Source organism: Ranitomeya variabilis, chromosome 1 (assembly GCF_051348905.1).
Source record: "Ranitomeya variabilis isolate aRanVar5 chromosome 1, aRanVar5.hap1, whole genome shotgun sequence".
NCBI classification, from domain to species: Eukaryota; Metazoa; Chordata; class Amphibia; order Anura; family Dendrobatidae; genus Ranitomeya; species Ranitomeya variabilis.
The window spans coordinates 972,627,495-973,204,210 of NC_135232.1; the positions used below are offsets into that span (position 1 = coordinate 972,627,495).

At 42.8% G+C, this 576,716-nt stretch overlaps 1 protein-coding gene across 1 annotated transcript; it reads right to left on the reverse strand.

Annotated features, from left to right (window-relative positions):
* Window positions 1-9,754: 9,754 nt before the first annotated feature.
* DCHS2 (dachsous cadherin-related 2) lies at window positions 9,755-437,421 on the reverse strand. The gene is made up of 20 exons (XM_077279369.1): window positions 434,310-437,421; window positions 205,508-205,699; window positions 169,528-169,759; window positions 118,119-118,355; window positions 102,779-103,786; window positions 94,867-95,054; window positions 92,911-93,010; window positions 89,555-89,712; window positions 65,978-66,818; window positions 53,561-53,800; window positions 48,585-48,719; window positions 47,441-47,650; window positions 42,199-43,056; window positions 40,123-40,233; window positions 35,603-35,814; window positions 32,393-32,544; window positions 25,920-26,050; window positions 23,894-24,180; window positions 17,856-17,994; window positions 9,755-12,532 (listed from the first exon to the last, which is right to left on the reverse strand). The coding sequence occupies exons 1-20, from the start codon at window positions 436,737-436,739 to the stop codon at window positions 9,918-9,920; spliced, it is 10,476 nt and encodes a 3,491-aa protein (XP_077135484.1). The 5' UTR covers window positions 436,740-437,421; the 3' UTR covers window positions 9,755-9,917.
* Window positions 437,422-576,716: the final 139,295 nt, after the last annotated feature.

The window sequence follows — 576,716 nt, forward strand, 5'->3', positions numbered from 1 at the left end:
TATTCCACCCATCCAAATATGTAAGCTTTTTTTTTTGGAGAATGTCTTTTTCACCTTATGTCACTTCATGAATATTTTAAAATAATAATAAGGGGAAAAAAATAATAGGTAAAAGAATACACACTGTGTTAGGACTGGCAGAAAGCACCAAATAATAATTAGAGATGATATAAGGTGCGTTCGCAGTGAGGGGTCCACCGTGCAGCTAATACACCTGCTGCTTGGTAATGATGGACTATATGGCGATATAATGTGAGTACACACACGGGTTAGCTTCACCCGGCATGAAGGAAGTGAACCCTGTTGCATCACAGGGCCGTGATACCGCACAGAGAGCGCAAGCAAGGAATGACAGAACTCTGCCCCAAGACTCAGGGTAAGAGCCCCTCTAGATCTCTTGCACTCGACACCGACACCGCTACTGTGCCAGGGAATTAAACTAAACATTTACTGCACCAGAGTGCGTGCAGCGCAGCTCTGGAGGATGCCACTAACCACCTTAACTAGGGCCAGAAAAGCACACTATCTGCATATGGCGCGGCTCTGGTGGTCGCTGCTAACTAGATTAGTATCTTGTGCTAATGTGCAGGATAGCACTGTCAGGTGCTAGGTAGCTCTATCATTCGCGAGCAGGCAACAACACTAGGGATGGGAATGATTCGGAGCTTAAATCCATCGACAGGCATTCATCCACACACAAGTTAACAAGTTTTACACTAGCGCATGGCCGAGCGGCCATGCAAACCTTTTATAGTTGTAGCGCTCTGGGACCTTCCTGATGGTCCAATAGGAGCCGCAACAGGACCTGAGCATGTGACCCCAGACCTCCATTGGGAGGTCGTCCAGTGGGCATGCTCAGTGTGGGAAAAGCAGGACTTAGTCCCTGAAATGCCTGCTCGCTGCTGATCAGTGCTGGCTATAAAGGCAGAGCCTGGAAAGGCAGCAGTACCCAAGCGCACAGTATCAGCTTGAGCCAGACGCAGGGATCGATGTCTCTGCTGAACAGGTTCCACTGCGACTGGAGGAGAATGGGAGTCCGCAGTGGACATGGTTTGGGATTCCACCTGTGCAGCGGTGGGAACTCGACGCCTAACACACTACTCAAAAAAACAGACAACAGGTACAGTAGAAATGATAGGCAATTAGCAAGACAACCCCTAAAAAGGAGCAGTTCTGCAGGGGGTGACCACAGACCATTTCTCTGTTCTCATAATTTTTGACTGCTTTGGTCACTTTTGCTCTCACCCCGAGAGCTACTGTACAGTGGCATGAGGTGGTGTCTACAACCCACAGAAGTTGCTCAGGTAGTGCAGCTCATCTAGGATAGCACATCAATGCAAGCTGTGGCAAAAAGGGCACATCTGCTGCCTCATCAGGAGCATACCCAGGTGTTGTAGGGAGGTCATACAGGCACGTGGTGTCCACACACACTACTGAGCATCATTTCCTTGTCTTGAGGCATTTCCACTGAAGTTGGATCAGCCTGTAATTTAATTTTCCACTTTGATTTTGAGTATCATTCCATATCCAGACCTCCATGGGATATTAATTTTGATTTACATTGATCATTTTGTATGTTGCATTGTTCTCAACGCATTCCACAATGTAATGAATAAAGATTTGCAACTGGAATATTTAATTGAGTGATATCTAGGTTGTGGTATCTTAGTGTTCCTTTTATTTTTTTTTTGTGCAGTGTATTTTTATACTAGAGATGGATGAATCAATTTGATGCAAATTGAGTTTATGTCAAATTATTAGAACTTTGCTCAACCCAGCTAATTAAAAAAAAATTGCAATTCAATCTGCGTGTATCGTAAAAAATATCAGCTGACATTTTACAGAATGCAGAAGATAGTATTAGCCAGAAAAGGCTCACATGACCTCCTTCCTTGCAGATATCACATAACACCGTGAGACTACCATAGCCTACATACAAGTACAGACGGAATGCAGCAGCCATTTTGGGATGAATCTGGATAGTGAGAGGATAACATAGCTCACAGCTTAGCCATAGAAACGGGAAGAAAAAGCCATAAACACTGAATAGACATTACAGATAGTATGTGACAGCGCAGGAGTGAGGAACACTTACCATCCAAATTTGAATTAAAAAAATTCATTCCTTTATCATTGTACCTTACTCCACATCATGGATATTTTAAATTAACCAAACCAAATGCATAACTGGCAAAATAATCTATTTCCTCTAGGCAGTTTAGACAAACAATATTAAAAATATAAAATGTTTTATACAAAGTCTTTATTTTGGCATAAAATGAAAATTGCATTTAAAACACAGCTACTTTTAATACATTTGGTACAGTCTGAAAAATAATATCCCTTTTTCATTTATTCATAATAATATTTCCTGAATGCTGTGTACTTACAAAATAGAAAATAATTTGGTAAACATCATTAAAAGTTACTTTTACAGCTAGTAAGATTGCCCCACTCAACATCATAAAATAGATTCCATAGTGAGGTAAGATTATACAATAGATTTTCTGACAATAATTAAGCAATGAATCAGGAATAGGCAATTTACCACCATTGCACCACTGAGCATTCTAGAACTCAGTTTTTTAAAAGGTGATGATAACTGACCATTGGAAAATGTAGACTCTAACTGTTGAAAACTGCCATTCCTGATTTACATTGAGCACCAGTCAAACAAGACAAGATGAAGCCAACCACAATGGACATTTATCAAATATAATGCAAAAGTTGAAAAATTGCCAATAGCAACCAATAAGATCTCATTTTACAGATGACTTTTGGAAAACATAAGTACCAATTTCATTGGATGCTAAAGGCAAACGCATCAATTTTCCACTAAACACAATTTGATAAATTTCTCAATTGTGCGTACATTTCCACATGACATTTCCTGTGCCCATATAACCCACACTTTAATTTTCATCTCTTTTCTTAATTGAAGAAGAATTTCGATACAGCCATTAAAAGGGGTTACCCACTTTCAGGAAGGTGGACCTCAAATAGTGAGCTTAGTAGCTCAGCCAAGGTAGGTATCGCAAGCCACTGAGCTGAGTGATTGGCTACAGCAGTGATGAGCTTTGCCGACGTGACAACATTGCTACGTCCAAAACACTGAGACTCAAGCAACGGCGGGGAGCTGGCGCTGGATCGTGGGCAGATGAGTACCTGCTCTGTTTGTTATTTTTGGTATACTACAATATTTGGATTCCACTTTAATGTTAAGTTCATTTAATAAGCTTATTATGAATATCTCTACATTTGAATTTACTCCCCTTGTATTTTATGGTGTGTTTTCTTCTAAGTTTTAGCTATTTGAAATATTTGTAAAGTTAATAAATAAAGTAATGTTGTCTAAAATGTAAATGTGGTACAACTGTTAAGACCTTAAAAGGACATTAACATCAGAAAATGATCAAATGGTTAAATCAGGTTTATAGGTTACCTTTTTTTCACTTTTGGCAATGCGTTTTTTTTTGTCTCAATAGGCGATTTCACACCTGAACCTGTTCCCCTTCACTACACCATGACCGTTGCACATGCTGGTTTGTTGCTTAAAAACAAATGATAGGGTCAGTGCCTGTTCATTGTGGTTAATGTAAAGGTGGATTTCCTGAAACTACAGGAAGTTGTCTTGCAATTTCCACAGAGGCCATTGGGTATTTCTCTACTGTGTATTTTTAATATAGCTTTGATATAGGGAAAAAATTGCCAAAAACCTAAAAAGAATACATTTAACACAAAATCCTGATTAAAGCAATATTGTCTCATGTTCGCTTCCATTTAATGCAATCTCAGCTGGTTAGGTATCTACACCTTGTTGGATCCAGTGTATTCCACCAACATAGCACCAGTTCTTTAGTTTTCTATTAAATGAGTGAAAAATTGGCTGATGACACTCCTGCTGCCGCATTCCTGCATCAGCGACCCTGCCTTCTGTGACCCCGCTCACCCGCTACTGCTGCACCTCCCAATAAATTTAGACTGTAAGAAGGACCCTGGCTTGACACATTAAAAATAACTCCTATTTTCCACCTCAAAATTTGGGGTACATCTTATAATCCCAAAATATGGTATTAGTACTTGATTTCTCATCATAAATGGTACCTCCTCTAAATGTATCTGGCCAACTTTATTCATACTTATAATCTCATTTTTTTGTTATTATTTTGCCCTATATCTTCGGCTACGGTCCCACTATCAGTATTTGGTCAGTACTTCACATCAGTATTTGTTAGCCAAAACCAGGAGTGGGTCAAAAATATAGACTTGGTGATGTGTTTCTAGTATAGCTTTCCCTTCTGTTTGTTCCACTCCTGGTTTTGGCTTACACATACTGATGTAAAATACTGACCACATACTGATAGTGTGACCGTAGCCTTAAATTCTTGGTTATCTTAATTCCTTCCTGACAATGTCATTTTTTTTTTTCATTTTTGTGCTTCTGTATTTATTCCTCTCCTGGTACATGATTCTTCTAGTTATGTCAAACTTGTATAGGTTTGTCATTAATAAAATGGAAAAAAATGGATATTTATAAAAAATAAATAAATAAATTGTTTTTTGTCGTCATGAGACCTGAAGATTTTTTTTTTTACATTACTGGATTTTTTTAGGAAGATGCTGTGACCAAAAACCTTCAATTCTGGAGTTTAGATTTTTAAGGGTTAATTTGATATTTTTAAAATGTCAGTTTTTTGGGGACCAAATAAGCTTATTTTTTTACTTCTCAATTTTTACAGGTGGATTGGTTTGATTCACATTTTATTTTTTACCTTATTTTTTAGTCTTCTTAGGTGACTTTTCTAGTTGACAAATGTAATCACTTGTTATATATATATATATATATATACACACACACACTGCAAAGCTGATGCAGTATATAGTCTAAATTATATATCTTCTGAAGTCCGGCCATAGGTGGAATAAGATGGCAGCTATGAGGGTCTTCAGTAGGCACTTGGCCGCCACGACAACCCACTGGTACCACAAAAATGTGTCAAAGAGGACTATGGGAGCAGATGCATGTGCCCACCAGAAACTGAGTTATTTAAATGTCACTGTCAGTGATTGAACATGGCATTTACATAGTAAAGAAGCAATAAAGGAAAACTCTATTCACTGCTGTTACAGGCAGATGCCAGCTGTGTAAGACAGCTGACATCTGCTAAGCAATGGTGCAGGCTCAGCTCCTGGACATCACATGCCAGGAAGGGGATAGAGAAGCAATAGTGATGATTGCACACAATACATTAATAAAATCTTACAGCAGATTAACACAACGTGTGAGGCATTTGATTGGCCACTTTAAGAAAACTAAATTAATGATTTTTTTTGTTGCTCATAGGCATAAATAAAAAAAAGTTCTCATTAACAATTGTACTATAAGTTACATTATCATCACAATTTCTGTTAAATAAGTAATTGTCTTCATATGTGAAAATTATAATTCTATAAGAGTTTTAACCTCAGCATTAGACACATTTTGGCATTTTGACTATCTTGCCTGGTGGTAGCGTATAACAATCCATACTAAAAATTTCAGGCCTTTTAGGGCACTTTTTTTCCATTAATATACATGTATTTTGACCAAAAAAAATTAGCAATTTTACAAATTCCACTCTGTGTGGGTAATACAGGATCTGCATGTTGCTGGCTGCAGAATGAGTTCATTGAGAATGAGCTCCTTCGGATGGAGAGGGGGCAACTTTATGATGTGTCTTTTTCTGAGCTCAGCAGCCTTATGACCACACCAAAGTTAAAATCAACTTTGATTTCATCCGCGGACACAAATCAGCCCAGATGAGTTTAGAAAAAGATAGATGAAAGAGTTTCCAACTCTGTCAGAAGAGCTCATGTTAACTCATGCTGCAGCCAGAAAGGTGCAGATTGACAGAAAGCCTATAAGAAAAGTGTTAAATTTTTAAATAGAACCCAATTGCAAAAATGTTTTCTACCCAAAAGATGCACCCGCTAAAGTGTCTAAGAAATGTCCATCATGGTGTGCATATATAAGTATAATTCCAATTTCAACAATTCAGTCTACATCAAAAGTTTACTTGCTTTGGAATGACTGGTTTCATTGGTGTTTTTCTTTTCTTGTGCTGACTTTATAGTTAGTTCTTGTTGTGTTCTAATAACCTTTTTGGAATTTGACCAAACAGCTTAACTCTAAGGATCACTGCTTATGGCGCTGATGCAAGGATCCTTCATGGACAAGTTACCATATTCTCTTGAAGAACTCCATGGAGTTAAAAAAAATCTTAGTAATCTGACATGCAGCTAAATTATTTTTTTCTCATATATTTCACATATGTGAGAAAAAAAAAACCTCTGACAATGCCAAAAATCAGAAATGTACTACCGTATTTTTCAGACCATAAGACACACCAGACTATAAGACGCACCCAGGTTTTAGAGGTGGAAAGTAGGGAAAAATATATTTGAAGCAAAAAATGCGGTAAAATATTTAATAACATAAATAAAATACTATTATATGTAGTGTTATTATATCTAATAGCATGTTATTATGTTGGAAACTATGGGTAGAAGATGCTGCTGCGGGACCAGTGTGGTGTCTGTAAAGTACTATATGAACACGCTGGAGGGTGAGTATAAGAATGGGGGCACAGGGCTTATATTTAAAGCACCACTCCAGCACTGAAAAATAACACTGGAGTGCTGCTTTAAAATCCCATGGGAGAACTATAACTCCCAGCATGTCGTGCAGATCCTATGACATGCTGGGAGTTATAGTTCACCACAGGAGTGGCAGAGTGCATTTTTATGTGCTGTAATTTTAATTACTTCTTACTTGTTCAGGCCCCACAGCCAGCCACGCTGTGGTGAAGTAATGAAGAGCTGCAGCATCACGTGACCACACAGAGCCCTCCCTCTTATTGCCTCTTCACAGCTCATGTAATAAGAAGCTTGCAGATTCTAGTACATGACTTCAGGACCTGATGACATAATGAAGAGGGAGGGCTTTGTGCTGTCATGTGGTGCTCCAGCCCGTCCTCTTCATGACCTCACACAGGTCCTATACCGGAGCAGGGAGCACTCAGCATCCAGCACAACATGGCCAGGGCTGTGCTGTCAGGTATGCAGCGATCCCTCCTGTGGCACCCTGCTTCAGCACCCTCCTCCACCAGACACATGATCTCCCCAGCCGCTGCAGGAATCCGATGCTGGGGAAACCATATGGGTTTAAGTGACGGAATATTCATTTGCTACTTCGATCCCACTCCCCCCTCCCCACATGTTACATTGGGACAATAAGACGCACCCACACCTTCCTCCCAAATTTGGAGAAAAAAATGTGTTTTATGGTCCGAAAAATACGATATATATAACCCAAAACAATCTATAGGCAATGATTTTTTTGATCCATACAACAAAGATCCATAATATAGTTGCAAGCATGAACCCTAACTGTGATCTACTAGTCAGTGAACTGAACTTCTAACAACCAAAATTAAAAAAATATTTTTTAGTTTTGTTGGACATTTAGGTGTCTTTCACAAATCTGTGCTTGCAGTATGTGTGGTATCCATTTTTTCCACTGATACCGCACATACCCATTATAACCTATGGAGCTATTGACAAGTTCCTGTTTTTACATTGACCGTGTGTCCATGCAAAACATATGGAGACATGTCTGTTTTTATTCTGCATCAACAAAAAAAGCGTGTGCACAGCTCTACATGAAGGTGCCCAGGTAGGTTCCAAAACCTTAGTGATACGTATAATAAAACCTGGCACTCAACTTTTATAAAGGTGTTTTTTTATTCCAAGCGAAAGTGCAGTAACAGCAATGCAGTAACAGCAAAACGTTTTGGTCATAAACACATGACCTTCATCAGTTACGTCCACCAAGCGGTGGACACCGTGTCTGCAGCATTACAGCAGGGCAGCGCCCATAACTGAGCATTCTAATCAGTGCCTTCCTTTAAATGGCATTAAGCATTACAGTCTGTTAAAACCGAGCAAACACTTATCTCACCACCAATCACCATACGTAACTGATGAAGGTCATGTGTTTATGACCGGAAAGTTTTGCTGTTACTGCATTGCTGTTACTGCACTTCCGCTTGGAATAAAAAAACACCTTTATAAAAGTTGAGTGCCAGGTTTTATTATACGTGTTTTTATTCTGCAGCACGGATGAGGAGGGTGAATACAAGTCCAGGGGCAGACAGATCATTGGTGCAACCTGTTCAGCTGTACAGTGGCCCAATAGATAGGTGGGGCTCATTTTTATTTCCCAAACAGGTGGAATTGTGCATCTTGATGAGCTATTGGACTGCAAAGGGAGCATATATTGTTCTTGCCCTCTTCTGTCTGTGTCTGCCAGTGTACAACTCTATGGATCTGTAAAAACCACGCACAACACATGGATGGTATCTGTGTGTCATCAGTGTGCTGTTCGTGTTTAACATTGCAAAGGATAGGAGAAGCTTTGTAATTTAATTCTTTCTGTAACCATATCTGAAAAATACTGATGGCACACAAATGGTAAAAATGGACACACAAATGATACATGGATGACACACTGATGGCGCACTGATCAAAAACACTGATACGTAAAAAAATAATTGTGGCTGTTCTGTGCCGCTGGTAAGTGGAGAGACAAGTCCAGGATCACACACAATAGGTTTGCGATTTATATTGTTGACGTGTTTTGAAGTTTACATACTTCTTCAGGTTTTTGACCTGAAGAAGAAGTATATAAACTTCAAAACATGTAAATAATAAAAACCGCAATACCATTTTGTGTGCACCTGGACTTGCCTCTCCACCTACCAGCAACGCGGAACATCCACAATTCCTTTCTTTACGTATGCATCTGGTCTGATGACCCATGGACCTGAGGCAGCTGGGATTTCTATACTTTAGCTTTGTGAGCACAACCAAACCAAGTTAGCATAAACTTTTTAATTCTCTAAATTTATACCTGATAAAACCCTACTGTCTTTTTTCTCTGCTCCCAAGCCTTTTTCTGAAAACACTGATGGCACCATTACCGGTTATTCACATACATGTTTTATATGGAAGTGTGAGGGAGGCCTTAGACAAATTAGAGAAGACGAATGGCTCAGAAACAATTGGAGGTTTGTGTAACAAAATGAACACAAATTTGCTCAACTTTTTATGTAGACTGTAACTGTTCGATAAATACTGTTGAACAGTTTAGTTTCTCATTCCATTTATAGAAATAAAAGTATAAAACTAATTGTAAAATGTGTATTCTGTCAGATATACTTACTTATATTTATGCCATCTTCTTAAAAACAAAAAAATTACAAAATTAAAATCAGGGCAGCCTGCTACCCAAGCATTCTTGTGTCTAAAGCAGAAAAAAGCTTTTCAACCTTATCCCAAATTCATGAGTGATCTGACATTTCAAGGAACACTATACTATACATTTCCTCTTCTTTTTCTGGCTCACTAAGAGGGGTTTAAAAATAAAGGAGTTCATTTTAATGTCACTTTTATGGCTGATATTATATATCATCCATACTACACTCAAAAAAAACAAAGGGAGACTATAAATAAAATATTGTTAAACTCTAGTAGTAGTAATATATCATTAAATGCTTGTAAATACTGGCCTATGATAATGAGTTTACTGGTTGCACAATTGTTTTTCAGTTCAGCCATGTTCATGCATTGTGGACGGTGGAGAATCCGGAAACCGTTACAAAAATGTAAGCAGAACAAATTGTTTTCTTGCAGACAAATAAGACAAGCAGAACAGTCAAGTTTAGCCATTTTAATTGGCTATAATTTACTGTGTACCATTCCATATAGGTAGTTGAAATGCAGCTTTGGACACACAATGCAGAGTCGTAATGATTTCTTTAGACATGCCTTACTTGGTCCCCACAAGTTTATACAGTTGTAAATGCTGCATGTGGGTCTCATACCTGGAACTCCTTTATCAGCAGTTCCTCAGACAGTGCAGGCACTGATGTTCCATTAATTCTTGTGTCTGATCGCACCGGTGAGGCTGATGGAGTGTGAACCGTGAGCATGGACAGCGAAGGTGAAAAGGTTGGGGTCATTGTTGAAGGCTGACATGCCAAATTAGAGAAAAAAGGTGAACGGGGATATTTTACAAATGTCTGTCCTGACATTATAGTTGGCATTCGAGGTGGTACTGCCCTTATTCCAGGCTGTGCCACAGATGTGATTAATGGGGGTGGAAAAATAAAAGGTTTCTTTTGCTTAGGTACATGTCTATGCATCTTTTCATCTTTCAGTCTACCAATATCACAGAAAACAGATGAAAGTGTCTGAAACCTTGGTTCCCAACTAAGCAGGTAATCCCAATTATAACTTCCTCTCAAGTCCTCATCAGAGGCCACTAAAGATGCCAGAGAACCATATCTGGAGTCATATGACATAGGAACATAGATGTAGTCTTGACCAGTCTCAGGTAGACCGTTCTTGTCCTTTGGGTTGTTTTCACTATTGTGGTGTGTTGATGGTAAGTCCTTTTTGCTTTTATAGTATGCATGGCATTCGCCTTCTCCATCTTCCTCCTTAAGGATCACTACGTTTTCTGTGCTTTCTGACCCAATCACCACATCTGTTTCGTCTGACTCACATGACAGAAGGTCAGAGTCTCTTGGAATTCCTGAGTCTGGAACGCGAGAGGCTCTTTCACTAAGAACAGAGCCAGATTCTTTTCTAATGGGGTATTCATTGATCATCTTTATTTCCTCATCTTCAGCAGTTTCCCCTTCTGTTGAGCCATGACCACTCGAGTCTGAATTCCTGCATTTGTTCCCAGTGTCTTTCTTTTCTCTAATGCCAACTAAACCCAGCCATTCTGCTGTATCTGGAACTATGCTGCTCTTGATATTTTCATACTTTGGACACTCATCAGACATGCAATCTTTATCATTGGTATTTGGGAGAGCGGGAATACCGACTTCTTTTATCCCACAAGCATTGACAACATCTTTTTTCTTAAACCTCAGAATTATTCCAATAAGGCTTATAGCCAGTAGCAAGAATACCACAAAGGAAATACTGAAACTGATGGAAAGTATGTTTGCTGACATAACAGGGTAACCTTCTAGAGCTGTTGAAATGTTAACTCGAACATTGCAGGTTGATGACTTTGAGTTTAATTTAGGGCTTTGGGCTTTTACCACAAACTCAGCAATGTCATCATTTTTCCTTGTGTTACTTCGTATCTTATGAACACTTCTTGTCAAGAATATGACACCACTAGTTGCGTTGACAGAGAAAAACTGGGAAGGCTTTTCAAGATTATAGTAGATCACTCCATCAAGTCCTTCATCCTTGTCTGAAGCTCCCACTTTGCCTATAGCTTGTCCAGGTTTGTTTTCTTGTGGTAACTCAAAAAGGTATTCATCTTCATGGAAAATAGGTGGAAACTCATCCTGCCCCTCTATGTCGATGTAAACCAGTATACAAGATGTGGCTTCACTTCTATCTTTCACCTGAATAACAAGACAATATTTTTTTTGTGTCTCATAATCAATTTTGTGTTTGGTATAAATATCTCCAGTTAATGAGTCTATAAGAAACTTCTCTTGCTTGGGCTCATTTAGGCACATAGATTGAATAGAGTAACTCAAGGCACCAAACGGTCCAGAATCTAAGTCAATGGCATTCACCGTGCACACTGGTGAGAAGGGGGGCATATTTTCAGACAGGGCACAGCTTATACTGTTAAACAAGAATTGAGGTGGGAAGTCATTGTCATCAAGCACTGTAATGTAGAGTTTTGTCAATGCATCATCATGTTTAGTACTCCATACATTACTAGCCTTTAAAACCAAAGCAAAGTTCATAACACTTTCATAATCCAAAGGTTTTGCTAGCTTGATAGTCCCATTTTGTAAATCAACTGTAAAAATGGCTTCATCATTCCCAGACACAATACTGTATACAATGTCAGCATTATCTCCACTGTCGTAGTCAAAAGCTGGTATACTTATCACTTCTGTATTTAAAGGATGGTGTTCCTTGACACTAATATGGTACTCCAGATTGTGAAACATTGGTGGATTGTCATTGACATCAAGAACAGATATCAAAACAGTGGCAGTAGAGCTAAAAGGGTAGAATCCCCGGTCCGAAGCTTGTAAAACTAATGTGTGCGTTGTGTCTGTCTCATAGTCTAATTTCCCATTAAGAATAAGTCTCCCAATGACTACAAATGGAGGCTGGGAAAGAATTCCAATGCCTTGTACATTGAATAGGTTGTAAGAATTTCCACTGACAATGGAAAAGTCAATATAAGCATTCTCATGGGTCCAATCCAAATCTTCAGCTGTAAAGGTAAGAACAGCCTCTCCAACTACAGCGTCTTCACTTACATTAATTCTGTACACCTTCTCTAAAAATAAGGGCACGTGGTTGTTTACATCATAAATCTGTAGCTCCAGTATAGTAGTGGATGTTAAAGAAGGACTGCCATTATCTTTGGCTTCTATCAAAATAGGAATCGCAGTACTTTTATCCTTTATTCCCACTGGCATGTCTGTATGCACTGTACCTACAAAAATCAGATTATTGGAATATTATTCATTGGAATTAATCTTTTAATACACAAATCTAATAAAATACTTTTTTATTGCAATGCTTCAATTTTCTAAACAAAGGGCTTGATTCTATATTGCATTTGCTCCTGTTTTTGTCATTTTGCGCCTTTTTTTTGTTTGCAAAAAAATTCATCTTTTCATTTGCGCCTTTCTTAAGTCTATTATATAAATGTTCCACTGTTTGTTTTCAGTTGGTCACTGTGTGGGCATGGTTTATGGTTTCAAGATGTTTTCGCCTGATCCATCATTTGCAACTTTTTAAAAAGTCACAAGTAGTGTTGAGCGATACCGTCCGATACTTGAAAGTATCGGTATCGGAAAGTATCGGCCGATACCGGCAAAGTATCGGATCTAATCCGATACCGATACCCGATACCAATACAAGTCAATGGGACTCAAGTATCGGACGGTATCCCTGATGGTTCCCAGGGTCTGAAGGAGAGGAAACTCTCCTTCAGGCCCTGGGATCCATATTAATGTGTAAAAGAAAGAATTAAAATAAAAAATATTGCTATACTCACCTCTCCGACGCAGCCTGGACCTCACCGAGGGAACCGGCAGCGTTCTTTGCTTAAAATGCGCGCGTTTACTTCCTTCCGTGACGTCATGGCTTGTGATTGGTCGCGTGCCGCCCATGTGGCCACGACGCGACCAATCACAGCAAGCCGTGACGTAATTTTCAGGTCCTCAATGCCTAATTCTAGGCATTCAGGATTTTAAAATTACGATCCGGCTTGTGATTGGTCGCGTCGCGGTCACATGGGCCTGTATGCCTAATTCTGCATTCAGGACCTGAAATTACGTCACGGCTTGCTGTGATTGGTTGCGTCGCGGTCACATGGGCGGCACGCAACCAATCACAAGCCGTGACGTAATTTTAAAATGCGCGCGTTTCCTGCCTCCCGTGACGTCACGGCTTGTGATTGGTCGCGTCGCCCATGTGACCGCGACGCGACCAATCACAAGCCGGATCGTAATTTTAAAATCCTGAATGCCTAGAATTAGGCATTGAGGACCTGAAAATTACGTCACGGCTTGCTGTAATTGGTCGCGTCGCGGCCACATGGGCGGCACGCGACCAATCACAAGCCGTGACGTCACGGAAGGAAGTAAACGCGCGCATTTTAAGCAAAGAACGCTGCCGGTTCCCTCGGTGAGGTCCAGGCTGCGTCGGAGAGGTGAGTATAGCAATTTTTTTAAATTTTAATTCTTTATTTTACACATTAATGTTGTTTCGATACCGATTCCCAATACCACAAAAGTATCGGATCTCGGTATCGGAATTCCGATACCCGCAAGTATCGGCCGATACCCGATACTTGCGGTATCGGAATGCTCAACACTAGTCACAAGATTTATTGCAAATGTACTCCAGTCCTCACTAGGAGTGTCTATGTAAGCCAGAAATGTTTGCACAAATTTTGTGCCATTTTTTAAAACATGTGATTTCAAAAAAAGACAAAAAAACCCACATTTTTTACTTTGTGAAAAAATTAATGTGTCACATGTGCAATGTTGATAATTTTGTGCAAAAAAGTCAGCGAATTGCAAAAGGCAAAAAAAAGAAAAGTGAATTCCAAATAAAATGCAAATGATGAATCGGGCTCAAAATCTCATAATCCCTATTCACTTTTCGAAGGCAATCAAATTAGTAGAACTTGATATACGTGCTTTTTTTTCACACTATATTAACAATGTAGTTGGTAAAAATAGCTCTGGGGCTCTAAGGACATGGCATTCAAGTGATAACACCAGGAGTATTACAGTAGAGATTACATTCCCATACGCTATGCCAATCTTTGTACAGTACTAAGTAATATAAGCAGTAGTGATGAGCGAGTATACTCATTGCTCAGGTTTTCCTCGGGTTGAGGAATGCCTATTTGTTAGGGAATTCCCACATGTATTCAGGCTGTCCAGCAGCCGTAATCATGCAGCTAAAACTAAATTTCCGAGCACTAACAAATACTCAGAGATCACCTGAGCATGCTCGGGAAAACCCGAGCAACGAGTATACTCGCTCATCACTAATAAGCAGCAAGAAATACACGTAAAATTTAGTGTGAGAAACTGATACCAACTCATGTTTAAAATGCAACTAATAAAGGTATAATTTGAAGATCCTATTGTTTTTAATGTTTTCTTATGTGCCAGCATGGCCTTGGGGTCTTGGCTTGGTTTTGGCTGCTTTTTTATGCAATATATATATATATATATATATATATATATATATATATATATATATATACATATACACACACACACACACACACACAGTACAGACCAAAAGTTTGGACACACCTCATTTAAAGATTTTTCTGTATTTTAATGACTATAAAAAATTGTACATTCACACTGACGGCATCAAAACTATGAATTAACACATGTGGAATTATATACTTAACAAAAAAGTGTGAAACAACTGAAATTATGTCTTATATTCTAGGTTCTTCAAAGTAGTCACCTTTGATGACTGCTTTGCACACTCTTGGCATTCTTTTGATGAGCTTCAAGAGGTAGTCACCGGGAATGGTTTTTACTTCACAGGTGTGCCCTGTCAGGTTTAATAAATGGGATTTCTTGCCTTATAAATGTGGTTGGGACCATCAGTTGTGTTGTGCAGAAGTCTGGTGGATACACAGCTGACAATCCTACTGAATAAACTGTTAGAATTTGTATTATGGCAAGAAAAAAGCAGCTAAGTAAAGAAAAATGAGTGTCCGTCATTACTTTAAGAAATGAAGGTCAGTCAGTCCGAAAAATTGTGAAAACTTTGAAAGTGTCCCCAAGTGCAGTGGCAAAAACCATCAAGCGCTACAAAGAAACTGGCTCACATGAGGACCGCACAAGGAAAGGAAGACCAAGAGTCACCTCTGCTTCTGAGGATAAGTTTATCCGAGTCACCAGCCTCAGAAATCGCAGGTTAACAGCAACTCAGATTAGAGTCCAGGTCAATGCCACACAGAGTTCTAGAAGCAGACACATCTCTACAACTGTTAAGAGGAGACTTTGTGCAGCAGACCTTCATGGTAAAATAGCTGCTAGGAAACCACTGCTAAGGACAGGCAACAAGCAGAAGAGACTTGTTTGGGCTAAAGCACACAAGGAATGGACATTAGACCAGTGGAAATCTGTGCTTTGGTCTGATGAGTCCAAATTTGAGATCTTTGGTTTCAACCACAGTGTCTTTGTGCGACGCAGAATAGGTGAAGGAGGAGGTGCATAAATGAGGAGGTGTGATGGTGTGGGGGTGCTTTGCTGGTGACACTGTTGGGGATTTATTCAAAACTGAAGGCATACTGAATCAGCATGGCTACCACAGCATCTTGCAGCGGCATGCTATTCCATCCAGTTTGCATTTAGTTGGACCATCATTTATTTTTTTCAACAGGACAATGACCCCAAACACACCTCCAGGCTGTGTAAGGGCTATTTGACTAAGAAGGAGAGTGATGGGGTGCTACACCAGATGACCTGGCCTCCTCCACAGTCACCAGACCTAAACCCAATCGAGATGGTTTGGGGTGAGCTGGACCGCAGAGTGAAGGCAAAAGGGCCAACAAGTGCTAAACATCTCTGGGAACTCCTTCAAGATTGTTGGAAAACCATTCCCAGTGACTACCTCTTGAAGCTCATCAAGAGAATGCCAAGAGTGTGCAAAGCAGTCATCAAAGCAAAAGGTGGCTACTTTGAAGAACCTAGAATATAAGACATAATTTCAGTTGTTTCACACTTTTTTGTTAAGTATATAATTCCACATGTGTTAATTCATAGTTTTGATGCCTTCAGTGTGAAAATACAATTTTCATAGTTATGAAAATACAGAAAAATCTTTAAATGAGAAGGTGTGTCCAAACTTTTGGTCTGTACTGTATGTATATATACATACATACATATATACACACACACACACACCATCTCCTCTAACAGGTTTTTTTTTTTTATTATTATTTTGAAACCAAGACAAATTTCACCTTTTATACAAATTTGGCCCAATTACACATAAGAAAATACCATATTTTCCGGCATATAAGACGACTTTTTAACCCCTGAAAATCTTCTCAAAAGTCGGGGGTCGTCTTATACGCCGGGTGTCGGCTTGTATGCCGAGTGCAGACACCAATGTGTATATGGTGGGTGGGGGGGAGTGGTCCCGATGACGAAGAGGGGACGTCTCACAGGAAAGTGTGAGTGGAGTATCCCCCATTACCTCATTGTAGCTGCAGCGTGGGGTCTGTGCTGGGGAGCGGCAGCGGCGGCGAGATCTCGGGAGACGAGATCTGAATCTGAGCATGTGCCACCCCCAGTGGCCATTTTCCTGGAGGCCACCGCATCGCAGCAATGGAGCTGCCAGGGTCCCTGGGCTTTGAGAAAATGCCAGAGGAGCCCCGACTGACTCTGCACGAAGATACGCCGCCCCAGAGCACAGAGCCCCGATGCTGCACGAAGAGGAGCCGCCACCCCACAGCACAGCACCCACGCGGCACAAAGAGGAGCAGCCGCCACTGCTCCCCAGCACCCCATGCTGCAGCTACAATGAGGTAATGGGGATACTCCACTCACACTTTCCTGTGAGACGCCCCCTCTTCATCATCAGGACCACTCCCCCCCCAAAAGGCACATTAGTCACCGGCCCTATAAGACGACATACGGCGTATAAGAAGACCCCCGACTTTTAAGAAGATGTTATATTTTAACTGGAAAAGTTGGGGGGTCGTCTTATACGCCCAGTCATCTTATACACCGGAAAATACGGTACATTATCTAAAGTCAATTTATTGAATAAACTTGAAGTACTCCCATCAAAGTATTAATACTCTTTATATATTGAAATCATCGTATTATATTGGACTGTGTACTTACAATTGCTCATTTTGCCTTTATACCTAGCTAATACTTCTCTTTTCTCTCCTCTAGAAACAAGGAGCCTCTTTTCCCTGCAGAAATCATTCCTCTCTTTAGCTCCTAAAGCGAAAATTGACCTCCTGTTTCTACATAGAGCTTAGAAGGATTCAGCTAGTCAATTTTTAATCACGTGATGTCAAAGACCCTGAATAATATCTGGGTAGAAGGGCAAAATGAGCAATTGTAAGTGCATACTGCTATATGATATGATGATTGCAGTATGTTAAGAGGATAAAAACTTTGATTGGAGTACTTTTTTTTATTTATCAGCGTGCTTCTTTAATAATTTAATTTAGGCTTAAGCCATTTGCTAAAAATAAGCCAATCCTGAAAACGCTCAGTAAAAATGTGAGAGTAAATTAATTCACATACCTGTAGTTGGATTGATAGAAAATCCTTTTAATGGAGAAATGATTCTATAAGAAACAGGGCCATACATCTCAGAGTCTCTGTCCGTAGCGGATACTGTTAGAATATATGTATCAGGCGCAGTCAGCTCAGGTATTGATGCCTTTAGGACAAAAGTAAGAGAAAACAGTCAAACAGAGCTCTGGCACCATCAGATTTCACCACTCAGCTTGAGAACGTTCTTATATTTGATACTTAAAAGACTAGAGTACATACCATTCCTGCAGTGTTTTTGTTGCTGATCTATGCATGGGATTAAAAAATGTTATTAACTTTATGCTATTTCCAATGTACCTTGTGATTTATTAAAACTCCTCAGCTGTAGATTGGGATTTAGATGGCATCAGATTCAGAGTGATCTTGTGATGTTCAGTGCTCGAGTGTAATTTTATACTAATAGAAGCAAGGCTTCACACAGTATCTCTGTCTATATTGGCTTCTCATGAAGCTACGGCTGACATGCCATTGTAAATATACCCAATGTTCCAGTGTTCTGCATACCTTCATCACTTTGATTGACTCTATACTTATTTGAACAGTCTTTTTTTCCTCCTTTTTGCTTTATGAGTCCATCAATCTATCAATGCTGCATTGGTATAATGTATGGTTATTTTTATACACCAAATGGACTTAATCTACAGTATTAAACAGTAATTTTTATATTCTTTTTTGTTAATGGAAAACCTAAATAGACCATAAAGCACAGTAATGCCAACTGTGTGTCAAACCACTGTCCCCTAAATATAGGAATTATACAGAAAAGTAAAAGAAATACATTTGCCTTAGGTTTGAAGGAATAGCATACTGTTTTGTTGAAAAGGAAAGTGGTGAAGCTCACAGGAATGACAAAAAAATTCAACCTTTATTACAACCTTGTTAAATTTTGCATTGTAAAATTATGAAGTAGCCAAAAACCACCAATACGTTTTGGTGACCTTTGTCATGGTGAACCATGCTTTGTCACAACAGCACTATGCTTCTTAATATTTATCTTATGAGATGAAAAGAAAAACTAGGAAAAAAAAATAACAGTTTCAGTAAGAGATGAGTTCAACTTTAAAAATTGCCCTATACAGGCAATTCCCTGACAGGTGTGTATTTTCTCATATAACACAATAAAGTATGACATTTTTTTTAGATCTCTACTTCAACCTCAGTCATCTTCTGCAAAAAAAAGTACGATGCCCTAAATTGGTAATCAAGCAAAATTTTTACCATATGCAAATTAGCTATCCTTCAAGAAGAAGAACATTTTCACTCTAGTAACAATTCTTGGGGTATTTAATTTAATACTCCACAGTCACAGGCAGGAGAGTGAGATTTGCCCCACCTATAGAAAAGGTCTGCACTTGGGGTAGCTACCTTAAAACTAAAAGTTTAACTATTTAAAGAACGCCTATCATTTATGTTGTTTTTTTTAAATGGTCGGTACTACCTAACATGTGCAGCACATTGTGGAGATTCAGGACTTGAAATTCCTCACAAACAAGATCTGCAGTATACTGCTCAACAGTCAGAAGCATTGAACTTCAACTTGAGCACATGCACAGAGAACTGTATAGGCTCTATTGATAGTTGTACTGCACTTTGTGCAGGCTCATAGACTTTCTATCAGCCCATACTTCACTTTGTGCTTATGCTAGGGCAAGAGCTGAGTGCTTCTGCTTGAGAAGATGCATATCCCAACGTGTGTTTTTGAATGTATCATGTCTTGCAGATTGGGATGAGTCTGGGTCCCGAGACACCCACCGATTAGCAGAACATGTTAAATAGTATCTATCACTTAAAAAAAATGCAAATGAAAGTACACTTTAACAAGCCTTACAATATGACTTAAGTTATTGGCAAACCAAAGCCTTCTCCAAAAAGAGAAGATATCCAATTGCAGATGGATGTTTCTTGGTTTTTGCCAATCATCACTGCAGAGCAAAGACCTTTGACAGAGATCTAGCGAATAATGTCTCTTATTGTGGAGACTTCCAAGCTTATACACAAGTTCTGACTGGCCATCTAGCAATTCTGAAAAATGCTGGATGGGCCTGCAACCAAAGATGAGCGGATTGCTTTGCACAAGCCAGGTCCATGCTTTATGTCAATGCTCTCTGATGTGGACAGGAGATGTGTACATTTCCTGACTTTCTGGATTCCTCAGTGCGATGTTTGATTCACCAGCATGGCGTGACTTCATCTGTGTTGCACCCAGCTAACGGCGGACAGCACAGCAAATCATAAGGCGAGCCTGGTATTCCAGAAGCTCAGGACTTTTGTGCAGTTCCTGTCCTAGTCCGGAAAGCACTGAGCTGGGATGGGTTGTGCAAAGCAATGCGCTCATCTGTACCTTCAACAATTGTAACAGTATTGTCATTCTGTAGCAGAGAAGACAGCGCCCTGCTTCACATCTTACTCAGGTAGGCTGCAGGCAGCTTCCAGCTGGCAGACCGCAGAGCCTGCTGTGGAAGAATGCATTCCCACTCGGAGTGGGAGCGGGGTGAGGGGAGTTTCAGTTTATTTTCATTCCTTGACAGGCACAGGATAACTTTTTTTTATTATTATTATCATTACTATGAAGTGACAAAATTACGAGGTACAATGGGGGGGCATTATTAAGAGGAGACACAATGGGCAGTCATTACTAAAAGTAGGCAAACTGGGGTTCATTATTATAAGGAGGCACATTGAGGGTAATTATAAACCCTTTCCCACACCCATGCATAAAATTAAGCCATTGAGTGCATGGAGTTGGTTCAGGAAAGATATATATCTTTGTACCGTGTTAGCCAGTAGATAGAAAAATATTTAGAATTGAGAGTCCTCAGTGGTTGATACCTTTTAATGGCTAACTGAAAAGTTGGTAACACATTGCAAGCTTTCGAGACTACGCAGGTCCCTTCATCAGGCATAGACTAATACAACATCTGAAGAATCACATATTTATATACAACACAGCACAGAACTGTCATTATGGGAGAGTGATAAACAGCTGTGTCCATAAATATTGGAACAGTTCCTAGATAAGGAAATTTCAGGTCCATGGTGCTATGATCAGGTATACAAAAATGTTTGACCACAGGTAGATCCATTCTTTTTTTCTCTTATTGTGTGGCGGTAAGAATTTATCCTTGTTCTCAGTTTCTGCCCTGTCTCCCCTACATACAGACCCCCCAGTTGGACATTTAGTACAAATAATTAAGGAACGGCAGATGCCGTCTGTGTTACTGGCTTCAAAGGAGACCATCATTAGGATCAAATAATGCAATAGTGAAATAGTGAAAAGTAATTAAAAAAAGTTTTTTTAAAAATATTAAAATAGAAAAAAAGGAAATCATCGCTCTTTCCCCAAGTTAAAAATAATAAAAAATAAGCATATTTGGTAATGTCATGTCTATAAAAGTCCAATTTATCAAAATATAAAATTGTTTCTTCTGTAAGGGAAATGTTGCAAAAAAAAAAAATAGCTGAGTATCACTGCTACTCAAAAATGCAATAAAAAGCAGTATCTACCCTATAATGCTGCCTATTAAATCTACTACTCAGCTGCTTAAAAAACAAGCCCTAATAAAGCTCCTTCAGCAAAAAAATTAAAATGTTCTAAGTCTCGGAATATGTCAACACAAAACTAATTTTTTTACAAAGTTTGAAATTTTTTAAGCCACTGAAATTGCAAAAAAAAAAGGAAAAAGGACAATTAATATTGGCATGATTGTTCTGACCATCAGAATTATGTTGCCATGTAATTGTTAATGAACAATTAGTGCTTTAAAATGACAACAGGATTGCATCTTTTTTCACCATTTCAACTCGCTTTGAATATTTTTGCTGTTGCACAATACATTGTATGGTAAATGAATGGTGTTAATCAAAACTACAACTTGTCCCGCAACAAACTAGCCCTCATGTAGCTATGTCAACGGAAAAGTAAAAAAAGTTCTTCTTTCAAGAAGGGGAGGACAAAATGTAAGCAAAAAAAATGAAAATTTGCTGTGTCATTAAGGGGTTAAAAGGAGGCATAATAGGTGGTTACTACTAAACACAGACCCAATAGGAAGTAGGGTAAATGTCTGGACTAAGTTAAGCCACTAAAGTGGGGTAACTTTTTATGAATCTGATGGGTCCTTGCTGGTGTAGCTGACCAGGACTACTAGTGTGAAACACCAAAATTCACAATATTTTTGAGCAACTTCTGAGTAGTGCAGAAATATTGTGACTTAAGATGCTTTTTATTATGCCAGAATTCTAGTGTAAACACCCTAATCAATACACTATTAAGTTTACTACGTGTGTGACTGAAACATTTAAACTAAGTCAACTATGATTGTATAAAAAAGTACATGTATAGATGTATTTCTGTTTAAGTTTTTTGGGGGGTTGTGGAATGTTATATCTCGCTTTGGAAAAAGGAGAAGATATTCTGTTTAATTGTATGCACTTAGATATTTTGGAATCCCGGACCATCTTTTCACACCTCTGGTAATTAATATATGGGTAAGGTTTGCATTGAGGTGCTGTTCCGTTCACCACGATCAAGGTCTCATATGAAAACACATGCCAACTCACTGTTAGCATATTGTATAGCAGGTTTTTGGCTTCTACTATACCCGGGACAAAAGAAAAAGTACCGTAAGTAAAATTATATTGAGTTAACTTTATCATTACTATGTGATCTAAGGTATTGTCAGTAGAATGAATAAAACACTTTTTTAAAATGTAAACTCCATTCAATATTTTCATTGCACTGAAAGACTTTTATATTCAATCAAATCATCAGAAGGATACAAGTGTTCTTGTATGACCCACTGGCTAGTAAAGTCAGAATAAGGACCCAACTGTAGTAGACACCTGTCAAAACTTGACATGACATATCATTAAACATTGTGATATTAACAATGGTAAATTACACACAATAACTATAGCCAACGTGTCTAAAAGGTATTAGGGCTTGTGTATACTTCACATGCTAGATATAGAAAACTGTATTCTCTCTATCTTATTCCTGTCGCTGAGAAACAACATAGATTTGCATGACTACATTTTTCAAAACATAGTATCGTAAAATGATAGCATGCAATACAGGACTGTGCTGCTCTGAAAACATTTAGTTGGGACAGACTGTTCCTAATCATGTGTATGGGGATCTTCCTCCTCTTCTCAAACAGATAATGTCAGAGAAGAGAAGGATATTTTAAAATTAAAGGAGTTGTCTAGGACTATCATATTTTTTTTACTATGAGTCTAAAAACTAACAGCAAGTAACTGCTAACAGAGGCAACTACCTGCCTGTTCTACCCAGCGGTGGCTCAGAGAGGTCACCGACCGCTCCTGCCAGCGATTCAGCTGCTCCACATCCACAGAGTAGCTCATCTTCTTCCAGGTTACTCCATTGATGGGGCGTTACTGCTGACACCATGCTGATTGACAGCCGGTTCACTGCAGTTAGGCAGCGGCAAGCCGACTGTCAATTAGCATGACATTGACAATTATGCCCCATCAACTAAGCAGAGTGGTTGAGAAACTGCTGCTCTGACAACGTGACATTAGAAGAAGCCGCTGAATTGCCAACAGGAGCTGTCTGTGATCGATAAATGCAAGCAGAAATCGGCCCCTGGCACAACAGGCAATTAGTTAGCAACTACCTGACTGTTAGTTCTTAGGCCCATAGTAAAAAATGATATAGTCCTGGACAACTCCTCATTTCAGGAGAACTTGCTGCAGAATGTCTGTTTCTTCCTCTTACGCCTCCTCTCCTTCATTCTCCATAGAATGTCATGAGAACTAGCTGACATCTCCTATCTCAGTAATGGGAAAGTCTGTATTCATTAAAAACAGATTTTACCATGAATTGAAAATGTTGAGAATAAATGATCAGTCCAGGAGAACAACAAAGCAAATTTCGTTCACAAAATGTAGTTAAAAAAGTCTTATTTTCATTTGTACTATTGATTTATTGATTTTTTACTAACTCTGATTTTCTTTGGATTGGAAAAAGAGTTCCCCAGACTTCTTACCTTGTACGAATCTTTTGTAAATAATGGAGGATTATCATTAATATCTAGAATCACAATGAAGAGTTCAGCGTCAGCCAGATGCAGCGAATCAGACGCCTCGATCCTCAAATAATATTGGGATGTTTCCTCGTAGTCCAGCACACCGATGAGGGTTACAACTCCTGAGTATTTGTCAATGGCAAACTTCATTCCAGGATTTCCATCTTCAGTAAAGCTATACGTTACATTTGGCCGGAGGTCCACATCATTGGCTGATATGCAAACTACAGTGAAGCCAGGGGCAGTATCTAAAATATTGAATAAAACATATGCTTTCTTATGATAGCTGATGTAACAGTAAGGGTATAATGCAAGTTTATCTTCAGATACCAATGTCATGTCTTTTGCTCTATTTTTGGTGTATTCTTCTACATATTTTTATTTTCTTACTTTCAGGTATTTTATAATATTACTGCTTATATTATCCCCCAAACATGTTCTTGTACTGTTTAATTGTTCAATCTTTGTAATACGTCAAATTGCGTCCCATGGGGGTAAAGGCTGCTATAAAGCCAGCCTTTGCTACTATTATAGGGTCCATAGAGAGGGGACCCCTAGGTCATGTTTGTCTCATCCTAATTTAACTTTTCACAGGCAACATAAAAAAATAGAAACCCTTTGTAGAAAAATAAATAAGAGTATAAAAATAAAAGGCAAATAAGTACCAGGCCTTCATGCCATGGTTATACAATCCCTCTTTTTTCAGTTTTCATTTTTGAAAAATATTAAATACTATACAAATGTAAAGGTCTTATATTTGATATGTGTAAATAAATACATTATCACTACTTTTGTAGAAAAATGGTTTGCATTTCTTTGCAGAAAAGATTTTTATGGGACTTAAAGCCAGTTGCCAGGTTTTTGCCACCCCAACTGACGGCATCATGATTTCAGCAATTTGTTACTTACTGAGTTGCTTGATGCAGTTTTGGTAAAATCACAGTTTTTCTGCTGTTGATCTAGAAGATCTCTGAATGCTGAGCTCTGTCTAACCCCGACCACACCGCTGAATGGCAGATTTCTGCGTGCACTGTGCATAGGCAGAAAGCAGCCAATCAGGGGGGGGGGGGGGGGAGTTATTTAGAGCTTATAAACATGGGTGACTACGTGGAAGCAGGTTTAATAGTCCTCTAATGATAACCTCTTGCTAACAGAACAATGATTTTATCAAAACTACCCCATGCAGCATGTGGTGTCATATCATTGGAATCATCTTTTTCTACATTATGCTGATCTCAGATTAGGTGGCAAAAAGCTGGTGCCAGATTACCTTTAATAATGATAACTTATGCATAGTACCAAGTACAACTACACTACAAATGCATAGAAACACTACAACCCCTTTATTCAGGTTGTCAGTAAGAGTCAGAGTAAAACCAGATCAATCTGATGGTTTAGGATTAGTGATGAGCGAGTGTGCTCGTTACTTGAGATTTCTGAGCCTGCTCGGGTGTTCTCCAAGTATCTGATCTAATCCTATCTAATCTATAAGTAGATTATGTTTGTGTCGCTGCAGCTGCATCATTTGCAACCTGAACACATGCAGGGATTGCCTGTTTGTTAGGGATTCCCCACATGTATTCAGGCTGTCTAGCAGCCGCAAATCATGCAGCTGCGGCGACACAAACATAATCTACGAGCACACCCAAGATACTTGGAGAACACCTGAGTATGCTCAAAAATCTCGAGTAACGAGCACACTCGCTCATCACTAAAGGATTGATCTTTAACACCAAAGTCCCAGAAAACCCCTTTTCATACCAATATTGTGTTAGTATATTATAGGGAAAGGGGGAACTGCAAACCCATAAAAAGTGCAGTCCGGAAAGAAAGCTAAATGTAGTAGAAGAAGAACACCATGTAATCTTGGGTGAAAAACCTGAGCTAGCTGTGCCGAAATGTTCTTCTTTTACAATATAGTATTAGTGTTCCTTATACTATTACCATTACCACTATGAGCTTGCAGTTTGCAAAATTGTTGGCATACCTTCAGGAATAAATGCCGTTTCCAAAGGCGGTATTGTAGGCGCATTGTCATTAATATCAATAACCAATACTGTTACTGTGCTCGTTGAAGAAAGACTGGGGGATCCTCTATCAGCCGCTTGGAGGACTAGCCTAAAATAAGTGAAAATTACAACCAATGTCAAAATGTTCTAAAAAAATGCAGGTTACATTTTGTCACCGTTACTCGAGTCTCATGCTTTTCAGTGTCCAGCCTCCATGCACTGCTCTTTTGGATTGAGATTTACTTATGATTATGAGACAAGAGAAAAAGGAGTTTTGAACTGTACAGTCAGATAACTGATTTTCATGACAACTGAATGATATGCACTATCAGGATATCAATAAAAGTAATCCATCATGTTGATCATTGTGTCAAATCTTTAGGCCACTTGGTACAGACTAGGAGCACTGTAGGTAGGCAGATTAACATATAGTTTTGTTTGGAGTGATTTGGAAATTATTTTATTTTATTCATTTAACTCCCAGCTCCTACTAGAATTATGAGTACAGTAGCCTCTCAATGATTAGCAGCCTTTCCTCTATGGCAGGGCATTCAAACTTAGCTGTCAAGCACTATTAAAGACCTCCCAGAGGACTTCAAACAACAGAAAGAGAATGGGAATGCTTCTGGGGTCAGAGTCTGCAATACAGCTTGAGATTACTAATTTATCCTACTTTCAACAATGTGGGCTGTGGCTCACAGTTAGAGATACTGCCTGCCAATGTGAAGGTTGTGAGGTTGATTCTCAGCAAGAGCAGATTGATTATTTGATTTATGTATGTGATGGCAGAGATGCCAACACTGCCCCCCAATTAGGAGGAGCCATGAAGCCGACCCTGAAGTGTCAGGACAGTTCCCCTGAATCTGTGATTATTGGGAGCTATGTTACATGCATGAACCCTATCAAAGGGATAAGAAAAACAAAACAAAATGGTAAAGTGGTACTTTAAAAGGCATGCTACGGTTTGTATTTGTTTGGGTTTTTTTAGCACCGCGAGAGAACATGTCTGTGGACTATGTCTAGTACTGCACCAGTGCGAATTCAGCATTAACTAAGAGGCACACCATAATCAGTGAGGTTCCTGTAAGAGACAGGACTCATGGAATGCAGTGCCACATGCTGCAAATAGTCCATGTGTGTTAGATGATGACTAGTGTCCTCTGTCCAAGTTAAGATCAGCCATCTACACTGATGGGCCTTAGATTTAACTATGTCTGCTACTTTGGCTGTTACACCCTTGAGCAAAACTCTACAACTATGTTGTGTCATCATTGCTCACATAGCTTAAGCTCCATTAAATCATTTCATATAAAGGAAACATGTTGATATGAAGCACATGAAATAATTTATCTTCTATTAGTATATTTTATTGACTATTTTGGAAATTGATCTCAAAGATTGTAAGCTTTTGAGCAGGAGCCTCACTCCTACTGGTACCTGTTGATTTATGTGTTATTCTGCAATGTATTTATTGTCTGTACAAGCCCCCTCTTAGTGATGCGGAATATGTTGGCATATAGAAATAAAAAATATTATTATTAAAATATAATCTGAAATATTTTAACACAAAACAGTTAATTTTGTCATCACATTGTTTGGCTACATAATACAGTTTTCCAATACCAAACATCTACGGTATATGATTGCCAAGTGTCCTGAAGCAATATCAATATCTGACCGCTTCACACAGTTGGGGTAGAAGGTCAGTCTCCAGCTAGGGTTCAATTCATTCGTTACTGAGCACAATACTGTTATAGCTACTTCCAGCAATGATTAGCACTAGTTCTTGTTTCTCCCTATAGTCCATCCTGGAAATAAGTCTGTTTGACTCCCATGTCTTAGCAGAAATCCAATTGTGAGATACAAAGCATGTAGATAATTGCAACCAAGAAAAAGCGTTGCAATATGACAGTCGATCAAATGAACTGCTGCAAGATGCCATAAGTTCAAACTCTGAACATTCATCTGTAGTTAACCCCAATATCCCACTGTCCATGTCATGATTACAACTACCTAGGAAAGAGATACTGGGTGGTTGTTAGTGAATTTCTCACACTGTTAGTTACGGAGATCATTGATCATTCCATTCCCCCAGCTAATAAAACAGTGAAATAAGGGAGAATGGCAAAGGGAATAAAAATCCATTTTTATTCCTTTACCTTCAAAAGGCACCAATGATTTACATTTGCCTATTATTTGTTAATAATTAGTGGGATACAGATATCATTATATCATGACTGGCTGGTAGGGTTGAGCGAAACGGGTCGGCAATTTTCAGAAGTCGCCGACTTTTGGCAAAGTCGGGTTTCATGAAACCCGACCCGACCCCTGTGTGGGGTCGGCCATGAAGTCGGCGATCTTCTGAATCTGGAATCGGAATTCCGATACCGATTCCCGATATGTTTAAGATATCGGGAATTGGTATCGGAATCCATATTTAAGTGTAAAATAAAGAATTAAAATAAAAAATATCGCTATACTTACCCTCTGACGGGCCCTGGTACTAACCGGGAACCTTCCTTCCTTAGAATCAGCCTTCCAGGACCTTGTGGTGACGTCGCGGCTTGTGATTGGTCGCGCGGCCGCCCATGTGACCGCTCGCGCGACCAATCACAAGCCGCGACGTCACCGTGACGTCACCGAAGGTCCTGGAAGGGCTGATTCTTAGGAAGGAAGGCTGCCGGAACGAAGCCGAGGGTGAGTATATTCCTATTAGGTATATACTCACCCTCGGACACGCCCTGCTTCTTTCCGGCTGCCTTCCTTCCTAAGAATCAGCCCTTCTAGGACCTTCGGTGACGTCACGGTGACGTCGCGGCTTCTGATTGGTCGCGCGAGTGGTCACATGGGCGGCCGCGCGACCAATCACAAGCCGCGACGTCACCGCGACATCACCGCAAGGTCCTGGAAGGCTGATTCTAAGGAAGGAAGGTTCCCGGTTAGTACCAGGGCCCGTCAGAGGGTAAGTATAGCGATATTTTTTATTTTAATTCTTTATTTTACACTTAAATATGGATCCCAGGGCCTGAAGGAGAGTTTCCGCTTCTTCAGACCCTGGGAACCATTGGAAACCCAATGCACTGCATTGGGTTTCGAGTTTCGGCCGACCCCGACCCCGACTTTTTTATAGGATCGGCCGATTTCACTCGACCCGACTTTTGAAAAAGTCGGGTTTCGTGAAACCCGACCCGATCCTATAAAAGTAAAGGTCGCTCAACCCTACTGGCTGGCTTACTGGAGCAGCAGTTGCATGGAGAAAATCTATATATATAATTGTCTAAGGGTCACTTCCGTCTGTCTGTCCTTCTGTCTTTCTGTCTGTCTGTCTGTCTGTCACGGGTATTCATTGGTCGCGGCCTCTGTCTGTCATGGAATCGAAGTCGCTGATTGGTCGTGGCAAAACGCCCACGACCATTGCCACGACCAATCAGCGACGCGCACAGTCCGGAAGAAAATGACCACTCCTTACTCCCCTCACTCAGTGCCCGGCGCCCGCATACTCCCCTCCGGTCGCCGCTCACACAGGGTTAATGCCGGCGGTAACGGACCACGTTATGCCGCGGGTAACGCACTCCATAACCGCCACTATTAACCCTGTGTGTCCCCAATTTTTTACTATTGACGCTGCCTATGCAGCATCAATAGTAAAAAAATTAAATGTTAAAAAAAATAAAAAAACCAAAAAACCTGCTATACTCACACTCCGTAGTCCGCCGAGCCGCTCGCACCGGCCGCCATCTTCCGTTTCCGGCGCTGCATTGTGAAATTACCCAGAAGACTTAGCGGTCTAGCCATATTTATATTTTTATGGAGTAGATTGAAGGAGGAAATAAAGAGATGGAAATCTCTGGCATAAAAATAACTTCATCTTAACAGCAAGATTAGGAATAGTAAGTCATTCCCTCAGATTGTAACATACTTTTGTTGCTAGACTTTGGATATGATTTATTGTTCTATGGTGGTGTAAATGTGGAGAGCAGCCAGCGAGAAGAATCAAAACCACTCTAAAGTGTTTTCTCAGCATGGTAATTAATGACTTGTTATTTCTAAAATACCACCTCTGGATTTAAAACATTTTTCAAAGCATAACAAATGTTAGATAAATACGTAAAAGTGAGACTAATGGACTGTTCCACATCTTGTAAAGTGTTCATTTCCCAGTACGATGGCTGTCTGTGTTTTCCCATGCTGGAATACAGGTATTATTGTAGAATTTGCTAGCTGTCCTGGTTGTTTTTACACAATTTAATCTTAAACAGAACTCAAACTTAATTTTAAAACACTTTATCAAACTTTTGTTTCGACTTCCAACATGTTTAAAGAATGTAAGAAGTGGAGTTTTGGAAGTGAAGAGGTTTGGCTTCTTGTAACAGGGAGAAGGGGTAGCCACAATGATATGGCTATCCATGCAGTGGGTACAGGCAGAAAGCATAATACATATTCCTTTTATATTATTTAGAATGTTATGACTGTTTTAGATTTAAAGACTACGAGAGAAAATATTTCAATGTCATCAACAGGCTGTTGCATTGAAAAAATGGCATTTAAAGCAAAAAACCTAAAAAAACAAAAGCCACAGTTTGAAATAAAGGTGGGAAAAAATCTCACTATCTAGAAAATAAGCTTTATTGTAGCGTTTTATTGTATTGTATTGTTTCATTAAATACTTTTGTCATAAAAATTAGACTAATGAGAATCCAGCAGCTAAAAGCAACCTTAAAAGTTATATACAAACGTGGTCAAAATTGTTGCTACCCCTCATTTAATGACAGAAAAACCCACAATGGTCACAGAAATAACTTGAATCTGACAAAAGTAATAATAAATAAAAGATCTATGAACATGAACAAATGAAAGTCAGACATTGCTTTTTAACCATGCTTCCACAGAATTAAAAAAATAAAAATAAAACACATGAAATAGGCCTGGACAGAAATGATGGTACCCCTGAAAGTAATGTGACAAAAGGGACATGATAAATCAAGGTGTGTCCACGAACTAGCATTACAGGTGTCTACAATCTTGGAATCAGTGAGTGGGCCTGTATATAGGGCTACACTGTGCTGTTTGGTGACATGATGTGTATCACACTCAACATGGACCAGAGGAAGCGAAGGAAAGAGTCGTCTCAGGAGATTAGAAAGAAAATTATAGAAAAACATGTTAGAGGTAAAAGTTATAAGACCATCTCCAAGCAGCTTCATGTTTCTGTGACTACACCTGCACATATTATTCAGAAATTTAAGATCCATGGGACTGTAGCCAACCTCCTTGGACGTGGCCGCAGGAGGAAAATTGCTGACAAATCAAAGAGATGGATAACACAAATGGTAACAAAAGAGCCCAGAAAAACTTCTAAACAGATTAAAGGTGAATTTCAAGCTCAAGGAACATCAGTGTCAGATCGCACCATCCGTCGTTGTATGAACCAAAGTGGACTTCATGGGAGATGACCAAGGCGGACACCATTGTTGAAAAAAACATAAAAAAGCCAGGCTGGAATTTGCCAAACTTCATGTTGACAAGCCACAAAGCTTCTAGGAGAATGTCCTGTGGACAGGAAAGACTAAAATGGAACTTTTTGGCAAGGCACATCAGCTCTATGTTCACAGACAGAAAAATTAAGAATACCAAGAAAAGAATACTGTCCCTACTGTGAAACATGGAGGAGGCTCTGTTATGTTCTGGGGCTGCTTTGCTGCATCTGGCAGAGGGTTTCTAGAATCTGTGCAGGGTACAATGAAATCTCAAGACTATCAAGGGATTCTGGAGAGAAATGTGCTGCCCAGTGTTAGAAAGCTTGGTCTCAGTCGCAGGTCATGGGTCTTGCAACAGGATAATAACCTAAAATACACAGCTAAAAACACCCAAGAATGGCTAAGAGGAAAACATTGGACTATTCTGAAGTGGTCTTCTATAAGCCATGACCTAAATCCTATTAACCATCTTTGGAAAGAGCTGAAACATTCTGACTGGAAAAGGCAACCTTCAATCATTAGACAACTGGAGCAGTTTGCGCTTGAGGAGTGGGCCAAAATACCTTCCAGTTACAGGAATCGTTTGATTGCAGTGATTGCCTCAAAAGGTTGTGCAACAAAATATTAAGTTAAGGGTACCTTCATTTCTGTCCAGGTCTATTTCATGAGTTTTATTTTTTTTTTAATTCTGTGGAAGCATGGTTGAAAATCATTGTGTGACTTTCATTTGTTCATTTTCATAGATTTTTTATTTATTATTACTTTTCTCAGATTCAAGTTATTTCTGTGACCATTCTGGGTTTTTCTGTCATTAAACGAGGGGTACCAACAATTTTGACCACGTGTGTAAATGGGCTAAAGGTAGGTAAAATTCTATGCGCCTGCAACATATTTTACATGTCTGTTGTACAGGATAGGCCATTGGCCAATTGATTTTATATAATTTACATATAATAGATGTATAAGCAACGAACCTGTAAGAGGATTTGATCTCCTGATCTAGGATAGCATTTGTAGAGAGGACGCCTCGCTGTGAGTCAATCGTAAATTCTTTATTTTCATTGCCATCCACAATAGTGTAATCTATCTGACCATTTGGCCCACTGTCAGCATCACTAGCAAACACCTGTGAAAGAGAATGCTACATTGGGTTACAAACTATACAGCAACACTGTGTGCACAAGTATTAGGAAAGTAAGTATTTTGACCATATTATCATTTTTAAGTATATTTTCCAACTCCAAGCTGTATAAACTTCAATACTTGAATTGAATGAAGCAGATTACGTAATGATAATTACACGTTTTACTTACTGAACAGTAGATATTGAGGATTTTCTTCTATGAGCTGTCAGGCTCCCTATTAAATTCAGGGGAGTTCCCACATACATGCAGCTACTGATTGGCTGCAGTGGTTAAGCTCTGCCTTAGGTCTAGGGATGGGCAGACGGGTGGAAGGTCGTGTTCTGGCACCTGACCTGAACTTTTTAGAGAGTTCTGTCTGGGTGCCAGTAGAGTACCTGAACTTCCACCAGAGACCCAAAACCCAATGAAAATAATGTGTACCAGAACTGCTAAAAAAAAGAAAAAAAATCATAATTCTCTCTCTCTCACTCTCATGTGCAAAACAGCGGAGATGTGTACAATTTTTATCTGCATGTCAGATCAAAAGTGTCAATGCAAGTCTATGGATCCATGAAAAAAAATCAAACAGCACTCAGATGCCATCCACGTGCTGTCCGTTTTTCACTGACTGATAGAAGCTGGAGAAACTTTTTTTCTCATCAGTGAAAAAACCTGATGACAGTCTGACCAAACTTTGATGAAAATCACTGATGAAATTTGGATAGTTTTTATTGTACATCAAAAAAACTGACATGTTAATGAACCCTTAGCTTCTTAGGTCTTTCTTCCAGCTTGGATTCCCTGATTGACTTTAGCTTTCGCCTGACAACCCTAGCCAGAACAGGAGACAGATGGGGGACACCGGCAGATGTTTTGAAAAGTGCCGGGGTCCAGTAAATGAGTATGTGTTGTTTTTGCTACATTAGCACTACTGATGGGCGAGTGTGCTTGGCATTGCTTGAAAGGCGAGAAGTGCCGAGTATCGCACGGTGCTCGGATCCTCGGAAGGGAATTATCTGAGCCGGTCAGAGAGAGAGAGGGCAACCTCTTTAAAATGCTGTCTGTGAATTGGGCCTTGCAGTGCTACTTTTATGTAGAAGCCATGCATTTATACTGTATGTCCATTGTATAACCAGGACAGATTTTCAACCACTGGAAGTAAAAAATAAAGTTCCCTACTGAACAACTGCAGGCAGTGATCTTTTAATCCAGTTCACAGAAAGGCAATAATCCACGCACATACATTCACCGCTACGCTGGTAAGATAGCGCTGCTGTAGGAATGCACTAATACAAGTAACAAACAAGAACATTTCATGGAAGTTATATGAGATTAATTCATCAGGTATGCCATTTTAGTTTTTTTTTTTTCAAATAAACAGTGCCATTCCTTGCTCAAACAGCGTTATCAGATAATACTGTAGCAATGCCCAATTCAAGCAACTGAATCTGAGCTGCAATACTAGACTCGCATCGTGTGCATGGGTGGTGCTGCTTCTTGAGATAAAGCACACATAATTTTCAAATCTCATATAACCTCTTTTACATTCATGATACGCATAAATTTGTCCTCTTGGTCAGTTTTAGAATAGCATTCGCCTGGATGGCTGACAAACTATTTACCTTTTAATATTCACAGATTCCATAATAACATGGTATGTACAACAGGACTGACGCATAGCAAATATGGTGCCAATATTCAAAAAGGGGACAAAATCTGAGCCTGGAAATTATAATCTGGTAAATTTAATCTCTACTGTGGGTAAAATCCTTGAGGGTTTCCTAAGAGATGCTATCCTGGAGAATCTCAATAAAAATTAGCTCATGACCCAGTATCAACATGGGTATTTGACAAATTGGTCCTGTAACACTAATGTGATCAGCCTTTATGAGGACGTAAGCTCTAGACTGGACCAGGGAAATGCAGTGGATGTTGTCTATATGGACTTTGAAAAGGCATTTCATATGATGCAATGCAAAAGGTTGGTACATAAAATGAGAATAATGGGACTATCGAGCATATGTGTAACTGGGTTATCAACTGGCTCAGTGATAGGAAACAAAGGGTATTTACTAATGGAACACTCTTGGATTGGGTCACAGTTAACAGTGGGGAACCACGGGGGTCAGTATTGGGCCCTCTTCTTTTAATATATATATTTTTTTTAATAACCTTGTAGAGTAGAATTTCAATATTTGCAGATGATACTAAACTCTACAGGGTAGTCAACACAGAGGAAAATTTAATATTACAGAAGGATTTAAGTAAGCTGGAGTTTGGGAGAATATAGTTTTGCCTCTATACAAGTCACTAGTACGGCCACACTTACTGTGTAAAATTTTGCTTTTTGGGGTATAAGAAGCATACAACTGAACTAGAGCGGGCACTAGAGGCGACATCTGTGCTAGAGAATCCATCCAAAATGAGCCTCTATTGCAAATTTAATGGAAGAATAACACAGCATGCAGAGCTACACTTCCCAACAAATCCATGGATGTGGACTGCAAATCAGCAGTCTGGTAAGAGGCGTTTATATCAGAATCCATGAATTTGGTCATATGTGAACAGCATCTAAAATGTATATTCTGTATATGAACAGTCAGAAAAGCTGCAACAACTATCAGTCAAAATTCGAACCCCTGGAGTAAAAAACAGGATACACAGAGCTGCCATACCACATGTGGAAGAATAAAACAAGGTCATTTTTAGTATTTGGTAATAATTCACTTTCCGACAGGATAGGAAAATAGCTGAACGATAGACTATTCAGTAGTTTTGTCCAAAACACAATTTCAGAGAGAGAATATCAACTGGTGGTAAAATATGTATTAATCTCCTATGTGGTTTGAAGACCACAATATTGGTTTCTGTTCCATTTCCTATAATTTGAAATCTGTAAATAAGTAAATTGTGAAATTATTACTGAATTCGGAAAAAATGTGTATAAATACAAGGTCCTAAATCTATAAATAGTTATAGAAATATGGCAAACATCATTCACACAAATCCCCCATAACTCGGTCTATACCACAGATCTGTCATGTAGTACTGTTACTTTACCTGGACAACAACCATGTTGTAGGCCTGGCCCTCTAAGACCCATGTAATGTGATGATCCCGGTCAAACACTGGTGGGTTATCATTCTGATCTTGGATTTCCACAGACACTCTGCAGTAAGCCACAGACAGTCTGGATTCGGCAGAGATGATTACATTTATCCTATTTCTGGCTTCGAAGTCAATCAGTGATGGGTCCTGTACTGTCAATTCACCTGGAAGAAAACATTGGAGTAGTCATTCATTAACACATTATATTATGGCCTGATAAAATATAAAAAATTAGACATGTAAAAATTGAATTGCTCCAAGCCGAAATGCAGTGTCCTGCAAGTTGATTAAGTTTTACTGTACCTCTATATTCCTTTGATGCCATATAATTTTTCCATCTGATTCCAGAGGAATCAGACCTAATAATAGGGACAGTTGTATCTGTCACATTGCTTTTAGGGAAGTATATATCCATACATACAACACCCAATGATGTCTGTATGGAAATGTATGGAAGACAGATAGCTCCGGATTCATACACTGTCATAAAACTCCCCATACACTGCCATACAGTGTGCATGAGTCCTTAAAGTAATAAGTACTATGTACAGCATATATTTGAGACGTTGTGTGCCCCCCTTTGATGTGGGCTCCGGCGGTAAGCCTACATCTTTCTCGGCACATGTCAGCTGTTTTGAACAGCTGACATGTGCCAGAAACAGCTGTGGGTGTAATCGCGATCCACCCTCAGCTGTTAACTAGTTAAATGCCACTGTCAAACTCTCCAGAAATCCCGCCCATCGGTGACCCCATCATGTGACCGCAGGTCACTGATGGGTTGGCATGACAACCAGAGGTCTCCTGCAGAGCTCAATGGTTGTCAATGCCGGACTGCTATGAGCGACGCCCGGTGGTCGGTGCTCATAGCAAGTGAACAATTCTGCTACAAACAGGCGATCTGATCATTGCCTGTATGTAGCAGAGGCAATCTGGATATGGCATTTTCTAGTCTCCCATGGAGACTATTGAAGCATGCCAAAAGTAAAAAAAATGTTTTAAAAAATATTAATAAAATTAAAAAAAATAAAAGTTCAAATCACCCACCTTTTGCCCCATTCAAAATAAAACAATAAAATAATCAAACCTACACATATTTGGTATCGCCGCTTTCAGAATTGCCCAATCTATCAATATAAAGAAAGAATAAACCCAATTGCTAAACGGCGTAATGAGAAAAAAATTCAAACGCGAGAATTATGTTTTTTTGGTCGCCGCAACATTGCATTAAAATGCAATAACGGACGATCAAAAGAACGTATCTGCACCAAAATGGTATCATTAAAAATGTCAGCTCGGCGCGCAGAAAATAAGCAGTCACTCACCTGAGATTATGAAAAATGGAGAGACTACAGGTCTCAGAAAATGATGCAATTTTTTTAACAAACTTTGGATTTTTTTTTCACCACTTAAATAAAAAGGAACCTAGACACGTTTGGTGTCTATGAACTCGTAATGACCTGGAGAATCATAACGGCAGGTGAGTTTTAGCATTTGGTGAACATGGTAAAAAAAAAACCAAAAAACAGTTATGGAATTGCACTTTTTTTGCAATTTCACCGCACTTGGAATTTTTTTCCCGATTTTGAGTGCATGATATGGTAAAACCAATGGTACCATTCAAAAGTACAACTTGTACTGCAAAAAAAAAAGGCCCTCACATGGCCATATTTACGGAAAAATAAAAAAAAGTTATGGCTTTAGGAAGAAGGGGAGTGAAAAACAGAAACGCAAAATGAAAAAGGGCTCCGTCGTGAAGGGGTTAATGATCTTCTTCAGTATGTAGTTAGTTATTGAACATTTTTCCATTTTTATGCAGGATGCAATCAGGCCCTTTATTGTTGGCTGGGTCAATTGGGATGGCTGTCCTTGTGAGCTGCACTTATATAGAACTGGGCAGTCTGTCCGATCTAATAGTAGAGGTCTCATCGATAGGCTGTAAGCAAGACACCGTACCTGGGGCTAAAATTCAGCCCTGGCATTTGAAATCACACAGGCCCATGTTGTCCCCGTCCCCAAGCACTAGATGGGATATATTGCTAATATTACCCTGGATAGAGGAAAGCAAGATTTACTAAAAGACCAATATTTCTAATGATACCCATGGCCTGCTGGGGTAGGTGACTGAGTCAGCGACTTTGTGCTCCATCACAACTCTTAACAGTATGGGTGTCTTGAGAACATTGATTCTGTTGACAACGTTGCACACAAGGTGGCCCATGACCAGACAGGCCCTTTTGGCATTTGCCAGAATTGCCAGATGGCCAGTCTGACCCTGCCAGACGCTGTGCATCAAACCTATCTGTGTGACTGGTGCCCTATGCAAGCCTCATTTTTGTGCATTTTTAACACTAAGCAACCACTCCCTCCATGAATTGGTAGGTTTGTGAGTGGTTGTTAAATCAGTATTTTGCACCTGTGCTGCCCCCGTCTTTATCACAGGGGTCTACTGCATCCTGCTTGTGCATTGGTAATGTGACCTGGTGTTCGTAAGACAGTTTCTTTTTCTGTCATGTTTTTTGAATCCATGTCCTTTTGTGAGCCATTTTTGAATGTAGTGCATAGTTAGCGCATAATTGAGAAGAACAAAAAGACTCATATTACCCTGGTCTGGCCACCACTTTAGTACTCCGTGACAGCCACACAAGGCCAGTGTGAACTTACTTGTCAGACATTCTAATTAACTTTACTTAAGCAGATAATGAATTGCTGACCAACTTTTCTGGTTACATATTAATTTTAAGATGAATTTAAAGGGACCCTGACGGTCTACCTACCAAAACCCAGCAGGGTCTATTTACTGTTGCCAGCTTTGCCACTGGTCTCCTATTTTCTTCTTCCGGCATGTGTTTATGCTGTGTTTGAACTGGAATAAACATTCCCCTAGCTTTTTTATATAGTAAAGAGGAAAACATGACCACTACAGTCAGTCATTGCAGACAATTGTCATTTGACACCTCACACCGATCAGCGAGCTTGTGTTGTTTTTTTAATTTTCTTTATAACTTTTGGATCACCATTGGTCCATTTTAAAACTAATAAGGCCCCTTTCACACATTCGTTTTTTGCCATCAGTCGCAATCCGACTATTTACCATGGGGACACTTTTACCTGCCTATGACACTATCAGGGTTTCCTTGACTACACAGCAATACTCCCTGGCCATTGGAATGCATACTAACCGACATTTCCTGCTAGTGGAACGCAACACGTCACAACTGGTGATGTCACTTTCGGTGACATCACTTCCGGTACGCACGTACCTACCATTACCGCTATAGTACATAAAGAACAGCATGTATCTCCTAGCCCCTGGCCCACCTACAGATCTACCAGATCCCACTACCAGCACCGGTGAGTGAATACCACAGATATTCTTATACTCAATCCATGGAGATTCTTATATATTATCCATGGAGATACTAATATATCTTTACATATTTCAGCACATTACCGGTTGACTGGATGATAGAGCCCCAAGGTGGTTCCTTTTTTATATTTTACATTCAATATATCCATTACCCCACATTGCAAACACAGCTTTTTTCTATCCCTTTTCAGGTCATTGACATTTTTCTAGAGGGCATCACATTGGAAATTTTCCAATCAATCAGTACTATATCATTAACTATTAGGTAGGTTACACTAATATACATATATTTACTATTTTTATATAGTTTTATTTTGATATATTTTTCTTTTTTTTTTCTTTTTGGTACATACAACAGCCTGCAAATTCAATATTCCTTACATTAGCAGCCAGGTATGCATTCCCTTCTCTACAGCCTCTTTTTTCTTTTTACTTAAGGGTCCTTCGCTTTCCTTTCCCCCTTTTCTTCTCATCTTCACCAACTCAGTTGAGTTTTTTCTTGTTTGTTTTTCTCCATTATTTTATTTTTGACAGATTTAATTATCTTGATACATATATTACTTTTTTTGTTATCATTATTTTATTTATTTAGTACACTGAAGAAGGTCAGTGATTGACCGAAATGTTTGTTGTACTGCTTATGGATGTACATTAAAGTAATTTGCTTTTCTGCCTTTATCCAAACTTGAGTGCCAAGTTTATTTTTATTACTAAACATGTTACCATGGCCATCGGTGTCTGTGGAATTATTTCCTATCGAACAGATCTGGGATGTCATTGGTCGGAAAATGCAAAAAGGAAGCTGCCAGCAACATATCTTGATGATTTCAACATTTTTTAGACAAACGTTAACAACCTCATTGATAGCATGCCAAGGCTTGTAAGTGCAGGCACTTCTACGTGTGGACCGCATACTCAATACTGAATAAAGAGGTTTTGAAATGTTTGATTCCATTTTTTTTTATCATTTACATGACATTAACATGTTTATTGAGTGTTCATTTTCATGATTACATTCCAGTTGAAATTTCTATGTTGAAGACTATAGTTATCCTTATAATTAAGACATATTTAACACATTCTGTACTCCTTATCTATGAATTACCTGTTTTAGAATTGAGCATAAATGTGTCTTTCTCTCCGTTAATAATTTTATAGGATACAGATTGATCAGAGGGTTTGAAGTATTTGGCCTCCAACATCAACACAGCTGTTCCTGTAATTAGCAAGTAAGAAATAACAAAAATTGATAATACACAAAGTAGTATAAACTTCAATGAAATGTGCTAAACAAATACAGTACAGACCCTGTTGGGGATTTATTTAAAATTGAAGGCATACTGAACCAGCATGGCTACCACAGCATCTTGCAGCGGCATGCTATTCCATCCGGTTTGCGTTTAGTTGGACCATCATTTATTTTTCAACAGGACAATGACCCCAAACACACCTCCAGGCTGTGTAAGGGCTATTTGACCAAGAAGGAGAGTGATGGTGTGCTACGCCAGATGACCTGGCCTCTGCAGTCACCAGACCTGAACCCAATCGAGATGGTTTGGGGTGAGCTGGACCGCAGAGTGAAGGCAAAAGGGCCAACAAGTGCTAAGCATCTCTGGGAACTCCTTCAAGATTGTTGGAAGACCATTACTGGTGACTACCTCTTGAAGCTCATCAAGAGAATGCCAAGAGTGTGCAAAGCAGTCATCAAAGCAAAAGGTGGCTACTTTAAAGAACCTAGATTATAAGACATAATTTCAGTTGTTTCACACTTTTTTGTTAAGTCTATAATTCCATATGTGTTAATTCATAGTTTTGATGCCTTCAGTGTGAATGTACAATTTTCATAGTCATTAAAATACAGAAAAATCTTTAAATGAGAAGGTGTGTCCAAACTTTTGGTCTGTACTGTATAAAACTAAAGGCCTCCATACACATTAGACCAATGTTTGCCAAACCTGCCATATCAATGGGTTTGGACGACAATCAAATGTGTATGGTACATCGACCATCTGATAGATGGGGGACATGTGGATCAGCATGTCCAATTTTGGAATGCTGATCACATTGTTCTCCCAGAGATAAGCAACCAGCTAACGTGTCAGCAATAAGCTTTTACACAGAAAACATTTGGGAGCTCAGATGGCGTTCCTGTGTATGGTAGAGTTGGCTGAGATGGCTGTCAGCCGAATGTGTATGGGGGCTTTGAGGACTCATTCAGACATCAGTGATATTTTTTATATGCAAAAAAGGTCCATGTGTTTCTTATGAGTTTTATCAGAATTTGGTCAGAGTCAGTTTTTCCCATCATAGCTTGGTCAGCATTTCATAAGTTTATCTTGGTAGAAAAGAAAAAGAAAATGAAAGTTTCTGTTTTTCATAGCAAACAGTTGGTGAAAGACGGGAAACACAAAGATGGCATCCAAGAGCTGTTTGATTTATTTATGGACCAATAGACTTGCATTGACTTTTTGATCTGAGAATCAGATCAAGATCAAACATGTTTCCATGACTTTGTGTGGACCCTTTGATCTTTAAAAATACAAGGACATTTATACAGCTCCATAGACTATAATAGGTATAAGTTCTATCTATGAAACCACAGATAGAACCCATACAAAAAAAGAAGTCTGAATGAGCCCACACATACATTCACAAATACAGACATAATAAAAAATATAGCACATTGTCTTATAACACAAATTCATGAGTGCCCATAGGTAAAATGAAGTATGGCCCTAAGAGTACTGTCAGCAACACATCAGTATCAGTCCTGTGTATCTGTAGGTAGCCATGGATCACACCTTACTAGAAGAGAGAATATGCCTCACTAGAGCAGCTCAACTACATGTGGTTAGAGTGGGAGAGCAAAGCTTATTTTATTAGATCAAAGACCGAACTTGAGGTACCTAGACCCTGTGAACTTAGACTTTGCCCCCTCATATGGGTCAGTGTGATTATTTAGGCTCCCACAGGACATGGCTTCAATCTCTGCACTGCCTAAAGTTACATCCTTGAGTATATTATAATAGTATATATATATAAATGGTTATATACTGACATAAGAATTATAGTTGCCATACAAAAGCATGCAGTTAGTCAGAAGTATATAAGTAGTGCAACCAGCCTATGACACATAGAGATAGGCGCTCTGCTATAATAAAGTTATGGTGCTTGTACTGACCTGCTTTGCTATTTTCCATTACGCTGACTTCATATACATTCTTCACAAAATAAATATCCTTTTCCTGTCCTTGTAGATCAATGGTGACAAGACCTGTTGATGTCCTCACTGGAACACCAAGATCTGAGGCCTTCACTTTCAGAACTGTGTTCCTGAAGTTATGAGAGATCGGATACCGAAGTTTTATCTCCCCCGTATCTTGGGTGACAAAGAAAAGTGGATCGCTTTCTACTAGATTATACACTACTGATCCATTCAAGCCTTGATCTGGGTCATTGGCATGTACAGTAGCAATCGTTCTATTGACTAGGGTTTGATAGGACACAAGAACTTGAACGGGATCCTCCAAGAATAAAGGGGGATTATCATTGACGTCTTCAATGTGAATTAGAACTTTCACAGTAGAAGTCAGTGGACCATATTTGCTACTGTCACTAGCCACCACCCGGAAAACATATTGATGTCTGACTTCCCGGTCCAAAGCTTTTGCCGTTACAATGTTTCCAGTTGTACTGTTTATAATGAAAGCACCTTGGGTATCATCAATCACGGAGTATCTTATTTCACCATTTAAGCCTTCATCTACATCCATTGCATGAAGACTAAGAACCATTGATCCAGAAACAAGGTTCTCTCTAACAGATGAGCGGTACTGGCTCTTAGAAAATGTAGGTGGATTATCATTTACGTCCAAGACTTTAATATGCAGCTTGGCTGTGGTACTTTTCTTTGGGCTGCCCAGGTCATGGCATTCCACGATAATGGTAAAACTGCTGACATCCTCTCTATCTAGGCTACGGGTGGTCCAAAGCTCGCCTGATGTGTTATTGATGGCAAAATATCCGCCCGTGTTTCCACCTTCAAAAAGGAAAGAGATGTAAAACAAAAGCTGACACTTGGAGACAGTGGAAATATATATCATGGCAACACCATAAAAATATGTTAAGCCAAATAACGAAGTATTTCTGCTTGGACAGCGAGTGTTTAAGTGTCTCTGGCATGTGATTGCCTTCTGTTTGTATTAAAACCTGTATTTCATTTAAATCAGTGGGTGGCACTGACAGTAAATACAGAATGCCTTATCCATTACTGAGCGATGACTTTTCCAGATGTGAAGCCTTTTTTCAATTGGACACACCTTATAAAATATATATATATATATCTTAATGTGGCTATCCAACAAACAATTCGGAGAAGATTTTTGCTACAGACACCAAAAATGATTAAGGTTTGAAAGCAACAACTGGGGCATATCATCTTTTATCTTTAAAATCTTAAAAGGTCAAAGTTTTCGGAGGGTGACTATTCACATGTAGGGTTTCTGTGGTTTGAACAGCCAGGGATTATTTAGCTGAGCATTCAATGTTTGGTTTTTCCTAATATTCTCTTCCTTTGCTTAGATCTCAGGACTGTAGATGTAGGGGTGACTGTGTTTGCTATCCCATTTGCCTATATAGCAGTTTAGATTGACACATAGAGACTTAAAACGTAAAGAGAACCTGAGATCAGGATTTACTACTAGGTGGTATTAGGGCCACATTATCAGTCTCCTAATACTTCTTTAATGATGCCTGTATTAGCCCTAAACGCAAAATATAAGAAACTAAGCTTAATTGTTCCTGCTCTCCCTGCCTGCAGTCACCGGACTGGTCTGGAGTAGCTGTGAATCAGGGCCACTGCTTGGTAGAAGCATGCCCACAGTAGTGTGACTGACATACCGGCATGTGAGGGGAAAGCATGGAGGAGGAGAAGAGGGATGGCTTCTTCTCTTCTTCCCTGGTCATTCCGCACATGCCAGGATGTCATCCACATTGCTGTGTGAGTGTTCCCATCACCTTGTAGTACTGATGTATAATTGTGTCCTAAAGGGTAAAACACTGGATAAAACTGTCGCTGAAAAAGACTTGGGTGTATGGGTGAACCGCAAAGTAAACTTTAATGACCAGTGCCAGGCAGCTGTTGCCAAGACAAAGAAAATAATGGGATAGACACTCATGACAAGAACATAGTTTTGCCTCTATACAAGTCACTAGTGTGGCCACACTTAGAAAAATGTCTACAATTTTGGACTCCAGTGTATAAGAATGACACAGATGAACTAGAACGGGTGCAGAGAAGAGCGATCAACATTATTAAGGGAATGTGTGAAAACTGCAGTACTAAGACAGGTTATCAAACATGGGGTTATTCAGTTTGGAAAAACGAAGGCTCAGGGGCGATCTTATTACAATGTATAAATACATGAGGGGACAGTACAAAGATATTTCTAATGATCTTTCTACACCTTGTCCTGCCATGGTGACAAGGGGGCATCCCTTATGTCTAGTGGAAAGAAGGTTTAATCATAATCACAATAGTAGTACGAACGTCGTGTGCACAGCTAATGTAGTGGTGCCTGGGTAGGTTCCCAAACCATAATGACAATATAAACAAGACCCAGCACAAGATGCCGCGGCCATCAGGACTCAGGTTTAGTCCAGTCTTCATTCTATTCCTCCCCGAGGCATTTACTTTTGGCTAAACACAGCCATCTATCATCACGCTACTCCTCACATATGTCATTGATAAAGGTCCCGGTTAGGGACCGAAACGTTTGGCTTACACTGGGATGAATAAAATCCTTTATATTCCTTCACCGCTAAGTTGAGTGCTGGGTCTTGTTTATATAATCATAATCACAGGCAGGCCCTGGATGCCTTTCTTGAAAAATATAGTATTACAATTTATGGACACTGAATTCTGTGATGGGACATTGATTCAGGGAACCAGTATGATTGTCATAAGTGGAGACGGGAAGGTATTTTCCCCTTAATATGGGGCAATTAGCATCTGTCTCATGGGGTTTTTACCTTCCTCTGGATCATCATGTTAGGTTATAGGTAGAACTCGATGGACTCATGTCTGCCCTCAACCTTAAAACTTTGAAACTCGGATTAGTCTGGTGACTGCTGGCAGTGAGAGCAGTATCAATAAAATGTAATTTTTAAACACATACAGTATATTAAGTGTTTAGGGCTGATACAGGCATCAATAAGGGGTATTATGAGGCTGCTAAAGAACTCCTAATACCTCTTTTGGTATAAATCTTGATGATAGGTTCCCTTTAAGGGATTGTACCTAAATGTTATAACTTATTGATTGCTGGGGTCTGGACACTGAGACCCCTAGCAATCCCAAGAACAGGCCTTTGCGCCTCTGCACAATTAATTATCTGTGGGACTGCCGGAGGTAATCCTGGGGAAATAGACATAGAAAGGCTGGACTCTACATTGGTTTGGTCAAAGAGGCATATCCCAGATATGAAAAAATAATGTCAATATTTAGGAGTGCAATATCTTGAATTTTTTTTTATTCTGTTCTGAAAAATGCAGACTTGAGGCTTCCTACTTCTGATTTTCATGCTGGTCAGTTGTACTTCTGAGACTATCCTGAGAATTAGGAGTGTTGTGTAGGCCCAGGTGTCTGAAGTGTCACTGAACAAAAATAATTCCAGCTGCACGAGAGACTGAAATTACATGAAATACCTATATATTTTTACTAAATAAATCTAGATACTTTTTACTAATTAAAAACTGTTAAATATTCTTTTCTAATTTGTTTTATTTTGTGAAATCAGATCTTTTTATTATACTTTCTGGGGAAAACTGTAGGGGCGGTCATCTTTTTTGTGCTGCTCTTTTAGAGTATTTAGAGATAAATTTGAAGTGGCGATTTTAGCATTTATTTTAAAACAGGCAGTTTAAAGACCTGATCATTTTTTTCTCCCTCAAATATAAAAATAATTTCTAAATCCTTTTTTGGTGATACATGGAGTCTAATTTTTATGTTATCAGGAGATAATGGTGGGAAATAAAAAAAAATGTGTCTGTATTGAATATTTTTTTTTTTTTTATGGCAACAACGGACAACTAAAATTCTTTTTAAAATGTAACATTTTTTTCCCATATGGGAGGGACTAGTAACAGCAATTTGAGTTGGTAGAGGGTTTTATTGTTATGTTTTGCTTTTTTATTTATTTTTCATTTATTTCTCATATTGTGCCTCCCATAATGTCTTAGAGAACCTTTGGAGCATTGCAACTTTTAGGGTATGTGCACACGCTGCGGATTTTGCTGCGAATCTGCAGTGGATTTAACGCTGCGGATCCGCAGCAGTTTTCCATGCGGTGTACAGTACAATGTTAACCTATGGAAAACAAAATCCGCAGTGCACATGCTGCGGAAAAAAATAAGTAGCATGTCACTTCTTTGTGCGCATTCCGCAGCGGATTTCAACAAGCACCAATAAGAAAGTGCGGTTGAAAACCCGCAGAGGAATCCGCAGAAGAAACCGCGATGAAATCCGCAGTGAAAACCGCAGTGGTTTTGCACTGCGGATTTTCCAAATCCGCTGCGGAAAAATCTGCAGCAGATTCCGCAGCGTGTGCACATACCGTTAAAGAGTTTTTTATCTTATTTCATGTGTAACTAGGTTTGGTATAGTAGCCTCAGTTACAGTTGACATTCAGTCTTCTGGCTCTATAACAGAGATGACTGGGTCTACTAGGACCCAGCAGCTCCTGCTTCCGCCATACAGCCAGTGATCACTGGGCCCAGAGGAGGAAGCACTGTCAGTGCTTCCTATATTGTATACACAGTGATTGTACAGCATTGTGTATACAGTGATCAGGAAGGCAGAGATGGTATTAATGCCTCTGTGCCTTCGAAATGTCAAGTCTGGCTGTGTCTGACTGTCAGCTCCCTGCTCCAGCAGGAAGACAAGATGAGCAGCTTCTACTTTACGCAGAGATATCTTAGATTGTCACTGTATAATGCGGGCCGCCCAGATGCTTATAGTCTATGAGCAGTCCGTAAGTAGTTAATATTAGATATTTTTTGCTCAGTGAATAATTCATTTTGACTACATGAGCACAATATTGCTGAAGAGGATGAGGCATCTTCTATGTCTAAATAATTACCATCACATTAATAATAGACATCCATGATAAATAACAGGATGTACAGTTTGGATCTATTCATTGTCATTATCATCCAATATTTTGAGTTTCTATAGAAAAGGGCATACATACAAGTTCATACATATACATAAACTAGATCAAATTATGTGATATATAAAAGAAAAAAGAAAAAGAAGAACGTTCCTGAGATGTCTAACATAATAAACAGCTCCGTGCTAGTAAAATCCTGAAAGCAATGCTGATTTAAACATCTGCTCAGACAGTTAAGCAAGCGTCATTAATTACCAATTATTTGGAATAGTACTCTGCCATTGTTGCCAGCATCCTTGTCTACGGCCAACACTTTGTGAATTATTCCCAGATCTTGGTTTTCTGGGACCTGGATCTCAGTCTCAGGAAATAGAAGCTCAGGAGCGTTATCATTCTCGTCCAGCACTGTACACACAATTGTCGCTGAACTGGAGAAGGACGGTGATCCGCCATCTGTCACCATTACTAATCAGGAAGAAATGACAGTAATTACATAGTCAGCTAAGTAATGGGATAGAGTATAGTGACTTAAAGGTGTCAATGGAAAATAAAGAACAAATGTTCTTCATATTAATAAATAGCATAAGTCAAAACAAGAATGAGTTATACAGTTGTAAAATACAAATATGTTCTCATGTAATAGTCCAGACTTCAGACTGTACTTATACTGAGGTACTTCCAACTACAAGGGAGAGTTTTTTTCACACAGGTTAAGAGTGTTCTCATCCTGCCCAGTGCCGGCACTTAGAGATCCGCTAGTGGTAGGAAATGAACTTTATTCCTCCCAGGAGCGTTCGGCTTTCAGTCAGGGCGGTGGCACTGGTTTAGTCACCACTCTGGGGATAGAGAGCGGCGGCTGTATCTGAGCCCCCAGGGGAGCGATTACAACCACCACTCTCTATACACAGGGCGGAGACTGAAGCCGCACCGACACCGCCTCTGTGACTGAAACCCAAACACTGCTGGGAGGAATAACGTTCATTTCCTCTCGGCAGCAGGTTTCTAAGTGCAGGTTCAGAACGCAATTACCCTGAAGATTAACCCCATATCTGCAGGTTTTCACATGACAGACATATTGTTAAAAAGGGAGTGGCAGCATTGCCAGGAAAGCTCAGGCTCCAACCAACTCTTAGAGGCCTTTCTCGTGAGTGTATTTTTTGGTACTGTATGGAAAATGACATTTACAAACAGAATTAATTGTCTTGAGTAATGTCAGGATTATTCCATTAAAGTTGAAGCGATTTTTCAATGTGTTATTCACTTGTTGCGGTCCACAGTGTACAGTCGCTTGTGGGAGAGGACAGGATCACTCGCAATACTCCAATATCCTGCACATTGTTCTACAATGGCCTTGATGTGACCCCACGGACTAATACACATAATGATGTATAGGACTTACCCTTAATAATATACTGATCCTGCTTCTCTCTGTCTAATGTCGCAGCTGTGATTATCTCTCCAGTATCAGGATTTATTCTGAAATAGGCATGTGCTGGGCCTGGCAAGACGTGGTATGTGAGCGCAGCATTGACTCCTGACAAGGGAATCACAGGGAAAGGTCACTTCATAGAGCACCAACACTTATTTATACAAATAGAAATATAGTTGTAGAAATCTATAAGACAAAATCTATGTTTGAAATGGTTCTCAAGCTAAAGCTAGCTGGGGTCCGAGATCATGGGACGTGCTAATCCTCCAGAGCGGTAAAGCTGACCATTGGAAAGTCCAATTAAAGGTGTTTGCAACCTCATCTGACAGCATCGTGATGTAGGTGCAAAGACCAGTGCCTCAGCTATGTGTCACCTACTCAGCTGCATGCTACTGTTTTCATTATATACTGTTTTATCTGCTGCAGATTTAGCAGTGCTCTACATGCTGAGCTCTGTATAACCTCGCCCACATCATTGATTGGCAGCTTCTGTGTACCCTGTGGATAGGCAGAAAACTGCCAATCAGTGGTGGTGATGGGATTATAGAGAGCTGATGAATATGGAGGATCGGCAGGAGATTATCAGAAGAGGACTAATAAATCTACTAAAATAGTGATTTTCTCAAAATTACAGCAAGCAGCCCAGTGAGTGACACATCACTGGAATAAGGGTCTCTGTCTCTATATTATTCTTCTCTCAGATTAGGTGGCAAAAATCTGGTGACAGAGTTCCTTTAAATATGGTAAGATTTTCTGAGATTCTTGTGTTTGCTGTTGTCATACTCACAATATTTATGTTACTAATCTGTGTCTGCCAATTATCTGTAGATAAATATCTCATGTCTATGGCCATCATCTGAAATCTCCAAAGAGATTATTAGAATGTGAGTTTATAAGGGGGCATAAACATTGATGAGCGGTGAACTCTTAGGCCGGGGTCACAAGAAGTTTTTAGTCGCTTAAAAATCTCAAATCTTTCAAATGGAAAAATCTGCATTTTGAGGAGGTTTTTTTTTTTTCCCTGAGGTGGTTTTTAAGCTGTTCGGAAATTTTTTCGCTGAAGCGTTCATTGCAGCCTTTTCAGTTGACAATGCTTAGTTTGAAGAGGTTTCCTGTAGGGTCCACGGGAAAGAAGTGACATGCACCTTTCTTTTCCACCAGATATTTTTCAGAACCTCTTTTAGAAAAAAAAGCTCCAAAATACTTTATATTTATATCATTTGCATTTCCTATAAAAAGAGTTTTCCAATTGTTTTTGAGGAGAATTTTGAAGAGGATCTGCTACAAAAAAACTCCTTGAGAAACTCAGTCTGAACATAGCTACGGGCAATGTGCACACAGGCAGGTTATGTTTAGGAGGTTTTAGAGAAGAAACTGAGCAGAAACTCTCCCCTTTAAAACTGGACACTCCTTAAAACTTTGGAAGTCCTGCTCAGTTTCTGCTCTGAAATCTCTGCAAAAAACTCCATGTGAACAAGGCCTTAGTGGAAGGGCTCTTTTGTTACCTTTAATTCCTCACTTCTCTTGTTTGAATTCTTCTTTTGTTTATTACTTTGTAATTTTTTCTTGCATTTATAAAGTGTTTCACAATATGTTAAGCATTTAGCATACATTTAAAAAGCATAAATAAAATACATATCACATTGTTGACTAATATTTGTCCTGTGCCCAATAACACAAAAAGTGACCCAAAAATGCCTACACATAGTCCACTGATGATATACTGAAAGCATAACGAACCCCTAGGTGCTTTATTAAGAGCATGAAAAAGCAGAATTGTAGTGAGGTTAATATTTTAGAATTTGTGGTTACATAAAAAAAAAAATAATAACAGACGAAAAAGTAACAGAAGATTGGGCAACAGTGCCACACAGTGGACAGTCGTGATATAGTCACTGGATGTTGAACTACTGAATTGTTATTGGATACTGTAAAGTAGAAAGATGGAATATGAAGCTACACAAGCCATTTACTAGCTCTATTACTACTAGTATTTACACATATTATTTCCACTATTATTTATACATAATAATAGATGAAGAGAAAGGCATGGCGTAAATAAGCACCCTAAGTAAATTAGTGTTTTGTTTACCGTCAGATAAAACATGAGCAGGTCAAAATGGCAGACTCTTTGACTGAACAAACAGACCCTATAAGTCAATGGGTTTTATAGGGCACCATTTGTGTCTGTTTTGCAATGATCTAGCTGGGCATTGTGTTTTATTTTAAAAAAAGAGCCGACAAAGTAAATGTGCTACATTCCTACATATTGTAGGTGAAGTCGGGGTTTAAACATATTTTATTAATGAAAATAATAAATACAGCTATTATAATCCATAATTTGCCAATATTCGAAATCACTAGTTATATTCCAGCCATATACCGGCTTTATAAAATCATGGCTTGTTTCAAAAGAAACCAAGGCTAAGCCTGCAAACCTTCTCTCTAATTGAAGGAGTTGTCCAGGACTATTAAATGTTTTCACTATGGGCCTAGGAACTAACTGGCAGGTAACTAACAACCTGCCTATTGTGCCCGGTGCAGATCTCTGCCAGCCCAGAGCGGTCATGGACTGCTCCTGCTGGCGATTCAGCTGCTTCCGCTGACATCATGTCGACAGATAAGCGGCTTCTCTTCCGCTGTGCTCCATTAACGGGACGTGACTGCGACATCATGCTGATTAACAGTCGGCTCCCCTCTGTCTAACTGCAGGAAGAGAGCTGCCATTTAGGCTAGGTTCAGATTGCGTTAGTGCAATCCGTTTAGCGCGAGCGCTAGCGGATTGCGCTAACGCAATGTCTTTTTCGGGGCCGCGTTCAGGGGTCGCATTAACGTCCCCGCTCTCGCAGATCCCCGATCTGCGAGAGCGGGGAACGGACCTCTGGCGCGCCGCGGACGCTGCAAGCAGCGTCCGAGGCGCGCTACAAAAGACCGGCACATCGCTAGCGCGTGCCGAAAATGACACGCGCTAGCAATGCGCTCTAACATTGCCGGCAATGGGAGCGCTAACGGACGCGGTGCACGGCGTTAATTTCGCCGTGCAACGCTGTCCGTTAGCGCTATCCCATTAACGCAATGGGAACCTAGCCTTAGCATGAATTCAGCAGCCATACCCCATTGGCCAAGCAGTCCTGAAGAAGAAGAGCACTCTATTAATGTAGAGCAGCTGATTCGCCGGCAGGAGTGGTAGGTGAATGCTCAGAGCAGGGACTAGGTAGAACAGGCAGGTAGTTGCCAGTGTTAGCAACTACCTGTCTGGTAGTTTTTAGGCCCATGTTAAATTAATTTAGAGGTCTTGGAGAACCCCTTTAATATGTATTCACAGAAACTAGATGCCTCAAAGTGTCTACAAATATAATGATCCTCGAAAACTAATGATTGTTTAGATTTTACTTATGCGTTGTTTAATTTTCACTGATGAGCAGCAAACTGTGATGTGGACATGTGCAGAAACTCAATGGCTCCGGACAGAATTTTTAGATAAATACTGCACTTTTTTGCAGCAGGTCAGGTCTCCCTCTCATATTCATACAGGTGTCTTATCTTTATCTTTTTAATTGTAGCACTTATTCTAAAGAAACTTATTTTTTCTATTTAAATCACCTGTGAAGAGAAAATCTTTGCTAGTGCAGATTTCTATATCACTACTTTCCCTGTATGGCTGTGAATAGGAAACAAGGGATATAAAGCTATGTATCAGTATGGTGGTGGTCAGACTATAATAAAAATATTGCAGCTTTTCTGAAATTGACGTAAATATCACAATGCGGAAAAGTGTAACTTGACGCCTAATTATAAGAATTCAAAGGCTTATGTTAAAGAGGACTTGTCACCATTGTATACGTAATTTTATTCCCGCTGTTCCAGAGTATGACATTTTTGTCTCTTTAAATTTTTCCATGTAATTATGGTAAGACGGGGAATCGTATGGTGCATTGACAATAAATAAGATAAAATAAGAGCAAAAGCTTGCCACATTTCACACGGTGACAGATCCTCTTTAAGTGTTAACTTTCTGCATAATAACTACTTTCTTGTTTATGGAAAGCTATATCTGTATTAGAAAATAATTATTATATAATTCTGGTCTTAAAAAGGAGGTTTATAGCAGGTGTAGGGATTTATGCTCACATTGCTCAGCAGTAGGCACTCAGTACAGGCAAGGGTCTTGGTGCAAAACAAGGTGGTAAGGTTTATTGCATTTCTACACACTTCAAATTAAAATGCTCTTCCAGCCTAAGAAAATAAAGCATTACAGCTTTTCTTAAGCCCAGCTTGTATAATAAGCCACACAGTTCTCACACAACAACACGGGCATTAGTTTTCTCAGGCACAATCTGTAAATCAACACTGGCTTCTCTCCAGCTTCACTACCACAGAAAAGTGTTCACCTCCCGAACAGCTCACCTTTGCTGGTCACTCACCAGCTCCAACACACAGACTGCTCAGCTTCCCCCAACTGACTGAACACCAACTGGAATCAAAGCCTGGCTCTAATCATAGCTAGCCAGTTGCATGTAATCAGGACCTCTGGTGCTAGGTTTTAACCCTGTCCTACCTTTCTGTCATACACGAGACATGAAAATGCCCTTTAAATTATATCAGTCGTTAGACAGTGCCTAAGATTTGGCCTCTTTTCATGAGTTAGGGACATAGGTAAAGAGTACTGCATTTTGAATTACTGAGTCATCCAAGTTTTATGCAATACAAGCTTATTAATAGTCACAAACCGAGCTTCTTTTTCCAAAGAGACATTGATAACATAATAGCAAAACCCCCTATCGTGCTGTAACTGTAGGATTTTGTAATTGTGTTTTCTGTTTCACGTACAAGTTGTCCTGAATTTTGGGAAATAGGTCAAACCAGATCATATAAATTGCCGGAATACTGAAAGAGTTGCCAAAACATTAGTCCCATTTATTGGACACATAAGAGAAATCAGGCACCTGAATCTCTGTCCTCTGCTTCAACCTTCATCAGATGTTGTCCTGGCTCTAGGTTTTCAGGAATCGCAGTTTCATACAAGGCTTGTCTAAATGTCGGTAACACATCATTTACATCAGTAATCGTGACTGTAACAATCTGTGTTGCAGACAGGGCTGGATTTCCAGTATCTGTAGCCAAGATGGTTAAAGTATAGTGTTCCTGGATCTCACGGTCAACTGTAGCGGATAAACTGAGCCATCCTAAGGATGATTTAGAAATGTATGTTAATAGGGATTATCAGACAGATTATTCATAAAATGATATGGTGATTAATAGATATAAATACTGATCAACCATAATTTTCATTAACATTAATCCACAAACATTTGAACTACAGAAATTGCTTACCTAATTGGCACATGAAAAGTGATGATTTTTTAAGTTGATGTATTGGAAGCAAGAAAAATTGCCAATCATAAGGATTTTGAAAAGATCACGCCATCATGGCTAGATCACTGGATCATAGAGCCTCTAAAAAGGAAGGTCTGGAGTGGGGTTCCAGATATTTGGTTGTTAGCACTTAGCATAATTGGTCCAGGAAAGGACCACACATGAACCAGTGACAAGGTCAAGATCACCCAAGATTCATTGATTCATGTGGGGAACGAAGACTAGCTTGCGAATTGCAGCTTTCTGTGTATTGGGGTGTTATGGTCCTCCATTGGGAGTACCTACACTGGGCAAATGAGCACCAAACTGGACCAGGGAGCAATGGGTGTCATGCCCTGGTCTGATAAATCAGGTTTCTTTTATAACATGTGAACAAATGTGATGTTCTGAGCAATACTTGGCTGACATTCATGTCGCAATCATTTTAGCATGTACCATTTACCTAAACATTGCTGCTGACCAAGTATACCCCTTCATGAAAATTGTAAATTGTATTCCCTAATGACAGTGGCCTCCATACCAGAAAAAAGCACTCAGTATTCAATAGATGGGGTGCAAATAGACCATTTAGTCAAATTCACTGCACACTCCTGAAGTGAGGCAAACGTAAACTGAGCGATTCATCAAAGAAAACTGGTATAAAAAGGTGGTGTTTTAATGCCAGCTTGTTGTAGCTCTGCCAAAATGGGCAGATGTAGAGGGTGCTGAACAGGAGCTGAGATGAGAAATGGCATTTTTTTGTACCAAAAATTCTAGTCCACTCTTTGACTGAAGTTGCATTTTTTGCAAGACATACACCACTGAAAAGATGTGTCAAATTATTAAGAGGCATGTGCAACACCAGCCTTAATTAATTGCCTCCAAGGTAATTTTTCATACGGTAGTTACATCACAGGAATAAAATACATTTTGTTCAGTGCTTCTGCCAATAGTAATTTTGACTTTTAAACTTTCCCAAGATTATAGAAAGGTGTTGCAGTAACAGCAAAACGTGGGTGAGAGTGGTACTATACATCTCTACTTGGTGCTGTAGAAGTCATACCCATTTATTACTGTTGCTGAGACTCCTTGATAAAGACTCGAAGGAGTGGAAACATCAAAACTACTTTTGCCCAAAGAAATAAACTAAATTTATTTTATTCCTGTGATATAACTACTATATGAATAAAATTCTTTATGTTTGCATCACTTCAGAGGTATGTCATGAATATGAGTACACCGCAAAAAATGTTCAGGATTGACTAGAACAACATGACTAAGGTTCACATTGCGTTAGGGCAATCCGTTTAGCACTAGCGGATTGCGCTAACGCAATGTTTTTGTAGGGGCCGCGTTTAGGGATCGCGCTAACGTCCCCGCTCTCGCAGATCCCCGATCTGCAAGAGCGGGGAACGGATCTCGGGCGCGCCGCGGACGCTGCAAGCAGCGTCCGAGGCGCGCTACAAAAGAACGGCACATCGCTAGCGCGAGCCGAAAAACGCATGCGCTAGCGATGCGCTACAGGCGAAATTTACATTGCTGTCAATGGGTGCGCTAACGGACCCGTTGCACGGCGTTAATTGCGACATTTTCGCCATGCAACGCTGTCCGTTAGCGACCACCCACTAACCCAATGTGAACCTAAGAATTCAAGGTGATGACTTGTCTCCAAATTCCGTAGATACCAATTCTGTCTGTGGGACATGATGCAAAACTAGTCCGTTCTATGAAGCTTCAACTTTCAAAATGGTATCTGATCTGCAGGCAGGATGTTATAGAACAGGAACAGCTAGTCAGGTTGATCAACTTTTTTGTGAGCAGAGTTTCAGTATGACTTGCATTTTATTTTTATAAAACAAAATCTAAGTGATCCTGAATCTTTTCCAATAAACTTACGGTATATATCATTCTGCTCATTTTCTCCTCCACACCATGCTGTCCACAGATGACACTGCATGTATGTCATCACAGGTTCTTTTAAATGATCTGCTGCTAAAGTCTTCATACCAGTTAAAAGAAACATTCAGGGGTCTTGTGGAGTCTACACTTGAATTAGGTTAATTTCTGTGTATAATATATATATATACAGTTAGGTCCATATATATTTGGACAGAGACAACATTTTTCTAATTTTGGTTACAGACATTACCACAATGAATTTTAAACAAAACAATTCAGATGCAGTTGAAGTTCAGACTTTCAGCTTTCATGTGAGGGTATCCACATTAAAATCGGATGAAGGGTTTAGGAGTTTCAACTCCTTAACATGTGCCACCCTGTTTTTAAAGGGACCAAAAGTAATTGGACAATTGACTCCAAGGCTATTTCATGGGCAGGTGTGGGCAATCCCTTCGTTATGTCATTCTCAATTAAGCAGATAAAGGGCCTGGAGTTGATTTGAGGTGTGGTGTTTGCATTTGGAAGGTTTTGCTGTGAAGTAAACATGCGGTCAAAGGAGCTCTCCTTGCAGATGAATCAAGCCATCCTTAAGCTGCGAAAACAGAAAAAACCCATCCGAGAAATTGCTACAATATTAGGAGTGGCAAAATCTACAGTTTGGTACATCCTGAGAAAGAAATAAAGCACTGGTGAACTCATCAATGCAAAAAGACCTGGGCGCCCACGGAAGACAACAGTGGTGGATGATCGCAGAATAATCTCCATGGTGAAGAGAAACCCCTTCACAACAGCCAACCAAGTGAACAACACTCTCCAGGAGGTCGGCGTATCAATATCCAAATCTACCATAAAGAGAAGACTGCATGAAAGTAAATACAGAGGGTTCACTGCACAGTGCAAGCCACTCATAAGCATCAAGAATAAAAAGGCTAGACTGGACTTTGCTAAAAAACATCTAAAAAAGCCAGCACAGTTCTGGAAGAACATTCTTTGGACAGATGAAACCAAGATCAACCTCTACCAGAATGATGGAAAGAGAAAAGCATGGCAAAGGCGTGGTACAGCTCATGACCCAAAGCATACCACATCATCTGTAAAACACGGCGGAGGCAGTGTGATGGCTTGGGCATGCATGGCTGCCAGTGGCACTGGGTCACTAGTGTTTATTGATGATGTGGCACAGGATAGAAGCAGCCGAATGAATTCTGAGGTATTCAGAGCCATACTGTGTGCTCAGATCCAGCCAAATGCAGCCAAACTGATTGGTCGTCGTTTTATACTACAGATGGACAATGACCCAAAACATAAAGCCAAAGAAACCCAGGAGTTTATTAAAGCAAAGAAGTGGAATATTCTTGAATGGCCAAGTCAGTCACCTGATCTCAACCCAATTGAGCATGCATTTCACTTGTTATAGACTAAACTTCAGACAGAAAGGCCCACAAACAAACAGCAACTGAAAACCACCACAGTGAAGGCCTGGCAGAGCATCAAAAAGGAGGAAACACAGCGTCTGGTGATGTCCATGAGTTCAAGACTTCAGGCAGTCATTGCCAACAGAGGGTTTTCAACCAAGTACTAGAAATGAACATTTTATTTAAAATTATTGAATCTGTCCAATTACTTTTGGTCCCTTTAAAAACAGGGTGGCACATGTTAAGAAGCTGAAACTCCTAAACCCTTCATCCAATTTTAATGTGGATACCCTCAAATGAAAGTTGAAAGTCTGAACTTCAACTGCATCTGAATTGTTTTGTTTAAAATTAATTGTGGTAATGTTTATAACCAAAATTGGAAAAATGTTGTCTCTGTCCAAATATATATGGACCTAACTATAATATATATTATATATAAATATATATATATATATATATATATATATATATATATATATATATATATATATATATATCCTGGAGGAAGACACACGTGGTGTTGAAACATGTCACCCATAAAGGATTGAATGTATTCAATATTGTAACTGAAGAAATCTGGAACTTTTTAATGGAGAAATAAAAGGTATATTTTACTCTACCATTGGACTGATCGCTGGAGAAACAAAAAGTTTTTCATTACATGTGTGGATTTGTCCCAATCTGTTTTCCGTGCGAACTGTAACCACAGGTTGGATGTATTCCGGTTTCTTCAAAGCGGTAAGCTGGCTTTGCCAAAAACTTATATATATATATATATATATATATATATATATATATATATATATATATATATATATATATATATATATATATATACACACACACACTCACTGGCCACTTTATTAGGTACACCTGTCCAACTTCTTGTTAACACTTAATTTCTAATCAGCCAATCACATGGCGGCAACTCAGTGCATTTAGGCATGTAGACATGGTCAAGACAATCTCCTGCAGTTCAAACCGAGCATCAGTATGGGGAAGAAAGGTGATTTGAGTGCCTTTGAACGTGGCATGGTTGTTGGTGCCAGAAGGGCTGGTCTGAGTATTTCAGAAACTGCTGATCTACTGGGATTTTCACGCACAACCATCTCTAGGGTTTACAGAGAATGGTCCGAAAAAGAAAAAAAATCCAGTGAGCGGCAGTTCTGTGGGTGGAAATGCCTTGTTGATGCCAGAGGTCAGAGGAGAATGGGCAGACTGGTTCGAGCTGATAGAAAGGCAACAGTGACTCAAATTGCCACCCGTTACAACCAAGGTAGGCCTAAGAGCATCTCTGAACGCACAGTGCGTCGAACTTTGAGGCAGATGGGCTACAGCAGCAGAAGACCACACCGGGTACCACTCCTTTCAGCTAAGAACAGGAAACTGAGGCTACAATTTGCACAAGCTCATCGAAATTGGACAGTAGAAGATTGGAAAAATGTTGCTTGGTCTGATGAGTCTCGATTTCTGCTGCGACATTCGGATGGTAGGGTCAGAATTTGGCGTAAACAACATGAAATCTTTGGGATGTGGTGGAACGGGAGATTCGCATCAGGGATGTGCAGCCGACAAATCTGCGGCAACTGTGTGATGCCATCATGTCAATATGGACCAAAATCTCTGAGGAATGCTTCCAGCACCTTGTTGAATCTATGCCACGAAGAATTGAGGCAGTTCTGAAGGCAAAAGGGGTCCAACCCGTTACTAGCATGGTGTACCTAATAAAGTGGCCAGTGAGTGTATATATATATATAGTGGTGTGACTGGTGGTCGCGTGGTTAATCGGAGATATGTGTCACATGGACGGATGCTCCCTGCGATGCAACCTGGAGTATTTTGTCTTTAGTGCACGTGAGCACTAAATATGTCGTTTAGTGCACCTGGGTCCGGGTTGTGGGTAGCTATGAGAGATGGGAGGGTCTGGCAACCCATATACCTCACCTCAAAGTGGGGGCGCTAACTGTACCCTTCTCGCTTCAGGAGTTTGAGGACCTGCAGTGATGTCATGATCACGTGACAGTGCATGTGATGTTACCTCACCTGTGGGTGTGGTTACAGGCTACCTAAAGGAGGTGTGTTTAGCTGCACATGGTAGTAAGTGTTTGGGAGTCTGTCAGGGTGGACAGATTTCCACGTGTCCTGGCTGGACACTACAGAGTGGTCTGCGTATTGGGAGGAGAAGCCTTTCTGTGTCCGTGGCTTCAGATAGAGCCCGTGTGCTGGACATTGCACAGCCTGTGTGCCCACAGGCCTGAGAGAGCAGAGCTCTTCTATGGACATTAATGCTGTGTCGGCCTGATGTACGGACTGTTTACCTTTTTGTTGCTGCCTTGATGGTTTATGGAGCAAATAAACCCACATGGACATTGAAGAGAATGTGCCTCCTGTTTCCTCCTACGCATCTGAGTACAATCCTTTCAATTGGTGCTAGACTGCGGGCAACAATCCAAGGAGCACATGTGGCAGCGCTGGCTGATCTGAGCCAGAGGAGTAAACGGTCTGACAACCGTGAGTAATACTGACCGGGGTTAGTGAGAACTGTTGTTTGTGGGATACCTTCAAGGAGAAGAGGGTTCCAGGAACCTGTGTGGCTGACACCAACAGCTAACGGACAGAAGTCCGTGTGATATTGACCGGGGTCAGTGAGAAACTGTGTTTGGGCTATAAAGCCGGGTGTGTAACAGACAGGAGTCTGTGCTGTGCTTACCGGGGTCAGTGAGAGACTGTGTTTTTCTTATAAAGCACGTGTGCAGGTGTTTGCTGTGGACTGGCGGGTCCATGTATTTTTTCTTCTCTGATCAACTTGCTGTGGCTCAGTGGGGCCACGAAGACTGAAGGCATCTGGCGGTAACTCGGCGGGGTTATGAAGTTTGCTGTGGATCGGCGGGTCCACGAAGTCTGTGGTGGTTACATGCAGTGCAGTTGCAGCAAGAGGTTCTGCAGCAGCCGGAGTTGCGGTGGCAGCAGCAGCGGCTTGTGATCGGCAGCCAGAGGTGCCGGTGGTTTGTGTCTGCAGTGGGAGCTGTGGTAGCACCAGTAGGAACTGGTGAGGTGTCGAAAAAGACATTGCTGGACCAGGTTGTGCAGACTCTTAAAGGGCCAGTTCCGACCTAAAGAGACATATACCGTGGAACTGTTGGGGCCTGTGAGTGCCGTGGGGGAGTCCACGGGGTGTACCCCAGAGTGGGGTGGTGTCCCTAAAGGGGGTGGAGTCTCAAAACGGAGCGGTGAACCCAAATAATTATGGTTGGCCAAAAAGGGGCTGCATCCCAAAAGGGGGTAGTTGCCCAAAAGGGGGTGGGGTCCCTAAAAGGGGTGGTGGCCCTAAAGGAGAAAATGGTCCACAAGGGGGCGGTAACCCAAAAGGGGGTGGCGACCCAAATAGGGGTGGTGGCCCAAAAAGGGGCAGCAGTGAATTCGCTGATGAACTGTTGCCGGGTTCAGTGTTCGAACAGCGCATGTCCAGAATATTCTACTGACTTTCCATCTGACAAGATGTCACAGAGCTGTTCTGTAGAAGTCAATGGAGTGTGCGTGACTGGACTTCTGGACTCAGGGAGCCTGGTGACGCTGGTGAGCGCCACACTCCCTGTCTATCTGATTCCCGGAAGGAAGATGGAAGTCCACTGCGTTCATGGGGTCGCTAGGGATTATCCGGTGTCCAGAGTAATCATTGAGATGCCCACTATTTTTTCCAGCCATGATGTACCTGTAGTCCCAGACTTGCCATTTCCTGTAGTAATAGGCCAGGACTTTAAAAGGTTTTGGGACTTGTGGAAGGAAAGGGGAGTGTCTGATTGCTCAAAAAGGATCCAGAATGACCCTAAGGGAGCCCCACCACAACAGGCGGCTGTAGTGATTCCGGATCGTGTGATGTGTGAAAAGGAGATAGCGACACCTAAGGTCGATAGTCCAGAGTTCCGGATGACTGGAAGAAAGTGTGGGTCTGACACTTGTTTAAGTGGGGAATTACTGTTCCAGGATGACAGAGTGAGAGGGGGTGACTCCTATCCAGACTGTGACTCGAGTGCAAGGGAAAAAGAGTGCAGTAAGGAGGAGCCGAGTAAAAATCACAGATCTTCATCTCATCGCGGGGGCTGCAGAAAGGCGGGACACTTTACACCCTCTGAGAAGAGAGATGATGAGGAAGAGACAGGGTCAGGTGCAGATCACATTATTGTCCTTGATGAGGAGGTCACTTTATCTTTGACAAACCCTAGCACTGAGGTAGTTGGTGACGGGCTGGGGTTAGAACAGACCTGTAGTAGACCCACATCTGCAATGCCCGGAAAGGGTGAAGTGGCTCAGTATGATGAAGGCTCCAGAGTACCTGATGCTGAGGGGATGGAGAACTCTGAAATTACCAAGAGTCAAGAGGTACCTAAGAGTAAACAGACAGAGAGCCCTGCAGAGACCATAGATGTGGGTGCAGAAACAGGTGGAACCCTGAAGAGGCAAAGTGTGGGTGGGCAAGAGACCCCATCTGAAAGTTTAATTAAAGAACTGGTGGTGCGACATGTGCTAGCCAAAAGAGAGCAGGACAATAACATAGAGCTGCTTAAAGAAACAGTCGAACGAGAAAGGGTCCTGAGGCAAGCAATTGAGCACAGAGTGGGTGACCTAGAGAAGGAAGTCTCTGAGCTCAGAGGTCACCTATCAGCGTGTCAAAACATGAACAAGGCCATATTGAAAGATATGGAGGTGTTCAGAGAGGCCCAAAAGAAGAATCAGCAGGAGCTTCTCCACAGAGAGGATGAGCGTCGCTGCTTGGTAGAGGAGTAAGATAAAGTTCTCCAAGAGCTCAAGACAAAGGAGACTAATCAACAGCTCCAGAAATCCACGGATGACCGGGAAATCGAACTGTTGCGCTCTCCCGATCTGATCGCTATGAAGGAGAGGGAGCTGGAGAGGCTGACCAAAGAAGGGGCCTCCACGGAGGAAGATATCCAGCAAGGGAAGAGCCACGCAAATGGCCGAACAAAGGACGAGGAGGTTTAACGATATGACCAAGAAGGTGAGACTTCGATTTTCAAGTGTGTAATAGACATACCCAAAGACATGCAAGAAGCGTGTGCCAGTGAGGAGGTGCATGAAGCTTTTCAAAAGGCAGTCAAAGCGTGTAGGGTGCACTGGGCACCTTAGACTCATCAACTGGTCATACTGACGACTAGGGAAGTCACAGTGAAGCGGGTGGCTGTCCTGAGAGAGATGCATCTACAATGCCTCCGCACAAAACAAATGATCACGTTGAAGAATGATGAAGCCGCTTGACGTCTGGAGCTAGCGAGAGAAGCTCAAAATGGGCTCTGCTTGGTGGAAGACATCATTCTGGTACCCAGAAATTTAGTGGGAAAAGTCATCGGAAGGCTTGGGCGAGTGATGCAGGAGATTGCAAATAGATCCGGTGTGAAGAGACTGAGGGTTCTGGGTGATGACAAGGCCCAGGTCGTGGGTGAAGATGGGATGGTTCCATTTCTTGTTGTCGGATCCATGGAGAGTCTTGAGAATATCCGGATGCTCCTGGGGTATCGCGTGGGTTATCTAAAAGAAGTTGAGCAGCTAAGACGTGAGAGGGAGCAGATCAATATAGAACTGCAGGAATTGGTGAACAGATTGCCACCACCTTCAACTCGCGGTATAGAGAGGCAAAGAGGTTCGCATAAGACTGGAAGTCCTCAAGCTGAAGCTAACAGAGGACAGAGAAAAATGGATGGATTGCTCTCCAGGCAATAAAGACCATGGTGGAAGTGGCCAGCAGAGACATAACAGAAGGTGGCCTGGTGGAACAGGTAGAAGCAGTGATGCCTCAGTGATGTCATGATAACGTGACAGTGCATGTGATGTTACCTCACCTGTGGGTGTGGTTACAGGCTACCTAAAGGAGGTGTGTTTAGCTGCACATGGTAGTGTTTGGGAGTCTGTCAGGGTGGACAGATTTCCACGTGTCCTGGCTGGACACTACAGAGTGGTCTGTGTATTGGGAGGAGAAGCCTTTCTGTGTCCGTGGCTTCAGATAGAGCCCGTGTGCTGGACATTGCACAGCCTGTGTGCCACAGGCCTGAGAGAGCAGAGCTCTTCTATGGACATTAATGCTGTGTCGGCCTGATGTACGGACTGTTTACCTTTTTGTTGCTGCCTTGATGGTTTATGGAGCAAATAAACCCACATGGACATTGAAGAGAATGTGCCTCCTGTTTCCTCCTATGCATCTGAGTGAGTACAATCCTTACAATATATATATATATATATATATATATATATATATATATATATATATATATATATATATATACTGGCAAAGTACTGAAGGGGAGATATATGTCACTGAGGTTATCTTCAGTGATATGAACCTAGGAAAATGCTCCAGCACACTAAATGCTGTGAGGGATTAATCAGCCATGTTAAGGGCTAGGCGGTTCACCATATGTCCACTGCTGGGTACAGTCCAGAACATAAATGCAGAGTCTTCTGGCTCATTCAGTATTCAGTATCTCTGAAGATGAGAACTCCAGAGCTGTGCTCATGTTAAAGAGAGCTGAACATTGTATTTGTTTCTCGAGCAGGCGGATCCTCGCAGCAACACATACTGTGTGTGCCATTTGTTATGTTTCATTCTTCCATTAGGTAAGAAAGGTCGTGTTTATTTTGCTTACTCTCCACTTGTTTATGCAGTACACTTAAACCAGTAGAAAATTTAAAGATACAGTGTTACTGAGTCTATCTCTGTGTGCAGCCAAGTGAGCTGATCTACAACTACATACTATATATTGCACAACTATATGAAGAACTCTGTGTCTAATCGTGATTTGACAACCCGAATTTACATAGGAATGAGTGAAATGCACTTTGAAATCTGCAGTAAATCTTTTATGTTATGAAAACAATTAAGGTAAATTTTCCTGCTACCATATTTAAGTGCAAACATTACTAGTGATTCAAATGTAGAAATGATTTTTAATGGGATTGGCCACTAATTAATTGGCCACGTATTAATTTAAGAGATGTGTTGTGGACATGATTTTCTGACACATTCTAGTATATCAGTGCAGCGCCCCAGAGTCCTGGTCGTTGCAGTACTGACGCTCCGCCACTAAGGGGAGTGATGGTACGTCTGATGGCACTTAAGGAGTTCACCTGACCAGGTATCACAGTCACACATTACACTTCACACTCTGGCCACCAGGGGGAGCAAAGGGTTCTATGTACTAGGCCACTCCTCACAATCTGGTAAAACTGGGGGCTGGATAGGAAGTTAGAGAGAAAGCTGACTGGGTTTTGCCCAGGCAACACCTAGTGAGAGAAGAGGTTGCTTGGGAAGATTCATGGGGGTCCCTGTCAGGGGTGGGATCCTGACAGAGGCCTAGCGAAAAGGACAGATCGTTACGGAACCGCGCCTGCACTTCATTGCGGCGGTATCTTAAGAAAGGATAAGAAGCGAGGTTTATTGTGGAGAAGTGAGAAACGAGATCACAGCACAAAGGCAAAAGAACCAGTAGGAGTCGTGCCCCGAGATCGGCAACATCCTACTGAGGCGCGTAGCCGGTGGCCGAAACGCCGAGGAAGTATTGGGCTCCACGCATTACTTCAAACCAACGGCAGGGCAGTTAATTATAGGTTGGCTGCCTCACCTAAATCACCTAATGAAGACAACGGAGGCAATTGTGGGAGAGCGGCGTCCCTAGGGTCCCTATAAAATAACTCCAGGCCTACCCCGTCATACGGGTGCGTCCTATCCATATCATCTGGGGGACAGAGAGAAAGAACAGAAACATACACGACAGTTGTGAGGACTATCCCGTGGTGCTCAGCAGGGAAGTACTACAACACCCAGGCGCTAGTAGGTAGGCACTGATTTCCACCTGCAAAGGGAACTCTGGATGTGCCTTCAGACCGGCCGGTCTCAGCCAGCTCTGTTAGCAGTGCTCTGGATTGCGGATACCGAAGCCTTCAGTAAAGAGGTAAAGAGACTGCAACCCTGTGTCCTCGTTATTTACTGCGACCTACACCACCACCTACACCTTTTATTGGGCGCCCCTTAGCAGGACAACGGACAGGGTCAGGCCACCGTGACATCCTCAGAACCGATAGACCCGGTACCGAGTACCCCGCCGTCCTGCGTCTGGGGGCCGCTCCATAAGTATTACAGGTTCTTCTCTTGTAATGATCAGTATTTTGACACAGACTACTCTGCTCTTCTGTTCTCAAAATGACAGCTGATAGAGGAGCATGTGACTAGTCCTGTCCATCAGTCTCCTCCAACACAAAAAACGGCTTTCCAATGTTCAATATTTTCCATTTGCAGGAGGTCGATGGACAAGTCTGGTCACACTTCCCTCCAGATATGCTTTGTGAATATTAATTACATTTATTTATTTTAGCAACCAAAAAATACTACTATTGAAAGTCCAATAATGCTACAAATGTGATAATACCTTCCCAGGCACACACCATCTATTATCATTATTTGAAGACAGCATTCCCATAAACTACAAGCAGATGTGTTGAGTATCTCCATAGCCAAGTCTTGGTTTTGGCAGCTGTGCGATCAGTTAGAAGTGGGAACATGGATCATCTTAAAAACTGTCTTCAGAAACACATTTTCCTATTTCAACTACCAGGTTGTGAATATATATATACTGCCATATTTACTTCCAAAGAATATTGTTTCTCTTGAAAAATTAAGTATAATACCTGTTGTTTCATCCAACGAAAAAACTTGCTTTGAATTTCCATCCATGATGTGAAATGTTATTTTTCCATTCTTTCCTTCATCCAGATCCTCAGTCACTACTCTATGTATGAGCGAGCCAATTTCTGCGTCCTCCATTACAGAAGCAGCAGGCGATGATAGGAAACTTGGACGGTTGTCGTTGATGTCCTGAATGATAATCCGAGCTGTCAGTGAACAATGTCGGCGCTGTGTAATGTTAGTTGCCTGGTCTGTTGCAATCACTGTCAGAATAAATGACTCCTCTGTTTCTCGATCCAGAGCTCGGGATGTAGTCAAGATTCCATCCCATTCGTGAATAACAAAGGGATTGTCTTTTCCTCCTTCCACATTTAATGAATATTTAATTTTACTGTTTGCTATGTTGCCATCCCCATCTTTTGCTTTAAAAGTATACAATATGGTTCCAATAGGGACATTTTCTACAATCCCTATGACTACAATGAGGTCAGGAAATACAGGATAATGGTCATTTTGGTCTTCAACATCCATCTTTAGGATGATAGAGTGGTTCTGAGGAGGTATCTTGTTGGGATCCTGTATGCTAAGACGTAACATGTACTGAGTAACGGTTTCATAATCTACTGGTCTGGAAAGGTATAAAGCTCCACTAAAACTGTCAATGGCAACGTGACTGCTGCGGTCTTCATCAGATAGACGATATCTGAGCTTCGAATTGGTCGAAATCTTATCTTCATGTACCTTCACAGAGCCAATCATTTCAGCAGGTTTCACATTTTCTGGAACCTTTATTGACTTCACGTCAATGAGGTTTTTAGATTTTTCGGTGGATGTAGAAATAACCTGAAACATATGAAATACAGCTTAGTAGACAAGTTATTTGTAATACCCAATGCCAAACAAGTTCTCTTTACAAAAGAACCAGTGACAATCCTGTCACGTTACATAGCTTTCAAAGAATGACATGTCATCTCTCATTAAACGCTTTAAGAACCGGGCAATTTTTAAAATTTATACGCCTGTGTTTTTTCTTCCTCTTTTTACAAGAATCATAACTTGTTACTTTATAATAAGTAACTCAATAAATTATACCCTTTAAAATGGCATATATGGGGCATTGTTACTGTCTAGGAGGCATTATAATGACAACAATATTTCTGAAGAACAATATTGTACTCTACAACACAGCAGAGCCGAGGCTGCAACGGGCAAAGAATTGAGGGTAGCAGGAGGATGGGGAACTTGTGCAGGTTAGGAATAAAGGGGTTGGGGCCGGAAAAGTCAGAAGTGATATGTGTCTGCATCGCAAACTTTGCAGACAAGTTGTGAATGGATTACTGGGCCAGATGGAAAAGACGGGAACAATGAACAAATCCAACCAGAGAGAACTTCACCTATAAGTCACTATGTATAACTCTACTATAATCACTTATATGGTCTGAAAAACTGGTATGTAGTACTATGTGGTCACTGTGTGGTTGTAATAATGATATTGGTTTTTGTATAGTGATTTATTAAGTTAGGGTACTGTCACACTCTGCAACTTTCTATCGATCACGACCAGCGATACGACCTGGCCGTGATCGTTGGAAAGTCGTTGTGTGGTCGCTGGAGAGCTGTCACACAGACAGCTCTCCAGCGACCAACGATGCCGAAGGCCCCGGGTAACCAGGGTAAACATCGGGTTACTAAGCGCAGGGCCGCGCTTAGTAACCCGATGTTTACCCTGGTTACCATCGTAAAAGTAAAAAAAAACAAACCGTACATACTCACATTCCGGTGTCCGTCAGGTCCCTCGCAGTCTGCTTCCCGCTCTGACTGAGTGCCGCCGTAAAGTGAAAGCAGATCACAGCGGTGACGTCACCGCTGTGCTCTGCTCTTACATTCCGGCCGGCAGTCAGTCAGAGCGGGAAGCAGACGGCAAGGGACCTGACGGACACCGGAATGTGAGTATGTACTGTTTGTTTTTTTTTTACTTTTACGATGGTAACCAGGGTAAACATCGGGTTACTAAGCGCGGCCCTGCGCTTAGTAACCCGATGTTTACCCTGGTTACAAGCGAACGCATCGTTGGATCGGTGTCACACACACCGATCCAACGATGACAGCGGGAGATCCAGCGACGAAAGAAAGTTCCAAACGATCTGCTACGACGTACGATTCTCAGCAGGGTCCCTGATCGCTGCTGCGTGTCAGACACAGCGATATCGTATGGATATCGCTGGAACGTCACGGATCGTACCGTCGTAGCGACAAAAGTGCCACTGTGTGACAGTACCCTAACAGCATGAGGTGGGTGTGCCTCAGTCATTGCGATTATGAGCTACTTGGTTTGGGGCTACTCAGGTGTGTTTCTCCCCGCTCCCCACGTGTGCTCAACCGTAAGCTACGCCACTGCTTAAGGGATACCTATAATCAAACACAGTTGATTGTCCTTAAATCTGGTAATGATCCATTCAGATCCATATGATTACAATCAGAGGTCTTCCAGTAACAGTAGAAACTACGTATTTATTTTTTCACATTAACACAGAAAAAAATTTTAAACTGTGTGAAAATAGCAAAAATGAATGCTGCATACAGTTATGTTACAAAACTGGCATATAGAGAAAAAGGTGTTGTCACTGTATGTAGCCAGTTGAAAGAAGAGACATCAATGCAGTGAAATGACAGCAAGTAGAGTGGACAATGATCACTACGATGAAGCACACAGATCATTGCGTATTCACAGGGATGAAGCACGATGTGATGTCACACAACAGGCACAAACCACAGTGATCTGACAGTATGTATTATTGTACATAATGATGTCATATAATGTGAATACTGTACACAGTGATGTCATAGGACAGGGATAATGCTACAGAACATGACTGAAAATTGTAGCATCACAAGAAGAGGATCAATTCACAAAGTGATGTCACAGTACAGGAGTAGTAAAACACGTGATGTCACAGCATGGGGACAGTTGTAGGCTTGTATGGTTACATTAACCCCTTCATGACCAGAGGTATTTTTGTTTTGCGTTTTTGTTTTTTTGCTCCAATTCTTCCCAGAGCCATAACTTTTTTATTTGGCCATGTGAAGGCTATTTTTTTGCGGGACGAGTTGTACCTTTGAACAACACCATTGGTTATAACATATTGTGTACTGGAAAATGGGTAAAAATTTGAAGTGTGGTGAAATTGCAAAAAAAAAGTGCCATTCCACAATTGTTTGTTTGTGTTTTTTACTATGGTCACTAAATGCTACAAGTAACCTGCCATTATGATCCCCCAGGTCATTATGAGTTCATAGACACCAATTGGCAAAAGGGGGTGATTTGAACTTTTTAAAAAAAAAAAAAAAATTTTTTTAACTTTTGGCATGCTTCAATATTCTCCATGGGAGACTAGAAACTGCCATAACCCGATTGCCTCTGCTACATACAGGCGATGATCAGATCACCTGTATGTAGCAGAATTGCTGACTTGCTAAGAGCGCCGACCACTGAGCGGCACTCATAGCAATCTGGCAGTGACAACCATAGAGGTCTGCTGGAAAGCTCTGGTTGTTATGCCAACGCATCGTCGACCCGCGGTCATGTAACACGGGGGCCGATGAGAGGAATTTCCGGCGCGCTTGCCAGAAGCACGTGTTAAATACCGCTGTCAGAGTTTGATGGGGGCATTTAACGGGTTAACAGCTGACTGTGGATCGCGATTTCTCCAGCTGCTGTTAGCGGCACACATCAGCTGTTCAAAGCAGCTGACATGAGCCGGAAAAGATGTTGGCTCACACCGCCGGAGCCCACAACAAAGGGAAGGTGTCCGACATTGAAGTCCAAAGAAAAAGTGTCTGATGTCGGAAAGAGGTTAAATAGGCTATGTTCTCACAATGAGCATTTGGTGAGCTTTTTATGCTGTGGATTTTTGAAAAACGGTAAGTACCCTATTTTACTTAGTAGGCGCAGAAATGTTGCAGAAAATCTGCAACATCAAAAACTAAGTAAAAGCTCACCGTGGGAACAAAGCCTGACAGTCTGCTTTTTATTGCTTGTGTAAAGTTTTATACCGACACTTAACTCATCCACACGTGATGTAACTTTTTGTTCTTGAAATAAAATGCATGACTTTGTGATAATTTTCTCAGGAGTCGGTGTCCTGCCTGAGAAGCAGCAGGAAGAATCAATGCTGTCAGCTTGGAGATAATTGCAGTGGTGCACGAAGGTTAGGCATCTTATTGTAAAAATACAGGGGCTGCTGTCTGAAAGATCATAAGCCTCACCCTGCACACTATTACACCAGGACAATGTGGAAAATGTACAGAAATATAAATGGAAGTATATGTTGTATGTTTATTAAGGTTTATAAGGTTTCTAAAAAACAAATTACACTTAGTGTTATTCTTTAAAGCAGGAAATTATGTGAAACATATATATAAATAAATCTAGATAAATACTGTATATACATGCAGTACAGACCAAAAGTTTGGACACACCTTCTCATTTAAAGATTTTTCTGTATTTTCATGACTATGAAAATTGTAAATTCACACTGAAGGCATCAAAACTATGAATTAACACATTTGGAATTATATACTTAACAAAAAAGTGTGAAACAACTGAAATTATGTCTTATATTCTGGTTCTTCAAAGTAGCCACCTTTTGCTTTGATGACTGCTTTGCACACTCTTGGCATTCTCTTGATGAGCTTCAAGAGGTAGTCACCGGGAATGGTCTTCAATTCACAGGTGTGCCCTGTCAGGTTTATTAAGTGGGATTTCTTGCCTTATAAATAGGGTTGGGACCATCAGTTGTGTTGTGCAGAAGTCTAGTGGATACACAGCTGATAGTCCTACTGAATAAACTTAGAATTTGTATTATGGTAAGAAAAAAGCCGCTAAGTAAAGAAAAAGGAGTGGCCATCATTACTTTAAGAAATTAAGGTCAGTCAGCCGAAAAATTGGGAGTTCAGTGGCAAAAACCATCAAGCGCTACAAAGAAACTGGCTCACATGAGGACCGCCCCAGGAAAGGAAGATCAAGAGTCACCTCTGCTTCTGAGGATAAGCTTATCCGAGTCACCAGCCTCAGAAATCGCAGGTTAACAGCTGCTCAGATTAGAGACCAGGTCAATGCCACACAGAGTTCTAGCAGCAGACACATCTCTACAACAACTGTTAAGAGGAGACTTTGTGCAGCAGGCCTTCATGGTAAAATAGCTGCTAGGAAACCACTGCTAACGACAGGCAACAAGCAGAAGAGACTTGTTTGGGCTAAAGAACACAAGGAATGGACATTAGACCAGTAGAAATCTGTACCTTAGTCTGATTAGTCCAAATTTGAGATCTTTGGTTCCAACCACCATGTCTTTGTGCGACGCAAAAAAGGTGAACGAATGGACTCTACATGCCTGGTTCACACAGTGAAGCATGGAGGAGGAGGAATAATGGTGTGGGGGTGCTTTGCTAGTGACACTGTTGGGGATTTATTCAAAATTGAAGGCATACTGAACTAGCATGGCTACCACAGCTTCTTGCAGTGGCATACTATTCCATCCTGTTTGCGTTTAGTTGGACCATCATTTATTTTTCAACAGGACAATGACCCCAAACACACCTACAGGCTGTGTAAGGGCTTTTTGACCAAGATGGAGTGTGATGGGGTGCTACGCCAGATGACCTGGCCTCCACAATCACCAGACCTGAACCCAATCGAGATGGTTTGGGGTGAGCTGGACTGCAGAGTGAAGGTAAAAGGGCCAACAAGTGCTAAGCATCTCTGGGAACTCCTTCAAGATTGTTGGAAGACCATTCCCGGTGACTACCGCTTAAAGCTCATCAAGAGAATGCCAAGAGTGTGCAAAGCAGTCATCAAAGCAAAAGGTGGCTACTTTGAAGAACCTAGAATGTAAGACATAATTTCAGTTGTTTCACACTTTTTTGTTAAGTATATAATTCCACACGTGTTAATTCATAGGTTTGATGCCTTCAGTGTAAATGTACAATTTTCATAGTCATGAAAATACAGAAGAATCTTTAAATGAGAAGGTGTGTCCAAACTTTTGGTCTGTACTGTATATATATATATATATATATATATACACACACACATACAGATGCCTCTTACAAAATTAGAATATCATCAAGAAGTTAACTTATTTCAGTTCTGCAATACAAAAAGTGAAACTCATATTATATAGAGTCATTATAAACAGAGTGATCTATTTCAAGTGTTTATGTTAATGTTGATGATTATGGCTTACAGCCAATGAAAACTCAAAAGTCATTATCTCATTAAAATAGAACAATTATCAAAAAACACCTGCAAAAGTTTCCTAAGCATTTAAAAGGTCCCTTAGTCTGTTTCGGTAGGCTCCACAATCATGGGGAAGACTGCTGACTTGACAGATGTCCAGAAGGCAGTCGTTGACACACTCCACAAGGAGGGTAAGCCACAAAAGGTCCTTGCTAAAGAAGCTGGCTGTTCACAGAGTGCTCTATCTAAGCATATTGATGGAAAGTTAAGTTGAAGGAAAAAGTGTGGTAGAAAAAGGGGATTGTTAAGAAAAGGCCATTCAAAAATTGGGGGGAGATTCACAAGGAGTGGACTGCTGTTGGAGTCATTGTTTCAAGAGCCACCACACACAGACGTATCCAGGACATGGTCTACAAATGTCGCATTCCTTGTGTCAAGCCACTCATGACCAACAGACAACACCAGAAGCCTGGGACAAGGAGAAAAATAACTGGAATGTTGCTCAGTGGTCCAAGGTGCTGTTTTTAGATGAAAGTAAATTCTTCATTTTGTTTGGGAATCAAGGTCCCAGAGTCTGGAGGAAGAGTGGAGGGGCACACAATCCAGGCTGCTTGAGGTCTAGCGTGAAGTTTCCACAATCAGTGATTGTTTAGGGAGCCATGTCATCTGCTGGTGTAGGTCCACTGTGTTTTATCAAGACCAAAGTCAGCGCAGCCGTCTATCAGAGTTGATGAAAAAATGGATGGAGCTAAGTAAAGAGCAATCCTGGAGGAAAACCTGTTAAGACACTGGAAAAAGGCTTGAGACTGGGGCATAGTTTCAATGGCTTGTAGTACAATTACCCTGAACATACTACCAGAGCTACAATGGAATGGTTTGGATCAAAGCATTTTCTAGTGTTTAAATGGTCCAGTCACAGTCCAGACCTAAATTCTATTGAGAATCTAGCAAGACTTTAAAATTGTGTTCACAGATCTTTTCCAACCAATCTCACTTAGCCAAAGGACAATGGGCAAAAATTCAGCCTTTAGATGTGCAAAGTTGTTAAAGACATATCCCAAAAGACTTATAGCAGTAATTGCAGTGAAAGGTGATCCTAAAAAGTATTGACTCGGGGGGATGAATACATGTTACAATTTTCAGATTTATATTTTAAAAATACCGTATATACTCGTGTATAAGCCAAGATTTTCAGCATTTTTTAAATGAAAACGCCACCCTCGGCTTATACACGAGTCACGGTCCCAGAAAGCCAGCAAGGGAGGTGGCAGGTGAGGGGGCGCAGCGGCAGGATCCGGCGGCTGTGACATAATACTCACCTTCCTCGCGCGGTCCTGCTAGTCCCTGCATCTCCATTGTCTGGCGCCGGCATCTCTCCTTTCCTCTTCTCAGCAGTCATGTGGTTCCACTCATTAAGGTAATGAATATGTATGTGTGTCTCCACTCCCATGGGCATGGAGCGCATATTTATTACATTAATGAGCAGTACCATGTGACTGTTGAGCAGAGCAGAGGAGAGGAGAGCTGCCAGCTCCAGGACAAAGGACATGCAGGGACATGCAGGACCACGCGAGGAGGGTGAGTATGACGGGGGAGGACGCGGAGCCATGCATAGAAGGTGGAGGATGCTGAGCCTTGCATAGAAGGTGGATGACGGGAAGAACACTGAGCCATGCATTAAAGGAGGCGGATGGGGGAGGACGTCAAGCCACACATAGAAGGGTAGGACAGGGAGGACGCTGAGCCATGCATAGCAGGGGGAGGATGCCGAGCCATACATAGAAGGGGAGAGCGCCGAGCCATGCAAAGAAGGGGAGGATGGGGAGGATGCCGAGCCATAGATAAGAAGGGGGAGGATGGGGAGGACGCTGAGCCATGCATACAACTAGGAGACCAAGGGAGCCACACATAGCAGGACAGAGATGAGGGGACAATGCATACCCAGCTTATACTCGAGTCAATAAGCTTGCCCAGTTTTCTGTGGCAAAATTAGGTGCCTTGGCTTATACACGGGTCAGCTTATACTCAAGTATATACGGTAACTAGAAAACCATGTGTCATTTCCTTTATACTTCACAAATCATTGCTGGTAAAACATAAAATCCTAAGAAAATAAATTTAGTTTGTGGCTATGACGTGAAAAAAATGTGAAAAAGATCACTATGCATGAATACTTTTTCAGGTCACTGTACATATACATATATAAAATTATTGCAATTACACATGTTTTGCTATACACATGTTTATTTAATTTGTGTGTATTGGAACAATGCAAAAAAAAAGAAAAAAAAAAAAGGAAAACTGGACATAATTTCACACAAAACCCCCAAAATGGTCCGGACAAAATTGTTGGCACCTTTCCAAAAATGTGGTTAAACAATTTTGTTTCAAGCATGTGACACTTGTTAAAACTCACCTGTGGCAAGTAACAGGTGTGGGCAATATGAAAATCACACTTGAATCCAGATAAGAAGGGGAGAAGATGAAACAATCTTTGCATTTTGTGTCGGTCTGTTCCATACTAAGCATGGAGCACAGAAAGAGGAGAAGATGACTGCCTGACTTGAAACTTGAGAACTAAAATTATTGAAAAATATCAACAGTCTCAAAGTTACAAGTCCATCTTCAGAGTTCTTGATGTTCCTTTGTTTGCAGTGTGCAACATAATAAAGAAGTTTACAACCCATGGCACGGAAGCTAATTGCCCTTGACGTGGACGGCAGAGAAAAACTGATGAAAGATTGCAACTCCGGATAGTCCGGATGGTGGATAAGCAGCCCTAATCAAGTTCCAAAGAAATTAAAGTTGTCCTGAAGGCTCAGAGTGCATCAGTGTCAGTGCAAACTATCCGTCGACATTTGAATGAATTGAAACGCAGGATATCCAGGAGGACCCCACTACTGTCGCAAAGGCATAAAAAAGCTAGACTGCAGTTTGCCAAAATGTATGCAAGACAAAATTCTTCTAAAAAAGCATTTTGTAGACATATGAGACCAAGATAGAGCTTTTTGGTAAAGCACATCATTCTACTGTTTACACAGGCACAGAGCACTTTATATGTAAGCATTTGTCATTATTATTTGTAATGCTAGTCTCCTTATATCAGCCTCCATCTATTAACATGATTCTCTTGCACAATTACATAGTCGTGCCTTCTAGTGGTTATAGTACATCATTATCTTGATGTTTATAATTCTGATTATTTAGAATGTACATGTCGTGACTCAGCTGTCAGGTGACCTGGGACCAGGGGCTCCTTCCCTGTCCCTACTACTAGAGGGCGCCATAGCTCGCCCTATTCCATGAGATAATTCTGAAGATTAAGATGCCAGAGCCGCCACCCTTGCCTTATCTCCTTAATCATCCCTCCATCTGTTCTCTTCCACAACCAAAGTACACCAACCGAACGAAAAAGGCAACCCAAACAAGGGTAAACTAAAAACACAAAGCATACAAATATGCACTCACATATAACAGGAGGAAAGCACCGGGGAGTGGAGGATGGGACCACGCAATAGTCACAGATAACTCCTCATATAAACACCTCTCCTCCAAGCCATTCAGCAAAAGCTAGCTCTGACATGGGTTTGAATCAGGACTCAAATTATATAGGGGATAGGAGTGGCTAACTAAGTTCAGCTGAGACCTCATACTCCCAGTTTCCAACATGGCCCATTAACCCCTGTTCTGCCAATAGTAATAAACACAATTTAAAAAGAAGAAGTGCTTCTTTTCAGTGCAGGAGTAGGAGTAATCAGACGCTGCAGTCTTCTGGTTCCTCTCTGTTGCGGTAACCCCATGACAGTACATTTTATTGATGTGCAATTATCATGATTTTAGGGTGCCTGAAGTGATGTTGCATATTTTGTGTCTTCACTGCTTAACTTACTACTATTGTTCATATACTTTTTCCTATTGTCTTCTATTTTAACTCTTTTCAATAAAAATATATTTTTAAATAAATAGGTTTTCCTACAATTTCCTATCTACTTTGGGGTCTATTCACTCCATTTTTGTTTTGTTTGAATTGTATTGGGAGTTCCTCACAATATTTCTAGGGCTATTGTCTTTGGTTTTGCCCATTATTCTGGCAATTTTCTTAAGTTATTTGTCTATGGGTGTAAATGGTAAATCTGCCATTTTTGTGTCTGTACATTGTAGTGCCCATACATTGTAGTGTCCATACATTGTGCCCAGGTCATGCTTCTGGAGACATGCACCAGTAAATTAGGAAGGCTCTCATCAGAAATGCCAAACATGTGGACTCTAAATGTCATTTAGGCCCACTGAAGCTCAGTAGGGAGATTGGGATTTGGATTTGGGAGAACAGAATTCACTGGATTTCTTTTGGGGGGCAAGAAGCCATAACACTTTTCCAGAGCCTTTCTGCTACCAGTAATGTGGATGCCCTTTATATTTCCGTTAATAGATGACAGACCTGAGTGGGGACTTGCATTTTTTGTGGATTGAGTTGAAGCTTTTGTTGGGGACATTTTACATAACATTTTGGATCACATTTATCCTGTTCTTTATGCTAAGCACTAACATTGGGGTTTCCAGCTAAACCTCCAATTGATGTGACTCAGATTAAATTCCCGAGGGATCCATTTACTATAATGAGGCAGCAGAGTTACTCTGAACTCCATCTGGCTTCAGTTCAGCGGTATCCTTTATTTCAGAGGTGCATAAGACTGTGTCAGACCTCACTCCTAGATACTATATTTCTATCATTTTTTATGTTACCATTTTTACACAATAAAAACTATTCTATAAAAAATAATTATTTTTCGCATCTCTTTATTCTGAGAGCTATAGCTTTTAAAAATTATTAACAGAGCCATATGGCAGATACATATACATATATTGCAGGACAAATTGGCAGTTTGAGGAATACCATTTTTATTTAAATTTGTGTTTCTGATCCTGTTTTATTCCACTTTTTGTTGGACGGCATGATGAAAAAGCACAGTTTTTTGCCAGTTTTTTAGTTTTATTTTTTTACTGTGTTCACTGAATGGGTTAACTAGTGTGACAGTTTTATAGACCGTATTGCTTCTGCTTCGGCGATACCAAATATGTGGACTTTTTTTGTTTTTTTTCCCACATAAACATGGGTATTTGTTGGTGTATTTGTTGGGTTTTTTTTTTATTCACTTTATTTTGTGATTTTTTTAAAATAATTTTTACAATTTTTTTTTACTTTTTGTTTTGCTTTTTTTTTTAAACATACCTCTATAAGACTTTAACTTTGATTAGTCTCTTCTTTTGTATAATGCACTGCAATGCACTAGCACAGCATTGCATGATACTTTTCAGTGCTGCACTGACAGAAGCCTCTTAGACCATGCGCCTATGAGAGCCTCGTTCTGAGCTATATTGGGGACTTGTGACTTCTGACTCACCCAGCCATCATTGGAGTGATCCAGAATGTCATAACCTGCAGAAGTCCATCCGGAGCAGTTGAGAACAGATGATGATGGCATCTGTACAATACTAGGGGCAGGGAATGTAGACTAGTGACACCAATACAGCGGTAAAAAAACACTGGAGGGATGCTTTAAAACTGCACAGAATATATTGTGTTTTTGTAACATGATGACTTGGGGAGAAGTCAGATAAAACGGGTTCCCCTATGATCACTACTTTATGTAAAATGTCTCCAGTGTTATTCTTTAGGTTCAGTGCTCCTTCAGTGTGTAAGAGGGTGACCGGGACGGTCAGGTACTTCTCATTTGATCAGAAAATGGTTATATCCTGTACGAAAAAGTGTTTTACATTGCATAGAACCTTATAGGCACTAAGATGCATGGCTAATGTATTGCTATAATATGTGGATAACTCAATGTGTTCTGATAAATCTATTAGATATAGGGAAAGGATAAGATTAGTACATAGGACATAGGTTTAGATTTAGCTATAAGATAGGATTGGGTATAGTGCAGTGGTGGGCACAATAAGTTCAGGAAGTAGACAGGTTTAGGATAGAAACAGTTAATGTGTTCAGGAACAGCTCCCGTGTAGGGGGGACAGGTACAGTTAACAAGAGGAACACTTTCTGGTTATTGCAGTAAGAGTAAGAGGTTAGATGGAGAGAGAGAGCAGTATTTGGAGGTCTGAGGGCAAGAGGAGCAGGGGCTATTTAGCAGCAAGAGAACTTCAGCCATAAACTCGGAGTGGACATTTCTGGAGCGTCCAGGACCTATGGTCCAACTAAGGCATTGAGAAGCATGTCCCAATATCTTCTGAGGAGAGGAAGTTGGACGGGGAATCTCATGAAAAAGTTGTGACTAGACTCATGGAAGCTGCAAAGCCAGACAGAGTGTCCCAGGTGTCAGAAATGCCAGAGAGGAAAGTTGTAGCTCAGGATGAGTGAACAGCGGACATCAGAACATACTGTGACTTTCAAAATGCAAAAGTTTGTGCCCAATACCGCGGGTTTCAATAGGATGAAAATGGACAGTTAAGTGAAGTTCTTCATTATAAAACAAATTTGATGTCCTCCAATGTGCGTGCAGCAGTTTCGGAAGTTGAAGAACCAGAACCAGCAGAGGCCTGTGACCAAACTCTGAGTGGTACGCACCACACACATAGCACAGAATAATCAGGACACTATTTATTTGTGAGGTACCAGGGTGTGTCCCTCGCCCATGACTACCGTCCTGTGCACCTTACAAGTGCTAAAAAGTGACGCCATTTCTGATTCAGTGATTATGTCCTATGTATAGTATCTGAAGGTAAATTCAAAGGAGCTTTTTAACTTTCATTTTGGATTGGATTCAGCTCTAAAATCCATATGAAAAATTGCTATAAATATTCTTTCAATTAGCCTCTTACATACGGTATTTAAAAATCAAGCCTAAAATGCAGGTTTTTTCGCATGTTTTTTTTTTTTCAACTGGAAACAAAAGCAAAATATCAATACTTAGAATCATAGAATGTTAGAGTAGGATGGGAACTCCAGGGTCATTATGTCCAAAGCCCTGCCCAATGCAGGAGTCACTAAACCCTATCGGACAGATATCTGTCCAGCCTTTGCTTGAAGACTTACATTGAGGGAGAACTCACCATCTCTCATGGCAGCCTGTACCACTCATTGATCACCCTCACTGTCAAAAAGTTTTTTTTAATATCTAATCTGTATCTTCTCCCTTTCAGTTTCATTCCATTGCTTCTCGTGTTTCCATGTGCAAATGAGAATAATGATCCCTCTACACTGTGACAGCCCTTCAGATATTTGTAGACAGCTATTAAGCCTCCTCTTAGACTTCTTATTTGCAAGCTTGAGATATTTCTGCTTAAAACAGTCCAAGCTTGACCAATGAATCATTTGAAGCTGAAAAAAATGCCCCAAAGTACAAAAAGGTTCAACAACTCATCAAAACTGCTCCAAAAAACATGGAGCATAATTCATTATTGTTTTAGTGTCTGCTTTTTGTCTCATGTTTGGTGTTTTTGAAAGTTTTTCATTTGCATACTTTTTAAAGTCTATTTTAAATGTGTTGCCTTTTTTTTTAAGGTTGCCTTTTTTTTTTTTTTTTTTTTTAACCCCTTCATGACCCAGCCTATTTTGGCCTTAATGACCTTGCCATTTTTTGCAATTCTGACCAGTGTCCCTTTATGAGGTAATAACTCAGGAACACTTCAACGGATCCTTGCGGTTCTGAGATTGTTTTTTCGTGACATATTGGGCTTCATGTTAGTGGTAAATTTAGGTCGATAATTTCTGAGTTTATTTGTGAAAAAAACGGAAATTTGGCGAAAATTTTGAAAATTTAGCAATTTTCACATTTTGAATTTTTATTCTGTTAAACCAGAGAGTTATGTGACACAAAATAGTTAATAAATAACATTTCCCACATGTCTACTTTACATCAGCACAATTTTGGAAAGAAAATTTTTTTTTGCTAGGAAGTTATAAGGGTTAAAATTTGACCAGTGATTTCTCATTTTTACAACAAAATTTACAAAACCATTTTTTTTAGGGACCACCTCACATTTGAAGTCAGTTTGAGGGTTCAATATGGCTGAAAATACCCAAAAGTGACACCATTCTAAAAACTGCACCCCTCAAGGTGCTCAAAACCACATTCAAGAAGTTTATTAACCCTTCAGGTGTTTCACAGCAGCAGAAGCAACAAATAGGAGAAAAATTAACATTTAACTTTTTAGTCACAAAAATGATCTTTTCGCAACAATTTTTTTATTTTCCCAAGGGTAAAAGGAGAAACTGGACCACGGATGTTGTTGTCCAATTTGTCCTGAGTACGCTGATGCCTCATATGTGGGGGTAAACCACTGTTTGGGCGCACGGCAGGGCTCGGAAGGGAAGGAGCGCCATTTGACTTTTTGAATGAAAAATTGGCTCCAATCTTTAGCGGACACCATGTCGCGTTTGGAGAACCCCCGTGTGCCTAAACATTGGAGCTCCCCCACAAGTGACCCCATTTTGGAAACTAGACCCCCCAAGGAACGTATCTAGAAGCATAGTGAGCACTTTAAACCCCCAGGTGCTTCACAAATTAATCCGTAAAAATGAAAAAGTACTTTTTTTTTCACACAAATTTTCTTTTAGCCTCAATTTTTTCATTTTCACATGGGCAACAGAATAAAATGGATCCTAAAATTTGTTGGGCAATTTCTCCTGAGTACGCCAATACCTCATATGTGGGGGTAAACTACTGTTTGGGCACATGGTAAGGCTCGGAAGGGAAGGAGCGCCATTTGACTTTTTGAATGAAAAATTATCTCCATCGTTAGCGGACACCATGTCAGGTTTGGAGAGCCCCTGTGTGCCTAAACATTGGAGCTCCCCCACAAGTGACCCCATTTTGGAAACTAGACCCCCCAAGGAACTTATCTAGATGCATAGTGAGCACTTTAAACCCTCAGGTGCTTCACAAATTGATCCGTAAAAATGAAAAAGTACTTTTTTTTCACACAAAATTTTTTTTAGCCTCAATTTTTTCATTTTCACATGGGCAACAGGATAAAATGGATCCTAAAATTTGTTGGGCAATTTCTCCTGAGTACGCAGATACCTCATATGTGGGGGTAAACCACTGTTTGGGTGCACGGCAAGGCTTGGAAGGGAAGGCGCGCCATTTGACTTTTTCAATGGAAAATTAGCTCCAATCGTTAGTGGACACCATGTTGCGTTCGGAGAGCCCCTGTGTGCCTAAACATTGGAGCTCCCCTACAAGTGACCCCATTTTGGAAACTAGACCCCCCAAGGAACTAATCTAGATGTATAGTGAGCACTTAAAACCCCCAGGTGCTTCACAGAAGTTTATAACGCAGAGCCATGAAAATAAAAAAATATTTTTCTTTCCTCAAAAATGATTTTTAGCCCGGAGTTTTTTATTTTCCCAAGGATAATAGGAGAAATTGGACCCCAAATGTTGTTGTCCAGTTTGTCCTGAGTACGATGATACCCCATATGTGGGGGTAAACCACTGTTTGGGCGCACGGCAGGGCTCGGAAGGGAAGGCACGCCATTTGGCTTTTTGAATGGAAAATTAGCTTCAATCATTAGCGGACACCATGTCGCGTTTGGAGAGCTCCTGTGTGCCTAAACATTGGAGCTCCCGCACAAGTGACCCTATTTTGGAAACTAGACCTCCCAAGGAACTAATCTAGATGTGTGGTGAGCACTTTGAACCCTCAAGTGCTTCACAGAAGTTTATAACGCAGAGCCATGAAAATAAAAAATTATTTTTCTTTCCTCAAAAATGATTTTTTAACCCACAATGTTTTATTTTCCCAAGGGTAACAGGAGAAATTGGACCCCAAAAGTTGTTGTGCAGTTTCTCCTGAGTACGCTGATACCCCATATGTGGGGGTAAACCACTGTTTTGGCACACGTCGGGGAGCGGAAGGGAAGTAGTGACGTTTTGAAATGCAGACTTTAATGGAATGCTCTGCGGGCGTCACGTTGCATTTGCAGAGCCCCTGATGTGCCTAAACAGTAGGAACTCCCCACAATTGACCCCACTTTGGAAACTAGACCCACAAGGGAACTTATCTAGATGTGTGGTGAGCACTTTGAACCCCCAAGTGCTTCACAGAAGTTTATAACGCAGAGCCGTGAAAATAAAAAATGTGTTTTCTTTCCTCAAAAATATTTTTTTAGCCCAGAATTTTTTAATTTTCCCAAGGGTAACAGGAAAAATTTGACCCCAAAAGTTGTTGTCCAGTTTCTCCTGAGTACGCTGATACCCCATATGTGGGGGTAAACCACTGTTTGGGCACATGGCGGGGCTCGGAAGGGAAGTAGTGACGATTTGGAATGCAGACTTTGATGGAATGATCTGCGGGAATCATGTTACGTTTGCAGAGCCCCTGATGTGCCTAAACAGTAGAAACCCCCCACAAGTGACCCCATTTTGGAAACTAGACCCCCCACGGAACTTATCTAGATGTGTGGTGAGCACGTTCAACCCCCAAGTGCTTCACAGAAGTTTACAACGCAGAGCCGTGAAAATAAAAAATAATTTTTCTTTCCTCAAAAAAGATGTTTTAGCAAGCAATTGTTTATTTTCACAAGGGTAACAGGAGAAATTGGACCCCAATATTTGTTGCCCAGTTTGTTGTGAGTACGCTGATACCTCATATGTGGGGGTAAACCACTGTTTGGGCGCACGTCAGGGATCGGAAGGGAAGTAGTGACATTTGAAATGCAGACTCATTTTGGAAACAAGACCCCAAAAGGATCTTATCTAGATGTGTGGTGAGCACTTTCAACCCCCAAGTGTTTCACATAAGTTTATAACGTAGAGCCGTGAAAATAAAAAATAATTGTTCTTTCCTCAAAATTATGTTTTAGCAAGTAATTTTTTTTTTTTGCAAAGGTAACAGGAGAAATTGGACCCCAATAGTTGTTGCCCAGTTTGTCCTGAGTACGCTGGTATCCCATATGTGGGGGTAAACCACTGTTTGGGCGCACGTCGGGGCTTGGAAGGGAGGGCGCACCATTTGACTTTTTGAACGCAAGATTGGCTGGAATCAATGGTGGCGCCATGTTGCATTTGGAGACCCCTGATGTGCCTAAACAGTGGAAACCCCTCAATTCTAACTTCAACACTAACCCCAACACACCCCTAACCCTAATCCCAACTGTAGCCATAACCATAATCACAACCCTAACCCCAACACACCCCTAACCACAACCCTAACCCCAACACACCCGTAACCCTAAATCCAACCCTAATCCTAACCCTAATCCCAACCCTACCCACAACTGTAACCCCAACACAACCCTAACCCTATCCTTAACCCTAACCACAAGCCTAATCTTAACCCTATTTCCAACCCTAGCCCTAATTCCAACCCTAAGGGTACCGTCTCACATAACGATTTACCAACGATCACGACCAGCGATACGACCTGGCCGTGATCGTTGGAAAGTCATTGTGTGGTCGCTGGGGAGCTGTCACACAGACCGCTCTCCAGCGACCAACGATGCCAAGGTCCCAGGTAACCAGGGTAAACATCGGGTTACTAAGCGCAGGGCCGCGCTTAGTAACCCGATGTTTACCGTGGTTACCAGCGTAAAAGTAAAAAAAAAAAAACGTACATACTCACATTTCGGTGTCCTTCAGGTCCCTTGCCGTCTGCTTCCCGCTCTGACTGAGTGCCGCCATACAGTGAGAGCAGAGCGCAGCGGTGACGTCACTGCTGTGCTGTGCTCTCACTTTCCGGCCGGCAGACAGTCATAGCGGGAAGCAGACGGCAAGGGACCTGAAGGACACCGAAATGTGAGTATGTACGTTTTTTTTTTTTTTTACTTTTACGCTGGTAACCACGGTAAACATCGGGTTACTAAGCGCGGCCCTGCGCTTAGTAACCCGATGTTTACCCTGGTTTCAAGTGAATGCATCGCTGGATCGCTGTCACACACAACGATCCAGCGATGACAGCGGGAGATCCAGCGACGAAAGAAAGTTCCAAACGATCTGCTACGACGTACGATTCTCAGCAGGGTCCCTGATCGCTGCTGCGTGTCAGACACAGCGATATCGTATGGATATCGCTGGAACGTCACGGATCGTACCGTCGTAGCGACCAAAGTGCCACTGTGAGACGGTACCCTAACTCTAATTCCAACCCTAACCCTAAGGCTATGTGCCCACTTTGCGGATTCGTGTGAGATTTTTCCGCACCATTTTTGAAAAATCCGCAGGTAAAAGGCACTGCGTTTTACCTACGGATTTACAGCGGATTTCCAGTGTTTTTTTGTGCGGATTTCACCTGCGGATTCCTATTGAGGAACAGGTGTAAAACGCTGCGGAATCCGCACAAAGAATTGACATGCTGCGGAAAATACAACGCAGCGATTCTGCATGGAATTTTCCGCACCATGGGCACAGCAGATTTGGTTTTCCTTAGGTGTACATGGTACTGTAAACCTGATGGAAAACTGCTTCGAATTCGCAGCGGCCGATCCGCTGCCGATCCGCGGCCGATCCGCGGCCGATCCGCTGCGGATCCGCTGCCGATCCGCTGCGGATCCGCTGCGTATCCGCTGCGGATCCGCTGCGGATCCGCTGCCGATCCGCTGCGGATCCGCTGCCGATCCGCGGCCGATCCGCTCTGTGTGCACATGCCATAACCCTACCCCTAACCCTACCCGTACCCCTAACCCTACCCCTAACCCTACCCCTAGTTCTAACCCTAGTTCTAACCCTAACCCTAGTGGAAAAAGAAAAAAAAAAATTTCTTTATTTTATTATTGTCCCTATGGGGGTGATAAAGGGGGGGGGGGGGGGTATTTATTATTTTTTTTATTTTGATCGCTGTGATAGAACCTACCACAGCGATCAAAATGTACCTGTAAGGAATCTGCCGACTGGCAGATTCGGCGGGCGCACTGAGCATGCGCCGGCCATTTTCCAAGATGGCGGCGCCCAGCGAGGAGACGGCCGGACACCGGGAGGATCGGTAAGTATGAAGGGGTGGTGGGGGGGGTGATCGGAGCACAGGGGGGGTAATCGGAGCACAGGGGGGGTGAATACTAACAAGGAGGGAGCGGACAGGAGGACGGGGGAGCCGGCAGGCGGACGGAGGGGACCGGACCCCATAACAGAGGCCTGGGGGGGCGATCGGTGGGTGTGGGGGGGGTCACGTGAATATTTCCAGCCATGGCCGATGATATTGCAGCATCGGCCATGGCTGGATTGTAATATTTCACCAGTTTTTTAGGTGAAATATTACAAATCGCTCTGATTGGCAGTTTCACTTTCAACAGCCAATCAGAGCGATCGTAGCCACGGGGGGGTGAAGCCACCCCCCCTGGGCTGAAGCACCACTCCCCCTCTCCCTGCAGATCGGGTAAAATAGGAATTAACCCCTTCACCCGATCTGCAGGGACGCGATCATTCCATGACGCATACGCTGCGTCATAGGTCGGGAAGGCACAGACTTTCATGACGCAGCGTATGCGTCAAAGGTCGGGAAGGGGTTAAGGTCGCCATTGTCAGTGGAGTTTGGGACTTTCAGATGTTTTCAAATGATTCATCAATTGCCATCTGTTCAAAAGCTGCACATTTTTTAGCAAATGTACTCCAGCCCCCAGAGTCTTGTATGTACGCAAGTAATTTTTTTTGGGGGGGGAGTGGGTTGGGATTTTTTGCAACATTTTACTGAAACATGCAATTTTAGGGTGTGTGCAGATGATCAGTAAACAATGCGGGTTGGACATTGGGTACTTGTGCACCGTCCAACCTGCAGCGGCCAGATGTTACAGCATAGTGTATGGGAGTTCAAGAAATCTCATGCCAATATTTGTCCAGAGACGCCAGCGGATCACCCGCGGAGATGGACATGCGGCACGTCTTTCCAGACCGCAGCATGTGTATTTCTCTTACGGAGAATAAGAGAAATTTCACCAGTACAATGCATTTGACATGGTGAATCTGCACTGTTCAGTGATCACATGCGGATTCACCTGCGTTCAATAGATGGCACCGCTTTGGATATTATTATTATTATTATTATTATTATTATTGTTTATTTATATAGCACCATTAATTCCATGGTGCTGTACATGAGAAGGGGTTACATCAAAATACAAATATCACTTACAGTAAACAAAACTAACAATGACAGACAGACTGGTACAGCGGGAAGAGGACCCTGCCCTTGCGGGCTTACAATCTACAGGATTGTGGGGAAGGAGACAGTAGGTCAAGGGTTGCAGTAGCTCCAGTGGTGTTGAGGTGGCCGTGTGGTCTTTACAGGCTGTAAGCTTCTTTGAAGAGATGGGTTTTCAGGTTTCTTTTGAAGGATCCAAAAGTAGTGGATAACCGGATGTGTTGGGGCACTGAATTCCAGAGGATGGGTGATATTCGGGAGAAGTCTTGGATGCGATTGGGTGAGGAGCGAATAAGCGTGGAGGAAAGGAGGAGGTCTTGGGAGGACCAGAGATTACGTGAGGGAAGATATTGAGAGATTAGTGTGGAAATATAAGGAGGAGAAAGGTTATGGATGGCTTTGTAGGTCAGTGTTAGTAATTTAAACTGGATACGCTGAGAAATTGGGAGCCAGTGAAGGGATTTGCAAAGAGGGGAAGCAGGAGTGTAGCGAGGAGAGAGATTAATTAGACGGGCAGCAGAGTTAAGGATGGACTGGAGGGGTGCGAGAGTGTTAGAAGGTAGGCCACAGAGGAGTATGTTGCAGTAGTCGAGGCGGGAGATGATTAGGGCATGCACGAGCATTTTGGTAGAGTGTGGGTTGAGGAAAGGACGGATTCTGGAAATATTTTTGAGCTGGAGGCGACAGGAGGTGGCGAGAGCTTGGATGTGCGGTTTGAAGGACAGGGCAGAGTCGAGGGTTACTCCGAGGCAGCGGATTTTGGGGACAGGGGAAAGTGTGATTTCATTTATTTTGATAGATAGATCAGGTAGGCAAGATATGCGAGAGTGAGGAAAGATAATTAGTTCAGATTTGTCCACATTGAGCTTGAGGAAGCGAGAGGAGAAGAAGGAGGATATGGCTGATAGACACTTTGGGATTCTGGAGAGCAGGGAGGTGACATCTGGACCAGAGAGGTAGATCTGAGTGTCATCGGCATATAAATGGTACTGGAAGCCATAGGACTTTATGAGTTGTCCCAGGCCGAGTGTATAGATTGAGAAGAGTAAGGGTCCTAGGACAGAGCCTTGAGGGACACCAACAGAGAGGGGGCGAGATGAAGAGGTAGTATGGGAGTAGGAAACGCTAAATGTGCGGTTGGCAAGGTATGAGGAGATCCAAGATAGGGCGAGGTCTTTGACCCCAAAGGAAGAGAGGATCTGTAGTAGGAGGCAGTGGTCAACTGTGTCAAAGGCAGAGGACAGGTCTAGGAGGAGGAGAATAGAGAACTGTCTGTTAGCTTTGGCTGTAAGTAAGTCGTTAGTAATTTTGGTCAGGGCAGTCTCAGTGGAATGGTGGGGACGGAAGCCAGATTGTAGGTTGTCGAAGAGAGAGTTAGATGCAAAGTGAGAGGAAAGTTCAGCATGGACGTGCTGCTCAAGGAGTTTGGATGCAAATGGGAGCAAAGATATGGGGCGATAGCTGGACATGGCACTTGGGTCAAGGGATGGCTTTTTGAGGATAGGTGTGATTGTGGCATGTTTGAAGGCAGAGGGGAAGGTACCAGAAGTTAGTGAAAGGTTGAAGAGATGGGTTAGGGATGGGATTAGTGTGGTGGTGAGGTTGGGGAGGAGGTGGGATGGGATGGGGTCAAGTGCACAAGTGGTGAGGTGTGATTTGGAGAGAAGATGAGCAAGCTCCCCTTCAGAGATTTTGGAGAGTGAAGTTATGGGGTTTGGGCATTGATCTCTCATACAAAGGGGTAGTGGTGGTTGGACAACAAAGACTTGCCTTGTTTGGTCTATCTTATTTTTGAAGTGCGTGGCAAAGTCCTCGGCAACGATTAGGGAAGTTGGAGGGGGCAGTGGTGGGCGGAGGAGGGAGTTAAAAGTGTTGAACAACTGTTTGGGGTTGTGGGATAAGGAAGATACGAGGGTTGTGAAATAGGCCTGTTTAGCAGAGGTGAGAGCTGATTTGAATGCCAGTGTTGCTTGTTTGAGTGCAGTGAAATCATCTTGTGAATGCGTTTTCTTCCAACGCCGTTCTGCAATTCTGGACACTTGCCGAAGCTTTTTAGTGATGTTATTGTGCCAGGGTTGTCTATTGGTTCGTCGCGCTCTGCTATGCATGACAGGGGCAACCGTGTCAATAGCTGATGCAAGAGTGGCATTGTAGAAAGCAGTGGCAGTGTCTGTGTCTTGTAGTGAGGATATAGAGGACAGTGGTAGGATAGAGTCAGAGAGTGTGTGGGTGTCTAGGTGTGCGAGGTTCCTGCGTGGGTGCGCATGGTGCTGGACATGGGTGACAGGTGAGGAGGGCAGGGATGAGAAAGTGAGTAGATGGTGGTCGGATAGAGGAAGAGGGGAGGTTGTGACGTTAGATAGGGGGCATAAACGGGTGAAGACCAGGTCTAATGTGTGTCCATCTGTGTGGGTGGCTGAGGAGGACCACTGAGTAAGTCCAAAGGATGAAGTAAGGGACAGGAGTTTGGAGGCTGCTGACTGGTGGGTGTCAATGGGGATATTGAAGTCACCCATGATGATGGTGGGAATGTCAGCAGAGAGAAAGTGAAGGAGCCAGGTGGAGAATTGGTCAATAAAGGCAGTGGCCGGGCCCGGAGGTCGGTATATGATGGCCATTTGGAGGTTGTAGGGGGAGTAGATGCGGACAGAGTGGACTTCAAAAGAGGGGAGGATAAGGGAGGGTAGAGGTGGGATTGCGTTAAAGGTGCAAACATACACTGCGTCCAAAGCACAGCCAGGTCCAGATCATCTGTACACACCTTTATTGGTCTAAACAGTTGCAAAATATGTTAAAAACATAAACAAAGGACATTTTTTATTTTGCAGAAATTCCATTAACCATGTGCACCATTTTGAAGATATTAGCACAAAAAATGTTAACGAATACAACAGGATAAAAAAAAGGGATTTAAAAACACAGATCATGATTTAGACCCAGGTTTCTTTTTAAAGCTAAAAAACTCCACGTCAAAAACTCTATGCAAACATACTTTTAATATTTTATCCATTCAATGCTATATATATATATATATATATATATATATATATATATATATATATATATATATGCTACTGTACTGTACATGTGCATTACATCACAATCTTAATGCTTAGGAACCTGTCAAATGTATGCTTTACTTTTTTTTTACTTTTTTATCTTTACAAAGATATAAAAACAACACAAAAAAGAAGCAGAATTAGAGCACACACACGTATGGTTCCTAAAACTAAAATAAAATTAAACGACTTACCTGAATGTTAACTATGACGAATTCTTGCAGAGGGGGGAAACCTCGATCACTTGCAGTCACTGTTAACTGATAGTGGGACCTTAGCTTGGCTGAAAGTGTCTGGGTTGTCCATATTTCCCCACTACTTGTATTGATGAAGAAAAAATCCAGGCCAGTATCTGTTGGGAAAATTGAATGGAAACAATATAAATAACAATTTGCATGCAGCAAATATTCCTTATTAATACAATACAGGACCCCATTTAGAATACAAACAGTGTACACCCACCTCCTGTAGAGGTGCCATGCCAGGAACGTCTGCACCACTCTTCGCAGAGAGTGACGTGCAAACCAATGAGTGGCAATATTTACTATCTCTTCAAAGTGGACGTCCGTCCTGATGGAATACAGATGAGCTGCAGCCATTTATAGGCTCTACAGCCACGAGCCACACAAGTCACGTGACTCTCTGAGTAAAGTGGCGCCGCCATCGCTGTCACAGCACTGCTGCAGTACATTGATTAAGCTAGGATCATCAACTACTGGGTAGTATTAGTCCTGTCAACCATCAGCGAACTCCTCACCAAAACCTAAAGTTCACATTTATTGAACACAGGAACCTTTGCAGATGTATCCATATACTTAACCGACTGTGCTACAACGGATTAAATCTGCTGTCTAAGGCTATGTTCACACATGGGGTTTTTGCATTTTTTTAATGCAAATTTTCAGCTGCGTTTTACAGCACCAGTGAAGTCTATGAGATTTCAGAGATCTAACGCTCACAGCTTGTTTTTTTTTGTCCCAATTATTTTGTGCTTTGCTTGGTTTTCGCAGAATAAAGCATGTCACTTCTTTCAGTGTTTTTTCAGCTTTTTTCACCCATTGAAAGTAATTAGTGGTGAAAAAAACCACTGAAAAGTGCAGGTAATGAGGTATCAGATTTTGCTGCATTCTTCATGCCAAAAGCTTATGAAGTAGAATATGATTTTTTTTTTCAACCCTAAACTTTATCAGCATGTACAAGACACAAATGTAGCATGACAAAAACGCAGCAAAAAGCACACAAATCACGCAGCAAAAAAACATAAGGAAAACCAAGCAAAATCTGCTTTTCCTCTGCAGCTTATTTACTGCCAAGCGAGAAGGTTTTGCAAAAATGCCACATGTGAACATAGCCAAAATCCTCAAAATGTCACTAGTCCATAGTTAACTGCATTTCTTTGAAGCTACATGTGTATAAATTGGTTAAAACCCATTTTACTTTTATTGTATTACATTTTGCTGTGGAATTTTGGGGCAGATTTTACAACATAAATTCTGCAACAAATGCAGAAGGTGTGAACCCGGCCTTAGTGGTTACAGGCAGGGGCATAACAACTGCGGTCGCAGCTGCGACCGGGCCCGGAGTGCTTAGGGGCCTGCCCAGTCCAGCAAACAAGTAGCACTAGCCGGGAAACTCAGCAGAGAAGTCACGCACCTGCTGTCCACGCCCACAACAGCCAGCTTCTGCAGACTCCAGTGGTGTGAGGCAAGTGGGCGTGTCCGTGAAGGACATGTGACCTAGCAGAAGGGCTGGGCGTGTCACTGAACTGAAGCTTGACAGAAATGGAGGGGAAACAACAAACCCGAGGAGCTTGCAGCAGCTGTCACAGAGTCCGGGTGAGGCGGGAAGGCAGCAGCTGGTGAGTCAAGTACAGTCACGGCTGTAAAGTGCTGATGTGCGGCCAGTGTGCTGCTTACACCTGTCATTCACCTACACACACACACCTGTTCTGTGCGCACAGCACAGGACCTGTGATGAGGTCACAGGAGGGGAGGAGTCAGGGGGTCACATGATTAGTGGCCTCAGTGTATGCAGGACTGTGCTGTGCTGATTGTCATGGTGCTGAATGAGGGGAAGTTTATGTGTGGGGTCAGGAGGGGTTTACGGTGTGGATGTAGCAGAGCCGTGTGTGTACAAGATGTACAGAGCGGAGCCGTGTATATGTGCACTGGAGCAATGTGTACGAGGTGTACGGAATGGAGTCAGGTGTGTACGAGGTGTACAAAGCTGAGCCGAGTGTGAAAGAGGTGAGCGGAGTCGTGTATGTATGGGGTGTATGGAGTGGTGCTGCGTGTTTACGAGGTGTATGGAGCGGAGCCGCTTGTGGACGGAGCGGAGCTGCGTGTGTATGGAGTGTACGGAGCGGAGCCGCATGTGTATGGGGTATACGGAGCGGAGCTGTGTGTGTGAGGTGTACGGAGTGGATCCGCGTGTGTATGAGGTGTACGGAGCAGATCCGCAGGTGTAAGGAGCGGAGCCGCGTGTGTACAAAGTGTACGGAGCAGAGCCGTGTGTGTACGGGGTTCACGGAGCAAAGCCGCGTGTGTACGGGCTGTAAATTTCCGAGTCAGGAAGAATGGTACGTGGCTGTGGGCAGAACCCAGCATGTGCACTGTGGGGGAGTATTGGGTGTACTCGCCAGCGTCAGAATGTGCAGTGCGTATGCTCCGGAGCCAACCAGTACACCCAATACCCCCCCACACTGCACAGGTCCGGAAATGACGCACTGCAGCATCATACCAGGAATTAGATTGAGGGAGGACATGAACGCTCAGAGTCTGCACTTCCGAAGACATCGCCCTAATTAGTATAGGGACATGTTAGTAATAAAATCATTTTTCTCAGCGATTACAGGGCAGTAGTAGGTCAGACTATACAACAAAGCAACAAAACTATAGTGTGCGAAATGAATAAGGAAAATGTGAATTTCGGCGGGAAATATTTTGGCGCGGGGGGGCCCCATTTGAAAGTTCGCATCGGGGCCCCTCACTTTGTAGTTACGCCACTGGTTACAGGCCTGGATGCATGGTACCCCCTCATTATACCACCTGCTTTTCCCTTTAGCACAGATGTATTCCTCTCTGACGAAGAAACTAGTTTTTGTGGTATTAAAGGGAACCTGTCACCTGAATTTGGCAGGACCGGTTTTGGGTCATATGGGTGGGGTTTTTGGGTGTTTGATTCACCCTTTCCTTACCCGCTGGCTGCATGCTGGCCACAATATTGGATTGAAGTTCATTCTCTGTCCTTCGGAGTAAACGCCAGCGCAAGGCAATACTGCCTTGCGCTGGCGTGTACTCCGGAGGACAGAGAATGAACTTCAATCCAATATTGCAGCCAGCGGGTAAGGAAAGGGTGAATCAAACACCCGAAAACCCCGCCCATATGACCCAAAACCGGTCCCGCCAAATTCAGGTGACAGGTTCCCTTTAAGGACTATCACACACATATCTACCCTATAATATGCTATTTCATCCTTCGCTATTCAACAACACATTCTGCTGAATTTTCTCCATAAAACCACATACAAGGTATAACGTACGGCCATTACCTGAGGACATGGAGTACACAACTGTCCCATTATTAGCAGCATCAGGGTCCTTGGCATAAACTGCAGTCACGAACATGTGTCCCGGCTGGCCATCTGGAACCTTAGCATAAGGATAGTAATTAATAATGAAGACCAGAAATAGAGCGGTATATAGAGAGCGCTAAGCTCTGTACTGCGAGAACAATGGTGTATCTATCATGCCTAAATATGGTTTCTAGTAGGTTTGTATACTTCCATGGTTTTCATTCAACTTAGAGCCATGACATTATGACAATCAGTGTCCATATGACTTATTAGGGCAGAAGAACATTATTACAGGGGACCCTCCCGCTATAAGTCTGAACGAGAGCAGCAATGTGAGTGGGTCCCACTCCAGGAAATTCAACAATTTCATGTATTACATAATCCATATGAACTTACAATGGCTGCTGGACTATGGACAGACACCGACTCCCTGTAGAAGAGTCTGTCATAGGGTTCTGTGCACACAATGTTTTTAGACGCCGGCATACACATATCGTTTCGCTGTAGAAGATTCTTCAGGGATACACTAGCGGTGTTTTCCCTGAAGTGTCTTTTCTGACATAATCTTTTGTGGCAGTTTTACCTCTGCCATTTTTGCTTATTCCATGCATAAGATAGTGGCAGGGTCTAAGTGCAAGCCACCAGAAGAATGGAACAGTCACTTTTTTAGCCATCTCACGACTTTTGAAGCCTAAAGTGCTCATAGAAGTTACATATAGACAGTAAGTAGTTTTCATATTGCTATGCATAAGTTCACTCTTTTTTGTCATTTTTTAGAGTCTTTTCAGGAAAGTGTCAGGCGGAACCTGAAAAACACATCTTATGGAACTAGGAAAGTGTGGCTAATTTATGACATCTCATACCAAAATGATGAACACTAGTTATTTGTAGTCAAACCATAATTATTACTAGTAGTCAACAGATGGCTTTTTTATTCAAGGGATCTCTCAGAGAAACCCAGTTGCCCATCACTCTTTTGAGGCAAAGATTATACAAATATGATGTTACCTTTCACTGTGCTCCAGTAGGTGGCGCTATATCACCAATGATAATACAGCCAGCACAGTTTGGTGGCACATTCATTGTACCAGTTTATTTGCAGGTATTAGGCCCATTTCACATGTCCATGCTTCCAGTACGTGTGGCATCCATTCTTTTTCACAGATACCCCACATATCCATTAAAACTAGTGATGAGCAAGCATGCTCAGATAAGGTGATATCTGAGCACGCTCGTGTGGTAAGCGAGTGTCTTCGGCGTGCTCGAAAAATATGTTCTAGTCCCCGCGGCTGCATGCCTCATGGCTGTTCGACAGCCACAACACAAGCAGGGATGACCAGCCGCGAGACACACAGCATGTCGAAGACAAGTCTATGGGTCCGTGTAAAATACAGCACACGGATGGCATGTATGTGACATCCGTGTGCTGTAGATGTTTTTCACGGACCCACAGATTTGTTTTGGCCATTTTTTATCCATGCACACAGACATATGAATAGCCCCATAGATTTTAATGGGTGCGTGTGGTATCCGTGAAAAATATTGACAGAACATAGACGTCTGAATAAGGCCTTACATATAACACCGCTTTGGGTTTTTGAGTGGAGTAAAAACAAACACTTTATGAATTCTTTTATTCCTTTACAGGGTTCTTCCTGCACTGGGGGGCAATTGTTTTTAACTTAAATACAAGTATTGAGGGCTACAAATAATTTTTTCAAATGGGTTTCATTAAAAATTGTAGCATTGTTTGGCTTTTACAGGCCATTTGTTTTAAAATCATTGATTAGAATGGGACAAATGGAAAATCACATTTCTATATAACACAATTCCTACAGTTTTTTAGGATTTTAAGACCATTTGTTGTAAGCAGATGATATAACCACTAGATGGCAGATTTATGCACTAAATAAAAGTTCAGCACCGACAAACCTTTATATGCAGCTGCTTTCCTGATGACAACTGTGGAAAGAAAGGCTTGTTGTCATTAAGGTCAGTGACTGTGATGTAAACTGCAGCTGTGGCATTGCAGCGTGGCGTGCCATGGTCAGTCACCAACACACTGAGGTGATGATACGCTTTATGTTCACGATCTAAGGCTTCAGAATTTATCACTTCACCTGTGCAAAGTAAAAGTGACGACAATAAGGAATTTCAACGTATAAAATTGTCCGCAGTCTGTTATCATCTAGAAGACTAAAACCCCGATTCATCATTGCATTTACAGAATTTTTTTGTTTTGTTTTTTTCAGCTATTTTTTATTTGCACATTATTCTTCTTTCAAATTTTTTAATTTCTCTTTTATATTTTGTTTGCTTTTTATGTTTGCTACTATGGGTGCAGTTGGGGGTTTCCAGATGTTTTTGTCTGATCCATCAGTTGTGACTTTTTGGAGCAAACATATTCCAGTCCTACCTCCCACCAAAGTGATTTTTTTGTATGCTTCAGGAAAGATCTATATCTTAGTACCATGTTATCCAGTAGATAGAAAAATATTTAGAATTGAGAGTCCTCAGTGGTTGATACCTTTTAATGGCTAATTGAAAAGATGGTAACAAATTGCAAGCTTTCGAGACTACACAGGTCTCTTCATCAGGCAAAGACTAAAAGAAATTCTGAAGAATCACATATTTATACACAACATAGCACAGAAAAAAAAAGAAAAAACCATGGATAAGATAGGTGACATGAAGCAGAATTACCATGAGTGATAAACAGTTATGTCCATAAATATTGGGCCAGTTCTTAGATAAGGAATGTTTTATTGTCCTCGTTCCTTAGTTGATGTACGAAAGATATATATCTTGGTATCGTGTTAGCCAGTAGATAGAAAAATGTTTAGAACTGAGAGTCCTCAGTGGTTGATACCTTTTAATGGCTAACTGAAAAAAGATGGTAACAAATTGCAAGCTTTCGAGACTACACAGGTCTCTTCATCAGGCATAGACTAATACAAATTCTGAAGAATCACATATTTATGCACAACATAGCACAGGAAAACAAAAAAAACATGGATAAGGCTAGTTTCACATTTGCGTTTAAAAACGCAGCGTTTAAAACGCAAACGCAGGTGGTGAAAAAAACGCATGTAAACGCGTGCAAACGCTGCGTTTTTTAGACGCATGCGTTTTCTCATGCGGTAAAAAAGCGGCGTTTTGATGTGTTTACATGCGTTTTTTCCTGCGTTTGCGTTTTTGAAACGCATGCTGAGAAGTGTGTGACAGCTGCCAATCATCAAAATCATCTAGAAAACCCACTATAAATAGAAATAGCTAGGGTTGGGGTTAGGGGTAGGATTAGGGTTAGGATCCCTAGGGTTAGGGTTAGGGTTAGGATCCCTAGGGTTAGGGTTAGGGTTAGGATCCCTAGGGTTAGGTTTAGGGGTAGGGTTAGGGTTTGGATCCCTTTATCACCTTGATGGTGGGAGGTGGCTTATCAGTGTGTATTCTTGTTTTTTTCTATTGAAACGCATGCGTTTAAAACGCAACCAAACTCGTGCTTAAAAACGCATGCGTTTACATAGACAGCAATACGTTTTTTTGCCGCAAAAAAAGCCTCTAGAAATTACATGTTGCATTTCTGCAACCAAACGCAAGCATAGAAACAACGCATGCGTCGTCAAACGCGGCAAAATGCATACAAAAAAAACGCATGCGTTTTTAATGTTAAATATAGGGAAAAAAATGCATGCTTTTTTTGCACTAAAACGCAGCGGCAAAAAACGCAAATGTGAAACCAGCCTCTAAGACAGGTGGCATGAAGCAGAATTACCATGAGTGATAAACAGTTATGTCCATAAATGTTGGTCCAGTTAAAATAAAACATTCCTTATCTAAGAACTGGCCCAACATTTATGGACATAACTGTTTATCACTCATGGTAATTCTGCTTCATGCCACCTGTCTTAACCCCTTCACCACCAAGGGTGGTTTGCACGTTAATGACCGGGCCAATTTTTACAATTCTGACCACTGTCCCTTTATGAGGTTATAACTCTGGAACGCTTCAACGGATCTTGGCGATTCTGACATTGTTTTCTCGTGACATATTGTACTTCATGATAGTGGTAAAATTTCTTCGATATAACTTGCGTTTATTTTTGAAAAAATCGAATATTTGGCGAAAATTTTGAAAATTTCGCAATTTTCCAACTTTTAATTTTTATGCCCTTAAATCACAGACATATGTCACGCAAAATACTTAATAAGTAACATTTCCCACATGTCTACTTTACATCAGCACAATTTTGGAACCAAAATTTTTTTTTGTGACGGAGTTATAAGGGTTAAAAGTTGACCAGCAATTTCTCATTTTTACAACACCATTTTTTTTTAGGGACCACATCTCATTTGAAGTCATTTTGAGGGGTCTATATGATAGAAAATACCCAAGTGTGACACCATTCTAAAAACTGCACCCCTCAAGGTACTCAAAACCACTTTTAAGAAGTTTATTAACCCTTCAGCTGTTTCACAGGAATTTTTGGAATGTTTAAATAAAAATGAACATTTAACTTTTTTTCACACAAAATTTATTTCAGATCCAATTTGTTTTATTTTACCAAGGGTAACAGGAGAAAATAGACCCCAAAATTTGTTGTACAATTTGTCCTGAGTACGCTGATACCCCATATGTGGGGGTAATCCACTGTTTGGGCGCATGGCAGAGCTCGGAAGGAAAGGAGCGCCATTTGACTTTTTAATGCAAAATTGACTGGAATTGAGATGGGACGCCATGTTGCATTTGGAGAGCCCCTGATGTGCCTAAACATTGAAACCCCCCACAAGTGACACCATTTTGGAAAGTAGACCCCCTAAGGAACTTATCTAGATGTGTGGTGAGCACTTTGACCCAACAAGTGCTTCACAGAAGTTTATAATGCAGAGCCGTAAAAATAAAAAATCATATTTTTTCACAAAAATGATCTTTTCGCCCCGATTTTTTTATTTCCCCAAGGGTAAGAGAAGAAATTAGAGCACAAAAGTTGTTGTGCAATTTGTCCTGAGTACGACGATACCCCATATGTGGGGGTAAACCACTATTTGGGCGCATAGCAGAGCTCGGAAGGGAAGGAGCGCTATTTTACTTTTCAATGCAAAATTGACTGGAATTAAGATGGGATGCCATGTTGCATTTGGAGAGCCCCTGATGTGCCTAAACATTGAAACCCCCCACAAGTGACACCATTTTGGAAAGTAGACCCCCTAAGGAACTTATCTAGATGTGTTTTGAGAGCTTTGAACCCCCAAGTGTTTCACTACAGTTTATAACGCAGAGCCGTGAAAATAAAAATTCTTTTTTTTTTTCACAAAAATGATTTTTTAGCCCCCAGTTTTGTATTTTCACAAGGGTATCAGGATAAATTGGACCTCAAAAGTTGTTGTCCAATTTGTCCTGAGTATGCTGATACCCCATATGTGGGGGGGAACCACTGTTTGGGCGCATGACAGAGCTCGGAAGGGAAGGAGCGCCATTTGGAATGCAGACTTAAATGGATTGGTCTGCAGGCATCACGTTGCATTTGCAGAGCCCCTGATGTACCCAAACAGTACAAACCCCCCACAAGTGACCCCATATTGGAAACTAGACCCCCCAAGGAACTTATCTAGATGTGTTGTGAGAACTTTGAACCCCCAAGTGTTTCACTACAGTTTATAACGCAGAGCCGTGAAAATAAATTCTTTTTTTTTTTTCACAAAAATGATTTTTAGCCCCCAGTTTTGTATTTTCACAAGGGTATCAGGATAAATTGGACCCCAAAATTTGTTGTCCAATTTGTCCTGAGAATGCTGATACCTGACATGTGGGGGGGAACCACTGTTTGGGCGCATGACAGAGCTCGGAAGGGAAGGAGCGCCATTTGGAATGCAGACTTAAATGGATTGGTCTGCAGGCGTCACGTTGCATTTGCAGAGCCCCTGATGTACCCAAACAGTACAAACCCCCCACAAGTGACCCCATATCGGAAACTAGACCCCCCAAGGAACTTATCTAGATGTGTTGTGAGAACTTTGAACCCCCAAGTGTTTCACTACAGTTTACAACGCAGAGCCGTGAAAATAAAAAATCTTTTTTTTTCCCACAAAACTTATTTTTTGGCCCCCAGTTTTGTATTTTCCCAAGGGTAGCAGGAGAAATTGGACCCCAAAAGATGATGTCCAATTTGTCCTGAGTACGCTGATACCCCATATGTTGGGGTAAACACATGTTTGGGCACACGGGAGAGCTCGGAAGGGAAGTAGCACTGTTTTCCTTTTTCAACGCAGAATTGGCTGGAATTCAGATCGGATGCCATATCCCGTTTGGAAAGCCCCTGATGTGCCTAAACAGTGGAAACCCCCCAATTATAACTGAAACCCTAATCCAAACACACCCCTTACCCTAATCCCAACAGTAACCCTAACCACTCCTCTAACCCAGACACACCCAACCCTATTCCCAACCGTAAATGTAATCCAAACCCTAACCCTATCTTTAGCCCCAACCCTAACTGTAGCCCCAACCCTAGCCCCAACTCTAGCCCTAACCCTAGCAATAACCCTAGCCCTATCACTAGCCGTAACACTAGCCGTAACACTAGCCGTAACACTAGCCGTAACACTAGCCGTAACACTAGCCGTAACACTAGCCCTAACCCTTGCCCTAACCCTAACCCTAGCCCTAACTCTAGTCCTAACTCTAGCCCTAACCCTAACCGGAAAATGGAAATAAATACATTTTTTTATTTTTTTATTTTTCCCTAACTAAGGGGGTGATGAAGGGGGGTTTGATTTACTTTTATAGTGGGTTTTTTAGCGGATTTTTATGATTGGCAGCCGTCACACACTGAAAGACGCTTTTCATTGCAAAAAATATTTTTTGCGTTACCACATTTTGAGAGCTGTAATTTTTCCATATTTGAGTCCACAGAGTCATGTGAGATCTTGTTTTTTGCGGGACGCGTTGACGTTTTTATTGGTAACATTTTCGGACACGTGACATTTTTTGATCGCTTTTTATTCCGATTTTTGTGAGGCAGAGTGATCAAAAGCCAGCTATTCATGAATTTCTTTTGGGGGAGGCGTTTATACCGTTCCGCGTTTGGTAAAACTGATAAAGCAGTTTTATTCGTCGGGTCAGTACGATTACAGCGATATCTCATTTATATCATTTTTTTTATGTTTTGGTGCTTTTATACGATAAAAACTATTTTAAAGAAAAAATAATTATTTTGGTATCGCTTTATTCTCAGGACTATAACTTTTTTATTTTTTTGCTGATGATGCTGTATGGTGGCTCGATTTTTGCGGGACAAGATGATGTTTTCAGCGGTACTATGGTTATTTATAGCAGTCTTTTTGATCGCGTGTTATTCCACTTTTTGTTCGGCAGTATGATAATAAAGCGTTGTTTTTTGCCTCGTGTTTTTTTTTTTTTTCTTACGGTGTTTACTGAAGGGGTTAACTAGTGGGCCAGTTTTATAGGTCGGGTCGTTACGGACGCGGCGATACTAAATATGTGTACTTTTATTGTTTTTTTTATTATTATTTAGATAAAGAAATGTATTTATGGGAATAATATTTTTTTTTTTTTTCATTATTTTGGAATTTTTTTTTTTTTTTTTTTTTTTTTTACACATTTGGAAAATTTTTTTTTTACTTTTTTACTTTGCCCCAGGGGGGGGACAATACAGATCGGTGATCTGCCAGTTTGCATAGCACTCTGACAGATCACCGATCTGCGAGAAGTGCAGGCTGCTTCACAGTGCCTGCTCTGAGCAGGCTTCTGTGAAGCCACCTCCCTCCCTGCAGGACCCGGATCCGCGGCCATCTTGGATCCGGGTCTGGAGCAGGCAGGGAGGGAGGTAAGACCCTCGCAGCAACGCGATCACATCGCGTTGCTGCGGGGGGCTCAGGGAAGCCCGCAGGGAGCCCCCTCCCTGTGCGATGCTTCCCTGCACCGCCGGCACATCGCGATCATGTTTGATCGCGGTGTGCCGGGGGTTAATGTGCCGGGGGCGGTCCGTGACCGCTCCTGGCACATAGTGCCGGATGTCAGCTGCGATATGCAGCTGACACCCGGCCGCGATCGGCCGCGCTCCCCCCGTGAGCGCGGCCGATCGCGTATGACGTACTATCCCGTCGGCGGTCATACGGGCCCACCCCACCTCGACGGGATAGTACGTCAAATGTCGGGAAGGGGTTAAACATTTTTTTTCTGTGCTATGTTGTACATAAATATGTGATTCTTCAGAATTTGTATTAGTCTATGCCTGATGAAGAGACCTGTGTAGTCTCGAAAGCTTGCAATTTGTTACCATCTTTTCAGTTAGCCATTAAAAGGTATCAACCACTGAGGACTCTCAATTCTAAATATTTTTTTTATGTATGCCTGAAATTTTAACATAAATGTTGTGTCATTTTAGAAGTCAAAGTGATGCTTTGCACTAAAAAGTCACAAAAAGAGTAAAAGACAAAAATAAATAGAATTTGTGATTTTTTTTTTAATCAAATTCAGGAACCAGGAGCATCATTTGGAAGAATTTGGCTCAAAAAAGTTGACGAATATCGCAAGCTAAAAAAACTCTAAAAAAAAAGAGAAAAATGGCTTTAAAAAATGCAAGTGATGAATCAGGACTCAATTTAAATTCAGTTGAGTAAAAATGCAGAGCAGAAAAATTGTATATATTATAAAATAAATCCAGACTCAAAAATTAATATGTACACCTAAATAGAGAGCTCTAGTTAGAACCTAATATAAATAATGATGTCTATCCAGACCCCACAAGAAATAGAAAATAAATCTATGCCTCCATAAGAAAAACAGAGACTAACTAGACAGAAAACAGTCCACACTAAATACTGACCCCTGGAAAAATGCATACTTAGACCAGAGCCTTCTAAATAAATACAGACCTCAAAAAAATGTAGAGGCCATGCCCCTAAATAAATACAGGCTCAAAAATACATATCTAGACGATACCCTAGAAATATAAAACCTCCCTCCCCCCAAACTTTACCCTCCAATAACTATAGTTATAGTCAAATATTGACTCTTAGGATTCCTACTTTAAAATAGGTGGCACTAGAGTTCAAGTCCTATTACTCTTTGTATATATAATTTCCCAGAAAAACATTGAAAGACCTATACTTTTTCTACACTGCCATGTCAGTCATATCACTTTCCACAAGAAGAAACATTACCCCTATGACCCCATTCAGAGGCCTCTCATACAGCCAAATCAGATCTCATGCTTTGCACTGAGGAGTGGCAACACCCCGGAACACATGTTTGCAAATTGGGATTCTGATTTTGCTTTTATACTAAGTCATGTGTCAAAGATCAGTAAAGGGTCAATAATGATGTTTTGGATTCTTACTTCCAAAAGGTGGAACTAGAGTTCAAGTCCTTTTCTTCTCTCAAGATGCAATTTTCATCTGGAATAAAGATGTCACTTTCCAGAATGCAGATCATGCTATGCCACAGTGATTAGGGTATGATATCTACAACTCCTGGGACTGTATAACACATTAAGGATGACTGCTACCTAAGGACTCTGTATTTGGAGTATTTTCTTGAGTGGATATTAAGAGCATCACACAAGAAAAGAAAAGAGACCTGGATAAGGCCCTTATCCTTTCTATCCTTACAAGAACAACAACTAAAATTAGTATGAAAAACTTCCAAATGTTTCCCTAGTTCTCATTTTTTGTAAAGACACAAGGACAGATGTTTCCATAAAGTGAAACAATAACGTAGATAACACAAGTAATAGAACTTGCACAACCTGATCAAGAAATGGCTCATGTTCTTCTCCACATCATACAAAAATATATTAAGTACTATCTGTTTGTGTGGCATTACCTGTCTTTGAGTTAATATGGAAATAATTTTCCTCAGAAAGCAGAAAGTATGAGAGCTGTCCATTCCTCCCAGAGTCCATGTCCAGAGCCCTGATTGTCCCCACCACACCATGAGGAGTGGGACTTTCAGGAACAGTGAAGAAATAGATGTGCTGATTGAAAACTGGGAAGTTGTCATTTTCATCTAAAACCTTCACAATTACAGACGTGGTTGCAGTCTGATCCTCAACCGGGTCCACACTTCTCGCCATGACAATCAGATTGTATGTATTAGTCTTCTCATAATCCAGAGACAGACGTAGGAAAATCCATCCTGTGTTACGATCTATTCCAAATGTAACAAAATCTGCAGGGAGTAAGGAGTAAATGATTCTAGGCTGCTGACTTTGTGTCCCGCCATGATAGGCTTTCACCTGAATGATTCGAGAGTTTATAGTGAAATCTTCACTGATTTCAACTTGATGGACCAAATTTCCGAAAGTCAAAGCATGACCACGATTGTTCCTTATGACACTGATAGTTAATGTTAAAAGGGAACTTAAGGGAGGGTGTCCATTATCTTCTGCCATGATTAGGAGAATATGCTCACAGATCATTGATAAAGTTGTGTTGAGATATAACATTCCAAGGTTGGGCTCTATAGTAAACATGTCTTGCTTTTCATTAACAATGCTGTAGGTGATGAATCCATTATAGCCATCATCGATGTCTTCTGCTTGTGCAATGTACAGTGCACTGCCAGGAGGAGTTGTCTGGAGTAGGTCTATTCTTTCATTCACCCTTGAAAACATGGGTGGGTTGTCATTAACATCAGTGATGGTAATGTTGACGTGAGTGATGCTGAAGACAGGAGCGCTCCCTAGCTGTGACTGTATGGTAAGAACAACAAAGGGATGAGATTCATGATCCAATTGCTTGCATGTCGTAATGATACCAAATTGGGAATTTATGGAGAACATCTGATGTGGATCACCAGACAACATTCTGTATGATACAGGATCAATGGAATCTGAAGAAGACAATAAAAAAAAAACAGAATAGTGTTATTTAAATAGAGCAATACATTGTAATAGTTGCCCTCCCAACATGTGGGCAAACAGGTAAGGCAAAAAGTATTCACAGTAATGCATGTCAACCTACAGAGCTGTATACTGACATGATATTGTTTTATGTGCATCAATATATGTAGTTTATATCAATAATAAGGGATTTTTCTTTTAAATCAATTATTTATCTAATTATCTATTAATGTGAAGCTCCACCCCCAATTTCTAACTACCATTTAAAGGGAACTTGTTGGGAACGTTTTGGCTATTGAAGCTAGTGGCAAGGCTATTTAAGTTCTAGGGTAGTACAACAATACAAATAATACTTGTTTTGTAGTAATCTGGGGTGACTTGAGAAATCAAGCTTTGAAGCCATGTGTAAATTTCCATTAGGGTGGTATCGATGCGCTTCCCAGCTAATTTGCATGTGGCTTCAAAACTTGATGTCTCAGCTCCAACACATCAGAATACTGCAAGACAGGTATTGTTTTTATTTTATTTTTCTTCCATCATACCATTAGTTTCAACAGCAACATTATCCTGACACTTAGGGCTCATTCAGATGGCTGTATTTTCGGCCTAACATATTTGTGCTCAACAGACAGCACACTGATCTAATAGTGACCAACAGACCTGTGCACACCAATGAGTTTTCACATGGACCAATATTACAGCTTGCACTTGATTTATGGACCAGACTAGTCCAGGTCAATAACAGGCAGCTTGTGCACTCATCTGCTATGTGGAGGAGCACGTGATGTTGCACATGGAGCCAGCCAATTTATGGACATGACTTATCCATGTTCTAGTACGGACGTCTGAACCTGCCATTAGGTTGAAAAACATTTCCATGAAGATCAACCTTTCTCGAACCCGGATGCATACGGTTTTGCAAATATTTGGATGTATACCAACCATCCAAGTATTTGTGAAAAAGTACTTTACTTAACATAAAGTTCTGCCACACATTTGGCTAGCAGTAGTCTATAGGCACATTAGACATGCAGATTTGTTTGCAGATTTGACGGCAAAGAAAAATCCATTAGTTATTGTATGAATTACCAAAAAAAACAGCCTGGAGACCATAAGCTGGCAATGTTATACGAGAACAGCCTTTTCAGACTATAGTAAAAGTAATCCCGTGACAGATGGAGAATAATACATGCTGCAGAACTGTTTAGCTAACGCTGCAGTAAATGTACTATACAAGCAATTATAAGTTTACTTAGATGCACAATCTGCAAACGACAAATCAAAGTGAAATTATGCTGAGAAAAAACTGTTCCTAAATACTTCAGTGGGGAAGCAGCAAAAGGCTATTTGTAATAATAAAAATAATAATATTATTTATATAGTGCCAACAATTTCCGCAGCAAATTACATTTAAGTGAAGACATGTACAAACAAAAAAAACATTACAAAGTAACACATTGTTCAACAGTTACAATAGTAGTAATTGCCCTGCTTACAAGCTTGCAATCTATAAGGAAATATGGGGGGACACAATAGGTAAAAAGTGCTGGTCGTGTGTGTTCCAGCCATCATTATAATCAATAGGGCATTTCAAATACGCCGATCACTAGCCAGTATCTGTCTAAGTACTGTTACCAAGTGCGACTGCAAGCACGGAGGATGTGAAGATCGATGAATAGGAGGGATCAGATTCTGACAAAAATTTAGAGGGAACACGGAAGAATTAGATTGGTCAAGGGGTAGGCTTGTCTAAAGATATGTGTTTTTAAAGCACGCTTAAAAATGTGGGGTTAGGTACAAGTCGTACCGGCTGGGGTAGTGCATTCTAGAAAACTGGCGCAGCACGAGAAAAGTCTTGGAGAAGGAGGTGCGAAGTTCAAATTATGGAGGATGTTAGTCTTAGATCAATTGCAGAACAGAGTGTATGGGTAGGGCGATAGACAGAAATGAGGAAGGAGATATAGGGTGGTGCAGAACTGTGGTGCGCTTTGTGGGTAAGAGTGATAAGTTTAAAATGAATTCTCTTGCAAATAGGCTTACAGTGCAACGACTGGCACAAGGTGGAGACATCGACTGAACAGAAATACGACCCTGGCTCCTGCATTCAGGACGGATTGCACAGAAGAAAATTTGGTTAGTGGGAGACCGATAAGTAGAGAGTTGCATTAATCAAGACGGGAATGAATAAGAGTGACAGTAAGGCTGGGGTCACACATGGCGTAAGACAATACGCCACGTATTATACGTCCGTACTACGGCCGTAATACGGAGAAATGTTCCCAAAATAGTGATCCGTAGTCAGGGTGTGTCAGCGTATTTTGCGCATGGCATCCTCCGTATGTAATCCGTATGGCATCCGTACTGCGAGATTTTCGCGCAGGCTTGCAAAACCGACATCTAATGGATTTATGTGCTCAAATGTTCGGGAAAACATATATACAGTATATATATATATATATATGTCATTGTGACACATATATATATATTCTGTATTTAGATTTCAATCAGCGCGATATCTGTGAACAGCCGGTAATTCAATTGCCGGCTTTTCATTTCTCCTGCACAAACCCGACAGGATATGAGACATGGTTTACATACAGTAAACCATCTCATATCCCCCTTTTTTTTGCATATTCCACACTACTAATGTTATGACCTACATTTCATTCATTCGCCGGGGATTACAGGCACGGAGCACAGCTGCATTAGCAGGGCTCCTGCCTGTAATATTAGTTAACCCCTTCAGATGGATTACATCGTTGGACCTGACAGTACATCAGAAGGTATGTATCTTGTGCGTTTATTATGTTGCCAAGCGAGGGACTGCAAATGGATTTGAGAGAACAATAAATTATTACAACAACCGCTGTGTTTATTTCATTAAAATACTTTTCAATCATGTGTGTGTGTGTTTTTTAACCCTTTCCTACAATTGGATTAATAATGGATAGGTGTCATAATTGACGCCTCTCCATCATTAATCTGGCTTAATGTCACCTTCCAATAGCAAGGTGGCATTAACCCTTCATTACCCCATATCCCACCGCTACAGGGAGTGGGAAGAGAGTGGCCAAGTGCCAGAATAGGCGCATCTTCCAGATGTGCCTTTTCTGGGGTGGCTGGGGGCAGATGTTTGTAGCCACGGGGGGGCCAATAACCATGGACCCTCTCCTGGCTATTAATATCTGCCCTCAGTCACTGGCTTTACCGCTCTGGCGGAGAAAATTGCGCGGGAGCCCACGCCAATTTTTTCCGCCATTTAACCCTTTATTTCAGCAGCTACAGCGCTGAAATTTTGCACATACACACTACTAACATTAGTAGTGTGGAATATGCAAAAAAAAAAGGGGATATGAGATGGTTTACTGTATGTAAACCACGTCTCATATCCTGTCGGGTTTGTGCAGGAGAAATGAAAAGCCGGCAATTGAATTACCGACTTTTCACTAACAGCGCTGCGTATTTCTCGCAAGTCACACTGCTGGTCCGTGTGGAATCCGTATTTTTCTCGCCCCCATAGACTTTCATTGGCGTATTATTTGCGCAATACGCTGACAAACGCAGCATGCTGCGATTTTGTACGGCCGTAGAACGCCGTATAATACTGAACCGTAATATACGGCTAATAGGAGCAGCCCCATTGAGAAGCATTGTGCCGTATGTAATGCGAGTTTTACGTACGTAGTTTTTGCGCTCTTACGTACGTAAAACACGCATGTGTGACCCCAGCCTAAGAGTTTTTGCAGTTTCAAAGGTGTGAAAAGGTCAGATTCTGGATGTTTTTAAGATTCAGGTAACATGAGGGATCGGATATAGGGTATAAAGGATAGTCCTGCGACAAATATAACCCCAAAACAGAATGTGCTGCCAGGGAGTTATGGTTGAACCTGAGAAGGAAACATGAGAAGTTCAGTTTTGGAGAGATTCAGTTTCAGGTAGAAGGAGGACATGATGTTAGAGACAGCGGACAGACAATCCCTGGTATTTTGTATTAAGGTGGAGGTGATGTCAAAAGAAGAAGTGTATAATTGGGTGTCATAGAGCTATGATAGAGAGATGATACTGGAAACCAAATCTGCTGATGGCTTGTCCAATAGGGGTGATGCATAGAGAGAAGAGAGGAGGCCTAGGACCCGACAATAACCAGCTTCACTTTAGTACACAGATATAGGGTGTGTGGTTTGCACTGGCAGACAGATATGGAAACCAGCAAACTTTGTACATAGGCTGGTGGAGCATTTGTGTCAGGTTTGTTTTTTGAGTCCGCACCTAGACCTGACTCTTTTGTAGACTTATATTTTTTATATAGCTATAGAGAGGATTAAGAGCCCTAGACAGTTTAGAAGGTGTGCCCTTCCCCCCTCAGGTATCCGAAGTATCACGTGGCATGTTACATGATCCCCTTTGATAGATCATGTGAAAGGTCATGTAAGTAACAGGTGCTTTGGTGCACATCTGTAGATGGAAAACGACAGAGATAGAGGCGCACATAGCGCGCGCCACGCAAACTTTTTTTTCATATGTACAGCACTATACACAACATAGTGATATAAAAAATAGAGCAGGGGTGGGTGATTGTTTTCTAAAGTGGTCACATGAGAGACCGTGACTGTTGTGGAGGCCAAACCAATAGGCTGAAATTAATTCTGCCCAATATTAATATATTAATTAAAATTAATATAAAACATATTTATGTTAATTATTATTGAGTGGTATTAAGCAAACTGGCATCCACATATAAATAGTATGAGCCCCTACATAGCCCTCTACATACAATATGAGCCAGCCACATAGCAACCTACATATAATATGAGCCACCACACAGCCTCCTATATACAGAATGAGGCCTAACATAGTCCATTACATGCAGTATGAACCCACACACAACCCCTGTAGATTGTGAGCCTTCGCGGGCAGGGTCCTCACTCCTCCTGTACCAGTTATGACTTGTATTGTTTAAGATTATTGTACTTGTTTTTATTATGTATACCCCTCCTCACATGTAAAGTGCCATGGAATAAATGGCGCAATAACAATAAATAATAATAATAATATACAGTGAGTCCCCACCTATAGTATGAGCCCTCACATGGCTCCAAGATGCAGTATGAGCCCCTACATAACTCCCTATATACAGTAAAATCCCCACATAGCTCCCTATCTACAGTATGGGCCCTTTCATAGATTTCTATGTACAGTATAAACCCTTATATAGCCTCCTATATACAGTATGAGTGCCCACATAGCTCCAAAGATACAGTATGAACACTCACATAGCTCCATAGATACAGTATGAGCCCTCACATAGCTCCCTATATATAGTATGAGCCCTCTAAATATAGTTTGAGCCCCCACATAACTCCCTATATAACATATGGGTCCCCACATAGCTCTTCATATACAGTATGAGCGTGCACACAGTCCTCCTATATACAGTATGTGCCCCCACATAGCCCCATACATACAGTATGAGCACACACAACCCCTATATACAGTATGAGTCCACACACAGCCCCTATATACAGTATGTGATCCCACATAGCTACCTATATACATTATAAGCCCCACATAGCCATCTATATACAGAATGAGCCCTCATAGTTTCCAATATACAGTATGAGCCCCTACATAGCTCCTTATATACAGTATGAACCCTCATATAGACTCCTATACACAGTATGAGCAAGCATAGAGCTCCCTAGATAGATTATGAGTCAGAGCATATAGTTCCATAGATACAGTATGAGCCCCCACATAGCCTCCTATATACAGTATGACCCTCACATAGCTCTCTATATACAGTTATATGAAAAAGTTTGGGCACCCCTATTAATCTTAAGCTTAATGTTTTATAAAAATTGTTTTTTTTGCAACAACTATTTCAGTTTCATGTATCTAATAATTGTTGGACACAGTAATGTTTCTGCCTTGAAATGAGGTTTATTGTACTAACAGAAAATGTGCAATCTGCATTCAAACAAAATTTGACATGTGCATAAGTATGGGCACCCTTATCATTTTCTTGTTTTAAATACTCCTACCTACTTTTTACTGACTTACTAAAGCACTTTTTTTGGTTTTGTAACCTCATTGAGCTTTGAACTTCATAGCCAGGTGTATGCAATCATGAGAAAAGCTACTTAAAGTGGCCACTTGCAAGTTGTTCTCCTGTTTGAATCTCCTCTGAAGAGTGGCATTATGGGCGCCTCAAGACAACTGTCAAATGATCTGAAAACAAAGATTATTCAACATAGTTGTCCAGGGGAAGGATACAAAAAGCTGTCTAAGAGATTTAACCTGTCAATTTCCACTGTGAGGAAATGGAAGAACACAGGTACAGTTCTTGTTAAGGCCCGAAGTGGCAGGCCAAGAAAAACATCAGAAAGGCAGAGAAGACGAATGGTGAGATCAGTCAAGGACAATCCTCAGACCAACTCCAGAGAGCTGCAGCATCAACTTGTTGCAGATGGTGTCACTGTGCTTCGGTCAACTATACAACGCACTTTGCACAAGGAGAAACTGTATGGGAGAGTGATGCGAAAGAAGCCGTTTCTGCAAGCACGCCACAAACAGAGTCGGCTGAGGTATGCAAAAGCACATTTGGAGAAGCCAATTTCTTTTTGGAAGAAGGTCCTGTGGACTGATGAAACCAAGATTGATTTGTTTGGTCATACAAAAAGGCGTTATGCATGGCGGCAAAAAAACACAGCATTCCAAGAAAAACACTTGCTACCCACAGTAAAATTTGGTGGAGGTTCCATCATGCTTTGGGGCTGTGTGGCCAATGCCAGCACCGGGAATCTTGTTAAAGTTGAGGGACGCATGGATTCCTCTCAGTATCAGTAGATTCTTGACAATAATGTTCATCAGTGACAAAGTTGAAGTTACGCAGGGGATGGATCTTTCAGCAAGACAATTGTCATGATCTCTGCAGGCAGAGATCATAGCAAGCCTATAGAGGGACAAGCTCTCGGAAGATGGAACTATACTGACCATGAACTAAGCCTGCCGCGCAACTAGAAATAGCCAGGTAGCATTTCCTATTTATCGCTAGATGCCCAGCTCTGGCCTAAGACCTAAATAGCTAGCAGAGGGAAATATAAGACCTGGCTCACCTCTAGAGAAATATTCCAAAGAAGACAGTAGCCCCCCACATATAATGACGGTGAGTTCAGATGAAACTACAAACGCAGCAGGAAAATAGTCTTAGCAAATTTGAGGTCCGCTTACTAGATAGCAGAAGACAGATAGTATACTTTCATGGTCAGCAGAAAAACACTAACAAAACACCATCCAGAGATTACCTTAAACTCTGGCATTAACTCATAACGCCAGAGTAGCAATCCCTGATCAACGAGAGCTTTCCAGACACAGTAACAAAACTTCAGCTGTGAACTGGAACAAATAGGCAAAACAAAACATGGACAAAAGTCCAACTTAACTAGTAGTTGTCTAGAAGCAGGAACAAGCACTGAGAGGCATCAGATAACATTGTTGACCGGCAAGAAACCACCAGAGAAATGAGCTTAAATAGCGACACCCACTACTGATGGAACCAGGTGAAACAGGAAAGAGGATGACAAGTCCAATTCCACAAGCGGCCACCGGGGGAGCCCAGAATCCAAATTCACAACAGACAATGATCCAAAACACGGCTCCAAATCTACTCAGGCATTCATGCAGAGGAACAATTACACTGTTTTGGAATGGCCATCCCAGTCCCCAGACCTGAATATCATTGAACATCTGTGGGATCATTTGAAGAGGGCTGTCCAAGCTCGGCAACCATCAAACTTAACTAAACTGGAATTGTTTTGTAAAGAGGAATGGTCAAAAATACCTTCATCCAGGATCCAGGAACTCATTAAAAGCTACAGGAAGCGACTAGGGGCTGTTATTTTTGCAAAAGGAGGATCTACTAAATATTAATGTCACTTTTCTGGTGAGGTGCCCATACTTATGCACCTGTCAAATTTTGTTTGAATGCACATTGCACATTTTCTGTTAGTACAATAAACCTCATTTCAAGGCAGAAACATTACTGTGTCCAACAGTTATTAGATATATGAAACTGAAATAGCTGTTGCAAAAAAAACAATTTTTATAAAACATTAAGCTTAAGATTAATAGGGGTGCCCAAACTTTTTCATAACTGTACCATAAGAGCCCTCTATATACAGTATGAGCCTCACATATCCACCTATATACAGTATGAGCCCCCACATAGCTCCCTATATACAGTATGAGCCCACACATAGGCTCCTATATACAGTAAAAGCCCTCACATACTGTATATGGGGGTATGAGCTCACGCATAGCTCCCCAAATACAGTATGAGCCCCCACATAGCCTCCTATATGCAGTATAACCCCCACATAGCCTCTTATGCACAGTATGTATATACATACATATAGACTCCTATATACAGAATTAGCCTCCTATATACAATATTATCCCCATATACACAGTATGAGCCCCACATAACTCCCTATATGCAAGATGAGGCACAACATAGCAACGTATATACAGTACGAGCCCTCACAGTACACATATATAGGTTCACATCCCATACATAAATTTTGAAAAAACAATAACACGTATTCACCTGGCTCCCATACCCCCCCCCCCCCCACACTCTGATCCAGTCCCTGGGGCTCCACTTCAACTCCTGGCCAGAGTATACATGCTGGCACGCACCAGCGCCACTTGATGACGCCATTGCTGGCATGTCACAGCAGAGACTATGGAAGATCCCCTGGAGCTGCGCTGCCATTCTGTATAGTCGGCAGTAGAGCGCCAGGAAAGATATGTGCACCGTGGCGCAGAAAACATTATAATGTGGGCGATCTGGTAATGGGCCCCTGGCGGTAGCCCAGATTGCTCTCAGTATAATCCGCCTATAATTATACTACAAACAACTAAAACTAAATGTGTATTCTGGTTCTAATGCCATAAGTTATTTTACTCCACCTGCTAGCTAACCTATACGCAGAAGAAGGGGTCATCTGGATGGGAGCTATGTAGATCAGTGATTTTTGGACCACTGTAATAGCTTTGGTTTTTCAATGAAGATCAAAACTGGTGGTGGCTGGTGAGTGCATAGGTCATATATACTTGGGTTGTGATGATGAAAAAAAGCCTTAAAGTGAACCTGTCACCAGGTTTGGCCAATATGAGATACAGCCATCACCTTTCAGGGCTGATGTATAGCATTCCATAATGCTGTATATCGGCCCGCAGCCCGACCTGCAAGAGAAGAAAAATAACTTTTATTATACTCACCTGTGGGCCATCCGGTCCGAGGGTCCGAGGGGCGTCTCTGGTCTTGGTCTGGCGCCTCCCATCTTCTTACGATCCCCGTTCTCCTGCTTGGTTCATGTGGAAGACGCATCCCTTCGTCATCCACACAGTCTCCTCAGCACAGTGCTCCTGCACAGGCGTACTTCTCTGCCCTGTCGAGGGTAGAGCAAAGTACTGCAGTGCGCATGTGCCAGGGCTCTTTGACCTTTCCCGGCACTTGTGCTCTGCAGTACTTTGCTCTGCCTTCAACAAGGCATAGAAGTGTGCCTGCACAGGAGCGCGGTGCAAAGGAGACGCATCAGCCACATGAAGCAAGCAGGAGGGCAGCATCGCAAGAAGGGAGGCGCCAGACCAAGAAAAGCGATACCCATCGGACCAGACCGCACTGCAGGTGAGTATAATAAAAGCTATTTTTCTACTCTTACAGGTCAGGTTGGGGGCAGATATACAGCATTATAGAATGATGTATATAAGCCCTGAAAGGTGACGGCCGTATCTCTTATCGGCCAAACCTGGTGACAGGTTCCCTTTAAGTTATATAATAGAATAGTTTGCTTGGTTATGAATAAATATAACTAGGCTTCTCCCTTCTCAACTTAAGTGAACTTTATAGTTGATGCAGAAAAGCCACTTATATTTTATCCCTACATCTTTTTTATTTTTTGCTCTTAAGCTGAAGCTGCACATGTACATATTAAACAATCTGTCACCATGACATACTGTACGCTCAGATGTAATTATTTACATACTCTTTGTATATTTCTTCTATTTTATGGACACTGTGCTAGCTCCAGGTGCTTTACACATTATATAGTTATTTCTCATTTATTTCTTTGGAAAGTATATTATTTTGACAAAATGTGCACGATAAAAACAAACATTACCTGCAAATTTACTAGTTTATTATCTTGAGCTCAACGATGTTGAGAGTCATAAGAAAGTGCAGTTTACAATGTTGTAGTGTTTTATCTAGATCTAAGAAAAACATTGAACATTTATTTCGGCTGTATCTGTGCTATATCTTTGCCAGTTCCACTTAAAGCTCTGAATACTCCGGCAGTGGTACTATTTCTATTAGGTTAACATGCAGTTATTCAATGTTAAACTGCATAGAAATCATATGGTCAAAATGTGTTATGCCATGACGCCAACCTAAATCTTCTGATAACAAAGCTGTAGGTTCACCCAATCTGACCAAGGGTATTCATTTCTAAAAAGTCTCCTCATTAGAAAACACTGAGACTACACTAGGACTACTAAAGTGGGAATGTGGCCTCTCATTTATTTACTTGCACCTTCCATGTTGTGGCTATTGCTGCTCTTGCATCCCCAAGCAAGTTGAGAGACAGAATGACATTGATCTATTAAAGATTGAATTTGCTGAATTTGCCAAATTTTTCACAAAAAAATAGATTTCTGGTAATAAATTTGTATGAATCTCAATAGTGGAAAGCCTGTAATTATTCTGAAAATACATGTCAGGGGAGAGGTGAGAGCGAGAACCCTATTGACCAAAAGACTTTGTGCTTTACAGAAGAGAGAGTAACATGCTGTTCATAAGAGATTATACTCTACACTACAAGAGAAATGACGCTGCTAACTATAACAGCTGACTCACTGCAGAAGAGAAAGACATACCCAGAGATTCTGGAGATGGAAAACTACTCTGCCATACAAACTATGCTCCAATGGTAACCACAGGTACTGACCACCACTATACAAGGTATGACAGTCCGTAATAAGTCATACAGTGGCTTGTGAAAGTATCCACCCTCTTGGATTTTTACTTATTTTGCTACATTACAACCTTTGCTTAAATATTTTAGTCATCATATTTGTGTGTGATTCATCAGCACTAAATAGTATAAGTTGGTGAAGTGAAATGAGAAAAATACAGGCATACATTAAATATATGAGATCAAGGAACTAAAAATTGGCATGTGCATATGTATTCACCCCTTTTGCTGCAAAGCCTTAAAAATGTATTATGCAAGCAGTTACCTTCAGAAGTCACATGGTTAATGAAAGGAAGTCTGCCTGTGTACAATCTAAGTGTCACATGGTCGGTCAGTATATACACTCCTTTTCTAAAAGGTAACACTAATAAGCAAGAGGCACCACTAACCCAACAACACCATGAAGACCAATGAGATCTCCGAACAAGTCAGGGACAAAGTTGTTCAGAAGTACAAGTTTCGGATGGGCTATAAAAAAAAATCCCAATCTGTGATGATCCCCCAGAGCACCATAAAATCCATTATCATCAAAGGAAAAGAACATGGTACCACAACAAACCTGCCAAGAGAGGGCCGCCCACCAAAACTCTCAGCCCGGACAAGGAGGGCATTAATCAGAGAGGCAGCACAGAGAGCAAAAGATAACATTGAAGGAGCTGCAAAGTTCTCAAGCAGATACTGGAGTATCTGTCCAAACGAACACAATAAGCCATACACTCCATGGAGGTGGCCTTTATGGAAGAGTGGGCAGAAAAAATCTTTTAAATACACACAAGAATTGTAAGGTTTGTTTTGAGTTTCCCAAAATACATGTGGGAGACAAATCTAAATCTATGGGGGAAGGTGCTGTGGCCAAATGAAACCAAAATTGAACTTTTTGGTCAGCAAGGTAAACGCTATGTCTGGCACCAAACCAGCACAGCTCATGACCCTAAGAACACCAGCAGCAGGGACAGGAAAAATGGTCCAAATTGAGTGGAAAATGGATGGTACAAAATACAGGGATATTCTTGAGCAAAACCTGTTTGTCAGTGATTTGAGACTCAGGTGAAAGTTCACCTTCCAACATGACAATGACTGCTAAAGCAACACTCGAGTGGTGTAATGGGAAACGTGTAAATGAGTGGCCTAGTCAAAGCCCAGACCTTAATCCAATTCAGAATTTGTGGTCAGACTTGAAGATTCCTGTTCACCAGAGGAAACCATCTAGCTTGAAGGAGCTGGAGCAGTTTTGCCTTGTGGAATGGGCAAAAATCCCAGTGGCCAGATGCAAAAAGCTCAAAGAGACATATCCAAAGCAACTTGCAGCTTTAATTGACTCTACAAAGTACAGACTTTAAGGGGATGAATAGTTATGCACAATGAAGTTTTCAGTTATTTTGTCCTATTTGTTGTTCATTTCACAATAAAAATAAAACCAAATGTTCACAGCTTTTGTTTACATGAACTGATGCAAATCCTCAAAAAAAAAACAGTGAAATTCCCAGTTGTGAAGTAAAAAAACACAAAAAAATGCCAAGGGGGTGAATACTTTCACAAGCCACTTTAGCTGCAGGGCATTATGGTGAGGCCAGCGGCAATGCAAAGTGGCATTAGCCCACTCATTGATGTTTCAGCAGTGTGAGAAATGGGAACGGACATTTTTTTTTTTTTTGCAAATTGTGAATAAATTTCAAAATGTTCTAATTCGCGTGACATTTGACTCAAACTCGATCCTCTGTAGATCGATCATCTCATCTCTACTAACTATACAACACATTCTGAGTTATACATTCTCTTTTTTCTTTCAGTCAAATTGAACCCACTCAAATTTCTATGGAAAATTAGTACAATCAATTGGAGTGAAATGATAGAATACACTAGACTTAATCTAGAAGTTAGAGTCATCAATTTTCTATATATCTGTAAAAACACACCAATCAGGAGTAAGGGAAAGTCAGTAGTTCTAATTAAGTCTCCGTCAGTAGTGTTCGTCAGCTTCAGTAATTTTACTTCTAAGTTCCTTACATTGGTACATGAGGGACGGCACAAACTATGATAACAGGGGGTTTATCAGCTGAGTTAATATGGTCTCACTATTCACTTCTAAGATAAATAATATTTCTGCTGAGACTTCTCATGTTTCTGATTAAGAACCATGGAACTGTATACTGTACCAGACTTGTCAAATAAATTATCCATATTGTTACTGTAGAAAACAGCGGAAATTTGAAACATCTGCAGGAAACGTCACAACCTTGTTGTTAAAGTCTAAATACTATATTTCTTGTTATAAAGCATAAAATCAACAGTTACCCTGAAATATTATCAATGTTAGAAAATGATTTACTATCTATCTATCTATCTATCTATCTATCTATCTATCTATCTATCTATTATCTATCTATCGCTATTATCTATCTATCTAAAAAAAAAAAAAAAAAAGAATAAGAGCAGCACAAAAAATATCACAATTATGGTGCAAGGCCCCCCAGGCATGTACCAAACCTTATTGCGGAAGTCCAAAAAATGGATGCAGCACACCATTCATAGTTGAAGTTAGAAGTGCTTAATTTTAATAGCCCATCACAGCGACGTTTCGGCTCATTTTGAGCCTTTCTCAATCTATCTATCTATCTAATCTATCTATCTATCTATCTATCGCTATCTCTCTCCTATGCGTGAATCTCTATGTCTGTCTATATCGCTGTGTGCTATTGATCTGTCGATATATTCTTGCACACTATTTTCTATCTACATTTTTTTCGTGTAATTCTATAGATCAATCCGTTGCTGTATTTTTCTTTCCATGCACCTGAGTATGATTTGTGATATGCACCTGCAGTTAATACAATCCATAACTGGATTGCTTCTTTTGGTGACGGCTCACAATTTATGTAACAATCTGCGTATTTGGAAAGAAAAGCTGAATATTCATTCCAATTAAACTAAGCAGGGTCAGAGTCCTAATACTGATGTTTTTGCAAATCACGTCACAATAAGCGCACAGCTGCCTATTTACGGCTTTCCACCGTGAGAATGATTTTCGCGGTAAAGATCCGTGATTTATAGAAAGCACAGTTGTTGACAAGTAGCGTTTAACTAAATTGGAATTTGAGGTATGGATAATATCCATGGAAATCAAACATGTCTGCATTTGGCAAAACAGGTCAGAAATAGAACTTGTACACACAGGATTCCCACCATCATAAAATAAATGTAACTACATAACTACAAAAAAGAGAAAGCCCCAGATGACCCGCACTGGGTGTACCTTGTACGTTTCTTCTGAGTTATCAGTACTTACTTAGAGGTTCTCTCGCCTTCACTGTACCAACAGCACTGCCGTTTGAAACATCCTCTGATATTACAAATGTATAGCGGGATTTTTCAAAGATTGGAGGTGCGACTGTAGTTTTTTGTACATTTACAGTTATGGATGCGTTCACTGCAGAGGTAAGACCACCTTTATCCCGAGCACATACAGAAAAAGTCACTTGTAATTCTTCCAGATGATTGAGTGCAGCAATCAAATAGATAATACCTAAAATAATAAAAACAACAACATTCAGTTGCATTAAATATTACACAGAAATGTCCTTACGAATGATAATGTTTGTTGAAATCGTAATGTGTACTGTACAGATCTGCATTGCTAATAATCCAGAAAGGGGACAACCTCCACCCTCCTTCCTTAAGCACTTTATAGTGTTAATTTTCTCACAGGTGATTGGGTTTATTAACGTCATTTTGTAATAATTACATCTTTCCTGTACAGGACGCCATCTTGACATGAACTGACTTCCTGGTTATCTTATGTTGGGCACATTAACTAATCAGTATAAAGCGTGAGGGAGATCAGCAGCCTAACCACTAATGATACAATTCCAGACTTCTTTTTTTAACAAATTCTACTGTTTAGCTGTTAATGATTTGAGCCATCTTACTGTTTTTTCTGCTACTCATTTCTGTCACTTTTTAGTGATTTCACACAAATGAAAACTCCTGAAAACTGTGCAATGTTCCCGATACAGGTTCCTGCCACCAAACCTTCACTATAGTAGAGTTTGGCTTTTGTTTTTTCCCTATTGCCATTCATTTTAGGCAGATTCCCCCCTTTCTTCCTCTTTTGTTTGCTAATTATGTATAATCTCTGTACAACCCCAACTTGAAAAAAAAAAGTTGGGATGTTGTGTAAAATGTAAAGGAGACAAGAATGCAATGATTTACAAATCTTATAACCATGTTTCCTTCTCCATGGAGCATAACACACAAATTAGAAGGTAAAAGTCAGACATTTTTCCAAATTTGGGATAGGACCATGCCTACAATTGTGAATCATCCCCTCTTCTTTTTACAACTGTCTGCAAACATCTGCAAAGTGGGAAGGCCAGTTGCTTGAGTTTTTTGAGAGGATTGATGTACCATTCTTCTCTGATGTAGAATTTTAGCACCTCAACAGTTTTGGGTCTCTGCTGAATTATTCATTTTATGATACATCAAATGTTTTCTATTGGTGAAAGGTCGGGACTGAAGGTGGCCAGTCCATTTACCAAACTCTTCTTCTGTGAATCCAGAAACTGTTGTAGCTGTTGTGATGAATGCAGAATATGGTTTGGCATTGTCTTGATAAAAATACCCAAGGCCTTCCCTGAAATACATGTTGTCTAGATGGGTGCATGTTTTGTTCTAAAACCTCTATGACTTAGAGAAAAAATAAAATTCATAAAGACATCTCTGGAGAGGGGACATATCACTAAATCACATTGAACGTATGGGATTAATTATAACTTGGGAAGTGAGAGAGAGCTGACACATCAACCTCCATTGAAGTAGGACCTCACATTGAACATACAGTGGGTATGGAAAGTATTCAGACCCCTTTAAATTTTTCATTCTTTGTTCATTGCAGCCATTTGGCAAACTCATCATGTTCTTGGGGGGGGGGGAGGCCCTGTGTTCTCCTGTTCAACACTGTTTGCATCATGTGGAGAAATACATTCACACACCTTGGGATGTTGTCAATGAGGTCATTAATGGTTTAATGGTTGTCTGAAAAATGTTTATCAATAAAATAACTCCTGGCTGCATGTTACTCATTCTACTGGGAGTAGTATGTGTGGTCTAAATGTGCTACCACAGCCTGCAGAGTCTCCGGACTTGTCTCCAATTAAGCACATCTAAAACACCATTGGTGAGCAAGTGCAAAGAGAGCTGCCAGCAGCGAGTCTTGATGATTTGTTTGCCCAAGTGCATTGAGTCTGGCAAAACATTCCTCAGACAACCATTAATTACCTCATGATAATATGCCATAAGTGCATGTATTTTTATGTGTAACACTCATATTCAAGCAGAAAGAAGCAAAGAAAGGTGTATATAATACTTAACTTTTACTTTTTAATAGTTAAACTATTCACAAAAAAAACAGATCAACGGTATGAAATAGAAAAAACAAATGACAAAGTCTCTCCCTGTAAAGGCTGAGACCGACACAGATCAGTTCCAGCCAAATGGACTGTTCAAAGTCGAGACCTCCACTATCAAATAACACAATTCCAGTTTCAAATTGTACCTGTCTGATACAACAGACGTACATATAACACCAGTGAAAATAAAGGAACAATCTCACCCAGTGATGTAAAAGGAGTAGTTTCAAATGGTCCATATGTCTGCAATTTTCTGTTGCCAGTTTAGCAGTCCAGGTATAACTCTATGAGTCCCTATAGAAGTAGTGAGGTGAGTGTAAGGGACATTGAATTCACAGAGAATAACGTCTCTGTTTCCCACTAAAATCCTCATTAAACAGGTACATTTTAATTTTGACAGACTCACCCATCTCTATGGCAAAGTGTATATAGTCCACAGATTTCAAATGCCTCTTTTTCAAATGTTCTCCATTTTTCTGCCCCAGTAACACATAAGACTTCCTATGTGAATTCATGAGACTGTAGAAATGAATAAAAGATTGATCTACATCTATAATATAACGCTGGGAGCGTCACTCTGTCCGAAGCCTTTATAGACTGCGCAAGCGCCGGCGCAGTCTGGACCCCACAGAGTGACGCTCCCAGGAGATCGCGGTATGCGTAAGCATTGAACGCACACCGCGATCTCCAACGGAGAAGCAGGGACGAGCCAGGAGGGTGAGTATGCAATATTCACCTGTCCCCCCGTTCCACCGATGTGCGCTATTCTGTCCTCCACATCCTCTGCCTGTGACGTTCAGGTCAGAGGGTGCGATGACTCGCTTAATGCGCGCCGCCCTCTGACTGAACAGTCACAGCCAGAGGATGTGGAGGATGGAGCAGTGCGTATCGGTGGAACGGGGGCTCAGGTGAATATGGCAAGTGCCGGGGGCCTGAGCTAGCGGCGACTCCGGCACTTGACCCCCACAGCGCGCCGGTGTCCCCGCCTGCTCAGGCCCCCCAGCACTCGGCGCCCAGCACAGCCACGCACAGCCGCCCATACTCACCACAGCCACGCACAGCCGCCCACATTCACCACAGCCACGCACAGCCGCCCGCACTCACCACAGCCACACACAGCCGCCCGCACTCACCACAGCCACGCACAGCCGTCCACACTCACCACAGCCACACACAGCCACACGCACTCAGCACAGCCACGCAGAGCCGCCCGCACTCAGCACAGCCACGCACAGCCGCCCGCACTCACCACAGCCACGCACAGCCGCCCGCACTCAGCACAGCCACGCACAGCCGCCCGCACTCAGCACAGCCTACGCACAGCCGCCCGCACTCACCACAGCCACGCACAGCTGCCCGCACTCAGCAGCCACGCACAGCCGCCCGCACTCACCACAGCCACGCACAGCCGCCCGCACTCACCACAGCCACGCACAGCCGCCCGCACTCACCACAGCCACGCACAGCCGCCCGCACTCAGCACAGCCACGCACAGCCGCCCGCACTCAGCACAGCCGCCCGCACTCAGCACAGCCACGCACAGCCGCCCGCACTCAGCACAGCCACGTACAGCCGCCCGCACTCAGCACAGCCATGCACAGCCGCCCGCACTCACCACAGCCTACGCACAGCCGCCCGCACTCACCACAGCCACGCACAGCTGCCCGCACTCAGCAGCCACGCACAGCCCCCGCACTCACCACAGCCACGCACAGCCGCCCGTACTCACCACAGCCACGCACAGCCGCCCGCACTCAGCACAGCCACGCACAGCCGCCCGCACTCACCACAGCCACGCACAGCCGCCCGCACTCACCACAGCCACGCACAGCCGCCCGCACTCAGCACAGCTACGCACAGCCGCCGCACTCAGCACAGCCACGCACAGCCGCCCGCACTCAGCACAGCCACGCACAGCCGCCCGCACTCAGCACAGCCACGCACAGCCGCCCGCACTCAGCACAGCCACGCACAGCCGCCCTCACTCAGCACAGCCATGCACGGCCGCCCGCACTCAGCACAGCCACGCACAGCCGCCCGCACTCAGCACAGCCACGCACAGCAGCCCGCACTCAGCACAGCCACGCACAGCCGCCCGCACTCAGCACAGCCACGCACAGCCGCCCGCACTCAGCACAGCCACGCACAGCCGCCCGCACTCAGCACAGCCACGCACAGCCGCCCGCACTCAGCACAGCCGCCCGCACTCACCACAGCCACGCACAGCCGCCCGCACTCACCACAGCCACGCACAGCCGCCCGCACTCAGCACAGCTACGCACAGCCACCCGCACTCAGCACAGCCACGCACAGCCGCCTGCACTCAGCACAGCCGCCCGCACTCAGCACAGCTACGCACAGCCACCCGCACTCAGCACAGCCACGCACAGCCGCCTGCACTCAGCACAGCCGCCCGCACTCAGCACAGCCGCCCGCACTCAGCACAGCCGCCTGCATTCAGCACAGCCGCCCGCACTCAGCACAGCCACCCGCACTCAGCACCGCCACGCACAGCCGCCCGCACTCAGCACCGCCACGCACAGCCACCCGCACTCAGCACCGCCACGCACAGCCGCCCGCACTCAGCACCGCCACGCACAGCCGCCCGCACTCAGCACCGCCACGCACAGCCGCCCGCACTCAGCACCGCCATGCACAGCCGCCCGCACTCAGCACCGCCACGCACAGCCACACACAGCCGCCCGCACTCAGCACAGCCACGCACAGCCGCCTGCACTCAGCACAGCAGCCCGCACTCAGCACAGCCGCCCACACTCAGCACAGCCGCCTGCATTCAGCACAGCCGCCCGCACTCAGCACAGCCGCCCGCACTCAGCACCGCCACGCACAGCCGCCCGCACTCAGCACCACCACGCACAGCCGCCCGCACTCAGCACAGCCACGCACAGCTGCCCGCACTCACCTCAGCCGCCCGCACTCAGCACAGCCACGCACAGCTGCCCGCACTCAGCACAGCCACCCGCACTGAGCACAGCCACGCACAGCCGCCCGCACTGAGCACAGCCACGCACAGCCGCCCGCACTCAGCACAGCCACGCACAGCCGCCCGCACTCAGCACAGCCACGCACAGCCGCCCGCACTCAGCACAGCCATGCACAGCCGCCCGCACTCAGCACAGCCGCCCGCACTCAGCACAGCCGCCCGCACTCAGCACAGCCACGCACAGCCGCCTGCACTCATCACAGCCACCCGCACTCAGCACAGCCGCCTGCTCTCAGCACAGCCGCCCGCACTCAGCACAGCCACGCATAGCCGCCCGCACACAGCACAGCCACGCACAGCCGCCCGCACTCAGCACAGCCACGCACAGCCGCCCGCACTCAGCACAGCCGCCCGCACTCAGCACAGCCGCCCGCACTCAGCACAGCCATCCGCACTCAGCACAGCCGCCCGCACTCAGCACAGCCGCACTCGGGCAGTAGAGCCAGAGAGAGAAAGATGGGAGCAAGATATGGCAGAATGGAAACAGGAACAGGCAGAATGGGTGCAGCACATTACAACAGAATGGGGGCACAGGATGGGTGCAGCACATGACAGAATGGGGGTGCAGGATGGGAGCAGCACATGACAGAATGATTGCGCACGATGGGAGCAGCACATGACAGAATGGGGGCGCACACATGACAGGATGGGGGTGCAGGATGGGAGCACATGACAGGATGGGGCGTAGGATGGGAGCACATGACAGGATGGGAGCAGCACATGACAGAATGGGGGCACAGGATGGGAGCAGCACATGACAGGATGGGGGTGTAGGATGGAGCAGCATATGACAGGATGGGGGCGCAGGATGGAGCAGCACATGATAGGATGGGGGCGCAGAATGGAGCAGCACATGACAGGATGGGAGAGCAAGATGGGAGCAGCACATACCAGGATGGAGACCATATACCAATATAAATGCTCGCCACCCGGGCGTAGAACGGATTCAATAGCTAGTACTGTATATTGGTGTCTGTCCTCAAACATCCATTAATGAGAGTCAACGTATTTCTCTAAAATATAATTTTCGTAAAATTATTCCTCAACTTCCCAGAACAAATTTTAGGAAATATGTCTGCGGTCTAAAATATGTCTGAGGTCTAAAAATGGTGCAAAATGAATTTCAAGTATCAGGACAACCGGCAGATGACTTATTACAGTGGAGTAATTGTCCAATTAACCTTTTAGCCATCTCTCCTTTGGGCCTACTTCCAATACGTCAGGCTTTGCAAATGAAACTGTAAAATATCTTCCTAAAGCAAGTGTAAATTCACTTAACTGTGATTTATTAGTCGTCTTCTTCTGGGTCAACTGAAAAACAATTGCTACAAGATTCACTTATATCATTTTATTTGAGAAATATATTTAATGTTTTAATAATGTGGCATCTCCTGCTGAATATAGCAGGTCGCCTCAATGCTACAGCCACTAAGTAGCCAGAATTCAGTCAGACAGGAGGCAGATGGCCAAGAGGGGTGAGCAGTTTGTCACCCAAACTAACCTTAAAATCTAGCAGACAAATTATTGGAAAATCTTTAAGATGGAGATAAACAGAACAGGATTAGTCCTTTAAAGGGCCCAGTATGGCAGATTTTAAATATTATTTTCAGTAGAACATAAACTTTTTCAAGCACTCAATGTTCAGTAAAGAACATGCTGATACAAAATTAGGTCTGTTAGTAATGAATTTATCATTTTGTTTTATGTTTTCTATGTGTCATTATTTTGCCTTGCACATGTCCCAGCTATGCACTAAGCATGTCTTGCTATGCATGTGAAGTATTTTTCAGTTCACTGAAATGGACATCAAATCCAAATCCAAACATAAAAAAGAGGCCATAATTATCAATACTTGGCCATCTTGCAAATATGCTCCAGGAAGCAGGGGACCCCCATGATAAAAGGTGGAGGCAGCATAGGCGCAAAATACTGATAAATAAGCACTCACACACCTATCATCCATGTAGGGCATGGTTGCATAGTAATATAAATGCACATGAATAAGGCTTGTATAGGGCACCAGTCACAGATGCGGGTTGTACAGTAAGCTGGTGAAGAGCCTCTTGGTGATCCCATATTATTAGAACAGGTGGGCTACCCAGCAATATGTAAGTACAAGCCACAGGGTCAGACTGATCTTACCGATGATTAAAGCCCATGTTTGCTGTGCTAAAGCATGGCAAACAGCGGATGTTCAGGACCCTCATTCATCTGAATGGGTTTCAGGTTCAGGTACCATTCTGGTACTTGAACCAAACTTTTTTTTAGATGTTTAGCTGAACATGCCAGATCCGAACATCCACGGGTTCACCCATCACTAGTCCCTATACTAAAATTAGAAGTAATTCACTGAAAAGGACATCAAATCCAAAAACATATTACCTGTACAGGTCACAATAGTAATTCACTACAGAATGCAGTAGACCCCATGTTAAAGGCTGAGGCAACATTGATGCAACCAATTGATACAACCATTCTCAAACTACCAATTTATTGAGGGGTGACTGCCTCGGATTATAACTGCTCACTGATAAGGCTTGTATAATCTACTTGAAACAAGAAAAAATAGGTCAGTGCTTCCATCTGTGGTTATGTCTTAATATTACTTGGAACTAAAAAAAAGATATTTTATCCATACAGATTTCCTGACCTATTATTTTTATTTGATGAATTGTATCTGATGGTCACCAGACGATTAGTACCTGGAAAATGTGGATTAGAGAAAACCAAAAAGTAAAGAAGTGTGGTGAGGTGTAAGTGAATCCTGTGTTTCAGTTTGTAATGTGCCTCCTATAGTTTATTGAAGTTGTGGGGCTGTTTTTTCTGTGATTTTATTGGAGGATTTGATGTTGTTTTCAATGAAGTTCTTTTCATTTTACTGTAGAGACTAAAGGCAATGAAGACTCAACACGGTCTGTGAGCTTCCACATTTTGCCCAAATATCAACTAATACTTGACGTATATTTTCATCTTCCTAAGATGGGGCCAGGTCTTATAGGGTTGGCGGGGGGAATTGGAGTGTCTGCCCCTGTTGGGTGGCCACAGAGGCTTAATTTATTTCTAAATTTAAAGCAAATGGAATTATGCATTTTGGTGAGCTATTGGAGTGCAAAAGGCCTATATACTGTTCTTTCACAGGGGCCCTTTTCTGTCTGTGTCTGACACTGGGTGCCCATATAGTACAGGCAAGACCCGTAGGTCACAAACTGGCTTGGTGCACTACAAGGATCGATGTGACTGTCACCTTATACCAGCCTTATCTGTATGCATAATATTAGGCGACTCCCTTCTCCATGGATGACAGGAAATGAGTGGTTGTTGCCTCTGCCTTTATCATGGAGGCCTGTAGTATATTTCTATGTTGACCAGGTATTGACAAGTATGGCCTCTTCCTTTCTGAGATGTATTTGAAGTATTTACACATGACAACACATCCATCAGTTATTTGCTGTCTTTTCAGACACCTTTATGTAGTTAAAATGTTTTGCGCATATGTTATAAATTGTCTGATTTGTCTTTAAAGGATTTTATTGGGTCAGGTTAACACGTGTCGAACTGCTGCTTGTAAATGTGCCATTGTAAACACTGACTTATGACCATTTCCAACATGTGCATCTATGAAAGAAAGGACAGCTGCACTATACATGGGGTATATACATGATACTTGGGTAAAGTTAAGCATACAGGTGCTAAACACGCCTGCTGTAAAAAGCATCTGGACTGGAGTTTAGAGGGTATGTATAATGCTTGTGTCGTCCCGCGGCATTTTTATTCACTCCAATGAATTCTTTACTTTTTTGGGTGAGAAGTAGATTTTGCCACATTGTGGGAAAAAACTCATCCAAGCTACATATGTATATATACTTAGCACCAGCTATCATAAACTAAATATCTCACGTTCCAACAAGAGACTATCATGCTGTTCGGTAATTCTCCACTTCATTCTTTATAGAATAAGAAAATTAAAATAAAAAGTGGGGTGATCCTAATGGGGTTAAAGGTAAGAAGCACACCTGCTTTAAAACAATTTATAGAGTCATTATAAAGTTAATTTAATAGCTAGGATTGCCAACCATCTATAGAGACCAGAATTTTTTCCAATATTCCTAAAAATAATTTAAATTTTTTTACTTGTGATAGATTTTGTATTCCTGTTTTGGAATTAATACCATTTTACAGTTTATAGTAAATGCTACTGATTTGCTCATATCAGAAAATTGAGCTACAAAGTTTATATCAATTACGGTATGTTTCTGATTTGATTTATAGCTTTAGGGTTTGTTTATTAAAATATTATTTGTCTTTGATTTTTGCCGAAAATGTCCAGAAGAAAAATGTTGGCAACCATGCTAATGAGTGCTGCAGGGCCTACTATACAAGTAACAGAACCCGAATTCAGGGGAACATTACATGTACCTGAAAAGTACTTGTAGAAGGAGGAGCATTGCGAGAAGAGCTCCACCCACCAGCTGCTTCTTGTGCTGCTGATTGGCTGAGACAAGCTGATTGGTAAACACATTTCTCCTCACAATTTTTTTCATAGTTCTGACAAATGTCCATTTCAGCAAGATGCCAGGGAGAGCATAGAGCAATAATCTCTGAATCTCTAGTTCTAGGACCTGTATTAGTTTATTAACAATAGACTAATCCTTTATATGCATCTTATATATTCCCTCCAATTCTTACACCAGGTCATGTATTTCAATTCCATATTCCCTGTTACCTGTGCAAAAAGTTAGGACTGGCGGAATGCACCAAATAATATTTAGAGAGGATATGAGGTGCGTTCGCAGTCCGGGGTCCACCGTGCAGAAAGGACACCTGCTGCTCGGTAATCGCGGACTAGATGGCGGTATAATGTGAATACACACACGGGTTAGCTTCGCCCGGTATGAAGCAAGCGAACCCTGTTGCATCACAGGGCCGCGATACCGCACAGAGAGCACAAGTAAAGGGTCACAGAACTCTGTCCCAAGACACGGGGAAAGAGTTCCTCTAGACTTATGCTTGACACCGTTACTGTGGTGTCAGGGGTAGAACTGAACTAATAATAATTTATTGAACAAGAGTGCGTACAACGCCGCTCTGTCGGATGCCACTAACCACCCTAACCAGGGCCCGGAAAGCACATTAAGCGCATGATGCAGCACTGGCGGTCGCTGCTCAGAGATGCTGAATTGTGTGCTGGATGTGCAGAGTAGCACTGTCTGGCGCTAGGTAGCTTTCGCCATTCGCGAGCAGGCAACAACACTAGGGATGGGAATGATTCGGATCTTTCATCCATCAACAGGCATTTATCTACACACACAAGTAAATCAGTTTACACTAGCGCATGGCCGAGCGGCCATGCGAACCTTTTATAGCAGTAGCACTCCAGGACCTACCTGATGGTCCAATAGGAGCCACAACAGGACCTGAGCAAGTGACTCCCGACCTCCAATGGGAGGTCGTCCCGTGGGCATGTTCAGTATGGGAAAAGCAGGACTTAGTCCCAGAAAGGCCTGCTTGCTGCTGATCAGTGCTGGCTACAAAGGCAGAGCCTGGAAAGGCAGCAGTAACCATTCGCACAGTATAAGCTTGAGTCAGACGCTGGGACCGACGTCTCCGCTGAGCAGGCGCCACTGCAGCTGGAGGAAAATGGGAGACCACAGCGGACATGGTTCGAGATTCACCTTGTGCAGAGGTGGGAACTCGACACCTAACATGGGCCCCCTCCTCCTTGGGCCTCGCTACGTTCAAAGGCTGCAATGAGCAGCGGAGCCTGAATGTGCTCCCCAGGTTCCCAGGTTCTGTCCTCTGGGCCATAACCCTTCCAGTCCACCAGATAATATTTTTTGCCATGTACCACCTTGCACCCAAAGACAGAGTTCACCTCGTACACGTCCGTGGACAAACCCGATGTACCGGCAGATGACTCGGAAAACCGGGACATATAGACGGGCTTTAAGAGAAATACATGAAAAGTGACGGTGATACCTAGTTGTGGAGGAAGAGTCAAATGGTAGACCACAGGGTTAACCTGTTCCAGAACCTTGTAAGGGCCTATGTGGCGAGGCACAAACTTAGTGGACTCAACTCGCAGCCGGATGTTATGGGCGGAGAGCCACACTAAGTCGCCAAGGGCAAAGGTCGGAGCGGGGCGCCGCATCGGCAGAAACCCTCATTCTCTCCTTGGAGGCCCGGATGGCATCCTGTGTGTGGTCCCAAATGTCGCATGCCTCCACCGCCCAGTCTGCCACCCTAGAATCGGTGGATGATACAGGCATGGGCACAGGGACACACGGATGCTGGCCATAATTAAGGAGGAATGGGGTCTGCCCGATGGAGTTGGCTACGGCATTGTTCAAAGCAAATTCCGCCCATGATAGCAAATATGCCCAGTCATCTTGCCTGGCGGACACAAAATGTCGCAGATATGTGACCAGAGTCTGGTTGGCCCTCTCTACCAACCCATTCGACTCCAGATGGTACACAGAAGAGAGATTCAGCTCAATGCTGAGTAAACGAGAGCTCTCTCCAGAACCAAGATGCAAACTGGGGACCCCGGTCACTGACAATTTTGTCAGGCATGCCATGTAGACGGAAAACATGTTTAATGAACAATGCCGCCAAGGCCCGTGCAGAAGGTAACTGTGGAAGTGGAACGAAGTGCACCATTTTAGAAAAATGGTCGGTGACTACCCAGATAATGGTGCAGCTATGAGACTTGGGTAAGCCCACCACGAAGTCCATCCTGACCATCTCCCAGGGCATGTCTGCCACTGGCAGGAGGTAAAGTAGCCCAGCAGGCCATTGCCGAGGAGACCGATTCTTGGTGCAGGAGACACACGCCCGAATATAGTCCCCAACATCCCGGGCCATATGCGGCCACCAGTACGTGCTCGCCAGAAGCTCAGATGTCCTTTTGGTCCCAAAATGTCCACCCACCCTGGACGAGTGAGCCCAAGAGGGAATCTCTGGTCACAAATTAGATGGCATGAAAGTCTTGCCTGGGGGCACAGACTCTAGTGAAACTGAAGCCACAGTTCTCAGGATCTCTGAAGGGACAATAAGCTGAGGCTCCTCCTCCTCTGATGACACTAAGGAACGGGAGAGAGCATCGGCACGAGTGTTCTCCCCGGAGATAAAATGGAGGGTAAAGTGGAATCGGGAGAAAAACAGGGACCATCTGACCTGGCGAGAGTTTAGCCGCTGGGCAGTTTGCAAATACACCAAATTTTTGTGGTCAGTGAAAGCTTGGAAGGGAAAGCGAGCCCCCTCCAGGAGGTGTCTCCACTCTGAAACAACCAACTTCATGGCTAGCAACTCCCTATCCCCAATGGAATAATTCCTCTCTGCTGGTGTGAAGGTCTTGGAGAAGAAGAAGCAAGGATGCTTCCGACCTTGAGCATCCTTCTGGAAGAAAACTGCTCCAGCACCGACGGAAGAGGCATCCACCTCCATGATAAATGGTTTATCAACATCGGGGCAATGTAAAATGGGAGCACCAGCGAAGTGTGACTTGATAGAGAGGAAGGCCTTGGAGACCTCCTCTGACCACAATTTGGGATTAGCTCCCTTCCTGGTGAGGGCAACCAGGGGAGCTACCAAAGTTGAGAAGGGGGGAATGAACTGGCGATAATAGTTGATGAACCCCATACAGCGCAGCACCGTTTTGAGAGAATGAGGTTCCTGCTAGTCCATCACAGCCTGTAGCTTGGCGGGATCCATAGCCAATCCTTGGGCCGAGATGATATAGCCCAGGAAAGGCAAAGACTCCTGCTCAAACACACACTTCTCCAACTTAGCATAGAGGGAGTTTTCCCGTAGGAGGTCGAAGACTTTGCAAACATCTCTCCGGTGGGAATCTATATCTGGAGAATAGATGAGAATATCATCCAGATAGACTACAACCGAGGTGGAGAGCATATCCCGGAAGATATAGTTCACAAAGTCTTGGAAAATGGCTGGGGCATTACAGAGCCCGAAGGGCATCACCATGTATTCATAGTGCTCATCCCTGGTGTTAAAAGCCGTCTTGCATTCGTCCCCCTCACGGATGCAAATCAAGTTGTAAGCACCCCGCAGATCTAGTTTAGTAAATACCCTTGCTCCCCGGAGCCTATCAAACAGCTCAGATATCAGGGGCAGTGGGTACTTATTCTTAACGGTGATGGTGTTAAGACCCCTGTACTCTACGTATGGACGTAGTTCTCCATTCTTCTGCATGAAGAAGAACCCAGCCCCTGCGGGTGACACTGACTTCCTAATGAATCCTCTTGCCAGATTCTCCTGGATGTACTGAGATATTGTCTCCATCTCCGGGAGAGATAACGGATAGACTCGACCCCGGGGAGGCTCAGTACCAGGCAAGAGGTCAATAGGACAGTCATAGGGGCGGTGAGGCGGAAGCCCTCTTGGATAACATGCCCGCATAGGGCCAATAGTGCTTGGGGAGAGAAGAAAGATCTGTGGGTACCTCAGTAGTAGCAACCTGAACGCACTCCCTCTGACATCTACCCTTACAAGATTCACTCCATCCCAAAATTCTGCCTGTGGACCACTCTATATGAGGGGAGTGGTACTGTAGCCAAGGTATCCCTAACAGGACCTCATCAATTCCCTCAGGAATGACAAGTAAAGAGATAACCTCTTGATGGGATGGTGACATATAGAAAGAGTAAATAGGATGGTCTGGTGTGTTATCTGTGAGGGCAGTGTTGACCCATTCACCACTCGTACGGTCACTGGTTTGGCGAGCATCACCAGAGGTATTGCATGCCGTTGGGCGAAGGCAGAAGACATGAAGTTGCCCTCCGCCCCGGAATCCACGCAAAGCTATACCGTATGAGTGGATGGGCCTAAGGTACTTGTCCCCTTGAAGGACAATTTGGAGGAAAACATTGCCATGTCTAGTGTACCTCCTTCTACTACCACTAGACGCTGATGTTTTCCTGACCGCTTGGGACATTTCCTGGCATAATGTCCCGACTGCCGGCAAACATGACAGACCTTAAGTGCATGAGCGGTCCGGGACTTAGACCCCGCTCGTGACACCTCCATGGCCTGTGACTCGAACGCCTGGATCGGAGATTCCTGAGGTTTGGCGAAGGTGGGAGCCAGCCGAAACCTCTGCCTACACTGGGCTCGCTCCAACCTTTGCTCAGCAAAATGAAGGTCGATGCGAGTTGATACAGCTATGAGCTCCTCCAGTGTGGCGGGAATCTCCCCAGTGGCACAAGGCGTTCTTCACATGGTCAGCCAGCCCCCTCCAAAATACAGCAATGAGGGCTTTATCTGGCCATTCCAGCTCAGATGCCAAAGTCCAGAAGTGGACGGCAAAATGGCTGACCATGGCTGTACCCTGAGTCAATGCCAGCAGTCAGTTGGAGCGCCGTATCATGGGTGACTTGAGGTCCTAAAAAGACCTGTTTCAGAGTGCTCAGAAACCTTGGAGCACTCTGCACCACATGATCGTCGCGCTCCCACAGAGGCATAGCCCACTCCAATGCCCTGTCCGACAAGAGAGAAATAATGAATCCCACTTTAGCCCGCTCTGAGGGGAAACGTGCAGCCAGGAGCTCAAGGTGAATCGCACACTGGTTCACGAATCCCCTACAAGACTTGCTATCACCAGAGAATTTATCTGGCAGCGGGAGGCGGGATAAGGTCGAAACAGGGGTGGCAGTGGACAAACTTGCTGCAGCCATGCTAGCAGCCTGAACAGCTACTGCAGTAACATCCACAGCTGAGGTTGTGCACTCGAGAGGCGCCAACCTGCCCTCCAGCTGCTAGATGTACCACTGCAGTCGCTGTTCATCCACCATTACTAGCCAGATCCTGGTGCTAGTGTAATGTTAGCGTACGTGTAGATAACAGTAACCCGCACTGCTTGCTCGCTCGAGCCGAACTCTGAGATGTGAACTCCAAATTAACAACTTCTTACTAACTGCTGCCTTGTCAGCCTTAGATCTTGGGTGCCATGGCCAGAAAGATGCTTTCACAACGATAAAACAGTAGAAATAAAGGCCGCACTCACCGATCTCTTTGCAGGTGACTTTATTAAACATCCATCTTCACGGCACGGGGGTGTGTATTACAGGATGTGTGAGAGCCGAACGACGGCCGTTTCGCACCGACCAGGTGCTTCTACGGGTTCATTGAATGGACGGACGTGACGCCCTAAGTAAGGTGCATATGTCATGCACCTCCCTCTGCGCCGCGCTGTCCATTCACGGCACAGAACATAAAAACATATAAAATCATGTGTTATTAATTAAAAACAAGGTGAAAAAAATACCCTAGTACTTAAGCATGCATCAATATTTTATATATATATATATATATATATATATATATATATATATATGTGTGTGTACATTTTGTGCGTATATACCTAACTGCTCACCATATTTTGGCACTATACTATCCCGTTCTGGTTACTATTAACTCAAACTACCACTACCTAAGTTGACAACCTAATTTTCTATGCTTCTCTTAGCCCACTATTGTGAATATGCTCAAAGCTCCTACGGGAATGTAGAGAGACATGTCTTAGAAACAAAGCCAAGTGGGAGGAGCATAGACCGAATTCTCAGTCCTCGTTCGATGTAGCCGTCCAAAATATGTCCTTAATCTGATCTCTAAAGGGCCACTTGTCCTATCGCACTACATGTTCTCAGACCTTCGTGGCAGTTATCTACCATCTATAAAAAGACGGACATGTCAACTTTATCGTTGAGTCCAGCCGGACCCATAGCTCCTGTGCGTATGATCCAGGATGCTTCTCGCCTTAATAGCATATTGCCCCGATCCCCCCCTCCTTTGGGTAATCTGACCTGCTCAATACCAGCAAAGGTCAGAATCCCTGTATTACTTTCATGGGTATCACGGACATGATCAATTAACCTTGGCGATCCTTTTCCCGTAATTACCGACCTACAGTGCTCCCTGATGTGTACGTACAGGCATCTAATCGTTTTGCCGATATAATAACGTCCACACGGACACCAGAGGACATAAACTACGTACTTAGTCTGACAAGTGATCAAATCCTGAACTACATGCTCAACCGGTCCAATGTGTAACAATTTATCTATAGTATGTTGTTTACATAGGGTACAGTGCCCGCATCGATAATTACCTCGAGGTGTACTGTTTTCTAACCAGCTGTTAGGTTTGTCCTCTGTGACCCGATTCTGTACTAGTACATCCCTAATCCTTGTACTCCTTCTGTTGGAGATAAGGGGACCTCTAGCTACCACCTCTGTGAGTTCCCTATCTCTCTCCAATAGATGCCAATTATTTCTAATCGCGGTTCTAATCTGTCTGTCCATTGGACCGTACTGGAAGCAGAAGGTGAATCTTTTACCTTTTGTCTTTCCTTCACGATTCGTGTAACCGGATCGCGTTTCCATCTTTCTCTGTGCGTCTCGCCATACCTGATCCGGGTATCCCCTGCATTTTAATCTCTCCCCTAATTCTTTTGATTGCTGAACAAATCCTTCATTGGTATTATTAGTCCTTTTGGTTCTTACCAGTTGTCCATACGGAAGACTGCGTTTGGTGTGATATGGGTGATAGCTATCAAAGTGCAACAGTGCATTTGTGGCCACAGATTTTTGATACACTGACGTATTGATCACCCCATCTATTATGTCTATGCTGACATCGAGAAAATCCAGATGGAATCCCCCAAAAGTGGAGGTGAAAGCCATGCCCATGTCATTGTTATTCAATGATACGACAAACTGCCCAAAGCTTTCCTCTGACCCGTCCCATACTATGAACATGTCATCAATATAGCGTACATACATTTTTATATTTTTAAAAAACTCATTTCTAGTAGAATATATGTACCGCTCCTCAAACAAACCCAGATACAGATTTGCAAAGGTACATGCTGCCGGAGTCCCCATGGCAGTGCCAACCACCTGTAGGTACCAGAGGTCCAAAAATGTAAATGCATTATGAGTCAAAATGAATCTTAGACTGTTGCAAATAAAATCAACTACCCCCGTACTTTTATGCGTGGTATTCAAAATTTGGCGTACTGCATCTACCCCTTGCTCTTGCGGGATGCGCGTATACAAGCTTGTCACATCTATTGATGCCAAGCTGAAACTCGATTGCCATGTGAACTGTTTTATTTGTTCCAAAAACGCACCCGTATCCTTAATGTATGCAGGGATATGTATCAACAGTGGTCTGAGTAGCCAATCTATGTACTTTGAGAGTGGCTCTGTGAGGGACCCCACCCCCGACACTATGGGTCGTCCGGGCGGGTTCCTCACAGATTTGTGGATTTTTGGGACATGGTACCAATGTGGTTTCCTAGGGGACTCCGGCAGCAGTTTCTCCGCAACCTTAGATGAAAGGACTCCTGTCTCTACCGTCTGTCTTAACAGTGAGCGTAATTCATTCATGAATTTGTTAGTAGGGTCTTTGGACAATCTAACGTAAGTTGCGCTATCCCCCAACTGTCTTAGGGCTTCTTTAATATAAATCTCCTTGGGGATAAGTACCGTTTTCCCCCCCTTGTCTGCAGGACGGATTATGGTGTCCTTCCATTCTTTAATTTGTTTTAGCGCCTTGTGCTCTTCCGATGTGAGATTGGATGGGGCTTTGGGGTAAATGAGGGCCTCTACGTCTCTGAGTACCTGCGTTTCAAATAAATCGATGGCGTTCCCAGGTGATATTGGGGGCATGTATCTGGAAGCTATCCCCCCTCTAAATGGACCCTCGGACCTAGAGGAATCTGGTGGGATGTATGGTGTATCATCTGTGATGCTCAATAATAACTCCGCATCATTCTGGATATCTGCTAGTACTTCCAACCCTGCACCTGCCATAAATCCCAATGGTCCTATTGTGCATGGACGCTCACCTTCCAATTTAATTTGAGATTCTGGTGTTTTCAAAAAATGTTTAAACAAATGAATTTTGCGTATGGATTTAAACAAATCTATCCTAAATTCAGTGAAATCAAAATCATTAGGAATGCAATAGTTGAGACCCTTTGCCAGTAATGATAAATGCGCATTATTTAATGTATGGTCAGTCAAATTCAGCACGTGAGATTCATGAAGTTCTCTTAATGCTTCTGCCTCCACGAGACTTGTTTCCGTTTGCGGTCCTGGACGAATCCTCCTCTTCTTGCCTCCTCGGCGCGTCCGCTTCCGCCTAAAGGGAACCCCGCATCTTGTACTTCCAATATTCCTTGGCCTTCTAGTGAACTCACTGAGGCTGCTGCCCCCTCACTTTGACTCGAATCAGATTCAGTAGTAACATAGTCCCTCCTCTGATGTGTGATGCGTTTCCTGAATCTTCTTCTGTACCGACCAGATCTTTCCGTGCCAGTATTATATCTCCCTTCGGCTGCCTGTTGTTTCTGCCAGGAAAACACTAGTCCTTGATCAAAGTCTTTCTTATCCCTGATGAATTTATCTCTTTTTCTCTGTTTGATGTCGGCTTGGACAGGAATAAGTTTCATCTCCATCTTTTTATTTTGTTGTGCCCACTGATTGTCTGTAAGTCTTTTTTGTAGTTCCGTTTTGGTTCTCTCTATATCAGATTCTATAGTCTCATAATTTAAAATATTAGATGTTAGGACTAATTGCAGCAACTCCTGTGAGCACCTGAGCATAATCTGCTCCCATTTGGTGCGGAAGCTGGGGTCCTGTGAGAAATGCGATATCTCCTTCCACACCCTTAAGCCTCGTGGGACTCGCCCACTCTCAACATACGAGGTTAGTGAGTTATTTGTCCAGAACAATTTCACCTCACGTTCGGATAGATTAAGCAGTTTATATTCTAGAGCTTTAGTACTTAATGTCTGCACCTCATCGGCTTGCTCACAATCCTTGAAATATTTATTGACATCCACCCGGCCGGCTTGCAATCCTGTGCTAGCTGATGCAGCTTCTGACTCCATTTTACATGTAATCCTCCAGAGTCACGTATTCACACTCACTACGGTTCACCGCTCCTCATGCGGCGTGCTGGGTTAAATGACAGTCTAGAGTGATTAACGTACGTGTAGATAACAGTAACCCGCACTGCCTGCTCGCTCGAGCCGAACTCTGAGATGTGAACTCCAAATTAACAACTTCTTACTAACTGCTGCCTTGTCAGCCTTAGATCTTGGGTGCCATGGCCAGAAAGATGCTTTCACAACGATAAAACAGTAGAAATAAAGGCCGCACTCACCGATCTCTTTGCAGGTGACTTTATTAAACATCCATCTTCACGGCACGGGGGTGTGTATTACAGGATGTGTGAGAGCCGAACGACGGCCGTTTCGCACCGACCAGGTGCTTCTACGGGTTCATTGAATGGACGGACGTGACGCCCTAAGTAAGGTGCATATGTCATACATATACAGGGATTCTGACCTTTGCTGGTATTGAGCAGGTCAGATTACCCAAAGGAGGGGGGGATCGGGGCAATATGCTATTAAGGCGAGAAGCATCCTGGATCATACGCACAGGAGCTATGGGTCCGGCTGGACTCAACGATAAAGTTGACATGTCCGTCTTTTTATAGATGGTAGATAACTGCCACGAAGGTCTGAGAACATGTAGTGCGATAGGACAAGTGGCCCTTTAGAGATCAGATTAAGGACATATTTTGGACGGCTACATCGAACGAGGACTGAGAATTCTGTCTATGCTCCTCCCACTTGGCTTTGTTTCTAAGACATGTCTCTCTACATTCCCGTAGGAGCTTTGAGCATATTCACAATAGTGGGCTAAGAGAAGCATAGAAAATTAGGTTGTCAACTTAGGTAGTGGTAGTTTGAGTTAATAGTAACCAGAACGGGATAGTATAGTGCCAAAACATGGTGAGCAGTTAGGTATATACGCACAAAATGTACATATATATATATATATATATATATATATATATATATATATATATAAAATATTGATGCATGCTTAAGTACTAGGGTATTTTTTTCACCTTGTTTTTAATTAATAACACATGATTTTATATGTTATGTTCTGTGCCGTGAATGGACGGCGCGGCGCAGAGGGAGGTGCATGACATATGCACCTTACTTAGGGCGTCACGTCCGTCCATTCAATGAACCCGTAGAAGCACCTGGTCGGTGCGAAACGGCCGTCGTTCGGCTCTCACACATCCTGTAATACACACCCCCGTGCCGTGAAGATGGATGTTTAATAAAGTCACCTGCAAAGAGATCGGTGAGTGCGGCCTTTATTTCTACTGTTTTATCCTAGTGTAATGTTAGGACTAGCGGAACGCACCAAATAATATTTAGAGAGGATATGAGGTGCATTCACAGTCCGGGGTCCACCGTGCAGTAAGGACACCTGCTGCTCGGTAATCGCAGACTAGATGGTGGCATAATGTGAATACACACACTGGTTAGCTTCACCTGGTATGAAGGAAGCGAACCCTGTTGCATCATAGGGCCGCGATACCGCACAGAGAGTGCAAGTAAAGGGTCACAGAACTCTGTCCCAAGATACGGGGAAAGAGTTCCTCTAGACTTCTTACGCTTGACACCGTTACTGTCGTGTCAGGGGTAGAACTGAACTAATTATAATAATTTATCGCACAAGAGTGCGTACAACGCCGCTCTGTCGGACGGCACTAACCACCCTAACCAGGGCCCGGAAAGCACACTAAGTGCACGGCGCCGCACTGGTGGTTGCTGCTGAGAGACACTGAATTGTGTCCTGGATGTGCAGAGTAGCACTATCTGGCGCTAGGTAGCTTCCTCCATTCGCGAGCAGGCAACAACACTAGGGATGGGAATGATTCGGAGCTTTCATCCATCAACAGGCATTCATCTACACACACAAGTAAATCAGTTTACACTAGCGCATGGCCGAGTGGCCATGCGAACCTTTTATAGCAGTAGCGGTCCAGGACCTTCCTGATGGTCCAATAGGAGCCACAACAGGACCTGAGCATGTGACCCCCGACCTCCAATGGGAGGTCGTCCCGTGGGCATGCTCAGTTTGGGAAAAGCAGGACTTGGTCCCAGAAAGGCCTGCTTACTGCTGATCAGTGCTGGCTACAAAGGCAGATCCTGGAAAGGCAGCAGTAACCATTTGCTAGTATCAGCTTGAGCCAGACGCTGGGACCAACGTCTCCGCTGAGCAGGTTCCACTGAGGCTGGAAGAGAATGGGAGACCGCAGCGGACATGGTTCGAGATTCCTCCTGTGCAGCGGCGGGAACTTGACACCTAACACAATGTATTATATATTGTTTTACATTTTATCCTAGTGTGGTTTTGGACTAAATTTCTGTGCTCTTATCAAGCTGTTTCTTTTCTTTCTACTTATTGACAACTGTATATCTTTACTTATTTTACCCATGGACTACTTGACACTTTTTATGCCTATTGATTGACCTTCTGGATCCTGACCCAGCTCCCCCTATTTGGACCAAATTTTCTCCTTTTCCTGTTTTTTTCTGGTGACAATCCAGTTTATTTGCTTTAGGCTGTGGTTATACAGTGACTTTGGCCACAACACAAGTCATGTGGCAAAAGATTGGTAGCTGTCACTGGTACATGACAGCACAATACAAGTGAATGGGGTCGCATTGCAACCCTGAAGGTACAGCAACTTCAAAAAGCAAGTCAGAGAAAGGATTTTTTACAACTTGCTTGTATCACGGCCAAAGTCACCCTGTAGCCACAGCCTAGCACAACCCAGTTTTCCCTTCAGCAATGGACAAATATTTGCTTTGATGTTAAAGGGTGAAACTCAGAGAGCTCTTGGAGCCCGCTAAGCAAAATGCAAGTGCCAATTATGATTATGGTTGCCCACTCTGAGCTGACCTATTTTGATACAGCAGATCGGCAGAGCATAGAGAATACCACTAACTTTTCCTGTTATAAACCCCGTGGTCACTTTCCTTTAAAGAGTTTAATGTTTCTTAGACCCCTTTGTTACTGCCGCTGCCTCGATCAGTACAGTAGGATTCATACACTCTCAGGCTCTCGTGAGATTGTTTAGCTTATTTCTTCAAAGTACATAAACCAAATGTAACTTTGTGTCCTAAGATTGTTTTTTTAGATAAATTATCTATGTTTATTCCCTCCCAATGTACCAAATCTACATATTTATTTTCTATACTATGTTTAATTGTAAGTTATTTAAAGAAAGAATTAAATTATGGGCACATAAGGGAACATTCTTCTACCTCCAATTTTACAATTGAGGCATTTTTGCCTAGACATGAATTCAAAAGTCTCAAAATAGAAATGTCAAAGAATCTGTAATTTAACAAAGCAAACAAACATCTGTTTTGTGTTTTAAGTAAGAAGATGTATTGTATGTATACCTTTCTGTCACTGTAAAATATTAGATATAATATTCTGAACAAGGATTAAATGAACTGGAAAAAAATAAATCTTGATTTTCTAATTAACCTTTTTTTTTTATAAGCAGTCAGCAACCAGCTAGTTGATATTGCAGTGTTGCTGACTTTTTTTTTCTTACCTGTGTTAATTAAGCGGCATAATTGTCATGCTTTTTAATCAGACATACACATAGATGCTGAAACTTTTCACTAATTGACAATCAGCATTCCATAGATTATGTTAAGCAAGGATGCAGAAAGTAGTGTTTTGATGTTCCTAAGTGCTACGTCTTGTTTGTGTTTTATTCCATAATTCCCCTTCCCAATCACTCTGCAATAAAAACTTAATTTAGCCAGGTAAACAAGTAAGGATTTTTTTTCCCCTTCCAGACATGATGTGTAATATTTGTGACAATGAGAAAACAGTTGGGTGGTTTTCGAAGCAAATACATAAACATGCCCAAGGTCAGAAGCTTATTTGTACCTTTGATGAAATAATATAAAACAGCATGTTTTTCAGCATATTGAACTGCAACCAAAGTCATGGAGCTATCGTCTAACGTCTTCACATGGTTCTTATTAAATACATCATATTTTTTGCCTAATGGAAAAACAAGCAGGATCAAGCACTCAAGTTTTGAGTTAAGTTTAGCTACAAAACATATCCACCACAAAGGTTTATATATAACTCAAATATTTAAACGTGTCATGCCGTGCCAAGCAATCTTATTATAGCACGCCATTAACAAAAGTATCATAGAAAAAAGCCAATATGTTTGTTTCAAAGTTTTTTACGCATCCAACATAAAATAAGCAAGCCAGTTGTTATTGAATGATCTCAAGATGTCTGAGTGAATGCACACTGGAGACCGTTGACTTAAGAGAGTGGAAAGCTGCGTTAAGATTGATTCTTTGGGCTAATTTCTAAGGTGAGATATGAGAGTTTCTGGATCCGAAAACTTTATAAGTAAACAATAGTCTTGTTCCCAGCAAGACAGAGTATTTCTACAAGTTTTTTTCAATATGCCGTTGGAAAGGTTATTCTATTGTGGTCGATAATGGTGCTGGTTTATTTAGATTACTCATCGTTAGTTATCTTGTGTTTGGGAAATAGACAATATATCACATTTAAATTTTCTTTTTCCCCAGAAAATTTTCTAAAAAATAGGAAGATATTGGTCCCGATTGATCAAAGTTTTTAAGCCCAATGAGGTCATGGTCACACGTTCAGTATTTGGTCAGTATTTTACCATCTGTGGATGCACAGTGGACATGGGGTTTCTTGAAATCCCATCCACTATGCTGTAACATATGGCCGCTGCAGGTTTGATGCTATGTAAGTGCCCAGTGTCCAACCCGCTCAACTTCAGATCGTGTGCACATACCCTTAGGCCACGTTCACACATTAAGTATTTGGTGAGTATTTTACCTCACCAAAACCAGGGGTGGGTGATAAATACAGAAGTGGTAATGTGTTTCTGTTATACTTTTTCTCTTATTGTTCCACTCTTGGTTTTTCCTTACAAATGGTGAGGTAAAATATTGACCAAATACTGAACGTGTGAACGTGACTTAAGTTACATAAAAGCTTTGAAAGATCACAACATTTTTGCCTCTTGACATTTTTAGGGTACGTTCACACAGGACTTTTTTGCTGCTTTTTTTAATGCTAATTTTCAGCTGCTTTTTACAGTACCATTAAAGCCTATGAGATTTCAGAAATCTCATGCACACACGTTGGTTTTTTGTTTGATCAGTATTTTCTGCTTTGCTGCTTTTTTTGGACATAGGGCATGTCACTTCTTTCAGCGTTTTTGCTGCGTTTTTGCAGCGTTTTTTCACCCATTGACTTGAATGGGTGATGAGAAAAACGCTGCAAAAACGCTGCAAAAACGCATGTAGCATTATTTGCTGCGTTTTTTGTGCAGAAAATCATGGCCAGCAGGAAGGGATCTCACAGCCAAGAGCTTAGGGGTGTGGTTAGTGAGGTGTGAAGAGCCATTGTGAGCCATTGTGAGGTGTGAAGAGCCATTGTGAGGTGTCCTGATTGTGATCTATTGTGAGGGAGTAACACTAATCTCAGAACAGTCAGCATTTCTCTTATTCTTAATCCCCCTCCACAGTCATCATAGGGGTGCCAAATTTGGCTCAGAACACTCTCAAAATACTCATAAATACATAAGAACCACAGAAGAGAGACATAGTTCCAGATAAAAAACCAAATAATTTATTCAATAAATACAATTTTACTCATGACATATATAAATATACAGTTTTACATAAAGACAAAAGTGGATAGATATAACTTCACAGGTGTAACACCCAAGGCCAGCAACTGTATGTGGATGGGAGGGCCAGGCAAGATAGTCTCCCTTTAACCCCTGACTGTTATCCACACTGGTAATGGCATATACCGCTACATAGGATGATATAAAATATCAATCCTGTAAAGTGCTACGTACATAAGTAAAATCCATATAGTTAACGTGTATATTGTATCAAAAACCGCTGCTACGCCATACCATATACCCTATAACAGGTCATAAATCAAGGGGGAACAAGTAAACCACTAATGGGATAAATGCCAGGCAAACTCACCCATGAATCTCCACACTGGACCCTGAGTGATACAGCCCCATGGGGCTCTATCACTCAGGGTCCAGTGTGGAGATTCATGGGTGAGTTTGCCTGGCATTTATCCCATTAGTGGTTTACTTGTTCCCCCTTGATTTATGACCTGTTATAGGGTATATGGTATGGCGTAGCAGCGGTTTTTGATACAATATACACGTTAACTATATGGATTTTACTTATGTACGTAGCACTTTACAGGATTGATATTTTATATCATCCTATGTAGCGGTATATGCCATTACCAGTGTGGATAACAGTCAGGGGTTAAAGGGAGACTATCTTGCCTGGCCCTCCCATCCACATACAGTTGCTGGCCTTGGGTGTTACACCTGTGAAGTTATATCTATCCACTTTTGTCTTTATGTAAAACTGTATATTTATATATGTCATGAGTAAAATTGTATTTATTGAATAAATTATTTGGTTTTTTATCTGGAACTATGTCTCTCTTCTGTGGTTCTTATGTATCTATTGTGAGGGAGTTCCTGGTAGTAAGGTGTGAAGAGCCATTGTGAGGTGTCCTAGCAGCTGAAAATTGGCATAAAAAAAAAACTGCAGCAAAAAACTGCAGCAAAAATCTGCAGCAAAAAAGTCCTGTGTGAACGTACCCAAAAAACGCACCAAATACGCACAAAAAAACGCACCTAAATTAGCATTAAAAAAAAGCAGCAAAAAAGTCCTGTGTGAACGTACCCTTAGGCCGGCGTCACACTCGGCGTAAGACAATACGGTCCGTATTTTACGGCCGTAATACGGCCGAAATACGGTGAAATGTTCCCAAAATAGTGATCCGTAGGCAGGGTGTGTCAGCGTATTTTGCGCATGGCATCCTCCGTATGTAATCCGTATGGCATCCGTACTGCGATATTTTCTCGCAGGCTTGCAAAACCGACATCTAATGGATTTATGTGCTCAAATGTTCATTAAAACATATATACAGTATATATATATATATATATATATATATATATATATATATGTCATTGAGACACATATATATATATTCTGTATTTAGATTTCATTCAGCGCGATACCTGTGAACAGCCGCTAATTCAATTGCCGGCTTTTCATTTCTCCTGCACAAACCCGACAGGATATGAGACATGGTTTACATATAGTAAACCATCTCATATCCCCTTTTTTTTTGCATATTCCACACTACTAATGTTAGTAGTGTGTATGTGCAAAATTTCAGCGCTGTAGCTGCTAAAATAAAGGGTTAAATGGCGGAAAAAATTGGCGTGGGCTCCCGCGCAATTTTCTCCGCCAGAGCGGTAAAGCCAGTGACTGAGGGCAGATATTAATAGCCAGGAGAGGGTCCATGGTTATTGGCCCCCCCGTGGCTAAAAACATCTGCCCCCAGCCACCCCAGAAAAGGCACATCTGGAAGATGCGCCTATTCTGGCACTTGGCCACTCTCTTCCCACTCCCTGTAGCGGTGGGATATGGGGTAATGAAGGGTTAATGCTACCTTGCTATTGGAAGGTGACATTAAGCCAGATTAATGATGGAGAGGCGTCAATTATGACACCTATCCATTATTAATCCAATTGTAGGAAAGGGTTAAAAAACACACACACACATGATTGAAAAGTATTTTAATGAAATAAACACAGCGGTTGTTGTAATAATTTATTGTTCTCTCAAATCCATTTGCAGTCCCTCGCTTGGCAACATAATAAACGCACAAGATACATACCTTCTGATGTACTGTCAGGTCCAACGATGTAATCCATCTGAAGGGGTTAACTAATATTACAAGCAGGAGCCCTGCTATAATGCAGCTGTGCTCCGTGCTTGTAATTCCCCTGCGAATGAATGAAATGTAGGTCATTGACCTACATTTCCTTCAGTCGCGGTGATGCGCCCCCTGGTGGATGTCCTCATATGACCTGGAGCGTGGGAAAAAGTTCCCAGGCTGCAGTTCATGAGAACATCCACCAGAGGGCGCCTCACCGCGAATGAATGAAATGTAGGTCAATGACCTACATTTCATTCATTCGCAGGGGAATTACAAGCACGGAGCACAGCTGCATTATAGCAGGGCTCCTGCTTGTAATATTAGTTAACCCCTTCAGATGGATTACATCGTTGGACCTGACAGTACATCAGAAGGTATGTATCTTGTGCGTTTATTATGTTGCCAAGCGAGGGACTGCAAATGGATTTGAGAGAACAATAAATTATTACAACAACCGCTGTGTTTATTTCATTAAAATACTTTTCAATCATGTGTGTGTGTTTTTTTTAACCCTTTCCTACAATTGGATTAATAATGGATAGGTGTCATAATTGACGCCTCTCCATCATTAATCTGGCTTAATGTCACCTTCCAATAGCAAGGTGGCATTAACCCTTCATTACCCCATATCCCACCGCTACAGGGAGTGGGAAGAGAGTGGCCAAGTGCCAGAATAGGCGCATCTTCCAGATGTGCCTTTTCTGGGGTGGCTGGGGGCAGATGTTTTTAGCCACGGGGGGGCCAATAACCATGGACCCTCTCCTGGCTATTAATATCTACCCTCAGTCACTGGCTTTACCGCTCTAGCGGAGAAAATTGCGCGGGAGCCCACGCCAATTTTTTCCGCCATTTAACCCTTTATTTCAGCAGCTACAGCGCTGAAATTTTGCACATACACACTACTAACATTAGTAGTGTGGAATATGCAAAAAAAAAGGGGGATATGAGATGGTTTACTGTATGTAAACCATGTCTCATATCCTGTCGGGTTTGTGCAGGAGAAATGAAAAGCCGGCAATTGAATTACCGACTTTTCACTAACACCGCTGCGTATTTCTCGCAAGTCACACTGCTGGTCCGTGTGGAATCCGTATTTTTCTCGCCCCCATAGACTTTCATTGGCGATTTTTTTGCGCAGTACGCTGACAAACGCAGCATGCTGCGATTTTGTACGGCCGTAGAAAGCCGTATAATACTGAACCGTAATATACGGCTAATAGGAGCAGCCCCATTGAGAATAATTGTGCCGTATGTTATGCGAGTTTTACGGACGTAGTTTCTGCGCTCTTACGTCCGTAAAACTCGCCAGTGTGACGCCGGCCTTACACCAGTTTCTCCCAGGTCTGCTCAAGTGGGCAGAGCTAGGGTGGAATGAGCTGGGTGTTCCCTATGCCAGAAATCTTACTGCAGTTCCTGTCTGGAGTAAGATTTCTAGCCTGGCTCACAAAAGTACAAGATGCTCCTGACTCATGAAGAGGTGTGTGAATCAGTAGAGTTTGACTCCACAACACCGCTGGATTTGATGAATTGGCGCCATTGTATATTGTTCTCTATTATTTATGGGGTTGTTTAGAAAAAAAGGTCAGTATTTTAATCCAAAAATAGCACCACTTTTGTTCATTTGTCTGTCTGGAAATGCAGCTAAATTCCATTCACCTGAATTAATGAAATACTAGACACAATCTTTTAGGGCGTAGTAAGGTTAAGTTCCCACAATAAAGTTTTAGCAACTTTTTGATGCTGTGTACTTTCACTGCAGAAAAAATGCAGCATCTTAGGATTCATTCCCATGATGAGCTTTTGGTGCGTTTAAACTAATTCACCAAATAGGTGCCGAAATGATGCAGAAAAACTACAACATCAAGAACTCACCAAATACTCATGGTGGGAATGTAGCCATACAATTCCAGAAAAGTGGATAAGATTTATAGAAATCTCATGCCCACAGGGCTTTAATTTTACCCAGTGTAAACTGAGCTGAGGTGTCTCAAATCTGAAATATGTCAATGTCTCTTGCACAGGGGATATCTTCCCAATCGCTAAGGGACCAAACGCTGGGACCTCCACCAATACTGACAACTAGTTCTCTGAAAAGCTCTGTGTCAAAGGAATAGGGGTCGATTTGTGCACATCCGCTTCATTCATTCTTACTGGGACCACTGGAGATAGCCAAGCACTGAACTCAACTGGTCTTCTAAGAATGAATGTAGCGGCTGTGCACATGATTGACCACCATTCACACGGAGCTCTCTAGAGACACAGATTGTGGGATTTGTGAGTGTCACAGAGGTGGGCCCCCATCTATTGTGAATGTATCCCCTATCCCATGAATGGGGGATAATGTCCAAACTTGAGACAACCCCTTTAACTGTAAAAGTCCTATCAGCAGCTGGAGGTGAAAGTGAGAGTTGCTCTTACTTAGCAGCTAACAAGGAACGTGAGATTTCAACTGCTCCAGAGCTGAAAGGAGGTGAACAACAGCGTAGAAATGCTTCCAGGCTACTGGGCACCCACGGGGTGTTCTATACAACTGAATTGGGTTGATGAGAGGCAACTAGGATTAGGAGGTCCTGACCAGCCTCACTAAATGGGAACTGCAATTTAGCTTTTCGTCCTCACAATGTCTCCTTTTTTTAATTTACAGTTCATCGCCAGGGGACCGGCCACTGCTGCTGTCTTGTAGTGGAGGCCAGTCCTCTAGGCAACTAATTATAATCAATAAATTGGAAAAGAAGAGCTATTGGAGGGGAAAAAAATTTAATCAAAGAGTAAATTTCAAAAGTAATAATTATTTGAAATATCAATCCAGACATGGCCAAATATAACGCTTTAACCAATTTGGAAAAGCAACTCTCGTTATACAGAACGACTATGTCAACAAGCTGCTGTAGACGAGTAGATTTAGGGAGCATTGAAACTCCCCCCATTTGGGGGCTTAAGTAAATTCTTGTCCTACTGGGGCATCACAGTTTGGTTTTTCCTTCTTTTAGCTTAGCACATCAGTCTATGGATCCATGTAATTACTGTATATTGCGGGGAACCATCCAGTACTGAAAATAGCTGCAAGCAATGAATACTAGTTTATGCTACACACCTACACGAGTGCATAAGTTACACCCCCATAGACATAAGTTATGTCAAAGTCTTGCATTACATCTCAATATATAAATATCCGGGTGCTTAATATCAGAAGACTCTGATTAAGACACAATGATCTTGTATTTTATGTAAATTTCATTGAATCTTAATAGGTTTACCATAACCATCATATTTCCTTTTTTCGACATCCATCCTCTTGGTGTATCCTGTTTATTCTATCAATTGCACTATTTACCTTTCCCATGATGTCACGTTTCTGCACAAACCATCAGACCATCACATGAAATTATCATGCTCTTTCAGGCCATTCCCACGGATATACCTAATGCATTGCTTTCTCAATCACATTTTGGGGAGAAATACATTGAAATGCTTTGTCTCAAGTAAAACAAGGGCTTTTTATTATTTGTCTAAAGCAACCAGGGAATTAAGTTGTATCTTGTTTCAACAAGTCCATTTTTAACCTTTCCTTAATTCATACATTATGTATTACCTTGATGAATTACAGGGGTCTGTTAAAATAGAAATAACAGAAACAGTTATATAAATGTCACAGGTAGTAACATTGTATAAGCAAACACGGTGTCAGGAAGCAATGGCGGGGTCACTGCGTACACGGGATATTCTCACAGCTGTTTAACGCTTACCCAGAAGACCCTGTGTGTTGTATCAGATACAACTACTGCTTATACAGCCCGGTACAACTTGTTCTCTGCATACATACACTTCTGAAATAACCTCGCATTTAGAAACTGCTTGCAACAAAAGGACATAGGGGTCACTCAAGTAGAATGCAGACATAGCTGAATTATACCAACAGAATTGGGCTGGGAATGCTACTGGGTGCAACATCTACTCTGAACTATTAGGTCACCTTCACACTAGCAGTATTTTACCTCAGTATTTTACCTCAGTATTTGTAAGCCAAAACCAGGAGTGGGTGATAAATACAGAAGTGGTGACGTGTTGCTATTATACTGATTGTTCCACTCCTGATTTTGGCTTACAAATACTGAGGTAAAATGCTGACAAAATACTGAACCTCTGAACATGGCCTTAGAGGCCTAGTAGATCAGCTCATGGGAAAACGTATAGATTCAAATTTATTAAAGAAGCCGTCCCATGAAGTTTTGTTAATGTTGAACCTGTGTATATCATTATGAGTAGTGTATGTATGTATGTATACTCACATACAGCCATTTTTTCCAGTGACCAGCGCCATTCTGCTCCTTTTCTCAGTGACGTCACCACTCTTTAGACTGTACAGCTCACATTGCGCTCTGTGTGACCTGGAAGTGGCTTTTACAATTTAAGGCTCCGTAGGCTTACAAGGTAGAGGCGACTTCCGGGTCACATGTAGAGTATGGAGTGAGCCGGAAAGTCTGAAGTGCAGTGAGTCCAGTGACATCACTCAGAAGAGGAGCCGAACAGCATTGGATCCTGGAGAAAGCGGCGGTAGGTGAATATATTAACAATACACACGGCATTGCATACATACACGTGTTTAGAGAAAAAAAAGGCAATGGGAGGGCTTTTTAAGGGCTAGAGTAAAAAAAAATGTAAATATTGCCATCTTGTGCTTCCTCACTACTTTCCAAATCTGACAAAAGAAGTGGCCAGAATTTTTGAGCGTGGGAGGGACAGAAATTGCCAAAAATTATACTACAAATTTACACCTGGCCTAGTTATTTTTTTCTAGGGCATGGACAGCCATGTGCCTCATAAAAATGTTGGCACATTGTACTACATCACACTATAAAGAGAATCTGTTAGCAGATTTTGCTATGCTATCTGAGAGCATCATAACGTAGGAGCAGAGTCCCTGATTACAGGGATGTGTCTTTTACTAGCTGCATTTTGCTGCTTCAAAACAATCTGCACTTTATTTGACAGGACAACTGACCTTGTGCCTCCTAGTCCAGCCACACCCCCAGAACTGATTATCAGCTCTCTGTCTCTATACACTGTACATAGACAGCTGTGGTGTGGGCGGGTTATACAAAGCTCATCAACTGAGCTCTACTGAATCTGAAGCAGAGAAAACTGCGACTCTATCATAACTGTTGCACCCAGTATAATAAGTGATACATTGATGGAATAGGGGTCTTTGTCCCTACCTCATAGTGCTTTCAGGTTACATAGCAATAAACAGCTGACGGATTCCCTTTACGTTACGAGTGGCGTATGAAAATAGTTCATGTGCCAACCAATATATATTGATGATCTTCGGATAGGTCACTTCAGAATAAGTCAATATCAGATCAGCATTGGTACCAGGTGTTAGACACCCACCAATCTGATACTGATGACTAACCAGTAGCCAGATGTGAAAATTGCACAGTGTTGGCAAAGCTGCATAGCTCTGTACACTGTATAGTGACTGTTCTTAGGCACTGCAGCTCAGCTCCCGTTGAAGAAAATCATAGCTGAGCTGCATTACCCAAGAATGGCCACTACAAAGTGTACGGAGCTGTGCTGCTCTGCAGACTGTATCCTTCTAAAACCTACAAGAGAAAAAATGAGCAAAAACCCTGTTGTAACTAAGTAAAAAGCAAAAAGTGCATCTAAATAACACTGAGTTTTTAGTAATACTGTTATTGATCAAAAATAAAAGCCATCCCAACACGACAAGGTAACTGTAACTGGGACAGTCCTACACTGCCTAATATTAAAAACCTTACCATGTGTCAATGTTGAGCTCAGTGTGAATAAGGGCAGACAAAAAGGACTGGGCCCAACCAGTGAAACACCAGCCTGGGGAGCTTTATATACAACTAGCTGTACTACCCGGCTTCGCCCGGGTTAATGACTGCTGTTAGCAAAATAGAATGTGTTAACAAAAATTTATTCTGCACGCAAAAACCACAAAACAAATAGATAGAAATGTAATTATTAAAAGGCAAAAACTAAGCTAATAGAAGCATTTCACAACATATATTAGCTTTGTTATACTGAGAATGTCTTTGTTGCCTATATTAACCAATCAGAGCTCAGATTAATTAACTGTAGCAAAATAGAAGCTGAGCTGTGATTGGTTGCTATTGGCAGCCTGATAAATCCCCAGCCAACAGGAAGCCCACCCCCTGGCAGTATATATTAGCTCACACATACACATAATAGACAGGTCATGTGACTGACAGCTGCCGTATTTCCTATATGGTACATTTGTTGCTCTTGTAGTTTGTCAGCTTATTAAATCAGATTTTTATTTTTGAAGGACAATACCAGACTTGTGTGTGTTTTAGGGCGAGTTTCATGTGTCAAGTTGTGTGTGTTGAGTTGCGTGTGGCGACATGCATGTAGCGACTTTTGTGAGATGAGTTTTGTGTGGTGACATGCGTGTAGCAACATTTTGTGTGTCGAGTTGCATGTGACAGGTTAGTGTAGCAAGTTGTGTGCAGCAAGATTTGTGCATGGCGAGTTTTGCGCGTGGCAAGTTTTATGAGTGGTGCGTTTTGAGTATGTGCAAGTTTTGTGTGAGGCAACTTTTGCATGTGTTGCAACTTTTGTACATGTGGCAATTTTTCTGTGTGTGCAAGTTTTGCATGAGGTGAGTTTTCCATGAGGTGAGTTTTGCACGTGTGGCGAGTTTTGCGTGAGCCTAGTTTTGCATATGGCGAGTTTTGCATGTAGCGAGTTTTGCGCATGGCGAGTTTTGAGTGGGGACTTTTGTGTTTCGACTTTTATGTGGCGAGGTTGGTGTGTGTGTGGTGAAATGTGTGCTGAGGGTCGTATATGTGTTCAAGCACGTGGTAGTGTGTGGCGCATTTTGTGTTTGTGTTCATATCCCCGTGTGTGGTGAGTATCCCATGTCGGGGCCCCACCTTAGCAACTGTATGGTATATACTCTTTGGCGCCATCGCTCTCATTCTTGAAGTCCCCATTGTTCACATCTGGCAGCTGTCAATTTTCCTCCAACACTTTTCCCTTCACTTTTTCCCCATTATGTAGAGAGGGGCAAAATTGTTTGGTGAATTGGAACGCGCGGAGTTAAAATTTCACCTCACAACATAGCCTATGACGCTCTCGGGGTCCAGACGTGTGACTGTGCAAAATTTTGTGGCTGTAGCTGCGACGGTGCAGATGCCAATCCCGGACATACACACATACAGTACATACATACACACATTCAGCTTTATATATTAGATATACCTGTATGTAATCTCCTGTATATAGTATATACCTGTGTGTCATCTCACCTATATATAGTATATATCTGTGTGTCATCTCCTCCTGTATATAGTATATACCTGTATGTCATCTCCTCCTATACATAGCATATACCTGTATGTCATCTCCTCCTGTATATACTATATACCTGTAGGTAATCTGCTCCTGTATATAGTATATACCTGTGTCATCTCCTCCTGTATATAGTATATACCTGTATGTCATCTCCTCCTGTATGTAGTATGTACCTGTATGTCATCTCCTCCTCTATATAGTATATACCTGTGTGTCATCTCTCCTGTATATAGTATATATGTGTGTCATCTCCTCCTGTATATAGTATATACCTGTGTGTCATCTCCCCTGTAAATAGTATATACCTGTGTGTCATCTCCTCCTGTATATAGTATATATCTGTATGTCATCTCCTCCTGTATTAGCCCTCTTTCACACGTTATTTGGTCAGTATTTTTACCTCAGTATTTGTAAGCTAAAATGGCAGCCTGATAAATCCCCAGCCAACAGTAAGCCCACCCCCTGGCAGTATATATTAGCTCACACATACACATAATAGACTGGTCATGTGACTGACAGCTGCCGGATTCCTATATGGTACATTTGTTGCTCTTGTAGTTTGTCTGCTTATTAATCAGATTTTTATTTTTGAAGGATAATACCAGACTTGTGTGTGTTTTAGGGCGAGTTTCGTGTGTCAAGTTGTGTGTGTTGAGTTGCGTGTGGCGACACGCATGTAGCGACTTTTGTGAGATGAGTTTTGTGTGGTGACATGCATGTAGCAACTTTTTGTGTGTCGCGTTGCATGTGACAGGTTAGTGTAGCAAGTTGTGTGCAGCAAGTTTTGCGCATGGCGAGTTTTGCGCGTGGCGAGTTTTATGTGTGGTGCCTTTTGAGTATGTGCAAGTTTTGTGTGAGGCAACTTTTGCATGTGTTGCAACTTTTGTGCATGTGGCAATTTTTCTGCGTGTGCAAGTTTTGCGTGTGGCGAGTTTTCCATGAGGTGAGTTTTGCACGTGTGGAGAGTTTTGCGCGTGGCGAGTTTTGAGCGGCGACTTTTGTATTTCGACTTTTATGTGGCGAGGTTGGTGTATGTGTGGTGAAATGTGTGCTGAGGGTGATATATGTGTTCGAGCACGTGGTAGTGTGTGGCGCATTTTGTGTGTGTGTTCATATCCCCGTGGTGGTGTGGTGATTATCCCATGTCGGGGCCCCACCTTAGCAACTGTACAGTATATACTCTTTGGCGCCATCGCTCTCATTCTTTAAGTCCCCCTTGTTCACATCTGGCAGCTGTTAATTTGCCTCCAACACTTTTCCTTTCACTTTTTCCCCATTATGTAGATAGGGGCAAAATTGTTTGGTGAATTGGAACGCGCGGGGTTAAAATTTCGCCTCACAACATAGCCTATGACGCTCTCGGGGTCCAGGCGTGTGACTGTGCAAAATTTTGTGGCTGTAGCTGCGACGGTTCAGATGCCAATCCCGGACATACACACACACATACATATATACATACATACACACATACACACATTCAGCTTTATATATTAGATCTGCAGCTCAGAAAAGGGTGGCCACACCCCGTATATAGGGCTTCCCCAGACTGGTGTTCGATTGGTTGGGCCCAGTCCTTTTTGTCTGCCCATTGACACATGGTAAGGTTTTCACTGGATAGCCATGATGAAGATCTTAGATCGAAACGCGTAGCTATTAGCAGGTTTTTGTCGCTGTTCACATTCCCTTCTGTGCAGGGATGATTTTTTAAGGATATGGATCAATAAAGGACTTTTAATTGGAAAGGAGCTGGAACAATCTTCACATTTCCTATGTCTTCAGTTGTTGCTATATCTGGGTCAGGACGGGTTCACGTGCTCCTGTGGTCTGTTGGTGACCTGACTGGGCCCTTGGCCCCAGTATTTTTCTATTGATAATAAAATCTTCAGACTTTAATCCAATAGAATTAACATTTCCACATGTTGATGAGTATATTTTATTAATCAACTTGTGGAAATTTGAATCCTAATGGAATAAAGTCGGAAGATTTTATTATCCTTTGGATGTGCCGACACAGCTTTCTTGGCATAGAAGTGGCCTAGCCATAGATCCGGGTTTCTGCCCTTCTTTTATGCTGCTCTCAGATGAGGTAGCAAATACCTGGTGGCAAATTGTCTTTAATCCATTTCTCTCTAACACCAAAGCAAATTTACATCCCACGTAGTGTAGTTTAGCAGTTGTGTGGTGCACATGTTACAAACCTGATCTGAAGATGTGTCAAAGACGTGTCCAATTGATTCTGCATGCTATATAAAAGTAAAATTGGTGAGATGTAATTTAAGCTTTTTTAGTTCTTAAATAGTAAAACTGATATATTACGTTCTGCCTCATTCAGGCCCTGAGGGAGCGAAGCATGACACATGGATTTAAAGAACACCAAAGAGAACATTTCTGTGTCATGATGTTTCCCTCCGGCTCAGCACTAGGCAGAACACTATGTATCAGTGTCGTCTTTGATTCTCAAACTGATTGCGGTGTAAGGCTGGAGTCACACTAGTGTATGGCATCCGATGTGATATGCTAATGACCCTCCGCTCCTGCTCTGCTGAGGGTCAGTACTCTGTGCTCCGATCATCTTGCACAGAGAGGATTGTACAACAGCTGCGGAGGAGACGGAGAAAGTAATTTCTGCATCTCCTCTGTTGCCGGCATATATCTCACCGCACTCGGGTGATATCAGAGTGCTACTGGTTGTGTCACTCGCATCCATAGACTTATATGTGTGCGAGCGAGCCAAGACTCAACAGCGTATCGCTGCCAGTCGCAGCATGCTGAGATTGTTCCAACATGCCGATTCGACATGAGAAAATAATTGCAGATCTGAGCTGCCCCATAGAATAACACTGGGCCGAGTGCTATGTGATGTTTTATCACACAGCACTCAGCAGTATTGTACGGTAGTGTGACTCCGGCCTAATTGTGTCTCTGTCTTACTTCTGGTGAATCACTTGTTATAAGGCTAAAGTTAAATGCCAAAAAATCATGTCACTTTTGGTACAACAATCTGGAATACAAGTCCATGACAATGTCATCCTAAAAAAAGCAGTATTCTGCTTGTATGTTTCTTGGGAGTAAATATATTTCCCAGAAATTTCAGAATCAGTCTCTGCCAACCTCAGGAAACTGGAAATCAATGATGATGTGGTGTAGTTGGCTATGACTTATGAATATTGAGGACTACATAGTAGGAGCTCATCAGTGAGAGTAGTATTAGAACTGCTCATAACTGCAGTGCTTTACCAAAACTACAGCAAGAAGTGAAGGCTCAACGTACATTCCCATGTGAATCATATTCCTATTATATAACGAGTGACTTTCTAAAAACTGCCGACTGGCCTGTGCACGCGTTGCGTTTTTGTTGCATTTTTGTCATGTTTGTTCTCAGTAACTTTGTCACAAATCCTACTACCAGCAAAATGAATGAGATTCCTAAAGTGTCATGGCCACATTGCTTATTTTTTACTTGGAGATTTGAGAAGATTTCAATCTGCAGCCTATCAATTCTTTTAGCATTTAGTACTGCAGATTTCACCCATAATCCGGAGTGGGGAAAATCTGAAAAAAAAACACATGTAAAAATCGCTCCAAAAAGGCGCACAAAAAAAATGAAGCTGTGTTATTTCTGCCAAGAGATGCAGAAGTGATTCAGAAATTTCTGCAGCAAATACTTAAGGCAGTGTGCACACGGTGCGTTTGTGTTTTTGCTGCATTTTTCCACATGGAAATGGCCAAAAACGCTGTGGAAACCTTATGCAAGCTAATGCAATTACAATCCTGAAGTGTTGTCCACATGATCAGTAAATTTCCTTAGAATAATTGCAGTGCGTTTTTTTCTGCAGCATGTCAATTCTCTGTGCGGATTAGTAGCATTTTCCTCACATTGACTTCAATTGAGTCAGTCAAATCTGCAGCCAAAACGCAGGTATAAAAATGTTTGCAGATTTGCTGACTTTCTGTTTGTGGTTTTACGAGCTTCCCATGGTGTTCCCATGCTGTCATCTGTGTGACAGTGTAAGAAACACCAATGCAGTGGTTCGCCAGTAAGACAGTCGGTCAGAGCTCTGTGGGGTCACATTGTCAGATGTCAGCGTGACCCCGCAGCTGTGACTGTGACCCATGGTAGAACGCTTACCACAGGTCAGCAGGCGTGGGCTGATGAGACTACTCCTCCAATCAGCCTACGTCTGCTGTCACTGAGAACAGCGATGGCAGAAGCCACTGATGGGAGATGTAGCCTCTCGTCAGCCGGCGCCTGTGCTCTCACTTAAAAAAAAAAAAAAACATTTAAAATAATTACATACATATTCAAATAAAAATAAAAAACACATTATATTCACCTTAACGCCCAATCACCAATGCCCTCATCTCCTAGAAAAAATGTAAAATAAAAAAACAACATATACTTACCTTAATGCTCAATCCTGGATGCCCATGTCTCGTATAAAAAAAAAATTAAAATAATGAAGCACCGTATAATCACCTGTCTGCTGTAGTCAACGTTATCCTGAGTGTCCCACAGCGATCTCACGTGTAGAACTGTCACCGTAGTGGATCAAATGATCAGCTCTGGTCCTCTCACTTATGTCATTACCCCTGAGTGAGAGCTTTCTCACGCAGCAGTGGTGCCGTTGGGGAGATCACTGGAGCTGATCAGCTGATGAACTCCAGTGAACTCTCTCATGGCGTCTCAGTAAAACACTGCAGGAGCGATTACTTCCTGCCAGTGTATCATTGGCTGTCTTTAAGAGCAGTCACATCAGTGACTGCTCTCAAAGTCATCAGGATCATCGTGGAACATTATGGATTACCTTCTCTGCAGACAGGTGAGGAATATAATAATAATAATAATAATAATTTTTATTTATATAGCGCCAACATATTCCGCAGCGCTTTACAACTTATAGAGGGGACTTGTACAGACAATAGACATTACAGCATAACAGAAATCACAGTTCAAAACAGATACCAGGAGGAATGAGGGCCCTGCTCGCAAGCTTACAAACTATGAGGAAAAAGGGGAGACACGAGAGGTGGATGGTAACAATTGCTTTAGTTATTTGGACCAGCCATAGTGTAAGGCTCGGGTGTTCATGTAAAGCTGCATGAACCAGTTGCCAGCCTAAGTATGTAGCAGTACAGACACAGAGGGCCATTAACTGCATAAAGTGTATGAGAACATGATGCGAGGAACCTGATTATGTTTTTTTTTGTTTGTTTGTTTGTTTGTTATTATTAGGCCACACAGGGATAGTTAGGTTAATGCGTTGAGGCGGTAGGCCAGTCTGAACAAATGCGTTTTTAGGGCACGCTTAAAACTGTGGGGATTGGGGATTAATCGTATTAACCTGGGTAGTGCATTCCAAAGAATCGGCGCAGCACGTGTAAAGTCTTGGAGACGGGAGTGGGAGGTTCTGATTATTGAGGATGCTAACCTGAGGTCATTAGTGGAGCGGAGGGCACGGGTAGGGTGATAGACTGAGACCAGAGAGGAGATGTAGAGTGGTGCTGTGGTGGTGGTGCGGTTTATTATTTTATTTTTATTGCAGGAAACGGTGGCTTCAGTGGATTAGGTGTTTGGTAAGTACGGTTTAAATAAGATTCAATAAAGGAGTCTGTGTCATTAATTCAAATAAAGGAGTTTATTCTGGGTTTTATGTGTTTTTATAATATCACTATGGGGTTAGTAATGGGGGAGTCTTATAGACACCTCTCCATTACTAACCTGTGGGCTTGAGATCACCTGACAATACAAAGGTGACATCAACCCCCCCCAGCCATCACCCCACTTGCCACAGCTACAGGGCAAGTGGGAAAAGTGAGGCTAGGTGCCAGATTTGGCACATCTTATAGATGTGCCTTTTCTGGAGCAGCTGAGAGCTGAGTTTTTAGTCTGAGAGGGGGCCAATATCCATGGCCTCTTCCTACCCTATTAATATCAGCTCACAGCTGTCTGCCTAGCCTTTGTTGGTTAGACTTTATAGGGGACCCTATGTCAATTTTTTATGGGGTCCCCCAGCGAACTTGCCAGTAAAGGCTAAGCAAACAGCTGTGAGCTGATATTAATAGCCTGGGAAACTTTATAGCTATCGGCTCCTTCCCAGAATATTAACATCAACCCTCAGTTGTCGGCTTTCCCTCTGCTGGTTATGAAAATGACGATGGAACCCAAGCAATTTTTTTTCTTTAAATTAAGAGTTGCTGTTTGGTTATAGCATATATAGGTTCATTCTGTTAATGCTCCTACATAGGCTGATGACTCTGTGTGTGTGTTTTGTGTGTGTGTATGTGTTTACTTACCGCCTTAGTAATGAGGATGTGGAGTTGACACCTTTTCATTACTAAGCCTAGGGCATAATGTCAATGACAGTTGCTGACACCAATCCCTAATCCCATTACTCTGATGCTCCTACATAGGCTGATGACTCTGTGTGTGTTTGTGTGTGTGTGTGTTTACTTACCGCCTTAGTAATGAGGATGTGGAGTTGACACCTTTTAATTACTAAGCCTAGGGCATGATGTGAATGACAGCTGCTGACACCAAGCCCTAATCCCTTTACTCTGATGCTATTGCATCAGAATGAAAAAGGTGGTGTTGAACCAACAAATTACATCACAAAACTTTTTTTTTAATATCTTTATTTTGGCTAAAAAAAAGCGTTCATTGCTGTACAAAAATGCATTCAAAACCGCAGCAAAACCGCACGACAAATCACGGCAAAACGCGTGTTTTTGCCACAACGTTTTTACTGCCAAGAGATGCAGAAACCTTGTGGAAATTTCTGCAAGCAAATACTCAACGTGCGCACATAGTCACCAAGTGTTTGCAAACACATATGAGAGTAGCATAATGTAGAGACAGAGACCCTGATTTCAGCAATGTTTCACTAACTGGGCTGCTTGCTGTCATTTTGATAAAAATCACTGATTTATCAGCTGCAGATCTACCAGTTCTCTAAATGTTGAGCTCTATATAAACCCGTCCACACCACTGATTAGCAGCTTTTTGTCCTTGTCCAGTGTACGTAGAAAGCTGCCAATCGGTGGTGTGACAGGAGTTATACACAGCTCGACATTCAGAGAAAGCTCAGACAATGATGATGATACTTTTCCAAAATTGACAAAGTCAAGTAGCCGATGATAAGTCACATTTAACCACTGACTGTATTTAAAGAGGTATTCCTATAAGGGATAACTCGCTGATCGTTGGGGAGCTGAATACTGGGACCCTAGAGATCCTAAGAACAGGGTACTGAGTAGAGCCCCATTTTTGGAATCACTGGAGGTTCCAATGGTTGGACTCCCAGCAACCAATATCTTTCAGTTCTGGGAATACCCTTTTTGCCACATTTCTATATGGACATTCAATAGAGACAGTAGATTATTTTTTCAGTAATGAGAGATATATCTGGTCACGTGGTGGAGCAGGTACGCCAGACAGTCAATAGACAGTCTCCATCATTCCATAGACATGTATATAGTATGGAATGCAATGCACACTGCCATGCCGAAATTACATAGTCTTTGTATGTTTTTCTTTATTATCTATAATAAATTGTATTTTATGCTTGAGATCTGAGCCCTTGGTTTAAAAACATACTGCATGATATTTCATAAATTTTCCCAAACTTGTTTGTATGCTTATAAAACCAGATTACACGCTTCATTAGTTCAGGTAGTGATACGCGTGAATACTATCCAGTGCCCTGCATTAGCACACTGTGTATGAGGACGGCGCTGGCTTACAATGATACGGAGGAAAGCTGAGCTCATTCACAACTACACTATTCTATTTTTTGGTTGTATTTATAAAAAACCTCTCACATCTGGCCATCTCCCCAGTCCCCTCTCAGCTGCCTTTGTTGTGCTGCTTTTTTATATTCTGCACTTTGAGAACATCTTTATATGTTCAAACATGTAAGTCGGCACAATGGCGATGTGTCTTCTTTCCTAGTTGTGTATAGTAATAAAAATATGAACAAATGTACCGCAAGTCATGCAACAAAACAATTTATCACTTGTAATTAGCATTCTTTCTCTTTTGAAAGTCAATGTGCTAGTAATTAAATATGAAATAAACCGTGTGTTTTAAATCACAATAGTAATAAAAATCAACTTTAGTATTTTATTAAAAGGAACTAGTTAAAATTGGCACCACGTAAAGTCAAATAAAAAAAAACGGAGCCGCCAATGCAGATGTGAATGCAGTCTAAGTGATTTCCCCTACAAGCTGTTGAACTTTATAGAATAAGGGCTTGTTCACACTGGCAAGCAGCATCTGATGATCTCGCAGCATCTGATGATCTCACAGCAGCTGATGATCTCGCAGCATAGGATGCATTATGCAAATGACCCTCGGCTCCAACTCTGCTGCAAGTGCGAGCCGAGTATCACTTTACTGTGATCCATCTCTATTGCATGTGTGTGCGCCATCCAATATATGCTGCCAATCACAGCATGGATGCCAACTTGGCATAAGAAAATAAATACTAGTCGACACTGCTCCATAGTATAACATTGGAGCGAGTGCTGTGCGATGAAACATTGGATAGCACTCGTCCAAGTTATACGCTGGATAATCGCCAGTGTGAGAGAACACTAAGTGTATGCAAAATAAACCATCTAAGCTGTAAAGTTTCTCTTTGTGGAGAATGTCAATTTGGTGTGGGAGGTCCTATAGGCCATGCTATGCTCCCCTGGGAATTTAAATAGGCAAATAACCTCTTTAGAGAGGAAGAGAACAGGAACCCCATTGCCACCCATTGGAAGAGGCAATCCCACAAGGCAATACCAAGCATTTAAAGAGTCTTGTCACATGACAGGATCAGCAAAGAGACTATTTGCATATATACATTCCCACTTAAGCATTCACTGACATATAAAGCACCCTATGCTGACTTGGCAGCATCCAAAAGAAGAAACTTTACTCTTTAGACCCCCTGTTAGAGGCTTCTCACCTAGACTTAATCACTTAATTCTCCTGCTTTGCACTCATGAGTAGTGTTGAGCATTCCGATACCGCAAGTATCGGGTATCGGCCGATACTTGCGGGTATCGGAATTCCGATACCGAGATCCGATACTTTTGTGGTATCGGGTATCGGTATCGAAACAACATTAATGTAAAAATGTGTAAAAGAGAGAATTAAAATAAAAAATATTGCTATACTCACCTCTCCGACGCAGCCTGCACCTTACCGAGGGAAGCGGCAGCGTTCTTTGTTTAAAATTCGCGCTTTTCTTTCCTTTACGTGAAGTCCCGTCTTGTGATTGGTTGCGTCGCAGTCACATGGGCGACGCAACCAATCACAGCAAGCCGTGACATAATTTCAGGCCCTTAAGGATTTTAAAATTACGTCCCGGCTTTGTGATTGGTTGCGTCGCAGTCACATGGGCGACGCAACCAATCACAAGCCGTGACGTCACGGGAGGCTGGACACGCGCGCATTTTAAAATGCGCGCTTGTCCAGCCTCCCGTGACGTCCCGGCTTGTGATTGGTTGCGTCGCGGTCAACCAATCACAAGCCGGGAGGCTGGACAAGCGCGCATTTTAAAATGCGCGCTTGTCCAGCCTCCCGTGACGTCCCGGCTTGTGATTGGTTGCGTCGCCCATGTGACTGTGACGCAACCAATCACAAAGCCGGGACGTAATTTTAAAATCCTTAAGGGCCTGAAATTACGTCACGGCTTGCTGTGATTGGTTGCGTCGCCCATGTGACTGCGACGCAACCAATCACAAAGCCGGGACGTAATTTTAAAATCCTTAAGGACCTGAAATTACGTCACGGCTTGCTGTGATTGGTTGCGTCGCCCATGTGACTGCGACGCAACCAATCACAAAGCCGGGACTTCACGTAAGGAAAGAAAAGCGCGAATTTTAAGCAAACAACGCTGCCGGTTCCCTCGGAGAGGTGAGTATAGCAATATTTTTTATTTTAATTCTTTCTTTTACACATTAATATGGTTCCCAGGGCCTGAAGGAGAGTTTCCTCTCCTTCAGACCCTGGGAACCATCAGGAATACCGTCCGATACTTGAGTCCCATTGACTTGTATTGGTATCGGGTATCGGTATCAGATTGGATCCGATACTTTGCCGGTATCGGCCGATACTTTCCGATACCGATACTTTCAAGTATCGGACGGTATCGCTCAACACTACTCATGAGTAGGGTTGAGCGACTTTTGCCTTTTTAGGATCGAGTTGGGTTTTGTGAAACCCGACCTTCTCGAAAGTCGGATCGCGTGAAATCGGCCGATTCTACTGTAAAGTCGGGTTCCGGACCGGAACACGAAACCCAATGCAAGTCAATGTGGATTATTTTTTAATTCTCTCTCTCTCTCTCTCTCTCTCTCTCTCTCTCCCCTCCGTGCAAAGCATATGTTGTGTTTGACTGCGGAAATCACTGCAGCCCAAAAGGTAATATGGCTCTATGACGCCGCAGGAACCAGGCCGGAACCTATGTCATCACGCTGCCCACACTCCTTATTTGGCTGAAAAAATGGCAGAGAAGGCGTCATACAAAACGCGACTTTGGCGCCAAGATCGCCGACCATGTGGCCGATCCCACGCTGGAGTCGGGTTTCACGAAACCCGACTTTGCCAAAAGTCGGCGACTTTTGAAAATGAACGATCCGTTTCGCTCAACCCTACTCATGAGGGGAAAACAACTCAAAACATTTTACAGCAAATCGAGTTTCTGGTTTGGCTTCTTATCTTTACTTATGGGTGGAAGGCCTATTACAGGTTTAAACAAACCTGTTTCCAGTTTTCTCTTATATAAAGTAGGGCTAGCACCTGTAAGTCATCATATACAGCATACTATAATGCTGTATACAGTATATGTCCTTAATGCATTGTGCATAACACAAAAAAAGAGCTTTCATTATACTCACCTACAGGGCTGTCTGGTCCAATGGGCATCGTTGGTCTCGATCTGGAGCCTCAACTCTTCTTGCGCTTGCCATCATCCTTCTTGATTCATGTGGATGACACAGCCTACGTCATCCACACAGTGTCCTCCATGGCGCTCCTGCGCAGCCGTACTTCTCTTTGCCCTACTGAAGGTAGGGGAAAGTACTGTTGTGCGCATGCGCCGGCGCTCTTTGGCCTTTCCCTGCACATGCGAATTACAGTACTTGGCTCTGCCATCGGCCTCTCCTGCTAACCCCTAATTAAAGCTGGAGTCACACTAAACGACTTGCCAACGATCATGACCAGCGATACGACCTGGCCGTGATCGTTGGTAAGTCGTTGTGTGGTTGCTGGGGAGCTGTCACACAGACAGCTCTCTCCAGCGGCCAACGATCAGGGGAACGACTTCGGCATCGTTGAAACTGTCTTCAACGATGCCGAAGTCCCCCTGCAGCACCCGGGTAACCAGGGTAAACATCGGGTTACTAAGTGCAGGCCCGCGCTTAGTAACCCGATATTTACCCTGGTTACCATTGTAAAAGTAAAAAAAAAACCCACTACATACTCACATTCTGATGTCTGTCACGTCCCCCGCTGGCGTCCAAAGGGTTAAAACTGCTTTCGGCAAGAGCGCTGCTAATGCACGCGTTGCTGCCGAGAGCTTCCCTGCACTGAATGTGTCAGCGCCGGCAGTAACAGCGGTGACGTCACCGCTGTGCTCTGCTTTACGGCCGGCGCTGACACAGTCAGTGCAGGGAAGCTCTCGGCAGCAGCGCGTGCATTAGCAGCGCTCCTGCCGAAAGCAGTTTTAACCCTGTGGACGCCAGCGGGGGACGTGACAGACATCAGAATGTGAGTATGTACTGTTTTTTTTTTTAACTTTTACAATGGTAACCAGGGTAAATATCGGGTTACTAAGCACGGCCCTGCGCATAGTAACCCGATATTTACCCTGGTTACAAGTGAACACATCGCTGGATCGGCGTCACACACGCCGATCCAGCGATGACAGCGGGTGATCAGCGACCAAAAAATGGTCCTGATCATTCCCCAATAACCAATGATCTCCCAGCAGGGGCCTGATCGTTGGTCACTGTCACACATAACGAGATCGTTAGCGGGATCGTTGCTACGTCACCAAAAGCGTGACGTTGCAACGATATCATTAACGATATCGTTATGTGTGACTCAGCCTTAAAGGTACCATCACACTAAACGATATCGCTAGCGATCCGTGACGTTGCAGCGTCCTGGATAGTGATATCGTTGTGTTTGACACGCAGCAGTGATCAGGATCCTGCTGTGATATCGCTGGTCGTTGATTAAAGTTCAGAACTTTATTTGGTCGTCAGAGCGCCGTGTATCGTTGTGTTTGACAACAAAAGCAATGTTTTACAATGGTAACCAGGGTAAATATCGGGTTATTAAGCGCAGGGCCGCGCTTAGTAACCTGATGTTTACCCTGGTTACCAGTGTAAAATGTAAAAAAACAAACAGTACATACTCACCTTCGCGTCCCCCGCCGTCCGCTTCCTGCACTGACTGAGCGCTGGCCGTAAAGTGAAAGCACAGCACAGCGGTGACGTCACCGCTCTGCTGTTAGGGCCGGCACTCAGTCAGTGCAGGAAGCGGATGCCGGGGGCCGCGAAGGTGAGTATGTAGTTTGTTTTTTTAAATTTACACTGGTAACCAGGGTAAACATCGGGTTACTAAGCGCGGCCCTGCGCTTAGCAACCCGATGTTTACCCTGGTTACCCAGGGACCTCAGCATCATTGGTCGCTGGAGAGCGGTCTGTGTGACAGCTCTCCAGCGACCAAACAGCGACGCTGCAGCGATCGGCATCGTTGTCTGTATCGCTGCAGCGTCGCTTAGTGTGACGGTACCTTAAGACTAGCATACAAATCGGGACTTCTGTTTTCCAGCATGCTAAAGATGTCAGGTGTGAATCTAGTGTTGACATTCACGCTATGTATTTGTGTGTCTATGATATTTTGGCCTCTACACACATTTCGAAGAAGAGATAGTCACTGGAGACAAAGTAGGAAATAACTGTTTTGGGAAAAACAAACTAAGAATGAAAGAAAATGGGAAATCTCAAAAGTGAATGAGACAAAAGACATCTGGTTTGGAGCTCTTTAGATCATGAGTACTGAATCCTAGTTAATACTTTGCCAAAACTCAGAAACAATATTCACTTCTCTTACACATGCTAACAATGTCTTGTAACAATTGCATATTCCAAAAACAAAAGGCTGATATAATCAATTAGAAAGTCTACCAGACTATCCAGATTAAGGATATAATTTTAAATGACTTCCACTTTTACTTTCCTTGGCTACTTTTTCCCCTAATCCTAAATTATTATTTATTATCACCTTAGGACTTTTTTTTCACTGTTTTTAGTGTTGTGTCGAACACTTTACACTGAAAATTCCCAAAATGTATTTAGCATAAATCAATACTGTGCATATATTCACATTAATTATAGCCAATTATGTGCTTAAAGAGAAAATATATTTGCCCCTATTCATCATTTGTGGGGGGTTTAAGAGACTTTCCATTTCTGTCTTGTGATATTAATTGACGTTTTCGGAGCCAAATTTTTTAAAATGGTGTATGTGATTCATGAATTTGGCTCAAAGTAAAAGATCATTCTTTCTTCAGTCATGAACTCTTTTTTACAAGCTTTTTAAAAAAACACACCAAGGAGTACTGGAGTGGAATTGCTCCAAATTTAGCAACTTTTTAAAAAGTCTCAATTGATAAACCGGTGGAGAGGGCAATCATCCAAAATCACTAAACTCTGCCCACGAAGTGTAAAACTGTAAAACAAGAAAATTAATAAAACATATGACCACATATAAATAGACCTCAAATAAAATATTAATTTGGGTACAAACAAGAAGAACGCACAAAACACACAAAAGTAGACAAAAAAATGGGCAATGATGAAACAGGGCCAATGAATCCGATGTTCTGGACTCAAGTTAAGGAAAAGGAATGCTATATGGAAAGAGGAAAGTGAGGGAGATGGGGCAGGGATTATTGAAAATGGGGTTGGGCATAGTTAAGTTGTAGGCTTCTCCTCTGATAGTTTTCATTATGGACTTGATCTGCCAGTGTAGGGGGTCAAGTCTAGAAACCCCTTCCTTGGGCATGCAGAGAGTTTGTTCCATTCCTGGCTGAGGTCTAGTCAGCCTAAAGACATCTGCAATCCCGATGCAGTGGCCCATTTGTAGGCTTCAGACACTTCCGATTCCGTTATTGCACTTGCTTTGGTTGTTTTTCTTGTCTTAAACAATGTACATAATTTTTCTTTGTGAATATTTTATATTTATTTAATTCACTTTTGCATAATATCCACCATTCATTTTATTTAACTTTTAGGATAAAAAAATATATTCTCCTTTGAACAAGGAAAAAAAAAACCTAAATATTTATCCACCCAGAAAAAAGGTTCAGTTTTTCCAGAGACCTATTTTTATTTCTCGACATCTTCTCAGAAATCATGGGACAGGTGCATACATATAATATATGTCTGGTAGAACACAAGATAAAGTATACTTCACAGATATCACGTGTCTGCAATAATTCTTATCATGTTAAAAAATGACTGTCGCTCGCAATGTAGACTTTCTTATCCACATCTGTGAACAAAGCTGCTGATCTCATCTGCTAGTGTTTCCAAGTTTATGCACGTAGCTAAGAAATTATCATGGCGGACGATCGTAACTGTAGACAGTATATTCCGCTCACAAAACTGCAGCAATCTGGCCGTTAGCCGACCTTCCGACAGAGCAGAGAGGCACCACATAGTGTTCAGAGCTCTACAGCTATAGAAATGAGAACAGGCGCTTAACTCAAACATTAAAGCCACCAGCTTCATCAAAACAGCGGGGGATGTCATACAAGGGACTGATTTTAGGAGGGTCCAAACACATCTCTTCCATTTTTGCATCGGGAAAACTTTTAAAATGATTTATCACATCATACGACATGTTCTGCAGGATAAATACACCGTGGCGCATTACAGCGGTAATCTTTTCTTACCTGGGATTCAATGATACAGTTACATATTCTGTAAGTATCAGAGGCAGTGTTTTCATCTGCAGATAAAGGGGGCTAAGAAGCAAGACATGTCCCAGAAAAATTGTGTTTGGTGACAAATAGTACATTGTTATTCCCTTAAAGGGAATCTGTCACCAGGTTTTTGCTACCTCATCTGAGAGTGGCATGATATAGGGAAAAAGACCCTGATTCCAATGATGTATCACTTAGTTTACTGGGTGGAGCAGTTGTGATACAATCAGAGTTTTCACTACATAATATATAACAGTGCTCTGCAAGCTGAACCCACGCACACCACTGATTAGCAACTTCCTATGTAGGTTGTATATTCTAAGTAAACTGCTGCTGGGGGTGTGGTTTGACCAGGAGGCAGGTGGGCAGCTGATCCAGCACTTATAAAAACACTTGATCTGTTGCTGATAAAACACTGTATTGAAACAAAAGCACAAGGCCTAAAAAGTGACACCTCATTGAAATCAGGCTCTCAGCCCCTACCTCATGCTGCCCTCGGATTACATGACAGAAACCTGCTGACAGATTCCCTTTGAAGAGTTGTCACTAGGACATACCATCCTTTATGAACAATGGGGCTCCAACTTCTGGAGAATAAAGTGTCCACAGCATTTGGCCCTCTTCTAAGTTTTCCCTGCACTGCAGAGCTCCCAGACACCATTCACATGAAAGAAGCTGTGCTGCAGAACTCTGGGCAGAAAAATGTCAAAAGTGTTGATTTCATCCTCTGTTGAAAGCCCAAAGTCTGACTTTATATACTGGACTTTCCTTAGAAATCAATGCCATAGTCACATGTAGTGGTATATTTAGGTGTTTGTTAACCCCAGGCAAAGTTTCTGAGGACTCTAGGAGGATAGTTTGTATTAACCCCTCACTGGCACCCTTTATACCACCCAGCAAATGTCCTGTCGGCTGCACCCTGGATATGATCCATGATAACAGGGTGTTATGTGAACTAACATTCATATTCCCTAAACTAAGAACACTTAAAACAGTCTCTGCTTCCTCCACGAAATTTGCATGTGCGTGCGTGTGTGTCTGCCATATGGACTCGTTCTTCAGGATCATCACATATGAGTTATGACTCACATGTCGTGGCTAATTATTATTTTATCCGGCGGGATATCCACAAAGTGGGTGGGCATTGTCACTCCTCAGCTTCTTTACTTCATCATAGATTGCGTTTTATGTTACTTTTTCACAATGTTGCAGCCTATGTTAATGTGTAAGGATTAAAAATTAATTCCTTAAAAAAAAAATAATTCAATGTATCTCACTACAATTCATCTCCATACAGAAAAACTATATAAAGGAAATGAAGTGCATGTATCAAATGAATAGCTCTGTGCAAGTGCTTTATTGATTATCTAAAGCCACATAGAGAAATCACATCCCCTTTTTATGACAGAGGAAACTTATTTAAACACATTTAATTGATTTTTTTTTTTTTTTGGTGACCAAACATGTTTGTATAATTTTACCTTAAAGCCGATATGTCAATATATAGTTACATAGGTATAAAGGTTTTTCAACAAAACAAACAATATATATTAAAAAATATATGTGTAACACCTGATGAGGCGGAGGTACTCTGTACTCTGCTGCCAGCTCGTTACTGCAGATCTGAGCCAGCAACAGAGAGCGCACTGTCATTGTTCACATGACACAGAGCACATCAGGGCACAGGGAATAGTTTAGCTCCTGAAACAAGCATTACTTGGAAGGAGTGGTGACCCCAGACTTTGCACTTATTTATCGCAAAGTGCCAACAGGACAAGTTAACCTAAAAATTGAGGTTTTAGCTTACCAAAAAAAACTCATACAGAGAGCAGGCAGGGGCAGCAGGGAGCAGGCGGGGCAGCAGAGAACAGGCAGGGCAGCAGAGAGCAGACATGGGCGCAGGACAGGCAGCAGCAACAGAGAGCCGGCAGGGGCAACAAAGTGCAGCCACAGAAAGGAGCAGAGGTACCAGACTGCAGAGATAAAGGAATATGCTCCCCCATCCTGGTATAGGTCTCGCTATTCTCTCTCTCCTGTTTCTCTCTTTTTTTCCTGTCTCCTCCTCTCTCCTGACTCTCTTATGTCCTTTACATAATGGTGTGCAGCATGTGTGGACTCACACTGCGCAGGCGCTGGAGGTTTCGGACAAAAGGATACATCTCCGGTTATATTATAGATTGAAGGATTTGTGTAAAATGTGACAATAAGGTGATATAATAGCAAAAAGTCATTACTCAGTTAGTAAGAATCTGGCACTTACCTGAAGATGAATCGATAGTAAACATGGGTGTCTTATCTCCAGGTATTAGCTCATATAGCACCTCCCCAAACATTCCTCCATCTTTATCACTAGCCACAAGGTTAAGTATCTCTGTTCCTGGTTGAGTATGACTGCTGATGCTTGTCACATAACTTGTTTGATCAAACACTGGTGCATTGTCATTTATATCTTCTATATCGACTCGAACAAATGCTTGAGCACTCAGACCGCCCTGTTAAAAAAAAATATAGGATGATGATGGAAAAATAAAAATGCACATTTGAGCAGCATCTATAGACGCGCAGGCACATTGGACGTGAGTTTTTGTAAGATCATATTCACTTTGCTTGGACAGTTAAACAGACCAGACTCACTCACCGAAAAATCGATGAATCCAGCAGGAATGTAGTAAAATCAGTAAATTTATTCATTTTTGAAAAAAGGAAAGGGTTGTATCCTATGGTACACCACTTGTAAATAAGTTATAATTTCTTACAGCATTATGCACACATGGCAGCGTTCTTCCGACGCGTTTCGACTAACGTCTTAATCATGATTTTTCTGTGGACTGAGTGCTCAACTTTTCCATGCAGGAACAGGTGTGGAATAGCCGATATTCAGGTGAGCTGACTATCTTTTGTTTTTTTTGTAGACTCACTCACCCTCCCAAAAAAAGCCTCCCCAAAAACACTGAAAAAATGCAGTATTTATGCTACATGGGAACATAACTATATCAGGGATTCTATTCAGGGGGAATAATTAATTCTGAGAACTGTAGTAGTTAATAAAAGTGCCATTTTGTGTTGAATTTGGAGAAACCACTCTTGCGGACTTGACGTGCTGGGACTCAATCAATATAAATGACTTGAATGAGCCCGAGCAAGTCTAGTCAGAATGTGGCAAATCGAATACTTGAGGTCACATGACCACGCAGTCTCGGCAGGGAGAATCCTGACAGTGTGCGGTGTGTGCAGTGTAACAATTCATAGAGTGACTACAGACTTTCCCCATAAGACCGTACAACCCCTTTAATTATTGCTTATCATAAGTAGAGCTGTCGCTGTGAGTAGGGTTGAGCGAAACGGGTCGATCATTTTCAAAAGTCGCCGACTTTTGGCTAAGTCGGCGTCTCATGAAACCCGATCCGACCCCTGTGCTTGTCGGCCATGCGGTACGCGACTTTCGCGCCAAAGTCGCGTTTCAATGACGCGAAAAGCGCCATTTCTCAGCCAATGAAGGTGAACGCAGAGTGTGGGCAGCGTGATGACATAGATCCTGGTCCCCACCATCTTAGAGAAGGGCATTGCAGTGATTGGCTTGCTGTCTGCGGCGTCACAGGGGCTATAAAGGGGCGTTCCCGCCGACCGCCATCTTACTGCTGCTGATCTGAGCTTAGGGACAGGTTGCTGCCGCTTCGTCAGAAGCAGGGATAGCGTTAGGCAGGGTCCACTAACCACCAAACCGCTTGTGCTGTAGCGATTTCCACTGTCCAACACCACCTTCGGTGTGCAGGAACAGTGGAAGCTATTTTTTTTTTTTTTCCTCAGCGCTGTAGCTCATTGGGCTGCCCTAGAAGGCTCCGTGATAGCTGTATTGCTGTGTGTACGCCACTGTGGAAACCAACTGCTTTTTTCAAAGCACATATCCTCTTGTTCCTTTCTGCACAGCTATCTTTTTTGTTTGTCCACACTTTTTATTTAATTTGTGCATCAGTCCACTCCTATTGCTGCCTGCCATACCTGGCTTAGATTACTGCAGGGAGATAGTAATTGTAGGACAGTCCCTGTTTTTTTTTTTTTTTTTTTGTGGGAGATTAAGATTGGCATTTCTGCTACAGTGCCATCCCTGTGTGTGCCATCTCTCACTGAGTGGGCCATAGAAAGCCTATTTATTTTTTTCCGTGATTTGTGTTCTAAATTCTACCTCAACATAAAAACACTACATCAATCAGTGGTAGAAAAATATTGGCCTCAGTCAGGGCTTGTGTGCCACTGCTGTGTGTGCTATCTCTCATTCAGTGGGCTATAGAAAGCCTATTTATTTATTTATTTTTTTTCTTATTATTTGGTTTCTAAAGTCTCCCTGAAAAAAAAAAATAAAAAAACAGTGGGAGAGTAATATTGCCCTTTCAGCTTGTGTGCCAGTCTTGACTCCTGGGTGTGCCACCTCTCTCTCATTCAGTGGGCCAGCCATAGAAAGGCTATTTATTTTTTTGGTTTTTTTAATATTATTTGGTTTCTAAAGTCTCCCTGAAAAAAAAAAAAACATAAAAAAACAGTGGGAGAGTAATATTGCCCTTTCAGCTTGTGTGCCAGTCTTGACTCCTGGGTGTGCCACCTCTCTCATTCAGTGGGCCATAGAAAGCATTTTTTTTTTTTCCTTGATTTGTGTTCTAAAATCTACCTCAACACAAAAACACTACATCAATCAGTGGTAGAAAAATATTGGCCTCAGTCAGGGCTTGTGTGCCACTGCTGTGTGTGCTATCTCTCATTCAGTGGGCTATAGAAAGCCTATTTATTTATTTATTTTTTTTCTTATTATTTGGTTTCTAAAGTCTCCCTGAAAAAAAAAAAAAAAAAAAAAAACAGTGGGAGAGTAATATTGCCCTTTCAGCTTGTGTGCCAGTCTTGACTCCTGGGTGTGCCACCTCTCTCTCATTCAGTGGGCCATAGAAAGCCTATTTATTTTTTTGGTTTTTTTAATATTATTTGGTTTCTAAAGTCTCCCTGAAAAAAAAAAAACATAAAAAAACAGTGGGAGAGTAATATTGCCCTTTCAGCTTGTGTGCCAGTCTTGACTCCTGGGTGTGCCACCTCTCTCATTCAGTGGGCCATAGAAAGCCTATTTATTTATTTTTTTAAATATTATTGGGTTTCTAAAGTCTCCCTTAAAAAACAAAAAATACATAAAAAAACAGTGGGAGAGTAATATTGCCCTTTCAGCTTGTGTGCCAGTCTTGACTCCTGGGTGTGCCACCTCTCTCTCTCATTCAGTGGGCCATAGAAAGGCTATTTATTTTTTTGGTTTTTTTAATATTATTTGGTTTCTAAAGTCTCCCTGAAAATAAAAAAAAAAAAACTTAAAAAAACAGTGGGAGAGTAATATTGCCCTTTCAGCTTGTGTGCCAGTCTTGACTCCTGGGTGTGCCACCTCTCTCTCTCATTCAGTGGGCCATAGAAAGGCTATTTATTTTTTTGGTTTTTTTAATATTATTTGGTTTCTAAAGTCTCCCTGAAAAAAAAAAATAAATAAATTAGGTGGGAGATTAATATTGACATTAGTGCTTGAGTGACAGTCCTGCGTGTGTGTCATCTCTGTGATTTTGTGCCACAGAAAACAGAGTGTGTAACATTGTGCCTGATTTTCCTTGTGGTCTCACCAACCTGTTAAGGGATATTGAAATCATACTGAAGTTATAGCTCACCGTGTAAGTTGTTTGACAGCAACAAATAAAGTTACTTTGGTTAAGATTTTAAAACAATGAGGAAGTCTGGTGCAAGAGGTCGTCGTGGGCGTTCATTGTCAGCTGGTAATGATGGTAGTGGTAGTGGAGCATCAGGTGGTCGTGGGGATAAAAATATTCCACCTAAGTCTGGAGCTGTGGAGCCAGTTTCGTCGTCAGGCTACACAAGGCCTCGAACGCTCTCTTTTCTGGGAGTAGGAAAACCGCTTTTAAAGGCGGAGCAGCAACAGCAAGTTTTGGCTTACATTGCAGACTCAGCCTCTAGCTCTTTTGCCTCCTCTTCCGAAACTGGTAAATGTAAAAGCAGCGCGTCGCTTGTGGATGTTCACGGTCAGGGACAAGTCGCTTCCTTGTCCTCCTCAGCAAAAACTACAACAAGAGAGAAGGATGCAGCAGGCGACACAACGGGTCACTCCATGGAGCTCTTTACACATACCGTCCCTGGCTTAGAAAGTGAAACATTTAACAGGCCATGCCCATTACAAGTATATTCTGACATGGAGTGCACTGATGCACAGCCACAGCCAGAGTACTATGCTGCTCCTTTGACTCAGACCACCACATTGCCCTCTCAGGGTACAGATCCACAATCAGACCCTGATGAGACTATGTTGCCCCGCCACGAACGCTATACCACCGACCGACACAGTGACACAGACGAAGTTGCACACGAGCTCGAAGAGGAGGTAATAGATGACCCAGTTATTGACCCCGATTGGCAGCCATTGGGGGAACAGGGTGCAGGCGGCAGTAGTTCAGAAGCGGAGGTGGAGGAGGGGCCGCAGCAGGCATCAACATCGCAACAGGTTCCATCTGCCGGGCCCGTATCTGGCCCAAAACGCGTGTCAAAGCCAAAACCTGTTGGAGGACAGCGTGGCCATCCGGTTAAAGCTCAGTCTGCAATCCCTGAAAAGGGATCCGAGTCTAGGAAGAGTGCAGTCTGGCATTTTTTTAAACAACATCCAACTGATCAGCGCAAAGTCATCTGTCAAAAATGTTCAACTAGCTTAAGCAGAGGTCAGAATCTGAAAAGTCTAAATACTAGTTGCATGCATAGACACTTAACCACCATGCATTTTCAAGCCTGGACTAACTACCAAACGTCCCTTAAGGTTGTAGCACCCTCGGCCAATGAAGCTAGTCAGCAACGCAACATCCCTTCCGTCACTGTAAGGCCACCATTTTCCGCACCACCGGCAGTATCTGTGCAGGTTTCTTTGCCAGCCAAAAGCAGTCAGGGTCAGGGAACCACCAGTTTTGTAGGAGGAAATATTGCATCTAGGGCACCGGCGGAAACAATACCGTCTCCAACCGTCTCTCAGTCTGCCATGTACACCGGCACACCCGAAAGTTCCACGATCTCCAGCTCTCCAGTCCAGCTCACCCTACATGAGACTCTGGTTAGAAAAAGGAAGTACTTATCCTCGCATCCGCGTACACAGGGTTTTAACGCCCACATAGCTAGACTAATCTCGTTAGAGATGATGCCCTACCGGTTAGTTGAAAGCAAAGCTTTCAAAGCCCTGATGGAGTACGCTGAACCACGATACGAGCTACCCAGTCGACACTTTTTTTCCAGAAAAGCCATCCCAGCCCTGCACCAGCATGTTAAACAGCGCATCGTCCATGCACTCAGGCAATCTGTGAGTACAAAGGTGCACCTGACTACAGATGCATGGACCAGTAGGCATGGCCAGGGACGTTATGTGTCCATCACGGCACACTGGGTGAATGTGGTGGATGCAGGGTCCACAGGCGACATCAATTTAGGGACAGTTGTGCCTAGCCCACGGTCTAGGAAACAGTTGGCTGTAGGCGTTCGCACCCCCTCCTCCTCCTCCTCCTCGTCCTCCTGCAGAAGCTACAGCTCTTCCACAGAACGCAGTCTGCCAACCACTCCATCGGCAGATGACACTGTTGCACACCAGTTGTCCCATTATGGGCCAGCTACTGCCAAGCGTCAGCAGGCTGTATTGGCTAAGAAGTGTTTGGGCGACAACAGACACACCGCGGAAGTTCTATCCGAGTTCTTGCAACAAGAAACGCAGTCGTGGCTGGGCACAGTAGATCTTGAGGCAGGCAAGGTAGTGAGTGATAACGGAAGGAATTTCATGGCTGCCATCTCCCTTTCCCAACTGAAACACATTCCTTGCCTGGCTCACACCTTAAACCTGGTGGTGCAGTGCTTATTGAAAACTTATCCTGGGTTCTCCGACCTGCTCCTCAAAGTGCGTGCACTTTGCTCACATATCCGACGTTCGCCTGTACACGCCAGCCGTATGCAGACCTATCAGCGGTCTTTGAACCTTCCCCAGCATCGCCTAATCATAGACGTTGCAACAAGGTGGAACTCAACACTGCACATGCTTCAGAGACTGTGCGAACAGAGGCGTGCTGTTATTTATTTGTGGGAGGATACACGGGCAGGCAGTAGGATGGCAGACATGGAGTTGTCAGGTGTGCAGTGGTCTAAGATACAAGACATGTGTCAAGTCCTTCAGTGTTTTGAGGAATGCACACGGCTGGTTAGTGCAGACAACGCCGTAATAAGCATGAGCATCCCCCTAATGCGTCTGCTGATGCAAAGTTTGACGCACATAAAGGAGCAGGCGTCTGCACCAGAGGAAGAGGAAAGCCTTGATGACAGTCAGCCATTGTCTGGTCAGGGCAGTGTACAGGACGAGGTAGCGGGCGAAGAGGAGGTGGAGGACGAGGAGGATGATGGGGATGAGTATATTTTTAATGCCGAACCTTTCCCGGGGGCACAGGAAATTGGTTGCGTGTCACGGCCGGGTTCTGGTTTTTTGAGGGACACAAGTGACGTAGATTTGCCTGCAACTGCCCCTCAACCAATCACAACCGGAGATTTGACAACTGGAACTTTGGCCCACATGGCGGATTATGCCTTACGTATCCTAAAAAGGGACACACGCATTACGAAAATGATGAACGATGACGATTACTGGTTGGCCTGCCTCCTTGATCCACGCTATAAAGGCAAATTGCAAAATATTATGCCACATGAGAACTTGGAACTAATATTAGCAACCAAACAATCAACTCTTGTTGACCGTTTGCTTCAGGCATTCCCAGCACACAGCGCACGTGATCGTTCTCACACGAGCTCCAGGGGGCAGCAGACTAGGAGTGTTAGGGGTGCACACATCAGAAGTGGCGTTGGACAGAGGGGTTTTCTGACCAGGTTGTGGAGTGATTTTGCTATGACCGCAGACAGGACAGGTACTGCTGCATCAATTGAAAGTGACAGGAGACAACATTTGTCCAGTATGGTTACTAACTATTTTTCATCCCTTATCGATGTTCTCCCTCAACCGTCATTCCCATTTGATTACTGGGCCTCCAAATTAGACACCTGGCCAGAATTGGCAGAATATGCATTGCAGGAGCTTGCTTGCCCGGCAGCAAGTGTCCTATCAGAAAGAGTATTCAGTGCTGCAGGTTCAATATTAACCGAAAAAAGGACTCGTCTGGCTACCCAAAATGTTGACGATCTAACATTCATTAAAATGAACCACAACTGGATTTCGAAATCTTTTGCCCCACCTTGCCCGGCCGACACCTAGCTTTCCTATGAAAAGCTCTTGCCTGTGAATTACTTTTCTAATGTCTAATTTGCTGCAGCTGATTGTACAGCATACGACATGTTTACACCTCCCTAAATGGCAAAACTCCCCACACGGGGCCGTGGTATCGCGACTTGGCGCAAGCACCCGTGAGACTGCTGTTTGTCTGAAGAGGTGGGTGTGCTCGCTTTTGGTTGACGGCATTGCTACTGGGTCCCTCATAGTACAATGTAGTGTCTCTGGCGGTGGTGGTGCGCACCCAACGTCAGACACACCGTTGTAACATGAGGGGCCCTGGGGCGGTCCCGCCGGCCTCAAGAGAGTTCCCCCCTACCCCAGCTCAAAATGTGCTCTACCACGTGCAAAATTATGTCGCACAGCTCCACCAATCTTTAGTCTATTCGCTGACATCATTCAATGTCTGGCACTGACAATACAAATTTGTAGACATCTATGATGCAACTTAAAGTAGTCTGTGTCTGTGTCCTATATTGGCACCATTAAATAGTTACTGCCAAATTACTATGTCAGAAACTCAGTAGATGAGCCCACCCCTGTACCTAAGTATGCCACCTTTTTTTTTGTTTTGGTTGTTTTGCGAGACATTAACATCTATTTATATTTTGGGAGTACTGGGACAGACACTCCTTGCACTACTCCTCCACTCACCACCAAGCTGCCTGTGTATCCATGTAACCGCTGTAAAGCTGCCATGAGCCTATTGTTTGTTATTTTAGGCCTTTGATAGCCTGTCTGCGGTCCCTACTTTAAATACTCCTCCACTGACCACCAAGCTGCCTGCCCGTGTATCCATGTAACCGCTGTAAAACTGCCATGAGCCTATTGTTTGTTATTTTAGGCCTTTGATAGCCTGTCTGCGGTCCCTACTTTAAATACTCCTCCACTGACCACCAAGCTGCCTGCCCGTGTATCCATGTAACCGCTGTAAAACTGCCATGAGCCTATTGTTTGTTATTTTAGGCCTTTGATAGCCTGTCTGCGGTCCCTACTTTAAATACTCCTCCACTGACCACCAAGCTGCCTGCCCGTGTATCCATGTAACCGCTGTAAAACTGCCATAAGCCTATTGTTTGTTATTTTAGGCCTTTGATAGCCTGTCTGCGGTCCCTACTTTAAATACTCCTCCACTCACCACCAAGCTGCCTGTGTATCCATGTAACCGCTGTAAAGCTGCCATGAGCCTATTGTTTGTTATTTTAGGCCTTTGATAGCCTGTCTGCGGTCCCTACTTTAAATACTCCTCCACTCATCACCAGCTGCCTGCCCGTGTATCCATGTAACCGCTGTAAAGCTGCCATGAGCCTATTGTTTGTTATTTTAGGCCTTTGATAGCCTGTCTGCGGTCCCTACTTTAAATACTCCTCCACTGACCACCAAGCTGCCTGCCCGTGTATCCATGTAACCGCTGTAAAGCTGCCATGAGCCTATTGTTTGTTATTTTAGGCCTTTGATAGCCTGTCTGCGGTCCCTACTTTAAATACTCCTCCACTGACCACCAAGCTGCCTGCCCGTGTATCCATGTAACCGCTGTAAAACTGCCATGAGCCTATTGTTTGTTATTTTAGGCCTTTGATAGCCTGTCTGCGGTCCCTACTTTAAATACTCCTCCACTGACCACCAAGCTGCCTGCCCGTGTATCCATGTAACCGCTGTAAAACTGCCATAAGCCTATTGTTTGTTATTTTAGGCCTTTGATAGCCTGTCTGCGGTCCCTACTTTAAATACTCCTCCACTCACCACCAAGCTGCCTGTGTATCCATGTAACCGCTGTAAAGCTGCCATGAGCCTATTGTTTGTTATTTTAGGCCTTTGATAGCCTGTCTGCGGTCCCTACTTTAAATACTCCTCCACTCATCACCAGCTGCCTGCCCGTGTATCCATGTAACCGCTGTAAAGCTGCCATGAGCCTATTGTTTGTTATTTTAGGCCTTTGATAGCCTGTCTGCGGTCCCTACTTTAAATACTCCTCCACTGACCACCAAGCTGCCTGCCCGTGTATCCATGTAACCGCTGTAAAGCTGCCATGAGCCTATTGTTTGTTATTTTAGGCCTTTGATAGCCTGTCTGCGGTCCCTACTTTAAATACTCCTCCACTGACCACCAAGCTGCCTGCCCGTGTATCCATGTAACCGCTGTAAAACTGCCATAAGCCTATTGTTTGTTATTTTAGGCCTTTGATAGCCTGTCTGCGGTCCCTACTTTAAATACTCCTCCACTCACCACCAAGCTGCCTGTGTATCCATGTAACCGCTGTAAAGCTGCCATGAGCCTATTGTTTGTTATTTTAGGCCTTTGATAGCCTGTCTGCGGTCCCTACTTTAAATACTCCTCCACTCACCACCAAGCTGCCTGTGTATCCATGTAACCGATGTAAAACTGCAGTATTTTGCTTATAAAAAAGAAAATACTGGAGAGATATCAAATGCAGACATTTTAACATTAAAAACAAAAACACATACAACAAAAAACTGGTACAGTACAAAAATTGGCCACCAGCTACAAAAACTTTCTCCTGCAAGTAGTTAACTGAAAGGTTTTTTTCCATTGAAAACACAGATATGGCATCCACCGAGTGTTGTCCTGTCGCGTCTTCTTTATATTATTGCCAAGAAGCTGCAACTGAATAAAGCTGAGCTTCTACCTTCTGCCTCTTATTAACTGCTTTTTTTTTAAAAAATTGTCCACCAGCTACAAAAACTTGCTCCTGCAAGTAGTTAACTGAAAGGTTTTTTTCCATTGAAAACACAGATATGGCATCCACCGAGTGTTGTCCTGTCGCGTCTTCTTTATATTATTGCCAAGAAGCTGCAACTGAATAAAGCTGAGCTTCTACCTTCTGCCTCTTATTAACTGCTTTTTTTTTATAAAATTGGCTGTTCCGGCCTACTAAAGGTGTCTGTCTGCCCCTGCCTGGTGTTGTCCTCAACTGAATAAAGCTGAGCTTCTACCTTCTGCCTCTTACTAACTGCTGTTTTTTTAAAAAATTGGCTGTTCCGGCCTACTAAAGGTGTCTGACTGCCCCTGCCTGGTGTTGTCCTCAACTGAATAAAGCTGAGCTTCAACCTTCTGTTCCAAATTACCATTTTTAAAAATGCAATTGGCTGTTCCGGCCTACTAAAGGTGAATGTCTGCCCCTGCCTGGTGTTGTCCTCAACTGAATAAAGCTGAGCTTCTACCTTCTGTTCCAAATTACCATTTTTAAAAATGCAATTGGCTGTTCCGGCCTACTAAAGGTGAATGTCTGCCCCTGCCTGGTGTTGTCCTCAACTGAATAAAGCTGAGCTTCAACCTTCAGTTCCAAATTACCATTTTTAAAAATGCAATTGGCTGTTCCGGCCTACTAAAGGTGTCTGTCTGCCCCTGCCTGGTGTTGTCCTCAACTGAATAAAGCTGAGCTTCAACCTTCAGTTCCAAATTACCATTTTTAAAAATGCAATTGGCTGCTCCGGCCTACTAAAGGTGTCTGTCTGCCCCTGCCTGGTGTTGTCCTCAACTGAATAAAGCTGAGCTTCTACCTTCTGCCTCTTACTAACTGCTGTTTTTTTTAAAAATTGGCTGTTCCGGCCTACTAAAGGTGTCTGTCTGCCCCTGCCTGGTGTTGTCCTCAACTGAATAAAGCTGAGCTTCTACCTTCTGTTCCAAATTACCATTTTTAAAAATGCAATTGGCTGTTCCGGCCTACTAAAGGTGTCTGTCTGCCCCTGCCTGGTGTTGTCCTCAACTGAATAAAGCTGAGCTTCAACCTTCTGTTCCAAATTACCATTTTTAAAAATGCAATTGGCTGTTCCGGCCTACTAAAGGTGAATGTCTGCCCCTGCCTGGTGTTGTCCTCAACTGAATAAAGCTGAGCTTCTACCTTCTGTTCCAAATTACCATTTTTAAAAATGCAATTGGCTGTTCCGGCCTACTAAAGGTGAATGTCTGCCCCTGCCTGGTGTTGTCCTCAACTGAATAAAGCTGAGCTTCAACCTTCAGTTCCAAATTACCATTTTTAAAAATGCAATTGGCTGTTCCGGCCTACTAAAGGTGAATGTCTGCCCCTGCCTGGTGTTGTCCTCAACTGAATAAAGCTGAGCTTCTACCTTCTGTTCCAAATTACCATTTTTAAAAATGCAATTGGCTGTTCCGGCCTACTAAAGGTGAATGTCTGCCCCTGCCTGGTGTTGTCCTCAACTGAATAAAGCTGAGCTTCAACCTTCAGTTCCAAATTACCATTTTTAAAAATGCAATTGGCTGTTCCGGCCTACTAAAGGTGTCTGTCTGCCCCTGCCTGGTGTTGTCCTCAACTGAACAAAGCTGAGCTTCCACATTCTGGCTTTCGCCCTATACTATCAGATATTAAACTGCATTTGGCCTACTAGTGTGGTTATGCCCTTGAAACAGTGTCTGCTGCTCTTGGGTTTGCTACTCCACTGAACAAAGCAATGCCGCCTGTTTAGTCCTGTTACCAATTTTGAACTGCATTTAGCCTACTTTATTCTTTGGCCCTATATCTGTTTCCTCCTCATCCTGCCCATTGCCCAGCCACTGCTAGATGAGTCTGCTGGTACATTGACCTAGACCACTACATTCCCCTTATACTCTACACAGCCAGAATCTGACCCTGCTGAAAGTAAGGTTCCCCTTCCCGCATGTTATACCACCTTACACAGGGACAGAGAGGAAGGTGCAGATGAAAGTGCAGGTTCCTTCATCAGGTGGGGGGGCATACTCGTTGGCGACGTCACTGGCACAGGGCCCCTCAGAGTACGCAAAAGTGTCGCTGCTGGTGGGAGGCGCCCCCGCCATGCAAACACACATCGCTGTACTTTGAGGGGCCCTGTGCCAGTGCCAATGCGAACGAGTGGGCCCCCCCTGCTTGCTCAGGATCACAGCACTTGCAACGTTGAAATACTTACCTTTCCCTGCAACACCGCCGTGACGTAGTCCGCATTTCCTGGGCCCACGAAAAACTTGAGCCGGCCCTACTCCCCCCACAACTTTTGCCAAATGACCCCCAATTCCCTATGCCCAACTATTATTATAAAGTTAATTAAGATTGACAAGCTTCAGAAACAAGAATGGATGTTTTTGGCATTAAAATGGGCACTGTAGGTGTTTTCCTGGCCTCCACTCACTGCCGACTATGCTTCCCCATTGACTTGCATTGGGTTTCGTGTTTCGGTCGATCCCCGACTTTTAGCGATAATCGGCCGACTGCACTCGACTCGACTCTGGACAAAATCGGGTTTCACAAAACCCGACTCGATCTTAAAAAAATGAAAGTCGCTCAACTCTAGCTGTGAGGCCTTCAGGTTTCCCATTCAAGATGTTCATAAAATAGTGTAAATTAATTCTCCATATTTATAGCTAAATCAAAGGACATGAGTGTTATTCAATCATCCTGTTATATGAGCAGTGATAATAAGATCAGGCAATATATTTCAATTTGGCTTCCAGAATATTCCTTGCTACCTCTAAACAGGATCATTTCAATCTCTATTTTACGCTTCTTTCTCTATTACTCAGGACTTTCTGTGCCAATGTCTAATTAGGGCTTCTTTCCAAATTTTAAACAACCCATTGAAATTTTAATAGAAAACGTTGTCCTTTTCAGATGAATTGGCAGCAAAACGATCTTCATAGATGATGAAAATGATTCCACTGAAGAGGTGTATTATTTATACCAATTGTTATGTTGGCCTACGTATTCTGACTCCTTGAGCAGCAGATCACAAAAGACTCATTCAGATGACACCATATTTTAATTACATGATATTTTGAAGGTTTTAATAATGAATTATTGCTGACAACCTCTTAAGTTTGTTACCGTTACCATCATACTAAACCTTGCAGGGAACAGGACTAATACATGATGACTTCTCTGAAGGACAATTTTTGGTGTTTGTAAGCAATATTCTTAATGAAGCAATTCTATATACCGTATATACTCGAGTATAAGCCGACCCAAGTATTAGCTGACCTCCCTAATTTTGCCACAAAAAACTGTGAAAACTTAATGACTCGAGTATAAGCCTAGGGTGGGAAATGCAGCAGCTACCGGTAAATGTCAAAAGTAAAAATAGATAGCAATAAAAGTAAAATTAATTGAGACATCAGTAGGTTAAGTGTTTTTGAATATCCATATTGAATCAAGAGCCCCATATAATGCTCCATACAGTTTATGATGGCCCCATAAGATGCTCTATATTAAAATATGCCCCATATAATCCTGCATAAAGGTTAATAATGGCTCCATAAGATGCTCCATAGACACTTTTGCCCAATATAATGCTGCACAAATGTTGATTATGGCCCCATAAGATGCTCCATACAGACACTTGCCCCATATAATGCTCCACAAACATTAATTATGGCCCCATAAGATGCTCCATAAAGATATTTGCCCCATATAGTGCTGCACAAACGTTATGGCCCCATAAGATGCTCCATACAGACATTTGCCTCATATAATGCTGCACAAACGTTAATTATTGCCCCATAAGATGCTCCATACAGACATTTGCCCCATATAGTGCTGCACAAACGTTGATTATGGCCCCATATAGACACTTGCCCCATATAGTGCTGCACAAACGTTGATTATGACCCCATATAGACACTTGCCCCATATAGTGCTGCACAAACGTTGATTATGGCCCCATAAGATGCTCCATACAGACACTTGCCCCATATAGTGCTGCACAAACATTGATTATGGCCCCATAAGATGCTCCATACAGACACTTGCCCCATGTAGTGCTGCACAAATGTTGATTATGGCCCCATTAGATGCTCCATACAGACACTTGCCCCATATAGTGCTACACAAACGTTGATTATGGCCCCATACAGACACTTGCCCTATATAGTGCTGCACAAATGTTGATTATGACCCCATAAGATGCTCCATACAGACACTTGCCCCATTTGCTGTTGCTGCGATAAAAAAAAAATCACATACTCAACTCTCTAACCTGCCAGCATCAATGACTCTTCTTTTGACCTGGCGCAACATCACTTGCGCACCATGCCGCACAACCCTAACATTTTATCCAAAGAGGAAACATGGATGCTGGCATGTTGGATGCGGTTCTCAGGGCTACCACCTAGCAGCCTCAGATTACTCACTTGGCCGATGTTGGTCAATTTACTGACCTGGATGATAGATTAGGTCTTGCAAATCGATTCGCACAATGTTCTACCAGTAACCTCTCATTAAATGAAATTGTGTAAATTGAAATATAAAAAATCATTTGTTTTTTTCTATATTCTACATCTTTTATCCCCTTAAGATTCTTTTTTGAGTCTCAAGGAATATACAACCAGAAAAAAGAAGAAAGAAATCTTAACTCATTGTCACTGCAATGACAGCAACTGCCATTTTATGGCTACAGTGACAGCAAATGTTCTAGGCCATCGATAAGAATCCTTCTTCTTTGCATTCTGAGCAGGAGTGCGCACTGCCACAACCAGACATTTGTGCTAGAAATATTAGTTAATTTTCTCCGAAGGTAAGTTAATGCATATTGATTGCGGTGGATTGATCTACAGGAATAGACGACACATCAGTTATCTGAGACTGCTCACTGGCTGAATATAAGAATATCTCAGATGACTAAATAATGGCTACCCACGGACAAGGAGACAGGTATAATGTTGTTATTATGGGTAGAATATATTTGCATTATATTGGGTTTTACATTTTATCGAGTATACATTTGTGTCAGTTTCTGAGGCTATTCTTGTCAGTGTCAAGGACTAACGTGCTTCCATCAAAAGCCAATTATGTAGATTCTGGACACAGACAAGCAATTTAGATGAAAATTTGGAGACACCTTGAAAATGTAAAACTGTTCTAATGAAACAGATCATTTAAAACTCAGTGAAAAGGCATTTATAGACAAAATTGAAACTGCATTTTAGAATGTTTTATTCCTAGGACATGGGGAGGGCTTCAGCAGCCCCCTATTGATGCACACTATCGGAGCTGCCTTACAGCATCATGCGTGCCCTTGAAACTCTCAATCCAACAGTCTGAAAAATAATTGTATTGAAGGAGAGAAGAAAGTTTAGCAGATATCTAAGCATTCTGCTTCCTCCTTCAACCGTTTTCAGTGACTTTGTAAGGGATGCTGGAGACTGCATCTAGCTAGTTTATCTGATTTATATTAAAGTCCACATTAAAGACCCAGCCCACGTACAAAACCAATTTACAAAATGAAAATAGAGTAAATACCTTATACAACAGTGTACCAGATAAGGGTGGAAGAAGACCCCTGTATCGGACAAGTGATTGCTATACACACTAAAGACAAGACATGCACTATGTATGAACATATGTATAAATTAAATATAAGAAAACAAAAAAATTATATACACCCTCAAAAAAGCTAAAAGAGCACAATGGAAGACAGACAAATGCATCAAAAGACACTACTGCAATGGCGAACACTAAAATTCCATATGAGAAATTCAGCCAAATGTGACCACCTTATCCACCACTAGATATTAAATATGCAAAAAATAATAAATACTGAGCAAAGACCCAGTAACTGTTCATATTTAACACTTTTTGAAGGCCCTTCCTAACTTTGGAGAATGGCAGCTTAGATAGATAAACGATATAGCTATATATCGCCCAGCTCCAATGTCAGCTTCTCTGCTAGTGCCTCAATATGCACCAATAATAAAACTGCCAAAGCTAAGAGACCATGCAATATAACTAATCCATCACATACCATGACATACAGTATATCCAGCACTTCAGTACCACATGTCAACTCAAGCCAAGTAATGATTTGGTTGTAGAAGACAGACTTATCTCAGAAACCCAGATATCTTCATTCCACATTACTGTATCCTGACACATTTCCCTTCTGTCAGGAGGTCATAAAGGGATTAAAAAATGACCAGTGCCCAAAAGACAATAAGTGCTGTATTGCCTCACTAGCTACAAGGTGATTATTCACTTTACCTTGGAATTAGTAAGGCAGTAAAGGTTCATCTAATAAAAAGTGTGTGTTTTTAATGAGTTGAGATACTTTGTTGGTTATCTTTGTCAAGATTTGGCACAAGTTCTTGTCTGTTCATCAATTTTGGAGGGATGTCCAGGTATAGGTAATATCACTTTTGTACAACATTTAAGCCACTTATTAATGACTATCTTCACAATTTTCCATGGTATATCTAAAGCCTTGGAAATTTTTCTGCATCCTTCTAACTTTCAACAATGAGATCCCTTTGCTGTATTGTAAGCTGTTTCTGCTGTAAAATGCAACTAAGAAAATATCATGAAAATCCTACTAGAACAGATAAAGTTTATATGGGGTTAATTAGAATCAGTATAAATGATGGTAGATGCTTACTGACTTCATTTAACATGAGCATAAATGTAATTAGTTAACTCTGAATACAACCACATCCCCAATTATAAGTGGGTGTTCACACTTATGCAATCATGTTATTTTAGTTTCGTTATTTTTATTTTCCCTCTAAAAATGATTTTGGTTTGTTTCTCAATGGATTTGCACAGATGGGTGACATTAAAGGTGGAAAAAATACTGAAATTATTCTTTTTGGTATGTTTTTTTTACGTTATAAAAACCTAGCAGGGGCATGTAGACTTTTTATATCCACTGTGCAGTGTTAATTATTTTTGGAATCTGCTGCTCAGAGGTCGGTCATTCTTTTTGAGGTATATTCAATGCAAACTCACTTGTATATAGTGCCTGATTACACAATATAGTGGCCATTGATTAGCATTCACTGGGTATTTGCATGTTTCCTCTTTCCTTCACAAACAGAATTGTATCTTAAGGGGAACCTGTCATGTAAGATGACGCTATTAACCTGCAGATTTGGGGTTAATCTGCAGGATAATAGTGTTGTGACACACTGAGAGCCCCACTGCCAGGAGGAAAGAAATTGTATTCTCCTGGCAGCACTCGGCTTCCGGTCATAGGGGTGGTGCTGGCTTAGTTCAGTCATCACTCTTTCCGGGAAAATAAAATTTCTTCCAACAGCGGGGCTCTCATTAACCCTATATCTGCAGGTTAATAGTGTTATTTTACATGATAGATTGCATTTAACAGCTTTGACTACCACAAAGCGTTCTTTTACGGCTAGGAATCACTTGGTTTAAAAACTCAGAAATATGTTTTTGCTTTTTCTTATTTTTTTTTATAAAATGTATTTTAATAATATTTTACAAAGTAACCTTTAAGGGAATGAGTGACTAGTTTTACTTACTAATAAATGTTAGAATAATTCACTGTCTATGTACTTTTACAGTGCAATGTCTGTTGTTTTACAGTGCAATGTCTGGCAGTTTGATTGCAATTATAATTGACCTTGTCTTTGAATGTGTGAAAAAAAATTGGTACAGAAGTAATAAGAGTTGGGAGTGCTTGAAATATGGGTTTTCTATTGTAAAATCCTCATTTCATTATAAAGTTATAAAATTATGTAATTCAAGTGTGAGTTTCTCATGCTCAATTTTCAGATAGTGAAGCTTTACAAGTAAATTCATTTAATTTAATAATAACAAAAAAATAAAGTATTCAAAATGCATCATTTGTACTAGCCATGGAACCGCAAGACCTGCTATAATTTAATTCATTGATCATTCTAAAATATCTTCTACATAATCCAATATGTTCCAATGTTCCAACTTTTGATGACCAACCTGGTAAAAAATTGTACAAGGATTTCATGGCCATTTCCATCAGGACAATTCTCAAAGCTAAGCAAGAAGAATCATTGTTAGTGATGACTCTCTCCAGACAGATATTTCAATTGTGCAGATCAGGCAAAATATTAATTTGCCTGTTAATGCAGATTTTCTGGGGAAATTGGATTCGCATATAAGTTATTCTCCCCAAACTTAATGTCCCTTATTATCACCTGGGATCTCTCCAGACCCTAGAGGATAATATATGTAAGATGTACAAAGTAACAAAACTCTTTATACCTACCTTATCGCTCACCTCTCCGGTCCCTCTGCTCCTCACCATCACCTGTACAATCCTCGCCGCATCTTCTAATTGTAGCAGCTCGTGCTGAAATCCCCGTTTTCTCATGCTTGGCTGGAACTTCTGGCTTTAATGAGGTGCAGTCACAAGCACGCGAAAGATCACAACTTCCTGACATTCCGATTTGCGCCATAACCTTGGGCACATGCACACAACGGTTCAGGGCCTCTTTATGTTAGGCTGGGACTTCCAATTCTGATAAGGGGACTCAGGTCTCAGCAGTGGTGATAAGAAGATGCAATGAGGACTGGACAGGTGACAGTAACGAGCGGAGAGGCTAGAGGTGAGTATACTTTTAAAAAAAAAATTTAACCTTATGATGGCCCCTATAATTTCACAAAGAAAGCCAATATTCATTTTATAACAAAAGGCGTGAGTCCAACTATAATGACAATGGGAACCAGCAATTAGGACTAAAATGTAACTTTTAATTAATAAATTAAAAAGAGACAAAACGAGAAAAAACTTGACGTTTAAAAAAACAGATCAGTAATTCCACTCATCAATCAGTCAAAAAGGGGAGATATGCAGTAAATCCAGTTATCTCAATGCTACTTTCAGTACATCAATCAGTTGTCACACTAAAGGTACCTTCACACTGAGCGACTTTAGAACGATAACGATAGCGATCCGTGACGTTGCAGCGTCCTGGATAGCGATATCGTTGTGTTTGACACGCAGCAGCGATCAGGATCCTGCTGTGAGATCGCTGGTCGGAGCTAGAAGGCCAGCACCTTATTTCGTCGCTGGATCACCCGCTGACATCGCTGAGTCGGCGTGTGTGACACCGATCCAGCGATGTCTTCACTTGTAACCAGGGTAAACATCGGGTTACTAAGCGCAGGGCCGCGCTTAGTAACCCGATATTTACCCTGGTTACCATTGTAAATGTAAAAAAAAAAAACACTACATACTCACATTCTGATGTCTGTCACGTCCCCCACCGGCGTCCACAGGGTTAAAACTGCTTTCGGCAAGAGCGCTGCTAATGCACGCGCTGCTGCCGAGAGCTTCCCTGCACTGAATGTGTCAGCGCCGGCAGTAACAGCGGTGACCTCACCGCTGTGCTCTGCTTTACGGCCGGCGCTGACAGTCAGTGCAGGGAAGCTCTCCGCTTCCCTGCACTCCTCCTGCATCCTGTGTCAGCGCCTGTGATGTAGTGTAGTAATAGGGACACATATGGCAACAGCGGCTCAGTATTGGGGTATCAGGTGCAGTAATAGGGACACATACGGCAGCAGCGGCTCAGTATTGGGGTATCAGGTGCAGTAATAGGGACGCATGGCAGCAGCGGCTCAATATTGGGGTATCAGGTGCAGTAATAGGGACACATACGGCAGCAGCGGCTCAGTATTTGGGTATCAGGTGCAGTAATAGGGACACATATGGCAGCAGTGGCTCAGTATTGGGGTATCAGGTGCAGTAATTGGGACACAAACGGCAGCAGTGGCTCAATATTGGGTTATCAGGTGCAGTAATAGGGACACATACAGCAGCAGCGGCTCAGTATTGGAGTATCAGGGGCAGTAATAGGGACACATGGCAGCAGCGGCTCAGTATTGGGGTATCAGGGGCAGTAATAGGGACACATACAGCAGCAGCGGCTCAGTATTGGGGTATCAGAGGCAGTAATAGGGACACATACGGCAGCAGTGGCTCAGTATTGGGGTATCAGGTGCAGTAATAGGGACACGTACGGCAGCAGTGGCTCAGTATTGGGGTATCAGGTGCAGTAATAGGGACACATACGGCAGCAGCGGCTCAGTATTGCGGTATCAGGTGCAGTAATAGGGACATATACGGCAGCAGTGGCTCATTATTGGGGTATCAGGTGCAGTAATAGGGACACATACGACAGCAGCGGCTCAGTATTGGGGTATCAGGGGCAGTAATAGGGACACATACGGCAGCAGCGGCTCAATATTGGGGTATCAGGTGCAGTAATAGGGACACATACGGCAGCAGCGGCTCAGTATTGGGGTATCAGGTGCAGTAATAGGGACACATACGGCAGCAGCGGCTCAGTATTGGGGTATCAGGTGCAGTAATAGGGACACATACGGCAGCAGTGGCTCAGTATTGGGGTATCAGGTGCAGTAATAGGGACACATACGGCAGCAGTGGCTCAGTATTGGGGTATCAGGTGCAGTAATAGGGACACATACGGCAGCAGCGGCTCAGTATTGGGATATCAGGTGCAGTAATAGGGACATACGGCAGCAGCGGCTCAGTATTGGGGTATCAGGGGCAGTAATAGGGACACATACGGCAGCAGCGGCTCAGTATTGGGGTATCAGGTGCAGTAATAGGGACACATACGGCAGCAGTGGCTCAGTATTGGGGTATCAGGTGCAGTAATAGGGACACATACGGCAGCAGCGGCTCAGTATTGCGGTATCAGGTGCAGTAATAGGGACATATACGGCAGCAGTGGCTCATTATTGGGGTATCAGGTGCAGTAATAGGGACACATACGGCAGCAGCGGCTCAGTATTGGGGTATCAGGGGCAGTAATAGGGACACATATGGCAGCAGCGGCTCAGTATTGGGGTATAAGCAGGATGAGGAGTTGTGCAGGTTGTGAATAGATGGTGATGGGGCTGGAATATGAGAAGTTAAATGTTTCTTTGTTGTATTATCTGCAGACGAGTTGTACTGGAAGAAGTTGTCATGTCGTTCTGGGCCAGATGGAAAAGATGGGAAAAATGAACGATTCCATCAGAAAGAACATCAGAGGTAAGAGATTATCTGTAACTGTGCTGTGATCTCTTATATGTTCTGTAGGACTTATATTTACCACTGACCATATGGCGGTAATATCTATGTTGGTCTTGAAATAGAGATTATCTTCAGTAACAGCGCGGTCATCTGCTGAGGTTCTCCTCCACTATTAGGGCGCATCACCGAGTTGTAATCAAGGTTACCTGGTTAGGGGCCCACTCAGAAGCTTCGCCCCCCCTTGGACCAAAACCCTAGTTACGCCTCTGCTTTCAACTCATTACCTTGCAATTTCAATTATGGATTTCTCTAAAACAGCAAAATGGATTTCTACAATAAAGGTAAGGATTTAATAAGCATTGAAGCGTCTTTACTTATATGTCCTCCTTAGTTTGGAATATAAAATCCTGATAACAGGTTTTCTTTAATGAAACTTCATATCTAATACACATAGTCCCTGTAATGACTGCATACTAAACCAATGATTTATACTTTGGCAATCACTTGTTAAATAATTGCTGCTCCATGAGTTCTTCCCATGATATCATGGTGAGTCTCTCAATTCCCACTGTAGTGTTTCCGTTTAAACCTCAGTTGGTAATACCATTTTAGATATTGGGCTGGAAGTCACATAATCTGCCTTATGATACACATAATGCACTTTGTTAGCAATGTAAATGGGCTGGAGTCTCCTTTTCATTAGATAAGTGCCTATCTGACTATAGATAATTTGAATAATTGCTCCATCTATAGAAAAGTAGAGGTAACCTTTAAAAATGTATTCCTATTGTCCATCACAGGGAATGATAAATTCCAGTTAGCTAGAAATTCTTTATCAAGTAAAGGAAATTACAGGTAGCTACAAGAGGATGATATTTAGCCTGAAAATAAAATCAAATATTCTCAGTAGGCAAAGGAAATAAAAATATGCATGTCATGGATGAAGAATACACATCTGTCATTCCACTAATGATTTGATAAGGTCTACAGTGAGGTCAAATAAACTAAGTTGACTAAATAACTGAAATCATATGTTATGGGAAAAAGTAAATCGGCTTCGGTGCTTTGACAATGTTATCTCTGGTCATAGTTTAATTTTCAAACACAAGAGATACACGACTATGGAGGCCCCATGGGGAAGGACACCTGTTGATAAGCATCAGGACTGGAGACTACACATTCATTGCGAGTTGTTCCTGAAGTTTCTCAGAGTCTATATACACTATATGTAACTATTTGGAAATGATTACTAGATTGGTTGAGGTTCTAATATACACTGCTCCAAAAAATAAAGATAACACTAAAATCCCACATTCTAGATATCACTGAATGAAATATTCCAGTTGTAAATCTTTATTCATTACATAGTGGACTGTGTTGAGAACAATAAAACCTAAAAATGATCAACGTAAATCACAACTAATATCCCACGGAGGTCTGGAGTTGAAATGATGCTCAAAATCAAAGTGGAAAATGAAGTTACAGGCTGACCCAACTTCAGTTGAAATGCCTCAAGACAAGGAAATGATGTTCTGTAGTGTGTGTGGCCTGCACGTGTCTGTATGACCTCCCTACAAAGCCTGGGCATGCTCCTGATGAGGTGGTGGATGGTCTCCTGAGGGCTCTCCTCCCAGACCTGGACTAAAGCATCTGCAAACTCCTGGACAGTCTGTGGAGCAACATGACGTTGGTGGATGGTGCAAGTCATGGTGTCCCAGATGTGTTCAATCGGATTCAGGTCTGGGGAATGGGCGGGCCAGTCAATGGCTTCAATGCCTTCATCTTACAGGAACTGCTGACACACTCCAGCCACATGAGGTCTGGCATTGTCCTGCATTAGGAGGAACCCAGGGCCAACTGCACCAGCATATGGTCTCACAAGGGGTCTAAGGATCTCATCTTGGTACCTAATGGCGGACAGGCTAACTCTGGCGAGCACATGGGGGGCTATGCGGCCCTCTAAAGAAATGCCACCCCACACCATTACTGACCCACTGCCAAACCAGATATGCTGAAGGATATTGCAGGCAGCAGATCACTCTCCACGGTGTCTCCAGACTCTGTCATGTCTGTCACATTTGCTCAGTGTGAACCTGCTTTCATCTGTAAAGAGCACAGGGTGCCAGTGGCGAATTTGCCAATCCTGGTGTTCTGTGGAAAATGCCAAATGTCCTGCATGGTGTTGGGCTGCGAGCACAACCCAAATCTGTGGACGTCGGGCACTCAGACCATCCTCTTGGAGTCAGTTTCTAACAGTTTGTGCAGACACATGCACATTTTGGCCTGCTGGAGGTCACTTTGCAGGGCTCTGGTAGTGCTCCTCCTGTTCATCTTTCCACAAAGGCTGAGGTAGCAGTCCTGCTTCTGGGTTGTTGCCTTCCTACGGCCCCCTCCACGTCTCCTGGTGTACTGGCCTTTCTACTGGTAGCTCCTCCAGCTTATGGACACTGCGCTGACAGACACAGCAAACCTTCTTGCCACAGCTCGTATTGATGTGCCATCCTGGATGAGCTGCACTACCTGAGCCACTTGTGTGGGTTGTAGAGTCCGTCTCATGCTACCACTAGTGTGAAAGCACAACCAACATTCAAAAGTGACCAAAACATCAGCCAGAAAGCATTGGTACTGAGATGTGGTCTGTGGTCCCCACCTGCAGAACCACTCCTTTATTGAGTGTGTCTTGATAATTGCCAATAATTTCCATCTGTTGTCTATTCCATTTTCACAACAGCATGTGAAATTGATTGTCAAACAGTGTTGCTTCCTAATTGACAGTATGATTTCACAGAAGTTTGATTTACTTGGAGTTATATTCCGTTGTATAAGTGTTCCCTTTATTTTTTTGAGTAGTGTATTATACTTTACGGCAATGGGTTTATTGATAAAAGGGAACCTGTCACCATGTTTTCCCATATAAAGTAGGGCTAGTACATGAAAGCCCTCCTATACAGTATTCTAGATTTCTGTATAAATGTTCCCACTCTGCTATGCCAGACATAAAAAATAGCTTCTATAATACTTACAGAAGACATGGTCTGAATGGCAATCTCTAGTCTTGATCCAGTGCTTCCTCTCTTCTTAATGTCGCCGTCCTCCTTTTTGCTTTATGTGGATGACCTGTTTCACATCATCCTCAGTGTCTGCCATCATGCTCCTGTGCAGGCCTATTTCTCTCTGCCCCGCTGAGGGTAGAGCAAAGTACTGCATTGCGCATGCTTGGGGAAAGGACAAAGCGCACCGTTAACCTGTAGGTTAAAACCGGAGTCGGCACATGCGCATTACAGTACTGTGATCTGCCCTTAGCAGGGCAGAGAGAAGATTTCCTGCAGAGGAGCGCGATGGAGGACACTGTGTGTATGATGTTGGACACCTTATTCTCACAAAGCATTGAAGGAGGACAGCAATAATAAAAAGAAAGGAGGCACCGGGTTAAGGGCAGAGACGCAAATCGGACCAAACCACACTGTAAGTATAATAAAAGCTTTTTGGGGGGCCTTGAAGAGCAGATTGGGGAAATATATATAGCATTCTAGTATTCTGTAACAGAGGGCTTACAGGTTCTAAACCTACTGTATATGGGGAAAATCTGGTGACGGGTTCCCTTTAATAGTATCTAAGAGAGATGTTAGGGCTACTGACTCCAGGTACTTCACTAATAATTTATACATTATCTGGCTATTCCATATCTTATTTAATAAATTAATAGATTATTTTTGCTCCGGTAGATGACAAAAGGTTAAAGATTGGATAGTGTCTGAATAATAGAGGAAGTGCACTCAGTCATGTATAGTGGTGCCAAGTGTTTTGTGGCCTAAATTGATACTCCAGTGAACACAGGCTATTAAATCAGCAGCAACACAAATCTTTCTGATAGTTTACTACAAAGTGTCAGTGTAGGAAAAATGTATCAGTTTGGCTCCAAGACTGTTTCCTACAGGAGGATTATCTAGACTGGATACAACTGTATCCAGTTCTCAGCTGTTCAGGGTACAAATTTCATAGAGTTCTGGATCACTGACAGCAACAGAAAAGGTAAAGAAGAAGGGCTTTACCATGGCGAAGAAAGGAAGAATAAGGTATATTAAAAACTTGTATTCCTTTTAATATACATGAATTAAAATGTAAGTGAATGTAGGGTGCTTTATTGCCTGTTGTAGTAGGGTTACAAAAATGTAACAGCATCATGGCCATCTAAATGAGGATTAAATAGGAATAAAGTATGTTGAAAGCTTGAAACACCGAGAGAATCTAAAAAAACATATTCAGATTATGAATTATTCCTTCAAGGCAATCCATATTATCCTAACATGAAATCCTTATCAGCAATTGGAGAAAGGCAAAACATTATATTGTAGAAATAGAAAAAGCTTCAGAATGACGCAACTGAGGAAAATGGCTAACGTGTCGTATCGCTGTGTTCCAAATTTTCAGTACAATTAATTAAACCTGTCAAGTTCTGGAGTTTTGATGTAGTGAGATGAAATTTTAGGATGGAAATGATGAAATAAATACACAAATGTTTCTTTACTCCTCCATTCACTCCTCCATTTGCTTGGATATAATGTTTTATAGACGAGCTGAGCTGGGATAAAAAGTACCATATGGAAACTAATCTTCGGGTGTAATAAAGGGCATATAACAAAGTCTTTGAGATTTCAGCACAGCAAAAATTAAGTAACATAACGTATGCAGAATTTTTCATTTATTCAAAACTTTTCATGGAATAAATGACGCTATAAAAATGAATAATAATAATATTGTAACCACCTCTTTTTTGAGAGTATTGTGCTAAAAAGTATTCCAACAAGAAGCGTTTGTCACCTATACACAAGATGGATAACAAATATTAATGACTAGATGGTGGCCTGATTCTAACGGATCGGGTATTCTAGCGTATGTATGTATGTATATAGCAGCCACATAGTATATAGCACAGGCCACGTAGTATATAGGAGCCATGTAGTATATAACAGACACGCAGTCTATAACACAGCCACGTAGTATATAGCACAGCCACATAGTATATAACACAGCCCACGTAATGTATAACACAGCCCACGCAGTATATAACACAGCCCATGCAGTATATAACACAGCCCAAGCAGTATATAACACAGCTCACGTAGTATATAACACTGCCCACATAGTATACAGCAGCCACACAGTATATAACACAACCCACGTAATATATAACACAGCCCAAGTAATTTATAGCACAGCCCACGCAGTATATAACGCAGGCCACATAGTATATAACAGACACGCAGTATATAACACTGCCCACGTAGCATATAGTAGCCCACGTAGTATATAGCAGCCACACAGTATATAACACAGCCCACGTAATATATAGCACAGCCCACACAGTATATAACATTGGCCACATAGTATATAACACAGCCCACGTAGTATATAACACTGACCACGTAGTATATAGCAGCCATGCAGTATATAACACAGCCCACTGTTATGATCTGGTGGCCTAAGAGCAGCATGAGACGTACTCTGGAGAAGGTGGTACCTGTACTGACCGCAGACCCTGAACTGAAAATATCCACCACAGAAAATACAAAATCTCCACAGCTAACTAAAGATATGGAGGGTATACCTGCATCTCCAGAGATACCAGCCTGGCTAAACAAATCCTTATACAGACCAAGCTGGACAAGACAAAAACATGGAAAAGAACTGAACAATAAGGCCACAGCATGTGGACAGCAAAAATCAAGGCCAGAACTTATCTTTGTTGAAATGAACTGCAAAGCAGAAGAGACCATGCAGGGATGTGAATCCTCCAGGAACAATGGACAACTGGCACTGACTAAAGGGTGAAGCAAGACTAAATAGCCCAGTCAAAATTGCAAAAAGTGAACACACCTGATAAATGCTGCGATTCAGAGACAGCAGCGCTACCACTTACAACCACCGGAGGGAGCCCAAGAGCAGAATTCACAACAGCCCACATAGTTTATAACAGTGTGGGCACCTTATCCCTGTTAGAAAAAAATAATTAAAATAAAAAATAGTTATATACTCACCCGCCGTTGTCCAGGGAAGCAGTCCCTATGTGCGAGACCGCTAAGTCCTCTGGGTAATTTCACAATGCATCTCTAGGAACGGAAGCTGGCAGCAGCCGCGCGCACATCGGCGGACGACGGAAGGTGAGAATAGCAGGTTTTTTGTTTTTTTTATTATTTTTAACATTAGATCTTTCACGCTTCACTGATTGGTCGTGGCCAGCCAGCGTGAGCAATCAGCGACATTGGCGCGGGATTTAAATCACGCTTCACTGATTGCTCGCGCCCTGCCGGCACGATCAATCAGTGACATTGGCGCGGGATTTAAATCATGCTTCGCTGATTGGTTGCGGCCAACCGGCGCGATCAGTCAACGTCATTGGTGGAGGATTTAAATCACGCTTCGCTGATTGGTCGCGGCAAGCCGGCGCGACCAATCAGCGACATTGGGGTGGGATTTAACTAAATCCCACGGCATGACCAATCAGCGACGCGGGATTTCCGGTAAAGACAGACAGACAGAAAGACAGACAGACAGACGGAAGTACCCCTTAGACAATTATATAGTAGATTGTGAGGGACTTGCCAATCAGACCCCACTGATCACCAGAACATAAATTACTGGTACAAAGGCAGCTCATCAAGAGAATGCCAAGAGTGTGCAAAGCAGTTATCAAACCAAAAGGTGGCCACTTTGAAGAACCTAGAATATAAGACATAATTTCAGTTGTTTCACACTTTTTTGTTAAGTATATAATTCCACATGTGTTAATTCATAGTTTTGATGCCTTCAGTGTGAATGTACAATTTTCATAGTCATGAAAATACAGAAAAATATTTAAATGAGAAGGTGTGTCCAAACTTTTGGTCTGTACTGCACATTTTCAGATTCAGGATGAATCGAGGCAGAAGATACATATTTTCTCATAACTGTAACCCCAGCCTAGCCTATAAGCCACAAATCAATAGTGAACAGATCGCTGACAACAGCCATGTCATGTTTGGTCTCTGGGTAATGGTAAAATCCTGATTAAAAAATATGACGTGATCGTGATCTTCTGCAATCATCAAGAGTGAAGATATCTCATAAGCTGCGAATTTCATAAAAGTAGGAAGGAGTGTGAATATCCCACAACCAGTCCCACATGAAGCCATCAAAGGGGTGTAACTCAGGTGCTGTTAAAAGGTCCAGACAAGTTAGGTTCCTGTAGAGAGATACACATCGGTCTTTGTATGAATCCCGTTCATTGAACGTCTCCAATTGAAGTGCTCTCCTTCGCTAAACTGAATTATCTCTGTGATTGGTGTAGTAAGTTCTTTTGTTAATCCTATTTTATTTCATGTAATTGTATATTTTTTATTGCTTTATACGTTTTGTAAAATCTTTTGTGAGAGTTTTTCTCACGCTGCTAGCGGGGATCTCACCAAGGTCACGGCAGTTCAGCATGGCTGGGAACGGAGCCTCAGTGACCGTAGGTAACCTCAATAATGTCACCTCCAGTCACTGATGCTGCGCTTGCAGCAGTTCATTCCCCAGTGGTTCTCAGCCTGGACAATCGCATCTTAGCACCGTCCAGGTTGAAAACTATTTCTCCCCAGACATGGATTACGGGGTGGGACACAATGATGGACAGGTACATATGGTATATTGTTGCTTTTTATTTTTGGTTTATTACAGAAGATCGAGGGCTTTGGTGGAATTAGGCAAGGTCATAAGTATGGTTTAATTGAGATTATTAATGGAGTCTTTGTCATTTTTTCAATTAAATGAGTTTATTCTGGCTGTGTATTTATTTATAAAACAACTACAGGTTTAGTAATGGAGAGGTGTCTTATAGACACCTCTCTATTACTAAGCGTTGGGGTTGATGTCACCTGACAATACAAAGGTGACATCAACCCCCCCAACTATCACCCCACTTGCCACTACTACAGGGCAAGTGGGAAGAGCCATGCAAAGTGCCAGAATTGGTGCATCAAATAGATGTGCCTTTTCTGGGTGGCTGCGAGCTACTATTTTTAGGCTGGGGGGCCAATATCCATGGCCCCTTACCAGCCTGAGAATACCAGTCCCCAGCTGTCTGCTTTAACAAGGTTGGTTGTCAAAAATGGGGGGGACCCTACGCCGATTTTTTAAATGATTTATTTAAATAATGAAAAAATATGGCATGGGGACCCCTCTATTCTTCTTGCTGAAGCTGCCAGCTGAGGGTTTCAGCCCCCAGCTGTGAGTTTTGCCTGGCTGGTTAACAAAAATACAGGGGAACCAAAGCCGAGTTTTTTTAAATTATTTATTTACAGCGCAGGAGAGGCAGATGAATACTCCCATCTGCCGCTCCTACTCTCGCTGTTATTAGCGGCAGCAAGTGTCAAATGATGGGAGAAGCTGTCCCATCAGCTGACACCAGTGACTGGAGGTAAACTTTACACCTCTGATCACAGCTGAGCGCTCATGCTGTCTTTTGACAGCATGGGAACAGCAGCTCTCTGACCGGCGGGGATAGAACTTTTTAGTAAAGCACATCATTCTACTGTTTACCAAAAGCGGAATGAGGCCTACAAAGACAAGAACACAGTACCTACAGTCAAATATGTAGGAGGCTCAAAGATGTTTTGGGGTTGTTTGCTGCCTTTGGCACCGGGTGCCTTGATTGTGTGGAAGGCATCAGGAAGTCTGAAGATTACCAAAGGATTTTGGGCTGCAGTGCAGTGCCCAGTGTGAGAAAGCTGGATTTGTGACCTGACTCATATTTCTTCCAGCAGAACAATGACCCAAAACATACTTCAAGAAGCACCCAGAAGTGGATGGAAACAAAGTGCTGGAGAGTTCTAAAGTTCACCCGCCCCGGAAAGAAGCATTTGTGCGAAACGGCGCTCGTCGGGCGAGGGGGAAGCATCGCCAACACCTACTGCTCTCGTGCACAGCTCCACAGCACTTGCCTTTACCTCCATTACGGTGCAAAACAGGTATTTCATACACTTAACCCCTTGGATCCTTGCTATTTTTATCCTCCTTCATTAGCTATACCTTGGCAAGCATAGGATTTATTCCTTCTCATCTTTACAAGCTAAATTTAGCATCAGCAGTTTTGGCCTTGCATTTTGCCCTTAAAGGGCCACTGTCACCCCCTTCAGCCGTTATAAACTAAAAGAGCCACCTTGTGCAGCAGTAATGCTGCAGTCTAACAAGGTGGCTCTTTTAGTTTTTGATTCAGTTAATCCCTCAATAAAGCGTTTTAAAGTTTGCCACAAAAACCTGATAATGTACCTGGAGGCGGTCCGAAGCCTCCTCTATGAATCTCCCAACTGCCGTCACTCTTCTCTTCAGGGGCGATGGTCGCCGCCCCCTGAGCGCTGTTTCTTCTTAAATCCGGCGACTGCGCTGTGCGTGCCTGCCTGGGGCAGGCGCAGTCTTCATTGTCAAGTCACAGCTCAGATGCAGGGTGCCTGACTGTGCCTGTGCGGGCAGTGTGGCCACCCTGTTGCTGAATCCCCGCCCCGCACTGTGCATAATGAATAACACAGTGCGGGGCGGGGATTCAGCAACAGGGTGGCCGCACTGCCCGCACAGGTGCAGTCAGGCACCCTGCATCTGAGCTGTGACTTGACAATGAAGACTGCGCCTGCCCCAGGCAGGCACCCACAGCGCAGGCGCCGGATTTAAGAAGAAACAGCGCTCAGGGGGCGGCGACCATCGCCCCTGAAGAGAAGAGTGACGGCAGTTGGGAGATTCATAGAGGAGGCTTCGGACCGCCTCCAGGTACATTATCAGGTTTTTGTGGCAAACTTTAAAACGCTTTATTGAGGGATTAACTGAATCAAAAACTAAAAGAGCCACCTTGTTAGACTGCAGCATTACTGCTGCACAAGGTGGCTCTTTTAGTTTATAACGGCTGGAGGGGGTGACAGTGGCCCTTTAATAATTTCTTTCTCGAGGTCTGGAAATTTTAGGATACCAAGGTTCACCTCTTTGGATGGGAACTTATTGAGCACTCTTATTATTTCTAGAATAACCATCAATAGTATTAGACTGTTTCTTCTGTCATAAATTATTGTCACATAGGTTGCTGGCCATCTTTCCTTCCCCTACATATTTTGGAGGTCCCATTGTAATGTCTGTTTTATTATATAATTAATTTTTAAAAATTGTATTAATAAATATTAATTTTATTGAAATTGTTTACCTCACTTTTTGTCCTTTTTTGGTACATTCCATAAAGGACTATGGTTATTATTTAGAGTTCTAAAGTGGCCAGCAATGGTTCCTGACCTAAATCCCATTGAACACCTGGGAAGAGATCTCAAAATTGCTGTTTAGGAGAAAGCACCCTTCAAATATGAGACTTGGAGCAGTTTGCAAACGAAGAGTGGTCCAAAACTCCAGTTGAGAAATATAAGAAGTTTGTTGATGGTTATAGGATATAGGAAGCGATTGATTGCAGTTATTTATTCCAAAGGATGTGCGACCAAATATTAAGTTGAGTGTGCCAACATTTTTATCCGACCTATTTTGGGGGTTTTGTGTGAAATTATGTCCAATTTTCCATTTTTTCCTCTGTTTTTTGTATTGTTCCAATAAACACAAAGGAAATAAACATGCACAACAAAAAATGTGTATTTGCAATACTTTTCAGAGAGACATACTTTATTTTCTGGAATAATTTCAAGGGTGCTAACACTTTCGGCCATGACAAACTCTGCAATGACATTCCAAAATATCACTTAGTAAGCAACTGCACGAGGTCTGACAGTTACGTATAGAGAAGGAAATAATTATTTGATCCCTTGCTGATTTTGTAAGTTTGCCCACTGACAAAGACATAAACAGTCTATAATTTAAGGGTGGGTTAATTTTAATATTGAAAGATAGAATATCAAAAATAAAATCCAGAGAATCACATTGTATAAATTATATACATTTTTTGCATTTTGTAGTGAGAAATAAGTATTTCATCCCCTATTAACCATTAAGAGTTCCGGGTCCCACAGACCAGTTGGACGCTCCTAATCAACTTGTTACCTGCAATAAAGACAGCTGTCTTACATAGTCACCTTTATAAAAGACTCCTGTCCACAGACTCAATTAATCAGTCAGACTCTAACCTCTACAACATGGGCAAGACCAAAGAGTTTTATAAGGATGTCAGGAACATGATCATAGACCTACACAAAGCTGGAATGGGCTACAAAACCATAAGTAAGACGCTGGGTGAGAAGGAGACAACTGTTGGTGCAACTGTAAGAAAATAGAAGAAATACAAAATTACTGTCAATCGACATCGACCTGGGTCACCATTCAAAATCTCACCTCGTGGGGTATCTTTGATCAAGATGAAGGTGAGAGATCAGCCTAAAACTACACGGGGGGAACTTGTTAATGATCTCAAGGCAACTGGGACCACAGTCACCAAGAAAAACATTGCTAACACATTACACCGTAGAAGTTTAAAATCCTTCAGTGCTTACAAGGTCCCCCTGCTCAAGAAGGCACATGTGTAAGCCCACCTGAAGTTTGCCAATGAACACCTGGATGATTCTGTGAGTGATTAGGAGAAGGTGCTGTGGTCAGATGAGACAAAAATTGAGCTCTTTGGCATTAACTCATCTTGCCGTGTTTGGAGGGAGAGAAATGTTCTCTATGACCCAAAAACACCAACCCCTCTATCAAGCATGGAGGTGGAAACATTATGGTTTGTGGTGTTTCTCTGCTAAGGGTACAGAACTACTTCACCACATCAATAGGAGAATGAATGGAGCCATGTAATCCTGAGTGACAACCTTCTTCCATCAGCCAGAATATTAAAAATGGGTCGTGGTTGGGTCTTCCAGCAAGACACTGACCCAAAACATACAGCCAAGGCAACAAAGGAGTGACTCAAAAAGAAGCACATTAAGGTCATGAAATGGACCTTAATCCCATAGAAAACTTATGGAGGGAGTTGAAGCTCCGATTTGCCAAGCAACAGCCTCAAAATCTTAATGATTTAAAAATGACTTGCAAAGAGGAGTGGACCAAAATTCCTCCTGACATGTGCACAAACCTCATCATCAACTACGAAAAACGTCTGACTGCTGTGCTTGGCAACAAGGGATTTGCCACCACGTATTAAATCTTGTTTGCCAGAGGAATCAAATACTTATTTCTCATTGCAAAATGCAAATAAATTTATATAACTTATACAATGTGATTTTCTGGATTTTATTTTTGATATTCTATCTCGCAATGTTAAAATTAACCTACCCTTAAAATTATAGACTGTTCATGTCTTTGTCAATGGACAAGCTTACAAAATCAGCAAGGGATCAAATACTTATTTCCTTTACTGTAGATTACCCATATAGAAAGCAGAGATGGTATTTGGTCACAAATGCGAGAAAAGGGCCCTGTCATGAAATGGTAAGTAAATGCTTCATTATTGGGTCTGAAGAAGATTTTTTGGAGTCCTCTTTGAAGGTCTTTTCAACATTTATTAAACTTCCCAACATTTTTCTACTATTTGTACCTCCTGGCACCATTCACAGGCTAAATAAAGTGCTTCTTTGGAGATACCAGATTGTCTGGAGATACTAGCATAATGAAATTTGAAAAACACAGAAAACACAATGAAAAGGTTAAAGGGATACATTTTATTTTACTCCTAAATCTATATTTGATGTCATAATCTAATCCTTTTTCTAATAATTTTTTAATTAAAAATTCCATATCCTCTCATCTCTATTTAAGTGCTTTATTTTTTTCTACTACTTCCTCTTTGGTGACGCTTCCTTTGCAAATCCCAATGCATATTGGGATACTCAAACAAGTTATCATCAGGGGGCAGAGGCTGCAGTCACTGCTGCAGCCTCTGACATCTCCCCTTAATCAGTGATGCCCATTTCAGGGACTGGGATTGTCCTTGCTGTACTGAGCATGCATTGGATATAATTTCCATCAGATGCTTGATAAGATCTTTTTACTGTGCACTGTTCTTCTCGATGCACAGTGACAATGCGCTCTCTCACCGTCTGTGATCGGCAAGCAACAGAGCGCACTGTCATTGCACAATGTAAGTAAAGAACAAGCGACCAGAGTCCAGTGCCGCCCCCACAAGTGATGTTAGGGAATTTTTAATTAAAGTATATTAGGAAAAAAAATGATTTTGACATTAAACAGATAGAGATTTAGGTGTATCATACACTTTAATTGCAAACTACTCCTGTAATGTCTAAGCATGTATTTATAAAGAGCATTTCTATTAGGTAAAGGAACATGACATTACATCGAGCATCTGTTATTCTTCATGTATTACAATCTTTTTAGCATATACAAAGATCAAACTTGTTTACAGCCAGATTATTCTGTCATGGGGTAATTAATTCAGCAGAGTATTTGGAGATGTTCAGCAAACAAGTATAAATGAATTCATTTTCTCTCATTTCATTGCTAGCTAACAAGTAACAGTATTTATCAGTGTTTTGTGCATATGGACAATAAGATCAGTAAGCAACAAGAATTGTAAACTTCAAACCACGTTATATGCAGGGACAAAAAAGGTGCATCTAAGAAGCCATTTGGAACATCCCCTTGCCAAAATGGTAAACTGTGAGGCTACATGGGACTTTAGAATGACTTTATTGAAATGTCTACATTCTTGCCCTTTAGGTGCTATTTTTGTGTAGCATTTTTTCTCTGATCCTCTGCAGGACTGAAAAACACCATCAAAATACATGTTACTAATGGAAGATGCTATGGAAACACGAGGAAGTCATGTTTTTTTTTAAAGATTTAACAAAATGCTGTAAAATGTATGTACAGCCAAACAATGCATTCAAGAAACCTCATTCTAACTAAGCATGCAAAAATTCTAAAAACTGTCTACTTTTCCCAAAATATTCTTACCTTATAAAATTTTATAATCTTTTTTATTTTTTATTTTTTTATATAAATTCAAAGCAGAACATATTACATGGTACTTTGCAAACGTCTTCCAATATGTGCCATCTAATTGTAAAGGGGCGTTATGTCACATAAACACTGAACAATATAATAGTGACGGCATGCTTCTCCATGCTTCATATGCTAAGATTAAATCCAATCAATGACAATAAAGTCCTCAATGCCTATAAACATTGCTTTATGACATGAGATGCCTGTCTCTGACTTGTTCCATCGCAGCCAATGAAGCTCTACATTTTGCCTAGGGTTGCAGTTACATTGTGTTTAATCAGACGACTCCTAACAGCGTGCAAAAACTGGCACATACATTTACAATAAGATGTTTTTCCCATCATGAGAAGTCGATGGCAAGCATACGGTACGGATTCCGGAGTTTTTCATGAAAATGTAAATTCCACACGTGCAGATTTTTTTATGTTTACATTAGATAACTTCTGATTAATGTAAGAATAAAACTCTATGATTAACAATTAATAATAAAGTATATTCTAATTATTCCTGGAAGAGTGAAAATGATGAAAGTCCAGAGAGAGACTGCAGAATTGTAACCCAAGGCTGGACATCCCCTGTAAGACATTTCTCTGTGCCGTCATGTGCCAGGAAAGCTGCACTGTAGGCCCATTTTCGGGCTCTTTTTATTAACACCGTTACCCTCTTTAGAAAAATGCTGGTGCCAGTGGAAAAGAGTTAAAAGTATTTTTCGTGCCAAAATAAATGGAGAAGCTTGGATAAGTTTTTCTACATGGGTTGCCCTTTAAAAACACAACACATTGTGGTTGCAGACCAGTAATGTCCACCTGATTTCAGCCTAAGGGCAGGTGCAGGCGACTGTATTTTCGATCAGAGTACGATCCAACAAAATTTTGGATCGCACTCGGACCAACGTTATATTATGGACCCGTGCACATGTCAGAATTTTTCCACGGCAATAAGCCCAACTTTAATCTGACATGTGGATCGTACTCGGTCATGCAAGTCAGTGAGTCCGTGGAAACCACTGGACTGCATTTGGATGACATCTGAGTGCAGTCCAATTTCCACGAACTGAAAAAAAGCAGCAAATCCTGGGGTTATTCATGGAGAGTGAGTGCAGACTTATTAATTTAGACAGGCGAACCCCTTTAAGTATCATTGATTCATTAGTTAAGACTCTTAAATGAGGTTCTGACATCTTGTTTAGAAGATACTGTACATTCTAAAGAAAGACTGGAGGAATAGAAACTTACCCCATCTTCTGCTTTTACAATAAGATCATAACTTCCAGGTTCTCCTTCTCTATCAATATCTTGTGATACACAAATACGTCCAGAATCGTGATTAATCCAGAACTTCTGAGACTCTTTAGTGTTGTGGAACTGATCATACAGAGAATAGCGGACTATGCCAAAGGAACCTGAGTCAGCATCGCTGGCCTTCACCTGGAAAAAGAGGTGGCACTTCTTTAGGACATCGCAATTTAGTTATATTGTGTATGCTATATGTCTTCTGCATAAAACAATATTGATTACATAATTATGCCTAAAAACAGTTTTAACCTATAGTACAGATTTTGTGAGGCCAGTTTTAAACTAATGTATTTTGGTCAATTTTGCAAGTGTTTATGTATGTCAAAATCAAAAATGTAGCATAAATGAAAAAAAATGGAGAAAGAAGCATGGTAGCAGATATCAGTCCAACGGCTTTAGGACCAGAGAACACACTAGACTAAAAATAATCTGACCCAGAGTATTGCTTCATTGACGTGCTTGGAGTGGTAATACAGTCCTGGAAGGCAAACGCTAAACGGGGTATTAGAAGGTATGGGTATGGAATGCCCGCCAGGGCTGTGGGGTACAGTCAGGGGTGACCAACGCTGCTTAAAGGGGTCCACTGGGGTGATGTTATGGCAGCAGTGATGGTATGGTTTCCCACAGGTGAAGCTGGGTCCCCAGGGCTCCCGGTGTAGTAGTAACAGGTGGTAGGTTACATAGTTACATAGTTACATAGTTATTAAGGTTGAAGGAAGACTTTAAGTCCATCTAGTTCAACCCATAGCCTAACTTAGCATGCCCTAACATGTTGATCCAGAGGAAGGCAAAAAAAAAACCCATGTGACAAAGAGTAACTCCACCATGGGGAAAAAAATTCCTTCCCGACTCCACATACGGCAGTCAGACTAGTTCCCTGGATCAACACCCTATCAAGGAATCTAGTGTATATACCCTGTAACATTATACTTTTCCAGAAAGGTATCCAGTCCCCTCTTAAATTTAAGTAATGAATCACTCATTACAACATCATACGGCAGAGAGTTCCATAGTCTCACTGCTCTTACAGTAAAGAATCCGCGTCTGTTATTATGCTTAAACCTTCTTTCCTCCAGACGTAGAGGATGCCCCCTTGTCCCTGTCTCAGGTCTATGATTAAAAAGATCATCAGAAAGGTCTTTGTACTGTCCCCTCATATATTTATACATTAAAATAAGATCACCCCTTAGTCTTCGTTTTTCCAAACTAAATAGCCCCAAGTGTAATAACCTATCTTGGTATGGCAGACCCCCCAGTCCTCTAATAACCTTGGTCGCTCTTCTCTGCACCCACTCTAGTTCAGCTATGTCTTTCTTATACACCGGAGACCAGAACTGTGCACAGTATTCTAAGTGTGGTCGAACTAGTGACTTGTATAGAGGTAAAATTATGTTCTCCTCATGAGCATCTATGCCTCTTTTAATAACATCCCATTATTTTATTTGCCTTTGTAGCAGCTGCCTGACACTGGCCACTGAATATGAGTTTGTCATCCACCCATACACCCAGGTCTTTTTCATTGACGGTTTTGCCCAGAGTTTTAGAATTAAGCACAAAGTTATACATCTTATTACTTCTACCCAAGTGCATGACCTTACATTTATCCCCATTAAAGCTCATTTGCCATTTATCAGCCCAAGCTTCTAGTTTACATAAATAATCCTGTAATATAAAATTGTCCTCCTTTGTATTGATTACCCTGCAGAGTTTAGTGTCATCTGCAAATATTAAAATTCTACTCTGAACGCCCCCTACAAGGTCATTAATAAATATGTTAAAAAGAAGAGGGCCCAATACTGACCCCTGTGGTACCCCACTGCTAACCGCGACCCAGTCCGAGTGTGCTCCGAGTGGTGTAGAAAGAAACGGAGGACATAGGTTTGCAGTCTTTTTACCTCTTTACTGTATGATTCAGGCAGCCACAGTCCAGGGTGCTGGATCACAGGTGCTGGTGTGATCAATAAGGGGGACAGAGAGGAAACGTGAGGACCTTGTGTGAGGTCTAAGGCAGCAAGGGACTACAACAACACAGCGCTAGAAGGAAGGCTTCCAACCCCCCCTTCCAATACCGAAAACAATGGCAGCCTCTACGCACTGCTCCGATCTATTGCAGATCATTCAGTGTGCGTCTGAAACCCGTCTGCACATAAACAGGATATTAAACAACCACTGATCAGCAAAGTAGCTGATGATCAGTTGTTTAGTGCAGGTGTAAATGGACTATTACAAATACTGATGTAAAATAATGATTTACATACATATGACTAAAGCTCAGAAATGGAGCTAAACAAGAAAAAAGAAGTATAATAATGCAATTTATATATTTCCTAAAATTAAAACCAATGAACTCCTCATTTACAGCTTTCTCCCAGTTTGACATTTCTATCAGTTACCATAGCGCAGGGGTGTAACCTTATGGGATCGCACAGGAGCCTCTGCTCATATTTTTGGTAGTCAAGGACTGAAACATATTAGTAAATTTAAGACGTTTCAGATTACTACAATGCAAAAATAGATTCTATTTCAATAAAAAAGTAAAAACTTTAATATTATAATATTACTATTGCCTGTAATTCGACCTGTTGGATTAGCCACAAACAAATATTGTGTTTCCTTATTAATAGTTGCAATTAAGCATGAGATAAGTTTGCCGTGTCTATCATCTATACAAAACAGCTCAGACACGTATGAACAGGTTGGCTAAAAGGAGGGGAAATAAATACAGTTATAGTCTTTATTAAAGGTATAAATCCAGATGGATTTGAGAATTCAGATAAACCAAGCAAGCAACACACATTTATTATAAAACCGCAGGTGCGTGAATGTTCCTCCCATATGGCACTTATAAGCCTTTGTTATCCCTTTATCTTTGTTCCTCTGTATTTTAATCCTTATCCTTTAAACACATTAGCTCTAAGGTGATCTAAGGCATCTGTAGTGTTGAAACACATTTTACATGTAGCATAAAGCTGTCAAAAAAAGATTAAGTCACAACTTCTAAAATCTGTTCTTCCCACCCCAACTGTTAAAATGCCAAGAGGTTTCAAGGGGAGTGTGTGGTAATACAATAGGTGCACTCTTTTTACGATGTAAAGTATTATATTATTATTAAAGGGTTTGAGAGTTTTTAGCAGACGCAGTAGGAAGAAATGTGGTGATGTTAAGAAATGGTAATGTGAGAAATCTAGAAACTCATCAAGCATACCTCCCAACATTTGAAGATGGGAAAGAGGGACAAAGTTTGCGGCGCGCGAAGCGCACCGCGGCAAATTTTGGGCCACGCCTCTGACCACACCCATTCATAATTAGTCACACCCATATCCACGTCCCAACCACACCCATTTAGCACTGCTGATCACACTGTTTCATATACAATAGTTATAAACAAAAAAATATGGCCACACAGTGCTCCATACTGTATAATGACCACACATGATGCCCCATACTGTATAATGGCCACACATGACGCTCCATACTGTATAATGAACACACATGACGCTCCATACTGTATAATGACCGCATGCATACTGTATAATGGCCACACATGATGCTCCATACTGTATAATGACCGCACATGATGCTCCATACTGTATAATGACCGCACATGATGCTCCATACTGTACAATGGCCGCACATGATGCTCCATACTGTATAATGGCCGCACATGATGCTCCATACTGTATAATGACCGCATGCATACTGTATAATGGCCGCACATGATGCTCCATACTGTATAATGAACGCACATGATGCTCCATACTGTATAATGACCGCACATGATGCTCCATATTGTATAATGACCGCACATGATGCTCCATACTGTATACTGGCTGCACATGATGCTCCATATTGTATAATGACCGCACATGATGCTCCATACTGTATAATGACTGCACATGATGCTCCATACTGTATAATGACCCCACATGATGCTCCATATTGTATAATGACCGCACATGATGCTCCATACTGTATAATGACTGCACATGATGCTCCATACTGTATAATGACCCCACATGATGCTCCATATTGTATAATGACCGCACATGATGCTCCATACTGTATAATGACCACACATGATGCTCCATATTGTATAATGACCGCACATGATGCTCCATACTGTATAATGACTGCACATGATGCTCCATACTGTATAATGACCCCACATGATGCTCCATACTGTATTATGGCCACAGTTCTCCATACTGTATAATGACATACAGGCACGCAGCTCACACACATGCAGCATCACACACACAGTATCACACATACACACGCAGCATCACAAACGCAGCTCACAAACACATGCAGCTTTGACACAAATGCATCACACATGCAGCCATCACACACACACACAGCCATCACACACACACGCAGTCATCACACACACACACGCAGCCATCACACACACACACGCAGCCATCACACACACACGCAGTCATCACACACACGCAGTCATCACACACACACGCAGTCATCACACACACGCAGCCATCACACACACACGCAGCCATCACACACACACACGCAGCCATCACAAACACACACGCAGCCATCACACACACATGCAGCCATCACACACACACACGCAGCCATCACACACACACACACGCAGCCATCACACACATGCAGCCATCACACACACACGCAGCCATCACACACACACACACGCAGCCATCACACACACACGCAGCCATCACACACATGCAGCCATCACACACACACCCAGCCATCACACACACACACACAGCCATCACACACACACACGCAGCCATCACACACACACACGCAGCCATCACACACACACACACAGCCATCACACACACACGCAGCCATCACACACACACACGCAGCCATCACACACACGCAGCCATCACACACACATGCAGCCATCACACACACACACGCAGCCATCACACACACACACGCAGCCATCACACACACACGCAGCCATCACACACATGCAGCCATCACACACACACGCAGCCATCACACACACACACGCAGCCATCACACACACACACACACGCACGCAGCCATCACACACATGCAGCCATCACACACACACGCAGCCATCACACACACCCAGCCATCACACACACACACCCAGCCATCACACACACACACCCAGCCATCACACACACCCAGCCATCACACACACACCCAGCCATCACACACACCCAGCCATCACACACACACACCCAGCCATCACACACACACACACACACAGCCATCACACACACACCCAGCCATCACACACACACCCAGCCATCACACACACACCCAGCCATCACACACACCAGATACCTCATACACACATGACACACACACAAATGCAGCATCACACATCTCACACACACATCACACACACATCACACACACACAATCTCCTCTGTGGTGCAGGGGCGGCTGATCTGTCCATGTGCACTGCAGCTCTTCAGTTTCTCCGGCTGCGCACAGCTCTGCACTGTCCCGGCACCTCCCCCGTCTCTCCTTCTCTGCCGGGATAGCAGCTAAGAGCAGGAGACACCGGAGCTCCGTGCACACACAGGAGGAAGTGAGTCGCTGACCTCTCATCTTGATCGCTGCTGGCTCTCTGCCTCAGCGTGGCAGCGCCGCACACACAGGGGGCGGGGGCGAGGGCGGGGGTGGGGGTGGGGGCGGGATCGGTCGAGAGGAGACCCAGCATGTATAAGAAAAAAAAAACAGCCACAAACCTAAGCTACTCAGGTGCCGCCCCCTGCATTGTCCCTGCCCTAGGCACGGGACATTAGTGTCCCGCCCGGGATCCCGGGGCTGGCTGTCAAAATCAGGACAGTCCCGCGAGATCCGGGACGGTTGGGAGGTATGCATCAAGTCATATTAACCTACCAGACACATAAGCACAGAAACATACCCGTCCATAAACACACAGATACAGCAGTGGGGACCTTTTCCTAATCCAGAGCCTGTGTAGTAGCTCAGATCTTTTTTTGTATATTAACATAGCAGCATACAAACAATTTCAGCTGTAAGTTCCAAATTGTTCCATAACATCTTGAAATAATACTTTTTTGTTTTTCAGATTTATTGTTTCAATGTTGTAGGAATATTAAGCAACGAGCAGAAATTAATACAGTGCATATTAATTGGTTTTTAGCTGAAAATATCTCTTTGGGCATTTCACAACACACAAATGTACAAAACTAGGGTAGAGTTTTCCAACGATGGCTCTATGAGACCTTTGGGATTCCTGGAAGCTATCAGCGCTACCATTTTCCTAGTACATGTTGGGTAGCTGTTGGGGTCTTCCAGCAGAAGAAAATATTTTTAGGGGTAAAAAAAAATGGAAATTACTGTTAGCTCACTTTCCTTGTAAAAGGTTTTTTTCTTGCTATATGTATTAGTGTCTCCTGCACTCCCTGAAGGAGCAAAAAGATTATATAAAGTTCTGTTCTACCCTATTGTCATAATTACGGTATATAGCCTTAAGGGACTTTTTGGGTTTTGGAAAACCCCTGTCACCCAGCTCCGGATGGTTTTAAAAACAAACTGTTCTTTCCTCACCCTTCCCAGGTCCAGTGCTGAGTGTCCACTGCTGCTCATCATCTCTGTAATTGTGTACAGTGCTGATGTCACATCAACAATTCTGCAGTTATTAAGTGAGCTCAATGGCTCTGCCTGTGTACACTACGCACACCACTCAGAGCTGCTTTAGCGCCATGGAGCTTTAGGGCCATTGAGCTCACTGACTGGTTTTAGGGCTGTTGAGCTCACTGACAAGCTTTAGGGCCATTGAGCTCACTGACTGGCTTTAGGGCCATTGAGCTCACTGACAAGCTTTAGGGCCATTGAGCTCACTGACTGGCTTTAGGGCCATTGAGCTCACTAACTAGCTTTAGGGCCATTGAGCTCACTGACTGGCTTTAGGGCCATTGAGCTCACTGACTGGCTTTAGGGCCATTGAGCTCACTAACTAGCTTTAGGGCCATTGAGCTCACTGACTGGCTTTAGCGCCTTGAGCTCACTGACTGGCTTTAGGGCCGTTGAGGTCACTGACTGGCTTATTGGCCCTTGAGCTCAATGACTGGCTTTAGGGCCATTGAGCTCACTGACTGGCTTTAGGGCCATTGAGCTCACTGACTGGCTTTAGGGCCATTGAGGTCACTGACTGGCTTATTGGCCCTTGAGCTCAATGACTGGCTTTAGGGCCATTGAGCTCACTGACTGGCTTTAGGGCCATTGAGCTCACTGACTGGCTTTAGGGCTATTGAGCTCACTGACAAGCTTTAGGGCCATTGAGCTCACTGACTGGCTTTAGGGCCATTGAGCTCACTAACTAGCTTTAGGGCAATTGAGCTCACTGACTGGCTTTAGCGCCTTGAGCTCACTGACTGGCTTTAGGGCTGTTGAGGTCACTGACTGGCTTATTGGCCCTTGAGCTCAATGACTGGCTTTAGGGCCATTGAGCTCACTGACTGGCTTTAGGGCCATTGAGCTCACTGACTGGCTTTAGGGCTATTGAGCTCACTGACTGGCTTTAGGGCCATTGAGGTCACTGACTGGCTTTAGGGCCATTGAGCTCACTGACTGGCTTTAGGGCCATTGAGCTCACTGACTGGCTTTAGGGCCATTGAGCTCACTGACTGGCTTTAGGGCCATTGAGCTCACTGACAAGCTTTAGGGCCATTGAGCTCACTGACTGGCTTTAGGGCCATTGAGCTCACTAACTAGCTTTAGGGCAATTGAGCTCACTGACTGGCTTTAGCGCCTTGAGCTCACTGACTGGCTTTAGGGCCGTTGAGGTCACTGACTGGCTTTAGGGCCGTTGAGCTCACTAACTGGCTATAGTGCCATTGAGCTCACTGACTGGCTTTAGGGCCGTTGAGCTCACTAACTGGCTATAGTGCCATTGAGCTCACTGACTGGCTTTAGGGCCGTTGAGCTCACTAACTGGCTATAGTGCCATTGAGCTCACTGACTGGCTTTAGGGTCGTTGAGCTCACTGACTGGCTTTAGCGCTGTGGATGTGACGTCAGCACTGTAGACAAACTCAGCACTGCAGAAACTCAGCACTGGACCTGGAGAGGGTGAGTAAAGCACAGTAATTTTTTTAATCAACAAACTCAGCAGGGGACAAGGGATTTCAAAGACTTATAAGAGAAAACAGCAATCTGAAATAGTTTCACTGTAAGGAGTTAATTGCATATGTAGTTTAAGCACAATAAGAGCTTTATGGTACGTCCTCAGGAAAGTAACTTGAAGCCCAGTCTTACAAGCAGCCGAGCTCTCATTAATAGTGCCACCCACTCCTACATTAATACCATTGATCTGTTTTATTGCATTGGCTTTTCAATGGCAAATGAAGCATGATTTAAAGAACTGCAAACAATAAAATCACCGCAGATGCTTATTCTGGAAGACGGATGTAGCTGAACGGAGTTCTTCATATGAAAACAGCTCTGGCTTTACACTGTGCTATTAAATTCCTTCTTACATGTAGGATCGCCCAGCTGCGCAGCAATAGGGAAGGCCGGGAGGCTACATGTCATATCTGCATTGCTACCGGGATTTTACCCCATTTGTTGGGATACTCATCTTCTTTACTAGACTGCAATGTTAGTCTTTTGGCTGTGAATCGTTGTAGATGGCAGAATAATGAAATACTGAAAGACTATGGGAGTGAGGAATGCAGGCTCATTACATGCTTTGTTTATAAAACCAGTTACCGTATTAATCAAAGCACAGAATTTTCACATTTCAAATAAACTGATGAATATAAAAAAAATGCTAATGACATTGCACTATAATTGTACGCTTTTCCAAGACTAGATTGCAATGTATATAGTAAGGAAGATCTTAATATTCCCCCAAATTAGAAAAACAATTAAGACAATGCTCCCCATAACACCAATAATCCTCTAGTCAATAAGTTAAAGAGTACCCATCACTAGGGATTAGCAGACCCGTGGAAGTTCGGGTTCTGGTGTCCTACTGAACTGTAACTCAAAGTTCGGTTCAGGTACCAGAGCTGTAGACAAACTTGAACCTGAACACGAATCCCATTTAAATCAATAGGGACCCAAACTTTGGATCTCTCGCTCCCTTTCTCCCTCTCCCTCTCTGTCTCTCTGCTCAGACTCCCAAACTGTAAAATGGACTTCCAGGAGACATCCGGGTTCGCTCATCTCTACTCACCACCACTCCTGGCTTGTCTGTTTTATTAAATACCTGTATTTCCCGTAAAAAGACAGTGCTGCAGCATCTTGTGTTGTACCTTACTATGGCAACACTCGGAGAATATATAAACATTGACAACTGGGTGTTACCAGTTAGAGGTGTGTCCTTACACAGCCTAGCACTGTCCAAATATTGATGACAGTTTTAGACTGTGTAGAGACCCCGCCCCCTTTGATTAGAAGGAATGGTAACACCCCATTGTCAATTTATTTCTAACTTTCTAGGAATAGTAAAGGGGAACGGCACATTCGAGAGTTCTAAGAAAATGCTCCATGTGGAATACTAGTAGTTACTGAAGTAAATGAGAAAATGTCAGGAAAATGGACACATTCTCTTTAGCTGCAATAGTCTACACTAGAGGTTAATATCCAGAGCTGTTAGCTCTAGATGCAGGACCTGAGGAGCTTGCATATAGTATTTAGTAAAAAACAGAATATTTAATTAAAAAGTAGAATGAAGTAATAATCCAATGTGTGTATATATGAAGGGGTGCCCACAAAACCTTAGGAAAATGCTCCATAGAACAAGAACATAAGGACATACACAAACATTTAAATACACTTATCACAAAGACATACACAAACACTATAACACACTTTGCCAACAACTCTCATGCCGCGTAAGTGCCAACTGCAAAGTTCCAATAACAAATGCACTGCTGCCATTACAGTGCTAGTATAACAATGACAGAAAGTATCCCAAAAAAGATTTGAAATACGAATAGACACAAACACTTTAAAATATATATAGCAGAGGAGTAGGGACACACAACTATAAAGTACTAGATCAAATTAATATTAATATTGCTTGTAAAACAGCATCAATTCTTCTAGATACACTTGCACACAGTTTTTGAAGGAACTAGACAGGAAGGTTATTCCAAACATCTTGGAGAGCTAACCATAGATCTTCTGTAGATGTAGACTTGTGCAAATCCTTCTGTGTCTTCTTGTAATCCACACAGATTCAATGATGTTAATGGCTCTGTGTCGGCCATATCATCACATCCAGGACACTTTGTCTTCATTCATTCTGAAGATAGTTCTTTGTGACATTGGCTGTATGTTTGGGGTCGTTGTCCTTCTGCAGAATAAATTTGGAGCCAATCAGATGCTTCCCTGATGGCATTGCATGGATTGCTATCTGCCTGTATTTATCTGCATTGAGGACACCAATAATCCTTAACAAATCCCTGTCTCTATTTTCTGAAATGCAGCCGCAACTTGCAAAGACCAACCACCATGGTTCACTGTTTTCCGCAGTCACCCCTTATTGTACTATTATTGGCACACAAACTGCTTTCTGCTACGGCCAAATATTCAGTACATCAGTGCAAAACTCCTGTTGCCATTTTCTGCACCCTAATCCCTTTGTTTTCGTACATAGCTGAGTAACTTTTGCTTGCTTCCATTTTGAAGGTTTAGCTTTTTGACTGTAAGTCTTTACTGAAGACAATGTCTAGTCAGATGGGTGTAACTGGATCTCATTGATTGCTGCCAGTTCGGAGCTGGTGGTACTGCTGGACATCTTCTGATTTTGAAAAAAGTAAGCATGATATGTCTTTCATTTCCTGCATTTAGTTTCCTTGGCCGACCACTATGCCCATTTCTTGGTGCTTCCTTAAAAGTTCTTGAACATCACTACGTTAAACTGAAGTCTGCTTTGAAAAATTTTCTTGGAAGAGACCTTGTTGATGCAATAGAACTACCTTGTGTCTTATTGCTGAGCTCAGTCTTGCTATGGTGTACAACCTGTAACTTGAAACGGTCTTTGACATCCTCATCTTTGCAGCAGAGTTTGTCTGTTTCTCACCCAACTTCAGCCTCCTACACGGGTGGTTCTGTTTCATTTAATGACTATGTTTCAACCAACATAGAAAAAGTGCTGGTCATTGCCACCTGTCCGGTATAATTGGTTCCTCCAACACCAGACTATTTTTCTTAAAAATCCTTGACTTTGTTCAAGTGTACATAGAAGAATTGATCTTGTTTTAAAGGCAAATATTGTTTTCATTTCAATTTTTCATTTTTTTCACTTGTTAAAAATAAACTAATATCAGTTTTCTTTTTGAAAGCGAAAGCATTCTTATTTTGCAGTATTTTTTTCCACCCTTGCCTAAATCATTTGCACAATATTGTAAATAATAAATAACCAGAGAGAAACATTTGTAAGCAACAACACAAAGGAAGTTGAATAAAAAAAGAAACAATACAGTCAATAAATAAAGCATAATCAATAGATGTCACTTCCTATGAGAATAACACTGGCTCGGGTTTACCGTTACTGGTGTCCCGCTCCTATGCCTGACACTCAGATGTGTGTTTTGTATATGACTTCTTCAGAAATATTATTACTTTATGTTTATGTATTGGGCGCACTGTTTCTTTTGTTACAATTAACTTCATTGACTTTTTTATTGGCCCTTTATGTTCTTGATTTACAAAAGTCTTCCAGCTTACTTTTATTTCTTTTTATTTATTATATATATTTTTAGGTCACTGATCCTCTGTGATATGTATTTTTAAAGTGTTTTTGTACACTATTTTAAATTTTTTTTAGTGATTTTCATTGTTTTCTTTCTGCAATAAAATTTATTACTTGGCTTCATTAATTGACTTATTGGTTTCAGTGCTATCTACAAATTTTTTGTCTATTGTGGTAGAATTTCCTTCTATTGATAGTTTCCCTATCTCAGAAGCTCCCTGTGTTATGCTATTTCTCTAAGTCATACCCATTTCTATAGGAATTTTAAAGAAATAGGACATTTTAGCCGCTCTAGGCTGTTTCCATTGCACCATCTTCAGTGGTCTGAACAATGACAAATAAATCATGTCTCACCCATGTAAGGATAAAGTGACAATAACCCTTAAGTCCTTAAAGGGGTCATCCTGTGCTATCATACAGATGACCTATCCTTAGGATAGGAAATGAACATTATCTCCTATTCACATGGTGCAGCACCAAGGAGTGACCGCAAAACAATTTACAGAGCCGTGCTGTATCTAGTTTATATCCAACATGATCTCATATTGAAGACTTATTCCAATCTTATACCTTAGTCCAGCACAAACTCTTTAACATTGACCTCAGTGAGTAGATGTATATGGCAATTCAACCAGATAACTCTGCAGTCACTCTGTGTGACTGCAGACTTATGAATCACCGGCTTCAGACTGGGGAATGGAGGGTATGTATAAATTATACATACCCTCGGCCATTGGGCATGGCCTCACTCTCAATACACTTGTATGGAGCGAGGTGGGGCTCTCTAAACCGCCATGCCCACTAGCCGTCCGCATCACTAGTTGGGGCACGGCCCTAGCTCAATGCATGTGTAAGGGGAACAAGCTGTGCCCACTGGACAGGGGTATATATAATTCATAAACACCCTCTGTTCCCCGGTCTGAAATCAGTGAATCCCCGCAGCACACAGAGTTATCGTTTTTGACCGGACAACCCCTTTAAGGGAACCTTGTAAAATAACGCTATTAACATGCAGATATTGGTTTGATCTGCAGGATAATAGAGTTCTGACACTGTTTGGTGCTGGCACTGAATACCCCTATGCCGGAAGGAAGTTATAGTAGTGGCGCCGGTACAGGTTCAGTCACTGTTCTGTGTATAGAGAATGGTGGCTGTAACCGAGTCCCCAGCACTGACTGACAGTGAGCCCGCGGGGGATGTGGTTACAGCCATCGCTCTCTATGTGCAAAGGGTTGACTGAAACCATGCTGGCACCACCCCTATGAATGGAAGCCAAATACTGCTGTGGGGAATTGCTGCTGTGGGGAATAAAGTTCATTTCCTTCTGGCAGTGGGGTTTTCAGCGCCAGCGCCGAACGGTTTCAGAATGCTATTATCCTGCAGATTATCTCCATATATACAGGTTAATAGCATTATTTTACATGACAAATTCCCTTTACTAATATAGCCCATCGGACCAGGAATACCCTTTGTGAACACAGTCCTACTATAATCTATTGACATTTTGCATGAACTTGCATTATACCCAAACCATTCCCCTGTTATAAACTATACAAATCTACTAATACCACTTGTCGAAAAGATGCAGAAGTATGGAGGAAATAAAGATGTTATCTCAATTTAGACAATGACTTCACCCTGAAATACAGAACAAGTTTAGTGTGAGGTTTCGTATCTACTAAAGGTTGTTGTGGATGAGGTAATGGCTATTGTCCAGTTTTAACGAGTATAACCTTTAGTGCCCAGTAACTCACACAGGGGTATCCTCTAAGGTCACAGTCAGAAATGTCAGGTACGTAATGACCGGCAGGATATAAGTAATATGAGGATGCACTCGGTGTATAAAACTGCTATGCTATAAAGTAAACGATGTAACAGACTAAAGTGGCCAAAGTTCATTTTGATGCAGCTTTATACCTTAAAGTCTGAGTATCATTTGTAATTATCCAAAGTCCCCTTGGTCACAGGGACACAGACATGAGGCGCTCTACTTGGCCGCCTGCCTCTGCAACAAACTCGTAGCAAAAGGGATTCATTAAGATTGTAAAACAAACAAAAATCTTATTGGCTCCATTTAAACCTCACAGATGCGGATCAGGGCATCTGATATTTCACAAAAGACAGATTGTTTTCCCACGCTAAAATAGCAGAGTTTGTGGGCAGGTTCAATTTATTCAGTTTTTTTGCTTTATGATGACTTACATTTGCATTAATTACATACATTTTCAGTTCATATACTTTATTTGTATGCATAAAATATAGAGTTACACTAAATCTTTGGTATTTGGCAGTTCTACAAGTTTTGCAGTTCTAATGTAGAAAAGAGCCATTTGCTACAAGATGCCATCCATATTCTTCCAACAGAGGAAATCGGAAGAATATTGATGGGAGCAAAGGGGAAGATTTACTAATGAAAACGTGCCAAAATCATTAGGTCTCCCACAAAATGGCACCGGCAGCGGTGCATGGGCGTTCGCATCTAAAAGTCTATATTAATTCTCAATCTGCGCATGCGTCACCCATCATGCTCGAAAGTCAATAGACTAGGATCTGATGGCTGCAAATAGGTCTGGAAGAAACAAGGGACAAAGGGGCTAGTGGATCGAGAAACTGAAGGAACTGTCAAGTTGGGTGGAGGAAGCCTGATAATATGGGGTTATTTCATAACCAAAGGCATTGGATACTGGGTCCGGAACAATAGTGATCTCAATGCCAAGCTATATGTGAATATCCTACAAAATGAGTTACTTTATACACTAGAGTACTATAGGTATGAAAAGTACGACATAGTGTTCCAGCAGGACAATGACCCGAAAACAGATTTCTTCACTGGAACAGTCTGTAGTTTACAAAGCAAAATCTTAAGGTACCGGCACACTCAGCGACGCTGCGGCGATATAGACAACGAGCCGACCTAAACTAGATAACTGGAGCGTCGCTGTTTAGGTTGCTGTAGAGACGTCAAACACTCCAGCAACTCCAGAATGATGCAGGAGCGATCCAGTGACGTAACGGCGACTCACTTCTCGTTCTCGCTGGTTGTTAGCTCTATGTCAAACAGCCGGAGTGTACTGATTGCCTAGGAGACTCTGCGACGCCCCCTATGCACGTTGCTGGCGTCGTTGCTTTTGATGTCAAACATGACGATACACGCCGACCTGGCGACGAAATAAAGTTCTGGACTTCTAACTCCGACCAGCGATGGCACAGCGGGATCCAGATCGCTGCTGCGTGTCAAACACAATGAGATTGCTATCCAAGACGCTGCAACGTCACGGATTGTTGTCGTTCTCTTTGCAAAGTTGCTGAGTGTGAGGGTACCTTTACTGTCAGGTTCTCTTTAGCTACCAAGTACATAGTTCTTCATTTCTACATATGTACATACATGGGAGATACCAGTCAATTAACTGGAGGGGGGAGGCGGCAGGCCACGTCAGACTAGTCTCATCTCTCTTCACAGTCCTCATCCAGCTATTGCTCTTGAAACTTTGTTTTCATTCTTGGCTGCAATCATGTTGCTCCATAACTTGGGCAGCAGGAATCAAGTAACAAATTCCATTTTACAGCAAAGAATACCACTCCGCACAAACCTACTAACGCACACACATATTCCAAAAGGTTCAAATAGTTTTTGAATGGTTTTGGAATCTGGGAAACACAAACTAGATATCAACATTGCCCAACCATGGATTCAAACCAGGGATTTCCCTTTCAGAAAAGCAAAACTGCTAACACAACTGCCACCACACTGCAAATTCAAATCACTCTACAAAACAAGAAGTTTGGGGTCATTTAAGTACATAGGGAATTCATCAAGACTTATATTTTGTAAGCCAGTGTTAACCCATAGTCCATTGGAGTATTTGATGCACCAAATTACTAATGGGGCACATGCCTCTTAATAAATTCGATGAATTTTTCAGCTGCCCATGACCGAGAATCAGAAATGTGTTCCTGTCATGGACAGTAGTTCATGTCTGCGATAATTTAGTCCACATTTGTGGCAATAAATTACAGACAATCAGCCAGGCCGCAGTAGTCTCTACCCTCCACTAAGATCCTCAAACTTTTCAAAAAGTTGGCCGAGCTGGTGGCACCAACCATCAAAATTCACAACATTTTTACATAAGTCCACATAGCGCAAAAATGTTTACTTTTCTATGACCGTTTAATGGATTTTCCCAAATTTTTGCCACTCCATCTACTGCTAGAATATTAGTCAATAAAAGTATCATTTTAGCAATTTTCTAATTTACAAGAACCTGACTTAGCAATGACAACTGCTGCAGATACTCACATGACAATATAGGAAGATTTATGAGAGGTTGAAATGATGGATTTCAGATAGAAATTTCACTCTGTAAATTGTAACAATGAAAAAAAGCCCCAAAAATGTTCAGTCAAGAAAGTTCTCACCTACTTCAATTTCTTTGGCGTTACCATAACTTAGACAATACTTTCCTTTATGTGAACTTCTCTGCTTTGATCTATTCTGTGGCATAGGGTTGAGCGAAAAGGATCGGACATATTCAAAAATCGCCGACTTTCGGCAAAGTTGGGTTTCGTGAAACCCGACCCGATCCCAGCATGGGATCGGCCATGCGGTCGGCGATCTTCGCGCCAAAGTCGCGTTTTGTATGACGCTTTAAGCGCCATTTCTCAGCCAATGAAGGTGGGCGCAGAGTGTTGGCAGTGTGATGACATAGGTCTCGGTCCCCACCATCTTAGAGAAGGGCATGACAGTGATTGGCTTGCTTTCTGCGGCGTCACAGGGGCTATAAAGGGGCGTGCACGCCGACCGCCATCTTACTTCTGCCGATCATAGCATAGGGAGAGGTTGCTGCAGCTTCGTCAGAAGCAGGGATATTGTTATTGTTGTGCTGTAGCGATTTCCACTGTCCAACACCACCTTTTCTTTGCAGGGACAGTAAAGGCTAGATTTCTGTGCATCAGCTCTGTAGCTTATAAGGCTCCCTGATAGCTGCATTGCTGTTTGTACGCCGCTGTGCAAACGAACTGCTTTTTTCAAAGCAAAAATCCTGTTGCTTCTTTCTGCACAGTTCTCTTGTTTCTTTGTCCACACTCTTGTGTGCAGCAGTCCTTTTTATTGCTGGCTGCCATACTTGTCCTTTGATCATTGTAGGGAGATTGAAATTCTACTACAGCCTTTGTATTTTTTTATATATCTTGCAGCCACTTTCTGCCACTCAAACTGTGTAGTGTAATACAGTGGGCCTGATTTTTTTCTGCATTCTCCCACACATAAAAGGGGAGATTTATATTGCCACTGAGTGCATCTGCGTCAGTCCTGTTTGTGGCATATCTGCCAGCCACTTTCTGCCACTCAAACTGTGTAGTGTAATACAGTGGGCCTGATTTTTTTCTGCATTCTCCCACACATAAAAAGGGAGATTTATATTGCCACTGAGTGCGTCTGCGTCAGTCCTGTTTGGCGTATATCTGCCAGCCACTTTCTGCCACTCAAACTGTGCAGTGTAATACTGTGGGCCTGATTTTTCTGCTGTCTCCCACACATAAAAAGGGAGATTTATATTGCCACTGAGTGCATCTGCGTCAGTCCTGTTTGGCGTATATCTGCCAGCCACTTTCTGCCACTCAAACTGTGTAGTGTAATACTGTGGGCCTGATTTTTCTGCTGTCTCCCACACATAAAAAGGGAGATTTATATTGCCACTGAGTGCATCTGCATCAGTCTTGTTTGTGGCATATCTGGCAGCCACTTTCTGCCACTCAAACTGTGTAGTGTAATACTGTGGGCCTGATTTTTCTGCTGTCTCCCACACATAAAAAGGGAGATTTATATTGCCACTGAGTGCATCTGCGTCAGTCCTGTTTGTGGCATATCTGCCAGCCACTTTCTGCCACTCAAACTGTGTAGTGTAATACAGTGGGCCTGATTTTTTTCTGCATTCTCCCACACATAAAAAGGGAGATTTATATTGCCACTGAGTGCATCTGCGTCAGTCCTGTTTGTGGTATATCTGCCAGCCACTTTCGGCCACTCGAACTGTGTAGTGTAATACAGTGGGCCTGATTTTTTCCTGCATTCTCCCACACATAAAAAAGGGAGATTTATATTGCCACTGAGTGCATCTGCGTCAGTCCTGTTTGGCGTATATCTGCCAGCCACTTTCTGCCACTCAAACTGTGTAGTGTAATACTGTGGGCATGATTTTTCTGCTGTCTCCAACACATAAAAAGGGAGATTTATATTGCCACTGAGTGCATCTGCTTCAGTCCTGTTTGTGGCATATCTGCCAGCCACTTTCTGCCACTCAAACTGTGTAGTGTAATACAGTGGGCCTGATTTTTTTCCGCATTCTCCCACACATAAAAAGGGAGATTTATATTGCCACTGAGTGCATCTGCGTCAGTCCTGTTTGTGGTATATCTGCCAGCCACTTTCGGCCACTCGAACTGTGTAGTGTAATACAGTGGGCCTGATTTTTTCCTGCATTCTCCCACACATAAAAAAGGGAGATTTATATTGCCACTGAGTGCATCTGCGTCAGTCCTGTTTGTGGTATATTTGCCAGCCACTTTCGGCCACTCGAACTGTGTAGTGTAATACAGTGGGCCTGATTTTTTCCTGCATTCTCCCACACATAAAAAAGGGAGATTTATATTGCCACTGAGTGCATCTGCGTCAGTCCTGTTTGGCGTATATCTGCCAGCCACTTTCTGCCACTCAAACTGTGTAGTGTAATACTGTGGGCATGATTTTTCTGCTGTCTCCAACACATAAAAAGGGAGATTTATATTGCCACTGAGTGCATCTGCTTCAGTCCTGTTTGTGGCATATCTGCCAGCCACTTTCTGCCACTCAAACTGTGTAGTGTAATACAGTGGGCCTGATTTTTCTGCTGTCTCCCACACAAAAAAAGGGAGATTTATATTGCCACTAAGTGCATCTGCATCAGTCCTGTTTGGCGTATATCTGCCAGTCACTTTCTGCCACTTATACTGTGTAGTGTAATACAGTGGGCCTGAATTTTGCAGCAGTCCCCCACACATATAGAAAGGGAGATTTAAATTCACAACAAGTCTACATACACCTTCTACCTTGTTTTATAGTACCATATAACGGTTGTTAGTTTGGTTACATTTTCCTAAGAATGAGGAAGTCTGGTGGAAGAGGTTGTGGCCGTGGGCGGTCATTGCCAGCTGGTAATGATGGTGGTGGTGGTGGAGCATCTGGTGGTAGTGGGAAAAGCAAAATAGCACCCAAGGCTCGAGTTGTTGAGCCAGCATCATCGTCTGGCTACACAAGGCCTTGAAGGCTCCCTTTTCTGGGAGTAGGAAAACCGCTTTTAAAGCCGGAGCAGCAGGAAAAAGTTTTGGCTTTCCTTGCTGACTCAGCCTCTAGCTCTTTCGTCTCCTCTACTGAAAGTTCCAAATTTAAAAGCAGTGAGTCGTCAGTGGATGCTCACGGTCAGGAACAAGTCACTTCCTTGTGTCCTTCACCCAAAGCAAAAGTGAAGGATGCGGCAGGCGACACTACAGTTTACTCCATGGAGCTCTTTACACATACCGTGCCAGGGTTAGAAAGGGAAATAGTTCACAGCCCATTACAAGATGAATCGGACATGGAGTGCACAGATGCACAGCCACAGCTAGATTATTATGCTGTTCCATTGACTCAGATCACAACATTGCCCTCGCAGTGTACTCAGCCAGAATCTGACCCTGATGAGACTATGGTGCCCCGTACCGAACGCTATACCACCTTACACGGTGACACAGAGGAAGGTGCACTGGACATTGAAGAGGAGGTAATAGATGACAAAGTTGTTAAGCCCGATTGGCAGCCATTGGGGGAACAGGGTGCCACTGGCAGTAGCTCTGAAGCGGAGGAGGATGAGCCGCAGCAGGCATCAACATCGCAACAGCTTTCATCCGGCAGGCCCGCATCAGGCCCAAAACGTGTGTCAAAAACCACAACGGGTGTAGGACAGCGTTGCAATTCGGTGACAGTAGCACGGCGTGCAAAGCCTGAAAAGGTATTCCATAATAGGACGAGTGAAGTGTGGCAATTTTTTTACCAAGATCCGAATGATCAGTCCAAAGTTATATGTAAGAAATCCTCCAAGACCTTTAGCAGAGGGAAGAATCTACAAAGTTTAAATACAACGTGCATGCGTAGACATCTGTTGTGAATTTGCTTTTTGCTCCCTCTAGTGGTTACTAGTTTTTTGACTCTGGTTTTTCTGTCATTCCTTTTATCCGCACCTGGGTCGTTAGTTAGGGGTGTTGCTATATAAGCTCCCTGGACCTTCAGTTCAATGCCTGGCAACGTAGTTATCAGAGCTAGTCTGCTGTGCTCTTGTCTACTGATCCTGGTTCCAGTTATATCAGCTAAGTCTGCCTTTTGCTTTTTGCTATTTGTTTTGGTTTTGTATTTTTGTCCAGCTTGTTCCAAATCTATATCCTGACCTTTGCTGGAAGCTCTAGGGGGCTGGTGTTCTCCCCCCGGACCGTTAGACGGTTCGGGGGTTCTTGAATTTCCAGTGTGGATTTTGATAGGGTTTTTGTTGACCATATAAGTTACCTTTCTTTATTCTGCTATCAGTAAGCGGGCCTCTCTGTGCTTAACCTGGTTCATTTCTGTGTTTGTCATTTCCTCTTACCTCACCGTCATTATTTGTGGGGGGCTTCTATCCAGCTTTGGGGTCCCCTTCTCTGGAGGCAAGAAAGGTCTTTGTTTTCCTCTACTAGGGGTAGCTAGATTCTCCGGCTGGCGCGTGTCATCTAGAATCAACGTAGGAATGATCCCCGGCTACTTCTAGTGTTGGCGTTAGGAGTAGATATATGGTCAACCCAGTTACCACTGCCCTATGAGCTGGATTTTTGTATTCTGCAGACTTCCACGTTCCTCTGAGACCCTCGCCATTGGGGTCATAACAGTTTGCCAGGCCAGTATTAAATGTTTAATGCATTGCAGAAGAGGGATTATAAGAAAGAAGATTCTGAGTTGTTTTTTTTCCTCCTTCCCCTTTACCTCAGAGTGGCTATGCTTGCTGCAGACATGAATGTCCAGACCTTGATTACAAGTGTGGACCAGCTGGCTACTCGTGTGCAGGGCGTACAAGACTATGTTATCAGAAATCCTAGGTCAGAACCTAAAATACCGATTCCTGAACTGTTTTCCGGAGACAGGTTTAAGTTTAGGAATTTCGTGAATAATTGTAAATTGTTTTTGTCCCTGAGACCCTGTTCATCAGGAGATTCTGCTCAGCAAGTAAAAATTGTTATTTCGTTCTTACGGGGCGACCCTCAGGATTGGGCTTTTTCGCTGGCGCCAGGAGATCCGGCATTGGCTGATCTTGATGCGTTTTTTCTGGCGCTCGGTTTACTTTATGAGGAACCCAATCTTGAGATTCAGGCAGAAAAGGCCTTGCTGTCTATGTCTCAGGGGCAGGACGAGGCTGAAGTGTATTGCCAAAAATTTCGGAAATGGTCCGTGCTGACACATTGGAACGAGTGTGCACTGGCCGCTAATTTTAGAAATGGCCTTTCTGAAGCCATTAAGAATGTTATGGTGGGTTTTCCCATTCCCACAGGTCTGAATGATACTATGGCACTGGCTATTCAAATTGACCGGCGGTTGCGGGAGCGCAAAACCGCAAATTCCCTCATGGTGTTGTCTGAACAGACACCTAATTCGGTGCAATGTGATAGAAAAACCGCAAATTCCCTCATGGTGTTGTCTGAACAGACACCTGATTTAATGCAATGTGATAGAATCCTGACTAGAAATGAGCGGAAAATTCATAGACGCCGGAATGGCTTGTGCTACTACTGTGGTGATTCTACACATGTTATCTCAGCATGCTCTAAACGTATAGCTAAGGTTGTTAGTCCTGTCACCGTTGGTAATTTGCAACCTAAATTTATTCTGTCTGTAACTTTGATTTGCTCACTGTCATCTTATCCTGTCATGGCGTTTGTAGATTCAGGTGCTGCCCTGAGTCTCATGGATCTCTCATTTGCTAAGCGCTGTGGATTTACTCTTGAACCATTAGAAAATCCTATTCCTCTTAGGGGTATTGATGCTACACCATTGGCAGCAAATAAACCGCAGTATTGGACTCAGGTTACCATGTGCATGACTCCTGAACACCGCGAGGTGATACGTTTCCTGGTTTTACATAAAATGCATGATTTGGTCGTTTTAGGGCTGCCATGGTTACAGACCCATAATCCAGTCCTGGACTGGAAGGCTATGTCAGTCTCAAGTTGGGGCTGTCGTGGTATTCATGAGGATTCCCTGCCTGTGTCTATTGCTTCTTCTACGCCTTCGGAAGTTCCGGAGTATTTGTCTGATTATCAGGATGTCTTCAGTGAGTCTGAGTCCAGTGCACTGCCTCCTCATAGGGACTGTGACTGTGCTATAGATTTGATCCCAGGCAGTAAATTTCCTAAGGGAAGACTGTTTAATCTGTCGGTACCTGAACATACCGCTATGCGTTCATATATCAAGGAGTCTCTGGAAAAAGGACATATTCGTCCGTCTTCTTCCCCTCTTGGTGCGGGATTCTTTTTTGTGGCAAAAAAGGACGGATCTTTGAGACCTTGTATTGATTATCGGCTTTTAAATAAGATCACTGTCAAATTTCAGTATCCTTTACCGCTGTTGTCTGACTTGTTTGCCCGGATTAAGGGTGCCAAGTGGTTCACCAAGATAGACCTTCGTGGTGCGTACAACCTTGTGCGCATTAAGCAAGGTGATGAATGGAAAACCGCATTCAATACGCCCGAAGGTCATTTTGAGTACTTGGTGATGCCTTTTGGGCTCTCCAATGCGCCTTCAGTTTTTCAGTCCTTTATGCATGACATTTTCCGGAAGTATCTGGATAAATTTTTGATTGTTTATCTGGATGATATTTTGGTTTTTTCTGATAATTGGGATTCGCATGTGGAGCAGGTCAGGTTGGTCTTTAAAATTTTGCGTGAAAATTCTTTGTTTGTCAAGGGCTCAAAGTGTCTCTTTGGTGTACAGAAGGTTCCCTTTTTGGGGTTCATTTTTTCCCCTTCTGCTGTGGAGATGGACCCAGTCAAGGTCCGAGCTATTCTTGATTGGACTCAGCCCTCGTCAGTTAAGAGTCTTCAGAAGTTCTTGGGCTTCGCTAACTTCTACCGTCGTTTTATCGCTAATTTTTCTAGCATTGTGAAACCTTTGACGGATATGACCAAGAAGGGCTCCGATGTAGCTAACTGGGCTCCTGCTGCCATGGAGGCTTTCCAGGAGTTGAAACGCCGGTTTACTTCGGCGCCTGTTTTGTGCCAGCCTGACGTCTCACTTCCCTTTCAGGTTGAGGTGGATGCTTCGGAGATTGGGGCAGGGGCCGTTTTGTCGCAGAGAGGCCCTGGTTGCTCTGTTATGAAGCCTTGTGCCTTTTTCTCTAGGAAATTTTCGCCTGCCGAGCGAAATTATGATGTGGGCAATCGGGAGTTGTTGGCCATGAAATGGGCATTTGAGGAGTGGCGTCATTGGCTCGAGGGTGCTAAGCATCGTGTGGTGGTCTTGACTGATCACAAAAATCTGATGTATCTCGAGTCTGCTAAACGCCTTAATCCGAGACAGGCCCGCTGGTCATTGTTTTTCTCCCGCTTTGATTTTGTTGTCTCGTATTTACCAGGTTCAAAGAATGTGAAGGCCGATGCTCTTTCTAGGAGCTTTGTGCCTGATGCTCCTGGAGTCGCTGATCCTGTTGGTATTCTTAAAGATGGAGTTATCTTGTCAGCTATTTCTCCGGATCTGCGACGTGTGTTGCAGAGATTTCAGGCTGATAGGCCTGAGTCTTGTCCACCTGACAGACTGTTTGTCCCGGATAAGTGGACCAGCAGAGTCATTTCCGAGGTTCATTCCTCGGTGTTGGCAGGTCACCCGGGAATTTTTGGCACCAGAGATCTGGTGGCCAGGTCCTTTTGGTGGCCTTCCTTGTCAAGGGATGTGCGGTCATTTGTGCAGTCCTGTGGGACTTGTGCTCGAGCTAAGCCTTGCTGTTCTCGTGCCAGCGGTTTGCTCTTGCCCTTGCCTGTCCCGAAGAGACCTTGGACACATATCTCCATGGATTTCATTTCTGATCTTCCGCTATCTCAGGGCATGTCCGTTATCTGGGTGATATGTGATCGCTTCTCCAAGATGGTCCATTTGGTTCCTTTGCCTAAGCTGCCTTCCTCTTCCGATCTGGTTCCTGTGTTTTTCCAGAACGTGGTTCGTTTGCACGGCATCCCTGAGAATATTGTGTCAGACAGAGGATCCCAGTTCGTTTCCAGGTTCTGGCGATCCTTTTGTAGTAGGATGGGCATTGATTTGTCGTTTTCGTCTGCTTTCCATCCTCAGACTAATGGACAGACGGAGCGAACCAATCAGACTTTGGAGGCTTATTTGAGGTGTTTTGTCTCTGCTGATCAGGACGATTGGGTGACATTCTTGCCGTTGGCTGAGTTTGCCCTTAATAATCGGGCTAGTTCCGCCACCTTGGTTTCGCCTTTTTTCTGCAACTCTGGTTTCCATCCTCGCTTTTCTTCGGGTCATGTGGAGCCTTCTGACTGTCCTGGGGTGGATTCTGTGGTGGATAGGTTGCAGCAGATCTGGAATCATGTGGTGGACAACTTGAAGTTGTCACAGGAGAAGGCTCAGCGCTTTGCCAACCGCCGCCGCGGTGTGGGTCCCCGACTACGCGTTGGGGATTTGGTGTGGCTTTCTTCCCGCTTTGTTCCTATGAAGGTCTCCTCTCCCAAATTTAAACCTCGTTTTATTGGGCCTTACAAGATATTGGAAATCCTTAATCCTGTATCTTTTCGTCTGGATCTTCCTGTGTCGTTTGCTATTCACAATGTATTTCATAGGTCCTTGTTGCGGCGGTACATTGTGCCTGTAGTTCCTTCTGCTGAGCCTCCTGCTCCGGTGTTGGTTGAGGGCGAGTTGGAGTACGTGGTGGAGAAGATCTTGGATTCTCGCCTCTCCAGGCGGAGGCTTCAGTACCTGGTCAAGTGGAAGGGCTATGGTCAGGAGGATAATTCCTGGGTGGTCGCCTCTGATGTTCATGCGGCCGATTTAGTTCGTGCCTTTCATGCCGCTCATCCTGATCGCCCTGGTGGTCGTGGTGAGGGTTCGGTGACCCCTCACTAAGGGGGGGGTACTGTTGTGAATTTGCTTTTTGCTCCCTCTAGTGGTTACTAGTTTTTTGACTCTGGTTTTTCTGTCATTCCTTTTATCCGCACCTGGGTCGTTAGTTAGGGGTGTTGCTATATAAGCTCCCTGGACCTTCAGTTCAATGCCTGGCAACGTAGTTATCAGAGCTAGTCTGCTGTGCTCTTGTCTACTGATCCTGGTTCCAGTTATATCAGCTAAGTCTGCCTTTTGCTTTTTGCTATTTGTTTTGGTTTTGTATTTTTGTCCAGCTTGTTCCAAATCTATATCCTGACCTTTGCTGGAAGCTCTAGGGGGCTGGTGTTCTCCCCCCGGACCGTTAGACGGTTCGGGGGTTCTTGAATTTCCAGTGTGGATTTTGATAGGGTTTTTGTTGACCATATAAGTTACCTTTCTTTATTCTGCTATCAGTAAGCGGGCCTCTCTGTGCTTAACCTGGTTCATTTCTGTGTTTGTCATTTCCTCTTACCTCACCGTCATTATTTGTGGGGGGCTTCTATCCAGCTTTGGGGTCCCCTTCTCTGGAGGCAAGAAAGGTCTTTGTTTTCCTCTACTAGGGGTAGCTAGATTCTCCGGCTGGCGCGTGTCATCTAGAATCAACGTAGGAATGATCCCCGGCTACTTCTAGTGTTGGCGTTAGGAGTAGATATATGGTCAACCCAGTTACCACTGCCCTATGAGCTGGATTTTTGTATTCTGCAGACTTCCACGTTCCTCTGAGACCCTCGCCATTGGGGTCATAACAGACATCTAACCAGCAGACACTTGGAAGCATGGACTAACTACCAAACTTCCCGTACCATTGATGCACCTGCTCAAATTGAAGTTAGTCAGCAACGCAACATTGCTTCCCTCACTGGAAGCCCACCAGTTATGACACCACCAGTAACAAATGTGGAGGTATTGTCGCAAGGCCAAAGCAGTCAGGGAATCACAAGGTTCTTGGTTGGAAACACTGTAGGTAGGCCCACATCAAGAATACCATGACCAAGCCTTTCTCAATCTGCCATGTCCATCATCACCCCTGCTAGTTCCACCATATGCAGCTCTCCAGTCCAGCTCAGCCTACAAGAGACTCTTGATAGGAAAAGAAAGTACTCTTCCTCTCATCCGCGTACACAGGGTTTGAACGGCTATATTGCTCGACTAATCTCGTTAGAGATGATGCCCTACCGGTTGGTTGAAAGTGAAGCTTTCAAAGCCCTGATGGCCTACGCAGTACCACGCTATGACCTACCCAGTCAACACTTTTTTGCGAGAAAAGCCATCCCAGCACTCCACCAACATGTCAAAGAACGCATTGTCCATGCCCTGAGGCAATCAGTTAGTAGAAAGGCGCACCTCACAACTGATACATGGACCAGTAGGCATAACCAGGGACGTTACATGTCCATCACGGCACACTGGGTTAATGTGGTGGATGCAGGGTCCACAGGGGACAGCCATAGTGGCACAGTTCTGCCTAGCCCACGGTCTAGGAAACAGTTGGCTGTAGGCGTTTGCACCTCCTCCTCCTCCTCCAGAAGCGAAAGCTCATCCACAGATCTCAGTCACACGAACACTCCATCTGCAGCTGCCAGTGTTGCACCCGTGGTGTCCCATTATGGAACAGCTAGTGGTAAGCGTCAGCAGGCTGTGCTGCAAATGAAGTGTTTGGGCAACAACAGACACACCGCGGAAGTACTGGCCGAGTACTTGCAGCAAGAAACTCAGTCATGGCTGGACAGTGTACATCTTGAGGCAGGCAAGGTAGTCAGTGATAACGGGAGGAATTTTATGGCTGCCATAGCACTTTCCAAAATTAAACACATACCTTGCCTGGTTCACACCTTGAACCTTGTGGTGCAGTGCTTCTTCAAGAATTACCCTGATTTACCAGCCCTGCTCCTGACGGTGCGCAGACTTTGCTCACACATCCGCCGGTCGCCCGTCCACTCCAGCCGTATGCTTAACCACCAGTGAGCGCTGAATCTTCCCCAGCACCGCCTAATAATAGACGTTGCAACAAGGTGGAACTCTACACTGCACATGCTTCAGAGGCTGTGCGAGCAGAGGCGTGCTGTCATGTATTTGTGGGAGGATACACATACACGGGTAGGCAGTTGGATGGCAGACATGGAGTTGTCTGGTGTGCAGTGATCGAAGCTCCAAGACCTCTGTCAAGTCCTTCTGTGTTTTGAGAAATGCACACGGCTGGTCAGTGCGGACGACTCCATCATAAGCATGAGCATCCCACTAATGCGTCTGCTGATGCAAAGTTTGACGCACATCAAGGAGCAGGCATCTGCGGCCGAGGAGGAGGGAAGCCTTGATGACAGTCAGCCATTGTCTGGTCAGGGAAGTCTCCGGGACGAGGTGGCGGATGAAGAGGAGGAGGAGGAGGATGATGGGGCTAAATATTTATGGGAGGAGGATGCTTCTCAGGGGGCAATAGAAACTGGTGGCATTGCAAGGTCAGGTACAGGGTTTTTGGGGGCTACAAGTGAGGTAGATTTTCAAGAAAGTGCTCCTCAACCCAGCACAAGCAGTGAATTGACACCAGGAACTTTGGCCCACATGGCAGAGTATGCCTTGCGTATCCTAAAACGGGACCCCCGCATTATCAAAATGATGACCGATGACGATTACTGGTTGGCCTGCCTCCTGAATCCACGATACAAAGGCAAATTACAAAATGCCACATGAGAACCTTGAGCAAATATTCGCTACCAAACAAGCAACTCTTGCAGACCGTTTGGTTCAGGCATTCCCAGCACACAGCGGCGCTGATGATTCTCACACGAGCTGTAGGGGGCAACATGGCAGAGGTGCTAGAGGTGCACAAAGCCGAAGTGGCATTGGACAGAGGGGATTTCTCACCAGGTTGTGGAGTGATTTCGCAATGACCGCAGACACGGCAGGTACTGCTGCATCGATTCAAAGTGACAGGAGACAGCATTTGTCCAGTATGGTTACCAACTATTTTTCCGCCATTATCGATGTTCTCCCTCACAGGTCATTCCCCTTTGATTACTGGGCATCTAAACTAGACACCTGGCCCGAATTGGCAGAATATGCATTACAGGAGCTCGCTTGCCCAGCTGCTAGTGTGCTCTCAAAAAGAGTCTTCAGTGCTGCAGGTTCAATACTGACCGAAAAAAGGACACGTCTGGCTCCCCGAAATGTTGATGATCTAACCTTCATTAAAATGAACCAATCATGGATTTCAAATTATTTTGCCCCACCTTCCCCTGCCGACACGTAGTTTGCCAGAAAAATTTCTTGTTTTTGGCCTCCTCTTACTGACTGCCCTAATTCCGCCATTTGCAGGTGCCGAATGTCCACCATAGGCCATTTGTATACCTCCCTAAATGGGCTGACTCCCCCCACAGGGCCGTGGTCACAACGTGGTGCAAGCACCCGTGTGAGTGCCGTTTGCCTGGACAGGTGGGTGTGGCCACTCTTGGGCCATGGCACTGGCACAGGGTCCCTCATAGTACAATGAAGTGTCTCTGATGGTGGTGGTGCACAACCAACGTCAGACACACCGTAGTAATATTAGGGGCCCTGGGCCAGTACCGCCGCCCACGAGAGAGTGTTCCCCCCAGCTTGAACTGTGCTCTACCACTTGCAAAACTTACCTCTCCCTGCCCCACCACTGTGTAGTCTGTGCTGTTAAATCCTTAAATGGAACTGCAATAACAAATTTGTTGCAATGATCGATGATAGTAAAAATATACAGGGGCCCTGGCCTCCATTTAGACCCCTTAATACTTTGCGCCAAATACCCCTGTCTGCAACTCTGCAGAGGAGCCCACCCCTGTACTTCGCTATGCCACCAGTTTATTTATGACCAATTCCTTGGCTGACATTTAGCCCACTTTAGTATTTTGGCCTACTAACTGTGTCAGCCACTTCTAACAGTTGACCTCCGCTGAACAAAGCTATGCCACCTCTGTGCTCCTGTTACCAATTGTGAACTGCATGTAGCCTACTTACTTATTTGTGCCTAGTAACTGTGTCAGCCTCTCATAACAGTTGTCCTCCCACGCTGAAACAAGCTAGGCCGCCTGCTTAGTCCTGCTAGCAGTTTTGAACTGCATTTAGACACATTTTTTTAGGTTAGGCCTCTGTCTGTCTGTCTGTCTGTCGGTGCCACACATTACAACTGTCCCCCCCTGAAACAAGCTAGGCCGCCTGTGTACTCCTCTTAGCAATGTAGAACAGCATTTAGCCTACTTATTTATTTTGCCCTAGTAACTGTGTCAGACTCTCACAACAGTTGTCCTCCACCGCTGAACCCAGCAAGGCCGCCTGTGTACTCCTCTTACCAATTGTGAAATGCATATATCGTTCTTTTTTATTTTACGCCTACTCATTGTGTCAGAGCCACTAATTACACTTGTCCTCCTCCGCTGAACCACTCTATGCCGACTGTGTACTCCTATTACAAATTTTGGACTGCAATTAGCCCCCTTTTTTAATTGTAGGCCTACTCTGTCTGTCTGAGCCACTTATTACAGTTGTCCTCCGCTGAACAAAGCTATGCCGCCTGTATACTCCACTAACCAATTTTGAACTGCATTTTGCCTACTTTCTTATTTATGCCTACTAACTGTGTCTGCCTCCCATTACAGTTGTCCACCACTCAACAAAGCTGAGCCGCAGTTTTCATCCAATGTCAGATATTAAACTGCATTTGGCCTACTTGTTTGGTTGGGCCTACTAACGGTGTCTGCCGCTGCTTGGTGTTCTCCTCCACTGAACAAAGCTGAGCTTCAATCTTCAGGCTTTCGGGCCTATATCAGATATTAAATGGCATTTGGCCTACTAGTTTGGTTGGGCCCTACTAACGGTGTCTGCTGCTCCTTGCTTGTCTCCTCCACTGAACAAAAGCTGAGCTTCAGTCTTCAGGCTTTCGGCCTATAGGAAATTTTAAACTGTGTTTGGCCTACTAGTTTGGTTGGGCCCTACTAATGGTGTCTGCCGCTCCTTGCTTGTCTCCTCCACTGAACAAAGCTGAGCTTCAATCTTCAGGCTTTCGGCCTATAGAAAATTTTAAACAGCATTTGGCCTACTTATTTGGTTGGGCCCTAGTAACGGTGTCTGCCGCTCCTTGCTTGTCTCCTCCACTGAACAAAGCTGAGCTTCAATCTTCAGGCTTTCGGCCTATATCAGATATTAAACTGCATTTGGCCTACTAGTTTGGTTGGGCCCTAGTAACGGTGTCTGCCGCTCCTTGCTTGTCTCCTCCACTGAACAAAGCTGAGCTTCAGTCTTCAGGCTTTCGGCCTATAGGAAATTTTAAACTGCATTTGGCCTACTTGTTTGGTTGGGCCTACTAACAGTGTCTGCCGCTGCTTGGTGTTCTCCTCCAATGAACAAAGCAGTGCCGCCTGTTTACTCCTGTTACCAATTTTGAACTGCATTTAGCCTACTTTATTCTTTGGGACTATATCTCTGTTTCCTCCTCATCCTGCCCATTGCCCAGCCACTGCTAGATGAGTCTGCTGGTACATTGACCCAGACCACTACATTCCCCTTGCACTCTACACAGCCAGAATCTGACCCTGCTGAAAGTCAGGTTCCCCTTCCCGCATACTATACCACCTTATACTAGGACAAAGAGGAAGGTGCAGATGAAAGTGCAGGTTCCTTCATCAGGTGGGGGAGCATACTCGTTGGCGACGTCACTGGCACAGGGCCCCTCATAGTACGCAAAAGTGTCTCTGCCGGTGGGAGGCGCCCCCACCGTCAAACACACCGCCGTACTTTGAGGGGCCCTGTGCCAGTGCCAATGCGAACAAGTGGGCCCCCCCTGCTTGCTCGGGATCACAGCACTTGCAAAGTTTTAATACTTACCTATCCCGGCTCCACCGCCGTGAAGTAGTCCGTGTTTCCTGGGCCCACAAAAAACTTGAGCCAGCCCTACCCACCTCCCCACAACTTTAGCCAAATGACCCCCAATTTTCAATGCCTAACTATTATTATAAGGTAAATTAAGATTCACAAGCTTAAGTGACAAGAATTGATGTTTTTGACATTAAAATGGGCACTGTTGGTGTTTTCCTGTCCTCCACTCACTGCCGACTTTGATTCCCCATTGACTTACATTGGGTTTCGTGTTTCGGTCGATCCCCGACTTTTCGCGATAATCGGCCGATTTCACTCGACCCGACTTTTGACGCGAAACCCGACTCGATCTTAAAAAAGTAAAAGTCGCTCAACCCTACTGTGGCATATATATGGATTTGTAAAAAGCATAAAGCCTATACAGGTCCTTCTCAAAAAATTAGCATATAGTGTTAAATTTCATTATTTACCATAATGTAATGATTACAATTAAACTTTCATATATTATAGATTCATTATCCACCAACTGAAATTTGTCAGGTCTTTTATTGTTTTAATACTGATGATTTTGGCATACAACTCCTGATAACCCAAAAAACCTGTCTCAATAAATTAGCATATCAAGAAAAGGTCCTCTAAACGAACTATTACCCTAATCTTCTGAATCAACTAATTAACTCTAAACACATGCAAAAGATACCTGAGGCTTTTAAAAACTCCCTGCCTGGTTCATTACTCAAAACCCCCATCATGGATAAGACTAGCGACCTGAAAGATGTCAAGAAGGCCATCATTGACACCCTCAAGCAAGAGGGTAAGACCCAAAAATAAATTTCTCAACAAATAGGCTGTTCCCAGAGTGCTGTATCAAGGCACCTCAATGGTAAGTCTGTTGGAAGGAAACAATGTGGCAGAAAACGCTGTACAACGAGAAGAGGTGACTGGACCCTGAGGAAGATTGTGGAGAAGGACCGATTCCAGACCTTGGGGAACCTGAGGAAGCAGTGGACTGAGTCTGGTGTGGAAACATCCAGAGCCACCGTGCACAGGCGTGTGCAGGAAATGGGCTACAGGTGCCGCATTCCCCAGGTAAAGCCACTTTTGAACCATAAACAGCGGCAGAAGCGCCTGACCTGGGCTACAGAGAAGCAGCACTGGACTGTTGCTAAGTGGTCCCAAGTACTTTTTTCTGATGAAAGCAAATTTTGCATGTCATTCGGAAATCAAGGTGCCAGAGTCTGGAGGAAGACTGGGGAGAAGGAAATGCCAAAATGCCTGAAGTCCAGTGTCAAGTACCCACAGTCAGTGATGGTGTGGGGTGCCATGTCAGCTGCTGGTGTTGGTCCACTGTGTTTCATCAAGGGCAGGGTCAATGCAGCTAGCTATCAGGAGATTTTGGAGCACTTCATGCTTCCATCGGCTGAAATGCTTTATGGAGATGAAGATTTCTTTTTTCAGCACGACCTGGCACCTGCTCACAGTGCCAAAACCACTGGTAAATGGTTTACTGACCATGGTATTACTGTGCTCAATTGGCCTGCCAACTCTCCTGACCTGAACCCCATAGAGAATCTGTGGGATATTGTGAAGAGAAAGTTGAGAGACGCAAGACCCAACACTCTGGATGAGCTTAAGGCCGCTATTGAAGCATCCTGGGCCTCCATAACATCTCAGCAGTGTCACAGGCTGATTGCCTCCATGCCACGCCGCATTGAAGCAGTCATTTCTGCCAAAGGATTCCCGACCAAGTATTGAGTGCATAACTGAACATTATTATTTGATGGTTTTTTTGTTTGTTATTCAAAAACACTTTTATTTGATTGGACGGGTGAAATATGCTAATTTATTGAGACAGGTTTTTTGGGTTATCAGGAGTTGTATGCCAAAATCATCAGTATTAAAACAATAAAAGACCTGACAAATTTCAGTTGGTGGATAATGAATCTATAATATATGAAAGTTTAATTGTAATCATTACATTATGGTAAATAATGAAATTTAACACTATATGCTAATTTTTTGAGAAGGACCTGTAGATTGATTTAGCACTTTTAGCACTGGATATGAAGTTAGATACAGAATTACATCTTCTGAAGTGACAACATCTTCCCCATTAATTATTATTCTGTATTATGCAAAAACTCTGGCCTTAGAAAATATGTATATATTTTCATCAGATTTAAGTTTCTATTGAGGTATATAAAAAAATATTAAAAAATACACTATATAATGGGTACAGAAAGTATTCATACCCATTTAAATTTTTCACTCTTTATTTTAGTGCAGCCATTTGGTAAATTCAAAAAAGTTTATTTTTTTTCTCATTAATGTACACTCTGCACCCCATCTTGACTGAAAAAATGTATTAAAAAAGAAAAACTGAAATATTTAAACTGTGTTTAAACTGATAGGAATTGATTTGGAAAGACACACACCTGTCTTATAAAACCTGACAGCTCACAGTCTCATCTGCTCACCGGGCCCCCATACAGGCGCTGCGGCATGCTATTGACGTGCGGGCCCGCACGTCAATAGTTAACAGCCGCCAGCCATTCGGAGCCTGGCAGCTGACTTGAGCCGCAGTGTGCATGTCGCCGGCATGTGATGTCATTGTCAGCCGCCGGCGAGTGCATTCTTCACCTGCATGGAGGGAGTGAGCTTCGCCAGGAGCGCAGCCAGGTAAGAAATCATGTTTGTTTATTTTTGAGAGTGGCGATCCAGGGGGCCCTGGGGCAAAGATGCTGGACACAGGGGCAGAGATGCTGGACACAGGGGCAGAATGCTGAACACAGGGGCAGAATGCTGGACAGAGGAGCAGAATGCTGGACACAGGGGCAGAATGCTGGACACGGGCAGAAAGCTGGACACAGGGGCAGAATGCTGGACACAGGGGCAGAATGCTGGACACAAGGGGCAGACTGTGAGACACGGGGGCAGAATGCTGAACACGGGGGCAGAATGCAGGACATGGGCAAAATGCTGGACACAGGGGCAGAGATGCTGGACATGGGCAGAATGCTGGACACGGGCAGAATGCTGGACACAGGGGCAGAGATGCTGGACACAGGGGCAGAGATGCTGGACACAGGGGCAGAATGCTGGACACAGGGGCAGAATGCTGGACACGGGCAGAATGCTGGATATGGGCAGAATGCTGGACGCGGGGCAGAATGCTGGACACAAGGGGCAGTGTTATGATCCTTAGTGGTTGAGGATCACAAATTACTCCAGCTAAGTAACAAACATAGGACAAGCTCTAGGGAGGTGGCAAACTGGACTGACCGCAAATCTGAACCTATCCAAACACACTAGAAGTAGCCGGTGAACGTGCCTCAAAATCCTAGACGTCTCGAGCCAGCCTGAGGAACTAACTACCCCTAGAGAGAAAGAAAGACCTCTCTTGCCTCCAGAGAAATACCCCAAAGATATAGAAGCCCCCAACAAATAATAACGGTGAGGTAAGAGGAAGGCACATACACAGGGGTGAAAGCAGATTCAGCAAATGAGGCCCACTAATACTAGATAGCAGAAAATAGAAAAGGGAATCTATGCGGTCAGTAAAAAACCCTTACAAAATATCCACTCTGAGATTTCAAGAACCCCCACACCAACTAACGGTGTGGGGGGAGAAACTCAGTCTCCTGGAGCAACCAGCAAGCGAGGAAATCACATTTTAGCGAGCTGGACTAAAAACATAATGAACGCTGATAATCAAAAAATGATCAAACAAAAACTTAGCTTGTCTTGGAGAGACTGGGAGCAAGGTAGACACAAGGAATCTGAAGAGCACTGAATACATTGATAGCAGGCAAGGAACTGAGTATCCAGGTGGGCTAAATAGGAAACCAACCAAGGATAACGAACCAGCTGATGCTGCAACCTGCAGAAATACAACACTACACAGTACCGCTTGTGACCACTAGAGGGAGCCCAAAAATAGAGTTCACAACAGTACCCCCCCCCTTGAGGAGGGGTCACCGAACCCTCATCAAGACCCCCAGGGCGATCAGGATGAGCCGCGTGGAAGGCACGAACCAAATCGGCCGCATGAACATCAGAGCTGACAACCCAGGAATTATCCTCCTGACCATAGCCCTTCCACTTAACCAAATACTGAAGCCTCCGTCTAGAGATACGAGAATCCAAAATCTTCTCCACCACGTACTCCAATTCGCCCTCGACCAGCACCGGAGCAGGAGGCTCAACAGAAGGAACCACAGGTACCACATACCTCCGCAACAAAGACCTATGGAACACATTATGAATGGCAAACGATGCTGGGAGATCCAAACGAAAAGACACCGGGTTAAGGATTTCCAAGATCTTATAAGGACCGATGAAGCGAGGCTTGAATTTAGGAGAGGAGACCTTCATAGGAACATACCGAGAAGACAGCCACACCAAATCCCCAACACGAAGTCGGGGACCCACACCGCGGCGGCGGTTGGCAAAGCGCTGAGCCTTCTCCTGTGACAACCTCAAATTGTCCACCACATGGTTCCAAATCTGCTGCAACCTATCCACCACAGAATCCACCCCAGGACAGCCAGAAGGCTCAACCTGATCCGAGGAAAAACGAGGATTGAAACCAGAATTGCAGAAAAAAGGCGAAACCAAAGTAGCAGAACTAGCCCGATTATTAAGGGCAAACTCGGCCAAAGGCAAAAAAGTCACCCAATCATCCTGATCAGCAGAAACAAAACATCTCAAATAAGTTTCCAACGTCTGATTAGTTTGCTCGGTTTGGCCATTAGTCTGAGGATGGAAGGCCGACCAAAAAGACAAATCAATGCCCATCTTAGCACAAAAAGTCCGCCAAAACCTGGACACAAACTGGGATCCTCTATCAGACACAATATTTTCAGGAATGCCGTGCAAGCGAACCACATTCTGAAAAAATAGAGGAACCAAATCGGAGGAAGAAGGCAACTTAGGCAAGGGCACCAAATGGACCATCTTGGAAAAACAATCACACACCACCCAGATGACAGACATTTTCTGAGATACTGGAAGATCCGAAATAAAATCCATGGAAATGTGCGTCCAAGGCCTTTTCGGAACAGGCAAAGGCAAAAGCAAACCGCTGGCATGAGAACAGCAAAGCTTAGCCCGAGCACAAATCCCACAAGACTGCACAAAGGAACGCACATCCCGCGACAAGGAAGGCCACCAGAAGGACCTAGCCACCAAATCTCTGGTACCAAAAATCCCAGGATGACCCGCCAACACCGAAGAATGAACCTCGGAAATAACTCTGCTGGTCCATCTATCTGGGACAAACAGTCTCTCTGGTGGACAACGGTCAGGTCTATCCGCCTGAAATTTCTGCAGCACTCATCGCAAATCTGGGGAAATGGCAGACAAAATAACTCCCTCTCTGAGAATACCAGCCGGCTCAGAAACTCCCGGAGAGTCAGGCACAAAACTCCTAGAAAGTGCATCAGCTTTCACGTTCTTCGAACCAGGCAGGTATGAGACCACGAAGTTGAAACGGGAGAAAAACAATGACCAACGAGCCTGTCTAGGACTCAGGCGCTTGGCAGATTCAAGGTAAATCAGATTTTTGTGATCCGTCAAGACCACCACACGATGTTTAGCTCCTTCGAGCCAATGTCGCCACTCCTCAAATGCCCACTTCATAGCCAACAACTCCCGATTACCAACATCATAATTCCGCTCGGCAGGCGAAAACTTTCTTGAAAAGAAAGCACATGGCTTCATCACAGAGCCATCAGAGCTTCTCTGCGACAAAACAGCCCCTGCTCCAATCTCAGAAGCATCAACCTCGACCTGAAAGGGGAGAGAGACATCTGGCTGACATAAGACTGGAGCTGAAGAAAACCGGTGCTTCAGCTCCCGAAAGGCCTCCATGGCCGCAGGAGACCAATTAGTCACATCAAAACCCTTCTTGGTCAAATCCGTCAAAGGTTTAACCACGCTAGAAAAATTAGCGATGAAACGACGGTAAAAATTAGCAAAACCAAAGAACTTCTGAAGACTCTTAACAGATGTGGGCTGAGTCCAGTCATGAATAGCCTGGACCTTGACTGGGTCCATCTCCACAGTAGAAGGAGAAAAAATAAAACCCAAAAAGGAGACCTTCTGTACTCCGAAGAGGCATTTTGAGCCCTTCACAAATAAAGCATTAGCACGCAGGACCTGAAACACCATCCTGACCTGCTTCACATGGGACTCCCAATCATCAGAAAAGACCAAAATGTCATCCAGATAAACAATCATAAATTTATCCAGATATTTTCGGAAGATGTCATGCATGAAGGACTGAAACACAGAAGGAGCATTAGAGAGTCCAAAAGGCATCACTAAGTACTTAAAATGGCCTTCGGGCGTATTAAATGCTGTTTTCCATTCATCTCCCTGCTTAATGCGCACAAGGTTATACGCACCACGGAGATCTATCTTGGTGAACCAACTGGCACCCTTAATCCGAGCAAACAAATCAGACAATAGTGGCAAAGGATACTGAAATTTGACTGTAATTTTATTCAGAAGACGATAATCTATACAAGGTCTCAAAGAACCGTCCTTCTTGGCCACAAAAAAAAATCCTGCACCAAGAGGGGAAGAGGATGGGCGAATATGTCCCTTCTCCAAAGACTCCTTTATATAACTCCGCATCGCGGCATGCTCTGATATAGACAAATTAAAAAGTCGTCCCTTAGGGAATTTACTACCAGGAATTAAATTTATAGCACAGTCACAATCCCTATGAGGGGGCAGGGCACTGGACCTGGGCTCATCAAATACATCCTGGTAGTCAGACAAAAACTCAGGGACCTCAGAAGGAGTGGAAGAAGCAATAGACACCAACGGAGTATCGCCATGAATTCCCTGACAACCCCAACTTGACACAGACATAGCTTTCCAATCTAAAACTGGATTATGAGCTTGCAGCCATGGCAGACCCAAAACGACAACATCATGCAAATTATGCAGAACAAGAAAGCGAATCACCTCCTGATGTACGGGAGTCATGCACATGGTCATTTGCGTCCAATACTGAGGCTTATTCTCAGCCAATGGCGTAGCATCAATTCCCCTCAGAGGAATAGGAAATTCCAAAGGCTCCAGGACAAAACCACAGCGCCTGGCAAACGACAAATCCATCAGATTCAGGGCAGCACCCGAATCCACAAAAGCCATAACCGGGTAGGACGACAAAGACCAAATCAAAGTAACAGACAAAATAAATTTAGGCTGTATAGTACCAATGGTGACAGGTTTAGCGATTTTTTTAAGCGTTTAGAGCATGCTGAGATAACATCAGTAGAATCACCACAGTAAAAGCACAACCCATTTTGACGTCTATGACTTTGTCGCTCAATTCTGGTCAGAGTTCGGTCACATTGCATAGACTCAGGTCTCTGTCCAGAAAATACCACCAAAGGATGAGCAGATTTGCGCTCCCGCAAACGCCGATCAACCTGAATGGCTAAAGCCATAGAATCACTCAGACTTGTAGGGGTGGGAAACCCCACCATAACATTCTTAACGGCCTCAGAAAGACCTTCTCTGAAAATTGCAGCCAGGGCACACTCATTCCATTGAGTAAGCACCGACCATTTCCGAAATTTTTGACAATACACCTCTGCTTCATCCTGACCTTGAGAGATAGCCAGCAACGCTTTTTCTGCCTGATTCTCAAGATTAGGCTCCTCATAAAGCAGTCCAAGAGCCAGAAAAAATGCATCTACATTAAGCAATGCAGGATCTCCTGGCGCCAGAGAGAAAGCCCAATCTTGAGGGTCGCCACGCAACAAGGAGATAACAATTTTAACTTGCTGAGCGGAATCACCAGAGGAACGAGGTCTCAGAGATAGAAATAACTTACAATTATTCTTAAAATTTAGAAACCTAGATCTATCTCCAGAAAACAACTCAGGAATGGGTATCTTAGGTTCTGACATAGGGCTATGAATAACAAAATCCTGAATACTTTGCACCCGTGCAGTAAGATGATCCACACTAGAAGTCAGAGTCTGAACATTCATGTCTGCAGCTGAGCTCAAAACCACCCAGAGTTCAAGGGGATGAAAGAAGCTAAACAGACTGCAGCAAAGGAAAAGCGGGAGGAAAAAAAAAATGTACTCAGGTCTTCTTTTTATCCCACTTCTGCGATGCATTAAACACTTTTGGGCCTGCTATACTGTTATGATCCTTAGTGGTTGAGGATCACAAATTACTCCAGCTAAGTAACAAACATAGGACAAGCTCTAGGGAGGTGGCAAACTGGACTGACCGCAAATCTGAACCTATCCAAACACACTAGAAGTAGCCGGTGAACGTGCCTCAAAATCCTAGACGTCTCGAGCCAGCCTGAGGAACTAACTACCCCTAGAGAGAAAGAAAGACCTCTCTTGCCTCCAGAGAAATACCCCAAAGATATAGAAGCCCCCAACAAATAATAACGGTGAGGTAAGAGGAAGGCACATACACAGGGTGAAAGCAGATTCAGCAAATGAGGCCCACTAATACTAGATAGCAGAAAATAGAAAAGGGAATCTATGCGGTCAGTAAAAAACCCTTACAAAATATCCACTCTGAGATTTCAAGAACCCCCACACCAACTAACGGTGTGGGGGGAGAAACTCAGTCTCCTGGAGCAACCAGCAAGCGAGGAAATCACATTTTAGCGAGCTGGACTAAAAACATAATGAACGCTGATAATCAAAAAATTATCAAACAAAAACTTAGCTTGTCTTGGAGAGACTGGGAGCAAGGTAGACACAAGGAATCTGAAGAGCACTGAATACATTGATAGCAGGCAAGGAACTGAGTATCCAGGTGGGCTAAGTTGGAAACCAACCAAGGATAACGAACCAGCTGATGCTGCAACCTGCAGAAAGACAACACTACACAGTACCACTTGTGACCACTAGAGGGAGCCCAAAAATAGAGTTCACAACAGGGCAGACTGTGAGACACGGGGGCAGAATGCTGGACACGGGGGCAGAATGCTGGACACGGGCAGAATGCTGGACACAGGGGCAGAATGCTGGACACAAGGGGCAGACTGTGAGACACGGGGGCAGAATGCTGGACACGGGGGCAGAATGCTGGACACAGGGGCAGAATGCTGGACAGGCTGGGGCAGAGATGCTGGACACGGGGGCAGAATGCTGGACACAAGGGGCAGAATGCTGGACATGGGGAACAGACTGCTGGACATGGGGGGGCGGAATGCCGGCCACAGGGGACAAACTGCTGGACACGGGGGACAAACTGCTGGACACGGGGGGCAGAATGCTGGACATGGGGGACAGAATGCTGGACACGGGGGGCAGAATGCTGGACTCGGGCAGACTGTGAGACACGGGGGCAGACTGTGAGACACGGGGGCAGAATGCTGGACACAGGGGCAGAATGTTGGACACAAGGGGCAGACTATGAGACACGGGCAGAATGCTGGATACAGGGGCAGAATGCTGGATACAGGGGCAGAATGCTGGACACCAGGGCAGAATGGAGATACAGGGCATGACTGGAGACACTGGGTGCATGACTGGAGACAGATGGGGCAGAATGGAGACACAGGGGGCATGATTGGAGACATGGGGGCATTAAGGGAGCCATAGGGGGCAGAATGGAGATACGGGCATGATTGGAGACACGGGGCAGAATGGAGATACACGGTATGATTGGAGACACAGTGCAGGATAAAAGACATGGGGGCATGATTGGAGACAGATGGAGCAGGGTTGGAGACAGATTGTGCAGGATCATGGGGCAGGATGGATACGATGGAGACAGATGGGGCAGGATAGGGAGATCATATGGAGCAGGATGGATACTCATGAGGGCAGGATGGGAGAACATATGGCTGGAGCCAGGAATGAGATACACGGGGCCAGGGTGGGGAATATTATTACCATAGGGGCTAATTAAGGGATATTACTGCAGTCATGTATTCATTTTATTTTTGAGGATACTGTTTTAAATGGGGGGCGGTCCAGTTTCTGTGCAGAGTGACACTATGTCGCCTTTTTTTCTTTATGTGGTGTAATGTAGAAGTTGGAAAAAATTAAGTAATGTGTTCTGCAAGCGGAGCTCGAGATAACCTCCTGCAGAGACAAGTCCTGGCTGGATGAAGTGATGGCAGTCTGTGCTGGATGAAAGATGAAGGACTTCACATAGAGACATCACTGGTGAGTCAGTGTGTTACCTATACACTGACACTATACACTGTATACTATATACAGAGTTCCTGTGTATAATGTCACCGGTGATCACTGTATAACCTGTACACAGACACTGCATACTAAGTACACATCTCCCGTGTATAATGGCACTGATGGTGATATTAGTATTGTGGTTTTTTTTTTATTACTGATCAGTATTGTATTCAGTCACTATGTGGTGGTAATATGTGGTCTGGTCATGGTGCTGTGGTATTTGTTCCTTGTATGTGATATTATTCGGTCACTTTGTGGTGGTAATATGTGGTCTGGTCATGGTGCAGTGGTATTTGTTCCTTGTATGTGATATTATTTGGTCACTGTTGGTAATATGTGGTCTGTACATGGTGTGGTGGTATTTGTTCCTTGTATGTGATATTATTGGTCATTTTAAAAATTGAAAAATAATTAAAAATATACCTAAATTGTATTGCATATTTTAACAAATATTTAGTAGGTTACAGTAGAGTAGGGCCCGGCCAAAAGTGTCTACCGTGTTATGGTGATGGCTTAAAAAATCTTTTGGCCAAAACAAAAGCTGTCGGCTATATGTGTGATCTGGTGATGGGAACTGTTAATGTGTGATAGGTGAGAAGTGGTGTTTTTCCAAGAGAGAGCTGTGGGACTGTGGACAGTTCGAGGGGTGGAGGCGGGGCTGGGGTGGAGCCTGGGCGGAGTCTCAAGGGGGCCCAAAAAATTTTGCCAGTATGGGACCCTGAAATTTCTAGTGGCAGCCCTGATCATGAGGTCAAAGATTAGAGGAAGAAGAGCTAGCAAAAAATACTGTGAAGAAGCGATCTGAGAGATACGGTAGTATGAGAACTGGGAGAGAACGGTATCCTTGAGGCAGATGGAGCAGAGAATAGTGAGAAGGAGCTGATGATCCACAGTGTTAAATGTGGGAGAGATCCAGGGGAAATAGCAGGGAGTAGTGACAATTGGATTTTGCTGATAGTTTCTCATTAGAGACATTAGTGAGGGCAATTTCAGTAGAATGTGAAGAGCGGAAACCAGATTTTAAAGGGTCAAGAAGAAAGTGATCTGAGAGATAGCGGATGAGACGGGAGTGGAACAAGTGTTCCAGGAGTTTATAGATGAAATGAAGATTAGAAACTGAATTGTAGTTAGCAGCGCAGTTCTGGTCCAGAGATGACTTTTCTGGTCCAGGAATGGCTTTTTAAAAATGATCTTTTATTGTAGAGATCTGTTAGTCATGGGTAATTTAGCACATCCACTCATTTGTATATGACATCTTCTGCATTAGATTTCTCATGACCAATACATCAGATCTCTACAAAAGAGATATCATTTTTATTTTTGAGACAAGCTTCAATATAGACATACCATCGTATGTAAAAATGTGATGAAAGATCCCGTCGTTTTCTCAAAAACTAACTTTTAATGTGGTCGTACGACCTGTGTAACAGAAAACTATAAAACACTTCCCATTGTAGATATGTGGTGCAGTTTTTTAGACTTTCCCCAGCAACTCATAAACAAGTTACACAGTAGTATAGGATACTTTGACAGTAAAGGTAAAAATTAAAAATAAGTATAATTTTAGTTTTCAAATAACGTATTTTGAAAGAGGGCACATTGGGTGAGCACTGGAATTTTCCTTTAAATTGACTTCTGCAATAAGTAATCCTACAATAGCTATATGATTCTTTCTTGTTGAAAATTGTAAAAACATGCAAAAGCTTGAATAAATACCTTAATTAGAATGCTTCTGAAACATTCACAAGCTAAATTAGAAAAAAATACATTTGGGTAACATCTGTGCTAAACTTCCAGACTGATTGAGCAACTGTTATAAAAACTCCTCTTACAAATAAAAAAACATGAAAAAAGCAAGCAAACATTACAAAATTAACTCTCCAAATGGAAAAATCAGGACCACACCGATTTCCATCAATTCTAATGCAAGTTCGAAGAAAGCTTTTCTTAATTATAAATAACATGCCTTTAAGTCATTCATGTCAGAAACATTTAAAAAAACATATACAGTGGTTACGGAAAGCATTCATACCCCTTTACATTTTTTACTCTTTGTTTCATTGCAGCCATTTGAAAAATTCAGAAAAGTTCGTTTTTTTCTCATTAATGTACACTCTGCACAACATCTTGAATGAAAAAAAACAGAAATGTAGTAATTTTTGCTAATTTATTAAAAAAGAAAAAATGAACTATCACATGGTCATAATTATTCAGACCATTTGCTCAGTATTGAGTAGAAGAACCCTTTTGAGCTAATACAGCCATGAGTCTTCTTGGGAATGATTCAGCAAGTTTTTAACACCTGGATCTTCTGCCATTCTTCCTTCCAGATCCTTTCCAGTTCTGTCAGGTTGGATGGTGAACGTTGGTGGACAGCCATTTTCAGGTCTCTCCAGAGATGCTCAATTGGGTTTAGGTCAGGGCTCTGTTGGGATTGTATTGGGCAGGTGATGAGCAGTGCCTGGTTTTCTCCACACATACCGCTTACAATTGTCACCAAAAAGTCTATCTTCATCTTATCAGACCAGAGAATCTTATTTCTCATAGTCTGGGAGTTCTTCATGTCTTTTTTAGCAAACTCTATGCGGGCTTTCATATGTCTTGCACTGAGGAGAGGCTTCCGTCTGGCCACTCTGCCATAAAGGCCCAACTAGTGGAGGGCTGCAATGATAGTTGACTATGTGGAACTTTCTCCCATCTCCCTATTGCATCTCTGGAGCTCAGCCACAGTGATCTTGGGGTTCTTCTTTACCTCTCTCACCAAGGCTCTTCTCCCATGATTGCTCAGTTTGGCTGGACGGCCAGGTCTAGGATGACTTCTGGTGGTCCCAAACGTCTTCCAATTAAGGATTATGGAGGCCACCGTGCTCTTAGGAACCTTGAGTACTGCAGAAATTCTGTTTTAACCTTGGCTAGATCTGTGCCTTGCCACAATTCTGTCTCTGAGCACCCTGGCCAGTTCCTTTGACCTCATGATCCTCATTTGGTCTGACATGCACTGTGAGCTGTGAAGTCTTATATAGACAGGTGTGTGCCTTTCCAAATCAAGTCGTATCAGTTTAATTAAACACAGCTGGACTCCAATGAAGGAGTAGAACCATCTCAAGGAGGATCACAAGGAAATGGACAGCATGTGACTTAAATATGAGTGTCTGAGCAAAGGGTCTAAATACTTATGACTACGTGATATTTCAGTTTATCTTTTACATTAATGTGAAAAAATGAACTGTTTTGAATTTATCAAATGGCTGCAATGAAACATGTCTGGGGGAAAAACAGTTTTCAACCTGGATGGTGCCAAGATGCGACCGTCCAAGCTGAGAACCACTGGTGACTGAACTGCTGCGAGCACAGCCTCAGTGACTGGAGGTGACATCATCAAGGTTACCTCTGGTCACTGAGACTCTGGAGGTTCCAAGCGGGGCTGAACTGCCATGACCTCGGTGACATCCCTGCTAGCACTGTGAGAGTTTTTCAGACCGATTACGGCGTGGAACAGAACGACAGAGAGGTGAGGGATATTGTTTTTTATTTTAGTTTTATTAAAGGAGAACAAGGGCTTTGGTGGAATAGGCGTTTGGTGAGTATAACTGTGTTTGTTATATTTAAATAATCACATTTAATATTCATATACTGTATATAAAACCCAGACCCAGTATTCAAATTTGGTTAGATACCATATAGATAGAAAAATTATAATAACCAAAAGCAGTTGCCTAACAAGGCTCCAAATTAGGCCTACTACTCACACCTGCCTTGCTGTGGAGGTTGGCACCCTAAGAAGCAATTTTTTGGCACCCCCACTCAATGCAGACTCTCCCTCTCTTCCCTACAATCACCCTATCAATATAGGTGGGAAAACAATATAGCCAAGAGCAGTGATGAAACACAGATAATAATTATTAGTAAGCAAAACGATTTCCATTTAGGCCTTGTGAGGCACCTCTTAATAGCAAAAAACTATACCAACACAATACACATAGTTCAAACACGCTGACAGATAATGATTTGATTCACAATAAGCTGTCTATTCCTATCGCCACAGCATGTAATAATTTTCTAGATATATATCAAACCAGACTCTATTTCGGGTCATAGAACAGCCATAAAATGTTATAGAATAAAATAACTTAGCATGTGTTGGTATCACCCTCACCCTTTTCCCCGTTATCACGGTTCAGCAGGAGGAGATAATATAGATGATCATGACGCCGGATGCCATGATGATGAATAGCATGCTAAGTTATTTTATTCTATACCATTTTATGGCTGTTCTATGACCCGAAAAAGAGTCTGGTTTGATATATATCTAGAAAATGATTACCGTATATACTCGAGTATAAGCCGACCTGAGTATAAGCCGACCCGAGTATAAGCCGACCCCCCTAATTTTGTCACAAAAAAATGGGAAAACTTAATGACTCGAGTATAAGCCTAGGGTGGGAAATGCAGCAGCTACCGGTAAATGTCAAAAGTAAAAATAGATACCAATAAAAGTAAAATTAATTGAGACATCAGTAGGTTAAGTGTTTTTGAATATCCATATTGAATCAGGAGCCCCATATAATGCTCCATAAAGTTTATGATGGCCCCATAAGATGCTCCATATTAAAATATGCCCCATATAATCCTGCATAAAGGTTAATAATGGCCCCATAAGATGCTCCATAGACACATTTGCCCAATATAATGCTGCACAAATGCTGATTATGGCCCCATAAGATGCTCCATAAAGATATTTGCCCCATATAGTGCTGCTCAAACCTTGATTATGGCCCCATAAGATACTCCATACAGACACTTGCCCCATATACCGTAATGCTCCATATAGTGCTGCACAAACGTTATGGCCCCATACAGACACTTGCCCCATATAGTGCTGCACAAACGTTATGGCCCCATAGATGCTCCATACAAACACTTGCCCCATTTGCTGTTGCTGCGATAAAAAAAAAAATCACATACTCACCTCTCCATCGCTCAGGCCCCCGGCACTTTCAATATTCACCTGCTACTCATTCTGGCGCCGCTCCATCTTCAGCGTCCTCTGCACTGACATTCAGTGGCCCTTAATATGACCTATTGAGCACTTAATATGCTGAAACATTTTTCTAGGTTTATATCTCTGAGCCAACATCCTGAGCAACATATATCTCTCCTTCAATATTTTACCAGTACACTGATACCCCATATGTGGTGGAAAACTACCGTGTGGGTGCATGGCTTGGAAGAGAAGAGAGGCCACTTTGACTGGAATAGGTTGCGGATATCATATCAAATTTGAAAATCCCCTGACATGCCAAAATAGCAGAAATCCCCACAAGTAATGCCACTTTGGAAACTACACATCTCGATGTATTGCTCTAGGAGAGTAGAGAGCATTTTCAAATATCAAGCGATTCACAGAATTGTATAACATTGGGGCTAGTAAATGAAAAATTAAGATTTTTTTCCACTAAAATGTTGCTTTGGCCCCAAGTTTTACATTTTCAAAAGGGATAATAGGAGAAAACGTAACAGCAAAATTTGTTATGCAAAATCACATGAGTACACCAATACTTCGTATGTGGTCAAAAACTACTTTAAGGCACAGTACAAAGCTCAGAAAGGAAGGAGAGCCATTTTGACCCTCGCTCTCTCCTTGATCTCTTCATACCTCACTAATCGCACAATTGCATCTCCCATTCTGTTGGTGTTCCTCAAGACTCTATCCTAAGACCTCTACTCTTCTCCATCTAAATCCTAGGCCTGGGACAACTTATAAAGTCCCAAAGCATTGAGTAACACGTATATGACAGTGACACTTAATTTACCTCTCTGGTCGAGATGTCACCTCTCATAGAGAGCCTGTCAGCTATATCTTATTTCTTCTCATCACAATTTCTAAACTTCAATGTGGCCAAAACTGAACTCATAATTTTTCCTTCATCTCACTCAACCTTCCTACCTGATCTATCGATCACAATAAATTACATCACATTTTCCCTTGTATCGCAAGTTTTATGATTGGTTGTAAGCTTTTGACTATGTCCTGTCCTTCAAACCAAAAATCCAAGCCCTTACCACCTCTTGCTGCCTCCAATCCAAAATATTTCCAGAATTTTGGGGGGAGATTTTTCATCTACTAAAATGTTAGTTCATACCTTTATCATCTCCCACCTTGACTACTGCAATATCCTCCTGTGTGGCCTTCCAATGTACACTCTCTCACTTCTCCAGTCTGCGCTTAACTTCCTTGCCCAATTAATATATCACTACCCTAGCTATTGCGCCACCTTTCCCCTCTGCCAATCCATTCACTGGCTTCCCATTCCAGAGTGAATTCAATTTAAACTGCTGATAATGATTTTCAAAGCTATCTTTGTTATCTGTCTTCTCCACACATCTCCAAACTAATTTCCCAGTAGGTTCCAAAAAACATAATGTTTGAGACCAAGAACTGAATGTTTGCTTTTATATACACTGAGATGGAATTGCCATGATAGAGCAGATACTACAAATTAGTCAGGCAAATGGACAGGATAAAATTACTTTTCGTGTATTAGTAACAGAAGATATGTGCCTTGCAACAAATAAATCTTGTATATCACTGCAACCCTCAAACATGGAAAAGATTATTCCTGGTTACATGTTTTTCAGAATTGTAATAAGGTTAGATCTTAGAAGTCAAGTGGGTGCAATGAGAACATCTATATATATATAATCGTCTAAGGGGCACTTCCGTCTGTTTGTCTGTCTGTCTGTCTGTATGTCTGTCACGGAATTCCCGCGTCGCTGAAATCAGTGACGGGCACAGTCCGGCCATGAATTCGCCCCTTCCTGCTCTCTGTCAGTGCCCCCTCCAGTCAGCGCTCACACAGGGCTAATGGCTGCGTTACACCGCGTTATGCCACGGTGTAACGCAGTCCATTAACGCTGCTATTAACCCTGTGTGACCAACTTTTTACTATTGATGCTGCCTATGCAGCATCAATAGTAAAAAGATCTAATGTTAAAAATAATAATACAAAAAAAAAATCATTATATACTCACCTTCCAGCGCTCCGGGCCATGCATTGCGGTCTCGCGAGATGATGACATAGCGGTCTCGCGAGACACCTACATCATCATCTTGCGAGACCGCAATGCATTTTTTGGTCCGGAGCGATGCGAGGAGCATCGCTAAACGCCTCGCCTGGATCCGGGGGCCACTGGAAGGTGAGTATATAACTATTTTTTATTTTAATTCTTTTTTATAACAGGGATATGGTGCCCACATTGCTATATACTACGTGGGCTATGCTATATACTACGCAGCTGTGCTATATATTACGTGGCTGGGCAATATACTACATGGCTGTGTTATACACTGCGTGAGCTGTGCTAAATACTACATGGGCTGTGTTATATACTACGTGGCTGTGTTATATACTATGTGGCTGTATTATATACTACGTGGGCTGTGCTATATACTATGTGGGCTGTGTTATACACTGTGTGGGATGTGTTATATACTATGTGGGCTGTGCTATATACTACGTGGGCTGTGTTATACACTGCATGGGCTGTGCTATATACTGTGTGGGCTGTGTTATACACTGCGTGAGCTGTGTTATACACTGCGTAGGCTGTGTTATATACTATGTGGGCTCTGTTATACACTGCATGGGCTGTGCTATATACTACGTGGGCTGTGTTATACACTGTGTGGGCTGTGCTATACACTACATTGCTGTGTTATATACTACGTGGCTGTGTTATATACTGCGTGAGCTGTGCTATATACTATGTGGCTGTGTTATATACTACGTGGGCTGTGATATATACTATGTAGCTGTGCAATATACATGGCTGGGCAATATACTACGTGGCTGTGCTATATACTACGTGGCTGTCTTATATACTACCTGGGCTGTGTTATATACGTGGCCTGTGTTATATACTACGTGGGCTTGTGTTATATACTATGTGGGCTGTGCTATATACTGCATGGGCTGTTATACACTGCATGGGCTGAGCTATATACTACGTGGGCTGGTATACACTGCGTGGGCTGTGTTACATACTATGTGGGCTGTGCTATATACTACGTGGGATGTGTTATACACTGCGTGGGCTGTGCTATATACTACATGGCCTGTGTTATACATTGCGTGGGCTGTGCTATATACTGCGTGGGCTGTGCTATATACTATGTGGGCAGTGCTATATACTACGTGGCTGTGCTATATACTACGTGGCTGTGATTTATGCTACGTGGCTCTGCTATATACTACGTGGGCTGTGTTATATACTACGTGGCTGTGCTTTGATAAAGCCTATACGAAACGCGCGTTAGGGGGGTATACCGGCACCTCGGAACCTGATTCTTTTCCATCATGGGTAAGAAACTTTGCTGTTTACATCGTTACTATTTACTACTTTTCCTCATATGAGTTTTTTGTCATTGTGACATTCTCTGAGTGCGCACTGCCTTACAGGCACTTGATGTCCTGATTTATATTGTTAAACAGGTTAATTGTGCACTATACAATTAGGACTATTTATAGTGCGGTGTATCAGTAACATGATTTGGGCATACACTTTGAAATACACTTGTTGTGCCAGGGTCTTATTTGCTTCTAGACTAAGGTTGTTCTTTGTTCTTTTTGTATATTGTATTTGTTACTTTAATATATGTAATGGTATCTTTAATAAATTTATACGATTTTTATAACTATATGTATGGAACTCCATTCTTTCTCTGTTCAAAAGTGGCTGTGCTTCATGCTACGTGGGCTGTGTTATATACTACGTGGCTGTGCTATATGCTACGTGGGCTGTTCTATATGCTATGTGGGCTGTGTTATATACTACATGGCCTGTGCTATATACTACGTGGCCTGTGCTATATGCTACATGGCTGTGCTATATGCTATGTGGGCTGTGTTATATGCTACGTGGGCTGTGTTAAATGCTACTTGGCTGTGGTATATTTCTCTGCTGTATCTGTGCATCATGAATTGTGGTATGTGTTAAAGAGGGGGGCCCACTGAGACTATTTCGCCCGGGGCCCTCAAAAACCTGGAGCCGGCCCTGGCTTCACTGATTGGTCACGCCCGGCCAGCCGCGAGTAGTCAGCGACAGGCGCAGTCTGGCCTCAAATTGGCGCGGAATTTGAACCACGCTTCGCTAATTGGTCACGCCCAGCAGGCTGAATACTGTGTATAAATTGCATTATTCTGAAAACTTCACAAATAAACTACATACATATTCTAGAATACCCGATGCGGTAGAATCGGGCCACCATCTAGTATTTTATACTGGGCTTTACCTTTAGCATGTTCATCTATTTTCTGCATGCCCAACATGATTTAATTTGGTGCATTTAAAGGGACACTGTCACCTGAATTTGGAGGGAACAATTTTCAGCCATAGGGGCGGGGTTTTCGGGTGTTTGATTCACCCTTTCCTTACCCGCTGGCTGCATGCTGGCTGCAATATTGGATTGAAGTTCATTCTCTGTCCTCCATAGTACATGCCTGCGTAAGGCAAGATTGCCTTGTGCAGGCATGTACTACTTAGGAAAGAGAATGAACTTCAATCCAATATTGCAGCCAGCATGCAGCCAGCGGGTAAGGAAAGGGTGAATCAAACACCCGAAAACCCCGCCCCTATGGCTGAAAATTGTTCCCTCCACATTCAGGTGACAGTGTCCCTTTAATATTTTTTAATAAAACTCAGATACAAAAATTAAAAAAATGTTAAAAAAACATAAAATCTGAAGACATTTTATTTATTATTGTGACTACCAATAAAGACATTTAACCTAAGTTTAAAGTTCAAAAAGAAAATTACAGTATAAAAAAATAATAAATCAAGTATAATAAGTCAATGCTGAATCTAAAGTTTCCAAATGATCCAACTAGATAATAATAGAAAAACAAATGAGATACAGATTAGTACTCTACATTTGGTAACCTTGAAATAAAAATGATAAATGCTGAGATATCATATAAAAAATGTAGTTGCATAACAGAACTGTATGCTAAGATGAAGTTTAGAAGAACGCTGCAGAAACCTTCATCTTATTGTTTTTCTCCAGTGTTGGTACTAAAGCAATGGATAAAACTAACTTTAACTGGAGAGGGATTAATAATTAGTTTTATGCCATAATACTGGCAGACAAATTACAAATTTACATGCCACATATAGTTGTGCAAATATTATGTGATTTTTGGGAGGTTTCTACAGAATATTCTTAAAAAATGGGATGGACTTAGCGAGAGGGGGGTATCCAAATACACTCCCTTTTAGATCCAAAATAATTAAAGAAAGTGGGATAAAGTATAGCAGAAAAATGTATTGTGGCGCCCGGACAGTCTAATATGCACACCACATTGATTAAGAGGTATGTGCCTCTTATTGGATTTGACACATCATACTCCATATATCCCTTCATAGTTACTTTTAGACTTTGTACTTGCTGGATTTTTGCAGTTTTACCATAATCTGTAAACTATATAGACTATTGAGCATGAAAATCTTATATGATCAGCAGTTTGTTGAAAACCTAATGTAACTTGATGAATCGCGATTTCACCCGCCGCTATTGCGGGCACATGTCAGCTGTTCAAAACAGCTGACATGTCCCGGCTTTGATGCGGGCTCACCGCGGAGCCTTGCATCAAAGCAGGGGACCTGACGTCAGACGTACTATCCCGTCTGACGTCAGGAAGGGGTTAACATAGTCATAATCTCAGTAAATAAGGATATTAAGGGCAGGTGCTGATGAGCGTATTTTTAGTCTGAGTGTGTTCTGAAAAAAAACATTGGATCGCACTTGGACCAATGTTATATTATGGGGCAATACACATGTCCGATCTTGCTGCATGCTTGAGTTTCATTTGATATTGAGATGGCACTTGGCCGTGAAAGTCAATGAGTCCATTGAAACCATCAGACTGCACTCGGATGACATTTGAATGAACTGATACAATAAAGACGATGGAGAAGATTGAGTTTAATCAGATCGCACTATGCTCAAACTCTGATTAAACACTGATTGGCGTTCGATCAGTATCATTTGCATAATCAGCCCGATTCTCTCAGATTCTCACCTGCTCTAATTATCAAACTTTAATCAGGCATATACAACAAATTAAAAAGCATATTTGGTGGGAAACTAATTTAGTGATCATCTGCTTTACATCACCTAGTGGTGCTTGAGTTCCCCAATGACTTCAATGCTATCTCTTTTGTCAAGGGACAGAATGTGTCCGCTGTGACCAGTAACTGACGTTAGCAGTCACATGTATGCATGATTAGAAAAAGGATTATATGGATAAGTGACCTCTTTACATATACAGTTGAAACCAAAAGTTTACATACACTATACAAAAATACACATTTGCATGTTTTGCTCAATATCTGACATGAAATCAGAATAAACCTTTCCCGTTTTAGGTCAATTAGGATTACCATAATTATTAATATTTGCCGAATGCCAAAATAATGAGAGAAGGTTTTAAGGCATTTTTATTACTTACTACAAAGTCAAAAGTTTACATACATTTCATTTGTATTTGCTACCATTGCCCTTAAACTGAATGACTTGGGTCAAACATTTGGGATATCCTTCCACAAGCTTCTCACAATAGTTGGTTGCAATTTGGGCCTGTTCCTCCTGATAAAACTGGTGTAACTGATCTGGTTTGTAGGTCGCCTTGCTTGCACCTGCCTTTCAGCTTTGCCAAAAAAATTTCAGTAGGATTGAGATCAGGGCTTTGTGATGGCCACTCCAAAACATTGTCTATGTTATCCTTAAGCCACTTTATTACCATTTTGGTAGTATGCTTCGGCTCATTGTCCATTTGGAAGACCCAAGCTTTAACTTCCTGGCTGATGCCCTGAGATGTTGCTTCATTATTGCCACATAATCGTCTTTTCTCATGATTACATCTATTTTGTGAAGTGCACCAGTCCCTCCTGCAGCACAACAACCCCACAACATGATGCTGCCACCCCTGTGTTTCACATTTGGAATGTGTTCTTAGGCTTCCAAGTTTTTTTCTTTTTTCCTCCAAACGCAATGATAGTTATTATGCCCAAAAAAGTTCAATTTTAGTTTCATCAGACCACAGGACATGTCCCCAAAAATAAATTCTTTGTTCCTGTGTGCATTTGCAAACATTAATCTGGCTTTTTTGTTTATTTTGGATTAATGGCTTCCTAGCAGAGTGGCCTTTCAGCCCATGTTGATACAGTACTCGTTTCTTTGTGGATAATGACAAAATCTTACCAGCTTCCGCCATCGTCTTCACAAGGTCTTTTGCTTTTATCCTTGGGTTAATATGCACATGTCGAATGCATGTTCCTCTCTGCATGTTCCTCTCTGGGACACAAAACCCATCTCCTTGAGTGGTATGTTTGCTGGACATTCCCATGAGCGAGGCACCTTCAGGTATCTTGAAACTGTACAAAAGGATGAGCCAAACTTGTGCAAGTCCATAATTCTCTCCCTGATATCTTGGCTGATTTCTTGAGGCTTTCCCATGATGCTGCACAAAGAAGCAGTGTGTTTCAGGTGTGTTTTAAAATACATCCACAGGTGTGTCTCTTATTAACTCTGATGTTGCCAAAACACATGGCATCATCATATGGGCAGTCCAGAATTGTTTAAAGGTATAGTAATCTTAGTGTATGTAAACTTTTTACTTTGAAGTAAGCAATAAAAATGCCTTAAAACATCTCTTTCACTATTTTGGCATTTGGAAAATATTAATAATTCTGATAATCCCAAATGAACCAAAACGGGAAAGGTTTATTCTGATATGTCAGATATTGAGAAAAACATGCATATGCGTCTTGTATAGTGTATGTAAACTTCTGGTTTCAACTGCATACACATGAGTTCTGTACATGCTTTTTCCTGCTGGAAGAGTGGGCAAGGAGAATCTTTTTGGGATTCGACATCACAGCAAGAGGAACAGTGGAATATCAGTGGGCACTAATAAGCCTTTCTGTCTAGTTCAGGATGTTCAAAAACATGATTATGCATGTATATAAATTCATGGCAGTATTGGCACCCTTGAAATTGTTCCAGAAAATGAAGTATCTCTCCCAGGAAATTATTGCAATTATTATTATTATTATTATTATTATTATTATTTATATAGCACCGTTAATTCCATGGTACTGTACATGAGAAAGGGGTTACATACAGAGTTATAGATATCATTTACAGTAAACAGGTTTACAGTGACACACTGGTACAGAGGGGAGAGGACCCTGTCCTTGCGGACTTACATTCTATGGGATAGTGGGTAAGAGACAGAAGGTAGGGGTGAGGGGGCGGCGGCTCTGGCGGTGGTGAGGCGGCGTCTCGGTTATTGTAGGCTGTAGGCTTTCCTGAAGAGATGGGTTTTCAGGTTCCGTCTGAAGGATCCGAGGGTGGTGGATAATCGGACGTGTTGAGGCATGGAATTCCAGAGGATGGGGGATATTCGGGAGAAATCTTGGAGGCGATTGTGTGAGGAACGAATAAGTGTGGAGGAGAGTAGGAGGTCTTGGGATGAACGAAGATTACGTGAGGGAAGATAGTGGGAGATTAGTTCAGAGATATAGGGAGGGGACAGGTTGTGGATGGCTTTGTAGATCAGTGTTAGTAGTTTGAACTGGATTCGTTGGGGGACTGGGAGCCAGTGGAGGGATTTGCAGAGGGGAGAAGCAGGGGAGTAGCGAGGAGAGAGGTGGATTAGGCGGGCAGCAGAGTTGAGGACAGACTGGAGTGGTGCAAGAGAGTTAGCGGGGAGGCCACAGAGGAGGGTGTTGCAGTAATCGAGGCGGGAGATGATGAGAGCATGCACAAGAGTTTTGGTAGATTGTGGACTGAGGAAGGAACGGATTCTGGCAATATTTTTGAGTTGGAGGCGACAGGAGGTGGCAAGAGCTTGGACATGAGGTTTGAAGGACAGGGCAGAGTCAAGAGTTACCCCGAGGCAGCGGATTTCAGGAGCAGGAGAGAGCGTGATGCCGTTCACCATATTAGATAGATTGGGTAGGGAGGATACGTGAGGTGGGGGAAAGATGATGAATTCGGTTTTGTCTACATTGAGTTTTAGGAAGCGAGAGGTGAAGAAGGAGGATATGGCTGACAGACACTTCGGGATTCTGGACAGCAGGGAGGTGACATCTGGGCCAGAGAGGTAGATCTGAGTTTCGTCTGCATACAGGTGGTACTGGAAGCCATGGGACTTTATGAGTTGTCCTAGGCCAAGGGTATAGATGGAAAAAAGTAGGGGCCCTAGGACAGAGCCTTGAGGGACTCCGACACATATGTTTTGTTATACACGTTTATTTCCTTTGTGCGCATTGGAACGACACCAAAAGCACAGAGAAGAAAAGGCAAATTGGAGATAATTTCACACAAAACCCTGAAAATGGTCTGGACAAAATTGTTGGCACCCTCAACTTAATATTTGTTCAAACACCCTTTGGAATAAATAACTACAATTGATTGCTTTCTATAATCATCAACAACCTTCTTACTCCTCTCAACAGGAATTTTGGACCACTCTTCTTTTGCAAACTGCTCCAGGTCTCTCATATTTGAAGGGTGGCTTCTCCCAACAGCAATTTTAAGATCTCTCCACATGTGTTCAATAGGACTTAAATTCGGACTGATTGCTGGCCACTTCAGAACTCTCCAACACTTTGCTTCCATCCATTTCTAGGTGTTTTTTGAAGCATGTTTGGGGGTCACTGTCCTACTGAAAGACCCATGACCTAGAACGCAAGCCCAGCTTTCTGACATTAGGCACTATATTGGGGCCCAAAATCATTTCGTAATTTTCAGATTTAATGATGTCCTGCACACAGGCAAGGCACCCATTGCCAAAAGCAGTAAACCAACCACAAAATATCTTTGAGCCTCCACCATGTTTGACTGTAGGTACCATGTTCTTTTTTTGTAGGCCTCATTCCTTTTAGCTAAACAGTCCAATCATGTGCTTTACCAAAAAGCTCTGTCTTGGTCTCATTTGTCCACAAGATGCTTTACCAGAAGGATTTTTGCTTATTCACATAGATTTTGGCAAACTGCAGTCAACTTTTTTATGTCTCTGTGTCAGCAGCGGGGTCCTCCTGAGTCGCCTGCCATTGTGCTTAATTTCATTCAAATGTCAACAGGGAGTTCATGCTGACTCTGATGCACCCTAAGCCTGCAGGACAGCTTGAATTTCTTTGGAACTTGATTGGGGCTGCTTATCCACCATCCGGACTATCCTGCATTGCAACTTTGATCAATTTTTCTCTGCCATCCACATCCAGGGAGATAGATTTCTTGATTATGTTGTGGACATAAGATTGACTTGTAACCTTGGGATTGCTGATATTGTTCCATAATTTTGGTTCTCAGGTCTCCAGACAGTTCTCTTCTCTTCTTTCTGTTCTTTCTGTTCTCCATGCTTAGTCTGGCTCACAAAGACACACTATGTTTCATATTGATCACATGTTTTACTTACCACAAAAATGAGTTTGAATGACCATCCCATGCTTGAAACAATGTTGTTTACCCACAATTTTGAAAGGTGCCAACACTTTTTTCCTGAGCATTTTCATTTTTTTGTGAAATTATGTGCCTTTTTTCTCTGTTTTTTTTAGCTGTTCCAACACACACAAAGGAAATAAACATGTGCATATCAAAATGTGTAATTGCAATAATTTTCTGGGAGAAATACTTCATTTTCGGGAACAATTTCAAGGGTTCAAATACTTTCGTCCATGACTATATATACAGTGGTGGAAATAAGTACTTGATTCTTTGCTGATTTTGTAAGTTTGCCCACTGACAAAGACAGGAACAGTCTATAATTTTAAGGGTAGGTTAATTTTAACATTGAGGTATAGAATATCAAAAATAAAAAAACAGAAAATCACATTGTATAAATTATATAAATGTATTTGCATTTTGCTGTGAGAAATAAGTATTTGATCCCTCTGGCAAACAGGACTTAATACTTGGTGGCAAAACCCTTGTTGGCAAGCACAGCAGTCAGATGTTTTTTGTAGTTGATGATGCGGTTTGCGCACATGTCAGGAGAAATTTTGGCCCACTCCTCTTTGCAGATCATCTCTAAATCATTACGATTTTAAGGCTGTCGCTTGGCAACTCGGAGCTTCAACTCCCTCCATATGTTTTCTATGGAATTAAGGTCTGGAGTCTGGCTAGGCCACTCAATGACTTTAATGTGCTTCTTTATGAGCCACTGCTTGGTTGCCTTGCTGTATTGTTTTGGGTCATTGTCTTGCTGGAAAACCCAGCCACAACCCATTTTTAATGTTCTGGTGGAGGAAAGGAGGTTGTCATTCAGGATTTTACTGTACATGGCTTCATCCATTCTCCCATTGATGTAGTGAAGTAGTCCTGTACCCTTAGCAGAGGAACACCCCCCAAACATAATGTTTCCCCCTTCATGCTTGACAGTGGATATGGTGTTCTTTGGGTCACAGGCACCATTTCTCTTCCCCAAGCACGGCAAGTTGAGTTTATGCCAAAGAGCTCAATGTTTGTCTCCTCTGACAACAGCACCTTCTCTCAATCACTCACTGAATCATCCAGGTGTTTATTGGCAAACTTCAGATGGGCCTGCACATGTTCTTTTTTGAGCAGGGGGACCTTGCAGGCAATGGTTTTCTTGGTGACTGTGGTCCCAGCTGACTTGAGATCATTAACAAGTTCCCCATGTGTAGTTTCAGGCTCATCTCTCACTTTTTGCATGGTGCCCCAGATTGACAGTCATTTTGTATTTCTTCCTTTTTCTTACTATTGCACAAACAGTTGTCTCCTTCTCACCCAGCGTCTTACTTATGGTTTTGTAGCCCATTCCAGCTTTGTGGGGGTCTATGATCTTGTCCCTGACATCCTTAGAAAGCCCTTTGGTCTTGCCCATGTTGTAGAGGTTAGAGTCTGACTGATTAATTGAGTCTGTGGACAGGAGTCTTTTATAAAGGTGACTATGTAATACACCTGTCTTTAATGCAGGTAACAAGTTGATTAGGAGTGTCTAACTGGTCTGCATGAGCCAGAACTCTTAATGGTTGGTAAGGGATCAAATACTTATATCTCACTGCAAAATGCAAATAAATTTATATAATTTATACAATGTGATTTTCTATTTTATATTTTTGATATTCTATCTCTCAATGTTAAAATTAACCTATCCTTAAAATTATAGATAGTTCATGTCTTTGTCAGTGGGCAAACTTACATAATTAGCAAGGGATCAAGTACTTATTTCCCCCACTGCATATACTGTATATACTTATATATACAGTATGTGTTACTGATTGATATCATCTGGTCTCGTGACTTTTCATGACTTTTTGCATCTCTCTTTCTTCATGCGTTCAATACTTTTTCCTTGTGTAATTTCTTATTATTTCACATAGCTTAATTGATGGACATTTATGGTTTGATTTCTTTGCCTGTGTGGATTGGATGGGTTGCTGTTACTGACATCTGGGGAGAATTTCATGTCAATAACTCCTTTAGAAATATATTTACTTAGAAAATTGGTGGCGTGGTCAATATACATAGATAGATACATATACTGTTTGTACTACTATATATATACAGTATATATATACACAGTGGTACCATCTGCAAAATGTATGTATGCTTTGGACTGCGCATAAAAAAATCAGTTTACTGACACTTGCAGGAAATTTTCAATTTCAGCAGAAATTACCGAACAGTTATAATAACTTAGTGAAGAAGAATGGAATAAATGTGGAGCCTCTTTGACACACATGGGTGTTCTGTATCTGTATTAGTACCTGTATGGACTAGATAAAGAAATAATAATGTGCATGACTTTTCCAGATTTCATGTTATTTTTAAAGGTGATAGAGTTGGTAAAATATGAGGCACAAGTAAGATCTAATTGCTAAAATCTCCAGAAATCCTGTATTAAGCATGGCTAAGTAGACCTTTAAATCGGATTACATTTACAAAGACCTACTGCACAATGCCTACGTTATGTGAAACAGCAATCAAATGAAATTTGCAAGCAATTTCACAAAATATTCAATATTGTTTATGACTCTGTAATGAATTTGCAGATTTTTTGGCACAGCATACTATACAGTGGGTTGGATTGGCTATTTGTTCCCTTTACACAATTGAACCTGAATCTTTTCTTATTAATCATTATGTGATGGCTTACTACTCTGGCTAATATTTTTGCTCTACATGTAGTTGTTATCCAGTTTCTGCTACCTTTTATACTGGCGCTGTCTTTATTGTAACTTAATGTTTATCTATATGTGTTTTAATTATGCAGAACAAAACTAACGTTTTAAATTATCTTATTGACTATTGTTCTTTAGTGTCTTAGGGTATGTTTCCACGGGCTGGATTACATCCGGATTAGCTGCGGATTGAACGCTGCGTACAGCCGCAGAGTCCACCTCGCAGCGTCCAGATGTTACAGCATAGTGGAGGGGATTTTATGAAATCCCGGCTCCACTATGTGTACGAACACGCATCCAGCAGCTCTGCGTTTCCGGACATGCATTGAATCTTTTCAGACTGCAGCATGTCTGTTTACCTTGTGGTGATGCTAAGTCTCCGCAAGGTAAAGAACACAGTCCTATGTATAGGATGCAGCGATTCCAGATGTGTTCAATTAACACATCTGGAATCACCACGCGTACAGAAGGCGGCGGCACTTTGGGCAGTGCAGGGTTGCCGCTCCATCCAAAGCGCCGACAATACGGCCCGTGAAGACGTACCCTTACCATGAATGAATACAGGAGAAAACAACACACAGGAGGTAACACATTTAATTAAATTCAATTAACACAAAAAATGTTTGTTGCTGTGACCCTCTATATGAATAGTAATCATCTCATTATCCACATGTTAACTTTCTAAATAAAAAAGTAAAGCTAAAATCTAATGTCCAATAATATAAACACCAAACAAAAACCACACCTACATACACCACACACACTAATTCACATACACACCACCCATATACACACATGCACCACACAAATTGACTCACACACCATATTGTTATGGTCTGGTGATTAAGGAGCGACATGCGACTAGCTCTGAGCAGGGGGTAACTATACCGACCGCAGTTCCTGATCTTAACACAGACACTAGCAGTAGCCGTGGGATGTTCCTGTCACTCCCTGGACACCTTGTCACAGCCGGAGATCTAGCTACCCCTAAAGGTAGAAGCAGGAAAGCTATCTCGCCTCAGAGAAAATCCCCAAAGGATAGGACAGCCCCCCACAAATAATGACTGTGAGAGGAGAAGGAAATGACATACGTAGTATGAAACAAGATTTAGCAAAGGAGGCCACTACTAGCTAGAAAGAATTAGTACAGGACAGAACACTGTGCGGTCAGTAATAAAAACTAGAAAAAGTCCACCGCAGAGAAATGCAAAAATCTCCACACCTGACTAAAGGTGTGGAGGGCAAACTCTGCTGCCCAGAGCTTCCAGCTTAGCTGACTAGATACATACTGATAAGCTGGACAAATGAGCAAAACATAGAAAGTGCTAAACAACAAAGTCCACAACAAGTGAAGTGCAAAAAGACAAGCAAGGACTTAGCTTTGCTGAAATGGTCAGAGTGAAAGGGAAATCCTCAGAGAGCCATGACTCCAAGCTCAACAATTGACAACTGGCATTGATTCAGGGAAAAGGCCAGACTAATATAGCAGAGCCAGAAAGACGATCAGTGAAAACAGCTGCTGATGCTAAATCCAAGAAGCAGCCATACCACTCAAAACCACAGGAGAGAGCCCAAGAGCAGAACTCACAAAAATGCTACTTATAACCACCGGAGGGAGCCCAAGAGCGGAATTCACAACACCATATATACAGATATACACAAACACACCACCCCCAGACACACATCCCAGATACACACACTGACTCACACACCACACATAGACAGACAACACACATACATACATCACACACACTAACTCACATACACACATCACACCCACACTGACTCACACACACCACACAAATGTAAACCGACTTACACACAATACATACACACCTCACATACACTCACACCCCACATACACACACTGACTCACACAGAATACAAACTTCTCGACTCTGCAATACAAAAGAAACATTACAACCATATAGCTGAAAACCACAGCTGATACCATTGAATTCCTTATAACAATGACGGACGGATGTAAGAGCGAAATCTCCCTGATTCCCAGCGACCAATCCTTTGTACCATCTCATCCCCTAGACCCCTCCTGGCCGCCTCCGTTGCTGCTCCAATACAAAATTAATTTCCACTAAAATTCTTTGCAGCAATGCCTCCTTTCACCAGACACCATTTAAATACCGTCAGAAATTGAAAGCGAGATAAGAATGAACCATCCTCATGCAATAACAACGGACAATCCCCCGGACTCGAGCTCGTAGAAAACTCTTTCAAACATTGTACTGGACATAAAGGGGAACCGTCTACCCAGAAAAGAACCACCCTACAACCTTTTCCCTCCGTATCCGTTTTGGATGACCTCCTATTCGATACCTGGATGGGCTGACCAACTCCCCCAATCTAAAGGCCCCAAAAAATGCTAATGAAAATGCTAGCTTAAACAAGGTCACCTCTTTTTGACTGGAACAAACTACCTCTAACTGATGACCCAAAATTAACAGGACTTCATAAGAAACCGGGCACCTACCATCTAACACATTCCAGCATCTACGCCAACCTTTAACTACTTGGCGATCCAAAAATGATTTTGTCAAATCTTTCAACCCGAGAAACTTAAAACCAAATGCCAAACCTGAAAGGAAATTATTGATTTTTGCAATGGACCACCCGGATTCCCAGTTTTGGCCTATCAATAGGATCAACTTGCTTTCATCTTCTAAGCCCGACCCCAGTTTTGACTTCCATTCCTCCCAGGAATCCCACGACTTCCGGTTATGCGACCAAGTTCCCATTGCCAAAGATCTGGATAGCAAATCTCTCACTGCCCCAACAGAAAATTCCAAAACTCCTATGGACACGCCCAACCCGTGGGTTCCACTTGAAGTGCCAACTCCCGAACGCGATCCCACTGCGAAGAAGAAATAGCATCAAAAATAGGGTAATGTCTCACAAGCTTGTTTTCCGCCGTGATCCACAAATTGAAGGTCAAACCCGCCCATATCAAAAGTTGCAGGGCCTGGTCGGAAGATAACAGCGAGTTTATAGCCTTCACGGCCCCTACCGATGTGCAACTAAAACAAATTTTTCTGTTCCGAAAGCTCCCTCCCCACAATGACACAGCCACGACAATGGGGAACACCTCACATAGCACTGGATTGGCCGATAGACCCGACTCTTTCCAAACTTGTGGCCAATGAGCCACCAACCATTCGCCTTGAAAAAACAAAAAAAACCCAGTTCGTCCACCGCACCCACCAAAATTCCAAGATATTCAGCCGACACCGCCGGCGCAATCCACCATTATAGGACTCCAGAAAAAATGCCCAAACTCTCAAATCCTCTTTCAACTCTTGTCTGAGCCTAATGAAATGTGACGGAGCCTTAATCCCCACCGTAGCCAAAGAAAGCCTGCGACAAAATGCTCTGCCCATTGGCATAATTCGACATGCGAAATTCAATTTTCCAAGCAGTGACTGAACCTCTCGCAACGTGACTTTCTTCAAGCCACCAACTCGTTTAACCTCCGTCCTCATATCTACCAACTTTTCTTCTGGCAGCCTGCACTCCATTGCGACCGTATCTATCTCAATACCTAAAAAACTCAGGTATGTCACCGGACCCATCATCTTTTCTGCTGCCAATGGAACACCAAATTTCTTCGTCACCCCTTCCATTGAATGAAGTAATACAGAGCAATTCGGGGAAAACGCCGGACCAACAAATAAAAAATCGTCTAAGTAATGCACGCAGGAACTGAGACCAGATACGTCCTTAACTGTCCACTCCAGAAATGAACTAAACGTTTCGAAATATGCACAAGACAATGAACACTCCATTGGCAAACAACGATCCACGAAAAATCCACCATCCCAAAAACACCCTAACAAATGCATGCTGTCCGGATGAACCGGTAGCAAACGAAAAGCTGCTTCAATGTCGGTTTTTGCCAATAAGGCCCCTTTTCCACATTCTCTAACCAGGTCCATCGCCGTATCAAAAGACGTATATAAAACAGAACATAACTGAGGATCGATCCCGTCATTTACCGATATTCCCTTTGGGAAGGAAAGGTGGTGAATCAACCTGAATTTATTCATTTCTTTCTTTGGCACAACTCCCAAGGGCGACACCCTCAGGATAGCCATAGGAAGTGAGTCAAATGGTCCAGCCATTCTACCTAGGGTCACCTCCTTTTGCAATTTTTCAGTGATGGTAAATGAAAAGATGAATGTTATCTTTCACCTAGCTGCCTGGATGCTGTGTTCCCAGCAGCCGCCGGTCCGGAATCCAGTAGCCGTCTGTCTGAACGTGGATCTCCTCCATCCCCATGAAGGCTTGTCATTGTGGAAGCTCCGTACAGCCGGCCTGGATTTGCCGCTGCGTCCTCAGTATCCAGGGAATTTCTGCGACCCATAGTGATCCCGGCTTGAGACCCGGATCTCAAGGGAGACCGCCTGAGTCTGTAAGTTTCACCCCCCCAAGACGCAGCAGAACCCCTTGCATCCAGCGGTGATCGCCTGCCCTGAAGCCTGCACTCAGCGGCCTCACCTACACCCACCGCTAAATCAGGTGTGCTGGGCTGCCCGTCGTAATCTATGGGGGGAACTGCAGCCACTGAGTGGAAGCTGCTATTGTGTCGCCACTCATCAGCTGTGGTGATTGCCGTGACTCCTGCTGTCTGCCATCCAAACGCTGAGCAGAGGCCCTGGTGGACTCGGCCCCCGCCGCTCCATACTCCGGATCCCACACTGCTGCCACTGCCGGTGAGTGTCCGGGCTGCCTGCTGTCCCTGACAGGGGAAGAAGCCCACAGTACAGGCCTGTTGTGAATTCCGTTCTTGGGCTCCCTCCTGTGGTTGTGAATGATACTTTTGGGAGTTCTGCCCTTGGGCTCCCTCTGATTGGTTTGAGTGGAACTGCTGCTCCTGGAGTTTGGCCTGGCAGCTGACTTTACTAATCGGCTCCCTTGGCCTTGGTATTTAACAGGGCTCTGGCCTGTAATTCATGCCAGCTGTCAATGTTCTTCTAGGTTAGACTCAGTCTTCTCCTTGGATTTCTTTGATGGACTGTCCATGTCAGCATAAGATAAGTTCTTGCTAGTTCTTGTACTTACTGTTCAGTTTAAAGTTATGTCTCTTTTTGTCCAGCTTGTCATTATGAAACATTCAGGCTAGCTGGAAGCTCTGGGGAAGCAGAGTTGCCCCTCCACACCGTGAGTCGGTGTGGAGGTTATTTTTGTAATCTCTGCGTGGATTTTTAGGTTCTATATACTGACCGCACAGTTCCCTTTCCTATTTCTGTCTATCTAGTCAGAGTTGGCCTCCTTTGCTAAAATCTGTTTTCATCCCTGCGTTTGTCATTTCCCTCTCCACTCACAGTCAATATATGTGGGGGGCTATCTTTCCTTTGGGGAATTTCTCTGAGGCGAGATAGTTTTCTATTTCCATCTTTAGGGGTAGTTAGTTCCTAGGCTGTGAAGAGGCATCTAGGGAGTGACAGGAACGTCCCACGGCTATTTCTAGTGTTTGTGTTAGGATTAGGGATTGTGGTCAGTAAAGCTACTACCTCCTCAGAGCTTGTTCATGATCTATTTTACCCACCAGGTCATATCAGTGCTGCTCCGTACCCACCAGGTCATATCAGTGCTGCTCCGTACCCACCAGGTCATATCAGTGCTGCTCCGTACCCACCAGGTCATTTCAGTGCTGCTCCGTACCCACCAGGTCATAGCAGTGCTGCTCCGTTACCACCAGGTCATAACACAGGCCCTCCTGATCCCCTTAATACCTGCTGCCGCCGCTGAGCCATGCCCGTTCCTGGTTGGGCAGTTGTCACATCTGGTCCTGGTTCCCTGCTCCGCCTCACTGTGGACGCCGAAGAGGAGGCCGACACCTCCCCCCGCTGCAGGCCCGGCCGAGATGGCAGATTCCACCCAGCTCCTGGACCGCGTGCCCTGGGCCTGCGGCATGCGGCCTCAGCTGGAGGGTCCCTGGAGAGGCTCCTAACACAGCACCGGGCCCGTGGGGTGACTTCAGGGCTAAGGTGCTCCGGAGGCCTAGACCTCCGAGGCTGCCGCCCCTCACCTTGCGGTTGCGGTTGAGCTGGTCCACCGTCAGCCAGCAGGACCTGGATAGATGCCTGCAGTCATCCTGCACCTCTAGCCCCGGCAGCAGCCCTCAATTGCTGCAGAATTGCTTCCACCTCCATCACACAGGTACCCTGCAGCTCGTTTATCTTTGATGCTGGAGTACCTAAAATGGTTGCCCAGCCTCAATAACCAGTAACTCTTATAATGCCCCCCCTTTTGGCCCCACCTTCATCCCCCCTTCTATTCTTTACCCCAATCCTATCAATCTATTTAAAATTCCATACCCCTTCCTCCTCCAGCTATATTAAAATTACTCGTCCCCTATAGGCCCACTCAACCCTGTCATGACGTCCTCCCTTTAAAGGCTTGCAGCCCAGTACGGCCAGTACGGCCTCACTTACCACATAATGTCTCACCCATGCACTGCATACATATTACACATGCAATCATTGTAAATTAATTTATTTCTACTATGTTTCCTAAATAACCATCATAAAATAGGAGTCACTGAGAAAAATTGCACTAAATGATAGAAGACAATGACATTGCTATAGGAGATCCATATGAAGCAGTCGTACCCAGGCTCTGATAACAGTAGTAACTCAGAGACATCTCTGCCACATAAGAAGCCACGAGACTTATAAATGACAATTTGCCTGTAAAGCGCTGTGGAGTAAATGGAGCTATATGGCGGCCATACCATATTACAGATTTTGCTTTAGGGCCTGGGGACTTTAGGTTAAATCTCCATAGGGTTAAATATAGCATTCTTTTTATGCACTCATCATTTAAGACTAGTGTTGAGCATTCCGATACCGCAAGTATCGGGTATCGGCCGATATTTGCGGTATCGGAATTCCGATACCGAGTTCCGATATTTTTGCGATATCGGGAATCGGGATCGGGATGCATATTCATGTGTAAAATAAAGAATAAAAATAAAAAATAGGGATATACTCACCCTCGGACGCGCCCTGGTTGTAACCGCTGCAACCGGCAGCCTCCGTTCCTAAGAATGAGCGAGTGAAGGACCTGCGATGACGTCGCGGTCTTGTGATTGGTTGCGTAACCGCTCACGTGACCGCTCACGTGACCGCTCACCTGACCGCGACATCATCGAAGGTCCTTCACTCGCTCATTCTTAGGAACGGAGGCTGCCGGTTGCAGCGGTTACAGCCAGGGCGCGTCCGAGGGTGAGTAAATCCCTATTTTTTTTTTTTATTCTTTATTTTACACATGAATATGGATCCCAGGGCCTGAAGGAGAGTGTCCTCTCCTTCAGACCCTGGGAACCATCAAGGATCACTTCCGATATTTGTGTCCCATTGACTTGTATTAGTATCGGGTATCGGTATAGGCGATATCCGATATTTTTCGGATATCGGCCGATACAATCCGATACCGATACTTTCAAATATCGGAAGGTATCGCTCAACACTATTTAAGACCAAACGTCAGCAATATGGATGAATTGTCTTTCAAATTGAGAGCATAACAATACATTGCAGTTTTTTATTCGCATTTGACAGTGATGACATGGAATACTATATTATAGAGTTTATACAGTATTTTACCAAATACATTTCCCAATGAATACCTTGTTTACCAAACTCCTGAAATTGCAAAAAAATAGGACTTTTCATTTCTACACTATGATTGTATTGGTAACATTAGACATTTTCTATGTTTTCATTTTCTAACATTTTATATATTAAGCATATAGTGGTATTATCCAACTCTAATAATATAGACCCAATAGTAGTATTCTTGGAAAGTATTTGCTAGGGTTGGACACTATGCAGTATGGTTGTCCCTAGCTTATCGACTACTTGCTATAAGTTATTCTGATGAACATGGTTAATAATTTTCCTTTTTAGACATTATACCTTTTTTTATATAATATCTTAAAATAACCTATTAACTTATTCTGGAAAAGTAGCACCTGTGTATATATAATACATATACCAAAAGCACCAGTAGATTATCTGGGATGGAAAGTGTGACATGATTGTTAAAAAAAAAAAGTATAAGAAGCAAGAATAATGGCTACAGTAAAATACAGTAAATGTCTATTTTAGTAGATGCTAATGGGAAGTCAGTAAAATCAACTGTTAATGAAGGAGAAGTCAAAATATTGGCCATGTTTCTAGGTGCTGAGACCATATTGAAAACACATTGGATTTTGCTTATGGCATGTGCCTTACAGGCATCCTTTATTTTCCTGCTGCCAATTACCTCCCAAGTAGTTGGATTCTTACATACACAAGCAGATATAATTTCCTGCATAATTGTTGTATTAAGTTTTATTAAAGTTTTAGACAAAGTAAAATAAAAGCCTATTCCTGGAATTATGTTCTACAGGAACATTTGAATTTTTAAACTTCCCAATAAGTTCCATTTCTGGTCAGTCTATTCCTGTCTACCTATATCTATCTACTGTATATTCAGCAATATTATTTTCTGAGCACAGTATATAATTAAATGGGATGGCCCAGTGATTAGGAGCACCATTGACACAATACAATTTCAGTTTTTAATTTTCATTAGAATTTGTACAAAAAATAACAATATCATACTGTACTTGAGGGAATAGGGTCAATTCTAGAAGTTGAAGAGATCAGCCGTTAAGAGTTGGGGGAGCTACAATGTCACTGGTCATTTTAAATACAGCACTTCTAAAGGGAATGCACAGTATGGCAATGAAACCAGGTTCTCATCCTCCATTGCGGAAAGCCATACTGGGTGTAGCTCTTGACTTCAGATCATACTTGACAACTTTTAGCTAAGCCCTTCTGGAGGAACAGTGCATGGGGCAGTCATAAAAAATGTTTCCCCATTAGTCTACGTTACTCTCCCATGCCCTCTTAACTCTACTTCTCTTACCCATCCACGCCACTTTCATAGCCCCTTCACACAAGAACAGTTTCAAGAGGATTTAGTGGTGCCCAGTGAATTCGACAACTCCAACAGGAACCAAGCAGTTCTCCCTTTTTTTCCAAGGATCTACCGGAAACTCCAGATCATAATCTGTAAGTATTTTATACAACTGACAAGAGTGACAAAACTATTTTTTTTTCTGTAAATGTTGTAGAAATCGCCATTTAATTTCTATACTATTATCCAAAACCCGTGTCTTCTGTTTTCATATTAGCATGTGAAATAACAGATCTGCAGCAAAGTACTAGCCACTAGTATTTTGGCCAGTTCCCACATTCCTTCCTCAGTTTAATACTCACATCACATTGAGTGCTAATAAAAAACAGCCTCTTCTTAATGGCTTATATTAATTTACTGTACTTATTTCAGGATTTAATGTGTAGACACAAAAAGCTTCAAAACAAAAAGTATGTTCAATGAAGACACATGTCACGCTAACAGAAACACTTAGAAGTTCAAAAGATGTCTGCCTTGGATGCCTATTAAAGTTTCAATAATAATTATATTTGCTTTTCACATATAAATTGTACTGATTTTTTTTTCAACACATAATGTACAGCTGGAAAAAGAAAGTGACAAATGGTATTTCATCTTCTAATAATGTATGTCGATTATAAATGTATTATTATTTCTTTTTTGCGTATTAGGAGCATGAAATGTATCAAAGACAGAAAATGTTCAAACTTTCTATCCAGGGATGAAAGAATCATGAAATGTCAATGAAAGTCACAAATGATTGTCAAGACTGGACCATACCTTGGGAATAACTTGAACTATTGCTCATGTTCACCTCAACAGTGAAACAAAACAGACTGATGACTTTCAATAAGTGACATGCATGAACTATTGATCCTATAAGAGAGATATTGTATGAGTAGAAGAATAAAATATGCCAACCTGCTCACTTCATACTGTTGTAGGAGTGAGTACATAGTGTACAGCACACTTGTCAACTATCCATGAATGTCCAAGAGTCTCCCGGACGAAGGGGAAACTCCCAAACTTGTAGAACTTGTACAATTGGCAAATCTGGGCAATCAGATGCCTCCCAAAACACTGAGCCCCAACATATAGAAGTGGCGGGAACAGAGTGTGTATGGGACATTACAAATGGGGTTAGTTATGCAAATAGTAAAATTCGTACTCAATTTCATGCACCACAATTCTCCGTCTCTTGGTATCCAACTGTAAAAAGTTGGCAAGTATGGTGAATGGTTACTTCAGAACCAGGGTCCTAACTGGCCTACCAGAATACCAAAGGTTCACCTGCTGTGCCAAAATTCTTGCACTATAGTGGGCCTCTAATATAACCAAGCCCCAACGGTCAAGCAGAAGATAACCTATTTTAAGTTTGTCGATCACTTGCCATTAGGGTCTAATTCTTAAGAGTTTATTCACAAATAACCTAATAGGCCTTACTAATGATAAATGTTATAAAGACATTAGATTGATATGGTCTAAATATGCACAATAATATTCAACCTTTCTTTTTCATGCTTATTTGCCCCTTTCAAGGTTAAAAATACCAGCCCTCAGCTGCCCCAGAAATGGCACTTCATATTTGAAGCGCCAATTATTATTATTTTATTATTATTTATTTATATAGCACCATTAATTCCATGGCGCTGTACATGAGAAGGGGTTACATCAAAATACAAATATCACTTACAGTAAACAAAACTAACAATGACAGACTGGTACCAAGGGAAGAGGAGCCTGCCCTTGCGGGCGTACATTCTACAGGATTGTGGGCAATTCTGGCACTTAGCCCAGGCTCTTCCTGATGCCCTGGTGCAGTCACATCGGGTAATGGGATTAGGGATTGGTGCTGGTTCTATATTTTCAATAAGCAATATAGTCTGAGCTAATAGACATAGAGCAATAACGTGTGGTCTGCGGCCACATGGTGCAATAACTATAACAACCATCAACACTACAGAGAGATTTAAGGTGAATCTAGATATTGCAGAAAATTGTCATACCTATGCTAGCACAAGAGCACTTCAAAAACTAGGCAATAGAATTATAGGCCTAAGCTTGTCACTCAGTGATATGTTTTTTACGTTTCAAGTTATACTAATACTGAATACCAAAGCTTCTTATAGTGCTATATTTGGAAACACTATTATCATTCAAAAGATCTTATAAAAGCTTACCTTTATAAAACAGTGTAATCTGCTTTTTTCTTATCTTATAAAGTATAAAGTGGTCTAATAATCTCAAACTATATGTGGTTTTAATAGAGCACATACCTTACGTATTATAATTAAAACTAATAAAAGTTATTTTTTACTTAGGGATCTTTAGTTTGGAATCCTTTGCCTTAGGCAATTTGTAAATAACGTTATTGGTAACCTACGCTGATACTACAGTATGAGCAAAATCGTTGGTGTGTTGAGGGACAGCTGCTGACATCAACCCCTAATCCCATTGCCCTGCACCAGGGCATCGGGAAGAGCTTGGGCTAAGTGCCAGAATTGGCCCTTCATATATGAGGTGCCATTTCTGGGGCAGCTGAGGGCTGGTATTTTTAATCTGGGGCTGGTTAACACCAAGCCTTAGGTTTGGTTTAGTAATGAAGAGCTATCAGCCAGACACCCTCATTAGTAAACCTGTAAGTAAAGAGTTAAATAAACACACACACACACCAAGAATTTAGAATTGTAGCATGATGCAATTGTCCTCTATATCAGAAGAGACTGACTAATGCAAGTCAATGGACATGAGAAAAAAATTGCATGTCACTCGGACCATGAAAGTGCCGTCCAATTTTTACAAACTGATGTCTTTGAAAACCCGACAATTCAACTGCTGCATACAGTAAAATCATGGCATGATCTGACAAAATAAAATAGATACTGTATAAACACATACAATAGATAGATATAAAGATGTCAGTGACATATATAATTAGTACAGTGCGTGTGCAGCTTACTGTACATGTATTTAATTAATAAATTATTTTCTGAAAAAAATGGCATTGCCTCCAGTCGTAATTTTCATAACCAGCAGAGGGAAAGCGGACAGCTGGGGCAAATTTTTATAGCCTGAGAAGAGGGTAATACTCATGGAGCTTCAAAGGCTATTAATGTCAGCTCACAGCTGTATACTTAGCCTTTCCTGGTTATTAAAATGGGGGACCCAAAAAAATGAGGTAGGGTCCCCCTATATTTAATAACCAGCAAAGGCTAAGCAGACAGCTGCGGGCTGATATCAATAGCCTGGGAAGTGATCATAGATATTGGCCCCATTCCAGACTAAAAACATCAGCTCTCAGCTGCCGCAGAAAAATGCATACATAGTATGCACCAAATCTGGCATTTGGCCTGGCTTTTGTCACTTGCCCTGGTATCGTGGCAAATGGGGTGATAGTTGGGGGGATTGATGTCATCTTTGCATTGTCAGGTGACATCAAGCCCAGAGGTTAGTAATGGAGAGGCATCTATAAGATGTCCCCATTACTTACTCCAAATTGATATAAAAAACACACACACCCAGAATAAAGTCCTTTACTTGAAATAATGACACAGACTCCTTTATTGAATCTAAATTAAACCATACTTACATCATCGCTCATTCCACTGAATCCAATGTCGCCTGTAAATGAAATAAAATAATAAACAACAACATTCCTCAACTGTCCAGCGAGAAGATAACAATCCATAATGTTCCATTACAATCCTGATGATTTTGAGAGCAGTCACTGATGTGACTGTGACTGCTCTACAAGTGATCCGAATCGCTGTGAGACATTATGGATTATGGCGGATAGGTGAATGATAAGGTGGTTTATTATTTTTTCTCTTTTCCAGGTGACATGGGCATCGGGGATTAGGCGTTAAGATGAATATATGGTGTGTGTTTTTACAGGAGACAAAGGGCTTCAGCGATTAGGTGTAAGGTGAGTATATACTGTGGTTTTCTTAATTTTATGTCAATATTTATTTTTTAATTGTTTTTTTTTTTACTTTGAGCATAGGCGCTGGCTGATGACTACACCCATCAGCTGCAACCTGCTATCGCTGTAATCAGTGACAGCAGGTGACCTGTTGTAAGTTTTTTACCACGGATCACAGTCAATTCTGTGGGGTAACACTGTCATCTCACAGTATGACCCCGCAGCGCTATGACCAATGGTAACGATATAACAGCCATGCCGATGTTTCTCGCGCTGTCACACAGATGGAATAGGAATTCAGTAACAATGTAAGCAAAAATTCAGTAAATCCGCAAACATTTTTATACCTGTGTTTTTGCTGCAAATTTGACTGACTCAATTGAAGTCAATGGGTGAAAAACGCGGCAAAAATACAGAGAATTGACATGATGCGGATTTAGCACAAATCTGGAAAGAAAAATTACTGATTATGTGCACAGAACATCAGGATTCTCATTGACTTTTCTGGCATAAGGATTCCAAATTCCGTGCTGAAAAACCACCACAAAAATGCACCAAAAACGCATTGTGTGCACACAGCCTTAGGCTGATGTTGCCTGTAGTTTATTATTATTATTATTATTATTATTATTATTTCTTTTTTATAGTTTTCATCACATCAAAATCTGAATCCCTGTGTAAGTTCTTCTAAAATATTACTCACTTTAAAAAAAAAAATAATTAGAATAAATATTAAAAAACATTGTTTGTAATGTAACCCTTTAGATTGTAAGCCTGTGAGGGCAGAGTCTTGAAATGTAAACCTTTAAATTGTAAGCCCGTGATTGAAGTCTTTTCCCTCCCCTATAACATTCAGTCAGTTTACTTTATTTTATATATGTGATATGTATGTAACCCTTTACACATGTACAGCACCCTGGCTTTAAAAATAAATAATAATAATAATACTAAAACCTCATGTTATGTAAATTAACCCCTTTCTGACCTCAGACGGGATAGTACGTCCGAAGTCAGAAGCCCCGCTTTGATGCGGGCTCCGGCGGTGAGCCCGCATCAAAGCCGGGACATGTCAGCTGTTTTGAACAGCTGACATGTGCCCGTAATAGGCGCGGGCAGAATCGCGATCTGCCCATGCCTATTAACTAGTTAAATGCCGCTGTGAAACGCAGACAGCGTCATTTAACTACCGCTTCCGGCCAGGCGGCCGGAAATGATCGCATCGCCGACCCCCGTCACATGATCGGAGGTCGGCGATGCTTCAGCATTGTAACCATAGAGGTCCTTGACACCTCTATGGTTATTGATCCCCGGTAGCTGTCAGCGCCACCCTGTGGTCGGCGCTCACAGCACACCTGCATTTCTGCTACATAGCAGCGAACATCAGATCGCTGCTATGTAGCAGAGCCGATCGAGTGATGCCAGCTTCTAGCCTCCCATGGAGGCTATAGAAGCATGGCAAAAGTAAAAAAAAAAAGTTAAAAAAATGTGAAAAAAATAAAAAAAATAAAAGTTTAAATCACCCCCCTTTCGCCCCAATCAAAATAAATAAATAATAAAAAAAAAAACCTACACATATTTGGTATCGCCGCGTTAAGAATCGCCCGATCTATCAAAAAAAAAAGCATTAACCTGATCGCTAAACGGCGTAGCGAGAAAAATATTCGAAACGCCAGAATTATGTTTTTTTGGTCGCCGTGACATTGCATTAAAATGCAATAACGGGCGATCAAAAGGATGTATCTGCACCAAAATGGTATCATTAAAAATACCAGCTCAGCACGCAAAAAATAAGCCCTCAACTGACCCCAGACCACGAAAAATGGTTATCGGAAAATGGCGCAATTTTTTATTTTTATTTTTTTAGCAAAGTTTGGAATTTTTTTTCACCACTTAGATAAAAAATAACCTAGTCATGTTAGGTGTCTATGAACTCATACTGACCTGGAGAATTATAATGGCATGTCAGTTTTAGCATTTAGTGAGCCTAGCAAAAAAGCAAAAAAAAACCAAGTGTGGGACTGCACTTTTTTTGTAATTTCACCGCACTTGGAATTTTTTTCCCATTTTCTAGTACATGACATGGTAAAACCAATGATGTCATTTAAAAGTACAACTCGTCCCGCAAAAAATAAGCCCTTACATGGCCAAATTTATGGAAAAATAAAAAAGTTATGGCTCTGGGAAGAAGGGGAGTGAAAAACGAACACGGAAAAATGGAAAATCCCAAGGTTATGAAGGGGTTAACTAACTTGGATGATTATTGTAGATGATGCAGTAATATGGGTGTGAAATTTATTTCAATTAAACTAAAACTTTTTTAAAAATCTACAGACGAAAGGTGAAACTGTTTTGTTATAGACAAAGGAAACCAAACATTCTTTAATGTTTTTTTCATGACTTTATACAGTTGAATACCAGATAGATGGCACACACAATAAAACACAGTTAATGGTCCCTGCTGGGCGCAGACATGACTAGAGAACTAACAGTGTGCATCTCACATTTTATTTCTTCCATTTGTGATAGCAGAAAGGATTTGGGAACAAACGTCAAAATTTACATTCACAGGTTTGTATTAAACCAAACATACAAATGGACTTTATTGAAGAGATCAACAACTCACCATAGAACCAATGCAAAGTAAAGGTCATCTGATCTTTTTGCAGAGTGTATTCTTTGGTACAGAAAATAATTTATGGACAAATGGGCTTTGTTTAAATTGTTTAAAATGACCACAAACAGTGGCGTATCTAGGGGGGGGCAGCCGGGGCATGTGCCCCGGGCGCAGCTGGCAGGGAGGCGCAGTCGGGCCACCTAATGCAGCGGTCCGCAGTGTCTCCCCTGGCAGCTGCATTCTGCCACCCCCCGGACTGGGAGTCAGCTGTTCACTGTGCCGACTGTTAGGCTGACAGCCAGCTCAGAGAAGCTGCAGCGTGCCGGCTCCCAGTATTCAATTGTACTCGTATCTTAGACACGAGTACAATTGAAGATCTGACTGCAGGGCAGGGTCTAAACTGGAGTTGATTTCTTGAGGGGGAGGAGTCGATTGCAGGAAGCTGCTGGTGGAAAAGAGAAGCCGGAAATGAGGAGCTGCAGCATGGAGCCGTGCAAAGAGAGGACCAAGAGGCTGAAGCATGGAGCCATGTGAGGAGAGGAGCTGCACCATGGTGGACCCAGGGTACAAGGGAATGAGGATGCAGAACTCAGTGTGAGGCTCTCAGGATGTAATTTGGAAAGGGGCTGATGAGACGCTGTGTGTTATGATCCTAGTGGCAAGGATCGCAGGTCGGACTAGCTAAGTAACTGAACAGACTACTAGCTCTGGGGAAGTGGTAACTAGATTGACCGCAACCTGATCCTATCCGCAAACAACTATAGGCAGCCGTGGAACGTTACCTAAAAATCCTAGAAGTCTCGTCACGGCCTGAGAAACTGACTATTCCTGGAGGGAAAGTAAGTCCTCACTTGCCTCAGTGGAATGTCCCCAATGATATAGAATAGCCCCCCACAAATATTAACGGTGAGTTAAGGGGAAAGCATAAACGCAGAGATGAAATCAGATTTAGCAAATGAGGCCCGCTAATACTAGATAGCAGAAAATAGGAAGGGAACTGTGCGGTCAATAAAAAACCCTATTCAAAATATCCACGCAGAGATTGCTCGAGCCCCCGCACCAACTAACGGTGCGGGGGAAGCAACTCCGTACCCCAGAGCTTACCAGCAAAAAGAAATCACATATTAGCAAGCTGGACTAGACTCATCATACACAGAAATCATATTGCAGGCAGATGAGCAAAAAATATTCAAACAGAACTTAGCTTATCCTGAAGAGGCAGAAAACGAGATAATCAGGAGTAATCAGAATAGCACTGAATACATTGACAGCCGGCAACAAGTGGAAGTGAAGCAGAGCTAAATAGGAGCCTCCCTGGTGAATAACGAGGCAGCTGATCCAGCAGACCCGCAGGATAATAAACCAAACCACCAGGGGGAGCCAAAAAACCAAAGTCACACAATACCATCTGTGACCACAAGAGGGAGCCTGAAAACGGAGTTCACAACAGCTGTGTGGGGAATGGGGAGATGATGAGACACTGTGTGGGGAATGGGGGATGATGAGGAGCTGTGTGGGGATTAGGGGAATGATGAGGAGCTGTCTGGGGAATGGGGGCTGATGAGATGCTGTGTGAGGAATGGGGAGATGATGAGGAGCTGTGTGGGGAATGGGGGATGATGAGGAGCTGTGTGGGGAATGGGGGATGATGAGACGCTGTGTGGGGAATGGGGGATGATGAGGAGCTGTGTGGGGAATGGGGGATGATGAGGAGCTGTGTGGGGAATGGGGAGATGATGAGACCCTGTGTGGGGGGGGATGATGAGGAGCTGTGTGGGGAATAGGGGGATGATGAGGAGCTGTGTGGGGAATAGGGGGATGATGAGACGCTGTGTGGGGAATAGGGGGATGATGAGATGCTGTGCGGAGGAATAGGGGGCTGATGAGACGCTGTGTGGGGAATAGGTGGCTGATGAGACGCTGTGTGGGGAATGGGAGGATGATGAGATGCTCTGTGGGGAATGGGGGGAATGATGAGGAGCTGTGTGGGGAATGGGGGGATTTATTGTGTGGGGAGATTTAGAGAGGAGATGGGGGATTTAAGGACACAAAATGAAGAGCAAAGGGGGAGATGGGGGGCATATATGAGGAAACAGTACAGGGGAATGGGTTGGCATGTATGAGGAAACATGTATGCGGGTGACTGCAGACTTCTGAATTCTCACAGTGCGCACTGCACGCTGTCAGGATTCTCTCGTGCTGGCGATTTACATACATGCGGTCACATGCTGACTAGACATGTGTGGCCTCACTCAATGAAAATGAACTGAGCGAGGCAGGGCACGTCTAGTCGGAATGTGGTCAGAAGTATACAAATCACATGCTTGTGCTGACATGACTGTCCACAGGCAAGGGAGAATCCTAAAAATGTGCAGCGCATTAGTTGTGAGAATTCAGAAGCTGCGATGTCAGGATTCAGCTCTGCAGGTTCCAGTAGTCGTCACATGGACACTTCACTCATATGCGACTTTCATACTTATGGTCCTGTGACAAGGAGCTTCTTTTCTGCTTCTCTGTTTTTCACTGAACATTGAGAGCATTAGGGAGAGGAGCTCATGGGTACATGACTAAGTGTGAAAATCGCATGTGTCCTGGGGGGGCGCCAAAATGAATTTTTGCCCCGGGTGCCAGAAACCCTAGATACTCCTCTGACCACAAAGATCAAAGCTAGTTACTGATTAGCTTCTGAATAAGCAATGGCTCCCTACTCTGCCATTCAGCCTGTGCTTCTGAGACTGGATAAGGCAGACCTGATGACATCACTGGATCGCCCCTGCTGTCCCGAGCCTTGCCCACATTCTGCAGAGACTGGAGCAGTGCGCCGGGGGGGAACACGGCGAGGTGAGTAATTTAAAAAATATATATTTTATCAGTCATTACTTGAGGGGGCCCCATACTGTATAAAGGGAAATGTTGAGGCCATCATACTGTATATAGGTATATAGAAAACTATAAAGGTCATAAAATGTGTATAGATAGCTGCAAAATTTTCAGTTTCTCTTATTTTTCTCTTTATAGGTTATTTTTTTGAGTAAAATGTAAATTGTTCATTAATTCTATAAACTACTGACAACTAGGGTTGAGCGATACCGTCCGATACTTGAAAGTATCGGTATCGGAAAGTATCGGCCGATACCGGCAAAGTATCGGATCTAATCCGATACCGATACCCGATACCAATACAAGTGAATGGGACTCAAGTATCGGACGGTAAATCAGCCCTTTCTGTCCTTCTATATGGGGTTCTGGAGGGGGGGAGAGTGTGGGCGGTGCGTGGGCGGAGACTGCGTGTCTCTGTGCGGGCGGGGTCTGTGCGGGCCTGCCAGGGATCTCATTCTATGCGGCCGGCGCTGTATGCCCAGGCTTGATGCGGCGTGCCGGGGCTTGATGCGGCGTGGGAGGGCTCTGCGGCGTGCTGGGGGGTCTATGCGGCGTGAGGGGGTCTAAGCGGCGTGCTGGGGGGTCTATGCGGCGTGAGGGGCTCTCTGCGGCGTTCTGGGGCATCTATGCGGCGTGCTGGGGGATCTATGCGGCGTGAGGGGCTCTCTGCGGCGTTCTGGGGCGTCTATGCGGCGTGCTGGGGGGTCTATGCAGCGTGCTGGGGGGTCTATGCGGCGTGCTGGGGGGTCTATGCGGCGTGCGGGGGTCTCAGCGGCGTGCGGGGGTCTCTGCGGCGTGCTGGGGGGTCTCTGCGGCGTGGGGGGGGGCCTCTGCGGCGTGGGGGGGGTCTCTGCGGCGTGGGGGGGGTCTCTGCGGCGTGCGGGGGTCTCAGTGCGGGCATCGTCCGATGGGACTACAAGTCCCATCGGGCTATGCCTGCTACACTGACAGTGATTGACACATTAGCCAATGATGGGACAGTAGTAGTCCCATCATCCGGCTAATGTGTTGAATGAAAAAAAAAAAAAATACTCCATACATACATTCTACATACATACATACATATAGACATACAGTACATTCATACATTACATACATGACATACATTACATTAAACATAGATTACATACTCACCATTACTTGTCATTTTGATCCCCGAAGCAGTGTCATCTATAAAAAATGTGAAAAAAACAAACAACCAATATACTCCCTGTCCGCAGAAATCCACGAGTGTCCCACGACGATCTCCCGTGGAGAGCAGCAGCATCAAATAATGCGACCGCTCTCTAGGGGCTCAGAAACACAATGACGGGAGGAAGGTATCCTTCCGCCACTGTATTCCTCCGCCGCTGTAAAAAAAAAGTCCCTAGTCTCACTTTATGGCATTGCTGTATGAGACATTTTCCCATGCAGCAATTATATAAAGTGACACTTTGAACTCAGGTAACCTCAGTGATGCACTGCAGGAGCCATTGTCTCCTGTCAGTGTGTCACTGAGGGTCCTATAGAGCAGTGACGTCACCCGATGTCACTGTTCTATAGGGGAGATCGTCGTGGGACACTCGTTATTAATTGGACTACGGCGGACAGGTAGTATGCGGTTTATTATTTTACGTTTTTTGCAGGCGCTGAAGTATGGTAAGTATGGTGAAATGAAGAATATTAAAATACTTTTTCCTAATGTGTGCGTGTTTTATTAACCCTTTTCTTACTATTGGATTAATAACGGATAGGCGTCTTATTGACGCCTCTCCGTTATTAACCCGGCTTAATGTCACCTTACGATAGCAAGGTGACATTAACCCCTTATTACCCCATATCCCACCGCTACACGGGAGTGGGAAGAGAGGGGCTAAGTGCTGGAATTGGCGCATCTTACGGATGCGCCATTTTCGGGGCGGCTGCGGACTGGTATTTGTAGCCGGGGGGGGGCCAATATCCATGGCCCCTCTCTAGGCTATGAATATCAGCCCGCAGCTGTCTGCGTAGCCTTTCTGGCTATAAAATATAGGGGGACCCCACGTCATTTTTTTGGGGGGTCCCCCTATTTTAATAGCCAGTAAAGGCTACGCAGACAGCTGCGAGCTGATATTCATAGCAGGCTACAAATATTGGCCCCCGGCCGTCGGCTTTCCCCCTCTGGCGCAGAAAATTGCGCGGGAGCCCACGCCGTTTTTTTCCATTTTTTTTTTTTTTAAATTCAACGCTCATAAAGGCCTCTTTCACCCTTGCGTCAGTACGGGTCCGTCGCTATGCGTCGAGCCGACGTACCGACGCACGTTGTGAAATTTGTACACGACGTGGGCAGCGGATGCAGTTTTTCAACGCATCCACTGCCCATTCTGAAGTGCGGGGAGGAGGGGGCAGAGTTTCTGCTGCGCATGCGCAGTAGAAAATGGCAGACGCGACGGACAAAAAACGTTCACTTGAACGTTTTTTCGTGCCGACGGTCCGCCAAAACTCGACGGATCCGTTGCAGAACGGACGCGACGTGTGGCCATTCGTCGCGATCCGTCACTAATACAAGTCTATGGGGAAACAAAATGCATCCTGCGAGCACATTTGCAGGATCCGTTTTTTTCCGCCAGATCCGTTTTTTCAGTCGGATCCGTTGTTTTCCGCCAGATCGTTTTTTTTCCACCGGATCCGTTTTTTTTCCGCCAGTTCCGTTTTTTTTACATTGGATCCATTTTTTCTGCCAGATCTGTTTTTTTTTCCACCGGATCCGTTTTTTTCCACCAGATCCGTTTTTTTTCCGCCAGATCCGTTTTTTCCTGCCGGATCCATTTTTTTCCGCCAGATCCGTTTTTTCTCATAGAGTTGTAATAGCGCCGGATTGCGCCTGATGGCCACACATTTCATCCGTTTTTTGCAGGATTCGTTAAAAAAAACTGTTTCCGCTGGACGGAAAACTCATAGGAACGTTTTTTGTCCGTTATTTTTCATGCATGTTTCCATTCAAATCATGCACATTTTCCGTTTATTTATTTTCCAAAAACCTCATCAAAACCTGCATCAAAACTGCATGAAAAACCGCACCAAAAACCTGCATCAAAAAAGCATCAAAAACCGCACCAAAAACCTGCATCAAAAACCGCACCAAAAACTGCATCAAAAACCGCACCAAAAACTGCATCAAAAACCGCACCAAAAACCTGCAGCAAAAAAGCACCAAAAACTGCATCAAAAACCGCACCAAAAAACTGCAGCAAAAAACTGCAGCAAAAAAAGCACCAAAAACTGCATCGAAAACCGCATCAAAAAGCTACATCAAAAACAGCACCAAAAACTGCACCAAAAACTGCATCAAAAACAGCACCAAAAAACTGCAGCAAAAAAAGCACCAAAAACTGCATCAAAAACCGCATCAAAAAGCTACATCAAAAACAGCACCAAAAACTGCATCAAAAACCGCACCAAAAACCTGCAGCAAAAAAGCACCAAAAACTGCATCAAAAACCGCATCAAAAACTGCACCAAAAACTGCATCAAAAACTGCATCAAAAAGCTGGAGCAAAAAAAGCACCAAAAACTGCATCAAATACTGCACCAAAAACTGCATCAAAAACCGCACCAAAAACCTGCAGCAAAAACTGCATCAAAAACCGCATCAAAACTGCACCAGTTTTTTATGCAGGTTTTGATGCAGTTTTTGGTGCAGTTTTTGATGCGGTTTTTGATGCAGGTTTTGGTGCTGTTTTTGATGTAGCTTTTTGATGCGGTTTTTGATGCAGTTTTTGGTGCTTTTTTTGCTGCAGGTTTTTGGTGCTGTTTTTGATGCAGTTTTTGATGCAGTTTTTGGTGCTTTTTTGCTGCAGGTTTTTGGTGCGGTTTTTGATGCAGTTTTTGGTGCAATTTTTGATGCGGTTTTTGATGCAGTTTTTGGTGCTTTTTGCTGCAGGTTTTTGGTGCGGTTTTTGATGCAGTTTTTGGTGCAGTTTTTGATGCGTTTTTTGATGCAGTTTTTGGTGCTTTTTTGCTGCATGTTTTTGGTGCGGTTTTTGATGTAGTTTTTGGTTCAGTTTTTGATGCAGTTTTTGGTGCTTTTTTTGCTGCAGGTTTTTGGTGCGGTTTTTGATGCAGTTTTTGGTGCTGTTTTTTATGTAGCTTTTTGTTGAGGTTTTTGATGCAGTTTTTGGTGCTTTTTTTGCTGCAGGTTTTTGATGCCGTTTTTGATGCAGTTTTTGGTGCTTTTTTGCTGCAGGTTTTTGGTGCAGTTTTTGATGCGGTTTTTGATGCAGTTTTTGGTGCTGTTTTTGATGTAGCTTTTTGATGCGGTTTTTGATGCAGTTTTTGGTGCTTTTTTTGCTGCAGGTTTTTGGTGCTGTTTTTGGTGCTTTTTTTGCTGCAGGTTTTTGATGCCGTTTTTGATGCAGTTTTTGGTGCTTTTTTGCTGCAGGTTTTTGATGCAGTTTTTGGTGCAGTATTTGATGCAGTTTTTGGTGTTTTTTGCTGCAGGTTTTTGGTGCGGTTTTTGGTGCAGCAAAAAAGCACCAAAAACTGCATCAAAAACCGCATCAAAAACTGCACCAAAAACTGCATCAAAAACCGCACCAAAAACCTGCAGCAAAAAGCACCAAAAACTGCATCAAAAAACGCATCAAAAACTGCACCAAAAACTGCATCAAAAACCGCACCAAAAACCTGCAGCAAAAAAAGCACCAAAAACTGCATCAAAAACTGAACCAAAAACTACATCAAAAACCGCACCAAAAACATGCAGCAAAAAAGCACCAAAAACTGCATCAAAAACCGCATGTTTTTGGTGCGGTTTTTGATGTAGTTTTTGGTTCAGTTTTTGATGCAGTTTTTGGTGCTTTTTTTGATGCAGGTTTTTGTTGCGGTTTTTGATGCAGTTTTTGGTGCAGTTTTTGATGCGGTTTTTGATGCAGTTTTTGGTGCTTTTTGCTGCAGGTTTTTGGTGCGGTTTTTGGTGCAGTTTTTGATGCGGTTTTTGATGCAGTTTTTGATGCAGTTTTTGGTGCTTTTTTTGCTGCAGGTTTTTGGTGCGGTTTTTGATGCTGTTTTTGATGCAGGTTTTTGGTGCGGTTTTTCATGCAGTTTAGTTTTGATGCAGGTTTTGATGAGGTTTTTGGAAAATAAATAAACGGAAAATGTGCATGATTTGAATGGAAACATGCATGAAAAATAACGGACAAAAAACGTTCCTATGAGTTTTCCGTCCGGCGGAAAGTTTTTTTTTACGAATCCTGCAAAAAACGGATGAAATGTGTGGCCATCAGGCGCAATCCGGCGCTATTTCAACTCTATGAGAAAAAACGGATCTGGCGGAAAAAAATGGATCCGGCAGGAAAAAACGGATCCGGCGGAAAAAAAACGGATCTAGCGGAAAAAAACGGATCCGGTGGAAAAAAACCGATCTGGCGGAAAACAACGGATCCGACTGAAAAAACGGATCTGGCGGAAAAAAACGGATCCTGCAAATGTGCTCGCAGGATGCATTTTTTTCCCCCATAGACTTGTATTAGTGACGGATCGCGACGAATGGCCACACGTCGCGTCCGTTCTGCAACGGATCCGTCGAGTTTTGGCGGACCGTCGGCACGAAAAAACGTTCAAGTGAACGTTTTTTTGTCCGTCGCGTCTGCCATTTTCTACTGCGCATGCGCAGCAGAAACTCTGCCCCCTCCTCCCCGCACTTCAGAATGGGCAGTGGATGCGTTGAAAAACTGCATCCGCTGCCCACGTCGTGTACAAATTTCACAACGTGCGTCGGTACGTCGGCTCGACGCATAGCGACGGACCCGTACTGACGCAAGGGTGAAAGAGGCCTTTATGAGCGTTGAATTTAAAAAAAAAAAAATGGAAAAAAACGGCGTGGGCTCCCGCGCAATTTTCTGCGCCAGAGGGGGAAAGCCGACGGCCGGGGGCCAATATTTGTAGCCTGCTATGAATATCAGCTCGCAGCTGTCTGCGTAGCCTTTACTGGCTATTAAAATAGGGGGACCCCCCAAAAAAATGACGTGGGGTCCCCCTATATTTTATAGCCAGAAAGGCTACGCAGACAGCTGCGGGCTGATATTCATAGCCTAGAGAGGGGCCATGGATATTGGCCCCCCCCCCGGCTACAAATACCAGTCCGCAGCCGCCCCGAAAATGGCGCATCCGTAAGATGCGCCAATTCCGGCACTTAGCCCCTCTCTTCCCACTCCCGTGTAGCGGTGGGATATGGGGTAATAAGGGGTTAATGTCACCTTGCTATCGTAAGGTGACATTAAGCCGGGTTAATAACGGAGAGGCGTCAATAAGACGCCTATCCGTTATTAATCCAATAGTAAGAAAAGGGTTAATAAAACACGCACACATTAGGAAAAAGTATTTTAATATTCTTCATTTCACCATACTTACCATACTTCAGCGCCTGCAAAAAACGTAAAATAATAAACCGCATACTACCTGTCCGCCGTAGTCCAATTAATAACGAGTGTCCCACGACGATCTCCCCTATAGAACAGTGACATCGGGTGACGTCACTGCTCTATAGGACCCTCAGTGACACACTGACAGGAGACAATGGCTCCTGCAGTGCATCACTGAGGTTACCTGAGTTCAAAGTGTCACTTTATATAATTGCTGCATGGGAAAATGTCTCATACAGCAATGCCATAAAGTGAGACTAGGGACTTTTTTTTTTACAGCGGCGGAGGAATACAGTGGCGGAAGGATACCTTCCTCCCGTCATTGTGTTTCTGAGCCCCTAGAGAGCGGTCGCATTATTTGATGCTGCTGCTCTCCACGGGAGATCGTCGTGGGACACTCGTGGATTTCTGCGGACAGGGAGTATATTGGTTGTTTGTTTTTTTCACATTTTTTATAGATGACACTGGCTTCGGGGATCAAAATGACAAGTAATGGTGAGTATGTAATCTATGTTTAATGTAATGTATGTCATGTATGTAATGTATGAATGTACTGTATGTCTATATGTATGTATGTATGTAGAATGTATGTATGGAGTATTTTTTTTTTTTTTCATTCAACACATTAGCCGGATGATGGGACTACTACTGTCCCATCATTGGCTAATGTGTCAATCACTGTCAGTGTAGCAGGCATAGGCCGGCGTCACACTCGGCGTAAGACAATACGGTCCGTTTTTTACGGCCATAATACGGCCGTAATACGGAGAAATGTTCCCAAAATATTGATCCGTAGTCAGGGTGTGTCAGCGTATTTTGCGCATGGCATCCTCCGTATGTAATCCGTATGGCATCCGTACTGCGAGATTTTCGCGCAGGCTTGCAAAACCGACATCTAATGGATTTATGTGCTCAAATGTTCGGGAAAACATATATACAGTATATGTATATATATATATATGTCATTGAGACACATATATATATATATTCTGTATTTAGATTTCATTCAGCGCGATATCTGTGAAAAGCCGGTAATTCAATTGCCGGCTTTTCATTTCTCCTGCCTAAACCCGACATGATATGAGACATGATTACATACAGTAAACCATCTCATATCCCCATTTTTTTTGCATATTCCACACTACTAATGTTAGTAGTGTGTATGTGCAAAATTTCAGCGCTGTAGCTGCTGAAATAAAGGGTTAAATGGCGGAAAAAACTGGCGTGGGCTCCCGCGCAATTTTCTCCGCCAGAATGGTAAAGCCAGTGACTGAGGGCAGATATTAATAGCCTAGAGAGGGTCCATGGTTATTGGCCCCCCCGTGGCTAAAAACATCTGCCCCCAGCCACCCCAGAAAAGGCACATCTGGAAGATGCGCCTATTCTGGCACTTGGCCACTCTCTTCCCACTCCCTGTAGCGGTGGGATATGGGGTAATGAAGGGTTAATGCCACCTTGCTATTGTAAGGTGACATTAAGCCAGATTAATAATGGAGAGGCGTCAATTATGTCACCTATCCATTATTAATCCAATTGTTGGAAAGGGTTAAAAAACACACACACATGATTTAAAAGTAGTTTAATGAAATAAACACAGCGGTTGTTGTAATAATTTATTGTTCTCTCATTCCATCAGGAACACCCTCGCTTGGAAAAATAATAAACGCACAAGATACATACCTTCTGGTGAACCGTCTCGTCCCACGAAGTAATCCATCTGAAGGGGTTAACTAATATTACAGGCACGAGCTGCAATAAACCACTCGCTCGTACCTGTAATCCCCGGGTGCTGAAAGGAAAGCAGGATCTGTACTTACATTGAGTCGCGGTGAGGCACCCTCTGGTGGATGTTCTCATGAACTGCAGCCTGGGAACTTTTTCCCACGCTCCAGGTCATATGAGGACATCCACCAGGGGGCGCATCACCGCGACTGAAGGAAATGTAGGTCAATGACCTGCATTTCATTCATTCGCCGGGGATTACAGGCACGGAGCACAGCTGCATTTAGCAGGGCTCCTGCCTGTAATATTAGTTAACCCCTTCAGATGGATTACTTCTTGGGACGAGATGGTTCACCAGAAGGTATGTATCTTGTGCGTTTATTATTTTTCCAAGCGAGGGTGTTCCTGATGGATTGAGAGAACAATAAATTATTACAACAACCGCTGTGTTTATTTCATTAAACTACTTTTAAATCATGTGTGTGTGTGTTTTTTAACCCTTTCCAACAATTGGATTAATAATGGATAGGTGACATAATTGACGCCTCTCCATTATTAATCTGGCTTAATGTCACCTTCCAATAGCAAGGTGGCATTAACCCTTCATTACCCCATATCCCACCGCTACAGGGAGTGGGAAGAGAGTGGCCAAGTGCCAGAATAGGCGCATCTTCCAGATGTGCCTTTTCTGGGGTGGCTGGGGGCAGATGTTTTTAGCCACGGGGGGGCCAATAACCATGGCCCCTCTCCTGGCTATTAATATCTGCCGTCAGTCACTGGCTTTACCACTCTGGCGGAGAAAATTGCGCGGGAGCCCACGCCAATTTTTTCCGCCATTTAACCCTTTATTTCAGCAGCTACAGCGCTGAAATTTTGCACATACACACTACTAACATTAGTAGTGTGGAATATGCAAAAAAAAGGGGATATGAGATGGTTTACTGTATGTAAACCATGTCTCATATCCTGTCGGGTTTGTGCAGGAGAAATGAAAAGCCGGCAATTGAATTACCGACTTTTCACTAACACCGCTGCGTATTTCTCGCAAGTCACACTGCTGGTCCGTGTGGAATCCGTATTTTTCTCGCCCCCATAGACTTTCATTGGCGATTTTTTTGCGCAATACGCTGACAAACGCAGCATGCTGCGATTTTGTACGGCCGTAGAAAGCCGTATAATACTGAACCGTAATATACGGCTGATAGGAGCAGCCCCATTGAGAATAATTGTGCCGTTTATTTTGCGAGTTTTACGGACGTAATTTCTGCGCTCTTACGTCCGTAAAACTCGCCAGTGTGACGCCGGCCATAGCCCGATGGGACTTGTAGTCCCATCGGACGATGCCCGCACTGAGACCCCCGCACGCCGCAGAGACCCCCCCCACGCCGCAGAGACACACCCCCCCACGCCGCAGAGACCCCCCAGCACGCCGCAGAGACCCCCGCACGCCGCTGAGACCCCCGCACGCCGCATAGACCCCCCAGCACGCCGCATAGACCCCCCAGCACGCCGCATAGACCCCCCAGCACGCCGCATAGACCCCCCAGCACGCCGCATAGACGCCCCAGAATGCCGCAGAGAGCCCCTCACGCCGCATAGACCCCCCCTCACGCCGCATAGACCCCCCCAGCACGCCGCAGAGCCCTCCCACGCTGCATCAAGCCCCGGCACGCCGCATCAAGCCTGGGCATACAGCGCCGGCCGCATAGAATGAGATCCCTGGCAGGCCCGCACAGACCCCGCCCGCACAGAGACACGCAGTCTCCGCCCACGCACCGCCCACTTTACATTATAGTGATTTTAGCACTGTAGGGACTTCCGATTCCGATACCCGATACCACAAAAATATCGGATCTCGGTATCGGAATTCCGATACCGCAAGGATCGGCCGATACCCGATACTTGCGGTATCGGAATGCTCAACACTACTGACAACATGTCTTCCAAGTTCCAAGCAATAAATTTTGTATTTAGTTTCTGAAAATGAGAAATGGTCAAAATAAGAAAAAAATGCATTGCTTGCAGACCTCAAGTAATGCAAAAAAAAAAAAGAGTTCATAATTAGTGTTGAGCATTCCGATACCGCAAGTATCGGGTATCGGCCGATATTTGCTGTATCGGAATTCCGATACCGAGATCCGATACTTTTGTGGTATCGGGTATCGGTATTGAAACAACATTAATGTGTAAAAGAAATAAAATAAAAAATATTGCTATACTCACCTCTCCGACGCAGCCTGGACCTCACCGAGGGAACCGGCAGCGTTGTTTGCTTAAAATGCGCGCTTTTCCTTCCTTCCGTGACGTCACGGCTTCTGATTGGTCGCGTGCCGCCCGTGTGGCCGCGACGCGACCAATCACAGCAAGCCGTAACGTAATTTTCAGGTCCTTCTAGGCATTCAGTATTTTAAAATTACGTCCCGGCTTTGTGATTGGTCGCGTCGCGGTCACATGGGAGACGCAACCAATCACAAGCCGTGACGTCACGGGAGGTTGGACACACGCGCATTTTAAAATGCGCGCGTGTCCAACCTCCCGTGACGTCACGGCTTGTGATTGGTCGCGTCGCCCATGTGACCGCGACGCGACCAATCACAAGCCAGAACATAATTTTAAAATCCTGAAGGACCTGAAATTACGTCACGGCTTGCTGTGATTGGTTGCGTCGCGGCCACATGGGCGACGCGACCAATCACAAGCCGTGACGTCACGGGAGGCTGGACACGCGCGCATTTTAAAATGCGCGCGTCTCCTGCCTCCCGTGAGGTCACGGCTTGTGATTGGTCGCGTCGCCCATGTGACCGCGACGCGACCAATCACAAAGCCGGAACATAATTTTAAAATACTGAATGCCTAGAAGGACCTGAAAATTACGTCACGGCTTGCTGTGATTGGTCGCGTCGCGGCCACATGGGCGGCACGCGACCAATCAGAAGCCGTGACGTCACGGAAGGAAGGAAAAGCGCGCATTTTAAGCAAACAACGCTGCCGGTTCCCTCGGTGAGGTGAGTATAGCAATATTTTTTATTTTAATTCTTTATTTTACACATTAATATGGTTCCCAGGGCCTGAAGGAGAGTTTCCTCTCCTTCAGACCCTGGGAACCATCAGGGAATCAGGGATACCGTCCGATACTTGAGTCCCATTGACTTGTATTGGTATCGGGTATCGGTATCGGATTAGATCCGATACTTTGCCGGTATCGGCCGATACTTTCCGATACCGATACTTTCAAGTATCGGACGGTATCGCTCAACACTATTCATAATCATTTAGAAACAACAATACTACTGTTTTAACTCAGGAAGAGTTCAGAAATCAATATTTCGTGGAATAACCATGATTTTATATGCCTCTCCGTCTAACCATTAGATGACCAGGTGTTGGGCAAAGCGGAAAATTAGACTCATCAAAGAAGATTACCTAACTATGGTCCAATCCTTATGGTCTTTGGCAAACTTCAGCCTGGCTCTCCTTTGCTTCTCATTGATGAATGGCTTTTTTATAGCTTTACATGACTTGAGTCCTGCCTCTAGGAGCCTGTTACGAACTGTTCTTGCTGTGCACATCACCCCAGCTGCCATTTGCCATTCCTTGTAGGTCACTTGATGTCATCCTGCGGTTGTTGAGTGACATTCGAATAAGATGACGGTCATCTCGGTCAGTGGAGAGTCGTTTTCACCCTCTGCAGGTCTGTAGCTTTGTTGTCCCCAATGCCTGCTGCTTGACCTTGTTGTAATGGACTGCTGTCTTAGAAAATTAAGGATGGAGGCAACATGACGCTCACTGTGTCCCTCTGCTAGTAAAGCCAGAATTGAGCCCTTCTTTTCCTCACTCAAGACTTTTCTTTTCAACTGCTTTGGCATGGTTAAAAGTTATTTTTTCATTCCCATTACTTTTGGGATATTACTAGCACTTGTTTTGCCACCCAGCTTGTCCTATTGCAAGAGGATTGCGAACACCACAGCAGTGTTTTTTCTACTTTATTCGTTAAATAAGATTTGGTTCTGGTGATCACCTAATCAGAATCACACTAAGTAGAATGAGGTATACTCTGGTTGGAATTCAACTGACACTGGACTGTCAGACATGTAGAAAAGCTGAGTTTTATAAAACTGTGTAGTGGTCTCTTAATTTTTGCCAGAGCTCTATAATAGCTATAGTATGCGCTCAAGCCTTCTTCTGGGGGAATCAGAAGAAAGCTTTATTTCCTGGGGTCATGAGCTGTGCTGGTTTGGTGTCAGGCATAGTATTTACCTTGGGGGTCAAAAAGTTCAATTTTGATCTCATCTGTCCACAGCCCCTACCTCCATACATTTATGGAGTCTCTCACATATCTTTTGGCAAACTCACAATTAGCTTTACAACTTTTGTGTGGAATTGAAGACTTTTTTCTGCCCACTTTTCCATAAAAGCCACCTCTATGGCGTATAAGGCTTATTATGGTATGGACAAATACTCAAGTCTCTGCTTGGGAACTCTGCAGCTCCTTCAGGGTTATCTTGTCCGGGCTGAGAGTTTGTTGTGGCACAATGTTCTTTCCATTTGATGATAATAATGGATTTGATGGTGCTCCTGAGGATCATCACAGTTTGAGATATTTTTTTATAACCCAACTCTGACTTCTACTTCTTCAACTTTGTCCCTGACTTGTGTGGAGATCTCATTGGTCTTTATAGTGGTTTTTGGTTAGTGGAGCCTCTTGCTTAACGGTGTTGAAGCCCCTATAGTTGTATACTGACAGACATGCACACAGGTGGACTTCCTTTCACTAAACCCGTGACCTATGAATGTAATTGCTTGCACCAGAAATTTTAAGGGGTTTCATAGCAAAAGGTGTAAATACATATGTACATGCCAATTTTTAGTTATTTTGATCCCATAAATTTAATTTATTTCTATATTTTTCTTGCTTCACTTCACCAACTTAGACTATGTATTGCTGATGCATCACATACAAATCAGATTACAAAAATATTTAAACAGGTTGAAATGAAAGAAAATAGGCAAAAATCCTAGGGGGTGAATACTTTTGCAAGCCACTGTATATAGGGAGCTGTGGGGGCCATGATAATGTATAGATTAAGCTGTGGGGACATTATACTGTATATAGGGAATTGTGGGGACATTATACTATATATAGGTAGCTGTGGGGATATCATACTGTATAAAGAGAGCTGTGCGGTCCCCATACTGTATATACGAAGCTGTGGGTATTCATACTGTATATAGGGAGCTGTAGGGACAATCACACTGTATATAGGGAGCTGTAGGGACCATCACACTGTATATAGGAAGCTATGGAGGCCATCATACTGTAAATCGAGGGGCTCTGGATAAGTACTGGGTAAGTAGAAAGACAAAATGAGCAATTGTAAGCACACCATGCTATATATGATAATTGCAATATATTAAAGAATAAAAACTTTTAAAGGGAGTGTTTCTTTAAAATTCCCTAAATGAAATGATTTTATTATACTGGACATCTCCTTTACTGAATTGTGGATTTTTAAATAAGATATTGTTACTAAATGGTACTATATATATTCGCATTAAATTTATAGTGCAAATCTGGGATTCGTCTTGCACCAGATCTGCACAAAAGGAACTCTATTACCCGAGCAATGGTATAATATTTTTCCAGCTTTATGTAAAACCTATTAAAAATGTATTTAAACTAACCGTACTTCTATAAAACAATCTATATACTTATAAAAACAGCACAATATTAGTGACAACCCAGAGCTAAACGTCACTCAGATGTTTTTACTTTTTAGAATATTATCCTCGCAGTTTCCTCCATAAAATACAGGTAGGCGAAGTGTGTTCCTGACACATTTATTAAATATTGTGTTTCTCTGCACAAAATAGCTTGTCCGAATGAATTTCCTAGTGTTCATATGAGTTTCCTATTGTTAACGGCATTTTTATAAGCTACATAGACTTACCTACATTAAAACGTACATTTCTAGAATAAAACCCATAAATTCTTTTTATGCGACTGCAGCATGGAGAAATTATTTCCGGCAGTATAGATTACGTTTATTGCTACAAATTTGTAGACCGTTACTATAAACTAAAAAATTAGAAACATTTTTAGAGAAACTTAGGCTGTCAGGATAACAAAAAAGATAGATTGAACTTTTGTCGTTATTAAAGATGGACGGATATACACTCACTGGCCACTTTATTAGGTACACCTGTCCAACTTCTTGTTAACACTTAATTTCTAATCAGCCAATCACATGGCGGCAACTCAGTGCATTTAGGCATGTAGACATGGTCAAGACAATCTCCTGCAGTTCAAACCGAGCATCAGTATGGGGAAGAAAGGTGATTTGAGTGCCTTTGAACGTGGCATGGTTGTTGGTGCCAGAAGGGCTGGTCTGAGTATTTCAGAAACTGCTGATCTACTGGGATTTTCACGCACAACCATCTCTAGGGTTTACAGAGAATGGTCCGAAAAAGAAAAAAAATCCAGTGAGCGGCAGTTCTGTGGGCGGAAATGCCTTGTTGATGCCAGAGGTCAGAGGAGAATGGGCAGACTGGTTCGAGCTGATAGAAAGGCAACAGTGACTCAAATCGCCACCCGTTACAACCAAGGTAGGCCTAAGAGCATCTCTGAACGCACAGTGTGTCGAAGTTTGAGGCAGATGGGCTACAGCAGCAGAAGACCACACCGGGTACCACTCCTTTCAGCTAAGAACAGGAAACTGAGGCTACAATTTGCACAAGCTCATCGAAATTGGACAGTAGAAGATTGGAAAAACGTTGCTTGGTCTGATGAGTTTCGATTTCTGCTGCGACATTCGGATGGTAGGGTCAGAATTTGGCGTAAACAACATGAAAGCATGGATCCATCCTGCCTTGTATGGAGCATCTTTGGGATGTGCAGCCGACAAATCTGCGGCAACTGTGTGATGCCATCATGTCAATATGGACCAAAATCTCTGAGGAATGCTTCCAGCACCTTGTTGAATCTATGCCACGAAGAATTGAGGCAGTTCTGAAGGCAAAAGGGGGTCCAACCCGTTACTAGCATGGTGTACCTAATAAAGTGGCCGGTGAGTGTATATTCAAATGCAACTGAATTCTAGTTGAATTTTACAAAAATTGGTATTCTCCAGAATACGGATTCTCCAGAATACGGGTTTTAAAAAAAATTCACTTCACCATCTTACAGAATCCTACAGGGTCTGCAAAAGGTTACAAAACACCACTCTGGGCCACATCCGCTACTCACTGTCCCTCCTACGGTCCTTGGCGCTTCTTCTGACCATTGTTGCACAACACTGGGCCGCTTCACACTAGCTGGGACTTCCAGTGGCAACCAAGTGAATGTGCGTCGTAAGGTCATGATGTCATGAGATTACGGTCATGGCTGGAAGTCTCAGCCCAGCGTGAAGATGTCCTGGGTTTCAAGTGGTGGTAAGAAGATGCGCCGAGGATCATACGGGACAGAGCAGTGGGGTTGAGCAGTGAGGTATTAGTTATTTTTGTGTGGTTTTCTACATCTCATGTTTATTATACTCTCAGGTTAAGGGCTCATTTCCACATGCGAGGCACACATCCGTATCTCGCATGTGGAAACCAAGCTCTGGCGCAGGCACTTTGGAGTGGAGCGTGCAGCTCCATGTGTTCGTATGCGGCCGCACGCTCTGCTCCGGAGTGCAGACACCAGAGCTTGGTTTCTACATGCGAGACACGGACGTGTTTCTCGCATGTGGAAACAAGCCCTTAAAGAGACATTCAATTCACAGAGAATATGCTGTCCTGGTAAAATCCATTTGATTTGCAAATTCGAATTTCTTCAACCTGCTCATCTCTACTAATTATAAATGGTACTTTAGGATTTTTTTATGTAATTTTTTTTTTTCATTTTAGACGCACATTGTACCCAATAACATTATAAAAGACCTTTGTTAAGCATTTCAAAATTTAACTATATGTATTTCGTAGATCTGATTTCCTCACTAACTTGGGCTGGTATTATTAGCTTCACTTACAGGCCAAATTCAATCTCCTGGCTGCACTACAGAACTGATCAGGCTCTGCTAGGACCTATCTGCTCCTGCTCATTCCTGGCACTCAATGATCACATGATTGCTGGGACCGTAGGATGGAGCTCCGGCAGCGCTGTTTACAGTGATCAGGAGGGCAGAGGTGGTAATAAACCATCTCTGCCTTCCCTATGGGGAGTTTCATAGCCGGCTCCCCATTCTTGCAGCTGTATTAATTAATGTAATTAAAACATCATTGCATAGTAATATGTTTTAAAGTCGTTCGGTGGTCCTCAAGCAATTAATCGAAGAACATTAAAATTTAGTGCTGATTAATTTCCTAACAGCGATTTGTGTTGTCTTTCTGATACACATCTTCAAATGCATACACATCAATGAATGAAAATCTGACTGCTTTCAGCCCTACAAATGAGGAAAAGAGCTTACCATGTATTTTTACAATATTGAACGCACAAATCCGTTTGTATAAAGCTAACATGCTGCCCCTTGTGGTGGCTACAGACAGCTACAGTTTTAGCATTTAATTCTATGTTTTGGTGATGGATTTGACACCTGTGTATCAGAAACACAGATCTATGACATATTAGGAAATCAATCTGAACAGAATTCTAGAGCTGAAAATTACATAGTAATAAAAGGTGCCTTTTAAATTTTCCTTTAGCAAAAAATTGCTATGGTTACTCAAACCTAAATAAATTAGCCTTTCTTTTCACACAACAGAAGAGTGTAAAACCCTTGAAGCTCGTTACGGATAAACTGCTCTAAGGTGTCATTGTGCGATTATGATTGAATAACAAAATATAACACATGTATATATATAATAAACGAGTCAATCAAAAACTCCAAAATAATTGCATTTAATATTATTGGGTAACTAGAAAATGATACAGAAAATATTAGACTGGACCAATCAATGTCACTGTGTCTACATTGCAGCAATACACGCTGTAAGCGTCTTTGTGAGGCTTTGGTGGTACTGCCAGGAGAATAACACAATGGAATCAAACACAAAAATGTCCTCATGACTTTCTAGCTCTTTTTCTAATAAATGCTGGCTTTCTGTAGAAATTAGGCAGATCACTGCTATTCTTCTCATTCATATATTGTTACTGTCACTGACAAACATCTCCATGCTGGACTACACTACAGATGTGTGCGAATATCAGAAACAGCACAATAACACTGATATTTGTCTACTGCAATTTGTTATTTATTTTAATATGAAAATTTTACATATTCATCTTAGCCTTTGAGTAACACCTACATAGTGGTTATATGCACCAATTAGGCATAACATTAAAACCACCTCCCATATGTTGTATAGCGCTCCCTTGTGCTGCCAAAACACCTTGTGGCCTATTGAGGCTTGGACTCCACAAAGTATCTAAAGGTATCCACATGGTGAAAAAGAAAACAGAATGCATCTTTCTAAATCAGCCAGAATAAACTTTGAGTTTGTAAGTTTTTAAGTCAATGATTTTGGGCAGCGCGGTGGCTCAGTGGTTAGCACTGCAGCCTTGCAGCGCTGGGGTCCTGGGTTCTAGTCCCACCAAGGACAACATCTCGAATGAGTTTGTATGTTCTCTTCGTGTTTGGGTGGGTTTCTTCTGGGTAATCCAGTTTCCTCCCACTCTCCAAAGAAATACTGATAGGGAATTTAGATTGTGAGCCCCATCGGGGACAGAGAGAATATATGTGAAGAGATGCGGAGTATGATGGCGCTATCTAAGCAAAGCATAATAAATAAATAATAAAAGCAATGATTCTCCTGCCATTTCACCAGTTGTCCTTACTCCATGCACCAATTAAAAATACACATAACTAAATATTTGTTTTAATCAATATTTATGATTCAATATAGCTGGAATCAAGAGATGGATTTATTTGATTGGGATTGAAATCTTCTCAAATTTTACAAATATATGCATTATGGAGAATAGAGGTCTTTTTCGGTAATTCGCTCCCCGTGAATTCAGCAAAATGGCAGATAGCTGCAGCCACCATCCTGCTTAAGAGTGGCGGGCTAGCAAACGGTTAAAAATGAAAAAAATCATGCTCACCTCACCTTTAGCCATTGAGTGGCTGCTGATAATGTATAGCCTTTTCAAACCAGCTGTTCCCGGTGCTGATGGAATAATGGCTGTGGCCAGAAACTACCTATCCACCCCCTATTGATCTGCATAGGTAGCAGATGTGCAGTATCAGACCGCGGCCACTATTCCTTCAACAGAGCTGTGCAGCTTAGCAACTCAGCAGATCTGGCTGCCACAGACACCAGCTGATTGGTGGCAGTGCTGGGTTTCGCACACCCACCGATTTGACACAGATGACCTATCTTGCGAACAGGCCGTCAATGTTAACCCCTTCATGACCTTGGGATTTTCCGTTTTTCCGTGTTCGTTTTTCGCTCCCCTCCTTCCCAGAGCTGTAACTTTTATATTTTTCCGTCAATTTGGCCATGTGAGGGCTTATTTTTTGCAGGACGAGTTGTTTATTTGAACAACATCATTGGTTTTACCATGTCGTGTACTAGAAAACGGGAAAAAAATTCCAAGTGCGGTGAAATTGCAAAAAAAGTGCAGTCCCACACTTGTTTTTTGTTTGGCTGTTTTGCTAGGTTCACTAAATGCTAAAACTGACCTGCCATTATGATTCTCCAGGTCACTGCGAGTTCATAGACACCTAACATGACTAGGTTATTTTTTATCTAAGTGGTGAAAAAAAATTCCAAACTTTGCTAAAAAAAAAATAAAAATTGTGCCATTTTCCGATACTCGTAGCGTCTCCATTTTTCAAGATCTGGGGTAGGTTGAGGGCTTATTTTTTGCGTACCGAGCTGGCGTTTTTAATTATAGCATTTTGGTACAGATATGTTCTTTTGATCGCCCGTTATTGCATTATAATGCAATGTCGCGGCGACCAAAAAAACTTAATTCTGGCATTTCAAATTTTTTTCTCGCTACGCCGTTTAGCGATCAGGTTAATGCTTTTTTTTATTGATAGATCGGGCGATTCTGAACGCGGAGATACCAAATATGTGTAGGTTTGATTTTTTTTTATTGATTTATTTTGATTGGGGCGAAAGGGGGGTGATTTAAGCTTTTATATTTTTTTTATTTTTTTCACATTTTTTTTTACTTTTTTTTTTTGCTTTTGCCCTGCTTCAATAGCCTCCATAGGAGGCTAGAAGCAGGCACATCGCGATCGGCTCTGCTACATAGCAGCGATCTGATGTTCGATGCTATGTAGCAGAAATGCAGGTGTGCTGTGAGCGCCGTCCACAGGGTGGCGGTCACAGCTGCCGGAGATCAGTAACCATAGAGGTCTCAAGGACCTCTATTGTTACTATTCAGAAGCTTCGCTGACCTCCAATCATGTGACGGGGGTCGGCGATACGATCATTTCCAGCCGCCCGGCCGGAAGTGGTAGTTAAATGCCTCTGTCTGCGTTTGACAGCGGCATTTAACTAGTTAATAGGCATGGGCAGATCGCGATTCTGCCCGCGCCTATTACGGGCACATGTCAGCTGTTCAAAACAGCTGACATGTCCCGGCTTTGATGCGGGCTCACCACCGGAGCCCGCATCAAAGCGGGGCTTCTGACCTCGGACGTACTATCCCGTCTGAGGTCAGAAAGGGGTTAAAGTCCAGGACAACACCTTTAATTCCTGACTGCCAAATACTAAAGAAACAAACCAAGCTCTACTCACCTTCCCTGGGTCCACCGATAAGTCATGCCACTGCTCCCGATGTTCTACTTTGGCTGCGGCTCTGACGTCCCATCGATAGTGTGGCAGCCAATCAGTGAGCTCACCGGCTCTGAATGGGGTGTTTCAATGTACATAAGTGTCCCGCTCTGAGCAGAAAAGCTCACTAATTGGTTGCCGCGCTGTTGAAGTGATGTCAGAGATGCAGCCAAAGCTGGATACCCTTAGGGGCAGTGAGACTCGCCGGTGGACCAAGGGAAGGTGATTACCTGCAGCCGAGGACATTCATTTACTGAAAGAGAACAACCCCTTTAACATCCTATACACAGTTCCTGACCATCTCTAGTCTTATAAGATAGTGGATAATCATTAAACTTAGTAACGCAGACAATTTCAATTTCCTTACAACCAAAATTAAGCTATTAGTACAGCTGTAAACTCTGTTTTTCCTAGCACTTGCACCACCCACAAGGCACCGTCACCTCTCTCAAGATGTATTTGGATAAAATGGCAAATTTGGAGCCAATTTGAGATGCAAGCACATCTGGTCTGGGGTCTCTGGTCCTTTAATCATCAAGAGTTCCATTTGTGAGACTGTTCTGTAATTAATGAAGCTAATAAAGAACTGTCATATAGCTGAAAAGAATTTAATCAGTGGTTGCTAGGACTGAGCTGCGTTCAGTAAAATATTCACTTATAATCCAAAGCTTGTTTTTTCATTTAGGGGAAGAGGGATCAAGCTTTAAACACATATTTACCTCCATTCACTGTAGCCACATTATTCTCCAATAGTAAATGTGTCTAATGAAGGGGAAATGATACGATGATCTTTTTTTCACCTTTGGTAATCCTACCCCTATACACTAGGGAAATGAAATAACGAATTAATATTTTATATACACTATAGATAGAAAATTATCAATCCCACTAATGAAAGTATACTAAACACTTATTGTATATACGATTCACATATGGAGTTACTGGTTTATCCTGCAACTATTGTCTCTTTTCTGTTTTCATCTCCATCTTCCAAGAGCCGTACCTTCTTTATTATTATTTCTACCTTCTTTATTTCTCTGACAACCGACTTGTATGAAAGTTAGGGTTTTTTAGACTTGCATTTGTAGAATGTCTTCCTTTAATTTACCATCTAATGTAATGAAAAATGTCATAGTTTATATGTGTTACTGCTTTTAAAAAATAAAAATATTTCTAAAAAATAAAATTTGGGTTTGCTTTGCAACTTTCTCAGAGCCCCAAAAATGTAGTTTGTCAGTTGATGAAGCTGTGTGAGGGCTTGTATTTGGCAGGGTGAATGTCTTTTGATCGGGTAGTGTTTCGGGATTTAGAAAAATTTTGGGTAGCATTTTATTACATTTTAATTAATACCTACACATTTTATACAGTAGATGCAGCATTTATTTTAGATTTTGTATTTAAATTAAAAAAATGTTTAACTTATTTTAACTTTTTACATTTTTTATTCCTTTTTTGAACTTGTGATCGTTGCTGGCACACTGAAATAGCAGTGTTGTCTTCACAGTGCACTCCCCTAAGTACTACATTCAACTTCCATGATAACCCATAACTTCCTGCAATCATGCTGCACGGGGACCACAGAGTGATAGAGAGTCAGAGTCCCTATTGCACCCATCACGTATTAAGTGAACTCAGCTCCTTAAAGGGAACAAATCAGCGAGTTTTCACTATATAATCTAACAGCAACATGATGTAGGGACAGAAATCCTCGTTCCAGCAATGTATCACTTAGTTTACTAGGTGAACCAGTTATGATAAAATCACAGTTTTCTCTGCTTCACATCTAATAGAGCTCAGTTGTTAATCTTTGTATAACCTCACCCACATGGTGGCTCAGTGGGTAACACTGCTGCTTTGCAATGCTGGGGCCTAAGTTCAGACACCAAGGACAACATCTGAAAGCAGTTTGTATGTTCTCCCCATGTTTGTGTGGTTTCCTCTGGATTATCTGGTTTCTTCCCACAGTACAAAGACATAATGATAGGGAATTTAGATTGTGAGCCCCATTGGGGACCGAGATGATAATGTATATAAAGCGCTGTGGAATATGATGGTGCTTTATAAACAAATCAAAATAATATCAGCACAGCTTTCTATGTACATTGTATAATGACAGAGAGCTGCTAATCAGTGGTGGGGTATGGTTAGACTAATAAGCACAAGGTCAGTTGTTCTCTAGTGACAATCTCCTGCTGATAAAACAGTGATTGTAATGAAACAGCAAAACATAGTCTAATAAGAGACACATCCCTGTAATCAGGGACTCTGCTCCTACATGGTGCTCTCAGATTACACAGCAAAAACTTGGTGACAGATTCCATTTAACCTGCTCTATACCCTGCCACCCAAAACGTGACATGCACTGGGTAAGGAAAGTATTCAGACCCCTTTAAATTTTTCACTCTTTGTGTCATTGCAGCCATTTGGAAAATTCAGAAAAGTTCATTTTTTTCCTCATTAATGTACACTCTGCACCCCATCTTGACTAAAAAAAACCCAGAAATTTAGTAATTTTTGCAAATTTATTAAAAAATAAAAACTGAAATATCACATGTTCATAAGTATTCAGACCCTTTGCTCAGTATTGAGTAGAAGCACCCTTTTGAGCTAGCGCAGCCATGAGTCTTCTTGGAAATGATGCAACAAGTTTTTCACACCGGGATTTGTGGATCCTCTGCCATTCTTCCTTGCAGATCCTCTCCAGTTCTGTCAGGTAGGATGGTGAACGTTAGTGGACAGCCATTTTCAGGTCTCTCCAGAGATGCTCAATTGGGTTTAGGTCAGGGCTCTGGCTGGGTCAGTCAAGAATGGTCACAGAGTTGTTCTGTAGCCACTCCTTTGCTATTTTAGCTGTGTGCTTAGGGTCATTGTCTTGTTGGAAGGTGAACCTTTGGCCAAGTCTGAGATCCAGAGCACTCTGGAAGAGGTTTTCATCCAGGATATCTCTGTAATTGGCCGCATTCATGTTTCCTTCAACGACAACCAGTCGCCCTGTCCCTGCAGCTGAAAGACACCCCCATAGAATGATGCTGTCACCACCACATTTCACTGTTGGGATTGTATTGGGCAGGTGATGAGCAATGCCTGGTTTTCTGCACACATACCGCTTAGAATTATCACCAAAAGGGTCTATCTTCATCTCATCAGACCAGAGAATCTTATTTCTCATAGTCTGGGAGTCCTTCATGTGTTTTTAGCAAACTCTATGTGGGATTTTACGTCTTGCACTGAGGAGAGGCTTCTGTCAGGCTACTCTGCCATAAAGGCCTGACTGGTGGAGGGCTGCAGTGATAGTTGACTTTCTTCCATCTCCCTACTGCATCTCTGGAGCTCAGCCACAGTGATCTTGGGGTTCTTCTTTACCTCTCTCACCAAGGCTCTTCTCCCACGATTGCTCAGTTTGACTGGACGACCAGGTTTAGGAAGACTTCTGGTGGTCCCAAAACTTCTTTCACTTAAGGATTATGGAGGCCACTGTGCTCTTAGGAACTTTGATTATTGCTGAAATTCTGCTGTAACCTTGGCCAGATCTGTGCCTTGACAAGATTCTGTCTCTGAGCTCCATGGCCAGTTCCTTTGACCTCATAATTCTCATTTGGCCTAACATGCGCTGTGAGCAGTGAGCTCTTATAGAGACAGGTGTGTGCCTTTCCAAATCAAGTCCTATCAGTTTAATTAAACACAGCTGGACTCCAATGAAGGAGTAGAACCATCTCAAAGAGGATCACAAGGAAATGGGCAGCATGTGACTTACATATGAGTGTCTGACCAAAGGAACTGGATACTTATGACCATGTGATATTTCAGTTTTTCTTTTTGATTAAATTAGCAAAAATGTCTACATTTCTGTTTTTTATTCAGTCAAGATGGGGTGCAGAGTGTACATTAATGAGAAAAAATGAACTTTTTTGAATTTACCAAATGGCTGCAATGAAACGAAGAGTGAAAAATTTAAAGGGGTCTGAATACTTTCCGTACCCACTGTACATATATACGTTACATATGGGGAATTGGGAATATTTGCTATACCATCTCTAATACCTCATTAATGTATCATACAACAATTATATTTATAATAGTTTTGTTTTCACTATGGACAATCCCTACATATTAAAAAAGTTATTTTTTTAGTTACCTATACAATGTGCTGCACAGTAAAAAATACATACAGTTGCTGTCTTGTACCATTTCCAGAGCAGCTCCGATCCCTCTCCTGCATCATGTAACTGCATTTCTTTCTTTCTGGCTCACACCGCCCTCAATTATTTCCTTTCTTAACATAAGTACAGTATATGAGTCTTATAGACCTACATTGAGAAAGTGACTTCTGGTCCACATAAAAGATGCCGAAGTGATTCGGCTGGTCACAACTGCAGTCAACTGCAGAGCTGGAAACAGCAAAAGACCGCGACTGGTATTTTAATGCATAAACTGAACATACATTACTGATAGTTAATAGGTGGTATGTTGATGGTTCATACAAATATGAATGAGTGCCGGCTTTCTGCCTTTTACAGTCCTTCTAATTAATACCTGGGCTGCTCTGATTATACAAAGCTATAGTCCCATTTTCGGCTATAGGGACATTTTAATGGGGAAACAGTTAACCAACATATTTAAAAAAGCTGTAAAGTTATCTTTGGCACTGAATGGACTAGTCACAACATAAAAAGGTGCTGTAACCTTGAGCAAATGCAGCAATTTAGCAGTTATCCAAGAATACCACACTATGTCATAAACTCAGCTGTAGAATTTTCATCCCTGGTATATTAATTGATCTAACATAATCTAATTTTTATTGCATTTTAATAACCTTCTTCGCTTCCTCTTCCTTTTTTTTTCTATAAATAGCATTTTACTCCCACTAGTTGGCGCAGATAATAGAAAGACATTCCAAGCACGTTCATTTCAGAGGACAGGATACACACTTGGATTGTAGACCTGGACACTAAACCAGTTCTTACCCTAGCTGAAGTGGCTGATATCTGTTATTTCCATACTTCAAGAAATTACATTACCAAAATGGGAATTTGAGATTCTGTAAGCATTTAACCTCTCTAAGAAACACATTCCAAAGAAATTAGAAATGCTTCATGAAAAAACAAATAATTAATGTGTTACATTTTGTTACGTCAACATATGGCACCCACATTGTGTGGATGCTATTGCTTCCACTACATTAGTTTTATTAAAGGATATATTAAATATAAAAATGTAAAAACTGCTCACAAAAAAATGGAATTAAAAATATTAAAATTAAAATAATATACTAAATTATATAAGGCTAACCATAGCATACATAGTGTAATATATGCATAATACATTGCATCATTTGATATACAGTATAATCATCTCATGTCATATTTCTTCCCCAAGAAGCATTGCCAGGTGTACAAAAATTGTCTAAGAGAAAATAAATTGTCACCCATATGAAAAAATTACAACACAGCTTTAATTTTTACACATTTTTCCTAAATCTCACCAAATAATTCTATATTCAGTTCCCACAGGATTTTTGGCTCTATAATAGGAACTAGGGTACAGGATCCTAGATACAAGTCTGCCATTCGCATGAGGTCTAAGACTCATAATAAGGGCTCATACCAATATGCGAGGAAAAAAAGGTCCGATTTCTGGACAGAAAAAACGGATGAGTGCTATGTAGGGTTGAGCGACTTTTACTTTTTTAGGATCGGGTCGGGTTTCGCGAAACCCGAGTTTGTCAAAAGTCGAGTCGAGTGAAATCGGCCGATTATCGCGCAAAGTCGGGGATCGACCGAAACATGAAACCCAATGTAAGTCAATGGGGAAGCAAAGTCGGCAGTGAGTGGAGGACAGGAAAACACCTACAGTGCCCATTTTAATGTCAAAAGCATCAATTCGTGTAACTTACGCTTGTGAATCTTAATTTACCTTATAATAATAGTTAGGCATTGAAAATTGGGGGTCATTTGGCTAAAGTTGTGGGGGGGTAGGGCTGGCTCAAGTTTTTCGTGGGCCCAGGAAACGCGGACTACGTCACGGCGGTGGAGCAGGGAGGTCAGTATTTCAACTTTGCAAGTGCTGTGATCCTGAGCAAGCAGGGGGGGCCCACTTGTTCGCATTGGCACTGGCACAGGGCCCCTCAAAGTACGGCGTTGTGTTTGACGGCGGGGGCTCCTTCCACCAGCAGAGACACTTTTGCATACTATGAGGGGCCCTGTGACAGTGACGTCGCCAACGAGTATGCCCTCTCCACCTGATAAAGGAACCTGCACTTTCATCTGCGCCTTCCTCTTTGTCCCCGCTTAAGGTGGTATAGTATGCGGGAAGGGGAACCTGACTTTCAGCAGGGTCAGATTCTGGCTGTGTAGAGTGCAAGGGGAATGTAGTGGTCTGGGTCAATGTACCAGCAGACTCATGTAGCACTGGCTGGGCAATGGGCAGGATGAGGAGGAAACACAGATATAGGCCCAAATAATAATGTGGGCTAAATGCAGTTCAAAATTGGTAACAGGACTAACCAGGCGGCATTGCTTTGTTCAGTGGAGGAGAACTGTAATGAGAGGCAGACAGTTAGTAGGCCCAAATAATAAAGTGGGCCAAATAAAGTTAAAAATTGGTAACAGGAGTAAACAGGCGGCACTGCTTTGTTCAGTGGAGGAGAACACCAAAGAGCGGCAGACACCGTTAGTAGGGCCCAACCAAACTAGTCGGCCAAATGCAGTTTAATATCTGATATAGGCTGAAAGCCTTAAAATTGAAGCTCAGCTTTGTTCAGTGGAGGAGAAAAGCAAGCAGCGGCAGACACCATTAGTAGGGCCCAACCAAACTAGTAGGCCAAATGCAGTTTCATATAAAAATATAGGCCGAAAGCCTGAAGATTGAAGCTCAGTTTTTTTCCGTGGAGGAGAACACCAAGGAGTGGCAGACACCGTTAGTAGGGCCCAACCAAACTAATAGGCCAAATGCAGTTTAAAATTTGTAAATATAGGCCGAAAGCCTGAAGATTGAAGCTCAGCTTTGTTCAGTGGAGGAGAACACCAAGGAGTGGCAGACACCGTTAGTAGGGCCCAACCAAACTAGTAGGCCAAATGCAGTTTAATATCTGATATAGGCCGAAAGCCTGAAGATTGAAGCTCAGCTTTTTTCCTTGGAGGACAACACCAAAGAGCGGAAGACACCGTTAGTAGGGCCCAACCAAACTAGTAGGCCAAATGCAGTTTAAAATTTGTAAATATAGGCCGAAAGCCTGAAGATTGATGATCAGCTTTGTTCAGTGGAGAACACCAAGGAGCGGCAGACACCGTTAGTAGGGCCCAACCAAACTAGTAGGCCAAATGCAGTTTAATATCTGACATAGGCCGAAAGCCTGAAGATTGAAGCTCAGCTTTTTTCCTTGGAGGACAACACCAAGGAGCGGCAGACACCGTTAGTAGGGCCCAACCAAACTAGTAAGCCAAATGCAGTTTAATATCTGATATAGGCCGAAAGCCTGAAGATTGAAGCTCAGCTTTTTTCCTTGGAGGACAACACCAAGGAGCGGCAGACACCGTTAGTAGGCCCAACCAAACTAGTAGCTCCAATGCAGTTTTCAAATTCCTATAGGCTGAAAACCTGACAATTGAAGCTCAGCTTTTTTCAGAGGAGGACAGCTGTATTGAGTGGCGCAGACAGACACAGGTAGTAGGCCTTAACCAAAAAAGTTGGCTCAATGCAGTTTAAAAAAGGTTACAGGGGTACACAGGCAGCATTGGTGTGGTCAGCGGAGGACAATTGGAAGGAGTGGCGCAGACTTACTAGGCCTAAAATAACAAAGTAGGCTCTATGCAGTTTTAAATAGGTTACAGGGGTACACAGGCAGCATTGGTGTGTTCAGCGGAGGACGATTGCAACGAGGGGCAGACACAGTTAGTAGGGCCAAAAAAGTAATAGGCAAAATGCAGTTAAAAATAGGTTACAGGAGTAAGTTTGTTCTGTGGAGGACAACTGTAAGGAGTGTCTGACACAGTTAGTAGGCCCAAATAATAAAGTGAGGTTAATGTCTAGCAAAAAAAAAATTTCACAAATAAACAGGTGGCATACCTAGGTACAGGGGTGGGCTCCTCTGCTGACTTGCAGACAGTGGTAGTTGGCGCAAAGTATTAACTGGTGTAAATGTAGGACAGGGCCCCTGAATATTTTTACTAGCATCAATCATGTCAACAAATTGGTATTGGCAGTGCCATTGAAGGATTTAACAGCACAGACTAAACAGTGGTGGAGCAGTGAGAGGTAATTTTGCAAATGGTAGAGCACTGTTTGAGCTGCGAGGGAACACTCTCTCGTGGGAGGCGGTACTGGCCCAGGGCCCCTCATGTTACGATGGTGTGTCTGACGTTGGGTGTGCACCACCACCGCCAGAGACACTTCATTGTACTATGAGGGACCCTGTGCCAGTGCCGTCGCCCAAAAGTCGGCACACCCACCTGTTCAGCCAAACGGCACTCGCATGGGTGCTTGCGCCAAGTGGTGACCACGGCCCCGTGGGGGGAGTCAGCCCATTTAGGGAGGTGTAAAAATGGCCTATGGTGGACATACAGCAGCTGCAAATGGAGAAATTGGAGCAGTCAGTAAGACGAGTCCAAAAGCAAGACCTTTTTACAGGAAAGCTAGGTGTCAGCAGGGAAAGGTGGGGCAAAATAATTAGAAATCCATGATTGGTTCATTTTAATGAAGGTTAGATCATCAACATTTTGGGTAGCCAGATGAGTCCTTTTTTGGTCAGTATTGAACCAGCAGCACTGAATACTCTTTCTGATAGCACACTAGCAGCTGGGCAAGCAAGCTCCTGTAATGCATATTCTGCCAATTCAGGCCAGGTGTCTATTTTGGATTCCCAGTAATCAAATGGGAATGACGTGTGAGGGAGAACATCGATAAGGGAGGAAAAATAGTTAGTAACCATACTGGACAAATGTTGTCTCCTGTCACTTTGAATTGATGCTACAGTACCTGTCGTGTCTGCGGTCATTGCGAAATCACTCCACAACCTGGTCAAAAAACCCCTCTGTCCAACGTCACTTCTGATTTGTGCACCTCTAACACCTCTGCCATGTTGCCCCCTGCAGCTCGTGTGAGAACCATCACCGCCGCTGTGTGCTGGGAATGCCTGAACCAAACGGTCTACAAGAGTTGCTTGTTTGGTAGCCAATAGGGTTGAGCGACCTTTACTTTTATAGGATCAGGTCGGGTTTCACGAAACCCGACTTTTTCAAAAGTCGGGTCGAGTGAAATCGGCCGATCCTATAAAAAAGTCAGGGTCGGGGTCGGCCGAAACTCGAAACCCAATGCAGTGCATTGGGTTTCCAATGGTTCCCAGGGTCTGAAGGAGCGGAAACTCTCCTTCAGGCCCTGGGATCCATATTTAAGTGTAAAATAAAGAATTAAAATAAAAAATATCGCTATACTTACACTCTGACGGGCCCTGGTACTAACCGGGAACCTTCCTTCCTTAGAATCAGCCTTCCAAGACCTTGCCTTTACACTTAAATCTGAATTCCAATACCAATTCCCGATATCTTAAACATATCGGGAATCGGTATCGGAATTCCGATTCCAGATTCAGAAGATCGCTGACCTCATGGCCGACCCCACACAGGGGTCGGGTCGGGTTTCATGAAACCCGACTTTGCCAAAAGTCGGCGACTTCTGAAAATTGCCGACCCGTTTCGCTCAACCCTAGTAGCCAATATTTGCTCAAGGTTCTCATGTGGCATGATATTTTGCAATTTCCCTTTATAGCGTGGATCCAGGAGGCAGGCCAACCAGTAATCGTCATCGGTCATCATTTTGATAATGCGGGGGTCCCTTTTTAGGATACGCAAGGCATAATCCGCCCTGTGGGCCAGTGTTCCAGGTGTCAATTCACTGCTTGTGCTGGGTTGAAGAGCACTTTCTGGCAAATCAACATCACTTGTCTCCCTCAAAAACCCTGTACCTGACCTTGCAACACCACCAGTTTCTATTGCCCCCTGAGAAGCTTCCTCCTCCCATAAATATTCATCCCCATCATCCTCCTCGTCCTCCTTCTCTTCGTCCGCCACCTCGTCCAGGAGACTTCCCTGAGCAGACAATGGCTGACTGTCATCAAGGCTTCCCTCGTCCTCGGCTGCAGACGCCTGCTCCTTTATGTGCGTCAAACTTTGCATCAGCAAACGCATTAGGGGGATGCTCATGCTTATGATGGCGTCGTCGGCACTAACCAGGCGTGTGCATTCCTCAAAACACTGAAGGACTTGACACAGGTCTTGTAGCTTCGACCACTGCACACCTGACAACTCCATGTCTGCCATCCAACTGCATGCCCGTGTATGTGTATCCTCCCATAAATACATAACAGCACGCCTCTGTTCGTACAGCTTCTGAAGCATGTGCAGTGTGGAGTTCCACCTTGTTGCAACGTCGATTATTAGGCAGTGCTGGGGAAGCTGCAAAGATCGCTGATGGTTCTGCATACGGCTGGAGTGTACGGGCAAATGGCGGATGTGCGAGCAAAGTCTTCGCACCTTCGGGAGCAGGGCGGGTAACCCCGATAACTTTTCAGGAAGCACTGCACCACCAGGTTCAAGGTGTGAGCCAGGCAACGAATGTGTTTCAGTTGTGAAAGGGCTATGGCAGCCATAAAATTCCTTCCGTTATCACTGACTACCTTGCCTGCCTCAAGATGTACACTGCCCAGCCATGACTGAGTTTCTTGCTGCAAGAACTCGGACAGAACTTCCGCGGTGTGTCTGTTGTTGCCCAAACACTTAATTTCCAACACAGCCTGCTGACGCTTACCACTAGCTGTTCCATAATGGGACACCTCGTGTGCAACACTGGCAGCTGAGGATGGAGTGGTCGTGCGACTGCGGTCTGTGGATGAGCTCTTGCTTCTGCTGGAGGACGAGGCGGAGGAGGAGGGGTGGCGAACGCCTACAGCCAACTGTTTCCTAGACCGTGGGATAGGCAGAACTGTCCCAATATTGCTGTCCCCTGTGGGCCCTGCATCCACCACATTAACCCAGTGTGCCGTGATGGACACGTAATGTCCCTGGCCATGCCTACTGGTCCATGCATCTGTTGTGAGGTGCACCTTTCTACTGACATATTGCCTGAGTGCATGGACAATGCGGTCTTTGACATGCTGGTGGAGGGCTGGGATGGCTTTTCTCGCAAAGAAGTGCCGACTGGGTAGGTCATAGCATGGTACTGCGTAGTCCATCAGGGCTTTGAAAGCTTCGCTTTCAACCAACCGGTAGGGCATCATCTCTAACGAGATTAGTCTAGCAATGTGGGCGTTCAAACCCTGTGTACGCGGATGAGAGGACGAGAACTTCCTTTTCCTAACGAGAGTCTCTTGTAGGGTGAGCTGCACTGGAGAGCTGCATATGGTGGAACTAGCGGGAGTGGTGGTGGACATGGCAGACTGAGAGAGGGTTGGTGATGGTATTCTTGCTGTTGGCCTACATACAGTGTTTCCTACCAAGAACCTGGTGATTCCCTGACTGCTTTGGCCTTGCGACAATACCTCCACATTTGCTGCAGGTGGTGTCGTAAACGGTGGGCTTACAGTGAGGGAAGGAATGTAGCGTTGCTGACTAGCTTCATTGTGAGCGGGTGCAACAATGTTATGGGATGTTTGGTAGTTAGTCCAGGCTTCCAAGTGCATGGTGGTCAAATGTCTACGCATGCAAGTTGTATTTAAATTTTTGACATTCTGACCTCTGCTAAAGGTCCTTGAACATTTCTTACAGATCACTTTGCACTGATCATTCGGATCTTGGTTAAAAAATTGCCAGACTGCACTCTTCCTACTATCGAATACCTTTTCAGGCATTGCACACTGTGCTACTTTAACTGGATGGCCACGCTGTCCTACAACTGTCTTTGGTTTTGACACATGTTTTTGGCCAGATACGGGCCTGCCAGATGAAAGCTGTTGCGATGTTGATGCCTGCTGCGGCTCCTCCTCCGCTTCAGAGCTACTGCCAGCAGCACCCTGTTCCCCCAATGGCTGCCAATCGGGGTCAACAACTGAGTCATCTATCACCTCCTCTTCTATGTCCTGTGCACCTTCCTCTGTGTCACCGTGTAAGCCGCTGCTATAGCGTTCGGGACGGGGCACCATAGTCTCATCAGGGTCAGATTCTGGCTCATTACACTGCGAGGGCAATGTTGTGATCTGAGTCAATGGAACAGCATAATAATCTAACTGTGGCTGTGCATCTGTGCACTCCATGTCCGATTCATCTTGTAATGGGCATGGCCTGTTAACAATTTCCCTTTCTAACCCAGGCACGGTATGTGTAAAGAGCTCCATGGAGTAACCTGTTGTGTCGCCTGACGCATCCTTCACTGTTGTTTTGGGTGAAGGACACAAGGAAGTGACTTGTTCCTGACCGGGAGCATCCACTGACGACACGCTGCTTTTAAATTTTGCACTTTCCGAAGAGGAGGCGAAAGAGCTAGAAGCCAAAACTTTTTCCTGCTGCTCCGGCTTTAAAAGCGGTTTTCCTACTCCCAGAAAAGGGAGCGTTCGAGGCCTTGTGTAGCCAGACGATGATGCTGGCTCAACAACTCGAGACTTAGGTGCTATTTTGCTTTTCCCACAACCACCTGATGCTCCACCACCACTACCATCATTACCAGCTGGCAATGACCGCCCACGGCCACGACCTCTTCCACCAGACTTCCTCATTCTTGGAAAAATGTAACCAAACTAACAACCGTTATATGGTACTGTAAAACCAGGTAGGTGTACGTAAACTTGTTGTGAATTTAAATCTCCCTTTATAGGTGTGGGAGACTGCTGGGAAAATCAGGCCCACTGTATTACACTACACAGTTTCAGTGTCAGAAAGTGGCTGACAGATATGCCACAAACAGGACTGACGCAGATGCACTTAGTGGCAATAGAAATTTCCCTTTATAGGTGTGGGAGACTGCTGGGAAAATCAGGCCCACTGTATTACACTACACAGTTTCAGTGTCAGAAAGTGGCTGACAGATATGCCACAAACAGGACTGACGCAGATGCACTTGGTGGCAATAGAAATTTCCCTTTATAGGTGTGGGAGACTGCTGGGAAAATCAAGCCCACTGTATTACACTACACAGTTTCAGTGTCAGAAAGTGGCTGACAGATATGCCACAAACAGGACTGACGCAGATGCACTCAGTGGCAATAGAAATTTCCCTTTACAGGTGTGGGAGACTGCTGGGAAAATCAGGCCCACTGTATTACACTACACAACTTCAGTGGCAGACAGTGGCTAGCAGATATATATATATAAAAAAAAGGGACTGTGCTACAATAACAATCTCCCTACAATGATCTCAGGACAAGTATAACAGCCAGCAGTAAAAAGGACTGCTTCACACAAAAGTGTGGACAAACAAAGAAACAATAGAACTGTGCAGAAAGGAGCAACAGGATTTTTGCTTTAAAAAAAGCAGTTGGTTTGCACAGCGGCGTACAAACAGCAATGCAGCTATCACGGAGCCTTATAAGCTACAGAGCTGATGCACAGAAATCTAGCCTCCACTGTCCCTGCAAAGAAAAGGTGGTGTTGGACAGTGGAAATCGCTACAGCACAAGCGGTTTGGGGGTTTATATTTCCTCCCTAACAATATCCCTGCTTCTAACGAAGCTGCAGCAACCTCTTCCTATGCTACGATCGGCAGAAGTAAGATGGCGGTCGCCCCTTTATAGCCCCTGTGATGCCACTGAAAGCAAGCCAATCACTGTAATGCCCTTCTCTAAGATGGTGGGGACCAAGACCTATGTCATCACGCTGCCCACACTCTGCGTCCACCTTCATTGGCTGAGAAATGGCGCTGAATGCGTCATATGAAACGCGACTTTGGCGCGAAGATCGCCGACCACATGGCTGATCCCACACTGGGATCAGCTCAGGTTTCACGAAACCTGACTTTGCCGAAAGTCGGCGATTTATGAAATTGACCGATCCATTTCACTCAACCCTAGTGCTATGTAGTGATGAGCGAGTGTACTCGTTGCTCGGGTTTTCTCGGGCACGTTCGGGTGTCCTCCGAGTATTTGTTAGCGTTCGGAGATTTAGTTTTCATCACGGCAGCTGAATGATTTACAGCTATTAGCCAGGCTGAGTACATGTGGGGTTGCCTGGTTGCTAGGGAATCCCCACATGTAGTTAAGCTGGCTAATAGCTGTAAATCATGCTGCTGAGGCGATGAAAACTTAATCTCCGAGCAGTCATAAATGCTCGGAGACCACCCGAGCGTGCTCGGGAAAACCTGAGCAATGAGTAGACTCGCTCATCACTAGTGCTATGCGAGTGCCATGCTAGTATCAGGCAAGTACAATGCGAGTACAATGCGATTTTCACACCTAGCATCCGATTTGATTTACAAAGTCTTTTAATTAAATAAAACACAACACAGTTTGACCATTTTATTGTTACTCCTAATCCATGTGATGCCCTTGATCTCCTGTAATAAAAATAAAATAATAAACCAACAATATACCATAACTGTCCGTTATTTGGATTTGGGTTTGTGGAAAGGTTCCAAGTGCCTTGAATGATGAGGCCAATAATGAACTGTCGGTATAGTGGCTTCCCAGAGAGAGTCCGTACTGCATAGTGACGTCACATGCATGCAAGTCGGCAGTTTGTTTGGAAATGTGCTGGTAGAACAGTGACCAAACCGCACTATACCAGCACAGTTCATTATTGGCAACATCAATCAAGGCACTTGGACCCTTTCCACAAATACATGTTAGTGCTGGGTTATAAGGTTATTTATATTGTGAAATTCCATAATAGCATCTCTTAGAAAACCATCAAACATTCTGCCCACAATAGAGGTTAAACTTACTGGCCAATAGTTTCTAGGCTCAGTCTTTTACCCCTTTTTCAATATTGACACCACTTTTTGCTCTGGAACTGAGTGTTATTATGAAATAATTAAATATTAGAATTAATGATCTGTCTCTCACAATACTTAATTTCTGTAACACTCAGAGTGTACACGTCACTTAGAATAGGTTTCTGCAGGCAGTAGAGTCTCCTATATGGTCAGTACAAGTCTTTTATAAGTTAGTGTAATTGTTATTTGGGTGTCTAAGCAAAAAAGATTGGTATTATTGCTGAGCTTAGTAAAAACTATCTACACCCAGGCATCCTCAGTATGTCCACTTGGGTCTGAGACCACAAATGAGCTTACAATTTTATTTACATTATACTTTATACAAAGTTCCGATGTGTAAGTCTGGTCAAATGTAGCAGATTAATCTAAATATTGCAAATATTGCAACTTGCAGTACATAAAATCTATTTAGCTAGCGTCCATCAAGGGATGATCAGAGATCGATTGCTGGATAGATAGATAGATAGATGGATAGATAAATAGACACATATGTAGTAAATGTTATCATGACTCACAAGTCACCATCTTGATAACTTCTCACAGAAGGTTAATCGATTAGTCGATTTACACTGTTTTGCATGATATGTCAATGCTATGTAAACTTTACATTAGAGGTAGACTTTCCTGGATCTGTAGGTAAGATAAAGAGGGATAATAAATAGATAATTATAGCTCTGGCAAAAATTAAGAGACCACTGCAACATTTTCAGTTTGTCTGATTTTTCTCTTTATATACAGTATATATTTGTGAGTAAAATGTAATTTGTTCTTTTATTCTATAAACTACTGACGACATGTCTCCTGAAGTTCAAAGCAATAAATTTTGTATTTATTTTCTGAAAATGAGAAATGGTCAAAAGAACAAAAAAAATGCATTGCTTGCAGATCTCAAATAATGCAAAAAACAAGAGTTCATAATCATTTTGAAAAATATTTAGAATTGAGAGTCCTCAGTGGTTGATACCTTTTAATGGCTAACTGAAAATATGGTAACAAATTGCAAGCTTTCGAGACTACACAGGTCTCTTCATCAGGCATAGACTAATACAAATTCTGAAGAATCACATATTTATGCACAACATACCACAGAAAAAAAACAAAAAACCATGGATAAGACAGGTGACATGAAGCAGAATTACCATGAGTGATAAACAGTTATGTCCATAAATATTGGACCACTTCTTATATAAGGAATGTTTTATTGTCCTCTGATTGGGGTTGGTTCTATTGTGATGACCCCGCATGGTCTGAGGGGCAAGTTCCTTAGTTGATGTAAAAAGACATAAATCCGTGCGACACATTCATTCCTGCAGTGAGACTGTCAAAAGTCGTTATCAGTTTATATTCCCAGACTCTTCTGTCTCTCTGAGTTTTGAAGTTACCTTTTAACACAAGTAATTTCATATCCATAATATTATGATTGGGGAGACAAAAATGTATTGCCACAGGTAGATCCATTCTTTTTTCTCTTATTGTGTGGCGGTGAGAATTAATTCTTGTTCTCAGTTTCTGCCCTGTCTCCCCTACATATAGACCCCCAGTTGGACATTTAGTAGAAATAATTAAGTACACCACATTAGAAGTGATGCAGCTGAAAGTACCTGGTATCTTGTAGTCCTGATGTGAGTTGGGGATCTGTATCTTGTCTGTGGTCATTATAAATGGACAGGTTTTACGTTTATGCTGATTGCAAGGAAAGGTTCCTGCAGCTGTTGGAGAGGACAGGGAGCTCTTGACAATGATGCTTCTTAGATTTGGGGGCTGTCTAAAACACAGTAGTGGGGGGTCTGGAAAAATGGATTGTAATCGGGCATCTTTTTGTAGTAAAGGTTGTAATTTCCATGCAGCTCCCCTTAGCACCTCCAGATTTGGATTGTAGGTAACTACTAGAGGCACCCGGTTATTCTCTTCTTTAGCTTTGTAATGTAGTAGGGGATTCCTTGATATTCTGGTGGCTCTTGTAATCTGGTTTTCAATTGTTCTTGGATGGTAGCCCTGATTCAAAAAGGTCTTTCTGAGGCGACCAAGGTGTTCATCCCTATCCATTGGGTTGGAACATATACGATTGTATCTGATGGCTTGGCTGTAGACAATGGAGTTTTTTATGTGTTTTGGATGGAAACTGTCCCATTTAAGGTATGTTGGATGGTCGATTGGCTTCTGATACAGGGATGTCTCTATTTTATTGTTCTGCAGCTTAATGATGGTGTCCAAAAAGTTAATTTCAGTACAGGAGTAGTTGAGTGTCAAGTTGATGGTAGGATGAAATTGATTAAACTGTTCATGGAACATCTTTAGCTGTGGCTCAGACTCCGTCCAGATGATTAAAATATCATCAATGTAGCGGTAGTAGGCCAGAGGCCTGATGGGACATGAGGACAAAAAGTCACTTTCAAGCTTGGCCATGAAAAGATTTGCATACTGTGGGTCCATTTTACTTCCCATCGCTGTGCCAGTCTCCTGTAGATAGATCTTCTTGTCAAATTCAAAGTAATTGTGGATGAGGATGAATTTTATAAGTTTCACCACAGAATTTGCATCAGTCCCTGTGTTTTCCAGGAAGAATTTGCAGGCATTTAATCCATCCTGGTGTGGGATATTGGAGTACAAAGATTCCACATCCATGGTGGCCAGGATGGTTCCTTCTGGTAGAGGACCTATTGCTGATAGTTTATTCAATAGGTCAGTTGTGTCCTGAATGAAGCTGGGTGTATCCTTTACCAGGGGTTTAAGAATACCCTCTACCCATCCAGATACCTGCTCAGTAAGGGTGCCCACACATGAAATAATTGGTCTTCCTGGATTTCCAGATTTGTGGATTTTGGGAAGCATGTAGAATGTCCCTGTTCTTGGACTTTCTGGTATCAGGTCATTGGCTCTTATAGATTCGTCGGGCAGACAAGATACCAACTTGTTTAGTTCCTTGTAATAGTCCTGTGTAGGATCCGACTCCAATTTAGATGCCCAATTACATTCCATTTTTCCAGAACCCCCACTACTGTGTTTTAGACAGCCCCCAAATCTTAGAAGCATCATTGTCAAGAGCTCCTTGTCCTCTCCAACAGCTGCAGGAACCTTTCCTTGCAATCAGAAAAAATGTAAAACCTGTCCATTTATAATGACCACGGACAAGATAAAGATCCCCAATTCACATCAGGACTACAAGATACCAGGTACATTCAGCTGCATCACTTCTAATGTCGTGTGCTTAATTATTTGTACTAAATGTCCAACTGGGGGTCTATATGTAGGGGAGACAGGGCAGAAACTGAGAACAAGAATGAATTCTCACCGCCACACAATAAGAGAAAAAAGAATGGATCTACCTGTGGCAATACATTTTTGTTTCCCAAATCATAACATTATGGACATGAAATTACTTGTGTTAAAAGGTAACTTCAAAACTCAGACACAGAAGAGTCTGGGAATATAAACTGATGACGACCTTTGACTGCCTTAGTGGTGGAATGAATGTGTCACATGGATTTATGTCTTTTTACATCAACTAAGGAACTTGCCCCTCAGACTATGAGGGGGTCATTACAACAGACCCAGACCCCAATTAGAGGATAATAAAATATTCCTTATCTAAGAAGTGGTCCAATATTTATGGACATAACTGTTTATCACTCATGGTAATTCTGCTTCATGTCACCTGTCTTATCCATGGTTTTTTGTTTTTTTTTCTGTGCTATGTTGTGCATAAATATGTGATTCTTCAGAATTTGTATTAGTCTATGCCTGATGAAGAGACCTGTGTAGTCTCGAAAGCTTGCAATTTGTTACCATCTTTTCAGTTAGCCATTAAAAGGTATCAACCACTGAGGACTCTCAATTCTAAATATTTTTCTATCTACTGGCTAACACGGTACAAAGATATATATCTTTCCTAATCATTTTGAAACAGCATTACTAATGTTTTAACTCAGGAAAAGTTCAGAAATCAATATTTTCTGGAATAACCATGATTTTTTTAATCACAGCTTTCATGCGTCTTGGCGTGCTTTCCACCAGTCTTTCACACTGCTTTTGGGTGACCTTATGCCACTCATGATACAAAAATTTAAGCAGTTCTTCTTTGTTTGATGGCTCGTAACTATCCATCTTCCTCTTGATTACATTCCAGAGGTTTTCAATGTGGTTCAGGTCTGGAGATTGGGCTGGCCATGACAGGGATTTGATGTGGTGGTTCTTCATCTACGCCTTGATTGACCTAGCTGTGTGGCATGGCCAATTGTCCTGCTGGAAAAACCAGTCCTCAGAGTTGGGGAACATTGCGTGAACAGAAGGAATCAACTGTTTTTCCAGGATAACCTTGTATGCGGTTTGATTCATATGTCCTTGGCAAAGATTATCCTGCCCAATTCCAGCCTTGCTGAAGCATCCCCAGATCAACACCTGGTCATCTAATAGTTAGATGGAGACCAGGAGAGGTGTACAAGCCACAGTGTCTTGTACCCACTGTGAAATTTGGTGAAGGATCGGTGATGATCTGGGGATGCTTCAGCAAGGCTGGAATTGGGTAGGTTGTTCTTTGCGAAAAACGTATGAATCCAGCCTCATACAAGGTTATCCTGGAAAAACAGTTGATTCCTTCTGCTCAGGCCATGTTCCCCAACTCTGAGGACTGGTTTTTCCAGCAGGACAATGTGCCATGCCACACAGCTAGGTCAATCAAGGTGTGGATGAAGGACCAACACATCAAATCCCTGTCATGGCCAGTCCAATCTCCAGACCTGAACCCCATTGAAAACCTCTGGAATGTAATCAAGAGGAAGCTGGATAGTCACAAGCCATCAAACACAGAACTGCTTAAATTTTTGTACCAGGAGTGGCATAAGTTCACCCAAAAGAAGTGAAAGACTGGTGGAAAGCATGCCAAGACGCATGAAAACTGTGATTAAAAATCATGGTTATGCCACAAAATATTGATTTCTGAACTCTTCCCGAGTTAGAACATTAGTATTATTGTTTCTAAATGATTATGAACTTGTTTTTTTGCACTATTTGAGGTCTGCAAGCAATGCATTTTTTTGTTATTTTGACCATTTCTCATTTTCAGAAAATAAATACAAAATGTATTGCTTGGAAATTCGGAGACATGCTGTCAGAAGTTTATAGAATAAAAGAACAATTTACATTTTACTCAAAAATATACATATAAAGGGAAAAATCAGACAAACTGAAAATTTTGCAGTGGTCTCTTAAGTTTTTGCCAGAGCTGTATATTGTAGGTTTCTTCTAATCTGCATGTACTTAAACAACTGTATACATATGTGTGAGCATATTTTAATGCCTGACCCCGTTTAGCCTTTCTTTACATGCGTTTTTCATTTTCTGTAAAAAATTTTAGTGTTTCCAATTATTCAGCTTTTTGTTTGTTGTGATATTTTCTGGGAATCTCACACTTTGTCATTTTTGCATTCCTTCATCTTCAGCCACAAAATTTGCAAGATGTGATGTTCTGAGTCACAGTGTAAAAAACCTTTGTGCTATTCCTGAAGTTGGTGAGGTCACTCAGTACAGAAATGGGTTTATTTTGGATGGGTAACATATGCTGTTCCTTCTATTAGAACTCTCTCACGAAGAGTACTGCCATACATTGTGCGAATAACCATACCAAACAATGTCTGATTATGACGTACTTCTACAACATAGTATAGTGCCCAAATAGCAGAGCCAAACTGTGGGGAAAAAACCTTCCAACCAGCTGTTTGAATACTCATGAACTGATGAATATTATGTGTGGTCAGTGGTCACCACTATACACTACAAAAAATATACTGTACAGTTTCTTTGTATGAGCACAATGTGTATGTAAATTATACCATTCAGTGACCAAACAACAGTATTATATATCAATTATTCTAATGGACATATAGTGTCTGATTAATACTGCCATATAATTAATTAAAATTGGTCAACGTCACAAGTTTTTGGTACAAGTCATCTTAGATGTCACCTTCAGCCTGTCACATGGAAGATAATTTCTGAGGGAATCTAATAGAACCTCCAGCCCATATGTGAACATAGCCTTAATATTCAAGAGATGCTGCAAGTTTTCTCATTTAGACTTAGTGATTAAACTATAAAATCAAGATTTCCATGGATTTCCACTTAACTATCGAAAACGTAGAGATATTTTCAATCTATTCATTGCAAATAGACTTAAAGATATTTGTCATATGGAATTTTAAGGTGTTTTAAATAGTTGTAAGGTTACTGTAAGGTGAGTAGTGAGGCGACTATAAGAATTTTTCTTAATTTTTTAATATTACTTTTATTATGAGAGACCCCAAAGCATAATCAGGGACATTAAATTGACAGAAAATAACTTTTCCATTAATTGAAGTTTCCAGGAAAATCTGGGCGAACAGGCAAACTCAGATTTCGCCTGATCTGCACATATCTGATAGTAACATATGAGCACTTAAGAGTGAGGTAGGGTTGGGGGATGTCTGATTCTGATGTAGAGTTGGAGCTGAGACTCCTTAGCGTAAATACATAGCAAGCATTTATGTAATATCACTTTTCTATTTAATCTTATGGTATTTGTTGATATTTTTGTGCCACATTCTTCAAACTGATGAATGTGGTTCATGGATTTTATTTTTGTCTTTGACCTATCTTGCCACTTTTTAGAGCAAAATGTCACAGGTTATTAACCTAAAAGTCTCAATTTTGTTCACCTACATTGGTGAACTCAAATAAAAAAAAAACAGGTGATCAAAAATAATAAACTATGAGGAAGGCACAAATGGAAAAATTAAAAATGGAGAAAACCAAAAGAATATGCAACACACTAAAAACAATAGAGCAAAAAAATATGCAGATGGAATAATGAATCGGGTCCTATCCGTGTTCACACACTGGGATACCGTCTGACATTAACCTTCTGTCACAAGCGCGCGCTATCAACAGACAAGATGACACTTTCATTTTAGTAACGCGACTGGCAGACATAGTAGCGGTTTGCCGTCTGTTGCTAAGGAGCTTCTGACAGAATTTTCTCCGTAATTCAGCAAATGTCATGACAGGAAATTTTTCTCTTAACGTCTGCTACGGCCTTCACAGCTCATCTCCGACAGCCATCTAAGATTTTTAATTTGCACTGAATTTCTTAATCTGTTTTAGCTCATCGTGTTTCTGTGAAGCATAAATTCAGACAGTGTGAACTAAATTCCAGAAGGGGATAGATTTTTCTTTCAGAAGAACTTGGATGAACTTTAAAAATCCATCTGAATAACACAGATGTGTTGTGAGTTAGTTCACTCTTGTTTGGAACCCATTTGGCGTTTCGGAAACTGTTTGTGACATTTATTAAATCTAAATGTCATCCTTACAACTTCAGGGACCTGTCTCTGGGATTTCTGTTTGCCAAAAGAACCTATACCCAGCCCTCTACAGCCAAAACCATTTCTCCACCCTCTAACCACAGGAAGTAGCTCCAAAAAATCTTAACCCGTTGTTGATTTGTTATCCTATAATCTTTCAGCATCATACAGATATATGCCCCTTATATTTATACAGATATGTTGAATATATTTTTTGTATATACTAAGTCATTTTTGAAAGACGTGCTCCTTGTGACAAAAATGGTTGCTTACTTGTTTCAATGGTAACTCGTACTGCTGCCTCTAAACACCAGGAGATTTATTAATTAGAAAGAAAGGATTTTATGACATGGTGAAAAATCGCACAAGTTGCACCAATATCTTGGAGGAAAAATTGAAGCACATTGGCCCCGGTTCACCAAAGCAATTACACCAGAATTCTTGTGTAAATTGTTCTAAAAACTCGCTAAGTTTATCAGCAATGCAGACTTGCACAAAAATATTGTAACTTTTGAAGTTTTCACACCAGCTTTTGTCCAGCTTCTCAAACATAGGCAAAGCTGGGGCAGGACGGGGGTACAACAAGATGTAGTGATGCCAACTCATCAAATTCATGACGAGCTGTAGCAAGCTATAGGCTATAAATTTGACTCCAGTTCCAGTGATTGTTGCGTTTAACAAGTCCTTTAAGGCTGTGGTCACATATGACTGCTTCCTTTTAATTTCAGTTCAGCATTTAACTATAAATCCAGATGGAAACTGATGGAGGAATAAATCCCATTGCTTGCAAGGTGGACTGTTTGCACCAGTATGACATATCAGTTATTTACACTGGACAGGCGCAGTCAATAGTTCGGTGGCCTGTTCACAACATCCGATGAAATGTTAGAACTGGCTCTGGACCAGTGACAGCCTTATGGTAACTGATGCATTTTTTTCATCATTTCTGCTCCAAGAAGTTGTACTGGGTTCACCTGCAACAGAACTCAGCATAATTCATACCCCTTTTTATTTGGCAATTTTTAAAATGTCTGGAAAAATCTTATTTGGTGCAAAATGTAGATTGTTCTTGTAGTTCTTTGCCTCTTTCTCTTTTTTGATGTGTTCCATTATTGTTTTTGGCTTGACAGCAGCTATCACTGGTCACTAAAGGATTACTACATAGATGTGACCTAAAGTCTTTCTGCGCACTTTTACCCAGTGTTTTACAATTTACAGCTCTGGCAAAAATTAAGAGACCATTGCAAAATCTTCAGTTTGTCTGATTTTTCTATTTATAGGTATATTATTGAGTGAAATGTAAATTGTTCTTTTTAGTCTATAAACTTCTGACAACATGTCTCCAAATTTCCAAGCAATAAATTTTGTTTTGTTTTTTCTGAAATGGAGAAATGGTCCAAATAAAAAAAAAATACACTGCTTTCAGACCTCAAATAATGCAAAGAAAACAAGTTCATAATCATTTAGAAACAACAATACAAATGTTTTAACTCATGAACAGTTCAGAAATCAATATTTTGTGGAATAACCATGATTTTTAATCAAAGCTTTCATGCGTCTTGGCATGCTTTCCACTAATCTTTCACACTGCTTCTGGTGCACAAATGTAAGCAGTTCTTCTTTGTTTGATAGCTAGTGACTATCCATTATCCTCTTGATTACATTCCAGAGGTTTTCAATGGGGTTCAGGACTGGAGATTGGGCTGCCTATGACAGGGTTTTGATGTGGTGGTCTCTTTTTGCCAGAGCTGTAGCACATGAATGGGCTTTCTTATTCTAAGTGTGTAACTTTACCTTTATCCACATTAAACCTCATTTGTAACTTCTCTTCCCAATCATTCAGCTTTCCAATATCCATCCATAATGCCATACTGTCTCCTTCTATGATGATAACTTGAGAGCGCTAACATCTACAAATATTTCATCTTGACTCCTTAGACCGAAGATGAAGGACCATTAATGATCCTTATACACACTCCTATTAGATGTGATCCAATCAGAGTAAGATCCATTAATACCCATATTTTTAAATTATTTTATCTATAAATATTCATCCAAAATTACTATCCATTTTTGGAACTTGGTTTATGCTGGAAATGTACTCATTTCAGCCTCATGCTTAGAGCTTTGTTCGTTCTGCAGGTGGTGTAGCTAAATTATTGTTTCAGTTTTCTTGTTTTAGTTGGATAGATTATGTTTGGAATGATTTTTAGCTTTGTACACCTGAGAAGTTTCATTCTAAAGCTTTATCATTCTAATTTAGAATACAACATATTTACATCTGCTTTCACTTGTAATCAGTATGTTTACTACAACCCATAATTCAAAATGAAAAACTTCCACTAAAAAGGCAATATAGCATCTAACTTTTCTACTGTCAGTGAATGATGAGTTCCTTTACTTTGCCATGTGCATATGTAGCTATCTATTTGTATGTACTATGTTAATAGCACATGCAAATTAATGTATAGGCCCTTTCTCTTTTCTTTTGGGTTCCTGATTTTACTATAATATTTATAATATATAAATTTTATAATATTTTACTTTTATTTCAGTTATTATTTTAACAATTCAGACAACATTAAAGAACTTTTCCAGGGGACAATGTTTAAAGACATAATAAAAGTAAGTGTAAACTTTAATTAAAAACTGTATATTTTAGTAAAAGTACCACAACATTTATTTTAAAAATCTTCCAAAATAAAAAAAATACCTTATATTATATATTTATATACTGATTTACTGACATGTATTGATATATGCATCAAAGAAGTAAAAAAAAAACTTTTCCATTATAGTTATTATTGCATTATAGCTTATTAGCTGAGAACGAATCGATTAGGTGCAAATTGAATTGGTGTAGAAACTTTAGGAATTCACTAAACCAGGAAAAATCTATCTCTCTATAATTTCTTGCAACTATCACATCACATGGTATAGTTCCGCCAATTAGGAGGGGCTATCATATCCTGCATCAAAGTATAAGCACCGAATACAGCGGCCATTTTATGGTGAATACGGATAATGATAGAACGTCACAGCTCACAGCTTAGCCATAAAGATAGTGAGAGAAAGCCATAAAACACTGAAGAAACTGTACAGATAGTATATGACAGCATAACAGTGTAAAAAGATTTGTTTGTGGAAAAGAGAATTATACAGATTTAATAGATAGCAAGATAGACAGGTCACAGGACAGACATTGTGTTATCGGTTACCATCCATTCATCCATAGCCATTGAGTTCAGATTGACATTACTAATGCTGCATTACTAATGCTTTCAATAGATTTAGCAGTATGTACTGCCAACTGGAAGTGGAGGGGAATTGGGTGCAAATTCTCCAACATCGATATTGGAGGAGGAGCAGACTAATTTTAGAGTATCCGAAAATGATGTGAGGAGGCAGTTTAAGTCACTTAACATTGGTAAAGCTGCTGGACCTGATGGACTCAGCTCACGTGTCCTTAAAGTTTGTGCAGACCAGCTGTGTACTGTATTTACACTCCTATTTAATGGAAGTCTACAAACACAGAGGGTACCTGTGTTATGGAAAACTTCTTGTCTGGTGCCGGTACCTAAGACTTCTTCTCCTGCAACCCTAAATGACTATCCTCCTGTAGCCTTAACATCTCACGCTATGAAGGCCTTGGAAAGATTAGTGCTTGCTCACTTAAGACCAAGGGTCAATGCTTTTATCGATCCCCTTCAGTTTGCTTACCGACATAGATTGGGGGTGGGTGATGCTATTCTTTCCCTGTTACATAGTGTACATTCATTCCTGGAGACTGACGGAACCATGGTGCGAGCGATGTTCTTTGATTTCTCAAGTGCATTTAACTCCCTGCAGCCACTTTTACTACACAAAAAGATGACTGATATGAAGGTGGAGGTGGGGATGAGAAATTGGATAACTGACTACCTATCAGATCGGCCACAGTTTGTACAGATGGGAGCAGTTGTGTCAAGCAGATTATTGACCAGTGTAGGTGCCCCCCAGGGAACGGTGCTTGCACCCTTTCTATTCACACTGTATACATCGGACTTTCAGTATAAATCTGATCTTTGCCACCTTCAAAAATTTTCGGATGACTCCGTGGTTGTGGGATGTATTAGGGGAGATCGGGGGGATGAGGAATATAGAAGGGTGGTGTCGAATTTCGTGGATTGGTGCAATGGTAACTATCTACAACTAAATGTTAAGAAAACCAAGGAGTTGGTGGCCAACTATAGCAGGATAAAGATGGAATGCTTACCGATCACTATTGCTGGTCAGGAGGTAGAGCAGGTGGAGAGTTATAAATATTTGGGGGTCCATTTGGATAGCAAACTGGACTGGAGATGCCACTCAGAGACTGTCTACAAGAAGGGGATGAGCAGATTGTATTTCCTAAGGAAACTGAGGTCTTTTAATGTGTGCAGCAAAATGTTAGAAATGTTCTACCAGTCTGTGGTGGCAAGTGCCATCTTTTTTGCAATCATATGTTGGGGTAATAGTGTGCGGGCCTCTGATGCTAATAAGCTGAATAAGCTTATCAAAAAGGCAAGCTCTGCTGTCGGCTGCAATCTGGACTCTCTTAAGGAGGTAGTGGAGAGAAGAACTCTGAGAAAGTGTTGGGCAATTATGAACAATAATGCACATCCACTATATGAGCTATTCATGAGACAGAAGAGCACCTTCAGTAACCGGCTAATACTTCTGAGGTGTAAGAAGGAAAAATTTAGGAAATCGTTTGTGCCAACTGCTATGGGGATGTACAACAATAACATTAGGGTTAAATCATAAAGGGGATTGTCTACTTTATTTCTTCTACTTTTCAGTTCACCCGCTGTGTATGTCCTATTTTAATGTATAATGTCCTTCTGTCAACAAACTGTCATGTCAATTAAGTAATTCCTTTTATGATGTAAGTTGTGCTGCTGTGATACCATAATTTCCCACGGGATCAATAAAGTGTATCGTATCGTATCGTATTTGATTGAAATCGGTTGAATACAGTTCTAGGAAACCTCCGTGTGTTACACATCTTTTCATGACAACTGGACACTTTTGAGTACTTTCAATTTACCACAAATCGATTTCCTGGGAATTGAATTTGTAATAAATATTCAGTGACAATGGAGCATTTGAATGTTTAAAGATGAGCTCATCTCCACAGTTTATAAATCTAAACAAACTGTTTTTGTTCAAAAGTCAATCTTTGGAAATGTCCTAAGAGAAGCATTTGGATATAGGCAGTTGATCATTTTGAATTTGTATGATAGAATAAAATGATAACTGAAAGCAAATACAAGGAAAGCCTTCAAGTCAATATAAGTAAAATTCCCATATAGAATAATCCATATGGAACAACTTCTCTTGAAAGAAAAATTGACGTCTGACCATCAATTGTTCAAGCTAAGGAACCTGACCAACAGCTTCCCACATTCAAACTTTTTTGAGTATGCCTTGATGGGAATGGAATTCTAGGGTTAACTTCATCCTGCTCTAAATTTGTAGCTTATATTAAAGTTTATTGCAGTAAAATTAACTAAGGCAATTTATTTATTAGACTAAAAATATCCAAAGAAAAAAATAGTTGTTGAAAATATTCATCCTAAATATCACATCATACATAGTATTCAATTACATAAATAAGGAAACATGTAGTAAAGCAGTAGAGAGTCGGGAGACAGGACCTCCAACATCAGACAGATGGAAAAAAAAGGAAAAGCTAAGAATAGAAAGGGAAGGATTATTCACAATAAAGAAATTATTCTTGTGTCTCTCAAGCATTGTGCGACTAATGGAAATAATCTTTGGATGATTCATTTATATCAATAATACATAGCTAAAAAATCAGATCCCCAAGATTTAGTATGGAGTGGAAACTCAGTAGGTCATCCAGTAAGTCATTTAGGAGTAGAATTCAGAGTAGGGCAGAAAGGAGACAAGAGCATGTAGGGTAACACTGGTACATTAACGGTAGAGCTGAGATAATGCTCACTAGATCACCTTGTTGTGGTCAGGTGAGAACAGGAGAAGTCCCAGAAGATTGGAGAAGAGCAAATGTTTTTCCCTATCTTCATAAAAGGAAGGAAGACAGGAAATTGCAGGCCTGTGAGTCTGGCTTCTATACCAGAAAACATAGTTGAACAAATTATTAAACAGCATGTATGTAAGTACTTGGATAAGAGTACATTAATTAACCAGAGACAGCATGGGTTTGTAGCAAGCAAGTCATGCCAGACTACTCTAATTTCCTTCTATGATGGAATCACTGAATGGGTGGATCAGGGAACTGCGGTAGATATAGTATATCTTGATGTCAGCAAAGCATTTGATTAAGTATCTCATACTATACTTATTGAAAAAATTTCCATGTATGGGATTGCCAAGGCTACAGTTATGTGGATTCATAACTGGCTCAGTGATTGTACTTAAAGAGTGGTAATAAATGGTTGCATATCTAATTAGAACAGTGTTTCAAGTGGGGTAGCACAAGGCTCTGTCCTGGCCCCATTGTTGTTCAACATTTTTATTAATGATCTAGATAAGGAAATTGATGCAATGCAAAGTTAGGAGGGATAGCTAACACTAGAGAAGATAGAGAAAGGATTCAGAAAGATCTAGATAAGCTTGAGCAATGGGCAGCGACTAATAGAATGGTATTTAATAGGGAGAAATGCAAGCTTTTACATCTGGGCAAGAAAAACAAAAATTGCATCTATAGAAATGGAGGAATAGAACTAAGCAACAGCACATGTGAAAAAGACTTGGATATACTAATAGATCACAGACTGCACATGAGACAACAGTGTGATGCAGCAGCAAAAAAGGCAAACAGTTCTGGGATGTATTAAGAGAAGCATAGAGTCTAGATCACGTGAAGTAATTATCCCCTTCTACTCCTAGTTGGTCAGGCCTCATCTGGAATACTGTGTCTAGTTCTGGGCACCACATTATAAAAAGGACATTGAAAAAGTTGAGCAAGTTCACAGAAGAGCGACCAGGATGGTAAGTGGACTGCAAAATTTGTCCTACAAGGAATGGTTAAAGGATCTTGGAATGTTTAGCTTATAAAAACTTTGACAGTGAGGGTGATCAATGAGTGGAATAGACTGCCATGAGAAGTGGTGAGTTCTCCTTCAATGGAAGTCTTGAAACTGAGGCTGGACAGACATCTGTCTGAGATGGTTTAGTTAATCCTGCATTGAGCAGGGGTTGAACATGATGACCCTGGAGGTCCCTTCCAACTCTAGCATTCTATGATTCTATGGTCATCTTGTCACAACTCCAATTAAAGGCTGTGTTAAAATCCGCCGCTGCAGTCATGCCAGCAGGTAGAAGATACAATTCTGATTACAATGGGTATAGGGTGGAGGAACGAAATTTGAAGAAGACAGCGCTGTTGTAGATGATGGGAGTTCCACACTACACTCAAGTAAACCTGGTTCGAACTGAAACCTTTTACAAAATAACTATACTATAGATGAATGCAGAATAAGAAAGCTTTTGTGAAGTGACCACGTTTTGATGTGCACATTTTGCTCTGTACCTTGTTGGCCCAATGAACTCATGTAGAGAAGAAGCTGATTTCCAAAATTTTGCGAGAGGCCCAGGCAGGATAGATAGTAGAGCCATTTCAAGTGATAAGTTATTCATTGTGGTGTTCTGAGAATTCAAAACTGTTTTAACGTTGGACGACAATGCCAGTAAATATAACTCATGCCCCTCTAGCTCTCAAACATCACCAACAAAAATATAGGTTGAAAGCTTAAATGGCATAGAGCAAGAATGGGTTATTATATCAGCTATACAGGTGCTAACAACTATTATCCTGTACATTATAATCAATAAACAATCTCTGTATAAAAATTAATGCTTTGTTCAAGTTTCAAATGAGATAGCCCATCCTATTTCCCAATCCCAGATGGAAATAAAGGCCAAAGACGTCCTTCTCACCTCCAGTAGAAGTAACCCACAAAAGCAATGAAATAGCAGAAATGTCCTTATCAGCTTGTGTCTAAGGCTATGTGTTTTTGGACGCTACGGATCCGAAGCAGTTTTCCATGTGGTGTACAGTACAATGTTAACCTAGGGAAAACAAAAAACGCTGTGCACATGCTGCGGAAAAAACCACGCGGAAACGCAGCGGTTTACATTCCGCAGCATGTCAATTCTTTGTGCAGAATCCGTAGCGGTTTGGCACCTGCTCCATGTTAAAAAACCGCAGGTGTCTAAATCCGCAGTGGAAACCGCACAAAAAAACGCGATAAATCCGCAGTACCCAGTGGAAACCGCACAAAAAAAGCGATAAATCCGCAGTACTTTTTGCACTGCGGATTTCATCAAATCCGCTGCGGAAAAATCCGCAGCAGAATCCGCAAAGTGTGCACATAGCCTAAAGCTCTTCCATATACTCCTGTTTGGGGTTTCTGTAATATAATTTTACCCTTAATTTTTTAGTTTTGGTCTGGATGCAGTATTTATACCGTTAATACCACATTTTGAACTAAATGTGAACATTGTAAATCTCAAACTCACCTCTGAAGTGGGTATGGACACTTTACCTTTCCTTGACATTCTCATTTGTAAAAATGTAGGTGGTAGCCTGGACACTCAAATTTACAGGAAACCCACCAGTACCAACAGCTTACTTAGATGGGATAGTTATCATCCACTTCCCCTTAATTTATGAGGCTAAGAAGGAACTGTTCCGACGTGGATGTCTTTCATGCACAATCCTCTGACTTGGGTGCAAAGTTTCATGATAAGGGGTACCCGATGCATGTAATTGAATCTGCATACATACATGCCCTCTCATGTGATAGGAGTAAGTTACGTCAAAGTTGCATTAAATCTAATCAGTCTGATTATGGCTTTACCAGGGTCATCGGCACCTATAATTGTCAGAATGAACGTGTTATGGAAGTCCTGAAGAAACACTGGGACATTCTGACTGCAGATCCTGATTTAAAAGATGTGATTGGCTCTTCACCCCTGATCACATACAGAAAAGGGCGGTCCATTAGGGATAACTTGGTGCATAGTTTCTTCAGAAGACCAACCACAATGGTTACATGGTTAGATCGTAAACTCTGCAGGTTTTTTAAATGTGGTGACTGCATAAACTGCAAATGGATGAAGCCGTGCAAATCGAAAAAAATTCTATCAACAAGACTTTTCTATCTGCAAAAGCAAAGGTGTCATTTTTTTGGCCACATGTACATGTCCTAAGGATTATATAGGCAAGACTGGGAGAGATTTCAGGAGAAGGGTGGGCGAGCACATTGGGGACATCAGACATAAACATGATACCCCATTAACCAGGCACATGAACTGTAAACATCAGGGTGACCAGAGAGAGATTGCGTTCAGTGTTTTAGAGGTATTAAAGCCAAACCCGAGGGGTGGAGATTATGACAGATACCTACTCCAAAGGGAATGTGAATGGAGTTTTCGTATGGGTTCGGTGGCCCCCTCAGGGCTGAACGAACAGATATCATATGCTTGTTTCATTTAAACAACCTAATCGTCTTATGCCACGTTTCCCTAAGAAAATAGTGGCACAAGAATAACTTACCTCCTGAATTCTTGGTCAACGCTATGATTATACAAAAAATACACAGGATAGGATGACTGCCATTATGATAATATATGAGCAATTGCCTCATATCGGTTATGCCTTCCTCCATATCAATTCTGTAGGATTACAGGTTAGTCTTAATAGGCTTGTATCTTTTTTCAGCCTTGTTAGTTATGTAACTATGGACAGCAATGCTTGCAATGCCGTGCCTATTGTTTTCAGCATATTCTGATATTTATTTCATTTTTTTATTTTATTCTTTTAATTTTTACAAAAGTAGCAATAGACACAGACTTGTATGAATATATGCCTCTATTGTGTCTGCATCTCATGTAACACTATAATAGGTGGTCAAAGTGAGTAAAGCAGGTGAATGCTGCCGGCTACTCTGCTACATACCAGTATCCCAATGTCAGGCCTCTGGTCAATACTTTTATTCATGGTAAACCAGACCCTTTAGAGACTTGTTCCAAGCAATTATATCACGCCACATATAACGTAAGAACAGTCGGAGAAATAAACATGCAACTGCAATAAAATTGGCACTTAAAATTTGTGCGTTAGGACCCCTGTGCGTCCTTTTTGGGTTTGCCGGGCCTTTGAATGCAAGTCCTTGTTACGTGTCACAGCCAAGGGCTCTTTTGAAACGGGAGGGTTTTATGGTGCAAAGTGATATTGAGTTATCTTTGATGTGTGCCAGCAAATTGCCTCTCAGCAACCAGTCTAGGCTTGTTTAATGTGCTTATGCACATGTTTCTAAATACAAAGCGCTGCGCATAAAAAGAAACCTGGGAGCACTTAAATTGCAGGGAAACGTTTTCCTTTTCATGTACTGTATTCAACTGTGTACTTTAGCAATAGAGCTACCCCCCAAGTATTAAACGCAAGCCAACACACAAAAAAACAAGACCCTGGATATTCCAGGCTTCCATGAAACACATTTATAAGCTGTTTTGCTAATAAATCTGTACCTTTCACCCCACCTGATAAGAAAGGAACAATTACTACCATAACAGTCACTAATAAATATCTCTAGTGCCAGACTACAGCAGAACAGTCTTTTATTGGCTTCACCAGAGAGCAGGAAAAGCTGCAATAGACCATTTATCCATCACAATATTCATCATTGTTCAGGGGCTAAGACTAAGAAGCTCACATAAATATATATATAGATTTTTATCTAAGCTACGTCTCACACTTGTTTCAACTTGTAAAATTGGAGAGAGAGCGATGCCTAAAAGATTGGTGAATAAATTGATGTTATTTCAGAGGCTGACGTATTATATTAGCCTTACATGCTCCTTTGTTTCTTTAGAATCCAAGTTGAGCTCATTTCATCACTTACTAACGTTTAAAGGGTATAAACACATTCAAGGGGAGGTTGAAGGCAATTTTTTTTACATAAACCTTGGATTTTTGGCCAACAAAGAATTTTTGTAATAGGATTTTTATGTAAAATTTCTACTGTTTGGCTTTTACAGCCCTTATTTTTCACTATTCGTAGCAGACTACAGAGTGGATTAGCAGCAATATCTGTCAGTGAGCTCATCTGATAGCAGGATCTGTACCCCTATTCTCTCATCTGAACACTTTAAGGTACTATATGAGCAAATCAAGGTTCAAGATTTCATTAAGTCTTAAGGTAGGGTCACAGCAGCATATTTCCTCTCATCCAAGAAAATCGGATATGATTGTGCTAATCATACTCTGATCAGAGTTTGATCATAGTGTGATCTGATTTTCTTGGATGAGGAGAAGATGGAAAAAAAATGATCTGATCTCAGTCCAATTTATACAAACATCTAACTGGCTCCCAAAGGTTCAGAGGGCCACCATCAGCTACTACTTTTGGTTCACTTTTTAAATGAACATTCCCAATGTGAGAATGCGGACTTCACCATCTATCTGAAGTCTTTTCTTATCTATCTGTTAGGGCTAGCAGAACACACCAAATAATAAAGGAATTGATACGAGGTGCATTCGCAGCCCGGGGTTCACCGTGCAGAGATGGTACCTGCTGCTATGTAATGGCAGATGGACACTTAGCTCACACGTGGGTTAGACTTCACCCCGTGTGAAATGGTAGTGAGCTCTGTTGCTTCACAGAGTCGCACAATACGCTGCACCCTGTTAGCAGTCACAAGGTGCAGCTACAAGACACTAGTGGGATTCCTAAGAATCACCCCCACTAATCTGGTGATTGAACTGGCTCTGACCCTAGGTGGCTTTTGAGCCCACGACTGAGGATGCCCCAAGTCAGATGCTCAGTTCAAGTGGGAATTCCCACCCTATACTGATGGTTGTCAGGAAAGCACACAGATGGCGCATGGTGCCGTAGAGATGGGCACTGCAACGTGTGCATACTGAGCAGATAGCACTGTCGGGCGCTAGATAGCATGCATCCACCATTCGCGAGCAGTCAACAACACTAGGAAGGGGGATGATTAATGAGCGACAGTCACACATCTACACACACGTTTTCAAGTATACACTAGCGCATGGCCGAGCGGCCATGCAAACCTTTTAGAGCAGCAGCACTACGGGACCTTCCAGATGGTCCAATAGGAGCCGCAAGAGGACATGAGCATGTGACCCCGACCTCCAATGGGAGGTCGTCCCGTGGGCATGCTCAGTATGGAAAAAGCAGGACTTAGTCCCAGAAAGACCAGCTCGCTGCTGATCAGTGCTGGCTACAAAGGCAGAGCCTGGAAGGGCAGTAGTAACCAGCCGCACAGCATCAGCCTGAGCCAGACGCTGGGACCAACGTCTCTGCTGAGCAGGCTCCACTGTGGCTTGAGAAGAATGGGAGACCACAGCGGAGATGAGATTCCCCCTGTGCAGAGGCGGGAACTCGACACCTAACACCATCTCTATTGCTTTTCATTTTCTATAAATTACCTTCCATTATACCTTAACCCTAGTTTGCTTTTATCTACTGTGCTGTACCAAAATGTGTAGGTTTGACCAACAATGATCTAATGTATTTGGAGGCCTTTTTCCTGATTAAAGACTAGTTTGGGATACGGATTGCCTTGAGTATCTATGTTGTTGGATAATGTAGACCAAAGATGCGCATACGAAAAATTATCCAATTTTCATCCCGAAAACTCAGACGATTGTCTTCTATGTTTTCCTCTGTGTGCCATCCACGTATCTGTATTTTATGTTCGTGTGACATTCGTGTGATATCGATCCTTGTGAAATATTGTGTGCTGTCCAATTTTTACTTGGACAGCACACATCCGTATAGAAACTTGTCCGAACAAGCACATACTCTGAGTTGCATAGCTTTTGAGTTCCTTTTAGTACATTTAAACTATGTGTGCTGCTTAATTATGCACAATGACATTTTTATGATTTTTCTACTTTTCATACTCTCCAATGAAAAAAAATATATACATTTGAATTATTTGTTTTTCTCCCACCTTTAAAAGCATTTATTTTTAATTTTCTAGTACACTATACCTTTTAACTACTAATAAAATAAAAATTTATCTTTTTTCCAATAAGCACAGACTCACAGTGTAGAAAAATTAGGATTCATGCACACAGTAAGTTTTTTTTAATGCATTTTTGTTACAGTACAAACAAAATGAATGAAATCTCATCAACATGTTGAATTTTTTTATTGTACATTTTAGCCATAAATGCATTATTTTTACATCTGCAGCACGTCAATTATGTCAGTGATTTTGCAACATTTTTCACCTATACAAATGAATGCATAAAATACAAAAGTAAAAAAACTTAAAAATTCAAGTAATAAACACTAAAAAAGTGCATGTTGTAGCTGCATTTTTTTTTTGTTAAAAGATGCATATTTACTGTAGAAAAGGACTCAATGTGAGCACATACCATTATGTTAAAGGCACCAAAATTCTGGCAAAATTTGCTAAGAAAAAAAAAATAGATGTCTTTTATTACTTGCACCACATTTTTTTTATGTTTTAGGCTATGTGTTGCAGAGTTGCTTGTGTATAATTCTGTGTGGATTCTGTCTCTCTTGGCAGAAAACACAGTTGAAATTCCGCATGGATTTGATGCATTTTTTTATGTGGATTTGTAAGCTACATAAAGATATATTATTAAAAATATTTTAAAAAAAGTTATGTAATTTCCTTATTCAACCTCTTCAGCCAAATACCCTCATTAATATTAAATAAAGACACACACACAAATAAAGACACACACACACACGTATGCTGGTTTATCATTTTATTTTTGTTGCAGGAGACACGGGCGTCGGGAATTAGGTATTTAGTGAGTATGAATGTTTTTTTTTATTTTACAATAGAACACAGTTGCCGGATGATGGGACTACTGTCCCATCATCGGCTCTTGATGTCACCGCTATATGTGACAACAGGCATAGCCAGATGGGAGTAGTAGTCCCATCAGATGATGCCTAGCTACACACACACACACATAGACACCCGCACACAGACACCCGCACACACAGACACCTGCACACAGCCGCACAGTCACACACACACACAGACACCCAGACAGACCCGCACATATTCTCTGCTCACACATAGTCTCTGCCCACATTCATATTCTGTGCCCACACACTCTTCCTCCTTCCTTTTTGCGCCGTTTTTGGCACTCAAATCCGCAACTCTTTTTCCATCTGCGTTTTTGCTGCGGATTGCTGGACAATGAAAGTATACTAACAAGCATGTGGTGTGTCCTACTGTAAGTGCAATACTGTGCTGGAAATAATGTGCAAAAGTTTTGGTGGAAATTTCTGGCACAAAATAAATCACAAAATAGATGGTGTAAACTTATTCTAGGCAGACTAAAGAGGCACCAAAATTTATTCACAGAATTAACCACTGATAATTCGCTAAATCCACCCTAATGTTGGCAACATATATCAATACTACATGCCATGGAGCAGCAGGAATTCACTGTGAACTTCATTGAAGATGTACAGTTCTGAAAAAAATTCAAGTCGTCATTGCCTAGTAATTTTGGACAAAAGTAGAACATCATTTGCGTATACCGAGGAGTTGACTTCAAGAATGCAGTAAATAAAATAAACTCTATTTCAAGAAATTTAAGGTTCAGTAAGACATAAAAATCTTGCTGATGATACAAACTGGACAAAAAGAGGGAGACAGATAAAAGCAGGTTTTTTTACATTATACAGCTGAATGACTCTCTAAATGTGTTTCATATCAGAAGACTAAACTTTGAGCCAGTAATGGATTAAAGAGCATGTTACTGATAGGGAGAGCTTATGGTTCTTTCTAAACATATTCCAAATCTTTTTCTACTAAAACAAGATATTGAGTGCCATGGTTTCCATCTTCACTGATTTGGAACATTAGCAAACAAGTCTCATAGGAAATGTATAAGACTTTGCTTCTTTTTCTGAGTATGTATCTTAGTGCATTGGTGTACCACACGGCCAATCCCTGATTGAAGGCTGGCTGTTTCATTTGGTATTGCACCTGTGCATTTGCTATTTTATTTGGGTCCGCTGCACCCTGTCTGTGCAATTGTATTGAGGCCCATTTAGACAGGTAAGCATCTCTGCCTGTTTTTGGTGTGTTTTCTTAAATTTTTCCTTTTTTGGTGTTTTTCATGTTAGAGTAGGACCAGCAAACGTAGGGACCCTTTACGCGGGTTGCTGGCTTACATATTATGGCCAGAATATCAACCAATACCTTACATATATTTATATGTTTTGTTTTGCACGTATATTTTTTGCAGGGTACAGTTGGGCCCAAATGGTTCTGTACACTGTGGCCTCTGTTCACACAGGATGCATTGTAGCACTGGGCAGCCCGCCATAGGGCGTTATTAATAGGCTGGAGCCAGATGCTCTGCATTCCTTGTGTGAACACGCCACATACAGAGTATGTATCTTAGTGCATTGGTGTACCACACGGCCAATCCCTGATTGAAGGCTGGCTGTTTCATTAGGTATTACACCTGTGCATTTGCTATTTTATTTGGGTCCGCTGCACCCTGTCTGCGCAATTGTATTGAGGCCCGTTCAGACAGGTAAGCATCTCTGCCTGTTTTTGGTGTGTTTTCTTGAATTTTTCCTTTTTTTGGTGTTTTTCTGGGAGTTACCATCTGACATTTAAAATGCTTAAGAGCAAAAATAATTTCATAGCATTAGAGGGAATCTATCAGCAAGTTTTCACACCCCAAACTATTAATGAGTGCATGCACTCTTTGAAAGATAAGTCCAAAAATACCTTTACATGGCCAGACCATTCCTCCATTACTGATAAATCAGTGTTTCAATTGATATGCAAATGGACTGAATGTCACAGTCGGTACTGTTGCAGAATTTCTCAGGGCACGGAACTCCTTCCCTATCCTCACACTAGCATGCACCTAGTCTATCCCTGTACCCTGAATTACCCCGGGAGGTGGGGATGCCGAGGTCACGTGTCACGGCTGTATGACAGTCACAACACATGAATGGAGAGCCTGTTTGTTGGGCTCTCCATGTGTCACGACTGTCACACAGCCGAGAGACATGCAGCTGCAGAGCCGAACAGCTGATCAGCCGGAGCAATCCAGTAAGGCCAGGTTCCCTCTGCAGCTTATTCAGTATGCGCTATAGCTTGCCGAATAAGCAGGGACTTGAGCAAATTCACTAATCTCTATTGATAAACTATATACAAATTGAATGGTGTTCAGTCAATAGCCTATTAATACGAGCCAACAAAACTGAGTGTGGACATCATAAGAATGTTTTGTCCCTACACAGATTGCATGCTCAGTATAGCCACTATTGACACGAGGCAATATGCTGCTGACAATAATAATAATCTTTATTTTTATATAGCGCTAACATATTCCGCAGCGCTTTACAAGTTGCACACATTATCATTGCTGTCTCCAATGGGGATCACAATCTAAATTCCCTATCAGTATGTCTTTGAAATGTGGGAGGAAACCAGAGTGCCCATAGGAAACCCACACAAACACAGGGAGAACATACAGACTCATTGCAAATGTTGTCCTTGGTGGGATTAGAACCCAGGACTCCAGCACTGCAAGGCTGCAGTGGTAACCACTGAGCCACCGTGCTGCCCGTAATAATTTATAATAATAATTTATCATTTACTGGCCACAAGAATGATTCAATTAACCTTCCAAGCTTTTGACTGTTCTCCAAATTTTGACCGCTTTGACTGTTCTATCATGTTTTCACTGTTTAGCGGCTGATCAGAAGCATGTTTACATGGGCCGATGATCAGGAACAAGAACTTATTATAATAATAAAGCTTTTACTCACCTCCCATGCCGGGGCCGTTCCCGTGGTTTCGGGACTTGTGGTCCCAGGGCTCTCATGCGGTGTTGTGACACGTGACGCCGGCCCCTAACCAGCGCTGGCGTCACTATCCGTGCATTTGGATAAATCAAACATGAAGAGGAAGTCTGGGCTGCAGCTGTGCTCTCACCTCCTCTTCATGCTCAATTCAACAGGAGGCAGGGACAGTGACGTCAGTGCTGACTAGGCGCTTGAGAGCCCTGGGAAACCGAGTGCCAATGCCGTGGGAACGGCGCCAGCATGGGAGGTGAGTACAGGCTTTATTACTTTGTGGGGGCCAAGCGAGGGGTAAGAGAACAAGTTGCCCAAGTAGTGCACAACTTCTTTAAAAAAGTTTTTTTCTCCCACTGCCAAAGCCACTCCTAATAGGATGCCTATCAAACTGGCTCTAGTGTGTGTTTAAGTCCCACTGTGGACAGCGACTGAAGTGAATGATAACAATCTCTGTACATTGCTTCAAAATGTGTTGGCGCTATAAAAGCAATGGAAACAATAAATATACTGTACATTACCAGAGTTTAGTTATCCTTAGGAATGTCAAAGGGGTGTAAAGCTGACTTCAGAGTAAAAGGGGGGTACTCTGAGGAATCTAAGATTTAACACATATTCTGGGTTGTTTCACATGCGGTGAGGGGGAGTAGACCATACCATGCAGCTGGGTCAGTATAAATTGTACATCCTGGGTATCGCTGAATTTCATTTCCATTTCTGTGCTGCACTGGTCACTTTGTATTGCACTATAGTACATTGATCAAGCAGTTTATTATTATTTACAGTATGCATATTTTTAATATAATATTGTGGGGATAATTGATTATTGTTAAGTTGATTAATTATTACTATTTATCACACAGTTTAATATATATACTTGTGGTATATGCATTTTTGTACATATTCTTGTTGGTACAATCAATCATGCAAATGCTATTGAATTGATTACTAGAGATTATTAATTTGTGATCCCGTGCATTAGTTACATCTCCTCGGCCCGTTCACCCGCCACTTGTTCTGAATCTTGTCTTTTTGTGTAATTTTTGTGTAATTTTTAATGTGCAGCCACATTATGTTCAATAAAAGCATTTTTTTGCATTTTGAAATTATCTACTCTTCTTGGGCTTTTCTTAGCATTTTCTATGTATGTTTGTTCACACTTGTGTCTGTACTACTTGTTTCCATGTGGGTTATTTTAAGGATTTGCTGCCTTCAGTCTGAATCTACAATGTGGACATTCCAATAACAACAAGGTAATATATTGCATGAACAGGCGTGTCCAAACTTTCGACTGGAGCACTTTCTATGTAAATAACCTACATAATGAATAATATGTGACCTATATTTGTGTATCTTTTAAATTCCATAGCCATTACATGTATGGTGCCCAAAAGCAGACTTACATGTAAAATAGTTCACATGCATAACCATGAAACTAAACAAGTGGAAAGAACAAACACAAACACGAAAAATATATTTTTAGTTGTCATTGCATCCAAAAATAGATGTTATGGTTTTTTATCTGGACTTGGATTATGAATGAATGTGTGTAAAACCCAAAAAACGTTCCATTGCGTAAATGCTTGTTAGAGCTTCATTTTTTTTAAGGTGCTTTAAATTCAAGATGAAAAGCCGCATTGAATCATTTATCTACAAATTAGTGTCAGATTGTTTGCAATTCGTACTTTTAATTCAGGATTGTTGTTGGGTTGGTTCCCGGAGCTTGCTAAAACAAGAAGAGTACCATATGCGTTAACAAGCCAAGTCAAAACACAGACTTCATTTGATCAACCGCATGAATTACTTTTCCTAATCAGATCTGTACAATTTTCGATAAGGAAGTCACATGGACGCAAGATCTGAAAAAGCCATATCCTTAAGAATTTCCAAACAGATGCTTGAGATGATCCAGAAATGGCTGTCACTCTTGAACAAGCCTGCAAGCACTGTACTCAGTAGGGTTTTTTTTAGTTGCCTTTTTGCAATACTTGGACTTATGGAAAACTTTTAGATTTCCAGCTATCAAATTGTCACCTGTCTAAACATTCAATATAAAAAAATTAAAGAAAACAAATGTTTATATGTCTGCTTGTGTCATAGAGCTTTTTAGGAGAGTTTAAAAGTTTTTTTCTATTTTCAATACTTGGGAGTATGGCCTTTAGAAACGTTGCCAATCAGCAAAATAAAAGGGTTAATGTTGTTGTCAACAGAAGCAAAGCGACTTGTGTATCCGATGGCTGTGCCTGATACTGTAGGTATCACTTTAATGGGATTGAATAGAACTGAGCTGTGGAACAGGCACGACCATGTGCATGTATAAACCACTTTGTCTGTGTACGAAGTAGATGCTTGGGTGTAGCTAGGGATTCAGCTTACAGGGATCGAAACATCTGAGCTGGCCCCTAACCAGGTAACCCTGATTACAACTATGGTAGCACCCCCTAATAATTGGTATAGGGGAAACTCAGCCAATGATCAGGCTGCTACTGAAACTAAATAACTATACAAAGACCAACATTGATATTACCATATAGTGTTAGATACCAGTCCTCCAGAACATATAAGACATAACTGTACAGTTATAGATAGTGATTTACAGCTGATGCTTTTTCTGATGGAGTCATTCACTTTTCCCATCTGGCCCAGATCGACATGATGACTTCTCCAGCTACAACTCGTCAGTAGAGATTACAACAAAGACATGTTTGACTTCTCACAGTTCCTGCACTGTCCTCATCTATCCCCAATCTGAACAAACTGCTCATCCGGCTGATATCCCAATACTGAACCGCTGCTGATGTATGTGTCCCTATTACTGCACCAACTGTGTGGTAGAAAACAGTGCTCCTTTTGGTGCTTCACAGAGTAATGCCATAACTGTGCCACTTACAATGTAAAATGCCTTCTTTGTGCCCTCTAAATGGTAACAGAGACCTCTAGAAACTATTACTCACACTAGTGCTCTAGAAAACAATGCCCACATTTTGCCGCACCCCAGAAATAATACCCCCTGTGTGTCACTTTGACAGTCAAAATACCTTAAGTGTCCCTATAACAATAAGTGTTTACTTAACATTAATAATGTCCCCTGAGGCTTCCCATGTACAGCTCCCTTCTACACAATAGGTCACCAAAACTCCCTTATACACAGTATGATGTCCCTACAGCTCCACTATAAACAGTACAATGCCACGATAACTATATGATGCCTCTACAGTAGTCACCACACTGTATGACGGCCTCACAGTAGCCCCCACACGGTATAATAGTCCCTTAGTAGTCTCAACACTCTATAATGGTCCCTTAGTAGCCATCACACTGCTTGATGGCTTTAACACTGTATGATGTCCCCACTATAGCCCCCACACTGTATGATGGTGCAGCGCCCCAGAGTCCTGGTCGTTGCAGTACTGATGCTCCGCCGCTAAGGGGGGCTATGGTACGTCTGATGGCACTGAAGGAGTTCACCTGACCAGGTATCACAGACACCAATACACTTCACAGTCTGGCCTCCAGGGGGAGCTAAGGGCACTATGTATTAGGCCACTCCTCACAATCTGGTAAAACTGGGGGTTAGGTAGGAAGTCAGTGAGAAGCTGACTGGGTTGGAACCAGGCAACTGTTGTGAATTTGGATTCTGGGCTCCCCCGGTGGCTACTGGTGGAATTGAACTGGTGTCTTCATCTTCTCTGTTCACCTGTTCCCATCAAGATGTGGGAGTCGCTATATAACCTTGCTGCTCTGTTAGTTGCTTGCCGGTCAACAATGTTATCAGAAGCCTCTCTGTGCTTGTTCCTGCTCCTAGACAACTACTAGATAAGTTGGACTCTTGTCCATGTTTGTTTTTGCATTTTGTTCCAGTTCACAGCTGTAGTTTCGTTACTGTGTCTGGAAAGCTCTTGTGAACGGGAATTGCCACTCTGGTGTTATGAGTTAATGCCAGAGTTTTAAAGTAATTTCTGGATGGTGTTTTTGATAGGGTTTTCAGCTGACCATGAAAGTGTCCTTTCTGTCTTCTGCTATGTAGTAAGTGGACCTCAAATTTGCTAAACCTATTTTCATACTACGTTTGTTATTTCATCTCAACTCACCGCCAATACATGTGGGGGGCCTCTGTCTCCTTTCGGGGTATTTCTCTAGAGGTGAGCTAGGACTAATATTTTCCTCTGCTAGCTTTATTTAGTCCTCCGGCTGGGCTGGGCATCTAGAATCAACGTAGGCATGCTACCCGGCCACTGCTAGTTGTGCGTTAGGTTTAGTTCATGGTCAGCTTAGTTCCCATCTTCCAAGAGCTAGTTCCTATATATGCTTATGCTATGTTCTCTTGCCATTGAGATCATGACAGTTTGACCGGCCCGCAAAGTGTTAATTGTTTGGGCTGAAGCAGGAGAAAAAGAAGTGTTGAAGGGAAATTTTTTTTTTTTTTTTCTCCTCAGAGTTTTGCTGCCTAGCCCTTAATTGCTGTCTAGCTGCTTCTTACCTCCTCTTAACCCTTGAATGGCTCTGTGTCCACCTGTTTGTAATGGATCTTCAGAGTGTAACTGCAGGTTTGAATAATCTCGCCACGAAGGTACAAAATTTGCAAGATTTTGTTTGTCATGCACCTGTATCTGAGCCGAGAATTCCTTTGCCGGAATTTTTCTCGGGGAATAGATCCGGGTTTCAGAATTTTCGAAATAATTGCAAATTATTTTTGTCTCTGAAATCTCGCTCTGCCGGAGACCCTGCACAGCAGGTCAGGATTGTGATTTCCTTGCTCCGGGGGGGCCCTCAAGACTGGGCTTTTTCATTGACACCAGGGGATCCTGCGTTGCTCAATGTGGATGCGTTTTTTCTGGCCTTGGGGTTGCTTTATGACGAACCTCATTTGGAGCTTCAGGCAGAAAAAACTTTGATGTCCCTATCTCAGGGGCAAGATGAAGCGGAAATTTACTGCCAAAGATTCCGTAAATGGTCTGTGCTTACTCAGTGGAATGAGTGCGCCCTGGCGGCGACTTTCAGAGAGGGTCTCTCTGATGCCATTAAGGATGTTATGGTGGGGTTCCCTGTGCCTGCGGGTCTGAATGAGTCCATGACAATGGCTATTCAGATCGATAGGCGTTTGCGGGAGCGCAAACCAGTGCACCATCTGGCGGTGTCCACTGAGAAGTCGCCAGAGAGTATGCAGTGTGATAGAATTCTGTCCCGAAGCGAGCGGCAGAATTTTAGACGGAAAAATGGGTTGTGTTTCTATTGTGGTGATTCTACTCATGTTATATCAGCATGCTCTAAGCGCACTAAAAAGCTTGGTAAATCTGTTTCCATTTGCACCTTACCGTCTAAATTTATTCTATCTGTGACCCTGATTTGCTCTTTGTCATCTATTACCACGGACGCCTATGTCGACTCTGGCGCCGCTTTGAGTCTTATGGATTGGTCCTTTGCCAAACGCTGTGGGTATGATTTAGAGCCTTTGGAGACTCCTATTCCTCTGAAGGGGATTGACTCCACCCCATTGGCTAATAATAAACCACAATACTGGACACAAGTAACTATGCGTATTAATCCGGATCACCAGGAGATTATTCGCTTTCTGGTGCTGTATAATCTACATGATGATTTGGTGCTAGGATTGCCTTGGCTGCAATCTCACAACCCAGTCCTCGACTGGAGAGCTATGTCTGTGTTGAGCTGGGGATGTAAGGGGGCTCATGGGGATGTACCTGTGGTTTCCATTTCATCATCCATTCCCTCTGAAATTCCTGAGTTCCTGTCTGACTATCGTGACGTCTTTGAAGAATCCAAGCTTGGTTCGTTACCTCCGCACCGAGAGTGCGATTGTGCCATAGATTTAATCCCGGGTAGTAAATACCCAAAGGGTCGTTTATTTAATCTGTCTGTGCCTGAACATGCTGCTATGCGAGAATATATAAAGGAGTCCTTGGAAAAGGGACATATTCGTCCATCGTCATCTCCCTTAGGAGCCGGTTTTTTCTTTGTGTCAAAAAAAGACGGCTCTTTGAGACCATGTATTGATTATCGGCTTTTGAATAAAATCACTGTTAAATATCAATACCCATTGCCGTTGCTGACTGATTTGTTTGCTCGCATAAAGGGGGCCAAGTGGTTCTCTAAGATTGACCTTCGTGGGGCGTATAATTTGGTGCGAATCAGGCAGGGGGATGAGTGGAAAACCGCATTTAATACGCCCGAGGGCCACTTTGAGTATTTAGTGATGCCTTTTGGTCTTTCTAATGCTCCGTCAGTTTTCCAGTCCTTTATGCATGATATTTTTCGCGATTATTTGGATAAATTTATGATTGTGTATCTGGATGATATTCTGATTTTTTCGGATGACTGGGACTCTCATGTCCAGCAAGTCAGGAGGGTTTTTCAGGTTTTGCGGTCTAATTCTTTGTGTGTGAAGGGTTCTAAGTGTGTTTTTGGGGTACAGAGGATTTCCTTTTTGGGATATATTTTTTCCCCCTCTTCCATTGAAATGGATCCTGTCAAGGTTCAAGCTATTTGTGATTGGACGCAGCCCTCTTCTCTTAAGAGTCTTCAGAAATTTTTGGGCTTTGCTAACTTTTATCGTCGATTTATTGCTGGTTTTTCGGATATTGCTAAGCCATTGACCGATTTGACTAAGAAGGGTGCTGATGTTGCTGATTGGTCCCCTGATGCTGTGGAGGCCTTTCGGGAGCTTAAGCGCCGTTTTTCCTCTGCCCCTGTGTTGCGTCAGCCTGATGTTGCTCTACCTTTTCAGGTTGAGGTCGACGCTTCTGAGATCGGAGCTGGGGCAGTGTTGTCGCAGAAAAGTTCTGACTGCTCCGTGATGAGGCCTTGTGCCTTCTTTTCCCGTAAATTTTCGCCCGCTGAGCGGAATTATGATGTTGGGAATCGGGAGCTTTTGGCCATGAAGTGGGCTTTTGAGGAGTGGCGCCATTGGCTTGAGGGGGCCAGACATCAGGTGGTGGTATTGACTGACCACAAAAATTTGATTTATCTTGAGACCGCCAGGCGCCTGAATCCTAGACAGGCGCGCTGGTCATTATTTTTCTCTCGGTTTAATTTTGTGGTGTCATACCTACCGGGTTCTAAGAATGTTAAGGCGGATGCCCTTTCTAGGAGTTTTGAGCCTGACTCGCCTGGTAACTCTGAGCCCACAGGTATCCTTAAGGATGGAGTGGTATTGTCAGCCGTTTCTCCAGACCTGCGGCGGGCCTTGCAGGAGTTTCAGGCGGAGAGACCTGATCGTTGCCCACCTGATAAACTGTTTGTTCCTGATGATTGGACCAGTAGAGTCATCTCTGAGGTTCATTCTTCTGCGTTGGCAGGTCATCCTGGCATTTTTGGTACCAGGGATTTGGTGGCAAGGTCCTTCTGGTGGCCTTCCCTGTCACGAGATGTGCGAGGCTTTGTGCAGTCTTGTGACGTTTGTGCTCGGGCCAAGCCTTGTTGTTCTCGGGCTAGTGGATTATTGTTGCCCTTGCCTATTCCTAAGAGGCCTTGGACGCACATCTCGATGGATTTTATTTCAGATCTGCCTGTTTCTCAGAAGATGTCTGTCATCTGGGTGGTGTGTGACCGTTTTTCTAAGATGGTCCATTTGGTTCCTCTGCCCAAGTTACCTTCTTCTTCCGAGTTGGTTCCTCTGTTTTTTCAAAATGTTGTTCGTTTGCATGGTATTCCTGAGAATATCGTTTCTGACAGAGGGACCCAATTCGTGTCTAGATTTTGGCGGGCATTCTGTGCTAGGATGGGCATAGATTTATCTTTTTCGTCCGCTTTCCATCTTCAGACGAATGGCCAGACCGAGCGGATTAATCAGACCCTGGAGACATATCTGAGGTGTTTTGTGTCTGCTGACCAGGATGATTGGGTTGCTTTTTTGCCATTGGCGGAGTTCGCTCTCAATAATCGGGCCAGCTCTGCCACTTTGGTGTCCCCGTTTTTCTGTAATTCGGGGTTTCATCCTCGATTTTCCTCTGGTCAGGTGGAATCTTCGGATTGTCCTGGAGTGGATGCTGTGGTGGAGAGATTGCATCAGATCTGGGGGCAGGTGGTGGACAATTTGAGGTTGTCCCAGGAGAAGACTCAGCTTTTTGCCAACCGCCACCGTCGTGTTGGTCCTCAGCTTTCTGTTGGGGATTTGGTGTGGTTGTCTTCTCGTTTTGTCCCTATGAGGGTCTCTTCTCCTAAGTTTAAGCCTCGGTTTATCGGCCCGTATAAGATATTGGAGATTCTTAACCCTGTTTCCTTCCGTTTGGACCTCCCTGCATCCTTTTCTATTCATAACGTTTTTCATCGGTCATTATTGCGCAGGTATGAGGTACCGGTTGTGCCTTCCGTTGAGCCTCCTGCTCCGGTGTTGGTTGAGGGTGAGTTGGAGTACGTTGTGGAGAAAATCTTGGACTCTCGTGTTTCCAGACGGAGACTCCAGTATCTGGTCAAGTGGAAGGGATACGGCCAGGAGGATAATTCTTGGGTGAATGCATCTGATGTTCATGCCTCCGATCTGGTTCGTGCCTTTCATAGGGCCCATCCTGATCGCCCTGGTGGTTCTGGTGAGGGTTCGGTGCCCCCTCCTTGAGGGGGGGGTACTGTTGTGAATTTGGATTCTGGGCTCCCCCGGTGGCTACTGGTGGAATTGAACTGGTGTCTTCATCTTCTCTGTTCACCTGTTCCCATCAAGATGTGGGAGTCGCTATATAACCTTGCTGCTCTGTTAGTTGCTTGCCGGTCAACAATGTTATCAGAAGCCTCTCTGTGCTTGTTCCTGCTCCTAGACAACTACTAGATAAGTTGGACTCTTGTCCATGTTTGTTTTTGCATTTTGTTCCAGTTCACAGCTGTAGTTTCGTTACTGTGTCTGGAAAGCTCTTGTGAACGGGAATTGCCACTCTGGTGTTATGAGTTAATGCCAGAGTTTTAAAGTAATTTCTGGATGGTGTTTTTGATAGGGTTTTCAGCTGACCATGAAAGTGTCCTTTCTGTCTTCTGCTATGTAGTAAGTGGACCTCAAATTTGCTAAACCTATTTTCATACTACGTTTGTTATTTCATCTCAACTCACCGCCAATACATGTGGGGGGCCTCTGTCTCCTTTCGGGGTATTTCTCTAGAGGTGAGCTAGGACTAATATTTTCCTCTGCTAGCTTTATTTAGTCCTCCGGCTGGGCTGGGCATCTAGAATCAACGTAGGCATGCTACCCGGCCACTGCTAGTTGTGCGTTAGGTTTAGTTCATGGTCAGCTTAGTTCCCATCTTCCAAGAGCTAGTTCCTATATATGCTTATGCTATGTTCTCTTGCCATTGAGATCATGACAGGCAACATCCTGTGGCAGAGGGTGTTGCAGGGGAAGATTCAGGGGGGTCCCTGTCAGGGGTGGGATCCTGACAGAGGCCTAGCGAACAGAAAGAACGTTACGGGACCGCGCCTGCACTTCGTTGTGGCGGTACCCCAAGAAAGGACAAGAAGCGAGGTTTATTGTGCTGAGTGAGAAACGAGATCAACGCAACAAGGAGAAACACCAGTAGGAGTCGTGCTGTAAGTCGAACAGGATCTACTTAAGCCTGAAGAATCAGGTCATGTGTGCCTTGGAACTGTGATTTATTGTGCTTGGACTGTGACTTATTGCAAAGACTGTGCATTGCCACTTGCCGCCAAAAACCGCCGCCATTACAGCGCTGAGGAGAGCGCAGGAGGAGAAGGGCGTGGAAGTGGGCGTAGACAAGCTGAAGAGCGCGAAAGACAATGGCCGCCCAATCTAAATATTTCTGTACCTTGAGGACGTGTCCGTCACCAGCCGAGATCCGCCTCCTGATTCTTAATGGTGGGCGGAGACAGAGAAAATGCAACCGCCCACGAAGGAGAGAGCGAGAAAAAGACCAGGAAGTGACCCACGTGGAGGACATCATGACCAGTCACTCAGACCATGAATGCGGGGTCGGAGCCGAGGACTCCCCCAGCCACCCGGACGAGCACAGTGGTCAGCTCTCTGCGATTGGGACCGGCCTCCTGCAGATTGAAATGGAAGGCCTGATCGAACAACTCCTCCAGCTGCGGATGGAGGCGCCGGTGGAGGACCTTCCAACGCCTGACCCTGCATTGCTGCCGGAACTCCAGCCGACGTTCCCATCTACCATACCGCCAGCGGAGCTGACCAAGGAGGAGGGGCCTGTACAGACTGGGGAGTCCGCCGACCCTGTCCCGCTGGCTGAGGGTCTGTTGATAGGCCCTGTCGCGGCACCCCCTCTCCCTGGGACCCATAGACTCCAGCGCCTGTTACCATGGGAGGAGACAACGGGTATGGAACACTTCCTGAAAGCCCCGATTCCACCAATGACCCTGCTGTGTGAGGTCCATGCGAAGCGCACAGTGTGCCGCTGGGTGAACCCTGGATCCAACCTCATGGGGTTCCCCGGGGTGGAGACACAGGAAGGGGAGATGGTGCAGGCCCTGAGCTGGGAGGAATACCAGGCCCAGCTGGAACAGCAGTGGGAGGAGAAGGAAAAGGCGTACCAGGCCGGGCTGGCGGCCCACCACCAAAAAGACTTGGTGGTCAATGTTGTGAATTCTGCTTTTGGGCTCCCTCCGGTGGTTGTAGGTGGTAATGCAGTTGCCCCTGAGTTGCAGTCCTGGTTAGGTGTATCTGCTGATTGCAGTTCTGACTGGGGTATTTAGATGTGCAGGATTCATTAGTTCTTGCCAGTTGTCAATTGTTGTTGGGAGGTGTTGGACCTCTGCTTGGCTCCTCCTGCCTTTCTGCCAAATCAGCAAAGATAAGTGCCTGGTTTTTTTTTCCTGTGGCACACATGCTATGTGCTTCACAATTCAGTGCTATTCTTTGTGTTTTCTTGTCCAGCTTAGATTGTGTCAGTATTTTCTCAGTCTTGTTGGATTCTCTGGAGTGGCAGATATACATTCCATGTCTTTAGTTAGATTGTGGAACTTTTTGTATTATCTGCTGTGGATATTTTTGGAAGGGTTTTAATACTGACCGCCTAGTAATCTGTCCTATCCTTTCCTATTTAGCTAGAGTGGCCTCTTTTGCTAAATCCTGTTTTCTACCTGCGTGTGTCTATTCTTCTCCTACTCACAGTCATTATTCATGGGGGGCTGCCTATCCTTTGGGGGTCTGCTCTGAGGCAAGGTAGCATTCCTATTTCCATCTATAGGGGTATTTAGTCCTCCGGCTGTGTCGAGGTGTCTAGGGTATGTTAGGCACACCCCATGGCTACTTCTAGTTGCGGTGTTAGTTCAGGATTTGCGGTCAGTACAGGTTCCACCGACTCCAGAGAAAGTTTCAGAACTTCAGAAACAGACCCAACAGTTGTGGGGACTATCCCGTAAGCACAGAAGGGGAGGACCACAACACACAAGCGCTAGAAGGTAGGCACAGATTTCCACCTGCAAAGGGAACCCTGGAGGTGCCATCGGACCGGCCGGACTTGCGCAGCCCGGTTAACCGTATTCCGGACTGAGGATCCTGAAGCCTTCAGTAAAGAGGTAAAGAGACTGCAACCTGGTGTCCTCGTTGTTTACTGCGACCTGCACCGCACCACCACAACATCACCACCATCCACACCTTTCATTGGACGCCCCTCAGCAGGGTCACGGACCGGGTCTAGCCACCGTGACAACCCCAGAACAGAGACTCAGAGGCCCGGTACCGGGTACCCCTCGGCCCTGCGGCAGTGGGGGCGCTCCAATGGCCCCCTCACTTGTATTACAGTACCCACAGTAGTCCCTTAACTGTATGATGGCCTCCACAGTATATTGGTCCCTTTAATACCACCACTCTGTAAGATGGCCCACTTAATCGCCCTCACTCTGATGGCCCCACTAGAGGCCCCAACTCTGTAGCAGGGCCCACTTAATAGCCCCCACTCTGGCGAAGGGTCCCCTTAGTAGATCCAACACTTTAACAAGAGCCTCCAAGTAGTTTCCAAGCTGTATGATGGCCCCCTTAGTTGCCCACACATTGTATCATGGCCCCCTTACAAACCCACACATTTGGGCCCGTTCAGTAGCTCCCACTATGTGTGAGGGCTTAGTAACCCAATGTTGAACAATGGCTGCTTAGTAGCCCCTACACTGTATGATGGCCCTCTTAGTAGCTCCCACACTATTATGATGGCCCCCTTAGTAATAACCCCCACATTATTATGATGGCCCCTTTAGTAATAGCCCCCACACTTCTATGTTGGCCCCCTTAGTAGTAGCCCCTACACTATTATAATGACCCCCTTAGTAGTAGCTCCCACAATATTATGATGGCCCCTTTAGCAGTAGCCCCCACACTATTATGTTGGTCCCTTAGTAGTAGCCACCTCATTATTATGATGGCTCCTTAAGTAGTAGCCCCCATGCTATGAACGCCGATACAGTTAAGGATAGCGGTAGTAAAGGGTGGGCCCCTCAAGGTCAGGGACATGGGCAACCACCCCCTCTTCCCACCCGTTAGCTCTGCTACTGAGGCGATGCAATGGGGTAAAACATAGTAAGCCTTTCCAAAGAATAGAACCCTTTTCACAGTGACACTGCTATTTTGTACTTTTTTTTCTGCCTTCTATAAGATATTTTTTCAATACTACATTTTTCATTCCACTATATAAATACTGTATGTAAGTCAACATTTATAGGGTTTTGCTACCACTGTAGGTGGGAGTATAAAGCCAACATCAAATTTTAGGGACCATTTATTGCTGGAAATCTCTTCTGAGCCACACTGAGTCAAGAGCGGCAGGGAATATTTTGTAAGGTTGGATGTCAGTTACTCCTGTATCCTCTTTGTTTTGAGGACTGTGAGGGTCCTAGCAGTGAACTTGCTAATGAGTAAGTAATGGCATATGTTAGTATGCAGGCCGAAAGACAAAAAACACCCAGAGTTGGTAAAACTTTTGCCTATTCTCAGACTCCCATATGTGCAATGTAGCATGCAGGACCTAATTATTCCATTGTCTACGGGGAAAGGGAAGGACTGTGTAATACAGAAGATATTTTCCAATATATTGTAAAATATCCATTTATGATATCAAATGATTTCAATTACTGTCGATTGGCATCATGGAAACTAATTATATCCATTATGAGTCACAGTCGTTAAACAATAAAACATGTCCATAAGATGGAGGGTGAATCATTTTTATAGACACTTTGTGACATGTGGAAAATACACAAGTATTACAATTTGTGTTTCAAAGCATTGTGTAGATATTTATTTAGTCATTCTGTAGAACATATTTCTTGTAACTTTGTAATACCACTGTGCCTAGAACTCTGGAAAAGCCCCTGATTCATTAAGACTGGTGTTTTGCACGCCAGATTCAAAGAGTAACCGTCATTTTTTTATTTCATAAATCAAGAGTTCACTTGAATATAAGCAACTTTGTATTATATGTTATCAAAGAAATCTGTTTCTTTCTCTGCCAAAAGTGATCAGTCATTATCAAAATTCTCAGTTCTGAGGTAAAATCTGTAGTCAGTGAGGACAGACATTCCCATTACCGAGAGGAGATGGCAGGCGCTACTGATAAGATTATATGTAGATGGGAGGAGGGAGGAGCCACAAACAGAGCTCCTCCTCCCTCTTATCTACATAGAATCTTTTCAGTAGCGCCTGCCATCTCCTATCTCAGTAATGGGAATGTCTGTCCTCACTGACTACAGATTTTACCTCAGAATTGAGAACTTTGATAATGACTGATCAATTTTGACAGAGCAAGAAGCAGATTTCTCTGATAATATATATGACAAGTTGATTATCTTCAGGTGAACTACTGATTTATGAAATAAAAATTATAATGACGGTTACTCTTTAAGTCTGGCGTATGAAGCACCAGTTTTAATGAATCGGGGTCTATGTGTATTTGCTTTGCTTCCCCATAGACATTTCCATTATAGCACATAAACGGTAAAGCTACATATTTTAGAGATCTAAAATTACAGACCTGCAAAAAACAAAGCTGCTACATAATAATACAGTATGTCATTTCGGCTGGAGGCCCGCAAGTGGATTATGGTTAATGGACAATCTCAGCCTTCAATCTTCTGCTGTTTTATTCTTCTCTCTTCGACATTGCTTTTAACTAGATCCAGATCATTAGGTGGAATAAAAGTATGGAGCGGAGAAACCAAATATGAAATGTTTGTCTGGCAATCATAGTGAATCCAGTGAGGTTTTATAAATAAATCATTAGGAAAGAGAAGGATAAGGATTTGTCCCATTTACGAAAGTATAAACTGCCAGTGATTAAAGAGCAATTAGTGGAATTAAGCTAGAAAGTCTATTAAAAACCTGAAGACGCCTCAGGGGAAACAGGTTTAGTTATTATTATTATTTTGTTTAGAACTTGGACATAGCGAGCAATTAGTACAAATTCTTATTGTAGCCCAGTAATCTGTGTAAATAATCGGTAAAGCGGTAGGATATATTGGGACAATCGCCGGGTTTATGTCTCAGGAGGGGGAACCACTTCTGAGCTCTACCTCAGGCGATATCAGAGTTGCTATCTTATTCACCCATAAATAACAGCTGGCTTTAGGGTAAATTTACAAGTGATGGCTGTCTTTTTATTGCTCAATTTTGAGTAAAGCACAAAAAATGGTGTATCTATAGGCAAATACAAGTAAAAAGTGTTTGCAGGTTTGGAAGCAGAACTTCTTGTTAACATGACGTGCAACTTGGGAGATTCAGAACAGTCAGAAGAGTCAGTATCCTCTGCCGACGCCATCAGCTCTTGAGCTTCCATGACTGCGCCTTCGGCATTTCCAGCTCCTGAATCTGAACATCTCTGGCTCTTTACTTCCTTAGGCCATGTTCACATTATGTTTGGGCAACATTTTTATGAAATTTCCATGTGTACCAATCCACACATGATCTACTTTATTCCTGAAATACTGTATGCCATCCGCCACAAACTGATAAATGACCTGCCATAGACTGCCAATACATATCTACTGTACGTGTCTTTCAGAAAATACTGTCCCTGATTAGTGATTTGTATGCTTTTAAGGGACTTTTCTTTTTTGTCTTGTGGTATTAGTTCCAATTTTTTGCACTAAATTCTTCATAATGGTACACGTGGGTCTATGAACTGTGTGCAAAGATGCAATTTTTTCTTGTCTTTTACACCTTTTTAGAGAAAAACATAGCATGGTCTTTCAAAGTATCTCAAATTAGTCTGCAAAAATAAAAAGACACAGATTTGGCAGTCCAGTGCTGGAGTACAAGCGTGCCAACATTGTGTGACATTTTGACAAGTCAGAAGAAAAACCAAACCTACATTGTGCAAACAAAAAAAGGTAGAAGCCACATAAAATTCACATAAAAAGGCGCTAATTAAATAGTTAATAAGACGTATTAGAACCTGTATTTTTACTTCAGAAAAAATGGTGCAAAGTGATTAATTCAGTGAGGAATCAGAGGCCTTTATATCTAACCTGTAGCATGTTTCACTCTCTTCCCTCTGATCATTGCTTTCGGAGCGGGTGTAAGGGAGTACACAGTACATGCAGGATCAAACAATAAGGTATGTTTGATGTTTGTAAGGCCTCATTCACACATCAGTATTTGGTTAATATTTTACATCAGTGTTTATAAGCCAAAATCAGGAGTGGAACTTACAGATAAAAACTATAATGGAAAGACTGACACCTGTTCTGTGTTTTGGAAACACTCCTGGTTTTAGCAAATACTGATGAAATAATGATCAAAAATACTGATGGGTTTTTGCTCATTTTGTTTCTTGTAGGTTTTGTATGCTTTGTGGCCAATGTGAACATGAGTTTATGTGCTGCATGTATACCAACTTAAACCAAGCTCAATTTTTGTGTTTTTTTCTCTCTGCAGTTTTGCATTATGTGCAAGACAGGGTGTGGCCTCCCTCTCCTGAGCTTGAAATTACATTTAAAGACTTCCCCAGACTGGTATCCATAGGTCAGGACCTGATCCTTTTGTCTGCCCTTATTCACACACTGACGTCAATTCTGACACATGGTAAGGTTTTTAATATTAAACAGCATAGGGCCGTCCCAATCAGGGTCACCTTGTCGTGGTGGGATGGCTTTTATGCTAATTTTGATCAAAAACAGTATTAGTAAGAACTCTGTGTTGTTTAAATGCACTTTTGCTTTTAGCTTATTTAGTTACAGCAGGTTTTTGCTCATTTTGTTTCTTGTAGGTGTTGATGTGTGAATATAGCCTAAAAGTGAGGACACATTTTTTGCGTAGGAGTTAAATACACAAAATATGTGAAGTTTTAAAACTTCATCGGGGTTTTTCCAAAGATAACACTAGTACCTATGACAGACTATGAGGCTGTTCACATGTCCAATTTTTTTCTTCAGATTGAGTGGTCCGTGCAAAATCCCAGTGACATGGCCAATATTGATCCGATTGTGGAATCAAAATCAGCAATGCAAGTCTATGATTCAGAGAAAAAAATCTGACAGCATTCAGATGCCATCCATGTGCTGTCCGTTTTTCACTGATTGATAGAAGGCTGAGAAATGTTTTTTTTTCTCATCAGTGATAAAAAGCTGATGGAGCGTTGACCAAACTTTGATGACATTCTGATGAAACGCTGATGAAAATCACAGAAACTAATGTGTGAATGAGCCCTTACGTCCTGAAAAATTGGTTCCATACAAATGTCGCAAGCAGATGTCCATATCCTTATATGCAAGCAGTCAAAAAGACAATTTCAGTACTAGAGAGGGAAGCAGAATGCTATGACTTTGCATCACTGGGGTGTAAATATCTAGGCAAGCCTTTATTTTTGTGTTAAACCCCCATGTAAGCATTTGCTTTGGAGATTCAGCTGGGGTCTTCATGACTCCATGTCAGAACATTCTTCTTCAATGACAAATGTTGCTATTGATGGTATATTAGAAATTGACCAAAGCTATAAAATTATATCTATGTACATAAAAGGCAAATTCTACCTTTAATTAAGACACTAGACACAATGGGATTGTGACACATAATCACATTGTTGCTGCTTGCCAATATGGGCAGCTAGGAGCTCAAATATAAATAACTGTGAATTAAGAACTTGTAGAAGTAATCCTGCGGATTACAGGTGAGAAACTGCAAGACGTATCTCTAATCATCTCAGTTAATATCTCTTAATCAAGTACTGACATGTTAGCCTGAAGGCTGGAGGCTGAAACACTTCTCACTTGAAAAATACAAGCTGGGGCATGCAGCATCCACACGGCACAAAGGGATCAAATCTGAAGAAACAGTTAGCTCTATAAAAAAGTAACAAGTTACTTATGATCACTAAAACAATGCGTGGCCTCAATAGAGGACATTTGAGAATCCAGATTTCACATATGCAAAGAACGCTTCAAATCTTTAGACAATTGTTCCCAAATTTTCCAACGTTAAGTGAATTCATTCAATCCAGGCATATTTCTGATAATCGGTAAATTGCAAATTAAGGGTAAAAAATGACTATCACTACATTAGAAAGAGGAGGAAAGAGCGGAGGTAGTGACATGAGACTGTACGATGAATTTATCACCCACTCCTGGTTTTGGCTTAAAAATACTGAGGAAACATACTGACCAAATACTGAACGTGTGAACGTGGAATAAGACACAAAACGGTAAAGGTAAAGTGCAAATACACAACAGATATAAGTGGTCAAAACCTAGTCAGGACCAGTCAACTATTAAAAGGGTTATTCCAATTGTTCAAACTAAAGTTAGGTAATAACTTGGATATTGGGGTGGCAATCATAGTGACAGGGCTATGCATAGCTGGCCACCATTTCTTTCAGATGGGGCATTTCAAAGCTCCCATTAGGATTCATGTGTATTAGGTTTTCCCAGGATATTGTGTGAAAAGGAGGATCAGGTTGTGGATTTTATTATGCCCCATCCTTTATTCCAAAAGGAGGAAAGCTACTGGTGGAACACCTCCTATTTCAATAATCTTAAAGGGAACCTGTAACCAGGAAAATTTAGTCCGATCTGCAGGCATCATGTTATATAGCAGGGGGTGGATTGGATTGATAAATATATTTGTGAGAAAAGATTCAGTATAACCTGTGTTTTATTCATATCTAATCCTCAGCTCTTTCTGGGATTTTTGGTCCAGTGGGAGGTCCTATCAGTAACTGACAGCTTTGTATGAGTGTGCATATATAGCTGTCAATCACTTATGAGACCGCCCACTGGACCCAAAATCCAAGAAAAAGCTGAGGATTGAATAAATAAAACACAAGTTATACTGAATCTTTTACCACAAAACTATGTGTTGTGAATTTGGTTTCTGGGCTCCCCCGGTGGTTTCTGGTGGTACTGCACTTATGTGCTTCATCTCCTCTGTTCACCTGTTTCCATCAGGATGTGGGAGTTGTCTATTTAGCCTTGCTCCTCAGTCATTTCTATGCCAGCCAACAATGTTACCAGAAGCCTTTCTGTTGCATGTTCCTGCTCCTAGACTACTATCAGCTAAGTTGGACTTGTAGTCCTAAGTTTGTTTTGCATTTTTGTTCCAGTTCTCTGTGTTTGAATATTTCTGAGGCTGGAAGCTCTTGTGAGCTGAAATTGCCACTCTGGTGTCATGAGTTGATATTAGAGTCTTAAAGTAATTTCAGGATGGTGTTTTGAGAGGGTTTTCAGCTGACTGTGTAGTTCCCTTTTCTGTCTTCCTACTATCTAGTAAGCGGACCTCAATTTGCTAAACCTATCTTCATACTTCGTATGTCAATTTCCTCTAAAATCACCGACATTAAATGTGGGGGCTACAGTCTGCCTTTTGGGGAAAATTTCTCTAGAGGTAAGCCAGGTCTGTATTTTCCTCTGCTAGGGTCAGTCAGTTCTCCGGCTGGCGCTGGGCGTCTAGGGATAAAACGTAGGCACGCTACCCGGCCACTGTTAGTTGTGCGGTAGGTTTAGCTCACAGTCAGCTCGAGTTCCCATCTTCCAAGAGCTAGTCCTTTTGTATGCTTTACTACGGTCTCTTGCCATTGAGAACCATGACAGTTTGGCCGGCCAAGGGTTAAAATAATTGGCAGAAGAAAGGAGAGAAAAGAAGTCTGCAGAGAATTTTTTTTTTTTTTTTTTTCCTGAGTTTGCTCATTAGTTGATTCACTAGCATCTCTGCTTACTGCAGCCTTCGTCTCTCTCTCCTTCTAATCCTTGAATGGTTCTGATTTCACCTGATTAATATGGATCCTCAGAGTTTAGCTACAGGTTTGGATAATCTCGCTGGGAAGGTTCAAAGTTTACAGGATTTTGTTATTCATGCTCCTATATCTGAATTTTTCTCCGGGGATAGATCTCGCTTCCAGAATTTCAAACATAATTGTAAATTATTTTTGTCTCTGAGATCTCGCGCCGCTGGAGATCCTGCACAGCAGGTCAGGATTGTAATTTCCTTGCTCCGGGGCGACCCTCAGGACTGGGCATTTGCTTTGACACCAGGGGATCCTGCGTTGCTCAATGTGGATGCGTTTTTCCTGGCTTTGGGGTTGCTTTATGAGGAACCTCATTTAGAGATTCAGGCTGAAAAAGCCTTAATGGCCCTGTCTCAAGGGCAAGATGAGGCTGAAATATACTGCCAAAAATTTCGTAAGTGGTCTGTGCTTACTCAGTGGAATGAGTGCGCCCTGGCGGCGAATTTCAGAGAGGGTCTCTCTGATGCCATTAAGGATGTTATGGTGGGGTTCCCTGTGCCTACAGGTCTGAATGAGTCCATGACAATGGCTATTCAGATTGATCGGCGTTTGCGGGAGCGCAAACCTGTGCACCATTTGGCGGTGTCTACTGAGAAGGCGCCAGAGATTATGCAATGTGATAGAATTCTGTCCAGAAGCGAACGACAGAATTTTAGGCGAAAAAATGGGTTATGCTTCTATTGTGGTGATTCTACTCATGTTATATCAGCATGCTCTAAACGTACTAAGAAGGTTGATAAGTCTGTTTCAATTGGCACTTTACAGTCTAAGTTTATTCTATCTGTGACCCTGATTTGCTCTTTATCGTCTATTACCGCGGACGCCTATGTCGACTCTGGCGCCGCTTTGAGTCTTATGGATTGGTCCTTTGCCAAACGCTGTGGGTTTGATTTAGAGCCTCTGGAAGTTTCTATACCTCTGAAGGGTATTGACTCCACGCCATTGGCTAGTAATAAACCACAATACTGGACACAAGTAACTATGCGTATTAATCCGGATCACCAGGAGATTATTCGCTTCCTTGTGTTGTATAATCTACATGATGTGTTGGTGCTTGGATTGCCATGGCTGCAATCTCATAACCCAGTCCTCGACTGGAAAGCAATGTCTGTGTTAAGCTGGGGATGTCAGGGGACTCATGGGGACGTACCTTTGGTTTCCATTTCGTCATCTATTCCCTCTGAGATTCCGGAATTTTTATCTGATTATCGTGACGTTTTTGAGGAGCCTAAAATTGGTTCACTACCTCCGCACAGAGAGTGCGATTGTACTATAGATCTGATTCCGGGCAGTAAGTTTCCAAAGGGTCGTTTATTTAATCTATCTGTGCCTGAACATGCTGCCATGCGGGAATATATTAAGGAGTCCTTGGAAAAGGGACATATTCGTCCTTCGTCATCTCCCTTAGGAGCCGGTTTTTTCTTTGTATCTAAAAAAGATGGCTCTTTGAGGCCGTGTATTGATTATCGGCTTTTGAATAAAATCACGGTTAAATATCAGTATCCTTTGCCACTGCTTACTGATTTGTTTGCTCGAATAAAGGGGGCCAAGTGGTTCTCTAAGATTGATCTTCGTGGGGCGTATAATTTAGTGCGAATTAAGCAGGGGGATGAGTGGAAAACCGCATTTAATACGCCTGAGGGCCATTTTGAGTATTTAGTAATGCCTTTTGGTCTTTCAAATGCCCCTTCAGTCTTTCAGTCCTTTATGCATGACATTTTCCGTGAATATTTGGATAAATTTTTGATTGTGTATCTGGATGATATTTTGATTTTTTCGGATGACTGGGACTCTCATGTCCAACAGGTCAGGAGGGTTTTTCAGGTTTTGCGCTCTAATTCCTTGTGTGTAAAGGGTTCTAAGTGCGTTTTTGGGGTTCAAAAGATTTCGTTTTTGGGGTACATTTTTTCCCCCTCTTCCATTGAGATGGACCCTGTCAAGGTTCAGGCTATTTGTGATTGGACGCAACCCTCTTCTCTTAAGAGCCTTCAGAAGTTTTTGGGCTTTGCTAATTTTTATCGTCGATTTATAACTGGTTTTTCTGATGTCGCTAAACCGTTGACTGATTTGACTAAGAAGGGTGCTGATGTTGCTGAATGGTCCCCTGCGGCTGTGGAGGCCTTTCGGGAGCTTAAGCGCCGCTTTTCTTCTGCCCCTGTATTGCGTCAGCCTGATGTTACTCTTCCTTTTCAGGTTGAGGTCGACGCTTCAGAAATCGGAGCTGGGGCGGTTTTGTCGCAGAAAAGTTCCGACTGCTCCGTGATGAGGCCTTGTGCGTTCTTTTCTCGTAAGTTTTCGCCCGCTGAGCGAAATTATGATATTGGTAATCGAGAGCTCTTGGCTATGAAGTGGGCTTTTGAGGAGTGGCGTCATTGGCTTGAGGGGGCTAGACATCAGGTGGTGGTATTGACCGACCACAAGAATTTGATTTATCTTGAGTCCGCCAGGCGCCTGAATCCTAGACAGGCGCGCTGGTCGTTATTTTTCTCTCGGTTTAATTTTGTGGTTTCTTACCTACCGGGTTCTAAAAATGTGAAGGCGGATGCCCTTTCTAGGAGTTTTGAGCCTGATTCCCCTGGTAATTCTGAACCTACAGGTATCCTTAAGGATGGAGTGATATTATCTGCTGTTTCCCCAGATTTGCGACGGGTCTTGCAGGAGTTTCAGGCGGATAGACCTGATCGTTGCCCGCCTGGTAGATTGTTTGTTCCTGATGATTGGACCAGTAGAGTCATCTCGGAGGTCCATTCTTCTGCGTTAGCAGGTCATCCTGGAATCTTTGGTACCAGGGATTTGGTGGCTAGGTCCTTCTGGTGGCCTTCCCTGTCGCGAGATGTGCGAGTTTTGTGCAGTCTTGTGATGTTTGTGCTCGGGCCAAGCCTTGTTGTTCTCGGGCTAGTGGATTGTTGTTATCCTTGCCTATTCCGAAGAGGCCTTGGACTCACATCTCCATGGATTTTATTTCTGATCTCCCTGTTTCTCAGAAGATGTCTGTCATCTGGGTGGTGTGTGACCGTTTTTCTAAGATGGTCCATTTGGTTCCCTTGCCTAAATTGCCTTCCTCATCCGATCTGGTTCCTCTGTTTTTTCAAAATGTGGTGCGCTTGCATGGTATTCCGGAGAATATCGTTTCTGACAGGGGAACCCAATTCGTGTCTAGATTTTGGCGAGCGTTCTGTGCTAGGATGGGCATTGATTTGTCTTTTTCGTCTGCTTTCCACCCTCAGACTAATGGCCAGACCGAGCAAACTAATCAGACCTTGGAGACTTATTTGAGGTGTTTTGTGTCTGCGGATCAGGATGATTGGGTTGCCTTTTTGCCCTTGGCGGAGTTTGCCCTCAATAATCGGGCTAGTTCTGCCACCTTGGTTTCTCCTTTCTTCTGTAATTCGGGGTTTCATCCTCGTTTCTCTTCCGGTCAGGTGGAGTCTTCGGATTGTCCTGGAGTGGATGCTGTGGTGGAGAGGTTGCATCAGATTTGGGGGCATGTGGTGGACAATTTGAAGTTGTCCCAGGAGAAGACTCAGCATTTTGCCAACCGCCGTCGTCGTGTTGGTCCTCGTCTTTGTGTTGGGGACTTGGTGTGGTTATCTTCTCGTTTTGTCCCTATGAGGGTTTCTTCTCCTAAGTTTAAGCCTCGGTTCATCGGCCTGTACAAGATATTGGAGATTCTTAACCCTGTGTCCTTTCGTTTGGACCTCCCTGCATCTTTTTCTATTCATAATGTCTTCCATCGGTCATTGTTGCGCAGGTATGAGGTACCGGTTGTGCCTTCCGTTGAGCCTCCTGCTCCGGTGTTGGTTGAGGGTGAGTTGGAGTACGTTGTCGAGAAGATCTTGGACTCCCGTGTTTCCAGATGGAGACTTCAGTATCTGGTCAAGTGGAAGGGCTACGGTCAGGAGGATAACTCTTGGGTGACAGCCTCTGATGTTCATGCCTCCGATTTGGTCCGTGCCTTTCATAGGGCTCATCCTGATCGCCCTGGTGGTTCTGGTGAGGGTTCGGTGCCCCCTCCTTGAGGGGGGGGTACTGTTGTGAATTTGGTTTCTGGGCTCCCCCAGTGGTTTCTGGTGGTACTGCACTTATGTGCTTCATCTCCTCTGTTCACCTGTTTCCATCAGGATGTGGGAGTTGTCTATTTAGCCTTGCTCCTCAGTCATTTCTATGCCGGCCAACAATGTTACCAGAAGCCTTTCTGTTGCATGTTCCTGCTCCTAGACTACTATCAGCTAAGTTGGACTTGTAGTCCTAAGTTTGTTTTGCATTTTTGTTCCAGTTCTCTGTGTTTGAATATTTCTGAGGCTGGAAGCTCTTGTGAGCTGAAATTGCCACTCTGGTGTCATGAGTTGATATTAGAGTCTTAAAGTAATTTCAGGATGGTGTTTTGAGAGGGTTTTCAGCTGACTGTGTAGTTCCCTTTTCTGTCTTCCTACTATCTAGTAAGCGGACCTCAATTTGCTAAACCTATCTTCATACTTCGTATGTCAATTTCCTCTAAAATCACCGACATTAAATGTGGGGGCTACTGTCTGCCTTTTGGGGAAAATTTCTCTAGAGGTAAGCCAGGTCTGTATTTTCCTCTGCTAGGGTCAGTCAGTTCTCCGGCTGGCGCTGGGCGTCTAGGGATAAAACGTAGGCACGCTACCCGGCCACTGTTAGTTGTGCGGTAGGTTTAGCTCACAGTCAGCTCGAGTTCCCATCTTCCAAGAGCTAGTCCTTTTGTATGCTTTACTACGGTCTCTTGCCATTGAGAACCATGACAACTATGTGTCGATCTACTCCACTCCCCCTGCTCTATAACATGATACCTGCAGATTGGACTGTATTTTCATGATGACAGGTTTCCTTTGAAGTAGGCCTCTATCAAAAGCACAGTTGTCTATCATTGCATCCAATAATTAGTTGTTCATTATACTCTTCATCTTCTATCTATACACTGTATATTGTACTCACCCTTGTAAAAAAGAACAAGCAATAGACTGATACATTCATTTATTGATGGAGCAAGTAGGGAAAAGTAATTCAAAATAGATTTAAAGAGGCTGTCTTGGATTTTAACACTTCATCTGTTCTAGTCCTGCAGCAAAATGCATTATTCGCATTAGCACTACACTCAATCATTTGCCTCATCAGTGACGTTTGTGTGTAGCCCTTGTGACAGCGGAGGCCACTGATTGGCTGAAGTGGTCATGTGAATGATTTAAAGCATATGATCACTGCGGGTCCAATAGCTCAAAGATCATAGATCAAAGTGTTGGCACTAGAGCTGTATGGAATATGTGAGTAATGATGATTTTATTATTTTTACACATTTTATTATTTTTAACTGTTTTTTTTTTTTTTAAATCCTAGATGGCCCCTTATAAATATGCTTCCCTTTTCACAAATAGGAGATTTACCACTCCCTCCTTACTTCACAAACGGCCAATTGTCTTGCTGGCTGTCAGTGTTAGGGGTTGAGTTCCCACCTCTGCACAGGGGGAATCTCGGGCCATCTCCGCTGCGGTCTCCCATTTGTCTCCTGCTGCTGTGGAGTCTGCTCAGCGGAGACGTCGGTCCCAGCGTCTCACTCAGTCTGACTCTGTGCAAAGGGTTACTGCTGCCTTTCCAGCTTCTGCCATTGTAGCCAGTACTGGGCAGCGGCGAGCAGACGTTTTTGGGACTAAGTCCTGCTTTTCCCCTTCTGAGCATGCCCAGTGTAAGATCTCTCGTTGGAGATCAAGGGTCACATGCTTAGATACTGCAGCTTATCCCATTGGTCCTCTAGGAAGGTCCTGAAGGTGCTCAACTTCTGTGGCAGCCTCCCATTGGTCCTTCTGGGAAGGTCCTGTACTTGCTGCAGGTATAAAAGGTTCGCATGACCACACAGCCATGCGCTAGTATCAATCCAAGTTATGTGCTTTGCGCCAGTGTGGTTATGTGTGATTGTATTCAGGGACCCGGCTGAAATAAGCCCCTAGAATACCGGCACCTCCGGTGAGGATATTGTGTGATTGTGTTCAGGGACCTGGCTAAAATAAGCCCCTAGAATACCGGCACCTCCGGTGAGGAGATTGTGTGATTGTATTCAGGGACCCGGTTGAAATAAGCCCCTAGAATATCGGCACCTCCGGTAAGGAGATTGTGTGCTTGCATGACCACTGACTGCTATCAGTTCGGCAGTTAGCTTGTGCTCCTGTAAGTCTAACAGGGCGCAGTGCTTTCCTTTCATGGCTAATCTGTGAAGTAACAGAGCTAGCCTATACCGCCATATAGTGCCACCATTCACTAGCAGCAGGTTCCTCCTGCATGGTGGACCCCGGGCTGTGAACGCACCAATAATAATAAACATCTATATTTACTCGGTGTGTTCCGCTAGCCCTAACAGTCAGTGTGAACTCAGCATCCATCTGTCTATGCCAAGGTTACATTATACTTTTAGTAAAAATGATTGATCCTTCTCAGTAAATGTGTTCTTCACATTACTGGGCCTGAATGCACTCAAAAGTCCTCCAGTACATCTGATTACTCATCCAATATGGATCATTGGTAAAACATTGTTAAAACCATTATTTCTTCTTTTAGGCCAAGAGAAATGTGAAAATCCAGCAATTATAGCAAGGCGATGATGGTGTTGTTTGACTACTCCTAATGTCTTGAATTAATCTCTTTCTTTCTCAAAGACTTCTCTCTGGCTTCTGATGCTACATTCCAACAAAAGATGAATATGTCGTCCAAGTTTATATACAGTATTGTAAATAGTTATTTTACTGCTGATTCTAGAAAATGTGAGAACATATCCTTTCAAGGTAACACCAGATGTAAAAGTGATAAATATATAGGACATTTTTAGTAAATTGTCTGTAAACTGTTTAAAACTGTAAACAAACTATGGCCTATACTTGAGACATCTCCTTGTTTTATCACATAGTACATGTTCACTGAACTTATCATTCTGGAAAGGGCTATCGGACCATGAGGCATAACCCCTGCTCAAAAATGTCTTTATGATGTCCACCAAGTTATCGTTGGCTATAAACATTAGATACTTACTGCCGAATAACTGGTTGGCCTTCTGGCAACTCTCCCGATCCTCCATACATAAGGCCAAAATTAAAGGCAGAAAATAAAGTTATATTCTTCTAGAAGCAAGCGGCTCATTCCCTGCCATCTGGGTAGTCAACTTGATCTCTACAAAGTGAGCGCACTTAATCAACACCCCTGTTCTTTAACCTCTTTCTATTTATCTATGTCCTTTAAAAAATCTTTAAATCCCAATGAATTAAAGTTTTTTCCAAGAGTGGTGTGAAAAAACAATCAAAACATTTATGTTCTTAGTGCAATAAATGTTTAGTTACAGTTATTGCTAATTGAAACTAGTAAAAAGGGAACAGTTACATGGATGATATTAGGTGCTGGATATATTTTATCTTTTAGATTTAGTCAAGTTCTACTTGTCCAATATTACATTTATGTTTAAAATCAGAAACCACGCATAGACATCTAGAAAAGAGAGGAAAAGTGAAGTATTTGACCAAGGCAACAAATTAGGACAATTCTCAATGTGTCTTAAAATATGGTCATACTAAGCTGCAACCTCTCCCGATATCTATAGACTATGACGAGCCTGACAAACGCTAGAGTGGTTTCTTTTGCATTACATTCGGGAAGTTGAAAATCTATTTTCCTTATATTCAGAAGTACATATTTCAAAGCGGTAGATTCTAGAAAAAAACAAACAAAAAACAATACTACAGTGTATATGATCATTTACCAAGGATGTCAGCTGTCTGGCATGAAGTTATAGTGATTGGGCTACAAGTTTGGTGTATACATTGGGAAAGTCTATTGCATATATCATGTATTTTGAGCATAGTGGAAATTTTGGTGGCACTTTTTTTTTTCCTTTTACATTTTAATAGGTACTTTAAAAGTTATATTTTAATTCTCATTTTTGCTGTATATTATAATCTTTCTCTGGTGAAATCCTTATGTAACTGATTTGGTGGCTTTGTTCCATCATAGCTTTTTTGATACCTTATTGCCTACCATTGCCATGATCTTTCTGTAACTGAGTCAATAGCATACTAAATTGCGCAAACATGTTATCTTTTCCAACACTTCATTAACAAACAATGAAAAATCACTTCGAAAAATATACCGTACTTTACAAATAGTAATGCTCTAAAAGTTTAATTGTAGCAATTTACAATAATAAAAAAGGCACAAAAAAAATCTAAAATAATACGTCTATGACTTTTGGTTTTATAACGCAGTCCTTCATCCGATTCTTTATTTTTGGTAAGTCTGATTAATGTTTACATTATAAGAACAAAATGTCATCTATGTATATTTTTGGGTTGCTACAATTAAAACTTTTTCAGCATTATTAATTGAAATATAAAGTTGTTTTTTTACATCGAATTAAGGGTTTATACCCTATTAGAGCTCCCTGATATATTAAGTGTTGTGTATCTACATTATCAAAATAAATCTTTGTAATTAAGAGAAATATTAGATAATACATGATTAACCCCTCTGTGACCTTTGACGTACTATCCCGTCGAGGTGACCTGGGCCTATCTGACCCTCGACGGGATAGTACGTCATAGCAGATCGGCCGCGATCACGGGGGGAGCGCGGCCGATCGCGGCCGGGTGTCAGCTGCATATCGCAGCTGACATCCGGCACTATGTGCCAGGAGCGGTCACGGACCGCCCCCGGCACATTAACCCCCGGCACACCGCGATCAAACATGATCGCGGTGTACCGGCGGTATAGGGAAGCATCGCGCAGGGAGGGGGCTCCCTGCGGGCTTCCCTGAGAACCCCGGAGCAACGCGATGTGATCGCGTTGCTCTGAGGGTCTCCTACCTCCCTCCTCACCGCAGGTCCCGGATCCAAGATGGCCGCGGCATCCGGGTCCTGCAGGGAGGGAGGTGGCTTACCGAGTGTCTGCTCAGAGCAGACGCTTGGTAAGCCTGCAGCCCTGCACAGCAGATCACAGATCTGGCAGAGTGCTGTGCACACTGCCAGATCAATGATCTGTGATGTCCCCCCCTGGGACAAAGTAAAAAAGTTTAAAAAAAATTCCCCACATGTGTGTAAAAAAAAAATAAAAAAAATATCCTAAATAAAGAAAAAAAAAAAAAAATTATTCCCATAAATACATTTCTTTAGCTAAATAAAATAAAAAAAACAATAAAAGTACACATATTTAGTATCGCCGCGTCCGTAACGACCCAACCTATAAAACTGCCCCACTAGTTAACCCCTTCAGTAAACACCGTAAGAAAAAAAAAAAAAAAACGAGGCAAAAAACAACGCTTTATTACCATACTGCCGAACAAAAAGTGGAATAACACGCGATCAAAAAGACTGATATAAATAACCATGGTACCGCTGAAAACGTCATCTTGTCCCGCAAAAAAAGAGCTGCCATACAGCATCATCAGCAAAAAAATAAAAAAGTTATAGTCCTGAGAATAAAGCGATACCAAAATAATTATTTTTTTCTATAAAATAGTTTTTATCGTATAAAAGCGCCAAAACATAAAAAAATGATATAAATGAGATATCGCTGTAATCGTACTGACCCGACGAATAAAACTGCTTTATCAATTTTACCAAACGCGGAACGGTATAAACGCCTCCCCCAAAATAAATTCATGAATAGCTGGTTTTTGATCACTCTGCCTCACAAAAATCGGAATAAAAAGCGATCAAAAAATGTCACGTGTCCGAAAATGTTACCAATAAAAACGTCAACGCGTCCCGCAAAAAAACAAGATCTCACATAACTCTGTGGACTCAAATATGGAAAAATTACAGCTCTCAAAATGTGGTAACGCAAAAAATATTTTTTGCAATGAAAAGCGTCTTTCAGTGTGTGACAGCCGCCAATCATAAAAATCTGCTAAATAACCCACTATAAAAGTAAATCAAACCCCCCTTCATCACCCCCTTAGTTAGGGAAAAATAAAAAAATTAAAAAATGTATTTATTTCCATTTTCCCATTAGGGTTAGGGTTAGGGCTAGAGTTAGGACTAGAGTTAGGGCTAGGGTTAGGGTTAGGGCAAGGGTTAGGGCTAGGGTTAGGGTTAGGGCTAGGGTTGGGGCTAGGGTTAGGGCTAGAGTTAGGACTAGAGTTAGGGCTAGGGTTAGGGTTAGGGCAAGGGTTAGGACTAGGGTTAGGGCTAGGGTTGGGGCTAGGGTTAGGGCTAGGGTTAGGGCTAGGGTTGGGGATAGGGTTAGGGCTAGGGTTAGGGCTAGGGTTAGGGCTAGTGTTACGGCTAGTGTTAGGGCTAGTGATAGGGCTAGGGTTATTGCTAGGGTTAGGGCTAGGGTTAGGGTTAGGGTTGGGGCTAGGGTTGGAGCTACAGTTAGGGTTGGGGCTAAAGATAGGGTTAGGGTTTGGATTACATTTACGGTTGGGAATAGGGTTGGGTGTGTCTGGGTTAGAGGAGTGGTTAGGGTTACCGTTGGGATTAGGGTTAGGGATGTGTTTGGATTAGGGTTTCAGTTATAATTGGGGGGTTTCCACTGTTTAGGCACATCAGGGGCTCTCCAAACGGGACATGGCATCCGATCTGAATTCCAGCCAATTCTGCGTTGAAAAAGGAAAACAGTGCTCCTTCCCTTCAGAGCTCTCCCGTGTGCCCAAACAGGGGTTTACCTCAACATATGGGGTATCAGCGTACTCAGGACAAATTGGACATCATCTTTTGGGGTCCAATTTCTCCTGCTACCCTTGGGAAAATACAAAACTGGGGGCCAAAAAATAAGTTTTGTGGGAAAAAAAAGATTTTCTATTTTCACGGCTCTGCGTTGTAAACTGTAGTGAAACACTTGGGGGTTCAAAGTTCTCACAACACATCTAGATAAGTTCCTTGGGGGGTCTAGTTTCCGATATGGGGTCACTTGTGGGGGGTTTGTACTGTTTGGGTACATCAGGGGCTCTGCAAATGCAACATGACGCCTGCAGACCAATCCATTTAAGTCTGCATTCCAAATGACGCTCCTTCCCTTCCGAGCTCTGTCATGCACCCAAACAGTGGTTCCCCCCCACATATGGGGTATCAACGTACTCAGGACAAATTGGACAACAACTTTTGGAGCCCAATTTATCCTGGTACCCTTGTGAAAATACAAAACTGGGGGCTAAAAAATCATTTTTGTGAAAAAAAAAGGAATTTTTATTTTCACGGCTCTGCGTTATAAACTGTAGTGAAACACTTGGGGGTTCAAAGTTCTCACAACACATCTAGATAAGTTCCTTGGGGGGTCTAGTTTCCAATATGGGGTCAATTGTGGGGGGTTTGTACTGTTTGGGTACATCAGGGGCTCTGCAAATGCAACGTGACGCCTGCAGACCAATCCATTTAAGTCTGCATTCCAAATGGCGCTCCTTCCCTTCCGAGCTCTGTCATGCGCCCAAACAGTGGTTCCCCCCACATATGGGGTATCAGCGTACTCAGGACAAATTGAACAACAAAGTTTGGGGTCCAATTTATCCTGATACCCTTGTGAAAATACAAAACTGGGGGCTAAAAATCATTTTTGTGAAAAAAAAAAGGAATTTTTATTTTCACGGCTCTGCGTTATAAACTGTAGTGAAACACTTGGGGGTTCAAAGCTATCAAAACACATCTAGATAAGTTCCTTAGGGGGTCTACTTTCCAAAATGGTGTCACTTGTGGGGGTTTTTAATGTTTAGGCACATCAGGGGCTCTCCAAACGCAACATGGCATCCCATCTTAATTCCAGTCAATTTTGCATTGAAAAGTAAAATAGCGCTCCTTCCCTTCCGAGCTCTGCTATGCGCCCAAACAGTGGTTTACCCCCACATATGGGGTATCGTCGTACTCAGGACCAATTGCTCAACAACTTTTGTGGTCTAATTTCTTCTCTTACCCTTGGGGAAATAAAAAAATGGGGGCGAAAAATCATTTTTGTGAAAAAATATGATTTTTATTTTTACGGCTCTGCATTATAAACTTCTGTGAAGCACTTGTTGGGTCAAAGTGCTCAACACACATCTAGATAAGTTCCTTAAGGGGTCTACTTTCCAAAATGGTGTCACTTGTGGGGGTTTTTAATGTTTAGGCACATCAGGGGCTCTCCAAACGCAACATGGCATCCCATCTTAATTCCAGTCAATTTTGCATTGAAAAGTAAAATAGCGCTCCTTCCCTTCCGAGCTCTGCTATGTGCCCAAACAGTGGTTTATCCCCACATATGGGGTATCGTCGTACTCAGGACAAATTGCACAACAACTTTTGTGGTCTAATTTCTTCTCTTACCCTTGGGGAAATAAAAAAATGGGGGCGAAAAGATCATTTTTGTGAAAAAATATGATTTTTATTTTTACGGCTCTGCATTATAAACTTCTGTGAAGCACTTGTTGGGTCAAAGTGCTCAACACACATCTAGATAAGATCCTTAGGGGGTCTACTTTCCAAAATGGTGTCACTTGTGGGGGGTTTCAATGTTTACGCACATCAGGGGCTCTCCAAATGCAACATGGCGTCCCATCTCAATTCCAGTCAATTTTGCATTGAAAAGTCAAATGGCGCTCCTTTCCTTCCGAGCTCTGCCCTGCGCCCAAACAATGGTTTACACCCACATATGGGGTATCAGCGTACTCAGGACGAATTGTACAACAAATTTTGGGGTCTATTTTCTCCTGTTACCCTTGGTAAAATAAAACAAATTGGAGCTGAAACAAATTTTGAGTGAAAAAAAGTTAAATGTTTAATTTTATTTAAACATTCCAAAAATTCCTGTGAAACACCTGAAGGGTTAATAAACTTCTTGAAAGTGGTTTTGAGTACCTTGAGGGGTGCAGTTTTTAGAATGGTGTCACACTTGGGTATTTTCTATCATATAGACCCCTCAAAATGACTTCAAATGAGATGTGGTCCCTAAAAAAAAATGGTGTTGTAAAAATGAGAAATTGCTGGTCAACTTTTAACCCTTCTAACTCCGTCACCCAAAAAAATTTTGGTTCCAAAATTGTGCTGATGTAAAGTAGACATGTGGGAAATGTTACTTATTAAGTATTTTGCATGACATATGTCTGTGATTTAAGGGCATAAAAATTCAAAGTTGGAAAATTGCGAAATTTTCAAAATTTTCGCCAAATATTCGTTTTTTTCACAAATAAACGCAAGTTATATCGAAGAAATTTTACCACTATCATGAAGTACAATATGTCACGAGAAAACAGTGTCAGAATCGCCAAGATCCGTTGAAGCGTTCCAGAGTTATAACCTCATAAAGGGACAGTGGTCAGAATTGTAAAAATTGGCCCGGTCATTAACGTGCAAACCACCCTTGGGGGTGAAGGGGTTAATATCAGCAGTTAAATGCATCATAATTTACATAGTGGATAATGTCAATTTAATCATGGAGAAATTATAATACGGTTTGAGAGAAGATGGACAAACAGATAAATCCAGAACAAATTTTACTTTCTGGCATTTGTAGATGACAGAATATTAATCCAGCAATGAGTAGAAATCTAGTTGAATAAATAGACCTTGAGTTCAGAAAGGAGTTATAAATCCATCTGGTTGTGAAGATCAGAAATGTATGAAACATGTCTATTTAAGAAAACAATTTTACACAATATTTCAAAAATTGTTAATGTGCACAACGGTCAAAGGTCAATGAAGCCAACTTCTCAAAGCCCTACATTATAAAGCCAGGGTGCACATCAGGTCAGACAAACTTTTTAAACAGAAAAAAAATGTACTGTAAAAAAAAGGGATGCATCGATATACAAATGAGTACAGATGTACAGATGACATTGCATGTCTAACAATATAGCAAAAATATATATTTTTCCTTAGATCTTACTCTGATATCCACTGATTAAGATGTATGTGACACGAAAATATTAACTATAAAATTGTAAACAAAAAATGACTGGATCTGTGACGCTTGAAAACGTCACTAGTCACAGACAAGATGGGAGGCAGGGGAGTCAAGAGGTCCAGGATCAAATACCAAGTTCGTCATAAACAGAAGAGCAAGACAAAGAAGTACACAGATCACAGTTCCATGTCAGAATTCCAGTGAGGTAGTGAATTCAGACACAGGGGCTAGGAAAATGGATGGTCAAAGGCAAGGTCCAAGGTCGGACAGCAAAAGATCAGAATAACAGAGCACTAGAGAACAAAGCACACACACCACTGAGATGAAACTACGATTGGCCATGATCTAACCATTGTCAGCTAACTAAATAGCCAGGCAATCATTCAGAATTGGAGACACTTGGATGAAACCCAGCATGCCTGACCTAAATGGACAGCTGGGCAGTCACACACAATACTGACAAGCCAGCACGCCTCTGCCATTGACTGGGCAACTGGGCTGTCACTCACAATACCAACAGCCCAGCACGCCCCTGCCACTGATTGTGCGGCTGGCCTGTCATTCACAAAACTAACAGCCCTGCATGCCCCTGCATTCTATAGAGTGACTGACCAATCATTCACTGAGGCGACCTCCACTCCAGGGCAACCAGAACTCATCCTAGAGAATTCCCCAAAATAGGGGTGAAAACCATAATTACAAAAAAAAAGGTGAGAATCCAGTAGAATCCACTGATTGACCCGACTGTTAAAGGCAAGCTCAGCCAGATGTAAAATGCATACCAGTTTTTCTGCTGGGCTTCAACAAAACACCTTAAAATTCGTTCCAACAATTGATTTGTCATTTCTGTCTGATTTTTGGTTTCAGGATGGTAAGCAGAGGAAAAAGACAAGTTAATCCTCAATTTACTCCAAAAGCTCTTCAGAATTTTGAGACAAATTGCACTCTCCTATCAGACACAATGTTAATAGGAATTCTATGCAATCTCTCAACATGACTAATAAATAACCTGGATAGTGTTCCAGTATTAGGTAATCTCGATGAAGGAACAAATATGCCTGTTTACTGAAACGGTCAACCACCAGCTAAATAATAGTTTTCCCACCAGAGAAAGGCAAATCAATGATGAAATCCATGGACAAATGAGTCCACTGTCATTATCAAATCGGCAGTGGAGCCAATTTCCCGGCCAGCCGGTTATGACAGTCTTCTTCACAAGTGGAACAAAATTTGTAACATCATTATATATAGATGGCCACAAAAAAAGCCTAGCAATGGCTTTTCGAGTATCTGTGATCCAAAGGTTAACACTCAATATGGAATCATGACATTCTTATAACAGATGCAATCTTAGGTACACAGCTGCAAATCATTTGGACCCTGGAGTAGCAGAAGGGGCAAAAGACTGGATTCTACGTAACTCTGTTTCCATCTAAAATGATACAATGGAAACCACTGTGCCCTGAGAATGGAGGATGGAGGTTTTATAGGAGAAACTGAATCAAGACTGTATGATGGACCCCAGCCTGAATGTGATAGAGAAATTGAACCTAGAACAAAATAAGCACATATGGCCTGTCTTGGGGTTAACTTTTTAGATGATTCAATATAAGCTAAATTTTTATGATCAGTAACCACATGACTTGATGAACTGTCCCCTCCAAAAAATGGCTCCAATCTTCAAAAGCTAATTTAACAGCTAGTAGCTTGCGGTTCCCAACATAATTGCTTTTGGCAGATGAAAATTTCCTCAAAAAATGCACATGGCTGCAAGATGGTCAGAGTGGACCCTGAGATAATGCGGCCCCTACCCAGACTTCCGAATCATCAACCTCAAGAATGAATGGCAATTGGAGATAGGATTGAATTAGCACATGAGCGGACATGAAACACTCTTTAAAGTGAACCAGTCAGCAGAATTGTGCTTAGTAGCCGACAGACACTGTCAGGTTGGTGCCTTTATAATGATTAAAATGATACCTTGGTTGGTGAAACTCGTCTTGTGGTTTGTGAGGCAGTGACCCCTGTTACAGCTAGGGGGCGCTGTTTGTTCTCCTCAGAATACGCACGGAGGCGTATTGAGGCCATGGGAGTGCATGGCAGTCACAGGCATAACTGTGATAATGAGATGGTGACTGGCATCATTGTGAATGGCCTGTATGTGTCGCAGAGATTCTCTGCACTGTAAGCCAGTAATGTTGTTCTGGGACCTGTAGTCCAATAAGTGTTTTTGTAGTTTATAATAACTGAGGCTGACAGTGCTAGTCGGAGAGCTGTGTGGGTCTGACTAACCACACACACCTCCCAACTATGGGGGTGGTTACAGGTATATAATGTGACTGAGGTCTGGTCACATGATGGTCAGTGTGTAAGGGCTTGGATGGCCTGTGTGTTGGAATGTCCTGGGAGTAGGATTGGACTCCTGAAGAGCACATGGAGAGGCCATGGACATGAAGGCCTGTGTGTTGGGAGGTCCTGTGTGTGGACAGGATCCCTGAATAGTACACGGAGAGGCCGCGTACCTGAGTGGCCTGTGTTGGAAGATCCTGTGAGTAGGATCGGATTCCTGAAAAGCACATGTGAGGCCATGGTCCTGCAGAGCCTGTGCCGGCTACTGTGTTGGGAAAGCTACCATCCTTCTGTGGGTCTGGAACTGTCAGATGGCCTGGTGAGCAAGGCATGGTCCGGGACGGTGATCCCAGTAAGGCAGTTTCCCTGTGAGTGAGGACTGATGAGGAGTCAGCGTGTGGAGCAGGAGCTTCCTGGAAGGTAACCCAGAGTATTGGGGACTGTGTGCACTGACGAGAGTCAGTTACCATGAACTGTGTGGTCTCCCACGGTAACTGGACGAAGTGAGGTCCGGCTTGTTTAAAGACTGCAACTTAATGTCGTGCTGTGTTAATAGAGACATTGATATGGCGTACGGGCAGCCCTGGGAACTAGTCAGAGAAGGACTGGCGAGTGTAGTGTCTGAAAACTGATTAAAGCCATGTGCTATGAATAGTGTTGAGCGATACCGTCCGATACTTGAAAGTATCGGTATCGGAAAGTATCGGCCGATACCGGCAAAGTATTGGATCCAATCCGATACCGATACCCGATACCAATACAAGTCAATGGGACTCAAGTATCGGACGGTATTCCTGATGGTTCCCAGGGTCTGAAGGAGAGGAAACTCTCCTTCAGGCCCTGGGATCCATATAAATGTGTAAAAGAAAGAATTAAAATAAAAAATATCGCTATACTCACCTGTCCGACGCAGCCTGGACCTCAGCGAGGGAACCGGCAGCGTTGTTTGTTTAAAATTCGCACTTTTACTTGGTTACGTGAAGTCCCGGCTTGTGATTGGTCAGGGCGGCCATGTTGCCGGGACGCGGACCAATCACAGCAAGCCGTGATGAAATTACGTCACGGCTTGCTGTGATTGGTCCGCGTCCCGGCAACATGGCCGCCATTAACCAATCACAAGCCGTGACGTCACGGGAGGCTGGACACGCGCGCTTTTTAAAAAGCGCGCGTGTCCAGCCTCCAGTGACGTCCCGGCTTATGATTGGTCACGGCGCCATGTTGCCGGGACGCGGACCAATCACAGCAAGCCGTGACGAAATTACGTCACGGCTTGCTGTGATTGGTCCGCGTCCCGGCAACATGGCCGCCATTAACCAATCACAAGCCGTGATGTCACGGGAGGCTGGACACGCGCGCTTTTTAAAATGGGCGCTTGTCCAGCCTCCCGTGACGTCCCGGCTTGTGATTGGTTGCGCCGCGGTCAACCAATCACAAGCCGGGAGGCTGGACACGCGCGCATTTTAACATTTTAAAATGCGCGTGTCCAGCCTCCCGGCTTGTGATTGGTTGATCGCGGCGCAACCAATCACAAGCCGGGACGTCACGGGAGGCTGGACACGCGCCCATTTTAAAATGCGCGCGTGTCCAGCCTCCCGTGACGTCACGGCTTGTGATTGGTTGCGTCTCCCATGTGACTGCGACGCAACCAATCACAAAGCCGGGACGTAATTTTAAAATCCTTAAGGACCTGAAATTACGTCACGGCTTGCTGTGATTGGTTGCGTCGCCCATGTGACTGCGACGCAACCAATCACAACGCCGGAACGTAATTTTAAAATCCTGAAGGACCTGAAATTACATCACGGCTTGCTGTGATTGGTTGCGTCCCGGTCACATGGGCGGCACGCAACCAATCACAAGCCGGGACTCACGTAAAGGAAAGAAAAGCGCGAATTTTAAACAAAGAACGCTGCCGCTTCCCTCGGTAAGGTGCAGGCTGCGTCGGAGAGGTGAGTATAGCAATATTTTTTATTCTAATTCTCTCTTTTACACATTTTTACATTAATGTTGTTTCGATACCGATACCCGATATCACAAAAATATCGGATCTCGGTATCGGAATTCCGATACAGCAAGTATCGGCCGATACCCGATACTTGCAGTATCGGAATGCTCAACACTAGCTATGAAGTATCTGCTATTGGAACAGACTGTTGGTGTTTATGAAGTTCCGTGGATGTAATGTACTGGACTTTACGTTATGCAGTTTATGATGTGTAAATAAACCAAATAGATTGTTTTGTGAGAAAAACGTGCCCATGTGGCTTAATCCCATTGCTAAGTGAGTGTCCCCCAACACATGCAGTAAGCACTATCTTACAGGTTGCTTAATCTTTATTTTCAGTTTTCAGTTAATGAGATTCTCATGCTTCGGGGCGACCTGTGGGGGGTCCTCATGTGGTGCTCTGCTTACATATTCATCTGTATGGCTTATGACAGGTCACTGATCCTTAATTGACCTGCCCCCTATTTTACATTCTGAACTTCACCTTGAACAGCTTGACAAGATTCTGAAGTAAAGGTATCAAAGGCAAAAATGTTTGTCTATTCAATCTAGTTTTCCCTAATCCTAATTTCATAACGAGCCCAAATCAATAAGTTTGCTGCAGACCTGCAGTCAATGAAAGCTAATGCTGAAAAAGACTGGTTGTCGAAAAGTAGCTTAACATTACACATTAAAGGGCCACTGTCACCCCCCCCCCAGCCGTTATAAACTAAAAGAGCCACCTTGTGCAGCAGTAATGCTGCAGTCTAACAAGGTGGCTCTTTTAGTTTTTGATTCATTTATTACCTCAATAAAGCGTTTTAAAAATTGGCCACAAATACCAGATATTGTACCTGGAGGCGGTCCGAATCGTCCTCTATGAATCTCCCAACTGCCGTCACTCTTCTCTTCAGGGGCGATGGTCGCCGCCCCCTGAGCGCTGTTGCTTCTTAAATCCGGCGCCTGCGCTGTGCGTGCCTGCCTGGGGCAGGCGCAGTCTTCATTGTCAGTCACAGCTCAGACGCAGGGTGCCTGACTGCGCCTGTGCGGGCAGAGTGGCCACCCTGTTCCTGAATCACCGCGCCGCACTGTGTTATTCATTATGCACAGTGCGGGGCTGGGGTTCCTGGGCATGCGCACTGCGCTTGTCAGACGCTCCCCCGGTCCCCCGCCTTCCAGCGTTGTTCTTTGTGGCTGTTCAAAACGTCGGCAATGAAACCTGTATATTCCGGCAATGCTGGAAGGCGGGGGACCGGGGGAGCGTCTGACAAGCGCAGTGCGCATGCCCAGGAACCCCAGCCCCGCACTGTGCATAATGAATAACACAGTGCGGGCCCCAGGCAGGCACCCACAGCGCAGGCGCCGGATTTAAGAAGCAACAGCGCGAAGGGGGCGGCGACCATCGCCCCTGAAGAGAAGAGTGACGGCAGTTGGGAGATTGATAGAGGACGATTCGGACCGCCTCCAGATACAATATCTGGTATTTGTGGCCAATTTTTAAAACGCTTTATTGAGGTAATAAATGAATCAAAAACTAAAAGAGCCACCTTGTTAGACTGCAGCATTACTGCTGCACAAGGTGGCTCTTTTAGTTTATAACGGCTGGGGGGGTGACAGTGGCCCTTTAAGCAGTCCTTTGTCGGAGTAAAAATCTGGGGGACCCCCTAAGAAAATGACTCAGACTTAGGCATTTCCCAAATACTTGCTTGCTTCAGAGTAGATTGAACAATACTTAAGAAAGTACCCAGCTAGTCCACAGGAGAAGCAGAGTCTGATATTGTGCTGACCTTTCCTCTCAACAACATGAGAGCTGAAAACTCCAACTTCCATCACTTCCACCTCAGCTAAATAGACAGTTTCAGAGGGAATGACCAAAGCACCTTGTATTCACCTTGCCTCTCCCAAATCCCGAATTCTGAGATCTATTCATATGGCCTGGGTCATGGTCTTCCCAAGAGAACAAGGTCGAGTATGAAGAATCAGATTGTCCTTAAAGAGAATCTGTCAGCAGGTCTTTGCTACTTCATCTGAGAGCAGCATGAAGTAGGCAAAGAGACCCTGAATCCAACGATGTATCACTTAGTTTATTGGGTGCAGCCATTCTGACATCAGAGCTTTTAGGTTTAGCAATGTAGCAGAATAAGAAAGCTAACCCACCCACACCAGGCTCTCAATGTATAAAGCTATAGACCCTGAGCTGCTTATCAAAGGAGGGGGTATGTCGGAAACTCAGGCACACTGTGTCCCAGAAATGATAAACTCCTGGTGCTAAAAGAATGTTTACTAGTAAACCAACATTTTGAGCTTGAGAACAGAGGCATCACTGAAATCTGTGTTTTAACTCCTACTGCATGCTGTCTTCAGATTACAAAGCAAAAACCTGCTGACAGATTTCCTTTAAGAGATTCGGAAAGACCTTTGCAGAACTGCTGCATCATTCCACAGAAGATCAGTGGACCATTGCCGGAACTCTGTACAATATTCTTCAGCGGTGTGGCCCCCTTGTGTCATTTTCATGGTCTTTGCCTCAGCGACCTAGATCCTGTCTGGTTTATCAGAGATCAGACCTAGAGAGTCAACAGAATACCGCTCTGGGGCTTGTGGGTACAAAGAAAATGCCCAGGTTTTAGGGGCCCCTTGCAGTAGGGGCATGATTATCCCCACCCGATGGAACTTCTCTCTATTTCACAGTGGATTATCTACCAGGAAATCAATGGATAATACATGTTATAAATCAAATAATCAAAACTGACAGCGATTAACTAAGCAGATTCACTTTTCTGCTGCCTAGAAAAGCTATGTTGTAGGTGATATGGCAACTAATCAAGCTACCGAACAGATGAATATACTTTTTAACAACTTGACAGAAGAGCACCACTCAATGACAGATATTGGTAAGTGGTTTTGTAATTTTATGTCTCTTCTATCCATGGTAAGCTATCATTTTTTGAGCTAACATAAAACTCTTGCCCAGCCATTTCTCGAGATTATCCACCGTCACTGTTGAAAATTAAATTCAATTATCTCTCTTGTACTGAACAGCAGAAAGATAAAATACAGAGAGGGGTTAATATAATCCCTTCACAGTATCCTCTTTAAGCTTGGCGTGATTAATTTTATTAAAGATGTATTTTATTTATAAGCAGCACGTCTCCTCTACTGATTGCACATCGTCTCGGAGCTGAGCTCCACATTGCTGCTTCGCCACTGGAAACCTGGAGACTGAGAAGCAGATGTGAGCTACACTTAATCAGCTGGGACTGATGAATCAGGAAGAAAAACTGCCATCAAACTGAAATGTTGTGACTAAATGAAGTAGTAAAATGTAGGGTGCAGAATTGCTACACATACACATTGAATTAATAAGGCTCTTGTTTACAGATGGTCCCGGAGTCACACAATACATCTGCAGTGCCATTCTCACAATACTGAATTTCCATTACTATTTGTTTCCATGTAAACACACTCAATAAAAAGAAGACTGTCTTTGTAAAGTTGAAGAGACTAATTGAGTGGTATAGTGGATATATTAACCACAACTACACCAGTGAAGACAACAGGTGGATATTTTACTATCCTGTATCACATATTTAGTGTTTTAAAGGCAATCTGTCACCAGGTTTTTGCTAACTTATCTGAGAGCAGCATAATGTACGAAAAGAGACCCTGAATCCAATGATGTATCACTTAGTTTACTGGGTGCAGCAGTTGTGACACAGAGTTCTAAGATGTAGAATGCAGCAGAGCTCAGAAAGCTTCCCCCACCCACACCACTAAGTCACAGCTTTCTGTGTACATTGTCTATTGATTTTGAACTGCTTAACACAGGAGGGGGCATGGCTGGCAGTGATAAAAACTTAATTGTAAGTAAGCAACAGCATACAGCCTGATAAGTGACACATCCTTGAATTCAGCGCCCCCTACCTCATACTGTCCTCAGATTAAATAGCAAAATCTTGCTGACAGATTCTCTTTAACCCCTTTACAACATGCACCGTACATGTACAGCGCACGTTGTGTCCCTCCCTTTGATGTGGGATCCGGCGATGAGCCCACATCTTTCCAGGCACATGTCAGCTGTTTTGAACAGCTGACATGTGCCCTTAACAGTGGCGGGTGGAATTGTGATCTGTCATGATTCTCAATGGCGAGAGAACATAGCCCAGCATATATGAGAACTAGCTCTTGGAAGATGGAAACTATACTGACCATGAACTAAACCTGCCGCACAACTAGAAGTGGCCGGGTAGCATGCCTACGCTTTTTAACCCTAGATGCCCAGCGCCAGCCGGAGAACTACCTAATCCTAGCAGAGGAAAAGACAGTCCTGGCTCACCTCTAGAGAAATTTTCCCAAAAGGCAGACAGAGGCCCCCACATATATTGGCGGTGATTTTAGATGAAAAGACAAACGTAGTATGAAAATAGGTTTAGCAAAATCGAGGTCCGCTTTCTAGATAGCAGGAAGACAGAAAGGACACTTTCATGGTCAGCAGAAAACCCCATCAAAACACCATCCAGAAATTCCTTTAAGACTCTAGCATTAACTCATAACACCAGAGTGGCAATTTCCGATCACAAGAGCTTTCCAGACACAGTAACGAAACAGCAGCTGTGAACAGGAACAAAATGCAAAAACACACAAGGACAAAAGTCCAACTTAGCTGGGAGTTGTCTAGCAGCAGGAACAAGCACAGAAGGCTTCTGATTACATTGTTGACCGGCAAGAAACTGACAGAGGAGCAAGGTTATATAGCGACTCCCACATCCTGATAGGAGCAGGTGAACAGAGGGGATGATGCACACAAGTTCAATTCCACAAGTGGCCACCGGGGGAGCCCAGAATCCAATTTTACAACAGTACCCCCCCCTCAAGGAGGGGGCACCGAACCCTCACCAGAACCACCAGGGCGATCAGGATGAGCCCTATGAAAGGCACGGACAAGATCGGAGGCATGAACATCAGAGGCAGTGACCCAAGAATTATCCTCCTGACCGTATCCCTTCCATTTGACCAGATACTGGAGTCTCCGTCTGGAAACACGAGAGTCTAAGATCTTTTCCACAACGTACTCCAACTCACCCTCAACCAACACCGGAGCAGGAGGCTCAACGGAAGGCACAACCGGTACCTCATACCTGCGCAACAATGACCGATGAAAAACATTATGAATCGAAAAGGATGCAGGGAGGTCCAAACGGAAGGACACAGGGTTAAGAATCTCCAATATCTTGTACGGGCCGATGAACCGAGGCTTAAACTTAGGAGAAGAAACCCTCATAGGGACAAAACGAGAAGACAACCACACCAAGTCCCCAACACAAAGCCGAGGACCAACACGACGACGGCGGTTGGCAAAAAGCTGAGTCTTCTCCTGGGACAACTTCAAATTGTCCACCACCTGCCCCCAAATCTGATGCAACCTCTCCACCACAGCATCCACTCCAGGACAATCCGAAGATTCCACTTGACCGGAGGAAAATCGAGGATGAAACCCCAAATTACAGAAAAACGGGGACACCAAGGTGGCAGAGCTGGCCCGATTATTGAGGGCGAACTCCGCCAAAGGCAAAAAAGCAACCCAATCATCCTGATCCGCAGACACAAAACACCTCAAATATGTCTCCAAGGTCTGATTAGTCCGCTCGGTCTGGCCATTAGTCTGAGGATGGAAAGCAGACGAAAAAGACAAATCTATGCCCATCCTAGCACAGAATGCCCGCCAAAATCTAGACACGAATTGGGTCCCTCTGTCAGAAACGATATTCTCAGGAATACCATGCAAACGAACAACATTTTGAAAAAACAGAGGAACCAACTCGGAAGAAGAAGGCAACTTAGGCAAGGGAACCAGATGGACCATCTTAGAGAAACGGTCACACACCACCCAGATGACAGACATCTTCTGAGAAACAGGCAGATCCGAAATAAAATCCATCGAGATGTGCGTCCAAGGCCTCTTCGGGATAGGCAAGGGCAACAACAATCCACTAGCCCGAGAACAACAAGGCTTGGCCCGAGCACAAACGTCACAAGACTGCACAAAGCCTCGCACATCTCGTGACAGGGAAGGCCACCAGAAGGACCTTGCCACCAAATCCCTGGTACCAAAGATTCCAGGATGACCTGCCAACGCAGAAGAATGAACCTCAGAGATGACTCTACTGGTCCAATCATCAGGAACAAACAGTCTACCAGGTGGGCAACGATCAGGTCTATCCGCCTGAAACTCCTGCAAGGCCCGCCGCAGGTCTGGAGAAACGGCAGACAATATCACTCCATCTTTAAGGATACCTGTGGGCTCAGAATTACCAGGGGAGTCAGGCTCAAAACTCCTAGAAAGGGCATCCGCCTTAACATTCTTAGAACCCGGTAGGTACGACACCACAAAATTAAACCGAGAGAAAAACAACGACCAGCGCGCCTGTCTAGGATTCAGGCGCCTGGCAGACTCAAGGTAAATTAAATTTTTGTGGTCAGTCAATACCACCACCTGATGTCTGGCCCCCTCAAGCCAGTGACGCCACTCCTCAAAAGCCCACTTCATGGCCAAAAGCTCCCGATTCCCAATATCATAATTCCGCTCGGCGGGCGAAAATTTACGGGAAAAAAAAGCACAAGGTCTCATCACGGAGCAGTCGGAACTTCTCTGCGACAACACCGCCCCAGCTCCGATTTCAGAAGCGTCGACCTCAACCTGAAAAGGAAGAGCAACATCAGGCTGACGCAACACTGGGGCGGAAGAAAAGCGGCGCTTGAGCTCCTGAAAGGCCTCCACAGCATCAGGGGACCAATCAGCAACATCAGCACCCTTCTTAGTCAAATCAGTCAATGGTTTTACAACATCAGAAAAACCAGCAATAAATCGACGATAAAAGTTAGCAAAGCCCAAAAATTTCTGAAGACTCTTAAGAGAAGAGGGTTGCGTTTAATCACCAATAGCCTGAACCTTGACAGGATCCATCTCGATGGAAGAGGGGGAAAAAATGTATCCCAAGAAAGAAATCTTTTGAACCCCAAAAACACACTTAGAACCCTTCACACACAAGGAATTAGACCGCAAAACCTGAAAAACCCTCCTGACCTGCTGGACATGAGAGTCCCAGTCATCCGAAAAAAATCAGAATATCATCCAGATACACAATCATAAATTTATCCAAATAATCGCGGAAAATGTCATGCATAAAGGACTGGAAGACTGAAGGGGCATTTGAAAGACCAAAAGGCATCACCAAATACTCAAAATGGCCCTCGGGCGTATTAAATGCGGTTTTCCACTCATCCCCCTGCTTGATTCGCACCAAATTATACGCCCCACGGAGATCAATCTTAGAGAACCACTTGGCCCCCTTTATACGAGCAAACAAATCAGTAAGCAGTGGTAACGGATATTGATATTTAACCGTGATTTTATTCAAAAGTCGATAATCAATACACGGCCTCAAGGAGCCGTCTTTCTTAGACACAAAGAAAAAACCGGCTCCTAAGGGAGATGACGAAGGACGAATATGTCCCTTTTCCAAGGACTCCTTTATATATTCTCGCATAGCAGCGTGTTCAGGCACAGACAGATTAAATAAACGACCCTTAGGGTATTTACTACCCGGAATCAAGTCTATGGCACAATCGCACTCCCGGTGCGGAGGTAGTGAACCAACCTTGGGTTCTTCAAAAACATCACAAAAGTCAGACAAGAATTCAGGAATCTCAGAGGGAATAGATGATGAAATGGAAACCAAAGGTACGTCCCCATGAGTTCCTTTACATCCCCAGCTTAACACAGACATAGCTCTCCAGTCGAGGACTGGGTTATGAGATTGCAGCCATGGCAATCCCAGCACCAAAACATCATGTAGATTATACAGCACCAGAAAGCGAATAACCTCCTGGTGATCCGGATTAACACGCATAGTCACTTGCGTCCAGTATTGTGGTCTATTACTAGCCAATGGGGTGGAGTCAATCCCTTTCAGAGGTATCGGAGCCTCCAGTGGCTCCAAATCATACCCACAGCGTTTGGCAAAGGACCAATCCATAAGACTCAAAGCAGCGCCAGAGTCGACATAGGCGTCCGCGGTAATAGATGACAAAGAACAAATCAGGGTCACAGATAGAATAAACTTAGACTGTAAAGTGCTAATTGAAACAGACTTGTCAGGCTTCTTAGTACGCTTAAAGCATGCTGATATAACATGAGTTGAATCACCACAATAGAAGCACAACCCATTTTTTCGTCTAAAATTCTGCCGCTCGCTTCTGGACAGAATTCTATCACATTGCATATTTTCTGGCGTTTTCTCAGTAGACACCGCCAAATGGTGCACAGGTTTGCGCTCCCGCAGACGCCTATCGATCTGAATAGCCATCGTCATGGACTCATTCAGACTCGCAGGCACAGGGAACCCCACCATAACATCCTTAATGGCATCAGAGAGACCTTCTCTGAAAATCGCCGCCAGGGCGCACTCATTCCACTGAGTAAGCACAGACCATTTGCGGAATTTTTGGCAGTATATTTCAGCTTCATCTTGCCCCTGAGACAAGGACATCAAGGCCTTTTCCGCCTGAAGCTCTAAATGAGGTTCCTCATAAAGCAACCCCAAGGCCAGAAAAAACGCATCCACATTGAGCAACGCAGGATCCCCTGGTGCCAATGCAAAAGCCCAGTCTTGAGGGTCGCCCCGGAGCAAGGAAATTACAATCCTGACCTGCTGTGCAGGGTCTCCGGCAGAGCGAGACTTCAGGGACAAAAACAATTTGCAATTATTTTTAAAATTTTGAAAGTGAGATCTATTCCCCGAGAAGAATTCAGGCAAAGGAATTCTAGGCTCAGACATAGGTGCATGAACAACAAAATCTTGCAAATTTTGTACCTTTGTGGCGAGATTATTCAAACCTGTAGCTACACTCTGAAGATCCATTTGAAACAGGTGAACACAGAGCCATTCAAGGATTAGAAGGAGAGAAAGAGAGGAAGGCTGCAGTATAGGCAGACTAGCAAGAGATTCAATTAAGAGCACACTCAGAACTAGAGGAAAAAAAAAAAAAAAAAAAAAAAATTGTAGCAGACTTCTTTTTTCTCTCCTTTCTCAGCCAGTAATTTAACCCTTTTTTGGGCCGGTCAAACTGTCATGATTCTCAATGGCGAGAGAACATAGCCCAGCATATATGAGAACTAGCTCTTGGAAGATGGAAACTATACTGACCATGAACTAAACCTGCCGCACAACTAGAAGTGGCCGGGTAGCATGCCTACGTTTTTTAACCCTAGATGCCCAGTGCCAGCCGGAGAACTACCTAATCCTAGCAGAGGAAAAGACAGTCCTGGCTCACCTCTAGAGAAATTTTCCCAAAAGGCAGACAGAGGCCCCCACATATATTGGCGGTGATTTTAGATGAAAAGACAAACGTAGTATGAAAATAGGTTTAGCAAAATCGAGGTCCGCTTTCTAGATAGCAGGAAGACAGAAAGGACACTTTCATGGTCAGCAGAAAACCCCATCAAAACACCATCCAGAAATTCCTTTAAGACTCTAGCATTAACTCATAACACCAGAGTGGCAATTTCCGATCACAAGAGCTTTCCAGACACAGTAACGAAACAGCAGCTGTGAACAGGAACAAAATGCAAAAACACACAAGGACAAAAGTCCAACTTAGCTGGGAGTTGTCTAGCAGCAGGAACAAGCACAGAAGGCTTCTGATTACATTGTTGACCGGCAAGAAACTGACAGAGGAGCAAGGTTATATAGCGACTCCCACATCCTGATAGGAGCAGGTGAACAGAGGGGATGATGCACACAAGTTCAATTCCACAAGTGGCCACCGGGGGAGCCCAGAATCCAATTTCACAACAGTGATCCACCTGCGGCTGTTAACCAGTTAAATGCCACTGTCAATCTCTAACAGCAGCATATAATGTCGCCGATGGGTTGGCATGACAACCCTGGGTCTGCAGGAGACCCCTGTGGTTGTCATTGACGGATCGCTATGAGCAACGCCCAGCGGTCAGCACTCATAGCAAAAGAGCATTTCTGCTACACACAGGTGATCTGATCATTGCCTGTGTGTAGCAGAGGCGAACAGACAACTGCAGCTTCTAGTCTCCCATGGAGACTATTGAAGCAAGTGAAAGGTAAAAAAAAAAAAGTTTTTAAAAATATTAAATTTTTTTTTAAAAAGATAAGAGTTCAAATCACCCCCCCCCCCCATTCGCTCCATTCAAAACAAAACAATAAAAAAATAATTAATTCAATCGGTAAACCGCGTAGCAAAAAAAAAGTCAAAACACAAGAATTACGTTTTTGGGTTGCGCAACATTGCATTAAAATGCAATAATGGGCGATCAAAAGAATGTATCTGCACCAAAATGGTATCATTACAAACGTCAGCTTGGCTCACAGAAAATAAGCCTTCATTCAACCTGAGATCACGGAAAATGGAGACGCTACAGGGATCGAAAAATGACGCAATTTTTTTTAAACAAAATTTAGATTTCTTTTTCACCATATAAGTAAAAAAGAACCCAGACATATTTGGGATCTACAAACTTGTAATGTCCTGGAGAATCATAATGGCAGGTCAGTTTTAGCATTTGGTGAACATGGTAAAAAAAATTCCAAAAAACAGTTGTGGAATTGCACTTATTTTTTTTTTCAATTTCCCAGCACTTGGAATTTTTTTCCCGTTTTCGAGTACATAATATGGTAAAACCAATGGTGTAATTCAAAAGTACAACGCGTCCCACAAAAAACAAACCCTCGTATGGCCATATTGACGAAAAAATAAAAAAAGTTATGGCTCTGGGAAGAAGTGGAGCAAAAATCACAAAAACAAAAAGGGCTGCGAGATGAAAGGGTTAATGTAGTGCACTAAATATGACAGAAAAATATTCACTAACGTATTACTCATATTTTCAGACATATTTATCAAATTTCAAACAGGCACTAGATTGTAATTTTTTGTGTCGTCTCGTTGTAGATGGTATCAAAGCTCCCTTACTAATGCCAACTACAGTGTGTAAAGTACATTACAGAGTTCATGGATTCAGCAAATAGCCTCTTCAGAGAGAAAGAGAAGTGGCTGGGTGACAGGGGGTCTAAGTATAAATATTTGTCCTCGTGAAGAGCAGGAGTTGGCATAAGGAAACCTATAGGCCATACAATGCTCATCTGGCAATATAAAAATGCAAATAGCCTCTTCATGGAGGAAGTGGACCAGAAATTTTGAGCCTCTTATTGAAGGTACCAATCCCTAGGCCGGGGTCACACGTGCGAGAAGCTCACTCGAGTCTCGCACCCCAATCCATGGCACTGCCGCTTGCACCGGAGCATTCAGCTGCATAAAAATACATGCAGCCGCACATTCTTGTCCCAAGTGCCAGCAGCAGTGCCGGGTATTGAGGTGCGAGACTCATGCGAGTTTCTCGCAAATGTGACCCCGGCCTTAAAGTCAATATTGACCATATAAGGAGTCTTGCCACATGAGTAAGTATAAGGATTGCTAAATCCAATAAGTCGTACTAAAGTTACTGTCCTCTTTCACTCTGAAGAGGTTATTTGTATATGTCTATATTTCCAGCAGTGCATTACATGGCCTATAAGCCTCCTTACAGCCAATTGGCACTCTCCATGAAGGAAAATGTTTCGCTTTGAATAGGGCTGTTTTGAGACAAAGAGAGGCCCTGGGCAAAAGTTTAAAGTGGGGCCCCAAATGCTAACATATTGCACCATCACACAGAAACATTTCAGTTGTATTTACATGCACTGAAGAAACCTATACAAAAAGTAAGTCTTCCAACAAATTTACACATAAAATATAAATTTTATTGAGACATATATTTAAAAAAACTTTTTCTTAAAAAAGGAGATAACAATACACAGGATTTAAACAAGCCAACACTGAGCAGAGAGATGAAGTCCAAAATTATACATAATAAATACATAGACTTGCAGTGATAATCCCTATGTATGTAAAGGAAGAGATTCTCGAAACACGCTGGGACTCTGGGTAACTATGTGCACCTTCTAATTTGTATATATGTTATACTTGGCATTTGCTAGCATTCTCCACCTTTGCCTGTTATGGTGTGCAAATAAAAAAAATGTTTCTGTTTTTTGGACTCCTATATGATTTTGATGTCTAATATGTAGTTTCCTATAATTCTTTAGACAACTTCCTGGAGTCTCTCTAAACAAAACTCGGTCAAGTCCTCTTTATTTACCTATGTCCTAATTTACTTGCATTTAGTATTCCATCCTACATTATTTGAGCAATTTTGTCTTTACATACTAACGTAGGGATTATCACTGCAAGTCTATGTATTTATTATGTATAACTTTGGACTTCATCTCTCTGCTCAGTGTTGGCTTGTTTTTGTCCTGTGTATTGTTATCTCCCTTTTTTAACCCCTTTCTACCATTGGACATACTATTCCGTCCATGTGGGGTGGGCCCTACTTCCTATGGACGGAAAATTACATCCAGCGCAATCAGCCACGCTCAAAGGGGGAGCGCGGCCGATCGCGGCCAGGTGTCAGCTGACTATCGCAGCTGACATCCGGCACTATATGCCAGGAGCGGTCACGGACCACTCCTGGCACATTAACCCCCGGAACGCTGCGACCAAAGATGATCGCAGCGTTCCGGCGGCATAGGGAAGCATCGCACAGGGAAGGGGCTTCCTGCGTGCCTCCCTGAGACCCTCGGAGCAACGAGTTGTGATCACGTTGCTCCGAGGGTCTCCTACCTCCTCCTCCCTGCAGGCCCAGATCCAAAATGGCTGCGGGGGGCCTTCCAGGTCCTGCAGGGAGGTGGCTTTCAAGCGCCTGCTCAGAGCAGGCACTGGGAAGCCTCCCTGCAGTGCCTGTCAGATCGCTGATCTGACACAGTGCACTGCAAAGTGTCAGATCAGCGATCTGATTATATATAGTGATGTCACCCCTGTGGCAATGTAAAGAAGTAAAAAAAAAAACATTTACATGTGTAAAAAAAAAAAAAAAAGCCTAAATAAAGAAAATAATATATATATATATATATATATATTGTTCCAATAAATACATTTCTTTATCTAAATTAAAAAAACAATAAAAGTACACATATTTAGTATCGCCGTGTTCATAACGACTGGACCTATAAAACTGTGCCACTAGTTAACCCCTTCAGTGAACACTGTAAAGAAAAAAACGAGGCAAAAAACGACGCTTTATCATCATACCGCCAAACAAAAAGTGGAATAATACGCGATCAAAAAGACGGAAATGAATAACGATGGTACCGCTGAAAACATCACCTTGTCCCGCAAAAAATGAGCCACCAAACAGCATCATCAATGAAAAAGTAAAAAAGTTATAGTCCTCAGAATAAAGCGATGCAAAAATAATAATTTTTTATATAAAATAGTTTTTATCGTATAAAAGAGCCAAAACATTAAAAATTATATGAGTGAGGTATCGCTGTAATCATTCTGACCTGAAGAATAAAACTGCTTTATCAATTTTACCAAACGGGGGACGGTATAAGCACCCCCCAAAAGAAATTCATGAATAGCTGGTTTTTGTTCATTCTACCTCACAAAAATCAGAATAAAAAGCGATCAAAAAATGTCACATGCCTGAAAATGGTACAAAAAAACGACAACTCGTCCCGCAAAAAACAAGACCTCACATGACTCTGTAGACCAAAATATGGAAAAATTATAGCTCTCAAAATGTGGAGACGCAAAAACTATCTTTTGCAATAAAAAGCGTCTTTTAGTGTGTGCCGGCTGCCAATCATAAAAATCCGCTAAAAAACTCGCTATAAAAGTAAATCAAACCCCCCATCATCAACCCCTTAGTTAGGGAAAAATAATAACATTTAAAAAAATGTATTTATTTCCATTTTTCCTTTAGGGTTAGGGTTAGGGTTGGGGCTAAAGTTAGGGTTAGGGTTGGGGCTAAAGTTAGGGTTAGGGCTACAGTTAGGGTTGGGGTTAGGGTTGGGGCTAAAGTTAGGGTTAGGGATGGGGCTAAAGTTAGGGTTGGGGCTAAAGTTAGGGTTAGGGTTGGGGCTAAAGTTAGCGTTAGGATTGGGGCTAAAGTTAGGGTTTGGATTACATTTACGGTTGGGATTGAGGTTGGGATTAGGGTTAGGGGTGTGGTTAGGGTTAGGATTGGGATTAGGGTTAGGGGTGTGTTTGGGTTAGGGTTTCAGTTAGAATTGGGGGGTTTCCACTGTTTAGGCACATCAGGGGCTCTCCAAACGCAACATGGCATCCGATCTCAATTCCAGCCAATTCTGCGTTGAAAAAGTAAAACAGTGCTCCTTCCCTTCTGAGCTCTCCCGTGTGCCCAAACAGGGGTTTACCCCAACATATGGGGTATCAACGTACTCAGGACAAATTGGACAACAATTTTTGGGGTCCAATTTCTCCTGTTAAACTTGGGAAAATACAAAATAGGGGGCTAAAAAAAAATTTGTGTGGAAAAAAAAAAGATTTTATATTTTCACAGCTCTTTGTTATAAACAACCAAAATCACATGTACATACTTAGAGACCAGGGTGGCAGAGAATATCTGTCTGCAAACCCAAATAAAAAATCAGCTCCAAACAGTATCAGATAACAGCAGGAGGACAAAGAGAGCAAACTGATTATATCTAAAAGATATCATATCATTTTATTATATCATAGAAAAGGTAAAATGTCACAACAATATATAGAACACCAAAAAACAATGCAGACTGTTATGAACCTCACCCACACCTATCTCCACCCCACATATATACTTCAGTCCCTGAATAAATAAATAAAGGTCCAAAGACCTTAACTCAGGGAAAAGATAGTGCGTCCAAACATGGACGTCAGGGAAGCAGCATGCATGAACCAGATGATCGGGAATAAAGTTACACCCGTCTATCTAACATCTAAGGTGCAATAATGCATGGCAAGAAATGCAGCGCTTACCAACAGATGAGTGGAAACAAGGAGGGGGGTGGATGGTGGTTTTTTTATGTGTTCTATATATTGTTGTGACATTTTACCTTTTCTATGATATAATAAAATGATATATCTTTTAGATATAATCAGTTTGCTCTTTTTGTCCTCCTGCTGTTATCTCTTTGTTATAAACTGTAGTGAAACACTTGGGGGTTCAAAGTTCTCACAACACATCTAGATAAGTTCCTTTGGGGGTCTAGTTTCCAATATGGGGTCACTTATGGGGGGTTTCTACTGTTTAGGTACATCAGGGGCTCTGCAAATGCAACGTGACGCCTGCAGACCAATCCATCTAAATCTGCATTCCAAATGGCGCTTCTTCCCTTCCGAGCTCTGCCATGCGCCCAAACGGTGGTTCCCCCCACATATGGGGTATCAGCATACTTGGGACAAATTGTACAACAACTTTTGGGGTCCAATTTCTCCTGTTACCCTTGGGAAAATACAAAACTGGGGGCTAAAAAATAATGTGTGGAAAAAAAAGAATTTTTATTTTCATGGCTCTGCATTATAAACTGTAGTGAAGCACTTGGTGGGTCAAAGTGCTCACCACACATCTAGATAAGTTCCTTAGGGGGTCTACTTTCCAAAATGGTGTCACCTGTGTGGGTTTCAATGTTTAGGCACATCAGGTGCTCTCCAAAGGCGACAAGGTGTCCCATCTCAATTCCAGTCAATTTTGCACTGGAAAGTCAAATGGCGCTCCTTCCCTTCCGAGCTGTGCCATGCCCCCAAACAGTAGTTTACCCCCACATGTGGGGAATCAGCATACTCAGGACAAATTTCACAACAAATTTTGTCATCCAATTTCTTCTGTTATCCTTGGGAAAATAAAAATTGGGGGCGAAAAGATCATTTTTGTGAAAAAATATGATTTTTTATTATTACAGCTCTACATTATCAACTTCTGTGAAGCACTTGGTGGGTCAAAGTGCTCACCACACATCTAGATAAGTTCCTTACGGGGTCTGCTTTCCAAAATGGTGTCACTTGTGGGGGGTTTCAATGTTTAGGCACATCAGGGGCTCTCCAAATGTGACATGGCGTCCTATCTCAATTCCAGTCAATTTTGCATTGAAAAGTCAAATCGCGCTCCTTCCCTTCTGAGCTCTGCCATGCGCCCAAACAGTGGTTTACCCCCACATATGGGGTATCAGCATACTCAGAACAAATTGTACAACAAACTTTGGGGTCAAGTTTCTCCTGTTACTCTTGGTAAAATAAAACAAATTGGAGCTAAAGTATATTTTTTGTGAAAAAAAGTTAAATGTTCATTTTTTAAAAAAACATTCCAAAAATTCCTGTTAAACACCTGAAGGGTTAATAAACTTCTTGAATGTGGTTTTGAGCACCTTGGGGGGTGCACTTTTTAGAATGGTGTCACACTTGGGTATTTTCTATCACATAAACCACTCAAAGTGACTTCAAATGTGATGTGGTCCCTAAAAAAAATGGTGTTGTAAAAATGAGAAATTGCTGGTCAACTTTTAACCCTTAGAACTCCCTAACAAAAAATGTTGGTTCCAAAATAGTGCTGATGTAAAGTAGACATGTAGGAAATGTTAATTATTAAGTATTTTGTGTGACATAACTCTGTGATTTAAGGGCATAAAAATTCAAATTTGGAAAATTGCAAAATTTTTGAAATGTTCGCCAAATTTCCATTTTTTTCACAAATAAATGCAGGTAATATCAAAGAAATTTTACCACTAACATGAAGTACAATATGTCACGAGAAAACTTTGTCAAAATCACTGGGATCCGTTGAAGTGTTCCAGAGTTATAACCTCATAAAGGGACAGTGGTCAAACCCGGTCATTAACGTGCAAACCACCCTTGGGGGTAAAGGGATTTAAGAAAAAGTTTTTTAAATATATGTCTCAATAAAATTTATATTTTATGTGGAAATTTGTTGGAGGACTTACTCTTTGTATAGGTTTATTTTGTTCTCACGGTCCTCCGTGTTTATATTTAGGGTACTTTTTGTGTTCTTTACATGCACTGATTTAAGGCTGTTAAACGAGCATGATTGACAATATTTAAGTCCTTCAGTACTTGTTTCCTGGCCTCTTTACATCGACTGAGGAAGAATGAAGGTAACAGAAAGATCACTAGTAGATCGATCTGTCCCCATACAGTATCATGTTATCAGCAGCATATCTGCAGTTTTCACTCTGGCTATGTGCTTCTGAGAAGATTGATTTTCATTCCGGCATAAGCAATCCAATCACTCGATGAATGCACATAGTATAATGCACCCCATAGTCCTACTTTTATTATAACATACCCCATAGTCCTCCATATAGTATAATACACCACATAGTCCTCCATTTTGTACAATACACTCCCCATAGTCCTCTATATAGTATCATACACTGCCCATAGTCCTTAATTATTATTATTATTAGTAGTAGTAGTAGTAGTAGTATTGTTATTTATATAGCACCATTGATTCCATGGTGCTGTACATGAGAAGGGGCTATATACAAATTCCAGATATCAGTTACAGTAAGCAAACTAACAATTACAGACTGATACAGAGGGACTGATACAGGATGATGGGGAAGGAGACAGTAGGTCAATGTAGTATAATGCATCCCCATAGTCCTTCACATAGTATAATGTGCCCTAAAGTCCTCTATATAGTATAATATATCCCCATAATCCTCCATATAGTTTAATACACTCTCAGTAGTCCTCCATATTGCATAATATACTCCCCATAGTCCTCTATATAGTACAATGCACTGCCCATAGTATAATGCACACCATAGTCCTTCATATAGTATAATGCATTCTCCATAGTCCTTCATACAGTATAATGCACTCTCCATGGTCCTCCATATTGTATAATGCACACCATAGTCCTCCATATAGAATGCAGCCACCATATGTATACAAATACATAGTATAATGCACTCCCCATAGTCCTCGATAGAGTATAATGCAACTCCAAAGAGGTACAATGCAGCCCCAACAAAGGAACAATGCATCCCCATAAGGTATAATACAGCCTTCCCAGAGGTATAATGCAGCCCCCCATACAGTAAATGCAGACCCCATAGAGGTATAATGCAGCCCCCTCATAGTATAATGCAGCCCAATATAGTATAGTTCAGCCCCCTTTTAGTATAATGCAGCCCCCATAGAGTATAATACAGTGTATAATACAGCCCCATATAATTCACTGCAGCCTCTTAGAGTATAATGCAGTCACACAAAGAGTATAATGCAGCCCTCTATAGAGTATAATGCAGCCTTAATATGGGGCTGCATTATACTCTATGGGGGGCTGCATTATACTCTATTAAGGCTGCATTATACTCTATGGAGAGCTGCATTATATGATATGGGGCTGCATTATACTCTATCATATAATGCAGCTCTCCATAGAGTATAATGCAGCCCACCATAGAGTATAATGCAGCCTCATAAAGCCTCTGGCTTCAGTTCCCAGTGTTTAGGCATTCAGACCTGCAGTTGGTGCAGCAGACTCTGGTACATCTAATACAGCCTTTGTCAGTGTTGTGCCTGCTCAGCAGAACCACTGCAGGTGAGCAACATTGTACTTATCAAAGTCTCCTCACCAGTCAGGGTTCACAAATGGAGCATTTTTCTTGTCCTTCTCTTTTACTATGTGTATAAGACCTCACTTATCAGAATTATCTAGGCAGCAGGCTAATTCAGCCCAGGATCAGTACGTAGATAGGACACTCCAGCATTGTTTATACAACATATAAAGTCCTAACTGACCCATAGCCAAAAATTTTATTGTTTGAAAGTGAAATGTAACCCCGTCGCCTAAAGTTTATTCCTCTAAGAACATAAGAGGGAGCTGTGACAAAAATGTTATTTAAACACGCATTTCATTTAGACAGTTATGGTGTAAAATTAAACAGTCTTAAAAGCAAAATCTCTCCTCAGTCCAAATCAACCAGATTGTTGGCATGCTCAGAAGGGTGAATCAGGGCACGCAAAACATACATTGTCACTTAAAAAAACATGGGAAGACTTTGTACTATTCCTCTACTAAATAAATCATTGCCACGTTTTCATCAGATGGCTTTCATCTTAGCACGTTCTACCCCCAAATATACAATTATTATGACAGGAGCAAACCATATGAAAAATATATAAAAATACTCACATCTTAACGAAAGTTTGATCTAATATTAATATATTATATGTTCAATATAAAGTTATGAAGTGGCACCATCAAAAATATGTAATACTTCTGAATTTATGCCTACCTATATCCTAACGGACCAAAGACCAGCAAAAGAACATTTTGCCATTACTGAATTGATTAAAAGAGTTGTGCACCTTTGGGTTTTTATATACTTAAAGGGGTTCTCCGAGAAAGAGATAAAATGGCGTCCCCTACGTAATTCAAACTGCAGCCCGTTCTACTTACAGCACGTGTCAGTCAGGCTGCAGACTGAAGACATACAGCTCATGAGACTTGTGTAACTGACGAGAGCTGTATTACACATACCTCCGTTGGCAGCTGGGAGCAGTCATGTGAAGAAATATATCTGTTCCTCACTGAGCCCAAGAGGTGGGGGAGGAAGAGTTATCTCCAGCTTCATCCACCTCCGACCTTTATCTGTTTTAGGCTGGAGTCACATCAGCATATGGCATTAGTTGTGATATAATTATGACCCTCGAATCCAGCTCTGCTGCAATCGGGGGCCGTGTCATCCTACTGTGCTCCGATCCTCTCTCACAGAGGTGGAGAAAGTAATGTCTCCATTTCCTCCGCTGCCGACGTCGTCGTATATTGGACTGCATTCGGATGATATCTGAATGTAGTGCAATGTTTCATACAGGTCTATGGGTGCGAGTGAGCCAAATCTTGCTGCCAATCGCAGCATGCTGTGAATGTTCTGTCATGCCGAATCAGCAAGAGAAAATAATCGCAGATCTGATCTGCCTCATAGTATAATACAGGGCCGAGTGCGATGAGATGTATTATTGCATAGCACTCAGCCATGTTATACGGTAGTGTGACTCTGGCCTACTTGGGTGCAATCAGCCACCATATAGTGCTTTAAAACTGTCAGGCTGACGAAGGAGGATGATGGAGCTAGAGATCTCCTTGCTGAGCTCAACGTGGGTCAAGACATACAGGTGCTTCTCATAAAATTGGAATATCATCAAAAAGTTAATTTATTTCAGTTCTTCAATACAGAAAGTGAAACACATATATTATATAGAGTTAATACAAACAGAATGATCTAGTTGGAGTGTTTATTTCTGTTAATGTTAATGATTATGGCTTACAGCCAATGAAAACCCAAAAGTCATTATCTCAGTAAATTAGAATACTTGATAACCCCAGCTTGAAAAATGATTCTAAAATCTGAAATGTTGGCCTACTGAAATGTATGTTTAGTAAATGCACTCAATACTTGGTCGGGGCTCCTTCTGCATCAATTACTGCATCAAAGCAGTGTTGTATGGAGGGGATAAGTCTGTGACACTGCTGAGGTGTTATGGAAGCCCAGGTTGCTTTGATAGCAGCCTTCAGCTCTTCTGCATTGTTAGGTCTGATGTCTCTCACCTTCCTTTTGACAATACCCCATAGATTTTCTATGGGGTTAAGATCAGGCGAGTTTAATGGCCAATCAAGCACAGTGATACTGTTGTTTTTAAACCAGGTATTGGTACTTTTGGCAGTGTGGACAGGTGCCAAGTCCTGCTGGAGAATGAAATTTCCATCTCCAAAAAGGTTGTCGGCAGAGGGAAACATGAAGTGCTCTACGCTGCACTGACTTTGGTCTTAATAAAACACAGTGGACCTACACCAGCAGATGACATGGCTCCCCAAACCATCACTGATTGTGGAAACTTCACACTAGACCTCAAGTAGCTTGGATTGTGTACCTCTCCATTCTTTCTCTAGACTCTGGGACCTTGATTTCCAAATGAAACGCAAAATTTACTTTCATCTGAAAACAGCACCTTATACCACTGAGCAACAGTCCAGTTCTTTTTCTCCTTGGCCCAGGTAAGACGCTTCTTCCGTTGTCTATTGGTCATAAATGGCTTGACACAAGGATTGCGACACTTGTAGCCCATGTCCTGGATACGTCTGTGTGTGGTGGCTCTTGAAGCAATGACTGCAGCAGCAGTCCACTCCTTGTGAATCTCCCCCAAATTTTTGAATGGCCTTTTCTTAACAATCCTTTCAAGGCTGTGGTTATCCCGGTTGCTTGTGCACCTTTTTCTACCACACTTTTTCCTTCCACTCAACTTTCCAATGATATCCTTGGATACAGCAGACTGTGAACAACCAGCTTCTTTCGCAAGGACCTTTTGTGGCTTACCCTCCTTGCAGAGTGTGTCAGTGACTGCTTGTACATCTGTTAAGTCAGCAGTCTTCCCCGTGATTGTGGAGCCTACTGAAACAGACTAAGGGACCTTTTTAAATGCTTAGGAAGCCTTTGCAGGTGTTTTTTGTCAATTATTCTAATTTACTGAGATAATGGCTTTTGGGTTTTCATTTGCTGTAAGCCATAATCATCAACATTAACAGAAATAAACACTTCAAATAGATCACTCTGTTTGTAATGACTCTATGTAATATAGGAGTATCACTTTTTGTATTGAAGAATTTAAATAAATTACTGTAACATTTTGATGATATTATAATTTTGTGAGTAGCACCTGTATTTCTTCACATATAGCATCCATGCTCCCAGCAACAGAAAAGGTATGTGTAATGCAGCACTTGTCAGTTGAGACACAGGTCTCAAGAGCTGTATATCTTCAGTCTGCATCTTGTCCTGACACATGACTAGGACAGACTGCAGTTTGAATTATATCAGGCACTCTACTGTATCTCATTCTTGAAAAATTCCTTTAAATTAATATATTTGATGCTAAAAGTCACACTAGCAAATGGGTTTTGTTAAAGTTTTACACCCATTGCTTTCTAAAGGCTCTGTGTTGCACTATCCTATTGCTGCCTACAGAATGAGTCAACTGAGAATTCATTAGTGAACTGGTGGAAGTGTGTGTTACTGAAGCAAAACTGAAAAAAAAACTATTTTTAACCCAATACACTTACATTTAAGTAAATAAAATAAAAATAAATGTCTCCAAAGGTGTGGGAGACCTCTATAAACTGGATGGTCGGTACCTAATTAAAATTAGATTAGTGAGAAGCCTCTCTGCCACATATGGGGGTATCAGTATTATATGTTCCAAATGTGGCATTGGAACCCAGGAGCTTTAAATATCACCTCTATATATGTGTAACACTACACAAGTACATGCAACCCTTGCCTGGAATGCAATAATGAATGACCTCTATAGCAGGTAACAGACTTTATTAAATTCTTTATATTCAACTAAGGCTTAAAAATAAGTTGAAACCATTTACTGGATTTACTGGCATGGTGAATGCATTACATTAAGAGTGAAACAGCAGGAAGAAGAGATGAATATCCATCAAACCAAAGTTCTGACAATCCAGAGATCAACACAGCCGAAAGCACTGATGTCCCTTAGCTCACTACTCCTAACAAATTTTATGGCTAATTGCTACTCAGAGGAAATAACCACGGGCTATTAGCCAGAAACACGTCCGGGGCAGCTAGCTTCGGGATGTTGTTGCCTTCAGCTGTTATGCTTGAACTGATCTTCTGATTTATTAGTTAGTAACTAATGTTTTTTAGAATTGAAAAGTAAAGAACTGGAGGATTTGCAAGTGAAAGACAAATGGGATTCAATTATGACATCTGCACAGTCTCAGGAGACTAGACGTGATACTAACGTGCCAGGTATGTCCAGCTTACACATAACAAGTAGATTTATTACTACTAAAAGTTTTTGTCTATTAGATGGTTACAGGAAAATGCAACAAATTTGAGCAAACTCGACTAACTCTTGCTGATTTAATGCCACCTTGGTGAATTTTAGGGGTCCTTAGGCCACCACTTACTTTTATGCATACTCCACTCATCCATTTGACAGTAATATTTAAATTAGACAGAATTTAAGTGAGGGGGTAGTTGAATCAGAACCCCTATTAAAGTGAATCTGTCACCAGATTTTTGTTACCCCATCTTAGAGCAGATATTTCCACACACAAAAAAGTTACTGATCTGTATGAGAACTAAAAACCTATTAGGGTATTTGTCCACGGGGCATAATGGCGGCGCTTTGGACGCAGCGGATACCCCGCTCCGCCCAAAGCGCCGCCCCCTGTTATATGCGTGATGATTGCAGATGTGTTAATTGAATATATGCGTAATCACCGCATCGTATTCATTGACTGTGGTATTTATCTTGCGGAGACGGAGCGTCTCTGCAAGATAAATAGACATGCTGCAGTCTATAAAGACGCGCCGCATGTCCGGATACGCAGGGCCACCGGATACGGCCGAGCGCACATAGTGGAGATGGGATTTCATAAAATCCCCTCCACTATGCTGTAACATCTGGATGCTGCGGATTGGACACTGTAGCTGTACGCAGCGTCCATTCCGCAGCAAATCCTGATGTAATCCGGCACATGGAAACATACCCTTAATGTAAAAAAAACTTAAATTGTAGGCCTCATTCAGAAGTCCATTCTTTTTCTCACATTTGAAAAATGTACCTTTTATGTCAGTGTGCGATATATGTTTTTGATTCGTGTGATAGTTTTTATACCCTATATATCATTTGTTCTTCTTCCATGAAAAAAATTATAAAGGTTCAGTAAAAACAAAAAGGAAAGTGCTCAAATTAAAGACAGATCATGTTGGGTTGCTTTTGTCACAGATCCATTCACTTGAATGCGAGAATTTTATTTGCAAATCAGATGAAAAATGGTATGACTTTTTTTGACAATCAGTGTGCAAAAAAACCCACATGTGAACAGGCCCCTATACTATAATCTGTACATGTTCTGCCAATGAAAAACACAAGAATGGGAATAGCAGTTGTCTCACAGAGCCCTTATAACAGGAAGCTCCAGTTAGGAAGATTTTCAGAGTCTAGTACAAACATCAAAGAGCGAAATGAATTGATAGGATATAAAACCTAACTTTTAAGGAAAGAATGTAATAAAGGAACTACACCTTAATGAACTGGTACAAAAACATAAATCACATGGTAGTGATCACTCATAATGACAACACTTAAAATCAAGTAGTAGTACCTACATAAATACCTATGCAGTATAATAAATGGTTCAAGTAAGTAGATATCACCCACCTATATTGGCTATGTAGCACTCTGTATGACTACATCAGGGTACCCTACCACGAAAGGACCCTGTTTTTCTCTCCTTCCCCCCAAAAACACATTCCCCTGAAGAGTCTTCGATACCGGGGATGAAACACATTGGGAGGGACAATTGAGGCCAATTTTTTACAAGTAACAGGTCCACACTTGGGTACTGCCTGATACGGTTCCACCCTTCAGTGTGTCTGGGATGCAGTTATTAACAGCTTGGCCATCCAATCTCGTACAGGGGCGTGCTGAAGAAGTCAGTACTTTAATTGTCAGCTCAATTGTCCAGTCTGGTGCAAGGGTGTGCTGAGCTGTCCGCGTGTTGATTAATCCCTGGGCTGTCCAACCTGAGACTGAGAGGTGCTGGCTGTCTCCAGGGGTTCATTGTCTCAGGTGACTGCCAAGCTACTTAACTGGGTTATTTCTTCCAGGCCTCTGCCAGACGTACATTCAGCTACCGTGTGGTTATTTCTCTCTGTGCCTTGCATTATGTTTGTTGATCTTTTGTTGCCTGACCTTGGACCTCGTTTTGATCGTCCATCTGTTTAACCCTTTTTGCTCTGATCTGCTATTCCCTGGTATTCTGACCTCGAAACGTTATCTGACTACGCCTTTCTCTCTTCCTTCTGTTTATGATGTACCCTCCTGGCTTCTGACTTCGGACTCCTTGACTATCCCACCTCATGGCTTATCGGTGAGAGGTGACTCAGCATCACATTGAGCCAGACATAATGTGATGCTGAGTCACCTCTCATGGACAAGCAAATGGAGCACAACAGAGGATCATAGCTCCTACTCTCATGCTCTATCTGGACGGTTTATTCTCATCCACTTTATTGGAGTGAGATTGAACCATATATTATACTGCAGATGTTTTTATTTTTTTAGGCACTTTTACTTGATTTTAAGTGTTGTCATTACCTGGTTGCTCACTACAGTGTGATTTATGTTTTTGTACTTGTTTACTTGTTCATTAAGGCGTAGTTTCTTTTTTACATTTTTTTTTACATGGTTTATGCTATGTGTATGTCATGTGCCACTACTTTCACTCCTAGTGGAAGAGAATATGTTGCTGCTGATTCATGTTTTTTTAATTTATTATTCATTTATTATTTTTTTATGAGCCGGTTTTGAAGGAGACTGGAGAAGACTGACAGCAGAGTTTATGTCTCTCTCTGCTGGAGTTCTTCTCTACATCAAAGAGTTGCACTGCTCTGTATTCATTGCTACTTACAAGAACATTTGGAAGCAGAAATATCTTTATCAAACTAAACCATAACAAATTCCACCGCAGTAACCAGGGGTAAACCTTGAATAAGACCCTCAGAGCCACCGTGTTTACATTTACTATGAATACATGATCCACTTGATAAAGAACATTAAATGTCGCGCAGTGAGCAGGACGACGTCTACAAAGAGAGAAGGCTGCTGTTTGTATATGACATCCGGTAAATACAGATCATCAGCCATGCTTCAGAAGCTGCTCATGCAGTGCAGTAATGTGATACTAGCAGAAAACATATACAGCCTTGTCTGGAATCCCTTTTGTCGGCTTGTGCTGTATATTCGTTTCCATCACTTTTATCAAGGACTTGTTTGTGATTTTGCTTCATAGCGTTATTTTTGTTAAGGTTTTTGCTATGTAGAACTCAAGTATGTTCTGTATAAACAGCATTTTGGTGCAGGGTATATACAATAGAAGTTCTTCCTCTCTCAGGGGGTATACACTGTTTATTTTTGCTTTATACTTTAGTTTTACTTTGTGGCATGTATATGATAATACAAAGATGATTAATATTAATGTACAAAACAATATTTAATATTGTACAACAAATGGGTCCAGCTTTCCAACCTAAAGGTATAGACTTTGTCATTACCACAATAACGAAAAGTGTTTTAAGTGGACACTAGGCCTTTTAAACTTCTTATAATATCCAAATAAACTTTTACACTTTGTCTTCATCACTACAGATAGGTCCTGATTCATCAAGACCAGCAATTTTCTCACCGGACTTGATGAGATGGCATGGTGGCGTCACACACTCCAGAATCATTATTATTATTATTATTATTATTATTATTATTATTATTTATTGTTATAACGCCATTTATTCCATGGCGCTTTACATGTAAGGAGGGGTATACATAATAAAAACAAGTACAATATCATGAATCATGAACTTCTTCATGAATCGAGAGCGTCAGACGAGCGGCATGCACCTCTGTGCACTGCGCTGGATATCATACACCAGTCCCACGCCACCGCCACGCCCCATCACACCCCAGTGCCAATCATTTTTGCGTCACTTAGAGAAACTGGTATGAAGATGCCAAAAGCAACATTTTTGTGCAACTTCCAGTTGCGACAAATTTCCTACTTTTCAAATCAATTTACACGCAAATTCTGTCAACATTGCTTTGATGATTCGCGGCTAAAAGGCATAAATCTATGGGTGCAAAGGTAGTAATTGCACCCCCATGACTTTGGTTGTAATGCTTTTATGCAGGTATAAAATTAATTTTTTTTCAATTTTTGTCTGGTATTTTCACCCATTAAAAGGCATTGGGTAGAATACACTGCTAATATTCGGTTTATGATTAGGCATTTCTTCAGCTTCCAACACATCAACTTTAAGAACTGTCCATACATTTTCTACCTAACACATCCCATCTCTTTATTTTTGTCATTAACATGAGAATTTAATTAAAGGGATTTTCCAAGTTGAAACTAAATTTCTACAGTCACTGTCAGGATTCCCCTCGATTGGTACATCAAGTGGACGGAGGGTCACATGCCCACTAGATTTTTATCCACTTTTCTCAATAGAAAATCTTTCCACTGAGCATCATTGAAGCATTCTCAATGGCAATAATTTGGTCAGCATATGACCGCCATTATAAGATTGCTTTCTGATGTTCACAAGACCAGTCCCTCAATCTGGCAATTGAGGGGAATCCTGACAGTGTGCACATTGCATGCAATCGCCAATCTGCAGTCACATGAAGCGATTTGAGTAAACAAATCTCATGCATCATTACTAGATTCTGTGCTAATTTGGTATAACCTCTCACCAGGTCCAGGAAACAGCAAAAGTTCCAAGCTGTATTGTAACTGTATTGTTACTTTCTCTGGCTTGAAAAAGGCCAAACATGGCCAAAACATTGCCTAACTTGTCTTTTTATTGTGGCTATACTATTTTAGAGATGGAATAAAAGTTACGTTTTTTCACATAACTTATTTTTGGAGCTGCGGAATCATTGGATCTTTTTTCACATGAAATGATTGTAGAAATTTAGGTGAAGTTCCAAAAAATACTTTAACATTATCTCTGATCAGTGTAAGAGTTATATATTTTTGCATGAATATCTGAGAGGGACTTGATGGTATTATCATCCACAGCCTACTAGTGACTTCTCTTTACTTGCATAGTCTTCAGTGATCTCAGGGGGAGGCATGGACCTTTTCTAGTTATCATCCTCTTACAAATTATCGAACACATGAGTGAGAAGATGAGAAAATGCAGCTGTAAGGGTACCGTCACACAATACCATTTTAATCGCTACGACGGCACGATCCGTGACGTCGCAGCGATCGTATGAATATCGCTCCAGCGTCGTAGACTGCGGTCACACGTTGCAATCACGGCGCTGGAGCGATGCCGAAGTCCCCGGTAACCAGGGTAAACATCGGGTAACTAAGCGCAGGGCCGCGCTTAGTAACCCGATGTTTACCCTGGTTACCAGCGTAAACGTAAAAAAAACAAACAGTACATACTTACATTCCGGTGTCTGTCCCCGGCGTTCTGCTTCTCTCCACTGTGTAAGCGCCATAGCCGGAAAGCACAGCGGTGACGTCAGACGTGCTCGCTTTCCGGCCGGCGCTCACACTGCAGAGAAGCTGAGACGCCGGAGGACAGACACCGGAATGTGAGTATGTACTGTTTGGTTTTTTTACGTTTACGCTGGTAACCACGGTAAACATCGGGTTACTAAGCGCGGCCCTGTGCTTAGTTACCCGATGTTTACCCTGGTTACAAGCGAACACATCGCTGGATCGCTGTCACACACAACGATCCAGCGATGTCAGCGGGTGATCAAGCGACGAAAGAAAGTTCCATACGATCTGCTACGACGTACGATTCTCAGCAGGATCCCTGATCGCTGCTGCGTGTCAGACACTGCGATATCGTAACGATATCGCTAGAACGTCACGAATCGTACCGTCGTAGCGATCAAAATGGTACTGTGTGACGGTACCCTAATCGTCCCTTATCCGAATTGCGACATATGTCATCTGAAAAGTGAACCAGAATTTGGACAAAACATAATCACCCAGTTTTTGGCCTAGCTAGTCTGAGTAACTATATTGTAAGGTGAGAACGTGGACATGACATAAAAAGGAATGAATGAACTCTACGCATCTTGAATTTTTATTTTTAGTATGCCTTGGGCTTCTATCGCTTTGCTTGGGTCAAATGTTTGGCCTCAAAATACATGAGTGTCCATAAATATAAAGTATTGGGTGGCATTTTCACAATTTGTAATTTTCTAAAAAATAATAAGCAAAAGTATATATGATGTACTGATGAGGTGCTTGATGTTCCCTTTCACTTAAATACCTCTTTTGTAGTCTGCAGTAAAAAAAAATAAATCATGCTGTACTCATCATCCTCTAGTCCACCAGGTCCGGGTCTTTGCTACTGGTGTCTGGCATTGACATCACTTTGACAGCACTGCAGCCAATCAGTGAGCTCAACACCTCTGAACGGAGTGTCCCATTAACACAGGCATGCCTCAATAAAGCTGCTAAGCTCACAGATTTGCTTCAGCCTCCTTTACGAGTATAATGATAACCAAAGCTTTTCCACAGAAATTACCTCAAAGCAGAATACCAAGATCTAAGGGTTCCCATAATACCCCCATTCAGTATTCTCCCATCACACTGTCGTTTCTCATTTCAAGCATCTCCTCTAACAGGTAGCATCATCATATCTCCAGCTTAACATACTTAAATTATCTCTAAAACCCTAAGACCAGTATATGTGCATCCAAATCTGCTCTTTTGTGCAGGGTTACTCACAAAATTCACCATTTTGATATGTGCTCTTCATACCTGTTTGCTAGACTTGGAGCTAATGCCCCAAGCTGGTAGACTGCCGCGAGCCACAATTCATGGGACAGCGCACCACATGTGGCTCCAGAGCTACAGGTTGGGGACCGCTGCTCTAGAGCTTGATTATGGTGATGACAGGTAAAATGGACATGCTAATACTATTGTATTTATACTGTACACTATGTTCCAATCACTGTTTTTTCTCCCCACGTAAATAAGTCACTATTATGATTTGTGGACTTGAGTGTTTTAAGCTTTTACCAGTAAAATTATAGTTCTTAAACTTGTTCTTTCCTTGCTCTGAGTTTTCTCGGCTTGTTATTTAGCATCATGGTCTCTCCATTCTCTGTCGTTCCATCTACCGCACTCCTTTCTCATTTGAACTCTCATTGTCTGCACAAATTGCTTTCACCATACATTCAAAGTGCGCTTCATGTATAACCATTACTCTTAAAGTTTCTGAATGCCTCCGAATGTCGTGCATTTTTAGGATTACAGAGAAAGTAAAAAGAAAGGGGAGCAGCAAGAATAATTACTCTTTTTTTTTCTTTAGCTCGCCACAAAAAAGGACACAATACAGGTATCTGTGCCACAATTAACGGAGGAAACACATGCAACGAGCCTATATTAATGGCACAAAACAAAAACAATCAAAGATCAGCCCTTTAAAATGATTAATTGGTAACAAAACTCGAGTCACATCTGCAGTCCTGTTAATTAAATGGCAGGGAGATGTAGACTAATACATGGGGCTGGAGAGCGGAAGACAAGTTTGATAGCCACATTTTTCCATCCCTATGAAAATAAACCTTTCTCTGCTGTGTTTTACATAACTTATCACACTGCAATAAAATGACTTGTTGGTTCCCTGTAATTAAAGTTAATTTCAACAATTTAAACCTTTTAAATGTGATTTCATTACATTAGTCAGCTACCCGTAATTAAGAGCCATGTCTTAAGAGCCTCGCTTAGTAATTATGAATGCTTGGAAGCGGTTCAGTGTGGTTTCATCAAGACCAAAGTCACTGTTATACAAATTGTAACATCTAATCATCATATGAATTTATGATTCATAAACTATATTTCTAACTCTCTTGGTACTCTTACTAAAAGAAAAAATAATTTGGAACTTCAAATCAGACGCATTTCTGAAGCCAGACCTTCGATGATTAGCTAATTGCCAGCTTCAATATAAAAAGGTATTGCCTCAATAAGACAACCTCTTTAAAAACTTCACAACCTTGGGATTTTTCATTTTTGCATTTTCGTTCTTTGTTCCCCTTCTTCCCAGAGCCATAACTGTTTTATTTTTCAGTCAATATGGCTGTGTAAGGGCTTGTTTTTGCGGGTCGAGTTGTACTTTTGAACAACACCATTGATTTTACTATACAATGTACCGAAAATGGGAAAAAAATTCCAAGCCCGGTGAAATTGCAAATAAAGTGCAATCCCACAATTGTTTTGTTTTTTTTAGCAAGTTCACTAAATGCTAAAACTGACTTTGTATTATAATTCTCCAGGTCATTACGAGATCGCAGATACCAAATATGTTTAAGTTATTTTTTATTTACGTGGTGAAAATTAATTCCAAAGTTTGTAAAAAAGAAAAAAGGTGACATTTTCCGAGACCCGTAGCGTCTCCATTTTTGGGGATCTGGGTCTGTGTGATGGCTTACTTTTTATGCACTGAGATGACGTTTTTATTGATACATTTTGGGGTAGATACGATGTTTCAATATCCTCTTATTGCATTTTATTGCAATGTTGCAATGACCAAAAAAAGTAATTCAGCAGTTTTTATTTTTTTATAGTTTATTATGGATTAATTTAATTTATATTTTGAAAGTTTGGCATTTCTGAATGAAGCGATACCAAAAATGTGTGGGTTTTTTATTGTTTTATTTTGAATGGGGCAAATGGGTGGGTGGTTTGAACTTTTATATTTTTAAAAAATTTTAAAAAAAATTTAAAACTTTTTTTATATTTTTAAAGCAGGACTTCAGCCCTGCTATGTATAGCAAAAATAGCCATCTTCTATGAATGCCGGTCACAGGCCAGCGCCCATGGGAGATCTACACTGACAGGCATGGGGGTCTTCTGCAGAACCCCGACTGTCATACCAAGCAATCAGAGCACTGCAATCATGTTACAGCGGCGCCAATGGGCGGGTCTATGATGTTTCCGGTAAGCGCAAGTTAAATGCGGCTATCAGAGATTGACAGTGGCATTTAACATGTTGACAGCAGTGGGTGGGTTGCAATTCCACATGTGGCTGTTGGGGACACATGGCAGCTGATCAAATCAGCTGTCATGTGCCTGAAAAGATGTGGGCTCAGCGCCGGAACCAGCATCAAAGGGAGGCAGGTGACTTATGATGTACCTATACATCATAGGTTATAAAGTGGATAAGATTACTCGTTATCCCAAGGTGTCATGTAAAAAAATGTATTCCAATAGTTTAGATTACTAAGAATTTGGCATTGGACCAAACAACTTTCTTTCCTAGATTATCACAAAATTAAATTGTAGTAGAGATGATCGAATTGATTTGATGTTAATTTAATTGAAGCCAAGTTTCCTGAAATTTGCAGGTCCCAGCAAATTTAAACTTTTTGTGACATAATTCAACGCAAATTGCACCCACAATATGCTAACTGCCTTTTTACACATTGCAGAAGATTGCATCAGCCACAGAACATTGGCACGACCATGTGAGTTTCCCCGTAATGCCTTGAAGCTCTCACGTCACATGGCAAATTACAGTCAACCAGGAGAGAATATTATAGCCTATATAAAAGCCTAAGCAGGGAATGTAGCAGCTATTTTAGGGTGATTTCAGGATAGTCAGAAGACATCAGAGCTCAGCAATAGTCATAGGAAGAAGTCCTAAAGCCTTGAACAAATATTGCAGAAAACAATGTATTGTATAACTGCCGCAGTGAAGAAGATGAGTAGTATTCTGCGAATAATTCAGAGATTTAATTAATAGGGAGGGAGAGGGAGAGAGACAGGAGAGAGATAGGAGAAGTGCCAGCAGTGCTAACCTCAATGTGTTTGATCTATGATGTGTCCTGCTGTATTTGAATTACAATTACACCTTATTAATTAATTGATAAAATGGTAGAAAACAGCACAGGCAAAGTAGTACAATATTTTAACAGAAGAAAAATATTAAATCAGTGTCAGATGGAGCGGTTGCTTGTCACAAGTGACTCTAACGAGTTTTTGAATTTTTTTGTGCTAATCTTTTTGTGAAGGGTAGAATACTTGTTTTGTTGTTTGTTAAAATACAAAAGAAAATTCCCCAAAATTCAGACATTTTAACTGATATTAACTAACTCACAAAAAGTGTGTGTTGCATGCAAGCAATTTTATTTTTTCACATCTGGCATTTCTTATCACGATTCTTGGGGAAGAAATTGAATTTGGAGAAAAATAAATATTTTTAATAATGTAGAAGTTTAACTGTGCATGTCCGTTTTTTGCACACCTGTTTAACTAGCCCAATTTGACACCTGTACACATGCCACAATGGCTTGCTGACACATTTTACTTTCTTTACATATCTACCTAGCATTCCTTGTTATATATGGCAAAAGTTGAATAAATGGGATTGTCAAAATTTACAGTGGTATGTAATGTATGGTAAAATAAAAAAAGTGAAAATGGCAATGGACGGGGTAGCGCAAAAGGAAAAAAAACATACTGTCACTAGGAATGTGGAAACTACTAACAGCAGCAGCAGAAGCATCACTGGAACCAGCCATCTGGGCAGTTTTACTACCAAACACAGTTATGATTGCAGGATGATGTTATGTCTGACAGCAACACCATCAGTTTGAGTAAATAATCTGCAAAAAATGATGTACCTCTTCACAAATGACTATGAGTGATAATTTTTGGATTGTCGATTTGTCGGTTAATGTTAAAAAAACATGAAGTCAGTAAGTTATTAAAAGAGCTGTTGTTGCATTATTAACTTTGAACTCACTTGTCCTTGGAGACACCTTTGTCTTACACACATCTTTCAGGGATTGGAGGCTTTGCAGTATTGCAGTTTGCGGCAAATACGCTGTAAATGTAATATTTAAGGGAAGAATTTGATGAACCTTGGCGAATTTGAACTTAAAAAGATTTGATCATCTTTACTTTGCAGTCAAGCACTGCTTGCCACCCACAGGGTTTGGTCTTGAAGGGTAAAATGAATGGCATTGGCATATACCCACTTTGCAGTCTATTTCTACCCTAGTATTCTCCCATGTCTGTACGCTACAAAGGACAGAATTCCACCTGTCTTAGAGGTGAAAATGAGCCCTCTTACCTCTTGGGCCCCTGTCTGACCGCACCAATCGTATTATTAATCTACCAGACATATATTATTAAAAAGTTGTATGCAGACAGGTCCAACATGACTATACACAATTGATGCCTGTTACCATGGAAACACAAAGGTCTGTCTGTCTCTGTATAGAATAGACAAAACACTTTAGGAGTTGTTTAACAACTTATTTGCAAATTTTCTTTGCTCTTTTATTTCCAGTAAATGAGAAGGGATTTAAAAAATGATTATGTAAGTACAGTAGATATCTAGGCTCACAGTTGTGCAAAAAGTTAGTGACTTATTAGCATTTTTACATCAGTACTGTCCAGCTCCAACAACTTTTTGACAAGTGGGCAGAGCTTAGCATGTAATGGTGTGGGTAAGCACAGCCAAATTCATCATCACAATTTATACAAAAAAGGTGTAAATTACAACAAAAATGCACTCTGGTCATTGACGGGAGAAGATTTCTTACACTTGAATCCAGCAGTTGGAGAATGAACCGAATTCATTAGGAGTCAGATGCCTTTTGGTAAATTTGGCATATTTTACTCCAGCTCACCCAATCCATGACAGGTCCTGGGTGGCTTTCCCTGCCCTTTTCCTCTGTACTGACAGGTCTTTCCATATGCAAACACACATATAGAAAGACCTGCTAGTTTAAGGGGAATGCTGCCAGGGGTCCCCCTTGGCATAGTCAACCAAAACACATAGTCCCCAGCTGGATTTTCTAAATATATTTTTTCTATAAGACTGCCGTGTTTCAGACTAAAGTGTATCTGGCTGCAATAACGCAGCCAACGTCTGATGTATGCTGCCCAGTTCAGGCAATATGAATCCACAAACAGGTTCCCCTTAAAGAGGCGCTCCCAGTAAGCTTTTTATTCATTAAATGTGTGTATGAGTGTATTAATATACTTACCTACGGATGCTATTCCCGGGATCCAGCATCGTTCTTCTCCTCTTCTGAGTGGTATCACCGCTCTGCAGACTCTCGGGGTGACGCTACGCTCTGGGTGACCAAGAAGTGACTTTTACAATGTAAGCTCATGGAGTGTCGGAATGAGTCTCAATAGGCTTAGATTGTAAAATGGAGTTCCAGAAGAGGAACAGAATGGCACTGGACACTGCAGAGAGCAGAGGTAGGTGACTAGATCAATTCACACAATACACTACATGCACATAAACACAGAAATGTAATCAATGAAAAACTTAATGGGACAGCTTCTTTATGTTCTGTACTCTTCCGGTGTGTCTCTTACTGGACCTTTCCTAGCATAGTACAGCACAGGTCCCAGGTTCAATGTCCTGCTATCCCCGTCTCCGCCATCTTACATACCATTACACACATTTCTGGTTAGAACAGCAATGCAGTTTGCAAACAATTATCTTCTTGTAACAATAAGTCCATAGAGGAGAATTTTTAACACAAAACACAATTTAACAATTTAGACAGTTGTGAGAAGATAGTCATTCGGCCAACTAAAAGCCTACTGAAAGAGTTACATAGAAGACAAAAAAATAGTTTTATACCAGGGATTAATTTTAGACGCTACATTGGACAGGTCTCTGTGAGTTACTTTGTTTTAACCCACAAAAGATGCCAGTTATTATACAAAAAGATCAAATGCTGCCCCCCGCGGAATAAATCTTTATATTTAATCCTATTTATGTCCAGAGTCCTTTTCTGTAGTGTATCCCAAAGGAAAAGAGGTCTCAGCTGAAGTGTCTTTCATCTTATGACTCTCTTTGCATATAGAAGAAAAATGAAAAAGTCTATTCCAAACACTGACATCAAAGTAATGTGGGACATCATGGAATGAACATTTCTGAACAACCCAGAAATTATTAGCTGGCTCGCGGTCCACATTGTCTGTTCTGCTCCCCAGATTCTTTAGTAATTATTAAATACAGTCCCATTTAAGTATTATTTTCTTTCAGAAATACAGAAAATGAGAAAACTATATTGTAATACATTGTTAAATAGATTGTGTTATTAAATATTCATGGCATAAAACTAGAATATGCTATTAATGTGGGAATGCAGCAAATCCATCTACTGGGACTCTTACTGGTTCGAAGAAAAATACTCTGCAGAATTTTCTGGATACAGTACTGCTCTTGTCCATTCACGTGTCTGGTATTGCTGCATAGTAGATGGAACTGAGCAACGATACCAGATATATTTTACAGAGGATTAAATCTGCCCACTGTAAGGATTCTCCAGTGCTGGCGCCAGGAACAGTAGACGCAAAACCGCAGGTTGCGATTTGCATACATACAGCCACAAGACTAGACAGGCATGGCCTCGCCCAATGCAAGTGTATTGTTCAAAGCTGGACACATCTAGTCAGATTGTGGCCAGGAGTATGCAAACAGCATACTTGCAGTCACATGAGCATCGGCTCCCGATGCCGGAGAATCCTCACAGCACGCAGTGAGCGCACTGTGAGTCACATGTCTGCAGTCACATACAGTAACTGTAGACTTGAAGCCTAAGGCCGGAAAACCCCTTAAACTAACGGTACAATTATGGCATATTTACAACACATAAATAAGCCAATATTTAACAAACAAATGCAAGGTCACATTTTATCCAATTTTTGATAAAGAATTTTCACAAAGAATTTCCATTTTTATCCTAAGTCATGTGGCAAGGTTCGCTAAAGGATGGATATGACTTTTAAAATTGCTATTTCCAATAGGTAGTACTAGAGCTCAAGTCCTCGTCCTCTCTGAAGAGACAATTTGCATATTTGATTTCACAAAGAGCTTTACATGGCTTATAAGTCTTGTCACATCAGCATGGCACTTTCCACAAGGATACCACATATACCCCCATTAGAGGCCTCTCAACCAGCAATATCACATCTCTTAATCTGCACTGATGAGAGGCAAACACCTCCTAATGTGTCTGGTTTAGCTTTTATCTGAGGTCACTAGGCAAAACTCATTGAATGGTTGATATTGACTTTTAGGATAGCTATTTCCATTAGGTGGCACTCTTTGAAGAGGCAATTTGCACAGTCCTAACATTAAAAAAGTCAAGCTGCAAAAAATAAAAGACAGTTATAAGCCTCATGCATAGTCACATGATGAATTATTCATAGAGTATTAATGTCGTCATTAAAATATTCCATCCTTCCCATGCAAGAGCAATTCGAGCTGGGCTCACTGACCTAACTCATCAAAAAGTGACCGACACTGCAGTAAAGTGGATTGTCATCTGCTGTATGTCATATGCCCAGATGTGGCAAAACTTGTCATGTGACAACGAGAGCTGAGCGAATTTATTCAGTTCCCTCTTATTCTGCAATCTATAGCGCTTACCGAATAAGCTGCAGAGGGAACCCGGCTTTCTGGATCACTCCCGATAATCAGGTGTCCTGCACCATAGCTGCATGTGTCACGGCTGTGTGATAGTCACAATAAATGCATGGAAAGCCCAACAAACAGGCTCTCCATGCATGTATTGTGACAGTCTCACAGCCGCGACACATGCAGCTGCGGCACCGGACAGCTGATCAGCCGGCGCACTCCATGTATCCGGGTTCCCTCTGCAGCTTATTCTGTAAGTGCTATAGCTTGCTGAATAAGAGGGAACTGAACAAATTCGCTCATCTCTAGTGACAACCTGCAATCATTGGAAAATACTGCAGTATTGTCCCCATTCATTTCCATTCAACATTAGTGCTTTAGAATTACCCAATAAGACTGAATAAAACTTTCAGAGGTATTTTATCTACAACTCTAGTTGAGACATAAAGTACACGTTTCAAGGTAGCCATATCTCTGCAAATTATATGTAGCATAATTAATTATAACTTTGATAAATGATAAACATTTAAATTGTCTAACTCAATACAATTATTTGATAATTGAAGATTAGATGCACAAACATAAACATCCAAGGAGATTTACCTCAAGGTCTATACAACATTATTAAAATATAGAAATGTAAAGTCCAGATAGAAGTAACTTGTGTGTATGATGACTTCCACTGGGCTTTTGATACCTCTTCTGATAGCAGCATGATGTAGGGGCAAAGATCCTGATTCCATTGATGTGTCACTTACTGCTCTGCTTGGTGCAATTTTAATAAAATCAGTGTTTTACCAGGATAAGATTATCACTAGAGGACTAGGTGTCTCGTGCCATGTAGTCCTTCTGCGCATTGATTGGCAGCTGCACATCCGGAGGAAGTAAGAGCTGCATCTGCTCTCTGACTTCCTTCGAATGTCTTGATTTCTCCAAAGGTGGGGAGAGTGAAGCCAGTACTGATTGACCATAGGATCACATGACATAATGTTATGTGAGCCCCAGGAGAGCTGGTGCCACGAACGCTGGAACGGCGCTGGCATCAGAGGTGAGTATACTGTACTGTAGGTGTAATTATTTTTCGGAGGGGGGAAACATGGGAATTCGGAAGGGGTTGTCCGAGTAGTGGACAACCCTTTTAATTCTTCAGCCCACACTTCCGTATCCCTATGATACATCTGGTGTTACTTCTCCTATGAAAATATTTGCTTCAAGAATTATACCAGGTAGATTATTTAGGTTATCTTCAAAAATCTTTACAACTGTATTTCTTAATATTCAAGTGAAGTAAAAGTAGAACAAAAGAAGATACAAAATAGAGTCACATTTTGTGTAAATTCTAAACTCTGAAACGAAACATAAATAATGTCATACCTTAAATTAATGAGAGACTGGGCAAAGAATATAAGTAAAATAAGAGGAGGAGGATGAAGTTTGAAAAACTCTTTGAAAATTGAGAGGCTAAGGGAAAGTGTAATGGAGCGTCGGAGTCATGGATCAGATGCAAAGATCTGCATGGGAGAAGATGATCAGAAGAAAATCATTAGTCATTAAAAGCATGAAAGTGGAGACAAGTACAAGTCCTGCAACTTAGAATCTAACTATTCAAGAAAAAAGTAGTTTTTACATATGGAATTTCATCAATTTAGTTTCAGGAGCCATATAATGACATCTCACAATTCCAAGGCTCAATATATCCTATTTCAATCCAAGTTTTAATGCCTCAAATTAAAGTCTCTTTAGTCTTTAGTTTATTCTAGACCTTTTCACGTATTAAACTATCAAAATACAATAGATCATTCAGCATTACGGTAGTTCTTAGCTATCATCAATTTCATTCTCTTAGCCTAGGCTACAAGTGCTGGTGGTCCTTCTAAGTGTGAGAGACAATGTCAAATTTCCTTGAAGAGTGTGGAGGTCTGGAATTATCTCCTGCCATTCCATCTTAGCTTTTCTTCAAAATCAAAGTTTAAAATACCATTCATGATGAAGATTTGGTTCTTCTCCAAAACCGATCATACTTTTCTTCCTTGAAGCATCAACTAAAAGATTCTACTACTCAGACACAGACTAAAGGTACCTTCACACTAAACGATTTACCAACGATCACGACCAGCAGTACGACCTGGCCGTGATCGTTGGTAAGTCGTTGTGTGGTCGCTGGGGAGCTGTCATACAGACAGCTCTCCAGCGACCAACGATGCCGAGGTCCCCGGGTAACCAGGGTAAACATCGGGTTACTAAGCGCAGGGCCGCGCTTAGTAACCCGATGTTTACCCTGGTTACCATTGTAAAAGTAAAAAAATCAAACACTACATACTCACCTTCTGCTGTCTGTCACACGTCCCTTGCCGTCTGCTTCCTGCACTAACTGTGATTGCCGGCCGTAAGGCACAGCACAGCGGTGGCGTCACTGCTGTGCTCTGCTTTCACTTTACGGCCGGCGCTCACATTCAGTGCGGGAAGCGGACGCCGGGGGACGTGACAGACATCAGAGGGTGAGTATGTACTGTTTGTTTTTTTTACTTTTACAATGGTAACCAGGGTAAACATCGGGTTACTAAGCGCGGCCCTGCACTTAGTAACCCGATATTTACCCTGGTTACCACTGTAAAACATCGCTGGCATCGTTGCTTTGGCTGTCAAACACGACGATACACACCGATCTGACGACCAAATAAAGTTCTGAACTTTCAGCAACGACCAGCGATATCACAGCAGGATCCAGATCGCTGCTGCGTGTCAAACACAACGATATCGCTATCCAGGATGCTGCAACGTCACGGATCGCTAGCGATATCGTTTAGTGTGAAGGTACCTTAAGTGATTGTGAAAAGTTTGTTTGTCCGTTCAACACATACATAGCTAAATAAATAATGAGTTTGAAGAACACCCTAAAATAATGAGATCAATTATGAATTCAGCAGTAACTAGTGATTGATTCTGGAGAACTTTGTGAATTTCTCTGAGATTTCACATTGGTCTTCAAGACCAACCTCATTACTAACTAGTATACCATACTTAGGAGTTTCATGTTTTTCTAGTCCAAAAGCAAATTGACTGCCAATAAAATAACCTTACATTTGTGATTGCTTTGTAGGCCTATGAAGTAAAAATCTTTATGACTGTTTAAAGGGTCATACATGGCTACTGAGTAAAGGCTTATGTATGTCTACAGCCTTGTCCAGCTAAGACTCAAAATCGATAACAAAGGGGGACACGTGATCAGATAGTCTTGTACTGATTACACAATTTATTTATAAAAAGGAATGTTTCACATTACATGGGTTTCAAAAAAGAATGCCAAAATTGCTTGATCAAAGGAGATGCACCTTGAGAACAGTTGTTCTGCTGAGGGACATTCCCTCTGGTTAAGAGTTATCACAGGACATCAGAATTTAATACTGACAACATCTAAGTGGAAAAGGATTTACAATTGTTCACGCTCCTTGCTTTCTGACATTACTCGTAATATAAACACAGTATCAGGTTAAGAATAAGGCACTAGACGATGACCGCTTGTTTCAAGAGTTAACCAGACTGCAAAATGTCCTTGTCAGGTAGCAACTAGAATTGATATATCACTGCGCAATGGATCACAAACTCATCTTTTTAAGGCAAAACCTTATGTCCTTAATTCTCAATGTCTCTTCAAAACTCTGACGCATTATAGTACTTAATCACACACAGCATTTGTTGGATGGCATAAAATGTAGTTTCTTCTCACTGCGATCAATATTATATTCCCCAAATCCACACAAGGATATGGTTCTGTGTCTGTATCTGTCTGTACAGTGGCATGCAAAAGCGTATCTCATGCGGAAACAAAGGATAAAGCATGTTGAAATCCAACATGCCTGATCCATTTTTTCCTGAAAATTTGATGTTGGTGGGTTAAGCCGTCATTTCCCTAATGTATATGAGCACCTTTAAAGCCAGTGTAGTTTTAAAAGAAATGACCAGTATGAATAACGTAATGATTAAATATATCCATGCAGCATGATATTACAAAACAGACATAATGGCCCTGTATTGCCGTATGATAAAATACTGAAATGAAATGGCTCAGGCAAAGGGAACATATCATAAGCATGATTCACACGTAACAAACGTACCTACTGGATAAAGGGGATCTGTCAGAAGGCTTTTCTTGCTGAAAGCACCATCACTATTTAATAGTTCCTGAAGTCTCAAAAGGTGTTCTTGTAATCACAGTCAATGTATCATTTTGGTAAAAGCAATATTTAATTTCAATTTTCCTACATATGCTAATTAAACCTATTCTACCAAGGAGGTGGAGACTATGCAGTCATGTGAAAGTATCAACACTTTATTCCCACTGTATATGGCATGCTTGATGTCTCTGAGGACAGGGATTGTCATTTTAAGCCTTGTCCTCTGGGACTTCCATGGAAGTTTTCAAACAGAGGCTGGACAGACATCTGTCTGGGATGATTTATTGAATCCTGCTTTGAGCAGGGGGTTGGACCAGAAAACCCAGGAAGTCCCTTCTAACTCTACCATTCTATGATTCAATGATTCTAAGCCATATAGGGTGGAAGAAAGGCTTGCATTGTCTTCACCTCTTTCATTGGACAGACCAAATTAGCTTAAGTTGTAAGCAGGCATTAAACTTCAATTGTGTAAAATAACATAATTTGGAGGATACCTTTGGAGACTGTGCGTATAATAGATCAGAATTATAATTCTGCATACTTCAGAGCTCAAATCTCTCTTGTAGCCCAACGTCCTCAACTAGATATTGCAATTATACTGTTCTGTAGCTCAATCCAGGGAACATCCATACCAACATTTATTACAGGCAGGGCCGGCGTTAGGGGCAGGCAGACCAGGCAGTTGCCTAGGGCCTCCGCTCTCCCAGAGGCCCCCAGATAGCGGCATATCACGCAGCCACTATGGGGCCCCTGTGAGGCAGGGGCGCCCGCCTGCCACCAGCGCCGACTCCCCTGCTGCTGCCACATTGAACTATACCGGTGTCTGCCGCTACAGTTAAAAGCAATGATGGGGATCGGGTCCGCTCTGCTGGATGACAGGCTGTATGGACGCACCATGCAGCCTGCCATCTAGATGTAGTGTCATGTCACATCCGGCTCTCCTTGACTTTTCTGCAGCAAATACTCTTCAAGAAAAGTCAATCTGCGTATTTGCAGCATTTTTTCACCATCCATTCAAGTCAATGGGTGGAAAACGCTGAAAAAACACTGGAAAAATGCTGAAAGAAGTGACATGCCCTATGTCAAAAAAACACTGCAAAGCACAAAATACTGATCACATAAAAACCCAATGTGTGTGCATGAGATTTCTGAAATCTCAAGCTTTGCTGGTATTGTAAAAAGCAGCTGAAAATTAGCATAAAAAAGCAGCAAAAACGCCATGTGTGAGCTTACCCTAAAAACGTAATTTACTTAGCGTTTTTTGATCAAAGAGAGCAAAAGCCATCCAATCCTGTTTTAATATGGAAGGTTTCTAACCACTAAATGTCCTACCTTTCCAAATCAGCCCCATGGTAGGACATTCCATATTAAAAGGTCAGCTTGACGTGGTTGCACTCTTCGATCAACAAACGATAACTAAGCATCTTATGTTTTTAACATTTGCAGCAATATTGAAGTATATGTATTCATTAATTCATTAATCACAATGTTCTGATGCATTGAGAATGTACAGTTTTGTATATTTTTGCATTTTGGCCACATAGTACATTTGTGCACCTGTACATTCATTTAACCCCTTTCCCACCCATCTATACATCCCTGTGTGACATGGCACTCATTGACCTGGGTCGTACAGCACTTTAACCCCCTAAATGCTGTGATTGAAATATATCCATATATATATCCATATACTCACCTCTCCGGCGGCCCCTGGACCTTACCGCCGTAACCGGGAGCCTCCGTTCCTAAGAATGAGCGCGTGAAGGACCAGCGATGACGTCGCGGCTTGTGATTGGTCGCGTGAGCGGTCACATGAGCGCTCACGCGACCAATCAGAAGCCGCGACGTCATCGAAGGCCCTTCACGCGCTCATTCTTAGGAACGGAGGCTGCCGGTTACAGCGGTAAGATCCAGGGGCCGCCGGAGAGGTGAGTATATCCATATTTTTTATTTTAATTCTTTATTTTACACATGAATATGGTTCCGATACCGATTCCCGATATCACAAAAGTATTGGAACTCGGTATCGGAATTCCGATACCGCAAGTATCGGCCGATACCCGATACTTGCGGTATCGGAATGCTCAACACTACTCATAACCCTTCCTTAGAAAAATTAAAAACTTGGGGCTAATACAACATTTTAATGGTAAAAATGTAATTTATTCTTTTTTTCACCACTCAATGGTATAAAATTCTCTGAGGTACATGTGGTGTCAATATGATCACTGCACCCCTAGGTGAATTCACGGGGGGAGTGTAGATTGGAAAATAGGTTCACATAAGGGCAGTTTCTGTTTTTCTGGCACCTTAGGAGCTCAGCCAATGGGACATTCCACCCTTATACCATTCCAGCAAAATCTGAACTCCAAAATGGTGCTTCTTCCCTTCTGAGCTTTGCACTGTGCCTCAAAAGTAGTATTCCCCCACATATGGGGTATTGGCATACTCAGGAGACATTGCACAACATATTGTATTGATCAATTTCTCTTGTTACTCTTGATAAAGCAAAAAAAACGGGGCTAAAATAACATTTTTGTGGGGAATTTTTATTTTTTTATTTTCACGTCTCAACATTTTAAATTTCTGTGAAGTACCTGGGGGTTCAAGGTGCTCACCAGACATCTAAATACATTGCTTGATAGATCTAGTTTCCATTGGGGGGTGACTTGTGGGGGTTTCCATTGTTTAAGCACATCAGGAACTCTCCAAACGCGACATGGCATCCACTAATGATTCCAGCTAATTTTGCATTCAAAAATTCAATTGATGCTCCTTCCCTTCGAGCCCTGCCATGCGCACAAACAGTAGGTTTCTTCCACATATGAGATAGAGGCATACTCAGTAGAAATTGTACAACAAATTTTATTGTGCAATTTGTCCTGTAATCCTTATAAAAATACAAAATTTAGGGATAAAAATTATTTTTGCAGGGAATATGTGATTATATTTTCATGGCTCAACTTTATAAACTTCTGTGAAGCACCTGGGGGTTCAATGTGCTCATCATACATATATATAAGTTCCCTGAGGGGTCTAATATCCAAAATGGTGTCTCTTGTGGTGGATTTTTACGGTTTATTCACATCAGGGGCTCTCCAAACATGACAAGGTGTCTGCAAATTTTTCCAGCAAATTTTGCATTCAAGAAGTCAAATGGCGTTCCTTCCCTTCCGTGCTCTTTCGTGTGCCCAAATCTTAGTCTTCCCCCACATTTGGGGTATTGACATGCTCAGAAGATCTCGCACAACAAATTTTGGGGTCAATTTTTCCTGGGACCCTTGTAAAAATAAAAAAAGGCGCTATAAAATAATTTTTTTGTGAAAAAAAGTTAAATGCTCATTCCAAAAATGAAGCACCTGAAGGGTTAATAAACTTATTGAATGTGGCTTTGAGTACTTTGAGGGGTGCAGTTTTTAGAATAGTGTCACTTTTGGGCATTTTCTATCATACAGATCCCTCAAAGTCAGTTAAAATGTGTGGTGTCTAGTGTTGAGCATTCCGATACTGCAAATATCAGGTATCAGCCGATATTCGCTGTATTGGAATTCCGATACTGAGTTCCGATATTTTTGCGATATTGGATACCGGAATCAGAAGTTCCCATAGTGCAATTATGCACTATCATGGAGTGTGGGCGGTGCGTGGGCGGAGACTGCATGTGTGTGCGGGTGGGGTCTGTGCATGCCTGCCGGGGCTCTTTGCGGCGTGCCGGGGCTCTGTGCAGCCTGCCAGGGCTCTGTGCGGCGTGCTGGGGCTCTGTGCGGGGCTCTGTGCGGGGCTCTGTGTGGCGTGCCGGGGCTCTGTGCGACATGCCAGGGCTCTGTACGGGCTGCCGGGGGTCTGTGCGTGTGTGCAGGCATCGTCTGATGGGACTACAAGTCCCATCGGACGATGCCTGCAACAGTGACAGTAATTGACACATTAGCCAATGATGGGACAGTAGTAGTCCCATCATCCGGCTAATGTGTTGAGTGTAAAAAAAAAAATACTACATACATACTACATACATGCTACATACTACATACATACATACTACATACATACTACATACTATATACATACATGCATACTACATACATACTACATACTATATACATACATACATACTACATACATACTACATACTATAAACATACATACATACATACATACTACATACAAACTACATACATACTACATGCATATATACTACATCCATACTACATACATACATACTACATACATACTACATACATACATACTACATACATACATACTACATACATACTACCTACATACATACTAGATACATACTATATACATACATACATACTACATACATACAACATACATACATACTACATACATACTACATACATACATACTACATATGTACTACATACATACTACATACGTACTACATACATACTACATACAGACTACATACTACATACATACTACATACATACTACATACATACATGCATACTACATACATACTACATACATATTACATACATACTACATACAATATATTCATACATTACATACAATACATACATATAGACATACAGTACATTAAACATAGATTTCATACTCATCATCACTTGTCACTTTGTTCCCCGAAGCCAGTGTCATCTGTAAAAAAAGATTAAAATAGCAAACAACCAATATACTCCCTGTAAGCAGAGATCCACGAGTGTCCCACGACGATCTCCTTTGGAGAACGGCAGCATCAGCTGATGCGACCGCTCTCTAGGGGCTCCAGGAATACAATGACCGGAGGAAGGTATCCTTCCACACTGTATTCCTCCGCCGCTGTAAAACAAATAGTCCCTAGTCTCACTTTTGGCATTGCTGTGTGAGAAATTTTCCCAGGCAGCAATTGCCATAAAGTGAGACTTTGTCCTAAGGTAACCTCTCAGTGATGCACTGCAGGAGCCATTGTCTCCTGTCAGTGTGTCACTGAGGGTTCTATAGAGCAGTGACATCACCCGATGTCACTGTTCTATAGGGGAGATCGTCGTGGGACACTCGTTATTAATTGGACTACGGCGGACAGGTAGTATACGGTTTATTATTTTACAGATGAGGAATACAGTGCGGAACGATACCTTCCTCCTGTAATTGTATTCCTGAAGCCCCTAGAGAGAGGTCACATCAGCTGATGCTGCCGTTCTCCACAGATCATCGTGGGACACTCGTGGATTTCTGCGGACAGGGAGTATATTAGTTGTTTGCTATTTTAATCTTTTTTACAGATGACACTGGCTTCGGGGAACAAAGTGACAAGTAATGGTGAGTATGAAATCTATGTTTAATGTACTGTATGTCTGTATGTATGTATTGTATGAATGTATTGTATGTAGTATGTATGTAGTATGTATGTTTGTTTGTTTTTTGTTTTTTTTACATTCAACTGTCCCATCATTGGCTAATATGTCAATCACTGTTACTGTTGCAGGCATCATCCGATGGGACTACAAGTACCATCGGACGATGCATACACACACGCACAGAGCCCCTGCAGCCCCACAGAGCCCCGGCATGCCACACAGAGCCCCGCACAGAGCCCCGGCACGCTGCACAGAGCTCCACACAGAGCCCCGCCACGCCGCACAGAACCCCGCACAGAGCCCCGACACGCTGCACAGAGCCCCGGCATGCCGCACAGATCCCCGGCAGTCCACACAGAGCCCCGGCAGGCACGCACAGATTCCCGGCAGGCACGCACAGTGTCCACCCACGCACCGCCCACACTCTTCCCCCCTCCGGAACAGGATGTAGAAGGACAGAAAGGGCTTATTTAAATTCCGATATTTGTGTCCCATTGACTTGCATTGGTATCGGGTATCGGTATCGGCGATATCCGATATTTTTGGGATATCGGCCGATCCAATCCGATACCGATACTTCTTGATATCGGAAGGTATCGCTCAACACTAGTGGTGTCCCTAAAAATAATGGTTTTGTAAATTTTTATGGAAAAATGAGAAATCGCTGGTCATATTTTAACCCTTATAACTTCCTAACAAAAATGTTGTTTCAAAAATTGTGCTGATGTAAAGTAGACATGTGGAAAATGCTATTTATTAACTATTTTGTGTGACATAATTCTCTGATTAAAAGGCATAAGAATTCAAAGTTTTAAAATTGCAAAATCTTCCAAATATTTGTCAAATTTCTGTTTTTTTTCACAAATAAACTCAAGTCATAGCAAAGAAATTTGACCACCGTCATTAACTATAATATGTCACGAAAAAACATTCTCAGAATCAGTGGGAAGCATTCCAGAGTTATTACCTCATAAATTGATAATGTTTAGAATTGTAAAAATTGGCCTGGTCATTAATGTACAAACCACCTTGGGGAGTAAAGGGGTTAATACTAAAGGTGTGTTTCCCTATTTTTCTTTTTTTTTGTGTGTGTCACTCTGAATTCTGTAAGATGCATTTTACTTAATTTACTGCATAGTATTACATGATAAATGATTGGGAAAGTAATTTAATTGTAAAAATATATTCAAAAATTTAATTGTTTGACATGTATGAGGGAAAAACCATAAACATTAAAAACCCCAGTAAAACATTCTTTATAATTGTAAAAAAAAATACAGTAAAAATAAAAAGCTTTCGGCAATTAAGAGTCAGAAGACATCCAGATGCTCTGTCTCTAACACTTTGCCATATGCCACAGAACTGAACAGAAGGTCAAAACTACAGAGCACATGGAAGGAAGAATCTGCTATTCCCTTTAGACTCTGACATTTGATATCTTTTATAGTTTTAACATATTGATTGAGAGGTCAGGATAAATAACCGTTCGAAAACTTTTAATAAATAGAAATGCATGTGGTTTTAACCACTGTGTTGATATCTAATGACCTCTTAAGTGAGGTGTATAAAATGCGATGTTTGAATTGTAAATTGAGCCATGCATAGCCTCCAGATATGACAATTAAGTTTTTCTGAGTACCTGGCTACTGAAAGATACGGGACTGTCATAAAAAAAATACCAACAGATGTCGTAAAAAGAAGCAATCCATAGTTATAGGCAGTGCATGTCATTTGTCTATCTCTATATAACAAAAAATGTGGTAGTCAGTAATGGTTAATTTTTTTTAACCAAGCATAAAATTATGGAATCACCCTGTAAATTTTCATACCCAAAAATAACACATGCATCAAATTAGATCTGATCGTTAGTCTGCATCTAAAAAGGAGTGATCACACCTTGAAGAGCTGTTGCACCAAGTGGACTGACATGAATCATGGCTCCAACAAGAGATGTCAATTGAAACAAAGGAGAGGAAGGAGAGGATTATCAAACTCTTAAAAGAGGGTAAATCATCACGCAATGTTGCAAAAGATGTTGGTTGTTCACAGTCAGCTGTGTCTAAAATCTGGACCAAATACAAACAACATGAGAGGGTTGTTAAAGGCAAACATACTGGTAGACCAAGGAAGACATCAAAGCATTAAGACCGGAAACTTAAAGCAATATGTCTCCAAAACAGGAAATGCACAACAAAACAAATGAGGAACGAATGGGTAGAAACTGGAGTCAACATCTGTGACTGAACTGTAAGAAAAAGCCTAAAGGAAATGGGATTTACATATAGAAAAGCTAAACAAAAGCCATCATTAACACCTAAACAGAAAAAAACAAGGTTACACTGAGTTACGGAAAGGCAATCATGGACTGTAGATGACTGGATGAAAGTCATATTCAGTGATGAATCTGGAATCTGCATTGGGCAAGGTGATGATGCTGGAACTTTTGTTTGGTGCTGTTCCAATCAGATTTATAAAGATGACTGCCTGAAGAGAACATGCAAATTTCCACAGACTGATTATATGGGGCTTCATGTCAGGTAAAGGCACTGGGGAGATGGCTGTCATTACATCTTCAATAAATGCACAAATTTTGGACACTTTTCTTATCCCATCAATTGAAAGGTTGTTTGGGGATGATTAAACCCTTTTTCAAGATGATAATGCATCCGGCCATAGAGCAAAAACTGTGAAAACATTCCTTGAAAAAAGACACATAAGGTCAATGTCATGGCCTGCAAATAGTCTGGATCTCAATCCAATTGAAAATCTTTGGTGGAAGTTGAAGAAAATGGTCCATGACAAGGCTCCAACCTGCAAAGCTGATCTGGCAACAGCAATCAGAGAAAGTTGGAGCCAGATTGATGAGGAGTACTGTTTGACACTCATTAAGTCCATGCCTCAGAGACTGCAAGCTGTTATAAAAGCCAGAGGTGGTGCAACAAAATACTAGTGATGTGTTGGAGTGTTTTTTTGTTTGTTTGTTTTTCATGATTCCATAATTTTTTCCCTCAGAATTGAGTGACTCCATAATTTTTCCCCTATGCTTGGTTAAAAAAGTGACCATTACTGACTACCACATGTTTTTGTTCTTGATTTCTTTTAGTGTTTCTTAAAGCCAGAAAGTTGCCATTTGACATGACTTTAGTTTTGTGCCATGTCTGTGATCCGCTTTTTTTTAATACAAAATTAAACAACTGAATGAACATCCTCCAAGGCCCGTGATTCCATAATTTTTGCCAGGGCTTGTATACACATATATTGCAAATGATTACACTGCAAATACTTTGAAAACACATAAATACTTTGCTAATAACACAAGTAATATTAAGGCACAATCATCTGATATCAATCCATGCCTAGGAAAAGGGTAAAGGGATGTGCTCATGTTAAAGGGACTCTGTTTCAACCAAGTACAGGTGCTCGGTGCACCCTTGGCGGGGTCAATCATGCAAATGTACCTTCCCACCTACTTGTTTTCCCTCTATCTGCCCCTTCCATTCCTCTCTTCCTTGATTCACAGCTCTGGTTTGATATAGCCAGATAAGGGCGGAGATAGAGGAAAACTAAGCAAGCGGGAAGATGCACTTAAATGTTTGACCCCACCATGATGCATTGAACAGGCGTACGTGCGTTGAACAGACTCCCTTTAAGTATTTTCTGCAGACATTTCTGCCACAAATACAAACATGTTAGCAGGAAAAGTACAGCATAAATCAGGCTAATAAAGGTGTGAAAACTTGGTCAAAGTAATCTGAGCACACAAATTTCCAAGAGTGCCCAAACTTTTGCATTGGGCCATTTTCCTTCTTGTAATTTTTAAAATGAAAACAAAAAATGACAATCTATATGTATAAAGCTGAGTGTATGTATGTGTGTGTATGTATCAAGCCATGCCCACTCCAGGTTGCAGAAATGCAGGATGCGGGTGGAGAGCGGAGTTGCGAGGGAGAGAGCGGGACATGAATGGAGAGCGGGGCTGTGGAGTGATAGAGCGGGAAGGCACATGTAGAGCGGGGCTGTGGAGGGAGAGAGTGGGCCTGTGAAGGGAGAGCGGGACACGGATGGAGAGCAGGGCTGTGGAGGGATAGAACGGGACGGCGCATGGAGAGTGGGGCTGCAGAGGGACAGAGTAGGACGGCGAGTGAAAAGCGGGGCTCTTAAGGGAGAGAGCAGGATGAGGGTGGAGAGCTGGGCTGCTGAGGGAGAGAGCGGGACGGCCAGTGGAGACAGTGGCTGAGAAGGGAGAGAGCAGGACAGTGAGTGGAGAGTGGGATGGCGATTGGACAGCGGGGCTGCGGAGGGAGAGAGCGAGATGGCCAGTAGAGAGCAGGGCTGTGGAGGGAGTGAGCAGAATGGCTAAAGGAGACAGGGGCTGCTGAGGGAAAAAGCGGTGCTGTGGAGGGAGAATGCAGGACGGCGATTGGAGAGTAGGGCTGCAGAAGGAGAAAGAGTGACAGTGGAAGGAGAGCTGGGCTGCGGAGGTTAGACAGCGGGGCTGTGGAGCGAAAGCAGGGATGAGGGGGAGCGTGGGACGGCCAGTGGAGACAGGGGCTGCAGAGGGAGAGAGCAAGATGGTGGATGGAGAGCGGGGCTGCTGAGGGAGAATGCAGGATGGCGGGGGTAGAGCTGGGCTTCAGAGGGAGAGAGCGAGACAGCGAGTGGAGAGCGGGGCTGCGGACGGAGAGAGCGGGACGGTAGTCAGTTACTATGCCCGAGCAACGCTGGGATCGTTAACTAGTATATGTATATTTTTGCCTAAAGTATGTACAAGGGAAATGTGTCATGTTTAACTTTAGGCCTTTTAGAGGTCATTTCATCATCAACTTGCTCAACTGTTTACAATAACAGTAACTTTGACCAGGGCTGCCCAAACTTTTACATGCCTATGTATGTATGCAAGTCTTTATGATTGTGGTGTGGTGAGTGTGCTCCATATTTAGAAAACTGATCCTAGCTGAATAATGACCAAGCTTTCAGAGGCTTAATATAGTAATCCTAGTAATCCCAGCAGCATTGGGCTCTGCATACAATATTGTAGGACATTGAAGCAGGCATTATTACATTGCAATCAAACTCGGGGTCCCCCTTAGGCCAATCTACAGGCTGTGCAGAAAAGCTAAGCCTCTATATAAGAGCACATATAGCAGTATACAAGCTCAATAGAAAGTCTATGAGCACACGCTCATGCTCATGCAGGAGTTGGAGGTTTTGTCTTTTGAGTTATTGGTGGTGGTCTCAGTACCCAATACTTACCAATCTACAGGGTATTTTAGGTGCTATGGCATATAAAAACTTTTAAAAGTGTAATACTGTTTGAATAGGTCTGACCAGGATTAGAAGGGACAGCTTTTTTAAAAAAAACAGCACCTCTCATGTCTATGGGTTATGTGTGGTACTGCATCTCAGAATGGAACTAAAGAAACAGCTTATAGGAGGATGTGGCACTGTTTTCCTGGAAGAAGAGTCTTTTTTGGTCCTTAAAATTTTACAGTCAGTTATTATGGTTAACAATCCAAAAATGGTGATGAATTCCACTTTTACAATAGCAAGTGCTAGTTAAATTGTTTTCCTTAAGATCATTATTGAGGATTGGACAGCTTCTTTGCTTTCCAGTTCCTAGGGGGCGGGATCTCCTGACTGATTGAAAATTTAGACGAGCAGTATGGTTACACTACTGACCCAAAGTTGGCGCTTGCTGCTGTTGAATGCAGAGGCCTTGCTGTTTCTGCAGCATCAGTGGCGCGCAGGGAGAGTGGAACTGTCCAAATTCAGTGATACGACCAGCCATTGTAGATAGACTGCAGAAACTAGCAAATGAGTAGTAAACTATAGAATTAATAATCCTTCCATTTCTAATGAACAGAAAGGATTTTTAACAAGCAAATTCCTAAGTTGTTTGTTTTTAGAAGCACTTTGCAATGTCACTCATTTATGATGTTGAGACAACTCCTTTTAGATATAGTATTAGATAAAATGTTATTGGTAAAAATATAGACAAATTAGAGTTTTCCTGTTGTGAGTAAATATGGCAAAGTAATCACATCGCAAATAAGACATTTTAATGCAATAGCCCCCAAAAATGTGGATTCAAAAGTAGAGATCAGTGAATATGTTCGGAAAACGATTGGCTAATTTGCCATATTCGTGCCAAATTTATGTTTGATGTTTCCGAACTTATTCGCTCATCAGTACTCCCACTGACGTCAATGGGTTCGGTTATGTTCAGCAAATATTGCAAATACGTCGATCGCAAACCGAACCGAATATTGAAATATTTGCTCATCTCTATTCAAAAGCCAAAAACCTGAGTCAAAAAGAAAAACAAAGAGTAATAAAGAAAAAAAATTATCCGACATCTAGCAACATAATTGATAGCTTCCAACAAGAACAACCACAGGATATATGTTTTTCTGAGAATTAATTTTGCAGGCTGTCATAGAAGTGAAATATTAATCTGTAAATGAGATTTGTCAGACATTTTAGCTCCAAAGTTGTCACAGCAGCTTTTCAAAGCAACAGTCTGAAATATAAGCATAGCCATTGTGCTAATGCAGATTTACCTGTGATTAGAACAGGAGAATCAGCAGGGATTGTCTCTCTACTCGTGCTAAGAGATGCTGAGTCTCTCATATTTACTCATGCCATAATCGGACACCTTATCAATGCATAATACAGGAATAGTATTCTATACTTAACATAGAAATAGTCTAACAGTGGGCTTACACTAGCTGATGGTGGCTATTAAATGACTTGATTACCAAATGTCTAATAGCGACTGTGCACTGAACAATTAGTAATAGATCATTTTTTATGTATAGATTGTCATTCTTTTCAGCAGCATGTTATGTTCACACAATGATGTGCTTCCGAGAATGATGATTTTTAAACAAGCTTGAAAGTCTTTTCACCTTACTACCGAGCATTTTCCATTTTTGTCGGCTGATTGGCAGTCTGTTTACGCTGCCCGATTATTGGGAAACAAGTTCCCCATGAGAGAGCAGGTATTTAAGTGAATACTGTTCAAATTCTACTGATTATATAAAGGGAACCTGTCATGTGAAAAAACGCTGTTAACCTGCAGATAACTTCAAGACAATCTACAAGGCTAATAACAGTCATAAACCATGGTGCAGCTGCAGTGAAAGCCCAGCTACTGGGAAGAAATTAACTTTTTTCTTCCCGGCAGCCTCCTGCTTTCAGTCATAGAGGTGTGGCCGACGTAGCTTCAGTCACCACTCAGTACAGAGTGAGCGGCGGCCATAACCACACCCCGGCACTGACTGACAGCTGGCTCTGTACTGATAAACTGCTGAGCAGGCTGTCAGTCAGTGTCGGGTTTGATTTCAGCCACCACTATGTACTGGGTGGTGATGGAAGCTGTGCTGGCTGCATCGCTATGACTGAACGCTGGAGGCTGCTGGGGGTGAATAAAGTTAATTTTCTCCAGACAGCCGGGCTTTCAGTGCGGCAGCCACACAGCTTCTGAACGCTATTAACCTGCGGATTAACCCTATACCTGCAGGTTAATAGAGTTTAACATGACAGGTTCCTTTAATCAAGTTTTAATACAAGTTATATATAAAGGCAGAATGATAAAAAGCTGGAGCAGAGCGATATATATAGTTCTGTGGGAAATTACTCATTGCAACTCGCATAAGTTATTCATGTGCACTATGAGTCAAGTGGGTGGAGCTATTTAAAGGGTTGTTCCCACAAATATTAATTTATTCTCTTTACTATTACAAACATTTTTCAATCAGAATTGCATTTTAATAATTCTACAGTGTCTAAATATTGCGGTAACATGTTTTTTCTTGCTAGTGTTTTTTTTTTTAAAACCAGAACGTTCACCTGTGTTCTATGTTTGTGCTCACACACAGTCAGTACTGTGACTCCATGCCACTATCCAAATCCTCCCAGGCCATGGAGTTATTCCTTCTATTGTATGGGTGCATCAATAGGAATCGGCTTCATCTCAGCACCACAATGACCAACAGTAGGAGGTGATCTAATAAGTATGGATTGCAATAATTTAATAATTCTCTTTGAAAAATTGTTTTGCCTAACCTAACAGAGTAAATTAACATTTAATCATGGGAAACACCTGTAATAGTTGTCAGCCTCTCCTGTGTGAATGTCATTTGATAACTCTCAATCACAAATAAGATGTCACATTTTGAGCAGGAATGAATTACAAGTTACAGTAAATCTTTTCCTTCCAAATTATACATCAAGCTTTTCAACTTCTTCTGCTCTACACATCCTGACAGATACATTTTTATCTAACTTGTATGCGCTGAAATGCCGTTTCTCTCTGGGCTTATGGGACCAAGGGACAGCTAGAGAAAGAAGTTGGCATGATAAAGTGCAAAAGTGTATGAAGATCAACCTGGAAACACAATGAACTCAGCAGGGAGAAGTTAAACAGGGATGGCTCATGATACTTTATTTATATTTTATTCTTACCTGAAGGAAGCAGTGTCCTATGGCGGAGTGTTCTTGCAGGGTTACATTATAGAATTGTTGCAAGAACACAGGTTCATTGTCATTGACGTCCTCAATTAGTATAGTCACCGGACAAGTGGCAGACAGTGGAGGAATACCATGGTCAGTAGCTACAACAACTAAGTTCAATGCAGCTTCTGTCTCAAAGTCAAGTGTTTTATTAATGCTGAGAACCCCTGTAAGTGGGTCTAACATAAAGCCTGAAGATGTTGCACTGTCTTGGAGGCTATAAGTGATCCTAGAATTTGGGCCATTATCGTCCAAGTCCTGGGCATTAAGGGTCAGGACAGCAGTCCCAGCAGATGCAGCTTCAGAAACTGTGACATGGTATCCTTCAGGATGAGTAAAAACAGGGGTCTCATCATTCAGATCAGTGACAGCAACAAGTAGAGTTTTAAGTGTGTGTAGAGGAGGAGAGCCAGAATCTTTAGCAAGCAATTTCAGTTCATAAAAATCCTTCTGCTCACGATCCAGGGGTGCTTCAACACACAAAAAATATATCTGAGGTGCAACGGAACGCAGAGAAAAAGAGCCATCAGAACCTTCTAAACTCAGAGACACCTGCTGCGGTGCACTATATTCAACATTTTGCGGTTCCCTCATTATGTGCCTATATTGTTTTCTTTGCTCCTTATTACTGTTAGGTGTTGTATCAAATAATGACTGTCTTATTATGCCATAATTTTCCTCCAGTGCATCACTGTATAGAGTAGTATCTTCTTGTTCCCTTCTTTCCTGACTTTTAGTAGTCTCCAAAGGAACATCCTGTTGCTCTAAATCAGGGTCAGATACAGAAATTCTTGCAAGATAATCGCCAAACCTTGCTCCCTCAGATATTTCTGGGCGCCCACTGTCCGTAAGAAGTGTAATTTGTATTTGGGGTTTGTTATCATTAACATCAAGAACTTTTATTAATACAAGGACGCTTGACACTTCAGGTTGTGATCCTCCATCTTTGGCTTGTACCACAAGTTGATGAAGAGCCTTTTGTTCTCTGTCCAAGGGTCGATTAACCCTTAAAATTCCACTGCTTTCTTCAACTAAAAAGTAGCCCTCATCAGATCGTAGTGTGTACCTAACCTCCCCATTGCTACCTAAATCTGGGTCAGTTGCATGAACTGTGCAAATTGGTGTGCCTACTGGAGCATTTTCCCAAGCCCATCCTTTATATTCTGGCTGGTCAAAGGTTGGAGGGTTGTCATTTGCATCCAACACTGTGATATCTACTAAAAGTCTTCCAGTCCTTCGTGGATAGCCACCATCAAAAGCCTCAACTTCCAGCTGATACCTGTCAAGCTCTTCCCTATCTAACCAGCGCACTAGTACAAGATCCAAGGGATGAAAATTAGAATATGATTGTAGCTTTCCATATGAGTTTGATCGGTCACTATTCTCCCCTGCATACCAATCATATAGATAGCCTTCTCGGTCACTAGGGCCATGGCCCTCTGATGTATATTCATGCTGATTTTGGTTTGTATCTGTAATCAAGGACATGCCTTCTGCATACTCAAGCTCAGCGTCTGTATGTTCTGGTCCTTCTGCACTTGATTTCCCACTTTGTCCCATTATACCCAATTCACTATAAGACTTCTCTGCTACCAATCTCCCTCTATGTTCTGCTTGTAACCCTTCACTAGTCTCATTTCTAAAGTCTGCAACATCTACATGAATATATACATTGTCCTGCTTAAACTTATCTTGTTCTTGCCATTCCTGGACAGCTGATATTTCTCTATCAGTCTTTTCACTCTGCACCCCTGCATTCTTTTCTGCCTTCTCCAAAACTTCAAAATCCTTCCCAGCACCCACACCAGATCTACTCTCCCCATACCTGAGGGTGAAGGCACTTCTTTGGCTACCCCTAATCAAAGTGTAACCCCTGAGTCCATACTCCCCAGTGTCTAGGTCTCTGGCTGCAGGTAACCTGAAGGTGGTTCCAGGTGGTGTCAGCTCAGATACTTGCAGTCTCAGCGATTCCACAGGAAAGGTGGGTGAGTGGTCATTAACATCTTGCACCTTAATCTCCACTTGGACAACATCCCCTAGTAAAGTGGCAGCCACAAAGCTGTAGCGTTGTCTTCTCTCTCTGTCCAGAATTCTTAGTGTCCTGACAATGCCAGTCTCAGTGTCAATGTGAAAGTCCCTGAGTACTGGAGACTCTCCATCCTCCTCAGATAGGAAAAAGCCTTCACCAGGGCTCCCTTCTGGCAGTCCAGCCCTGATATCCCCTACCAAGGTTCCTGGTGGTAGTCCTTCATCCACTGCCAGGCTGAGATTGTGCACCTGAGCTCTGCAGCAAGTGCCCATGCAGAGCAGCATCAGCAGTAGGGGCAATGACTGTCTGCAGCATCCCATGCCTTTATCACCTCTGCACCTTCTGCGTGGCATCCTATCAATCCAAAAGACTCAGTCTCCAAAAGGCTTTGTCAGTGCCATGCATGTATCTCCTGTGCCAGTCAGTGGGAGACAACACTTGTCCTCAGAGTGAAGGGCATAAAACATCCAGACTATCCCCTCTTGTGTCTGCAGCTCATATTTAAAATCAAGGACTGTTCTTCAGGTCCAGATGACCTGGCAGACTGTGTTAGAATAATGCTGAGATCCAGAAAAATAACTCCCTCCTTCCTGGAAGAAATGCAGTATCCTGTCTCCTGTATTTGTCCTATGTGCAATGAGGAAAAGAAAAAAAACCTTCACTATTTCCACTCACATCTGGTTTTCTTCTGCTGGATTTTTGTCCTTTCCCATAGAATCAGGTGCATGCTCTGTATTATCGCATGCTGATATTGTTAATAGGAAAATCATATAATCCTCTGGAGCAAAGATAAGAGAGGAAAAAGAAGCAGGAAAAGTTGATGGGAATAACAAGTGTGTGAGTGTGTGGTGGCAGCAGCAGCAGCAGCAGCAGCCTGGTCCCTGCAGTGCTACCTCCTCCCAGCACAGACAGTGTAGTGTGCCTCTCTGCTCTGCTGCCTGGCTGCTGTGCCTGCTCCTGGTCATGTGATCCCAGCAAGGGCAAAGCCTTCTCCTAGCATTACACTGCAGTAAGCATCTATCACTCACTGCTACTAGCACCACAGCCTGCACACAGCTATAGGACAGGGGGAAAGTGTGTCCTATGACGAACACCTCCTCACATCACATCCTGTCCTCTACATGCTATAGAGGCAGTGTTTTCTGCTTTTGTTTAATGAAATGCATGAAAATGCCAAATACAATCCAAATATATAATAATAGGATCCCCATTCCCCAAAGGAGAAAATATGATCACAAGTTCCAGAACTTTCTTCTGCTAGAAAGTTGTTAAAAACTATTTTCAGAAGTTTTTCACTTACATCTTTCCAGGAGCAACTGGTTAACAACCAATATTATTATTATTGTTTATTTTTAGAACACCATTGATTACATGGTGCTGTACATGTGCAGGCGTAAGATACAAAACATAAATAAAAATTATACTGAACATGGTTACAATGCCATCTTACAGTCTACAGGCTTAGATTCTACACCAATATGGCTGGAACTGCGAGGCACATAGGTTCTGTTCACATGACAGTTTGGGATTCCCTTAACACATGCAGGTTTGTTATGATTTAAATTTCTTGTCTAAATAAAACTTGTTACTTTTTATCTGGGACTTTTGTTGCTCTATTTTTCTTTGGCGTTTAGGAAAAAAACAGACCTGTAAAAAAGCGGATGTAAACGGATACCAAAGTTTCTATTTTTAACATGGATCCAACAACATGTAAAAATGGATACTTTGTTTTTTTTACCGGTTTGCCTCCTCTTTTGTTTCATTATGAACAGATGTGGTTTTACTACAGATGTCTCTGGACATCTCTATTGTTCTGGGCCAGCGCACTGAGTACAAAACGTATCGATGACATAGCTGATGACCATCCATTCTAACTTGTTTCCCGTAGAATTCAATGTTCAGAAAAACTCATCAATCTACTACCTTTTTTTGGAACGATAAAAAAGTTGTGCAGACTACAGTGTCTGCAAAGAAAAACTTTACATGTAGAATCTGGGTCATGATTTCACTTCTTAAAAGTACACAGAATGGGGGAGATAATCAAAAACTGTCTAATAGCAAAACTGGCTTATGACTGCAGATGGTGGTAAAATGTGAGGGTGACATGACGAAATACTAATTGTAACAAAATATCCACAATAAAACACTTGAATCTTAAGATTTTGTGGTTTTGTTGACCTTGTAAAGATTTTTTTTTGCCTGCACTGTACATTTTTGGTCCATCCAAAAAGTGGATGGAACAGTTGTAAAGGTCGGCCAGGGCCGTAGTCGTGGCCGAGCTTATTGGGCTTTGCGTGCCCTGGCCTCCCTTTACATAAAAATCATGTTTCACTGACAGCTTACTTGCCTCTCCATTCTCTGCGCCGACAGGCCCTCTCCTCTGTTCCTGAAGGTCTCCCCCGGTCGCTTGTGAATAAACAGAGACACAGTCCAGGTACAACTCAAAACGCAAAACTTTACTCTCATTTCTTCACAGCGCATCCAGATCTGCCATCAGGTTTCACGTTACACGTCGCTTCAGCTGTCCCTTCCCTCCTCTCCTTGTCACACGGATCGAGACCGGGTCCTACCGTATCACATGGTTTCTCAGCGTCCTCGCTGTCCAGACTCTCTGCATTTGGGAGCTCCCACAACCGCCTCGCACTGGATCCAAGGGCATCAGCAAACACGATCACCCACCACATGGCGAGCGACCTGCCCTTCTTTCCTACCGTGTCCTCTCACTATGGCTCTAGCTCCTGAAGCTGCTGATGCTACTGTTGCTGAGGCTATGCTAATCCCCTAGTTCCAGATGGCTGGGCTCCTCTCTTAAATGGAACGTTGTGGGGTATCTAAGCTGCTCGGGCTAATAGCCCACCCGAGCTCTATGGGCACCCAGGCCCTTCTGCCTCTAACCAGGAAGCTCGCTTCCCCTTACTACAGTGACCAATCCTACATTTAACTATTCACACTGATGCAGTACTGTGCTAAACTAAATACACCAAAATGCCTCAATCTAGTGGTCTATTACCAAAACGATGCTTTCCCTACATAACACACAGTGATGGCATTACGTAAATATATGTATATATATATACATATATATACTGTATTTATATATATATATATATATATATATATATATATATATATATATATATTTTGTACACTGTACACCGGGAAATGCCTAGGGGTTCAGGACAGCCACCGTGACCCCCTTACGCAGATGCAAGCAGATGACTTTTTAGAAAAGAGAAAAACCCATTTGAAACCCATTTTATTTCTGTTTATCTGCTCCCTAATAAGATAAAAATATGGAGATAAAAACGAACATGTGAACACGGCCTGACATAATTTTTCCTGAATGACACATTTGCTTGTTAAGCAATATGTGTGTATTGCTATATATTATCTAGCACAATTACTATTGAAGTTTCTGACAAGCTGGAAGGCAAAGTGACACAGCTACAGGAGCTTTAGGATCGGTAATAGGGCTCCTTTAGAGTAACGTATATGACTGATGTGTGCTGGTAAAAATCAGCACCAATGTTATCCAATAGGACTGTTTGGATGTCTGAGTGCCGTATGAAAAAAAAAACAGCATGCACTATTCTTTTCTGAGTCTCGGATGAAAGTTGCCCATTTAATTCTACAGCTCAGAATATTTGTATTGCAACTGGTGTTTAAGGATACATTGCCATTATTACTCTCAAGCACACAATCGATTTTCTCAGACGAGTGCTAGCTGTGGTTTTCACTGATAGCATTTGTACCTATGATATTCTATGGGACAGTGCACATGTCCGAATTTTCCTCTGACTGAGTTGTCAGTGGAACAAAAATTGGCAGAAAAAAGATTGGAGACATGTACGATTTTAATCTCAGTGTCGAATCAAATTGGCAATACAAGTCTATGTGTCAATGGAAAAAAATCAGACCACACTTGGATAACATCCAAGTTCAGTCCGATTTTAACAGAATGACAGAATGGAAAAGGTGGACAAACTTTTTTTTTTCCTCCATGTCCGAGAAAAGCTGGTGCCACTTTGATCAAACTCTGGTAAGTCTGATCAGAATAATCAGACTGTTTTTCTCAGATGTGGAAAAAACAGTCATGAGACTTTACCAATTTAGGGTAGGGTCACACGACCTTAGAAAAAATCGTTCTGTGTTTCATCTAGAAAAGTGGGACAATTTTTCTCTCACTTGTCGGTGTACAGTCTGTATACAATCTGTTTGTATCTGTTAGGGCATTCTTCAGTGCATTATTGAAGTGTGACAATGCTAAGTCTGGACAGGAGAGGGAGGAGATGGGGGCTAAAGATGTGTGGAGATTGTCCATAAGCTGCTGGGTATTAATGGTACGTGTATTCCGATAAGTGTGGTAAGTGGGGGTGTCCCGGGTTAGGAGACAATTCTTGACAGAGAAGGAAAGAAGGTTGTGGTTCGAGAGCGGGAGAGGGGAATTAGTAAAGGCATGCAGAGAGCTGGGACGGGAGAAAACCAGGTCCAGAGTATTGCCGTCCTCATACGTAGGAGAATTAGTAAACTGTGAGAGACCGAATGAAGAAGTTAGAGAAAGAAGATGAGAGGCAGATTGGGAGAGGGGATCATTGATGGGGATATTAATGTCTCCCATGATGAGGGCAGGGATGTCACAGGATATAAAGTGAGTAAGCCAGGTGGCAAAGTGGTCTAGAAACTGGTAGGAGGAGCCTGGAGGGCAATAAACAACCGCCACTCGCATGGAGAAGGGCTTAAAGAGTCTGACGGCGTGGACTTTAAAGGAAGGAAATGTAAGTGAGGGAACCGGGGGGATGACCTGGAAAGCACACTGTGTTGAAAGGAGCAAACCAACACCCCCATCCTGTCTGTTCTCAGGTCTGGCGGTATGTGAAAATTTCAGCCCACCAAATGAGAGAATGGCAGCGGCGGTGGCGTCTGAATGCTGGATCCAGGTTTCTGTAATAGCCAGAAGGTTAAGGGAATTAGAGAGGAAGAAATCGTGACTGTAAGTTAGTTTGTTACATACAGACTGTGCATTCCAGAGAGCACAGTGAAAAGCGATAGGAGAAGGCATGCACTGAATGTTAATAAGATTAGCAGGGTTTCTATATGTAGATGGAGGAGAGTAATGTATGCTGGTGGAGGGAGGCCCAGGGTTGGGGGATATGTCGCCTGCAACTAGTAAAAGGAGAAAAAGCAGAAAGAGCAGGTGGTGGGATGATTTGTATGAATGTTTTGAGTGCTGCATGGAGGTATTGGATGGTTTGGAGTGGGTAAGAAATGTCAGTAGAGCCTCAGAGTTATACATGGGAGAGTGGAGAAGTGTTGTGGATTCTGTTTGTGGGCTCCCTCTGGTGGTTACTGCTGGTACTGGGTGACTTTGGTGGGTTGCGGCCTTTGGTTTCCACCTGTCCATCAGAGGCTGGGTGTTTCCTATTTTACCTGGCCTTTCTGTCATTCCCTTGCCGGCTATCAATGTATTCAGATGTGCTCTGTTTGGTTCCTGCCTACCTGCTCCCAGATCTTTCAGGATAAGCTAAGTGCTGATTTTCAGTTGTTTGGTTTTTTGTCCAGCTTGCTTATTATGTCTCTATGCTAGCTGGTAGCTCTAGTGGACTGAGGTTCTCCCCATGTGCCATGAGTTGGCACATGGGTTCTTGTAATCTCAGGATGGTTTTTTGATTAGGGTTTTTTGCTGACCGCTCAGTCCCCTTTTGTATCGTTCTGCTTTCTAGTTTACAGCGGGCCTCAATTTGCTAAAGCTATATATATCATCTCTATGTATGTGCCTTCCTCTCATTTCACCGTCAATACATGTGGGGGGCAACTATATCTTTTGGGGTTCGTTCCTCTGGAGGCAAGTGAGGTCTTATTTTCTCTGCAGTACTAGTTAGCTCTTAGGCTGGTGCGTGGCGTCTAGAACCAACGTAGGCACGCTCCCTGGCTATCTCTAGTTGCGTTTGTCAGGCGTAGGGCAGCGGTCAGCCCAGGTTCCATCACCCTAGAGCTCGTCCGTTATTTATTTGTACTTTGCTTGTCCTGTGCTATCCCTAGCCATTGGGGATTCATGACAGTATAGCCGGCCCACAAAGTGTTAATTGTTTGGGCTGAAGCAGGAGGAAAAGAAGTGTTTAGGGAAATTTTTTTTTTTTTTTCCCTTCAGAGTTTTGCTGCTTAGCCCTTAATTGCTGTCTAGCTGCTTCTTACCTCCTCTTAACCCTTGAATGGCTCTGATCTTAGCTGTTTAACATTGATGTCCAGAGTTTGGCTTCCAGCCTGAGTAATCTCGCGGCAAAAGTTCAAAACATACAGGATTTTGTTGTTCACACTCCCATGTCTGAACCTAGAATTCCTATTCCAGAGTTTTTTTCTGGAGATAGATCTACCTTCCTGAATTTCAGGAACAATTGTAAATTGTTTCTTTCTTTAAAATCTCGCTCCTCTGGAGACCCTGCTCAACAGGTCAAGATTGTCATATCTTTCCTACGGGGCGACCCTCAGAATTGGGCATTTGCATTGGCACCAGGGGATCCTGCATTGCTCAGTGTGGATGCGTTTTTTCTGGCATTGGGATTGCTCTATGAGGAACCTAACATAGAGATTCAGGCTGAAAAGGCTTTATTAGCCCTCTCTCAGGGGCATGATGAAGCGGAAATATATTGTCAGAAACTTCGGAAATGGTCGGTGCTTACTCAGTGGAATGAGTGCGCCCTGGCTGCAAACTTCAGAAATGGTCTTTCTGAGGCCATTAAGGATATTATGGTGGGGTTCCCTACACCTACTGGTCTGAATGAGTCTATGGCTATGGCCATTCAGATTGATCGGCGTTTACGGGAGCGCAAACCCGTGCACCAGTTGGCGGTGTCTTCTGAACAGGCACCTGAGACTATGCAATGTGATAGAATTCAGTCCAGAAGTGAACGGCAAAATTATAGGCGGAAAAATGGATTGTGTTTTTATTGTGGTGATTCAGCTCATGTTATATCAGCATGCTCTAAACGCACAAAAAGGGTTGATACATCTTTTGCCATTGATACTCTGCAGTCTAAGTTCATTTTGTCTGTGACTCTGATTTTTTCACTGTCTTCCATTTCCGTCGATGCCTATGTGGATTTGGGCGCTGCCCTGAGTCTTATGGATTGGTCATTTGCTAAACGCTGCGGTTTTAGTCTGGAGCCTCTGGAAGTTCCTATTCCTCTGAAGGGAATTGACTCTACACCATTGGCTATGAATAAACCGCAGTATTGGACACAAGTGACCATGCGCATGACTCCCGTTCATCAGGAGGTGATTCGCTTCCTTGTACTGTATAATTTACATGATGTACTAGTGCTTGGTCTGCCATGGTTACAAACTCATAATCCTGTCCTGGACTGGAAAACAATGTCTGTGCTAAGCTGGGGATGTCAGGGGGTACATGATGATGCACCTCCGATTTCAATCTCTTCATCTACTCCTTCTGAGATCCCTGCGTTTTTGTCTGACTATAGGGATGTTTTTGAGGAGCCTAAGCTCAATTCGCTCCCTCCTCATAGAGAGTGTGACTGTGCTATAGAATTGATTCCTGGCAGTAAGTTCCCTAAGGGTCGTTTATTTAATCTGTCACTGCCAGAGCATACTGCTATGCGGAATTATATTAAGGAGTCCTTGGAAAAGGGACATATTCGTCCATCTTCGTCCCCTCTGGGAGCAGGTTTTTTTTTCGTGGCAAAAAAAGATGGTTCCCTGAGGCCTTGTATAGATTATCGCCTTCTGAATAAGATTACAGTCAAATATCAGTATCCATTGCCATTATTTACTGATTTGTTTGCTCGCATTAAGGGGGCTAGGTGGTTCACTAAGATAGATCTTCGCGGTGCGTATAATCTGGTGCGGATAAAACAGGGTGATGAGTGGAAAACCGCATTTAATACGCCTGAGGGCCATTTTGAGTATTTGGTAATGCCGTTTGGACTCTCCAATGCTCCGTCAGTCTTTCAGTCCTTTATGCACAATATTTTCCGTGAATATCTGGATAAGTTTATGATTGTGTATTTGGATGATATTTTGGTGTTTTCTGATGACTGGGAGTCTCATGTTCTACAGGTCAGGAAGGTGTTTCAGGTTCTGCGGGCCAATTCTCTGTTTGTGAAGGGCTCAAAGTGTCTCTTCGGAGTCCAGAAGATTTCTTTTTTGGGGTACATTTTTTCTCCTTCTACTATTCAGATGGATCCCATTAAGGTTCAGGCTATTTGTGACTGGACACAACCTACATCTGTTAAGAGCCTTCAGAAGTTCTTGGGGTTTGCTAATTTTTATCGTCGGTTCATTGCTAATTTTTCCAGTATTGTTAGACCTTTGACTGATTTGACTAAGAAGGGTGCTGATGTTGCTGATTGGTCTACTGCGGCCGTGGAGGCCTTTCGGGAACTTAAGCGCCGGTTTTCTTCTGCTCCTGTGTTGTGTCAACCAGATGTTTCACTTCCTTTTCAGGTTGAGGTTGATGCTTCCGAGATTGGAGCGGGGGCGGTTTTGTCACAGAGAAGTTCTAATGGCTCGGTGATGAAGCCATGTACTTTCTTCTCTAGAAAATTCTCGCCCGCCGAGCGCAATTATGATGTGGGTAATCGGGAGCTTTTGGCCATGAAGTGGGCATTTGAGGAGTGGCGTCATTGGCTTGAGGGTGCTAAACATCGTGTGGTGGTCTTGACTGATCACAAGAATCTCATTTACCTTGAGTCTGCCAGGCGTTTGAATCCTAGACAGGCTCGTTGGTCGTTATTTTTTTCTCGTTTCAATTTCGTGGTTTCATACCTGCCAGGTTCAAAGAATGTGAAGGCAGATGCTCTTTCCAGGAGTTTTGTGCCTGACTCTCCTGGAGACACTGGGCCTACTGGTATCCTTAGGGATGGGGTAATATTGTCCGCCGTATCCCCAGACTTGCGACGCGCATTGCAGGAGTTTCAGGTGGATAAACCGGATCGATGTCCACCAGAGAGACTGTTTGTTCCGGATGATTGGACCAGTAGAGTCATCTCCGAGGTCCATTCTTCTGTGTTGGCTGGTCATCCTGGAATATTTGGTACAAGAGACTTGGTGGCCAGGTCTTTTTGGTGGCCTTCCTTGTCTAGGGATGTGCGTACCTTTGTGCAGTCTTGTGAAGTGTGTGCTCGAGCTAAGCCTTGCTGTTCACGGGCCAGTGGGTTGTTGTTATCCTTGCCCATCCCGAAGAGGCCTTGGATGCACATTTCCATGGATTTTATTTCTGATCTCCCGGTTTCACAGAAAATGTCCGTTATCTGGGTTGTGTGTGACCGCTTTTCTAAGATGGTTCATTTGGTGCCCTTGCCTAAGTTGCCCTCCTCTGAGTTGGTTCCTTTATTTTTTCAGAACGTGGTTCGTTTGCATGGGATTCCGGAGAATATCGTTTCTGACAGGGGATCCCAGTTTGTGTCTAGATTTTGGCGGACGTTTTGTGCCAAGATGGGCATTGATTTGTCTTTCTCGTCTGCATTCCATCCTCAAACGAATGGCCAGACGGAGCGCACTAATCAGACCTTGGAAACTTATTTGAGGTGTTTTGTTTCTGCTGATCAAGATGACTGGGTTGCTTTTTTGCCACTGGCCGAATTTGCTCTTAATAATCGGGCTAGTTCTGCCACGTTGGTCTCTCCTTTTTTTTGTAATTCGGGGTTTCATCCTCGTTTTTCCTCTGGTCAGGTGGAGTCTTCGGATTGTCCTGGAGTGGACGTGGTGGTGGACAGGCTACATCAGATTTGGAATCAGGTGGTGGACAATTTGAAGTTGTCTCAGGAGAAGACTCAGCAGTTTGCTAATCTCCGTCGCCGCGTGGGTCCCCGACTTCTTGTTGGGGATTTGGTGTGGTTGTCTTCTCGTTTTGTCCCTATGAAGGTCTCTTCTCCTAAGTTCAAGCCTCGGTTCATCGGTCCTTATAGGATCTCGGAGATTCTTAACCCTTTATCTTTTCGTTTGGATCTCCCAGCATCGTTTGCTATTCATAATGTGTTCCATCGGTCGTTGTTGCGGAGGTATGAGGTGCCCGTTGTTCCTTCGGTTGAGCCTCCTGCTCCGGTGCTGGTGGAGGGAGAATTGGAGTATGTTGTTGAAAAGATCTTGGATTCTCGTGTTTCCAGACGCAAACTCCAGTATTTGGTTAAGTGGAAGGGTTATGGTCAGGAGGATAATTCCTGGGTGGTCGCCTCCGATGTTCATGCGACTGATTTGGTCCGCGCCTTCCATAGAGCTCACCCTGATCGCCCTGGGGGTTCTCGTGAGGGTTCGGTGACCCCTCCTCAAGGGGGGGGTACTGTTGTGGATTCTGTTTGTGGGCTCCCTCTGGTGGTTACTGCTGGTACTGGGTGACTTTGGTGGGTTGCGGCCTTTGGTTTCCACCTGTCCATCAGAGGCTGGGTGTTTCCTATTTTACCTGGCCTTTCTGTCATTCCCTTGCCGGCTATCAATGTATTCAGATGTGCTCTGTTTGGTTCCTGCCTACCTGCTCCCAGATCTTTCAGGATAAGCTAAGTGCTGATTTTCAGTTGTTTGGTTTTTTGTCCAGCTTGCTTATTATGTCTCTATGCTAGCTGGTAGCTCTAGTGGACTGAGGTTCTCCCCATGTGCCATGAGTTGGCACATGGGTTCTTGTAATCTCAGGATGGTTTTTTGATTAGGGTTTTTTGCTGACCGCTCAGTCCCCTTTTGTATCGTTCTGCTTTCTAGTTTACAGCGGGCCTCAATTTGCTAAAGCTATATATATCATCTCTATGTATGTGCCTTCCTCTCATTTCACCATCAATACATGTGGGGGGCAACTATATCTTTTGGGGTTCGTTCCTCTGGAGGCAAGTGAGGTCTTATTTTCTCTGCAGTACTAGTTAGCTCTTAGGCTGGTGCGTGGCGTCTAGAACCAACGTAGGCACGCTCCCTGGCTATCTCTAGTTGCGTTTGTCAGGCGTAGGGCAGCGGTCAGCCCAGGTTCCATCACCCTAGAGCTCGTCCGTTATTTATTTGTACTTTGCTTGTCCTGTGCTATCCCTAGCCATTGGGGATTCATGACAGAGAAGGGAGGGGTGGATATAGAGAGAGTGCACAGAATGTGTTAAAGGGCGGGCGAGTTGTGAGAAAGCAGAAATAAAAACAAATAAGAAGCAGATTGATATGATAAATGCATAATCTGGTATGACTGACCAAAAAGCATGATTGTTTGAAAAACTTATGCACCTTACCTGTCTCCTGCCCTGTCCAACTGCCATTGTCTAACTGCCAAGTACTTTATACTCTTGCACTTACGTGCGTGACCCTGCGCACGTGCTATCCCAGCCAGAGCTAAATATATATGAAATGAAATGTCTGCTAGCATCAGGCACCAAATGGCCACAATCAGCAATTAACCAATTAGCACAAAGTTAGAGCAGGCATTACCATGCAGGGTAAACAACCATTAATCATTTACAAGACAATTTACAGTTTCCTATTGTGAGGGTTAATCATAGTTTACTGTATTGTTGGAGATTTAGGCTGTAATATATGATTTGGCTAATAGAGGGCAGAGGCAAGAGGCTGGAGTTTGATCTTAGAGATTCTTGACGGTTGGTGGGCGGTTGCGAGGAGTTGAAGGAGGGTCCGGGTGCTGCAACTCTGGATCTGTTGTTGTTGGTTTTGGGATGCATTGTTTGGCTTGACATGAGCCGGCTCAGTGAGGAATACCTAGTTCACAGCAAGCATCTTGGGCTAGGCCATGTGAGGCCTTATCTCTAAGGACTTAGGGAAGTCCTGCGTTGGAGAGATCGGCATTCCCTTCATCAGGTCTACATTGCCTAAGAGCTTCAAGACGGCATTTCTATCTCTAAGGACTTGGGAAAACCCTGCATTGGAGAGATTGGCATTCCCTTCATCAGCTTCAACATGTCGTTTCTGCTTAATTGGGACTCAGCCCAGCAAGGACCCTTTTAATTCCGTTTCTGAACATACCGGTACCATCTTACATCTGAATATATATGCACATATATAGCCTTATAGGGAACCAGTTAGATAGGGTAAAAGGCCTCTTCTCTAAGAGACACTTCGAAGAATGCTGCTATTAAACGATTACTAAAGTACTGGCACAATACTGTCAATGTATTGGTAAGGGTTAATCGCGTTGCATTTTGCTCACATATAACTGTTAATTCTGTTTTAGTGTACCTGTGTATACTCTTAGTCAGTGTTATTGAGAGTAAGGCCAGAGTCACACTACCGTAGAGTACGACCGAGTGCTATGCGAGGAAACATAGCATAGCACTCGGCCTAGTGTTAATCTATGGGGCAGCTCACATCAGCGTTTATTCTCAGGTGTATTTGATGTGCGTGTATCGCCCGAGACTAGCCAATGCAAGCCTATGGGTGCTATAAACTCGGAAGCCACACAGACCTTGCAAGTGCTGTCCGATTTTTATGGCCCGTTGTCCTTTGAAAAGCCGTCAATTCATCTGCCGAGTACAGTAAAACCACGTGTGTCAGGTTAGAATAGAATAGATAGAATAGATATATTGTATACATATAGAATACATAGATATATAGATGTCAGTGACACACATACAGTACAGACCAAAAGTTTGGACACAACTTCTCATTTAAGGATTTTTCTGTATTTTCATGACTATGAAAATTGTACATTCACACTGAAGGCATCAAAACTATGAATTAACACATGGAATTATATACTTAACAAAAAAGTGTGAAACAACTGAAATTATGTCTTATATTCTAGGTTCTTCAAAGTAGCCACCTTTTGCTTTGATGACTGCTTTGCACACTCTTGGCATTCTCTTGATGAGCTTCAAGAGGTAGTCACCGGGAATGGTCTTCCAACAATCTTGAAGGAGTTCCCAGAGATGCTTAGGACTTGTTGGCACTTTTGCCTTCACTCTGCGGTCCAGCTCACCCCAAACCATCTTGATTGGGTTCAGGTGTGGTGACTGTGGAGGCCCAGGTCATCTGGGGTAGCACCCCATCACTCTCTGTTACGGCTGGCGGAACGCACCGAATAGAGATGTTTTTATTGATACAAATTAGTAAAAGAAACCAGTAGCGCCAGTCCAAGGAGCTGCAGGTAAAAACACAAGCCCACCCTGCTTGTATAGTAATAACAAATAAATAATCAAAAATGAAAAATACCCACGCTAAGAGAATACCTAAAGATGAAATTCTGTCCCAGAGCACAGTCTTTCAAACGAGGCTCCGGTGCATTGGTCCGGTATCGGCAGTATATAGATGAAGCACAATTACCTTGGGAGTCTGCGGTGATGATAAACAATCTTCCGTGCAGCTCTATAGAGGGTGCAGCTTTCTTTGCGAGGTCTTCAGGTAGGCAGGCTGTGTGCGCCGCCCCGGCCGGTGGCAGAACGCCACAAGCACGCCTACCACAAGTAAAGGTGAGCGCTGGTATAGCCGTTAGGTGCTCCGCCGCAGCAGGACCTATCGTGACGTCACGAACACGTGGGTGAGCACGTGATTCGGCTAAGGAGAGCAAGAAGGACCAAAATCCAACGCGTTTCGGAACTGCCGCGTTCCTTCCTCAGGGATGGTCCGTGGTAGCATTCCCCTCCTTAAAATAGGCTATAGCACTCACCATTAATTAATGATAATTGAAAGCAAAAAGCTCTATCTCACTATTGAGACCCCTCGGAGCTAGAGAGTCCAGTTCAAAAATCATTTTGGTCTCTTCTCTGGACATCTGCTTAATAAAATCACCTTTTCTCCAGCTTCTATGCACAACTTTCAGGCCAGTAACAGAAATATCCCTAAGTGAACCCCCATGATGAGTTGAAAAATGTTTGGATAACGGATGGCCTTGAAATTTATTCTTAATGTTCCGCAGATGTTCATTTATCCTCACATGCAAAGAACGTTTGGTCCTACCGATGTAAATCTTGTCGCACGGACACCTTATGGCATAAATAACCCCTGTTGTGTTACAGGATATATAATCCTTAATTTGCCAGTCCCTCTTGGAACTGGAAAATAGAAATAATTTTTTCATATTTAGTAATCTACAGGGTTTGCATCTTCTACAAGGATAGAAACCTGGCTGTTTGCAAAAAAAGGGGTACTGTTTTTCCCGATGGAGGTGTGGTACTGTGGGGGCTATTTTATTGCCTAAATTGTTGGCTCTTCTGTAAACAAATACTGGGCGATCTGGGATTGTCTCTCCTATAATCTTGTCCTCTTTTAGAATGTCCCAATGCTTACTTACTATCCTCCTAAGAAGATAAGTATTTGCATTGAACTGTGTGGTAATGGGGACTATTTCAAATGGGGATTGCTTATCTGTTTTAATTTTATCTTTAATCAAATGGGATCTCGGTATTTTACTAATTGTCTCCTTTGTGTTAAATAGGGAACTATTGTCGTAGCCCTTATATGTGAATTTCTCAGTGAGAATATCCACCTCTCGATTAAAATCTTGTGCCTTCGAGCAATTCCTGTGAGCACGTATAAATTGGCTCTTGGGCACATTTAAGAGCCAACTAGGAAGGTGACAACTCCCCAAAGAAATGTAATTGTTCACGTCAGTAGATTTATGAAAGGTTTTTGTGCAAATTTCGCCATTGTCAATAAATATAGTGAGATCCAAAAAATCAATGGAAGTGGTACTGGTGGTAACAGTAAAATTTAAAAAATACAAGTTTTTATTTAAATTAGTGATAAAATCCAATAATGATTGAGGACCACCAGACCATATGAAAACAATATCGTCGTTAAAACGTTGCCAGAGTACCAGGTTCGCACAACCGCCTACCTGAAGACCTCGCAAAGAAAGCTGCACCCTCTATAGAGCTGCACGGAAGATTGTTTATCATCACCGCAGACTCCCAAGGTAATTGTGCTTCATCTATATACTGCCGATACCGGACCAATGCACCGGAGCCTCGTTTGAAAGACTGTGCTCTGGGACAGAATTTCATCTTTAGGTATTCTCTTAGCGCGGGTATTTTTCATGTTTTTATTGATATTGGTGCGTTCGCAGACCGGGGTCCACCGTGCAGGAGTACCTGCTGCTAGCAACGGCGGCACGATATGGCGGTATGGACTAACTCAGTTACTTCACCGAGTAGTCGTGAAAGAAAAGCACTGTGCTCTGTTAGGCTTCACAGAGGCACAGGCTAACTGCCCACACAGAGAGCAGTCAGTGGTCACGCATGCACACAAAACTCCTCGGCGGAGGTGCCAGCATTCTAGGGGCTTATTTCAGCCGGGTCCCTGAACACATTCAAACACAAACTCCTCGCCGGAGGTGCCAGCATTCTAGGGGCTTATTTCAGCCGAGTCCCTCAACACATACTCTCGTGACCACACTGGCGCAAAGCACTTAACAAAGAACAATACTAGCGCATGGCCGTGCGGTCATGCGAACCTTAAATAGCTGCAGCACGTACAGGACCTTCCTAGAAGGACCAATGAGAAGCTACACCAGAGCGTGAGCACCTACAGGACCTTCCTGAAGGAGCCAATGACCTTAGCTGCAGTATCAGATCATGTGACCCTCGATCTCCACTGAGAGATCTTACTCTGGGAATGCTCAGAACGAGCAAAGCAGGACTGAGACCCAAAAGCGTCTGCTCGCCGCTGCCCAGCACCGACTTCAATGGCAGAAGCAGGAAAGGCAGCAGTAACTCTTAGCACAGAGTCAGACTGAGCGAGACGCTGGGACCGACGTCTCCGCTGAGCAAGCTCCACTGCGGCAGGAGAAGAATGGGAGACTGCAGCGGAGATGGACTGAGATTCCCCCTGTGCCGAGGAGGGAACTCGACCCCTAACATTACCCCCCTCCTTGGGCCTCGCTACGTTCGAAGGCAGCAATGAGCTGCGGAGCCCAACTGCGCTCAGCAGGCTCCCAGAACCTATCCTCCGGACCGTGACCCTTCCAGTCCACCAAATAAATTTTTTTGCCACGAACCAACTTGTACCCCAAAATAGCGTTCACCTCGTAATCGTCCGTAGACGAACCCGATGTCCCGGCAGATGACTCAGAAAACCGGGACATGTATACGGGCTTAAGGAGGGACACATAAAAGGTGTCGGTGATACCTAGGCGTGGAGGAAGAGCTAGACGGTAGACCACAGGATTAACCAGTTCGAGGACCTTGAAGGGACCCAAGTAGCGAGGAGCAAACTTAGTGGACTCAACACGCAGCCTGATGTTACGGGTGGAGAGCCACACTAAATCGCCGGGAGCAAAGGTCGGAGCAGGGTGCCGATGTGCATCGGCGGAAGACCTCATTCTCTCCTTGGAGGCCCGAATGGCATCCTGAGTGCGGTCCCAAATGTCCCGTGCCTCCACAGCCCAGTCTGCCACCCTGGAGTCAGCGGAAGACACGGGCATGGGCACATGTACCCGCGGATGCTGACCATAATTAAGGAGGAATGGCGTCTGTCCAGTGGAGTCGGCTACAGCGTTGTTCAGTGCAATCTCTGCCCACGATAGCAAGGATGCCCAGTCATCCTGCCTGGCTGAGACAAAATGTTGCAGATATGTGACCAAGGTCTGGTTGGCCCTCTCTACCAACCCATTCGGATGATAAGCAGAAGAGAGATTTAACTCAATACTGAGAAGATGACAAAGCTCTCTCCAGAACCGAGACGCAAACTGGGGACCCCGATCACTGACAATTTTGTCTGGCATACCATGTAGGCGGAAGATGTGTTTAATAAACAACGCTGCCAAGGCCCGTGCAGAAGGTAGCTGTGGAAGCGGCACCAAGTGCACCATTTTAGAAAAATGATCGGTGATAACCCAAATGATGGTACAGCCACGAGACTTAGGTAAACCCACCACAAAGTCCATCCCGACCATCTCCCAGGGCCTATCTGCCACCGGCAGAGGATATAATAACCCAGCTAGCCGTTGTCGAGGAGACTTATTTTTGGCGCAGGAGACACATGCCCGAACATAGTCTGCGACATCACGAGCCATATGCGGCCACCAGTATGTCCTCGCCAGTAACTCAGATGTCCTTTTGGAACCAAAATGTCCACCCACACTGGACGAGTGTGCCCAAGAGAGAACCTCCGGTCGCAAACCGGATGGTACAAAAGTCTTGCCCGGAGGCACAGACTCTAGCGAAACTGGGGCCACAGTTCTCAGGCTCTCGGTGGGGACAATAAGCCAAGGCTCCTCTTCCTCCTCCACAGATGACACAACGGAGCAAGAGAGAGCATCGGCATGAATGTTCTTCTCCCCAGAAAGGAAATGGAGGGTGAAATGAAACCGGGAGAAGAACAAGGACCATCTGGCCTGGCAAGAATTTAACCGCTGGGCTGTCTGCAGGTACACCAAATTTTTGTGATCTGTGTAGACTTGGAAGGGAAAACGAGCTCCCTCCAAGAGATGTCTCCACTCAGAGAACGCCAACTTCATGGCTAGCAACTCCCTGTCCCCGATGTAATAATTCCTCTCTGCTGGTGAGAAGGTCTTAGCAAAGAAGAAGCAAGGATGCTTCCGACCTTGAGCATCCTTTTGGAAGAGGACTGCTCCAGCACCAACAGATGAAGCATCCACCTCCATGATAAATGGCCTATCTACATCGGGGCGATGTAGGATGGGAGCGCTAGCGAAGTGAGACTTTATGGAGTTAAAGGCCTTGGAGACCTCCACAGACCACAATTTGGGATTTGCTCCCTTCTTGGTGAGGGCAACCAAGGGAGCTACCAAAGTCGAGAAGTGTGGAATAAACTGACGATAATAATTTATGAACCCCATAAAGCGCTGCACCGCTTTAAGAGAATGGGGTTCCTGCCAGTCCATCACAGCCTGTAGTTTGGCAGGATCCATGGCCAATCCCTGGGTGGAGATGATATAGCCCAGGAAAGGTAAGGACTCCTGCTCAAACACACACTTCTCCAACTTGGCATAGAGGAAGTTTGCCCGTAGGAGGTCGAAGACTTTGCAAACATCTCTCCGGTGGGAGTCAATATCTGGAGAGTAGATGAGAATATCATCCAGATAGACTACGACCGAGGTGGTGAGCATATCCCGGAAGATGTCGTTCACAAAGTCTTGGAAAATGGCTGGGGCATTACAGAGCCCGAAGGGCATCACCAGATAATCATAGTGCCCATCCCTGGTGTTAAAAGCCGTCTTCCATTCATCCCCCTCACAGATGCGAATCAGGTTGTAAGCACCTCGCAGATCTAGTTTAGTAAACACCCTTACTCCCCGAAGCCTATCGAAGAGCTCAGATATCAAGGGCAAAGGATACTTATTCTTAACAGTGATGGCGTTAAGACCCCTGTAGTCTATACATGGACGCAGTTCCCCATTATTCTTCTGCACGAAGAAGAACCCAGCCCCAGCAGGTGACACTGACTTCCTGATGAACCCTCTTGCCAGATTCTCTTGAATGTACTGAGACATTGCCTCCGTCTCCGGGAGAGATAATGGATAAACTCGACCCCGAGGAGGCTCAGCACCAGGCAAGAGATCAATAGGACAGTCATAGGGGCGATGGGGCGGAAGGGTCTCCACCGCCTTTTTGGAGAACACGTCCGCATAAGACCAATACTGCTTGGGGAGAGAGGATAGATCTGCAGGTACCTCTGTAGTAGCAACCTGAACGCACTACCTCTGACACCTACCCCCACAAGATTCACCCCATCCCAAAATTCTGCCTGAGGACCACTCGATATGAGGAGAGTGGTACTGTAACCAAGGTATCCCCAACAGGACCTCTTCAATTCCCTCAGGAATGACGAGCAGAGATATAATCTCCTGATGGGATGGCGACATGGACAGAGTAAAAGGGATGGTCTGGTGTGTTATCTGTGAGGGCAGTGTCGACCCATTCACCACTCGTACCGTCACTGGTTGAGCAAGCATAACCAGGGGTATTGCGTGACATTGGGCGAAGGCAGAAGACATAAAATTGCCCTCCGCCCCAGAATCCACGCAGAGCTCTACCGAGTGGGAGGATGAGCCAATAATAATTGTCCCCTTAAAGGACAATTTGGAGGCAAACGTCGCCGTGTCTAGTGTACCTCCACCTACTACCACTAGACGCTGACGTTTCCTCGACCGCTGAGAACATCTGGTGGCAAGATGTCCTGACTGCTGGCAAACATGACAAACCTGGAGGGCACGAGCAGTCCGGGACTTAGAACCCGCTCGTGACACTTCCATGGCCTCATGTGACTCAGTTACCATGACCGGAGATTCGAGAGGTTTGGCGAAGGTGGGAGCCAGCCGAAACCTCTGCCTACACTGGGCTCGCTCTAACCTCCGCTCGTTAAAACGGAGGTCAATTCGAGTAGAGACTGATATTAACTCCTCCAGTGTGGCAGGAATCTCCCTAGTGGCCAGAGCGTCCTTAACATGATCAGCCAGGCCCCTCCAAAATATGGGGATAGGGGCTTTATCCGACCACTCCAGCTCAGAAGCAAGAGTCCAAAATCGGATGGCAAAATGGCTGACCATGGACTCATCCTGAGTTAATGCCAGCAGTTGGAGCGCCATGTCATGGGTGACTTGAGGTCCTAAAAAGACCTGTTTCAGAGTGCTCAGGAACCGCGGAGCACTCTGCACCACATGATCGCCACGCTCCCACAGTGGCATAGCACACTCCAACTCCCTGTCCGACAAGAGAGACAGAATAAATCCCACCTTAGCCCGCTCAGTAGGGAAACGTGCAGCCAGGAGCTCGAGATGAATAGAGCACTGACTCACGAAACCCCTACAAGATTTGCTGTCTACAGAAAATTTTTCTGGCAGTGGGAGGCGAGATAATGTCGGAACAGGGGTGGCAGTGGACAAGGTAGCTGCAGCCATGCTAGCAGCCTGTACAGCAACTGCGGTAACATCCACAGCTGGGGTTGAGCTCTCGAGAGCTGCCAACCTACCCTCCAGCTGCTGGATATACCGCAAAGTTTGCTGAATGTCCGCCATTTGCTAGCCAGACCCTGGCGCTAGTATTATGTTACGGCTAGCGCAAAGCACTGAATAAATAGAGATGTTTTTATTGATATTAGTGCATTCACAGCCCGGGGTCCACTGTGCAGGATTACCTGCTGCTAGCAACGGCGGCACGATATGGTGGTATGGACTAACTCAGTTACTTCACTGAGTAGTCGTGAAAGAAAATCACTGTGCCCTGTTAGGCTTCACAGAGGCACAGGCTAACTGCCCACACAGAGAGCAGTCAGTGGTCATGCATGCACACAAAACTCCTCGCCGGAGGTGCCAGCATTCTAGGGGCTTATTTCAGCCGGGTCCCTGAACACATTCAAACACAAACTCCTCGCCGGAGGTGCCAGCATTCTAGGGGCTTATTTCAGCCGAGTCCCTCAACACATACTCTCGTGACCACACTGGCGCAAAGCACTTAACAAAGAACAATACTAGCGCATGGCCGTGCGGTCATGCGAACCTTAAATAGCTGCAGCACGTACAGGACCTTCCTAGAAGGACCAATGAGAAGCTACACCAGAGCGTGAGCACCTACAGGACCTTCCTGAAGGAGCCAATGACCTTAGCTGCAGTATCAGATCATGTGACCCTCGATCTCCACTGAGAGATCTTACTCTGGGCATGCTCAGAACGAGCAAAGCAGGACTTAGACCCAGAAGCCTGTAAAACAAAGAAGAAAATCACCTCCGCACTCCTGCTGCGCGCTGACCCCAATGTGTACAACACCCTGAACACACCGTCAGGTGCCGTAGCTGAAAATATCCTTTATTATACCAAAGGGGTGCTGCATCCAAAAAGTGCATACATAGTCCATAGAAAAAGATAAAAGAAGATTGGAGCGCACTTACCCTGGTCAAATAGTCACCTTTTTATTAGGACTTGATACAAAAAAAAAAAAACAAGTTTTTTTTTGTATCAAGTCCTAATAAAAAGGTGACTATTTGACCAGGGTAAGTGCGCTCCAATCTTCTTTTATCTTTTTCTTAGACCCAGAAGCGTCTGCTCGCCGCTGCCCAGCACCGACTTCAATGGCAGAAGCAGGAAAGGCAGCAGTAACTCTTAGCACAGAGTCAGACTGAGTGAAACGCTGGGACCGACGTCTCTGCTGAGCAGGCTCCACTGCGGCAGGAGAAGAATGGGAGACCGGAGCGGAGATGGACTGAGATTTCCCCTGTGCAGAGGAGGGAACTCGACCCCTAACACTCTCCTTCTTGGTCAAATAGCTCTTACACAGCCTGGAGGTTTGTTTGGGGTCATTGTTCTGTTGAAAAATAAATGATGGTCCAACTAAACGCAAACTGGATGGAATAGCATGCCGCTGCAAGATGCTGTGGTAGCCATGCTGGTTCAGTATGACTTCAATTTTGAATAAATCCCCAACAGTGTCACCAGCAAAGCACCCCCACAACATCACCCCTCCTCCTCCATGCTTCACGGTGGGAACCAGGCATGTAGAGTTCATCCATTCACGTTTTCTACGTCGCACAAAGACACGGTGGTTGGAACCAAAGATCTCAAATTTGGACTTATCAGACCAAAGCACAGATTTCCACTGGTCTAATGTCCATTCCTTGTGTTCTTTAACCCAAACAAGTCTCTTCTGCTTGTTGCCTGTCCTTAGCAGTGGTTTCCTAGCAGCTATTTTACCATAAAGGCTGGCTGCACAAAGTCTCCTCTTAACAGTTGTTGTAGAGATGTGTCTGCTGCTCTGCTAGAACTCTGTGTGGCATTGACCTGGTCTCTAATCTGAGCTGCTGTTAACCTGCGATTTCTGAGGCTGGTGACTCGGATAAACTTATCCTCAGAAGCAGAGGTGACTCTTGGTCTTCCTTTCCTGGGGCGGTCCTCATGAGAGCCTGTTTCTTTGTAACGCTTGATGGTTTTTGCCACTGCACTTGGGGACACTTTCAAAGTTTTCCCAATTTTTCGGACTGACTGACCTTAATTTCTTAAAGTAATGATGGCCACTCGTTTTTCTTTACTTAGCTGCTTTTTTCTTGCCATAATACAAATTCTAACAGTCTATTCAGTAGGACTATCAGCTGTGTATCCACCAGACTTCTGCACAACACAACTGATGGGCCCAACCCCATTTATAAGGCAAGAAATCTCACTTCTTAAACCTGACAGGGCACACCTGTGAAGTGAAAACCATTCCCGGTGACTACCTCTTGAAGCTCATCAAGAGAATGCCAAAAGTGTGCAAAGCAGTCATCAAAGCAAAAGGTGGGTACTTTGAAAAACCTAGAATATAGGACATAATTTCAGATGTTTCACACTTTTTTGTTAAGTATATAATTCCACATGTGTTAATTCATAGTTTTGATGCCTTCAGTGTAAATGTACAATTTTCCTAGTCATGAAAATACAGAAAAATCTTTAAATGAGAAGGTGTGTCCAAACTTTTGGTCTGTACTGTATATATGTATATACATTACATACAGTTGTGCTCAAAAGTTTACATACCCCAGCAGAATTTTTGCTTTCTTGGCCTTTTTTCAGAGAATATGAATGGTAACAACAAAACTTTTTCTCCACTCATGGTGGTAGGGTGAAGCCATTTATTGTCAAACTACTGTGTTTTCTCTTTTTAAATCATAATGACAACCCAAAACATCCAAATGTCCCTGATCAAAAGTTCACATACCCTGGTGATTTTGGCGTGATAACATGCACAGAAGTTGACACAAATGGGTTTGAATGGCTACTAAAGGTAACATCCTCATCTGTGACCTGTTTGCATGTAATCTGTGTGTGTGCATAAAATCTGAGTGAGTTTCTGGGATCCAGACAGACTCTTGCATCTTCCATGTAGCCACTGACATTTCTGGATTGCGAGTCATGGGGAAGGCAAAAGAATTGTCAACGGATCTATGGGAAAAGGTAGTTGAACTGTATAAAACAGGAAAGGGATACAAAGAGATATCCAAGGAATTGTCCGCCAACGTCATTGTCTTCTGCAAGAAAGTTAAATAAAACAAACAACAATATTCCTCACTTTTCCACAGAGATGATAATCCATTTGTCCCATGACGGGTCTAGCTCAGCTACATCTAGATGGCAGGCTGCATGGTTGCATGATCCGTGTGCTCAGTGTCTGCCTGTGAACTCCTATTACCTATCTGATGGCAACGCGACCATGAGAAAGGCCATGTCAAATACAAATACCTATATACTTTTGTTATGACAGAGTTAGATGTTTTAGATGCTAAAGGGTGAATCTTCACCTATGTATTCATTTTCTTTTGTATATTGACTTAAAAATATATTTTACAGTCTATGCATAGGCTGATGTTTTATCAGTGGTAAAGAGGGCCTGTCACTGGCTCAAAAAATTGAGGTAAAGAGGTTGTCCACTACAAGGACAGCCCCTTTGCATTCCTCATGTGTGTCCCCATTAAAATAAAGACACCTATACTCACCTCCCGTGCCGGCACTGTTCCAGCGGTGTGGGCACTCGTGTTCCCAGGGCTCACGTGAGGTTGTTGCATTACACGAGCCCTGTGCGCAATCAAATTTTAATGGAGCCAAACATGAGGAATTAGAAGGGGTTATCCTAGTAGTGGACAAACCCATTAAATGCCTTGGTGAAATCCCTGAACTCCCCTGATTCTGCCATTCCTTTTTATTTGCGTTTTGTGACTTCACTGCAAAGGTATTCACATTAGTTGCTTTTGGAGCACGATATCTAAAATCAATATATGCATTAATTAAGTGAGTCTCCCAGCTTAATTATTCACCATAAGTATTATCATTAACAATTTATGCACTACATATATCTTGAGTTATTCGATAATGGATTGCGAAATCACCTATTTGATATACTATGCTCTATTTTATTATATATTTATTCACTTATATATTTATGTAATACTACTTTTACATTATAATGTTTTCATATTAATTTATTGGTGTACAATTAAGGGGGTTTTTCCACAAACAAAAGTTAATTTTAATCAATAGATCTTGGAATAATAATAAGTTCCACAATTGAATGCATTTAAATAAAATGTTCCTGTGCTAAGATAATCTTATAAATGTGCCCCTGCTGTGTACTGTGTAATGGCTGATCATACCATGTCTCCTGGGCAAGGGGGGAGAGAGAATATACTGTACAGACAGGATAGCACGGGATCACAGCCGATTTTTTCTTTGAGGTAAAATATTGTTTAACCCCTTTCTGTCATTGGACGTACTATTCCGTCCATGTGGGGTGGGCCCTAATTCCCAAGGATGGAATAGTACGTCCAGCGCGATCAGCCATGCTCACGGGGGGAGCGCGGCCGATCGCGGCCGGGTGTCAGCTGACTATCGCAGCTGACATCCGGCACTATGTGCCAGGAGCGGTCACGGACCGCCCCCGGCACATTAACACCCGGCACACTGCGATCAAACATGATCGCAGTGTACCGGCGGTACAGGGAAGCATCGCACAGGGAGGGGGATCCCTGCGGGCTTCCCTGAGACAATCGGTACAAGGCGATGTGCTCACCTTGTACCGAGCGTCTCCTCCCTGCAGTCCCCGGATCCAAAATGGGCGCGGGGCTGCATCCGGGTCCTGCAGGGAGGTGACGTCACAGCGCCTGCTCAGAGCAGGCGCCGGGAAGCCTCCCTGCTGTGCACGTCAGATTGCCGATCTGACACAGTGCATAGCAAGGTGTCAGATCGGCTATCTGTCACTTTACTGTGATGCCCCACCAACCCCCCCCCGGGCAAAGTAAAAATGTAAAAAGTCACATGTGTAAAAAAAAAAAAAAATCCTAAATAAATAATAATAAAAAATTTTTTTATTGTTCCAATAAATACATTCCTTTAGCTAAGTAATTAAAAAAAAACAATAAAAGTACACATATTTAGTATCGCCGCGTCCATAACTACCCGACCTATAAAACTGTCCCGCTAGTTAACCCCTTCAGTGAACACCGGAAAAAAAAAAAGAGGCAAAAAACAGCGCTTTATTATCATACCGCCGAACAAAAAGTGGAATAACATGTAATCAAAAAGACGGAAATAAATAACCATGGTACCGCTGAAAACATCATCTTGTCCCACAAAAAATTAGCCGCCATACAGCATCATCAGCGAAAAAATAAAAAAGTTACAGTCCTCAGAATAAAGCGATGCAAAAATAATTATTTTTTCTATAAAATAGTTTTTATCGTATAAAAGCGCCAAAACATAAAAAAATGATATAAATGAGGTATCGCTGTAATTGTACTGACCCGAAGAATAAAACTGCTTTATCCATTTTACCAAACGCGGAATGGTATAAACGCCCCCCAAAAAAGAAATTCATGAATAGCTGTTTTTTGGTCATTCTGCCTCACAAAAATCGGAATAAAAAGCGATCAAAAAATCTCACATGCCCGAAAATGTTACCAATAAAAATGTCAACTCGTCCTGCAAAAAACAAGACCTCACATGACTCTGTGGACCAAAATATGGAAAAATTATAGCTCTCAAAATGTGGTAATGCAAAAAACATTTTTTGCAATAAAAAGCGTCTTTTAGTGTGTGATGGCTGCCAATCAAAAATCCGCTAGAAAACGTGCTATAAATAGTAAATCAAACCCCCCTTCATCACCCCCTTAGTTACAAAAAATTAAAAAAATTAAAAAAATGTATTTATTTCTATTTTCCCATTAGGGTTAGGGCTAGGGTTAGGGCTAGGGTTAGGGCTAGGGCTAGGGTTACAGTTAGGGCTAGGGTTAGGGCTAGGGTTAGGGTTAGGGCTAGGGTTAGGGCTAGGGTTAGGGTTAGGGCTAGGGTTAGGGCTAGGGTTAGGGTTAGGGCTAGGGTTAGGGCTAGGGTTAGGGTTAGGGCTAGGGTTAGAGCTAGGGTTAGGGCTAGGGTTAGGGTTTGGGCTAGGGTTAGGGCTACAGTTAGGGTTAGGGTTGGGGCTAAAATTAGGGTTGGGGCTAAAGTTAGGGTTGGGGCTAAAGTTAGGGTTAGGATTACTGTTATGGTTCTCAATGGCAAGAGAACATAGCCCAGCAAACATGAGTACTAGCTCTTGGAAGGATGGAAACTAAACTGACCATGAACTAAACCTGCCGCACAACTAACAGTAGCCGGGTAGCGTTGCCTACGTTTTTATCCCTAGACGCCCAGCGCCGGCCGGAGGACTAACTAATCCTGGCAGAGGAAAATATAGTCCTGGCTCACCTCTAGAGAAATTTCCCCGATAGGCAGACAGAGGCCCCCACATATATTGGCGGTGATTTTAGATGAAATGACAAACGTAGTATGAAAATAGGTTTAGCAAAATTGAGGTCCGCTTACTAGATAGCAGGAAGACAGAAAGGGCACTTTCATGGTCAGCTGAAAACCCTATCAAAATACCATCCTGAAATTACTTTAAGACTCTAGTATTAACTCATAACATCAGAGTTGCAATTTCAGATCACAAGAGCTTTCCAGACACAGAAACGAAACTACAGCTGTGAACTGGAACAAAATGCAAAAACAAACGAGGACTAAAGTCCAACTTAGCTGGGAGTTGTCTAGCAGCAGGAACATGCACAGAAAGGCTTCTGATTACAATGTTGACCGGCATGGAAGTGACAGAGGAGCAAGGTTAAATAGCGACTCCCACATCCTGATGGAAACAGGTGAACAGAGGGGATGATGCACACCAGTTCAATTCCACCAGTGGCCACCGGGGGAGCCCAAAATCCAATTTCACAACAGATTACATTTACGGTTGGGAATAGGGTTGGGATTAGGGTTAGGGGTGTGTCAGGGTTAGGGGTGTGGTTAGGGTTACAGTTGAGATTAGGGTTAGGGGTGTGTTTGGATTAGGGTTTCAGTTAGAATTGGGGGTTTCCACTGTTTAGGCACATCAGGAGCTCTCCAAATGCGACATTGCGTCCGATCTCAATTCCAGCCAATTCTGCGTTGAAAAAGTAAAACAGTGTTCCTTCCCTTTTGAGCTCTCCCATGCGGGTTTACCCCAATATATGGGGTATCAGCGTACTCAGGACACATTGGAAAACAACTTTTGGGGTCCAATTTCTCCTGTTACCCTTGGGAAAATACAAAACTGGGGGCTAAAAAATAATTTTTGTGCAAAAAAAAAAAAATTTTTTATTTTCACGGCTCTGCATTATAAACTGTAGTGAAACAGTTGGGGGTTCAAAGATCTCACAACACATCTAGATAAGTTCCTTGGGGGGTCTAGTTTCCAATATGGGGTCACTTGTGGAACGTTTCTACTGTTTAGTTACATCAGGGGCTCTGCAAATGCAACGTGATGCCTGCAGACCAATCCATCTAAGTCTGCATTCCAAATGGCGCTCCTTCTCTTCCGAGCTCTGCCATACGCCCAAACGGTGGTTCCCCCCACATATTGTGTATCATCGTACTCAGGACAAATTGACAACAACTTTTGGGGTTCAATTTACACTGTTTCCCTTGGAAAAATACAAAACTGGGGGCTAAAAAATAGTTTTTGTGGAAAAAAAGGATTTTTTATTTTCACGGCTCTGCGTTATAAACTGTAGTGAAACACTTGGGGGTTCAAAGTTCTGACAACACATCTAGATAAGTTCCGTGGGGGGTCTAGTTTCCAATATGGGGTCACTTGTGGGGTGTTTCTATGATTTAGGTACATTAGGGGCTCTGCAAATGCAAAAATGCAACGTGAGCCTGCAGACCATTCCATCTAAGTCTGCATTCCAAATGGCGCTCCTTCCCTTCCGAGCTCTCCCATGTGCCCAAACGGTGGTTCCCCCCACATATGTGGTATCAGCGTACTCAGGACAACTTGGACAACAACTTATGGGGTCCAATTTCTCCTGTTACCCTTGGGAAAATACAAAACTGGGGGCTAAAAAATAATTTTTGTAGGGAAATTTTTTTTTATTTTCACGGCTCTGCGTTATAAACTGTAGTGAAACACTTGGGGGTTCAAAGCTCTCACAACACATCTAGATGAGTTCCTTAGGGGGTCTACTTTCCAAAATGGTGTCACTTGTGGGGGGTTTCAATGTTTAGGCACATCAGTGGCTCTCCAAACGCAAAATGGCGTCCCATCTCAATTCCAGTCAATTTTGCATTGAAAAGTCAAATGGCGCTCCTTCCCTTCCGAGCTCTGCCATGCGCCCAAACAGTGGTTTACCCACACATATTGGGTATCAGCGTACTCAGGACAAATTGTACAACAATGTTTGGAGTCCAATTTCTTCTCTTACCCTTGGGAAAATAAAAAATTGGGGGCGAAAAGATCATTTTTGTGAAAAAATATTTTTTATTTTTACGGCTCTGCATTGTAAACTTCTGTGAATCACTTAATGGGTCAAAGTGCTCACCACACATCTAGATAAGTTCCATAGGGGGTCCACTTTCCAAAATGGTGTCAATTGTAGGGGGTTTCAATGTTTAGGCACATCAGGGGCTCCCCAAACGCAACATGGCGTCCCATCTCAATTCCAGTCATTTTTGCATTGAAAAGTCAAATGGCGCTCCTTCCCTTCCGAGCTCTGCCATGCGCCCAAACAGTGGTTTACCCCCACATATGAGGTATCAGCGTACTCAGGACAAATTGTACAACACCTTTTGGGTCCAATTTCTTTTCTTACCCTTGGGAAAATTAAAAATTGGGGGCTAAAATATCAGTTTTGTGAAAAAATATGATTTTTTATTTTTACGGCTCTGCATTATAAACTTCTGTGAAGCACTTGGTGGGTCAAAGTGCTCCCCACACATCTAGATAAATTCCTTAGGGGGTCTAGTTTCCAAAATGGTGTCACTTGTGGGGTGTTTCAATGTTTAGGCACATCAGGGGCTCTCCAAACACAACATAGCGTCCCATCTCAATTCCAGTCAATTTTGCATTGAAAAGTCAAACGGCGCTCCTTCCCTTCCAAGCTCTCCCTTGCACCCAAACAGTGGTTTACCCCACATATTGGGTATCAGCGTACTCAGGACAAATTGTACAACAACGTTTGGAGTCCAATTTCTTCTCTTACCCTTGGGAAAATAAAAAATTGGGGGCGAAAAGATCATTTTTGTGAAAAAATATTTTTTATTTTTACGGCTCTGCATTGTAAACTTCTGTGAATCACTTAATGGGTCAAAGTGCTCACCACACATCTAGATAAGTTCCTTAGGGGGTCCAGTTTCCAAAATGGTGTCAATTGTAGGGGGTTTCAATGTTTAGGCACATCAGGGGCTCCCCAAACGCAACATGGCGTCATATCTCAATTCCAGTCATTTTTGCATTGAAAAGTCAAATGGCGCTCCTTCCTTTCCAAGCTCTGCCATGCGCCCAAACAGGGGTTTACCCCACATATGGGGTATCGGCGTACTCAGTACAAATTGTACAACAACTTCTGTGGTCCATTTTCTCCTGTTACCCTTGGTAAAATAAAACAAATTGGAGCTGAAATAAATTTTTTGCGTAAAAAAGTTAAATGTTCATTTTTATTTAAACATTCCAAAAATTCCTGTGAAACACCTGAAGGGTTAATAAACTTCTTGAATGTGGTTTTGAGCACCTTGAGGGGTTCAGTTTTTAGAATGGTGTCACACTTGGGTATTTTCCATCATATAGACCCTTCAAAATGACTTCAAATGAGATGTGGTCCCTAAAAAAAATGGTGTTGTAAAAATGAGAAATTGCTGATCAACTTTTAACCCTTATAACTCCCTAACGAAAAAAAATTTTGGTTCCAAGATTGTGCTGATGAAAAGTAGACATGTGGGAAATGTTACTTATTAAGTATTTTGAGTGATATATCTCTGTGATTTAATTGTATAAAAATTCAAAGTTGGAAAATTGCGAAATTTTCAAAATTTTCGCCAAATTTCCATTTTTTTCACAAATAAACGCAGGTAATATCAAAGAAATTTTACCAATATCATGAAGTACAATATGTCACGAGAAAACAGTGTCAGAATCATCAGGATCCGTTGAAGCGTTCCAGAGTTATAACCTCATAAAGGGACAGTGGTCAGAATTGTAAAAATTGGCCCCGTCATTAACGTGCAAACCACCCTTGGGGGTAAAGGGGTTAAAAACAGGCAGGGAAATGTTGTGCCCCACAAAAAAAAATTAACTTTAATGTCTGTATACTCTCTTTTTCTCCCCCGTCCTGCCCAGGAGCTGTGGCATGATCAGACCATGTTCCAGTACGGTCAGACACGGCCATTACGGTACACAGTACACAGCAGGGGCACATTTAGGCTATGTGCACACGTCAGGATTTCTTGCAGAAATTTCCTGAACAAAACCGGACATTTTCTGCAAGAAATCCGCATGTGTTTCTTTCGCATTTTTTGCTCGCATTTTTTGCACCTTTTTTTTGCTGATTTTTTGTTTTTTTTCCGGAGGTTCCCAATGCAATAATATAGTGGGAAATCGACAAAAAATCCGCAAAATTAATGAACATGCTGCGTTTTTTACCGCGATGCACATATGCACAAAAATTGCGGAATGCATTATAAATAATGGGATGCATATGTATGCATTTTTAAAGCGTTTTTATCGCGTTTTTATAGCAAAAAAAAATGCGAAAAAAACTCGAAAAATCCTGAACATGTGCACACAGCATTATGAGATTATCTCAGCACAGGAATGTTTTATTTAACCCCTTTCTGACCTCGGACGGGATAGTACGTCCGAGTTCAGAACCCCTGCTTTGATGCGGGCTCCGGCGGTGAACTCGCATCAAAGCCGGGACATGTCAGCTGTTTTGTACAGCTGACATGTGCCCGCAATAGTGGGGGGCGGAATTGCGATTCACCCGCCGCTATTAACTAGCTAAATGCCGCTGTCAAACACTGACAGCGGCATTTAACTAGCGCTTCTGGCCATCCGGCAGGAAGTGAGCGCATCGCTGACCCCGTCACGTGATCGGGGGTCAGCGATGTGTCGGCATGACAACCAGAGGTCTATTAAAGACCTCTATGGTTGTCGATCCTGTATTGCTGTGAGCGCCACCCTGTGGTCGGCGCTCATAGCAATGCAGTAATTCTGCAACATAGGGGCGATCTGAGCATCGCTACTATGTAGCAGAGCCGATCTAGTTGTGCCAGCTTCTAGCCTGCCATGGAGGCTATTGAAGCATGGCAAAAGTAAAAAATAAATGTTTTGAAAAATGTGACAAAAAAAAAATAAATAAAAGTTTAAATCACCCCCCTTTCGCCCCATTCAAAGTAAAACAATAAATTAAAAAAATCAAACTTACACATGTTTGGTATCGCCGCTTTCAGAATCACCCGATCTATCAATTAAAAAAAAAGGATTAACCTGATTGCTAAATGGGGTAGAGAGAAAAAAATTCAAAACGCTAGAATTACATTTTTCTGGTTGCCGCGACATTGCATTAAAATGCAATAACGGTCGATCAAAAGAAAAGTATCTGCACCAAAATGGTATCATTAAAAATGTCAGCTCAGCGAGTAAAAAATAAGCCCTCACCCAACCCCAGATCATAAAAAAAGGAGACACTACAGGTAACGGAAAATTGTGCATTTTTTTTTTAGCACAGTTTGGAATTTTTTTTGCCACTTAGGTAAAAAATAACCTAGACATGTTTGGTGTCTATGAACTCAAAATGGCCTGGAGAATCATAATGGCAGGTCAGTTTTAGCATTTAAAGAACCTAGCAAAAAAGCCAAACAAAAAACAAGTGTGGAATTGCACTTTTTTTAAAACTTCACCGCACTTGGAATTTTATTCCCGTTTTCTAGTACATGACATGCTAAAACCAATGATGTTGTTCAATAGTACAACTTGTTCCGCAAAAAATTAGCCCTCACATGGCCATATTGACGGAAAATTATAAAAGTTATGGCTCTGGGAAGGAGGGAAACTCCTTCAAGATTGTTGGAAGACCATTCCCGGTGACTACCTCTTGAAGCTCATCAAGAGAATGCCAAGAGTGTGCAAAGCAGTCATCAAAGGAAAAGGTGGCTACTTTGAAGAACCTAGAATATGACATAATTTCAGTTGTTTCACACTTTTTTGGTAAGTATATAATTCCACATGTGTTAATTCATAGTTTTGATGCCTTCAGTGTGAATGTACAGTTTTCATATCATGAAAATACATAAAAATCTTTAAATGAGAAGGTGCGTCCAAACGTTTGGTCTGTACTGTATTTTTTGTCATTTGTTGGTGCTGCCTCATTTCATTTTTGTGTGTTTACATATAATAGCTCTTTTAAAGGCATGAATATATGTAAACAAGTAGCCATGACGTGAATTAAATCAATCAGAAGAGATAATTATATACGTTAATTTACCCACGTTAGCTCTCCAATCTTCTAGCATGGTTCTTCCATTTCGAGTCCTGTTGAGGCAATGGGGCAATCCTAAAGGAATAAAGAATAATTACTAACGGAAAAGGCTTTCCATATCATAGAAATACCATCTGTAAGAAATACTGTTCTATAATCATAATACATACATATACCTTACATATGTTTCTCTAATTTACTGATCTCTCAGTAGACTACTCTCATGTCTGTACCTGTCAGGTCCATACAACCACATGACAAATTATAGATGCCATTAGTCATACAGTCAGCTAAATACTGACTATTTGTGAGCACTTATTCAACACAAATTTAGTGTGCATGTGGAAAATGTAGGTCAAAATGAAAAAATAATTGGTTATTAACGAGTATTAGTGTACTGCAGTCTGAGCTCATGAGTTGGGGAACCTGGTGCTGAAAGAATCCTTCCCCTCCACAGCGTCCACCCACTTGTTCCAACATCCTATATATCTACAGCAAGAATCAAGAGAGGTGGCGTACTGCCAATAGCGGCAGACCACATGCTCCACCACAACCCCTTCACAGTCACACAACAGTGTCTGCATCTTGGATACAAATATAGTAGAAAACAATGGTAAAACAAGAAGCCATCATCTGCCTGTTCCATCAATTTCCCAATATGTCTGACCTCATCATAGTGTGGTGTGGGACTGTGGAGGCTGTCATACTGTGTTTTGGGACTGTGGGGACCATTATTCTTTTGTTGGGGTCACTGCATCATACTTTGAAGAGAGGATACTATGGGGTCATCATTCTGCGCATATGGGGGTACTGTGAAAAAGTTCACTAAGGGGCTATAATACTGTGTTTGCGGAGCATTTTTGTTGGTATCATCATTCACGGGGTCTATGAAAGGTTATCGTAGTGGGTGAGAACACTAAGGGGAAAATTACTTCGTAAGTGCCAAAATATATGTTCTTAGTTCTGCCTTTTTAAAGGTATGCAATTCTGTCACTATTGTCACAAGTCTTTCCTCCTCCCAGATGCTTGCCTTGGAAAATTGGCAAGCTTGCTAGATATTTTTGAAACAATTGTCAATGTCTGCAATAACTAAGATTAAAGCTAAATTGCTTTGCCACCTCTTGATTTTTCTCTGAAAATATCTAATGTGGTTGTTATCCACCGTCTATTGAGCTTGCAAATAGTTCATGACCTAGGAAAGCTTAAGCACCTCCAATTATACATTTACAGTCTGCAATTTTTTAGCACAATCGTCATTGCTATCCTACATGGGTGTCTTCAATGAAAACTTATGGCAGGAGATTTTCAATCATCGTACGAATTTGATGAAATGATTGGGCATCTCACAAGGAGGAAACTTACAACAGATTGCTTACAATCACAGTTCATAGAGGGAAAACTATATAATTGCAGAGAAAGCAAATTCTGGCTACATTATGTTTTCCATGCCATCAAATAAAAAATAAGAAAATTGCCAGCTTAATAGTTGTGTGTTATTATTTTTTATTTTAGATACAGTAAATTGTATCGCCCCACGTATTGTAAACTCATCTAGTACCGCTGGGACTGCTGGGCCGTTACCATGTTAGAAATGTGAGAATGAGATTTGTCAAATGGAAAACTGAGCTGAAGAGTGTGAGAAAAACAGGATTTTGGATATTAAAATCATAGTTTTACATAAATCACAGCTGCAGTTTTAAAATAAGATATGATTATGTGTAGGTAGCTGTACATTTCGTGACTTGCATGTTTTCAAGGTTAAAGCAGGCAAGTCCGAGAATATTAAAGATACAGCAAAGCCAAATGTATCCAGGCAATATAACTGTGTATACATGTATAGAAAACTTAAGTAAATATTTTTTAAATTCCACAATGGTATCACTACAGTTATTGGCACATGTGAAACCATTTACCGTAGCTTTTATTAACTGGCCTTATAGAAATGCCAGTTTAAAAAAATAAATATAAAAAAATATATATATATATACTGTATATGTACCCATATTCTACTTAATACTGTTCTGTACAATTTCAAATTTAAAAAGAGAAAGAAAGAAAGAGTGAGAGAGAGAGACAGAAAGAGAAAGACAGAAAGAGAAAGCAAGAAAAAAAGTAAGGAATGAAGGAAGGAAGGCACGAACCATGGTGCATATTTCCTTAAGTGGGAGGCTCATATCCCGTCCATCCCTCCCCTCCCAGGGGGGTCCAAAAAAGGGGATGCCGCAGGTGAAGTACCACTACTTTTATCGTTTTTTCACTTACCCGGTGAGGCGGGGAGGCGAGTCCTTGAGGGGCTCTCGCTTCTTGCTCCAAGTTCACTTTCCCCCCTTCCCTGGCTACTCACGCCTCAGGCTGGGCGGGGGGCATGACCCGCTCTGGGGACAGTGGCATGTGGGGAGTTTGACTTGGGCGGTACACCTGTCAAACCGTAACGCAGGTGACCTAAGGCGAGCTCAGGGAGGCCAGAAACCTCCCATGGAGCAGAAGGGCAAAAGCTCGCTTGATCTTGATTTTCAATATTTTCTTAAGACCAGCATTTCTACTCTACTACTCTACTAGGGTGAAATACAAAAAATGTAATGAGCCACAGGTCTTTTAATAAATTTGTCCCATCTTTGCTTGTCCATATGCAGCAGAACTAAGGACTGGTATAGCCATAGTTTTCAAACGTTTCTGGTCTAAGTTAAAGTAAATCTGTCCGTCCATTGGATGCCAATGTCACTATACTAAGTCAAATCAATTTAAAAAATAAAATGTCTAGAGCAATGTAAAAAATCTCATGTGAACCACATTAGCACCAAAATTTGCAACTTTAGTATGCCAGAATTCTGGCATAATAAATGTTCAACACGTTTCTGAGACATTTAATATACTTTGACAAATTTACAACACTCTCCAAGGTTGAGTCAATTGCTTCTTTATTTTATGATAGCGTGCAAGACATGTATTTGTCAGGATGCAGTATGTGACCAATGGCCATGTCACATCCTCAGATGCCTCCTTTTGGCTGCATACTGTAGTGGATCCTTCCTTGCAATTACCTATCCTGCCCAAGGAGATTAAATATAGATGTGATTAATTACTCCTGCCCGAGTCCCGTGGATTTGTTTCTGGAGTATACGAGTCTTGTTGAAGCTTTCTACATTAGGCACCATTATATAGGATTACAGAAACAACAGTAACCCCTGACATTATTACCATGAATGATGATTAACTATACCTTGTGGTGATGACCATGAAACCTATATCTGGATTGAGGAGGCATCTAACCAACTTTCTCCTAGTTTTAAACATGGGGATATGGGCAGGAGATTTCTAATATCTCTCTGTCTGGGTGGTGACATAAATTTGGTGCAATACAGGCAATTTAGCAAAGCTGTATTTTTTTTTCTGCCTTATGACAATGGACTAATTAAGTGGTTGTAAAAGTACTGAGTTCATTAAAGCAATACGCTCATCAGACTATGCTTATACACCGGAGACCAGAACTGTGCACAGTATTCTAAGTGTGGTCGAACTAGTGACTTGTATAGAGGTAAAATTATGTTCTCCTCATGAGCATCTATGCCTCTTTTAATACATTCCATTATAGTAACATAGTTATTAAGGTTAAAGGAAGACTTTAAGTCCATCTAGTTCAACCCATAGCCTAACCTAACATGCCCTAACATGTTGATCCAGGGGAAGGCAAAAAAACCCCATGTGGCAAATAGTAAGCTCCACTTTGGGGAAAAAAATTCCTTCCCGACTCCACATACGGCAATCAGACTAGTTCCCTGGATCAACACCCTATCAAGGAATCTAGTATATATACCCTGTAACATTATACTTTTCCAGAAAGGCATCCAGTCCCCTCTTAAATGTCAGTAATGAATCACTCATTACAACATCATACGGCAGAGAGTTCCATAGTCTCACTGCTCTTACTGTAAAGAATGCTGCCCTATGTAAAGCTATATTGTATAGCATAGAGACAGATCCACTTGTATATTAGCCAAAACAGCACAAAAAAATTATACTATTTGGCTAATGGAAGCAATTAGCAAATACACAAATCTGTGTTCACGAGGAACCAGTCGCAGCAACCGCTCAGAATTACTGTAAGGTCAATGCATCCATGCAAAACAATCCATAGCAAATAGAGAAAATGCTGAGCCTCAGGTGCTGCTGGTTGAAAACATCACTGCAGAAATACAAGGAGGATTCAGTAGATCCACTCTGTTGGATGCTCCTTGCATTCTTGCAATGATGTCTTCAACTAGTTGTCCTCAAGGCTCAGCGTTTTCTTTGATATTTCTTATCAGATGTTGACATCTGACGCACATATTCCCAGCAGCTCTTTTCTATGGTTATAGAGAGGGGCTATGAGCAACAACAGTTAAACTAGAGGGGGTACAGCCCGACATGTCATTTAGATGTCGGGAACCAGTAGGAGTTCCAGTAAGCCACATTGCCTGTCCAAGTGCATTTAGATATAGGACTAGGGAACCGAATCTCTACCTGAGGTGAGTGACAACTCTGGAAAGTAGTGTGCATATGCAAGTGCTTTCCATTTGGCGTGAGACCGTTAACTTCTCTGATGGAAGCACCGGTAACGATGACAATTTAAACTTACACTGAATTTTATTTCACATTCATTCCCATTGTGGATTTTCAACTTCTCAACTGTTTCTGCTCTGCTATTACAGGTCAGCCATCATATGGTCTACTTGCCAACCCTCATGAAATATCTACAGTCTGCATCCTTCAATGGGAACCAGGTCAGAAGAGCCAAGTTATCAGCTGGAAGATGATGCAGGAAGTTCGAACAGGAGGTCAGTGATGTCTTATTTATAGCTGCGTCACATCATCGCCAATTAGATATTTGAGGGGGAGCGGTGTGCACCATGGCCAATTATTAATGCTTGTGACTGCCAGTCCAGCGTGCACTGACTATAATGGTGCCTTCATCCAATACACATATGCCACCATGGGTACTGGAAAAAGAATGATGGACAACATTCAATTTAATTCATTGCTTTCTAGTGTTTAACTTCTGTTCATAAACTAAGAAGCTGATTCATAAAAGTGTTTACGACAAGTTTCTTGTGTTAAACACTTTGAAAAGTCACATTATTTTTGCACAACGCCACAACAATGACGCAGAACTGGGGTGAGATTGGACATCGTGACGACCACTTGTCTAATTCATAATTGGTTGTAGCCTAAGCCGTGTGGGTTGCAGCTTAACTTATGCCACAAATATTACTCCAGTCACTGACTGCAGTAAGGTTTATGGCAAGGTGCATGGAAGCACATGCCACTTTTAAGATGTTCCTGATTCATTAGGAGGTATGACTTCAACTTGCCCCTTCATCATGTTCCAACATGCCCCTTCATGAAGGCTTGGTTGAACAACGCCATTCTTGATGAATGGAGTCTCAGTTTCTAATGCTCCAAGAAATCACACTTCTATTTTCCTATCTAAGTTTATAACAGGTAGATAGCCAGAAACATTTTTTTGAAGTACCACATGTTTTGGGGTCCCCAATACTGTCCCCCATACTGTACGCAGCTATAATATTTGTCTGCTCCCCCTCCTAAGGTTGCAGTCTGCTTACACACACAAACACACTATTTGGCTAAATTGTAGTAATTTGCTTTCTTCCTTGAAAAAACCTCCTGAAGTTTGAGGATAATACAGAAAGTTACAAGAACTCATTGAATTCATTTCCTGAAGGACCGATATATACAATATTCTTTGGCACAGCAACGCTGTAAATGGTTTTGTGCAAATTAAATAGCTTTACAATGCATGGAGTATTTGACTTAACTGACAAAAGCGCTTCACTGCAAATCTAGATGGTCTCATAAAATGAATCTGTTATGAAGTGTTTGGGGTTGTTAGGTATCACGCATTGCAAAAAAAAAGAAGCATGAAGTGAGTCTGAAATAGGAATTAAGAAAAATATTGCCCCAATGTACACAACACGGATTTCTGCCTTGTTTTTAGATTTCTTCATAACTAAGAAAATTCCCTGCAGAGCTCTAGATGCCCTTCAGATGAATGTATGATTAGTGAGCCTAAGTGTGGCCATGGGTGTGGATGGGTAGATGGTTGCCATATTAATCTCTGCACTACAAAGACATTAAATTGATGAGTTCATGAAGGAACACATGTTCAATGGCTCTGCACATTGTCTACTACAGGTTACCCTGATTAACCAAATAATCTGGACAGTGGATAATGGATAAGTAGATAATGAGGTGACTCCATTTACAGGACAATGGCCAATCTGGCCTTATTAAACCAAAATCAATGAAGCTTTAGTAAAAAATTATATTCACACATACATACATATACTGTATATTATATCCTGACTTAATCAGAGCTGCGACTGAACGTCAGAGGAATAGAATAGAAAATCATTTTGGAGGGAGCATAAATGAATGGGGGATCATCACTCTATAGCAGAGGTGGGAACCCTTGGGCCCCCGGCCATTTACGGCCCTCGATGACCTTTTATCAGGCCCCCGAGCAGATTCTCAGGGACCGCATTCTTGGGCAGGGAGGTGTATTTTGATTACAACCAGCTCATTAATTTCTTCTTGCTCTGTGAGCACACATGCAGTGTTCACTACTGAACACTGAAGGGCATGCAATGAAAGATTACGTCCTGAAATCAGGAGTCATGATGCACTTCATGGGCGGAGTTTGTACGGCCCCCGAAGGATGGTATAAATATCCAAATGGCACTTGGCAGAAAAAAGATTCCCCACCCCTGCTCTATAGGGAGATTTCCAGCCAATGCTATCATCTCACCTAGAAGACATAAAAAATGCATTGCGTATAAAGAATTGAAGGGAATCTGTCACCAGATTTTTGCTATGTAACCTGAGAGCACCATAATATAGTGGAAGTGAGCCTGATTCCAGTGATGTGTCTCTTACAGGGCTGTGTATTGCTGTTTCAATACAACCAGTGTTTTACCGGTAACAGATCACTACCCCAGGACAACTGGCCTTGTGCCTCCTAGTCTAACCACACCCCAACTACTGATTAGCTGCTTTCTGTAACTATACAACAAACACAGAAATCAGCCAATCAGTGGTGTGGCGGGTTATACACAGCTCAACATTTCAGCTCTGCAAAATCGGTAATAGAAAAAAATGTTATTCTATCACAACTGCTGCACCCATTAAACTAAGTGATATATCGCTGGAATCAGGATCCCTGTCCCTACCTGATGCTATGTAAGATTACAGAGCAAACGCCTGGTGACAGATTAACTTTAATTAAAAGGACAATTTTTTTAAATATAACAGGTACTTCCCTTCCAGTTTGAGCAAATAAAAATAATTTCTGGGCCATTTATTAGGCACCCATCATACAATTGTATAAAAAGAGCCGCCCATATATAATTATTCTATAAGTGTTTTATTTTTATTTTGCTTTTATAATTTATCATTATTCAGAAAATAATTACACTTCTCATTATTACTGTTCACCTCTTTCTCTATTTTAGGGAAAAATAACATAAACTGAGAAAATTTCAGAGAAGAAAACCAAAAGCCATTCAGTCATTAATTTTCTAATTAGGAAGTTAAATTTAAAGATGCTCTACCACAATACAACCAATTTGACCACACAAGCACTCCTCGCTGTCCAACAAGAAATATGATGCTGATTCAGGAGCTCTAACCTTTATTAGGAGATGTTTCATAAGTGTTTCTTATGGGAAAGCCTTTATAAAGTTGTCTCAGTGCAAATATTTTCAACTAAGAGCAGGCTATGCCAATCTGTTCCACCGCAGGGAAAATGGAGGGCTAATGGCAGGCGTTCAAGTGACTTTGCTTCTATATAATTCATAGATCACTTGTCAGCAGTTTTCTGCTCTGGCAAGGGACCCTCTCTATGAGGTCCATATGCAATTCCGATATAGGTGGATAATAATATTTATTAACTTTCCATCCAAAAGATTGATTTTAGATCAGTGTTGGTCCCATTGCTGAAGCCTCTTTAGAACCCTAAGATAGTGAATCCTTCCATAAAGACAAGCTAACTTCCTGGGAGTTTCTTCAGACATCTTTCTTGTAGGTTTTTCGATAGTAGAGCGATTTGAGTTACCAGAGACATCACATAGTAAGAAGAGTAAAAGGAGAAGCTTCAGACTAATCTTTATATGTGTCTGCTGTTATGATCTCCTCTTGGCTTCTTCCTCAAAAACCTAATTGGAAATCCTGAACATGGAAACGTTCCCTAACAGAACCAAGGACTTCTACAACAAGGACATTGGGGCATTGAGAGGCTGGGGTTAGGCGGACTGAAACCTGGATAGTCACATTTTGAGTGGATTTAGGTTTTAAAGGGAACCTATCACTCGATTTATACTGCCCAGACTGCAGGCAGCACAAATCAGAGCCTGGCTGCACAATGGTAGTCAGGTATACAGTTGTGCTCAAAATAGGTGAAGCCAATTATTGTCAAACTACTGTGTTTTCTCTTTTTAAATCATAATGATGCAGCGCCCCAGAGTCCTGGTCGTTGCAGTACTGTGGCTCCGCCGCTAAGGGGAGCTATGGTACGTCTGATGGCACTGAAGGAGTTCATCTGACCAGGTATCACAGACACCAATACATTTCACAGCCGGGCCTCCAGGGGGAGCTAAGGGTTCTATTCATTAGGCCACTCCTCACATACTGGTAAAACTGGGGGTCAGGCAGGAAGTTAGAGAGAAAGCTGACTGGGTTGGAACCAGGCAACACCTTGTGGCAGAGGGTGTTGTGGGGGAAGATTCGGTAGGGCCCCTGTCGGGGGTGGGATCCTGACAGAGGCTTGGCAATTGAAGAGGACGTAACGGGACCGTGCCTGCTCAGTATAGCGGCGGTGCCCAAGGAAGGATTAGAAGCGAGATAGATTGTGCTGAGTGAGAAACGAGATCAAAGCAAGAGGAGAAATACCAGTAGGAGTCGTGCTGTAAGACCGAGGCAACATTCTACTGAGGCGCACAACCGGCGGCCGGAACGCCGAGGAAGTATTTATTAATCTAGCTTCAAGCAATACTTCAAACCAACGGCAGGACAGTCAGTCATAGGCGGGCTGTCTCACCTAAATCACCTACGAAGACATAGGGGGCAACTTGTGGAGAGGGGCGACTCTAGGGTCCCGGAAGAGCTCCGAGCCTACCCGTCATATGGGTGCCGTCCTAACCGTAACATCAGGGAGGAACGGAAGATTAGCAGAACATCATCTAATCGAGTTGTGAGGGAACTTAAGAAACAGACACAACAGTTGTGGGGACTTTCCGTAAGCACAGCAGGGAAGGACCGCAACACGTAGCGCTAGCAGGAAGGCACAGATTTCCACCTGCAAGGAGAACTCTGGAGGTGCCATCGGACCGGCCGGACTTGCGCAGCCTGGTTAACCGTATTCCGGATTGAGGACCCAGAGATCTTCAGTAAAGAGACTGCAACCTGGTGTCCTCGTTATTTACTGCACCGCATCACCACCACCATCCTCACCTATCATTCACTGTACGTCGCCTCCCCACCAGCAGGGTCACGGACCGGGCCTAGCCACCGTGACAACCCCAGAGCAGAGACTCAGAGACCCGGTACCGGGTACCCCTCGGCCCTGCGGCGGTGGGGGCGCTACAACTTGGCGTCACGAACAGGATCTACTTAAGCCTGAAGAATCAGGTCATGTGTGCCTTGGAACTGTGATTTACTGTGCTTGGACTGTACTTTATTGCGAAAACTGTGTGTTGTCACTTGCCGCCAAAAGTTCCCGCCAAAAGTCGCCGCCATTGCAGCGCCACAGGGAGCGCAGAGGAAGAAGAGGGGCGTGCCATGGGAGGAGACTACCAAAGCGGTGCCAGAAGTAGCGACCGCCCCCTCCGACTCCTGCTGCGAGAGGACGACCTACCTAGCAGCAGAGGAGAACCGCCCCCTGATTTGCAACGGCGGGACGGAGAAGCTCGGCTCCGGAGAAATGGCGGAGTCAGATGCATGCACTGCCACCGACCATCAGACAGCGATGGTGAACAGCAAGTGCCTGAACGAGGAAGGAGCAATCCCGGCTTGCCCGCATCCACCAGAGGCGGACCCACGTCCGCTGCAGCGGAAAGACCTGAATTCCTTAGAACCGGCAACGGAGCTGAGCCTACCCATCCCGACCTTGGAGCCAGCAGAGGAGGAGCCATGGAGGGCGGAGCCGCATCCGGAGACCGCAATGGAGGAGCCACGGTCCGGGCTGCAGCCGACTCCAGTGTCCTCGTTGGTGGACCAGATCGACATCGGTGGAATCACATCAGGCGCAGGTATGGAAGACGCCCCTGCTCCCCCGCTCGATCCCGCTCTCGTGACCGACCCTCTCCCCAGTAAAAGCCGCCTCCTCTCGGCAGAGCTAGTGGTGATACCCCCCGACGTAATGGGGAAGCTGGTACCACCGCTGCCGACCAGGATGGGAGAACCCATAGACGTGGGCCCAGACGGGGTGATTCTCCAGTGGGACACCCCCCGGATTGGGCCAGATGGGGCTCGGGAGGAAGGTTTCACCCTTGCTGTGCTTACCTGGGAACAATACAAACAATGTTTGATCCTACATTGGAAAAGACAAAAACAGGCAGAATTAACTGACCCACTGAGAGTACAACAACCACCTCTTGCACGTGGTAGGAAAGACGTGGTAAAGCGGGGAACTGTGTTGGCCTTCCACCCGAAGAGGGGATGGGGCTCCATACAGGATCCTGGGCTACCAACTGATGTCTTCGTTACTAGTCACAACGTGAAAACTCCCTGCTGCAGTCGAGATGGTGACCCGTTGCAGAGGGGGGATCAGGTGACCTACACCCGTCATCAGAATGCGCAAGGATGGTACGCCCGGAACGTTCACCGATGTGAACCTGAGGGGGCGTCATCTGATACTTCAACTGGGATTGAACCAGACGTGGCGGACCTTACTACTATTGCCGCCGTACGTCTTATTGCGGCAACTGAGTTGGCGGCTAGAGTCCGCCTTCAAATCCAGGCCTCAGGTGGTCTGACTGCGTCCGAGGGACCAGCTACTGACAATGGCACCGCATCAGTCGTGGACCAGGGGCCGGGGCCTGCGCAGTCAGGAGGTGTCCACTTTCGGCTGATGTCGTGCACCCTACTATGAGGATAAACCTCGATACCATGAGAATGTAAATAGTTCTTCAAACTGTTTGTTTTTGCTTTGATATTGCTAAAACCCGTTTAGGGTTAACTCTTAAAGGGATCCCTTTGTTGACCCGGGATCCCTACTGCTTTTTGGTTATTTTCTATTTTCTCCTTTGTTGTCAAGAACTGCCGCCATCATGAACAGTGCATGATACAAACTGCTTGTAAATAGTTTGCACCTTCTTAAAGAAGGACTCTTTGCGAAGATACCGCACCGGAGCCTTTGCTGAGTATGGACTGGTAGCTTGAGAAGATGTGCTACCTCATAAAGACTTGGTCCCCTCTTAAAGGGGATGTTCACTTGTGTACTTAAAGAATGGTATTGCTTTAAGACAGATAGATAGCAATAATGTCTTGACCAAAAGGAAAATGATGATGATGCTTACATGTAAAAGTTATATGTATCCAGCTAGTTGATTGTAAGAAATGTTTGATAATGTTGATAGAAAAATGAGGACAGAAAGTGAACCCGTACGGGTTGGTCAGAGAGTTCTCTTAGGAGCCATGTAGGGATGGCTCAGTGATTTCAAACTGAAAGTAAATGTTATGTTCTATACTGTGTATAGTAGTTGAAAAGGCAGTAGGCCCGGGCTGAAAGGGGCGGTCCTGTACAGAAAGGAGAGGCAGTAGGTCTGGAGCCGTTAGGACAGGCGGTCCTGCAGATTTAAAGAAGGAGAATGCAAAAAGTTAATTAACCTTATACTGTGTTATAAGAAGGTCTTTTGTGGAGGCAGAGTGTACGTCCTTAAAGACAATGTTAAATTATTGTTCAAAGAATTTGCACTAAGTAGAATACCCGGTTGGGTAACAGGAGTTGTTTATAGCCTGTAATTTATAATGGTTAACCAAGTTTGTAACGTTCAAGTGTCCTCACCTCCCATAAAGGGAAGCTCTGTTCAAGTATACTTATTGTTATTGCACTCAACAAAATTGTATGTCTTTTTGCTAACCTATATTGTTGTTTTCTTCCCAGTCCAGGAGTACTGGATTTAACCGGGGGGAGTGCAGCGCCCCAGAGTCCTGGTCGTTGCAGTACTGTGGCTCCGCCGCTAAGGGGAGCTATGGTACGTCTGATGGCACTGAAGGAGTTCATCTGACCAGGTATCACAGACACCAATACATTTCACAGCCGGGCCTCCAGGGGGAGCTAAGGGTTCTATTCATTAGGCCACTCCTCACATACTGGTAAAACTGGGGGTCAGGCAGGAAGTTAGAGAGAAAGCTGACTGGGTTGGAACCCAAAACAACCAAATGACCCTGATCAAAAGTTCACACCCTGGTGATTTTGGCCTGATAACATGCACAGAAGTTGACACAAATGGGTATGAATGGCTACTAAAGGTAACATCCTCACCTGTGACCTGTTTGCTCGTAATCCGTGTGTGTGCATAAAAGCTGAGTAGTTGAATTGTATAAAACAGGAAAGGAATACAAAAATATATCCAAGGAATTGATAATGCCAGTCAGCTGATACACCTCACTGAAAACACCGTGTGACGACTTTTCCATGCACTGCTGCAGTTGATTGACAGGTCTCCTGCGAAGTACACACATGGAAGAGAGCTGTCAATCACCTGGAGCATGGTGGGGAAAAGCCAACCATGGCTGACACCGGATTAGTCTCTTCTTTGCCTAAGGTCCCAGACTGATCTTTAAAGGGAAGCTGTCACCATGAAAATGCTGTCAATTCTGCAAGCACCATGTTATAGAGCAGGGGGAGCTGAGTAGATTAATATATATTTTTGTGAGAAAAAAGTCCATATAACCTGTGTTTTCATCATTTAAACCTTGTGGCTTTCATTTGCATCTCGCTAGGCTCGACTAACAGCCTGTTCTTCAGCATATGTGTGCAGCATGTGTGTAGGCTGTAAATCAGTGTGTTGTGAACGGTAACTATAACAGCTCCCTGCACTTCCTAATGATTGTAAGCAAGCGGTGCAGGGAGAATATAACTTCATTTCTACCTGTAGCCGCTGCTCCAGTAATGCAGCCAAACATAATTGAAATGCTATTTACCTTCAGATTAGCAATATACTTGCAGGGAAAAAGTGTCTTTGCAGGTGACAGGTTCCCTTCTGAAGGACTGAAGTATAGGGTAATCTCACTTCCAGTACAATTACCCCAGTAATATAGTATTTATCACCCATTATTAAGAGTACAGGGATTACAAACAATAATTATTGGCATACCTGGTGTGAATACAAAGGGTTCCTATTTATGAATTTATCAGGTACATTGGCTTCTTGTCTATTTCCATCATTAAAAATACTTTACTGCCATTCCATTCAATTGGGCACGAGACCTCAATTTTGAGATTGTAGAGGAACCAGCAACAAGACACTAAGTGTTCAGATACTTTTCATCTGTAATACAATTCAATTCTGAGAATAACGTCCTTAACAATTTTTTTATGGAAGCAGTGGCGGACACAGACAGAAGCGGGCACCTGTGCAAGAACAGTATTTGGTCGCTTTTCAGTCCAATATCTCATTATGATGTATTATTCCACCTGCTTTATCAGTAGAAGTGGGCCCCCTTACCTCTTGGGCCCCTGCGAGGCTGCACAGGTTGCACCAATGGTGTAGCCGCCCCTAGGAGGATGCTTCCTGCATGCCATCAGTGACTGTGCTGCATGGGAGACTAGCTGGACAGGCAGGTCTACAGCGGCTTCTCCCTGCCCACTCCCCTAGATATCTCCCTATAAATGCACGATGTTTTGCCCCAGGATCAGGTAGCATGTATCAGCTGTCAGGTTCGCTTTAAACTTATGTCTTTGTGTTGAGATTAGGAGCGCTGTATCAAAACAATCACATTCAAAGCTGCCCTATGTGGACCTGACCTAAGCCACTTTCTTAAGTGTGGCAATAGCAAGCACAAGGCTGGCATGCAAACTCCATCCAGATAGTGCATTGTTTCGCACGGTTTCACCCAGTGCCACCAGATAAAAAGGTCTTAGCAAACAGATGATGGGGAAACTCTACCAGCAATTGCAAAAGCGCAAATTCTACTAAACTAAACATTTAATTGTTTAAGACAAACAAACACATTTCGATAAACTGCTTTGAGTCAATGTTTTGCGAATGCAAACTTGGCGTGCAATATTGTTCATGTTTAGTGATGATTTTTACAGTGATCTGAAAATCCAAAGAATTACATTTCCAGACTTAAAACTGCAAAATAAATTAGTCGTGCGCTTTGTTACAATCCATGTCCTGCTGCTGGGGGAGACATTGTTTCCTCATGTCTCTTAACTAACCTGAAATGTACCATGCGCTGTCTGAAAACAGCTTCCTCCCCAGATCCTTACTGTTTCGCTACCTTCCCTTTTTCATTTCTTGATGGAATTGAAGTTTATGGGAAAATTAGAGGATCAAACAATTTGTGTCCGGCTGTTAAAGTAACTATAGAGCTTATTAATTGCACAACTAATGCTCAGGTTTGTTGTCGTTGGAAGGAAATCCCGTAATATACCGAGTAAATATACCCAGCAGAAGTGAGTTTTCATCTTTCATCTTTCAGACACTTTGAACATAACAGTTACTCAATCAAGTTCATTCAGGGGAAATCCTACAGTGCCTATAGAGCAATTATCTCCATATTAAATGACTTTCCTGTCTGATATGTTCCAGACCCCCAGAGTAATACAAACAGGGTTAAAAGGAAGTTTCAAGACAGTTTTACTAAAGCATAAAAATATACAAAACCTCAAAAAGTCTCACACAGCTGAAAACTGATGCTGCCCAAGAATTCGTAAGAGCTCAGTTAAGCAAGTTATCTGAATTGCCGAATCTGAGAATTTCAATTTTGCTGAAATTTTGAAGTCATGGACGAGGACAGCAAATTAGTTCCCAGAAGATTTAAACAAGGGACGTTAATAAAATCCTTCACCAAAAAAGATCGTAATCGTACTTTGAGAAGGTGTAGGATACACACAAAGCAACTGTTGCTTGGGAGGAGGATGTCTTTGTTATCCCAGAGGATACATTTCAATATTCTGGATTTATATGAAAGCAAATCAAGCATGGCAATTCCACATAGTGATTAGTTAGTTCTTCTGCTGTTCATTCACCCTTTTTTATAGTTGATTGTAATTGTTCTGTCTCCGCCATCTAAATTGTTACCTCCATTATCTGTTTGTATAATTTGCAGTTTCTCAGCCAGTATACAGGACTTGATATATTCATACCTTTATCTGTAGTGCTTTGGCTCCCTCTAGCGGTCAGAGATATGTTGACTGTTCTATTTTTCTGCTATGTATTTTTTATGTCTGATCCTCCTTTGCAATGCATTATGGTAGCTCAGCCCACATTTCCCTCCAGTTTTCATTCACTTCCTCTAGTTTGCCTTCCAGGGAAGACGCTTACACTTCATTCCCCTTGCGATTGCATTGCCGGTATGTCTTTATGTTTTTCTCTAGATATTTCTGCTCTATATTAGCCTAGCTTAACCAGTTGCACTCCTAGTTCAGTTACTAGCCTTCTAAATGTAATGCATAACGTTTCTCATGTGTAGTATGTATTTGTTCCCTACCATGCACTGATTCTATGTATATCATTGTTCACAGTTTCACCGCATCAATATACCAATACGTTTAATAAAGCACAGACTCAACCACAGTCTCCTTATTGGACCCGGTATAGCGGTTTAGCTGACTGGATAGCTACATGAGCCTGCCTCATTTAGTGAGGACAGAACAGTGAAACGGCAGCCATCCAACTAGTGGGATTCAAGTCACCGGCTACTCAGAGACTAAATACAGCTACAGCAATCTCTGCACAGCCAAGCACTTTCCCAAGACACCATGTCTCACAAATCGCATAGAACAAGATCTGTTACTTCCGTTTCCTCAAGGACAACATCCATCACCAGCGCGGTTGCCATTGCCCGCGCAAATGCTGAAGCCGCCAAAATACGAGCGAGCTTTGCTGACCAAGAGATGCAACTTAAATTAGAAAAAGCACGCCTAGATGATGAAGAGAGAAGGTCACGCTTAGAGAGAGCACGCATAGATCATGAGAGAGCCGATCAAGAGAGAAGGATGCAGTTAGAAAAGGCACGTGTGGATGCCGCCTTAGAAAGCCTAGCAGCAAAAAGGGAAGCTGCCGCAGCCCTCGCTGAAGCGGAATCGCTAGAAGCCGCGCAAAGCCCCAAGCTGCATAGCCAAAGCTGTACGTCAAGTCTGGAGTTTCCACTACAAGACACACCACAACGCACATCTCAGTATGTTAATGAACTTCCTGATCCAAACTATAACCCTGAACCAGCACCAGAACGAGAATACGACGTCTCCAGCGAAGTGAGCGAGAGTCACCACGAGGCTCAGCTCCAGGACAGAAACAAACTCGAAAACGTGAGACAAAACGACTCTGCTAATGACTACCTTGCCCCTCACCAAGTAACCAATGTGGATCACCCTGCTGACACACCGTACGTCAGACCGAAGCAATACGACACCGGCTGGCGCCACCCTGAGGACACTAACAGGTATGAACGCACCTCACATCACTATCAGGGCGATCCATCACCAGTGTACTCCACCGACAACCGGTTCACAACAGAATTTGCCAAGTTCTTCACACGACGTGAACTGGTTGCCAAGGGACTCATGAAATTCACTGACCAAGCTGAAGGTTACAGAGCTTGGAAAGCTTCCTTCCAAAATGTCATTAGAGACTTGGGGCTACAACACAGGGAAGAGATAGACCTGTTAGTCAAATACCTGGGAGGAGAGTCAGTCAAACACGCAGTAAGGATCAGAGACATTAATATAAACCGCCCTGAGACCGGCCTCAAAGAGATCTGGAAGAGGCTGGATGAGTGTTACGGCTCAGCAGAAGTAATAGAAAGAGCCTTGTTCAAAAGAATCGATGACTTTCCTAAAATTTCTAACAAAGGTCTCCAGAAACTTAGAGAGCTAAGCGACCTACTAAAGGAAGTCCAAGTTGCCAAATACGAGGACGACCTACAGGGACTTGCATTTCTCGACACAGCCAGAGGTGTTAACCCTATAGTCCAGAAGTTGCCCTACAATCTACAGGAGAGGTGGCTCACACATGGTTCCACATACAAATACAAACACAGTGTTCCATTTCCCCCCTTCTCCGTTTTTGTAGACTTTATACACCAACAAGCGAGAATTAGAAACGATCCCAGCTTTGACTTTGCAATGCCATATGCCACACCGTCACCACCTGCAAATCCACGCAGAACATCTGTGGCAGTACACAAGACTTATGTTTCTTCTCCAGGTTCTAATTACAGGTCTGCTGGCTGCTCCCAATCAGAGACAAAGGTGCAGGACCCTGACAAGCAGTGCCCACTTCATCAGAAGCCTCATCCTCTCCTGAAATGCAGAGCCTTCAGAGGAAAATCTATGCCAGACCGCAGAAGCTTCCTGAAAGAGAACGGTATCTGCTACAAGTGCTGCTCGTCCACAACTCATCTCGCCAAGGACTGCAAGGTCAGTGTAAAATGCACAGAATGTGGCACCACAGACCATAACACTGCTCTACACCCACGCCCAGCTCCATGGAGTGCACAAAACACGCCAGCTGACAGTGAGCATGGCGGGGAGGAAAGGAACACTGATACAGCTACGCCAGAGATCACTTCACAATGTACCGAGGTCTGCAAAGGGACAATAGACAGTAGGTCCTGTTCAAAAATATGCCTTGTCAGAGTATACCCAAAAGGCCATAGAGACCAGGCTGTAAGACTGTATGCTATCTTGGATGATCAAAGTAATCGATCCTTGGCTAGATCAACTTTCTTTGACCTATTCAACATCAAAGGGCCAAGCACTCCCTACTCATTAAAGACATGTGCAGGTACTGTGACAACAGCGGGCAGGAAAGCTACAGACTACCAAATCGAGTCATTAGACGGACAATTCTGCCTACCACTACCTACGATCATCGAATGTAACCAGATCCCAGACAACAGATCTGAAATCCCTACGCCAGATGTAGCAATCCATCACGCTCACTTAAAGCAAATAGCACACCTTATACCAGAACTCGACCATCAGGCCCAGATAATTCTGCTGTTGGGGAGAGATATCCTGCAGGTTCATAAAGTGAGACGTCATATCAATGGACTCCACAATGCTCCCTATGCCCAAAAGCTAGACCTAGGATGGGTCATAATTGGCAACGTATGCTTGGGACACATGCACGCCCCATCTTCTGTGACAAGCATGCTGACAAATACATTGGAGAAAGGACGACCATCTCTGTTTCAACCTTGTAACAATGAGTTCCATGTCAGGGAACTGCCACACAGCATCCAACTGCCCAATCATTTAATAGACTTTACTCACGACAGCAGTATAGTGTCGGGAAGCTATGAGGATCAGTTAGGGTGCACAGTCTTCCAGAGAACTAAACAGGACAACCAAGTGGCAATGTCGGTAGAGGACAAGTTGTTCTTAGAGGTAATGGACAAGGGACTCGTTAAAGATGAGACCAACAGCTGGGTCGCACCTCTTCCCTTCAAAACCCACAGACCACGTCTACCGAACAACAAAAATCAGGCATTACAACGTTTCTCCTCTCTCAAACGTAATCTGCAAAAGAAACCAGAGATGAAAGATCACTTTTTCTCCTTCATGTCAAAGATTTTTGAAAACTGTCACGCAGAACTAGCTCCCACTCTCAAAGACTCTGAAGAATGCTGGTTCCTACCCATGTTCGGAGTATACCACCCTAAGAAACCAGGCCAGATTAGAGTCGTGTTCGATTCCAGTGCCAAATTTAATGATGTCTCCCTAAATGACGTTCTACTAACAGGACCAGACCTCAATAACAAACTGCTGGGAGTACTTATGCGCTTCCGTAAGGATTCCATTGCCTTCATCGCTGACATCCAGCAAATGTTCCATTGTTTCCTTGTGAGAGAGAGAGACAGGAACTTCCTAAGATTCTTCTGGTACAGAGACAATGATCCTACTAAAGAAGTCACAGAGTACCGCATGAGAGTGCACATCTTCGGCAACAGTCCTTCCCCTGCCGTCGCCATTTACGGACTCAAAAGGTCAGCTCAGGAAGGAGAAGCAGAATACGGAGAAGATGTCAGAAGATTCATAGAAAAGGACTTTTATGTCGACGACTGTCTCAAAGCAATGCCTTCAATTGAGACTGCCATCAGTCTTCTCAGGAGAGCCCAGGACATGCTTGCCTGCTCGAACCTTAGGCTTCATAAAATAGCCTCAAACAGCCAAGAACTCATGGAAGCGTTCCCTTCTCAGGACCTATGTAATGGTCTCAGAGACCTGGACCTGGGGTCAGACTCCGCACCAATGCAACGCAGCCTTGGGCTTCTCTGGAATCTACAGTCAGACACTTTCACCTTTCAGGTCAACCAGGAAGAAAGGCCTTTCACATGTAGAGGCGTCCTGTCTACCATCAACAGTCTGTACGATCCCTTGGGTTTCGCAGCTCCTGTTACTATACAAGGCAAGGCCCTACTAAGAGACTTAACTAGGGAAACATCTGACTGGGATGCACCTCTGCCACCTGATAAGAGGATCCAGTGGGAAGAGTGGAAGAACTCGTTAGCGGCACTTTCCAACCTGAATGTGCCAAGACCATACGCCCCTGTGCCATCTACTGAAATACAAAGTCAAAGACTGTACGTATTTGCAGATGCTTCTGTCAAAGCGATTGCCGCTGTTGCCTACCTGAGAACTGTAGATTCCAAATGTCAGTGCCACATTGGTTTCATTATGGGAAAGGCCAAACTCGCACCACAACCAGAGCACACTATACCCAGGTTAGAGCTTTGTGCCGCAGTCCTAGCCATTGAGTTAGCAGAGTTCATCACATCCGAAATGGATATCGACCTGACACAGGCCAAGTTCTACTCGGACAGCAAAGTAGTCCTGGGATATATCCACAACGAAACCAGGCGATTCTACGTTTATGTCAATAACAGAGTGCTACGAATCAGGAGATCAGTTCATCCAAAGCAGTGGCATTACATACCCACAGACCAGAATCCTGCAGATCATGCAACTAGAGCAGTTGACGCAAGTCGACTAGGAAGCACAACGTGGCTGTCAGGACCAAAATTATTGCACATTGAGGAATGTTTTCCAGACACCTTTGAACTAGTAGGAGAGGACTCAGATGTTGAAATCCGCCCTCAGGTGTCTACACTTCATACAATGACCTCTGTCATCCAGCTTGGATCTTGCAGGTTCGACAGATTCTCAAGTTGGAAGTCACTTACTCGAGCTATTACCTGCCTGACTCATATAGCTCGCTCATTCAAGACCACCAGAACTTGTGGCACAGAAAAATGTAAAGGTTGGCATCTTTGTAAAAATACCTATGTTACCTCCGACTTAGAGTTCTCTAGAAATCACATCATCCTCACTGTTCAAAGAGAATCCTACTTTGCAGAAATCCAATGTCTTATCAACAAAGCTCCAATACCAGTGAGCAGCGTATTGAGAAAACTCGACCCATTCATCGACAACAGTGGCCTACTGAGAGTAGGAGGCCGACTCAAAGAAGCTGAGATGGAGTTTGTGGAGAAATTCCCTCTTATACTTCCCGGAAAATGTCATGTTGCCTACCTAATCGTACAACATTACCACAATCTGGTCAAGCACCAAGGAAGACTATTTACGGAAGGAGCCATCAGGTCTGCCGGTGTGTGGATCGTCGGTGCAAAGAGACTCATCAGTAGTGTCATCTACAAATGTATTACCTGCCGTAAGCTTCGTGGTTCGACTCAAACTCAAAAGATGGCTGACCTACCAGCAGATAGACTCAGCCCAGACCCTCCCTTTACCAGCGTTGGTCTCGATGTGTTTGGGCCTTGGTCAGTTGTTACACGTCGTACTAGAGGCGGCCAAGCCAATAGTAAACGTTGGGCAGTCATGTTCACTTGCATGTCAATCAGAGCCGTCCACATAGAGGTCATTGAGTCCCTCGACACGTCAAGCTTCATCAATGCCTTAAGACGCTTTATTGCCATCCGTGGTCCTATCAAGCACATACGCTCAGACAGAGGTACCAACTTCGTCGGTGCAGCAAAGGAATTGGGAATACCTTCAAATCTAGACTATAAGACTCTTGAGAGGTTCCTCAGTGACCAAAGTTGCACATGGTCATTCAACCCACCTCATTCTTCACATATGGGCGGATCTTGGGAGCGAATGATTGGTCTAGTACGGAGAATTCTTGACTCCACTCTTCTTCAAGGAGCAGCGAGGCTCACCCATGAAAGCCTCATCACCTTCATGGCAGAAGCTGCAGCTATAATTAACGCAAGACCCCTGGTTCCAGTTCCTAACGACCCTGAGGAGCCCTTGCTATTGACTCCAGCTACTCTACTTACCCAGAAAACGGGACTGTCCAGTGCCCCTCCAGGAGGATTCGACGCTAAGGACCTCTACAAGCGCCAATGGAGACAGGTACAAAGTCTTGCAAATACTTTCTGGGACAGGTGGCGCAAACAATATTTGTCTACTCTGCAGCCACGTATGAAGTGGCAATCTACTAAACCTAATCTGAACGTAGGTGACCTTGTTCTTGTGAAGGACTGTCAAATTCACCGGAACCAGTGGCCACTTGGTCTAGTTACCGCAACGTTCCCCAGCAAGGATGGCAATGTCCGCAAAGTTGAACTAAGGATGACCAAAGGGAATGAACCTAAGACATTTTCCAGACCGGTATCTGAACTGGTCCTATTGTTGCCTTCGGAAGAAAAGAGTAGTGACATCCGTTGATGTCAGACGGGGAGTGTTCTGTCTCCGCCATCTAAATTGTTACCTCCATTATCTGTTTGTATAATTTGCAGTTTCTCAGCCAGTATACAGGACTTGATATATTCATACCTTTATCTGTAGTGCTTTGGCTCCCTCTAGCGGTCAGAGATATGTTGACTGTTCTATTTTTCTGCTATGTATTTTTTATGTCTGATCCTCCTTTGCAATGCATTATGGTAGCTCAGCCCACATTTCCCTCCAGTTTTCATTCACTTCCTCTAGTTTGCCTTCCAGGGAAGACGCTTACACTTCATTCCCCTTGCGATTGCATTGCCGGTATGTCTTTATGTTTTTCTCTAGATATTTCTGCTCTATATTAGCCTAGCTTAACCAGTTGCACTCCTAGTTCAGTTACTAGCCTTCTAAATGTAATGCATAACGTTTCTCATGTGTAGTATGTATTTGTTCCCTACCATGCACTGATTCTATGTATATCATTGTTCACAGTTTCACCGCATCAATATACCAATACGTTTAATAAAGCACAGACTCAACCACAGTCTCCTTATTGGACCCGGTATAGCGGTTTAGCTGACTGGATAGCTACATGAGCCTGCCTCATTTAGTGAGGACAGAACAGTAATGTAGTGTGTAAGTGCATAGGGAAGGTTTATATTTCTTACCTACATTTAAAGCAAATTTTCACACAAAACATGAAAAATCATTTACAATCCAAAATAAAAACATACAACCTGGATGTTCTCAGACTGTAAAGGGAGTTAGTGGACAAATTCCACGCTGACAACGGAATTGAGACATATATACCAGTATGGTACAGTAAGGTGGTGGTTTATTTCAACACGTTTCAGAGTATATAGTTACTACTTCTTCAGGAAAAACCACATGTATCTATACTTTCCACTTTGGTCAAGAGATGAAGATCCTGTACAAAGGATTCTCCAGATTAATTCATAATCAGGGTCAGTTTTAACTGGGGTATAAAGTGAGCAATTACCCAAAAACCCCTTCCCACAGCATTTCAAGCAGAAACTGCAATGATAACATAAGTTGTGTATTATAAATATTGTTTCAAAGGTTAACACTGCAGCTGGACCTTTGGTGACAGCATGGTTATGTGGCTATGATGTCACCAAAGGTCCTTTACCCTGCAGAAGACTAGACGATAAGAGGAGACAAGCTGGTAAGTCCTCTGTATAGTTTGTGTGTGTATACATGTGCATGTATGTGCTGTATATATACATGTGTATGTATATGTGTACCTACTGTGCATATACATATGTCTATGTGCTGTGTGTATATACATGTGTGTATGTGCTATGTGTATATAATACTAATCTTTATTTTTATATAGCACTAACATATTCCACAGCACTTTACAGTTTTGCACACATTATCATCGCTGTCCCCGATGGGGCTCACAATCTACAGTCCCTATCAATGTGTCTTTGGTATGTGGGAGGAAACCGGAGAACCCGGAGGAAACCCATGCAAACATGGGGAGAACATACAAACTCCTTGCAGATGTTGTCCAAAGTGGGATTAGAACCCAGGACTCCAGCGCAGCAATGCTAACCACTGAGCCACCGTGCTGCCCTAGTATATACATGTGTACGTAAATGTTGTGTGTGTAAGAGGGTGTGCAGGCGGCTAGTTTGGACCCTGCATTCCTGTGCATACCTGTCAAATAAAACCGGGTACGATTTATATGTTTTAATATGTGTACCGTGTAATATGGTAGCATTTGATTCTATTTTAGTATGCTGACCAATGTAGTTGTGTTTATACATTGTGCAAGTAATGTTTATATGTCTCTAGGTGTAAGGGATAGAGGTGGGGATATGTAGTGATACAGTTAGGTTTAGTGTTCAGTCAGGGTTATGTAGGATTTAGCACAGTGGAGGGCACTATAGAGTTAGATATTAGATTGAGATAAGAACTGGTTTCAGCTGGAGTAGTGACAGTTAAGAAAGGGGTTGGGGCCATTGTAGTGGCAGGAAGAGTGCTTCCTGAGGTGATTTTCAGTTAGTGGGAGGAGCTAGAGCAGTGTGAGGAGAATTGTTCTAGAAGGAGCGGTAGTACGGTAGTTGTGTGGTGAGTTATAGTGGAAGGAGACAGAAGAAGCACTGAGGGAAGCAGGTCTGGAGATGTTAGGTCTTGAAGCACGTGGGAAGCGAGGCAATCTGGAAGGGTCGGTGGCTTGTCTGTGGGTTACCTCCCGTGACGTCCGGGACTTACGGTCCAAACAGGAATTGCAGAGGCAACCTGATTTTTCGCCCATGATGTGGACGGGGGAGCACTCAGTATCAGCTAGATGTATGGTTCAGGCAGCTGCGGGCCTGGAAACCATGGTGCAGGAAGATATGCTAAAGGAGCAGACCAGGCAAAGCACAGGAGATGGAGTTCTCATGTATTGTGAAAATGGATGGACTGTAACTGTTATGAAGAAGCCTGAGTTCTGTAAAGTTTCATTGGAAAAGAACAAGGACTCTGATTATATTTGTGTGTATCTGAAAAGGACTGGAGCTCTGCATGCTGAAGAGATCCCTGACCCCCAGGTGGGTGAAATACGTGACACACACAGCACACCACAAAATGAACATGATATTTCTGTAGCGGAGCGTCGGGGTGTGATGAGGAAGCAGCAGCAACCCCTCGGTACGGCTACCACCCTGGCCCCCTTTATAACTGTATACACATGTGTACATATGTGCTGTGTATATACATACAGTATGTGTATGTGCTGTGTATATACATGTGAATGTGCTGTGTGTATGTATAAATGTATGTACATTCATGGCCGAAACTGTTGAAATGATTGAAAATGAAATGTTGAATTTATTCCAGAAAATGAAGTATTTCTCCCAGAAAATTATTGCAATTTCACATTTTGTTATACACATATTTATTCCCTTTGTGTACATGGGAACAACACAGAAAAAAAAATGGAAAAAAAGGCAAATTGAACAGAATTTCACACGAAACCCCAATAATGGGTCAGGCAAAATTGTTGACATCTTTTTAAAAAATGTGAGTAAACAACTTTGTTTCAAGCATGTGATGCTTGTTCAAACTCATCCATGGCAAGTAACAAGTGTGGGCAATATAAAAAATCACACCTGAAACAAAAAAAGGGAGAAGTTGACTCAATCTTTGCATTGTGTCTGTGTGTGCCATACCAAGCATGGAGAGCAGAAAGTGAATAGAACTATATGAAGACTTTGGAACCAACATTGTTGAAAAATATCAGCAATCTCAAGATTACAAGTCCATCTCCAGAGATCTTGATGCGCAACCTAATCAAGAAGTTTACAACCCATGGCACTGTGGCTAATTTCCCTGGATGTGGATGGCACAGAAAAATTGATGAAAGGTAGCAACACAGATTGGTCCAGATGGAAGATAACCAGCCCCAATCAAGTTTCAAAGAAATTCAAGCTGTCCTGCAGGCTCAAGGTGCATCACTGTCAGCGAGAACTATCCGTCGACATTTGAATAAAGTGAAACGCTATGGCAGGAGACCCAGCAGACACTTGCCCAGAAGCATTTTGGCTTACTCATGTACATTTTGGAAAATTGCAGTCAAGCTTTTTTATGTCTCTGTGACATCAGTGGGGTCATCCTGGATCTCCTGCCATAGCGTTTCATTTCATTCAAATGTTGACAGATAGTTCACGCTGACACTCATGCCTGCAGGACAGCTTGAATTTCTTTGGAACTTTATCAGGGCTGCTTATTCACCATCCTTACTAATCTGCATTGCAACCTTTCGTCAATTTTTCTCTACTGTCGACATCCGTGGAGATTAGCTACAGTGCCATGGGTTGTAAACTTCTTGATTATGTTACCCACCGTGGACAAAGGAACATCAAGATCTCTGGAGGTGGACTTGTAACCTTGAGATTGTGGATATTGTTCAACAATATTGTCCTCAAGTCCTCAGACAGTTCTCTTCCCTTCTTTCTGTTCTCCATGCTTAGTGTGGCACACACAATGCAAAGATTGAGTCAACTTCTCTCCTTTTTATCTGGTTTCATGTGGGATTTACATAATGCCCACACCTGTGTCTTGCCACAGGTGAGATTGAATGAGCATCACATGCTGTTAGGGCTGGCGGAACGCACCGAGTAAATATGGAGATAGTATAGGTGCGTTCGCAGCCCGGGGTCCACCGTGCAGGAGTGGAACCTGCTGCTAGTAAATGGCGGCACTATATGGCGGTACTACACCTGAATAGACATGGGTTCCATCACCCGGTCTGTATAGGAGCGAATTCTGTTGCTTCACAGAGTCGCCGGGATTAAAGGTAACACTGTGCTCTGTTAACCTCACAGAGGATCACAGCTCACTAACAGAGCAGGTAGCATACAGTGGTCATACAGTTAGCAACAGCACACAAACAACTCCTCTCCAGAGGTGCCGGAATTCTAGTGGCTATACAGCCGACCCTAAGCACATGCTGACACAGACCACAATGTAGCTAAGCTCATGCACACAAGAACATAAGTTGATACTAGCGCATGGCCGTGCGGCCATGCGAACCTTTTATAGAGAAAGCTCTCCAGGACCTTCCTAGTGGTCCAATAGGAACTGCTTCAGCACCTGAGCATGTGACCCCCGACCTCCAATGAGAGGTCATCCCTTGAGCATGCTCAGTAGAGGAAAAGCAGGACTTAGTCCCAGGAGCGTCTGCTCGCCGCTGAACAGTTCTGGTTACAATGGCTGAGCCTGGAAGATCAGCAGTAACCAAGCGCACAGTATCTGCCTGAGCCAGACGCTGGGACCTACATCTCTGTTGAGCAGGCTCCACTGTGGCTGAAGAAAAATGGGAGACTGCAGCGGAGGTGGCTCAAGATTCCCCAAGATTCCCCCTGTTCAGCAGCGGCAACTTGACACCTAACACATGCTTGAAACAAAGTTGTTTCCTACTATTTTAGTAAAGCGCCAACAATTTTGTCTGGCCTATTTTTGGGATTTTGTGTGAAATTATGTCAAATTTGCCTTTTTTTCTGTTTTTGTGCGTTGTTCCTATATACACAAAGGAAATAAACATGTTTATAACAAAACATATGTAATTGCAATAATTTTCTATAACAATTTCAAGGTGCCAACACTTTAGGCCATAACTGTATATATACATGTGTGTGCAACATACAGGGTGTGTGTGCGTGTGTGTACATTTGTGTGTCAGATTCAGTGAGTGTGCATGGGTGTGTACAGTATCAACAATGATAAATACGAGAGCTGGTAGTGTAAACATAAGACCAGTCACCAAACGAAAGCGCAGAATCAGGCGCTTTCATCGTTGATTGGTTTGTTTGTACTTGAACAAAAATCATTGGGTCCTATTCATTAACCCCATAGTGACAGATCCAATTTTGTACTTAATGACCAAGCCAATTTTTACAATTGTGACCAGTGTTACTTTATGAGGTTATAGCTGTAGAACACTTCAACGAATCCCACTGATTCTGAGATAGTTTTCTCGAGACATATTGTACTTCATGTTAGTGGTAACATTTATTCGACATGACTTGCGTTTATTTATGAAAAAAATGGAAATTTGGCAAAAATTTGGAAAATTTTTCAATTTTCAAACTTGTAATTTTTGTACCCTTAAATCCGAGAGTCATATTGCACAAAATAGTTAAAAAATAAAATTTCCCACATGTCTACTTTACATCAGCCCAATTTTGGAAAAATTATTTATTTTGTTAGGACATTATAAGAGTATGTTCACACATTGCAGATTTGCCTGTGGAATTTTCTGCGTGGATGCTTCCTCTCTTGGCAGAAAACGCCGTTGAAAATCTCGCTGATTTGATGCAGATTTTCATGTGTTTTTGTAAGCTAAATAAAGATATATTATTTATAAAATAAAAAAAAAAATTGTGATGTAATTTCCTTGTCCAACCTCTTCTTTTACATACTCCATTGACGAATAATGTTTACACAGATAGATAATAATAATAATAATTTTTATTTATATAGCGCCAACATATTCCACAGCGCTTTACAACTTATAGAGGGGACTTGTACAGACAATAGACATTACAGCATAACAGAAATCACAGTTTAAAACAGATACCAGTAGGAATGAGGGCCCTGCTTGCAAGCTTACAAACTATGAGGAAAAGGGGGGACACGAGAGGTGGATGGTAACAATTGCTTTAGTTATTTGGACCAGCCATAGTGTAAGGCTCGGGTGTTCATGTAAAGCTGCATGAACCAGTTAACTGCCTAAGTATGTAGCAGTACAGACACAGAGTGCTATTAACTGCATAAAGTGTATGAGAACATGATGCGAGGAACCTGATTTTTTTTTTTTTTGAATGGGCCACACAGGGATGGTTAGGTTAATGCATTGAGGTGGTAGGCCAGTCTGAACAAATGAGTTTTTAGGGCACGCTTGAAACTGTGGGGATTGGGGATTAATCGTATTAACCTAGGTAATGCATTCCAAAGAATTGGCGCAGCACGTGTAAAGTCTTGGAGACGGGAGTGGGAGTGGGAGGTTCTGATTATTGAGGATGCTAACCTGAGGTCATTAGCAGAGCGGAGGGCACGGGTAGGGTGGTAGACTGAGACCAGAGAGGAGATGTAGGGTGGTGCTGAGCCATGGAGTGCTTTGTGGATGAGGGTAGTAGTTTTGTACTGGATTCTGGAGTGGATGGGTAGCCAATGTAATGACTGGCACAAGGTAGAGGCATCGGCGTAACGGTTGGTGAGGAATATGATTTTGGCAGCAGCATTCAGGACAGATTGGAGTGGGGAGAGTTTGGAAAGAGGGAGGCCGATTAGTAGAGAGTTACAATAGTCCACACGAGAATGAATAAGTGAGACAGTAAGAGTTTTTGCAGAGTCGAAAGTAAGAAAAGTGCGAATTCTAGAAATGTTTTTGAGATGCAGATAAGAAGACCGAGCCAGTGATCGGATGTGGGGGTGAATGAAAGCTCGGAATCAAGGATGACCCCAAGGCAGCGGGCATGTTGCTTTGGAGTAATGGTGGAACCACACACGGAGATGGCAATGTCAGGCAAAGGTAGGTTAGTAGAGGGAGAGAACACGAGGAGTTCAGTTTTTGACAGGTTCAGTTTCAGATAGAGGGAGGACATGATGTTAGAGACAGCGGTAAGACAATCACTGGTGTTTTCTAGGGTTGAGCGACTTTCATTTTTTTAAGATCGAGTCTGGTTTTGTGAAACCCGATTTAGTCCAGAGTCTAGTCGAGTGAAGTCGGCCGATTATCGCTAAAAGTCGGGGATCGACCGAAACACGAAACCCAATGCAAGTCAATGGGGAAGCATAGCCGGCAGTGAGTGGAGGCCAGGAAAACACCTACAGTGCACATTTTACTGCCAAAAACATCCATTCTTGTTTTCTGAAGCTTGTCAATCTTAATTTACTTTATAATAATAGTTGGGCACTGGAAATTGGGGGTCATTTGGCAAAAGTTGTGGGGGTAGGGCTGGTTCAAGGTTTTAGTGGGCCCAGGAAACATGGACTACGTCATGGCGGTGGAGCAGGGAGAGGTAAGTATTTCAACGTTGCAAGTGCTGTGATCCTGAGCAAGCAGGGGGGGCCCACTCGTTCGCATTGGCACTGGCACAGGGCCCCTCAAAGTACGGGGCGCCTCCCACCAGCAGCGACACTTTTGCGTACTCTGAGTGGCCCTGTGCCAGTGACGTCGCCAACGAGTATGCCCCCCCACCTGATGAAGGAACCTGCACTTTCATCTGCACCTTCCTCTTTGTCCCTGTGTAAGGTGGTATAATATGCGGGAAGGGGAACCTTACTTTCAGCAGGGTCAGATTCTGGCTGTGTAGAGTACAAGGGGAATGTAGTGGTCTAGGTCAATGTACCAGCAGACTCATCTAGCAGTGGCTGGGCAATGGGCAGGATGATGAGGAAACAGATATAGGGCCAAAGAATAAAGTAGGCTAAATGCAGATCAAAATTGGTAACAGGACTAAACAGGCGGCATTGCTTTGTTCAGTGGAGTAGCAAACCCAAGAGCAGCAGACACTGTTTCAAGGGCCTAACCACACTAGTAGGCCAAATGCAGTTTAATATCTGATAGTATAGGCCGAAAGCCAGAATGTGGAAGCTCAGCTTTGTTCAGTTGAGGACAACACCAGGGAGGGGCAGACACCGTTAGTAGGCCCTAACCACCATTTTGTTTTTTAAAAAACACTTAATGAGAGCCAGAAGGTTGAAGCTCAGCTTTATTCAGTTGAGGGCAACACCAGGGAGGGGCAGACACCGTTAGTAGGCCCTAAACACCATTTTGTTTTTTAAAAAACACTTAATGAGAGCCAGAAGGTTGAAGCTCAGCTTTATTCAGTTGAGGGCAACACCAGGCAGGGGCAGACACCGTTAGTAGGCCGGAACCAGCAATGTGTTTAAAAACAGCAGTTAATCAGAGCCGGAAGGTAGAAGCTCAGCTTTATTCAGTTGAGGGCAACACCAGGGAGGGGCAGAAGCCGTTAGTAGGCCCTAACCACCATTTTGTTTTTTAAAAAACACTTAATGAGAGCCAGAAGGTTGAAGCTCAGCTTTATTCAGTTGAGGGCAACACCAGGCAGGGGCAGACACCGTTAGTAGGCCGGAACCAGCAATGTGTTTAAAAAGAGCAGTTAATCAGAGCCGGAAGGTAGAAGCTCAGCTTTATTCAGTTGAGGGCAACACCAGGGAGGGGCAGAAGCCGTTAGTAGGCCCTAACCACCATTTTGTTTTTTAAAAAACACTTAATGAGAGCCAGAAGGTTGAAGCTCAGCTTTATTCAGTTGAGGGCAACACCAGGCAGGGGCAGACACCGTTAGTAGGCCGGAACCAGCAATGTGTTTAAAAACAGCAGTTAATCAGAGCTGGAAGGTAGAAGCTCAGCTTTATTCAGTTGAGGGCAACACCAGGGAGGGGCAGAAGCCGTTAGTAGGCCCTAACCACCATTTTGTTTTTTAAAAAACACTTAATGAGAGCCAGAAGGTTGAAGCTCAGCTTTATTCAGTTGAGGGCAACACCAGGCAGGGGCAGACACCGTTAGTAGGCCGGAACCAGCAATGTGTTTAAAAACAGCAGTTAATCAGAGCCGGAAGGTAGAAGCTCAGCTTTATTCAGTTGAGGGCAACACCAGGGAGGGGCAGAAGCCGTTAGTAGGCCGGAACCAGCAATGTGTTTAAAAACAGCAGTTAATCAGAGCCGGAAGGTAGAAGCTCAGCTTTATTCAGTTGAGGGCAACACCAGGGAGGGGCAGAAGCCGTTAGTAGGCCGGAACCAGCAATGTGTTTAAAAACAGCAGTTAATCAGAGCCGGAAGGTAGAAGCTCAGCTTTATTCAGTTGAGGGCAACACCAGGGAGGGGCAGAAGCCGTTAGTAGGCCCTAACCACCATTTTGTTTTTTAAAAAACACTTAATGAGAGCCAGAAGGTTGAAGCTCAGCTTTATTCAGTTGAGGGCAACACCAGGCAGGGGCAGACACCGTTAGTAGGCCGGAACCAGCAATGTGTTTAAAAACAGCAGTTAATCAGAGCCGGAAGGTAGAAGCTCAGCTTTATTCAGTTGAGGGCAACACCAGGGAGGGGCAGAAGCCGTTAGTAGGCCCTAACCACCATTTTGTTTTTTAAAAAACACTTAATGAGAGCCAGAAGGTTGAAGCTCAGCTTTATTCAGTTGAGGGCAACACCAGGCAGGGGCAGACACCGTTAGTAGGCCGGAACCAGCAATGTGTTTAAAAACAGCAGTTAATCAGAGCCGGAAGGTAGAAGCTCAGCTTTATTCAGTTGAGGGCAACACCAGGGAGGGGCAGAAGCCGTTAGTAGGCCCTAACCACCATTTTGTTTTTTAAAAAACACTTAATGAGAGCCAGAAGGTAGAAGCTCAGCTTTATTCAGTTGAGGACAACTTGAATTAGGGACTGCATACAGACTTAGCAGGCTGTCCCCTGTGTGGACCATGCATCCAATACATTAACCCATTGAGCCACAAAGGACACGTAACCTTCCGTGGCCATGCCTACAGGTCCATGTGTCTGTTGTCAGGTGTACCTTTGTCAGTGTAGGCCTATTGGAAGGAGGGACCGCAGACAGGCTTCGAAGGCCTAACACAATAAAATGGGCTGGCTGTAGGCACTTTAAAATTGGTTCCAGGGGTACACGGGCAGCAGTGGTCTGGTCAGTGGAGGCCTAGTGGAAGGAGGGACCGCAGACAGGCTTCGAAGGCCTAAAATAACAAACAATAGGCTCATGGCAGTTTTACAGCGGTTACATGGATACACGGGCAGGCAGCTTGGTGGTGAGTGGAGGAGTATTTAAAGTAGGGACCGCAGACAGGCTATCAAAGGCCTAAAATAACAAACAATAGGCTCATGGCAGTTTTACAGCGGTTACATGGATACAAGGGCAGGCAGCTTGGTGGTGAGTGGAGGAGTATTTAAAGTAGGGACCGCAGACAGGCTATCAAAGGCCTAAAATAACAAACAATAGGCTCATGGCAGTTTTACAGCGGTTACATGGATACACGGGCAGGCAGCTGGTGATGAGTGGAGGAGTATTTAAAGTAGGGACCGCAGACAGGCTATCAAAGGCCTAAAATAACAAACAATAGGCTCATGGCAGTTTTACAGCGGTTACATGGATACACGGGCAGGCAGCTGGTGATGAGTGGAGGAGTATTTAAAGTAGGGACCGCAGACAGGCTATCAAAGGCCTAAAATAACAAACAATAGGCTCATGGCAGTTTTACAGCGGTTACATGGATACACAGGCAGCTTGGTGGTGAGTGGAGGAGTATTTAAAGTAGGGACCGCAGACAGGCTATCAAAGGCCTAAAATAACAAACAATAGGCTCATGGCAGTTTTACAGCGGTTACATGGATACACAGGCAGGCAGCTTGGTGGTGAGTGGAGGAGTATTTAAAGTAGGGACCGCAGACACGCTATCAAAGGCCTAAAATAACAAACAATAGGCTCATGGCAGTTTTACAGCGGTTACATGGATACACGGGCAGGCAGCTGGTGATGAGTGGAGGAGTATTTAAAGTAGGGACCGCAGACAGGCTATCAAAGGCCTAAAATAACAAACAATAGGCTCATGGCAGTTTTACAGCGGTTACATGGATACACGGGCAGGCAGCTGGTGATGAGTGGAGGAGTATTTAAAGTAGGGACCGCAGACAGGCTATCAAAGGCCTAAAATAACAAACAATAGGCTCATGGCAGTTTTACAGCGGTTACATGGATACACAGGCAGCTTGGTGGTGAGTGGAGGAGTATTTAAAGTAGGGACCGCAGACAGGCTATCAAAGGCCTAAAATAACAAACAATAGGCTCATGGCAGTTTTACAGCGGTTACATGGATACACGGGCAGGCAGCTGGTGATGAGTGGAGGAGTATTTAAAGTAGGGACCGCAGACAGGCTATCAAAGGCCTAAAATAACAAACAATAGGCTCATGGCAGTTTTACAGCGGTTACATGGATACACGGGCAGGCAGCTGGTGATGAGTGGAGGAGTATTTAAAGTAGGGACCGCAGACAGGCTATCAAAGGCCTAAAATAACAAACAATAGGCTCATGGCAGTTTTACAGCGGTTACATGGATACACAGGCAGCTTGGTGGTGAGTGGAGGAGTATTTAAAGTAGGGACCGCAGACAGGCTATCAAAGGCCTAAAATAACAAACAATAGGCTCATGGCAGTTTTACAGCGGTTACATGGATACACGGGCAGGCAGCTTGGTGGTGAGTGGAGGAGTATTTAAAGTAGGGACCGCAGACAGGCTATCAAAGGCCTAAAATAACAAACAATAGGCTCATGGCAGTTTTACAGCGGTTACATGGATACACGGGCAGGCAGCTTGGTGGTGAGTGGAGGAGTATTTAAAGTAGGGACCGCAGACAGGCTATCAAAGGCCTAAAATAACAAACAATAGGCTCATGGCAGTTTTACAGCGGTTACATGGATACACGGGCAGGCAGCTGGTAATGAGTGGAGGAGTATTTAAAGTAGGGACCGCAGACAGGCTATCAAAGGCCTAAAATAACAAACAATAGGCTCATGGCAGTTTTACAGCGGTTACATGGATACACGGGCAGGCAGCTGGTGATGAGTGGAGGAGTATTTAAAGTAGGGACCGCAGACAGGCTATCAAAGGCCTAAAATAACAAACAATAGGCTCATGGCAGTTTTACAGCGGTTACATGGATACACGGGCAGGCAGCTGGTGATGAGTGGAGGAGTATTTAAAGTAGGGACCGCAGACAGGCTATCAAAGGCCTAAAATAACAAACAATAGGCTCATGGCAGTTTTACAGCGGTTACATGGATACACAGGCAGCTTGGTGGTGAGTGGAGGAGTATTTAAAGTAGGGACCGCAGACAGGCTATCAAAGGCCTAAAATAACAAACAATAGGCTCATGGCAGTTTTACAGCGGTTACATGGATACACGGGCAGGCAGCTTGGTGGTGAGTGGAGGAGTATTTAAAGTAGGGACCGCAGACAGGCTATCAAAGGCCTAAAATAACAAACAATAGGCTCATGGCAGTTTTACAGCGGTTACATGGATACACGGGCAGGCAGCTTGGTGGTGAGTGGAGGAGTATTTAAAGTAGGGACCGCAGACAGGCTATCAAAGGCCTAAAATAATAAACAATAGGCTCATGGCAGTTTTACAGCGGTTACATGGATACACGGGCAGGCAGCTGGTGATGAGTGGAGGAGTATTTAAAGTAGGGACCGCAGACAGGCTATCAAAGGCCTAAAATAACAAACAATAGGCTCATGGCAGTTTTACAGCGGTTACATGGATACACGGGCAGGCAGCTGGTGATGAGTGGAGGAGTATTTAAAGTAGGGACCGCAGACAGGCTATCAAAGGCCTAAAATAACAAACAATAGGCTCATGGCAGTTTTACAGCGGTTACATGGATACACCGGCAGGCAGCTGGTGATGAGTGGAGGAGTATTTAAACTAGGGACCGCAGACAGGCTATCAAAGGCCTAAAATAACAAACAATAGGCTCATGGCAGTTTTACAGCGGTTACATGGATACACAGGCAGCTTGGTGGTGAGTGGAGGAGTATTTAAAGTAGGGACCGCAGACAGGCTATCAAAGGCCTAAAATAACAAACAATAGGCTCATGGCAGTTTTACAGCGGTTACATGGATACACGGGCAGGCAGCTTGGTGGTGAGTGGAGGAGTATTTAAAGTAGGGACCGCAGACAGGCTATCAAAGGCCTAAAATAACAAACAATAGGCTCATGGCAGTTTTACAGCGGTTACATGGATACACGGGCAGGCAGCTGGTGATGAGTGGAGGAGTATTTAAAGTAGGGACCGCAGACAGGCTATCAAAGGCCTAAAATAACAAACAATAGGCTCATGGCAGTTTTACAGCGGTTACATGGATACACGGGCAGGCAGCTGGTGATGAGTGGAGGAGTGTTTAAAGTAGGGACCGCAGACAGGCTATCAAAGGCCTAAAATAACAAACAATAGGCTCATGGCAGTTTTACAGCGGTTACATGGATACACAGGCAGCTTGGTGGTGAGTGGAGGAGTATTTAAAGTAGGGACCGCAGACAGGCTATCAAAGGCCTAAAATAACAAACAATAGGCTCATGGCAGTTTTACAGCGGTTACATGGATACACGGGCAGGCAGCTTGGTGGTGAGTGGAGGAGTATTTAAAGTAGGGACCGCAGACAGGCTATCAAAGGCCTAAAATAACAAACAATAGGCTCATGGCAGTTTTACAGCGGTTACATGGATACACAGGCAGCTTGGTGGTGAGTGGAGGAGTATTTAAAGTAGGGACCGCAGACAGGCTATCAAATGCCTAAAATAACAAACAATAGGCTCATGGCAGTTTTACAGCGGTTACATGGATACACGGGCAGGCAGCTGGTGATGAGTGGAGGAGTATTTAAAGTAGGGACCGCAGACAGGCTATCAAAGGCCTAAAATAACAAACAATAGGCTCATGGCAGTTTTACAGCGGTTACATGGATACACGGGCAGGCAGCTGGTGATGAGTGGAGGAGTATTTAAAGTAGGGACCGCAGACAGGCTATCAAAGGCCTAAAATAACAAACAATAGGCTCATGGCAGTTTTACAGCGGTTACATGGATACACAGGCAGCTTGGTGGTGAGTGGAGGAGTATTTAAAGTAGGGACCGCAGACAGGCTATCAAAGGCCTAAAATAACAAACAATAGGCTCATGGCAGTTTTACAGCGGTTACATGGATACACGGGCAGGCAGCTTGGTGGTGAGTGGAGGAGTATTTAAAGTAGGGACCGCAGACAGGCTATCAAAGGCCTAAAATAACAAACAATAGGCTCATGGCAGTTTTACAGCGGTTACATGGATACACGGGCAGGCAGCTGGTGATGAGTGGAGGAGTATTTAAAGTAGGGACCGCAGACAGGCTATCAAAGGCCTAAAATAACAAACAATAGGCTCATGGCAGTTTTACAGCGGTTACATGGATACACAGGCAGGCAGCTGGTGATGAGTGGAGGAGTATTTAAAGTAGGGACCGCAGACAGGCTATCAAAGGCCTAAAATAACAAACAATAGGCTCATGGCAGTTTTACAGCGGTTACATGGATACACAGGCAGCTTGGTGGTGAGTGGAGGAGTATTTAAAGTAGGGACCGCAGACAGGCTATCAAAGGCCTAAAATAACAAACAATAGGCTCATGGCAGTTTTACAGCGGTTACATGGATACACGGGCAGGCAGCTTGGTGGTGAGTGGAGGAGTATTTAAAGTAGGGACCGCAGACAGGCTATCAAAGGCCTAAAATAACAAACAATAGGCTCATGGCAGTTTTACAGCGGTTACATGGATACACAGGCAGCTTGGTGGTGAGTGGAGGAGTATTTAAAGTAGGGACCGCAGACAGGCTATCAAAGGCCTAAAATAACAAACAATAGGCTCATGGCAGTTTTACAGCGGTTACATGGATACACGGGCAGGCAGCTGGTGATGAGTGGAGGAGTATTTAAAGTAGGGACCGCAGACAGGCTATCAAAGGCCTAAAATAACAAACAATAGGCTCATGGCAGTTTTACAGCGGTTACATGGATACACGGGCAGGCAGCTGGTGATGAGTGGAGGAGTATTTAAAGTAGGGACCGCAGACAGGCTATCAAAGGCCTAAAATAACAAACAATAGGCTCATGGCAGCTTTACAGCGGTTACATGGATACACAGGCAGCTTGGTGGTGAGTGGAGGAGTAGTGCAAGGAGTGTCTGTCCCAGTACTCCCAAAATATAAATAGATGTTAATGTCTCGCAAAACAACCAAAACAAAAAAAAAGGTGGCATACTTAGGTACAGGGGTGGGCTCATCTACTGAGTTTCTGACATAGTAATTTGGCAGTAACTATTTAATGGTGCCAATATAGGACACAGACACAGACTACTTTAAGTTGCATCATAGATGTCTACAAATTTGTATTGTCAGTGCCAGACATTGAATGATGTCAGCCAATAGACTAAAGATTGGTGGAGCTGTGCGACATAATTTTGCACGTGGTAGAGCACATTTTGAGCTGGGGTAGGGGGGAACTCTCTTGAGGCCGGCGGGACCGCCCCAGGGCCCCTCATGTTACAACGGTGTGTCTGACGTTGGGTGCGCACCACCACCGCCAGAGACACTACATTGTACTATGAGGGACCCAGTAGCAATGCCGTCAACCAAAAGCGAGCACACCCACCTCTTCAGACAAACAGCAGTCTCACGGGTGCTTGCGCCAAGTCGCGATACCACGGCCCCGTGTGGGGAGTTTTGCCATTTAGGGAGGTGTAAACATGTCGTATGCTGTACAATCAGCTGCAGCAAATTAGACATTAGAAAAGTAATTCACAGGCAAGAGCTTTTCATAGGAAAGCTAGGTGTCGGCCGGGCAAGGTGGGGCAAAAGATTTCGAAATCCAGTTGTGGTTCATTTTAATGAATGTTAGATCATCAACATTTTGGGTAGCCAGACGAGTCCTTTTTTCGGTTAATATTGAACCTGCAGCACTGAATACTCTTTCTGATAGGACACTTGCTGCCGGGCAAGCAAGCTCCTGCAATGCATATTCTGCCAATTCTGGCCAGGTGTCTAATTTGGAGGCCCAGTAATCAAATGGGAATGACAGTTGAGGGAGAACATCGATAAGGGATGAAAAATAGTTAGTAACCATACTGGACAAATGTTGTCTCCTGTCACATTCAATTGATGCAGCAGTACCTGTCCTGTCTGCGGTCATAGCAAAATCACTCCACAACCTGGTCAGAAAACCCCTCTGTCCAACGCCACTTCTGATGTGTGCAGACCTAACACTCCTAGTCTGCTGCCCCCTGGAGCTCGTGTGAGAACGATCACGTGCGCTGTGTGCTGGGAATGCCTGAAGCAAACGGTCAACAAGAGTTGATTGTTTGGTTGCTAATATTAGTTCCAAGTTCTCATGTGGCATAATATTTTGCAATTTGCCTTTATAGCGTGGATCAAGGAGGCAGGCCAACCAGTAATCGTCATCGTTCATCATTTTCGTAATGCGTGTGTCCCTTTTTAGGATACGTAAGGCATAATCCGCCATGTGGGCCAAAGTTCCAGTTGTCAAATCTCCGGTTGTGATTGGTTGAGGGGCAGTTGCAGGCAAATCTACGTCACTTGTGTCCCTCAAAAAACCAGAACCCGGCCGTGACACGCAACCAATTTCCTGTGCCCCCGGGAAAGGTTCGGCATTAAAAATATACTCATCCCCATCATCCTCCTCGTCCTCCACCTCCTCTTCGCCCGCTACCTCGTCCTGTACACTGCCCTGACCAGACAATGGCTGACTGTCATCAAGGCTTTCCTCTTCCTCTGGTGCAGACGCCTGCTCCTTTATGTGCGTCAAACTTTGCATCAGCAGACGCATTAGGGGGATGCTCATGCTTATTACGGCGTTGTCTGCACTAACCAGCCGTGTGCATTCCTCAAAACACTGAAGGACTTGACACATGTCTTGTATCTTAGACCACTGCACACCTGACAACTCCATGTCTGCCATCCTACTGCCTGCCCGTGTATCCTCCCACAAATAAATAACAGCACGCCTCTGTTCGCACAGTCTCTGAAGCATGTGCAGTGTTGAGTTCCACCTTGTTGCAACGTCTATGATTAGGCGATGCTGGGGAAGGTTCAAAGACCGCTGATAGGTCTGCATACGGCTGGCGTGTACAGGCGAACGTCGGATATGTGAGCAAAGTGCACGCACTTTGAGGAGCAGGTCGGAGAACCCAGGATAAGTTTTCAATAAGCACTGCACCACCAGGTTTAAGGTGTGAGCCAGGCAAGTAATGTGTTTCAGTTGGGAAAGGGAGATGGCAGCCATGAAATTCCTTCCGTTATCACTCACTACCTTGCCTGCCTCAAGATCTACTGTGCCCAGCCACGACTGCGTTTCTTGTTGCAAGAACTCGGACAGAACTTCCGCGGTGTGTCTGTTGTCGCCCAAACACTTCATAGCCAATACAGCCTGCTGACGCTTGGCAGTAGCTGGCCCATAATGGGACAACTGGTGTGCAACAGTGTCATCTGCCGATGGAGTGGTTGGCAGACTGCGTTCTGTGGAAGAGCTGTAGCTTCTGCAGGAGGACGAGGAGGAGGAGGAGGAGGGGGTGCGAACGCCTACAGCCAACTGTTTCCTAGACCGTGGGCTAGGCACAACTATCCCTAAATTGATGTCGCCTGTGGACCCTGCATCCACCACATTCACCCAGTGTGCCGTGATGGACACATAACGTCCCTGGCCATGCCTACTGGTCCATGCATCTGTAGTCAGGTGCACCTTTGTACTCACAGATTGCCTGAGTGCATGGACGATGCGCTGTTTAACATGCTGGTGCAGGGCTGGGATGGCTTTTCTGGAAAAAAAGTGTCGACTGGGTAGCTCGTATCGTGGTTCAGCGTACTCCATCAGGGCTTTGAAAGCTTCGCTTTCAACTAACCGGTAGGGCATCATCTCTAACGAGATTAGTCTAGCTATGTGGGCGTTAAAACCCTGTGTACGCGGATGCGAGGATAAGTACTTCCTTTTTCTAACCAGAGTCTCATGTAGGGTGAGCTGGACTGGAGAGCTGGAGATCGTGGAACTTTCGGGTGTGCCGGTGTACATGGCAGACTGAGAGACGGTTGGAGACGGTATTGTTTCCGCCGGTGCCCTAGATGCAATATTTCCTCCTACAAAACTGGTGGTTCCCTGACCCTGACTGCTTTTGGCTGGCAAAGAAACCTGCACAGATACTGCCGGTGGTGCGGAAAATGGTGGCCTTACAGTGACGGAAGGGATGTTGCGTTGCTGACTAGCTTCATTGGCCGAGGGTGCTACAACCTTAAGGGACGTTTGGTAGTTAGTCCAGGCTTGAAAATGCATGGTGGTTAAGTGTCTATGCATGCAACTAGTATTTAGACTTTTCAGATTCTGACCTCTGCTTAAGCTAGTTGAACATTTTTGACAGATGACTTTGCGCTGATCAGTTGGATGTTGTTTAAAAAAATGCCAGACTGCACTCTTCCTAGACTCGGATCCCTTTTCAGGGATTGCAGACTGAGCTATAACCGGATGGCCACGCTGTCCTCCAACAGGTTTTGGCTTTGACACGCGTTTTGGGCCAGATACGGGCCCGGCAGATGGAACCTGTTGCGATGTTGATGCCTGCTGCGGCCCCTCCTCCACCTCCGCTTCTGAACTACTGCCGCCTGCACCCTGTTCCCCCAATGGCTGCCAATCGGGGTCAATAACTGGGTCATCTATTACCTCCTCTTCGAGCTCGTGTGCAACTTCGTCTGTGTCACTGTGTCGGTCGGTGGTATAGCGTTCGTGGCGGGGCAACATAGTCTCATCAGGGTCTGATTGTGGATCTGTACCCTGAGAGGGCAATGTGGTGGTCTGAGTCAAAGGAGCAGCATAGTACTCTGGCTGTGGCTGTGCATCAGTGCACTCCATGTCAGAATCTACTTGTAATGGGCATGGCCTGTTAAATGTTTCACTTTCTAAGCCAGGGACGGTATGTGTAAAGAGCTCCATGGAGTGACCCGTTGTGTCGCCTGCTGCATCCTTCTCTCTTGTTGTAGTTTTTGCTGAGGAGGACAAGGAAGCGACTTGTCCCTGACCGTGAACATCCACAAGCGACGCGCTGCTTTTACATTTACCAGTTTCAGAAGAGGAGGCAAAAGAGCTAGAGGCTGAGTCTGCAATGTAAGCCAAAACTTGCTGTTGCTGCTCCGCCTTTAAAAGCGGTTTTCCTACTCCCAGAAAAGAGAGCGTTCGAGGCCTTGTGTAGCCTGACGACGAAACTGGCTCCACAGCTCCAGACTTAGGTGGAATATTTTTATCCCCACGACCACCTGATGCTCCACTACCACTACCATCATTACCAGCTGACAATGAACGCCCACGACGACCTCTTGCACCAGACTTCCTCATTGTTTTAAAATCTTAACCAAAGTAACTTTATTTGTTGCTGTCAAACAACTTACACGGTGAGCTATAACTTCAGTATGATTTCAATATCCCTTAACAGGTTGGTGAGACCACAAGGAAAATCAGGCACAATGTTACACACTCTGTTTTCTGTGGCACAAAATCACAGAGATGACACACACGCAGGACTGTCACTCAAGCACTAATGTCAATATTAATCTCCCACCTAATTTATTTTTTATTTTTTCTCAGGGAGACTTTAGAAACCAAATAATATTAAAAAAAAAACAAACAAAAAAAGGCTTTCTATGGCCCACAATTAGAGAGAGAGAGGTGGCACACCCAGGAGTCAAGACTGGCGCACAAGCTGAAAGGGCAATATTACTCTCCCACTGTTTTTTTAAGTTTTTTTTTTTGTTATTTTCAGGGAGACTTTAGAAACCAAATAATATTAAAAAAACCAAAAAAATAAATAGCCTTTCTATGGCCCACTGAATGAGAGAGAGAGGTGGCACACCCAGGAGTCAAGACTGGCACACAAGCTGAAAGGGCAATATTACTCTCCCACTGTTTTTTTAAGTTTTTTTTTTTGTTATTTTCAGGGAGACTTTAGAAACCAAATAATATTAAAAAAACCAAAAAAATAAATAGCCTTTCTATGGCCCACTGAATGAGAGAGAGAGGTGGCACACCCAGGAGTCAAGACTGGCACACAAGCTGAAAGGGCAATATTACTCTCCCACTGTTTTTTTATGTATTTTTTGTTTTTTAAGGGAGACTTTAGAAACCAAATAATATTAAAAAAAAAAAAAAAAGGCTTTCTATGGCCCACAATTAGAGAGAGAGAGGTGGCACACCCAGGAGTCAAGACTGGCGCACAAGCTGAAAGGGCAATATTACTCTCCCACTGTTTTTTTAAGTTTTTTTTTTTTATTTTCAGGGAGACTTTAGAAACCAAATAATATTAAAAAAAACAAAAAAATAAATAGCCTTTCTATGGCCCACTGAATGAGAGAGAGAGGTGGCACACCCAGGAGTCAAGACTGGCACACAAGCTGAAAGGGCAATATTACTCTCCCACTGTTTTTTTATGTTTTTTTTTTTTTCAGGGAGACTTTAGAAACCAAATAATATTAAAAAAACCAAAAAAATAAATAGCCTTTCTATGGCCCACTGAATGAGAGAGAGAGGTGGCACACCCAGGAGTCAAGACTGGCGCACAAGCTGAAAGGGCAATATTACTCTCCCACTGTTTTTTTATGTTTTTTTTTTTTTTCAGGGAGACTTTAGAAACCAAATAATATTAAAAAAACCAAAAAAATAAATAGCCTTTCTATGGCCCACTGAATGAGAGAGAGAGGTGGCACACCCAGGAGTCAAGACTGGCACACAAGCTGAAAGGGCAATATTACTCTCCCACTGTTTTTTTATGTATTTTTTGTTTTTTAAGGGAGACTTTAGAAACCAAATAATATTAAAAAAAAAACAAAAAAAAAAAGGCTTTCTATGGCCCACAATTAGAGAGAGAGAGGTGGCACACCCAGGAGTCAAGACTGGCGCACAAGCTGAAAGGGCAATATTACTCTCCCACTGTTTTTTTAAGTTTTTTTTTTTTTATTTTCAGGGAGACTTTAGAAACCAAATAATATTAAAAAAACCAAAAAAATAAATAGCCTTTCTATGGCCCACTGAATGAGAGAGAGAGGTGGCACACCCAGGAGTCAAGACTGGCACACAAGCTGAAAGGGCAATATTACTCTCCCACTGTTTTTTTATGTATTTTTTGTTTTTTAAGGGAGACTTTAGAAACCAAATAATATTAAAAAACCCAAAAAAATAAATAGCCTTTCTATGGCCCACTGAATGAGAGAGAGAGGTGGCACACCCAGGAGTCAAGACTGGCACACAAGCTGAAAGGGCAATATTACTCTCCCACTGTTTTTTTATGTATTTTTTGTTTTTTAAGGGAGACTTTAGAAACCAAATAATATTTAAAAAAAAACAAAAAAAAAAGGCTTTCTATGGCCCACAATTAGAGAGAGAGAGGTGGCACACCCAGGAGTCAAGACTGGCGCACAAGCTGAAAGGGCAATATTACTCTCCCACTGTTTTTTTAAGTTTTTTTTTTTTTATTTTCAGGGAGACTTTAGAAACCAAATAATATTAAAAAAACCAAAAAAATAAATAGCCTTTCTATGGCCCACTGAATGAGAGAGAGAGGTGGCACACCCAGGAGTCAAGACTGGCACACAAGCTGAAAGGGCAATATTACTCTCCCACTGTTTTTTTATGTTTTTTTTTTTTTTCAGGGAGACTTTAGAAACCAAATAATATTAAAAAAACCAAAAAAATAAATAGCCTTTCTATGGCCCACTGAATGAGAGAGAGAGGTGGCACACCCAGGAGTCAAGACTGGCACACAAGCTGAAAGGGCAATATTACTCTCCCACTGTTTTTTTTTTTTTTTTTTGTTTTTTAAGGGAGACTTTAGAAATCAAATAATATTAAAAAAAAACAAAAAAAAAAAGGCTTTCTATGGCCCACAATTAGAGAGAGAGAGGTGGCACACCCAGGAGTCAAGACTGGCGCACAAGCTGAAGGGGCAATATTACTCTCCCACTGTTTTTTTAAGTTTTTTATTTTTTATTTTCAGGGAGACTTTAGAAACCAAATAATATTAAAAGAACCAAAAAAATAAATAGCCTTTCTATGGCCCACTGAATGAGAGAGAGAGGTGGCACACCCAGGAGTCAAGACTGGCACACAAGCTGAAAGGGCAATATTACTCTCCCACTGTTTTTTTATGTATTTTTTGTTTTTTAAGGGAGACTTTAGAAACCAAATAATATTAAAAAAACCAAAAAAATAAATAGCCTTTCTATGGCCCACTGAATGAGAGAGAGAGGTGGCACACCCAGGAGTCAAGACTGGCACACAAGCTGAAAGGGCAATATTACTCTCCCACTGTTTTTTTTATGTATTTTTTGTTTTTTAAGGGAGACTTTAGAAACCAAATAATATTTTAAAAAAAACAAAAAAAAAGAGGCTTTCTATGGCCCACAATTAGAGAGAGAGAGGTGGCACACCCAGGAGTCAAGACTGGCGCACAAGCTGAAAGGGCAATATTACTCTCCCACTGTTTTTTTAAGTTTTTTTTTTTATTATTTTCAGGGAGACTTTAGAAACCAAATAATATTAAAAAAACCAAAAAAAATAAATAGCCTTTCTATGGCCCACTGAATGAGAGAGAGAGGTGGCACACCCAGGAGTCAAGACTGGCACACAAGCTGAAAGGGCAATATTACTCTCCCACTGTTTTTTTATGTTTTTTTTTTTTTTCAGGGAGACTTTAGAAACCAAATAATATTAAAAAAACCAAAAAAATAAATAGCCTTTCTATGGCCCACTGAATGAGAGAGAGAGGTGGCACACCCAGGAGTCAAGACTGGCACACAAGCTGAAAGGGCAATATTACTCTCCCACTGTTTTTTTATGTATTTTTTGTTTTTTAAGGGAGACTTTAGAAACCAAATAATATTTAAAAAAAAACAACAAAAAAAAGGCTTTCTATGGCCCACAATTAGAGAGAGAGAGGTGGCACACCCAGGAGTCAAGACTGGCGCACAAGCTGAAAGGGCAATATTACTCTCCCACTGTTTTTTTAAGTTATTTTTTTTTATTTTCAGGGAGACTTTAGAAACCAAATAATATTAAAAAAACCAAAAAAATAAATAGCCTTTCTATGGCCCACTGAATGAGAGAGAGAGGTGGCACACCCAGGAGTCAAGACTGGCACACAAGCTGAAAGGGCAATATTACTCTCCCACTGTTTTTTTATGTTTTTTTTTTTTTTCAGGGAGACTTTAGAAACCAAATAATATTAAAAAAACCAAAAAAATAAATAGCCTTTCTATGGCCCACTGAATGAGAGAGAGAGGTGGCACACCCAGGAGTCAAGACTGGCACACAAGCTGAAAGGGCAATATTACTCTCCCACTGTTTTTTTATGTATTTTTTGTTTTTTAAGGGAGACTTTAGAAACCAAATAATATTTTAAAAAAAACAAAAAAAAAGAGGCTTTCTATGGCCCACAATTAGAGAGAGAGAGGTGGCACACCCAGGAGTCAAGACTGGCGCACAAGCTGAAAGGGCAATATTACTCTCCCACTGTTTTTTTAAGTTTTTTTTTTTTTATTTTCAGGGAGACTTTAGAAACCAAATAATATTAAAAAAACCAAAAAAATAAATAGCCTTTCTATGGCCCACTGAATGAGAGAGAGAGGTGGCACACCCAGGAGTCAAGACTGGCACACAAGCTGAAAGGGCAATATTACTCTCCCACTGTTTTTTTATGTATTTTTTGTTTTTTAAAGGAGACTTTAGAAACCCAATAATATTTAAAAAAAAAAAAAAAAAAGGCTTTCTATGGCCCACAATTAGAGAGAGAGGTGGCACACCCAGGAGTTAAGACTGGCACACAAGCTGAAAGGGCAATATTACTCTCCCACTGTTTTTTTATGTATTTTTTGTTTTTTAAGGGAGACTTTAGAAACCAAATAATATTAACCCCTTCACCCCCAAGGGTGGTTTGCACGTTAATGACCGGGCCAATTTTTACAATTCTGACCACTGTCCCTTTATGAGGCTATAACTCTGGAACGCTTTGACGGATCTTGGCGATTCTGACATTGTTTTCTCGTGACATATTGTACTTCATGTTAGTGGTAAAATTTATTCGATATAACTTGCGTTTATTTGTGAAAAAAATGGAAATTTGGCGAAAATTTTGAAAATTTTGCAATTTTCCAACTTTGAATTTTTATGCCCTTAAATCACAGACATATGTCATGCAAAATACTTAATAAGTAACATTTCCCACATGTCTACTTTACATCAGTACAATTTTGGAACCAAAATTTTTTTTTGTGACGGAGTTATAAGGGTTAAAAGTTGACCAGCAATTTCTCATTTTTACAACACCATTTTTTTTTAGGGACCACATCTCATTTGAAGTCATTTTGAGGGGTCTATATGATAGAAAATACTCAAGTGTGACACCATTCTAAAAACTGCACCCCTCAAGGTGCTCAAAACCACATTCAAGAAGTTTATTAACCCTTCAGGTGTTTCACAGGAATTTTTGGAATGTTTAAATAAAAATGAACATTTAACTTTTCTTCACACAAAATTTATTTCAGCTCCAATTTGTTTTATTTTACCAAGGGTAACAGGAGAAAATGGACCCCCAAAGTTGTTGTACAATTTGTCCTGAGTACGCTGATACCCCATATGTGGGGGTAGACCACTGTTTGGGCGTATGGCAGAGCTCGGAAGGAAAGGAGCGCCATTTGACTTTTCAATGCAAAATTGACTGGAATTGAGATGGGACGCCATGTTGCGTTTGGAGAGCCCCTGATGTGCCTAAACACTGAAACCCCCTACAAGTGACACCATTTTGGAAAGTAGACCCCCTAAGGAACTTATCTTGATGTGTGGTGAGCACTTTGACCCACCAAGTGCTTCACAGAAGTTTATAATGCAGAGCCGTAAAAATAAAAAATCATATTTTTTCACAAAAATGATCTTTTCGCCCCCAATTTTTTATTTTCCCAAGGGTAAGAGAAGAAATTGGACCCCAAAAAATGTTGTGCAATTTGTCCTGAGTACGATGATACCCCATATGTGGGTGTAAACCATTGTTTGGGCGCATGGCAGAGCTTGGAAGGGAAGGAGCGCCATTTGACTTTTCAATGCAAAATTGACTGGAATTGAGATGGGACGCCATGTTGCGTTTGGAGAGCCCCTGATGTGCCTAAACACTGAAACCCCCTACAAGTGACACCATTTTGGAAAGTAGACCCCCTAAGGAACTTATCTTGATGTGTGGTGAGCACTTTGACCCACCAAGTGCTTCACAGAAGTTTATAATGCAGAGCCGTAAAAATAAAAAATCATATTTTTTCACAAAAATGATCTTTTCGCCCCCAATTTTTTATTTTCCCAAGGGTAAGAGAAGAAATTGGACCCCAAAAAAGGTTGTGCAATTTGTCCTGAGTACGATGATACCCCATATGTGGGTGTAAACCATTGTTTGGGCGCATGGCAGAGCTTGGAAGGGAAGGAGCGCCATTTGACTTTTCAATGCAAAATTGACTGGAATTGAGATGGGACGCCATGTTGCGTTTGGAGAGCCCCTGATGTGCCTAAACACTGAAACCCCCTACAAGTGACACCATTTTGGAAAGTAGACCCCCTAAGGAACTTATCTTGATGTGTGGTGAGCACTTTGACCCACCAAGTGCTTCACAGAAGTTTATAATGCAGAGCCGTAAAAATAAAAAATCATATTTTTTCACAAAAATGATCTTTTCGCCCCCAATTTTTTATTTTCCCAAGGGTAAGAGAAGAAATTGGACCCCAAAAAAGGTTGTGCAATTTGTCCTGAGTACGATGATACCCCATATGTGGGTGTAAACCATTGTTTGGGCGCATGGCAGAGCTTGGAAGGGAAGGAGCGCCATTTGACTTTTCAATGCAAAATTGACTGGAATTGAGATGGGACGCCATGTTGCGTTTGGAGAGCCCCTGATGTGCCTAAACACTGAAACCCCCTACAAGTGACACCATTTTGGAAAGTAGACCCCCTAAGGAACTTATCTTGATGTGTGGTGAGCACTTTGACCCACCAAGTGCTTCACAGAAGTTTATAATGCAGAGCCGTAAAAATAAAAAATCATATTTTTTCACAAAAATGATCTTTTCGCCCCCAATTTTTTATTTTCCCAAGGGTAAGAGAAGAAATTGGACCCCAAAAAATGTTGTGCAATTTGTCCTGAGTACGATGATACCCCATATGTGGGTGTAAACCATTGTTTGGGCGCATGGCAGAGCTTGGAAGGGAAGGAGCGCCATTTGACTTTTCAATGCAAAATTGACTGGAATTGAGATGGGACGCCATGTTGCGTTTGGAGAGCCCCTGATGTGCCTAAACATTGAAACTCCCTACAAGTGACACCATTTTGGAAAGTAGACCCCCTAAGGAACTTATCTAGATGTGTGGTGAGCACTTTGACCCACCAAGTGCTTCACAGAAGTTTATAATGCAGAGCCGTAAAAATAAAAAATCATATTTTTTCACAAAAATGATCTTTTCGCCCCCAATTTTTTATTTTCCCAAGGGTAAGAGAAGAAATTGGACCCCAAAAAATGTTGGCCAATTTGTCCTGAGTACGCTGATACCCCATATGTGGGTGTAAACCATTGTTTGGGCGCATGGCAGAGCTTGGAAGGGAAGGAGCGCCATTTGACTTTTCAATGCAAAATTGACTGGAATTGAGATGGGACGCCATGTTGCGTTTGGAGAGCCCCTGATGTGCCTAAACATTGAAACTCCCTACAAGTGACACCATTTTGGAAAGTAGACCCCCTAAGGATCTTATCTAGATGTGTTTTGAGAGCTTTGAACCCCCAAGTGTTTCACTACAGATTATAACGCAGAGCCGTGAAAATAATTTTTATTTTTTTTCTCAAAAATGATTTTTTAGCACCCAGCTTTGTATTTTTACAAGGGTAACAGAATAAATTGGACCCCAAAATTTGTTTTCCAATTTGTCCTGAGTACGCTGATACCCCATATGTGGGGGGGAACCACTGTTTGGGCGCATGACAGAGCTCGGAAGGGAAGGAGCGCCATTTGGAATGCAGACTTAAATGGATTGGTCAGCAGCCGTCACGTTGCATTTGCAGAGCCCCTGATGTACCCAGACAGTACAAACCCCCTACAAGTGACCCCATATTGGAAACTAGACCTCCCAAGGAACTTATCTAGATGTGTTTTGAGAACTTTGAACCCCCAAGTGTTTCACTAAAGTTTATAGCGCAAAGCCGTGAAAATAAAAATTCTTTTTTTTTTTTTCACAAAAATGATTTTTTAGCCCCCAGTTTTGTATTTTTACAAGGGTAACAGGATAAATTAGACCCCAAAAGTTGTTGTCCAATTTGTCCTGAGTACGCTGATACCCCATATGTGGGGGGGAACCACTGTTTGGGTGCATGACAGAGCTCGGAAGGGAAGGAGCGCCATTTGGAATGCAGCCTTAAATGGATTGGTCTGCAGGCGTCACGTTGCATTTGCAGAGCCCCTGATGTACCCAAACAGTACAATCCCCCCACAAGTGACCCCATATTGGAAACTAGACCTCCCAAGGAACTTATCTAGATGTGTTGTGAGAACTTTGAACCCCCAAGTGTTTCACTACAGTTTATAACGCAGAGCCGTGAAAATAAAAGATCTTTTTTTTCCCACAAAAATGATTTTTAGCCCCCCAAATTTTTATTTTCCTAAGGATAACAAGAGAACTTGGACCCCAGAAGTTGTTGTTCAATTTGTCCCGAGTACGCTGATAACACATATGTTGGGGTAAACCCCTTTTTGGGCGCACGGGAGAGCTCGGAAGGGAAGGAGCACTGTTTTACTTTTTCAACGCAGAATTGGCTGGAATTGAGATTGGACGCCATGTCGCGCTTGGAGAGCCCCTGATGTGCCTGGACAGTGGAAACTCCCCAATTCTACCTGAAACCCTAACCCAAACACACCCCTAACCCTAATCCCAACGGTAACCCTAACCACACCCCTAGCCCTGACACACCCATAATTCTAATCCCAACCCTAATCCAAACGTAAATGTAATCCAAACCCTAACCCTAACTTTACCTCCAACCCTAGCCCTAACCCTAACCCTACCCCTAACCCTAACCCTAAACGTGACTGAAATACGTGTCACTAAAATACGTGGCACTGAAATACGTGGCACTGAAATACGTGGCACTGAAATACGTGGCACTGAAATACGTGATACGTGGCACTTAAATACGTGGCACTGAAACACGTGGCACTGAAATACGTGATACGTGGCACTGAAATACGTGGCACTGAAATACGTGGCACTGAAATACGTGGCACTGAAATACGTGATACGTGGCACTTAAATACGTGGCACTGAAACACGTGGCACTGAAATACGTGATACGTGGCACTGAAATACGTGGCACTGAAATACGTGGCACTGAAATACGTGGCACTGAAATACGTGGCACTGAAATACGTGGCACTTAAATACGTGGCACTGAAATATGTGATACGTGGCACTGAAATACGTGGCACTGAAATACGTGGCACTGAAATACGTGGCACTGAAATACGTGGCACTGAAATACGTGGCACTTAAATACGTGGCACTGAAATATGTGATACGTGGCACTTAAATACGTGGCACTGAAACACGTGGCACTGAAATACGTGGCACTGAAATACGTGGCACTGAAATACGTGGCACTGAAATACGTGGCACTAAAATATGTGGCACTGAAATACGTGATACGTGGCACTGAAATACGTGGCACTGAAACACGTGGCACTGAAATACGTGATACGTGGCACTGAAATACGTGGCACTGAAATACGTGGCACTGAAATACGTGGCACTGAAATACGTGGCACTATGACTGTCAGAAAATGTTCATTAAACGGTTAGGGATGAGTTTAGGGGTAGGGTTAGGGTTTGGATCCCTTTATCACCTTGATGGTGGTGGGTGGCTTTTCAGTGTGTTTTCTGTTTTTTTTCGATAAAAATGCATGCGTTTTTAATGCAAACAAACGCATGTGCTTAAAAACGCAAGAAAATACTGCAGGTTGTATTTCTGAAAATGAACGCATGCAGAAAAAAACCGCATGCGTTTGAAAACGCGACCAAACGCGTACAAAAAAAACGCATGCGTTTTTCATGTCAAATATAGGGAAAAAACGCATGCGTTTTTTGTGCAAAAAACGCTGCAGACAAAAACGCAAGTGTGAAACCAGCAACGCTTTTTATAGCAAAAAAGTTTTTGCGTCTCCACATTTTGAGACCTATAATTTTTCCACATTTTGCTCCACAGAGTCATGTGAGGTCTTGTTTTTTGCGGGACGAGTTGACGTTTTTATTGGTAACATTTTCGGACACGTGACCATTTTTGATCGCTTTTTATTCCGATTTTTGTGAGGCAGAATGACCAAAAACCTGCTATTCATGAATTTCTTTTGGGAGAGGCGTTTATACCGTTCCGCGTTTGGTAAAATTGATAAAGCAGTTTTATTCGTCGGGTCAGTACGATTACAGCGATATCTCATTTATATCATTTTTTTATGTTTTGGCGCTTTTATACGATAAAAACTAAAATATAGAAAAAATAATTATTTTGGTATCGCTTTATTCTCAGGACTATAACTTTTTTATTTTTTTGCTGATGATGCTGTATGGCGGCTTGTTTTTTGCGGGACAAGATGACGTTTTCAGCGGTACCATGGATATTTATATCAGTCTTTTTGATCGTGTGTTATTCCACTTTTTGTTCGGCGGTATGGTAATAAAGCGTTGTTTTTTGCCTCGTTTTTTTTTTTTTCTTCTTACGGTGTTTACTGAAGGGGTTAACTAGTGGGGCAGTTTTATAGGTTGGGTCGTTACGGACGCGGCGATACTAAATATGTGTACTTTTATTGTTTTGTTTTTTTTATTTAGATAAAGAAATGTATTTATGGGAATAATATATATTTTTTTATTATTATTTATTTAGGAATTTTTTTTATTTTTTTTTTACACATGTGGAAAAAATTTTTTTTTACTTTTTTACTTTGTCCCAGGGGGGGACATCACAGATCATTGATCTGGCAGTGTGCACAGCACTCTGCCAGATCGACGATCTGCTGTGCAGGGCTGCAGGCTTTCCATGTGTCTGCTCTGAGCAGACACTCGGTAAGCCACCTCCCTCCCTGCAGGACCCGGATGCCGCGGCCATCTTGGATCCGGGACCTGCGGCGAGGAGGGAGGTAGGAGACCCTCAGAGCAATGCGATCACATCGCGTTGCTCCGGGGGTCTCAGGGAAGCCCGCAGGGAGCCCCCTCCCTGCGCGATGCTTCCCTATACCGCCGGTACACCGCGATCATGTTTGATCACGGTGTGCCGGGGGTTAATGTGCCGGGGGCGGTCCGTGACCGCTCCTGGCACATAGTGCCGGATGTCAGCTGCGATATGCAGCTGACACCCGGCCGCGATCGGCCGCGCTCCCCCCGTGAGCGCCGCTGATCGATGATGACGTACTATCCCGTCGGCGGTCATACGGGCCCACCCCACCTCGACGGGATAGTACGTCGGATGTCAGGAAGGGGTTAAAAAAAAAAAAGGCTTTCTATGGCCCACAATTAGAGAGAGAGAGGTGGCACACCCAGGAGTCAAGACTGGTGCACAAGCTGAAAGGGCAATATTACTCTCCCACTGTTTTTTTAAGTTTTTTTTTTATTATTTTCAGGGAGACTTTAGAAACCAAATAATATTAAAAAAACCAAAAAAATAAATAGCCTTTCTATGGCCCACTGAATGAGAGAGAGAGGTGGCACACCCAGGAGTCAAGACTGGCACACAAGCTGAAAGGGCAATATTACTCTCCCACTGTTTTTTTATGTTTTTGTTTTTTTTCAGGGAGACTTTAGAAACCAAATAATATTAAAAAAACCAAAAAAATAAATAGCCTTTCTATGGCCCACTGAATGAGAGAGAGAGGTGGCACACCCAGGAGTCAAGACTGGCACACAAGCTGAAAGGGCAATATTACTCTCCCACTGTTTTTTTATGTATTTTTTGTTTTTTAAGGGAGACTTTAGAAACCAAATAATATTAAAAAAAAAACAAAAAAAAAAAGGCTTTCTATGGCCCACAATTAGAGAGAGAGAGGTGGCACACCCAGGAGTCAAGACTGGCGCACAAGCTGAAAGGGCAATATTACTCTCCCACTGTTTTTTTAAGTTTTTTTTTTTTTATTTTCAGGGAGACTTTAGAAACCAAATAATATTAAAAAAACCAAAAAAATAAATAGCCTTTCTATGGCCCACTGAATGAGAGAGAGGGGTGGCACACCCAGGAGTCAAGACTGGCACACAAGCTGAAAGGGCAATATTACTCTCCCACTGTTTTTTTATTTATTTATTTTTTTTCAGTGAGACTTTAGAAACCAAATAATAAGAAAAAAAATAAATAAATAAATAGGCTTTCTATAGCCCACTGAATAAGAGATAGCACACACAGCAGTGGCACACAAGCCCTGACTGAGGCCAATATTTTTCTACCACTGATTGATGTAGTGTTTTTGTGTTGAGGTAGAATTTAGAACACAAATCACGGAAAAAATAAATAGGCTTTCTATGGCCCACTCAGTGAGAGATGGCACACACAGGGATGGCACTGTAGCAGAAATGCCAATCTTAATCTCCCACAAAAAAAAAAACAAAAAAAAAAAAACAGGGACTGTCCTACAATTACTATCTCCCTGCAGTAATCTAAGCCAGGTATGGCAGGCAGCAATAGGAGTGGACTGATGCACAAATTAAATAAAAAGTGTGGACAAACAAAAAAGATAGCTGTGCAGAAAGGAACAAGAGGATATGTGCTTTGAAAAAAGCAGTTGGTTTCCACAGTGGCGTACACACAGCAATACAGCTATCACGGAGCCTTCTAGGGCAGCCCAATGAGCTACAGCGCTGAGGAAAAAAAAAAAAAAATAGCTTCCACTGTTCCTGCACACCGAAGGTGGTGTTGGACAGTGGAAATCGCTACAGCACAAGCGGTTTGGTGGTTAGTGGACCCTGCCTAACGCTCTCCCTGCTTCTGACGAAGCGGCAGCAACCTCTCCCTAAGCTCAGATCAGCAGCAGTAAGATGGCGGTCGGCGGGAACGCCCCTTTATAGCCCCTGTGACGCCGCAGACAGCAAGCCAATCACTGCAATGCCCTTCTCTAAGATGGTGGGGACCAGGATCTATGTCATCACGCTGCCCACACTCTGCGTTCACCTTCATTGGCTGAGAAATGGCGCTTTTCGCGTCATTGAAATGCGACTTTGGCGCGAAAGTCGCGTACCGCATGGCCGACAAGCACAGGGGTCGGATCGGGTTTCATGAGACGCCGACTTAGCCAAAAGTCGGCGACTTTTGAAAATGATCGACCCGTTTCGCTCAACCCTAGTGTTTTCTAAAAAGGTCGGCGTGATAACAGGAGAAGAGGTGTATAATTGGGTGTCCTCAGCATAGAGATGGTACTGGAAACCAAATCTACTGATTGTTTGTCCAATAGGGGCAGTATACAAAGAGAAAAGGAGGGGGCCTAGGACTGATCCTTGAGGAACCCCAACAGTAAGGGGAAGGTGAGAGGAGGAGGAACCAGCAAAACAGACAGTGAAGGATCGGTCAGAGAGATAGGAGGAGAACCAGGAGAGAACGGTGTCCTTGAGGCCAATGGAGTGGAGCATAGTGAGGAGGAGCTGATGATCCACAGTGTCGAATGCTGCGGAGAGATCCAAGAGAATTAGCATGGAGTAGTGACCATTAGATTTAGCTGTTAGTAGGTCATTAGAGACTTTAGTGAGGGCAGTTTCAGTAGAGTGTAAAGAGCGGAAGCCAGATTGAAGAGGGTCGAGAAGAGAATTATCTGAGAGATAGCGGGTAAGATGGGAGTGGACCAGACGTTCGAGGAGTTTAGAGATGAAGGGAAGATTAGAGACAGGTCTATAATTAGCGGCACAATTTTGGTCGAGGGAGGGTTTTTTAAGTAATGGATGTATGATGGCATACAGGGAAAAATCCTGGAAGTGAGGGAAAGGTTGAATATTTTTGTTAGGTGAGAGGTGACAGCCGGGGAAAGGGACTTGAGGAGATGTGACGGAATTGGGTCACTGGTGCAAGTGGTCAGGCGAGAAGGTGCAAGGAGCCTGCTTACTTCTTCTTCTGTAACTGGTTCAAAGTCAGAGAGTGAACTAGATGCAATGGGGGAGGGAGGACAGTGCATGGTATGAAGAGATTGGGAGATGATTTCCTGTCGAATGTGGTCAATTTTGTTCTTTGAAGTAATTGGCCAGATCAGCAGCGCGGAGATCTGTGGTTGGGGCCTGCTCTCTTGGGTTGAGTAGGGACTGGAAAGTGTCAAAGAGACGTTTAGGGTTATTTGACAGTGAGGTGATGAGGGTGTTGAAATAGGTTTGTTGGGAGAGGTGAAGGGCAGAGTTGTATGTTTTTAGCATGAACTTATAATGGATGAAATCTTCGGGTAGATTAGATTTTCTCCACAGACGTTCGGCGCACCTGGAGCACCACTGCAGGAAACGTGTTTGCAGCGTGTGCCACGGTTGTCGCCGTCTGTGCCGAGTTGTTCTATGTATAGGAGGTGCAGCTTCATCCAGGGCACTTTTCAGGGTTTCATTGTAATGCTTCAGAGCAGAATCAGGACATGAGATGGAGGAGATTGGGGCCAAAGAGGACTGCTAAGTTCTTCATAAGTTTCTGGGTGTTAATGGCCTGTATGTTTCTATAAGTGTGGAAAGTGGGGGTGACCTGAGCGGGATGGCAGTTCTTGATAGAGAATGAAAGAAGGTTGTGGTCAGAGAGCGGGAGAGGGGAGTTTGTGAAATCATCAACTGAGCAAAGCCGGGAGAAGACCAAGTCAAGGGAGTTTCCATCTTCATGCGTTGGAGAGTTAGTATGCTGCGAGAGGCCGAAAGAGGAGGTTAGAGATAAAAGGTGAGAAGCAGATGGGGAGAGGGGAGAAGCAATGGGGATGTTGAAATCACCCATGATAAGGGTGGGGGTGTCACAGGAGAGAAAGTGTGGAAGCCAGGTGGCAAAGTGATCCAGGAACTGATGAGAGGGGCCACCGCCACTCGCATGGAGAAGGGGACGTAGAGTCTGACAGCATGGACCTCAAAGGAAGGGAATACAAGTGAGGGTACTTGGGGGATAACTTGGAAGGTACATTTGGGTGAAAGGAGCAGACCAACGCCTCTACCTGCTCTGTTGTCTGATCTTGGGGTATGAGAAAAGTGTAGTCCACCATATGAAAGAGCAGCAGCAGCGGTGGTGTCTGACTGCTGGATCCAGGATTCAGTAAGAGCCCGGAGATTAAGAGAGTTAGAAAGGAAGAAGTCATGAATGAAGGAGAGTTTATTACACACAGAGCAAGAATTCCAAAGGGCACAATTGAAAGAGACAGAAAGCATGCAGGGAATATTAATAAGGTTAGAGGGGTTTCTGGGTGTAGCAGTTGGGAGGTTTGACTGGCTATAACATGGGGGTCGCAGTTGGGAGAGATGTCTCCAGCGACTAGGAGAAGGAGGATAGAGAGAGTGAGCAGATGGTTAAGTGATTTGTGAGAGCGTTTCTTGTGTTGGATGGTGGGACTGAATGGATCTGCGCTGTTAAGCAATGTGAACAGAGCATGAGTGCTATACATAGGAGAGGCAAGGTCAGAGGGGCCGATATGGATGGAGTGTAAAGAGTTTATGCAAGGGCGGTGAATGTGAGAGAATGCAGCAGCTAGGATATAGATTATACAAATACATATGGTGAGTATTTGTTCTGTTTCAAGTGAATAGGGAATAGATATAGATTGTCTTACCTGTCTCCTGCCCTGTCTAACTGCCATGTTATAACTGCCGAATACTTAGAAAAAAATACTTTGAATAAAAGCACACGAATAATAGTGCACGAATGCACCCCTGCACAAATGCATCCCCAAGCTATGTCTACATTTATAGAAGGCTAGCTCTTAGATCTCACTTTTTTTTTTGGTGTGTTTCTCCCCCTCTCGTTACAAAGATAGATAGATAGATAGATAGATAGATAGATAGATAGATAACACCAAGTCCGATGTTTAGTAATAAACATAATAAAATGGTACATAAAGAGTTAAATAAAGACACACACACACACACACAAAATCTGCGTTAGGCCGGGGTCACACTTGTGAGAAAATCGCACAAGTCTCGCACCTCATTACCCAGCACTGCTGCCAGGACTTGGACCGCAGCGTTCAGCTGCATAGAAATACAGGCAGCTGCACATTTCGGCCCTGAGTGCTGGTGGCAGTGCTGGGTATTGAGGTGCGAGACTCATGCAAGTTTCTCACAAGTGTGACCCCGGCCTTAAATGCAATGTCTGTTTCATTAAAAAAACAATGGAAAAAAAATGACGTGGGCTCCCGCGCAATTTTCCAAACCAGAGAGGGAAAGCCAGCGACTGGGGGCCGACGTTTATAGCCTGGGAAGGGGGTATTAGCCATACAGCTTCCCAGGCAATTAATATCAGCTCACAAATGTATACTTAGCCTTTACTGGCTATTAAAATAGGATAGCCCCCCAAAAAATGATTTGGGGTCCCCCTATAATGAATAACCAGAAAAGGCTAGGCAGACAGCTTTGGGCTGATATTAATAGCCAAGGAAGGGGCCATGGATATTGCCGCCCCGGATACAAACACCATCTCTCAGCCACCCCAGAAATGGTGCATCTCTAAGATGCGCCAATTCCAGCACTTAACCTCTCTTCCCACTTGTCCTGTAGTGGTGGCAGGTGGGGTAATAGTTGTGGGGTTGATGTCACCTTTATATTGTAAGGTGACATCAAGCCCACGGCTTAGTAATAGAGAGGTGTCAATAAAACACCTATCCATTACTAATCCTAGAGTTGTTACATGTTAAATAAAGACACAGAATAAAGTATTTTAATGAAATAAAACACAACACAGTGTCCCATATTTATTATACGCCTATTCCTTGGGACGCCCTCGATCTCCTGCAAAAACCCCCACAAATACTCCCTGTTCCGATGTAATCCATTTAATAACAAGTGTCCCACGATGATCTCCCATGTAGAGCTGTCACATGAGGAGATGTGACCACTCTACAGGGTCCTCTGTTATGACCCCAATGGCGAGGGTCTCAGAGGAACGTGGAAGTCTGCAGAATACAAAAATCCAGCTCATAGGGCAGTGGTAGCTGGGTTGACCATATATCTACTCCTAACGCCAACACTAGAAGTAGCCGGGGATCATTCCTACGTTGATTCTAGATGACACGCTCCAGCCGGAGAATCTAGCTACCCCTAGTAGAGGAAAACAAAAGACCTTTCTTGCCTCCAGAGAAGGGAACCCCAAAGCTGGATAGAAGCCCCCCACAAATAATAACGGTGAGGTAAGAGGAAATGACAAACACAGAAATGAACCAGGTTTAGCACAGAGAGGCCCGCTAACTGATAGCAGAATAAAGAAAGGTAACTTATATGGTCAACAAAAACCCTATCAAAATCCACACTGGAAATTCAAGAACCCCCGAACCGTCTAACGGTCCGGGGGGAGAACACCAGCCCCCTAGAGCTTCCAGCAAAGGTCAGGATATATATTTGGAACAAGCTGGACAAAAATACAAAACCAAAACAAAATAGCAAAAAGCAAAAAGCGGACTTAGCTGATATAACTGGAACCAGGATCAGTAGACAAGAGCACAGCAGACTAGCTCTGATAACTACGTTGCCAGGCATTGAACTGAAGGTCCAGGGAGCTTAAATAGCAACACCCTTAACTAACGACCCAGGTGCGGATAAATGGAATGACAGAAAAACCAGAGTCAAAAAACTAGTAACCACTAGAGGGAGCAAAAAGTAAATTCACAACAGTCCTCCAATGATACACTGACCAGAGACAATACTCCCACAGTGTAGTTCATCGGAGTTCGTGCTCTCACTTTAGGGCACTACAGCTGCGTGAGAATTTTCCCATGCAGCAGTGCCGCAAGTGACAGAACGAACTCCAGTGACCTCTAGGTGGTGGAGTGATACGGTAAGGAAGGATACCTCCTCTCAGTGTATCACCGGAGCCCCTGTAGAGAAGTCCCATCTCCCGATGTGACAGCTCTTCAAGGGATATCGTCGTGGGACACTTGTTATTAAATGGGTTACATCAGAACAGGGAGTATTGGGATGGTTTATTATTTAATTTTTTTTGCAGGCAATCGAGGGAGTCAGGGATTTGCTGTTTGGTAAGTATGTCCTGCATGTGTATATGTATGTACTGTATGTGTATACGTAAATGTTTCTTTTTTTTCTAATATTCAACACAGTAGCCGGATGATGGGACTACTATCACATCATCAGCTAATGCTGTCACTGTTCTATGTGACAGCACACGCAGCCGGATGGGACTAGTAGTCCCATCGGAGGATGCCTGCCTACACACAGACCCACACACATACACACAGCCACCCACACACATGCAGACCCCGCAGACACACCCAGATACACACAGACACCCGCACACAGACATGCCCATCTTCTTCGCACACACATAGTCTATGCCCACACACATTCTCCGCCCACACACTCTTCCTCTTGACTTTCTTCAGCATTTTTTGCACGCACATCCGCAGCAAATCCGCAAATATTTTTATACCTGTGGTTTTGCTGCGGATTTGACCGACTCAATGGAAGTCAGTGGGTCAAAAAGAATTGACATGCTGCGGAAAATAAAACACTGTGAATCCACGCTTATTTTTCCGCAGCATGTGCACACCAATTTTGGATTGACACAGATTAACATTGGTTGTGCACTGCATTGTGGATTTGGTGCAATTCCGCGTGTCCAAAAATGCTGCAGATATGCAACAAAATCCGCAACGTGTGCACATAGCCTGAGGGTTAAAAGTTTACCAGTGATTTCTCATTTTTCCAACAAAATATACAAAATTATTTTTTTTTTGGGACCACCTCACATTTGAAGTGAGTTTGGGGGTCAATATGACAGAAAATACCCAAAAGTGACACCATTCTAAAAACTGCACCCCTCAAGGTGCTCAAAATCACCTTCAAGAAGTTTATTAACCCTTCAGGTGCTTCACGAGAACTAAAGCAATGTGGAAGGAAAAAAATGAACATTTTACTTTTTTAACAAAAAATTTTTAGGCAAAAACTTTATTTTCACAAGGGTAACAAGAGAAAATGGACCACAAAATTTGTTTTACAATTTCTCCTGAGTATGCCGATACCCCGTATGTGGGGGAAAGACACTGTTTGGGCGCATGGTGGAGCTCAGAAGGGGGGGAGCACCGTTTGACTTATTGAATGCAAAATTGTCTGGAATCAATGGCAGACGCCATTTCACGTTTTGAGACCCCCTGATGTACCTAAACACTAACTCCAACCCTTACACAGCCCTTACCCCAACATTAACCCCAACACACCCCTAACCCTAATCCCAACCCTAACCATAACCCTAACCACAACCATAACCCCAACACACCCCTAACACTAATTCCAACCCTAACCATTATCCCAACCATAACTGTAACGACAACCCTAACCTCAACACCACCCTAACCCCAATCCTAACCCCAACACAGCCCTAACCCTACCACAATCCTTACCCCAACGCAACCCTAACCCCATACCTAGACCCAACTCTTACCCTAGCCCAACCCTAACCCTAGCTCTAACCCTAGCCCCAACCCTAACCCTAGCCCAACCCTAACCTTAGCTCATCCTTAACCCTAGCTCTAACCCCAACCCTAGCCCCAACACTAACAGAACAAAATATATTTTTATTTTATTATTTTTACCTAACTAAGGTGGTGGTAAAGAGGGGTTTGATTTACTATTTTAAATATTTTGATCACTGTGATAGGGTGTATCACAGTGATCAAAATGAACAAATAGGAAAAATCCCCTATTGTTGACAGCTGCTGGCAGGCAGATCCCAACCCTAACCATAACCCTAACCACAACCATAACCCCAACACACCCCTAACACTAATTCCAACCCTAACCGTTATCCCAACCATAACTGTAACGACAACCCTAACCTCAACACCACCCCAACCCTAACCCCAACACAGCCCTAACCCCACCACAATCCTTACCCCAACGCAACCCTAACACCAAACCTAGACCCAACTCTAACCCTAGCCCAACCCTAACCCTAGCTCTAACCCTAGCCCCAACCCTAACCCTAGCTCAACCCTAATCTTAGCTCATCCTTAACGCTAGCTCTAACCCCAACCCTAGCCCCAACACTAACAGAACAAAATATATTGTTTTTATTGTATTATTTTTACCTAACTAAGGTGGTGGTATACAGGGGTTTGATTTACTATTTTTAATATTTTGATCACTGTGATAGGGTCTATCACAGTGATCAAAATGAACAAATAGGAAAAATCCCCTATTGTTGACAGCTGCTGGCAGGCAGATCTCTGCGGGTGCACTGTGCATGAGCCTGCCATTTCTTCTTGGAATAAGATGCCAAGGGCCAGGGGACAGAGCCGGAGGGACCAGAGACACTGGGGTGGACTCGGGGGACCCCATTTCTGTCTCCTCTGGTATGCTAGATCATATCAGAGGAGAAAGAAATAAATAGGAAATCTGACTTTTTTTTTGCAGTTGCCATTATTCATTGCAACACTGGGGATGGTAAAAACAGACCCGAATCATGATCTCCAGCAATTTTCTGTTGCTGGGGGTGCTATTCCTTTATTTCTCAGCGTCATTAAAAAGCGGCGCTGAGGAATAAGTACCCTCAACTGCCGCCGTTAAAAGGCGTATCGGTTGTTAAGGGGTTGAGGTGTTTATGCCAGAATTCTAGTGTAAAACACCTAAAAAATCTAATTTTTTGCATAGCTAAGAAGTTGAGCAAAAATATTGCGACTTTAGCATTTCCACTTCAGTCTGACCAGCTATGCCACTATTGACAGAGAATGGGCAGGGCGTGGCTATGCCAATCCTTCAAATTTGTAAAAGGTTAGCTACCTTACTGGCAATACTTACTCCAAAAATGTATTCCAGTGCTAGAGTTGAGACATTTCAGTCTAAGATTCCTAATTCATTAAAGGGAACCTGTCACCCCCAAAATCGAAGATGAGCTAAGCCCACCGGCATCAGGGGCTCTTTTTCTCATCTTTCACGATACATCGGGGGCTTATCTACAGCATTACAGAATGCTGTAGATAAGCCCCTGATGCTGGTGGGCTTAGCTCATCTTCGATTTTGGGGGTGACAGGTTCCCTTTAAGTGGTATGCATCTTTTAATGAATTAGATACCTCTTCATTTAGTGGCCCATTCATTAAGACTGACCTTCACAATGCCAGTCTTAGGCTACGTTCACATTAGCGTTAAGCTAATGTGCGTCGGGTTTGCGTCGGCGACGCAGCGGCGACGCATGCGTCATGCGCCCCCTATACTTAACATGGGGGACGCATGCGTTTTTTTTTGTTGCGTTGTGCCACACATGCGTCTTTTTTGCCGCAAGCGTCGGACCAAGAAAACGCAACAAGTTGCATTTTTCTTGCGTCCGATTTTCGGCAAAAACCGACGCATGCGTCGCAAAACGCAGCGTTTTTGCGTGCGTTTTGCCGCGTTTTTGCGTGCGTTGTGCGTTGCGTCGCCAACGCAGCGGCGCACAACGCTAGTGTGAACGTAGCCTTAATGAATCAGGACCATTGTTCTCAGCAGTACATCTGCCAATTTAAACAGGAGATGTGCTGCTGATAACATGATATGTATGGGGATAGAATGAGCTATTAGTGATTGTTCTACCCCCATCATTCTTCCCCAGCATGTGTAAAGAGGATGATAAGCAAGCGCTGGATGACTTTAAAATAGTAGATGGTGCTCGTTTAAAAGGTCTGAAATCAGCTTCTGTAAATGCAACCTAAATGTTTCTGTGGTATGGTGCAATATGTTAGTATTTGGGGCCCCACTTTCTCTAAAACTGGCTCTGCTCATAATTACCTAATATAATATATAAAATGAGTTTTTAAACAAGACTACCCCCTTACGTAGAAAGTCTTCACTTGATTATTCATACACATAGCCACAATTTCCACTCCTGACTTCCGTGGAGAAAAGAATGATCAATGTAGGTCAAGGACAGATCATGGCTCACAACACAAACTATCTATTCTTTGCAAATTTTCTTACCTTACCACTACCATTATAAAGTAATAATTTAAAGAGTAGTACAATTTCAACAAGCTTGACTGCATTAATTTTCTTTCATACTTCCCAAACACAATGTGTCATTTCTCGGTTTGGAGATTTAATCCAGGGACCTTTTGCTTTGTGGTCGGTTCTTCTGTCTGTTGAGCTGTTGCTGTTTTACTTTCCAGTCCAAGTGCTGATTGTTCGTATTCTTTCTTCTTGGTTTGCTCCTTTCCAAGTGTTTTCCATTTTCTCATTTTGGTTTGCCCTATGACATTCTGGGTGAGGCTTTATATATTTTCCCTTCACTGCACTTCCTTGTTGGTGATACTTCAAGGTGGAGTTGTGTTAAGGAGTCGTGTTAAGGAGTTCCAGCCCTTTAGCTAGAGAATTTTCCCTGCTAGACTGCACGGCAAGAATGTGAGCTGAGTAGCTTATATTCTTAAAAATATAAAATCTATATTACTCGCGCTGGAAATAGATTTACTATGAGAGCCTAAAATAGGAGAAAAAGCTGCACTAATTAACCCCGTTATGTGTAAAGGTGGGAATAAATAGTAACAATGTATCCGCTGTCACTTAAAATATATATGCAATGTTAATGATAAAGCACTGCAGTTTAACAAGGGGAGCCGCATGCACAGTAAGTACCTGGTATGATTGTAGTGCTGTGACGCGTCTCTAATCCTTCAAGCGGTCTTAATCCTGCATCTTGCTGCAGTGGCAGTAAATCCTAAGCGATGCCTTCTGAGGAGCGGGCTAATGGACACTGCCCCGGCCGGTAGCAAAAATGCCCTGCGCCCGCTTCCTCCGTGCGGTGAAATAGCGCTGCTGATTTCGGCCGTTAGGTTCTCTGCATACGCAGGACCCTGAAGAAGGAACACGTTTGTTACCGAAACGCGTAGGAATTGGTCCCTTTCTCCCTCCATAGCCGTCTAGAGCCATTCACGTGTTCACACACGTGATCGTGACGTCACGTAAGGTCCTGCGTATGCAGAGAACCTAACGGCCGAAATCAGCAGCGCTATTTCACCGCACGGAGGAAGCGGGCGCAGGGCATTTTTGCTACCGGCCGGGGCAGTGTCCATTAGCCCGCTCCTCAGAAGGCATCGCTTAGGATTTACTGCCACTGCAGCAAGATGCAGGATTAAGACCGCTTGAAGGATTAGAGACGCGTCACAGCACTACAATCATACCAGGTACTTACTGTGCATGCGGCTCCCCTTGTTAAACTGCAGTGCTTTATCATTAACATTGCATATATATTTTAAGTGACAGCGGATACATTGTTACTATTTATTCCCACCTTTACACATAACGGGGTTAATTAGTGCAGCTTTTTCTCCTATTTTAGGCTCTCATAGTAAATCTATTTCCAGCGCGAGTAATATAGATTTTATATTTTTTTTGTATCTCCATTGGTACAGACGTGGTACTGTACCCGTACTTGCTGCAGGATATACCGGGTTGAAGCGCTACTGGTACATATATTTGTTATATAGCTTATATTCTTGCTGTGTGTCTGTTTGTCTACCTTCCCAGCACCTTTTTATTTTACCTCTTATGTTTCTGGGAGGTTATTCTAGTTTCATTTATTTTTTGGTTCTTTTTACAATTCCCTCTCTCCCCTTTTATGAATGTGGTTTAAGTTTCTCATCGTTCATGTCCACTCGCACACTTTCCTGTCAATTTCACAGTGTTGAAGGCTCCCCTCTGGTTCTTTAGGAGGCAAGAGAAACCCCTTGACGGTGTTTTAGGGAGTCTGGTCCAAGGTGGTGTTTTTAGTTGTGCGGCTGGCGTACCTTGCCTTAGCTCCTGAATCCACCCTCAGTCTGTACCCTTCCCCCACCCAGGGAAGAGGGGAGTAGTAGTGTACCGTAAAAGGCCAACCAGACTAACAAGGTAATATGAACAGGGGTAATGAAAAATACCAAACATACAAATATACACACAAATAACAGAGGGATGTACTGGTGAGTGGAGGATGGGCTTAAACCAAAGTAGGAGAAGAAAGGGAATTACCACACACTAAAAACATAACAACAGACACAGATAAATCCATCAACCGGCTACTGATTATCCAGATTATATAGGAGATGGGAGTGGCTAAAAGAGCACAACTGAGAGCCTAAACCCCTGCACTGCTAAAGTAAATTTACACCGTTTAATATGAAGGTGAAGTGCTTCTAACCAGTGCAGGAGTAGAAAAAAATCAGACACTGCGGTCTTCTGGCTCCTATCTGTCGTGGTAAACCTGTATCACTAATCTTTCTTACTCCCTTTACCTGTATGTGAGTGTGGTACATAGATAACATTATGTACCACAGTGCTGTTTCCATATAAATGTCATGCTCCTTTAGAAGCTGCTTACAACTGCTGCTCAGCAAAGACTTGTATACTCCATTCAAAGAGTCTGATTACTGGACTTTTCCTTTTTTAGCCTCTCTGCTCCCAAGCTCAATGCTCAGGAAGGGAGATTCCCATACACATAATATTTGAATAATAACAAATAGGAGTGTGGGTTGTTATTTGAGGGGATGGAACAGTGTATAAATCAGTTGGGCATGCACTGCACCATGCACTGAAGGTTCCTCAAATGTGGAGCGCCCCCACGTCAGGGCAATGGGGTACTCGGTACCGGGTCCCTCTCGATTCTGGGGATGTCACGGTGGCCTGACCCGGTCCGTGGCCCTTTGAGGGGCGTCCAATTAATGGGGTAGTTTGTATGGTGTTCGTGACGCCACCTGTGGTACTCGGTCAGGGTGACCGACGCTACTTAGGGGTCCGCTGGAGTGATGTTATGGCAGCTAGATGGTATACACCTTCCCACAGGTGAAGTGTTTCACCAGGGCTTCCCTTTAGTGTAGGTAGTGATGGTAAATGATGCAGGGCACAGTAAATAACGAGGACACAAGGTTGCAGTCTCTTTACCTTTTACTGAAAGCTTCAGCATCCACAGTCCAGGGTGCAGACCACAGGGTAGGCAGAGTCTGGCTGGTCCGAAGGCATATCCAGAGTTCCCTTATCCAGGTGGAAATCAGTAGCCTTCCTACTAGTGCCTGTGTGTTGTAGTACTTCCCTGCTGAGCACCACGGGATAGTCTTCACAACTTTCGTGGATGTTCTAGATGTCTTTCTCTCTCTGTCCCCCAGATGGTATGGATAGGACAAACCCGTATGACTGGGATGGCCTGAGGCTTGTTTATAGGGACCCTACAGATGCCCCGACCCCCACAATTTGCCACCGTGTTATCTTAGGTATTAAGGTCGGGCAGCCAACTTGGAATTGACTGTCCTGCCGGTCTCTGAAGTAATGCATAGAGTCAATTACTCCCTCGGTGTTCCGGCCACCGGCTACGCGCCTCAGAAGGAGGCTGCCTGTCTCGGGGCAGAACTCTTCCCGGTGTTTTCTCCTTGTGCTGTGACTTCGTTTCTCACTCTCTACAATACAATTCGCTTCATGTCCTTTCTTAGGATGCTGCCGCACGTGGGGCAGGCGCAGCTCTGTGTCTTTCTGTCTCGTGCTAGGCCTCTGCCAGGATCCCACCCCTGACAGGGACCCACTGTCTGCAGCTCAGATGTTCCTCTTTTCCCCCTGTCTGCCTGACAGGTGTTGCCTGAGCCGAGCCCAGTCAGCTTCTCACTGACTAGATGTTACCTGGGCGAAGCCCAGTCTGCTTCTCTCTAACTTTCTATCCAAACCACCAGTTTTACCCTTCTGTGAGGAGTGCCCTACTAGGTAGGAGCATGGCTCCCCCTGGTGGATTGGAGTGTGAAATGTGTTGTGTTTTGTGATACTTGGAAAGATGAACTCCTTTATTACCTTCAGACGTAATATCACTCCCCTGGTGAAAGAATAATATTATTGCAGCAACCAGGACTCTGGGGCGCTGCACTTGCATATGTGATACATCTGTTTTCACATAAAATTAGTCAAATTTGTACCATGGGTCTAAATTTAAGTTCAGTTTTGATGTTGACCAACTCCTTTAAAAAAAAAAAAAAAGATAAGTTACATTTTAAATACAGTTGAATTTATTAGATTGCTATGATCAGGAAGGAGAGATGGAACATTGGCATTGTTGACTGCCAGGGTTCTACAAGTGAAAGTGGCACTTTCACCTCTTTTTCAGAAGGTCTATGAAGGCAATCTGAGCTTTCTGACCTCACTGCACATAGACATGATATAGATGCTTTTATTTAGAAAGCCATTGTATCATATCTACAGTTCTGAAGGCTTCCAGTTGGTGGCAGATGGCAGTACTGTAGTTTCTAAGTTGCTGCATTAATTTGTTTTATCATAAAAATAAAAAATAAATAAAGGTTGTGTAATATCATGATTAAAAAGTACTGTATCTATGACATGAGCATTAATGAAGAACACATAAAAAACTTCATTGTGCAACTAAATCCTCCTATGGCTGCAGTGTCATGATGAATTGCCCAAGTGCATTGACCTATGTATTAGACACATAATTCACTCTAATAACAGATGTTTGACAGAATATAGATGTGTGCCTATAGGAAATGTCTACTTCAAGTTGTGAAAGGGAGAAATGCTCAGCTTCAGCCTAAATCACCCGTGTATTAATAGGATGTTTAGAGTTTAGTGAGTCCCTCGGCGCTAAACAATAATCGTTTGTCACAAAACTAAAAACAACCAAAAATTGTATATGATGCCCCCTTGCTGTGTGATTGTACAAACACATGTGCATGTGGAAACTGAGACCCAAAGGTCATCTATAAGTTGAATGTGGAGAAAAGAAATACTGTCTGTATATACAGCGATTATTCACAGAAGCAACCATTGTAGTTAGAAAAAGCAAATACTTAAAAGAATATGTGTAAAATTAGCATCCAGAAGTACGAGAACATAGGAACTGATATATACAAGGCTGCTTTATTTGGTAATAAATCTTTATCATTTTATTAGTCAATTGTATCTACTTTATAGAAGATGTCGATCTTTGTACACTGAATGATTAACTATTCCATAAAAAAATCAATACACAACAATAACATGAAAAAAAAGTCACAAAGACATTGTTCACAGCTCAAAAAATTGACTTATTGTAGACAAACCATAGGACACTAATGCAAGAATTGCTTTCCTAATATATGCTGGGGCAAATCATCCTTCTAGCCCTCTCATCGTGTTGTCCTTCCCTTTCTTCTCCACGGACTCCTACCTTCTTTCTTTCCATTGTCCTAGTTATCCTTCATTCTATTCAATTTTCGTTCTTTTAAATCACATTCACCACTTTTGAAAAGTGATGATGTAAAAGTAGATGTCACATGAATGCTTTAATACTAGTTCCTGAAACATTTGTCACCATCTTATGCTACATATTAAGTGTTTTCACTATTTAATTTAATCTGTCATACTTATTTTACAGCTTAATTCATTCCACTTATACCTGCCAATAAAAAATTGTCATGCCAAAGCAAGTTTTTAGCATTTATCTATTTAATGTATGTTACTGTATCAACATAATATACAACATAATAACCTCCAACTGATAACAAGCATGCAACATACAACTGCTATAAACAAGACAGTTAAAATGACTTAAATGGAATCTGTCACCTCATTTTGGCCCTAAAAACTGCAGCCACCGCCATCAGGGGCTTATCTACAGCATTCTGCAATGCTGTAAATAGGCCCCCGATGTAACTTGAAAGATAAGAAAAACAAGTTAGATTATACTCACCTGGGGGGCGGTCCGGTGCGGTCCAGTCCGATGGGCGTAGCAGGTCGGGGTCCAGCGCCTCCCATCTTCATACGATGTCGTTATCCTCCTTGCTTCTGTTGCGGCTCCTGCGTAGGTGTAATTCTCTGCCCTGTTGAGGGCAGCGTAAAGTACTGCAGTGCGCTGGTGCCGGGCCTCTTTGACCTTTCCCGGCGCCTGCGCACTGCAGTACTTTGCTCTGCCCTCAACAGGGCAGAGAATTATGCCTGCGCAGGAGCTGCGACAGAAGCAAGGAAGAGGACATCATCGCATGAAGATGGGAGGTGCCGGTCCCGGACCTGCGACGCTCATCGGACCGGACCGCACCACCAGGCACCGCTCCAGCTCCTGCAGTATTCCCAGGGACATACCCCTTCTGTGCCATTTCGGCTCTCCACATGCATTAACTATAGTCCGTACTGGGTATTTCTCCAAATTTCTCTGCACTGCATCACCATTTTACTATTCCTATCCTCTTTCAAGTGAGGTTTGACAAAGACCCACCACGGGGTCGAAACATTACCTACTTAACCTACTTTATACCTACCACGGAGTCCCTCTCCTAATTGCCTTAACATTGTGTTGACTTGAATAAACTTTTTGCTCCTGTTATGCATTCAAAAAAATCCAAACCTGAGTGTGGCTGTTTTCTTCAATATACGCTCACTATGCAAGACCCCATTACTGAACAATAAGCATATTCAAGCGCATTTAAAGTTTGTTCAACAACATTTGGAGACAAGTCTGCAAAAAACTGGGAATATACAGTCTGGTCAGATGAGACCAAAATGAATCTCTGGATGCCATAATACACATCATGTTTGGAGGGCAAAAGGCACTGCATATCACCCCAAACATACCATACCAACAGTGAAGTTTGTAGGTTGGAGTATCATGGTGTGGAGCTGTTTTTCAGCATACGGCACTGACAAACTTCATATAATTGAAGGAAGGATTAATGGAAAAATGTGCAGAGACATTCTTGATTCTTCTGCCATCTACCAGGATGATGAAGATGAAATGAGGGTGGACATTTCAGCAAGACAAAGATTCCAAACACACAGTTAGGCCGGGGTCACACTTGCAAGTTCAATGCGAGAAACTTGCGCGAGTCTTTCGCATCAAGTCCTGGCACTGCCGCCGACACTTGAGACCGGAGTTTGCGGCTGCATGTATTTCACCAAGTGTGACCCAGGCCTTAAGGAAACTTTCAATTGGTTTCACAAAATGAAAATAAAGCTGCTAGATTGGCCCAGCCAATCACCTAACCTGAATCCAGTAGAAGATTTATGGTAGGAACTAAAGCTCAGAGTTCATAGAAAGAGCCCACAGAACCTTCAAGATTTGAAGCATTTGTGTGTTGAAGAATGGGCCAAAAGCACACCTGAATAATTCTTGCAACTAGTTTCTCCATACAGGAGGCATTTTGAAGCCATCATCACCAACAAAGGTTTTTGTATGAAGTATTAAACAACTTAATTTAAGGGCATCTATGGTTTGATTTCTTTGCCTGTGTGGATTAGATGATTACTGACATCTGGTGAAAATTTCTTGTTAATAGCACCTTTAGAAATATATTTACTTAGAAAATTGTTGCCATTTTCAATACTTATTTCATCTCCTGTGTAAGCATCAAAACTTGAATAATTTGAAGAACCCTAACGAGTAAGGAGAAGATTTAGTACTTGCCATATTTAGATAGCTGATGGCTGAATGCTCATAGCTATTCCTCCATAAACATGCATGCACAGCCTGGCCATGCATGCACAGCCTGGCCAAGCATGCATGTGATTTTTATAGAGAAATGTTTGTAAGCTGATGGCAGACACCTTTGGCTATAGGTTATCTCACGCTGAATTAAAAAAAAATGATTGGGAATGCCAAAATCCAAAATGTTCACTCTATCGTTACTCCAACCACTAGCATAGGGAAGAGTAGGGATGCGACAATACTCGTTGGATAATTTGGGCAATGTAACTAGAGGCTTTAGGCAACTTTTTTTTAATGTGTATGACCACCTTTAGTGTTTAAAGGGTTACACAAAGAGAAAACACCATGTCGCAAATGAGATGTAATGACAAGAATGTAAAGTTTATGGTCAGAGGTTTTGTATACTAATCTTTTTTAGTTAAGCCAGCCATACACATTATGTGGCTGTTTGCCAAATGATGCCTCTGCCAATCGCTCAGCGGACAACCATCTCAGCTGACACTTTCTTTCTCCTTTCTCAGGAGCGCTCATTTACCTCATTATAAGAAAGCTGCTGACTGACATGTCGACCAATGGCTTAACAGTACAATAGGCAGTCCAAAATCAGACATGCCTGATCAACATCTTCCCCAACCATCAGTCGGCTGATGCCACCATACATATTAAACTGTGGGCCAAACCAGTCAATATCTGTGGGTTTGCCCAACATTAATCTAATGTTTATAGGGTTCTTTAGACATACCTGAATTTCAGCATGTCATATCCTCTGTTCTCAAGGTAGATAAGTGACCACCAGAGGTGTTTGGCAGCTGCTTATTCCCCTATCCCTATTAAGAACACTCAGCTCACCCAAATTAAGCATATGTGTATGAGGCAGTTCAGAGGAATAGATTTTGGCTGAACAAACTTTTAAAAGTCTATGGTCAATTTTATATATTTTGTTGAAAAGTCTTTCTGAAGCTAAATTAATTTAACTACAAATACAAATAAGCCAAAATGAATAAAGCGGCCACTGAGTAATACAAAGGTATATTATTATATTAATGTGGAAAGAGTTCAAGAGTTGTTACCAACTGGGTAAATTATCACCTGTCTGAAAGATAGGATATACAGTAGCTTACAGATCTCTTTGGGTTCAAATGCTGGGATCCAATCCCGAGAACAGGGCTCTGAAATGTCCTATTAGAATGTAATGGTGGCCATGCATGCTGATGGAGATAGCCAACTGCTACTGGAGAGACTACAGCATAGACAAGGAATAAAGTGGGGACGCAGATATGTGCCCACCATTCTATTGTAATGGAGTATTTTGGTGTGGGTTCCATCACTTATGATAGATCCCCAGTGATCAGCAAATTAAGATCTGTCCTGAGAATAGGTTAAAATTTCCTATATCAGGAAATATCATATATACAAGATTTTGTGAGGAGATACCTGTGGAGCTGACATCAGGTGAGCAAGGTATGCAAGATTTATATCAACATTGTCATTGTCAGGTAAAAATGATAACATATTTTACTTTTAATTTGAGAAATTATATGCAGGGTCACAGTTGTGATGTCTCATTTGACATGTAAATGTCAGGGCCTAAATAGGTGTAAATACATCTTATTTTTATTCATTTCATACCTTTGTTACAGAGCTTGTTACTTCAGATCCTGTAAAATTCTCCAGCATACTTCCTGTATTATTGCCTGATCTCCTATTCTTCACAATAAGAATCATTATGTTAATCATCCCCAGCAATGTGCTTCTTTATATTCGTGTATCATTCTAGTACAGCAGTCGTTGGGGTCACATTTTGTGCTTAATTGTTACTCGGACAATTGTTATGTAATTGATGAAAATGTTACATTTAATTAAATGTAATTCATTGTAATTTTCTGCAGAAATCAATGTTGTTCTAGTCACATTTATAATTTAATATCTGGTTTTCACAGGACAGGCTGCATTTTCTATTAAGTGTCCAATCTTTCATGATATGGCTCCACTTCTAGTTTGCAATACCCCCTAGATCTGAAGACTGGCTTTTGCAGAAGAGTTTATGTGTATGACTAATTGGTAGTATGACTTTTTTGTCCGGCACAGTAACAACCACTGAGGGCTGTAGGAACCTTAAAATAGCGACACAGATAATAAAAATGATAGGACCCGACTAGTGGAACCTTTGGATGACCACAGGGGAATATAATTCAGACCACACAGTTGTGAGACAGAATTTACAGCAATCAGTTCTCACTTCTACGATGTTGGACAATATATTTTTGGCAACTCTTTAAGGTCTGTTGGCTGCTCCGGGGTTTTTCCAGCAGCTCTGCTATGATCACTAATTCAGACCTCCTGGCTAGCTCAGCGGTAGCACATTGCCCAGATTGGCAATGCTAATAAGTGCACACTGCTCTGCACTTCCATTTTCTTCTCCTCCTCCTCTAACTCAGGGCTGAACCAATCTATTATATAGGTGATTCAGCGGGATCCATGCCCTAGGTGACCATCATCCAGTAGCATCCATATCGCATAGAGCAAGCTCTCCCCATCACCAAGTGATCAGGGCTACTAGAAGTAGACAGCTCGGTAAGTGAGCACTTACGGCCTGCGGCTGCTGCCTCCAACACCGACATCAGTAACAACTGATCGGTGGAGGTGCTGGGTGCCGGACCCCGGTTGATCAGACATTGATGACCTATCCTGAGGATAGGCCGTGAACGTAAAAGTAGTGGACAACCTCTTTAGCATGGGGCACTTTATCACATGAAAATAGACACTTTAGCCCTAACTTTATTGGATATTAGAGAGTGGTGCCATCAATTCTGGCACATGTTAATAATTTTAACAATAAGTTCTCTTTAAATGATATACAGTAACTTGCAAGCCGGAGTCAAACCGTAGGGACTTATCCATGATAGAGAATGTGATTTGTCACCCCACAGAACACATTTCCATTACTCCAGAGTCCAGGGCAATGTTTTTACATAACTCTATATGATGTTTGGAATTGTGCTTGGTGATGTAAGGCTTGCATGCACAGTTTTTGCGCTGAAATTAATGCCAGAGCTGTTTTGTAATTGTAATTAATGAGTCTGAAAAGCATTTGTGACTTATATGTACCATGCGCCTCAGATCTTTGTGACCCTGCTCTATTCTATTATGTAGTCTGACCATTAATGGCCGAGCTGTTGTGGGTCCGAAATGCTTCTACTTTCCAACTCACACTAGGTTGTGGAATATTGTTGATGTAAGAAATGTCATGAGCTGACTTGTTACATCGGTGACATCTTATTACAGGACCTTGCTCAAAGTTATCGAGTTGCTCAGAACAACCCATTCTTTCATACATCTTTGTAAAGGCAGGCTGCATGACTATGGGACTAAATGATGAGTGGTGCCCATCTGGTGTATATTTATTTCTACATATTTATGATTTTATTGTGATCTGTCTTAATTTGTTTCAGTTTGCTTACATATTCAGCACAGATGTAGCTCCAAAGCAGTCCATAAACTAAAGGCTGTTTTGCATGCTGTTGTGAAGATTTTCAGTGCAGACATCATACTCATAATAACCAACCTAAATATTGTAAAAAAAAAAAAAAAAAAAAACATGCATGGATTTAAGGCTATATTGTGTCATTTCAAATCTGCAGCATTCTCAATTCATTGCTTATTTTTCCTGTATTATGCCATGGATTATACGACTCAGAGACTACTGCTAAAGGCAACATTTTCTGCAAGATTCCCATTGAAATGTCTTGCTAAATCTGCATGTTACATGCAGTGGCATCATGTAAATTTTGTATTGGATTCCAGTTCCGTCTTCCGTGACCGTCTTCGGTAAAGGAGAGGGGCCTAGAATAGTCCTGTACCGGGGGTACTCTTGAAGGTAGAGAGGCCCGGGTTTGTCACCTTGTTATGATTCTGTTAAACCGTATTCTGTCCCCTCTCCCATTGCACGAGGCATGGGGCAGAAAAGTGAGGTAAACAAGACACAAATACAAAACAGGGATAACAGAAAACCTCTATCATACAAAAGTACAAACGAACAATAGGGAGAAGGATAGGGACAGGGAGGAATAAAGTAAATTGGAATAAGGACCATGAGATAAACACACACGTACTACAGCAAACCACATAACGCTACTACACCAACTCCACTCCAACCATTCATCTTTAGTACTCAGCACAGGAAGACGAATCTCTCACCGACAGGGACTAACCGCCCAGAGCCAGTATATATACAGGGAGTAAATGATAAGTAGTTACAGCTGAGTACAACCAGGCTGTATGGTCTCAGCAGCATGGACATGAATCACACCATCTCTAAAGAAGACCTGTGATTCATTACCTGACGTGACCAGCTAATTCCACGTCTTCCAGTGGGACGTAAGTGACACCCTTGTTGCACTAAGTCTCCTGTTCATTAGCGGGCTCCAGAGGCAGGTGTGGAAAAGGCATTTTCCATCATTGCCTCATTAAGATGTCTGTGAAAAAAACAGACCAATTTTCATCAGTGTTTTGGATCAGATTTTCATCAGTGTTTTGTCAGTGTGTCAGTTTTTACTATCAGTGTTTCCTCAGTGATTTTCTAGTATGCAAACGGAAAAAAATCCTAAAACTTGTCCTATGACAATGTCCAATGAGAAAAAACTGACAGAACACGGATTTTACACTGATATCATTTGTGCGCTGTCTGTGATTTTCATGGACCCATACACTTACATCAGTGATTTTGCTCATAGACAGACGTTTCCATGATTTTGTGGACAAACAGAACTGTTCAGGCAATACTGGGTACTTCTTTAATCTGTGAAAAACAATAATAAAAGAAGACGCACGTGAGGAGCCAAGTCTGTGCTGCTCCCTGGTTCCAGCAGTGGTGATTTTCTTCCATATGGTGCATTTCATATAATCGATAAGCAGCGGTGCGCCACTACGCTTTGCATCAGATGTGAATGAAACAATGATAATGCTCTTTATATCAAAAATCAACATGTTGCTACAGGTTCATGCAATATATAAGCATACTAATTTCTCGACGACCCATGTCATATTTATGTCAAAGATTAGTAATAATTTATGTGTTTAGGAATATGCTCTGGAATAAACCATAAATGCAGAAGTAAAAGACATGTTAAATTATAGTACGACCCTGATCGCTGAACTGGAACGTGGAACCTTCCCTGACCAAACGGGCCATTTCACATGACAGCACATCCTGGCAGACTCATTGAACTGTTCTCACTTTTGAAAACGGTGAGCATCACAACTTTAATGAATCTGTTACCAGCTACGCTAAATCATGCTTCATAGCAGAAACAATGGCCGTGTTGTATTCTTTACATTAGAAGGGAAAATAGTGGAGTGAATTCGATAAACCGGTCTTCTTTACACATATTCCATGAAACAGGATGATCATATTTGTACTATAAGCACTGAAATAACAATATAAATTTAATGTAAACCTACCTCCACGTCCAAATTATTGGATTAAAAAAACAATAAATAATTACATTTTACGATCTAATAGCTGTTCTAAAGACATCCCTAGAACTATGTTCTGTTAGGCCACAATCACACATTCAGTATTTGGTCAGTATTTTACCTCAGTTTTTGTAAGTGAAATCCAGAAGTGGGTGATAAATGCAGAAGTGGTGACGTGTCTCTATTATACTTTTCATCTGATTGTTCCACTCCTGGTTTTGGCTTACAAATACTGAGGTAAAAAGCTCACCACATACTGAATGTGTGAATGTGGCCTTAGGCTAGGTTCACATTGCGTTAGTGGGTGATCGCTAACGGACAGCGTTGCACGGCGAAAATGTCGCAATTAACGCCGTGCAACGGGTCCGTTAGCGCACCCATTGACAGCAATGTAAATTTCGCCTGCAGCGCATCACTAGCGCGTGCCTTTTTCGGCTCGCGCTAGTGATGTGCCGTTCTTCTGTGACGCGCCTCGGACGCTGCTTGCAGCGTCCGCGGCGCGCCCGAGGTCCGTTCCCCGCTCTCGCAGATCGGGGATCTGCGAGAGCGGGGACGTTAACGCGACCCCTACAAAAACATTGCGTTAGCGCAATCCGCTAGCGCTAGCGCTAAACGGATTGCCCTAACGCAATGTGAACCTAGCCTTAGAGTGAAATAACTGTATAGCAATTTATTATTCTGGCATTTTTTACCTTTCGTTGCACTTAAACTGGAGCCACCATTTAGCAAACAGTAGTGTTAAAAAAAATTATTTGGTGGGTTATTTGCACATTATGAGTATTTTCTGCAGATTTTTCTGCACCATAAACAAGAATGTTGGCAAGAAAAATACAGAGCAGGATATGTTTTTTTTTACATATTTTTTCTTGTGTTTTTTCCCCTTTTGAATGAAAAGAGCTGCAAAAATGTCGAAAGAATAGGTTTGAAAAATCCTTTGATGCTTCAAACCTGTAAGGTAAAAATTAGGAGCATTTCCATGAGATTTCAGAAATCTCACTCACTTTGCCGGGACTGTAAAATGTTGTGTTTTTTACCTTTGAAAAACACGTGGAAATAAAGCTACGTGAGATATATATACAGTACCATCTGTATGTGTTTTAAGGTGGTCGGCAAGAAGCCTTACGGCTGTGTAGGAAGAGAAGAGTTAATGTGATATATAAGGCTTCATTCAGATGTTCATTTTTTTCATGTACATGTTCTTTGCTTGATAACTATGTCCACATTTTCTATAAAATTGCCCCTGACCATTGCACTTTCTGCAAATGAGGCTCAATGACAGAAATTCTGGTAATGGGCTCTAAGGACACTGCACTAATAGAAAAAAATGGTTTCCGTGAGATATTGTCAGTGTATGCGTCTACCATTAGGAACAAGTCATGCCGATCTATTACTTCACTAATGGTTTTCACTGTGACACATTTAGCAGCGACTGTGTAGATCCGGCCATTATTGCAGATGTCCACTTTATCATCGTCAGGGTTGTGCGTCTCTGATTTTCGTTCTATACAAAATCCTAAAATCCCATATTTGACGACCCTGTACTCACTTTCCACTGAGCTCATTCTGCAGCTCTAGACACAATCTGTCCTGCAGTAAAGAAGGCACTTGATATGCAAGGCAGGGTAAGACGCAACGGTGTCATGATAAATAGCATTTTACAGCTGTGACACCTTTTCTTTTTTATTTCTTTATTCCAGTGGGCTCCTCCTATACTGCAAAGGAATAAATGCTTAAGAAAAATGACACAAATGAATATTTTTAAGCATATTCCTGCTCTGTAGAGTGTAAAAAAGATTAGACAATTCATCATTATGCAACCCGGCTCACAGCGTGTATTTGCCAAACAGAGGCAGAGGAGCAGAGAAGATTACCTGCAGACAGATATCGAGGGGGTGCGCAATAAACTGCAAATACCATTTTTTTTTTTTAGGAAATGTGTACTGCATGACAAGTGGCTGTTCTTAGTGATACAGAACTTCATTGTGTTTAGCTCAACCTGATCTGAGTTATTACAATGAACTGCAATATCAATTAGTGAATAAACAGGGGAGTAACTAAGGGGGTACTCCAGGCACTGGGCAGTATAAGAAGACCCCTACAATAAGTGGTATAGCAAATGTCACATGGAGCGTCCAGCTTAACATTCCGTTTTATTTCCATATATTTCCAAGACATCTACAGTCAGTATATATAACCATGTATCTTTTTGTTGCCTCATTAACCCATAAGGCTGTGTGCACACTTTGCGGCGTCCTCTGCGGGTTCTCCCGCAGCGGATTTGATAAATCTGCAGGGCAAACCCGCTGCGGTTATCCCTGCAGATTTATCGCGGTTTGTTTTGCGGTTTCCGCTGCGGGTTTACTCCTATACTATTGATGCTGCATATGCAGCAATATGCAGCATCAATAGTAATGTTAAAAATAATAAAAATTGGTTATATACTCACCCTCTGATGTCCCGATCTCCTCGGCGCTGCACGCGGCGGTCCGGTTCCAAAAATGCTGTGCGAGAAGGACCTTCGTGACGTCACGGTCATGTGACCGCGACGTCACGGTCATGTGACTGCGACTTCATCTCAGGCCCTGCTCGCACAGCAACCCAGACCGGACGGCCGCGTGCAGCGCTGAGAGGTGAGCATATCATTATTTTTTATTTTAATTCTTTTTTTTACACACAAATATGGTTCCCAGGGCCTGGAGGAGAGTCTCCTCTCCTCCACCCCGGGTACCATCTGCACATTATCCGCTTACTTCCCGCATCGTGGGCACAGCCCCATGCGGGAAGTAAGCGGATCAATGCATTCCTATGTGTGCAGAATCGCAGCGATTCTGCACAAAGAAGTGACATGCTGCGGAATGTAAACCGCTGCGTTTCTGCACGGTTTTTCCCGCAGCATGTGCACAGCGGTTTGCAGTTTCCATAGGGTTTACATGTAAATGTAAACGCTATGGAAACTGCTGCGGACCCGCAGCATCAAAATCGCCGCGGATCCGCGGTAAAACCCGCAAAGTGTGAACATGGCCTAAAGCTGCAGCGGAGCACCTGCAGATATAAGGAAGATGTCTTTCAGTCCCAACACCAAGCAAGTTAATCTACACACAGGAACCAACACAGATGAGCTACAGGTTTCAGATTGCCCCTTCCTCAAGGTCTGGGACTTTGCAAGACCCTGAGGAAGGAGCAATCCGAAACACATAAGTCGGCTGACTGTAGAAGTCTCAGGATGCTTTTGGAGCACCCCCACACCGCCGCAGGGCCGAGGGGTACCCGGAGCCGGGCCTCTGGGACTCAGTCCTGGGGTTGTCAGTTGTCACGGTGGCTAGACCCGGTCCGTGGCCCTGTCTGTCAGTGGGGGACGTCCGGTGAAATAAGTGGTGTTGTAACGGTGCAGTTGTGGGGTGCAGGTCGCGGTAAATAACGAGGACACCAGGTTGCAGTCTCTTTACCTCTTTACTGAAGATCTCTGAGTCCTCAGTCCAGAATACGGTTCACCAGGCTGCGCAAGTCCGGCCGGTCCAATGGCACTTCCAGAGTTCTCTTCACAGGAGGAAATCTGTGCCTTCCCCCTAGCGCTATGTGTTGTAGTCCTTCCCTGCTGTGCTTACGGAAAGTACCCCACAACTGTTGTGTCTGTTTCTGATGTTCCCTCACAACTCGATTAGATGATGTTCTGCTAATCTTCCGTCCCTCCCTGAGGTTCGGGTAGGAACGGCACCCGTTTGACGGGTAGGCCTGGAGTTCTTCCGGGACCCTAGAGACGCCCCTCTCCCGCAATTGCCTCCCAAGACTTCATAGGTGATTTGAGTTAGACAGCCCGCCTGAGACTGACTGCCCTGCCGCTGTTTAGAGTATTGCTTGAAGCTGAATGTTATAATACTCCCTCGGCGTTCCGGCCACCGGTAGTGCGCCTCAGTAGGATGTTGCTTCGGTCTTACAGCACGACTCCTACTGGTATTTCTCCTTTGCGTGATCCCGTTTCTCACTCAGCACAATCTATCTCGCTTCTAGTCCTTTCTTGGGTACCGCCGCTACCCGGAGCAGGCACGGTCCCGTTACGTTCGTTCTCGTTGCCAAGCCTCTGTCAGGATCCCACCCCTGACAGAGACCCTACTGTATCTTCCCCTACAACACCCTCTGCCACAAGGTGTTGCCTGGTTCCAACCCCAGTCAGCTTTCTGATCTAACTTCCTGCCTGACCCCCAGTTTACCCACTATGGTGGGGAGTGGCCTAATGAATAGCACCCTTAGCTCCCCCCGGAGGCCCGGCTGTGAAATGTATTGGTGTCTGTGATACCTGATCAGATGAACTCCTTCAGTGCCATTGAACGCACCATAGCTCCCCATAGTGGCGGAGCCACAGTACTGCAACGACCAGGACTCTGGGGCGCTGCACTTTCACATTGCGTTTCGGCACCCATTCGATGGCCCCATCAGGGCTTACATCTGAATCACCCACAAAACTGGATTCAGACAACTATAATGGTGCCGGGAGAGCGAACTTGTGCTCTGCCGTGCATCATTTTTAAGTGTTTAGCTCTACTGGTGGCATACCCTTAGACGTAGTACACTGCGCCTGAGTGTCTGCCTCCAGTAGGCGTATACATTTGAAAATGATGCACGGTAGAATGCACGTTCACTCTACCATCACCATTATAGTCTATAGCCCAGTCGGAGCATATGTTCGAATGCAGTTTTGCTGGGGTTTTGGACGTAAGCCCAGACGGGACCACCAAACAGATGCCAGAATGCAATGTGAAAGCACCCTTAGGCTAGGGCTACACAGTGAAATGTCATGGTATACTCAAATCGCAGTGTCTCATTGCAACATAGCATCACATTGCAACATAGCATCTAATGTTTTCCTATGGTGTTGCATTGAGACCTGTGACATCCTGCGAATGCAACACCAAGCCGCAAAGGTTTCCAAATGGATTGGAATTTCTCTCATTGGTCGCTAGTCGCATTTGACTGATTGCCATTGACTTCATTGCATGTCACATGTGACCGTAATTTCTGTGCCATTTTCTCTAATTTGGCAATTTTTTTCTTACAACAAAATCATAGAGAATTGATGTCATGCAACATATGTCACTGCGTGCTCCCAGCAATTCATGACCAAAAACATTTGTGCAGCCTGTTTGCAATTTTATGTTGCACACATATTTTAGAGCTCTAATTTTGCTATGAAACTGTTGCTGATGTAACAAGCCACAGCATACCCAGAGTCCAGACTATACCCCAGGTTAAAGCGGCCTAGGCCTGATTGTACTGCTGGTATACTATGGCCTAAGCCAATTTATACTCGGGTATAAATTGGCCTAAGCCATTTCATATCCCCTCATGCTACATTATATCCTCCTTGGTATCAGCAGCGTTGAGTGATGTACACAAGAATTACTTAATTTTCAACATCTTATTGGGCACTCAGGTTTCTCAGGTAAGTTATGTGAGAAGATAACTGACTTAAATCTTAGGCCGGAGTCACACTAGGCATATGAAAATACGGTCTGTTTTTTACAGCCGTAATACGCAGAAATGTTCCCAAAATAGTGATCCGCATGTCATCCGTAGGCAGGGTGTGGCAGCGTATTTTGCGCATGTCATCCTCCGTATGTAATCCGTATGGCATCCGTACTGCAATATTGTCTTGCAGGCTTGCAAAACAGACATACAATGGATACATGGGCTCAAATATTTGTTAAAACATATATACAGTATATATATATATATATATATGTCAGTGAGACATATTCATATATATATATATATATATATATATATATATATATATATATACCGTATTTATATTTAATTCAGCGATAGATAGCAGAAAAGGCGGTAATTCAATTGCCGGCTTTTCCTCTCTCCTTCACAAACTCGAAATGATATGAAACATGGTTTACATACAGTAAACCATCTCATATCCCTTCTTTTATTACATACTCCTCTTTGCTAATGTAAGAAGTGTCTTGGTGTCAAATTTGGGGGCTCTAGCTATTAAATTAAAGGGTTAAATCGCTGAAAAAACTGGCTCCCGCGCAATTTTCTCCGCCAGAGTGGGAAAGCCAGTGACTGAGGGCAGATATTAATAGCCGAGAGAGGGACCATGGTTATTGGCCCCCCCTGGCTAAAAACATCTGCCCTCAGCCACCCCAGAAAAGGCACATCTGGAAGATGCGCCTATTCTGGCACTTAGCCACTCTCTCCCCACTCCCGTGTATTGGTGGGATATGGGGTAATGAAGGGTTAATGTCACCTTGCTATTGTAAGGTGACATTAAGCCAGGTTAATAATGGAGAGGCGTCAATTATGACACCTATCCATTATTAATCCAAGAGTACGAAATGGTTAATAAAACACACACACATTATTAAAAAGTATTTTAATGAAATAAAGACACATGTTGTTTTAATATTTTATTATACTCTTAATCCACCTGAAGACCCTTGTCACCAGAAATAAAGTTAAACAAAACCAACAACAATATTCCATACCTTCCGTCGTTTAGTCTTGTCCCACGCTGTAAATCCATCTGAAGGGGTTAAATCATTTTACACCCAGGAGCTCTGCTTATGCAGCTGTGCTCCTGTCTGTAAAACTTGGTGAATGAATGGAATGCAGGGGAATGTACTGTAATTACCTCGAGTCGCGGTGATGCGCCCTCTGCTGGATGAACTCATATGAACATACGAGCCTGGGAACTTTTCAGAATATTTTCCCAGGCTCGAATTCATATGAGTTCTCTGGCAGAGAAAATTGCGCGGGAGCCCACGCCAATTTTTTCCGGGATTTAACCCTTTAATTTAATAGCTAGAGCCCCAAAATTTTACACAAAGACACTTGTTACATTAGTAAAGAGGAATATGTAAGAAAAGAAGGGATATGAGATGGTTTACTGTATGTAAACCATGTCTCATATCCTGTCGGGTTTGTGAAGGAGAGAGGAAAAGCCGGCAATTGAATTACCGGCTTTTCTAGAGAACACCGCTGCGTATTTCTCGCAAGTCACACGCATGGTCCTTGTGTAATCCGTAATTTTCTCGCCCCCATACGCTGACAAACGCAGCATGCTGCGATTTTCTACGGCCGTACAAGACCGTATAATACGGATCCGTAAAATACGGCAGATAGGAGCTGGGCCATAGAGAATCATTGTACCGTATGCAATCCGTATTTTCTGCGCCTCTCATACGTCCGTAAAACACGCCAGTGTGACGCCGGCCTTAAAGTTCTAAATAAATCGACTTTTATTACTTGAACCATAAAAACTTAAATCAGTAAAAATATTAGACTTCTACAAAGATAGAATGAGGTAAAGAATCCTACTGCACTTCTCAGTAGTTACACAATAAAAGCAGCTGTGTGACTGAGGAGGATAGAAAGAGATCTGCACACTTTTCAACCAATCAGAGACAGGGAGAGAAAACCAGTGAAATTATAAGATCAAGTTACAGTTGCATTCTAAGGTAAAAGCATTTATCTTACACTGTAATCTCAGCTGTAATGACTGTTGTCCATTACCAGTAACATTGTATTGTGAGATCAATCTTCATCATGTGATTAATAACACAAATATCTTCCCACTACATGTCAGTCAGTTTTAAATTATAAAAAATGGCATCTAAAATCGATCTAATTTACAAGGGCACATAAAATAGAGGTGTTTATTGTAGCCTGGAGGGGTGCAGTTTGGCCTGGGCTATTTTACATCCCCAGGTATGGTTTGGCCTAGGACAGCTTAAAAGAAACTCTACTTTTTCCTGAGGGTATGCAATTCGGCTACATTAATTTACATGGGGATGAACTACAATTCTGGACCCAGCCGATGGACAGTATCTGATAAAAGAAGACTTTTTTTAATGCTGAAAAATCCTGTAATTTGCAATCCTGCAAAGATCATCTAGTTGTCTGTGAGGAACTGAAATGTGAATGCTAATGCAAATCAAAAGAACTCCAAAAGTAGGAGGTATGGTTAGAGCAAATAATAACGATGACACACTACTGAAAGGGAATCTGTCAGCAGGTTTTGCCTCCTTATCTGAGAGCAGCATAATGTTGGAAAAGAGACCCTGATTCCAGCAACATATCACTAAGGCTACTTTCACACTAGCGTTAACTGCAATACGTCGCAAATGCGACGTTTTGCCGAAAATACGCATCCAGCAAAAGTTCTTGCTGGATACGTTTTTTCGTCATAGACTAACATTAGCGACGCATTGCCAAACGTCGCGTCCGTTTTGCGACGCTTGGGCGTGTGGTAGCGGACCGTCGGGAGAAAAAAACCTTACATGTAACGTTTTTTGCTCCCGACGGTCCGCTTTTTCTGACCGCGCATGCACGGCCGGAACTCCGCCCCCACCTCCCCGCACTTCCCGGCACCTCACAATGGGGCAGCGGATGCATTGGAAAAATACATCCGCTGCCCCCGTTGTGCGGCGGAGACCACGCTAGCGTCGGAAACGTCGGCCCGACGCACAGCGACGGGTCTTTCCCGACGCTAGTGTGAAAGTAGCCTTAGTTCTTAGATGTAGCATGTAGCAGTGCTCAGAAAGCTAACTCTATACCCTCCAGGCTTTGCATTGTCTATTAATAGTAAGCTGCTTATCAGAAAAAGGGGCGTGGTCTAACCACTTGGTATGAGGAAGCTTGTCTGGGAAGTGCTAATCTCTGGGAGATAAAACATTCATTGTATGGAAACAACCGCACACAGCCTAATAATTGAATATCCCTGAAATTTGTGTCTGAGCCTTTACCTTAGGGTACTGTCACACAGTACCATTTTGATCGCTACGACGGTACGATTCGTGACGTTCTAGCGATATCGTTACGATATCGCAGTGTCTGACACGCAGCAGCGATCAGGGATCCTGCTGAGAATCGTACGTCGTAGCAGATCGTATGGAACTTTCTTTCGTCGCTTGATCACCCGCTGACATCGCTGGATCGTTGTGTGTGACAGCGATCCAGCGATGTGTTCGCTTGTAACCAGGGTAAACATCGGGTAACTAAGCGCAGGACCGCGCTTAGTAACCCGATGTTTACCGTGGTTACCAGCGTAAACGTAAAAAAAACAAACAGTACATACTCACATTCCGGTGTCTGTCCTCCGGCGTCTCAGCTTCTCTGCAGTGTGAGCGCCGGCCAGCCAGAAAGCGAGCACAGCGGTGACGTCTGATGTCACCGCTGTGCTTTCCGGCTATGGCGCTTACACAGTGGAGAGAAGCAGAACGCCGGGGACAGACACTGGAATGTAAGTATGTACTGTTTGTTTTTTTTACGTTTACGCTGGTAACCACGGTAAACATCGGGTTACTAAGCGCGGCCCTGCGCTTAGTTACCCGATGTTTACCCTGGTTACCGGGGACTTCGGCATCGCTCCAGCGCCGTGATTGCAACGTGTGACCGCAGTCTACGACGCTGGAGCGATAATCATACGATCGCTGCGACGTCACGGATCGTGCCGTCGTAGCGATTAAAATGGTACTGTGTGACAGTACCCTTATTCTGTCTTCAGATTAACAACCTGCTGATAGGTTTCACTTCAGGTGCCAGCTCTATCATAATCAGCTGCTCATGATTAGCTAAAGAGAATGTGTAATCAGAAATGACCTATTGTTTAAATCAAGTTTTTGTGATAAATGTATTTTTTAAAGATTTTAGGCAATATATTTTTTTCATTATTCAATTTGTATTAGAAATAAAAAAGAGATCTTGCAATCATCCCAATTGCCACTGGGCTGGTTTCATATTTCCTGTTTCAAGAAATCCATGTCATGCTGCTGCAGTGCAGTAAAGTGCAACCTCCACCAGGGGGAGCTTGTGAGGGAAGTGCACACACAGAGTAGCGCCACAGAGCAGCAGCACAGGCGCCACCAAGTGGCGAGAGAGTGGTCAGACAAGCCGAGTCAAAAAACAGAAGCAGAAGTACCAGAGGTTGCAGCAGTACACGTGGTCAGGAACAAGCCAGGGGGTTCAGCAACGGTCAGAAGTGGATAAGACAAAGACAGAAGGCAGAAGCGAGTCTGAATACAAGCCAAGTCAAAACCAGGGAATCAAACAAACTTACAGGGAAAAGGCAGACAGAGGGAGTCAACAGACATGGGGCAAGTCAGGGATCACAGCAGGACAAATCAAGATCTACCAGAGTCGGGTACACACGCTGAAGGCAGAACTATAGCTGACACCGCCAGCAGGATGCATCAGAGCTAAATAACAAACCTGAACCCAGAATGAGGCAGAGCAAAGTTAACCCTTGACATGATCCGCCCGGAAAAAAGGCAGACAGAACAAAACCCTGGAACTGATCATGACAATCCACGTTTACTTTAGCCACAATGAACCGACTCTGACCTTATGTTTTGTATTAAAGCATGTAATGAGCATGTGCAAATGTCACTGTGAAGGGAGGGGAGCAAGGTGAGCTGTGACATAGCCTATTGTGATTGGTGGATTTTATGTCATCAGCTGTGTATAAAAATGTTACTTGTAAAAACTATATAAGCAGCACTTATAGCCATCCCGCCCCTTCAAGTCGCGGCCCTTTTTCGTTTTTGTGTTTTCGTTTTTCGCTCCCCTCCTTCCCAGAGCCATAACTTTTTTATTTTTCCGTCAATATGGCCATGTGAGGGCTTATTTTTTGCGGGACGAGTTGTACTTTTGAACAACATCATTGGTTTTACCATGTCATGTACTAGAAAACGGGAAAAAAATTCCAAGTGCGGTGAAATTGCAAAAAAAGTGCAATCCCACACTTGTTTTTTGTTTGGCTTTTTTGCTAGGTTCACTAAATGCTAAAACTGACCTGCCATTATGATTCTCTAGGTCATTACGAGTTCATAGACACCTAACATGTCTAGGTTATTTTTTATCCAAGTGGTGAAAAAAAATTCCAAACTTTGCTTAAAAAAAAAAAAAAAAAAAAAAAGTGCAATTTTCCGATACTCGTAGCGTCTCCAATTTTCGTGATCTGGGGTCGGGGGAGGGCTTATTTTTTGCGTGCCGAGCTGATGTTTTTAATGATACCATTTCGGTGCAGATACGTTCTTTTGATCGCCCGTTATTGCATTTTAACGCAATGTCGCGGCGACCAAAAAAACGTAATTCTGGCGTTTCGGATTTTTTTCTTGCTACGCTGTTTAGCGATCAGGTTAATGCTTTTTTTTAATTGATAGATCGGGCGATTCTGAACGCGGCGATACCAAATATGTGTAGGTTTGTTTTTTTTTTAATTGTTTTATTTAGGATGGGGCGAAAGGGGGGTGATTTAAACTTTTATATTTTTAATATTTTTTTCACATTTTTAAAAACTTTTTTTTTCACTTTTGCCATGCTTCAATAGCCTCCAAGGGAGGCTAGAAGCAGGCACAGCCCGATCGGCTCTGCTACATAACAGCGATCATCAGATCGCTGTTATGTAGCTGAAATGCAGGTGTGCTGTGAGCGCCGACCACAGGGGGGCGCTCACAGCTACCGGCGATCAGTAACCATAGAGGTCTCAAGGACCTCTATGGTTACCTTCCTGATGCATCGCCGACCCCCGATCATGTGACGGGGGTCGGCGATGACGTCATTTCCGGCCGCCCGGCCGGATGCGGTAGTTAAATGCCGCTGTCTGCATTTGACAGCGGCATTTAACAGGTTAATAGCGGCGGGTGAATAGCGATTTCACCCGCCGCTATTGCGCGCACATGTCAGCTGTACAAAACAGCTGACATGTCGCGACTTTGATGTGCGCTCACCGCCGGAGCGCACATCAAAGCAGGGGACCCGACATGCGCAGTACATGTACGGCGCATGTCGCGAAAGGGTTAATGCAACAGAACATTCATGAATTAGTACACATTGGTCATATCAAACCAATCAAGAAAAGCATCTACTGACATCCGCATATTCCAACCATCGGTGAATTCTTTACTCCCTTCATGCCACAGTCATTTCCGTTTTTGTGTTTCCATTTTTTCTCTTTGTGGAATTGTGGTGACTAAAAAACAGGTAATTTTGGCGTTATTGGACTTTTCAGAACGTGATGATTCCACATGTGCATTTTTTTATTATCTGTGTTTTCATTGGGGGAAAAGGCATTATTATTTTTTAAAACCTTTTTTCACTTTATACTCCTATTGTTAGCCCTCTTAGGGGACTTGAAGATGATATACATCGTTGCACATAGAATAAATCATGGTCTAATTTGAAGCCTGGCCACAGGCAGTGTTTAAAAAAAATTCCATAATGACAGTCATGGGATCATCAGCTGACCCCCTGCTGACAATCCATAGGCAACTCACAATCAAGTTACGGGCGCACTAATGCGAAGATTATGACGTGCGCACACGTTGGCGAGTGAATAATGCAACTTTCAGAGATCGACAGCACCATTAAGCAAGTTAACAATCGCAGGTGGAGCCCTCTTCCACCCGTGATTGTTAGGGCCAGGTCCTGGCTGTAATACACAGCCATCACCTGCCGGGTATGGGCGGGCTCGCTGTCATGTTTTTGAGGTCAGGGTCACACACTCCGGTCCCGAGTGCCGGCGGCAGTTCCGGGTATTGATGCGAGAGACTCACGTGAGTTTCTTGCATTGCAGTTGCAAGTGTGACCCCAGCCTTAGTATCATACCCTGGAATTAGATGCCAAATGATCAGACTTTGCAAATTATTGGATTCCAGATTAAAGTAATTTCATTGTATTTTCACCTATGTTAAAAAAACCCTTGTCTTGTTAAAGAACAATCAATGGCTGCCTTATCCTTCCTTATCCCATTGCACAATCTCATAAAAAGTCTCAGCATCTGGTGCAGTCATGTCACTGAGAAGGAACATTTGTCAAGGTAATAGACATTGCTTTGAAAATAAACACCACGGCTTAGCTGCGATTTATATTTCCGACAAAAAGCTTGTTATTGCATTGCAGGCACGTGGTCTCAGATGAATAGCTTTATGTGCCTATGTTAATGCTCTGAAGGTTTTATGAATGTGTTCTTAGCTGGGCTAGTAAATTCTACCACGATGGCAAGAGATTGTTTTATTTCTTCATACACTTTACAGTACTTCAGCTTCTCCGCAGCATTAAAAAAAAGTGTAGCTGTTTTTCAGGTCATTTCCAGAATGAGCAGGTTTTATTGCATTTATGAGTCTTCCTTTTTACTTATTTATTTTTTTTAATTACTTGGATGGCATATTTTTAACCCCTTAAGAATATGCCTACTTTGGGCCTTTTGGACACATTTTTAAATAGAATACATCAGCAGGTTTCTTGTTATGTTATCTGAAAGCAGCATGATGTATGGGCAGAGACCCTGATTCCAGTGATGTATCACTTACTGGGCTACTTGGTGTAGTTTGGATAGAGTCCATGCTTTCTCTGTTGTAGATGTAGCATTGGTCACAATGATAAGCTGTGTATAACCCTGCCCACACCACTGACTGGCAGCTTCTTGTGCCTGCTGTATATTGTCAGCAAGCTGTCAATCAGTGGTGAGGGTGGATTTGCACAGATTAGCCTGCTTGGATTGCACATGAGACCTAGTAAGGTAGTGATAATCTCCTGCTGATAGAACATTGATTGCATTCAAACTGAAGCAAAAAGCCTAATAAGTGACACATCATTGGAACCGGGGTCTCTGCCCTTCTATGATGCTACTTTCTGACTAAGTAGCAAAAAACTGGTGACAGATTCCCTTTAATAATTTTTTTTCACTGTCAAATTTTAGGAGAGCCATAGTATTTGTATTTTTTCATTGACATAGCTGTATTAGGATATTTTCTTCTGGGATGTGTTACATACAGTGGTATGTAAATGTTTGGGCACCCCTGGTCAAAACTACTGTTATTGTAGGTAGTCTATTGTGGATTTTGGCGTATGTTTAGGATCAATATCCATTTGTAGGAGACATCCTCCTTTCAACTTCAGCATTATTACAGACTAGATGGTAGCCCGATTCTAACGCATCGGGTATTCTAGAATATGTATGCAGTTTATTTATGAAGATTTTAGAATAATACATTGAATGCACAGGATTCGGCCAACCGCGACCAATTAGCGAAGCGTGGTTCAAATCCCGCGCCAATTCGCGGCCGGACTTCGCCTGTCGCTGATTGTTCGCGGCCGGCCACGTAGTATATAGCACAGCCACATAGTATATAACAGCCCAAGTAGTAAATAGCACAGCCACATAGTACATAGCACAGCCACGTAGTATATTGCACAGCCACGTAGTATATTGCACAGCCACGTAGTATATCGCACAGCCACGTAGTATATAGCACAGCCCACGAAGTATATAGCACAGACACATAGTGTATAACACAGCCCACGGAGTATATAGCACAGCCACGTAGTTTATAACAGCCCACGTAGCATATAACACAGCTCATGTAGTATATAACAGCCCACGCATGCAGTATATAACACAGCCCACGTAGTGTATAACACAGCCCACTTAGTGTATAACACACCCCACGTAGTATATAACAGCCCACGTAGTGTATAACACAGCCCAAGTAGTATATAGCACAGCCCACGTAGTATATTGCACAGCCCATGTAGTATATTGCACAGCCCACGTAGTATATTGCACAGCCACATAGTATATTGCACAGCCCATGTAGTATATTGCATAGCCCACGTAGTATATAGCACAGCCCACATAGTATATAGCAATGTGGGCATCATATCCCTGTTAAAAAAAATAATTAAAATAAAAAATAGTTATATACTCACCTTCTGTTGGCGATCCAGGCGAAGCGTTTTCCGATGCTCCTTACGCGCTACGGTCCCAAGAGTGCATTGCAGTCTCGCGAGATGATGACGTAGCAGTCTCGCGAGACCGCTACATCATCATCTCGCGAGATCGCAATGCATGGAGCGGTCACCGGAGCGTCGCGAGGAGCAGGAAAGGCCTGTTCTGGATCCATGGGGCCGACGGACGGTGAGTATATAACTATTTTTTAATTATTTTTAACATTAGATCTTTTTACTATTGATGCTGCATAGGCAGCATCAATAGTAAAACGTTGGTCACACAGGGTTAATAGCAGCGTTATAAGGGAGTGTGTTACACCGCGGCATAACGCGGTCCGGTAACGCTGCCATTAACCCTGTGTGAGTGCTGACTGGAAGGGAGTATGGAGCGGGCACTGACTGCAGGGAGTAAGGAGCGGCCATTTTGCTGCCGGACTGTGCCCGTCGCTGATTGGTCGTGGCTCTTTTGCCGCAACCAATCAGTGATTTGGGATTTCCGTGACAGACAGACATACAGAAAGACAGACAGAAAGACGGAAGTGACCCTTAGACAATTATATAGTAGATGTTGTCATGTTTGGATCAAGAAATTTCATTGTTGAAATTGTTAATTGTTGAAATGTTCAAAAGTCCAAATTTCATTGAATCCATTCTTCCCTTTACCCATGAAATGTTCCCTGTACCTTTGGCTGCAACACAACCCCAAAGCATGATTAATTCACCCCAAGCTTAATGGTTGGCAAGATGTTCTTTTCTTCAAATTCTGTGCCCTTTTTTCTCCACACATACGTTTGATCATTGTTGCCAAAGATTTCTATTTTAACCTTATTGGTCCCCAGGGCTTGTTTCCTAAAAATGCATCAGGCTTCTTTAGATGTTCTTTAGCATACTTCTGACACTGAATTTTATGGTGAGGATGCAGGAGAGGTTTTCCTCTGATGACTCTTCTATGAAGGACATATTTGTGCAGTGGTCTCTGAACAGTAGAACAATGTACCTTAACTCCAAACTCTGCTAAATCTTTCTGAAGCTCTTTTGCCATCAAGCGGTGGTTCTGATTTGACTCTCTACCAATCCTACATGCAGCAATCACTGAAATTTCACTTTTATCTTGACCTCCACTGTGCCTGTTAACTGCCTTTTCTTAATTACATTGTGAATTGAGGAAAGGGCAATTTGAAAACACTTTGCTATCTTCTTATAGCCTTCTTCTGCTTTGTGGGCCTCCATCATTTTCATTTTCAGAATGCTAGACAACTGCTTAGAAGAACCCATTAATGTTGCTGTTTGGCACAAGGTTAGAGGAGGCTGGGATCTTCAAAATCTGGGAAATTTGCATCATCTGGCCTTTCCTAACATTGATAGTGAACAAGCCATAACCGTAACAGGGTAATTAAGGTCTGAAAACTTGTTCAAAATTATCTGAGCACACTAATCTTCCAGACTTTTGCATCAGCCCATTTTCCTTTTTGTAATTTTTAAAATGTAAAAAATGACTACATATCCATTTGCTTCTCACTAAATTAGAATATCATCAAAAAGTTAATTTATTTAAGTTCTTCAATACAAAAAGTGAAACTCATATATTACAAACAGAGTGATCTATTTTAAGCGTTTATTTCTGTTAATGTTGTTGATTATGGCTTACAGCCAATGAAAACACAAAAGTCATTATCTCAGTAAATTCAGTGAAGGAAAAAGTGTGGTAGAAAAAGATGCACAAGCAATCGGGATAAACACACAACTGAAAGGATTGTTAAGAAAAAGCCATTCAAAAATTTGGGGGAGATTCACAAGGAGTGGATTGCTGCTGGAGTTTCCACCACACACGTAGAGGTCAGCCAGGGCTGTAGTTGTGGCTGAGCTCATCGGGTCTTGCGTGCCCTGGCCTCCCAATACATATAAATCAGGCTTCACTGTAAGTTTATTGGTTTCTGCATCATCTGTGCCCTCAGGGTCTTTTCTCCAATCCTTAAGATCATCTCCTGCCGTTTCTGAATAAACAGAGACACAGTCCAGGTGCAACTCAAAACGTATAACTTTACTTTCATGTCTTCGCAGCACATCTAGACTAGTTACAACATCGACAGCATATACGTTACACATTACTTCATCTTTCCCTAATCTTTCCTCTTTGTCACTCTGCACATGCCTGGGTCAGACCGTTTCCAACGGCCCCTCAGCATCATAACAGGCCAGCCTCACTGCATTTGGATGTTCCCTCACCCGTTTCGCACTGGCTCTGAGGACATCAGCCCCAGCAATGACCTGCCTCATGGTGAGCTACCTGCCCTATTGTGCTGCGGTGACTTCTCCTGTAGACCAAGTTCTTAAAGATACTGTGGCTGCTTTGCCTGTCATTATGTAGTCTCACTGACTTTGGATGGCTGGTTACTCCCTTAAACGTTGCAGGGATGCTGAGTAGCTAGGGCATTTAGCCCATCAGAGCACTTCGGGCTCCCTAGCCCCTTCTGCCTCTTCTCAGGACGTGTTCCTCACTTACTCCCCAGCTAACCCCTCCTACAGTTTACTATATTGTATCCTATCTTATTTATGTATACTAAAATGCCCCCATTTAGTGGCTACAAAAGGGTACTATGCTTTCCTATAAAACGTCATGTACACAGCAGCAATAAAATATACATACAACACTTTATATTAATAATAGCATCAAACGGCAGTAAAACAATACAATAACCATGTATATCTTGGAACATACAGTACTGGGATGAGTAGAAAACGCAAGGACAAAGTATACCCCTGTCACGATAATGTGAATATGCCATGTTTGAGTATCTACCTAACTTTACAAGACATGCTGCGGGCCATTCCGACCCCCCTCTTCTCATTCTGCCTGCTGTGTGTGTGTGTGTGTGTGTGTGTGTGAATCCTAAACCCCTCATTTCCCCCTCCCAGAAGAATTTTTTTGGTTCTATGCTGCAAGCAAACCTTTCTCCCTAAAACTACTCATTCCCTCCTCCCGCATAATACCAGCCAAAACTGGTACTTTCTTTGTTAAGATTCTTTGTTCTATTAATGTGATATATCGGGGCTAGGATTATAAGAATTATATATTTTGGATGTCCATCGATAGATCTATCACTCACTGAAAGCGCTAGCAGCTAAACGCAATGAGTACAAAGTGCGGATTTCTCAGTAAGCGGTTCATGTAATTACTCTGTGTTCACACTTAAAAGAAGGCCCCTGACATGGGGAACATCATGAGTATGCTATTATACTTATGCGAGGTTCACACAGCAAGTTATGCATAAAAATAGTTATTATAGCTCTAAGTAAAGGGGAGATATCAGCCTCTAAGTGATGTCACCACAGGGGAGTGCCAGGGTTTTGGGCTAGAATAACTTAGCGAGACAGCATTCTCGGAGTGTCTTTGTGTCCGGGGTCTAGCTGCTGTCTAGATGTGTGGTATGCATCTAGATGTCACCCCCCCTCCTTTGCACATGACCAGTCAAAAGATGAAATGATCTGAACGAAATGTAAGTGTTCTTCTTTCAATTTTAATCTCTGTTTATTTGTAATTGCATTGTACACATGATTTTGTCTTCTTTATAATATCTTTTTATACCTTGTAAACACTGCCTACCTTTTTTTGGAGTAAAATATATAATATACTAGCTTGTCTCTCCCTGCTCTGTAAATGAACTGTCGCGTCACCTGAAGTGAATTACGTTACTGATTTGGGTTGGCTCTGGACCCGTTAATCCTAAGAGAATAGGAGCTGGTGGCAGTATACTTTGTTCTGTGCGTTTGGGAGGCTTTGTAGTGATGGCGGTGTTCATAATTATTGTTCCCGCCTGAGTGGGAGTAGTTATATCACCCTCGCTGCAGTGTGCCCAATAGCTAATACATAGTAGGCAGCCTTTCTGGTGACTAATTACCTAGGTGCAGTACCTAGTCTGACCTGAGGGTAAGGGGGGCGCCAGGGAGCTGCAAGTTCCAAACCGGAACTTGGAAGTGGGATATAAATACATCCCCTTCAGAAGGAACCAGGGACAACCAAACAACCCTGATTCTTAACTAGTGGGACAGTTTTATAGGTCGGGTCGTTACAGATGTGGCAATACTGAATATGTGTACTTTTATTGGTTTTTTTAATTTACATAAAGAAATGTATTGGAATAATATTTTTTTTCTTTAGGAATTTTTTTAAAAAAATATTCTTGCACAGTATAATATTTTTTTTAAACTTTTTTACATTTTCCTGGGGTGGGACATCACTGTACAAAGTCAGATCGCTGCTCTGACACTTTGCACAGCATTGTGTCAGGTCAGTGATCTGACAGGCAGTGAAGGAGGCTTCTCAGGTCCTGCTCTCAGCAGGCACTCAGAAGCCACCTCCCTGCAGGACCCGGAAGGACCCCATGGCCATCTTGGATCCAGGGGTCTGCAGGCAGGGAGAACCTCAGAACAACGCTATCACATCGCGTTATTCTGAGGGTCTGAGGGAAGCACGTAGGGAGCCCCATCCATGCGCGATGCTTCTCTATGCCACCGAAACTCTGCGATCTTGTTTGATCATAGAGGTATGACGATAAATTGCAAAGATGTTAAAGAATAAAAAATTGAATCTTTATTAACTTTAGATAAAATTATATAATATAATAGAATAAAGTGAAATCAAGCCTCTGGAACATACGATGAGTGTGGGAGCATAGGGATACAATAAATAGCTGCACATAGGATATTGCACTACATGAAATAAGGAGAAAAGACTTTCCATACAAAAAATGAAACGTGGAATCAATTCCAATTCATGAATGTCATGTAAAATGCATAGTTTATAGTGCAAATGACATTTTTTAATGAACTGTGCATGGGCTTAGCCTAATCTCAATAAAAAAGTGACAAGTGCATGAACAAAGGAAAAGCTAATGTGTAGCTCATAGTATCTTATGGTACAATACCTATAAAGTGCTGGATGCAAGAGTCCCCGCTGCCTCGCGCTCTCACCCGGACAGCACCGTTTCGCATTATGCTTCTGTAGCGCCCCCACTGCCGCAGGGCCGAGGGGTACCCGGTACCAGGCCTGTGAGTCTCTGCTCTGGGGTTGTCACGGTGGCTAGGCCCGGTCCGTGACCCTGCTGAGGAGGGGGGGGGGGGCGTACAGTAATAGATAGATGTGGATGGTGGTGGTGGTGCGGTGCAGTAAATAACGAGGACACCAGGTTGCAGTCTCTTTACCTCTTTACTGAAGATCTCTGGGTCCTCAATCCGGAATATGGTTAACCAGGTTGCGCAAGTCCGGCCGGTCCAATGGCACCTCCAGAGTTCTCTTTACAGGTGGAAATCGGTGCCTTCCTGCTAGCGCTATGTGTTGTGGTCCTTCCCTGCCGTGCTTACGGAAAGTCCCCACAACTGTTGTGTCTGTTTCTTAAGTTCCCTCACAACTCGATTAGATGATGTTCTGCTAATCTTCCGTCCCTCCCTGATGTTACGGTTAGGACGGCACCCGTATGACGGGTAGGCTCGGAGCTCTTCCGGGACCCTAGAGTCGCCCCTCTCCACAGGTTGCCCCCTATGTCTTCGTAGGTGATTTAGGTGAGACAGCCTGCCTATGACTGACTGTCCTGTCATTGGTTTGAAGTATTGCCTGAAGCTGTATATAGAAATACTTCCTCGGCGTTCCGGCCGCCGGTTGTGCGCCTCAGTAGGATGTTGCCTCGGTCTCACAGCACGACTCCTACTGGTATTTCTCCTTGTTGCTTTGATCTCGTTTCTCACTCAGCACAATCTATCTCGCTTCCAATCCTTCCTTGGGCACCGCCGCTATGCTGAGCAGGCACGGTCCCGTTACGTTCTCTCTAGTTGCCAGGCCTCTGTCAGGATCCCACCCCCGACAGGGGCCCTACCGAATCTTCTCCCACAACACCCTCTGCCACAAGGTGTTGCCTGGTTCCAACCCAGTCAGCTTTCTCACTAACTTCCTGCCTGACCCCCAGTTTTACCAGTATGTGAGGAGTGGCCTAATGAATAGAACCCTTAGCTCCCCCTGGAGGCCCGGCTGTGAAATGTATTGGTGTCTGTGATACCTGGTCAGATGAACTCCTTCAGTGCCATCAGACGTACCATAGCTCCCCTTAGTGGCGGAGCCACAGTACTGCAACGACCAGGACTCTGGGGCGCTGCACTCCCCCCCCGGTTAAATCCAGTACTCCTGGACTGGGAAGAAAACAACAATACAGGTTAGCAAAAAGACATACAATTTTGAAAATGCAATAACAATAAGTAAGCTTGAACAGAGCTTCCCTTTATGGGAGGTGAGGACACTTGAACGTTACAAACATGGTTAAACCTTATAAATTACAGGCTATAAACAACTCCTGTTACCCAACCGGGTATTCTACTTAGTGCAAACTTTTGAATAATAAGTTAACATTGTCTTTAAGGACGTACACTTCCTATCCACTAAAGACTTATTCTGAACATTATAATATTAATTAACTCTTTCTCTTTCATTCTCCTTCGTTAAATCTGCAGGACCGCCTGTCCTAACTGCTCCAGGCCTGCTGCCTCTCCTTTCTTTACAGGACCGCCCCTTTCAGCCCGGGCCTACTGCCTTTTCAACTACTATACACAGTATAGAACATAACATTTACTTTCAGTTTGAAATCACTGAGCCATCCCTACGTGGCTCCTAAGAGAACTCTCTGACCAACCCGTACGGGTTCACTTTCTGTCCTCATTTTTCTATCAACATTATCAAACATTTCTTACAATCAACTAGTTGGATACATATAACTTTTACATGTAAGCATCATCATCATTTTCTTTTTGTCAAGACATTATTGCTATCTATCTGTCTTAAAGCAATACCATTCTTTAAGTGCAACAAGTGAACATCCCCTTTAAGAGGGGACCAAGTCTTTATGAGGTAGCACATCTTCTCAAGCTACCGGTCCACACTCAGCAAAGGCTCCGGTGCGGTATCTTCGCAAAGAGTCCTTCTTTAAGTAAAACCAGTAGGGAGCACCTTTAAGAAGGTGCAAACTATTTACAAGCAGTTTGTATCATGCACTGTTCATGATTGCGGCAGTTCTTGATAACGAAGAAGAAAATAGAAAATAACCAAAAAGCAGTAGGGATCCCGGGTCAACAAAGGGATCCCTTTAAGAGTTAACCCTAGACGGGTTTTAGCAGCAACATAGCAGAACACAAACAGTTTAAAGAACTATTTACATATCATGAAGCAGTAGAATCTTACTCTTTTGATGCCGAAGGTGGTTTCCTTCCGGGCCTCACCAGACCAACGGGTCGCGCTGCCGATCCAAGGAGCGGTTCCTGTCCCAGCAATGACAGGATCCCTCGCCGTGATGCTCTTCTCACTGATGGGCCGGCACGCCCCCAAGGTACGTGGTGGGTCCGGGTTCCCCGCTGCTCCGCAGGGACAGGTTCCATTGCCTTTTCGGCAGGAGGTTCATCTTCGGATGTTTCGGCGGCGGCCTGGAGTGCGACGCACCGCTGGACGCCCCGAGCTATCCAGCCAGCTTCACCTGTTTCCCTCCTCCACCAGGTGTAGGTTACAGCGTCACCTGGCTCCAGGTCGCGAGCGAACCTTCCTCCACAGGGCTCTACCTCCTGCCGGTCTACACGGACCTGTAGCGGCTCCCCAATCTCCTGTATAACTCCCCTTCCGTGTCGGGAGTTAAAGGACACCACTACACCCCAGTGTGATGGCGGGATTTCTTCCACACTGGTCAAATCAATCTGAGCTGCAGGCTGGGGCCGGCTCCGCCACGCCGTCATCAAGTGCCGCAGGTGTTTGGCCTCCGGCAAGATCCTCATGCCCTGTGTTTTCAGCGTACCTTCAGCCGCGGCCGGGTTGGGAGGAGCCGGGGACACCGGAGATAGACGGACCCCCGTGGGCTGGCCCAGCCGAGCGAGCACGCGGGCATCAGTGTTGTGATCCTAATGGCAGAGGATCTCAGGGTCTTCAGCAAAGTCTGCAAACATAAAAACTAGCTCTTAGGGAGGTGGTAACTGAGCTGACCACATACCTGATCCTAGCCCACAAATAATAGCAGCCGGGGAACGTGCCTACGTTGGTTCTAGACGTCTCGCGCCAGCCGGAGAAGAGAGGCCCACTAAATAATAGCAGAAATATAGAAAGCGGACTTATGTGGTCAGCGAAAAACCCTACTAAAATATCCACGCTGAATATCCAAGAACCCCCGTACCGACTAACGGTATGGGGGGAGAATATCAGGCCCCTAAGAGCTTCCAGCAAAATCAGGAATCACATTATGAACAAGCTGGACAAAAAACAGAATAATACAAATAAACAAAAAACAAGAAAGCAGGACTTAGCTTATGTTGCAAAAATCAGGACCAGTAGACAAGAGCAACCAGACAAGGACTGATTACATGGATGCCAGGCAATGGACTAAGACTCCAGGAAGTTTAAATAGAAACACCCAGAGTCTTAACGAACAGGTGACTAAAAACCTGAGGAAAGAGAATCCAAGAACCATACCGCGAGTGACCACAAGAGGGAGCCCAAAAGTATAGTTCATAACAGTACCCCCCCTTTAAGGAGGGGTACCGAACCCTCACTACGACCACCAGGGCGATCAGGATGGGCAGCGTGAAAAGCACGAACCAAATCGGCCGCATGTACATCAGAGGCGACCACCGAGGAATTATCCTCCTGTCCATAGCCCTTCCATTTGACCAGATACTGAAGCCTCCGTCTAGAGAGACGAGAATCTAAGATCTTCTCCACCACATACTCCAACTCGCCCTCAACCAAGACCGGAGCAGGAGGGTCAACAGCAGGAACCACAGGCACAATGTACCGCCGCAACAAAGACCTATGGAACACATTGTGAATGGCAAACGACACAGGAAGATCCAAACAAAAAGACACCGGATTAAGGACCTCCAAAATTCTATAAGGACCAATAAAGCAAGGCTTAAACTTAGGAGAGGAAACCTTCAGAGGGACAAACCGAGAAGACAACCAAACCAAATCCCCAACACGAAGTCGGGGACCCACACCGCGGCGGCAGTTGGCAAAACGCTGAGCCTTCTCCTGTGACAACTTCAAGTTGTCCACCACATGATTCCAAGTCCGCTGCAACCTATCAACCACAGAATCCACCCCAGGACAGTCAGAAGGCTCAACATGACCCGAGGAGAAACGAGGATGAAAACCAGAGTTGCAGAAAAATGGCGAAACCAAAGTAGCGGAACTAGCCCGATTATTGAGGGCAAACTCAGCCAATGGCAAGAAGGTCACCCAATCATCCTGATCCGCAGAAACAAAACATCTCAAATAAGCCTCCAGCGTCTGATTAGTTCGCTCCGTTTGGCCATTAGTCTGAGGATGAAAGGCAGACGAGAACGACAGATCAATGCCCATCTTAGCACAAAAAGATCGCCAGAATCTGGACACAAACTGGGATCCTCTGTCAGACACGATATTCTCAGGAATGCCTTGCAAACGAACCACATTCTGAAAAAACAAAGGAACCAGATCGGAAGAGGAAGGCAACTTAGGCAAGGGCACCAAATGGACCATCTTGGAAAAACAATCACACACCACCCAGATGACAGACATTCCCTGAGACACCGGAAGATCTGAAATGAAATCCATGGAAATGTGTGTCCAAGGCCTCTTTTGGACGGGCAAGGGCAAAAGCAACCCGCTGGCATGAGAACAGCAAGGCTTAGCCCGAGCACAAGTCCCACAGGACTGCACAAAAGCACGCACATCCCGTGACAAGGAAGGCCACCAAAAGGACCTAGCCACCAAATCTCTGGTACCAAAAATCCCAGGATGCCCTGCCAACACTGAGGAATGAACCTCGGAAATAACTCTGCTGGTCCATTTATCAGGAACAAACAGTCTATCAGGTGGACAAGAGTCAGGTCTACCAGCCTGAAATCTCTGAAACACACGTCGCAAATCAGGAGAAATGGCCGACAAAATCACTCCCTCTTTAAGAATACCAGCCGGCTCTGAGACTCCAGGAGCATCAGGCACAAAGCTCCTGGAAAGAGCATCAGCCTTCACATTTTTCGAACCAGGCAGGTATGAGACCACAAAGTCAAAACGGGAGAAAAACAATGACCAACGAGCCTGTCTAGGATTCAGGCGTTTAGCAGACTCGAGATACATCAGGTTCTTGTGATCAGTCAAGACCACCACACGATGCTTAGCTCCCTCGAGCCAATGACGCCACTCCTCAAATGCCCACTTCATGGCCAACAACTCCCGATTACCAACATCATAGTTCCGCTCAGCCGGCGAAAACTTCCTGGAAAAGAAAGCACATGGTTTCATCATAGAGCAACCAGAGCCTCTCTGCGACAAAACAGCTCCTGCACCAATCTCAGAAGCATCCACTTCAACCTGAAAGGGAAGTGAGACATCAGGCTGGCACAAAACAGGCGCCGAAGTAAACCGGCGCTTCAGCTCCCGGAAGGCCTCAATGGCCGCAGGAGCCCAATTAGTGACATCAGAACCTTTCTTGGTCATATCCGTCAGAGGTTTAACAACGCTAGAAAAGTTAGCAATAAAACGACGGTAGAAATTAGCAAAACCCAAAAACTTCTGAAGACTCTTAACAGACGTGGGTTGAGTCCAATCATGAATAGCTCGGACCTTGACTGGGTCCATCTCCACAGCAGAAGGGGAAAAGATAAAACCCAAAAAGGAAACCTTCTGCACTCCAAAGAGACACTTTGAGCCCTTCACAAACAAAGCATTATCACGCAAAACCTGAAATACCATCCTGACCTGCTTTACATGAGAATCCCAATCATCAGAAAAAACTAAAATGTCATCCAGATAAACAATCACAAATTTATCTAGATACTTCCGGAAGATGTCATGCATAAAGGATTGAAACACTGAAGGAGCATTAGAGAGCCCAAAAGGCATCACCAAGTACTCAAAATGACCTTCGGGCGTATTAAATGCAGTTTTCCATTCATCTCCCTGCCTAATGCGCACAAGGTTGTACGCACCACGAAGATCTATCTTGGTGAACCAACAGGCACCCTTAATCCGAGCAAACAAGTCCGACAATAGTGGCAGAGGGTACTGAAATTTAACCGTGATTTTATTCAGAAGCCGATAGTCTATACAAGGTCTCAAAGATCCGTCTTTCTTGGCCACAAAAAAGAATCCCGCACCAAGAGGGGAAGAGGATGGACGAATATGTCCTTTCTCCAAAGACTCCTTTATATAAGAACGCATCGCGGCATGCTCAGGTACCGACAGATTAAATAATCGTCCCTTAGGAAACTTGCTACCAGGAATCAAATCTATAGCGCAGTCACAGTCCCTATGAGGAGGAAGAGCACTGGACCTGGACTCACTGAACACATCCTGATAGTCAAGCAAAAACTCAGGAACTTCTGAAGGAGTGGAGGAAGCAATAGACACCAACGGGGAATCGCAATGAATTCCCTGACAACCCCAACTAGACACAGACATAGCCCTCCAATCCAGAACAGGATTATGTGCTTGTAACCATGGCAGACCCAAAACGACCAAATCATGCATTTTATGCAGAACAAGAAAATGAATCACCTCCCGATGTTCAGGAGTCATGCACATGGTCACTTGTGTCCAATACTGCGGTTTATTCTCCGCCAATGGCATAGCATCAATTCCTCTAAGAGGAATAGGATTTTCTAAAGGCTCCAGGACAAAACCACAGCGCCTGGCAAACGACAAGTCCATAAGACTCAGGGCAGCGCCTGAATCCACAAACGCCATAACAGGGTAGGAAGACAATGAGCAAATTAAAGTCACAGACAAAATAAATTTAGGCTGTAAGTTACCAACGGCGACAGGACTAACAAAACTTTGTTAGGCGTTTAGAGCATTCTGATATAACATGTGTAGAATCACCGCAGTAAAAACACAACCCATTCTGACGTCTATGATTTTGCCGTTCAGTTCTAGTCTGAATTCTATCACATTGCATTAAATCAAGCGTCTGTTCAGACAACACCGCCAAAGGATTAGCGGATTTGCGCTCCCGCAAACGCCGATCAATCTGAATGGCCAGCGTCATAGAATCATTCAGACTTGTAGGAATGGGAAAGCCCACCATCACATTCTTAATAGTTTCAGAAAGGCCATTTCTGAAATTTGCGGCCAGAGCACACTCATTCCACTGAGTAAGCACGGACCATTTCCGAAATTTTTGGCAATACACTTCGGCTTCATCCTGGCCCTGAGAAATAGCCAGCAAAGCCTTCTCTGCCTGAATTTCAAGTTTGGGCTCCTCATAAAGCAATCCGAGCACCAGAAAAAACGCATCAATATTCGCCAATGCCGGATCTCCTGGCGCCAATGAGAAAGCCCAATCCTGAGGGTCGCCCCGCAAGAAGGAGATAACAATTTTAGCTTGCTGAGCTGAGTCTCCAGACGAACGAGGTCTCAAAGAAAGAAACAATTTACAATTATTCCTAAAATTCCCAAATTTAAATCGATCTCCAGAGAACAGCTCAGGAATAGGAATCTTAGGCTCTGACATAGCACTGCCAATAACAAAATCCTGAATGCTCTGCACACGAGCAGCAAGCTGATCCACACTAGTAATCAGAGTTTGCACATTCATGTCTGCAGCAGAGTTTCAAGCCATTCAGAGGTAAAGGGGAAGGAAGAAAAAAAAAAAACTCAGAACTTCTCTTTTCTTTTAATCCCACTTCTGCAATGCATTAACTATTCAGCGGCCTGGCATACTGTTGTGATCCTAATGGCAGAGGATCTCAGGGTCTTCAGCAAAGTCTGCAAACATAAAAACTAGCTCTTAGGGAGGTGGTAACTGAGCTGACCACATACCTGATCCTAGCCCACAAATAATAGCAGCCGGGGAACGTGCCTACGTTGGTTCTAGACGTCTCGCGCCAGCCGGAGAAGAGAGGCCCACTAAATAATAGCAGAAATATAGAAAGCGGACTTATGTGGTCAGCGAAAAACCCTACTAAAATATCCACGCTGAATATCCAAGAACCCCCGTACCGACTAACGGTATGGGGGGAGAATATCAGGCCCCTAAGAGCTTCCAGCAAAATCAGGAATCACATTATGAACAAGCTGGACAAAAAACAGAATAATACAAATAAACAAAAAACAAGAAAGCAGGACTTAGCTTATGTTGCAAAAATCAGGACCAGTAGACAAGAGCAACCAGACAAGGACTGATTACATGGATGCCAGGCAATGGACTAAGACTCCAGGAAGTTTAAATAGAAACACCCAGAGTCTTAACGAACAGGTGACTAAAAACCTGAGGAAAGAGAATCCAAGAACCATACCGCGAGTGACCACAAGAGGGAGCCCAAAAGTATAGTTCATAACACATCAGCCTCCAAGCGGCGTGCTATTTGTCGGGCCTCGGCTGCGGCCACACACTCCTCGGACATCTGCCAGTTGGGTCGACTCATCGGTGGTTCCGTGAGGGCCAGTCCCCGCAACGATGGCGTCTCTGAGGCCGTGTCCGGTGATGCGGCTCCATGCCGAGTCAGGTCATCCCCACGCGGTGCTCCCGGCGGCGCCATCTTTATTTCCTCCCCAGCGTCTTCTTTCCGCGGTCTCTTTCGTGGGCGGTCTCTTCTCCATGGTCTCCACCCTCCAAACAGGATCAGGAGGCGGACCTCGGCTGTTGACGGACACGTCCTCAGGACACAGAAATATTTAGACTGGGCGGCCATTGTCGTTCGCGCTCTTCAGCTTGTCCACACCTACTCCACGCCCCTCTTCTTCTCCTGCGCTCTCCTCAGCGCTATCATGGCGGCGGATTTTGGCGGCAAGTGGCACAGCACAGTCTTTGCAATAAAGTACAGTCCAAGCACAATAAATCACAGTTCCAAGACACACATGACCTGATTCTTCAGGCTTAAGTAGATCCTGTTCGTGACGCCAAGTTGTAGCGCCCCCACTGCCGCAGGGCCGAGGGGTACCCGGTACCGGACCTGTGAGTCTCTGCTCTGGGGTTGTCACGGTGGCTAGGCCCGGTCTGTGACCCTGCTGAGGAGGGGGGGGCGTACAGTAATAGATAGATGTGGATGGTGGTGGTGGTGCGGTGCAGTAAATAACGAGGACACCAGGTTGCAGTCTCTTTACCTCTTTACTGAAGATCTCTGGGTCCTCAATCCGGAATATGGTTAACCAGGCTGCGCAAGTCCGGCCGGTCCAATGGCACCTCCAGAGTTCTCTTTACAGGTGGAAATCGGTGCCTTCCTGCTAGCGCTATGTGTTGTGGTCCTTCCCTGCCGTGCTTACGGAAAGTCCCCACAACTGTTGTGTCTGTTTCTTAAGTTCCCTCACAACTCGATTAGATGATGTTCTGCTAATCTTCCGTCCCTCCCTGATGTTACGGTTAGGACGGCACCAGTATGACGGGTAGGCTCGGAGCTCTTCCGGGACCCTAGAGTCGCCCCTCTCCACAGGTTGCCCCCTATGTCTTCGTAGGTGATTTAGGTGAGACAGCCCGCCTATGACTGACTGTCCTGCCATTGGTTTGAAGTATTGCCTGAAGCTGTATATAGAAATACTTCCTCGGCGTTCCGGCGGCCGGTTGTGCGCCTCAGTAGGATGTTGCCTCGGTCTCACAGCACGACTCCTACTGGTATTTCTCCTTGTTGCTTTGATCTCGTTTCTCACTCAGCACAATCTATCTCGCTTCCAATCCTTCCTTGGGCACCGCCGCTATGCTGAGCAGGCACGGTCCCGTTACGTTCTCTCTAGTTGCCAGGCGTCTGTCAGGATCCCACCCCCGACAGGGGCCCTACCGAATCTTCTCCCACAACACCCTCTGCCACAAGGTGTTGCCTGGTTCCAACCCAGTCAGCTTTCTCACTAACTTCCTGCCTGACCCCCAGTTTTACCAGTATGTGAGGAGTGGCCTAATGAATAGAACCCTTAGCTCCCCCTGGAGGCCCGGCTGTGAAATGTATTGGTGTCTGTGATACCTGGTCAGATGAACTCCTTCAGTGCCATCAGACGTACCATAGCTCCCCTTAGTGGCGGAGCCACAGTACTGCAACGACCAGGACTCTGGGGCGCTGCACTTCTTCTAGGGGTTGGTGCATTAGCTTTTCATTTGTTCATGCACTTGTCACTATGCTCTTTACATGACATTCATGAATTGGAATTGATTCCACGTTTCATTTTTTGTATGGAAAGTCTTTTCTCCTTATTTCATGTAGTGCAATATCCTATGTGCAGCTATTTATTGTATCCCAATGCTCCTGCACTCCTCGTATGTTCCAGAGGCTTGATTTTACTTATTTACTCAATTATATTATATAATTTTATCTAATGTTAATAAAGATTACATTTTTTAATCTTTAACATCGTTGCAATTTATCGTCGTACCTCTATGTTCATTATTGAGGTTGTGTTTATGGATTTCATGAATAGACGTTTTTGCCTATTTCTTCTCAGACTGTGTTAATTTATTTGATCTTGTTTGATCGCAGTGTTCTGGGGGTTAAAGTGCCGGGAGCCGTCTGTGACCGCTCCTGGCACTTAGTGTCGGGTGTCATCTATGAGAATCAGCTGACACCCGGCCCAGATCGGCTTCGTCGTACTTTCCCATCCATGGTCAGAGGGGCCCAGCCCAAATGGACAGGATAGTATGTCGGATGTCAGAAAGGGGTTAAACACACCACACAGTAAGAATAGTTTTTTAATGAAATCATACACCACACAGTTTTACCATCTTTATTATACTGGTAATCCAAGCGACGCCCTCAATCTCCTGTAAAAAAAAAATAAAACTAAGAAACTGACAGTATACCCATACCTGTTCGGCGTTCAGTCAGTCCCACACTGTATTTCATATCTAGGGAATGGACAGTTTACAACTGGGAGCGGTGCTAATGCAACCGGCCCGGCTGTAAACTACTGGGGAATGAATGATATTTAGCGGAAGCAGACTCAGTAACTAACAGTGACGTCACGGAGTCTGTGCTCGCTCACCGGCATGAACTCCTGTGACTTCAGGACCGTGGGAGAATGCAAGTGATGAAGTCACTTCGACAGAGCTTGAACTGCCGTAACCTCATCACTTGCATTCTCCCATGGCCCTGAAATCACAGGAGTTCATGCCGGCAGCGAGCACAGACTCAGTGACGTCAGCGCTAGTTACTGAGCTTGTGCCCGCTGCTTCTCGTCCATTCATTCTCCCCTGCTCGCCGGCCGAGCAGGGGAGAACGGATGACAGCCGCGTTCAGCACCACACGCAGGGGAACAACACTTACAGTAGCACTACGACCCTGGCGGCCATCCGTGTGGTACTGATGTGGCACAGGGGCTGCACATGGTTGCCACACGTGTGCCGCATGTAGTACACAGTTGGACACATGGACACTGATATCTCTGTTACCGTTTTTTCCGGTACTTGAAATATGAGGACGTGTGAAACCAGCCTAACAGTAATTTTGACCAGGGGTGCCCAAACTTTTACATGACACTTTATATTACTTTATAACTTTTTATTTAATTTTTTGGGGGCTCAATGAACAAAATTCAACAATTCTGTTTTTATTTTTTGTATTTTGTCTTCAGTGTGCATCGTACAAGATAAATAATGTTATAGTTTTATAGTGCAAGTGAATACAATTAAATTGATATTGAATTTATAATTTTTTAAAAATTTAGCTTCTTTTAATCAAGAAAATCACACAAAAATATATCTTTTACATCATGTGTGAAGAGCCATACCTTTTTCAATTGTCTATTTATATTGCTGTATGTTATTTGTGTAAAACATTGTCGTATTTCAGGTACTATTTTGAGTGTTTGGGATGGGTGTAAAAATACCTTTTTTAACATTTTGCTAAAAGAAAGGGCGAGTTAACCCCTTTCTGACATCAGACGTAATAATCCATCCCTGGGCCCTGGGCCTATTTAACCAGGGACAAATTATTACGTCATTTCAATTGTAAAAAATGATAGTCCCATAGTGGGACAAAGTAAAAAAGTTTAAAAAAAAGTTATTTTTTTTTAAATAATTGTAGAAATATTAGAAAAATAAATAAGAAAAAAAATCAAGATATTGTATCTATAAATAAATATTTGAATAAAAAAATATATATACAATAAAAATGAGTTCATATAGGGGATTTCTGTTGTTCTGGCATCTCAGGGCTCTGCCAATGTGACATGGCACCCTCAAACCATTCCAGCAAAATCTGAACTCCAATATGACATGTCTTCCCTTCTGAGCTTTGCACTGTGCCTCAAAAGTAGTTTTCCCCCACTTATGCGGTATCAGCTTACTCAGGAGAAATTACACAACAATTTATTCTGTTATCCTTATAAACATGCAAAATTTG

Bases quoted from the DNA above. Each gene is read 5' to 3' on its own strand.
- DCHS2 (XM_077279369.1), bottom strand. From the start codon at position 436,739: ATGCCACGCAGAAGGTGCAGAGGTGATAAAGGCATGGGATGCTGCAGA. The intron at 169,760-205,507 runs GTAAGTTTCTAT...TTTTTTTAACAG, and splicing joins TTGTAAAAGCAGAAGATGGG to GGCGGTCTGAGTGCTCAAGC. The intron at 118,356-169,527 runs GTAAGTGCCAGA...TTATTATTTTAG, and splicing joins TACTATCGATTCATCTTCAG to GTATTATCTATTTGATTGCT.